Source organism: Eschrichtius robustus, chromosome 6, assembly GCF_028021215.1.
Source record: "Eschrichtius robustus isolate mEscRob2 chromosome 6, mEscRob2.pri, whole genome shotgun sequence".
Lineage (NCBI taxonomy): Eukaryota > Metazoa > Chordata > Mammalia > Artiodactyla > Eschrichtiidae > Eschrichtius > Eschrichtius robustus.
The window spans coordinates 31,927,234-32,503,949 of NC_090829.1; the positions used below are offsets into that span (position 1 = coordinate 31,927,234).

The 576,716-nt window shown below is 39.8% G+C and overlaps 7 protein-coding genes across 7 annotated transcripts; 1 reads left to right on the forward strand and 6 right to left on the reverse strand.

Moving 5' to 3' along the window:
• The first annotated feature begins 62,838 nt into the window (after positions 1-62,838).
• MED12L (mediator complex subunit 12L) lies at positions 62,839-380,440 on the forward strand. The gene is made up of 44 exons (XM_068545632.1): positions 62,839-62,937; positions 92,063-92,167; positions 98,127-98,318; positions 99,724-99,756; positions 102,876-103,035; positions 126,717-126,886; positions 129,335-129,445; positions 130,474-130,743; positions 133,799-133,948; positions 134,783-134,882; positions 135,202-135,338; positions 150,703-150,834; positions 153,437-153,563; positions 156,829-157,043; positions 159,317-159,493; positions 305,316-305,463; positions 309,791-309,909; positions 310,582-310,725; positions 311,581-311,744; positions 315,402-315,533; positions 319,692-319,919; positions 320,659-320,800; positions 322,476-322,596; positions 322,983-323,084; positions 323,811-323,924; positions 327,127-327,326; positions 330,662-330,850; positions 331,516-331,590; positions 331,707-331,897; positions 332,725-332,886; positions 334,816-334,927; positions 337,142-337,231; positions 338,272-338,381; positions 338,578-338,713; positions 339,497-339,658; positions 342,181-342,543; positions 344,273-344,429; positions 347,740-347,945; positions 361,579-361,668; positions 363,325-363,557; positions 364,986-365,142; positions 367,853-367,930; positions 377,622-377,703; positions 380,388-380,440. Exons 1-44 carry the CDS (start codon positions 62,839-62,841, stop codon positions 380,438-380,440), a joined length of 6,438 nt encoding a protein of 2,145 aa, XP_068401733.1.
• On the reverse strand, positions 163,844-164,803 carry GPR171 (G protein-coupled receptor 171). Its single transcript, XM_068545421.1, has one exon. It carries the CDS (start codon positions 164,801-164,803, stop codon positions 163,844-163,846), a length of 960 nt encoding a protein of 319 aa, XP_068401522.1.
• Positions 179,077-180,090, reverse strand: P2RY14 (purinergic receptor P2Y14). Its single transcript, XM_068547362.1, has one exon. The coding sequence runs from the start codon at positions 180,088-180,090 to the stop codon at positions 179,077-179,079; it is 1,014 nt and encodes a 337-aa protein (XP_068403463.1).
• Positions 250,562-256,425, reverse strand: GPR87 (G protein-coupled receptor 87). The gene is made up of 2 exons (XM_068547363.1): positions 256,392-256,425; positions 250,562-251,604 (listed from the first exon to the last, which is right to left on the reverse strand). The coding sequence occupies exons 1-2, from the start codon at positions 256,423-256,425 to the stop codon at positions 250,562-250,564; spliced, it is 1,077 nt and encodes a 358-aa protein (XP_068403464.1).
• On the reverse strand, positions 286,680-288,206 carry P2RY13 (purinergic receptor P2Y13). Its single transcript, XM_068547364.1, has 2 exons — positions 288,154-288,206; positions 286,680-287,696 (listed from the first exon to the last, which is right to left on the reverse strand). Exon 2 carries the CDS (start codon positions 287,679-287,681, stop codon positions 286,680-286,682), a length of 1,002 nt encoding a protein of 333 aa, XP_068403465.1. The 5' UTR covers positions 287,682-287,696; positions 288,154-288,206.
• On the reverse strand, positions 294,935-295,954 carry P2RY12 (purinergic receptor P2Y12). The gene has a single exon (XM_068547366.1). It carries the CDS (start codon positions 295,952-295,954, stop codon positions 294,935-294,937), a length of 1,020 nt encoding a protein of 339 aa, XP_068403467.1.
• A 3,937-nt stretch (positions 380,441-384,377) lies between the features above and the next one.
• Positions 384,378-433,706, reverse strand: IGSF10 (immunoglobulin superfamily member 10). The gene is made up of 8 exons (XM_068546102.1): positions 433,637-433,706; positions 432,925-433,175; positions 423,797-423,991; positions 422,286-422,415; positions 419,043-419,433; positions 398,123-402,409; positions 396,752-397,649; positions 384,378-386,460 (listed from the first exon to the last, which is right to left on the reverse strand). Exons 3-8 carry the CDS (start codon positions 423,988-423,990, stop codon positions 384,537-384,539), a joined length of 7,824 nt encoding a protein of 2,607 aa, XP_068402203.1. The 5' UTR covers position 423,991; positions 432,925-433,175; positions 433,637-433,706; the 3' UTR covers positions 384,378-384,536.
• Between the last annotated feature and the right edge of the window lie 143,010 nt (positions 433,707-576,716).

Consider the following 576,716-nt stretch of genomic DNA (forward strand, 5'->3'; position numbering starts at 1 on the left):
GTAGAGAAGCCAGCAGGCTGCCAGGCCCCTCCTGGGTCACCTGGAGGAAGCTTGCTTGCTCCCCAGCATTCTGCACTCTCCCAGCTTCAGGAGAGAGAGGACTCTGCCCACTGGGTCAATTTCCTCTAGGTCTCCTGGGAGCCAAGGAGACGTGGCACGCTTATGTGGGACTGAGGTCATTGTCCCTGAGGGCCACAGATCTCTGAGCCAAGGTCTTCACTGGATTCCTTGCTTTGTGAAAAGCTTCCAGGGATGGGGATTGTGGGCAGAAAGGATCCTCAGCTGGCTTCCCCAGTCCACCAAGTACGAAATGTTCTTTGTTGGAACGTTTACAGAGCCTAGAGCCTCATAAAGCTATTTGTCTCAGGAGGGGCAGACAGATTAGAGTTAGGAGCGGAGAAGAAAGGCGACATGTCCTCTTCCTTCAGCTTCTCATAATCCTCCTCTGCACTCAGCATTGTTCTTCATGGCAAAAATACTGAAAATAACCTCTCAGAAGGGAGATGGCTAAATATATTATAGTACATCCATACATAAAATGCTGTACAGTCACTAAAAGGAGTATGTAGAATGATGTTCAAGATACATAGCACAATGGGAAAAAGATGCTTCAGGATATAATGGATTCTGGGATCCCATTTTAGAAATATTTTATGTGTATGTATATACACTTAGGCTTTGTGGTTGTAAGCAGCAAAAGCTAGTTCTGGTGAGCTTGAGCAAAAGTAAAATGAAATTTTTTTTGAATGAATATTGAGATAGCTAATGAATAGATGGCAAATGTTGGACCATCAAGATTCAGGAATGGGATGGGAAAGAACCAGGGCAACATCGAGGCCTCAGGACACAGATCTCTTTAGAGCACTACCAGTGAACTGGCCCAGCTCCCAAGCCCCAGTCTCCCTGACACTCCACGGGATGAAGATCATGTAATTATCTTGGCTTATGGTATCTATTCTTAGATCAATCAGCCATGACCTAGAAGGGCAGAAAATATGTAGAATATTCCACAGACCCATCTCTGTGTATCTTGAGACATTCTCAAAGAAAGGAACATTCTTAGCAGCTACCACACAAGGAGTCCAAAATATTTTATAAACACACACATACACATACACACACACACACACACACACACACACAGATAGATCTGAATACCCATCGAACTGGTACTATGACAGTTTCTCAGGCTTTCTTTGTTTTTGATGATCTCAACAGCTTTGAGAAGTCAGGTATTTTGTAAGAAGCTCTGTACTTGGATTTGTCTGATGTCTTTCTCATGATTATCCTGGGTATGGGTTTTGGGGAGAAAAACCACAGAAGTAAAGTGCCATTTTCCTTAAGTCACATCAAGGAGACCTGTAATAAACATGACAGATCGATGTTGATGTTGACCTTGATCACCTGCCTGAGGTAGTGCTTGTCAGGTTCCTCCTGTCAGGTTACTATTCTCCTCCCACCCCTTTCCATACTGTACTTTTTGGAAAGAAGCCACTCTGCACAGCCAAGACTTTTTTTTTTTTTTTTTTTAATTGAAGCATAGTTATTTTACAATATTGTGTTAATTTCTGCTGTACAACAAAGTGATTCAGCTATAAATATATATACATTATTTTTTAATATTGTTTTCCGTTATATTTTATCATAGCGTATTGGATATAGTTCCCTGTGCTACACAGCAGGACCTTGTCGTTTAGCCATTCTATATATAAAATCTTACATCTGCTAACCCCAAACTCCCACTCCATCCCTCACCCAACTCCCTCCCCCTTGGCAACCACAAGTTTATTCTCTACGTCCATGAGTCTGTTTTGTAGATAGGTTCGTTTGTGTCATATTTTATTCATTCATTCATTCATTCATTCATTCATTCATTTATTTATTTATGGCTGTGTTGGGTCCTCATTTCTGTGCGAGGGCTTTCTCCAGTTGCGGCAAGCGGGGGCCACTCTTCATCGCGGTGCGCAGGCCTCTCACTGTCACGGCCTCTCTTGTTGCGGAGCACAAGCTCCAGACGCACAGGCTCAGCAATTGTGGCTCACGGGCCCAGTCACTCCGCGGCATGTGGGATCTTCCCAGACCAGGGCTCGAACCCGTGTCCCCTGCATTGGCAGGCAGATTCTTAACCACTGCGCCACCAGGGAAGCCCTGTGTCATATTTTAGATTCCACATACAAGTGATATCATATGATATTTTTCTTTCTCTTTCTGACTTACTTCACTTAGTACGGTAATCTCTAGTTGCATCCATGTTGCTGCAGATGGCATTGTTTCATTCTTTTTTATGGCTGAGCAGTATTCCATTGTATACGTACCACATCTCCTTTATCCATTCATCTGTCGATGGATATTTAGGTTGTTTTCATGTCTTGCTTATTGTGAATAGTGCTGCTATGAACATAGGGGTGCATGTATCTTTTTGAATTATAGTTTTATCCAGATATATGCCCAGGAGTGGGATTGCTGGATCATATAGTAATTCTATTTTTAGTTTTCTGAGGAACCTCCATACTGTTTTCCATAATGGCTGCACCAACTAGCATTCACGGCAACAGTGTAAGAGGGTTCTCTTTTCTCCACACCCTCTCCAGCATTTGTTATTTGTGGACGTTTTAATGTTGGCCATTCTGACTGGTATGAGGTGATATCTCATTGTAGTTTTGATTTGTATTTCTCTAATAATTAGTGATGTTGAGCATATTTTCATGTGCCTGTTGGCCATCTGTATGTCTTCTTTGAAGAAACATCTATTTAGCTGTTCTGCCCATGTTTCGATTGGGTTGTTTGTTTTTTTGTTATTGAATTGTGTGAGCTGTTTGTATATTTTGGAAATTAAGCCCTTGTCGGTCACATCATTTGCAAATATTTTCTCCCATTCTGTAGGTTATCTTTTTGTTTTGTTTATGATTTCCTTTGCTGTGCAAAGCTTGTAAGTTTGATTAGGCCCCATTTGTCTACTTTTGTTTTTATTTCTATTGCCTTGGGAGATTGACCTAAGAAAACACTGGTACGATTTATGTCAGAAAATGTTTTTGCCTATGCTCTCTCCTAGGAGTTTTACGGTGTCATGTCTTATGTTTAAGTCTTTAAGCCATTTGAGTTTATTTTTATGTATGGGGTGGAGGTGTGCTCTAACTTCATTGATTTACATGCAGCTGTTCAACTTTCCCAACGCCACTTGCTGAAGAGACTGTCTTTTTCCCATTGTATATTCTTGCCTCCTTTGTCGAAGATTAATTGACCTTAGGTGTGTGGGTTTATTTCTGTGTTCTCTATTCTGTTCCATTGATCCATATGTCTGTTTTTGTGCCAATACCATGCCGTTTTGATTACCATAGCTTTGTAGTATTGTCTAAAGTCTCGGAGAGTTATGCCTCCTGCTTTGTTCTTTTTCTTCAGGATTGCTTTGGCAATTCTGGGTCTTTTATGGTTCCATATAAATTTTAGGATTATGTGTTCTATTTCTGCACAGCCCACTCTTAAGGAGAGGGGGATTATGCTCCACCTCCTAGAGAGGAAGTGTTACATATGTTATTTGGAATTATTCTGCCTAAGAGCTTTGTCTACTTTCTCCCATTTATTTATTTATTAAATCATTTGTTTGTATCAGTATGGATTCATAGATATTTATTTTGTACTTTGGTTTATAATCCAATACTATTTTACTTATTTGCTCAAATTGTTCTAGTTTTGCCCACTGGGACCTCTTTCCAGTGGCTCCTGAGTTCCTTTGACATACTCCCAGCGATGGTTTTATTTTCCTTGTTTCTTTGTTTGGTCACCTCCTTACTCTCTGGTACTTCGGTAGGCTCCAGGCTCATCTTGCATATTTCCTGTCCCAGTCTTAGAATCACCCACTTCTCCCAATAGCCCTCGTTTCTTTTATTGGAGAATGCTGTTAGAAACAAAGATCTTGGTGATGAATGTTCGTTTCTAATGTGTAAAGAAAAGTCCCCCAGCTTAATTTGGTTTATCCCAGGCTGAGCCAACCTCCACTTAACCAGTGTTGACTGGCTGACTGTCAGGCATCTGGCTTCTTGCACGTGTACACTCTATAGGAGCTTTTTCTCTGCCTTTCTTCCTATCAAATTTAGATCCTTACAGCTTCCATTTGGAGAAAACTTATGTTAGAAGTTTAGAAGTTTACTGGAGTATAGTGAATGAATGTATAACTTTTGAGAAAACCTAAGTTATCAGGAAGAAAATTGGGCACTACAGAAATCTGTTTACATTTCCTGTCAAAGATATCATCAACTTGCTTCAAATTTTCTATTGAGAGCAGACACAAATCCATCCCACATTGCTCCTGTGATTGTGTAGGGGCAGTTGGACCTCATTCACATACAGATCCCTAGAATTATTCAGCTTACAACACCTAAAGGTGTTATATTGAAAGTTAACCTGTTAAAACAAAATCAAGCAGCAAAAGATTTAAAGAATAGCCCTTAAAACTATGATAGGTCTGATATTAGTTTGGAAATGCACAATCTACTGCAGTGGCCTGTGCCCATCACGGTATCTAGTCATCTAACACACCACAGGGTGCAGAGATCCTTATGGGACTTTTCCTGTGAAGCCACCACAAACTTGTCATTTCCTATGTCGATCCTCATAACCTGGACTTTTTGCTCTTATCAGTCAAACACTCTTTGCTCTCCCTCCACCCCATCAGGCCTGTCCTGTCACTGTCTTGTTTTTCTACCAGTCCTTCTCATGTTATTGATATTATCCAGTTGGTAGAGCCACCTTTTTTATGTTTTGATACACGGCCTCTTTCCCTTATTTGATATGCCCTCAGTTTCCACTTTCTCCATGGAGCTTAAGCAGATGAAATAGAATTAGGAAGTATGTTCCCGGCAAGAATCTCCCATATTTTTCCTTGATTCAAATTGTAAAAGGAAGAAGCAAAAATGAAAAGAGTATATCCTACCCTCAATATAAACTGGTTCCCTATTTTTTATCAGAATTTAAGCAAGTGGAATCATTTGCCTAAAGGAAAGTAAATAGGCTTTGAAGTCATTAGAACTGGATTTGAATCCTGGCCTGAACATTGACTGACTGTGTGATCCTAGGCAAATTATGGACCTTTCTGAAGCTAATTTTTCTTATCTATAAAATTGGAATAACAACATCCTATCTCACAGGGTGGCTGCAAAGTTGATTAAGTCATACACAGCTGACCCTGGAACAATGCAGGGGGTTTGGGGGGTTAGGGGCACTGAGCTTCCACGCAGTCAAAAATCCACATATAATTTACAGTTGCCCTGATACATGGTTTCTCCTTATCTGTGGTTCCTCCATATCCCAGCTTAGCTCATACTGTGCTTCCACATCTGAGGATTCAACCAACATGGATAGTGTAGTATTATAATATTTACTATTGAAAATAACCCCCATATAAGTGGATCCATGCAGATCAAACCCAAGGGTCAACTGTAATAAATAAACTAGCATTCCTTCCCCCTTCTCCTTTCTAAGAAATTCTGTGTAGGAGAACATTTTCCATGAGTCACCCGATCTTTAATACCACTGTGCAGCCAAGTACTCCTTTCTAGTCTGTTAAGCAGCAGTCACAGAATGACTTTAAAAAGCGTTCATTATATGGATGAGGAAACTGTGACCCACAGGGGTGCAGTGAGTTGGCCAAGGGGAAGCCATAGAAGACAGGATGCAATTCCAAAAGTCTTCCAATTCATTCATGGAATACTTACTGAATATCTATCATGTATCACGTGCTGTGCTAGGCACCAGGAGCATAAAACTGGAAAAGGTAATAGAGTTCAGAGTTTTCTACGAGAGATAAACACATTCAACAAACCATAAAATGATGTGATGGGTGGTAATATTTCTCCTGTTGAAGAAATTTAAGAGGCTAGGACTGCATCCATACCAGAATACGAATGTGAAAATCAATTGATTCCAATTAAAGAGGCTGCAGAATGCTTCAGGTTGAATCTTAATGGAAGGGAAGTGACTTTCTACAGTGTTTCTCCTCATCCTAAATCCTCATTCAGACATTCATTTACTCTTTCATCCAACAGACATTTATAGAAGACCCAATGTGTGTCGATATCATGCATGGAATCAGGGATATAAAAACAAACGCAGTAAGATTGCTTCCTTGAAACTCAGAAATTGAAAGAAATATAAGTTGGCAGCTTTCTAGGCTTATAATATGTGTATGTTTTAAAGAAATCTTAGGAGTAATCTAAGCTTAAATGTGATGTCTTAATGCAAGTACTTAAAGAAAGCTACTACAATTAGAGCCTTATTACTTCAAACATATACCTTCAATACAGAGGAATCTTCTCCTTTGAAAAGCAGAAGGGAAAGGTGATTCTTGCAACTTGATTAAGATTCACATTTATTCGTTGGCTCTCATGAATAAGCAGTCTGAATTGCCATGGTTGAGAATTGATTTCTAATGCATGTCAACATCGTTACAGTTTATTTTCAAATCTCAAATCTTTTCTCTGGCCCTGAAATAGAAATGATAAACTTAATGTACATATATATATTATATTATATATATTGTGTTGACCAAAAATTTCATTTTCCATAAGATGTTATGGAAAATCCCGAATGAACTTTTTGGCCAACCCAATATATGGTGGGGTTTTTTTTCACCAAATCATGCTAACTCAACTAATGTACCACTGTTAAAATGCAATTGCAAAGTTATCAAATTAATGTTACAACAAAATCAATATCTATTAATGGCTTTGTCTTTTATTTTTTCCTTGCCTCTTCTAAACCATTTTCTCTTAAAATAAGCCAGCCTCCCAAACGCTAGGGTGTTAGTGTCAGCACATAACAGAACTGATGGACCAATCAATTTTTTGCTTTTTAGCATTATCTGCAGGGCCTAGATAAACATTATTTATTCATTTTTATTTGGAACCAGCTTCATGGAACTTTACTGAAGGGATGTGAGATACTATTTTATCTCTATAAATATCTTCTGGTAGTGGGCATAGCATATATAAGAGAAGTGTTACTTTCAAAGATTTGTGATGACCTCAATCACAACACTTTGAAGAAAGGAAGTGGAGAGAGTAATAAATATTCTGTTGACGCTGTTCCTCCAAGTCTTGTAAGGTCTCTTTTCCCCAAAACATCTCCAGTCTAGTATTGATTCAAAAAGAAGGGCCCATGTTCTTTTTTAAAAATTCCTTTTTGCAATATCAAGAGGTCTGCAATGGATGATAGAACTGTCAAAACAATTTGTGATAGAAAAAACTCCTTTTTAGAGCACAACGTCTCCATATAGTGTTTCTGCAGCCTGATCTGAAATAACCCATTCAAGTCATGATGCCTCTGTACCATAAGAGAATATCACAGCACACCCTAAGCATGGATTTTAGACTGTACAATTTTGATATAGGAACCAGTGTTTGTTAGAAATAATGTCTTTTCCAGGGAAGCTTGATCACAGGAAAGCCTTTCTTAAGTAAACACTCCAGGGAATGGCAAAAATTGATTGCCTTGTAGAAAAGGTCTTTCCCTAAAGGTCAAAGCCACTTTCATATAAAGTGCAGGTAGTTATTTATATAGAGTAGTTCCAAAGTAGTGAGGTATGCCATAGTTTCTTTTTTCTTTTCTTTAGTTTGTAAAGACAAGGTCATATATAAAATCCACACCTCTTCTTGAGGTTTGTATATAGATGCTAAATAATAAAGCTGCTTGCAGATCAAACTCTGTCAGTGATACTAACACTGTGGAAATAGAAGCATGAGTTACTGGCATCTCTTAACATACTCTGCTTATCTCAATGCACTATCATACTATATAGTACTTCCTATTGTTAAAAAAAATGAGGTAACCACCAAATGGAGGAAATTAACTACTTGATGGTCACGAGCACGTAGCCCTGGACCTACTGGTGCCTAAGGGTTGATAATGTTAACCTCCCTGTTACTTCAGCATCAAACAATCAGAGGATTTTGCACGGGCTGATCACTTACCCTGAGACTCCCCTCCCTCACCTTGCCTTTAAAATTGCTTTGCTCAAACCCTTTGAGGAGTTCAGGATTTGGGGAGCACGAGCCTCCCATTCTCCTTGCTTGGCCCTGCAATAAACCTTTCTCTGCTCCAAAAAAACAAAAAAATGAGGTAACATTATTCATATTGTAAAATACAGATCTTGATAAACCGTCTCTCTTCTCTTCTTTCATCTCTAATGCTCTTCCTTCTACCTTCCTATTATTGTAATTTCTGGCTCACACACATTCCACTGAATATCTGGGGTAGATCAGAACATATCTCTGTGAAATAGAGGGAAAGGAAATACTTCATTGGGATGTAGGTATCTTAAAGTATTCCACTAATCATAACCATTAGTGTAACTCTTTTGTTCATATCAGGGTAACGGAGTAAGAGTTAAAGTAGAATGAATTTGGCATCCTTCTGACATTTGGAAAGATTCTGGCCTTATCCGACAGGGCCTCCTACTCTGATTACTTATAAAACCTGTCATTGAGGAGAAACTGCTGCCACAGATCATATGGTCTTTACAGCTTTGATTTTTTTGGCTCCAAAACCAACAAGATGTTTTTTCTCAAACCGAGCTACCTCATCGCGCATCATAGCAAGCCAGAGTGGTATACTCACTACTAAGCTTTCGAGATGGGAGCATGCAGGTTCCGTATCCAAATTGTACTCTCAGAGCCCTCCCATCTCTGAAACACTTAACAGAGAGCAATGGCTCGGCAGTTTCTATTCCTCTCAAAAAATCAGATGTTACATTGGAATTCATGTCAACCAATGTGCCTGCTCTGCGCCAGGGATTCACAGGGAGCCGTTTCCCTGCTCACGGTTAGAGCCTCCATCGCCTTGGAAAACCCCATTCCTGTCGCCTCAGCCCTGAGCCCTGACTCAGCCTGTCTTCTGTCTCTTCACACGCAAAGCCACATCTCTGCTAACTCCTTCCAGAGGGATGAGCGTCTTCTTACCCACCAGAGACTTGAATTCTGTGGGAAGAGTAACATGCCCAGGTTGTAACCAGGAGACTTGAGTGCTCCTGACCACAGGGAATAGCAGACGTCAATTCTCTTGGCCACTTTGGGGCCAGCTAAATCCCCCTTTCCACACACCCCTATAATCCTTGCTGACTACTCAGGTGTAATTCCTTCCGGTCACCTCTCTTCCATCCGTCCTGCTCTGGACTTCTCCCTCATACTTCCTTCCTGCCTCCTGCTGCAACTCTGTTCCACAGTTAACACCCCCCCCCCACCCCTTGTCTTCAGCTGCTTCCCTAAAGACTTCATCCTTTGGCCTTGAGATAGCCTCATTCTAAAGGCTGCTACTTACCCCCAAGCTGCAGCCCTTCTAGTGGAGGCTGTCCATCCTCCAAGTACCCACAGCCTCTACACCATTCACCTCCACTCTCAGGGAGTATGGGTCGACGCTATACCTTTGAGCCTCTTGGCCTTTACCCTCTGGCCCCACTTTACCACTTCAGCAACCACTCTATCACTATGCCTCACTAAAGAATGTTTCACCCAAACAGGGTTTTATCTCCACCTTTCAGCATCTATGCAACCTGGGCGGCTTCACATCCAAATGGACGGCTAACGCTCTGGTCTCTGTCACAAAGTCTTCTGGTTGATCACCCACCCTACTTCCCATTCTTCCTGGGCACTCATTTCCCTGTTCCCTGGTACGTGGGTGTGTCCATGTGCCTGAGTTTTACCCTGTGTGACTTGGGCATAAGTGATATATGCCACTTTCTGGCTTGGGGGGCAAAAACCTTTCACCCATTATGCCCGCGCCTCTTCTCCTTCTTGCTGACGAGAGTGCAGAAGCTCAGGGTGGCCTTGGGACCCACTTGTAGAAGATGTCAGAGGCACAGGGTGGAAGCAGCGTGGGGTCTTGAGTGAAAACTGTTGCCCAATGAGGAACATCCACATCAGCCTCTTATGTGAATGAAAAGGACACTTCTTGCTGTGTGAAGCCAATGAGCTTTTGGAGTTTGTGACAGCAGCTAGCTGTTGCCTTAAAATATCCCTCATCTCAGATAACCTTCCCTCCATTTTAGCCACCCACCCTCATGGTCACAAATGTCCCCCTTCACCTCAACCACTCTCTTACCAATATTTTCAACTCCTTTTTTTTTTAAACATCTTTATTGGAGTATAATTGCTTTACAATGGTGTGTTAGTTTCTGCTGTGTAACAAAGTGAATCAGCTATACGTACACATATATCCCCATATCTCCTCCCTCTTGCGTCTTCCTCCCACCCTCCCTATCCCACCCCTCTAGGTGGTCACAAAGCATCGAGCTGATCTCCCTGTGCTATGCGGCTGCTTCCCACTAGCTATCTATTTTACATTTGGTAGTGCGTATATTCTTCAACTCCTTTTACTTTTTTTTCCCCACTAAACACATTTGGGAAAGCCTCTAGCCTGTCTGAGTCCAGTTACCCACCTCTTCTGCCGTTCTCCCCAGGGGGCTGGTGCAGCTGAAGAAAGTCACCCCACATGCGGATTGTTTTGTGGGCAGTAACCCGAGCAGGCTTCAGCGCCACCAGAGTCCTGCTGTGCTTTGTTAGTCACCTCTCCTGTGCTCTGCTCTCCTCAAACCTCTGACTCTGTGCCCCATCCCATCCCGGCGGTGCACCACCGAGACCACACGGCGTCTTCCTCCTGTGCTTCCCGCTCACCAGCACCTCCATGGAAGAGCTGAACCACCTTCCATCAAGGGCCAGTCCCTTCACTGTTGCTGTCTTTCGCCTCCTCCAGCCTTCCAGACACCTCTTCCTCTGCAGTGTCCTTCCTCTGTAGCTGCAAATATTCCTTCTCTGTAGGTTCCTCCCTGATAGCATTGAATGTGCTCACCTTCCCTCACTCTTACTATCCAGCTCTTTATCGCTCTCTCCTTATCCTTTCAGATAAACGTCCTGAAAGAGTGCCCTTCCTTGCCACCTCCCCTTCCTCGCCTGCCACTCCTCTGCCGGCTGAGATCTGCCTTCACTGTGTCAGTGAAATTGTTCTGATTGAGATCGCCCATGACCTACTTGTTGAGTCCAGTGGACACATCTCAGGTCTTATCTTACTGACCCCTTGGCAGCATTCCACAGTGCTGGCCATTTCCCCCCTTTGAAACAATCTTTCCCTTGGGTGCAGTGACTTCTTACTCTTCTGGTTTTCCTTTTATGTCTCCATTTGGCATCTTCTTTCTTTAAATGTTCCTCGGAGGTTTTTTTGCCTTAAGCATTCTTATGTCTCTCTATGTGTACACTCCCTTGGCGATCTTATCCACTGCTATATCTTCAAGGAATCTTTTATCTGTTGGCTCCTAAGTGAAAATATCCATCCTAAACTCTTCTCCCGAGCTAGGGATTTGCCTTAGTCCGTGTGGGCTGTTATAACGAACATACCATAGACTGGGTGGCTTATAAACAACCCACATTTATTCTCACAGTTCTGGGGGCTTATAGTCTATGGTCAGGGCACCAGCAGACTCAGTCTGGCGAGAGCCCTCTTCCTGGCTCATAGACAGCCATCTTCTTGCGTAATCTCACACGGCAGAAGAGGCAAGGGAGCTCTCTCCAGTCTCTTTTATAAGAGCACTAATCCCATGCATGTGGGCTCTGCCTAATCCCCCCCAAAGCCCCCACTTCCCAATACCATTATAATGGGGGTTAAGATTTCAACAGATAAAATTTGGAGGGGGGACATTCAGTCTATAGCAGGTTCACATAGATAACTTCATGTGAAACATCTGTCTCCACTTTGATGTACCTGTGGCACTTTAATCTCAAATTTTCCAAAGTTAAACTCATGATCTACCCTTTCCATGCCCCACAGCCTTCTTCTTCTGCTGCTTCTATCCTAGCAAAAATGCCTCTCCGTCAACTCAGGAGCTGAGCCCAGAAATTCAAGAGTCAACCTTGACTCTCCTCTCTCCCTCAACCCCCATGTCAATCCATTAGTTGGCCCTGTAGATTCTCCTCTTAAATTCCTCTTGAGTCTGTTCACCTATTTCAGCTTCCACTGCCACTGCTCTACCCCGGTCACCATTATGTCCTGTCCCAGTGGCCCAGCACCTTGCTAACTAGCCTTAGGGCTCTCATTTTCCCCCTTAATAATCCATTATCCACATGGTAAAGTGATCGCCATCTCAAATGCAAACACAGTTATCTCCTGTCCACACGTAAAATGCTTTGCTGACTTCCTCCATCCCTGAGGACCATAGTCAGTTCCTAGACCCCACTCCAGACTTAGAGAAGCAAAATCTGTAGAAAAATTCATAAAAATTCTCCTGATAACACTTAACCTGGGGTGCTTGCTAAATTGACAGCTTCTTGGACCTGTTTGGAGATTCTGGTTCAGTGAGCTTGTGATGGTGCCCAGGAATGTGTTTTAACATGCCTGCCATGTACTGCTGATTGTCAAGAGCTTTTGGAAAACACTGCTAGGCTTATAAGCTCCATGAAGGCAGGGATCATTCCTATCCCTTCCGTATTTGTATCTATTACATTTAGGTCCGAGTGCAGTGCCTGCATGTGTTGATGGAAAGACGGGAGGAAGAGAGAGAATGATATGTGAAATGAACAAGGCTTTTGCAGTGCAGTTTACTGAGTTTGTGGTGTAGCTTCCTGAGAGCTAAAATTCAATGCAAAATGGATAGTTTATCTACCTGCATAGGTAGCCCAAATGCGTTGCTAGTAGAGAACCGAATCAAGGTAATCATGCTTAGAATGCAGTTGAAGTCAGCTATACCCAGTGTTTGTCAAACTGAGTAATATGTGGAGCCCTTTAAAAAATAAAAACTTTCTGATGGACCCCAGGGTTGATTTATATAGTTTTTATTATGTTTCTTGAATATGTGTAAAACTGTATATAAATGCCTTATACTTATAGAGCTTATATTATTATAAACCAAAACAAACAAATAAAAATACAAACAAAATTGCAAAACCAATAGAATTCAAGTGAATAGCATTAATTCGAAGTGGTGGCTGAAACGAAATTGCTTTTCACCGTGTGACTATCTTACTGCTACTGCAGAGAAACCTTGGTGTTTGGCCTGCCTTTTCTACCCCGTATATGATTCAATTCTTCCACGATGTCACTTATAAGGTGGCCACTCAGATGAAATAGCATATGCTCCCATTCCATGGTTTTTATTAGATTATCATCGAAATGAAAACACCCATGAAAAAGTTTTCATAGAGAAAGGTCCCATCCCAGAGAATGCACCCATGGATTCCACTTTCAGTAACACTTCTGTAACTGATGGACTGATTTGATAGCTTTCCCAAATGGTGGTTGTTCACACCCATGCTCCCCTACTGAGCAGGAAGATGCCAGACGACTTGGGTTAGCTTCTCTTCCCAGGATCTAAAACAGTACTTGTCGTCAGTTAATATTTCAGTTGAATGAGCTGATTCTAGAATAGGAGTATCCAAAGTGTGAGCATGTTGGAGGGTGGGCAACCTCTGTTCACAAGCCTGGTGGGCTGTGTACACCTGGCTCACTAGCTTCCTGACTCTCCCCAGGAAGAGCCTTGGGTTGACTTGGCTGTGATTACACCAAGTAGCCTTCTATGAGTGCCCTGGCTTTCCCCAGGGGCTTTGATTCAAAAGGGAGAGGATGTCCTGACCAGTTCGGCCTCCTGGTAGTTTTAATTCTCAGTCAAATTAACAAATTGGCTATCTGGTGTGTGTGTGGGGGTGTGTGTGTGTGTGTGTGTGTGTGTGTGTGTCCCTCGAGAATTTAGACAACGTGACTCTAACTACAAAGCCTTAACCACCTCTGGATGGAGATAACTATACTGCTTGCTATTGAAAGGATTAAACAAGATTGTGTTTGCAAAGTGTCCTTTATACCTAAAGTAATCTTAATGGGTGGGATGTGGAGCAACCGGACCCCTCACCCTATGCTAAAATGTCCTTTGTGGGAGAGATGGGGATGGGGGAACAAGATGGAATTTATATCAGTGTGTTACATAAATTTTAAGTCGTTGCTAATGCATTTTTAAAGCATTGGTTTAAAAAAAGTATACTTGATGTAGTTGTATTGTTTTGTTTTGTTTTTTGGGAGAGGACATAGAGAGCAGAGTACTTCAGTAGCCCCTGAGTCCTAACACCAAGCTTAAGTGCCTGCTGTCTCTGCCTACTTTCCACTGGTCCTGGGGAGCAACCTTTGGAGTTGGAAATAACTTTCCAAAAGGCCTAGAACAGATTGAAGGATACTTGGCAAAAATACTCATTGAATCATGATGTTTATGTGGCTTCTGACAACAGGAAACCTCAACCTCACATCAACAGTGATGTCATTTTTGTGTCCTCCCTCTCTTGAAACCATTAGGGAATATATGCAAAGATAGAGAGTAAAGAACATGACCTCTTTGCATAGTTAATAAGCATATATTTTTCCTGAGCATCCTTATTTTGTAGAATTATAGCACCTAAAGTATCTAACTCTCCATGGGTCACAGGAATGGTAGTGTCTCAAATCATTGCCAAAATAATTTCTAAGATATTTTCCAAGATTTTAAGAAACACTTCAAAAGGCATGCTGGCTCCATACTTCACTGTATTTTTTGCATAGAACCACATATCTGCTTAAAACATCACATTCTGGCCAAGCCATTTTGCACCCTTGTCGTTGTTTTTCCATTCAGCAAGGCAGCAGTCCAAGAGGACCAGCTTCATTCTATTAGGAGAGTTTGGAACCCATCCTTTGTGGTTCCCACCCTGCAGCTCTATTCAAAGTGTGTTTACAAGATTAGCTGTCAATTCATTCTTATTTTTGTTATTTGGCAGCCTGTGCTCTGAAATCAAATGAGCTGAGGGCAAATGACAAAAGTGCACACACACACAAACACACACACACAAACACAGAGAGGAGGAAGACTAATCTGACTTCTTCTCTTGGGTTCACTGTTGTTGAATACCCCAAAATGTTGTGTTAGCAGTCATATCCAAGTGCCATATTTTAAGCTGCACCTATTTTAGAGGCTGATGAGAACTGCTAGGAGATGGCTGGCTACCATTTACTCTAGGATGAAGACTCAGATAAAGACCATCTCTACAGGCAATTCAAAAGTGAACCTAGGCACATTTAGTATCCTGTATATAGGAAGTTGAATGGAGATAACAGAAGGTCAAGAGGCCTTTGAGAGTTCACCAACTTGGTCAGTTCTGGAAATTCATGATTATCTCTGAAGCATGAAGACAGTATTGGGTCACTCCAATAAGACCCACATTTGATTTGTGATCTCACTGACCCAGGGAATCAACATATGATCATAGGAAACAGATATGTGGTTGAATAATTAAGATACACCATAATAAGGACTCCAAGAGAGGTGAGTGCAGAGTGCTATGGAAGGAGAGTAGACAGAAGAGAGTGGTGTGAGTAGAGAGGCAGCAGGTGGAATGAGCATCCAATTAACATTTGTTCCATGAAATGTATCTTGCATAAGGTGACATCCTAGCTGGGCTTTACAGGATGAATAGGAGTTGACTAGGCAAAGGAGAGGAGAAAGTGCACTCAGGAGAGGAAGTGGTTCAAGAAAAGGCCACTTCAATGTGCAAGCTTGCACAATTCTGAGGGATAATGGAGACAAAATACCAGAATCATAGAGGTGAAAGGAGCTTAGATATTACCTAATCCCACCCTCTGATTTTACACGAGGACCAGAGAGGATGAAGAGATTGCTCAGCTTTGGAGGATCTGGGATTCCAAATCTTATGCTGAAAAGTGGTAAATAAGCAGAAAGAATCAGGCATTTATCCTGCTTTTACTATATAAACCACACCTCAGGCGTATCTATGAACCAGTTGCAATATATAGATCTTGGTTAGATCCTGATTTGAGCAAAGTATAAAGAAAAAATCAGGGCAGTTTGACTCTAATATTTGATGGTACTAAAAGGATATTAAACTTTTGGGAGTGATATGGATATTTGGTTACGTTTACAAGGAAGAGTCTCATCTCTTCAAAATATTTAAAGATGAAATGACATGATATCTGACATTTGCTTCAAATAATCCCGTGTGAGACAAGAAGGTGAAATTAGATGAAATAAGTTTGACCATAAGTTGATAACTGCTGAAGCTGAGTACATAGGAGTTTATCAAACTTTCTCTACTTTTGTGTATGTTTAAAATTGTCCACTACAAAATGTTAAACAAACAGACAAAAGCCTGCCTGACCAAGCAGTTGGTCTGAAAGTCAGGACTGGAGTCTCATCTTATTCCTAGGAACTAACAGCTACCAAGATTTATAACTAACGCACTTAGATTTCAAGCATTTTTATCTACTTAAAGAATAATGATGAAATAATAGCTAACACTGAGAATACACATGGACTTCAGAATGCTTCTGAGTTGCTTTGCATCTATCAACTAATTTAATCCTCACAACAACCCTGTAAAGTAGTTCATTATTATTATCCCCGTTCTACAGATGAGAAAAATGAGAGAGAAATAATTCACCGGGGGTCTCACATGTAGAAAGTGGCTAATCTACACACTTAACCAGTCTGCAGTGTATTTCTCAATGACGTGTACACGTGGAGGAGAAATCCACGGGTTTTAGTTACATGTTGTATCACTCATCTATTGCTGTGTAACAAACCACCGCAAAACTGGGTGGCTCAAAACAAAAACTATCTACAATAGCTCACAGTTCTTGGGTTGGCTGGGCATTTCTGTGTTTCACCTGGGCTGTTCATGAGGCTGCATTCAGCTGGAGAGTCAGCTGGGGCTGTGCTCAGCTGGGATGGCTAGTTCTCTTCTCCATGGCAGAGGTTGAAAAATCTCAGGGGGGAAAAGGAAGAGAAAATCCCAGGGAGCTAGGAGGTCGATGAGAGGAGAGACCCTGTGGACTGGATTTTATGCTTTTTAAAATATTAATTTTAAGTGTATCAATGTGTACATGCACATAGATTTTAGAAGATAATTATTTCTAACAAGTTTATAATAACCCTACAGCCCCTCAGTCCCTCCTTTCCCCAGCAGCCATCCAGCTCCCTGGAGGCAACTACTTTCAACTCTGTTAGCCTTGTCCTGTGGTTCCCCCCAGTTTTGAACATGTTCACCACCGCCCTCATAATCATACCTCTATTTTTCTTATTAAAGCCACATGTAGAGTTTTTATTTGTATTGTTAGCTCTTGAGCCAAGTATTGTACTAAGATTGTACTTCCTTTCTTTAATTACTTTTTTCCCTAAAATATAAAAATTATCTTATTTTTAAATTACTTTAGTTTTTTTTTTTTTTTTTACATAGTTGATGTCTTCCTACATTCTGTAACCACTTGATAAAATACCCTTTTAGTAACTGTTTTCTACACAGTCAAATCTGTCAGAAAATTTCTCATTCTTCCTCCCCTATTTTGTTTTGGTTTTTATTGAAGAACTTCTTCCAAAAGCCCTCTGTTCTACTCTAGGTTGGACTGATTGCCCTTTGGGTCTGCTGCCCAGCTGTAGTCCAGAAACCTCCCTTCACAGTGTTTTGGGAATTTCCTTTGCTTCTTTGTTGAATTTTCTGTCTCCTGGATCCCTCCTTCTTGCTTATTTCCTCATGGCACAGAGGTGTCTGTGGGGAGCTGGGGGTGGAGTGGAGATATACTCCAATAACACTCTGAGATAGGTGAACAAGAGATTTTTGGTTTGGAAACTGTAAATCCTAAAATGTTTTTATTCCATCCTTATATTTGATTGTCTGGGTGCAGACTTCTAGGTTGGAAATTGTTTTTGCCTCAGTAATTTAAAGCCATTGCTCTACTCTTTGAGAGCTTTCTGCTCTTACACTTGAGAGAAACAGTAATGCCCTGATTCCTGACCCTTTGAATGTGGGCTATTTTTACCAGAATCTTTTTTTAATTCTGGTTTTCTGAAATTTCCCAATAACATGCGTTAGTCTAGGTCTTTTTCCCATTTGTTGTACTGGGCACATGGGTGGGGCTCTTCTAGTCCTTAAGTCTAAAAAACTTGTACTCTTCTTTTGATAATATCCCCACCTTCCTTTTCTCTTTTTTCTTTTTCTGGAACTCCTATTATTCAGATATTCAATGTCTTATAATATTTTTTAATACATTTATTTATTTTTTATTTATTTTTATTTTTGGCTGCGTTGAGTCTTCGTTGCTGCCCGCGGGCTTTCTCTAGTTGCAGCGAGCAGGGGCAACTCTTCATTGCGGTGCACAGGCTTCTCATTGTGGTGGCTTCTCTTGTTGCGGAGCACAGGCTCTAGGCGCATGGGCTTTAGTAGTTGGGGCGCGCGGGCTCAGTAGCTGTGGCACCCAGGCTTAGTTGCTCCACGGCTTGTGGGATCTTCCCGGACCAGGGCTCGAACCCGTGTCCCCTGCATTGGCAGGCGGATTCCCAACCACTGCGCTACCAGGGAAGCCCTGTCTTATAATGATCTTTGAATGCTCTTACCTTCTCTTTCGTATTGCACCATTCTTTTAAAATATTTTCTGAGAGATTTCCTAGACTTCATCGTTCAAACCATATGTTAATTTTTTCATGTCTATTAATATGTCTTTAACTTATAAAAGGTTCTTATTTTCTGGTTACTTCTTTTTGTAGCATATTCTTCTTATTTTATGGAAGCAAGTGTTTCTTATATCTCTCTGAGAATATTAATTATATTTACTTTTGAGTTTTCTTCTCCTTTGAGTTTCCTTTAGGTTCTTTTTTGTTTGTTTGTTTGTTTTGCTTTGTTTGTTTTTGTCTTTGTCTGTACAAATGTCTGATGATCCACAGCTCTCTGTTTTATATTAAAGAGTCAAACAGTAGAAAGCTGACCAGAACCTCTTGTGCCTGAGTGGGGCGTGACCACTGGTGAGCTTCCTATAGATGGGTCAGGAGGTGAGCTGGAGTTTTTAGTGGAGAACCCTGAATATCAGTAACTGTAGTATTTTTCACCCTCAGTTATCTTGAATTCCTGAGATTTTCTGGGACTTCCATGAGACAAATTGGCTTGTTTCTCACCAGCACTAAGTTTGAACTTCCTCCTCTCTGTTAAGTCATTTATAATTCCTCCATCTACTTTCTCCATCTGTATATTGTGGTTGGAAAGATGTTTTCTAGTTTAATAAAAAGTGGAGTTGGTGTTTCAGTTTATTCTTCTTCTTGTAGTTTGGGAGTAATTTTAAAGAGGAAAGAGGGGAGAAACATCTTTATACCACCACCTAGAACTGAATTTTAGAGACGTTTTTGTGAGAGGTATAAGATAAGAAAGAGACTTTGGGGTATGGTAGGTAGAATTCCAAAGATGTCCTCCCAAGGTTCTTGTTCTCTGTTCATTCAATCAAACACTAATCTAAGGATTGCTGTGAAGGAATCTTGCAAATGGAATTAAGGCTACTAATAAGGAGATTATCCTGGATCTTCTAGATGGGCCCAATGTAATCCCCTGAGCCCTTGAAGTCAAAGGAGTCAGAGAGACGTGGCAGGAGAGAAGAAGGAAAGATGAAACAGAAGGAGAGATCAGAGAGATATGAAGCTTGAGAAGGACTCGGTGCTCAAGGTGCTCAACCGTTGGCTTTGAGATATAGCAGTCCAGGAGTCAAGGAATATGATCCGCCTCTAGAAGCTGAGAACAACCCCATGTCAACAGCCAGCAAGGAAACACGGACCTCCCTCTGATAGCTCTGGCACTGAATGCTGCGAACAACCTGAATGAACCTGGAAACAGATTCTGCCCCAGAGCTTCCTGATAAGATCCAGGCCAGCTGACACCTTGATTTCAGCCTGGTTCCCAACAGAATACCCAGTCAAGCCTGCTGGACTTCGGGCTTTCAGATAAGAAGTGGTGACTTTAAAAAGTCGCTAGTTTTATGGTCATTTGTTACGGCAACAACAGAAAACAAATACAGGGAGATTGCTGCAGTGCCCGTGAAAGAGGCAGAAGGAAAGATGGGAAGAGTGGACACTAGGAACTTTTGCTGTGCGTTGTGAACAGAGAACCACTTGGGTATTCCTGGGAAGACTTCACTTAATGTGAAATAAGCCATAAAAATACTCGGCTCTGGGCTTCCCTGGTTTTGCAGTGGTTAAGAATCCACCTGCCAATGCAGGGGACACGGGTTCAAGCCCTGGTCCGGGAAGATCCCACATTCCGTGGAGCAACTAAGCCCGTGCACCACAACTAGTGAGACTGTGCTCTAGAGACCGCGAGCCACAACTACTGAGCCCACGTGCCACAACTACTGAAGCCTGCGCACCTAGAGCCTGTGCTCCGCAACAAGAGAAGCCACCGCAATGAGAAGCACCACAAGGAAGAGTAACCCCTGCTTGCCACAACTAGAGAAAGCCCATGCGCAGCAACGAAGACCCAATGCAGCCAAAAATAAATAAATAAATTAAATAAATTAAAAAAAAATACTCGGCTCTGTGAATTTCATCTTTGAGTTAGGAGGATGGACATTATTACCAAAAAGAGATAGTCATATTGTTTCAACATGTGTTGGAGATTATTATGCTAACTGAATGACAACTCTCCCTATTTGTGCCCTGTGTAGTTCCCCTCCCACGTTGGCGGTGGGCTCGACCACGTGACTTAATTTGGCCAATGAGAAACCAGCAAATGTGGTACAAGCACAGACTTGATGAGCCCTCGTGCTTTGGGGTTTGCCTTGTTGAAATGCTGCTGACACCCTGTGAGGAAGCCTGCTGCTGGCTGGATGGGGGGAAGCGGAGGCCTGAAGGGCTACAGGTTGATTATCAACTCTTTAGAAATTAACTGTCCTTTTATTCTGTTCTCATGGAAACATTGATAAATTTAAGACTTAATATTTTAAAAAGCACAAAATCCAGTGCCCAGGACCTCTCCTTTCATTTGCCTCCCAACTCCCTGAGATTTTCAACTCTGCCCTTGTCGCCATTATCATCACAAAAGACCCGGGCTCCTCCTTAATAGACACAGCAGGATGAGAAGGAAGATGGAGGACTTATCACACGCATATTAATTTCTCTTCTTTTATTCTGTCTCATAAGTTAAAAAATGATTCTCACTGTGGTTGAGTGAGTGGTGGTGCTTCACTTCTCCATGTCTAATTTCACAAATATGTGCTTCAATTAGCTTCTGCCAATGAAATAACTAAGTCCTCAATTTTCTGTTTTAGAAAGACCGCTAATCTGGAAAACAAATAAAAATAAATTAATTTTTAATGGCTAATGTATATTTTCTCAAAATGAGACTTACAACATTAATAGAGTTTTAAATAGAAACCATAAGACCTCGAACTCGTGTTTTCTAACTGGGCTAATTCATGCAGCATATCTAAGGGTCAAAGGCAAACCTAGTCAGAGGCATTCAAAAAGGAGGATATGTTTCTTTTCACTTGTTGTCTTTTTGTTTTCAAGACTGAAAACAGTCTAGTCTTCCCTAAGCAGTTGACTCCAGGACTATGTCTTTTCCACCAGGCCCTATTAATAGAAAGAAACTAGACAAGGATTTCAGAAACCAAAGTACAATCAAACCTCATTTAATGGGAATGTTCAGGGGACGAGTCATTCTGGTTAATTAAATTTTCTGGTTAACTAAAAATTAACCTGACACCCTTTGTTCAAATCTTTTCATAGAAAAATCTTTCTAAAATGCATTAGCCCCTTTAATGCCTTAGGAAATGTAGGGTGGTAAATGTAATTGAATCTTTGGTTGATGATTGAAGTCCTTGCAGTGCCCCAGAAAGATCATTATGAACGTAAATACTCATTGTATTCTATGATTGATGGAGCCAGTCGAGGAGATTGTGTTGAATGGATAATCAGCTCAAGATATGACCTGAAAGGAAGTGTGTGTGTGTGTGTGTGTGTGTGTGTGTGGGTGTGTGTTACATATCACATGTATTCCATTTATGTCTGTGTACCTTTGTGCTTTCCTCTTGAAATCAGAAATAAAAATTAATCCCACTAATCAAGTGTCCCAGTTATTTGATTTAAGTCAAATTTTGTTTCTGTATGATCGTAATTTGACTTATCAGGACTAACTTTAAAAGGATACAGGTGCAGTGCCCCACATTATATAAAGTTATGACATGGCTGTAATTTTTCTCTACAAACTTTTTACCTTCACCTTCTTTGTTTTGCTGTATAAAAAGACAATATAACAATATTACAGACAGCATAGCAGTACAATTATTTTCAGTTCTACACATTACTTTCTGGTCTTCATCATTTGCATGTATATTTCCACAAAGTTGTGATCATAGTGTAATATACAAGTAAGTCCCCTACACACGAATTAGTTCAGTTTCAAGAGCACATTCATAAGTCCAATTTGTTCATAAGCTCAACACAGTTAACCTAGGTACCCAGCTAACACAATTGGCTATATAGTACTGTACTGTAATAGGTTTATAATACTTATAAGAACGAGTGACACCTACCATCTTTTCACCTCGCTCCACTCTTTCAATTATTTTCACTTTTGTTTCCATTGTTATCCCTTGGCGCTTCTTAGTAGTACCAGCTATATCACCGTTGCTATTTACACTTGCTTCCAGACATCCTGGGCCTGAAACAAAGATGCTGTACTACTGTATTCTATACAGTACTGTACAGTAAAGTACACAAAAGCACAACCACTTGTACAGGATGCACACACGTGACAATGTATGCCAGACACATGAACTAACTAATGTGATTGGACATGCGAATGCACGTTCACATCTTTGAAAGTTCGCAACTTGAAGGTTTGTATGTAGGGGACTTACTGTAATTTTATACCTTGCTTTATTTACTTAATACTATATAAGAAACATTTTCAATCTTGCCACACAATCTTTATATTCATTCATTCATTTATGCATTCATTCAACAAATATTTATTGACTGCCTAAGATGTTCCAGGCACTGTTCCAGGTGCTGGGTGTATAACAGAGAACAAAAAGGCAAAAATGTCTATCATGGAGCTTACATTATTATGAATTATCATTTCACATAGCTGCATGATTCCCTTTTGCTTTTGATGTATTTTCATACTCATTGGTGGCACCCTTTGGCCTCAGGGCCCTAGGCTCCATGTGTTGCCTCTACAATATTCTGTATGGAAACTAGCTCTTAGGATGCAGTAAACTCACTCACTCTAAGGTGAAAAAATAATAGCAGCTAACAGAGCACTTGAACCACACTTAACCTTGTACCACACATCATTCTAAGCACTGCATTACACATTCAGATGGCACAACCACCCCATGAGGTAGGTACTATTAACAGCCCCATTTTTCAGAAGAGAAAATTGAGGCACAGTTGAACAAAGATGTAAAACAATATATTTGAAGAACATTGATGGAATTGTTCTGGCTAGTAGTAATAATGGAACCTAACTTTGTTTTTGTTCCATCCAGTTTGTTTGTTTATTTTTTTTATTGAAGTATAGCTAATTTACAATACTGTGTTAGTTTCAGGTGTACAGCAAAGTGATTTGGTTATACATATATATTTGTGTATATATCTATATTCTTTTTTTTTCAGTCATTTTCCATTATAGTTTTTACAAGATACTGAATGTAGTTGCCTGTGCTATACAATAAATTCTTGTTAACTGTAATATTTTATACGTAGTAGTGTGCATCTGTTAATCGCATACTCTCAATTTATCCCTCCTCCCTTTCCCCTTTGGTAACCATAAGTTTGTATTCTATGGCTGTGAATCTATTTCTGTTCTGTAAATAACTTCATTTGTACTGTTTTTTAGATTCCACATATAGGCGATATCTTATGATATTTGTCTTTCTCTGTCTGACTTACTTCACTTAGTATGATCACTTCTAGGTCTATCCATGTTACTACAAATGACGTTATTTCATTCTTTTTTATGGCTGAGTAATATTCCATTGTATATACGTACCACATCTTCTTTTTCCATTCATCTGTTTATGGACATTTAGTGGAACCTAACTTTTATTGAGAGGTCATTATGTACCAATTATTGTTCTGGGCTTATTAACTCATTTAATCTTCAAAACAGTCCTATTTTAAAGTGAGGAAACTGAGGCACAATTTAGTTAGAAACCTGTAAAAGTCACACAGGTAGTAAATGGTAGAGATGAGGTATGAACCCTGGCAGTTCTGCAGAGTGTATATCCTCAATTACTTGCTTCTCACCAATTGATATTTTAAAGTCTTATTCTTCCAGAGAGTGTTTGTATTATAAGAGTAGAAAGGAAAAACTATTGCATCTCTAATGTGTGACTTCTGAAGCAGAAAATTGTGATCCTTCTCCATTGACAGGACCATTTGGACTCTGCTGTTTTCATCCCAAGGACAATTTGACCAGATCCCTACAAACACTAGACTTGGGAGAAATAACCAACTGACAGTGGCTAATGCTGTTCACAAACAACATTTATTAGAAAAGCACAAAACTGGCTGAGGAATGAGATCATCTTAGTGATACTGAAAACTAAAATTTGATGTGGAAAATTAGACTCAGAAATTATCAACACAAAATTCAAACTCCAGGAATGAGACCTTCTTAATAACATTTAGGTTTGTCTAATTTGACCAAGATAAAATTGGAATTAGTAAAAATGAGGGCAACAAAAGAAAACATAAGGTGGCAAAAATATCATCAGTAAAGTTTGATGTGGACAAAAACTTGAATGGTACATCAAACCTCTGTTTATGTAAACATATGTAAACATAAAGGAGAACTGATCCCAATGAAAATATCAATAATTTCAGTAAAGTAAAAATGGGAGTATAAAACAAAAATGGAAATGTTTTCACTGTAATGTATAGAAAATTGATCAAGGATTTAAATTAGCATAATGGCATTTGCCTTGGAAAATGGGTACTAGTCCTTTCAAGATGAAAATTCATTAATGTGAATGTCATTCTGATGACAATATCTTATTCAGATATTCTGAGACAAAACATTCTCAGTGTCAAATAGTGGAAGCCAATCATCCTGTATTAAAAATATCATGGCGGAGATATGGCTGAGCTTGTTGGTTATCTACTCAGAATCCATTCCCCTCTTTTTGTTCAGATATCCACTGCCAATAGCCTATGCTATACATCATTTTAAATCCATTTAGTTCTTATAAACATTCTGTAGAAATTACTTTGAACCTCAAACTCAACTTGGCATTTAGGCTTAGAAGCAATAAACAAACACTTATTGATCATCTACTATCTGCTTCTGCTTTGTTAGCAGCTGTGGGCATCCATCCAAGAAGACCCAATCCTTGACTTCAAGGAACTCAAAAGCAAATTGGAGAATAGAGACACACGATGGCATCATTGGGAATACAATAGAGTATATGATAGATAATAAATGAACAGCGATTGAGTTGTGAAAACGCCCTTTTTTATTGAAGTATAGTTGATTTACAAGGTTGTGTTAATTTCTGCTGTACACCAGAGTGACTCAGTTATACATATATATACATTCTTTTTAATATTCTTTTCCATTATGGTTTATCACAGGATATTGAATATAGTTCCCTGTGCTATACAGTAGGACCTTGTTGTTTATCCATCCTATATATACCAGTTTGCTTCTGCTAATCTCAAACTCCCACTTCATCCCTCCCCCACCTGCACTCCCCCTTGGCAACCACATGTCTGTTCTCTATAGTCTGTGAGTCTGTTTCTGTTTTGTAGATAGTTTCATCTGTGTCATATTTTTAGATTCCACATAGAAGTGATATCATATGGTATTTGTCTTTCTCTTTCTGACTTACTTCACTTAGTATGATAATCTCTAGGTCCACCCATGTTGCTGCAAATGACATTATTTCATTCTTTTTTATGGCTGAGCAATATTCCATTGCGTATATATACCACATCTTCTTTATCCATTCATCTGTCAGTGGACACTTAGGTTGTTCCCATGTCTTGGCTATTGTGAATAGTGCCGCTATGAATATAGGGGTGCATGTATCTTTTTGAATTAGAGTTTTGTCTGGATATATGCCCAGGAGTGGGATTGCTGGATCATATGGCAACTCTATTTTTAGTTTTTTGAGGAACCTCCATACTGGAAAATGGCTGCTCAGCACTAACTATGAGGCCGAGCATTAAGTAAGCACACGATAAATGCCTATTGAAAGGGTCAATGCTTAGAATTGTTTGGTTTTGACAGATGAATATGCTTTATATAATAGAGATGGAGGAAGACATTGAGGATAAGGAGGAAAACAAGGTCTGAATTAAATGCTTCCTTCTTTGTGCTCTCGTAGCACTTTCTGTCTTTTACAGCAGCTTTCCCATTGCATTATAAATACTGATATAGATAGCTGTCTCTTCTTTTAGACCCACTTTGAGCGTAGAGGCTGTGTCTTACTTTTCTTTGGAACCCCAGCACTTATCCCAGTACACTCATAATGGGTACTCAATATATACTTGATAAATTAATGAAAGACTGAATGAGTGAATAAACAAATAGGAAAGCCCAAAGGATACTCAAGGGTTAGTGAATTAACTAGTCTGGGGTGGAAGTGGGACTAATCAGGAGGTGGTTGTTTGTCAGTCTACACTGGACTTTCTCCAGCATGTAATGGAGAAACATGAGAGATTTTCAGCATGGTAATTATGAAGTGTTGAAGTGACCCTGAGAACAGTAGCAGCAACCCTTTATTGACTGGACTAAGTCCTTTGTGTGTGTTAACTTGTTTAATCCTCATCATTCTAAGGATTAGGTAATATTAACTCCATTTGTGTTAACTGAATCGCTAAGAGGCTAAGGAAATTATTTAGGATCACACAGTTAGCAAACAGCCTAGGCAAGACTTGCACCCTGGTGTGTTTTACTCCAATTCCCATGCCTCCCGCTATGCCATGGTGTCTCCCTTGGAGATTCATTGGTGGTGACAGGAAGCGTGGACAGGATAACACCGGACCATTGGCAGCTCATACCCTTGGGTCACTGAAATACGAAAAAGCAGACCTGTCATGTTGTGAATCAAGCAGAGATTTAGTGATGAAAAGAGATATATACTCCTTCTCATCGTGTGCTTTAAACAGTGTCTCTCCCAAGCCTGGAACCTCTCCTAGGATGAATTGCTCGGAATTCAGGGACAGAAAGTGAAGTGTCCTGTCTGTGCAGACTGTAAGATCAAGTCTGACTTCATTTCTGTCTTCAATTAATTATTGTCAATCAGATAACAGATTTTGCTCAGTGAACTCAAAAGGAAAATTTCTGTTCCCCATCCTCTTCTGACCTTATTTAATTATCTGAATATTTGCATTTAGTATTTGACAAATTTGACAAACATCTACTGTTGGGTGTTCATGATAGTAAACCCACAAATTCTTTCCATCTTTAGAAAAATGGTTCACCGTGAATTAATTTTGACTCATTTCAGTAGCAATGATAATATAACATTCATTTGCTCTTCGTAGTTATTACTTGCATCTTGACACAAATTGCTTTATAATTCAGTCTTTATTTTCTGGTTGCCTGAAATAATATCCTCAGTAGGTGAAGCCTTTCATCAAGAAATTGCTCCCAAATATTCTGTGTTCTGATGCCACCTTATTTTCTTCAGAGCAGAGTTTTAGTGAACTCATGGAAGATTTGAAATCCAAAGTCTGTCTACCGCTGAAGTACCAGGAACAATAAATGGCCCCTTTTTTGGTAGGTGATTAAATAACAAAGTGCAGCTGAGGCACCTCATAATCGCCAGGCCCAAATCACGCTATTGAATTCATTCTCCAACTGTGGGAGAAATCTTTCTAATACACGGGAGGAAAGGAGATGAAAGAAACCAGCCTTTCAAAGCTTCATGCCACAGGAGGACCGGGACTGTTATCTTCCTGGGGGATCATTGACATCCCATCAAGGCTGAATTACTGGCTTAGCTGAATAGGTCTGGGTGGATGAATCTAAAATCAAATGCCGGTTGAAGGGCACAATCTATGAAGAAAGGCAGTGCTTGCAATTGGACAATCATATGTGAGGGGATGGTAGTTTGGTTTATTCAGAATTGAGAGTGACTGAATCTTCTTGTCACTAGGCGATCAATACATATTCCAGGAAAAACTATCATGTTTCAGGTGCCTTCCGGCCTGAGGATTCAGCAGAACCCTCTTTCTCACATAATGTCACCTTCTTATTCCAGCTGTTGCTAATGAAAAACTGACTCTATGTATTTGCAACATCTGGGGTTGTGCTTCCTGTCTGTCTCTAATATATTGAGGGAAACTGCTTTCCCTTAAAGAATTAAAGAATAAAGTTATGGGTGGTCCTCAATGTTCAACTGTGTGGCTCTTACATTGTGACTCACGAGCATTTCATGTTGGACCAGTCACATTTATAGTTGTTGGGATGGAACCTGTTTGAATCTGGATGCAGGCTCTGTTCTCTGAGATCTTACTACTCAGTGTGGCCCTGGACGGAGCTAGCAACCTCAGCCTCTCCCAGGAGCTTGTTAGATGTGCAAAATCTCAGGCCCCACTCCAGCCCTGCTAAATCAGAATCTGCTTTCTAACAGGATTCCCAGGGGAGTCATGTGCACATTCGAGTTTGAGAAGTGTTGCACTGAGGTGGGGCGGGGAGGTGGAGGGAATGTTGCAGAAATTCTGAGGGAACGTCCCAACTCTTTGGTAGGAGGATTTAGTGGAGGAAGGAATGAATGGAACTAGCTTGGAAAGTGGGAGAAAACATTTCTCAGAAGCCGAAAAGGGACATTGAATAAGGAAAGGGCTGGATCCTCAGGTTAAATATTATAGAAGGATTAGGGAGGGTATGTCTGTAGAATCCAACTGGTTTTGGCATGAGAGAGCTTCTTGTGGCAAAAGAGAAGCCTGATTGTGAGAAATATGATCAGGAAATAGTGACGGAAGGGTTTGCCTTGCTTGAGAAGTTTGACAGCTTTGGTGTTGAAAAGAGGTGGGAGAAATGCTTTGGGGGTTAGGAGCCCCTGGTCAAGGCAAAGGGAAGGCAGAGGTAAGGGAGTGATGGGATATGCTTACTGAAGAGGAACCTTTCCAGTACTTAAGAGGGTGGTGGTAGAATTCTCAGTACAGGTAGGGGAGAGTCCTTAATTGGAGGAGGAGACATCTTCCTGGCACAGAGGAGAGGGGCTGTGGATGATGAGAAGGTAGATGGAGAAACTTATGCCAATGTAAGAGGAAGTCTTCTCAGTTCAGAAGGAGGGGAACCTCCTGCTGAGAACGGATAGCAGAACGCAGAGAAGGCTGAAAAATTCATGTTTTACTCTTTAAAAAAAACTCGTATAGTGATGAAGGTGATCTTTACATTTCTCTACTTGAGGTTACAAACTATCTTTAATAAACAGTATAACTGGGTACTTGATTAGATGTCTGGGTTTGGGATTTCAGCAGGTTGGGAGCTATTGCTGTATGGTTGGCATAGGCCATGTGTGAGACAGCATCTGGTGCTCTGTGCATCCAAAGCAGCCCAAGTTGTTCTACATGTCAAGTATACCCTTCTCACATCCCAACAATTAGGTTTCTGACCCCCGAGTCTATTGAATTTGTAATCTTGAAACTCCTAGTCACCCCCAATTGGACAGATCTAATGGCTTTTTCCCATTTACCTTCTCCCTGCCTTTCTGCAACATTTGAAGGTATTGACCAGTCCCTGTTCAATAAAACTGCCTATATATATACTTATTTATTGAAGTATAGTTGATTTATAAGGTTGAGTTCATTTCTGCTGTACAGCAAAGTGATTCAGATATACATATATATACATTCTTTTTTTTTAATTTTTTTAAATTTTTGGCTGAGTTGGGTCTTCGTTGCTGTGCGCGGGCTTTCTGTAGTTGCGGCGAGCAGGGGCTACTCTTCGTTGCGGTAGGTAGGCTTCTTATTGCAGTGGCTTCTCTTGTTGCGGAGCACGGGCTCTAGGAACGCGGGCTTCAGTAGTTGTGGCTCTCAGGCTCTAGAGTGCGGGCTCAGTAGTTGTGGCGCATGGGCTTAGTTGTTCCGCAGCATGTGGGATCTTCCTGGACCAGGGCTCGAACCTGTGTCCCCTGCACTGACAGGCGGATTCTTAACCACTGCACCACCAGGGAAGCCCTATACATTCTTTTTAATATTCTTTTCTATTAGGGTTTATCACAGGATATTGAATATAGTTCCCTGTACTATACAGTAGCACCTTGTTGTTTATCCATCCTATATATATATTAGTTTACATCTGCTAACCCCAACCTACCACAACACCCCTCCCCCAACCCCCTCCCCCTTGGCAACCACAAGTCTGTTCTCTATGTCTGTGAGTCTGTTTCTATTTCGTAGATAGGTTCATTTGTGTCATATGTTAGATTCCACATAAAAGTGATATCATATGGTATTTGTCTTTCTCTTTCTGACTTACTTCACTTAGTATGATAATCTCTAGGTCCATCCATGTTGCTGCAAATGAAAACTGCCTTATATATTTTTAAGTCAACAGTATTGAGGTATAACTTATATTCAATAAATTCACCCATTTTAAGTGTGTCGTTTCTTGGGTTTTTACAAATGTATATACTTATATAACCACCACCACAATTAAGATAGAGAACACTTTCATCATTCCAAAAGATCCCAAGACAACCACAGGATTTTCATATAAATATAATCATATACTAGGCATTCTTTTGTGTCGACTTCTTTTGCTTAACCTGATGTTCTTGAGATTCATCTACATTGCTGTATGTATCAAGTGTGTTCTCTTTCATTGCTAACTAGTTAGTTTTGCATTGAATTGAGGATCCACAATTTCTTTATCCATTCATCTGCTGACAGACATTTGAGTTGTTTTCAAGTTTTAGCTATCATGAATAAAACTGCTATGAACATTAATATACAAATATTTGGGTGGACGTATATTATTTGGGGGGAGTAAATATTTAGAAATACTCACTATCTGATAAGTACACATTTAAAGAACTGCCAAACTGTTTTTCCAAGCCAGTTGCATTCCTAAGAGCAAAGTAAAAGAATTCTAGTTGTTATGCATTGTCAGTCTTTAATTTTAGCCATTCTAATGGGTGTGTAGTCATATCTCTTTGTGATTCTCATTTGCATTTCTCTAATGATTCATCATATTGACAATCTTTTTCTGTGCTTATTTTCCATTCCTACATCTTCTTTTGTGAAGTATCTATTCAGATACTTAACCCACGTCTAATATTTTCTTCTTCTTAAGTTGTGAGAATTCTTTGTATATTCTGGATACCAGTCCTTTGTCAGATATATCTATTACAAATATTTGCTTCCAATGCGTGAGTTACCTTTTCACTTACTTAACGATGTCTTAACATAGTAGGAATGTTTAATATTGATGAGGTCCGATTTTTCAGTTTTTCCTTTTATGATTTGTACTTTGTGTGTCCTATCTAATAAATCTTTGCCTACTCCAAGACTGAGGAAGTTTTCTCCTATAAAACTGCCTTGTATTTAACCTTGCTACTCCTCCACGTGGTGATTTGTACCATCCTAACTTACTTCCTTGTAGTCTATTTCCTTTCTGACTCCTCTTCTTCCTGCCTCTTAATCGTGGACATTTCCAAATTTTTCTCCCTTTGATGATCAAACAGTGCATGTTCATTAAAGAAGATTTAGAAAACAAAGGAAGTACAGTAATCATCATAATAGTAGCACCAATTTCAAGTGCAGTACCTAACATATATGCCAGCTATAGGGTGGTAAGACATGATGGTTAAGAGAGCAAGCCTGGAAGCCAGGCTTCCTAAGCTTGAATTCTATTTCTACCACCTTCTGGTTGCATGGTCTTGGGTAGTGTTTCACTCAGGGAAAACGTACAAGATCCAATAGCAATTTGAGTAGGATTTTTGGTAGCAAAGGATACAGAGAAAAAGCATCAGGGAAAAAGATGTACATCTTCAAAGTCCAGAGAGATCAGGCAAAGGCTTCCAAAGTTCTTCCTCATCTGAGGCCACACAGGATGTGCTTTCTCTCTAGCAGAGACTCATAGGGACATGTCTGGAATGTCTCTGCCCAGGGAAGACTCTTTGAGTCTCTGGGTCCAAGGCTTTTATGCGGGGGCTGGTAGCATAGGTATTCCTGCTACACAATCTGCCATGGCAATCAAAAATCAGGACCTAACAATGAAACCAAGTACATATCATCAGTCTGATCTTATTGCAAAGCAACCCGACAAGCCAGTAGGGCATGGTCTACTGCTCCAGGTGTATATAACAAAATCATTAATCACTAATATGAAGAGCTCTCTGAGGGCCACATTCCCAGGGATTGACCAAGGGTCAATCATGGCTCCCTTGGAGACAGTAAGGAGTAAGCAAGCATACCTGCTGTTTCACTCTTTCCTCACCAGTAGCCTCTCTAAATCCTCTCTTTTCCTCACCTGTAAAATGGGAAAATAAATTCGTAGGGTTCATAGGGTCATTGTGAGAATTAAACGATATTATACATGTAAAGCTTTCAGCATTATTTTTGGTACATAGTTATTGCTCAGTAACTATTAGCTGTTATTAATATTAAGCATTATCCTTTTCTATCATATAAGGATAAGAGTACCTGTTTCATTGCGTGGTTGCGAAAATAAAATACAGGTCTAGTAGATACAGAGTTTGCCACAGGGCTTGGTCCTTAAATCCTCACTAATCTTGGTGCCTCTTATAACCCCATTATCCAGAAGAAACCATGATTAACATTTTGTCAAATATGCCTTCCACTCAATTTATTAATAATTTATTTACACTGCTTTTTCAATAAAACACTGAAAAAATTAAAACCTTTTTCAAAACCAACCTACAGAATTGTCTCCCAAATGGGTGGTGACAGCAGGATCTGTGGCAACTGCAGTATCTGAAACTCTGGGAGGCCACAGCAAATGCTGGAAGGTTTACAGCTGTTATAGCCACGTGAGTCAGTGTCATCACTCAGCCTCCCCCTCTTCCCTGGGGCTAGACAGTGTGCTTCTAAGATTAGGGTCTTTGAACATGGGCCCCCCTTAAATTTCACTCTTTCATCCCACAAGTAGTTCTTAGCTTCTGGGTAGCAAACATGATTTTAGGCACCATGGAACAAGACCCACGGAATCCCTGCCCTGTGTCTCCTGCTTTTCCCTTATTTTATATGAAAACACTTGTTTTAATAGTTTTTTTTTATGTGGACCATTTTTTTAAAAGTCTTTATTGAATTTGTTACACTATTGCTTCTGTTTTATGTTTTGGTTTTTTGGCCACGAGGCATGTGGGATCTCAGCTCCCTGACCAGGGATCGAACCCACACCCTTGCACTGGAAGACAAAGTCTTAACCACTGGACCGCCAGGGAAGTCCTTGAAAACACTTGTTTTAAATTAAGTGCCTTTTCATTACTAATGGTGTTTTAGGAATATACACCCATTGGATAAACTTGGAAATAAATAAATGGCTCTTGTCTTTTACTTCATAGTTTTTCTCTTACATAGTTGTAGTCATACTGTATCCAACATTTTGTCATTTTTCCCCCATCACTCCCAGTCTCAAATAAAAGTAGTTTTCCATGTCATTAAAATTTTTTCATAAATGTTTAGACAATTTTGCTGCAGCAGAGCAGGGATTCCTTGGGCTCATGTGGTATCCTCTTGACCAATGGCTTTCCAGCTTTTTGGACCACAATCCACTGAAGAAATATGTTATACACTGTGACCCAGTACTTACACACACACCCCTGAAACAGAAGTTTCATGAAACAGTACTTACCCTTACTACATGCTATGTACTCTGATACATTCTTTTCTATTTAATGTTTTTGTTTTTTTTTCTGCAAAAATGTTGGTCAAATATACCAGGGGAAATGGGTTACTACTCTTAATGTTCTTGGGTTCCCAAAGTTGGATAAATCAGAGCTGTTACTTCTCTTTCTCTTCTTTCCTCCCATACTCCATCTGTCTTGCTTGGTTCTTCCCTAGAAGTAGAGCTTGAGGTAAGGATTGGAATGGGACGCAGGTTATTTATTTGGGAGGTGATATCAGGAAACAGAAGCGAGAAGGATAGGTTGAATCAAGGTGTGTTATGGAGCTAGCTGCTGCCATGGGCAACTGGGGCTCAATCCACTGGAGAACCCCTGAGGAATGGAAAGAAGGCCCTCAGAATGGTTCCTCCAAAGGGTGGGAGGCTGGAACGTTTATCTTCGTTGGTTGAGGGTGCCCAACCTACTTCCCCACCTGACTGCAGAAAAATGGAGAGACAAAAGGTGGGTACCTGGATGGGGGCTCTCATCATGCATAGAAGCCTCCTCACAGCCTCCACTGAAACATGAGGGAACCAGGAGCATGTGATACAGAGCACAGAAAAGCAGCTGCTGCTTCCTCGACTGGAGAGGGGGAAACTTCAGGCTTCTCCACCCAGTACATCATCCTTCCTCCTACCTGGGCAGCCAATCTCACGGTCTTGCTGCCATGGCAGACAGGCAGAACCTGAAGAATGAACTCCCCAGGCTTGGCTCTTGACACATAAACATCATTTAGAAAAATCTTCTGTCTTTCTCAACGAAGCTAATTTCTTGCCATGGACTCAGATAAAAATCTAATTTCAATTGAGGCAGAAATGTCTTCTAGATCGAGGGTGACTCCGTGTTTCACTGATGCCCATCATTGCATCAGTGGGTGGGGGGATTTAGGGATATGGAAATAGCTCTAAAACAAGTTCCAAAATGTTCTTTCTCTTACTTTTAATTGTGATTTGTAAGTGCTCATAATATAAGATGGATAATTTATTTAATTATAAACTTTTCTGATGTTGGACATTTAGTTTGTTTCCATTCTTTCAGTAACAAAAATAATGTTATAGCAAACATCATTGTGCATAGTTCTTTGTCTGAGTCTCATATTATTTTATCAAGATAGATAAGGCAAGTGGAAATAGAGTTAAAGAGTATGAAAACTCTAAAAGCTTTTGATGCATCTTGACCCGCTGCTTTCCACAAAGAGTAGATGTAATCAGTGGATACATTCACCACTCATGTGTGTGTATTAAGCTATCTTAAAAACACTTTTAAAAAATTCTCAATGTTGAAAATTTAGGAAGCATAGGAAAGTAAATCATAACAATAACAAATAACCCACAATCCTGAGACATCCATTAATATTTTAATATATTTTATAGTTTTTTTACTCATATATAATATATATGTATAATTTAAGAATAAAATAGGACATACCACATATAGGGTTTTATATTCTGGCTTTCTCCTTTAATATTATATTTCACTTTTCGGAAAGATAATTTTAAGTGGTTGCAAAATGTTTCATCTGTATCAGTTAGGAATTGTGTTTGGGTGCCATGAACAGGGTTTGACTAGCATAAACATATAATGGTTTATTTTTTCTCATATAATGAGACATCTGGGAGGAACCAGTCACTGGCTTTATTACAGTGGTTCAAGGGTGTCAGAATTGCAGTCACTAGAATTTTCCTGGCTTTTTTCGCGTGCTTCCCAAATGGCTGGTGGAGCTTGAGCGATCATCTCAGTGATCAAGACAGCTGGGTCTCGGCAGCAATCCAGGAGCTTGGAAGTCTCACGCAAGGACTTCTACTTATATCTTATTGGCCCCCATGTCTTCAAGGAAGTCTGTGAAATGTAGTATTTTTAGCTAAGCACGTTGCTGGCCACAATAATAGAGGGTCTTGTTAATAACAAAGAGGAGAATGGAAACTGGGCAGCTATGCTATCTCTGCCATAGCATCATATAGTGTAATATTTTATTTAACCAATTTCCTATGGAGGATTATTTAGGTTTTTTTCTAGTTTTCACCATTATACCAATTGCCACAGTAAACATCTTTGCACAAACATCTTTATATCTCTTATTATTTCCTTATGATAAGTTCCCAGATGGAATTAGTAAATCAAGTCATGGAATGCAAAATTGCTTTCTAGAAAGGTTCTACCAATTACACTCCCAGCAGCAACATGTAAAACCACTGGGCGGTTTTTCTGAGAGTCATTCGTTGAATACTTGCTTTCTGTCCAACACCAGATGTTCCCTTGTGATTCTTTTTTTGAATAGTGGTATCATTCACAAATGTTATAAAATGCGATCAATCCTTAACTAGAATATGTCAAAATGGCAATGGCTGAGCACTATGCCTTTTATGTAATTCAATTTATACCAGAAGAAAATGTCCTTGGAAGATGAGCCTGCAAGGTGACAGACACATTTTAGACTTGTATATTCTCGTATTTTGATTTTTGAAGAAGTCTCTGAGATGATTTTGATACCAGTAATGACATGGGGCCACAGGAGACAGGATGACAAGGAAAAGACCCATCTAAGAACCTATCAAGAAATCTAACTCAATTTAGGATCTTTAAAGATTAATATTAGAAGCTATTATGGAAGATATGAATCAACACAACTATAGCTATTCTGCAAACCAATGCAATTTTAGCAAAGTTTTGAAGACCCATCTATTGAGTGCATTCTAATGGAACTAATGTTAGCAGAAAAAACACACGACTAAGCCACTGAGCTGGGTTCCTCCACAGTCCCAGGCAAGAGCCAAAATTTGCCATATTTAGAGGTGTATACAGTTAACATGTTCTCAAAAATTCATACTTTGAATAAACTTCTTGTAAATTAAGGTGAAAATTTAAATACACCCTGGGACTCAAATGAAAAGAATTCCTAGTAGCCTCTGTTCAGGTTAATGCAGTAAAATTAAAAAGTGATTGCAGCAAATCCTTTAGTAAAGAAGATCACTTTTTAAACAAGAATAATCACCTGATAATTCATGTTTTGAGAGTTTGGTTTTATGCTTCAGGTTTCTTTAAAGCAAGGCTGGGCTTTAAGTCCTGTCAAATTTTTCCTGGCCTTTAGCCTCCCTTGCTCAAGCAAAGATGAAAGCCTTTGGAAAAAGTGATATTCGCATGGGTGTTCTTAGAATGTACAGTCTGTGTTTTAAACAGTGCTGTGCACGGTCATCTAGGTCCCTGGAATGGGAGTAGATTTTTCAGGCCATGTCTTGATCCCAGGGAACAGAAGCTATTGCCCGTTCAGGAGGGCGGAGACTACACCACGAAGATGCTTCCCACCTCCCTGGGGTACAAGCAGTCCCAGTGTTTAAAACTAGACCTGGCTTGGGAATTCCCTGACAGTCCAGTGGTTAAGACTCCACACTTCCACTGCAGGGGGCGCGGGTTCCATCTCTGGTTGGGGAACTGAGATCCCACATGCTGCGCTGTGCGGCCAAAAACAAACAACAACAACGGCAACAAGAAAAAGCTAGACCTGGCACATAGTTGGTGGTCCCTAAACATCTGTTGAATTTTTTTGAGTATTATACCACCCAAATACAATTTATCTACAAGGTGGTAGGATACCATGTGACTTTTCTCCTTTTTTGCTTTTCTGTATTCTATGAATTTCCCTCAAGGCATAGCTGGGACGTTTGTAATCAGGTAAAATAAAACAAACGTGTTTTCTTACAGCTTTGTACAGAGCTGCATTCCAGATCATAGTTCCTAGGACATTTTTACTAACTTTTTTGAACTAGAGGAGGTAGATTATATTGTATCATAATGAATTGAGCATCTTTATTGATCATGTTTAAATATTTTATATCATAAATATTTTTATATTTTAAATTAGACATGAGTTTTGAATTCATCTTTTATTTAGCAGTATATATTAGGTGATAAACAGAAAGAAAATTAGTAAATGAATCAATCAATTGAAGTGTAATTCCCTGAATTGTCTTTAAAACCATCAATGGATGACAATAATGTGTGAATTCTACTGTTCTGCATTTTATACTACTATTTATTTATATAATTAACAATTCAGAATACCAGAGTTGTTGTTTCTGTATCTGTGATTTTACTATTTCTTAAACATTTACTTTTATTTCATCAATATACTGCATATGGTTTAAACATTTTTGATAACTTAGTCACAATACACTTAAATTCAACTAAAATTTAATGAGCATATATACGCTACAACGGCACTCTGTAAATTCCTCTGTCACTTTTGTTACTATAATTATAATCATTTTTGTTTATTATTATTAGCTACTGATTATTGTATGTTTACTGTTTACCAGACAGTATGTTAGTGGTTTTCATGTAATAACTAATGTAGTTCTATAATAACTCTATGAGGTGCTTATTATTATTTTCATCTTAAGAAACTTAGGCAGAGGGCTTCCCTGGTGGCGCAGTGGTTGAGAATCTGCTTGCTAATACAGGGGACACGGGTTCGAGCCCTGGTCTGGGAAGATCCCACATGCCGCAGAGCAGCTAGGCCCATGAGCCACAATTACTGAGCCTGCGCGTCTGGAGCCTGTGCTCCGCAACAAGAGAGGCCGCGATAGTGAGAGGCCCGCGCACCGCGATGAAGAGTGGCCCCCGCTCGACGCAACTAGAGAAAGCCCTCGCACAGAAACGAAGACCCAACACAGCCATAAATAAATAAATAAATAATTTTTAAAAAAAGAAAATATATTAAAAAAAAAGAAACTTAGGCAGAAAGATAGAGTGACCCACCCAATGTTACACAGCCCGTTGTTGAAATGGCAATGTCAGAATTTGAACTCAAGCCCACATAACTCCTAATCCATGTTTTAATCACTGTCTTCTACTGTCTCCCAAATTATTTCACAGTCCATTTTCCCACTAAGATGTAAGCTACTTAACAGCAAGAACTGTTTCTTACTCTGACTCTGGTGCCTGGGCCACAAGGAGGACTCAGTAAATATTGATATAAACTAAACTTAGATTTGAACTTTGGTCTCTAACATAAGAGTAAACAACAACAACAAAAAAGCCCTACAAAACTGTTTCTTCACAAGTAATTTGCAGTTGTAGCTAACCTGGTTTTTTTTCCTGCTCTAAGTTACTTAAGAACTTATTTTATAACCTTACAGAAAAATGGACAAAAGACATAAACACTTTACCCCCCCAAAAAAAAGATAAAAATGACTCAACATATAAAAAGATGTTCAACTTTACTGCTAATAAGATAAATTTAAATTAAAATAGCAATGAGGTAAGATCTCACAATTATCATATTGACAAAAAGTGAAAAGCTTGGCAACACACTTTGCTGTAGAGGTTTTAAGGTAATAATGGGGTACTCTCATATATTGTTGGTGGAAATGCAGAATGATAAACCCCTATGGAAATAAATTCATCAAAATCTAGCAAAATATGTGTTTACCCTTTGACTCATGAATGCAACTTTTAAGAATTTACTTTAGGAGCCTCTCACTTCAGTTTAACCCTTCAGTACCTGCTCTTTGGTAATGGGCTGGACTCCAAGCATTTCTCCTGATCAGAGCACGATGTTCAGCTTTGTCAGTAGGGGGCGCTGGAGGGACACTGCCAGAGGAAGAGGGCTCTGTGGTTCTGGGGTGCTGCCTTTTGTTTTCACTTGCTCCTGCTGTACAGTCCATCCATGGTGTGCACCACTGGAAATGGGGAGACGGGAGGAGTTGATGGAACCAGGTGGTGCCAGAGTGCCGGGTCCCTTAGCGACCTCCCAGCCCAGCCTAGGCCTTGTGGCCAGCTTGCTATGGAACTTCTGGTGAGGACACCAAGTGCTCCAGGAGAGGCTCTGACCACCTCTGTGTGCTTGTATGCCAGAGGCTCATTTCCTGCTGTGGAAAGCTGTGGCCCAGGGAACCCAGCGCATTCGCTGCCATCCAGTAGGCTGCAACCACCTCTTCTCCAGCTATGTTGAACAGCATTGGAAAAGTTCCCTTCCAATTTTGTACTTCCTTGGGTCCTTTCCCTCAGCCCTAGAGCATCCTTTAGAGCAAGGGTTGGCAAACTATGGTCTGCTGGCCAAATCCAGCTCACCACCTGTTTTGTAAACAAAATTTTATTGAAACACAGCCATGCCCATTTGTTTATGAACTGTCTATACAGTGTGGAATGATTGTGACAGAGATAGTATGAGATACAAAGCCTGAAATATTTACTATTTGTCCCATTATAGAAGAAGTTTGCCAATCCTATGTTAAAGTTCTCTTTACATCTTTATGTTATTCTCTTATCATAGCTTAATAATTTTTAATAGTAAACTTTTCCTATTTAAATCACCAAGTGGTTTCTGTCTTCAGACAGATACTGCCTCTAACAATACAAAAATACCTATGCACAAGGTTATTTATTGCAGCCGTACCTGTAATTGCACAAAAAATAATCTAAATTCCTTCACATGGAGATGGGTTTAATAAACTATGATATCTATACAAAAAGGGCTCTGTAACTATGAAAAGAATTAGGACGTCTCTATGAACTGGTATGGAGTGACTTTCAGGGTATGATATTAAGTGGGAAAAAAGAGGACAAAAGAATATACAAAGTACACCATATCAGTAAGAAAGCTTATTTCTTTAGAAAGAAACATGGGAAAGATAAGCCAGAAATTAATAGCATCGCTTACCTACAGATGGTGGGTTGGAATAGAATGAAAGGAATAAAAGAGGAATCAACACTTTTCTGCACGTACCTTTTGGTGTAGTTTTGATTTTAAAACATTGTTAATGTTTTACACATTCAAAAGTGAAATTAAATCAACAAGTATGAGAGGAAAAAGAAAATTGAATGCGAACAGAAATCAATGCACAGTATTTTTTTTTAAACATCTTTATTGAAGTATAATTGCTTCACAATGGTGTGTTAGTTTCTGCTTTATAACAAAGTGAATCAGCTACACATATACACACGTTCTCCTCCCTCCCGCATCTCCCTCCCTCCCACCATCCCCATCCCACCCCCCCAGGCGGTCACAAAGCACCGAGCTGATCTCCCTGTGCTATGCGGCTGCTTCCCACTAGCTATCTATTTCACATTTGGTAGTGTATATATGTCCATGACCCTCTCTCACCCTGTCACATCTCACCCCTCCCCCTCCCCATATCCTCAAGTCCATTCTTTAGTAGGTCTGTGTCTTTATTCCCATCTTGCCACTAGGTTCTTCATGACCTTTTTTTTTTTTTTCCTTAGATTCCATATATATGTGTTAGCATACTGTATTTGTTTTTCTCTTTCTGACTTACTTCACTCTGTATGACAGACTCTAACTCCATCCACCTCATTACAAATACCTCCATTTCATTTCTTTTTATGGCTGAGTAATATTCCATTGTATATATGTGCCACATCTTCTTTATCCATTCATCCGATGATGGACACTTAGGTTGCTTCCATGTCCTGGCTATTGTAAATAGAGCTGCAATGAACATTTTGGTACATGACTCTTTTTGAATTATGGTTTTCTCAGGGTATATGCCCAGTAGTGGGATTGCTGGGTCGTATGGTAGTTCTATTTTTAGTTTTTTAAGGAACCTCCATACTGTTCTCCATAGTGGCTGTATCAATTTACATTCCCACCAACAGTGCAAGAGTGTTCCCTTTTCTCCACACCCTCTCCAGCATTTATTGTTTGTAGATTTTTTGTTGATGGCCATTCTGACCGGTGTGAGATGATACCACATGGTAGTTTTGATTTGCATTTCTCTAATGATTAATGATGTTGAGCATTCTTTCATGTGTTTGTTGGCAATCTGTATATCTTCTTTGGAGAAATGTCTATTTAGGTCTTCTGCCCATTTTTGGATTGGGTTGTTTGTTTTTTGTTATTGAGCTGCATGAGCTGCTTGTAAATCTTGGAGATTAATCCTTTGTCAGTTGCTTCATTTGCAAATATTTTCTCCCATTCGGAGGGTTGTCTTTTGGTCTTGTTTATGGTTTCCTTTGCTGTGCAAAAGCTTTTAAGTTTCATTAGGTCCCATTTGTTTATTTGTGTTTTTATTTCCATTTCTCTAGGAGCTGGGTCAAAAAGGATCTTGCTGTGATTTATGTCATAGAGTGTTCTGCCTATGTTTTCCTCTAAGAGTTTGATAGTGTCTGGCTTTACACTTAGGTCTTTAATCCATTTTGAGTTTATTTTTGCAATGCACAGTATTTTGAACTAATAGCAAGACCACGTGAAAGAAAAAGAAAAGAATTAATTTGAGTAACATTTGATCCAATACTTTGACTAAATACCCTCAGTCCAAAGAAGTAGTAAAAAAAGAAATCTTAAACTCTGCTTAATAGGCTTTTTTTGGTAGATTATTATTATGGCAATTCTGAAACTATTTTGGTGTATTGTGCAACTAACCAATGAATAAATACATTGATGTGTTAGGAGCTAGGGTTCTCACTATGGGAGAGGACACCTATAAATGTAAACTTGGAGAAGACTAAAAAAATACCAAGGTATTTGTTGCATTGGAATTAGAGTAATCTAGATAGATAGATAGATAGATAGATAGATAGATAGATAGATAGATAGATAAATAGAAGCAATAATACCCAATAGCAATGAGCAACCTACTGCCCAACTCTTGGTTTTTAAATATCACTATACTAGAAGGAATAAGGGATCCTTGAAAAGATGACTGATTCCAGGGTTGGAGCAGTTAAAGTACAAGATGAGCCTGGGTCATCTTAGTGTGCCAGAAGATAAGAATGTACTCAGAAAGTTATGGGAATCTGTCTAAAGGACATGGGAGCTGGTTCGGAGGGGCTTCTGCTGGTCAAACTGGAACAATAAGAGCATCAGATAAACAATGACGTTAATAGATTATATTACCGTTAAGTAAGCAGATAATTCATTTATAAACTTAAAAATAAGAGCTAAAAGTGCAAAACTTCTAACAAAATATAGGAGGTATTAGAATAAACAAAGATTTCTCATATAGGACCAAAAGAACAAAAAAAATGACAATTATATGTGATCCTGGATTAGAAAAAATAATTCTATGAAGGACATAATTGGGACAATTGGCAGATCTGTATACAGACTGTGTATTAGGTAATAATATTGTATCCCTGTTTAATTCTCTAAATCTGATCATTTTACTGTGGAAAAGAACATCTTTGCTATTAGAATACACATACTAACAAATTTAACGGGTAAAGGGTCACGAAGTCTGCGATTTACTCTCAAATATTTCTGCTGAAACTACTGCTGCTGCTACTATTACCACCACCACCGTCACCACCAATAATAATACTGCTACTACTAATAATAATATACAACAAACATGGAAGAATGTTAATTGATCAATCTAGGTGAAGAAATGTCTGTGGTCCCTTTTCACCAGCCATTGGCCACATTGTGTGCTTGCCTAGTCATATGACTGGTCAGGGACCCTTGCATTACGCTTGCTATTTATTAGCTATGAACTTATCCATTTCTTTATTTTCATCTTCTCAGGTGCTGGGCTAAGGTGCCATTCAAATGTTACCCTGTTTCATCTTTACAAAAATCCCATGAAGCAGAAATTATTTTGTCCATTTAAACAGATGAGAAAATTGAAGTTCAAAGAGGTTAAGTGACTTGCCCAAGGTCATCGTTAGTAAATTACAATGTCGTAATTCAAACCCAAGACTCCAGGGCCAGCGTTCATTTCACCTCAGTTCAGGCCTTGGGGGCCCAATGTTGTGACCATAGGCAGATGCTACAGAATCAGGAAGCCAAACAGAGCAGCTCTGTGACGTTAGAAGGGAGAGCCTTAGAACACAGACTCTGGGAATTCAGTAGTTAGAAAACATAATAATGTGAGGACAAATGAATATCTACAGATTTTATGTTCATATTATTACTTCCCTAAATGACCTGCAATTTTATATTATTTTCTGTTCATCCGACTACAGGTTAGCCTCACACATGTACCATTATTATTTTCTGAGATCCATAAATATCCTTTAAAAAAATATTAATATATATCAGGTCTTGTGTATTTATGTTTTTTTAAACTTCCTACTATATAGAAACATAAAAAAGGAATGAAACAAAAAATAATTCCCCTGACATTAAAAAAAGAAATATATGTATATGGTTAAAATAGCTAAAATATTCAAGTTTTAAAAAAATTTCTTCCATTAAAAATATATGTTTTTAGAACATACAGTCTGCTACATTCTTTTTTAGCAGCTGTAGGGGATTCCATTGTAGGGTACGGGTACATGTGTGTACATGTGTGTAAATTTGTGTGTCTGGGTTTGTGTGGGGGGAGGCTTATATTTGTGTGTGCTTGTGTATGCACATGGCTGTGTGTGTGTGTGTGTGTGTGTGTTTATTCCTATAACCACTGCCTCCTACTGGTGACTGTTTGTCTCTTCCATGAGCTAAAAAACTCCTAGAAGTACAAGGATCATGTCTGATTGCCTTTCAATTCTCAGCATCTGAGCAAAGAGGCTAGAACTCATGTTTGTTGAGACATAAATTTTATTGGCACATACAGGTTCTTTCCATAAGAAGAGCAGTGGCAAACAGCATAGGCTCAGACTACCTGGGTTCACATCCTGCTTGCACAGCTTACTGTGAGGTCCGAGACAGTTCCTTGGGAAGTTCCTTGGCCTCCCTGGCCTCTATTTCCTCATTGGAAATGGGCATATCTATAGCACACTCCTGGTTAGGTTCCCTTGCAGCAGAATTGGAAAAATGTTTTCGGGGGCACGTGGTTTATTGAAGGAGTACTCTGAACAGACAGAAAGGGAACAGTGGGCTAAGGGAGGGCCAAGCCAAGGTGTGGTCTCAGTGGGGGTCTAGCTTCAGTCTGATCCACAGGGAGCTCATGAATTGGACCCCAAAGTTAGTTCCACCTTAAGGCAAGGGGCTAGGTTTTTGTGCCCTGTGTCCCTCAGTCATTGGCTGCCGAAAGTCACCCAGGGTTGGTTTGCGATGTAACCTCCTACGGCAGCTCCTGCTAGATGGGAAGGCAAGTCTCTGGAGAGAAGGGAGAGCTGCAAACCTTTAGCAGCCCTCCTCCACAGCAGCTGGGAGGTGGGCGTGCCCACCTGGTCAAAGGGATGGGGGTCCCAACAGCAACTACTACAGTCACCACCTCAGCAGGTCATGGTAAGGGTTAAACATGATGTTACACATAAAGCACTTGGAATGAGGACAGGTAACGTGTATTGAGTGCTTAAACCAAGTATTGTTGTAAGTGCTTTGACCTTAGAAAACTGCATCATATAAAAGAAACCCTCAAATGTCAGCTAGTTTTATTACCTCATTTAATAGCTGGCTTCCTAACACATATTAAGTATTTAATAAATGAGGGATAAAGCACATGTGCAGGGAAGGTAGTCTTCTCATCCCTTGGATTAGCCTGTGTGTTCCTCACTGATCTTGTTTCATTAAGTTTTCATACAGTGTTTTGGACCTTGCGTATCCCATGGTTATTGAGTTAACATGAGCTATTTTGGTCATTTTAAGGACTTCCATATTTCTATTTTTATTGATGTGCGAGGGGTACTTGAATACATGTGGATGAGGTTGTAGTGAGAGAGCCCAGGAATGCCTGGCCGGCTTGCCAATTATCCCCGTCCCCCAAGCTGTGATTCCTGAGGAAGCTGGGAAAACTGGGAGAGAAAAATCAACGAGCCCTTTTAGCAGCATCTGTGTGCACTGGTCAGGGTTGGATCAGAGAAGCAGAAGCGTGAAGAGTGCTACCTAGTAAGGGACTGGCTGAAGGGACTTGACCGGACCCAGCAGTGGGAGCCAGGGAGCAGGCTGTCGGCTCTGCTTCTCGTGATGGGACACAGACTCTGCAGGGCAGGCCGTCGGGAAGGGAAGGGAAGTTGGATGTGAAGCGGGGGGAGCGAGGATGAGCTGGAGCCTGGGTTGTTTCCCGATGCCCTCAGGTGTCCAGCTTTGATGACAGGAGACCTGTAGGAACAGCTGGTGCCTGTCACAGAGTCAAACAAGCCCTGACTCAGGAGTCAGAGAAGCTGAAGGGGCAGCTGGAGTTGCTCTGGGTGGGCAAGACGCCCACAGGGTGCCCGGGGCTCCTGCACCGATGTTTCGAGAATGCATAGATGCTTCACTTCCACCTTCTAAATCTTGCACAGAGCACCTCTTCAGGTCCACGTAGATGCGGAAGTACGCAGGGGAATCTGGGCATCACAGTTCCAGTTTAGCTAAGTTGACACAATACAAATCGCCACACTGTTGACAACATTTTTGCGCTCACATAGAAAGCTGGTGGCCTAAGTGGGCTTTCCTTCTGTCTCCCCATCATGTACCTCTGAATCTAAATCCTAGGAACCTTAGAGGAAGAAGAAGATAGAGACAGAGAAAAAAGAGGGAGTAGGAAAGGCCCCAAGTCCATGGACCACTCAGCTGCCGTAAGGGCCAGGCCTTGTCCAGCTCTGCTTAACACACTGAGAAAAGAAGTTAAGAAAGACAAACCAAAGTGAAGGGAAATCTGTGCATATGCCTTTATAACGTGGCCCAGGAATGCCCTGGAATGCTGACTAGATCACTGGTTCCTCCCCTGGAAGGGGAGCTAATAAGCTGTACTGGTGAGGAGAGAGAAGGATGGTGTGCTCTTCCCTGTCATGCTGGAACATAGCATTTCTAGAGGGTTTTTGTGCTTTACAGGAAATTAGTACTGTTTAAATGGATGGTTGTTTGATTCTAATGTCCAGTTGTTACACTGGTGAAGATGTAGCCCTATGACTGTGTCTGATTTGAAGGGTTGCCCTTGTGATACTTCTTAGCGTTTTTCCTGGCCCTGGAGCCCCCAAAGGCTCCTGGCCAGGAAGGAAGGTTTTAAGGCCTCCTGGAAGTTATCAATTACTGGTTAAGAAAAACAGAGAAGAAAGGAGGGAAAGAGATGTACTGGTCAGGATATGTTAGGCTGAGCTCTGGCGAGAACCTCCAAATTCAGTGGCCTAAAACTAGATTTCTATCTCATTCGATCTCCTTGTCCTTCACAAGACACTGGGGAGGGATCTGATCCTCAAGGCCTCTCAAGAATCCAGGCTGATGGGGCATCCACCATCTCGGGGTTGCCGGATGTGGTGATGGTTATAGCAACGGCCCCAATGTGATCAGCCCACCTGCCACCCACCACTACTTCCTCACGGTTGTGTCGTTTCCTCCCACGTTCAGTCATCACCCCAGAAGGAAAGAGTCCTGAAGGGTCTCACATCTACAATTACTTGTCACCTCTCACTACAATTCATTGGCCACAACTGGTCATATGATGCCACCTAACCACAGAGGACCATAAACTGATATCATACCAGGTGCTCAGAAAGCCAGAAATATTCAGAAGGAACCACTGACTCCCATAGAGATGTGGCAGGGAAGTAGAATTCTGTTCCATCAGGATCTTTGGGGAATGAATTACAATGACCAAAGATATCCTAGAGTCTTCCCTCATGTCTCATTCTGTACACGACAATAAATGTCTATCCCTAAGGTACTGGTTCTTCAAGATAACCTCCAATTCCAAAGTCTTCCCTTGTTCTTCATCACCCACAGGATAAAATCCCAACGCCTTGTGTTGTGGCCAGTCTAGCTGCCGCTCTAACTGAGCCTACAGGAGGATCGTAGGCCACGCTAGGGGGACAGGTGGCGGTCAGGCTAGGGGGACAGAGGCCTTGGCGCTAAGGACCATAAGAAGAGACATTGAGGGACCTGAGTGGATAAAAGTCAGACAGTGGAAAAAAGACAATGCGTGCCAGCTTGGTCCAATACCAACACCTCGGTACAGTACTAAGCTTGTCACGAGATGGGCTTAGGCCAGATTTCTAGGCCAGGGGGCTGACTGCAAAGATCAAAAGAGTTATTTTTACAAAACGTATCTGGAAGCTCAAGGCAGCCTTGTTTGGGATGTGGGTAACATAAAGGGTGGGGAAAGGGACTGTCTCCTCCCCGGTGGGAAACTCAGCCAGGCATCTTTGCACTGGTGTGTTATCGGGGTCATTGGTAGGGCAGGCTTGGGCCCAGATGAACAAACCTGGTGCAGTGTGGTTTTGGCAGATATGAGTGGGAGGTGGCACTGGGTGTTTCGATAGCAAATGAGGCACCCCTGCCTTGACGGTGCTGGTGGATGGCAGAGGTGATGTCTACACACACATGCCAAGGGGAAGATGGAGCAGGTGAAGAGGAAAACGGGCGTTCCACAGGCAGCCAGAGAACCGGGTTCCTAGGTACACAGAAGGCCCACTCTGAGAACATCTGGAAGTAATTTATTCATCTGTTTTAATAGTTACTGGACACCTACTATTTAGGTAGTAAACAAAATGAACAGAGTTCCTGACATGATGGAGTTTATATTCCAATGGGAGATACTGGCAAAAAAAAAAAAAAAAAAATTTGACAAATATATAAATAAGTTAACAAATATATAATTTCAAATAGTGTAAAAACATATATATACATACACTATTTACTATATGATTTTAGATAGTGTATTAGGTGAGAGACTTTATATTTCTTCAATTGTGAATCAGAGTAAAATTACATTACTGTAATCCTAATTTTTACTCCTAGGCTTTTGCAGCTGGGAGATCTTCAAGGTCATCTGTAGTATTGCCCAAACTCTCACAGACTCCACAGGCCTTGACTGTGAAGGATGACAAGTCCTCAGCTGATGGAGAGGGGGAAGTAGGCTGGGTCTGAGCAGGTCTAGGCCAGGGGACTAATGCTGTCATCACCAAGGAAGGGATACAGATTCTGCTACTGCAATGGCTAAAGGGACATTTGAAGTCTTGTACTAGTCCAGGCTGGCACTGGTGTCCAAAAGTCTTTGCAGGTGGATAACACCGGGAATCTTTGGTCACAGGTGCTCTCAGTGACAAGGGGGCGAAAGGTCTTGGTTCTACGAGGGTCCATCCTGGAAGAAGCAGGACCGTGCCAATGGCAGGCACCCACAGGAGCATCCAGTAGCCTGGAATGTAGGCAAGGGCTGGAAAGGTTGTCAGTGACCCATGATTCAATGAATATTTATTAAGTTCCTATTGTGTGACAGGCTCTGTGCTACGTGTTAGGAATACAGTGATAAACTCTCAAAGACCCTTTCCTAATGGAGCTTATATTCCAGTAGGTCTCAGCCTAGAGAGCTGTAGATTCTAGTCCTAGCTGAGAACGATGTTGTAAATTATGAACCAAGTCTGGTGGTAGAGACTGGCCAGATATCCTGGGTAGTAGCTGCAGCTGTATGGTCCCACAGAGAGATGCTGAGAACTCCATCCAGATAAAAGAATCGAGGCAGGAGGTGAGGATGGTGTCCTAACACCATCAGAATCAGTTTTCATTAACTCAGAGCAAGAATGGGGTACAGGGCTTCCCTGGTGGCGCAGTGGTTGAGAATCTGCCTGCCAATGCAGGGGACACGGGTTCGAGTCCTGGTCTGGGAAGATCCCACATGCCACGGAGCAACTGGGCCCGTGAGCCACAATTACTGAGCCTGCGCGTCTGGAGCCTGTGCTCCGCAACAAGAGAGGCCGCGATGGTGAGAGGCCCGCGCACCGCGATGAAGAGTGGTCCCCACTTGCCGCAACTAGAGAAAGCCCTTGCACAGAAACGAAGACTCAACACAGTCATAAATAAATAAGTAAATAAAAGAACGTGAATTTCTTTAAAAAAAAAAAAAAAAAAGCAAACCGGGCTATTCATTTCAAAAAAAAAAAAAAGAATGGGGTACAGTCTGCAGAGAACCTGGAAGGCAAGCTGTCCATGGCTGACCAGGGTTGGGGGTCCCAGTCCTCCCAGGGTCCCTGAATATTAGTGCAATTCAGCCATCACACCCTGCAGCCAGCAGCCAGTGAAAAGGAATCACACACACTCAGCCCCTTTTGCTTTGGGTTCTTCCCTTACTTTCACTACCAGCCCCCTCTCCCCTCAAATCCATCACAGGAATGTCCCTTAGTCTTGGTGACTGGATTATGCTTCTTCTGTTTGACCCCTGGGTCCCAGTTGCATTTAGCTTATACTCATTCTCAGACTCTTTAGGCTTTTGACTGTTTGGGGTAAAGTTCCTACCCTGATTATTCTTGACTCCAGGCTTTCATGTCTGCCCACCTGGCCTGCAGCCTGGTCAAACCCACATCAGAAACCTTGAAGAGAGGCCTGATCATTTTGCCATGAACCCATGGCTCCAGGGGCAAGCCTGCTGCTATAGCAACGTGGATGATCCACCAGGCACATGCTGTCACTCTGCTTTGGGACTCTGAGGGCTCGGCAAGGGGAACACCACCCTCCTGAGGGAGATAACCACCTTTGTGGGCCAATTACCAGAGGAGAGGGCAAAATGCCTCCCTCACCCAGCCCTGGCAGGCCCTGTGGACCACACTCCCTCCCCCTCCCCAGGGCTGCTTCTGTTCCTGCCCCTGGGGAGATCTGGAGGGAATCCAGAGAAATTGCCAGGTTTCATTATGCAGGTTTGAATCTGCATGTTGATTCTCTAGAGGGGCCAAAAGGATGACATTTCTCTTTTCTTCCCTACCTCAGGATGCGGAAAGATGATAGCCCCACTCACACACCTGGTGATCCCTCCAGGAAGGTAACACAGGTTTTTGCCCTCAAAGAGTCTAGGAGATCAAATCCATTATGCCTTTCATTTCTGTCTTCATTGGTCAAGGTCCAAAGTGCAACTTCCACCTCCATGCCTACATGGTCAATTGATCCACTTCCACCATCATTCTCACGAACCTTTGTACATCCTTCTGTCCCAGGCTTGCAGTCCTCCCCTCTTTCTCATTCTCTTCCACCTTGGCCTCTTGAATCCTTTCTCCGTAACTAGCAAATTGCCCTACCTGCACAATTTCTTTTATAACACTCCCTCACCTTCTGCCTCCTCTTTTGCTGACGCTGTCCTCATCCCTGAGAGCCCTTTCATGTGGTTACTGGTTTCTTCCATAATTTATTACAAATAATAGAAACTCTACTAACACTGGCTTAATGAAGTAGGGTTCATCTTTCTTCATAATATAAGAAATCTGGATGTAGGTGGATGCTGGTATTAGTTTGATGGCCAGTCGAAACCTGGACTTACAGCTCTGTGATTATCTTTGCCTTTTCTGCATATTTATAACCTCTTGGTCACAACATGGCTGCTGCAGCCCAGCCATCACGTTTGAATTCCAGGCATGAAGAGAGAAGGAGCTAAGGGATGGTGCCTGTATCAGGAAAGCAAAAACATTCTCAGATTCCCTAGTGAAATTAAGTTTAGGTCTCCTTGGCTAGAAGTGTGCCACATGGCCACTGTTTGATACAAGGGAATCTAGGAAGGGAATCTATATTTGCTGGCATATTGCACCCCAGAAAAAAACCAGGACTTTGTTAGCAAGGAAGAAAAGGGATAAAGATATCAGGCAGAGAACAAGCGGTGTCTTCCACAGTTTCTCTCTTACTCCCCAATATTGTATTTCCACTCTCTTGTTAAAACCCTGCTTTTTGCACTCACGCCATTTAGATTTTCTGCTTCACCCACTGTTGTTGCTGTCATCCACTGAGGGGGGGTGGGGCGTGTCCTCTCATTCATTCTCTACATTGGCAATGGGCAAAAAGCCCACCACTCCATGGGACAAGCCAGTTGCTTGTCCCCTACCCCCAAGCCTTGATCAGTCTGCATGACAACAGTGTCCAGGTGGGTGGCCTATCCAACACTGTGGTCTCTCAGGTGCTCACCTTCCTTTCACCTCCAGTGATTTCCTCTCCACTTTGGCCACCCACTCGCCTGGAAAGTCCCTGGATATTATCATTATCTGTAATGCTACTCCTCCAAAATTATCAATCTGAGCACTCTTCTACTTGACTATAACCTCCCCTGCTTCCCAGTGTTTATTCTACTGCTCTCGCACCAGCCCTTCTTTAGCATCACTGGCACTGTCTGTCCTCTGCTATCTCTCAATTCATCAACATTCCTCTTTCTTTACTTCCCTTATGATGGGAGTTCATGAACAATATTTCTAGACTCCCGTCTCTGCCCTACATCTCTACTCCCCAGACTTCCTTGTCCCTCCGCTGCCTGCATTTGTCTGCACTTCTGAACCCATCTGTCTGTTTCTCTGTGCCTGCATCCAAGCAGCTGAGCATCACCCGGTGAGGCAGATTGATTCTACTGTAAGTTCAAGGTCATTAACTTCTAACAAGTCCTCACACTACACAAAAAACTTACTACAGGTCTATCTCTTTCCTGTTTTCCACAGTGACTGTCTCAAAACTTTCTCCTTTCCTGAAGCCTCCAACCTTCCTTCTTTTCTTCCCTGAGCAGATGACCTCCTCGTACTATATTAGAGAGAAAGTAGGAGCTCTCACATAGAAACTTTCTTAATCCTGAGTATTTCTGTAGCTGTCCTGTGGGTCCTTCCCGCCTGTTCTAATAGCAGAGCTATTTCACCTCCCATCTGAGGAGAATCCCCTTCTGCCTTCTAGGAAGCTTACACTATCTACTATTTCTTTTTTCTTTCCTGTATTTTCCTTTTTCTCTGGCCTGAATCTTTCCTATTTTCTTTACACGTCTTCTCGTTTAAAAACAAAATAACAATCATAATCCACTTCCAGCTACTAATTGATCTCCCTTCTCACCTTCAGAGGTCAAATTCTGTAGAGAATTTTCTGTCTCCATTTCTGTATCTCCCAACCTCAATCCATACCATTCTGTCTTCCAGTCCTACCATAAGCTTTTGCTGGAATTGTGAACTACTTTCATACTAAGAACAGTGTTTCAGTATTTCTCTTACTTGACCATTCCCTACTTTGGGGGAACAATGTCTGCTACTGACTTCCATGATTCAACTTTCTCTTGGCTTTCTTCCCACCTCTGCAGCTGTCCCTTCTCTATTTTCTCTGCAAGCTCATCTATCTCTACTTGCCAGTACATTATGGAGATGTTCAAGACTTGTTTCAATAATCTCTCCTCCTTCATTTCATACTTTCTCTCTCAGTGTGCATGAATATCAAGTTTATATCTTTAGTCCAGACTTTTCTGTGCTCCTGACCTATAACATCTAATTTTCAACTTAACAGATTTTTTTCCTTTCTTTTTTTTGGCCACACCATGGGGCATGCGGGATCCTAGTTCACCAACCAGGATCGAACCTGTGCCCCCTGCAGTGGAAGCGCAGATTCTTAACCACTGGACTGCCAGGGAAATCCCACAACTTAACATATTTTTTTGTGTAAAATACTTATCTGTTTAAGTCATTTGTATTAAATATCTATTGCTGTGTAACAAATTATCCCCAAACCACAAACCACTTAAAACCACACACGTTTATTATCTCATAGTTTTTGTGGGTCAGGAATCCAGATGTGGGTAGTGAGATCCTCTGGTTCAGAGTCTCTCAGGTGGCTGAAATCAAGGTGTTGGCCGGGGATGCAGTCAGCTCATGGCTCAAATAGGGGAGGACCCACTTCTAAGCCCACTCCTGTGGCTGTTGGTGGGTCTCAGATCCACACTGGCTGTTGCTCACAGACATCAGTTCCTTACCCTGGGGCCTCTTCATAAGGCTGCTTATAGTATGACAGCTGGCTTTCCCCAGAGTGAGGATTCAGAGAGAGAGAGAGGAGAGGGAGAGGGAGGGGAAGATAGCAGTCACGGTCTCTTTGTAACTTAATCTCAGAAGTGATATCCCATCACTTCTGCCTTATTCTATTCTTTAGAAGCAAACCACCAGGTCTAGCCACACACGAGAAAGGGATTATATAAGGATGTGAATACCAAGAGTCAGGTATCATTGGGAGTCATTTCAGAGGCTGCCTACCATATGACCTCATATTCATCATCTTGTCCAAAATTAAACTCTTGCTGTACCTACCACCCTATTCCCAGCACCAGAAACAGAGCTCTCCTCCCAGTTTCTCTTTCTCAGTGACTGACATCTCCATCAATCCTGTTCAGCAACCCAGAAACCTAGGAATCATTCTGGACTATCTCTTCAATCTCACACTCCATATGTGATCATAACTAAATTCTTTCAGTTTATTTCTCAAATATCACTCAAATCTGCTCCCTTATCTCCACCACTACCACTGTCAGCCTGATAGAAGTAACCATCATTTCCTGCTTGAGCTTGCAATTATCTACTAACTGGTCCACCCCCTTCTACTCTGACCACTTCCCTTCCAATATAGGTTCTATATTGCAGACAAAGTGATCTCTTCACCATATAAATCCAATTGTGACACAATTCTGCTTAAAGCCATTAAATAGCTTCCCATTTCCTATCGGAGAAAGACAGAACTCCTCAATAACTTACACTGTTCTCTGTGGTCCTCTCCACCTCCCAGCCTCACTTCACACCAGACTCTCCTCTCTTTCCCCTGTCCAGGCATACTGGCTTTCTTTCAGTCCTACTAGCCACAGGGTCTTTGCATAAGCTGTTCCTACTTAAAACATTCTTCCCTCCTTTATGACCAGTTAACTCCTATTCAATTTTTAGATCTCAACCCAAGCATTTCTTCCATGGGAAATCCCCCTTCCAGAACCTCAGAACTCATGTCCCTCTCCTTGAAGATCTTGTCACGGTTGCAATTTTATACTAGTTTGTGTGGTTGTTTCCTTATCTGTCTCTTCTATATTCTGGAAGTGCAATCTACTCAGTCATATCATTGTTGTATCCCCAGCATTTAGCGTACATGGTGCATAATAGATACTCAATAAACATGTGTTAAGCAAATGGAGTTTCTTGATCATAACTCTTCCCAAATGGATGCAGCCAAAGATCTACTGGCTTGGCCTAGTGGGGATCATTGAGCCAGTATGTGATTTAATTCCACCTGCTTATTCAGGATTCACGAATGCTCTAGGCTCCAGATCCAGATCCAGATCCAGGAAGGGCTCCGTACAGATTTAGGGATGAACTGGCCCAGACCACTGGAAGACGAGAGTAGAGACTAGCAAGTAAGGATGAAAGGAGAGAAGGAGAATTGCTGAGGACCAAGTTTAAGTACACTGGGGAGGCAGAAGGAGCTGCCTGAGCCATTGACTTTATCTAATCATTTGTGGTTACTTCTAGATTAGTCAAGCCCTTGTTTTCTGGTTTGAAGTCTAAGCAGGAATTCTCCTTCTTTTCTTCCATCTTCTTGCTGACATTTTTGGCTGATTGACAGCAACTCTGTCAGAGGGTGAGCAGAAGAAATGAAGGAAGATGAAAATCAAATTGCTAAATTTTACTATTTTTTAACAGCTTTGGAAAAAGGCACAGTGGTGAGAATGTTGGGCAATGGTTTAGCAATATTAATTTAAAAATGCTATTATATAAAGGATTCATGTAATTGATGTGTGTACTACTATTCCCCAAATGAGACCAAAGAGTTGGCAGCATTTATTTTTTATTGCTTAGAATTTAAACTTTGGAATAGTAGGTACCAAACTGTCTTTAATACATCCAGTAGATGGAGGAAGAGTTTATTCTTATATCAAATTTGATCCTGTTAATTTAGTTCATCATTGCAATCTGTCAAGATATCTGGTGTAATATTACAGATTCTGCCACTGAATATATTTTCCATGTTGTCTTGCTCTGTGTGACTGCAGCAGGTATATAAGGAAGTACAAGAGGATGTCCCTAGAACTGGGAAAAGAAATAATTCTCTGAGAACTGAAATATTTCATCATTAATAAATATAGGTTTGTAAGATTCACTTTCATCAGATGTAAACCATCCTAACAGATGAGTAGTAATCTGAAACTAAGAGATGATGAAGACTGGAACTTTGACTAATTAACAATAAGAAAGCAGTAACTGAAGAATCACGTAACTGAAAATGAATCTCTCTTTCTGTATGTGTCTCTCTGTGTCTCTCTCTCAACAGGAAAGTCTGAATTTAGGCCTGGTTAGCAGACGTCCCCATATAATAGGGATCTCAGTCTCATGAGCTACAGGAGCCAGGCAGGTAAGCCACCTTCAGTTTGGGCTATGACAACAGGCCATGCTCAAATGGGCAGGTCTGCCTCAGCACCAACAGATTGGTGTCACTTGAGAACGTGGACCCAGTTCAGGCAGGTTTTTCTAGAGTCCAGAAGTCACTGTGCAAGCCCAACACAAAACAAACAGACCTGAAAAAAACCACAAAACTGTGTTTGTGGACCACCAGGAAGCTCTGCTATATAGTAAATAATACAGGCATTGGTCAGTAACAATCCACCAAAGGCACCACTGGGCCGAGGTGTGGCATGTTTCCCATTCGTGTCACAAGGGAGGTGAATTCTACTGTAGGGCACTCTGTGAACATTCTTCAGAGATTACCCAATTCTCCTTGCTTTAATTTTATGCTTACCAAAAAAAACCCTGCTTACGAATTCGGTTTTACAACAAACTTGAAAACTAGCCAGCGGGTGATCCGAGTAAGGCGCTACACCTATTTCAGTCCCTGGAAAGGGCTATTCCTGTGTGTCAATAAACCAGCATTCTGACTTTCTACTGCACTCTTTCTTGAGTCTGTTTAGCATTTGTCTGCCTTGTGGAGCTTTGAACAGCTCTGGGTGAGTGAACAAAATAAGATTCTCGTGCTGAAAAGCTGAGTATGTGACCTAGACAGTGCCCTGCATTTGTGCCCCACGGTCCCTCTCCAGAAATCAACCAGCCGTCCTTCTTTTTGTAAATGTGGCAGACACCATTTTGCTGGTGAATGAGGTTAAATCTTTAGACTTGTCATTGGCTCAGCTTTGTAATTCAAAACTCTCTTATCTCATCCTTTGATTTTCAGTCCCCAGAGTTTTCTTTCCATGTCCTTGCCTCCCTGACACTTCTGTCTGTTGAGCTACTAAGTGCTTTTTGGGTATCTACTGTCTTCCCAAGTTGCTTTTACTTTTCTTCTTTACTTCTTCACCTTTCTCCTGTTTTATTCTTTCCATGACTTTTTGTTCTTTTAATTTGGAAACTCCCCTGCTTCCTCAGTGACTTTACTAAGATCCCACATGTTACAGGTTCACTAGGACTGAAACATCCCTCTAGAGCTGGGCTGACCAATATGGTAGTCGCTAGCCATATGTGGCAGCCGAACACATGAAACATGGCTGATCTGAAATGAGATGTGCTGTAAGTATGAATTGCACACCAGATTTCTAAAACTTAGTAGGAAAAAAAAAAAAGAGTGTAAAATATCTCATTAAAACATTTAAAAAGATTGGCCACATGTTGAAATGCAATATTTTAGTTATATTGGGTTAAACAAAAGTATTACTAAAATTAATTTCATCTATTTCTTTTTACTTTTTTAATGTGGCTACTAGAAAATGTAAAAGTACATATTTAGCTAGCAATACAATTCTATTGTCAGTGCTGCTTTAGGAAGTCTTAATGTCTGCGTTATTTATATTTCTCTAAGGAGCCTAAAGACTATATTAAAAACTCCATTTGGTTGGAATGTCCCCAAATGAATCCTCCATTTTTCTTTTCTATATTCTTATTCCTTCTCAAGTCATTCTCACTTTTCCTTTTTTTTTTTTTTTTAAGAGGCTGAAAGAAAGGGGGGATTTTTTTCTTTTTTGATTCAGAAGCAGTCACAGGACAAATATACTTAAATGTAATGGGGATATAAGAAAAACTGAAAATAGGCAAGACTGCCTCTAGACAATCTGTTAACAAAACACAGTAATACATACACCTGGACAAGCATGAGTCCCATGGGGAAAACCAGCAACTTTAATTACTTCACCTACAGGCACTACACTGAGAATTGCTTCTTTCCACTTGAGTGGAAGCATGCGATATGCCAGAGTGAGCTGTCGGGAGTTTTGCTTCTCCTATACCAGACCTGTCTTCCGAGGTTCACTTTTATAGGTGTTATGTAAATGATAATTAATACATGTAGCACACTGACAATAATGAGCGTAGGTTGGAGAGTCACAGGGATCTAGGTTTCATCCTGGCTTTGCCACTTGCTAACTCAATGGCCTTGCGCCAGTTACTTCACCTCCGGAGCCTCGAGTGTTAATCTGTAAAATAGGGACAATAGGACCATTGCTTCTGAAGGGTCAACACCCTGCTTCTGCTCCTAGCCATTCTCTACTCTCATTTTCTGAAATCCGCTCGGCAAATATGATGGTGTCTCTATCTTTCACCCAAGAAATGTTATTCCTCACCTCAATCCTCATGAAAAGAGCTTTGAGGGGACCTCTGGCCTGGGCATTTAACATCTGTCTGCTGCAGTTTGCGAGAACCTGAGGAAGTGGTCTCTGACCCAGACTTGAGATCTTTCAAGGCAAGGAACTGTAGCTTGCAGAATGTGTCCATGGGGGCCAGGAGATAAGGCTGGTGAGAAGATGCCTGCCCTAGAGTATGTACAGGCAAAGGACATCCGTGTATTTCCTCAGACCAAATGTAGGGAGAGAAAGCCAGCCGTGAGCTATCTTAAAGGGACTTTGTCCAAGAGCACAAAAGAGGTCCCAACTATGAGGGACTTCTTGTAGAATTTTGAAAACCAAGGCTTGCAGAAGGAACAGAAGCAGCTAGGCACGTTCCTGTTGCTGAGGGATCTTTGAGGAGTCCTTGGATGTGATGCAAGAAAAAGGGTCACACCCCTTTTTATAACCCACAAAAGCAGCCCTAGAGATTTAGCTTCATACTTGGGGGATAAAGTCCTGTATGCTGTAAATGGTCTGTAATTCCTCCTTCTCTGGCCACATTTCAGTCCCTTTCCCTCACCAGCTGTCCTAAACTTCCTCAGGTACCTGAACTCATCTCTTCTTTTGAGGCTGGGGCCTCTCCGGGGAGCCTCTGGTGTTCTCTGATCAATTCATGTTCTATGCAAACTTTTCCCAGGCCCGGGGAGGGGAGAGTCATTAGACAGGTAAAGATAAGATGTCCCTTATAGGAACAGCAGCAAATGAGACACATTATTCGACAAGAATCTGTGCCTATCTGCTGTGTTAACCGGCACTGTGAAGGAAATGCAAGCATGGCAGAGACCCTGTGGCTTTATGTTAAGCCGTGTTAATTGGCCTTAGTGAGCTTAAAGACTAGCTCTGGAATGGAAGGAGAGTGAGAGGGTATGGTGGGGATGGGAAGAAGACTGTCTGTGTGGCAAGTGTGAAAGCATGCCAATAAATGATGAGGTATTAAAAGAAGAGAATGACCACTTCTGGGAATATATCCAAAGGAAATGAAAACACTGACTTGAAAAGATATCTGTACCCCCATGTTCATAGCAGCACTATTTACAGTATCCAAGACATGGAAACAGCCTAAGTGTTCATTAATGGACGAATGGATAAAGCTGTTGTGGAATATTATTCAGCCTTTAAAAAATGAGGAAATCCTACCATTTGTGACAATATGGATGGACCTTGAAGGCACTATGCTAAGTGAGAGAAATCAGACAGAAAAAGACAAATACTGTATGATCTCACTTATATGTGGAATCTAGAAACAAAATCAAAACAAAACCAAACTCATAGAAAAAGAGATCAGACTTGTGATTACCAGAAACAGAGGATAGGGGGATGGGGGAATGGAGGAAGGTGGCCAAAATATGCAAACCTCTAGTTATAAGATAAATAAGTACTAGGGATGTAATGTACCACGTGATGCTATAGTTAACGCTGCTCTATGATACATAGGAAAGTTGTTAAGAGAGTAAATCCTGAGAGTTCTCATCCCAAAAAGAATTTTTTTCCTCTTTTCTTTCCTTTTTATTGTATCTATATGAAAAGATGGATGTTAGCTGAACCTATTGCAGTAATCATTTCACAATATATGTAAGTTGAAGCATCATGCTGTATGCCTTAAACTTGCACAGTGATGGATGTCAATTATTTTTCAATAAACCTGCTGAAAAAAAAAATAAAATAAGTGCTTAGGGTACTGAAAGAACCAAAGGATGATTTTGTGCCTCAAGAGTTTGGGGTGGGCTTCATACAGGAGTCCAGACTCTAAGGACTGTCCTTAGGTGGCTATCAGAAAATGAAGGGTCTGGGAATTTCATATTGGAAATAGGAGTGAGAGCTAACTGGGGCGAGGGATTAAGGAGAAAAAGTTGGATTGGTAGATGGCAGTAGATTGTGAAGAGTGCAAATGTCAGGCTGAGGGGACCAAACATCCTTGGGAAGTCCATGTAGCGAAAAGATGATTTTGGAGGAAGTGTCTCAGCGAACTAAAGCTGTCACTCTTTTTTTTTTTTTTTAAATGTTGAGAGGGCCAAAGCATCCATGCCAGACCGTCTCAAAACAAGGGAAGGAACTAAGAAGGGAGACCAACAGGGAGAGAACTCTTCCTTTCCCTTTTACCCAAGCACTAGGGACACATTATGAATTTGTTTTGATTTTAAAATCTTTACGGTTAGATACGATATTGAGTGCTTCAAAAGTTTTTCCTTTGTGGAAGCCAGTTGGAGGCTGTCATCTAGATACTCCAAGGGAAGAATTTAGGTTACATCTCCCAACCAGACTAGTGTGTCAGCACAAGGATCCCCAAAGTATAGTACCACCAGTGATCTACCCAGCCACACACCTACTCACCCACTCACACACCCAATCACCCGTCCCACCAGCCAACAAACATTTTTTGAGCGCCCACCATATGCCAGGTTCCATGCTGTGTACCTAAGTTGCAACAGTGAACAACACTGTCCTCTCCGGTGTGTGTCATTGTGTTAGGGGCGGGGGAGATTAAACAAGAATGGCAAAACTTTTCTAATCGTCATAGATGGGAGATGAGTACTTGCGGGTTCATTATGCCATTTCTTCTGCCTTTTGGTATGTTTGACAATTTTCCTAACGAAGTTAGACAACTGTCCTGTTTCTCAAGCAAGGAAGTTAGATTTGACAGATACCTATATCCCAAGGGCAAGTTCAGCCTTGAAGTTACACCCAAGGTATTAGTGGAAGAGAAGTCCTTGGGGGAGGGTGCAGAAGGTGGTCAGGAAATGCCTCTTGGTGGAAGTAACTGTTCTCTAAAAGTACTTGCTCAGATTGAGTAAAGAATCCAAAAACTACGGGCCTGACTTGGCCTCAGCTGCTTTGGGAAGTGCTAATAGGTCAGAGTCAAGAGTTAAGAACTAGCCTCCTATCATATTGCGATGGCTTATCTACCCCCCTGCCCCCCTTGCTTAAAGTCAGCAGAGGTAAGTAGATAGATAATCAGATTTAGCCAGCATCTCCTGAGCACCTACTATGTGCCTGGCGCTATACAAAGGCTTTGGGTTAGATTCTGCTAGCACCATCTTATGGAGGATGGAATAGGAGTCAGAAAATTCCTCAGGGTATGGGGAACCTGACCCTATCAGGCAAGGGCAGTTCAGGAACCCACTCCTTCCAATTCCAAGTCGTGGAGAATAAATCAGAAACTTGGGATCAGGCAGAGTTTGCTTCGCGACTTTGAGCAAGTCACCGGGCCTTCCTAAGCTGACTCGATTTCTCTATCTATAAAAAGGGTACAGTAAAACCTTGTAAGTTTTGTTTTGTTTTGTTTTTTTAAAGGACCAGAGACCTTTACTGTCAAGATCCTGGCATGAAGCGAGGGCTCCATAGATGGCAGCCATCATTCTTGGCCAAGCGCGGGCGCATCCTCCCGCGGGGTCCCTCGGGACAGACCGGGCCCGCCTCCGCGGCTCCGGTCTCGCAGGGCTCGCGGCAGGTGGCCCAGCATCTGGGTGCCCACGCCCCAAAGCGAGCGGGGAGCGCGGGCGGATTGGAGCACCGAGGTCTCCCCTGGAGGATTCTCCCCCGCCCCCCCCCCACACCCGGCGCAGGTGAGGTTTCCGGCTCAGGCCACGGGGACAGCGACCTTAACAGAGGTCGAGGCGGACAGCGCAGCCCGCGGCCGGGAGAGGGGTCCTGGGGGCGCCCCCTCCCTCGCCCAGATACACCCCAGGGCCAGCCCTGGCGCCCGGGCCCGCGGGCTGTGCGCTCTGCAGCCGCGAAAACCCGGAGAGGCGGATCGGAGCGCGCTCGCAGCCAACTCCTCCGCGGTCCGGCCGCCGAGCTGGGCATGCTCAGTGCGGCCGCCGCGCCGCCGTCCGCCAACTCGGAAGCTCGCGCTCCCCGGCCGTGGGGGCGAGAACGCCGGCGGCGGCGAGCCGGCGTCGCCCGCCGCCCCCAGACAGTGGCAAACTTCGCGGCGTCCCCGGAGCTCGCCCGGCCGAGACTGATACCTTACAAATCAGATCAAATCCAGTCGCTCCCCCCCCCGGCCCCCCCCTCCGCCCCATCCCAACCCGAATCGTGGAGGCTGCGGCCGCCAAAGTGCCGCCGCGGCTGGCGGCCCCTGACCACTAGCCGGGGACCAACAGGTAAACTGTTGGGGGCGGGGGGAGGGGGGAAGGAGCGCGGCCGGGGGGGGCGGGGGGTTGGAGGAGCCCGAGATGACCGCGGGCTAGCTGCCCCCGTCGGCACTCGCTGCCAGCCCTCCTCACCACCCCCACTTCCCCAGCCCCTGGAGGGGCAGCAAAGGGTTAAGTCGGCCCCGAGCCACCGTGAGCACGGCCCCCTCCACCCGCTGCGACCGCTAGCAGCGCGCCTCGGCGCCTGCCCGGAGCCGCCGAGGGGACCGGAGCCGCGGATGCGCCACCGGAGCCCGGCGGGCGTCTAGGAGGCACCGGCCGCTTCCCCACCGTCCGCATCCCTGTCGCCCCCATCCCCTCCAGGCCTGTTCCCCTCCTTCCCAACCGGGTCCGCGCCCAGGTGGCGGGGTCTGCGGGGCGCGTGGCGGCGGGGGAAGGGTCCCTGCTGTAGAAGAGGGGGCGGGGGCGGGCCGCTCCGCAGTCTCTTCCTCGGGTAGGCGGGCCACCCTCGCCTAGGGCGAGCACTCGAGCCACCTGCCTGGGGCGCCAAGAAAAGTTTCCCCCCCCCCCCCCGTGCCCCTCCCCCACCACCACCCTGCGCCCGGCTGGGGTGGGTTTAGGTCCATTGGTGAAAAAAGTCACACGTTCCCATCAGCTGCTCCTCCCCCTGGGGACAGGGTGGTGGGGAACAGGAGGCAGGCGCCTCGGAGGACCCAGGCGGACCTCCAGCCCCTCCGTTGGCGGTGCGTCCCGGGGCTCCAGCGCAGCAGGGTGCCCGCCGAAGGCTGCCCCCATCAGTGCGTGTCTGCGTGCCGGGCAGCGGCAGCATCCAACCTGCTTTATTCCTGCCTGCAGCGCCACAGCGAGCGAGGAGGGGGAGAGGGAGTCTGTCTGCAAAGTGCTGCTCCCTGGTGCTCAGAGGCGGCTGCTCCAGCTCCAACTCTCATTCATTTCGCCGGTTAACATGAGAGATCATGGCCGCCTTCGGGCTTCTCAGCTATGAGCAGAGACCGCTGAAACGCCCCCGGCTCGGGCCGCCGGACGTCTACCCGCAGGACCCCAAGCAGAAGGAGGTAAGGGCGCCGGCGGCCTCCCCGGCAACCGGGGTCGCGCTCCGCAGCGCTGACCCGGGGCCAAGTTGGCCCAGCGGGCATTGCTGGCGCTGCGGGGGAAGGGTGGGCAGGGGGACTGGCGGCGGGGGCCGGGCTGGGGGGCTGGGGGACCCCCGGCGGTGGAGACCGAGCGGCTGTCAGTCACCGCGCGCCACGGGGGCGCTCGCTCTCCGGGTGCCGGGTCGCTTCCCCGTTACCGGGCCTTGCACGGCGCAGCCGGGCGCTTCACCCGGTTCTTCCCTGCGGAAACCCTCCTGCTCCCTCTCCCCGGCTTTTGCGTGCTTTATTTTTCTCCCCGCCGCTTCGGTAAAGCCTCGTAAACTTTTTGAAAAATGTTGGAATGCAGTGCATCCGACACAGGTCTTGGGTTCTGCGCCGGCTGAGCAGGGACGGGTGTGGGTGGGGTGGCGGAAGACCTTTTCTGTTCAAATTTTCCAGTTTGGAGTGGAAGTCGTTTTTGTCGAGGTGATGAATATTTAGCTCTTGCAACGTACTTCTGTCTCCCCTCTCCCCTTTAAAAATCAATATAAAAGGGAAACACTGATTTTCATCCCTAGAGGCGATTGGCTTAATTGCTGGAGGCTGTTTTGTATATGTAAAGGCAGTCAGGTTACCTTGGAAGGGAATAGGTCCTGGGATTGCTTGTTTCTTTGAATGAAATTAATTGGAGGAATCTTGACTCTTGCACTAGATACACTAGCTTCGATGGCTAGAGTAACCATGGCATTTTGAAGCCTTGTATATGTTTGTTAGTAGTTAACAAGTAATTATGTAACAACTCTCCAGTTATAATGATCACCCCTGACTACGCAATTTGCCCAGGGATTTGCTTTTTTTTTTTTTAAGATCACCTGCTACCCAGCTGTGCTTTCTGAGTTTGCCAGCTGCAGCCCACCCATCCTCTGTTGTCTTCAGCTAAACATGTAGTGAGCACAGTTCAAAACTTCTCTTTCTGGGAACCTAAAAACCTTCTATTAAAAGTTTACAGGCCTACTGACATCTCAGAAGGGGCTTTGTAAAGAAGGCCAGGAGGGTCCTTAAGACTTCCCTTTTGATGAATGTATCTATTTCAATAAAAAAGGAAGAATGCTTGTTCTGGTTAAACTGTTTTGTTAATAATGTTTCTGAAAGATAAGGAGTGACGACTCCTTTTAGAGGTTTAGCATATTGAACATGTTCGAACATCCGTGGAGTAATTCACATCGAAGCTTGGAAGGTTTTACAGGTGGTTCCCAGCAGAGGCTTAATATGAGGATAGGCGTTTGATGAGATTTTGCAGATTTCTTCCCTACCCATTTCTCTCCCTGCTACTGCCACCCAGAATAAAGTTAATTGTTACAGACGAAATAACAAACACTAACAACCAAGTATAAAGAAAGTTAATAACTTAAACATTTGTGGCAGAAAATTCTTAAAGTTTTGGTGGGGACAGGGACATTGGCTGATCTTTATCATCTTGTAATTAATGTCTTTTGTCACATCTTTCCAGAGGGCAGCATAATTGATAGCATCTCCCCAGTTAAGGGATGGGGGCCTGGGATGCCTTGTGGGGTTATTTATCATTTATTCCTCAGGTCGACACTCATTCAAGGGTTGGGGGCCTCTATGATTCTGGAAAAAAATACTTTTGGATTTTAGGGTCTTTATGACATTTTATGGAACTCTAAAACTAGAAGTGACCTTAGAGCCTGCTTTTTGTAACTTCCTTTGGACAAAGTGAAACTGAGGCCCAGGAAAGCTTACCTGACTTAAGGTGTGTGGTGAATCAGCAGAGGAGTTGGATGACCAAAACAGTATCTTATGTCAAGACCAGTACTGTGCTAAGGATGATTTATGCTAAATTGTGTTGTTCTGATGTTATTCCCTTGCCCCAGAGGCAACCAACATTTTATCCCTCTGGAGCAGAGTCAGAGTTATGTGTGGCTGTAGCTAGATTTGAATACAACATGGAACAGGCGCTTGGCTGTTCTTGGGCGGTGCTGTGGCGAGCAGTGTTTCACAAGCTTCAGTTATTTATGTGTCGCCTCAGGATTTCTCTCCTATCCCTCTATCACCTGTACTTTTATTCTAATGTTTTCTTTAACTTTTAGGAAACTTTTTCTGTTTCTTAGGCAGTAATACACAAGAAGTCATGGATTTGATGTGAGATATATATATCTATAAATTCATATCAAGTCATGGATATATCTCATTTAAAATTTTTATTTATTTGATGTTACATACACATATATATGATTATTCATATTGAAACAAGACCATAAGTATTAAAACTTTAAAAAGTTCATCTAAAACCACTGGTGTATTCCATCAGAGAGACCTGTCCCACACTGTGGGAAATGCTGATTTAATGGAGGAAGTGTGGGCTTCCAAGTTAGGCAGACCCGGATTTGGATTCTGGTTCAGCCTCTTTGCATTTGTGTGGCCTCGGGCAAGCTGCATCACTTCTCATTTGTAAATTAGTATCATTGTGCTGTTTAGAAAAACTTGAGAACCCTGGTTCTAAATGCATTACATTTTTGTGAGAAAAACCCTCCTCCTGGTAAAGCTATTCTTATTACTTGAGCTGCAGCTTTTACTGCTGTTAACCCGGGCTAATAGTGTTCTGGAAAATAGCTCCCGGGGGACAGGATGGGACCCTTGAATGAAGACCTCCTGTAGAGAAGTGGGGGTGGGGTGGGGGGGGTACTGGAAGCTTTAACCTGCTTGATCGACAGAGTCCGCTCATTTGAGAGCTTGCTGTGCCTCAGCGCTCCACAGGACTTTAGGTTGTCTTGTGTTATAATACTTTACCCTCTGTCCTCAAGCCTTGAAAATAGGGCACCAGAAAACTGTGAGTTCTCCTTGATGCCTCCTTCGCCCTTACGCCCCGTAATACACCTGTCAGCACATCTTGTCCCATCCGTTCCCCAAATATATTTCTAGTCCAACGCCGCTCCCCAGTTTCACCTCACCGCTCCCCAGTTTCGACTTCCTTTCTGCTTCAGTCTGACTTTTCTCTGCCCCGGGGCTCTTACATGTGCTACTCTGCCTGCCTGGAGCCCTGTCTGCCTTTGCACCCGCACCCGCACCGTTCCACCCTGCTCTCATCACCGAATCCTGTGGTTAGGAGGGTAGGTAGGCTGTGCAGCCAGTGTGCTTGCTTTTGAATCCTGGCTCTGCTGTTTACATACACTCCTTATTCTCCCTGTGCCTCAGTATCCCCTCTTGTAGAGTCGGGATGAGAATACTACCTGCTCCTTAGGGCTGTTGGAAGATTATACGGATGATAAACATAAAACACTTAGACCAGAGTATGGCATGGATTCAGCACGCAAACATTTGCTGTTTTAAACTACCGTCAGGCCTGCTTCTTCGTCATTCAGGTCTCAGCCCAGCGGCCTCCTCAGAGGCCTTTCTAGTATAAGTAGATAATTTGTAATTAGGTATTTATTTGCATGTTGCCCCCAACCCCCCACTAATGGGTCAGAAACGAGGGCAGGGATGAGAGCTGTTTAGGAGTCCCTGAAGGACCTGGCACCTAGTGCAGTTAGTTCCTAGGATGCTGAGGGCGTGGATACTTGTAGGAATTTATAAATGAGAGTGGGAATGAATGAATAAAGAGAAATCTGGCGACTGAGGGGTGTTAGGACAAGTCTAGGTTAAGGCAGAAATTATCCTTGCTGTCTACTTTGGAGGCTACAAGGCTGAAAGCAGAATTAAACTCTAGAAGTAGAAACGAAGAGAAGTTTTACTTCCAGGGTAGAAGAGGCCTAGATAGCTGAATAGTCAATGTTTTTAGGAAATCAAATTAGTTAGAAAAGTAGGTTGGGGCAATAGTGAGATTTCTAGGCATCAGGAGCCATAGAACCCCGCCAGTAGGGTCCAGAGGGGAGGATGGCTTGGTGTGCAGTGCGGAGGCTGCCCAAGGACAAGTAGAGCGTGATTTGGGAGGGTATGGGGGTGGGGATGGCTGCATGCAGATAATGTGTAACACCTATAGGGCTTGTTAAAAACAGATGGCCGAGTTTTTCAGATTCAGTAGGGCTGAGGTGGGACCCCATAATTTTCATTTCTAACAAGATCCTGGTGATTTAATGCTGCTGGTCCAGGGCCCCACTTTGAGATACTAACCTAGAGAGAAGGTGGCATCCAATTCTGCAGGGGCTGGAGAGCTCTTCCCAACCCAGGCAGGGCAGGGTTAGACATCTCTGTGTGGCTGAATTTGCAGTAGTTTGGTCTAGCAGCCGGCTCAGCCAGGGTACGGTGGGCTTTCCCCAGAAGTTGTCCTCTCTCTTAGATCTAAAGGAACGAGTCAGAAAGTCTCAGCCCCCCTCCAGTGGCTTTCCATCACACTTGGAATAGAACTCAAACTCCCTACTGAATTAGGCCTTCGAGGCCCCGCCCATCTGCCCCTTGGTCACTTCCACAACCACTGCCTGTAGCCAGACCACCTGGCTTTGCGGTCTGGCTCTATCACTGCCTGTTTTGACTCAGATATGACCTGTGGAATCGGGGGGGGGGGGGTGGGGGTTCCTACTTATTTGTTCCTACTTCACGGGGTTGCTGGGAAGATAAAATGAGGTTTGAATGGTGCCTGGCACGCCAACGGTGCTTAGTACAGGCCAGCTACTATTAGTATAACCCCTCCCTTGTTAAATGACCCCGGGGCTTCATTATACTTGTAACATCCACAAGACCCTGCCCTTGGAGATCTGGCCCCTTCCTGATTTGCTTAGCCGCCTCCTGGCTGTGTGGTGGGACCACTGGCCACCTCTCTCCTACCAGGCCCAGTTCCTTAGTGTTTAGGATCTTGTCCCTTGCGATCATGTCTCCTGTCATTTACTTATAGAGACTAGCTGGCAAGGAGGCCTTCTTTGTAACCCATCTTCTCTTATCCTTGTTAGTTCATTATTTTGTGTTCATATGTTTTGTGGTGCTTGTCACTGTCAGAAATTCCCTTATTAGGATCCTTATCCTCTCCCTGGTCTTCCTTCCACACTAGGAGGTAAGCTGCAGGAGAGCAGGGGCTTGTCTGTGGTGTCCACAGTTGTGAACTGCCTAGTGCCTGGGATGAGACTGGGTGCTCAGTAAATAGTTCTTGAAGAAATGAATAAAATGCAGACAGAACTCTTAACGAGCAGTTATGAGTATTTATAACTCTTAACTGTCCCAATGCTTGTTTTATTTTGGTAACGCCTGTTTTCTTGTTAGCATCTAAAACCCTTAAAACATTAAATGCTTGTTTTAGTGACAGCTGGGGAGGTTGGGGGGAGGGGCGGTGAAAATTTGTTTCTTAATAATCTCTGAGAGGGAGGATGTTGATGAAGTTGCCCGGGATGAGAGGGCAGGTTGACCAGTTGCCTGGGGCACCAAAAGACAGAGATGTTTAGGGAGAAAGCTTCCCCCTGAGATGAATTGGCTGGCCCCAGGGTCCCATCATAGACCTCCCTGAATAGCAGTGTTTGGGAGGGACCTCTGTGTTTTTAACTGATTCCTCCTGAGACTCTTAGGCCAGAACCAGTGTAAAAAGCACTGGGTCAGAGGCCCTGCTTCTTCCACTGCTCACAGGAGTGTTGCCACAAAAACTTTGTGGCGGAGGAACTCAAGTGGCTGTCATTTCTCAGGGGCTGCCAACACCTGCAGCAGCATTGTCAAAGATGCTCCTTAAAAATGCCGCCATAATGCGCCCGCCTCCACCCCAGACCTGCTGAGTCAGAATTTCTGGGAAGGAGGTTGAGGAATTTGCATTTTAAACACGTTTTCTAGGTGATTCCCAAACACATGAAGTTTTGAAAGCCACTGCTTTAGTTTGTGTCTTTGCCTATAGCGACCACTGTAAGCCAGACTCCCCCCTTATTCCTACCTGCTCCCCACTATTTGATGTGTTGGAGTCTTTAGACAAATACACTATTCAAAGTGTTAGTATAGTGCAAATGCATTTAGCTACTGTTCCCCATGAAGTTCTGTTCTAATACCCATGGTTCCCAGCATGGGCTTGTTTTTTGTCAGCTGTACATGGTTTATGGCAGACTAGAATTCCATGCCTTGGGCTTGAAATATCCACAGCTCCCTTCTGTGTGCAGTTGGCTAAACTTGGGGCTCAGGGGAGCAGTTCTTGCTTTGTCCCATGAGCATGTTCTTTGAACTTGTTGGGGGCTACAGAGCTTATATTTGACTTTGGGCCTGGGCTTTCAACTAGGCTCTTTGGGGACTCATGTAAAGCTGTTAATTTGGGGTGCAGCCACTATCCTTTAGCCTGTCGGATATTTCACTTAGGCTGGCACCCGTAGAGATAAAATGTGATTCCTTAGGAAGACAGAGGACCAGGAAGTGAGGTCTGGAAGGCAGACTGCCTTGGATGGGCACTAAGTGGGAGAAAATGAGGATGAACAGAGCCCTAGGATTTTAGCTGAACCAGTTAGCAATGCCTCTCAGGGGTGTATATCCATCCAGGTGAAAATAAAGCAGAGGTGGGAGAATGGAGTAAGTGGAAGTTGGCAATTCCAAAGAATTGTGATGTATTTCTTCTGAAACTCTCCTTTAGTGAGGTTCTGAGCCCCAGCTGTGAGGCTTCTTGACAGACTAGGAATTAGAGAAGGTAGAGGGACCCATAAGAAGAGTGAGCATGATTACAGGTTCCCTTCCCCAGTGTTCTCTGGGCAGCGATGAAAGGAGCTGGTGGACTAAGCCTGCAGAAGGGCTGACCTCCGAGTCTGAGTGGGGAAGGCCAGGCAGGGGAGAAATCCAAGGGACGTGTGGAGGGAGGCGCCTACCTCCTACACATTCCAGTCTGAGAAGGGAACGTGGAAACGCTTGGACTTTTCATTGTTTTTAGAGGATTTCTGAAGTTGGGTGATGGCAGCAAGGGAGTTCATGATACAGTCCTCTCTATTTCTCTGTTTTGAAAAATTTACATTAAAAAGAAGAGTGTCATTATGTTACCCAATAGCATGATTTCTACTTTAAAAATATATGTCTGCGTAATCTGGAAGGATTATCACCCACGTGTAGACAATTGCTCTCTCTTGAGGGTGGGTGTAGGGGTGACTTTTATTTTCTTTTTTGCACTAATCTGTATTCTCCACTGTAACAATAAATGTGCACTACCAGTGTCATTGGAGGAAGTAACTTAATAATTACTAGGTAACTTTGATTGGGTTTACAGGAGTGCATCTTTGTTGTTGGTTCCAAACCAAGCTAGAGCCCCTTTAGCTGAGGTTTAGGCAGAGGGATCTTGAGGTGTAGGTATAGGCACCTGTAACCTGTCAAAGCTGTGATGAGGTTGGGTTAGGGCTGTTATGTCAGCATTCCAGCCCTGCCGCTTAAGCTGTGTGATTTGGGGTGCTGTGTCATTTTCTTCACCTATGAGCTGGAGAGAATAATACCTAGTCATCTAGAGTGTTTTGAATGTGGAAGGAGCATTGTAAACTTAATTTTTACCAAATGTTGAGGTATCAATTCAGTGGTACCAGCTGATTATTAATATTTCAGGAATTTTGTGAGCTGGTTAATATCATGCTGGTGACTTGAAATTTGGCATCAAGGGAGTATTTACACCAAGGACATTGGCAAATGCTACGCATTAGGGGTTTTGTTTTGTTTTAGTTCTTTAGAAAGCTGGTTGTTAAGCATTTCCCCACACAGTGCTGGGTATGGTTGTATGTGCCAGATGCCTTGTTGGCTACTTTACCATCATTCTTATCCCTGTTTCCCCTACTTGCTTCCCACAAAAAAAAAAAAAAAAAAAATATTTTAAAGCCAGATCCCCACTTTCTTAGCCTCTCTTGCAGCTTGGGGTGAGCATATAACTGAATTCTGGCTAAAGAGATTTAATAGAAATCTGCTTTGTGACTTTTTGGAGAAGAATATTTTTCCTTGCTGAAAAAAGTACAGGCAAGGGAGAGAGTGGCTTCTCTTAGTGCCCTGATAGCTCCTTAACTTCCATGTCTTTGGAAAATTAATAAGAGGATATGATGGTTGGAGCTGGGGCACCTGTCTTGTTACCATGAGGTCGTGAGCCTATGGATGAAGAGAGGAGGTGATTCAGTGGCTTTATGAAATTGTTAAGCTACTGAACTGACCTTGACCACCTCTCCCTGGACTTCTTGTTAGGTAAACAAGAGATGTCCACATGGTTTAAACCATTGTTGGACCAGTTGTCAATTTCTTGTGTCTGAAAGCATTCTAAGGTTGTCATGGTACTTCCCATTTATATTTTGTCGCCCTCAAACCATCACAGCATGAGCCTTTTTTCCCAGAGAATATACATTCCCAGAACTCTCCTACTCTCTGGCTTCATGAGTACAGCAAGAGACAAAGATCACCTGCATCTTGTCTGTTCGGTGCTTAATTCTGCAGAGTGCCTATCAGAAGCTGAGGGGATGTGGAAACGGCTCCTTTATTTGTTTCCATTTCCGGCAGAAAGAGTTTTGGTGGGAAGGGAGGGAGATCCCTATTGCATTTTGTTTGGAGAGGGAGATTCTGTGGGTCTGTACCATTCTGGGGGGAAACCAGATGTGTTTAGAGCTAGAAGGGAGCTTAGAGGTAGGTCGCTCTCACTTTCCTCATTCAGTACAAGTGGACGTTGAGTCTCAGAGAGGTTAAAGTGACTCGTTAAGGCAGATCTTGGCCAAGCACTTGTGTGCCCTGATTTGTTCTTGCAGCTTTACTTGGCCTCCCCTCTGTACACAGCCTCCGCTTCTGGTAAACACCCTTGTGTTGCCCTGGCAATGAGAACTACTCTGCATTTTAGGGCACCCAGTGCCTCTGTGAGAGCTGGGGACTGTTCAGCTAGCCATTTATTTGATCTTCTCAGAGCTTGCCAGAACCTTGTGTGGTGCCTCCTGGGCAGAGGGAAGAATACTCTGGAAGCTCAGGCACTCTAGTCGTCCTGTTTTTTTGGTGGAAGGTTCTCAGCCCTGTCCGTGGCCTCTGGTGCACGTAGCTCCGGCACTGGCCTTTGTGGGCTGTGTTGGGGATTGAGCCTGTCTAGTTTTCATTTTCTTGGTTGAGATTCTCCTTTATTTATGGGTAGGTCTCTTGGAGATACAAACACACAAGCTGTACCAGTTGCCCACTTCCAGGGAGTGACACTTACATGGCATTCTGTATACAAAGGGATCCCCCTTAGTTATGAAATGCTCGGGCATGAGAAGAGGAGAAAAATTTTAGCCCCTGGGTTTTATTTTCCATGTTCCGAAGGAAGCATGACTATATGTACGCATGCCAAACGGATTCTGTCATTCAGTCACTATTATTGAGCACCTTGTAGGCATTTTGCCAGCTGTGGCTTCATGAGGACAGGGCCTAAGACTTGTATTTCCTCCCCTGTCTCTGGTTTTGAGCACAGTGCCTGGACCAAACCTCGGACTCAAAATGTCTTTTACAAATGAAAGTGTAAACAAACGCTGAGAGCATTGGATATGGTCCTGGGCCCCCGAAGATTTCAATACAGAGCAGCGGTTTTCATCTGGGGTGACCCCCTACGGACACTGGCAGTGTTTGAAGACATTTGGGGTTGTTCCAGTTACGGGTGCCTGTATGCGTGTGCGTGCATGTGTATGCGTGTGCGTGCATGTGTATGCGTGTGCGTGCATGTGTATGTGTGTGCGTGCATGCGCACGTGTTAACTGCTACTGGCATCTGGTAGGCAGAAGTCAGGGGACGTCGCTAACATTCTCCAGTACTTCAGACAGTCCTCACAGCAAAGGCTTATCTGCACTCAAACGTCAGTGGTTCCCAGGTTGAGAAACCCTGGTCTGGAGGGAGTGACAGACCTATAAATACGGGATACAGTGTTTCCCATGTTATTCGAGGGGAATGTACGAAGTGCTGTGGAGACAAGCGGGAGTGACCCGCTTTTTGACAGGACCTGGTAGAGGAGGAGACTTTGAGCCTTGGACTTGGAGGGTGCGTAGCAGTGGGGGGGGGGGCTGAGGGTGTGGTGTGAGGGGTCACAGGCCAGGAGGAACGTGGGCTGTGCTGTGAGCCTGAGGTGTGGCGTGGGGCGTGCAGGGGGCCCCCGGGTCAGAGTGGGAAGGAAAGGTCAAGTTACGGGGTCCTTTGTGCGCCGTGTGGAGGCCACGAGGTGGCCGTTCAAGGGTGTTAGGGGAGTGAGATTTAAGATGAATGAGGGTCTCAGTTTGAAGGGACGGTGCTTCTGAAGGTCACACTGAGGCAGAAAGACTGACGAGCTAGGTGGTCACGGATGTTCCAGGCCTGGTCAGGGGTGGGGGGGCAGTGGATTAGGTTTTCGTGGCTGCCATAACAAGGTACCACAAATCAGGTGGCCTAAAACGATGGAAATTCTCTCGCAGCTCTGGAGGTGAAGCCCTGGGGGCCGGCTGTCTGAAGGGAGTGTTGGTGGGCTTATACTCCTCTGGAGCTCTAGGGGAGAGTGTTTCCTTTCCGCACCCGGCCTCCGGTGGCTCCGGGCATCCCTTGGCCTCTTTGTGACCACATCTGTCTCACTTCCGCCTCCGTCTTCACATGGCCTTCGCTGTGTGTCTGTTCTTCTCTGGGTGTGCCTGATAAGGACACTTGTTATTGGATTTAGGGCCCACTTGGATAACACAGGATGATCTCATCTCAAGATCTTTAACTTAATTACATCTGGAAAGACACTTTTTCCTTTTTTTTTTTTTTTTTAATTCATTTTTTTTGGCGTATATTTGCTTTAAAGTGTTGTGTTAGGGCTTCCCTGATGGCGCAGTAGTTGAGAATCTGCCTGCGAATGCAGGGGACACGGGTTCGAGCCCTGGTCTGGGAAGATCCCACATGCCGCGGAGCAACTAGGCCCGTGAGCCACAACCACTGAGCCTGCGCGTCTGGAGCCTGTGCTCCGCAACAAGAGAGGCCGCAATAGTGAGAGGCCCGCGCACCGCGATGAAGAGTGGCTCCCACTTGCCGCAACTAGAGAAAGCCCTCGCACTGAAACGAAGACCCAACACAGCAATCAATCAATAAACAAATCTTTAAAAAAAAAAAAATAAATAAAGTGTTGTGTTAGTCTGTGCTGTACAGCAAAGTGAATCAGCTATACGTATACATAAATCCCCCCTTTTTTGGATTTCCTTCCCATTTAGGTCAACACAGAGCAGAGAGTAGAGTTCCCTGTGCCATACAGTAGGTTCTCATTAGTTATTTACTTTATATTAATACATAGTAGTGTATATATAAAGACGCTTTTTCCAAATAAGTAACACTCCCAGGTTCCAGGATTTGATTGGGATGTCTCTTGTGGATCCTTTTGGCCTCCTGGGCTTGGGAAGAAAGAGTAGGAGAGAATTTAGGAGAAAGGTTATTGGGGCGGCAGAAGTGGCAAAATGGATGTGTTTGGTGAGAGGGACGGACGAGTACAAGGCTATACCAACATTTTTAGCTTAGGCCAGTGGTTCCCAAACTTTCTGATCTTAGGACCCCTTTATAATAAACCTTATTTAGGATGCCATAGAGCTTTCATGTAAGTTATATCTCAGTATTTACCATATTAGAAATTAGACCTGAGAAATTTTAGAAATATGTATTAATTCATTTAAAAATAATAATAAACCAATTTCATGTTTCACATGTTTTTTACGAACAAGAACTATTTTTCCAAATCAAAAAAAAATTGTGGAAAGAGTGGCATTATTTTACATTTCTGCAAATCTAATCTCTTTAATGTCTGTCTGGATTCTCACATCTAGTTCTCCATTTAGTCTATTATAGTATGTTGTTTCGATTGAAGGATATGAAGAAAATTTGGTCTCACGAATACGTAGCTGGAAGGTTCTTGGGAACCTCAGAGGTCTTTGAAATGGAGAACGCTGGCTTACACAGTTGGGTAGGTAGATGATTGATAGTGGTCCTCAAACTAACATGCCATAGGGAACGAAAGAACTTGTTAACTTTTTTTTTTTTTTTCCAAGGGTGGGAAGGTAGGCGAGGGGAGTGGAGAGAATGAGTTCATTTTTTTTAATATTTTCAATTTGAGGTGCCTCTGGGGAATCCAGGTTGAACTGTAGAGCAGTAGTACAGATCTGGATTTGGGTGTGATTTGTGCATGGCTAGTTGAAGTCATGGCTGCGATTACCTGTTGAGCGTGTGCAGAGAGAGGGAGGAGCAGGCAGACTCTAGACACCGGCAGCAGGACCTCCGAGGAGGGGAGTTGTTAGGGAGACAGGTGTGGGGGTGATGAGTGGTCCAAAGGGAGAGCTAACATCTCCATTGGCCGCCTCTTAGTTTGGTAGTTTCCCTCTTCAGGGCCTTTGCACGTGTGCTTCCTGCTGCCTGGTTGCCTTCTCTTTGTCACTGCAATGTGATGATTTGCAGCTCAGCACTCAGCACAGTTTGTGTTTTTCTTCTCTGCTCTGTCCTCCAACCAACGTAGGTTTCATGAAGCAAGGACGATGTCCTTTTTACCCCCCACTGATAACCAGAGGCAGGGAGGGGGTCTGGGGTATGGTAGGGGTTAAAGAAATATTTGTTGACTGGATCTGGTAACGGGGCAGTCATTATTAGCAAATGGTTCTCAGAAGCCCTGTACAGGGCACGGTGATGCCAGGAAATATAAGACATGGTTCCTACCGTTGAGGAACTTTGCGGGGAGAGATGACAGTCCTGTGTGCAGAGCCCTGAAGTCATTCAGTGTGGTGGTGGAAACCATTGAGGGAGGGGTCATCTCTCTTGAGGATTAGAAAAGTCTTCAGAAATGTGGGTGTTTTTCAGATGACAAGGTCTTCTGGGCAGAGGGTATGAGCAAAGGCACCGAGATGGGAAATGGGACACGATCTTTGGAGGAATTGCAAGTAGTTCAATAAAGCAAGAGTGTATTGAATCCTCAACTTGAACATGTCTATAGATTTTGGGGACAGTTAGGGAGAGGAAGAGATTAAATCTGCTGGAGAGAGAGGGCTATCTGCTGGAGCAAGGCTGACCTGGTCCTGGGACCAGGGGACTGAGGTCCCACTGGGAGTGACACCTTATATGTGGTGTTACACATTGCTGCCTCTGAGAAAGGACGTATACAGGACTCCCTGTTTACCTTTAATTTTCTACAAGCATTTCCAGAGTTAGTTTGAATGTGCAAAGATTTTCCTCGGCAAGAATTAACTCAGCCTTCAACCCACATCCACCGTGCCACAGCTCAGCTACGCAAATGCCGCCTTGTTGTCAACTAAAATTTGGTGGAATTTGCTGCTTTCCTTTTCCAGCCATTTCATTCATGGATTAATCTAATGAGGTTGTTGAGATTAGGACCATTTTAAGGCATTGGCAGCAGGGAAGAACTAAGAAAAATGTATTTTGTCTGAAGCGTCATTTGAATTTTTTGCTAAGATGCTGGTTTACATAAAGGTATAGAGAGAGGCTCTATCAAAACTATGTCCAAGGCAGTGCTAAATAATTTATATTTCTCCTGAGTTCTGTGAGGAAGGTTAATATTGACATTGCTTAGGGTTTTGTTTTGTTTTTTTTTTTCTTTCTTTTTTTAAAACTCTACACAGTGCTGCTAGTAGACAGTATGGAAAGTATTTCTGGGGTCAGAGCTGTTTTCACTCTTTGGTCAATTTTAGACTAAATGTCAACTCCTTGGGGGAAAAAAAAATGATCGTGAACTGGAGACACTATTTACATTTCGACTACTCACATGAGATCTGCTTTTAAGTCATTATTAAATCATCGAAATGTTTGTGAAGTTATACTTCCATTTACTTAGTACTTGATATGTGCCTCCTACAGCACTCAGCGATGTGGGTGTGTAGGAAAGAAATAGAAGTCTGCTTCTGTCCCCTCTAGAACAGTGCTTCTCAAAATATCTATGGTGAAGGACAAGTTTCTTTAAAATTAATTTTCAATCTGTTGCAGACTGATATAAATGTATGATAAAAATGAATTACTAGAAAAATGAAATGCTGCTTGAATGTAGTGGCAATGTCAAGTTGCTATGAAAGTTCCCGAGCACTCACTCTCAATTTTTGCATATTATTCTTGTTCAGGACCAGTAGCAGTTTCAGACCACACTCTGAGTAGCACAGCTCTAGAAATTAACATCTGGCTCACTGACGCACATAAAACGGTTTTAAAAATGACTAATGCATTGGTTTTCGTTTATTTTAAAATTGAGGAATAATGTATACGTTCAGTATGGGGTATAAAGTGCCACGTTCCATCATGATAGACAGCGTTGATTGTGTTGGTGATTCTGAGTGCTTTACATGTTTGGTTTTATGCCAGCCTCACAAACACCTCTCAGGTGGGTACTCTTATCTCCTTTTTACAGATGAAGAAACTGAGGCACAGGAGAGCGGTCACAGGGGTCACTTCACTTGCCCAAGGTCCTTTAGCTGCATAGTGATGGAGTTGGAATTGGACTCCCGAGCCCGTGCTGTAACCATTCTGCTGTCTATATAGTGTGGCTAAAAATGCTGCGTGAGTTCAGGAAAGAGAGGCTTGGAATACTTGGAGGCCTCCCTGGAGGATGTAGGTGTGAGGGGCAGGATCCGAGTGAGTCGGGGCAGGTTGTACCCTTTCCTTCCTAAGAAAGAGCTGAAGGTAGGATGAGCGAGGCATGGAGGGGAAAAGGCAGTGTCTGCAGATGGGGCTTGGAGTCCTGGAGTCCTGGCGGGTTGCGGTTGTGGGGGGGGGTGGTGACGAGTTCACGAGGACCCGCTGTCAGATTTGTCTCACTAGCTCATGCCTAATAAATCCGGATGGGGAGAGAGTGGAGTCGGGGAGGCTGCGAGGGAGGCGGCTGTAGTAACCAAAGCGTGAAGTAAAAAGAGCCCGACAGATCTGGGCTTTAAATAGGACTGGAGAAGAAGAACTGGTGGTCGGTGACAAATCGGTCAAAGGAAATGAAGGAGAGGGGAGTTCGGAAAATGCTTCGATTTCTTGGACACTGTTCACCTGGGATGGTAGTAGGTCCTGTTGCTTGAGCATCTCAAAGTGACACCTTTTTGTGCTCAGTCTTTAGAGATATGGCAGGTATCTAGAATTACCTGATGGCTAGATTGGAATGAATATTCGGACTCCCCTCCCCTCCCACCCCTCCCCGCTCACCTCACTCACCCTGCGGAAGGTCTGATGACTCAAAGGGCTTTTGGTTTATCGTCCCATGCTTTAAACCTCGCCTTCAATACCTGTCATTCAGCCCTCCACGGGCGGCTTTGGTGGCGGTGAACCGCCAGAACTGCTTGGAAGGTTGGCTAAGCTCCATGGAAGAGGTGGGAATGAGCAAGCCTCCCGAAAATAAAAAGGGCGGAGGCTGAGAGGTGTTAACAGAGGTTGACTTTTAGGACTACATTTTCGGAGGTGGGCTCACGGACATTTGCTTTCTTGGTTCAAAATTGTAGGTTTCGCCTCTCTGTTTCCGGGTAAACAAATGAACAACATCACCACCACCACCAGCAAAGAAGAGACATTCCCAATCTCTGTTCCCCCTCCCAGGCAGGAAGAAGGGTGTTCTGCAGTTTTACTAGATTTTTCCGGCGCCCGTTCCATCCCTATCACCCAAGAGGTTTTCCTCTTTGTGAATTTGCAGTTCATTTGGTGGAAATCGCACAACACGCCTTCCTGCAGGCACGTGGGGTCAGGGATGCAGTTACGCCTAGGGTAGAAGTAAACAGAAGGAGCCAGGTAAGGGGCACAGTGCGTCAGTCCACCGGACAGTTAACTTCAGAGGACAGAAACCATGGCTTGAGTTTGTTTTCTCTGCCCTCAGATCACCTAGCCCGGTGGGAGGCAGATTCAGCACTAAGTGAAAAATATGATTTACAGGAAGAGCTTACATTAAGATGCGACTGCAATGCATGAGTTGTGTGGGACGGTGACTTACCTGAGCAATGGGGGATCCAAAGAGAAAATTGTCTCCTGAGGCTGCCTTAAATACAGTTCTGGGCAGAATCAACTCTGGACACCTTAAGTCCCCTTTCCTGCTTTATGCGTATGCAAATCTAAAAGTTCAAGTAGTTTTCTCTGGCAGTTTTCCTGCAATTTTCCTGAGAGCCACATCCAGGTGTTTGATATCAGAGGATGACATGCATTTGAAGATGATTTGAATATGAATTAATAGGCTACAATTATTTAGATAAGAGTGGAATAAATGCTAAGTATATTTGGAGGTAATTTGAATCAAAGTCTCTCCCACTTTCAGTGGAGGGGGAGGACCTGCCTGTCTCATGGTTAAGGATGAGGGGGGTTCTCATGGGGAGTTGGGCCCCCAGAGCCTCGTGTGTTCAGCATATCCTCCTCGGTGGACATTCCCATTTGCTTTTTGGAGAGTGGCTGAATCCCCGGACGTGTGGTGCGTGGTGTGGGCCTGGATGTGCTGCCTGGTGAAAAATCACAGTTATAATGACCGTGATGAGCATTTTTTTTTTTTTTTTTGGCCGCAGCGGGTGGCTTGTGGGATCTCAGTTCCCTGACCAGGGATTGAACCCAGGCCCTTGGCAGTGAAAGTGCAGAGTCCTAACCACTGGACCACAAGGGAACTCCCATGAGCCCATTTTTAAAGTGCTGAGTGCCTCACATACGATTTCCTCTTATTCTTTACAACGGAAGGTAGGTGGATCTCCATTTCACAGGAAAGGAGGGAGCCAGGATTCTAGTTGAGGTTGATTGGAATCATACTGATCTCCTCTAAGATCTCACCATCTTGGAGAGCACATTGGACCTCTTGGAGGCTTGATTCTCACGTGGCCGCTTAACCATTTCACTGCCCCCCCCCCCCCACTTCAGCCTCAGTTTCTCAGCCTGTAAATGGGCACCCATCCTGCCAGAGCCATTTGGCTTTTAGGAAGACAGGCGTGAATATGCTGCGTAAAGGCCAGAGAGTAGTATTACTAGAACCATGATTTTCTTTTCTTCTCTTTTGCCTGCTGCTCGGTACAGGTGTGCAAGATAGGACTTGCTGTTTTGTGTTGAGCTCATATCCTTTGGGGTTCGTCTGAGTCCCCACCGTTAGTGATTGATGGCCTGCAGGTGTGATTTGGGTGGGGGTGAATGTTAATAGCCGTGTAGACAAGGGTGGATGTGTAAAGACCTGAGTTTCAGATGTGGCCTCCATGCAAATGTGGCCCTGATGTTAGAGATGTTGGTGGGGGTAGGGGAAATGCTCGGTGGCCTTTTAGGGGAGTCCTGCCTCTCCTGAGTCAGTCTGGCTCTGTCTTCAGGAGGCTGGTGGCAGTGCCTCCTCTTACAAGCATTTTGGCTGCGTTGGGGAAACAGCCCACTACCCCGCCTTTTTTTTTTTTTTTTTTTTTTCCTAAACTTCTCAAACAGCTGTTAAGTGACCTGTCGATTAGAAGAGATCCAAACAGAAATCAGTCCCTGTTGTTGTGATGCAGGGCGCCGGGGTGTCCCCTTATACAGAGCCAAGTGATGCTGCTTTTCTCAGCCATAGTCGACTCTGCGTTGTAGGCCCTTGCTGCTGCCAAATGGCCTGGATCCTGATTTTAGAGGGTAGTCTTGCTATGAGGGATAGGGCAGAGCTTCCCCTCTTTCCTCTCCTACCTGGATTTTTTTACTTTCCTAGGGCTGCCTAAACAAAATACCATAAATTGGATGGCTTAAAACAATGGAAATTCTCCCACAGTGCCGGAGGAGGCAGGGCCACACCTCTAGAGGAGGATCATTCCTTTCCTCCTCCAGCTTCTGGGAGCCCCAGGCTTTCCTTGGTTTGTGGCAGCATGATTCCAACCTCTGCCTCCGTCTTCCTTCTGTGTCTTTTCCTTTATAAGGACACTAGCCATGTGCTGTTGGATTAGGACCCATCCGATTTCAGCATGACCTTAACTTGATTATTGCTGCACAGACCCTATTTCCAAATAAGGTCACAGGTATAGGGGTTAGGACTTTGACCTGTCTTTTCGGGGTACACAATTCAGTGCCTGCAGGGCTTGTCTCTAGACCCTCCTCCGCATGTCCCTGGTTGGTCTGGTACTGGACCTTACCTTCTGGGCACTCTAGACTTCTAAATGTCTGAAAGAAACATCTTGTTTTGCCAGTTACCTCAAAGTTACATTTAAAACTGAACTTGTGATCTGTTCCTCTTCCCTCCAAAAAAATCCCCTAACACCGCTATACGCTGTTTTAAGAGCTCTTGCTATCCCAGAAATCCGGGGACATCCTTGATAACCTCACTCTTTGTCATTCCGTCCAGCATGTTACCAAAACCCCTGTTGAGTAGCCCCGTAATAAATATCCCTCCATGCTTTCCCTTCTTTCCGCCTCTATCTTGGTCCTAGCTACCGTCTTCTCACGTCTCGCCTCTTAAGAGAGCCTCTAACCCGTCCCAATCCCCTTGCCCCCAGGCCTCCTGTTTGGTCTGACCAGCTCCAATCAGTTGTCCCCACTGTGGACCTATTCGGTTTGGATGGTGTCACCCCACTGCATAAAACACTTTACTCTTTTCTTTAAAACATTTATTTAATTATAGTTGATTTACAATGTTGTGTTAATTTCTGCTGTATGGCAAAGTGATTCACTTATACATATCTACCTATACATTCTTTTTCATATTCTTTTCCATTATGGTTAATCAAAGGATATTCAATACAGTTCTCTGTGCTAGACAGTAGCACCTTGTTTTTTATCCAATCTATATATAATAATTTGCATCTGCTGATCCTAACCTCCGAATCCATCCCTTCCCCTGCCTTCCTCCTGCTTAGCAACCACAGGTCTGTCCTCTGTGTCTGTGGGTCTGTTTTGTAGATAAGTTCATTTGTGTCATATGTTAGATTCCACATATAAGTCATGTCCTATGGTATTTGACTTTCTCTTTCTGACTTACTTCACTTAGTATGATAATCTCTAGGTCCATCCATGTTGCTGCAGATGGCATTATTTCAGTCTTTTTTATGGCTGAGTAATATTCCGTTGTATATATGTACTACATCTTTATCTGTTCATCTATCGATGGACATTTAAGTTGCTTCCGTCTTGGCTATTGTGAATAGTGCTGCTATGAACGTAGGGGTGCATGTATCTTTTTTAAAAATTAATTTATTTTTTAGTTTTTATTTTATATTGGAGCATAGTTGATTAACAATGTTGTGTTAGTTGCATGTATCTTTTTGAATTATAGTTTTGTCTTGATATATGCCCAGGAGTGGGATTGCTGGATCATATGGCAACTTCATTTTTAGTTTTTTAAGGAATCTCCATACTTTCTCCATAGTGGCTGCACCAGTTTACATTCCCACCAACAGTGTAGGAGGGTTCCCTTTTCTCCACACTCTCCACACCCTACGTTTGTCATTTGTAGACATTTTAATGATGGCCATTCTGACTGGTGTGAGGTGGTACCTCATTGTAGTTTTGATTTGCATTTCTCTAGTAATTAGTGATGACAAGCATCTCTTCATGTGCCTATTGGCCATCTGTATGTCTTCTTTGGAGAAATGTCTATTTAGGTCTTCTGCCCATTTTTTGATTGGGTTGTTTGTTTTTTTGTTATTGAGTTGTAGGAGCTGTTTGTATATTTTGGAAATTAAGCCCTTGTCTGTCTCATGGTTTGCAAATATTTTCTTCCGTTCTGTAGGCTGTCTTTTTGTTTTGTTTATGGTTTCCTTTGCTGTGCAAAAGCTTGTAAGTTTGATTAGGTCCCATTTGTTTATTTTTGTTCTTATTTCTATTGCTTTGGGAGACTGACCTAAGAAAACATTGGTATGATTTATGTTGGTGAATGTTTTGCCTATATCTCTTCTAGGAGTTTTGTGGTGTCATGTCTTATGTTTAAGTCTTTAAGCCATTTTGAGTTTATTTTTGTGTGTGGTGTGAGGGTGTGTTCTAACTTCATTGATTTTTACATGTGGCTGTTCAACTTTCCCAACACCATTTGCTGAAGAGACTCTCTTTTTCCCATTGTATATTCTTGCCTCCTTTGTTGAAGATTAATTGACTATAGGTGTGTGGGTAAAACCCTTTACTCTTCTTGTAAAGATAGAAGTCCTTTACTTGGTTCACAAGACCCTGTGTATTCTATCCCCACCCACTGCCCAGTCTCACCTCACACCTGCGTCCCTTTGATCCTGCCCTGACAGCATTCTTTCTTTCATTTTCCCAGGCCTACAGACCTTACACACGCTCTTCCTGTCTCTTGTTGGGCACCCAATGCCCATGATTGTTGTTATGAATTGACCCTTTTATCATTATGGTATGCCCCTCTTTGTCTTTGATAATGCTCTTTATCTTGAAGTTTACTTTGTCCAGTATTAATATAGCCACTCCAGCCCTCTTAAGTTCATCATTTATATGGTATATATCTCTTTCCATCCCTTTGCTGTCACCCTCTCTGTCTTAATATATTTAAAGTGCAGCATGTAGCTGGGTTTTGCTTCCTTATCCATTCTAGCAATCCCTGTCTTTTAATTGGAATCTTAACCCATTAACATATAATTAGCACTTAATGTAATTATTGGTATGGTTCGATTTATTTACCATTTTACTTCTGGATTATTAAACTCTGTTAAAAATAATTTAAACTTACCTATTGACATTTTAGTTTACCTCTTTACATTTTATTTTTATTAGCGATTGCGCTAGCAGTTACAATATACATCTCTAACTTTTTGTGGTCTTCGTAGAGTTAGTATTATATCACTTCACGCAAAATGTCAACCTTGCTATTTTGTAAGGGTCCTCCTCTTAACTTAGTTTACTCCTATTTCAGACTCAGAGTTTGGCTCAAAGGCCACTTCTTCAGGGAATCTTTTCTGAGTTCTCAGATTAGGTTAAGCCCCTATCATGTGTGCTCTGAGCAGGTAGTACTTCTCTTTGGGGCATTTACCACACTTGGAGTTTGCTCACTATGGAATCCCCAGTACTTAGCACAGTGATGTATACTTCATTATTTGTTGATCAGATGAGGGGAAGCCCTGAGCTGGGGTTTGAAGAAGGCAAGAGATTTCGTGCTGTACTCCAGGGGATGGGAATGACATCAGGCAAGGCGTAGAGGTTGAAAAGACAATGAATGTGGCAAGGGATATAATAGTCAAGTAGATTAAATGTAAGTTAAAAAACAAAGCTCTAACTTTTTTATGCCAGTAGCCACCATTTATGGAGCACTTAATATGGGGCCAGCCAGGCACTGTGCTAAACTCTGTACATTTTATCTTATGTAACCTCAGCCCTGTGAGTTATTCTTGTCTTACTTCAGTTGAAGCAACTGAGGTGCAGAGAGGTCACTTACGTTGTTCCCTATGATAGGTAAGGCTCTATATTCAAGCTCAGATCTCTGTGATTCTAATACTTAGAATGGAAGTGAGGCTGGGAAGTGGAGCTTGGTTGTTTGAGGGGTTTAATGCCCATCCTAGGTGACTGTGGTTTTTTAGAAAAAATTAATTAATTAATTAATTTTTATTTTTGGCTGCGTTGGGTCTTCGTTGCTGCACACGGACTTTCTCTCATTGCGGCGAGCGGGGGCTATTCTTCATTGCAGTGCGCGGGCTTGTCATTGCAGTGGTGGAGCACGGGCTCTAGGCGCGCGGGCTTCAGTAGTTGTGGCTCGCGGGCTCTAGAGCACAGGCTCGGTAGTTGTGGCGCACGGGCTTAGTTGCTCCGCGGCATGTGGGATCTTCCCGGACCAGGACTCGAACCCGTGTCCCCTGCGTTGGCAGGCGGATTCTCAACCACGGCGCCACCAGGGAAGCCCGGTGATTGTGTTTTGAGTCGAGGCTGGAGTTAGGTGCAGAGAAGGCCCACAGGTGTTACTGAGGATCTGTAGAGTGTTGTGCTAGATGCTTCTGTTCTCTTTAGGTCCTTTGGGGCGGGGGTAGGGTGGGGTGGTGGGAAGCCTCTGAAGCTTTTGAATAGGGGAGAGCAGAAAAGAAGACCTGTTTCAGGAAGGTTCATCAGGGGCCAGTGGGCAGGCTAGGTTGAGCCGAAGGTCTGGACAGAGGAGGGGAGGTGTGTGAGGAGCAGCAACCTGGGCCTGCTGTGACAGTGGCCGCAGTTTAGAGAGATGGCTGTATGTAGTATTTTAGAGGAAGGACTAGCTGTGAGACATGTTTTGAGAGAAGTATGGATAGAACTGGTTAATGATGAGGTCTGAGGCGAGAAAGATTTTTCCCTTATCTCTTGGGTCATTTGTGTCTGCTAACCCTAAGTGTTGCCTGAAGACTATTGATTCTGGGAATTCCCTGGCAGTCCAGTGGTTAGGGCTCTGAGCTGCCACTGCAGGGGCACAGGTTCGATCCCTGGTCAGGGAACTAAGGTCCCGCATGCTGCATGGCGAGGCCAAAAAAACAAAACAAAACAAAAAAACCACTATTGAATCTATCCATGATGGGTGTTATCATAGTCTCACTTCTCAAATGGGATCTGCAGACATCCTCAGGGGTCTCAGAGAATGCTTTTCTGGGAGAGAGGTGGACAAGCTAGGGAAAACAGTTATAAAGCTGTTTTTAAAAATTTTGTTTGGGGTAAGACCCTAGCTAACACAGCCTAACTAGTGCATAGAGAGACATTTTCTACTGCTGTGGCATTGTCATGCCTGGTGGGCATTTCTGTCCAATCTGTTGACAGTCTTTGAGTTAGTCTGTTAGATGCAAGTAGGTGACCGAGGGAATTGGGCATCTCTGCATGTGTTCTTTGCGGTAGATGAAGAAGTCTGGAGGAGGTTAAGTGTGTGTGCACCTTGTGTGTGTGTATTTATTATCTGCTTGGTGAGATGGTCATTGAAAATTGTGCTAAACTGACTTTTTTCCCCTTTTGAGTGAGAAAGAGCTTAAGCAATTTCCAAACTAGCATCAAAATGTTCTCACTTTCCTGATGAAACGTTTATTGAAATTAAAAGATTGCTTTGAAAGTGATCCAAAAAATAACATCATTCTCTGAAGTTCAAGTTAAATGCACGAGATTTATGGATGCATTTGGAGTTCATCCAGAATATCGAAGGTCTGACTTTTGTATCGGTATAAAATACAGAAATGCAGAGTGAATGCCGGCCTTCCATATGAACATGGGCCAGTTTCTAGCCTTTTGTTTCTGTTTGTCTCTGGGTACCTGTCTCCCTAAAATTGCTTTAAGGCTTATCATTTTAGTTGAAGCCAACGACGAAGTGGCCGAGATTTCTTTTCTCTGTGTTGAGGTTACTTTTGGACCAATTCCGTTTTAAACCTGTTGAAATCATATGCTGCCTGGCCTGGTGCACCGCTGCCCTAGGCCACCAGGCCGGACTGAATGCGTGTTCTCAGCTAGCGTTGTCTCTTGGCTGAGTAGGTATTAGGGCTCACACATGTGTGTACAGTGTTTTGCCCCCGCTGCTGTTAATGACAAACAAACACATTTAAAACTCTCTGAGTTCATGGTTGGCACTTTATTTTTCTTTATTCCCCACATTGTACAATGGGAAAATTTTCAACCTCCAACAAAGGAGTTCTTTTACTGGAAAGGGTTTGGTGCTAAGATCGTGATTAGTGGTTGGTTGTGTCCCCAAGTTTTGAGGGGTTTAGTTGCAAATAGGCGGAGTAGCAGCTGACGGTTCTATTTTTTATGAGAATTGTGGACTAGGTGTAGCAAAACAAGTTTCAGTTTCTGTAAGGACCATGGTAAGGACTTTGGGGGCTATCCTCCCTTATTTAGGAAAATCTTTGAAGAGGTTCAAGGTTAGTGCAAGAGGAAGCTATTTGTGTCCCCTGGCTTGGGGATTTTAGAGGCATGCTGTTTTAAAATCTGGACTCTCTCCCTTCCATATTTGCTTGATTAGATTTGGCAAAGGCCTTCAGAGCAAAGTGTCATAAAAGTTTTGTAGTTTGAGTTCGTATAACACGTTACATCTTGTTCTGAATCTCTTAGCGCTGCCTAATGCCGTTAAGTATCCATGTCCTATCTCATTTTCCCACATTGGGTTCATCACGCATCCTAGGGTCAGAGAGGATGTTTTTCCTTTCAAAGGGGTCTGTTTGTGCATTACTGGCATTTGAGAAACACTGTCTAAGCAACAATAGTAAACACTCTGGAATCTGAATCTTACTCTTAACTCAGCGTTTGGATTCTTGCTGTTGACTTTCACTCTTTAAAGAAACTTTAGGAGAAAAACCATCAGGGTGCATGTTTTGGTTGTGACGCTTTGGTTTCTACCTCCGTTTCACTTGGTTTCTCTAGGAAGCTGACCTAAAGTTCTGTGTGAGTAAAGTTTAACAGAAGTGCCTTCCAGCCTTCTGTTTTAGCTCTGTGTGCTTCCTGATTTAATTGAGCACTCTGCAGCCCCGGTGTTTTTATTCGTGGGTCTATGAGAAGTTAAAGGAGTGAAAGAGAAACGTTCTGACTTGTTTTCTTCCTTGATCCTTGTGTGTGTGTTGTGTGTGTGTGCGTGTGTGTGTGTGTGTGTAGCTTTGTGTGTGTGCCTTTGGAGTAGGGATAGGGGTGTGGCAGAGAATTCTGACCAGGCTTTTCTTCTTGGGACTTCCTGCTCCTGAGCTAAGGTGGAGCATCCAGTTTCTTGCTGGTGGTGAGTGCAGCCCTGATGCTGGGCATTGGGAGCCCTGGTTTTCTAGAAAGCCACCAACTCCAAATCTTTATGTCAGGGGTTCTCAAAGTGTGGTCCCTGGATATGCATCACTCAGCTGGGAAGTTGTTAGAAATTCAGATTCTTGGGCACCACCCCACCTATTGAATTGGAAACTCTGGGGGAGGGGCCCCAGTGGCAGCTGTGCTTTCAACAAACCCATCAAGGGATTCTGATGCATGCAAAAGTTTGAGAACCACTATTGAAGGCCAAGGTCTTTTTGATTTCTGAAGCAGATCTTTTGTATTTCTGAGTGCTTACCGAAGCTTCAGGTTATCACTTTCCTGAACCAGAAATATGACACAGACAACAGCAGTAATACTTATTGCTGGCCATTTTCATATAGCATCGTGGCTAGGAACATGGATTCTTTGGAGTTCTTTACCCCTGTGTGACCTTGGGTAAGTTAATTAACCTCTCTGCTTTTTATTTCCTCAACTGGGCTATGGACATAATAGTAGTAGAAACTCTTACTATCCCTGTTTCACAGTTGAGGAAACTGAGGCCCGGGAACAGTTCCAGAGCTTGCTTTGAGTCACTCTTCAGTGGAGTTGGAGGTTCAAATTCAGACAGTCTGATTGCAGAGCCTGGGCTCTCGTCCCCCTTGTGTGCATTTCCACTTAGTCTTCCTTACCCTGGGGTCAGCAAGGCCTCCACCTGTAACCACAGCTGCGAGCCGTGGGGGCCTGTAGTGGCTGGAGCTGGCTGTCCTGTCGTCATGGTGTTGCAGCAGGAGCAGGGCCTGTGTGAAACTCCCTGTTTCTGAAACCTGGATTCCCCTTTTCAGAGGCAGGGCTTTAAAAGGTAAAAGCAGTCCTCTCAGTAAACTTTGGTTTTCTGCAGGAGTGTGGTGACACTCTGGGAGCAGGTGTCGGCTATCACTACGATTGAGGTGCTACTGCCATTTAGTGGGCGGGGCCGGGTGTGCTAGATGTCCTCAGTGAAGAATTGTCCTGTGTCCCACTGGATTGTCATATGTGCCACCAAACCTTCAGAGTTGTTTTCTCTCTGTTCCAGGTGGGAATCTATTTACATATGATCTCAAAGTATTTTTTTGGCATGATTTTAATCCACAGTCAGTATACACTGAGTCTCTGAGGAATGTAACTATTGCGTTTTAATATATTGGGAGAAGATTTTATTTTGTTGGTTTGAAAATTTTACTAAGAGTTTTCACCGTTACAGAAGATTCACATCATGCTGTTCCTGATAATTTGAAATAACAATACAGCACACCTATATCAGTCTGCATTTTGCACTGACTGCATTTATGGTGATTCTAGGTATAGGAACAAACATTTACTAATTCTGGATGTCTCCTAGGGCCCCACTTCTCAAAGGTTAATGTGTCCATGAATTACCTGGAGAATTTGTTAAGCTGATTGAAATGAGATTCTGCATTTTTAACAAGCCAGCGCTGATGGCCCATGGACCACACTTTTTGGGTAGTAGAGGTCTTGTGGTGTATGCCTGAGGGTTTTCTTTTCAGGTACCTATGTTGTTATAACTTACTTTCATTTTGAAAAAAATTTTAGAGTGAGGGCATTACATTGATTTTTTAAAAAAATGTTGGTAAGTTATTGTCTGTGAATTTCATTTCAGACTTGGAAAAAGGGCATTTAAAAATATTTGCTTTTAGGATGGTGCCTTGGGCTTGATGGGGTGATAGCCACTGCTCTGGGAGGTTAAGTGGTTCTAGTCATAAATCCAAACAGAATTAGGGACCTCAACGTCATGGGGTAGTGATTCAGAATATACTTATTAAGTTAATTGTTCGAAACAGGTTATCATTCACTTATTTACTCTTTCAACAAATATTTATTGAATGCCTCTGTGTGCTCTGTGCCAGCCACTGCTCTGTGTTCTTGGCATGCTTCTGTGAACAACAAAAAGACCCCTGTTCTCACAGACCTTATCTTCTGGTGGGGGAGACAGACAGGATACATCGTAAGTAAATTACGTGGGGTTTTAGGTGATCGGTGCTATGGATTATTGGAAGATTAGGAGTGCTAGGGTGAAGGGAATGGGGTGAGCAGTTCCAGTTTCAAATAGGGTCATCCGATTTCTCATTGAGAACATGACTTAAGGTGGTCAGGGAGTTGGCCATGTGGAAACCAGGGAAGAGCAATCCAGGCAGAAGGGATAGACCATGCAAGGCCCTGAGGCTGGAGATGGTCCATCTGGACTCTTGAGGAGCTGCAGAGAGACCGGTGTGGCTGGAGGGTAGTGAGCAAGGGGAGTGTGGTCAGGGATGAGGTCGGACCGGTATAAGGGGCCAGATGACTCAGGGATTTGTAGGACCTCCTAGGGCCTCTGCTCGTATTCTGAGGTACGGAGTTATCGCAGGTTTTGAGGAGTGACGTGATCTCACTCAAGTTTTCCAAAGCTCCCTGTGGGTGCTGTGTTGAATGTGGCCTTCAGAGGGCAAAGGTAGAAGCAAGGGGACCAGTTAGGAGCTGCTGCAGTGTCCACGCATGAGATGATGGTGGCCTTGCCCTGGGGGAGGCATCGGTGGTAGTGAGAAGTGGTCAGATTCTGGATGCATTTTCATGAAACTCAGAATACAAGTTTGGAACGTTCTCAGCACTCGAGGCTCCCAGCAGTACCTGTGTGGATCCTAGTTTGAGGAAAATCTGCTGCGGCTGACAGACTTGTTACCATGGTTCCATGTTCTTTTCCTTCTGGGGATTCTGTATGTGTATTTGTGCATGTGTATGTGTGTGCGTGTGCGTGTGCGTGTGTGTGTGTGTGTGTGTGTGTGTGTGGCATGTCTGTCCAGGCCAGTGGTTAGCAGTCAGTCACAACAAGCAGCTCACTGAGCAAGGGTTAGTTTAGAATAGAAAGTGAAGCAGCAGTAAATGGAACTAACTGGTCCTGAAAGCCTCACACATTCCCTCTTGATTAAGGCAGGACGTATTTTTAGTAAAAACATAAGCTATTACTCAATTAGTGTTTCTTGTGTTACTCTGATGCTAAAGCAAAGATAAAAATTCCATTTTCTTGTCCCGTTCCCCTCGTGACACCATGTGTCCCCCTTCTTCCTTAGACTCTGAGACTACAGAAATTTCATTAGCATGCTTGCTTTATTTCAGTTGACTGACACTTTTTTGACTTAAAATATGCATTATGTAGTTTTGCCCTAGATTTCCAAATAATTTATTTGAAAATGCGGGACCAGCTTGAGATGTCTTCTGATATATACATGCAACTCATTTTCTGTGCGGATCACAATTCCAGCTACCTTCCATGCTGGGAGGAGACTTGATTACCATAGAGCTAAGCTTCCTGTAGTGGGGTTTTTTGAAAGCCCACCAGAACTGTGTCTAGCCAAGGTATTAGCTAGAGCACACACAATTAAGTAAAGTTACATAGCATGACTCCAGGAGACCCCAGTTCTCAGCCAAGGTGACCTTTCAGGTGCTGTATGTTGTTAACGATTTTGGCCTAAGGCTTTCTGCCTAATCATAGCAGTGATTTGATCAGTTGATTTCTTTTTTTTTTTTTTCATTTTACACTTACGGCAATTCCTTGTGAAGAATAAGTGTATATTCTTATTCTTGTGCTGTGGCTCCCATTACCCCAGGTGTCACTGAGACCATTTCTTGGCCTGAAGTGAGGGGAGCAGAGGTAGCTTCATTTACGCAAACCTTTCCCCTTTATTCTTTCAAGTCTGTATTTTGGGAACTCTGATTTAGTTCTACTATAACTCAATGGTCTGGGCAGGGGAAGGTCTTTTTTTTTTTTTTTTTTTTTAAACGCCTTGGGCTATTTTTGATGTGTTGTGACCTTGGTAAGGAAAGTTTTCCTATATCTGTCCAGTAGGAGATCTTTTTTAAGGAGGGTACGAATTGTGGCTGTGTATTTTTAGACCACATTTTCCTGTGGCATTTGTACTCTGGTGCACAGTGTCATGGAAATTTCTCTTCCTAGTCTAGGATTGAGAAGATGGTCTTTCAGTGCTGGCTTTGTCCAGTTCCTGTACTAGCTGAGCAAGCCTCACTCTTCTCGTCTGCAAACAGGCATGAAGACACACGCCTACCATCTGCCTCAGAATTGGTTAAAGGTGAAGTGAACTGAGATGTATGAACAGCTTGGCAAGCTCTAAACTTCCCCTCAGTGGCAGGGCTGTGATGGTGTGTGGTTATCACACGCCTTGCGCCCAGGAACCCTTCATTTCTGTGTTTAACTCGCTGTGGGGTCTTGGGTAAGTTGAGTGAGCCAGTTTTCTGGAACATAGCATAGAGACGTGCATAGGGGCTGGCAAGGTAGGGGCAGTCAAGCTGTGGGCTCTCTAGAAACACTTCTAGTCTGCACATTCTATGAGTTTATGTTTATGGGGGGAGGTTGCTTTTATTTTATTTTTTCTTTTTCCAATTTTATTAGTGAAGAATTTTCACCTACAGGCAATAGTTGTTAACATTTTGCCACATTTGCTTTCTCTCTCTCTACACATGTATATATTGATTTTTAAACCTCTGTTGCTTCTTTCCTTGGTGAGTGTTGAACAGTTCTCTTCTACAGAGTATAACAAAGCTCGTCATTCCTCAGGCTACAGGATGCTGGCTTCAGTTGGAGCTTTGACATCCTTCGGACTAATCAGTACCTTTCCTCCCACAGGATGAACTTACCGCTGTGAATGTAAAGCAAGGCTTCAACAATCAGCCCGCCTTTACTGGAGATGAGCATGGCTCGGCTAGAAATATTGTAATTAACCCGTCAAAGGTAATGCTCATCGCTTCCCAAAACTTCCGAAAGAGCATACGTATGTGAGACCCATGGTAGCTAACGTTGATACATTTGTGTTATTGAAACCACAACCCATATTCAAAGTTCCCCCAAATATCCTTTATGCTGTCCTGCCCCAGGGTCCAATCAGGGATCATGCACTGCTTTTGGCTGGCGTGTCTCCTAACCCTATTTTAATCTAGTGCAGTACCGCTCTCCAGAGTCCCTCATTTTGTTGTTGTTGTGAGGTTTTTTTTTTTTTTCCAGGTTAAATATTTTTGGTGCAAAGACTACATTGCATATCAGGAAACATGCAGTGTTAGTTTGCCTGATTATTGGTTATACTGTTTGATCACTTAAGGTGGTGTCTGCCATCTCTTTACATTGCAAAAGTAGTCATCTTTTCCTCGTAGTAATCTCCACAGGGTGATACTTTGAGACCGTATGAATATCCTATTCTCCAATTTTATGCTATGATTTTAGCATCAATTGTCGATTCCTGCTGAATGATTTATTTTGCTGATGGTTGCAAAATGCTGGTTTTGTAGTTATTATTCCTCGTGTGTTTATTAGTTGACATTCTTTTGTTAAGGGCACCCCATTTTTCAGTATCACTTTGAACCCCTGAACTCTTCTTAAAATCAGTTGTATGACCTTCAGTTTTCTTTTTGACTGTCTCACATTTGGCCAGTGGGGGCACTTTTAACCTGGTTCTTGGGCCTTTTGGACAACCCCCTTACCCCCCAACCCAGTCCTTTGGGCACTTCCTCACTTTAGCTACAATAACATAGTCCAGGGCCATCTTGTTCTTTTCCTACCCCATCCCAGATCTGGGTGCCCAGCTTGCTCATGGCTACTTGACTGTCACAACTTCTAGGCCCTTTCAGTGGACAGAGATGGCAAAAATATTTAGGTTTCTTTTCTTCTTTTTCTTCCCTCCCTCCCTCCCTCCCTTCCTTCCTTCCTTCCTTCCTTCCTTCCTTCCTTCCTTCCTTCCTTCCTTCCTTCCTTCCATCCATCCATCCATCTGTTCTAAGTCAGTACCACAGGGTCTTTCCCATGCTTTTCCCTTTTCCATCATTGTATCTCCTTTCTCTTAAGGTGAGAACCCTGGATCCCAGCAATATTAGCATGTTTATTCATTTACTCTATCTTACAATATACATAAAAAGTTCCAGAATAAACTATACCAGTGTCATTCCAACAACAAAATTGCTATGTAAAATTTACAATTGCTCTACCATGCTTTTTGTCTTTAGACTAACTTTCATTAAGAGTATGTAGTCAGAGGGACTTCCCTGGTGGTGCAGTGGTTAAGAATCTTCCTGCTAATGCAGGGGACACGGGTTCGATCCCTGGTCTGGGAAGATCCCACATGCCGCGGAGCGACTAAGCCCGAGCGCCACAGCTACTGAGCTTGCTCTCTAGAGCCCGTGAGCCACAACTACTGAAGCCCGTGTGCCTAAAACCCGTGCTCCACAACAAGAGAAGCCACTGCAGTGAGAAGCCCGTGCACTGCAATGAAGAGTAGCCCCTGCTCGCTGCAACTAGAGAAAGCCTGTGCATAGCAACAAAGACCTAATGCAGCCAAAAATTTGAAAATAAATAAATAAATAAATTTATTTTTTAAAAAAGTATGTAGGCAGAGTGTTATATTAAAAATTTCTTGAATTAAGTCTTTTTTCGTTGTGGTTATGTTAACAATTAGATATATAGATGGAATTATCTGTTTCTGTTTGTATTCTTTTAAGGTTTGTTTTTCATCCTTTTTGAGTTATTTCTGTTTTTGAATATTAAAATACTTTTACTCTTTAAATTAAAAAATCATGCCTATAGATTAAAATAAATCAAGCATACAGGTGAATTCCTATTCTTGTTTTCTCTTCACCAGAGATAACCATTGTTAAAAGTTTGTGTATCATTTCAAATCTCTTTTTATATGCACACATGCATACACAAACATATGTAATTTGCTAAACTAGCAACTGAAGTATTATTTAAGTGATGTGAAAAAGAATAGAATTATTTTCTACAGATTGTCCTATTGACCAAACACAGTGTTTTTAGTCTTTTTCCAGTCTTGCTTGATACTTTTTAAACATCACAACTACAATTATGTATGTGTTGTAATTTGTGTTCTACTTTTTTTTTTATTGTGGTAAAATTTACGTAACATAAAATTTACCATTAACGTATTTAAGTGTATAGTTCTTTGGCGTTAAGTACATTCACAGTGTTGTGCAAATATAACTACCATCTGTCTCTAAACTTTCATCTTCCTTAACTTATATACTTAAAGAAGAAGTAATATCATTTTGTGTGTACTTTTCCTTGAGGCTGAAGTATTCATATTCATAGTAATAAATGGATAGATAACATTTCATCATTTATGTGCTGTAATAACTGAAACTGCTGGTGTACAGCAATTAGCCTATTATCTGTTTCTTATGGTTATTTATAAAGAAGCTATAGTCATATTTGAACATACAGCTTTTGTTCTTTAGGATAAATTCCCAGCAGCATATTACTTGGTTAGAAGGTGCATTAGTCTACTGGGGCTGCCATAACAAAATACCACAAACTGAGGGGCTTAAACAACAGAAATTTGATTTTCTGAGAAAGTTTATTTTCTCACAGTTTTGGAGGCTGGAAGTCCAAGATCAAGGTGTCAGCAGGTCTGGTTTCTCCTGAGGCCTCTCTTCTCATCTTGTATACTGCTGCCCTCTCACTGTGTCCTCACATGGGCTTTTCTCTGTGTGCGGGTATCTCTGGTGTTCTCCTTCTTATAGTGACACTAGTCATATTGGATTAGGCCTCACCCTTATGACCTCATTTAACTATTTTTCTCTCCTTTTTTTTTTTTTTACAGTAGGTCCTTGTTGGTTATCTATTTTAAATATAGCAGTGTGTACATGTCAATCCCAAATTCCCAATCTATCCCTCCCCCCAGGTAACCATAAGTTCATTCTCTAAGTCTGTGAGTCTGTTTCTGTTTTGTAAATAAGTTCATTTGTATCTTTTTTTTTTCTTAGACTCCACATATAAACGATATCATATGATATTTGTCTTTCTCTGTATGACTTACTTCACTTAGTATGGTAATCTCCAGGTCCATCCATGTTGCTGCAAATGGCATTATTCCATTCTTTCTAATGGCTGAGTAATATTCCATTGTATCTATGTACCACATCTTCTTTATCCATTTATCGGTCCATGAACATTTAACCTTAATTACCTCCTTAAAGGCTCTATCTCCAAATACAGTCACATTGAGGCTTAGAGCTTCAATTTCTGAATTTTGGATATACACAATTCTGTCCATAACAGAAAGTATGAACGCCTTGTGTATAGGAACTGCCAAATTGTTCTCAGTGGTATGAAGTTTTATGTCAATTTAAATAATTGAATAAATGGAAATAGCACCCGTTACCCCTTCTGCTGCTCTCATCCTTCCTGTGAGATTTCCTCAAGGATTCAAACCTTCTGAGGGGAATTTGATCTAATGAATATGAAATACATGACCTATAGTGTAGCCCCTAAACTTTTTCATTCTCTTACCAAATGAATTATTTTCAAAATAGCTGTGGATGGATGGAAACAAGTTTTAAATTAAACCTTATCTCTCATACCTCGTCTGAGGGAGTGCAAATTGGTATAAACATTATGGAGGGTAATTTGACAATGCTGATTAAAATTACAGAATCATACAATCTGAATTCTGAAAATTTATCTGAAAGCTATAGCTGTACATGTATGAAATAACAAATAGGAAAGGCTATTCATTGTAATGTGATTTGTAATCGCAGAAGTTTGAAACAAATGTCCATTAACGGGGACTTGATTAAATAAAATGTGGTACATCCACGCAGTACATTATTATGTGTCTGTAAAAATGAATGAGGAAGCTCTCCATAGGCAAATATGGAAGGAAGGTGCTCAGACATTTGCTCAATGTACATAACGAGGTATAGATATGAGAGAAAAAGAATATATTCATGTTCATGTGTATTCACATGAAGAAATACTGGAAAGACACACAAGAAACTAATCAAGGTGGTTCTTTGGAGTTAGGCATTGGGACTTGGGAATGAGGCTCTTTAACTTTTTCTCGATTTTGGAATAATGTGAATATATTGCTGATAGAATAAAATTAAGTGTATGATCATGTTTTGATTTTTTTTTTTTGAGTCCTAATGTGCATTTTCTCTGCTCTTGCTTTTTTGGGAATTTTGACTGTGTTTACATTTATGCAGTTGTTCATAAGGTTTGCTAGGAAGTAAAACGTATATACAGTCACTATGTTCCATTGCTATTATTAAATACACAGAAGAGAGTATAATTGCAAAAGAAATTGCCCAGACTTCTTTTTTTTTAACACAATTTTTGGAAATCTCTTGATTTGCAAAATCAGTGATTGGCTTGATTTAATTGAATAGTCTTTTCAGATCACCGTGGCTATTCTTCTTTGACAGTACTTAGACTAGTTTAAAATTTTTTTATGTCTTTGTTTATTATGATTAAAATGCTCATACATGATTGCAAATAAGAGATCTTTAAAATATGAAACAATCTACATAGGTAGGTATTTCGTGCCACTGGTGCAAAGGCCAAATATTGATTGAGAAATTTAAAATTAAACAATTTGTTACTCTTGGCTGCTTGTTTTCAAATAGCGGTTTTTTTGGTGAATTTTTGCATTTAATTTATTCTCTGGACATTCTGCAAACTTTGCTTAAAAAAGAATACTATGAAGTTGTTTAAAAAAAATAAGGTTCAGACTTTTTTTCTAATTACTATAATTTTTGTTGCCATATTACCTCAACACAGCAAAACAGACTTTTTCACTGTACATCAATCACAAGGATCAAGGCATGCCAATTCACATTTAAAAAAATGTTTACCAGCTTTTCACCCTGGGAGATAAACTTGGCTAATTGCTTCCAACTGTGTTCCACCCTATAGACTAATTGTTTATTGAGTCATGAGCATTAACTAAGGTAGTGATTCTTATTTTGCTGCAGCAGGGTAGGTATTTTATTTTAATCATGGTTGCCACTGTCTGCTAACCTTATTGAAGGTATTTGTTAGAAATTTGTTGTCCACATCCTGTTATTAGAGAATTTCCAGGGGACAAAATGTGATGCTGTGATAGGATTCTTGGAAATTCCAAGAGGTTTTCTGTGGACTCATTTAGTTTTTAGATATTACTCAGTCCCCTTCCTTCTTGTCCCTTTGTCTTTCCTTTGTCCTCTTTTAATTTGGTTAATATGAAAATGCTAGTCATTCACAGGAAGCTCCCTTTGCTACTTTGTTCCATTCAGAGCAAGCCACACTAGCTTTCTCTTTCTAAACACTTGTACTCATGAAATTGGCAGCCCAATCAAAAATGTTGAATATTTAATTTAATTGAACCTTTTGTAATTTGCCATTTAAATAAATTAGATTTCTCTAGACTTCTTTTTTTTTTTTTAAAGCACTGAGTGTAAATACAGAGTTTCCTTTCCAAATTTATGTGCTATTAAAATGAAACAAGTAAAAGAATGATTACTGTGTGATTACCAGGTTCTGATCTTGTATGCAACACCTCTCAGGAAAAAGATTCTCTCCAAATGGGTGTGTACTGTGAAAAAGGAGAGGTACATCTAAAGATGAAAGCAGGACCCATTCTCTTGAAAATTATTCAGGATATAATTAATTTTATCTTATAGGGATTTTCAAAGACTCTTCTTGTTCCCTTGAACTACTTGTTAGTAGTGAAACAAAGGTGCTGTGGGAGTTTCTGCATTATGTTAGTGTAAGGAAATCACAACTCTTAGCTTCAAGGGCTTAAATTCCCATTTTATTTTCCAGTGGGCTCTTTGAAGATTTTCTGTTAAAACAATAAAAATAAAATACTAATATGTACATTACTAACATTCTTGCTTATTGTCTTTAAACTCTGTTTTCTCTTCCACAGATTGGAGCTTATTTTAGCAGCATATTAGCTGAGAAACTAAAGCTTAACACTTTCCAGGACACCGGAAAGAAGAAACCACAAGTTAATGCTAAAGATAATTACTGGCTGGTTACTGCTCGATCCCAGAGTGCGATTCATAGTTGGTTCTCTGACTTAGCAGGAAATAAACCACTTGCTATTTTGGCAAAAAAGGTATTAAGTATTTCTTGCATTGTTTTCATTGAGGCCTTATAGAAATGAAAATATTTGAGATAATGTTCAAGTATATATTTCTTTTCCCCAATTCTCTCCAAAACTCAAAGTCTCAATAGCAGGTATCCTGCACCAGGTGTGTGCTGCACATAGGCTGTTTCCCCTTCATTTTGATGGCATGTGGTGCCTAGGACATCTAGAGACCTAAACATTCTACACAGGAATCTGTTTATGTGGATATTAGGTAGACAGGGTTTTAAAATCAAAAACAGGCAGTGAGACTTCATTTATTTGTTACATTTTCAGTTTTTTAGGTCAGGATGTCCAAATGGGTTAAATAGAAATCCTTGCTTTAATGTTATTTCCTTGTCTTGAAAAGTACCCATCCAAATTCTTAAACTAACTCTTCTTCCGAACAAGTGAGATAAAAGATAGTGATTCCGTGTGTGCTTGAAAACTGTCTTTGAAAAAGTTGCAGTACAAAATGGGCAGGTTTATTCATAGCTCCCTGCTTTTTTGAGGAGAGGGAGGGAAGGGAGGGTTCTTTTAAAAATCTTTGCCTTTGATCATTTTCCTCACGTGGGAAATACTACACAGATTCAACAATCTTATAGTCCCAATAATATAAAATGTCTTTTGAAATTTAGATGAGAGCCAGAAACCTCCCTTTTAGTCTTGATCTCTGACTTCTTACACACCTTTCAAATAATCCCCAGGTCTTTCTCATCTCCCCTGAAACCCTTTAGTTTTAGGGGAGCCCATCTTCTATTCTTAAGTTTTCACGAATGGCTTGGTGCAGGCCCAGGTTAGAGGAGAGCTCCTTCGTGTATTTACGTTTCTGTTTTCTAAAGCACCTCTTTGAAAATAGTGCCTGTAGCTCCCATTGGCTTTATTTTGCCCTAGTGTCAGAGCCTTGCGTTGCCTTTCATAGATGTTAGTGCTTAAAGGCAACCGAAATCCTTGCAAAGCACAACCATCAGCATAACCCTCTCTTGCTACTCAGGTAGTGCCTCTGTCTCAACACAGGCTGGACCGCATAGCATTTCTTTTCCATTATTGACCGTTTCCCACGTGTTCCCACTGTGGCCTGTGAATTGTATCTGAAGGCTGCAGAAGTCAAAGGCCATCCTTCAATATCTGATGGCTTTCTACCAAAAGTTCATACCCTCCATGTTGGTTAGTACCTTCAACTCCTATGTAGCCAGCCTGACATCTTTCCTTTTAGGTTTACCTTTTTTGTAAGCTTTTAGAATGCAGTTTTTTTTTGCGGGGGGGATATTTCCTGAAAGGGAATACTTGTGAGGAATTGATGCCCTTGCTTTAGGGGTGTAATGGTCTCTCATCTTTTAAGAGGGAGATGAATTATGGTGCAGTGTATTAGCCGTTGTTCTTCTCTCTTTATTAGGAGCTGCCTCTGGCCAAGTCAGGTGTCCCTCAGGTAAGCCCTGACATTAATTCTTTGCAAAGTTAAAGATGTTTTCTTTGTCAAACCATTGAATATACTTTGAAGTATTCATTTCTTGGGCATTTCAAGAGTCATTCCTTCCCATCCCTTCCTCAGCATTTCATCTTCTTGAGATGGCGAAAACTCTTTAGAGTTGGGTAAAAGATTGCATTCTCTGCGTGTTCTTCTTATTAGAAAGTTTAAATTCCTCTTAATTTCTGGTATTTATCTGCGAGATGGCTTGATGTAGAAGACCTTCCTTTTCCTGCTGAGATCCTGAGTCATCTTCCAGCTTTGATCTAGAGTTCAGAATAGTTTCCTGTATGGGATGGATCAGGTTTCTGGACCTGGTTTTCTGTTACTATAAAGCTCCGTAGCACTCCCAAGTGTTTAGCCACAGAGAGGTCAACAGTGGCCTGTAAAAGGCCTTTTAATTCAATCACGGTCATAGTTAGATTTGGAAAAGGAGACTTCTTGCTCCTGGGGATATCCTTTTAGCTCTTGAACAGTTCACTAAGAATGATGCGTTCACTTCTGGTGACTTTGATTACTGTGGTCTCTGGAATTTCCATTTGCCTCTACCACTGCTTAGCAAACAGAGGACGCTGGCAGTAAGGAGAATATAGGGAGAGAAGCGTTACAAGGGCAGCCCTTTGGTGGATGGAAAACCATGCTAGGTGTCTTAGTTTTCTTCTGGTACTTAGATGCAGTTCCAGCTTGGTTTAGAACCCAAAGAGCTGCCCAGTGATTGCCTAGGTTCAGCTACAAGTTGAAGTCAGATGGTTTCTTGGCTGAAAATGGAATCCATCCCTGTAGGAAGTCATACTTCAGTCAATGTAAACATATTTTCCTTCCTGAGTTGGCCCAAACTGTAAATGCGACAAAACCATCAAAATGTGTCTTCTTCCTTAATTAAATAACTTTCTTCACATATGTTCTTCTGAATTCTAAAGCCCTTGATTTGAGCCAACCATTTTTCTTAAGGTCCTGCCAGCAGGGGCAGTGAGCTAGAGGTTTGCCTTACGCCGTTCATGTAAGACTCAGCTTTGTTTGCTGTTTCATGTAAACATTTCACACGCTCAAAATGCTCCCCCCATCCCCAGCCGTGCCTTCTTGTCAAATGCTGTTCGAAAAGAAATCCTTGAGGCTTCTATAAAGATGCTATTAGTAGTGTTTCTTTGGAGATGCTAGCTTTACTTTTTGCATTTGTCTGGTTTTTAGGCCTTGATCTTATATATAGTCTTCTGGTACGTCTGACTGAGAGGGAACCTGACCGTGACAGCTAAAATTTACCTCCCTGATACCATACTGTATGTTCTAGTGAAAAACAGCAGCTCCGGTCTTGAACTGACTATATAAGACTGTGCTTTTCTTGCCCCTGGCCTAAACGACAGTAAACCCAGAGCCTTGTGCTGCATGAAAGATGTGCCTTGTAAGCTAAATTTTCAGGAAATTTTCTAGGTAAAATGTATCACTGTGATCCACAGAGAGGAAGTTTTAGCCTGTGTCACTTTCACCTCCCTTTTATACAGTTATGTGGTATGCTGTGTAGTCGCCTTTGTCATGGGGGAGGTTATGTTCTAAAGTCAGCAACCAAGGTAGGAACTGTACATGATCAAAAGTCTATTACATTGCCCGTAAAATACAGTATATGGACACAATGCATCTCAGTGTTCAACCAGGCAGCTTTTCTTTATCACTGGAGCCGCTTGATGTTTCTTTGGGAAGAACCAGGTGAAATAGCTTGTTTTAAAGAGCTATGTAACAAAAAAACACTTAAATTCTGGGATCACACTTTGTTCCAAGACTGTGAATAGTCAGATTTGTCACATATGTATAATGCAAAAAAATCCACTGGCTAAACCGTTGGCTAACTAAGAGAAAAATGCCGTGCTACATGAATCAGTTAGCTGGTTTGAAGCTTTGATGTTCCACACGAGATCAAGCAAGACTTCGGGGCATAGAGACCAGGGCTAGTGATGTCCGTGGTTGTGGGTTTCCAGAATCCTCTTAGGAGAGAGTCAGGTCCATGGCTTGAGAACACATTGGGGGGTCACGGAGAAATCCTTGGAACTGGAACTGGCAACAAAATGAAAGTTGTTACAATTTTGATACATGTAATTCTCTTGCTTTATCCTTCTCGCCCCACTGTGAGGTGGACAGGGTCGGTATTATGTCGTTCATAAATGAAGAGCCTGGGAGTCATGGGTTTAACCACCACAGGCTGGGGCCACGGCTGCAGCACAGGGGTGCTCATTGCTGGGGGCGGGGGTGGGCGCTGCCTGCTTCTCCATCTCACTTTCCCCATCCTGCTGCATTGCAGCCAACATCTTCTCTGTCCACTGCGTTACCCAGTATTCGTAAATTGGATAGCTTATGTAGAGATTAATGGGCTATTCCTAGGATATTTATGAGGAATTCTAGAAGACTGGGTTAACTCTTTCGAGCCATTCAGCAGAACATTGGGATACTAAGTTGCTAAATAGTACCTTTGTGGCCTGGAAGAAATAATTAACTGCCTCAAGTGCCCACTTTCAACCAGTGAATTAATTACCCAGCTCTTTCTAGCTCAGTGTTTATTAGGCAGATTCACTGATCCATCATTTTAGCCTCTATTTAAAAATTTTGGTCTAAAGGCACTTTTAGCAGCTTTCTGGAAATTGTTATTCTTACGAAATGTTACAGTCGGAAAGCTGTATACAAAAATGTTCTTCGATAAAATGTAGAGCGGGGATAACTTTTACTTGATCTGTCCCTTCCATTTTTGAGATATAAACTCCTTGGAGGACTGTCATGAGATTATTTTTCCTATTTTGTTGATACAATATGAGTAGCTTTCAGCATCTGAGAGTTTGAAAATAATTTGTTTTTATAAATAAGAAAGCACAACTGATAAAACTGTGTTGCCAATGTGCTAAACATAGTTTTGATTCTTTTTTCTTAAAATTTGCTTAAAAATATTTTTTAAAATGGCATGTGCCATTTAAAAAAAGGATATAGTTTTTCATAGCCAGCAGGAACTTAGAGTCTCTTTCTCTTGCTTCCCCTTTCTTTAGGTTGGCCTAGCGATGAACATAATATGTGATTGTTATAAATATGTTATTTCTTTTTAGGTTCCCATCCTTAGTAAAAAAGAAGATGTTTTCGCATATTTAGCTAAGTATTCAGTGCCAATGGTTCGAGCAACGTGGCTGATCAAGATGACATGTGCCTATTATTCTGCTATTTCTGAAGCGAAAATTAAGAAACGTCAGGCTACTGATCCCAATTTGGGTAAGTGAGACGGTATGATACATTTTACATTACCCTGTAAATAATTGTTGCCTGCACCTTCCATACCCATCCCAGAGAGCTGAGTCCCGCGAAGGTCCGTTAGTGAAGGTAGAAGTCGCTCGAGGTGTGGATGGAGTGCTGGTTCTGTTCACCCAGGCACGGAGTCCTCGTTCCTGAGTCAGCAGGTCCTGTTGCCCTTACCTCCAAAATGTGTCCTGTGTCTGAACACGTCACCACCACGGTTCCTGAAATGCTGCTTCAAGCCACCCCCTCTCTTGGCTGGAGACGGTGGCAGCCTCCTAACTGGTCTCCCTGCCTTTATTTTTGCTCCTTAACGTCTGGTCTCTCCACAACCGCCACACTGATTGTTCAGCCTAAATCAGATCATATTGTGTCCTTGTTTATAACTTTACAGTAGTTTCTCATTACAATTAGAATAAAGATCCAGATTCTGTTTTTTTCTGGGGTGGTGGAGGTTTAAATTTTTTATTTTTATTTATTTATTTTTTTAACATCTTTATTGGAGTATAATTGCTTTACAATGGTGTGTTAGTTTCTGCTGTATAACAAAGTGAATCAGCTATACATATACATATATCCCCATATCTCCTCCCTCTTGCATCTCCCTCCCACCCTCCCTATCCCACCCCTCTAGGTGATCACAAAGCAGCGAGCTGATCTCCCTGTGCTATGCGGCTGCTTCCCACTAGCTATCTATTTTACATTTGGTAGTGTATATAAGTCCATGCCACTCTCTCACTTCGTCCCAGCTTACCCTTCCCCCTCCCCGTGTCCTCAGGTCCATTCTCTACGTCTGTGTCTTTATTCCTGTCCTGCCCCTGTGTTCTTCAGAACCACTTTTTTTTTTAGATTCCACATATATATGCGTTAACATACGGTATTTGTTTTTCTCTTTCTGACTTACATCACTCTGTATGACAGACTCTAGGTCCATCCACCTCACTACAAATAACTCAATTTCGTTAAAGATCCAGATTCTTGCCTGCAGCGCCATCCATGGTCTGCCCCCTCTTTCTGCGATGTTCCGGCCGCACACGCCTCCAACACGTGTACTCCTTCCTTTCCTGGGCCCCCCTCTGCCTTTCCTCTTCACCCTGTACTTGAGTTGATCTTCTCCAGACTATTTGCAGCCTCCTTCTCTTCACTGAGGCTTTGGCTCAAGTGTCATTTCCCCAGTAGGTTTTCCCTGCCCACCCAGCTCAATAGCATTCTCTCTTTCTCACCTTCCTCCCAGTTATGTTCTCATGTGTTGTTATTTTATTCACAGCACGTTTCTCTGTCTGAAATCATCTTTTAAGATTTTGTGTCTGTCATCCTCTCTCTCACTCTCTCTCACACGCACACGCACACGCACACACACAGACACACGCGCTGGTAGGTATTTGTTGAATGAACTGAAGGGAAACTACTTTCAGTCAGAGTTTCTTCTCTTTTGGTGACTAGACAGTGACTCCTTGAGGCGGTGCTAAAACATGCTTTATAAAAGGTTGGATGCTACATTAGAACTGTGCACAGAGAATTATATATAAAGAGTCCATTGAAAGATTAGGTTTACAAATAATTCTTTATGACATGGAAGCGTGCTTATGGTTTTATAAGGCAGACCCCCAGCTGCAAAGCTCTGAGGAGCAGGACGCAAAGTACAAATGTCCTCCAATGCCAGGAGGCACCCTAGAGGAGTGAGTCAGGGTGTGACGCGTTTGGGAATGGTAAAGGGGCCTCAACGAACCGGAGGGCGGGGACATTCTAAAAGCGTGAACACGGTAATTCAAAACAAAGAATGGCCTGATACCATGGCTGCCACCTTTGAGTTCAGCATTATCTCATGTGTGTCAAAATAACAAGCAAAAATGAACTGTACTTAAAAAACAAAACTGTGTAGTATAAATATGTAAATGTCAAGAAAAAAAAAGGGAGGGAAGTAATCCACAAAGTTAACAATGGTTGTCTCTGAGTCTGTTTTCACAGTAGTCTTGTGTTAACTACGTGTCTGATTTTTTCATCAGCTTATTATTTTATTGGGGGAAACAAAAGAAATGTCCCTTTTTTATTACTAAAGTAGTTATGTTCTCATTACAGTATTTTCAAATGGTGCTGAAGTAGATACAATACAGTGTATAAATTTCTTTTCTCCCTTGTCCATGTTTTCCTTCTTGAACTTTCCTTCATTCATATACAGACACATATGTGCAATTCTTCTTTATCTCTTTCTCTCTCTCTCTCTCTCTCTGTCTGTATCTATCCGTGTATCTATTGCATTTAATAATAATTCTCCCCATAACCTGGATATCTAGTTGCTTCTTAGCCGCCTCTACTTTGATGACGAATAGGTATCCGAAACCTAATGTGTATCAAATCAAAGTTGATTTCTCACCATCCTTAAACTTGTTCCTTCCTCAGACTTCTCCGTAGTAAATGTTATACATAGCCATCAGGCGAATGAGGGTAAAAGACATATTGTCATTCTGGGCTTTTCTCTGTCTCTCAAAACTCTGCATTTACTCCCTCAGCAATCCTGTTAACTTTACTTTCAAAATCTAATCAGAATCCAACAGGGTATTCCTGCTTCCGCTGTTGCCACCCTGGCCCAAAGCACCAGCAACCCCACCTTCGCCTGTGCTTTTTATTGCAGGGCCTCCAGCGGATCTTGTTTCTGTTCTTGCCCCTCTAATGACAACTTCCTAGTTTGTAGTCAGAGTGATCCTGCTAGGACATACATCATGGTTCACGCCTATGCTCAGCATCCTCTCACGGCCGCCTGTCTCTCTCAGACATGTGCCTCAGCCAGCACCAGCAGCCCGGATGCACATCGTGACCTCAGGCATTGACCCATGGCTGCCACTCTCCCTTTCACCCCCCAGTATCCCCCTGGCCTGCCCTCTCCCCCACTGCTGGCTTAGCTCAGAGGACACTTCCTAAGAAAAGCCTTCTCTTCACGTCCTGCTTCATTTTTCTTCATAGCTCTTAATGCCATCTCATTATATTTTAATTTATTGATCACCTATTTCTCCTGACTCTGAACCGTAGTAATTCTTCATGAGCTATTTTGTCAGATTTGTTCCGTGCTGGATCTCCTAGGACAGTACCTGGCATACAAAAGATGCTCAGTAGTTTTAACGATAAATAAATGAACAGGCTTGAAGCGTTTGTGCGTATGTGTGCCTGCTTTTTTTTTTTTTTCTTTTCATTTTCTAATTTGCTCCGATTTGTAATCCTTGAAACCTTCAGCATTGCTAGCTATAACGGAGAGACTACTCTCCATTCCTTAGATGCTCTTCGTATTTTTTGGTAACTTGTTCCTGTTTTCCTTGATATTCCATGTAATCTGATTTTAACTGTCATAAAAAAAGGTGATCATGCAGGAATGATTCTGCCAAATGAAATGTAAAACAATTTTAGGACACGTGAAAGTCTGATGGACCTCATCATTTGTGCAGAACATGCAGTTAAGAGTTTTTAGGCCTCCCAGATATGAATGCATCACCAGGACTGTATGATTTCCTCTACCAAATGGAGGGAAGCCTAGCTCCAGTGTCTAGCTCAGAACATCATGGACTTCTTGTTGGATTCGTTACTTTTGCTGTTAATTTCCTTACCAGTGTGATCAGTTGGTTTGGGGAGGGGATTATTTTCTAACCACCCCCCAAGCTCAAATTTCGATTATTTGCACACCCACAACAGAGAGTTGATTAGGTTCACCCACTAGCTGTGTTTTCTCTTGTTTCATAAGCCACATAACACACGATTCCATTTTTCGGCTCAGTTTATTTACAGAGTATTACATGGTCTTTATGATTATTCTTGTGTATTAAAAAGTGTGAATGTTAAATCCATAAAGGTCAATTGCCTACTGTCCTTTTCTCAGGGTAGGGTATAAAAGCTTTGACCTAAAAAATGCTTAAGGCTAAAAATATTTTTTAAATGCGTGAATTTTAGAAGTTCACCCCTAACCTTTTAGGTCTAGCATCTCGGAAAGAGCTTTGGGCTGTACTTGTCTTGGCTCTGGTGCTACGTGGCTGGGTGACTGAAAGCAAAGTCCTTAGTCTCTCCAGACATGGGTCTCCTCAACCTTGATCCAATCCATGGTCCACGTGGCCTTTAATTGCCATCGTCTTCAGCCTTTCTTTTTTTGACCTTGACATTTTTGAGGGGGACAGGCCAGTTATTTTGTAGAATGTCCCTCGGTTTGTATTTTTCCAGTTGCTCGTCATCAGATTCATGTTAAGCACTTCTGGTGGGAGTATCACGGAAGTGATGCTGTGAGTGTCTCGGTACCTCCCATCACATTGTCCCAGTACCGGGGGTGATAACTTTGAGCTTTTGGGTAAGGTGGTGTCTATCAGGTTTCTCCACTGCAGAGTTACTGTTTTATCCTTTGTGATTAATAGGTAATTTAACTAGGTAGATATCCAATTGCTCTTTCTATATTCTTACATGTGTTTTAAAAACGCAAATGTAGTGTACTATTTATACTACATGAAAAGAGCACACAGTTTCAAATATCTGATCTTGGTTTGCTATCATTCTGTTACACCTGGTATCTCTCACTTACTACTTTGTCTTCAGCACCTTCTTCAGCTTCTTTAAGCAAATTACACAGTGCCTTTGGAAGCATTTGGCTGTGTAGACATGGCCATAATGTAGCAAGTTTCACACTCCAAGCAAGCTATACAGCCAAGCAACTACACACATATTTATGTGTTGAATTGCATTAAATTGCATACACCTCGAAGATTAACTTGCAGTAATAGTTTCTATGTTCTAGAAACCATTCAGCACATTTGGGGCAAGAAGCATTCAGCACATTTGGGGCAAGATTGACTATCGAGTGTCACCCTCTTCTGGCGTTGGTTTTATGGCTTCCGTTGTCTTGATGATCGTCCTTAGGATCTGTGAAGTGTTTTCAGTAGAAATGGCCTTTATTCCTTTGTAATAGAAACATATGTTTTATTTTCAGTTCCCACATTCAGTGTTGGAACAGAGCTATAAAGCACTGCTGTTTGATTTTATTGAAGAGAGTTTTTCCTAATGTTAAGTGGGCTAACAGTAACAAGGGAGCAGGCCTGTTGTGTACATTCTTTAAATGTAGCAACGCAGAAATCCTCACTGTCATTATGCAGAGTTACAGATCTAAAATGTAGATTAAGTGAGTTGCTGCCCTGGGGGGGAGCTTGCAGCGGGCAAACCTAGTGCAGTGTGTACCCAAAAGTGAGAGGGGCGAGAGGGGCCTTGGGTTTCTGGGTGAGGTTGCATGTGTAGTTTCAAGGGGGGCAAAGAAATATTTGACTTGTACAAATCCTAACATCAGGGCAGAGATTTTAAAACAGAGGTGAATTAGGGAAGCTTGGAAGAAGAGACTTTAATTCTCCCTCTTTATGAGACCTGAAAAAATAAGAGGTTATAGGTGGACATGATGTTTAGAAAATGCCGTCTAATAGATGAGCGTTAGAGACTCGAGGGAAAGAATACCAGACGTGATACATTATTTGGTTTCCGATATTTTTTGGAATTGAATGAGGTTTTGTTTTTAAAACAAGAATATTTAACTGTCTTAAGTGTTTTGAGCTCACCAGAGAAAAGCATTTAAAATGCGCTAGCTAAGGGAATTCCCTGGCGGTCCAGTGGTTAGCACTCGGTGCTTTCGCTGCCGGGGCCCGGGTTCTCCCCGATCGGGGAACTAAGGTCCCGCAAGGCGTGCGTCGCGGCCCAAAAAAAAAAATTAAAAAAATAAAAACCAATCAATCAGTAAAATGAGCTAGCTAATACTTAAAAATAAAAAAGTAAAACTTACACAGAGTTATATAATTAAAATCTTTGAACAGATTTGGAAATGGGACTATGGTAAATAGCACAGAACCTTGTACGTTTATTTGTAGGAACTTCCCCTACAATAAGGAGGAGTCTTATCGTTAATGGGTTATATGAGTTCATCATACAGCTCTAGTATTTACTATTATACCATTATTGCTATCGCTGTAACAGTGGGTGTCTCTTAAGCAATTATGGCATCACCCTCACTGCGGTGGGCGGGATTTTGGCACTCCCGACGGCCCTAGATTGAATCAGCTCCTGACGGACGCGTGCTGTGAAAATGAGCTTTCCAGCCTTGGGGATACCTCCTCCTTTTGCCGTTGGGCCCTACGACGGTGTTTCCTGTGGGCTAGTGTGAGAACAACCCCCCCCAGGGCTACCAGGGTGGCTGTGATGTGCCGTGGTACCGCCTTCCCCCTTTCTTAGTGAGCACTGGCTCAGCTCTATGTCCATTCTGTCTATTGTCTGATTTATTTTTTTTTTTAATTTTTATTTATTTATTTATTTATTTATGGCTGTGTTGGGTCTTCGTTTCTGTGCGAGGGCTGTCTCTAGTTGCGGCAAGCGGGGGCCACTCTTCATCGCGGTGCGCGGGCCTCTCACTATCGCGGCCTCTCTTGTTGCGGAGCACAGGCTCCAGACGCGCAGGCTCAGTAGTTGTGGCTCACGGGCCCAGTTGCTCCGCGGCATGTGGGATCTTCCCAGACCAGGGCTTGAACCCGTGTCCCCTGCATTGGCAGGCAGATTCTCAACCACTGCGCCACCAGGGAAGCCCCTTGTCTGATTTATTATTCAGGAGCCCTGGGAGAAAGGTACTTTATCCCCAGTTCACACATGAAGACACTGATGTGCAGGTGGGGGACGGAGCCCCTCAGCTCGTGCGTCCAGACCGGGCCCTGGAGTCTGTGCTGGGCGCTGTGCTGGTCGGTGGGGACAGAGGGGGAGAATGCGGTCACTGCCCCCCGGTGTTCACACGTGAGGGGAGGGGGCACACAGCCAAACACTCCAGATATTAGAGGAGGAAGGAAGCGCAAACAGCGAAGCGCATAAAATGCGGAGGAAGTCCCAAGGGGCTCGGGAAGCCCAGGGAGGTCACAGAAGAAGTGCCATTTGAGGGCAGTTTTGGAAGAAGCAGCGTTGCCTCGGAGGACAGAGTCTGTCATGCAGGGAAGGGCATTTCTGGCAGAAGAATGGCATCTGCGGGGGAGTAGGGCCATCAGGAGGTTTGACGTGGGACCGCCAGGGTTTACTTTGACCTGGCGCATCAGGTACCCGTGGGGCAGTGCGGAAAGGCTGTGGGGAGGCGTGTTTGCTAGAGCGGGACGATGGGGCGCCCTGGAAGCGCTTCTCACTACTATTACTGTTGTCGTCACACCCCCCCTCAGCTTCTTGTCTGTCCCCTGGGCGTAACTGACAGTATCTTCTGAGGATGAAGTGAGTCAGTACCTCTACAGCGTTTGGAAGAGTGTCCACCACACAGTAAGTGGACGGTGAATATAGACCGTTAATAAACAGTATGCTACAACTGCACTAGGACCACAGTTATCATGAGCCAGTCTCCGCTAATTATCGCAGGCACTGTGCTGGGAACTTTACAGACGTTATTTGTAATCATGACAACATGCTTTCAATGTAGGTTTCATTATTTCATTCCGTGTATGCGGGGCCCAAGCCTCAGAAGTTAAGTCGCTTGCTGGCGCACACGGAGTGGACCTACTAGGAGACGTCTGTTCTTTCCTCCGCACTGTGATGGTTGCCGGGGGCATGTGCATGTTGTAGGTCTGGCCCCGGGAGGCAAGAAACATCGCTAGGGAGAAAGGTGCTGGCAGGGAACAGGCTGCAGGACTTGGGGGCCGTGGGCAGCATCCGAGGAGCCAGAACTCCTGTTCTCGCGGGTGCCATGGGGAGCAGGCAGAGCCTAGCAAAGCCCAGGGTGCCAGAGAAACGAGAGACAGATGAAATTGCTTGCAAGATGAGCAGCTCTAATTGTGGCTAGGAATTGTTGGGTGTTCAATATGGTGAAAGGTGACAAGTCATATCATGGGCATGAGGCCTTTTTTGGGGAAACAGATTAGAAGCAGCTTAAAATGCTTCGTGGTTAAACTGCCCAGGGAGCTGCTCTGTTCACCCCCAGTTGTTTCCTCTGTACCCCTGAGGTTTTGTTGGGTTGGGCATTGGGGGTGGGTGAGAGACTTTTCTTGGTTGACTGTACTCTCGGAACCACCATCCTTATCGCCCCCAAAATACATCGAAGAAACAGCTCCCCTTCTTGCTCAGTGGGTAATTAATTTGTGACATATTCATTGAGCCATTTGGACTGCAAAAATAAGCCCTGCTAAACACATAATTGACAGTCTGGTTTCTTATCTGAGCCAACCAGCTTACATTCAGTTCGGGTCCTTGAAGACGGTGCACACTTTTTTTGATTCCAGGGACAAGTTTTGAGTTTCAAGTCAAGATTGCCTCCACATTTTCACGTGTTCCTTGTATCCTATTTGTCATAAAGGAGATATCTGCTATGTTTACTATGAAAATAACCCTGAAGGCTGGACAGATGTGCTTGCATAAGCATAATTTAAATTCATGCTTTACCTAGGCATGAAAAATAGGTTTTGATTGGTGAGGTAACTCTGGCTATATCTGGTAAAAACCACTCTCCAATAGAAGGAACAGGACCTATGGGTACACCTTTGGCATGTGCAACCGTTCCATTCCTTTCACCTGAAAGTTTTAGCATCCATTGATGAACCAAGTCCAAAACCATTATTTCACTGGGAATGGCTAGATGTTGGCATTCTTCTGTAAAAATGGGCTTTCCCTCATCAGCTGTGATAAATCATAATTCTTTCTAAAAAAAAAAAAAAGGCAGAATAAATGCTAAATTCTTTTCCTTTGAGTATCAGTTTTCAGAGTAAGAATTGCTGTAATTGCACATTTAGTTCTTTAATAAATGAGTTTCTCCTTTTTTTTTTTCTTATTTAAAAAAATGTATCTTTGGTCATTGTTATGGGCTTACTGATAGTCCTTCATTCAGCATTTTGCAACCTGTTATACTTGTTGTTCATTTTAGTGTTCAAATTGTCCCAAAGGTGGCCAATGGAAGATGTTTCAAGCTCTTTTGTATCCTTTGACATGACACCATTTGACTTAGAGCACCTCCTTCTTTTTTGGCACAGAAAGTCTCCCAGGTTCATCTTGTACTTTTTCTGCCTCAGGTCTGCAATCAGCCATTTCTTTACGGAACCCTACTTCTTTCTAGTGGGGAATGGTATTTAGAAAGCAAGATCTGGATTCTGAAAGTGCTCATTGCTACTAGGATGTCATGGCATCTAAGCCCTATCTGGATGGATGGGATACATATATATCTGTGAATACATGTGTGTGTACACATGTTGTGCATTCCTATGGGAGTTTATATTCCTATTTCCAATTCATCTCTTACATTTCCATTTAACATTAAAGATTTTTATTAATTTCTTTGATTTTACCTTTATTTCATATCAGTTACATGGACAATGAGAAAGCAACAAGGCCGTGGTTACGTATTTGTCTTACCCTGCTATAAACATATACTAGATTCAGAATTAAAATCTGCTACATGTTAGGAAGAAAGGAAATATCTAAGTACGTAATGTCTTGGTGGGAGGTGAAGGAGAGCTGAATATCCCATCATCTTCCGTAGTAGGAAGCCAATAGATAATGCTTAAAATCAGGAAGTACAACTGCAAGTATGTTATTTAGAGATAAAGCGGTCAACAAAAGAAACACAGTGGATGAAAGAATTGAAAATAATTGCTTTTGGAGAATGGGAAACGGAGGAGTTTATGGACAGTGGGCTGCCGTTTTTCACAATAAGTCATATAGAGCTATTGGACTCTAAGACACGTGCAAGTGTAACTTTGATATAAATAAAAAGTTAGCTAAGCCTAATCTCAGTCCCAAATTATTACTCTCTATTTTTGTGTTGTTGATACCTTTTCTGGAAGATACCTTGCTGTAAAAAAATGTGTTTCATGCAAAAGATTTGAAGGAAGCTCAGGGAATGCATTACAGTTTTAGTTCTTCTTAGATAATATTACGAGAGCTTATTTTTCACTCAGCCAAGTGCTTGCTGCTTGGGACCTTAACAAAAATTGGAAGGCTTTTATATTTTTCCAGGTGTGTAGTTGTTCAGTTAATTGGATATGTAAAATTTACAGAGACTTAAAAATTGAGGTAAAAATCACATCACATTTATCATCTTAACCATTTTATATGTACAGTACAGTCTAACTGTCTGCACATTGTTGTGCAACGGGTCTCCAGAACTTTTTCATCTTGCAAAACTGAAGCTCTATACTCATTAAATAAACTCTCCTTTCCCCTCTCTCTCCTCCCTCCACCTCTGTCAACCGCCATTGTACTTTCCTGATTTATATACACTTTTAAATGTTCTCATCAAGTTTAATATGCTACAGTGTAACTCTGCATTCCACATTGTTGCCCTATGGAAACATATTTCAGCTTTTTCTAAAGTAAAAATGTTATAGTGGGTCCATGTTAGAATGCTAGTCTGTGGTAGTGGTGGTGGTGGTTGTTGGTTGTGTGTGTGTGTGCGTGTGTGTGCGTGTGTGTGTGTGTTTATGATCAGTTAAAGGTAATGTCTGCTCATGATTGCTTTTTGAATTTCTTAGAGAAATGCATTCAGAGAACTTATATTTCATTTGAATAAAGAGTGATTTAGTTTAAAAAAAAAAAAGTATATTAAGATTCTCTGCACTGGAGTAGACGCTGTGAAGTTTTTAACCAAATGGAGTCTGTGCTATCTGCCTTCACGGGGGCTGCCTTAAAGGCATTTTTATGGAAACAAGATGCATACATAAAACACAGAGCAACAGTCAGTACATGATTACCAGTAATCATATAGGAAACGATTGGGAGGCTGGAAAAATTAGGGGAGGTTTTCTGTAAGAGTTAAATATGAGCTGGGCCCTAAAGAAATCTAGCCTTTAAGTAAAAATTGGGAAATTTTTGCTTTGTTTTGTTTTCACGTCTTAAAAAGTATTTCTTGGTCTTAAATTAGCTAGTTATCTTCCTCTCTGGCAAACTGAGAGCAAATGAGTTACATTTATAGTTCTTTTATGTGTACTGTATTTGCTTTGGTCTTTACCACTGTCATTTCTTCTGGTCTTGTTGGTTTGGGTGAATTACCTGGTCTTGAATTTCCTGTTCAGAACCCATTGCCACTCAGCAGTTTCTCTGTTTTCTAGTCACTTTTAATGTTGACTCCTGATCGAACTAATGAATCTGTGATAAAATAGTGATCAGAGTCCCAATTTAATTAAAGTTTAGTTCTTTGCTGTCTATGGCTATCAATACGTACATGTACATCTATACCTGGAACATATTATACAGCAAAAATATCTGTTTGTTAGAAGTTTTTGTAGTTTGCAGCCTGGTTTTCTATATTGTCAGTTGGGGCAGTCCTCACGGAATCCCTCTGAGGTAGCTAGGTATCTCCGTTTTACAAATTAGGGTGAGAAGATCCCTGGAAAGTGGGAGAACTGAGAATTCCATCCTGGACTTCCATTTCTGGGTCCTGTTTGCTTTGCAGAGTTTCTAAGCGGCTCATATCAGAGGGGCGACTGTGAGGCTGGGATGGGGTGAGGTATGAGGGGTGTTTCAAAAAGCTCAGTGTTTCATGAGTTTTTATTTGTTGTGCATCTTGTAGATCTATTGCTTAAAGCATAAACAGGAGGATTTTGAGAAAAGACAGCTGCTTGTGTGACAAATATTTTTTAAAAGTAGGTAACACATATTCCATGGTAGAAAAACACAAAACACCCCAAAGGGCGCAGTGAGGTCTCACCTCACTGTGTCCTCCTGCGGCCCCTCATCACACACTTCAGAAGGAATTGTTGTAATGTTTCTTGTGTATCTTCTGAAATGTATTTTTATGTGTATCTTTAGTGCATGTTTTTATGTTCCTTTCAGAAAATAGGTGCTTGCTCCGTGCTGTGCACAGAGCGCCTTGCTCTTGTAAGGGGCTCTAAGCTACTAACTTTGTAATACTTATAAAAGCTGGATCTTTTCTTTTTGCAATTTGTACGGGAATGTTAATTCCATGATGAATAGAAAGCTTTTTTTTTTTTTTTTTAATTTAAAAAAGACATTCTCTAAGTTTCAGGGTCATTTTCAGACAAAGTGTGTATAATCTTCCAAATGAAATCCCTGCAATAAAGTGGCTCTTCTGCCCATTTCAACTCACCATGATTTTGTAGTCGAGGAGTATATAGACCATATTGACAGGATAGAAAACACATTAAGGGTCGATAAATGGTCAGTTGGAACGTCTTTGTGAGAGTAACACAACTAAGATGAATAGATGGAAATAAACATATCATATTGATATATGATATCGTACCATACAATATATCATACGGTCTTGGAATCTCCAGCAAAATAAAACCAGGTGAGTGCTGGAGGAGAGGATACAGGGGATGGGTCTGTGTGGTCTGTATGATGTGTAAGCGTTTTTATGTTTTAGAGCCTTTTGGTCTGGAGTTACTTTGCACGGTTATCTGGCGACGTGATGTCTGTAGTATTTGTATTCGCGTCCTAGTGGCAGACTCTTGTTCAGAATTACGCACTTTACAGCAACTACGTCTAGGACCTAAGAAGTAAACACAGTGCTGCTCTTACTGTAGAAGCTTTACTCAAAGCACAAGTGGTCATGGAATTAAATTCCAATGCAAAGTGCAAAAAGTTAAAAAAAAAAAAAAAGAAAAGGTAGTTTATTTTTGCTCCACAAACGACTGGGGCTTTCTACTGCCTCCTCTGTAGCAGAAGCTGGAGGAGGAGCAAGGGTAACCAAGCGTCCGATGTAGTGTAATTTCAGTAGCTTTGGCGCCTCCAGTAGGGCCGGCAGTGGGTCTTTCACCAGCACCGCGCCCGCGTTTGTCCTCCCCACGAATCCTCAGGCGGGCCCCCCTTTATTCCCGAGGCTGCAGGAACGCGCAGAGGTATGTTCTCCGGTTCACAGGGAGGCGAATTTGTGGTCTCCTCCTCGAGTCTCTTGTCTTGCCCTAGCTGTCCTCTCCTGCGGCGATGAAGTCCTCAGCCTGGTCTCAGATGTGGAAGGCGGTGGGGACTTGTCCTTCGGGGTTAAGTAAACGCACCAGTTTAATATTTGGAAAATTAATATCCCTGTTATTCCGTGAGAGGAATATCTCAGCTAGGCCAAGGCCGTCACTCACTCAGAAGCTGGGAAGGGTTTGAGGAACTCACCCTCTGATAACTATAACGTTCATTTCCAACGCACCCCCCACCCGCTCCCCAGAAGGGGTGGGGCTGTCACGGCAGGCGTTTCGCACGTGCCCGTCTGTCAGGAGGAAACTGCGAAGCGGTGCTGGTGCCAAGAACCTCGCGGCTTGGCTGATGGGTGGGATAAGACATTCTCGTTCCAGGGGCTAAAACTGGATTCTGCCTGGGCTTCAGATGCACTTATGGGGTTGACAGAGAACAAGGACAACTGGAAAAAAAATCCCTAAATGCAACAGTTAGCATTTGTTTGCATTAGCCTGGGAACAGGAATCGGAGACCTGACAGCGAGAGGGGAAAACCAAGAAAAGGGTCAAAGGCTGTCATCAGGTAGGAGGTGCTGCCCCCCATCTCCAAGACAGGCAGGCAGGCAGGCAAGCAGTTGGGAGTCTCCTTGCTGCTCTGGGACTCAAGTCTCCTTTGCTCCCTCCTCATCAGCCCCTCCTCCTCCTCCTCTCCCTGCCCAAGACCTTGCCGCCCGTTTCCTTGGTTGGCCACTTGGTCTCTTTTTCACCCTGAGATCCTTAAGCATTAAGTATCAGTCACGCAGTTGCACAGTTATTTATATATTGCCCGGTAAGGGCCCTTATCCTTCGGGGGGGCGTTGTCCCTCCCTCCTCAGAGCGGTTGGTTGGCTGGACCTGCACCTCCGTCTGCAGGCCCCCTTCTGTCTCACCACCCTTCTCCTGGGCTTCAGAGAGGGGCAGACTCCGTGAGTCTCCCTTAGCCACCTGCCCACTGCCACCCCAACAGACACCTGGACGGACTTACGTGCAGCAGCCAGGCCTCACCTGTCTTCCTGTCTTGGCCAGAGAGTTCCTACTTCCAGCCAAGGTTGCTTCCTGCCCATCTGTGGGCTCCTGGCCGCCCGGCCTGTAAATCATGCAAGTTCGCTTCCTCTCAGAAGCACACTGTGCTGTGACACAGCAAACTGTGTCACAGTTCTAAGCATCTTATATCTTACTTAATTCTCAAAATAACCATATAGGCTAAGTACACTTATCAGCCTGTTTGATAGACAAGTAACTGACGCATCCAAAGGCTGAGTGACTTGCCCAAGACTCCAAAGCTGCTCAGTGATTTCGAGCTGCCGACAGGAGCCAGGCCACCTGACTCTAGAACCTGGGCTCTTCACCACCAAGCGAGTAAACATAATGCTGAGGGCGCAGGAGAGGGCTGAGTGAGTTAGTGCACAAGCCATGTTCTTACTCTGCAGAATAAGCCTTCCTACACCTGGGGCTGTGTCTGCTGGGTACTTCTGCAGGAGAGGGCTGAGTTAGTTAGTGCACAAGCCATATTCTTACTCTGCAGAATAAGCCTTCCTACACCTGCGGCTGTGTCTGCTGGGTACTTCTGCTGTCATAGTCCCGTCGTTTAAGGCATTGCACCCACGTATGATAGAGTTCCCCACGTCCGTATCTTCACCCTGAGCCTTCTGAATATCAGACCTGTGTATCCACCTGCCCCTGGACACATCTTCCCATGAATATCTTTGACACCTCAAATCCAAGTGGTCAAAACTGCACTCAGAACTGGGACACCTGTAAGATCGGTGGATTGTGTCCACGTCAGTATCCCGGTTATGATATTGTCCTGTAGTTTTGTAAGATGTTAACGTTTGGGAAAAGTAGGTAAAATGTACACGGGGTCTCTCTATATTGTTTCTTACAACTTCATGTGAATCTATGATTATCTCAAAATAAAGTTTAATTAAAACAACACGTTCATGAAAACAAACACATTGAATTTAGCCCCCTTACCCTCCCCCCACCCCGCTCTCTGTTCCACATCCCGTTCTATGGCACCATGATCTGCTCAGCTACCCCACAGGGAGATCTGGAAGCTGCCCACCCCTCTCTGTTTCTCCCTCTCCACCGTCAGGTTGCTTACAATTCTACCTACCTCTTTTTTTGTACCCTCCTCAGTCACCTCTCCACTGGACTTTGCAGCCTCCTTTCAATTTGTCTCTCTCCCTGCCACCCCCCTGCAACTTCTGAGAGAGAATCTTAATTTACATATCTGATCTCCTCTTTCCTTTGCTTAAAATTCTTCAATGGCTTTGAGTCATTCGTGGCAAAAGATCAAACTCCATAGCTTGTCACTGCCTGGGCTGTTGGTTATAAGTGCAGATTTCTGGATCCCACTCCAGACTTACAGGGTGGAAATCTCGGAGTCAAAGCTAAATTGGTATGTTTAGCCAACTGGCGCCCTCTGGTGACCATTTTGTGCCATCGCGTTTGAGGACCTCTGGCCTGGGCCACCTACCTCGCCTCACGGGTGACCCTTTCTCCCTCTGCCTTGCCGCTGTCTGCATGGCCTGGGATGTTACACACTTGCTCTTTCTGCCTGTGGAACTCCTTTGTACCTTCCCTCCAGACTTGGCTAAAGCATCCCCTTGCTTCATCTCCTGTGTCCCATGGCATGTCAGAGCACTTACCTCATTGCTGTCAGTATCTGTGTCCCTGTGTGTCTCTCTACCTCAAGGATGAATCACCTCAGGTGGGGACTGCTTTCTTCTCACCTTTGTAGCTCCAGACCCCGGGAGAGCTTCTGGCCCTCCGTAGGCATTTAATGTTTGCTGCCAAATGCCCATGATTTTTATTTTTTCTTGAGTTGTCACCTTGATCCCCAAGTGACAGTACTTAGTGTCATTGCCAGTAAGTAAAACCAGAGAGAAATAGCCAGTTAAAAATAACCTGGTAAAATTACTCATCCAGACAAAAACAGATATTCAGTATTTGCCATTTAGCCCCAGTGTTGTACAGTTAATTCTAAGTGAGAGGAAAACTTAAAGCATAAAAAAAGATTCGGGAATTTATTGCACCATAGCATTTCCACGGAGTGACAACAGCCCAGCTACCCATTCCAGCCCCCCTGCTACCTGCCCGCACACACACACACAGACACACACAGACACACACACGCACGCACGCACGCGCGTTTCCTGCTTTTCAGCCAGAGGACCTGATCTCACTAACCGCCCATTCAGCAGAACCAACATTCCAGCCGGTGGGGTGACTCTCCTTTGGTCTCCCGTCGCCCTGAGGCAGCAGTTTTCCCTGGGGCTCTTCTTTATCCAGCACTCTGTTCCCCGCCCCGCCTTTCATTCCCCAAGTTTGACCAGTGGCCGAATACGGGATTTCCGGTTTCCTGTGAATCGTTTTATAGAATTCAACTGATTAACGTTTTTAAGCCTTTTATTATGGACATTTCAAACATGGACAAATATAGGAGAATGTAATAAAGTCCCTGTTACGCATCACCCAGGTTTAACCGTTCATCCTCTTGGCCACACCTGCTTCTACCCTTCTTCTCCCTAACCACACCTCCTCCCTGGGCCCCTCAAAGTCTCGTCCTTTCGTCGTGGATTACTTTTCATCCGTGCGGAGTAGAGTCTTTTCTTTTACTTCATGAAATGCTGACGAATTTTTATTGGTAGTAAGGTATTTCAAGAAAACATTAAAAAATTATATAATAGCTTTATTGAGATACAATCTATACTGTTTTACAGTTCATTTTAAGTATACAGTTTAGAGGTTTTTCATGTGTTTACAGAGTTGTGAAAGCATCATTACATTTTAGAATATTTTTATCACCCTGAAGGGAATCTCGTACCCATTGGCAGTCACTCCCCATTTCCGCTCAACCCCCCTCAGCCCTATAGATTGGCCTATTCTGGACATTTCATCTAACTGGAATCATAACATATGGGGTTCTTTGAAACAGGTTTCTGTCAGTTAGTGTAATGTTTTCAAGGTTCATCCATGTCGTAGTACGTATCAGTAGTTCATGACTTCTAATGGCTGAGTGCTATCCCATTATAGGCATATCAGACATTTTATTTACCCATTCATCAGTTGATGGACATTTGAATCGCTTCCACTTCTTGGCTGTTATGAACCATGCTGCTATAAGTGTGTACAAATCTTTGTGTGGGCATGTGTTTTCATTTCTCTTGGGTATGTAACTAGTTGTGGACTTGACGGGTTATATGTTAACTCTATGTTCAACCTTTTGAGAAACTGCCGAACTGTTTTCCACAGTGGCTACATCGTTTTACATTCCCACCAGCAACGTATGAGGACTCTAGTTTCCACACATCCTCACCAAAAAGTTGGTATTGTCCGTCTTCTTGTTTATAACTGTCCTAGTGGTACCTTGTTGTGGTTTTGATTTGCGTTTCCCTGATGGCTAATGACGTTGGGCATCTCTTCATGTGCTTATTGGCCATTTGTTTATATTCTTTGGAGAAATGTTTATTCGGATCCTTTGCCCATTAAAAAAAATGGATTGATTATTCATCTCTTTATTATTGAGTTGTAATCGTCCATTATATGTTCTAGATCCAAGTCCCCTGTCAGACAAATGATTTGCAAATATTTTCTCCCCGTTTTGTGAGTTTGCCTTTTCACTTTGTTGATGGCATCCTTTGATCAAGAAAGTGTTTTAACAACAGAAAACGAGAAAAATCTTTCAGTCATTTTATTGGGGGCTCACAGATGGAGGGTGCAGCATTTTATATATACTGAACTTTCTTTCTCCCCCTCCCCACACCCTCCCCACCCTCCCATCAGTCTGCACCAAAGGCAGGTTTGCACCAAAGTCGGGCTGGTTAAATCCTCTACATCCTGCAGTTTTGAGAAGCGGTCTGTTCATTCTCACTGTGGAGAGGCAAGAACCTTTTATTGTAGTGGTGTAGCTTCAGGGAGAATGTTTGAGGATATAGGTTTTTCCGTTGAGGAGCCTGGCATTGGAATTGACTTAAGTGCCGATTCAAGTGGATCACTTTAAAGATGTGCACCTTCGTCTCTGGACTTGGTTGGAGTTTTTACAAAGCAATCTTTGTTGCATCTATTTTATGTAGTGGATTCCCACTGGTTTTGATAAAAGGAAAGAATTTAGCAAGGAAAATAAGCCTTCACAAAATTAAAGAAGATATATATATATATATATATATATATTAGGGTGTGTGTGTATAAAGTTTATATTTATACTTATGTTTACTGGAAGTTTATTAAAAAGAATAGAAAGTTCTGTATTTGCATGGGCCTCTTGTAGCACACTGGTGAACAGGCGCTTCTAGTTGCATTGGTTGTAATAAAGGCAGAGAGCACCAGAGAGGGAATTTGGCATTTTCCCTACAGTGGTGTTTGAAACCTTCTAGGTCTGCAGTGATGAGTTTAAACTAGAAAGCGAAGATGTTTGTATGAAGATTTGATAGGCAGAATAATTGCAGAGGAACTTGATTTAGTCGCTTTATTTTGGGAGGACCTTATAGTGTATTGACTCAAGTCAATACTTAGATCTTGAGCATGTAAGGAATAGTTTTATGGGGATGAAAGAGACGGAGGAAATTCTAATACATCAGTTAGAGAAGAGAGAGAGATCCCCACTAGGTGGTGGGGTGGTGTCCAGAGACTAGAGAAGGCTACACGAGAGACGTGACATTTGAATTGGGCCCAGAAATATTCCCACCCCTGAACACAGGTGGTTATGGAAGGTCCTGTTGACAGAGCATCATAGCCATGAGAGTCAGAGAGAAAACACTTTGAGCTAGCACCTTGAGTGTGTATGAGTATGTAATGGTAGATGGTATTTGAAATGATTTTAATTCCCAGCTAAGGAGTTTGACCTCAATTCATCAAGGACTGCAGATCCATCTGAAGGTTTTGGAACCATGAAATTGATGTTGATTGATTCCATAAACACTTATCCAGAGCGCTATGTTAGGCATTGCAGCTCAGCTGAGGCAGAAGCAGGGTCTAACATCAGGGACAGTCAAGGTCTAACCTTTAGTTTCCTTTCTAAAAACTTTTCATACCAATAATAATGATGATAGCAACCGCTTACTAGTAAGTAACTGCTTACTGATCAACTTCTGTGGTGCAGGCACTGTGCTAAGTCACTTGTCCTTACAGTAACTGACCTGCATGTATTATTGATCCCTGTTGCAGAGATGAGGAGATTGAGGTTTAGCCGAGGCTAGATGCCTTGCTCACGACTCAGTGGCAGGGCTAGGATTTGGACCCAGGGCCATCCCGTCCCTAAGTTCGTTCTACTGGCGGCACTCAGTGCGTCCCTGTATTGCTACTCTGCTGTGTCACGCTGCCAGGACGCCCTCTCCGTGCGCGTTGCTGCATTTGGGGTGCTCTGTGTTTGCCCCCAGGGTGGATGTTCCTCCTCTGCTGAGCTCCCAGTTCTCTTATTAATACTGTTAGGTATTCCAGGCCCTGGGAGATCATCTTTTAATGTAACTTGACACGTCTCTCTTCTCACCTATCATGTATCTATCAATGTATGTACTTTCATGTGCTGGAGTGGGGCATCTCACACCTGTTTGTGTGCTTCTGGTTTACCTGCGTGACCTTGAGTTAGGCCTGCAGTGCCTGGATCTATCGTACGGTAGGGTGGACTGCATGGCCGCTGAAATCCCTTCTGTTTTGGGGGTTAGGCATCAACAGAGAGGAGTAGTGGCTACAGGATTCTTGGACGCTAGGGAGGGTGTTGTGAAAAGGACAGGTCATTCTTTCCAGGGCTGACCCCTGACCCACTGTCAGTAACATTCATGTTCGTAAACTTTCTAGTAATCTGGCTTCGTGGACCTTGAGTTCTACTTGACATCGGTGAACTAGAGATGTAGCCCGAGCCTCTGAGTTGCTCGATGTTAGAACTGGTCCGCTTTCAGATCAGCCTCTTTCATCGCTTTCTGCATCTTTCTACCTTTGAAGCTCCTCACCTCGCTCCCCCATCTTCCCTAAGATCTCTGACCATTCCTATTTTCTTTTTATCACTTAGGACTGGGTCCCCACTCCACACCAATTAAATCAGAATCTGGTGGGATGGGGCCAAAGACACTGGCGTTTGGTAAAAGCCCCTCTGGTGATGGCATTTGCATTCAGGGCTGAGAACCACTGTGTGTCTTGCCGCTGCTGCCCTCATTTCTCCCTTTTAATGATCAGTCCTAACTAAGCATGAGAGGTGTCCATGAATCTGATAATTTTAAGGAGTGCAGTACTAGTGGCTATTTGTTATTTTTTGTTTTTAATGAAAATTTTGTGTGCATCCTAATTTTTATATTAGTTCACACTGGACTGTCTTCAGTCCCAGGTCTCTGAATCGGACTGATTGATATGATAACTTAATGTCAGTTAAATACGGTTAAAGTTAAAATACACGACCAAGAGGTCTATATTTGAATTTCATTTGAATTTTAAAAGGACTTCAAATTGTGGAATGATATATTCAGATTCTTAAAAAGATATACATATATTTATGTAAACAGTCAAGCACACAAGAAGGAAAAAAGAAAACTGAAAAAATATAAAACTGTTTAATGATTATGAGATTTTTCTCTTGTCATATCTGCATTAGAAATTTTCTGTAGTGAATGCGTATTTCTTCTATATTTTAAAAAAACAATCTTGAAAAGAAAATATACCCTAGACAAAGTAGGGGTGTGTGTGAATGTGTGTGTTATTTTTAGCTCTTGAAGCTAAAATATTCTGAGGGGGCATTGAGAATAGTACCAAACTGAGAGTGAGTTAATAGCAAGGCTTGGCACACAAAAGCTAGGATTTGGATCCTTGTTATTTTTGTTTTTGCTTATTATAGCTAAGCTAAACTCCTCTCATCTGATGGTTGGTATTGTGCTTTGCGGAACAAGTGAGAGTCATGAGATGATTAGTCCATAACAGGGGCACCAGAAAATGATGACATTGACAATTTATTGTTTGGTTTTTAATGACGAGGGAGTAATTTTAACAATAATATCTGTTATTGGTGGTGCTTTCTGAAAAACGATTATACTAGGAACAGAATGCTGACCTAGTATCTGTTCATCTTTTTGCAGTGGCTTATTACTGGAGCAATGCTTAACATGTGCATTTGAATTTCAGTTTTAAATAAGACACAATTAGAATAAGTGGTTTAGACCAAAACTTAGCAGTCATTAATTATCTCTGGGTACCGTTGTCAAGTAATTTTAGTAGCACTTAAAAAATAAAATCAAAACGCTCAATTTCTAATAGATGTTTAGTTTCTACTCTTACTTTTGTCAGGATAGGTTCCTTTAAAAATAAGAAGGGTGGAGAACCTACTGCCGAAATAATGAGAAAACAGCACCGTGTGGTGATGTTTCAGTAGGATGATTTCTTCTGAAATGCTGTTTCACTAATCCTTGGGGAAATTTGGCTGTGAGCGTGCAATTACTACATTTTTATCCACAGAATGGGCTAAAGTTGGCATCGCATCCTTCATGGTAGTCAAAGGCAACACATTGATTTAATTTGTGACCGTGTGGCGGATACTTTTGAATAATTTTAGTGATTTTTTTTTTTTAATGCTACATTTTCTGTTTCCTCCCCAGTTTCCTACCTTTTGTCGCTCACTACTCTTTCTGATTGAGTTCTGAGGCATCTTGTGTTGGTTGGGGAGAGTAGAATAACTGAAGGTCCAGATGGTTGTCCAAGAGGCGGCCACTCTTGTGTCCCCGGCAGGGGTGGGGGAGTGCAGGGCGGAACGCTGTCTGGGGCCAGCCTGCGGGGAAGGTCAGTCCTCTTACAGATTGACAGAAACAGAACACACCTTAGTTAGGCATGTTTGAACCCTGACTTGGAGCCGGAAAAATGTACCTTAAGAGAGCTGCATTTGGGGGGATTTTGAATTCTTTTGGAGTAGAATTGTGATTTCTTTTTTAATTTTATTTTTTAAAAATTAATTTTATTAAAGTATAGTTGATTTACAATGTTGTGTTAATTTCTGCTATACAGCAAAGTGACTCAGTTATACATACATATATACATTCTCTTTCATATTCTTTTCCATTATGGTTTATCACAGGAGATTGAATATAGTTCCCTGTGCTATATACAGTGGGACCTAGTTGTTTATCTATTCTGTATATGTAATAGTTTGCATCCGCTAATCCTGAACTCCCAATACATCCCTCCTCCCCCCTCCTCCCCCTTGGCAACCACAAGTCTGTTCTCTATGTCTGGAATTGTGATTTCTTAAAGCGCTCACCTCCCCTGTTCTATTTCCTGCTTGTGCCTCTGATATATATATGTATATATATATTTTAACATCTTTATTGGAGTATAATTGCTTTACAATGGTGTGTTAGTTTCTGCTTTATAACAAAGTGAATCAGTTATACATATACATATATCCCCATATCTCCTCCCTCTTGCGTCTCCCTCCCACCCTCCCTATCCCACCCCTCTAGGTGGTCACAAAGCACCGAGCTGATCTCCCTGTGCTATGTGGCTGCTTCCCACTAGTTATCTATTTTACATTTGGCAGTGTATATATGTCCATGACACTCTCTCACTCTGTCACAGCTTACCCTTCCCCCTCCCCGTGTCCTCAAGTCCATTCTCTAGTAGGTCTGTGTCTTTATTCCTGTCTTACCCCTAGGTTCTTCATGACCTTTTTTTTTCTTAGATTCCATATATATGTGTTAGCATACGGTATTTCTTTTTCTCTTTCTGACTTACTTCACTCTGTATGACAGACTCTAGGTCCATCCACCTCACTACAAATAACTCAATTTCGTTTCTTTTTATGGTGAGTAATATTCCATTGAATATATGTGCCACATCTTCTTTATCCATTCATCTCTTGATGGACACTTAGGTTGCTTCCATGTCCTGGCTATTGTAAATAGAGCTGCAATGAACATTTTGGTACATGACTCTTTTTGAATTGTCCAGACACTATCAAAATCTTAGAGGAGAACATAGGCAGAACACTCTATGACATAAATCACAGCAAGATCCTTTTTGACCCACCTCCTAGAGAAATGGAAATAAAAACAAAAATAAACAAATGGGACCTAATGAAACTTAAAAGCTTTTGCACAGCAAAGGAAACCATAAATAAGACCAAAAGACAACCCTCAGAATGGGAGAAAATATTTGCAAATGAAGCAACTGACAAAGGATTAATCTCCAAAATATAGAAGCAGCTCATGCAGCTCAGTATCAAAAAAACAAACAACCCAATCCAAAAATGGGCAGAAGACCTAAAGAGACATTTCTCCAAAGAAGAGATACAGATTGCCAACAAACACATGAAAGAATGCTCAACATCATTAATCATTAGAGAAATGCAAATCAAAACTACAATGAGATACCATCTCACACCGGTCAGAATGGCCATCATCAAAAAATCTAGAAACAGTAAATGCTGGAGAGGGTGTGGAGAAAAGGGAACCCTCTTGCACTGTTGGTGGGAATGTAAATTGATATTTTTTTATATGAGTGTGGGCATCTCTTCTCCTAGGTCAGGGGTCACGGAGGGACAAGGGAAGAGCTGGCCGCAAGGCATCCTTGCCAGCCGATGGGGCAGGCACATTACACTAGTTTGCATTACTTAAGGGCTTTGGGGTGGGTGTGCCTTTCTGAACAGTGCTTGCATACGTTTTCCAAAGCCATTTTTGTACTGTAATAGATGTTTGTTTTATAAGTGTATCCTTAAGATAATCAGAAAGGAAGAAAAAGTTCTTACATTCATCGTTATCTGGAAATGGATTTTTTTTTTTTTAAATGCAGAGTGGACACAAATATCTACCAGGTATCTTCGAGAGCAGTTAGCCAAGATTTCCGACTTTTACCACCTGGCTTCCAGCGCGGGCGATGGCCCTGTCCCCGTGCCACCTGACGTGGAGCAGGCAATGAGGCAGTGGGAGTACAACGAAAAGCTGGCATTCCACATGTTCCAGGTAACCTTCCCACGAAACGCAAAGGCTGCTAGCATGCTTCTAAGGGGAGAGCAAATTCCTTACAGTTTAGTTTTGGGGGGGAGCGTTAAATTATATCACTATATGAACTAATACATTCAAAGAAAGCCATCTGACATATCTCACACTACATTATATTAAAGGTAACACCTTTGCCCTGAGATGACAGCTTCCTATTATACATATTGATGGCCAGCTTTCAATGATGCCAGCTCTTTTAATGCCATTAATTGGTTTGTAATTGTGCTATTAAATGTAATCCTCCCAAGCCATTTACTTTGCAAAAACTGGAGGCATTAATTCAAAAAAATTTGTGTGCTGATGCCTCCTGTCTTATAGTAGATCTCCTTTAGAGCTCAGTTATTCCAATGAAAGGTCATCTTAATTTTGTTCAGCTGCAGTTTAAAATGCAGTTGAGAGGAGGGGTAAGGGCATTGAGGAACGACTGAGCTCCCATCCTGACACGCTGATGTACATCATATTGACCAGAAGAGGGCGCTTGTGCTGTTATTTGCCTGGATTGATCTTTACTCCCGGCGTGGAGGAAGGACGAGTGCATTCAGCTGGAGTTGTGTTACCAGCATAGACGTTCACGACCTGCTATCTTGATCAAAGAGGAAGGGGGTAGAAAGGATGTGTGGTTTCTAAATTTCCCCCCTTAGAACTTTAATTACAGTTTCCAAGTGGTAAGCAAGTTTTTCTAAGAGCTCAAAGTAGGAAACTTCCCCAGTCCTTTGGGAAGTAGCATTGTTAGTTTTAAATCAGTAAAAACAACTCTTAACCAATTCTAGTTCCATTTAGCAGAAGACTACTTCGGTGCCTGTTCTGAGCTTTTATGACTTTTTTTGAGCCGAGGATTTAGTCTGCGTCTTTGAAAAAAGTGTCTCTCAGCATGCTTAGTATTTTTGGAAGGATTACTTTATGTATTAGGAGCACTGAGATCAGTATCTCTTTTTTGGAAGCAGTTAGGTAGGTCCTAAACGGATGAATCTAACTGGGACATTAATTTAAAAGTTCATCATATTTTAATTCACCTTATTCTGAAACATGAAACTGTCTCTAGTATGTACATGTGCAGGTGTGCATGTGCAGAGATAAGGGTACAGGTACATAACAAAAGCATCTTGAGGATGGACATTATGTAGTCGTTGGAAGTCATGCTTATGAAGATACTTTTTCTTTTGAACCTTGCATTCACCATCTCTTAATCCTTCATGCAAGGTTCCATTTTATTTATTTCTTTAACTTAAAGTTTACTTTATTGGTCTGAAAACTATAAATTGCCCTTTTTCTGTGGCTAACCTTTAAAATGTTTTTTGACTCTAAGCATTTAAAAAAATAGAAATTAGCAATAAGTGAACACTTTGCTATCATGTCAATGTGGTGTCACTGTAATGTTTTAAATATAGAAACTATAATTTAGCAGTATATTTTTATACAAATCATTGTTAACCATGGTAGTGGACCACTGGTGATATGTAGATATGTCAGAGTTGCTGGGAACAAAGTAGGACTTCATATTAACTACTAAGGTTGTTAACCAGAATGACCATAAAAGTTTAAGTGGCTTTCCCAGAGAACATAGCTTTTTGTTTCTATCTCGAAGATTCTTTTATGATGTGAATCATAATACAAGGTTATAATATGACATTAAATATGTGTGTGCATAGAATGCCATAAAGAATGTGTGTATTTATATGTACATACATATGAAGACAATAGATGAAAATGTTAACGTTGCTTATGTTAAGAGGAACTACACCAACCCTGTGAAGCATTTTGGAAATTTATGGGTATGTTGTTTCTTAGTGTAGTTACGTCAGAATATTTATACATTATTGTATTATAAATTCCTTTTATTTCTTTATGTTACAGATAATTAGGCCATTATATTGACTTTTAAGGTTATATTTCCTAGGTAGGTTATGGTAGCTGAAATTCATTTTAGGATAGAGAAGGAGGCTACTAAGGGGCCTTGGATCTGATAGGATTTTCAACCTCTTTTTCTGAGACGATAGTATGACGGGTGTTTTTGTTCTTTGTAATTACTACCATTGGCCAAGTTTCCTCCTATGAGTATGAGTTCATAGTACCCTGAAATCTAGCCAGGTATTCGACATGCCCTGGGAGTCTGAAAGCTTCTGAATTTTCTTTCTTGTAGGAATTAATTTTTATCAATTTAGAATGAAGCAGATATACAAAACCCAAAAAACAACAACAGCAAAAAACCCCTCCAATCAACCATACAGAATAGCACCAGTTCTTTGCTTTGTTTAAAATTTAAACTTTGATCAAGGAGACCATGTTTTACTACAACAACAAAAACAATAGTAAAATTACACTTAAGCATAAAGATAAGACTGCTCTTTTTTGAATTTTAGTTGGTTTTGTTTTAACATTATTGGTATAATTTTTCTTTGTTCATTTAAGGAAGGAATGCTAGAAAAACACGAATATTTGACGTGGATCTTGGATGTGTTAGAAAAGATCAGACCAATGGATGATGATCTTCTTAAACTCTTATTACCACTAATGCTGCAGGTACAGTACATGTAACCATGAGCCAATTGATTTTATGGGCAAGGAACGAGTCTGATTAAGAATGATGAGGTAAGTGGAAGTGGAAGAGGAAAAATTTTCTTTTTGAAATGGAAGGAGAAAAGGTCTTGATGCTCCAACACTTGAAGTGATAAGAGGCTTCTTGTAAGTTGTAGCAGTCATTTGCTTGGCCACGTGTCCCTTTCAAGTATTCTTACCTGCATTGATTTCCCCCCTTCCCTGAGCTGAGCAAACAGCTCTTTAAATACTGTCTCCTTGTTCACACAGATTTCTGTGAAAACAAAACAAATCGTCTCTTTGTAAGGATACAGAGGATCTTCTACATTCTTTTGATATTCTTTGAGCCACTGGGGGTGGGAACTGCCTATTTTCATGATTGGCCTAAGATCTGTTAAAATTTAGGCTATCTGGATGAAATTTATTTAAAAACAAAAACTTCTTGGAAAGGTAGTTCATGCATTTGACAATTCCAGCAATACGAAAGAGTATCTAGTTGAGAAGTCATTCTCTCTCTCACCCGGTACCCTCCCGGAGACCACACCGTACTAGTGCCCTGTGTCCTCCCGGAGACGTCCGTATCTGTGCTGTCCACTCTAGTAGCCGCTGGCCAAACGTGGCTCGTGAGCCCTTGAAATGTGACAGGTTCGCATTGTGATGTGCTCTTGATTTAAAGTGCGCACCAGGCTTCAGACTTGGTATGGAAAAAGGAGTGTATAATATCTCACTAATACTTTCTGTGTTGAAATGATAGCATTTTAGATTTAGGTATATTGGGCTGAATAAAATACATCATTCTGTGATTTTTTTTTTTTTTTTAATGGCTACTAGAAAATTTAAAATTACACATGTGGCTTGCATTATATTTCTGTTGGGCAGCACCAGTCTATATAGTACTTTGGAAGGGTTTTGTTTGTTTGTTTGTTTTTAATGAAGAAAAGCCTGTGTTACGATAGCTGTCTCACCGAGTAGCCTAAGACATGGCTGAAGTCTGGTGTCCTTGTGCTCCTCAGTATTCAGATGAGTTTGTCCAGTCGGCCTACCTTTCCCGCCGCCTTGCCTACTTCTGTGCCCGGCGTCTTGCGCTGCTGCTTAGCGATGGCCCCAACCTCCTCGCCGCCCACTCGCCCCACATGATGATAGGACCAAACAGCTCGGGCATCGGGGCCCCCAGTCCCGGCCCCCCCGGCCCCGGCATGAGCCCCGTGCAGCTGGCCTTCTCCGACTTTCTCTCCTGTGCACAGCACGGCCCCCTGGTTTATGGACTTAGTTGTATGTTGCAGGTAAGTCCTTGGCCCTTCCTGTTTTATGTTAACATTCAGTGCAGGAAACAACTTGAGTTGGGAGTCTTTAAGGTCCAGAAGGTTTACCATGCTCTGTTCAGCTGCCAGGCATCACTGCTTGAACATCTGGTAGCGTGTCGGCAGCTGGGCTGATGCCGCTGGGAGTGAGATACAGCCTTGCCTAGCTCTAGGAGCTCACAGGTCCGTGTTCAGGTCGCATTTCTCGGGCTTCTCATGTGTCCTGCCCTTTACTAAGGGGCTTTGGGACAGGGCTGGCTACGGAGTCACGGTCTCTACTCTGGTAGAGTTTACTGTTTGGTCCGGAAACAGACGGGCTCATACAAGGGCAGTTTCCACGTTCTGTGACAAGGGACTGGTTGGTGGAGGGATGTTCAGGGGGCTGAGTTGAGAAGTGGAACTTCTAGGCCAACCTAGAATTCAGGGAGGTTTTCTGAAGGAAATGATCCTGACCAGTGCTTATAATATGGGCTTAAAGTGTTCCTGGCAGAAGGACAGCGTGGGAAAAGGCCCGGAGGGTTGATCAGTCATCTTGTGTGCAGGTTGGTCTTAATAGAATACATAAAGTGTGAAACCTGTTGAGGGTCAGGGTGTAGAAGACCCCCTCTGTGCCTTACGATGAGGATGTCATTGGAGGGTTTTATGTGGGGAGTGACATGGTCAGTTGTGTGGTTGGTTAGATTGTTTTGGCCACAGTAGAGGGAAGATCTGTGGGAGTGGGGAGGTAGGGGAGAGAGAGACAAGGCAAAAAATTAAGTTTGGACGAGTCCAAGTAAGTTCAGTTTTGGACTGTTTTATCCCTTGTCATCTCCAAGTGGTTATGTTCAAGAGGTGGTTACATGTCTGATTCTGAAGATGCGGGCAGACAGGGCCAGGTGTGTGGATTTGGGTCACTCAGGGCCACTCGGCTGGTCAAGACCCTGAGAGGGGACGATTACCTAAAGGGTTGGTAGTGAGGGACGACCTGTGGACCCGAGCGGCACAAGTGGTTAAGAGATAGCAGAGGGGAAGCTCACAGAGGTGACCAGGAAAGTCTGGCCAGACTGGAGAGAGAAGAACGGGGGGAGAGTATTGCCATGAACAAAGATGACGAGAATAATATTGTCATAATTCAACTGTAATGATATTAATAGCGTTTATTATGTTCTAGGCACTGTTCTGAGTTGTAGCATAGATTGTGTCATTTAGTTCTCAGAACCGTCCTATGGGAAAGGAGCCAATATTATTCCCATAACAGGAATAATGAAATGGTGGCATAGGTCACACAGCAAGTAAGCGGCGAAGCTGGAAATCACACCCAGTCTGGACCCAGAGTCCACACTCTTAACCACCATGCCAAACTGCCTCTCTAGGTACTGCAGAAAGTTGCCGGTAGGAGTTAGTAGCGGGCAGTGGCCAGTGGGTTGGGGATGTCTGATAAGAAGATGGCTGAGACTGTCGTTGACAACCTGGTGGTCACTGATGATCAGTGAATGGTGGGTGAGGAGCCATATTAAGGTGGGTTGAGGAACGATGGAGAATGAGGAGAAAAAATGATCCCTCTTCTTTTGAGAATCGTGCCTATAAAGGGAAGAGGTAGAGATTCCTGCGAGGTGAGTGGAGATTTTTTAAAAAATTTTGTTTTTTGATGGACAGACTTGAACGTATTCCTAAGCTAAGGGTAAGCTGGTAGAGAGCGAGTCTAAGATTAGGAGCAGAGGGGTGGGTGTTTGATGGATCAGTGCCCTGGATATTGGCGGCTTCAGAATTAAGCACACAGGGAAGGGCTCCCTCGTGGACAGGAGACGAGAACCCCACACGCTCACGGATGGGACGGAGGAGATCGGGGTGTGGGCCAGCGGAGACCGATGCACTGGTGGGGTTCAGGGACTGACATTATTCATATCTGCCATCTGGGTTCCACGAAGATGTCTCCTGGGCCTCAGATTCTAGTTTTTTAATAATTAATTTTGCATTTTAGAAAAGAAATATTGCATTCATTCTCTAGGCTGATGCAGTTGGTGGTTGAGTGGCATGATAGCATCATGGTGAAGACATCTTCATTAGAATCATTGCAGTCCTGATTTTAGCCTCTTCTCTGCTGCTTAGTAACTTTAACCTTGAGGCTCTGTTTTCCCATGTGTGGATGGGGGATGGAGACAGTTCTTACACTGTCGTTTCCAGGACAGTGTTCAGCACAGAGTGAGTGCTTAATTAAATAGGAGCTATACTATTTAATCCACAGTTAGGAGGCAGCAGGACTAGTGTAGTGGTTCCAGGCCTGTGTGCTGAAATCACCTTGGCCCAGCTGCTCATCTCCTCTGTGGCTCGTATTCCTCTTTGGTACAGTTGGGGAATACCACTCCCTACCTCGTGAGGTTGTTGTGATGTGTAAGTAAGATGGTCATAGAAAGTGCAAGCAAGGTTGAGTAAAAACTGTCTACAGGGGTCCAAGGTTGGGGTAGGCAAGCTACAAGCTGTAGGCCAAGTCCAGCCTATAAACTAAGAATAGATTTTACATTTCAGTGCATTATTGAAACAAAAAGGAAGAGTATGTAGCAGGGACTATAGGTGTTTAAAATATTTACGAACTGGATTTTATAGAAAAAGTGTGCCACCCCCCCCATCCAGGTTTACTGCCTGCCCAGCATTTATGAGGCTGCTTATCGCACCGTTATCTGAGAGATTAAAAAAAAAAAAAAATCTTTTTAGCTTTTACAACCTTAGAAATTACATATTCTAATTCCATTTCATTTTTTTAATTGCATGAAATAAATTGAAGTGACAATTTTAAAATGACAATTATTGCATTTTTTATTAAGTTTCCTAGGTTTTAGATGATAACATTTCTTAATTTCTCAGTAGGTGTATTTCCTCCTATTCAAAAGAATAATTCTATCTTAGTTTTTTGTCTCATCACTTGAGAAGTTGAGAATGGGGTAAGACATTCAGATTTTAAACTCACTGGTTGGAAACTGTAATTTGCTTATGACCCTTAAGCTGTTGTGATACTTTTCTCCTTCCTCTAAACGTCTGGATTTTCCTGCTTTATTTCCAGACTGTTACTCTCTGTTGCCCAAGTGCCTTGGTGTGGAACTACTCCACAAATGACAATAAGAGCGCGAACCCGGGCTCGCCCCTGGATCTGCTGCAGGTGGCCCCCTCCAGCCTCCCCATGCCGGGCGGGAACACGGCTTTCAACCAGCAGGTAGACTTGCTGTTACAGTGGTTTGTTGGGTGTTTTCATTCTTGGGAGGCATCACAGCACAGTGGGCTAAGCCTGGATTACAGCAAACTCAGGTTCTTGGGGGCCGTTCCCAGCTCTGCCCCCCATCTCTCCAGGTGACCTTGGGGAAGTCAGTAGCCTCTCTGAACTGCAGAAGTTTGTCACGTTGCTCCTTTTCTTCTCACCCTCTTGCTGGGCTGTTCTTGTGGACAGTTCTGCCCCCCAGGCAGTAATGAACGGTGGTGGTTCTAATACATGACCACGACACCCAGAGTTAGTAGTCTGTATATTAGTATAGTCATACACTATAGAGTTAGGAGTCTGGATATTTAGTAACTATTATATGTTTTTATTAGTGCTGGGTTATTTGGTTCAAAGACTGAAGAAACTTGAACCACAAGACCATGACAAATATTTAGAACAAGAGCTCTGTTTTTTTTGTTTTTTTTTTTTAAAACCAAGCAGTTTTCTTAAATTAATGAAGTGTGGCTAGTTGCTTTCATACACAGAAGAATGGCCCAAAGATGATATTTTAGAACTTTTACCTTTCTGTCTGATGTCCTGAAAATATTTCACTTGTACAGATTTTTTTGGCAAGCATTTATTTTTGTGAGTATTTATTATTGAAAACTGGCATTGAATCAGCACTTGTAAGTTTTAAAAGGCACTTCTTGGGCAGCAGGCTGAATTTCCTACAGTGCAATCGAGATTATAGCTCACTGGAGGATGTTCTGCTCGTGTGGAAAAACCTGACATGATTTAGACAGCCATTGTGGCTTTCCAAGCACAAGTTAATTAGAAGTGATTCTCTTTCAGGTTCGGGCAAGGATTTATGAGGTAGAACAGCAGATAAAACAAAGAGGCCGTGCAGTGGAAGTTCGGTGGTCTTTTGACAAGTGCCAAGAGTCAACAGCAGGTACAGAACACAACAGAAGAAGGAGCGCTTTGGAACGCTGGACTTTGTGCCGTGTTTCTGATTCTTGTAAATCAGTCCTCATTCTGAATAAGGATGCTTTTGGACTTAGCCCCCTAGTGCATTTTGAGGACGTTCTTCAGTCTATGCCCTTTAGATCCTGGCTGTCTAGAATGTCAGGTTTGATTTTGTTGGCAATTCTTTTATGCTGAGAATGATAATGTCTTAAAATTCCCTTTGTCCCACATAATGATGACTTTGTACTATGCTATTCTGGCTTTGTTTGGCCCTTCTTAACTTCATGCTTAATTTCTGCACCTAGGGGTGACCATTAGTCGGGTTTTGCACACGTTGGAGGTGTTGGATCGACACTGTTTTGACCGAACTGATTCCAGCAATTCAATGGAGACACTTTATCATAAGATTTTCTGGGCAAACCAAAACAAAGATAACCAAGAGGTAGAGTTAATATTTCTTTTCTTCTTTTCACCTTTTATTTTCTTAGCATATTTTCTTCTTTTTTTATTCACTAAATTCTGGCAAAGCCTTTTCTGTGAAGTGTAATATCTTATGAAAGCGTCTACACCCTGAAATCATTCTATTGTTGGACTACAATAACCCACCATTATTAAAATGAACTGTCCGCTGGGCTGGTCTATCTAAGTATACTGGTTGAAAAGATTTTTCTTAGCGCTTTGATCATCACTCCCCATCATTTTAGTTTTAGCAGAATATCCTTCATCTAGTGATTGGGCTTTATATAATGGTTTGGTTTTAATTTAAGGGGAATGTGTTCTAATATTTAGCGTGTCAGAGAGCAGTGAATGAATCCTTGTGGTCCCGGTCTTTGAAAAATCTGTAGACAATGTATTTAGACAGGATTCTCCAGAGAAACAGAACCAATAGGGGGAAAAATTATATTTATATATATATATATATATATATATATATATATATATATATATATATATATATATACTATATGAAAACAAGGGAGAAGTTTATTTATTTTAAGGAATTGGCTCATGTGATTGTAGGGGTTGGCAAGTCTGAAATGTGCAGGGTAGACCAGTAGGCTGGAGACCCAGGGAACCTTTTCTTTCTTTTTTTTTTTTTTTTTTCTCTTAAGGCCTTCAAATGATTGGATGAGGCCCACCCACATTATGGAGGATAATCTGCTTTACTCAGAGTTTACTGATTTAAACGTTATTCACGTTTTATAAAAAAATACCTTCACAGTACCATCTAGACTGGAGTTTGACCAGAAAACTGGGAACCATAGCCTAGCCAAGTTGACACATAAAGTTAAGCATCACAGACAATTTTTATTTTATGCTTTCCTAGCAGTGTCTCATTATTGAACTGCTCTATTAGGACAGAATTTTCAATAATGTTTTCTCAACCTTATTTTGGGAGAAATAAAAATTTTCTCTTCCTTTTACAATGGAAAGCATGTATGGTATATCCAAGTTGTGGAGGCATCAGGAATGCAGAGGTAAGTTTTAACACATGGTACCCATCTTGAAGGAACACTTAATTTAACTTAATTGTTTGAAGTATAGTTGATTTACAATATTAGATTCAGGTGTACAGTATAGTGATTCAATATTTTTATACATTATACTCTATTTAAAGTTATTACAGAATAATGGCTATATTTCCCTGTGCTGTGTGAAGGAACACTGTATAGTTAACTGATTATAAATATCTTTGATTTTCATACTCGCCTTTGAGAACGCATAGGTGGAAAGAAGAGGTAAAACAACAACCAAAAACCTTTCCTTATCCTACCTTCATGTGAACCTGATGTGAATTTGTTCCAGGCTATTCTTCTTTTTAAAATAATTTGTAAGTCAGCACCTTGCATCTCAAAGATAAGGTTCAAGACCGTTGATGCCAAGTAGGAGGTCAGGATGTTGAGAGTGAGGTGCAGACCGAGTGTGTTTTCTAACTCCTTGTGAGTGAATCTCAGTAGAGATGCCTCAGTATCTCTGTAGAGCACACTGATGATAAGTCTACCTAATTCTCTGCTTACTGACGCAGGTTAGAGTGTTGCTGTGTCCTTCTGGGACAGAGACCTTTAAGTCTCTCTATTTGTAATAAAGACTTTTTCCTAGATAAAAGGCCTCAACAGTACTAAGGTTTTTTTTAATACATAGAGGTGAGCTATCTGGAGGGACAGCAGGGATACCTGAAATTCAAGGTGTCCTTTTGCATCGCTGAGCTCTCTGCCCTAGTGTTGAGTCAAGACAGCAGGGTTCCCTGGTGGGAGTTTTACCAAAATCCCTAATCCTGTTTACTTATTCTAGATTTGCGCTACGTGGCTTTCCATTCAGTATAGCGTGAGATGTGGTGGGCTGCTGTGTACGGGACATCGAGAGGGTGGGGCCCAGGTGACCGGGAAAGGGGCTGTCCTTTCTGAACAGGGCAGCCTACCTTGGCTTCTGCTTGGTTTTGTAGACCCACTGTTGCCTGATCATCCCGTGTTTCGGGAGAACCTGGATGTGGGGATCTGTATGTAAACTCTCCCAATCTTAAACCACTCTGCCGGTCGAGCCGTATGTCTGTGGGCCGTGTTTGCTCAGCTGCCTGTCACTTTCCAGCTCCTGCTACGTGTTTTATGCAACACTGACTCAGGTAGCTTCCTGTTCAGTGTCTTAGAACCACTTCTGCTGTGCGTGCTAGAGGCGGAGGAACCCGATACCCACGTGAGGGGCTTACTGTGGGCGCCGTGAGGACCTCCTGATTCCAAGCCCTGCCTGAGTCTGTCACGTGTGACCCACAGGCAGGGGTTGCGTTGCTGACCTCACCTCTGAGCAGCAGGGTCGGGAGGTGCCCCCTTCAACTTCCAGAGCCCCCAGACCACTTCCTTCCGCTTGGCTTCTCCCCTCGTTTGTGTCGGGCGTGGGGGGAGAAGCAGCTGCAGCTGCGTCTTGGGGTGCCCTGAGGACATGGACAGAAGGGAGAGTCAAAAGGAGGCCTTTTCCCTTCTCTGTGTGGTGCCCGAGGAAGCAGACTTTCTCCTGAGTAATGACAAGGCCAAACCAGCTGCACTGGCCGAAGCTGGTCGGAACAGCGGCAGATGTGCATTTCCTCTTCCCCTGCTGTTAAATCCAGACCTATGGATTTATTGTTTGTATTTATTTTATGCCTAGGCTATTCGCCAAGTGCTCCCTGGACAGGTGTGATGAGTTCACATGGGTGTTTTTGAATGGAGAGTCCAGAACAGGCCTCCTTTCAGCTCTGGTCCGGGCCAGCTCCACATCAGTGTGGCTGCAGGATTCTACCCACAAGGCAGAAGCTCCGTGTCTTTCCTGTCATGGGCTGTGCTTGTTCCGTGTCTCTTCCTGTGAGCCGAGGGCTCCACAGGCCCAGGGCACTTTTCCTCCTGCTCAGCGGCACGCCACCCGCCTCCAGCACCGCGCCGAGGCCCAGCAAGCCCTCGGGAGGTGTTTAATTGGTTTTTTGGGTGCTCATAAAAAGGCTGCTGGGACCATGAACAGGAAGCAGCAACCCCTGTGAAAGATTTGGCCGGGAAGGCTCGGGGTGAGGGCAGTGGTGAGATCTAGTCAGTATGTCGCTTTTACCGGTGGCTCAGGTTCAGACGCACAAGAGGTACGTGCAGGTGCCGGTGGGAGGGCGGCTGACAGGGGAGCTCTCCGCTGGCGAGTCAGCAGGTTAGTGCATGTATTTGGTGCCATCACGGACAATTCACTTAGCTTGACGAGTCTCAGTTTCTTCATTTGTAAAATGGGCCTTCTGTCTGCTGATGATGGGAAAGTGGCACGCAACCATATGGATGAAGCATTTCAATATTTATAGCTTGTAAACGGGTAGTCAGTAAACACTAGCTGCTGTCCTTCCTGACTGATGGATTTAGGGAGACCGTGAAAGAGAGATGGAAGGAATATGATCCCTTGGGACTTCCGTGGAGAAAGAGAGAGACAGAGACAGACAGAGAGAGAGAGACAGAGAGAGAGACAGAGACAGACAGACAGACACACACACACACACAACTCCACCCGTTGCACAGTCTGCTAATCCATAAGGCACAGCCTGGATCTATCAGGCTTTTTACGTTCTCGGATTTTCACAGAGGCTCTGCCCTCAGTGGGGAAGCAGTTGGACGGCATTGGCTCACCCTGGTGAGGTGGCCGAGTACCATGTTGTCAGAGAGATCATGCTCGTTTCAGTGCTTAGGGTTTTGTTGTTGTTTTTAATGTTGTTTAAGAAAAAGTCACTTTTTAAAACCGGGACTCAAGATAGGAGGGTCAGATGAGGCAAAAGTCAAGCGAACTAGGAAAACACAGACGTATGGCTTCCCGTTAAGGTGCCATGTGCTGAAGTGTTACAGCAGTTACTGTTAGTGCTGATCATGGCCCAGCCAGAGCTTACTGTGCCTCAGAAGTTACCCATTTTCCTGCTGGACACCCAAAGGAAGCCTTGCTCATCTTTTACAGTTACTGTTTTCTTCCTTCTTAAACCACATCTATTAGTACAAGGGCAGTTATATTAATATAGCTGCGGGAGAAAGTGGTGTGTCCAGACACACTAGACTTTGCTGTTATTGAGGAGGGCCAGTAATGAATCCGTTTAGATGGGGCTGGGCCTCTTGGTTTGGGTGTGTGTTTTTTTTCCTTCTTCAGCCTTTTCTTGAGTACTTCTTTGCCGCCAGGCCCTGTTGTAAGAAATTTTCCATGGCTGATGAGACACATGTTTAAAAAAATTTTTTTTTTATTCTTCTATTTTACAGATGAGGAAATCAAGGCTTAGAGAGGTTGAGTAAATAGCCTAAGCTCATACCCGACTCTTTGGTGGGCGAATAGGGATTGGAGTCCTAAATGGTTCCAGAACAACATTCTTGACCAGTACATTCTATTTCTTGTGCTGCTGCTTTAAAAAGTCATTTTATTTTAGGTACCTGTAGCTGAACAAACAAGTGTCAGATGTAATTTTGGAAAAAGGAGGGAAGAACCTTTATAATTGCCATGAACAGTTTCCACATTGATATGGGCATACTGATTTGCAGTAATAACCTCTAACTGATTTTTAAAAGCGTGGCAATTTTAACGTAGTATTTACCTTAGAAAGTCTTCAAGTTGAGAAATCTGGGCTTTGTAGGATATCACAACCTTGAGGCCAGTTCAGACCTGGATTTGGATCCTGGCTTTGTTGTAGAGTAGCTGGATGGGGCCCCAGACTGGTTACTTACCACCCTCAGTGTCATTCTCTCTGTACGATGACCTTACTAATAGAATCCGCTTCATATGGTGGCATATGGTAAACGCCTAGTAAATGCCAATTGTTCTGTTCTTGGCTGGGCAACTTTGGATGTCAAGTGATTTGAACCTAGCACCATGTTTTAGAAATTTATGTTTCCCTTATTCTCATCTGTATATTTCTTTCATTTGTCGCAAGAGGAAAGCAGTAAAGTTTATTGTACCATGCAGTGATGACTTTTGGAAATTAAGTCTAGTGTTTTAATTATTTTCAGTTTGAGAGACATGGCACTTTTCATGGACTTGGAGAGATTTACTTCGTGGTTCTAATTCATCTCATAAATGACTGCTGTTATCATGCAGTTATGTATTTCTCAAAACTATTTTCTTTATTCGTATTATTATTATTTAAATGTTTATGATTTAACTGAGGGATAGCAAATTAATTTTTTGGCAGAGGGGAAATTAATGACAGTTGATTTAAATACTCAGAAATTGTTTTAATTTTCTTATCTTCCTCCTGTCTTCTCAGAACTTGGAGTTGTACTATTTTTAACTGCTGCATTAAAGAGAAAAAAAAAGGGAAGTCTTTTTTGCTTTCATGGTGTATGTTTTGCTTCTCAGATGTCACAAGACCTAAAGACTAGCAACAGTGATTCTAAGGTTGTGAGACCAGGAAACTGCCCTTTCCCTCATCAAAAATCAGCTGTCTCAAATATCTTTTGGAAATGGACACATGGAAACATTCATATGTATAAAGATTTTTAAAAAATGAATGCATACTTATATTTAAATAATAAATCTTCTGAGTGTGTGGTTAATAATCTTATTAGGCTTATTGCCTTATATGGTGATTCTGACTGTTAGAAATACTGTTCCTGACTGTGTACAACAGGCTTACGCTCTATTAGCAGTTCAGACCAATTTTTACCTTATGCAGTTCTTGAAATTCATCCAGATCTCCATAATGTGCTTCAGGTTGCAAACCATGTGACTTGCTAATATCACTGCTCTATGTATTATCCCATATTATTTATTGGTGCTGTAATATGAATAATATTTTTGTCCAGATATGACCATTTTGTTTAATGTTGACTAAGAGTGATTAATTACATTTGTAAACATGTCCTTTTAGTCTCAGATTAAAAAGTTATTGAAGAGCTTTATTCAGTGTCTGATCTCAAGTCCTTTTTGTTTGCTGTTGCTTACAGTAGTGAGTCATTGATTTTTTTCCCCATCCTTTTTATGGTACTGTTTTACAATGTATATTAAGAAATTTCTTATTTTAAATTAGCAAACAACCTCACAAAGTACCTTCTAAATTTCTGAAGGAAACCTGCTTCTCAGGTGTAGTTGCCAATTATTTTTCCTTCTTTGTTTGTTAAAGAACAGACCTGTGGTTAGTTTCTAGAGATCATTAGGTTATTGAGTGATTGAATAAGAAATGAATTAGACTTAATCTATTTAAATAGTTTGTGCCCGCCCTCTCCTAGGAAAGAAAAATGTAACACATCCCCCTTATGATGAGAATCTTTCTTTGCATTTGGAATATCTTTATTATAGATATAGGTGGCACCATTAATGATGATGATTTGCAGTGGAGTTAATAGTGATTTTAGTATTTTGCCACTATGGGTGGGTCCCACATTCATGAGGCCAGGTGACAGTTGAAGGATCTTACTGATTTTTGAATTTTGGGTCCATCCATCCTCTCTCACTTGTTTTCATTATAGAAATTATTTCTTCTTGTGATTTCTTTTTGTTTTTTTTTTTTAACATCTTTATTGGAGTATAATTGGTTTACAATGGTGTGTTAGTTTCTGCTTTATAACAAAGTGAATCAGCTATACATATACATATATATATATGTGTGTGTATATATATATATATATATATATATATATATATGCTGCCGAAACGAGCGCTCTTCTTGTGATTTCTATACACGTAGTACATGAATACATTTTTTTTTTTAATTTTTTTGGGGGGGCTTTATTTATTTATTTATTTATTTTGCTGTGTTGGGTCTTCGTTTCCGTGCGAGGGCTTTCTCTAGTTGCGGCAAGTGGGGGCCACTCTTCATCGCGGTGCGCGGGCCTCTCACTATCGTGGCCTTTTTCTTGTTGCGGAGCACAGGCTCCAGACGCGCAGGCTCAGTAGTTGTGGCTCACGGGCCCAGTTGCTCCGCGGCATGTGGGATCTTCCCAGACCAGGGCTCGAACCCGTGTCCCCTGCATTGGCAGGCAGATTCTCAACCACTGCGCCACCAGGGAAGCCCCATGAATACATTTTTGATATCAAGAAGTCCCTTTCAGCCCACAACTTGGACTCCCTGTCTCACCCTTCTGCCCAGAAGGGGGTGCATTTTGGCATGCATCCCCGCTGTGGAGGCAGATAGCTTAGATTTGACTCTTAGGTCTGTGACCTAGTATCTTTGAGACATTTAACAAGTTATTTCACCTTTGGCCTCAGTTTGCTCAACAATCATAGGATTGTTGTGAAAGCATTAGAGCAGGGCAGACCGTATAACAAACACTCGTTATATACACAAGCAGTAACCACCGTACATTTTGGTCCATATCCTTTGTATACTTTCCTGGGCATTTATGTACTTGTATGTGAACACTTAACAACTACGTTGGGGGATATAAATGGGATTGCTTCCTACAGAATATTCTGCAGGGTTTTTTTGTTTTTGTTTTTGTTTTTTTCATGACTACTTAGTATTTTCATCACTTTTTAGTTGTCTGTTTTCTTCTAGTCATGATGTTTTTCAATTCTTTGGGTTGCTGGGAGGAGAATTTTAGGCACACTGTAGTAATCTTGCCATATCCGTTCTAGTATTTATGTTTCTTTCCATTGGCTCAGTCTTTCAGAATGATGCTAAATAATGGTTTTGTGGCCAGCATCCTTGACTCATTAAGTTAGGAATGGGAACGTTTCTAGTGTTTTATACTTAATCAACTGTTAGATTAAATCAGTTATTTTTCCTTTTTTTAAATGATAAGTTTATTTATTTAATTTATTTATTTATCTATCTTTGGCTGCGTTGAGTCTTCGTTGCTGCACGCGGGCTTTCTCTAGTTGCGGCGAGCGGGGGCTACTCTTTGTTGCGGTGCGCAGGCTTCTCATTGCGGTGGCTTCTCTTGTTGCGGAGCATGGGTTCTAGGTGTGTGGGCTTCAGTAGTTGTGACACGCGGGGTCAGTAGTTGTGGCTCACAGGCTCTAGAGCGCAGGTTCAGTAGTTGTGGCACACATGCTTAGTTGCTCCGCGGCATGTGGGATCTTCCCAGACCAGGGCTCAAACCCTTGTCCCCTGCTTTGGCAGGTGGATTCTTAACCACTGCGCCACCAGGGAAGTCCCCTATTTTTCCATATTAAGTAAGTGCATGTGTGTGTCAGGGGAGGGGAACAAATCGTAAATCCCATCCCCCCTCCCCCCTACCATCCACCTTGTTTTTACCTTTGGTTTCATGTAACACTGTATTATTGCTTTTACTCTTTGATTAATGATATCTATAGAATCTACTGTGTGCCAGGCACTGTGGTAGATACTGAAAAGAAAATCATGGAAAAGACAGATCCCTGCCTTGTACAAGCATCTGATCTAGCAAGTGTCAGAGGAGGAATGAAATCTTTGGTAATTCACTCCCGTGGTTTCATTTTCTGCATGTCAATTAGATTAGAGGTCTGGCTCATCCCTAGAGAGGTACAAGTCAGGGCCAGAGCAGCGGGGAGCAGTGGTTGGTTGGAGTGGGCTGGGAGGCAGGCTTCCTGGGGTGCATGTGAGCCCCTTGGGAGGTTTCCATGCAATCATGATGCTCCTTGTGCTGCCACTGATCTTGATTCACCCATCATGGGAACAACAGAAAAAATTAGGTGTCCCGGTCCTGCTACTTTTGACCTCTGTGCCCTGGGCCATCTTACTTAACTTCTGAACCTCAGTTTTCTCACCTGTAAAATGGGAATCGCAGCACCTCCTTAAAGTTTGTTGTTGAGATTAGAGATGATGTTTGTAAAACACCCAGTATCTGCTCAGTAAATATTTTCAGTTATTACTACTGCTATCACTCTGGTTGAAAATTTACAGTTGTTAATATTATTATTGCCATGATTACATTTTAATTTCTGTCAGGGCTAGACCCCACATTCTTTCTTTTTTTAAAATTTATTTATTTATGGTTGCGTTGGGTCTTTGTTGCTGCGTGCGGGCTTTCTCTAGTTGCGGCTAGCGGGGGCTACTCTTCGTTGCGGTGCGCGGGCTTCTCATTGTGGTGGCTTCTCTTGTTGCAGAGCACAGGTGCTAGGCGCGCAAGCTTCAGTAGTTGCAGCACGAGGGCTCAGTAGTTGTGGCTCACGGGCTCTAGAGCGCAGGCTCAGTAGTTGTGGCGCACGGGCTTAGTTGCTCCACGGCATGTGGGATCTTCCTGGACCAGGGCTCGAACCCGTGTCCCCTGTATTGGCAGGCAGATCCTTAACCACTGCACCACCAGGGAAGCCCGACCCCACATTCTTGACCCCCTAGTTTGGTGCTTTTTCTCTGATGTTAACTTTATGTGTCATGGCTCTCTGTCTCTCTCCTCTTCTTATGTATCCCATTTGCCTGTGTGTAGTTAGAGGCTAGGGGGGTGCATGCTGTGTATTTTCAACAACTTCTTACTATCTGTCAAAGTACCAGTATGAAAAGCTGTCTGTTGCTGCCCATGAAGACTCCAACTCTGGCTTGTAGTGTTTGGGAAGATGAAGTACTTTTCTTTAATAGTTGAGAGGTGTGTTTCCCTTTCCTAATGGATATTTAAAGCCAGTAGCCATGAAGCTATGTTGTGAAAGATGCATATTACATGGAAGTAAATATTATTGCACAAGGGAGCAGAATACTTTGATGCTCTGAGCACCCAGAGTAGAGGCGCAAGAGCAAAGAGAAGCTCGGGGCCATCATGTACCCTGGGGGAGGGTCAAGATCACCTTCCAGGTTCTTTGAACACAGTGTAGCTCTACTTATTTAGTTCATTTCCCAAGATTTATCTTGTGGCAAGAGTTCCATTAATTAGTTGAGTGATCTGGGGCAAGTTACTTAACATCTCTATGCCTTGGTTTCCTTATTTGTAAAAAGAGGTAATCATAATAACTAGCTCATAGGTAGTGAAGATTGAAAGAAATAATTCTGGAAACACATCATAGTGTCTGACTGTAAACTGAGTAAGCACTCAATAATAAATGTTCATTCTCTTTGTTACTAGCGCCTGAAAATTTGCCATCGTTATCTTTGTTAGTGATTTTGAGAGTGATTAAGCCCATACCAAGTTATTTTTTATTTTAAATTTTCATTAGAGGCGACTGAAAGGTTTACATTTAAGGTCAAGTATTGATACTTTCCATTTTTTGTTTTGTCTGCTCTGGCCAGTTAAAAGTGCTAAGACTTTAGTAATGACTAGAACAAGCAATATATATTGCAGAAAACCTGTTCTGAAAATCGATATTTGATCAGAATAGAAACAGACAATTTCATTTGGTCAGGGCTAGTCTCTTTATCATCCAAAATATTTTACAAGACTGAGCAGAGAGCAGTGCATGTAATGAGTACCTGATAGAGTGATTTTTTTTTTTTCTTGTGTTCAAAGAATTGCCTAAAGTCTTCACTGCCCATCAAAGGCGCAACTCCAGAATGTCGCATTGAAGCTAAGAGGATGGGGCACTACAATTAGTAACCCCCTCCTTGAACCACTTGGGGCAGGAGGAGGAGTAGTACCCCCAGAAGAAGTAAGGGTGCTGTTCCCGGAAGAAGGGAAGAATGGTGGGCGGACAGAGAGCAGACCTTGTCTGAGGTCTGAGAACTTCTCTTCTTGGGAGGACTTGAGCTTTGCTGGTAATCGTGCACCTCTGACTTCCCCTCTCCTGTGTTCCGTTACAAGCCTGTCTTATCTGCCTCTCCTATTTATGCGTCTTTAATTAGATATTGAAATATTGCTCTTTGCCTGCAGAAAAATAGAAATAAAAACAAAACCACCATCACAAAAATTTCCATGGTTCCACTCCTGAAGACAGATTCTCTGGCCTGTGAATCATCTGTGTGGATCTTTCTCTCCCTGTAAGGTCACCTGGTTTTCTCTGATTTGATCCTTTAGGTGACTCTTTAAAATTTCAGAGGGAAACTTTGTCAGTTTTGGGAGCTGGGACGGGGGCAGTATCTTGGTATCATGCTTCACTGATGCCTAGAGGACTCATATCATTTTACTTTAAGATAATTTCCTTGAGCTATAGTCTCAGAGATTGAATTCTTGAAGCAAATAATGGGAACATTTTAAAGACTCTTGTTATATGGTAGACATTTCATCCAAAAGGGAAATATCAACTTTTATTCCTCTAAAGTAATATATGAGACTGTTTATATCTAATGCCTAGAAGAAGGCCTGGTGGCAATACATATTTATTGATGAATTAATAAGTAAATGTATTAATGAGGCTACTACCTGGTTTGTGGTACTCTTCTTCTGTGAGTTACCATTAAGCTTTTTTCCCTAGATTTTTAATATTGTATTGTAGCCTTCCTATATTTGCCATTTAAACAGCAGTCCTCTGCCCCTATAATTCCTTGAACCTCAACACTACTTTTTGTGTGTTTGTTTAAAACTTCTTCGAATTAATTTCCTATTGCTGCTGTAACAAGTTATCAGAAATTTAGTGGCTTAAAACAGCACAGATTTATTCTCTTATGGTTCTGGAGGTTATGATCTTACTGGGCTCTAATCAAAGGGTCAGTTGGGCTGCGTTCCTTCTGCAGGCTCTAGGGGAGAATTTGTTTCCTTGCATTTCTAGCTTCTAGAGATCACCTGCATTCCTTAGCTTGTGTCCCCTTGCTCCATCTTCAAAGTCATCAGCGTGGCATCTTCAAATCTCTCCCTGCCTCTGACTCCTGTTTCTGTCGTCGCATGTCTTCCTCTGACTCTCCTGCCTTCCCTTTCCCTTACAAGCTCCCCTGTGATTACATTGGACCCACCCAAATAATGCAGGGTAATCGCCTCTTCTCAAGACCCTTGTCTCAATCACAACTACTGCACAGTCCCCTTTTGTCATTTACAGTAACATATTCACAGGTCCTGAGATGAAGATGTGCACATCTTTGGGGTGGGGGAGGGAGATTATTCTGCCTACCATATACCTATTTCTCCTTTTGTTCATCCCAGTTTTTGTTTGTTTGTTTTATTAATTCCATTTTTTTCTCCCGTCTCTCTCTCTCTTTTTTTTTTTTTTTTTCTGGCTGCTTGTGGGATCTTAGTTCCCCAACTAGAATTTGAACCCAAGCCCCAGAAGTGAAAGCACTGAGTCCTAACCACTGGACCTCCAGGGAATTCCCTGTGCATCTCAGTTTTGAAATTTAACTCATTCCTCAAAATTTTTCTTGAAAGCCACCTTCTAAAAGAAACATCTGCTAATTCCCTTCAGTCCTCTCTCTCTGCTCCTGTTAAATGTTGTTGGCTTTCTGCAATAATTTTCGTTTTCTTTTTTTATGCGTCCAAATTATTTATATACATGTATGTCTGTCCCACTTAATTGCCATCTCGTGGAAGGCAGGGGCCTATATTTAGTTCATATCTTGAGCTGCTAAATAACCTCAAAATGTTGCCTTGAAGTTATTTTGTTTTAAAATAATATTTATTAAATTCCACTCTACAGTTATTGGTTGCCTTAAAGAAAGGGAGTTCAATATTTTTAGACATCTGTTTACAGGATGAGAACGCGTTTCAACTTCCATATTTGAAGTCATGATGTCCTTTTGACAGTTATTCGAATTAATTTGTTAAGATAGCATCTGGCAGACAAATGGAAGCCATCCTCTAATAATTTTCTAAAAATTTTCTAGAGCAGAGCAGTGGCAAGGCTCTGGGTGGTGGGGTATGAGGCATCTTTGCGTGGGTGTCTGTCTGTATGCCTCTTGAACGTGTCTGATGGGGTGTACCCTGGAGCTGGTGTTTAGAGTGAAGTAAGCAGAGGTCTCTCCTCATTTTTGATGATTAGTGGAATCTAGAAAAGACCTCTTGGTAAAACCACTTAAAATATGAACCAAAATTTTGTAGTAAATAGGGGGGAAAGGGATGTTTGAATGGGAAGTTACCTCAGACAGCAATGCTAAATTTTAAAAATTTATGTTGTAACAATTTTTCAGGAGTAAAGAAGAATGAAATGCCTCATGACTCAAGTATATAAATATGTAATTATTTATATTGCAGAGATAGCTTGCCTTGAAGTTGGTATAATATCACCTGATTTTCCAGTATGATCTTCTGAGAAGTTAGTCATAAAACTTCTTTTGTAATAGCTTACTGCTTCTTTTAAAATCAGCACTGAGCCTGCCAGTTCTTCCCTCCCCACCACTCCAGTATCCTCAGGAAAGAGTGGCCTCATTTGGCAGGCTGTTTGATATTCAGAAAGGAGTGGGCTTTGCACTTTTGGAATCTGGCCAGGATTGGAAAATACTTATTGATTGAAAATAGATTTTGAAATGTATAACTGTTTATGGGCATAATTAAAATTTTATATTTTATAACTCAGTCTTTTAGCAGCGTTTCCCCCTGATGTTCTTAATTCACTTAATTCCTAATAATTACATATTGAGGCCACAACTGCAGTGGGTAGACTGCAGGCCCGTGTGTCTTCAAGTTCGTATCTCAGATGTCTGTAAGCCGGCACATCTCATTGCCTATGAGATGTGGAAGGTGCCGGGGCCTTGACTTAAGTCACTTTCCTCCCCACACCTTCAGAACAGCTTGTTGCTTTATGATTAGTTGCCTTTTTGTGCTTTTCCCTCTAGAGGGTGAACTTTTTGAGAACAAGGGCCAGATCTTTAAAATTTTTATTCCCTCAATGCCTGGCATATCCTGGGTGCTTAATAAGTGTTTCTGAAAGTGAATTCTCTCTTTCCCAAGACTTGTTTTCTAGCACATTTCTGCCCCAAACCAGTGGTCAATATCTGGATGTGTTAAAAAGAAGTCTTTTCCTTTATATAGTTTTCTCTATGCATTTCTAGGTCAAGCAGAGCTTATTACTTACGTTGGGTGACTCAATTATTCTTCTGTAGCACATTTTCATTTTGTTTGATGATGCAGAGGGAAAAGAACTTTGTAAATGTAGATGTAATGCACATTACTGACCGATGAATTTATTAAAAACTGATGGCAGTATTTTAAAAATAAATCCTTTTCTTCTCTTTAATATTCTAAATCTAAGCATGCGGTGCTTCACTGCACTGACTTTTATATTTTTTGCTTTTCCCAGGATTGGATTGAATCCAGGCAGGAATTCCTCCCAGTTTGCTTTCTTTTTTAAATGTTATGTTCAACCTTTATACATTGTAATTGAACTATTTCTCTTGTTTTAAATTAAGAGACTCAGAGCTCCTTTTGAGATACCTGCCCCAGATACCATTTCTTTAAGTCAGCATGTGTTTAACCGAACTTAGGGTAGGATGGGTAAAAATCTTGGAATAAACTGATTTTCATGATCTGAATTGTCTGCTGGTATCTAAAAGCTGATCAGGGATTCTTGGATGTCTTCTCAGAGTCCTCAAAGCTTCTGAAGTGTTGTGCTAAAGTACCTGTGTGTATGTGTATATTTTTGCTGAGAGTGTGCCCCTAGCTATCATAATCTTAATTGAGCTTACGGATTCTAAGAAGTTAAGAGCGTCTCACATAGCATATAAATGCCAGTACTGTGATTGTCTGGTTCTTTTGGCATAGTGTTTATACAACGGGGCAGATGTTAAAAACGAGCAGCTGGTGTTCAGTGTTTGGCATAGCGCCTCTACAGGGAAAGGTGCGATTGTGCGGAGGGACGATCGCCCTGCTTACTTACACCCCCTCTCCCCCCGCAGTTCATGTCACTTGGGTCCCTGTGGCCTTTCTCTGACTCTTCTGGTCCTCAGTCCGTGGTACCCATCTCTAGGCCACGGCAGCTACAGCTGATGGTTCTGGTGGCAGTGCTGAGCTCTACCCAGGCTACCGTCCTCTGTTAACTGGGTCTGCTCGTAACTCTTGTTCCTTTCTGTGCCTGGCTGTCACTCTTCATGCTTGTTGTTTCTAAGGCCGTGAGTTTTGATCAGCATCCCGGCCTCCCCTCCCGTTTGTTCCTTCCAATTCCTCCTTGGACTGGGAGACCCGCTAGCCTGGCTTGTTAGGATTATGTGTTGACTGAGGCGCGGTGAGTGAGGACCCAAGGGGCTCAGCAGTGGAGTGAAGTACCTGGGCTTTGTAACAGCTGTCCTTGACGTTCAAGTGGTCGGTTTCCTTTTCTGTTTCCTTTGAAATTGAGCTCTGGAGGCTTGATGGGGCTGGCTTATGATGATCCTGTGTAAGTGAAAGCATACACAAGGAAACTCTTAATTTTCTTGGAATTGTCACAGATTCAGCTGTTCTAAGTTAAGTGGTTTCCTTCCTGATGACTGACGTTTTACTCTTTATACCTCAGTTAAAATAGATTTGGGGACACTTTCTAAAACAAATGTAAAACAATATAAGAAGAAAGCTTCAAACCTCAGATATTCTGTGGCTTGTATGCTACGTGTCGTGCATCAGGTGACATGGCTGGTACCCATTTCTGTTGGTCGTTAGGCTGCCCCCAGCGATGAAGCCGTGGTGACACTGCTGTGCGAATGGGCCGTGAGCTGTAAGCGATCAGGCAAGCACAGGGCCATGGCTGTGGCAAAGCTCTTGGAGAAGAGGCAAGCGGAAATCGAGGCAGAGGTAGGTTGGGTTTTCCTTCTCCTTGTCGATGCCATTGTTTTAAAAATACTGCTTAGGGCAGGATTCTGTTTCTTACTCTAATTATGCTTTTTTTTTTTTTTTTCTCTCCCTTTTGAAGGGAAAAGGAAGAATATACAAATTCACGTAAGGACTCCATAGTAGGATCCCTCTAAGTCGATGAAGCCAATAATTTATATTCTGGACTACTTTAAAATAAAACTTCAATATCTGATTTACAGTGGAAATCTCCCTTTGAGAGGTTAAGGCACACACACACACATACATAGATGTCTGTACACTTGGTATTATATACATTTGTGTATATGTACGCACGTGTAGTGGATCTAGAAACACTTTCTTGAGGCAGTCCTGACTGTGAGGTTACAGATGCCAATTTGTATTCGTTTTTGAGATTGTGTTCTGGCCCCGGAGAGAGCAGTTAAAGCCTCCAGAGTAGATTAGAAGGGAACAAGCAAAGCTAACCTCGTCCGCATTAGCTTTGTTGAAGGAAAGCTTCCACGTGAGCCTTCCTTTCTGCCTGCGGGGCCTGGCGGGGGCAGCTCTGGAGAAGGCATGTGTGTGATCTGACCAGGCTGTCACCTCTCCCCTGGACAGCTGTGACCGCAGGGCCTCCTGCCTAGTGTCTCCCTCCCTCCCTCCCTCCCTCCCGTGTTCCCCACCGTCCTCCACCCAGCAGCCAGAGACACCTTTTCAACATGGGCACAGATCACATTGTCCCCTTCCTGAAACTCCCAGTGGTTCCTTCCCGTGACCCACAGAGCCTCACAGGAGCCCCGCACCTGCCCTTGCCACCTCCTCCCGGACCTTCCTCCGCGGGGTGACACAGCCCCAGCTGCTCTGGTCTTCCTTGTCCGCCCACACACCACACCTGTGTTTCTCTTGGGGCCTTTGCTCTTGCTGTTCCTCCCGGGTGGCACGCTCGGTCCCCCCCTCTTTACACGGCCGTTCCCGTTTCCGGAGGTGTCGCTTCCTGTCTAGCATTCCTGGCTCAACATGTACCACCTCCTCAGGAAGCTCCTCCGTCCCCACCTGATGTACAGTTAACGGCACCCACCCCTCGGCCCCTCTTTCTCAGGCGGCTCTGTTTCACTTTCCTCACTGGCTTCTCATTTAATGCCTGGTGCCCTCTTGTTGCCTCCTTATTTAATGCCTGTGAGAGTAAGCTTGACAACAGGGGCCTTGCTCATCCTGTTCAGCGTTGTGTTACTGATAATACACCTGCTTCCTGTGACAGTATTAAAAAATGAAATAGGAAGAATATTTTCATAGACATCTCCTTCTGTTGGGAAAGCACTGTTCACCAAATACAAAAGACCATGTCGTTGAAATTGGGGCTTAAGGATATTGACGCTAAGGTGTAAACCACATGGCCCCTTTTACAATGGCCAAATTAGGAAAAGCGTTTCATTGCTTTTTTCCTACGTCTTTATGAATACAATATATTCTACAGCGAATTGCAATGATTAAACTTCAGTAACTAAAGTTGAATTCCTCAAATTTCATTGCTCCTTCTGGATTGTTTTTATTGTGTCTTCCCCTCCCCGCTTGTGTATCCCAGAACACTGCCCACACCCCCACCACTCACACACACACACACGCATGCACACACACACACACACATTCACACACGCACACTCACACTTACACGCACACACACACACACTCACACACACACTCAGAAGAGGTTCACATATAAATGACAGTAATTTTAATAAGTGTAAATGTATTCATAGCTAAAAATGTATTCTCTCTGAAATGTTTAAAATAATTGATTTCTATTAATCAATTTTCAAAATTTGACCTTTATAAAGAGAGGATGGATTGAATAAATCATATCTAAATATAATAATATTAAAATAGATAATGAAAATGGGAAGAATCAGAGGGATATCAAAAAAGAATAGAAAATGAGGTTCTGATTGCTTCTAAACTGTTTCTTTACCAGTCTTCCAACAAGTCCTGACCTTAAGAATGTAGACGTTAAACAGCTTCTCTCAATGTGTTTCATGAACTGTGGAGATTCCAGGAGGTTCTGAGAGAGCTTCTTGGTGAAGTGTGATGAGTGAAAGAATCTTATTAGAAGAATACTGTTAGTTTTCTCATTTGATACCACACTTCCCCACCATACTCGTAAATTCACTGCTTGACAAAAACAAACACAGAAGAATCAAACGCAATAATGCATGCGCAAATATTTCTCGGAGGGAATACCATTAAACATGAACTATTTAAAAATGAAGACAACCTCAAATTATTTTTAGCAGTTTTGCATAGGGGTAATGAGCAGTTTATTGTACTATATTACACATTCAATGGATATTCATACTGTGCTGTGCAGAGTATATAATTCACATGAATAATATTTTTCACAGGGGTTCTTTGAAATCATTTGAATTGTTCGGGGGCAGTTTTCCTCAACTTTTAGAAATTATATTCACTTATGATGCATGGCCCTCAAATAAATACAGAAATCTCAATTAATTTTGCCTGTTTTATCCAAAAACATAAATGTTAATAAAAAACTAACACATTTCAAACTTGTCCTCTATAATTAACTTTGCTTGTTTATTTTTAATCTTAGAGATGTGGTGAATCAGAGGTCTTAGATGAGAAGGAGTCCATTTCTTCAGCCTCTCTTGCTGGATCTAGTTTGCCTGTTTTCCAGAATGTTCTGCTAAGGTTTTTAGATACACAGGCCCCCTCGTTGTGTAAGTAAAGCTCTTTGCTTTTAGATCTTAGATAAGGGGATTGACCTTTCTTGGAATTGATCAGAAAGGGGAGAAAACCCTCCCCCCTCCCTTATCTGTAATCTTATCAAACGTTCTTTGTACTGAATATAATGCATATTTCACCACACAAAATTTTGTAGCCTATTTTCAATGGAGACTTTTATGTGATTTTAGAATCAGGCAATCTTGAAAGACTTAAAAATTTCCAGAGTTTTATAGTTAAAACAGTAAGTCAGCTCATTCCCTTGTGTTTGGTGGACTAATTTCCCCTTTCTAGATCTTTCTTACCAAAAGAGAGGAGCTAAGGTCCTGTGATGTTTATTATATATATATTGTGATTATGAACTTTCTCTTTTTGCACTGTTTTCTAAATTCCTGATTTTCTAACTTCTGACATTAAAAGGGGGAAAAAATAAAACAAAAGTACCTTATAAGCAGGTCTCTGATACAAGGAACTAGTTTGTAAAGATGGTTGGCTGCTTGCCTGCACTCTCTTGGATGTTCACGTCCTATCATGTTCTTTTTGTGTCTTTATTCCATTGTTGGTGGGGAGAGGGGGATTTGGGGAATAAACAACCACCCAGTGGGTTCATACTGTAGTTGGAAACTTTAAAGAAATCATTTGTGTGAGCTAAGTGGGCTTGACCTTATTCTGAGGTTTTCATCTGACAAAGGACAGCAGGGAGGGTCTCAGGATAGATGGTGATGGAAAAACAGAAAAATGGCAAAAAGTGACAAATGATAGACAGGAGAGAAAAGAGTGGAAGGTAGAGAAGGGAGCCATCTGTGGAGAAGAAAGAGGTAAAGCAGCAAGAAACAGTACTGCTTCCTATTCCTCTGAGGAGGGCCTCGTTTAGGGTTGAGTGACACCTGGGGGTGAGGTTCTTTTAGTTACTTGGTGGCTCTTCTAGGCTAGAGGGAGAACAAGAGCCCCAGCCAAGCTGGTGGTCGGAATGTAGGGAGCAGTGATGAAGCCTGGAGAAGGCAGCAGAGAAACGAAAGGACAGGAGAGATTCTGGAGAGGAGAAAATACGTTGTCAGGGATGGAAGTCAGCAGCTCTGACTTACCTTGTGTCCTGGGGGAGACAGACATTTGCCCTTCGCTCCCCTCATCGTGTCCCCATTCCTGTTACCAAAGAAATTTGGGAAGAACTTCCTCCTCCTATGCCTTGCTTGCTCTGGATCCCACTTACTGCTCTGTCAGAGAAAGCTCTTCTGCTTCTCTGAATCAAGCTTGCTCATCATTGGCTTTGGAGATGGGCGAGAGCATACATTTAGGCTTACGGTTTAGGGCACTGAGTGTAGTATTCCCTGGATCCAGCTGTTGTCTTTATTGGTGTTTGTGAATGTGATGGTACCAGGGACTGAGCTTTGTAGGTTTAGTCTCAGTACTTTAGTCATTTTTTAACCTTCTCTCAAAGGTGCAGACACAGAGTTTTATAGCTGCGATATTAAAAGTCATAATGTGAGTGAAACAGACTGGCTATGAATTTTAAAAGATGGCACAGCTCCATCTTGGGACCCTTTTTATTCCATTGTCCCTTTTTCTTTTCAGTGGATCCCACTCACTAGTTTTTTCCAATACCATCTGAATTATGGTTCTATTGTGAAGTCTCCTTTGAAAAAGTGCAAACCACTCTCCCCCAAAACACGGATACACTCTAAGTAGAACAAACAGTCGTGAGTCATGAATCATGAGCAGTTATAATAGTAAAACCAGAGGAAAGCAATCTAGCCCTGCTTTTTTTTTTCTTACCTGAAATTTTGTGTGTTTGCATGATTACTTAAATCATCATTCATTTGCCAGGGACAACTACCTTTAATCTAGAAATGGTGCTTAGAACACTGGATACTATCGATAGTTTTCAGTTACAGTGGGACAATCAAAACTGGTGTGCCACAGCAAAGGAAACCATAAACAAGACGAACAGACAACCCTCAGAATGGGAGAAAATATTTGCAAGTGAAGCAACTGACAAAGGATTAATCCCCCAATTATACAAGCAGCTCATGCAGCTCAATATCAAAGAAACAAACAACCCAATCCAAAAATGGGCAGAAATAGACATTTCTAAATAGACATTTCTCCAAAGAAGACATACAGATGGCCAATAAATACATGAAAAGCTGCTCAACATCACTAATAATTAGAGAAACGCAAATCAAAACTACAATGAGGTATCACCTCACTCCGGTCAGAATGGCCATCATCAAAAAATCTACAAACAATAAATGCTGGAGAGGGTGTGGAGAAAAGGGAACCCTCTTGTACTGCTGGTGGGAATGTAAATTGATACAGCCACGATGGAGAACAGTACGGAGGTTCCTTAAAAAACTAAAAATAGAACTACCATATGACCCAGCAATCCCACTACTGGGCATATACCCTGAGAAAACCATAATTCAAAAAGAGTCATGTACCACAATGTTCACTGCAGCACTATTTACAATAGCCAGGACACGGAAGCAACCTAAGTGTCCATCAACAGATGAATGGATAAAGAAGATGCGGCACATGTATACAATGGAATATTACTCAGCCATAAAAAGAAACGAAATTGAGTTATTTGTAGTGAGGTGGATGGACCTAGAGTCTGTCATGCAGAGTGAAGTAAGTCAGAAAGAGAAAAGCAAATACCGTATGCTAACACATATATATGGAATCTTAAAAAACAAAATGGTTCTGAAGAACCTAGGGGCAGGACCGGAATAAAGACGTAGACATAGAGAATGGACTTGACACGGGGAGGGGGAAGTGTAAGCTGGGACGAAGTGAGAGAGTGGCATTGACATATATACTACCAAATGTCAACTAGATAGCTAGTGGGAAGCAGCCGCATAGCACAGGGAGATCAGCTCGATGCTTTGTGACCACCTAGAGGGGTGGGATAGGGAGGGTGGGAGGGAGGTTCAAGAGGGAGGGGATATAGGGATATACATATATATGTATAGCTGATGCTCTGTTATACAGCAGCAACTAACACAACAATGTGAAGCGATTATACTCCAATAAAGATGTTAAAACAAAATAAAAAAATAAAAATTTAAAACATAACAAAAAACCTGGTGTGCCAGTTCTGTGCAAAAAGCTAGAGCCTCATAATTTTCCAATAAATCCCTTATTTTGTTAAAAAAAATGCAAAGTAGTGAAAATATTAAGATTAGTCATTGTTTTGTTTTGTTTTGTTTTGTTTTCCTACCCAGTTGAGGAAACTGATTCTTGGTTGAATTTGTTTCTTTACAGCGGATCCAAACAGTGAATGTGAGAAGGTGGAATTTGTGAACCTGGTGCTGCTCTTCTGTGAGTTCATCCGGCACGACGTCTTCTCCCATGATGCCTACATGTGCACCCTCATCTCTCGAGGAGACCTGTCCATCACCGCCTCCACTCGGCCCCGGTCGCCAGCAGGAGAAAATGCAGACGAGAACTATCCAAAGGACCATGATGTGAAAATGGAGGTATGGCCCTGGGAGGGGTGCCCCACCCCCCAGAAACCAAACTCTGCTGGGGAACCGCTTTCAGAGGGATTATACGGTGGTGGAAAGGTGATCGTATCCAGTTGTACTCTCTTGTTTCAGAGCTCATTTATCTCTGCTTCTCACTCGCACACACAAAATTTGGACTGTAGTTTATATCTCCTAGAATTTTCTTTTGGATATGCTAAAACTAGTAATGAAAAGATTTGACAGGCTATCCCATTTTTCATTGGATTGGAATTATATTCTTCCAGTTTTACGTATTTCTGATCTCCAGTTTTCCTTTAATGTTGAGCCTCAAAACTGGACTTGTTTTGGCCCTAACATCCTGTCTGTTTTCATTCTAAGGAGCAGCTTTTCTCCAATGTATCATTCATTACTTATATCACTCTTTTATACGTACGTTTTAGTCATAACACATCGTATTTTCATTTCAATTAATTAAAAATTTAATCTCTCTCTCAAATGTTGCAGAATTGCTCTTTTTAACAAATTACTTTATACTGTGAGTATGACTTTATAATTTTCTGCCCATTTCTTGTATTTTGGACATTGTTCCAGATACTTATGGAAATTTTCAAGGCAAAAAACATGAAGTTGGTGATGGGAAATAGTAGAAAATGGTGAGAGATTGTGACAGTTTTTTAAACATAAAGCCTCATATTGGCTCTGCGAGAGTTTAAGCATATATTATGATGATATTTTAAAAATAGTGGCTATCCTTGTAATTTAAAAACCTGCCATTAAAATTGCACACCTGAATTTGTAGTTTGTACTCTTAAGATTTTTAAAAATTATTTCTTTAATGTAAATACTTTTGTTTCTAAATTTGTCCACAGTAGAAGTTAAAAAGAGTAAAAAATAAAGTGACTTTACCTGTTTATGCTTTTTCTATGTTTCTGTTTTTTTCTTTTCTACTTTTGGACATCAAGGTATCTTATTATCTTAAATATACTCTTAGATTTTTCTTACTAAGGCAAGTTGGTGAGCGTGTGACTAGGAGGAATACCCCCAAGAAGGAAATTATGGCCAGTTTGTTTTTAATCGGGAAGTTTGTGTACTTTTTCCCTTAAAATATCATGGAAGTTAAATCTTTTTCATCATGAGGACAAATAATGTGACTTTGTAAAGCAATGGGTGTCTTAACTTCCTTTTCTTTTTATTGAGAAAAAAAGACACTAGGGGGAAAAGGGACATAAGATGGTTTAAAATGTCACTGTCATGTTTTAGCTCCAGCTTCTTTATGAACTACAAAATTTACAATGTGACTTTCTTTCTCTGGCAATTATTAGGAACAGACTATTATGGCGCATATGGGGATTGACTCAGGAACTACTAATATTTTTGAGGAAGTAGACAAGAGTGACTTTAAAACTGACTTTGGTTCGGAATTTCCAGTAGGTTCAACCTTCAAATTCTTATTGGCCATTAACCGCTCCTCCCCACCTCTGCCCCAGCTGTCTCCGTCCTTCTGCCCCTTGCCCTGTGTATTGGAATGAACTATGTACTTGTGATGTGAATGTCATCCTCTCGCATTGCTCCCGAGACCTCAGTTAGTCATCTCATGCAGTTATCTCATTTCAGCTCATCCTCAGTTTTGGCTGCCTTGCCTCCTTTTGTCCATTCTAATACTCCCATCCTCCTGGTTGACTGTGACTCCTTTGTTCATGTAGAGATCGTTATCTCAGGAATACACGAATGTCATTTCATCAGGACAGCCCATGTTGATTGGCTGAATGTGTGTTCAGCTTCTCAATAACAGCTTTCCTGGCTCTGGACTTGTTATACATTCTTCTGCTTTATCTCGGTATAATTACAACGTGTTCTTCCTCAGGGATCTCAACGTGTAACTAACTCTTTATGAAAGCACATGTTGGTTGGGGTACAGACTAAAACCTTTATATCTGTTGTTCATGAGCTTTATTAGTGAATTATTTCTGTGTATATGTTTTTCTAGGAAATGTAGCCCTATGGGGAAAACACTTACCTATAAGTCTGATTTTATCTCTGGTCCTCCAGGAAATGTAGCTGTGCACACTTCTTACGTGTGTGGTTGTCATTGTCTCATCTTCAGAATGGGGGATGATGCTAAAGATCTGAATATGAAACTTGTGCAAATTAACACAGTGTATTATTTTGCCCGTTGGTTAAATAAGGAAAGGATATGGTGTGAGTGTCTTGTGGGCTTGAAGTTCTGTGTTTTGGTTTTGCTCTCTTTCATTTACAATCTCCAACATTTGTTTTACATGACTTAGATTTTTTCTCCCATGCCTGGAGAGTCCTGTGAGAATGCTAACCCTTCCCTGGGCAGAAGAATGTCAGTTAACGGTGAGAAGCTGTTGAAGAGAGAAAAACCAAGGGAGTTAATTTTTCCATCTAATTATGACCTCCTACGACATCTGCAGTATGCAACCCATTTTCCCATACCTCTGGTAAGTCACAGCTTGCCAGTTGGCAACCTGATTATTTCACTGCAGGGTCATTGGCCATTGATTATTCAACTGCTTGCCTGAGTACTACGTACGATAGCAGGTGAGTTTTTGCCTTCACTACTTCTTTTGTTATTGATTCTCATCATGTAGCTTATGTGCTCATGTAGTCCAAGTTAGTGGTGTGATACTACTACTGGCTGGCTAGATTTAACAGAATTTTCTATGTTAATGTCCTTTTATTAAGAGCTTCTGAGTCACTGCAAATGATGTCTGAATGCGTTTTCCTACTTCAATTTGAAACTCATTTACTGAGTAGCTTCTATGTGCACTGTATTGTGGTAGGTACTTTTGGTATTATACAGATGAGTAAGAATTTTTGGGCACAGGAAAGATGAATAAGATAGGAGGGAGACAAATGTCTATAAAATGACAAGCACCAAAATAAGTGCAGTAATTAAGTAAAAACCCAAGTGTCCACTGTAAGCTGAACCGTTTGACCTTCCTGCGACTCTTCGACTCTCAAAGAATAAATATTGGAAGAGGGGAGAGCATCTGGTTGAGAAATCGGTTATGGCTTCATAGAAGAGGTTGTGTATGAGATGGACTTGGATTTTGACCTGTTGACTTTAAGAACTGGATAGCATATGGAAAATAGTTGCCAGGAAATTTAGTGTTTGAGTCATAACAAGTGATATGCTTTATTCTGAAGGGAAACAAGATTAGTTTTTTGATATTTGTAGTGAAAATTGGGCCAAAATTTGTGAATTTTTTTTTTTTTTTTTAAATTCTTAGGTTCACTATCTTTTTCCCTGGAATTTTATTTTAAGTGTAATTTCAGTGAGTCATTTTTTTCTTTTTTCATTGAAGACTATTATTATTATTATTTTAACAAAAAATGTAATTGTGAGGTAAATATTATGTTATTTCCTGGATATCTTTGAGGAGTTTTGATCTCTAGGCTAAATATTTTCTTAAATTTGTTTATTTTTTGGTTATTTTTGAACACTCTCCGAAATGACTTTCAAAATCACTACACCCATATAATTTTTTCTTGTTATAATTGAGAACCCCTTGTTAATTTTTCTATGCCCGGGGCTATATCAAAAGTAGCCACAATTTTTTCTTGTTCATCACTGGCTGAATATATCAGTATTTTTCAACTGCTACCTGTAGGCATCACTCATTTTCCACATAATGGAATAACTTCACAGTTTATTTAGGGCAGCCGAAAGAGTAGCCTGATATTTTAGAGATGTATCCTGAAGAATTCATGGCTGAACTATCATGATGTCTGTGATTTGTTTTGAAATAGTCAGAGTCAAAAAGACTCCATACTGAAGTCTGGAGTTAATAGTAATGCACTGGCGTTAATTTCCTAGTTTTGACAAATGTATCGTGGTCTGTAAGGCATTAGCTTTAGGGCAAACTAGATGAAGAGTATGTGGGAACTCTCTGTACTATCTTTATACCTTTTCTGTAAATTTTAAATTATACCAAAATAAAAAGTTTATTTAAAAAAAATGGACAGGGGATATGAAGGAAATATGGCAAAAAGTTGAAAATGGTTCAAGTTGGTTGAGGGTTCTGTGCTCTTCTCTTGGGTGAGCAGCGCTTTGGACGTCTCCCTCCCCTGTGTGTGGGTGTGAGAGCAGGGGCTGCCCAAGCATGGACTTCTTTCCTCTGTTGTTCGCGTGACCTTTGGTGACACAGTGGTTCCCAGCACTTAGCATTCTCAAGACTGTCCCCTTCCTTAGAGGAAAGAGCATGAATGATGTGACTATAAGCCTCACGATGAGTTATGACATAATTCAACTGTAATGTGCAATCATAAAAGAACTGCTAGAAAATTGATGTTGTAGGGTACAATTTTTTAATAGCCTTCTCTCACCAGTTGTCCAGAAGCTCCTTTTTTGTGAGGGAAAATTAGAATAAGCCGTCAAAAATGGGGAAATAAAAGTATATATTAATAGAACAGTGACATTAGGAATGCTGTAGTGAGTCTGGTTCTCTTCCTTAATAAAAGGGAAAACTCGAATAGCCAATCATGCATGTGAGGACAATATAAGAATATGATTAAAAAGTTTTTTTTTTCCCCTCCTTTGTCTCTCAAATGTGGCTCTAGTGAGTGAAGGCCAAGGAGAGAAGACTAAAAGGGGACTTGACCAAAAGATTAAGGAAAGTAAACTAGTTTCATATATGGTCGTATATGAATGTCTTGATCTGTTCATCAGTAAAAACATGTTCTTAGATTGCCAACAAGCACAGGTTCTAGTGTGTAGGCGTTCTCCCAGCCTGTACCACAGGTGAGTCACTTAGACCCTGTCCGTGTTAGATACGTGATGCTGACTGGGGCTCCTGTCATTAGCACTAGCCAGCTGGAGTTTGTCCAGTACCTACCATGTTATAAGTGTAAGAGGCACTTTTTTGTGCATTTTCTCCTTTACTGTTCTCTTCAAACTCAGAGAATGTATTGTAAAATTGTGGATAGGAGTTGTCTTTAGGGTTCAAGCTTCAGAAAATAGTTATCAGTGCAGAGGTAAAAAATGAGTCTGGAATCAAACTTGTTTTGTTAGCGTCCAGGAACACCATTTCTTTCTTTCTTTTTTTTTTTTTCCCCCCCCCCATCCTTTGAGATCATTTATTTATTTTTATTGAGGTAATGTGGATTGATAACATTATATGTTTCACGTGTACAACGTTATGTGTCTACTTCTATATCCACTACAGCCGCGGTCCCCAACCTTTCTGGCACCGGGGACCGGTTTCATGGAAGACAGTTTTTGCACGGATGGGGTGGGCGTGGTTCAGGCGGTAACGCGAGCGATGGGGAGCGGTGGATGAAGCTTCGCTCGCCCCGCCCCTTGTCTCCTGCTGTGCGGCCCGGTTCCTGACAGGCTGCGGACCAGTAACAGTCTTCAGCCTGGGGGGGTGGGGACCCCTGCCTTACAGAGTGCTCACCCCCCAAAATTTAGTTTCCCTCTGTCGCCATACAGTTGATCCCCTTTACCCATTTCATCCTCCTCCCCAATCCTTCCCCTCTGGTAACCATCACTCCGTTCTCTGTGTCTACGTGTTTGTTTTTGTTTGAGGAATACCATTTCTTAATCCTTGCAGCTAATGCAAATGCATTACCAATTGTTTTAATGTGGGCTTTTATAACTGAAACCAAAAAAAGATACAAAGCCTTAGGCATTCTTGTCTAAACTTTTCAGCCTTCTTTTCCCTAAATAAGTATTTTATTTAATACCGTCTATTGAATCCTTTCTGCATTACTGGCATTTGAGAGAATTTGATCAATGGGTTGTGACCCTGAGAGTAGCGTCACCCATTCTTTAAACTGCCGGCCCTACATGGGGTCAGACTCATCTTCAGGATCTGGCTGGCACCCATCAGCCCAGCACATGCTGCATTTCTGACAAGGCCTTGCTATGTGGTGTCGGCCTGTCTATTTTAAGACCATGTGACTGGTGCTATTTTTCCATACCTTTGATGTGAGTTCCAAAACAGTAGTTTTAGCAGTTACTATAATTTAACAACCCCCCTTGAAAACGTTATGGGTCTATTTCATATTGCTACAAAATAATACTAAGAAATCACTGGATTTGTCATTACTAACAGTAGAAAATCTTTATTTATAGCCTACAGCTAGTATATAAGGATATGTAGTACATTAAAAACTATCCATGTATTTCCAAGCCTTTCTAAATTAAGCTTAAAAAAAAGCTTAAAAGAATTTTAAGCTATTGTGGTAGGAAACAATTAACTATTAAAAATTGGAGTAGTGAGCTAAAAGGTTACCATTTTCGAAGTGATGGATTAAAACAAAATCAGGCACAGCACAGGTGGTTTCATGTAAAAAATCAGCTGGCTTTTTTTTTTTTTTTTTTTTAAGCGACCTAAAGGACTTTAAATTGTGCTGCTGAAGGGCGTTCTGGAAACTTACATGGAGATTATTTTGCATATTTCTATCAGGAAGTCAGTTCCAGGCCTTTAAATGAATACCTCATGAATACTTCAGTCTGTGTCATCGAGCTCATTTAGATTTCAAGGATATTGCAGGGTTTATGTTGGTGCAACAAGACTTTTTAGTTTTTCGTACAAACGTTTGGGTTAAGGAGCATCAGCAACCGCAAGAGTACTGCTTGGCTTGCATTTAGAAACAGGGTTTCTCAGTGAACCAAGCCACACTGGCTAGCTGCCTGTGTTTTTACTTATGGAGGCTCTTTTTTCCCTCCTTCCCGCAGTTTTGTAGACTCAATTGTCCAGTAAGGCAGGAAAAGATAGCATGAGAAAATCCCATATTTTATGCATTGTTTTCACGACTTAGATAGCATGAGAAAATCCCATACTTTATGCATTGTTTTCACAACTTGATTTTTCTTTCTGAGCCTTGGTCTCCTTACGTGAAGCAAACGTCTCCGTGACCTTTAAGCGGAAAGCTTTTGAGAGATGATAGTACAGGATCGGATCAAAACACAGGTTGGACACAGCCAGCAGCAGTGTGGCCTCTTTGGCTTTGAAAAGTGAAATCCTGGTGGAGCAGTCAGATATGACCTCTGTCTGGCTGAGGGTGTATGGGATTCGGACAATGTGATAAGGAACAAAACATATGATGTAGCCTGTAGTCACCAAAAGTATAGTGATGAGAGCTCTTTTCACATTTGGATAATTTTCATTATCTTTGTTTCTGTAGAGTTGTCGAATTACAAGGCAGTTAGATATTAAGATGATGGCTGAGAAATTTAAGAATATTGCTACGCATATGAAATTTGTCAGCAAATGCCAGTTTCTTCCAAACTCCTTTTTGAATTCCACACAACCCACGTTGGGCTTTTCCTTGATGTCTTTGATGGGAATGATCATGTTTGGCACCATTATAAGAAGGACCATTAACCATACAACAGCCGATATCATTTTGGCAAATCCAGGTTCTTGTATTCGATAAATCTTGCAGCTGTATGTCAACTGAAGACAGCGATCAATGCTAACAAATGCTAGGAAGATAATTGATAAGTACATATTAATGTAGATGAGGCAGGCTGTTACTTGGCAGTGGAATATCCTCAGCTTCCAGGGTGCCACGCCCAAGTCGACAATGATTTTCACTGGTAATGCCAGAGTAAGCAGGAAATCGGCTGTAAGCAAATTAATTAAGTATATGCTTACACACCTGCGATTTGTGTTTTTCTGTATGAAAGCCCAGGTTGCAAAACAACTTCCAATAATTCCAACAAGGAAAACTAAATAAAAAAAATATGTGAATGGCTCCAGGTCTCTGTAAACTGGGCAGAAGGTAGAACTGTTGGTCATCCTTACTTTCCCTCAAGATGACACCGTCCAAAAAAAAAAAAAAAAAAAAAAAAAATCCAAAGAATCTGTTAAAACAGAAAACAAAAGGGAGAGAAGAGAGGTTAATAATTCAAATTGGATATTATTTTCTTCAAACACAATTGCATTCACAAAACCACGGTCACAGTCTCTCTGCTTCTTAGAATTTTATTGGTGAACTTACTAGATTGTGTGGACTGCTGGGAACATCTTAGATTATGAGGAAGCCTGGGTTTTCCATGGTCTGATTTTATGATTTTGGGAAATCCCACGTAGGTTGCTTCTAGAAAGGATATTTTTGACTTCACACTTTTGCATTCTGATAGCTCTTTTGTTACCAATTGCGTTGGAAGTTAGTTTGCAGAGGAGATAAGTGAACTGAAATTCTGAGAAATAGAGGAAACAAAAAAGGTTTGGTTGTGGCTGAACCTGAAGAGCTCTCACTGAGGCTTCCTGGCTTTCTGTTCTCACAGACTGACAGAGCTCTTCATGCTAGAGGAACCTAGGCTGAGAGGGGAGGTGAGGAAGGACAGAAAATTGTGCTAAAATCTAAAAAGTAGGCCTTTTATTGTGTAACCCACTAGAACATTTTCACAATGAGAATTTCATTTTGTTTTTCTTTTTTTTGGCAGAAAAAGTTGTAGGATTAGAATCTGGTCTTGCCTTGTTGCGCTAGATTTCGTGATGGTACAGACCTGTGCTATCCAGTTTGGTAGGCTGCAGCCACCTGTGACCATTAAGCCCTTGAAATGTGACCAGTCCAAATTGATGTGTGCTGTACGTGCAAAGTACACACTGGGTTTTAAAGATTTAGTGTAAAATATTATAAAGAATAGTGCAAGTAGTAAAATTGTACTATTTTATGCAAATAGTACAACAGTTAGTAAAATATGTCATTAATTTTTATATTGAGCACATCTTGAAATGATATTTTTGATATATTAGGTTAAAATATTATTAAAATTAATTTAGCCTGTTTCTTTTTGCTTTTTTAAGTGTAGCTGTGAGATAATTTTAAAGTACCTGTGTGGTTTGCTTTGTATTTCTCTTGAACAGTGCGTGTATAGATGTTTCCATGTCAGTGTTGGTGAGAAGTTTGACTAAGAACGTATTTTAAAGGCTTCTAGGGCAAGGATGTATGATCGTTGGTTACACAGTTCTCAAAGAGAAGCTCAGTTATATATATATAGATGTTTGAAAACATCTAACTTTAACACTTGAGGGTTTTTTTTTGTTTTTTTTTTCTTCTTCTTTCATTGTGGGTTTTGCAGAGCTCAGGCCTAGAAGTTTAAGACTTCCCCTTAGAACCATTGTGATCATCACTGATGGTGACAAAATCTTGTCACGTTCCCTTCAAATCTGGAACATTGGGTGATTTATAGCGCAAGTTAAACAAACTGGGTATCATTTATTCCCTTTGACCTGGTCTAGTCAAACACATGCTCTTTGGGCCACAGGTATTCTTCCTGGTGCTACTTCCTGATAAACACCATCCTCATGCATCTTAAACACCTTTCTTCCTTTAATAATCAGAAGATTGCTTTTGTGTTTTAGCAAGAAAAAATTGATATGTGGCTTGTAAAAATAGCAAATAGTAAGTATAGTGGCTATGAAGGCCAAACAAGCCCATTCTCTGAAACGTCCTTTTAAAGAACAAACAAGAACTTCAGAAGCCTTTCTGAATGTTAATTCTCCTAATTATTTAATGATCCATTGTGTACCTCTTGGGGTGAAACAGTATGCAAGTGGATGGATAAGGCAGATGTACATAAAACTTTCTAAGTTAAAGTGACATTTAAAGGGTATATGTCCTTCGCCTTTCCCTACCTGAGATAGGACTTGAGGGTCCATGAATAATGTCATTCTGTACTAAACTCAGTGAAAGTAATCAAGCACTTACTTTGTGTCTGGCACCATGCCAAGTACTTTACATGTACTTATTTAACCTTTCATTATTTCTATCATGTAGATGTTATTATCCCTGTCTTACAGATTAGAAAACTGAGGCACCACGAGGCTAACACTCAAGGTTATATAGCTGGTAAATTATAGAGCCAGGATTCCCACCCAGACAGTCTGATCTCAGAAGCCATGTTCAAAATCACTTTGAAACTTTGTCTCAATAATAATAACAGTAATAATGATGGTGATTATTATTATTATTTGGAGTAATAATTTTAAAATTCTATTCCCATATAGGTCATTACAGAGTACTGAGTAGAGAGCCCTGTGCTATACAGTAGGTTCTTATTAGTTATCTATTTTATATATAGTAGTGTGTATATGTCAATCCCAATCTCCAAATTTATCTCTCCCCTTCACCCTTGGTAACCATAAGTTTGTTTTCTACATCTGTGACTCTATTTCTGTTTTGTAAATAGGTTTCATTTGTACCTTGTTTTTTTTTTTTTTTAGATTCCACACAGAAGCAATATCATATGATATTTGTCTTTCTTATTATTATTATAGTAGCAAACCTTTACTAAGTGCTTACTATTGGGAGGAACTATAGTCTAAGCTATTTTCATGTAGAAGAGCAGAAATAAAGTATTCATTCTTTTTCCTAAATACTACTAAAAGATGTTTAGGCTCCATGTGTTTTGATGTTTCATTTTACAGTACATATATTTAAAAACCAAACCTAGCTTCTATCTTTTAAGCCTAACCCTCCTTTACTTTCAAAATTCCTGTGACCTAGTCCCTGCATATCATCCTCCCAACTCTCTACTTTAGGTTGGTGGGATCTCTACTGTTCTGGGAGCTCTTCCTTCCTTCCTTTGTACTTTTCGTTGTGATAGAATTTGGGGATCGTAGGAGTCTAAGGATGGAGGGAACGTTTATTAATAGCATCTGGTCCAATCCCCAGATTTGAGGAGACTGAGGTCTGGCACTTGGGTGTTGGTCAAGGTTTCCCGGCTCGTCAGAGCCGGCTAGGATCCGACCTTGTTGACCATTCCCTAGACTCTCTGCCTTTATGCTTCCCAGCTCCAATCCTGCCTATCCTAAATGCCTGAAGAAAGCTCTTCAGGTCTGAAGTCTACTCTAGGCTTTACTGAACTCCTTATGACTTGACTTTTAATAGTAACCATTTATTTAGTACCTGGGCATTCTAAACGTCCTTTTTGTTCTCTGGGTCAGAAGCTAGTGTTGGTGTAGATGGACCCTCATCTCCCACCTTTGCTCGTTGTTCCTTTACAAAGTGCTAGGATTTTGGCCTATGCTCTTGTATTGCAAATGCTACATTATAAGAGTAACATATTAGGTGTTTCTCTGAGGGCCCCTTTTGCTCATACAATTATAAAGTCTCATTTAATAGATGAATATGTGATAAAGAGAAGGATTAGAGAATAATTTGTTTTGATCAATTAATATACTATGTAACTGGAACTGACCATATATACCACTCTTGGGTAATTTATTTAGAAATAATTACAGTGTAACTGTTCATTCGGTAATGCTTGAGAGTCATGCAGTGCCTCGCCGTTGCTTTTCTTGAACCTCAGTCTAGATTTCAATGAAACACAAATCTATTTTAAAATTTTGGTCTTATCAAGTAGAGGTTAAATTGTACTATAATAACAGTCTGTGTTTTCTATCATGAATTTGAAAACTAAGTGCTTGATGAGTATTTTTTCAACCAGTTATTAGCTTGTGGAAATCTGAGGTACCCAGATGTATTCCAGCAAAATCAAGAAAAGATTTCAAGTGTCTCCTTTGTTTGAGAGTGCCCATTGCTTAGAAACTCATTAGATACTCATTAGATATTTTTTTACGGAAGTCACAATGGAATTTTCTTGAAATTACTTATCGTAATGTTTTGTAGAGACCTGTTGTGCCCTGTTGTGAAGACCTACAACAATGGCCTTTATCCATCCAGTTATAATATCGAGTTACTGAATAGTTAAGCTTACCTATAAGTAAGCAGTATATTCAGTCTTGTCTGAATTAAGCTGTCTTTCTGAAAGGGATGGATGAGGTCATCAGGTAGAAGAAAATTACAGCGTAGTTCACAGTGAGAATCTATTTGAAGTTTAACAATTGGTGCCTTCTTGCACAGCAACCTTATTGCATGCTGGCATTTTCAACTTACATGGTTTAAGCACTGAAAATCATAGATTTCCCTTCCGTGGAAAGACATTTGGATATATTAAGTATTTGAAAAGACATACCTGGGGGTATATTGTCTGAGCCTCAGCGCGCCTTGCTCCCAGTCTTCAGAGAAGCGTGAGCTGTTTGGCTAGCTACAGCAGTAGCAGCCTTATTGCAGGACTGCCGGCTGCACTAAAAATTTCCTTTCCTTTTTATGTGGTTTTAAAATGCTGCATATTGACGTAGATGAAACTGTGGTTTGCACATAGCTTAACTGTATGAAAGCCTCTTCAGGTCCTTTTCAATTTTGTGTAAGCTTTCTTAAACAATCCAGATTCGTCTCTTCTTTTAGAGGGAAGATTTTTATTCGTCTGTTGTAATACCTAGGTGTGTTTTTTTGTTTGTTTGTTTGTTTTGAAAACACCCAAGATGTGTATTTTGTCATAATGATTTTAAAGAATCAATTTTTTGTGCCTTGAATGGTGTTATGAGTTAAAGATATTAGGTGTTTAAGCAGAATTTCTTTAGTATACATACTGATACTCATCAGTCTTTCAAAGTTATAATTTAAAAACTTGTTGCAGTTTGGATCCTGCTGAGACATCTATTAACAAACAAAAAAGATGTGGTCAAGTGTATGTTGTTAAATCTGCAAAGAGAAGAGGAAAATCATTATGTAGAGAGATAATCACTGTTAATGTTTTTGGTACATACGTTTTAAAATTTTTCTATGTGTATGCCCACTTAAAAATGTTATTATGTTGTGCATACTGTTTTATAGTTTGTAATCTTTTTATTCAAAATGATATTGGATCTGTTTTTCTCAGTTATGTGAGTAAACCTGGGGTTCGCAGTTGTCAATTTGGCCCCAATGGCATAATGAATTGAGACAGGTATTTAGTAATTAATAGATTGTATGAAAAGGGACGCTCCAGTGTACATTTAAATTGTTTGGGTAAATGTTCATTCTTCCTGTGGGGGAGTGAGTGTGCGGGTCCAAAGGCGATTTGTAAGTGCAAAGCCATTGCCTGGTCACTTAAGGTCTGGGTTTTTCTATCGCTTCATTGTCTTGGAGGGTACTTTGGTTTCATCTCTTTTTCTCTTAATAATTCTCAGTTTTCCGAATAATAAAGAAAAAAGTCAGAAGAAACCTCTCTTGAATCTAAAATGCCTCCCTTCTGGTATTCACTTTGCTAAGGAAAAATCTCTCAAAAGACTAAATGAGGACTGTCAAGCCGGAGGGAATTTAAGGAGGATCTAGGGAACTTTTGAAAACAATAATGTGTCAAGATGCTTTTGATGACAGTGTCCATTTGTTTCTGATACTCCGGTGTTCTTTCGAATTCAGGTAGTTATTCCTATTACTGTATTTTGCAAAAGAATAACTTTACATATATTCACTCAAAAATTGGAGGAAAAAACCCAAATCTTTCTCAAACTTTGTATTTGATTTTGGTTAGGAACCAATGTTAACTTTCATCATAACAGTGCTAGGAAATGCTCTGTCTTTTAAGATTTGTGTGCATCATTATTGGATAGAACTCACTTCTATCCACTTCAGAAAAGACATGCTTGCAGACAGTCAAGTTAAGTGAGCAGTTATGACCAGAGTTTACACTCACTGGGGGATGGAGAGGGTGAGATGGGAAGAATTTGGTGAGATGCAGTTGGCTGCCAGCTGAGTGGTGACTGGTTTTAAAATGATACGAAGGAACACTGGAATCAAAGGTTTTTCATAAAGTTTCTTTTTTCTTTTTTAGATAGGCATATTTATATGTGTACTTCCCCCTTCACTTTGGGGTATAGATAGAATTAAGAAATACATTCAACTGTTCTTAAACATCTACTATAGACACAGTTTTTTTGTGTCTGGATTGCCAGATATAAAAGAGCTAAAGTCTCCTAGCTCTCGATGTTCCATTTCCTTTTTGGAATAGTGAGAAACCACTCTTTTAATAGCGAAACTGAACCATGTTCCTCCTTTTGAGAATGAGCTTGAGGCACCTTGGCATTTTGTGGAAGTTTATTCACAGTGGAAACATGCTTTTCTTGGCTACCGTCCCTGTTGTTGTTTTTGTCTTTAACAGGAGTTCCATTTGAATTTCCATAGGTCACTTCTTTCTGTTTCGTTAAGGACAGATGTTTTTCAGTGGGTATTTCCTTAGCGTTCTAGGAAATTGCACATCATCACTAACCCAGTATTTCAGAAACCCAAGTGGGAAGAAGTGAGGGGAAGTTGTGTTTCCCTTACCTTGGTCCTGGCAATACTTATTTAAGAAATGACATACTGTTTACTTTAATGGATATTTTGTGTATTTAAAAATTGAAGCTAAGTTGCCCCATGAATTGAGAAAGAGAATCTTTTTGTAGTCAGTACCTTATCCACACAAATCATGCTTTTGATCTTATTGAACACAAACACCAAACAACGGTATTTCAATAGAAGTATCATCTTTTTTCTTTTTAATTAATTAATTATTTATTTATTATTTATTTTTGGCTGTGTTGGGTCTTTGTTTCTGTGCGAGGGCTTTCTCTAGTTGCGGTGAGTGGGGGCCACTCTTCATCGCGGTGCGGGGGCCTCTGACTATTGCGGCCTCTCTTGTTGCGGAGCACAGGCTCCAGACGCGCAGGATCAGTAGTTGTCGTGGCTCACGGGCTTAGTTGCTCCGCGGCATGTGGGATCTTCCCAGACCAGGGCCCGAACCCGTGTCCCCTGCATTAGCAGGCAGATTCTCAACCACTGCGCCACCAGGGAAGCCCAGAAGTAGCATCTTTAATGCATAACATTCTTTTTTTTTTTTTTTGGCTGAGCCTAGCGGGCCCGTTGGATTCTTAATTCCCTGACCAGGGATCGAACCCATGCCGCCTGCAGGGGAAGTGTGGAGTCTTAACCACTGGACCGCCAGGGAAGTCCCAAATTTGTAACATTCCTAAAATTTGCTTTTAAAACGTACCATGGTAGCCTTCGGAACTAATGAGGAAGGAGAAAATGAATGTTGCGGTAGGTAGCCGCTGCCACAGCCAGGAACACAGGTCTGAGAATTTATTTTCTTTAAAGAAATCCATGAAATGTAGGTGATTCCTCTCTTTACAGATGGGGAAGCTAAGGCATGGGGGAAATTGAGGCCTTGCCCAAAGCTGCACTGTTAGACCCCAGTGTCCCAGCACTTAATTATGCTTCTTCAAACGAAAGTGTTGGTTGGAAACTGTGGTTATAAAGGAGGCCACCAGGTCAGTTCATCACCAACCCCCCCCGCCCCCCCCCCCCCGCCACGCACATATATTTAGTATTTACAGCTGTTTGAACTTGAACTTGAGTGCCACTGGGCAGTGGAACAGTCACCACTGTGCCCACTTTTCTTATGGAGTTTGCCACTTGGGATGTTCACAGCTCAAAATAGTTTGCATCCTGAAGTGTTTTTTTTTTTTTAAGTGTTTTATTTATTTATTTATTTTTATATTTATTTTTGGCTGTGTTGGGTCTTCGTTTCTGCGTGAGGGCTTTCTCCAGCTGCGGCAAGCGGGAGCCACTCTTCATCGCGGTGCGCGGGCCTCTCACCATCGCGGCCTCTCTTGTTGTGGAGCACAGGCTCCAGACGCGCAGGCTCAGTAATTGTGGCTCACGGGCCCAGCCGCTCCGCGGCATGTGGGATCTTCCCAGACCAGGGCTCGAACCCGTGTCCCCTGCATTGGCAGGCAGATTCTCAACCACTGCGCCACCAGGGAAGCCCCTGAAGTGTTTTTTTTATGATCTTTGGACAGGGGGCTGTTCTTTGGTTAATGAATGCTGATCAGAACATTTCTCCAGCAGCTTCTGTGGCTCCGAGTCAGCCTTCTCTCTGGAGCCATTGTGCTTTAGGTTCATGTTTTGAAAGTTTTTCAAGGCACATAATCCCCTTTCCCACCTGAGTTAGTCCAAAGACATTCTTTCCTGACTCTGAGATTGGTAGCTTCAAATCTGACAGTGACGGACATGATTAGACAAGAGTAGTTTTAAAGTGAGTTGTAGATGCAGAGCTTCCAAGAGGTTGAGGTTTCTGCATTCTTTGAATTCTACTTCAGTTTTCCCTTTTTAATGAAATATCGTGTAAAAATTTGGAAATATGTTGAAGGCGGATGTGTTTTGTACATTCTCGGAATGTGAATTCGGTTGTAGGGCTGGCCGAGTCTATCCTGTCATTCCGTTGGCCGGTCCTTTTGGTTTTCCGCCTTTTTATTGACTGTACAGTGTTATCAAGTCAACATACAATCCATCTCACCTTTCAGTTGTGAGGTGTGACTGTGCTATTTGATCCATGGTTATAAAATAATTAATAGTGGGGAAGTCCCTTAAAAAGAACTCATAAAGGATATCTTGTTTCTTTTTAGTCACTGAAGTTCATTTTTTTTATTTTCCCACTTGAGTGCTATGGTCTATTTCTTATGAAATTTGAGTAACATGTTTTCAAAGTGCAGGACACATTTTATGAACTCTGTTGTTACTTTCCAGGAGAAGGCTTTTGGAGCAATTCTCCCTTGCCCTTGCCATGTGAGTCTTTGTTTTTTGATCAAGTGGTTAAGAAAAATTCTAACAATAATTATTTCTTGACTGCAGGCTGCCTCCTTAACTCCCATCCTAGAGAAGGTGTTTGTTGCTTTTAGAAGGTCACAGCATAGAAAGGGTGATAAGGGGGACGCAGGACCTGCGATGATGCAGATAGCCTCTGGGCTGTTAGAGCCTGTGGGGATCCAGGAAGTGCAGTCCTCTGACCGAGGTGGGCAAAGAGCTGCTTCTGAGAAGTGAGGAAGTGGCGGCAGGTTTGGGGGAAGATGCACATGGTTGGGCTGTGGGGAGGGCGTTTGGGGACCCTCACGCAATCTGGGTGCGTGGAGTATGTGTGCAGGACCTGTGTGAGCAAGAGGCTGAGGCTAAATCTTGGTGCCATCTGGTCCATCTTGGATGCTTTAGTTAGTATGCGGTGGAGAGCTCAGGAAGGTTATGTGAAGAGAGGAGCGGTCAGTTCAGCAGTACCAGGTGAATCTGCGGGCTTCGGGGTGTGTTGGGTTGGGGGAGGAAGCGGAAGACAAGAAGTCAGTTTGGAGATGCTCGCAGTGTTTTTAGGTGAGAGACAAGGAGGATCTGAAATTGGCCGGGAAGAGATGGGTAGTTGGGAACGACTGCAGAGGTGAAATCGCTGAGGAATCGGGCTGGCAGGGAGCAGACTGTGGTCTCAGTCCTGACAAGGGCAGTCAGAGGAGAGGAATCTGGTTTGGCAGGTAGAAAGGCAAGTTTGGTTTATTAGCATAGTGTGTTTTTAGTGCTACCTCATTATCTGGTATAGCATAGATTGCTTTTTATTTTATCCCTTTCCATTTTGCTACCACAAAAGGAGAGCTGACAGCTTCCTTTTATGAGTTAAAACTAACACCATGGAAGGTGGCTGGAGAAATAGTACAAACCCAGCCCTGGTTACATCAGCTGCAGCCCTGCATCAGCCATTTAACGGAAGCCATACCCACAACTTTGGACATTCAGGTCTATTAGCCAATAAATCTCTTTTATTGTACAAGCCCAATTTTAGGTTTCTTTTCTTTTCTTTTTTTTCTTTTGTCACTTGCAAATGAGAAAATCTTGATACATTGGCATCACCTAAACGATTAATCTAGAGACTCTAGAAAGCACCCTTAAACTAAGCTTTGTTTCTATTTGATGATGTTAGTAAAGTATGTGCTATTATTTCTCTATTCTGTCCTTAACCCTATTGCTTTGACAATGGAGAAAAAGGAAAAAAAAAAAAAAAAGACTTTATTAGTACAGAAAAAAGACTTTATTAGTACAGAACGTGACATTAAAAGATAATATCATACAAATTATAAACATAACAGGTCATCTGCCCAAAATGACACAGGATTTCCTTTTGGGTAAACAGCGCTGTGAGGGTTTGTGTGTTGGGGTAGGAGAGACCTGATACTGTGTGGTCTTCAACAGTAAAAGCTGCTACTCCTTTTGGTCACCTATTCTCTGCAAGATTCCAGTGGCATGTGGATTACCACTTTATGACAGGACATCCCCCCAAAAGAACCACTTTAACAAAATGTAGCTTTACTTTCCCATATGCCACTTTTCAGAATGTTTAATTATTTTATAGCACTGCTTGTATGAAGTGATTAAATGTTGTGTTACTTTAGCTGTAGCAAATATATATTACAAACCTTATTTATAAACTAGCTACAGAAAAGAACTCATTGTTACACATAATAATAATAAAAAAATAGTACTGATGATCTCAGAGATGTTTCTGGATTAATGCACTCTCGCAATTGCCCTACTATTTTATTTTTTGTTGTAGCCCTGGACCTTATAGTTCCTTTTTTTAAAATTTACCTAACTTTTCAATATTTGAATAAACTCCTTATGCTCTGACTTCTAACTCTAGTACCTTACAGACATTCCTCTCACTGAAGTCTTAAGTGATTTTCAAAAGTTAAATCCAAAGATTTGTTTGTATTGATCTGACTTTTTTCTTCTTTTTTTTTTAATTGAATGGTAATTGACTTACAATATTATTAGTTTCAGGTGTATAACATAGTGATCCAATACTTTTATACAGTACAAGATGATCCTCTTGATAAGTCTGGTTAGCGTCTGTCACCGTACCAAGTTATTGCAATATTATTGATTATATTCTCTATGTTGTACATCACATCCCCACGTTTTTTTTACTTTATGAAAGGGAGTTTTACCTCTTACTTTCCCTCACCTGTTTCACTGACCCCCCTGTCTTCCTCCCCTCTGGCAACCACCAGTTTGTTCTCGGCATATATGTCTGTCTGTCTGTCTGTGTATATGTATATATGTATGTATGTGTATGTATGTGTGTGTGTGTGTGTGTGTGTGTGTGTGTGTGTGTATCTCTCACATCTTCCTTATCCATTCATCTACTGATGGACACTTAGGTTGCTTCCATGTCGTGACTATTGTAAATAATGCTACAGTAAACATAGGGATGCATATATCTTTTCGAATAAGTGTTTTTTTTGGTTTGTTTTTGTTCTTGTTTTTTTAAGGGAAAAATTCCCACAGGTAGAATTGCGGATAGTTCTATTTTTAATTTTTTGAGGAACCTCCATACTGTTTTCCATAGTGGCTGCACCAATTTACATCACCACCGATAGTGCGTAAAGGTTCTCTTTTCTCCACATCCTCTCTAGCCCTTTTATTTCTTTTCTTTTTGGTGATAACTGTTCTGACCAGTGTGAGGTGGTATCTTATTATGGTTTTGATTTGCATTTTCCTGGTGATTAGTGATATTGGGCATCTATTCATGTGCCCGTTGGCCATCTGTATGTCTTTGGAAAAATGTCTATTCAGGTCTTCTACCCATTTTTCAGTAGGGTTGTTTACTTTTTTGATGTTGAGTTCTGTGAGTTCTTTGTACATTTTGGATATTAACACCTTATCAGATGTATCATTTGCAAATCTCTTCTCCCATTCAGTAGGTGGCCTTTTTGCTTTGTTTTTGGTTTCCTTTGCTCTACAAAAGCTGCTTAGTTTGCTGTAGTTCCATTTGTTTATTTTTGCTTTTGCTTCCCTTGCCTAAGGAGACACATCCAAAAAAATATTGCTACAACCAGTGTCAAAGACTGTACTGCCTGTGTTTTCTTCTAGGAGTTTTATGCTTTCTGGTCTTACATTTAAGCGTTTTATCCATTTGAGTTTATTTTTATATATGGTGTGAGAAAGTAGTCCAGTTTCATTCTTTTGCATATAGCTGCCCAGTTTTCTCAACACCATTGATTAAAGAGGCTGTCTTTTCTCCATTGTATATTCTTACCTCCTTTGGTAGATTAGTTGATTGTGTAAGCATGGATTCATTTATGGACACTATTCTATTGCACTGATCTATGTGTCTGTTTTTGTGCCAGTACCATCCTGTTTTGATTACTGTAGTAATCAAATTACTGTACTTTGCAGTATAGTTTGAAATCAGGGCGTGTGATCCCTCCAGCTTTGCTCTTCTTTCTCAAGATTATTTTGGCTTTTTGGAGTCTTTTGTGTTTTCGTACAAACTTTAGAATTATTTGTTCTAGTTCTGTGAAAAATTCCATTGGTATTTTGATAGGGATTGCATTGAACCCTTGGTAGATTACCTTGGGTAGTATGGTCATTTTAACAATATTAATTCTTCCAATTTGTGAGCAGCATACATCTTTCCATTTGTGTGTGTTGTCTTCAGTGTCTTACAGTTTTCCAAGTACAAGTCTTTTACCTTAAAAGTTCTGATATGCAGTAGCTGTTATTCAACTCTTGCTTCACGATATCCTTATTTGCATTGCATATTGTTTCCTGAAAAATATTGCCTTTCATATTTCTGATTTGCTTTGGCACAGTGGTTACAAAGGCAAAACTTGGTGCTTCTCATCTTCTTTTATAATTTCAATTTTCTCCTGTGGCCCAGTAGGGGACATATAAAACACCAGTATTTACTAATTTGTCCGGACCAATGGAAACTGTGAATAAACACAGCCACTTTCTTTTGCAAATATATTTAGCCAAAAAAATTCTATAGCAAGCTTAGTTTTGCCAGGCACGTTTACCATAGGTTTGTGATTTTGTTGTTTTTGGGAGAGGATATTTGACCCAGAGTTGGGAGCAGAGAGCTTTCATGAGGGTGGAAGGTAGATACAGAGTGCGAAATTCCTCTCAGCTCTTCCTCAGTTTAAAATGTGTTTTCTCAGTTTTGCCTAAAATCTGATGAGGTCCTAAGAACATATGAAATACTTATTTTGAAAAGTCAGTGGCAAATAGAATTTCAAAAATACTCTATGCCACTCCTTCCTGGGTATTCCCATGCCTTCTTTCTTTGTATTCTATTAGCATTTGTAATTGAGTGTACTAAAGAAACCACCCATGTCTTGACTATGAGTAAATCTGGTAGTGTTTTTTGGTATCTTGACTTAAGAAAAAACTTGACACTATTAAAAATATTTTTTATTAGCACATATATGGTAAGGCTTGAAATACATACATACATACATACATATATATATATATATATATATATATATATGAAAACATGACTTACAAAAATGTTTGACAAGAGTATTTGAAAGATGGGCTAAATGTCTTCCAGCCAGTTAATAGCAGAGAAAGAACTGAGCTTTGATAACTCACAAGCCAGCAACCATATCCCGTATCTGCACATATGAAATTTGTTTTTCAGAAAATATGATGTGTAAATTTTCATTTTATGTGTAATTTCTCACTCATTACTGTAAATTTTAGATTTTCATTTTATCAAGTCCAGTTGCTTTCTAAGAAAACTGCTTTTCTCTGCTCCTAGGGAATAAAGTGTGTTGCCAGCTGGGGGTATTTGCGTGCATTTCTCTTTTCCCAGACATCCTAGATTTTTTTCCCATACCATTGAACAGGGGAAGTTTCTGGCAACTTATGCCACTGTCTAGATTCCCTCTGTAGAGTTTACTTAAACATATTCTAACACCAGAACACTAGGCTCATTAAGTGGCTTAGCTAATCTTCATATAAAACATATTTAAGATGTATCTTATATCATCCTCAAAATGCTATCAGGGAAAAATTACATTTTTTGCTGCGATGTACAGAGTTTATATCTGCTTTCCTTTGAAATGCCATGAAATAAATCAGTGGGGGATTTCTTAAGTAATTTTTTGGGTGTCTGCTTATCCTGCTTCTTCAAATCAGAGAAGACTTGACTTTTTCACTACAAACAGGCCTCTAATCCTTTATCAGACTGTGCCTGCTTTTAAGTTGGTCTTTAATGACCCTGTTGAAAAAAATTGCATAATATGCCAACTGAATTCTTGTGTTTAGAAGAAGGAAGATGCCCCTGTGAATTGTCTTGATTGCTTCCTGTTTTCCTTATTGCTATTTAAAGTGCTATATTAACTGACGAGACTATTGATTATAAATTTAAACCTTCTATTTTGATGGGATAAGATTAAATAATGTATTATTTTTTCTTTGATGGTACAAAAACAAGCATGGAAACTTACCTTTTAGTTTTATTATTGTACTAAATTGAATAGTAATGCCTAGAGATGATACTTATTATCGTGGACATGCTTCTTATTCATTTTTCTTTATTATGTAATTGAAGATTACAATATGCATGCACAGACTTTATTTGAAAGGAGGTGGGAATTCACAAAGTATCTGTGCTTTCTTGTGTTATATTTCCCCTTTTGGGTTTGGAAGTTTCTGAGTCACGCTGAGCTCTTAATGGGATATGCAATTTCTTACATAAGATTTCTCTGAATGGCTGGCATAGAAAGAAATAAATAATGGGGTCCAGGCATACGTTTACAGCTGACAATAGCAGAGAGAATTCTTTCACATAGAACAGGATTTCTTTTGACTGGCAGCTGTAATGGGTTTCTGTTTGGCTCCGAGTGTAGGGGATTCTGGCAACATGGTAAGGTACAAAACAGACAAAAAACACGAACATGATGCTGAATATATTGCGGCTAGATTTCCTCTTGACCGAGATGGAATTCTTTCTGGACTTCAGGTGGGACTTAAAGATTTTCCTCGTGATAGCAGTGTAGAAAATGACTAAGGAAAGAAACACAATCCAGAAGATGGCTACAAAGATGTAGTTGGAGGCTTTGTGCCACTTGAGGCCCAGTTCATTCTTAAGGTCCATGCATTTAACGCGTGTGGCCTTCCTGGCGCTCCGGTTGGTCAGGATCATGTTGGGAATGGCAAGCAGCAGCGTGAGGCTCCACACCAGCACCGACAGGACTTTGCTGTAGTTCACGGACTGGATGAACGAAGTCAAAAGAGGCTTCACAATTTTATAATATCTGTCAAAGCCGACGAGCCCAAAGAACATTATGCTGACATACATGTTGACATAGAAGAGCACGGCCGAGACCCTGCACACAAACACGTTCAGCTGCCAGGGGCCGAGGCCCGAGTCTCCCAGGATCTTGAAAGGAAAAGTCAGGCTCATCAGGAAGTCACTGACGACAATGTTTTTGAGATAGACGATGAAACTCTTGGAGCTGGGCACGTAGAAGAATATCCACCCGGACACGCCGTTGAGCAGGATCCCGGCCACGAAGACCACGAAGTACAGCACGGGGATGATTTGCTGGATTATGAGGGTGTTCCGGGGGCAGGACCCCTCTGCAGGTGGGGCAGTGGTGGCATTCATCGTTTGGTAACTTCTGAAGGTGAGACCTGGAAGGTGATGTGAAATAGTCACTCAAAGGGCAGTCACGACCTTCGAGTCATTTGCTGAGAAATAAATAAAGGAAAGGGCAAGAACTTGCCATGCCCAGCAAGTTCTTGAAACTAAGTTTTTGCTGTATATATTCCTTAGGTACCTGTCTCTTCCTCCCTTTCACCTTCCCTTCCTTCCTTTTGAAAAGGGAAGAATGGAGTAGACAGATGACAGGAAAGAAAAATTAGAGAAGCAGGACAGTCTGAGAACTGAGGTAATCATGGAGACCAGCGTTTCCCTAAAATGATAAAGGTTCCTGTACAACTCTAAAGTTCCAGGAATACTCATTTAAATATAGTCTCAAAGGTAATAAAGCTATAAAAACAGAGAATCTGTTTCATTTTATTCACAACTCTTTAATATATTAGGTTTAAGAGCTATTGACACAGACCCTACTTTTTAGAAAGCCTACCCTATGTATATTTTAGACATAGGACTATGTCTTACAAGCATACACGTCCAACTATAACTGGTATTTTTGGTATAGGATTATGGGTACCTTTCAAAATTGAGATATTCTGTGGTTTTTTTTCACATTTAAAAACTGATTTGCATTATTTTTATAAATTAGAAAACAAACAAAAATGATAGAAAGACGTTAAACATTCTGAGAAATGCTCCCCAAAGTACATTCTAGATCTGTACTGTCCAAATGGTAGCCACTAGCCATATGTGGCTGTAGAGGTCTTGAAATTGGGGCCAGTCCAGATTGAGATGTGATGGAAAATGCACAATGAATTTTGCAGACTTAGTACGCAGAAAATAATGTAAAATATCTCAATATTTTTATTATTGATTATATGTTGAAATATTTTAGGAATATCCCATTAAATAAAATATATTATTAATCTTAATTTCACTTAATTTTACTTTTTTTAAGAATGTGGCTACTGGAAAAATTTTAAATTACATATGCGGCTTGCATCATATTTTTATTGGACGACACTGTCCTAGGTATTACCCAGAACCTTCTTTTGTTAGAGAATCCTGTAAAGTCTTCACTGATGTTGGACATAATGATTTATGGCACAAGGAAGATTAGAACTCTTTTGAAAGATTATTTGATACATCTAAGAAAATGTCTACTGCCCATCTTATCTGTAATGTCAGCATCCTGCTTAACCCTTCATTGGTTGGTCCTTGCCCTCAGGATAAAGTCCTAACTCTTTAACCCTGAGCTACCAGAAGTCCCATCTTGGTCTGACCCCTACCAATTCTACCTCCAGTGATGAGTTCCTGCTGTTCTGAACCCTTCTTCCTCATGGGTTCCGTGATTTCTCTCACCTTGGACCTTTGCACAAACTTTCATTTGTGTGGAAGACTCTTTTGCTACCTTCTTGGTTGACTAACTTCTCTTTATCCTTGAGGCCTCAGCTTGGATGCCACTTTCTTTAGGAAACTTTGCCCTCCCAAGCCTTGGTTGGGGTGGATTGGGTGTGAGGTCCCTTGTATGTGTGCTCATAGTTCTGTGCCTTTCTTCTGTCATAGCACTTGTCTCTCTAGCTGTTTGTTTTTTGTTTCCTCTACTACTGTAAGCTCCTTCAGAGGAGAGAGACCATGTCATTTTTTTTCTTTTTTTTAACCATTGTATTCCTAGCATTACATTTAGGACATTAGATATTTAAAATATTTGTGAAATAATGAATATGCAATCTGGGAATATAAGACATGAGTCCCTGCTCTTAAGAAATTTACATCTAGTCAGGGATCATGGGAAAGAAAGATTGTGGAGAACAGTGGGTTCCTTGAGGACAGAGAATGTATCTTGTTCATCTTTGTATTTCTGGTGCCAAGCGTGGTGCTTTATACGCAGTGAGTGAAGGGCTGTGTCAGTAAAATTAAGGAAGTGTGAGAAAGTAGAATTTGGAAACGTGGAATATGAAATTCAGTCACATTGCAAATAAAAAAAAAAAATCACACATGCAAACTTTGTGTGCTGCTTCCCCCAAAAGAATATGTTGCTTCTGTGTACTCTTCCTGCAAGCATATGGCAAAACTAGTTACATTTCTAGCAATTGATTTTGCCTGTCCTTGGGCTTCCTTTGAAAGGAAATCTAATCCCCTGCCCACTTGGCTCTGATCATAATGGGTTTGTTTGTAGGTCCTCTGTGGCCTGTTTCATATTTTAGATGGTAAGTGAAGGGCCCATGTTTTCTATTTTTAACTGTCCACTGTGGCAAAGAATCTGTGTTTAGTAAATAATTGGTCTTGTCCCCTGATAGTAAGGTGCAGCTTAGTCTAAGAGCCAGTCTCACAGAGCTCAAGAGAATGCTCCCAGGGGTCCCGGTGCTGGGGACACAGCCCCTCAGTCAGTGCGGTGCGGGGATCATGATATGTATTCAGTAATTGTTGGATTCACTGGAGTTTAAAATATAAAATTTTTTAAAAAGCAGATGTTAGTACATTTTAAAGTAGAGAGAAATATTAGCTATATAATATACAACTAAATACTGAAATAGTGAAGAATTTCCAGAAATGATTTAATGAGTACCAAATTTCTCTCTTTATAGAAAAATTATAGAAGCCACTGTATATAGTAATAGTGAAGAATTTTCCAGAAATGATTTAGTGAGAGCCACCATTTCTTTCCTTTCCTTCTAGAAATCTGTATAAAGACATTTTCTCAGAATCTCGTGACTTTTGTCCTTTTGCACTGCAATATGTCTGAATGTAGCCTGATGCCATGGGTCCACAACTATGCTCTCTGGTTCCTCAGAGTGTCAAGAATCTGAGCATATATGCTTTGCCATGCACCTCATGCCTCCTCCCTTCCTCACTTTGAGGTTGGTGGAAGGGGCTAGCTGACCCAGGTAAACTTCTAGAGCCAGAGTGCCTTCTGAAATGAAATGAGTACTCAAGGCTTGCTTGGGTCCTTCCCTCCAAACGTCTTCTTGCTATTTTGGGCTGTTTTTAAGCAATGGCAGATCAGAGTCTCCGTTTGAGACGTGTTGACTGGGGGAAGAAGCAGGGCATCACTGCTGCTCGCGCTGCTGTCTGGATGGATACAGCAGAGGCCAGTTAAAGGGGCATTCTACGTAGGTAACGAGCTAATGGTAAATCCGAGACAATTTTAGTGGTAATGTTCACGCTCTTAAGTCTGTTTTTCTTGAGCAGTAGTGTTGATGGCAGGGCACTGTGACCTCCAGGTACATAATTTATCGTATTTGGTCCTGGTGTCTCAGAGTGTGGCAGCCTTTTCTACAGTGATGGATCAAGAGATGTGTGGAAAAGGGGCTATCTTAAGGTATCTGCAGCAAGTGAGGCCAGTTATATATCGAGACCAAACGGCAGGAATACATGTTAGATGAAAAATAGGACAAGCTGATAACAGAGACATGTATCGCTTTGACCTTGTAACACCTGTCCAGTCTCCTCTCCTTGTCTTTAGTATAGAGGTGATTTAATATCCCGATAGAGACCTACTAAAACTGCAAATCAGTTCACAGATGGAGGAAATGGTAACATACAGATGCTGATTTTATACGGTAACGTAAAAATAAATAAGAACCAAATAAATCAGAAAGAAAGAATGTCTTGATGTGGCCCAGCAACCCTCCATTCCCTGCCCCAGGCTCTCAGCTGATTCACTATTTCTAAGCAGCTTGTCCCAGTCCATCAAAGACAAGAGACAGGCAAAGGGGGAGAAAGAAAAAGGAAAAGCACCTCTGGATGATGATCAACCGAAATAAGGGACATTCTGTGGAGCCAGTTTGTGGAAGTGTAGCCAGCCCTGCCCATGGAAGTTACTTCTGAGATTACCTCTGAATTTCTATAGTGAAAGTGGTCATTATGTTAACCTTGAGGCTTCAGGGAACATAAGCACAGCTCCCTGAATTCTTGAGACTTCATTTAAGAAGGATTTCAAGGGGCTTCCCTGGTGGCGCAGTGGTTAAGAATCTGCCTGCCAATGCAAGGGACACGGGTTCGAGCCCTGGCCTGGGAATATCCCACGTGCTGCGGAGCAACTAAGCCCATGTGCCACAACTACTGAGCCTGAGCTCTACAGCCCGCAAGCCACAACTACTGAGCCCACGTGCCACAACTACTGAAGCCTGCGCGCCTAGAGCCCGTGCTCCGCAACAAGAGAAGCCACAACAATGAGAAGCCTGCCGCAACAAAGAGTAGCCCAGGCTCGCCGCAACTAGAGAAACCCCACGCACAGCACCAAAGACCCAACACAGCCAAAAATAATATAAATAAATAAATAAATAAATTTATAAAAAAAAAAAATTAAAAAAAAAAAAAGAAGGATTTCAAGATAAACCATAATGGGGGGGAAAATATACACACACACACACAAACACACACACACACACATAAAAGAAGAATGTGTGTGTGTATGTGTGTATATATATGTATATATATATACAGCTCAATCACTTTGCAGTATAGCAGTAATTAACACAACATTGTAAGTCAGCTATACTTCAATTAGAAAAAAATATTATAAGGCTTCAGCTTCTCTTAGGTGGAAATCTTCCTTGTTCCACAAATCCAGGTAAAGGAGAATGGAATGACTTGAAACGTTTTAGTCTATATAAACCGTCACTTTGGATCTTTGGTCACATAATGGTGGAATGGATCTATGAGACCAAAAGACAGCCATTAATGTGTAATAGGAGCCTATGAATTGCTTTCTCTCATCTTTTTTTGCACAGCTAGAATATCAATGGCAAAGTTTCATTTTAATCCAGATAGTGAGTGCTGTTGTTCCTAGTGAAATGTTAGGTCTCAGGGTCGGGCTGCATTAGTATTTTCAGGTTGTAGAGTATTGCATATAACCTCAGGGCTCTCTCTTTGGGCAGAACTTAGTTGATAACAGGGCCAGACAAGGCGATGCTCACTCCAGAAATACATTCATCTTAATAAAAACATGCCGAGTTCATTACTCATCCTCTGTGTAATTACACACAATGACCCATTTTTCTCTTAAAATGGACCACCTTCCACTGTTCTGTGTGCTGTAATTCTACTTTCTCTGAAGAAGAGAAGTTATTCCTTCATAATATTTTGATGAAATTAACAAAGCTCTTGATAATACTAAAGAATTTGTTCACTTACGTTTTAAAATTTTTGTCTAATATGAGGTTTCCTTTCAATGAAGTAATTTAGCCCAGTGAGTGCTTGTCATCTTGAAGTGGCCAAGGTGCTTCTTCGCTAATGATCCTGTATTGTAGGAGAAAAACGAAGATTTAATTAAGTTAAATAAACGCCAGAATGTTTTTATTGAAGAAGTATGTGTGGTAGCAGTGCACTTGCTTTTTAAATACAGCTTGTATAATTGTGAAATATTTCAACATGTGCTTTTGTTGTTGGTGTACTGAACTTCGTTTTGGTTGTCACTATTGACGATTACTGATGTGATGTAAACCCTGGTGGGAACCTTATAAACCCTTTACTTGAGAGGATTGCACATGAAGTGTTTTTAGTTATTGGTTTCTTTCTTTTTTTTTTCTCCCCCCCTTTATGGGTTTGGTTGCTCAAATCAGCTCATTTAAATTACTGAAGTTAACAATTGACCATTTTGCCAGGAAATCATAGGCAGGCTTTTTTTGTTTTCTGTCTTTTTTTTTTTTAAACCTTTGCACCATTGACATTCTGGGTTAGATAATTATTTGTCGTGAGGACTGTCCTCTGCATTGTAGGATGTTTAGCAGCATTCTTGGCTTCTATCTATTAGGGGCCAATAGTATCATCTCCCTAAGTTGTGAACAAAATGTCCTCTGGGAGGCCCGATTGTCCCTGGTTGATAACCACTGGTCTACTTACGCGTGGACTTTGCCAAGATAACATCTGAAAGCTATATTGTATGATAGGAAGAGGATAGGTTTGGCAGAATGGTGGTTGGATTTGGTTCTGCCTTGGTCTAGGTTGTCACCTTTCTGAATTCCTTAAGGCAACCCTTCTCAGACTTTAACGCGCATACATATTTCCCAGGGCTCCTGCTAAAATGAAGACTCAAGATTCCATAGGTCTGGAGTTGGGTGTAATGTTGATGCTGCTATCCCAACGAGTACTCCTTGAAGAGCAAGTTTTTTTTGTTTTGTTTTGTTTTGTTTTGTTTTAAAGACTCTGTACATAGGGGACTTTAATAAATATTTGGTGAGGAGGGTACAAAAACAACCTTATTTTTCTGTGCTGTAGTTGGGACTTGAGGTAGGAAAAAGTTACATTAAAAGGAGCCTGAAATCTAAGACTTTACTTAGAGTTTACTCATTATAAATTTCATCATAATAATCTCATCCTTCTAGTCTGGAAATATAAATAGATATTTTATGGAGAACCAGTGGTAAAAAAAAAACATATTTACCTAGAATAGCCCTAAAAGGTCATGAAGTTCTCTTTAGAAACAAAACAAAGAGATTTAGTTCTCTGTGGTGGAATATTATATTTGATCCAGGTCAGTACTGAGCATGTTCTGGTCAGGAATGATATCTTCTAACTTCAGGACAGTGCTTACTCCCGGTGAAGGAAGGAGGAGAAAGGGATGCCATAGGGTGGTTGGACTTTAGCTGTATTTGTGGTATTTCATCTCTTAAATTCTGAAACAATGATGCCTAAATATTACTGTCAATTAACACTGGGCGATTAGGTGTATTGGTGTTAACCAACATTAGTTTCTGTACTTTTGTGTACTTGAAATAGTTCATAATTAGAAAACAAAAATGTATATGGAGGGACTTCCCTGGTGGCACAGTGGTTAAAGAATCCACCTGCCAGTGCAGGGGACATGGGTTCGAGCCCTGGTCCGGGAAGATCCCACATGCTGCGGAGCAACTAAGCCCGTGTGCCACAACTGCTGAGCCTGCGCTCTAGAGCCCGCGAGCCATAACTACTGAAGCCCGCGTACCTAGAGCCCGTGCTCTGCAGCAAAGGAAGCCACCACAATGAGAAGCCTGCGCACCGCAGCGAAGAGTAGCCCCTGGCTCGCCACAACTAGAGAAAGCCCGTGCGCAGCAACGAAGACCTAAGGCAGCCAAAAATAAATAAATAAATTTATTTAAAAAAATTTATTTACCTAGAATAGCCCTAAAATGTCATGAAGTTCTCTTTAGAAACAAAACAAAGAGATTTAGTTCTTTGTGGTGGAATATTATATTTGATCCAGGTCAGTACTGAGCATGTTCTGGTCAGGAATGATATCTTCTAACTTCAGAACAGTGCTTACTCCCGGTGAAGGAAGGAGGAGAAAGGGATGCCATAGGGTGGTTGGACTTTAGCTGTATTTGTGGTATTTCATCTCTTAAATTCTGAAACAATGATGCCTAAATATTACTGTCAATTAACACTGGGCGATTAGGTGTATTGGTGTTAACCAACATTAGTTTCTTTACTTTTGTGTACTTGAAATAGTTCATAATTAGAAAACAAAAATGTATATGGAGGGACTTCCCTGGTGGCGCAGTGGTTAAAGAATCCACCTGCCAATGCAGGGGACGTGGGTTCGAGCCCTGGTCCGGGAAGATCCCACATGCTGCGGAGCAACTAAGCCCGTGCGCCACAACTACTGAGCCTGTGCTCTAGAGCCCACGAGCCACAACTACTGAGTCTGCATGCCACAACTAGTGAAGCCCACGTGCCTAGAGCCCATGCTTTGCAACAAGGGAAGCCACCGCAATGAGACGCCTGCGCACCGCAACGAAGAGTAGCCCTTGGCTCGCCTCAACTAGAGGAAGCCCACGCGCAGCAACGAAGACCCAACACAGCCAAAGATAAATAAATAAATTTATTTTTAAAAATTCAGTAAAAAGAATGTATTTGGAGAATGAATTGCTTTCAAATCACTCTTTAATCAGTACCCACCTATGATGAGCATTTTCCTTCCTGTTCTTTGTTCAGTTCTTATCTAACGACAGTCTGACAATTCCTTCTCTGTCCTTACAGTCCAAACATCAAAAGCTTTGATCCAAGGTGCCCCAAGATCTTTTCATATGAGATAAATATTTGTTTTCTAGATGATTCTTCTAACAGTAGAATGTAGTATAGATGTGTGTAATCATTGTGTTCATTTCTAAACTTACTAAAGCCATTTTCTTATTATTGCTGCTTTTATCTCCCTTGCAGTAATGTGTGACTTTTTTTTTTTTTTTTTCTCTTTGTGGTGCCAGTATGTGATATCCTAGATGGTTTCCAGAACAGTCGTAAGGGTTGAATAGAAGGAGAATTTATATATGGGCCACTTATTCAGTCTTGTAGTCATATTTTATAACATTTTATGTTATTAAATGCTTTATAACATACTTTATATTTTAAAAATATTTTATACTATTGAATAGTATTAATTAATTCTTAAGTCTGTCATCAGGCTTCTGGCCTTTCTTATTCTATGGTCGGTTGAATATTTTAGAATTTCTTGCATCCTCACTCTTGGTCCTGCCTCTCTTTCCCGACATTGTGACTCCTTAGGAGTGGGTCAACACAACCTAGAGTCCCCTGCTTCTAGGTCATAGACCTGTTCAAGGGGAAGTCACTTTAAGCATGCCAGTTTATTTCATAGAAGGGGGTCAAAGGGGAGGGAGGGAGTGTTGGGCAGAGAGAGCTATCGGGCACATGCACCAAGACACATGAGAGGACAGCACAGCAGGGGGGACATGGATTGCCCAAGCTCTTGAGTACCATGATAGAGCCTTGCCAATCTGTTACTGTTACCACCATTTTGCAGATGAGGAAACTGATGCTGAAAATGGTTAAGTAACTCATCAAAGGCGAATTGGGCAGCTAATATGTGGCCAGACGGTATTCAAATTTATGTCTATTCATCTCCAAGCCAGGTCTCCTCTACTCCTGAGGGAACTCGGGGCAAGCATGTTTTGTTTGTGTTTATGAGTATGTGCATGTATTGCAGGCCCTTCAGCATTTTTCTAGAGTATTGTTTTTAGGAATCACTTATGCAGTATTTTTTTTGAGGGAAGGTGGACATGTGCGTGTGAGTTTGTGAGTATGTCCTTTTTGATCTAGGTGTTAAAGGTCTGCAAGGTGTGGATGCCTTCAGTTTCTCCAGTTAGTCTCTGGGTACCACTGCATACAGAACCTCCATAACGGATAGTGAGTTAGTATGGACGGTAAGCTGATAATGATGCCCAAACCTAGTGTTTTACTTTTAATTCCAACCACTTCCCTTAAAATACTTTTAGCAGAACTCATAACAAAGTGCAAGACTGGCACCTCCTCGAACCTGGGTCAGTCTTCACATCTTGTGGTGATGCAAGCAGATCACGGAAGCTGGGGGAGGAGGGCGAGGTGTGGCACAGGTGCCAAACTTCTGGGGCCATGGAAATGGCTACCTATCCTAGCCTCTGTACCAGGAGCTGCATCTGGATTGTCAGGATAGATTTTGGGGGATTTTCCACCTACAGTCTTTGGTATAGCCCAGGGTTTCTCACCCTTGGCACTATTGACATTTTGTTGAGTTCCAGTTCTTTGTGGGTGAGTGGTCTGGTGCATCATAAGATGTTTAGCTGCATCCCTGGCCCTATCCACTAGGTGCCAGCAGCACCCATGACTTGAGACAATGAAAAATGTCTCCAGACATTTATTTTAAATGTTCCCAAGTTGAAAACTACTGAAATAGCCCCTTAATGGTAGTTGTATTTGGTATCATTTTGATATAGGAATAGAATTTTGTCAGCTCCCTCATTGGTGCTAAACCTTAACTGTAGGTTGAGTAACTCAGCAGCGATTAAGTAATTCATATGCTTAGGTCTCGGAATGTGAAGTGGGCTTTCTTTACAGCTCTGTTGGAATAATGGGCAGACAGTGCAGTATAATGGTTAAAAGCATGCATGTTGGATGTAGTGGACCTTAGTTAGAAATATGGCTCAATTTCTTAATAACTGTGATATTGGAATAGTTACAGAGTGCCTCCATGTTTCTGTCTTTACATCTCTAAAATGAGAGGGTAGTAGTTGCTACCTCATAAGGTTTCTATTCCTATAAGAATCAAATACCTGGTGCCTGGCAGTGTATGACTCAGAGGAAACGTTGGGGGTTCAGGGAGTGACTCAGCTGACAATAGACGAATCGGAGGTCTCTGGGACTCTCAGCCGGCCAGGACTTCCCCTGGGTCAGGCTCCCACGGTGTGCCCTACCTCCCCACATTTATTTGAGGTTGATGTTCTTGTGCACTGACACGCAGGGCTGCAGTGTGCTCCAAACCTCCTCTGGAGTCTGGCCCAGCAGTGCTTGCCTGGGGGAAAGCTGGGGGAAGGCTGTTCTTATGGTCCCCCGGTTCTTGTCACAGGAAGCGGCACTCAGCAGTAGGGAGTACGAGTGAAGTCCAGAGCATTTCATGCACTTACTTGGCAGTCCACACGGGCCTGCATTTTTGATGCGAGTGATGTAAAGCTGTGAAACTCCTGTCTTCAGAGTTTTGGGAACTGATTCCTTTCTCTATCTGGAATTAGATTGAGCTGTTAGGATTCCTGACTTATTTTTTTTCCAGCCTGTTCTTCTGCAGCATTGTTTTGGAATATGTGGTTCTATTCCCTGGGGTGAGGCAAAGAAATGAACCTCTGACCTCTTTTTGCTTTACTGAGACCGTGTTTGCGTTACTCAATCAGGCGTGCAGTACTCAGATCTTCAGATCTTGGGGCTTAGGGCCTTAACGCATATCCCTTTGCCAGGGGGCTGGGGAACAGATTTTCATTTGTGAGGACCCAGCAACTTTACTTAGCTAAATATCAACCAGGTATATGTTTGTTCAAGATTCAGGCTTGCATATTCCAAAGGAAAAGAATATAAATATCCAGGACTTTAGATGGGAGTGGAAATACTACAGAGAAATGATTCTCATACACTTTAAAGCCTAAAATTTATGTACTTCCTACCTGTTGGAGGAATCAGTAACCTTTGATGCAATAAAATATATTGTTACACTAACTTATGATTTGGGAACTTCTTTAAATGAGTTTGTATTTTATTAAACACAGCATATGACAATGAAGCAACTACATTCATTTCAAAATGAGTAGGACTTAAATGTGAAAGATGCATTTTTATGCAGCTTAAAGATGGTGCTCAGAGTGCGTATGGAAAGAAAGACCTTTGCTTTTTATGAGTCCGAGGCCCATCCCAATGGGATCCATTGTTGAATGTAAGTGTCCTCTTTAGATCAATCCATTGGTGATTGTTTCACTTTTCATATGGATTTCAATATGACTCAGTCATATATGTTTTGAGAATGCTATCTTACATCTTGCCGTGCTCTATGGGAGCTATTAGATGCCATTTCATTATTGCCTCAGAGGTAATGTCCGCATGTACAGAATCTGATAGTAAGAAGCGCGCCTTTCCATCTGTACTATGAATTGAATTTCATGCTCATGACCTGCTTGGACCAGGACCAGCTTTATTTTACTCCATGGCGGGTTTTTTTTTTTTTTTTTTTTTTCCCTTTTTGATTGCAGCCTACACTGACTTCCTTTCTAATCTTTCTTCGTACATTGTTGCTTTCCTCTTTTGTATTTTCAGGCTCTCTCTCAGTCTAGAGGCTACTTTCCTTCAAGGTATAAACCTCCACAAGTTCTCAATAAGATTTGTAGGTCTTGAAGTTGTGATACCTTAATAGCTATAAACTTGCTCAAGCCATTTCCAACTTTATTTTATTTTATTTTATTTTTTTTAATGTCTGAAACATTTATATTAACATATTTCCATACATATTTCCATACCATTTCCAACTTTAAATAACAAAAGTAAAAATCCTCTGTAGGTAGAAAAGTAGCAATCCCCAGTATCAATGAGATTATCTTGTTTCTCTACCCACTAACTAACTAACTAACTGAAGTATCACTACCCACTAACAGGGACCAAGGCTCCTTGGGGAAATGACTGATTTCAAATCAGGCACAGGGAAAGGTGAGTTGATACCTTGCAGGCAAAAAGCAAGGAAGTGCTCAGACCAATGAGGAAATGTTAAGGGGGGGGGGGGGAAAGGACATGGGAGCTGACTTGGTGGCACTTCTAAATTCAACAGTTTGGATATCAATAAGAAGGACAGTAATAGATGAAAATACTTTTAAAAACAAACCAAATTCAAGAGTTGATAGTGATATTAAAAATACAGATGAAAAAGGGAGGATGAAGAAGGGACAAGCTCTTCTTTGTAGAAGAATGTCAGCTAGAAAAGGTAGAAGGAGGGCTTCCCTGGTGGCGCAGTTGTTGAGAGTCTGCCTGCCAGTGCAGGGGACACGGGTTCGAGCCCTGGTCTGGGAGGATCCCACATGCCGCGGAGCAACTAGGCCCGTGAGCCCCAACTACTGAGCCTGCGCGTCTGGAGCATGTGCTCCGCAACAAGAGAGGTCACGATAGTGAGAGGCCCGCGCATCGCGATTGAAGAGTGGCCCCCGCTTGCCGCAACTAGAGAAAGCCCTCGCACAGAAACGAAGACCCAACACAGCCAAAATAAATAAATAAATAAATTAATTAATTAAAAAAGAAAAAGAAAAGGTAGAAGGAATGATAGAATTAGAAAGTCAACAGTTTTCAACCTCAGTGTAATAATTGATTCAGGCAACAGTCTTCAGTGTTTGTGAAAAGTCTCTTAGCGAAAGGTTGTAGGAGAGCAGGATGTTCCACTCTAAAAGCATCACTCAGATCATTTAGAATAACAAAGAAAAAAGGGTACCTTTTCGTCTGGCAGTCACTGAATGATTGAACTTACCAAAAACGGGATAATTCGATATTTTGCCTCTCAATATGACTCAGTTAGAGGTACACAACCTACCTTGTCGAAAAGCTAATCATGGATAAACAATTGGACAAATTCAGAACATGGGTCATTCTATGAAACAACAGCCCAGACTCTGTAAATAAATCAGTGTCATGAAAAGCAAACAAACATGATGGGGTGGGAGGGAGCAGTTCTAGATCAAAAGAGGCCAAAGAGAAATAACGTGCTGTTTGAGCTGTGATCGGTGACTGGGGGCAGTGGAGGGTAGCACTATAGAAATTATTTTAGGACACTTGTGTGAATCTGAATACAGACTGTATATTAGATGGTGTTATTGAATTGTCTTAATTTTTCTAGGTATGGTAACGGCGTGGTTAAGTAGGAGAATATTCTTAATCTTCAGAGATGCATATTGAAGTATTTAGGAGGGAAGGGTCATGGTTTTGTGCAACTTATATTCAAAATGGTTTAGTAAAAGAAATGTGTGTATATATATGTGTGTATACATGTACTTTTCTGCTGGTATATATAACTATATATATATACACGTGTATATATATGTATACGTATATGTATGTACTCTATGTGTGTGTATTCGTTTTGAGGGAAGGGTCCCTAGCTCAGTGCCTGGCACATAGCAATTGCATAACAGTCCCTTAGACTTCTCTGCTACCCTCCTTACCTTTTCTTCTCAGTCACCTCTGGGAGCTTCTCTGCCCGTCCTTAAATTGGTGTTTCTTATTCTATTCCTGGCCATCTTTTCTCATTCTCCCCATTCTTCTAAGCCAAAATAATCTTTGTTAAGAAGAACATTGCTTAAAACTGTCATCTATAAGACAGACTTTTCCTTTCATCTATCACTTATGCTTTTGGCTCCTATTATCAGGATAGTGTTCTTGGTGTTGGGAATCCTGCCCTTTTAGAGCCCAGAGTCTGGTGGTTCTGGCCTCTGAGCAGCCTCTTCTCCCCGCTCCGCCCTGAGCACCTCCATTTCCTGCAGCCCTGGGTCTCCCACAGCCCCGGACGTTGCAGAGCCTGGCTGCTTCACCTCCAGAGCTCCCACTGTGTCTTGTCATCTCTTTCAGTCTCATCACATTGTACAGCAATAACTGCCATTCGTTGGGAACTTTACCTGGTACCAGACACAGGCAATGGTAATTGCTTTTAAAAATACCTTTTCTTTTTAATGGAATATTTGACACTTTGAGAAGAATTTATGCAGAGAAACTAAAGCACAACAAAAAGAACACAGCGCTGACTTGAGAGCCGGAACCTCACCAGTACTCCAGCTTCTCCCTCCTCACTCCTCCCTGGGCTGTGCCTTCCTCCACTGAGAGGGAATCCTGACCTGAATTTTGTGTTTCTTATTTCCTGCCTTTAAACGTAAATGATTTTAAATCTATATGAACATAGATTCCATTATAAAAATTGTTCATGGTTCATGGTGTATGTAGTGTTCCAGGACTTTTTTTTATCCCCAGCTCAGCATTATGTTTCTAAAGGAATTGGAAAGTTTGGAAAAGGAATTGGAAATAGTTGGAAAAGATGAAGGTCCACTCACCCTATAGCTGAGCATTTTAATTCCTAAGTATATGCCCTAGAAGTCTCTCTTCCAGAAGCATACCAAGTATGTATGAGAATATCCATGTACAAGGATGCTCATAGAAATACTGTAATGGCAAAAATGTAGAAATAGCTCAACTGATTACTGACAGGAAAAAGGGTTAAAAAAATTTAGTGAACTTTTGTGCAGCACTGAAAATGAACGAACTACCGCTATGCACTTTAAAATCCTCCAGTAGACCTGATAAGACAGAAGTAATCTCATATTATAGTTAAGGAAACTGAAATCTAGACAGCTTGAGTAACTTGTCCAAGGTGTAAGAACTAGTGTATTGTAGAACTGAGATGTGGGTCCAGGTCAGTGTCATTCTAAAGCCTTAACTACGAGGGAATATTGTTTCCTGTTGACAAGTCTTACTTTTATTAGCTTGTCTGTTCTACTGCATGGAGAGAGAGCTTTGTATTTTCATCTAGCTCAGCAAATAGTTCATAGTAGAAGTTGTATGAATTTCTGATGAATGATCTAAAACATTGTTATTTTACATAGGACGAAAGCTGTGTAAGGGAGCTTAGTGGCTTGAACAAGTTCTGAGATGGTAACCAGAGCACCTACAATCGAAACCCAACTCTTTTCAAGCCCCGAGTGGCTGTAGCATCTTACCTGTATGTTCTTACCTTGGTTACATGCCTCCCCTCTAGTAGGTGGCTAGGAGAGGCCTGGCAGATATAATGTCAGCATAACTTGGATTATTACTACCCCACGTTCCTTATCCAGGGGCCACAGTTGCTCTCCAGGGCCAACAGAGGCCTCTCGTCAGCTGTGTGGCTTTTTTACCTATAATATGAATCTGCCCAGCCTGCAGCAGCAAAAGCGCCAGCAAGCTTTCTTCTATCTCTCGAATGTCCTTGACATGGTCAGCCTGTGGGAAAGTGCAGGTATGTTTGTGTGTATGGGGTAGGGGTGTAGAGAAGGCAAAGTAGCAGATATTTGTTGCCTTTGGCAAGTAAGCCAGTACGTGTCACAAAACATTATTGCGCTGCTTAGTTTTTTGGCCCAGTGAAACAAAAATTGAAAAGCAAAGCAAAACATAACTGCCTAGCTATCCCCTTGAGCTTTTCCTTGCCTGCCATCCAGCGCTGGACAAAGCTCTGAGCAGGTACATGCTTTTTCTCTGTCCCAGATAAATCGTGAAAGGCTTCTGTTCCTTTGTAAACTGGCGGGGGCTCTTGGCAAAGGTCTACAAGCATGGCCAACCAGGTTTTGTCAAGCAGTGCGTAGGAGTAGTAGGAATACCCAGGTGAATTTGCTTTCACGCTGTCACCACGGGGATGTTGACGCCCACTTCTAGAAAGGTGAACCTCACTGGGGCAGAGGTGCCCGGAGCCCTGGCCTCTGTCTGTGGCGTTGTCTGTCTCTAGCATCTTACCGTGGCTGCCTCATGTTGGTCTCTGTTCAAGCGTCACCTTCTCAGGGAGGCCTTCCCAGTTTACGGCACCTGACACAGCCAGGCGCCTAGCCAGCGCTCTACAGCCTCTCACCATGTTTTATTTTCTTCAGAGTGGTCTTCGTTATTTAAAGTAGTATTTATTTTTCAATTTATTTCCTCCATCATCCCTCTACCCCCCCCCCCCCCCCCAATCCTACTACGCCATGAAGGTAACCTTCATGAGAACAGAACTTATTTCTCTTGTTCACTGTTAAATTAGTGCCTGGCATATAGTAGATGTTCAATAGATAGTTATTGAATTTATGAATGAATCTATCTGTACAACTTTGGTCAAATTAAGGACTTGATTTACTTAACTGTCAAATGATGAGTCTCTTCAGGACCTCAGAGTTTTACAGTTTCTATGTGCGTAACAGGTTAAAATGTGTAGATAGCTTTTAAAATCGTTGGTGCATAAAATTGGATTCACCATAGTCTTATAAAACCATATGGCATATTCTTATCACGCAAGGTTCATGCAAGGTTGACTCTATTTTGTTATTCTTAATTACGTTAATAATTTCCCTCAAACTCAATAACCAAAACAAAAGCCAAGACTTTGACAATTATAAGCTGCATGTAACTGAATTCTCTTTCTTCCCACATGCCATCTCTCTGGCCACCATACACCCTGAGTCCCATTTTTTTCCTTCTCTCGCGGTTTTGTTTTAAATTGTTTTGTTACATCTGTATGTATTCCTAAAAGTGTGTTGTATGTATATGTGTGTATGAAATTGTGATTTTAAAAGAAACATATGTAATCATTTAATGATTTAGATCATTTAGATTTAGATACCACATGTTGTCCGTGCTGATGAGCATTGTTGCCGTAATTCATGTGTTTTGGTGACTGTAAACATTCCATCGTCTGAGCATGCCACGGTTCATTCATTCAATTTCCTATGTTTGGGATGTTTCCAGGTTTTTGCCCTTCTGAACCATGCCAAGGTATATATCCTTGATGAACATGTGAAAGAGTGTCTTGTGTGTATAAATAGAGGATTTAAATTGCTGGATCATAGGTATATGAATGTTAAACTATAGGAAATAATGCCAAACTATTTTCCAAAGTGGTTGCAAATCCTCTGTGGATACACATCTTCTTCAACGTTTCCTATTCTCGGATATAAAATTTTTTGCTTATGAAATGTTACTACATTGTGGTCCTGATTTACATTTCCATGATCACAGTGATATGGGCATCTCTTCATATGATAATTGGTTATTTCCATGAAATGTCTAGTCATATCTATTGCTCATTTTTCGTTTGGATTGTTTGTACTATTATTGATTTGTAGAAATCCTTCAAATATTGTTGATACCTGCTTTGTTGGGTATATGTATGGTGAATAGCGCATCTCCCGGATTGTAACTTGTCCGTTTTCCTTTAAAAGTATATTTTGATAAACAAAAGTTACTAATTTTAGTATATTCAAATTATCAATTTTTTTCCCCGCATTAGTGCTTTTTTGTATCAAAAGAAAATTTTCCTATGTTAAAGTCTAAGATAACGGTTCTTACAATATGGTCTGTGGAACCATGGAGTCCTTGACACTCTTTAAGGGGGCCATGAGGTCAGCCCATTTTCAAAAGAATACTAACATGTTGTTTGCCTTTTTCACTCACTGTGCTGGCATCTGTAGTAATGGTACAAAAGCCACAATGTGTAAAACAAACCTGCTGGTACTTGAGCACAAATGAAGGCCGTGTACCCAACTGTCTGTCCTGTAGTCATTGCCTACCTTACGTCCATGCAATCTTAGTAAACCAACAAAAAAACAACAACACAAAAAATAAAAAGCTAAGTTAACTTTACAGTGACTGTGTTGAAGTAATACATATTGTCCATTTGATTAAAGTGTGTGTCTTAAATATTTCACGTGACATTATAGGAATGGTTCACAAAGCACTTCTGCTGTATATGATGGTTGTCTAGAGGAACAACACTTGAGTAAGTTGCGAGTTGAATTAGCTGCTTTCTTTATGGAATGCCATTTTTACTGGAACGAATGATACATAAACTATAGTAGTTCATACTTGAGTATTTGGCAGACATTTTCTCAAAATTGAATGAACTGAGCCTTCAAGTCAAGGAAAACAAATAGCATTACTTTCCAGTACTTAGAATGAAATCAGTGCCACTATTAATACTAATTTTTGATACTATATAATGAAAAGTATCTATACGTCAAAATTCTGGATGCATGTACCTCTCCAAATGACCAAGGATTATATGGTATAAAATCTAGCAGGGGTAAAAGATTTCTTCCAAGACCAAGTTACGCTAAAGGATTTTAATGTAACAGAAATATTCATTGATAGGAATTTAGTTTCTACTTTGCAAACAGCCTTTAAGAAACTGCCACTTTTTGAGTTTTGGTGTGGTACCAAAGAAGAAAATCCAGAAGGCTACTAAAATACTTCTTCCTTGTCCTGTTATGTATCTGTGTGAGACTAGATTTTCTTCTGTTTACTTTAACTAAAAATACATTTTGAAACTGATCCAATGCAGAAGTGGATATGAGAATTTAACTGTCTTAGGCCAGATGTTAAAGAGATAAGCAAAAATGTAGGATAATGCCACTTTTCTAACTAAAACTTTTGGGGGGAAATATAATTATTTTTCACAGAAATGTGTTATTCATGTTAACATTTGATGCTATTTTTAAAGCGAATTAAAAATAAATATTTTATGAATTTCAGAATTTAAATTTCTAATATAGTAAAGATTGCTAGGTATAACAACATAAAAGTTCTTTGGGCTTCTCAGTAGTGTTCAAGTGATCATGAGACCAGAAGTTTGACAATTCTTGGCTAGAATGTATTTTGCTCTATTTTCTAATAAGGTTTTTTGGGGGTTAGTTTGCTTATTTTAATATGTCAGCTCTTAATCCATCCAATATGTGGCCTGTCTGTAAATACCAAAAAAAAAAAGAAGACACCAGACCTTTATGAAGAGTGATTAAATGAAAAATGTGCATAACTTCCATCTCTCACTGTAACTCCTACACATCAGATATCTTTCATTTCTTTCTTTTTTAAGGTTTTTGGTAAGGTTGTCTATTTGGTTATCCATCCATCCACCAAACATATGAATTAAGCAAATAATACCTCTCATGTCTTCCTGCCACCCCTTTCTGTATGGGACCACGACCTGTGGGGCTCATGGGCCCTGACCCAGATCTCCACACTCCCTAGCTGTCAGGCCTACTGTTCTGGCCTGGAGGGACCGGCCTCTTTGTTTACAGTGGTCACTGATGGTTAGTTGGCACTCAGTAGACGTGTTGACAGGTACTCACTACTTGGGTACTGACATGGTGCCCAGTTTTCTGTTGGAATGACAGGAGGTAAATTGGGAGAGGTATTCATTTCCCCTTATTTTATGAGTTCTTATTTGGCTCCATGAGTGTCAGAATCAACTCAAGAAATTTCCTGTGGGATTTGGGATTTTACTCTTGCCAGTACTACCTCTAACTTAATAAGTTACTAGCAAGGAAGAGGGAGGAATTCCATTTTTATTGAGTAACTCTTAAGGTGCCGGGTATTAGCATGTCTCAGTTAATATCTTAGTAGCTCTTTGGGGTGACAGATGGAACAGAGGTAGATCAAAGAGGCAAAGGAGCTAAAAAACAAAACAAAATGTAGCTCAAGCTCACAGTAGATTCAAATTCAGCTGTTTGTCTGCAAAGTGCCTGCTTTTTCGACCAGGTAAAATTACCTCTCTGAAAACTTGAGTCCCAATAATATTGACCGTTTCATACAATGTGATTATTGCCATTATTGTGTAAATACCTAGTTAAGGGGCAGAGCAGTCCTGCATACTTTTGCATCTCCAGCTTTTATTTGTGTATAAATCACAATTTTTATTGGACACATTTATCTCCTTAGATCAGAGACAGGATGGGGTAGGTGAAAGGGCATTGGATTTGAGGCCAGATGACTTTTTCCTTTAAATTCAATCCTTGGTCTTTATTAGCTGTGTCATCCTATTTGAATCACTGAACCTCTCTGGACCCCAGTTTCCTAATCAGTAAAACAGAGCCAGTGTAATTTGTAATTTGTAAACAGAGCCAGTGTAATTTGGCTGCTGGAAACACCCAGTTTTGATAACAGAATCTGTGCAAAGGCTTTAAAAGCAGAGGAGGACATTTGGGGATAATTAGACGTACTAGGTCTCGCTAGCATATAAAAATTATGTAAATTATTATTATTGCTGTTTCCCTCACCCTTCGACTTCTGGGGCTACCTTTTAAGACTGTTTTCTTTTTTATTAGGATGAGTCATAAAATTGCTGTTATTTGACTATTTTTTATCTGCAGAAAATGTCCATTTCATACGGTTCGGTTAATGCTGATACATTTAAAATAGTTTTTAGTAAAATTACACATGAACAGTTAAAATAAAATCTATATAGTTGTACCAGAGGGCATAGGGCAAAAAGTAAAGAAGGCTAGATCTTGGTTATGTTTTACAAACCAAACTTTTACTCTGGATTTTTCTTTCTCACGCTATCTGATGGCACGTGTGAATCCCTAGTAGCCAGTGAAATGTTTTGTGTTGAAGAAGCACGGAAGGCCATGAAGCCTTTCTTTCCCAGAATGGGTGGGTCTGATATCGAGAGCTGGCCCGAATGGAGGAAAGAGGAGTTAGTTGCAAATGCCAGTCTCTTCATTTTAATTATGTTAAGTGTGAGATCTACCTATATGTCTAAATGTCTATACTGTGTATAAATAGATAGATTTTCTCCTGGGAATGCTTTCTTTAAGCGGGGAGAACTGGCAGGGAAGTGGTAGGTATAAAAATGAATGAGAGAAGACTTAAGAGGTTGCCGTTTCTCCATTTAGAGAGTAATTTATTAAGAAGGACGTCACAACTTATAACAAATACTAAATTTAGTGATTTTTAAAATTTTCGTTGGCAGAGGGGGGGGGAGCTGTTTGTCGTTGGTCAATTATTCTCTAAACCTCCGCCTTCTTTCAGTTGCAATGTTCTTACAATTTCTCCAGTAAATGGGGCTCTTTAAAGAAAGATATTTTCTTTTTGGCTGGGAAATAAACTGGAACGGATTCTAAGCACAAATTAAGTTTTAAAATTATCTATTAGTTTAGCACAAATTAGGTTTTAAAATTATCTGTTAGTTTAGGTTCTATGGAATTTACTACTCAAATTTCTAGAAAAACGAGCAATAGAAGTTCCACAGGTTACGTACCTCGTCCCTGCCATCCACAAATTAAACTAAAAATGCTACCAATGATTGATATTTAAGTGTTATGTGAAATCTCAGAGGAAGAAATCAGAAGTTAAGAATCAAGGACATGAAAATCAAAACTTATAAGACATTAATAAAAGCTAGAACAGCACCTATGAGGCTTCTTTAATTCCTGTTTTCTCCTTTGAAAATCAATTGTGACTCACCGTGAAATCCACACCAGTAGCCCGGGCATTTACCGTTTCAGAGAAGATTTAAAATGCTTCCTCGCATGAAGTGTTTCACTTTGGTTTCAGTTTTTAGTGAGGTTGTGTCCTTTTGTGCTCTTAAACCAAACCTTCTGTTTTTCCCTTCCAGCATGTTAGTTCTTTATGGGACTCCCTCAGCTCTGAGGGATTACATCATAACCCAGCTGTATTTGTGCCCTTTACCATATCCAAAACTGATTTTAACTCACTAGCCACATACACACAACACTGTCTTATATTTGACAAGCAATAAGGTTACGAATTGTTTAAACTAGGAACTTCCGAAAGCCTATGCATGAACTCATGAAAGAAAATTGTGCTTCATGAAATTAAAAAGAACACTTACAGAGAAAAGTTAATTGGACTTAGTTTAGTGTTGAACCTGGAAAAGTCAAATCTCACCTGCAAATCTGTCACTCTGTTCATTCAAAAAAAGAATTTAGGACATTATGAGCACAACAAGCCGTTTTACAATGGAATCACAAATATTTATTCTTTAAATAAACCCAGCATTGGATGGGCTTTTCTTACTTACCAATTTATCCAGTCTCTTATGGTCTCTGAAGGCAAGATTGGATCAGCAACTGAGTGTAACATCTGATGTTGAGGGAAGTCTACTTTGCTTTCTGCCTGGACTGCTGGTGTTGACCAGTGGGAAATGCTGCATTAGCTCTCAAACCAAAACATTTAAAGTGCTCTATGAAATGTTGACATCTCGCCAAAGGCTTGAATGTCAAGTACCACAGATGTCCAGTCCTCTTTGGAGCCCAGCTGTACTCTGTGCTTCTGTGAGTTGAATCTGATTTGTGCTTAGGGTGACAAACGATCCAGGCTTGACCAAATAGTAGCTGGTATGAAACTGGGTACCGAGAGAGAGGAGAGGGCGACCCGGTAAGCGAGAGCTCCAGCCAGCAGGAGGCTGGATCTTTCCCATGCCTGGCCATGACCTCTGCCGGTGACGCTGTTGTAAGAGTAGCTTCTGTACTTACTGGGAAGTATTTTCAAGTTGTAATTCACATGGCTTCACCAACTCCTTGAAAATCGTTGGAAAACCAGAAAAAATAGTTGAGAGTAAACCAGACCAGAACATTTCTCACTTTCAGGGGAAGGAGTGGGGAGGCTGTGTAAGTAACATGTTCACCGGAGCGTCTTGACCAGCAAAGGGCAAGATCGTTATCAAATGAGATGAGAGATTGAAAGGACCCCAAAGCTCTCTCATTTGGACTTGGGTGATTTTCCTCTCTAGCCTCACCCTGTTCTGGGTGTGGGGGGAGGACAGACACGTGATGCCTGCTGGTGCCCGGCCTACTCCAGGTGTTATCCTCACATATTCCCAACCTGGATTTCGTGCTGTTGGGTCTCCTAATCTTTCTTCAGGTTTCCCTCTCCTCTTAAATTTGGTTTTGGAGCGCCCTGTTTGACCCTAATTTCTGGATTGTTTGCTTATTTAACAAATTGTTGCTGGGATCCTTTACTTTTCTTACATAGTCCTCTGGATTAATGCAGTCATAATGCATCTCTTGGAGGAAGAGCCCAAGTCTCCCATACTCTGTCTACTTTATTTATTTATTTATTTTTGGGGGCATTTTTGGATAATTTTGTTTTTCATTGGAGTATAATTGCTTTACAATGGTGTGTTAGTTTCTGCTTTATAACAAAGTGAATCAGTTTACATATACATATATCCCCATATCTCTTCCCTCGTGCAGCTGCCTCCCTCCCTATCCCACCCCTCTAGGTGGTCACAAAGCACCGAGCTGATCTCCCTGTGCGATGCAGCTGCTTCCCACTAGGTATCTATTTTACATTTGGTAGTGTATATAAGTCCATGCCACTCTCTCACTTTGTCCCAGCTTACCCTTCTCCCTCCCCGTGTCCTCAAGTCCATTCTCTACATCTGCGTCTTTATTCCTGTCCTGCCCCTAGGTTCAGAACCTTTTTTTTTTTTTTTTTTTAGATGCCATATATATGTGTTAGCATACGGTATTTGTTTTTCTCTTTCTGACTTACTTCACTCTGTATGACAGACTCTGGGTCCATCCACCTCACTACAAATGACTCAATTTCACTTCTTTTTATGGTGAGTAATATTCCATTGTATATGTGTACCACATCTTCTTTATCCATTCATCTGTGATGGACACTTAGGTTGCTTCCATGTCCTGGCTATTGTAAATAGAGCTGCTATGAACATTTTGGTACATGACTCTTTTTGAATTATGGTTTTCTCAGGGTGTATGCCCAGTAGTGGGATTGCTGGGTCGTATGGTAGTTCTATTTTTAGTTTTTTAAGGAACCTCCGTACTGTTCTCCATAGTGGCTGTATCAATTTACATTCCCACCAACAGTGCAAGAGGGTTCCCTTTTCTCCACACACTCTCCAGCATTTATTGTTTGTAGATTTTTTGATGATGGCCATTCTGACCGGTGTGAGATGATATCTCATGGTAGTTTTGATTTGCTTTTCTCTAATGATTAATGATGTTGAGCATTCTTTCATGTGTCTGTTGGCAATCTGTATATCTTCTTTGGAGAAATGTCTATTTAGGTCTTCTGCCCATTTTTGGATTGGGTTGTTTGTTCTTTTGATATTGAGCTGCATGAGCTGCTTGTAAACTTTGGAGATTAATCCTTTGTCAGTTGCTTCATTTGCAAATATTTTCTTCCATTCTGAGGGTTGTCTTTTGGTCTTGTTTATGGTTTCCTTTGCTGTGCAAAAGCTTTTAAGTTTCATTAGGTCCCATTTGTTTATTTGTGTTTTTATTTCCATTTCTCTAGGAGCTGGGTCAAAAAGGATCTTGCTGTGATGTATGTCATAGAGTGTTCTGCCTATGTTTTCCTCTAAGAGTTTGATAGTGTCTGGCCTTACATTTAGGTCCTTAATCCATTTTGAGTTTATTTTTGTGTATGGTGTTACGGAGTGTTCTCATTTCATTCTTTTACATGCAGCTGTCCAATTTTCCCAGCACCACTTATTGAAGAGGCTGTCTTTTCTCCACTGTTTATTCTTGCCTCCTTTATCAAAGATAAGGTGACCATATGTGCGTGGGTTTATTGTTGGGCTTTCTATCCTGTTCCATTGATCTATATTTCTGTTTTTTTACCAGTACCATACTGTCTTGATTACTGTAGCTTTGTAGTATAGTCTGAAGTCCGGGAGCCTGATTCCTCCAGCTCCGTTTTTCTTTCTCAAGATTGCTTTGGCTATTCGGGGTCTTTTGTGTTTCCATACACATTGTGAAATTTTTTGTTCTAGTTCTGTGAAAAATGCCAGTGGTAGTTTGATAGGGATTGCATTGAATCTGTAGAATGCTTTGGGTAGTAGAGTCATTTTCACAATGTTGATTCTTCCAATCCAAGAACATGGTATATCTCTCCATCTGTTGGTATCATCTTTAATTTCTTTCATCAGTGTCTTATAATTTTCTGCATACAGGTCTTTTGTCTCCTTAGGTAGGTTTATTCCTAGATATTTTATTCTTTTTGTTGCAATGGTAAATGGGAGTGTTTTCTTAATTTCACTTTCAGATTTTTCATCATTAGTGTATAGGAATGCAAGAGATTTCTGTGCATTAATTTTGTATACTGCTACTTTAACAGATTCATTGATTAGCTCTAGTAGTTTTCTGGTAGCATCTTTAGGATTCTCTATGTATAGTATCATGTCATCTGCAAACATGGACAGCTTTACTTCTTCTTTTCCGATTTGGATTCCTTTTATTTCTTTTTCTTCTCTGATTGCTGTGGCTAAAACTTCCAAAACTGTGTTGAATAATAGTGGTGAGAGTGGGCAACCTTGTCTTGTTCCTGATCTTAGTGGAAATGGTTTCAGTTTCTCACCATTGAGGACGATGTTGGCTGTGAGTTTGTCATATATGGCCTTTATTATGTTGAGGTAAGTTCGCTGTATGCCTACTTTCTGGAGGGTTTTTTATCATAAATGGGTGTTGAATTTTGTTGAAAGCTTTCTCTGGGTCGATTGAGGTGATCATATGATTTTTCTCCTTCAATTTGTTAATATGGTGTATCACATTGATTGATTTGCTTATATTGAAGAATCCTTGCATTCCTGGGATAAACCCCACTTGATCATAGTGTATGATCCTTTTAATGTGCTGTTGGATTCTGTTTGCTAGTATTTTGTTGAGGATTTTTGCATCTATGTTGATCAGTGATATTGGCCTGTAGTTTTCTTTCTTTGTGACATCTTTGTCTGGTTTTGGTATCAGGGTGATGGTGGCCTCATAGAATGAGTTTGGGAGTGTTCCTCCCTCTGCTATATTTTGGAAGAGTTTGAGAAGGATAGGTGTTAGCTCTTCTATAAATGTTTGATAGAATTTGCCTGTGAAGCCATCGGGTCCTGGGCTTTTTTTCGTTTGAAGAGTTTTAATCACAGTTTCAATTTCAGTGCTTGTGATTGGTCTGTTCATATTTTCTATTTCTTCCTGGTTCAGTCTCAGAAGGTTGTGCATTTCTAAGAATTTGTCCATTTCTTCCCGGTTGTCCATTTTATTGGCATATAGTTGCTTGTAGTAATCTCTCATGATCCTTTGTATTTCTGCAGTGTCAGTTGTTACTTCTCCTTTTTCATTTCTGATTGTATTGATTTGAGTCTTCTCCCTTTTTTTCTTGATGAGTCTGGCTAATGGTTTATCAGTTTTGTTTATCTTCTCAAAGAACCAGATTTTAGTTTTATTGATCTTTGCTATCGTTTCCTTCATTTCTTTTTCATTTATTTCTGATCTGATCTTTATGATTTCTTTTCTTCTGCTAACTTTGGGGTTTTTTTGTTCTTCTTTCTCTAATTGTTTTAGGTGTAAGGTTAGGTTGTTTATTTGAGATGTTTCTTGTTTCTTAAGGTAGGATTGTATTACTATAAACTTCCCTCTTAGAATTGCTTTTGCTGCATCCCATAGGTTTTGGGTCGTCGTGTTTTCATTGTCATTTGTTTCTAGGTATTTTTTGATTTCCTCTTTGATTTCTTCAGTGATCTCTTGGTTATTAAGTAGTGTATTGTTTAGCCTCCATGTGTTTGTATTATTTACAGATCTTTTCCTGTAATTGATATCTAGTCTCATAGCGTTGTGGTTGGAAAAGATACTTGATACGATTTCAGTTTTCTTAAATTTACCAAGGCTTGATTTGTGACCCAAGATATGATCTGTCCTGGAGAATGTTCCATGAGCACTTGAGAAGAAAGTGTATTCTGTTGTTTTTGGATGGAATGTCCCATAAATATCAATTAAGTCCATCTTGTTTAATGTACCATTTAAAGCTTGTGTTTCCTTATTTATTTGCATTTTGGATGATCTGTCCATTGGTGAAAGTGGGGTGTTAAAGTCCCCTACTATGATTGTGTTACCCTCAATTTCCCCTTTTATGGCTGTTAGTATTTGCCTTATGTATTGAGGTGCTCCTATGTTGGGTGCATAAATATTTACAATTGTTATATCTTCTTCTTGGATTGATCCCTTGATCATTATGTAGTGTCCTTCTTTGTCTCTTGTAGTAGTCTTTGTTTTAAAGTGTATTTTGTCTGATATGCGAATTGCTACTCCAGCTTTCTTTTGATTTCCATTAGCATGGAATATCTTTTTCCATCCCCTCACCTTCAGTCTGTATGTGTCCCTAGGTCTGAAGTGGGTCTCTTGTAGACAGCATGTATATGGGTCTTGTTTTTGTATCCATTCAGCCAGCCTGTGTCTTTTGGTTGGAGCATTTAATCCATTTACATTTAAGGTAATTATTGATATGTATGTTTCTATTACCATTTTCTTAATTATTTTGGGTTTGTTATTGTAGGTCTTTTCCTTCTCTTGTGTTTCCTGCCTAGAGAAGTTCCTTTAGCATTTGTTGTAAAGACAGTTTGGTGGTGCTGAATTCTCTTAGCTTTTGCTTGTCTCTAAAGGTTTTAATTTCTCCGTCAAATCTGAATGAGATCCTTGCTGGGTAGAGTAATCTTGGTTTTAGGTTTTTCCCCTTCATCACTTTAAATATGTCCTGCCACTCCCTTCTGGCTTGCAGAGTTTCTGCTGAAAAATCAGCTGTTAACCTTATGGGGATTCCCTTGTGTGTTATTTGTTGTTTTTCCCTTGCTGCTTTTAATATTTGTTCTTTGTATTTAATTTTTGATAGTTTGATTAATATGTGTCTTGGCGTGTTTCTCCTTGGATTTATCCTGTATGGGACTCTCTGTGCTTCCTCGACTTGATTAACTGTTTCCTTTCTCATATTAGGGAAGTTTTCAACTATAATCTCTTCAAATATTTTCTCAGTCTCTTTCTTTTCCTCTTCTTCTTTTTGGACCCCTATAATTCGAATGTTGGTGCATTTAATGTCCCAGAGGTCTCTGAGGCTGTCCTCAATTCTTTTCATTCTTTTTTCTTTATTCTGCTCTGTGGTAGTTATTTCCACTGTTTTATCTTCCAGGACACTTATCTGTTCTTCTGCCTCAGTTATTCTGCTATTGATCCCTTCTAGAGAATTTTTAATTTCATTTATTGTGTTGTTCATCACTGTTTGTTTGCTCTTTAGTTCTTCTAGGTCCTTGTTAAACGTTTCTTGTATTTTCTCCATTCTGTTTCCAAGATTTTGGATCATCTTTACTATCATTATTCTGAATTCTTTTTCAGGTAGACTGCCTATTTCCTCTTCATTTGTTAGGTCTGGTGGGTTTTTACCTTGCTCCTTCATCTGCTGTGTGTTTCTCTGTCTTCTCATTTTGCTTAACTTACTGTGTTTGGGGTCCCCTTTTCACAGGCTGCAGGTTCATAGTGCCCATTGTTTTTGGTGTCTGTCCCCAGTGGCTAAGGTTGGTTCAGTGGGTTGTGTAGGCTTCCTGGTGGAGGGGACTAGTGCCTGTGTTCTGGTGGATGAGGTTGGATCTTGTCTTTCTGGTGGGCCTGTCCACGTCTGGTGGTGTGTTTTGGGGTGTCTGTGGCCTTATTATTATTTTAGGCAGCCTCTGTACTGATGGGTGGGGTTGTGTTCCTGTCTTGCTAGTTGTTTGGCATAAGGTGTCCAGCACTGTAGCTTGCTGGTCGTTGAGTGGAGCTGGGTCTTGGCATTGAGATGGAGATCTCTGGGAGATATTTGCCATTTGATATTACGTGGAGCTGGGAGGTCTCTTGTGGACCAATGTCCTGAACTTGGGTCTCCCACCTCAGTGGCACAGCCCTGACGCCTGGCTGGATCACCAAGAGCCTGTCCTCCACATGGCTCAGAATAAAAGGGAGGGAAAAAAAGAAAGAAAGAAAGAAAGAAAGAAGAAAAAATAAAATAAAATAAAATAAAGTTATTAAAATAAAAAATAATTATTAAAAAAATTTTTTTTAAGTAATTAAAAAGAAAGAAAGAAAGAAGACAGCAACCAAACAAAACCAAATCCACCAATGATAACAAGCACTAAAAACTATACTTAAAAAAAAAAAACAAAAAAAAAAACGGACAGATAGAACCCTAGGACAAATGGTAAAAGCAAAGCTATACAGACAAAATCACACTGAAGCATACACATACACACTGACAAAAAGAGAAAAAGGGACAAAATAATGTATCTTTGCTCCCGAAGTCCACCGCCTCAATTTGCGATGATTCGTTGTCTATTCAGGTATTCCACAGATGCAGGGCACATCTAGTTGATTGTGGAGATTTAATCCGCTGCTCCTGAGGAGAGATTTCCCTTTCTCTTCTTCGCACAGCTCCCAGGTTTCAGCTTTGGATTTGGCCCCGTCTCTGCGTGTAGGTCGCCTGAGGGCGTCTGTTCTTCGCTCAGGCAGGAGGGATTAAAGGAGCAGCTGATTCGGGGGCTCTGGCTCACTCGGGCCGGGGGGAGGGAGGGGTATGGATGCGGGGCGAGCCTGCGGCGGCAGAGGCCGGCGTGACGTTGCACCAGCGTGAGGCGTGCCGTGCGTTCTCCCGGGAAAGTTGTCCCTGGATCACGGGAGCCTGGCCGTGGCGGGCTGCACAGGCTCCCGGGAGGGGAGGTGTGGAGAGTGACCTGTGCCTGCACACAGGCTTCTTGGTGGCGGCAGCAGCAGCCTTAGCGTCTCATGCCCGCCTCTGGGGTCCACGCTGATAGCCGCGGCTCGCGCCCGTCTCTGGGGCTCCTTTAAGCGGCGCTCTTAATCCCCTCTCCTCGCGCACCAGGAAACAAAGAGGCAAGAAAAAGTCTCTTGCCTTTTTGGCAGCTCCACACTTTTTCCCCGGATTCCCTTCCAGCCAGCTGTGGTGCGCTAACCCCTTCAGGCTGTGTTCATGCCGCCAACCCCAGTCCTCTCCCTGCGATCCGACCGAAGCCCGAGCCTCAGCTCCCAGCCCCCGCCTGCCCCGGCGGGTGAGCAGACAAGCCTCTCGGGCTGCTGAGTGCTGCTCGGCGCCGAGCCTCTGTGCAGGAATCTCTCCGCTTTGCCCTCCGCACCCCTGTGGCTGCGCTCTCCTCCATGGCTCCGAAGCTTCCCCCCTCCACCACCCGCCGTCTCCGCCCGTGAAGGGCCTTCCTAGTGTGTGGAAACCTTTCCTCCTTCACGGCTCCCTCCCACTGGTGCAGGTCCCGTCCCTATTCTTTTGTCTCTGTTTTTTCTTTTTTCTTTTGCCCTATCCAGGTATGTGGGGAGTTTCTTGCCTTTTGGGAGGTCTGAGGTCTTCTGCCAGCGTTCAGTAGGTGTTCTGTAGGAGTTGTTCCACACGTAGATGTATTTCTGATGTATTTGTGGGGAGGAAGGTGATCTCCACGTCTTACTCTTGCGCCATCTTGAAGCTCCTAACTCTGTCTACTTTAGACTCATCCAGTTGTGGACTGATGTCATCAACTTTACTCTTTTTACCAGTTTCTTTCCCTTTGTCCTAAGACAGCATGCTCATTATTAGTCATGCTTATTATCACTATCAAAATGAAACAAAACCCCTCAAAACTCTGATTGACCTTAAATCCCTTTTTTTTGGTGCTACCGTCCAGGGGTCACCCAAGCTATAAACCATTAAATTCTGCTTTACTGTCTCATAACCATCCAGGTACCAAAACCTGATGGTTTTTTTTTAAACACCTAAATATCTCTTGTCTATGATTGCCACCAAACTCAAGGTCATGTTTTGCCTGTATTCACTGCCTCCAGTCTATTACCCACCCACAATGTCTGCCCTCCAGTCACCCATGAGCGGAGCCCCTCTAAAATCCAAGCCTGTCCATGACCTTTTCGTGGGTCCTTATCACTTATAAGTTCATGCTGTTTAATCAAGTCAGACTTGACACCCCTCCTCCGCTGCCACTGCTTACCTTGAACTTTATGTCTTAGCAACACTGACCTCTTTGAACTTCCTGCAACTAATGATGGTCCTTGGGCCTTTCCCTCTGCCTGGAATAACTTTCTGGAATAATTCCCTTCTCCTTTCACCTGTTTCATCCTGAATTTTAATTGTGTTTCTGAAGTTTCAGCCATTCTTGTACAGTTTTCCCCGCTATCTGGAGGTAGAGCTTTCCTATGAAGCCTTTCGTAAGCCGGAATGTCATAAAGTGAAGAAGCCAGTAACTTAGGACCTATCTTGCTAATGGATGCACATCAGTTGAAGTAAAGCACAGATGCTCACAGACACAGTTCAAAGCTGTTGTGGCTTGGTGCTGAGCAGCTGAGAGTAGTTCTGGGGGAGGAGCTGGGGGTACGGCTCTCACTGCTTGGGGCTATGTGCTGCCTCTATAATGACTGCCTGCAAAACAAACGCTGAACACTTTTCGCTTTTCGCCTTTTTTCATAAAAGCATAAAGCCTCTTCGGATTTCTTTCGGTTATTGAAAACAGGTACTAAGTAGATCTTTCATAAAAGCGAAGTGGTGTAAAGCGAACTTTTGAAAAGCAAGGGTGATACTTGTGTCTTAATTTTTATTATATCCATGTACCATCTGCCCTGTTTATTATATCTGATTTTTGTTTACATGGAGTTGCCTTAAAAATTAAATGTTTAGCTTTATTCTAAGTAAAAAAGACTTTGAAATGATAGATTTTATGTATTTAGTCTTTTAATCAAAATAACTACATAACTGTCGAATAAACTTGTCTGAGTTCGATTCTCTTGAGTATTTCTCAAACCTGTGGGAACCCTGCTTTCAGACACTGTTCAGCATACCCTTCCCCTGGGAAGCTGTCCTTTCTTCCAAGTTTTACTTACAGTGCTTGGTATGTTTCATAAAGGAGACTTGTAAACAACGATAAAGGCCAGAGTAAACATTAATGTGCTCACTTTTATTTTTGAAGGCTTGTGATCCATGACATAAAAATAAACTGAGTTTTATAAATATTCAGTTTGACATGCAGGAGTGGGTTTGTTTGTCTGTAATCCAGTAACTGCTGGAACTGGCTCAAAGAAACCTTGAGTCAAATGCGTATATTTTTAATACCAAAACTGGTAATTGGGGCTGTGCAGATGAAACGTGGTTCAATTGTATGGGATTAAATAAAACAATGATTGCAATGTTGAAAGTAACAAGTGCTACATGAGAATGCCAAAGGGGGGAAAATTTCTTTTTTAAAGGAACTTGTACCTTTATAACGGTATTCTATTTTGTAAGCTGAAGGGCGAACTGAAGGTATCTGAAACTCAAATCTCTACGTCTTATGAGTTCTGTACTCTTGGAGAATTATAAGGAAAAATTATTGACAGAATCCACCAGCACAAAGCCAAGGACTCGGGGAAACCTGGGGGTATGACAGGATCCCTGAATAATGAGATAAATGTCAGTGTCTGGGATTTAAGAGTGTCCAACACGAAATAGGCCAGTTTAATCAAGGAGGATGTATTCCTATAAACTAGGTAATTTAAGAGGTACACTCCCTCTTACTGTATTTTAGTTGATCATGTCTGTAGTTTTGCACTGACCCATTAACCACTGAACTGTCTGTCTGTCCCAGGAGACTCTCACCCCTCCCCACACTCTCCCGAGTTGAAGTGAGGCAACAGCAGCAGGAGATGTGCATTCGGATGTGGCTTTGACCATGTCCCTTTTCCAAACACACCATCTCTTCTCTCACCGCCGGCCTTGTTCAGGTTGTTTGCTGGAATGGCCCCTTTCTTCCATCTCTACCTGTTGACCTCTTGTGCATTCCTTAAAACCCAGGCCAGATAAGGAGCTTTTCCCTATCTTCCCACTAAGAATGAATGAATTGTTAGCCCCTCTCTAAATTCCTGTGGTGCTTAATTTGAGCTCTGATTAGGAATAATCACTCCTCAGACCTTGTACTGTATCGCTGATGGTAATGGCCGTCTCTCCTGGTTTTGGGGAAAGGTGGGTCTTTTGCTGATGCTCCCTGAGTCTGTTATTCATGCAGTCATCTGGCCTGCCGGGCTGGAGGGCAGGTGATTTTTCTGTAGCCTCTGTCACCCCATATTGCCAGGTTTGCTTCCTGGGCTTAGCATGTTACCCCTTTGAAATCCATGGGCACCCTCTCTCCTAAGACTCCAGCTCAGTGAGAAAGGAAGATCTTTCAGAGACAAGAATGTGGTTGTATTTCACGAATGAGGAACTCCACTATATTCCCTTCTTTCTTTTCCTAGTCCAAGAAATCTAAACGTCCTTTTAATTTTGATTTCTTTTTGTTGGTAATTCAAATGAAACTAATTTAAAAATTTTTACCAAAGTCATGCATTTATGTACTTTAAAAAAATCAAATAATTTTATAAAACTTATAATGAAAAGAGTCCTGCCCTTTTCCTTTGCCCCAGTGGGTACCTTGTTCACTTTTTGGGTGTCAATCCCTGTATTTCTAACGTAACTGTGACCGGTTCTTGTCTTCCACTAGTGTCTGTTGACGCCTTTGTGTGGAAGATGAAGATTTAGTTTGCTTATTCTCCATACTTCTCTTCACCTAGATAATTATGTCTATAATTTTTTGCTAACTCAGTATCCTCTATTCAAATAATTAGAACCATGTCAATATTATTTGTAACCGAGGCTCTTCACTTGCACCGAAAGGGATCGCAATTCCCCAGCTGCCTGTAGTGACCAGGAGAAACTGTGCCCTTTGGGTCTAATGAGGGCAGGCTTCCCCCTGAGTCCAGGCTGCCCATTTTCCCACTTACAGTTAGTTAGGATATGTAAACAAGCTATATAAATGTTAGCTCTTGTTATCACGTCAATATTATAATTTGAGCCAAACCTCATTTAGTCCAGTTCTTAACTATATATGCGTATGAATAAGCTTAAAAGTACTTTTGCCAGCAGCTGCATTTAGAGAAAATACATAAAGTCCAGGCATATTTTTACGTAATACAACTTTTGCTGGATAGATACTTCTTAGCATTATACCTCAACAGGCAGGGGACATGTGTGTTGACAAATCCTTGTTACTAATAGTTTTCTGTTATATTTCACTGAAGAGGCCTTCCAGCTTAATCCACTTTAGACATCTTGCTTTGGGCAGCTTGCAGTTATTGCTGTCTTGGAAAAGTCCCATTCGCGATGCATACACCCTTCCAGGACTGTGTTTTTGATTCTTCCTAGTTGAAACTTACCTGCTACCAAGAGCCTAAATCAAATCTTGATCCTTTGCTTTGCTGCTCTCTTTTGTAGTTTTCCCAGATGCCTTATATTATATTATACCTGATAAGCAAGGCCCTTGATTTTATTCATTTAAAAATACAGACAATCACTTAAAAGATAAAAGCTCCTGAGTCATAAATAGGCAGGCTGGGGGTTGATTTCTGGAGTTGATGAGATTGTTGGGAGACCAGTTTCATGTAAGAATAAGCAATCTGAGAAGAGAGCTACCAGCTAAATAACGGCAGATGTGGGAGGAGCTCAATGACTTCCATTAGCTTGTAAAAATCCTACTTTGAGGATTCATGCGAATTGGTAACCCTCAGAGTGTGAGAGTGTGACTTAAATATCTGCCTAAACTTTTGTCACAGTTCAAAAGGGGAGGGTCTCTAGATAACGAGCATCCAGGAGAGAGAAAGTCCATGGCGGTTAAGTATTGCTGAGGAGAAGGGTGTGAGGCGTAAGCAGTGGCTGGGCATCTGTGCTGCCATGTGCCTTTTGCAGACATCTGTGACTAATCACAGCCCATTTTCCTGTAGCCTTTCAGTCCTTCTCTAGGGGACCTCGAGCAGTCTGTCAGAGCCTGCCCCTGACATGAAGCCTTTGGTCATCTTTGGCTAGAGTTTCATCCAGGACAAAATGAAGGGGGAAAAAAACAAAAAACAAACAAAAAAAACCCCAGCAGACTTGTCTACTCTAGCATGGAGACAGTCAGGATTAGATTAATCTGTGTTTCTTGAGAGTTAATCCCACATTACGTAGTTAGAGTTAACTTTGGGTACAGAAGCAAGCTCTGCCTCTTATCAGCCTGGGGATTGTGGGCTAGTTATGTAATCTCTCTACATCTCTGTTGCCCCATCTGTAAAAAGGGTCTAGTATCACCTACCTCATTAAAGTTGTCGGAAAGTTTAAATGAAGTAATGTATATTTTCTTACTGCCGTGCTCAGCCGAAGTAGGTGGTCAGTGGATGGTAGGGGCTCTTATTAATATGATTATAGGCTAATCATTGCTTCATAATTTTCCTGAAGTTGTGTTATCATTGAATATGTGGAAGATAGAGAGTGCTATGCTTTGCACTTTTAATAAATGTTGACTTTTATGGAAGGATCCAAATTTGAGCAGGTCTTTGGCTCAGTAACCATGGTTATGGGAAAGCTCTTTTATAACTTAACCCTCCTTAATCCTGGGAGAAGTATTTCCAAACTGTAAACATAATTTCAAGAGGAAATGAGCGGTATGCGGTAGCCTGGAAGCCTTTAAAGGTGGCGCATCTGATGGAGTACTTCAGTGCTTTCACTTCCCTGGACCCCTTGGTGAGGAAGCTGGGTAGCCATCCCCTTTCCTACCCCTCGTTCCATCCCTCCTTCCACTCAGTCTCCACAGGGAGTGTGAATGGAGCATGCTTCCTCTTTCTTCACTGTAGGCAACTCGAGAAGTTGTTAGGGTTCTGCTAAATTTTCCCTAACGTAGACAAACCGTGTGGTCCGAAAGTACCTCTCCATTGCCAGAAATCACATCAGCCTGCTGCCCTTCAGGGAAGACTAAAGCTTGTTATGCTAATGGCATTATTTAGCAATGTCTAGATGAATCTCTCTCATTAAAGGCCTGGAGATGAAGCTAAATAATAGTAAAGGCAGGAAATGTTTATTTTTCCCTAGGTAGGGAGAACAAAAGCTCATACAAGCAGAATATTTTGTATATATTTTGTTAGTTCAGCTGACTGGTTATTAATCTATTCTGGTGTTTTGTGGGAAATGACAGAGGCTTTTTTTTTTTTTTTTTTTTAATGGCCCATAGGAAGAAAATAATGTTTGAGTTTGCTAAATAATCTCTTGCCATTTGCCAAACCAAATATCACTTATCAACTCCACGTATGAAGTATATGCTATTTGCCCGAAGTTCGGATGCTTATTACCACTCTGTTGGAAGCACTTAGTTTCAAAAAAGCAGCACATGATACAGCTGCTTCTGAAATATAAGAGATGGTGTGGTTTTAAAAAGGAAACAATTATGAGAGATTGTCGAGGTTTTCGATCTGTTAAGTTTTCTCACAACCATTTGGAATGGTTTCTAAGTGATCTTGCCTGGAAGGCATCTTGATGCAGAGTCTTTTCTCTGTAGCTGTTATTTTACAGCTTCAGTTTAATCCTCTTTTTACTGAATGCCAGTTGGCGTGTTGTAGTTAGTCTAAATATTTATAGGATCTTACCACTGCATGTTTATCTTTTAGGCATTTGTAATATTTCTTAACGTGTGGTTGGGAGGATGTGAGAGCAGTATGTCTCTGGAGTAGATTGTTTTAGTTAGAAGGCTGGCTCAGGTTCACGCTAGCTGTGAATCCTTAAGAACATTACTTAACCTCTCTGTGGCGCAGCAGTCTCTTCCTGGGGATGATCCCTACGAAAGCAATGGTAATATTTAACTCAGAATATTGTGTGAGTGCTATAGAAGAGCAGAATTAATGCTGCCTGTCATAAGTATTATTTCCTAATGGAGAACTAAATAAAAGACTTGAAGGAGACTTGCATTGTAGGGGGTGTCTTATTATCTATCAAAGGTAATGATGGCTTGGAGAAAACATGATTTTGAAATGGAGCTTAAATATAGTATTTACAGAACTGTATTTTATTATGATTTTCCTCTGGCCTGTGTTCAGACTGTCTTCTAAGTGTCTCTGGATCATTTGGTGTAGGTGAGATTCACACACATTTTTATATTACAGGTTTCCTCCGCATATGACAGCATTTTAATGGTAATTCATATTTACTGCTTCCTTTCCCACCATTTTTTTCTAACTTGCTTTAGGCATTTTGTATGTAGACAACATTAAGAATCAGTATGTTTTGGCCTTAAGTTCAATTTTTCTGGCATGAAGCTCTATTTTTTTATAAAATAAGATAGTGAAGGTGCAGACTCAATATCCATACTTTTCCAATCTGTGGGTCCTTGTGGCACTGAGACATCTCTAGGCCAACTTTTGGGATTCATTTTCATTCAGAGGCACAAAATCGAGTTCGTATACTACTTACTTGTAATGGATTAGAAAGATCTGGAAGCTACCTGGAACTAGCTCAGAGGCATAATCAAATATTCCAGACCCTCACAATTATTATTTCTAATATAATTTCACTACTTCTTTAGTTCTGTTTGTTGGCTTGTTGCTGACATAAAAAATTTTAGTATGTTCCAGTATGAGCGCCACATACAAACCTGGTGAAGAAATTTTCTTAGTGTCTTCTTTGAAGGAGGAAAAAACGAAGGTTGATTGATGAAGTGTAGTCTGGGATTGGCCCTGGGTTAAGTTCCAAGGTACCCCTGGCAGCAGGAGAATGAGACTTTTCATTTTCTAAGCTACTTGTAGAGTCACGGTTGAATTGCCAGGGTTGTGACGCATCCCGAGGAACGTGGGAACTTTTTATTTGTACCTTGGTTCACTTTAAATTTAGCATCAAAAGCTAATGTGCTTGGGCCGTTTCAGAGTCCTGAGGGCAGGTCTCTGTCTCTGCCTGCTGCAGGGCGGGGAAGGTGTGACAGGAGCTCTGGAGTCAGGTGTTCATCTCTAGGCTTCGCCTTCGTCACCTGGGAAATGGTGCTGATAGTGGTGCCTCCCTGAGTAGGTTGCTGTGTGCATTAGGTGAAATAGTGCACATGGAATGCATGCAGTTTGTGGCAGCAAGTAGAGCTAGTAAATATTAGTGCTATTTCTATTCATTTCTCCAAGTTAAGATAATTTAATTGTATTCTGCTTCTCCCCCCACCCCGCTTAGTAGGCGTATCTTAGAAACAGACCCTAGCATTTTGTTTCCTGGAGCATTCGCCTGCGGGCTATAGATGCACCATCTCTTAGAAGCTGTGCAAATAGGATCTGAACACTTCGTGTCAGTGGTAAGGTTTGGGGGACTTTGGGGAAAGTTGTGGACAAAAAGTGGGCAGGAAGTGGGGATGGAGATGATATTGTGAGGATTTGCTTTTATATGCTCAAGGGCTCACTTAATTCCTCAATTTTAATGAGTGAATTGTATGAAAGATTATCTAAGATCCTTTCCTCAAAGTTTTCAGACTTTTTTGGCAGTTCTTGTGGTATCTCTCTAAAGTGTCTGTTCAGTCGCTGGTTCTAGTAACATGTTGTAAAACTGTGTGTGTGTGTGTGTGTATTCTTTGTTGTTTTGAGGGACAGAGACGTAGAACCCTTTTTTTTTTTTTTTTTTTTTTCCTGTTCAAATCTTAAATAGAACCCTAGTGGATAAAACAGATGAAAGTGTACCTTTGAATGCAGATGAGGATGCAGGGAAGAGCTGGCCTGCCTGCTCAGTCTCTATCTGGTTGCCCCCAAGGTATGTCTATGATTCCCTATGGCTAAGGAATACAGTTTGAAAACTGTGTCCTTCTAGAATACTTTTGTTCTCGAATAAGCTTGTCCCACAAGGTGCAACTGTGGGCTTCATAGATATTTTAGTAATTCAAAACCACTGAATTGACATTTAGAAGTTGAGACAGAGAATAAAGGTAACAAGGAGATTGATGCTGATTGGATATGGTCCCTTTGGGAAGTTACAATACCAGGACATGCAAAACTCCAGTGAGATAACCAATTAATTCAAACCTGGGTTTCCTTTCTGGCTTTACAGGCCTCCTTTACCAACCCTGGTTTGTTGGTATGAGGCCAGCAGGTCTGGGTGTTGTGCACTGGACCAGAGGTAGGCGTTTACCTCTTAACCCCAAGCTCCTCGGCCCTTCCTGGGACAACGTGAGGTACTTTCTGGGTCAGATGGCTTTGCAGGCTAGAGTGTTTAAGACGGAGACAACCTCCATAAAATCTAGACTGTCTAGTATCTTCACATTCAGTGCCGTATTTGAACGTGTCCCCCTTTTGTGGTAGTTGCAGTACCAATTATGCACTTCAGGCATTTCCGAGATGGGCCTGGAGCACAGAGAGGGCCATCGGGCCAGGCCCGTTATCCAGCCTGCAGGGACATATGTGGGCTAGGGAGCCCCACGGAGTCAACAGTAATGTCGCCACCAAAATATTTGCCTTTTCTTTGAATGACTGTGCCTTCCTATTTTATGGTTTTATTTGGCGTGTGCACGTGTCTGTTCTTTTTTAAATGAGTTAAATTGTTTTGCTGCAGATAACTTATTTCCCTAACTCTGATATATGCACTTATGTGTATATTAAATACATAATTATATATATTTATTGTCACTAATCCAATTTACCCCCCTTCCCCTGCAGAAAAGCATTTGGTAATGCTTTAGAATGGAATGACATGGTTCGCCTGAGGTGCTGATCTCTTTTTGTTTGCGTTTGATTGCGGTGCTGTAGGACTGTGACCACGTAGCTCGCTTTGCGAACGATGTTCTCTGTGATGTGCTATGACTGTCTGGCTTTCCTGCAGAAATAGGCAGTCCTTTTGAACTGTGAAGTATTTCTCATCTCGGCTTTAAGATTACGGAGAAACTTTTTGATCTGAGGTACCTTGCTCCACGAAATACTTTTGAAGAGATTTCAGTTACCAAAGGCTTAACCAAAGCAGGCTGGAATAGGGTGATCTTATAATTTATTATTCAAACTGGGGCACTTCTGAAAGCAGCAAGGGGCATTAATTATAATTAGACTGGGACTGCAGGAGTGAACTGGGTCTGTCCTGGGCATATGGGACATATGTTCACCCCACAGTAGGTACACTCTGGAGAGTCAGGATAGAAATGATAAATTCCCCAAATCATTTGAAAGCCCAGACTTATTGAAAACCTTAAAATGAGCCTCAAGACAGACAGGTGCTACCTTGTCTCTCTTTGTAGTGAATGCTGCTATAGCATAGGGTTGGCATCTACTATGACTTCATTTATTGAGCATCTACTATGTATAAATACCCTGTGCTAGTCTTTAGGAGGATTCTTTCATCATCCACTTAAAAGAACACAGTGCTTTTCCAAACAAAAGTTTCAGGAGTCCTGGCTTACAGTTTATCCCCAATGCATTCTTTTTCTGCTCTGTTTATTCTCTGTTCTAATTCTGATTCCTTCATGATGTCTCTCTGCCAATATTTTAATTCTAAGTTATCTGGAACAAAATCCCTTTTTTGTTATGTGATAAATATTTCAGATTTGTAAGCACTCTAAAGGGGGAGCTCAGGGCATTTTCTAGTTTTTGGTCAACTATAGCATTCAGCTCACTGCTGGGGATACAGTGGGTCCTCACTGTGTGGTTGGTTATGGCTGATTATTATTAATCATTTAATAGTGATTCTCAAACTTGAACACACTTTCACAAGTTTGAGAATCACTGTTAAATCGACAATTTGTAGCAGCTTTAGGTTGTGAAGACCTTTCAGAATTTGACGAAAGCCAGAAAGCTAGAAAAATGCACAAACATATTTTATACAATAATGGGGGAGTTGGGAACCACCGATTCAGTACTCTGATATAAACTAAGCACTTTAATTTTCAGAATAAATCCTATTAGAATTATTAGAGGAAGTCACACACCAGTGATCTGAGAATTTGATGATTATTTATCTTTAGTAGCCTTGGCCTGTGGTTTGTCCCCGACTTTTTTTTTTCATCAGGAGCTCATGCCCTGAGAGTTCTCCAGGCATTAACCTAGGCCCTGTGGTGAATGTCAGCATGGTACCTGCTGGGTGGTCCTGCCACATTCTCACTCAGCCACACACTTGATGTGGGTCCCCCACCCAGCCAGAGGGGCAGGAAGGGACTTTAGTGAATTCCCTTTGACTTTTCTTTAAACAACTTAATTTTTGTATTAATTCGCTTTAATTTTTAGTGAATTACATTTACTTTAAACAACTAAATTTTTAAAAATTCCGAAGGAATGCATGGGCAAATTAGAAATAGAGATAAGTGAAAGGAAGAAAAAAGATTATTGGAAAATTTGTCCTTGGGTAACCCACTTTTCTCTTGTAAACGGCAAAATAAGAAGCAAAAGAAGAGTCACTTGGTGACTGACACTGGAGGGGAGTTTATGCCTCCTAGTTATGCACTAGGGTAATAACAATAGCATTATTAATCATACCTAACATTTACTGAAGTTTTATAACATGCCAGATACTGTTGTGTTTAAATTCCCTATTTATATTAACTCATTAAAACCTGATAACTGGTGTACGACTAAGTGCTGTTTATGTACCCCAATTTAACACGGACAGTAAGGCTCAGAGTGGTTAAGCATCTTGCCTGAGGTCACACAGCCGGTAAGGATTTGAGTTGAGGCAGGGAGATGCCATAGTTCTCGGTCTCAAATGTGTATCCCCTTCTGGTCTTCTAGGATGATAAGAAACACTGCTGTGAATTACTGTTGGGTGGTGGTGGAGGTGGGGGTAGAGGAGAGGAGACTCCTGCATGAACGCTTTGGGGTTGAGGGATGAGGACTAGGACATTTCTCCGTGGGTCAGGTGGGTGCAGAGATGGAGCAAGGACTCAGGAGTGTGCACAGGTCCTATGCCTTTTGGACCCTTTAGTAATGAGGCTAATCATCAGCCTTACCTTGAAATATCTCTCATTCCTTTGTCATCAGCATGTGGAACAGCTGAAAGAATGTCTGCTGATTGGAACCTTCCCAACTCACCTTAGAATGGTGGGCACCTGTTCAGTTTTAAACTGGGTACCATGACGTTCTCTGTGCTGAACGTTCGCAAAGAGCTGGACTCAGAAGGAAACGTACAAATGTGTGGTGTTCACAGTTTACTAATATAGTGAGGGCTGACAGAATTATTATAGGTCACTGAGCCTTTAAATTATATTTGTTTGTAAAGTGGCCTTGTATTTTGATCTTGAGAGTAATGCCAATTTGGTCATATCGACTTTCCAAAATGTCACGAGCTTTGCATGTTTCATCATTAATTTAATTTTCCCTAAAATTATTTCCCAGAACACTAAGTGGACATTTTTTCCTGTAATGTTATTTTAAAGAAAGAATCCAAGAGCGAATTGATTTAATACACTCAGTGAATAAGGACTTGTCTCTGAGAGCTGAGTAATGGAGAGGCTAAGGACGGGGCTACAGGGTTGAAATTCCTGGATTCAAATCCTGCCTCCCTCACTTAGCAGCTATTTGAGTCTGGTGAAAATACTTAACGCATCTGTTAAATGGGAATAACTCTCTGTATACCATAGGATTGCCGTAAGAATTCAGTGGGATAGTATTCATTACTCACAAAGCACCAGTGCAATGTCTAAAGTGTGGAAAGCCCTCAATAAATGTTAGCAATTATTAAATCCTGGAAAAGCAGATAACTGTGGACAGAGGTTGGGATCTCTTACCGCTGCTTCTCACCCCCACCCACTTAGCAGTGTGTCTCCATGAATTTTCCATGTCAGTTCTTAAAGCTCCTCATTTCTCTTTGGAATAGTTGCACACCATCCCATTGAAGGAAAGAATCATTAATGGTTGTTTGGATTATTTTGTATTTTCCTCATCATTATAAATATCTCATACTCTTATTTCCCTGCTCCCTCCAACATTCCCCTCAAAACTTTGAGGGCTGTGTTTTGAGGTTGGTCTCGGTACCACTGCTGTAATTATTTCCATTATTTTGTAAACACCTGTTTGATGGGGGTATCAGGGAGCCTTTGTGCTCACTTAGCCTAAAACTAAATAATGATTGGCCATCGTGTCTTATCAGTTGAAGAACTGAGGGCAGTAGGAGTGAGCTTTTACCAGATAAGAAAGAGGAAACTGCCTGAGAGCCTTTACTGAAAACTTCTTATGGCCCATCTCTCAGAAAATCAAACCTAAACTCATCAGCTAGTATGTAATTGTGAAAACCCAGCGTGGAGAGTTTTCTCATTTATATTCGATGGGACGCCCTTTCCCTGAAATTGTTCCCCCTCAAATTGCAGTTTAATTTGTGTATATAAAAACTTCTCTCGGTCATAATCAGTGCTGGGAAGCTGGAGTCTCCTCTCCGGCCTTCCTGCTTCACTCTCTCCCTCCGCCCAACCCCCATAGTCTCTTCTGCAGTCAACTGCAAGAACACAAATCCCATCTGGGCACGCCTTTGCTCGAACCCACCCCGGGGAGATTTTTTTTTTTTTCAGCACGAAAGCCAGGGTCTTTATTTAATCTAGCTGAAACTACATCAATGTGGCTGTTTTCTTCTTTCAAAAGCATTGCATGAACTACATTTCATGAGCAAACTACTGTGTGCATATATTTCTTTAAATCAGCATTTTCTAGATATTCATCTTAAATCAAATACCCCCCAAAATCAGAACAAAGATACCATAACCTGGGTGGTTAGACAACAGAAATCTATTTCTCATACTTCTGGAGACTAGAAATCCAAGAACAAGATGCTGGCTGATTCAGTTCCTGGTGAGGACTCTCTTCCTGGCTTGCAGATGACTGCCTTCTTGCTGTGTCCTCACATGGCAGAGAGAGAGGGAGCAAACTGTCTGGCGTCTGTCTTATTTTTTTGTTTTTGTTTTTTTAATCAGTCATCAATTTTATACACATCAGTGTATACATGTCAATCCCAATCGCCCAATTCAGCACACTACCATCCCCCCACCCCCCCCACCGTGGTTTTTCCCCCCTCGGGAGATTTGGATCCAGATTTGGATCATGCCCTGCAAAGCCCTGTATGACCTGGCCGGCCTCTGCCCGGTTCCCTCACTGCCCTTCCTGTGCTCTTGGCCTCACGCCTCCTGTTGCCAGAAGGAGTTGCCTTCTTGCCAATGCTGCTGCTGCTGTTTTGTCCGTCCTCCCCCTTCAACGAGTCAGTCCCATCGTGGGGCCTTTGCATATGCTCTTCCATTCCCTCTGTCTTCCTCATTTCATTCAGGTCTCCTGTTCTGATCTCTCATCTTCACTGTGACTGCTCTTGGTCACCTCATCCACGGGGGACGCCCCATTATGTCCTGCCCCCATTCTGCTTAGTGGTTACTTCCCCAGGATTATAAGCTCCTGAGGTTAGGCACTTTGTCTCATTCACTGCTGTGTCTCCAGCACCTGCTGGCACAATGGAGGTACTCAGTTCTTAACTCTTGTTGGATTCATGAAGGAATCAAGGAAGTGGAGATAACTTATAGAATTTAACGTATGATGCTGTCTTTTGAGGCTTTAGTCTGAATATTGATGGCAAACTAAGAGAAGAGCTTCTAACATTTTAAAATGAAACAGTTCAGAAAAACTATCTCTTTCAGTTTATTTTTCAGAGCAGAGATGTGCAGTTTCTGAGAAATTTTCAAAAAGCAGAAGTACCATGGATTGATTTCTCATCTTTGATCATTATCTTCTGCTTTTTGATTTTACTCTTGTGTTTATGTCTTATATCATGAAAGCACTTTTGAGTCTTTATTCTCATCTTCTCAAACGCGCACTTGCAGAATGCTCCCCCTCCTGTCCCTCACCCCCGTCTCATTAGTGATGACAGTCTTACAGTATATTCAGGGGGCTTTCTCTCTAGGGACTCAGGAAGTATATGGCTGGCTCATCCAAGATCATCCCTCTCTGTACAGAGGGATCTGAGCAGTGGTTTCAAGAAGTTTCTTGGCCTCTGGGCTGGGGTCCAGGGCTTTCCAGGGGAGCTTCCAGGGAGGCTGATGGAGTTTTTGCCTCAGCCTCATCAGGAGCATTTCTGTTTCTGGCTGTCTGGTGTATTAGCGTTCCCTGTAAGATTTTGAGTAAGATTCGCCTCATGAATAAAACAATATCGGAACACTTCTGATTTAGAGGGGTCTCTTCCCTTTTCAGGGAATAATGAGAGGGCTTGGAACAGGGCCTTGTATCCCTGAGAATCGAAGGTGGCAGACAAAGGCAAGGGCAGCCTGTTCTGGATGAGTTTGACTAGTTCTGACCCAAGGAGGCGTTTGATTGATGTCTGTGCCTTGAACTTAATTACAGGAGCTCGTGAGCCACTGGCCTAGGTTTTACCGGGCGGTGCACACAGGTGCCCTTGGCTTTGCTGCCACCTTACTTTGTCTTTTTTCAGTTCCTCCTTTCTCCTGAGTGTTGCTGTTTGTGGTACAACATTGCTATGGAAACTTTATGCTAATGGCTGCTCCTGGCACTGTGCGTTTGGGGAAGGCTCGTCTGATTTCTGTTAAATAATTTGATTTCCCTTCCTATCCTCAATTTCCAAGGCATTTAAAATCCTCCATTAAAATGAGAACACGGACTCATCAGAGTCGAAATGTAAACAAACTTGTGAAGTATTTGAACCTTATCATTGAATGTATTTGGAAATCCCAAACCGAGGAAACTTTGGGCTCATATTCACAGTACCCACCCAGATGGAAAGCAGTTTGTTGTTGAGTGAATGAACTTAAAGTAAACGCAGGGTGCCTAGACTCTGGACATTAATGCAAACGGTATTTGCACAAAAGTGCTTGTTGTATAAGAGTATAATCCCTTTTTTGGTTGGGGAGGGGGTGCATTTTTGACTTCCACGTTAGTCTTAGCTGTATGAGATGGGGGAGGGGTGCTGCGTGTCATTTTCCTTGAATAGTCTTTTGTTATTCTAGCACTTCGAAGGTTTTAAGTAAATGAAGGAGTGAATGAGTAAGTGACAGGAGCAAATCCGTAGAAGGGAACTCCAGCTGTAGGAGAAAAGCTTTGGGACTTGGTGGCTTGGCACGGGGAAAAACAAAGTATGCACACAGGGGCATTCGGGTGTCTGGTAAGGAGAAAGTCAAGAGTCAGAACACAAAATTGCTGTAGGTGTGACACGTGTGAAGAAAAAGTGACCTCTCTTAGGCAGGCAGTGGTATTCTCATGTCCAGCGTGCCAGAGGGTTCTGTCATTTTTATAAACTCCCTCCTCCCTGGAAATCAATCTAGCCACTCATGGGGTGCTTTCAAAGTCATTTAGAAGGGATTTTAGGGAAAACTAGGATTTACTTCACAGCTGACATTGGTGAATTGTATCGATGCTGTAAAGTACAAGAGAACTTTTCTAATTAAATATTGTCTGGGCAGCTCATTCTAGAGTGTATTTCTTGCATGATAGAGTTTCTCACATTCTTTAAATGAAGAGTTTATTTTGACTATTATTGGAACCCTTAAACACTTCATGGAATATTTGGCTTAAGACAATATTTCTTACTGGGAGTTTTTTTGCTACTTTTATTCTTTTTGACCTTCGGCTATAGAAAGGATTGTACATTTAGGAAGGCATAAAAATAATGGAGTGCTATTAAGGAAATGGTGATAATTGAAATACTTGATGAGAAAAGGCATTTAAATGCGTAACTTAACCAAATTCAAGTAGCTAGACACAGAACCCTCTTTTCTCTTTAAAAAGAAACAGTACCATGGGGGCTTCCCTGGTGGTGCAGTGGTTAAGAATCCGCCTGCCAATGCAGGACACAGGTTCGAGCTCTGGTCGGGGACGATCCCACATGCTGCGGAGCAACTAAGCCCGTGAGCCACAACTACTGAGCCTGCGCTCTAGAGCCCGTGAGCCACAACAAGAGAAGCCACCGCAATGAGAAGCCCGCGCACCGCAACGAAGAGTAGTCCAGCCCTCAGCAACTAGAGAAAAACCCGCGTGCAGCAGTGAAGACCCAATGCAGCCAAAAATTAAATAAATGAATAAATAAATAAATTAAAAAATAATAATAAAAAGAAACAATACCAGATTTATATGGTACTTTCTCTTCTTTTCGACCTAAATTATAAGCAACTACTGTTGATTATTTCCAAGAGCTGTTAGCTTGTGAAGCTGGGTAATCATTAAAAACAGAGTACTTGCTAGCTACAAATGAGTGCCTAGGTTTTTGTTTAGACGTGAAGAGTTTTCCTATGGCAGTTCCTCAACTGTAGTGTGGAAACTTAAGCTAAGGCAGAGTAATAAGAAATGAGCCTTGCTAAGCAATGAGTGTGTTTCTGGCTCAAAACTATTAAGGAAGCAGCTGTCATAATATAGCTCTTTAGAATTATCAGCTGTATTACTTTATACCTATGAAATGCTCTGTGCTCCTAGTTAATTTATTAATTTCTCCAAGCCTCAATTAAATGGGAAAGAGTATTTTTACTATTCTCAGTCCTATGTTTTCTTAGTAAAATCTCAAGGAAATAGCTCGAAATGCTTTATTTTAAGATGCATGGGGTAATAGACTTTATCTGAATAGCAGGAATACTTCTCTTTATTTTTTGAGTTGACGTGTTTTCCAGATGAAATATTAGTAAAACATTTTTAAAAGTCATCTAAATCCTATAAAATAATGTGAATGTTTTAGGCTATAGAAAATATGTCCCTTGAGAGTAATGTTTTTAACATTTATTACTCACTTTAAAGTAAGTTTTCAATAGAACTGCTGTGAATCACTGACTGTTTTTATGGAGCCTAATTCATTAAAGAGAATTCAGTCTACACTAACGACATTGTTCTAATGTATATACAAAGAAGAAGAAAATACTGTGAGCAAAGTGTTCTCCTTTTTTTTTTTTTTTTTTTTTTGATGCTGGGTTAAACTGTTATTTGTGCAGAAATAGAAACTTTGGATTATCCCTGTCCTAGTCAAAAGCTTATCATAAGGCAGGGCTATTATTACAGTTCTAAACAGATGCTTCCGGTTTGCTCCTTTGGGCCACATTCATGACTTTATTCCTGAGCATCTATCCAAGATGTTCCTGAGGCTGAGCACGTGCCGCTCCAACAGGCTTTAAAAATACATTTCTCTTAACCTGTGGGGCATTTATAAATGAATCAGCAGTGTTTACAGAGCACTTGTTCTCTGCAGAGATCTATTACCAGATGAAGTGGAGGATTCGAAGAAGCAATTCAGGATGGATCATACACCTCAGTGTAAAGCTTGAAACCATAAAGCTAACAGAGGAAAATAGAATATGTTCCCAACGTTGGACAGGCAAGGATTTCTTAGGATATAAAAAGCACTAAACCATAAGATAAAAAATTAATAAATTGGACTTTATCAAAATTTAAAACTTTCAGTTTTCTTTAGCCACTATTAAGAAAATGAAAGGCAAGCCATAGATTGGGAGGAAGTATTCACAGTTTATATCTCTGTTAAAGGACTCAGGCTATCTAAAGAACTCTCATAACTCTGTAATAAAAAAGACAGAGGACTCAAAAAAAAGACCAAAAGACTTGAATGAACAAATCACAAACGAAGATGTTTGACCAAGGAACAAATGAAAAGATGCTTCGCATCATTGGTCAACAGGGAAATGCAAATTAAAATGATGAGATACTACTTCATACCCATTAGAATGGCAGAAAAATAAAACAAATGCCAAAAAGCTGATGATGTTAACTGTCGACAAGGAAATGGAACAATAAATAGTTTCATGCGTTTTTGATTCGCGTGTAAACTAGAAGATATACTTTGGAAAACAGTTTGGTAACCTTTTATCAGGTTAAACATATAACTACCTATGAGCTAGTAATTTAACTCCTAGGTGTTTACCTAAGAGAAGTGAAAACATACATCCACGAAAAGACTTTTACTGGAATGTTCATAGCAGCTTTATTCACAGTAGCCCAAAATTGGGAGTGACCCAAATGTTCGTTGACAGATTAAAATGAGTAAACAAATCGTGGTGTACTTATAGAATACCATTTAGGGATCAAAAGGAACCATACATGCCAATAACATGGATAAATCTCAAAACAGTATGTTGAGCCAAAGAAGTCAGACACAAAGGGGTATGTACTGTGTGAATCTGTTTAAATGCAGTTCTACTCCAGGTAAAACTAAGCTCTAGGGACAGAAATCAGGAATGTGGACGCCTGTGACTGGAAAGGAGCACAAGGGAACTTTCGTGATGGAAAATACTGTATTGTAGTAATTGGGGTGGTGATTACGTGGTGTCAAAACTCATTGAATTTACATTTAAAATGTTTTCCATTTTATTGCATGTAGTTTATACCCCAGCCCAAATTCAGTGGGGGAAAAAGTCAAAGCTGTAAAACTTGCTCTTGGAGCGGTAAGGATATTGAGCAGACATCATGCATGTTGTAAACTACATGTAAATGGTATATAGGATGTTAGAACGATGGCAGAGATGGCAGGAAGTATGTACCACATGAACGCTGAGAAAAAAGCAGGTCAGATGGGAAAGGCTCTCTGGGCAAGAGATGGCTTGTGTTGTGTTCTGAAGACAGAAATGGATAAATGTTAGCGATTAGGATTGGAGGGAAAATATTCCAAACAGGGTCAGGGTCCTCAGGCCAAGGGGTCAAGATAAGAATAAAAGAAGACATGTTTTGAGGTCAATAAGCATGTTAACTGAAGTTGTTTCCCTATTCAGTTTATCATTTCCCAGCCCTCTATAGCTGTATCACTTTCCTCTTTCAAGACTTGGCCTAATCCTGTTCCTTCTGTCCCCTAGATGCTCCAGCGCACGGTGTTCTTTCCTATTTCTCAGCTCCTGTTTTAACTCCACAGCATAGCACTTAAATTTTCCCAGGTTATACCCTACATGTTGAGTGTGTATTTTCTCAGAACATGTTTTCTGGGGGAAGGTGGTTTGTCCTTCCTTCACTGCTCCAAGTGAAGTGCTGAGTCCATAATCAAATGCTAGTTAAGGTTCTTTGGATGGAGGTTTGATAGATGTGCAGGAGAGACACCTGTTGGAATGTAGGTTTACTACATTAAGTGTATGCTGTAGGTTTTTACATATAAGAGTGTTAATAGCTGTAATTTTTTGACTGTCGACTGTGTACCAGGCATTATGATAACTATTACGATAGTTCTTCCTAGGTAGGTATTTTTATTCTGTTTCTACAGATGAGTAATCTCTGCGCAGGCAGAGGTTAAATGACACACTGGAGTTTGAATATATCTCTTTGGCTTCCACCATTCTTGTAGTCATCAAACCACTGTATTTGTGTTCCTGAGAAATAAGGTGATGACGGGTGATGACAACAGTAAACATTGCTTGTACTCTTATGTCATGCCAGTCACTCTTTGGGCACTTGATACATATTAATTCATTTAACTTCCATGACAAGTGAGGGAAATTATTCATAGGGTCATTAAGTAACTTCATCAGGGTCATATCAGAGTAAGCAGTATGGAGTCAAGATTTGAACTAGTCTGGTCCCAGAATACACGGTCTTTGCTCTTGATGATTGTGCTCTGCTACTTGGCTTTGTGAGCGTAAGGACTGGCTGTCTCCCTTAGCGAGAACAAGGCTTGCGCTTTTCCTGAGGTGGGGTAGGGATAGGAATGGATTTATCAGATAAAAACTAGTGAGGGGGCTTCCCTGGTGGTGCAGTGGTTGAGAATCTGCCTGCCAATGCAGGGGACACGGGTTCGAGCCCTGGTCTGGGAGGATCCCACATGCCGCGGAGCAACTGGGCCCGTGAGCCACAACTACTGAGCCTGCGCGTCTGGAGCCTGTGCTCCGCAACAAGAGAGGCCGCGACAGTGAGAGGCCCGCGCACCGCGATGAAGAGTGGCCCCCTCTTGCCGCAACTAGAGAAAGCCCTCGCACGGAAACGAAGACCCAACACAGCCAAAAATAAATAAATAAATTTTTAAAAAAAAACCAAAAACAAAAAAACTAATAGGAGGTGTTGTTTTAAAAAAAAAAAACAAAAAAAAAAAAACTAGTGAGGCAGGATGTTCTTTCCATGACATATTTAATTTGGTAAAATAAGATGCTCCTTATTGCCAACCATCCATGAGACGTTTGTGGAGAAATTTTACTGTGTCTTCTCCTTACTAGGCTAAGACAGGTTCCATTCTTCTGAGGGCTTAAGAGTCTAGATCTGGGTTTGGTTTTGTTGTAAACTCTTGTGGCTGCTCAAGTCTTTAAAAATTCTCATACTACTTGAACTAAACTATAAGAAACTGGACATGACTGGCAATATGCTACAATTATAATTTAGGAGGGAAAATTAGTTCCAGAACTGTCATCAGCAGAGCCATACTCGAGAAGAAGAATCTCGCCACAACACCAAAAGATTAGGCAATAAAGGTGCATTGTAAGTTACGGTAATGTATTTAAAGGAAATATTTATCCTTTTCTAAAAGTGATTCCTACTTCGTCTTGTTTTTTGGTTAACCGGCTGCCTGCCTCAGTGGCCCTGGCGACAAGGACTACAGTATTCACATTCTTCATAGGCTCAGTGATACAGAGGCCGCTAATCTTACATTTTAGGTTCTCTTTTCATCTCAGAGCATATCCTTTCCCTTCCTTTTTTCACTTCTATAAAGATGGTGCTTGCAGAGATATTTATAGTAGGGAAGGAAGCGGTGAGATCCTTGTGCAGAAACATAGTTGGCAGTTTCAGGGGCCGGGAAAGAGAGAATATGAAACACTACGGGCCACCTCCTAGGATATTTAATTGAGTTTAGTATTGTTTTCCATATTCCATTTTCATCACAGTGTGTGCAGGGCTATCAGCTCCTACCAGGGTTAGGTCTGAGATTTGGATCAAGTCAGTACATGTTGGTTGGCTTCTGATGAGATTAGGATCCCCTCCAAATCTCTCTAAAGAAAATAAAAATGTAACCTAATAAGTTAAAATATGCCCAGAGATTGTTGTCATACTGAAGAAGTACCACTTCCTAGAGGAGAAAGATTGCCGATGGAAAGGTTGTCTTTGTGCCTATTAGAATGTAAGCTCCCTGAGGCGAGGGACTCTTGGAAGCAGAGTATCTCCAGTATCTAGAATCGTGGCTACCACACAGTAAGGAATCAGTGTTTGTTGAATGAATGAATGACTGAAATAGCTCTAGAATGAGAAGGAGATTTTGTTTATCCTCGGTAGCAGGATGGTAACATTCTTTAAATGAAGCCTCCTGTGAGCTCATTTACCAACCTTTGACCTTAGGGCTGGAAGTGCCCATAAGCAGCAGGTGGGCCCTGCTTTCCAGCCAGGTATCTCCCCCACGATAAAAGAAAGGTTAACACACTTCAGGTCGGCTTGGTGTAAATTCTACCTATAGTCCAATCACGTGATAAAAGGAAGTGTGTGATCCTAGAAGACTGAGAATCCGATTCTTTTTCCCGGTGATCACACCAAAGTGTACAGTCTCCTTTGGGCCAAGTCTGAGAAGCCAAATAGCTGATCTTTCTCTTTTTTCGTTGAGATTTTAGCTTCAGCAGCAGATGTTACATAATTGAGCGGAAGCCACCGACCCCTCTCTGACTTTTATCTGAAAGATGAAGGGTCAGAACATGATATCTGAGGCCTTTGATGCTTTTCAGAAACAGCAGATGGAAGACTTCAGTGAAGAATAAGAAGCCAGCAATTTAATTTAGGCTGAGTGAAGACAAAGATTTCAAAGGAATGGAAAATGGATCAGATCCAAAAGGATATGACCAGTATTTCACTTGGCCTTTAAAAGAACAGGTGGCTTGAGAAACTTTGTGGCAAACTTGGTTTTTCTGTGAATTAATATTTCCAAGTTATTACCACAAAAATAAGACTAGTAGTAAATTTCCTACTAAGTTTGTACTTTTCTTGGGTGCTAGTTGGGAAAAGAAAACTCCCTGTAGAGGAACCAAAAGATTTAGTAAAAAGGATTTTAAAGACCTGATGGAGGAGACTTGATCCCACATGCTAGAAATTTAAACCAGATTTTATATAGTTTGATGGTGGGTACTTTTTTGGTAAAGATAGGATACCTCTTCTGAACTGGGTTTCTGTAGCCATGGTCCCTAGACTTTTAGGAGGCAATGCATCTTTCAGCATTCAGGGCAGCGATGGGTTTAGTACCAGGATGTAGTAGCAGACATGAACTTAATTTGAAATCCCAAGCAGTAAACAGAATCCAACCAACGAAACCCCTTTGCAGCATCTGATCTGAAGGGTAAGGATGACCATGTAATTTATTGTCCAAACCGGGACACTTCTGAGGTAGAAAGGGGGGAACCGTTTACAATTATGCCAGAAAGCGGGTGAAAACTAGAGTTGTCTCAGGACTTAGTGACACTTTACCTAATGGAATTAAAAATTGAACGTGCAACACAATTACCTGGAAGCCTATTAAAACACAGACTGCTGGGCTCCACTCCCAAAGTTTCATATTCAGTAGGTTTGGGATCAAAAATTTGCATGTCTGACAAGTTCACCGGTGATATTGATGCAGCTTGTCTGGGGACTGCACTTTGAGAACTACTGCTCTGCCTAGACAGGCTTGGCACTCTTATGCTGATGATGTAATTTTCAGTTGAAAGAAACTCTCCTTAGTGTTCAATCCTCCTCCGCTAGACAGCCTTCCGCAAATGAGGATACCCATGAAGGAGACGGCAAAAAAACTTGTGTTGGCTTCGACCTGTGTCTCTGTGGACTGGTCTATTCTTGGTATTCCAGAGACAGCTCACTGGTACCAACCTAACTTTCAAAGAAATGTTGAAACCAAATGGAAGAAACGTGACTTCTGGTTTCTTACCATAGAGACTTTGGCTTGGGGAAGCCTCAGCACCTAAGTTGACTCTAGAGACATTTTATAGAACGAACATTGTTATGGGCAACAATGTTCCTCTACCCTTTCCTTTTGCATCTGAAAAAGCAACGTGGGTCACCGGCAGCTCTACTGGAGCCATCTGAGAAAATTTGGCCAGGGTTCTTGCTCTTGGTGCATCTGCTCAAACTGGCACAGTCTGACCCGGAAACACAGCTTCACCATGTGCCACCAGTGTTGACCATCAGTACTCTGCAGGCTTTGTCACATCGGACTAAGTGAACTTCCTAGAATTGCGTCATGCAGGACTCCTACCTAGCTGCAGAAACAATGCTAGCTCTTTGCACGCTGGAAAAAAACCTCCAAACCTCCAATATTTCTCAATTCAGCAGTCGACTTCAGAAACATCATAGATCTAATGGGAAATATCTGTTTGTTTCTCTTTCTTTTTAAATCAAAAATAATGGCGGGATGACACAGTGCTTTTGCTTTTTAAGCATTTATTCATTATTTTGCCCTCTCGTTAACTGACTTAGACTGAATGAGAAACACATAGATAGATTTATTAGTCAGGCAGATGTGAATGTGGGATTCACCATACATAGATCAGTGGTTTTTAAAGGGTGGACCCCCAGATCAGCAGCATTAGTATCACCTGGGACTTTGTTAGAAATGCAGATTCTTAGGCCCCAACTTACTGAATCAGAAACTTTGGGGAGTAGGGCCCAGGGATAGGCATTTCAACAAGCCCCCCAGGTAATTCTGATGTGTAGCAAAGTTTGACAGGCGCTGTTGTAAATGGTTTTATGTTATATCTTATCTGTCTATTTTGGTCTACAGAGGTGCTGAAATGTCTAAATTATGCTTTCCAGTGGTCTGATATGTAATTTCATACACATCTGCTTCGATTAAATGAGTCTTTGTAATAATAGTGAAAGCAATGATGATGTTAGCCAACATTTACTGAACACTTTCTGCATTAATATGTTAAAGATTTTACAAATAATATCTAATTTAATCTTACAGTAGTCTTGTGCTAATATCATCACTGTTTTACAAATAGGGGAATGGGACTCAGGAGCTTGGTAGACAGGCCTCTTAGAGGGTGGTTTCTTAGTATTTTGCTGCCTGATGTACCCATTAGCTGTTTTAATGTGTCTCCCCTCCACCCCCACTCCCCCCAAATTCTCCTGATTTTGAGAGACTGTCTTTTTCTACTCCTGTCTCCTTCCCCCTTTTGTATCCTGTTTAAATATGTCAAGGATAATTATAATTTTATGTTTTTAGAGTCATTTTTCTCCCCAGGACATGTGTGTGGCACTAGATGGAACATTCTTCTCGCCAGGGAATTGGAAATACCGTCCTACAAATGCATGATTGAGGATGAAAGTTGTTGAAGAGGATTGGAGGACATGCCAATTGGCGATTGGTGGGGCAGCATGGCAGGGCGGGAGGGGTGTAGCAGTGGGAAGGCTGGGCTGACTGAAACCCTGTGGGGTGCAGGTACCTTCCTTGTGCCCAGGGGCTCAGGCTCACTGTGATATCAGGAGGGTGGTTACCTCCTGTCTGCCTGCTTCCTCAAGTGTGAAATGGGCACTTTCGCCTCTCAGCAAACAGTAGTTTTTTCCCCACGCCCTGCCCACTCTCCCTTCCTGGGTCTTCATGCTTTGAGTATCTTGGTGTCCCCTCATTTCTTCCTTACTAAGCTGTAACAGACACGACAATCTATAGTTTATGTGTATATTACCAGTGTGTAATGTGTATATATGTGCATACTTTTATGTGTGTATTTATAGATTTTATTGAAGTATAAAATTTATTTGTTATGTTCACAGATCATAAAAGGTTATTTTGATATTTTAGAGTGAGTACATTGTTTTATTTATTTATTTATTTTAAACTTATCTAGGTTTTTTTTTTTAGTGCCAAAGCTGTTTTCAAGTCTGTACGTTTTAGGAAGATAAATATGCAAGCTATAGAGTATTTTCTGTTTTACCAGTGTGACCTTTGGTTCACTTTCTCCATAGAATTAGTCGTCCTTGCTTGAAAAAAAGTATTTCTGGGCTGGATGGATTGCATGAGATGGGTTGACTATGCTGACGGTGTGGATCTGTGCTAATTCCCCTGTGTGTAATTTAAATTTATAATGTTTAAAGTATTTTAAATAATTTAGCTGGTTAGTCCTAGACCATAATAAGTTAACATGTGAACTTAAAGTTTTGCTATGCATAGGATAGATGTTTGTGATTCACTTTAAAGGTAAATACATACTTTACTAGGTATTAATAGGGTTAATTTATCCCAATAACAACAAAGATAAAAGCTTTTATCTATATAAATATATGTACAAATAGATACTAACTGTATATCTATGCCTACATGAACTTGCAAACCAAAACAAACTCACACTGACTTATAGGAATTATTGTCATAATTGAGTTTGCAGTTTTTAGAGGCAATTTTGATACATATCAACAAGCTTTTGAAATGTTTGTCCTGGGTGAATACCTTTTAAGCATTTTCTCTGATATCTCCTCATCACAAATGTATTTTGACAGCCACAGTCGGAAATCCTAAATAGTCATCAGTGATAAAATTTCAGATTTGGATCCCCAAACCAGCATGAGCAAATATATTACTATATCAACCAGTTATAGTTCTCAAACCCAAAGTAACTTACTGAGGATGGGGACAGTCCAGTGGTACTCAGCATTATTGCTGCCTAGCCCAGAATTCTCCTCTTCCATTCTCTTGCCCCCTTCACACACACTGATGTTCTTTCATGGAAAAGCTGTTTCCTTACCTGTTTGTAGCCCTTCATCTGTGAGTCAAACAGCATTCATTTCAGAATATGTCTCAGTGGACGCTCCAAACTAAGACTGTTCTACGCAGAGTTCTTGCTCATCTTCAGGAATAGATGAAAATCAGGAACTTGACAGAAACCATGAGGTAGTCGGTCGACTGTCACTCTGCTGAATTGGTCAGTTAGAACTCACTCAAGGTTGGGAAATGGAAACAAGGAGGAAGTGAGAGATGTTTGGATCCCCGTGGGTGTTGGGCTGGCCTCCGTGCTAGTTCCTTTCCTTCAGCGAGCCATAAAAAAGCGTGGTCGTTTTTTTTGTTGTTTGTTTTTTTTTTTCTTTCCTTCTTGAACTTTGTTCTCCTTTTTTTGTTTCCTCCCCGATGTCGCAACGTCATCTGGCACATGAACAGCCAGGCAACAACCTAAGCAGGTTTTCCTTTTAAACTTTGCCATTGCCAAATTCAACATGCGGTAAGAGGTGGAGAGCTGGTGGGGTCACTGAGGTAGCAAGACATGGCTAGCTACCACACCCTCCTAAGAGGGAGCTCTTGTGGAGGAGGAAAAAACTTCCCTCTACCCTTCTAGGTTCCTGGGGCCGGCCTCAGAATCACGTTGACATGAGACTGATTAAAAAGTTTAACAACATGTGTACATGGGAGAGACCCAGGAAAACTGAGTAACTCACCAAAATGGCAGAAGCCACCAACTCAGACACCATCTTCAACCAAAGACAAGAGAAGATGTTGAGGTTGGTGGTCTGGGAATTCAAAGGGGAGGAAGGCAATTCACAGGAAGATGAAAGAAGAGCCAGTGTTTGGTAAACAAACATTTGCTGTACCGTACAGAGACAGCGGGACCCCGAGAGGCATTTTAACAAACAAATTCTGCTAGGTCCCTCCCTGTCTACACACCTGATTCGTATTATACTGTAGGTATCTGTAGTGGTAGCTCCCTCCCTGGAACAGGTCCTCTGCCTAAATTCTTTTAGGCAGCTAGGGGGGCAGGTCAAAGGTTCCTGAGTCTGTGGGGCCTGGATTGTTTCCAGCTCAAAATGATTAGCAGGCCTAAGAGACACATTTTGGGGGGGCAGGTTTTGCTCCCCGTTCCTTGTCAGAGGCCACACAGTGTAACAAACAGGTGGTGAGCGGGGCTCCCCCAAAATGTGGAATTAGCGTTTGAGTAAAGAAGCATTCTGGCATCCATGACCCCATCTGTTAGATAAGAGGTACTGTTATTATTTTTTTCCACATTAATTTTTCCACATTTAAGCATTACTGACAAATCTTGGGTTGGCCAAAAAGCTCGTCTCGGTTTTTCTGTAAGATGTTATGAAAGAACCCAAACGAACTCTTTGGGCAACCCAACAGGTCACGAGTAGGACTTCAGATAAACTCATCATGCGTTAATCTTTTGCTAAGCGTGTGCTGCTAATGTTACTGTTGTGAAAGTGAGAGGCAGGAAATCTCTGTATTTTTGGTTTCTTTCAGGGTGTATAATATAATTTGTAATGTTCCAAGGAGTGCTCCAGTGTCTTTTCCCACTGAAAAATCGTGTGCAGTTAGAGATGGAAGTACTCAGAATTTGGCTGCAAATCCCTCATCAGAGTGTGTGACTCAGAACCAGATAAGAAAGAAATTCTGCCCTGGAAGGCTCTTTATTAGGCTGCTACATTGCAGGGGTGTTCTCTCAGGTGGTTCCATGGCCGAATTGTGGGCTCACAGCTTAACGTGTCAAGTTCAATTTGACTTAAAAACATAACGTACATTTGCAGTCACAATAGTCAGTAGTACTTATTTCTATGCTCATGATACGCCAGGTGCTGTTCTAGGTACTTTACACGCACCTACTGTGTAGTGGGCTGTGTTCCAGGCACTGGGGATGAAGTAGTGACCAAATCAGACCCAGGTCCCTTCCCTCATGAAGCATATTTGCTTATTTTGAGTCTTACATACAAACCCAATAGTCACTCCTGATCCTTAATAGACTCAGCAGAGGCTCCGAGGGACCCAGAGCTGGTTTAGGGAAGCTTCCCACTTGGCTGTGCCTGGGCGCACCCATTCCCCCTCCCTCCCCAGTGCCCATAGAGTCCTGGCTGCTGCTTTGACCCCTGGGGCTCAGAGCACCCGTTTCCCTACAGAGGCTTGCTAGCTTCAGCTTGCACGGAGATCTGGTGGGCAAATACATGTAAGGACAAAGAGTCATAAGGACGATCACCAGGGCACATTGTGGAGTCCTTCAGATGTAAACATTATGCTGATTAAACGGATGATTTGGCACTAGCAGTCTCTAAACTGCGGCGCTCAAGACTTCCCTGACTTATCGCAGGAGGTTCTGTTTATTCTGAGGGTCTCAGAAACACCCATTATTTGTCCTCGTGCTCCCTTGTGCTTCTTGCCTTCTCCATGGGGTGCTCCATGTTTGTATGCAGCATGACTCAGGTGGAAATTATCATTAAATTAAATTCACTGGATCTGCTTGTTTTCCTCTCGATACCAGGAGTTGCAAAGTCCAAGGACAAAGGGATAGCCCTACAGGTGGCCACCTGATGGCAAGGTAGTCCAGATAAGTGGAGTAGACCAAGTGTAAGACTCTTGGGGACTGAGGAATTGTGGAGACGTGGAGAGCTCTTGGCCCACCCAGGGGGTCAGCTGCTCAGCTAGACCTTGTCAGGGTCCAGTGTTGCCTCCTCTGTGGATGGGCCGGTGTTGTCAGAACCTCAAGTGGTGATTGCACTGTTTTAAACACTTTTTTGTGTTTATGTGTTTTAACTCGTTGGGTTCTCACAAGAGCTCCATGAGCTGGGTGGGTTCCACCTCTTTCTTAATAGATGAGGAAACTGAGGCAGAGAGATGTCCCACAGCTCCTAGAGTTGGGATTTGGACCCTGGCAGAGCCGCTCCTGGAGCTCGTGGTCTTAACTGCACTTCTATGTCTCTTCTGGTTTCACATGCCGTCTAAGTCAGACACTTTTCAAATTGTGTAGGCCTAATGTCTCGTGGGCCGAAACGGAACCTGACTGTGATTGTTTGGCTCGTGGGAAGCCGGTTCGTGGCCTCTGCTTTATAGCAGTTGTATCGGCAGGTAGCCGGGGGACTCAGATGAACACTTGTCTGCAAGGACTGGATCAAAGCACAGACACACAACCTTTCCCACACTTGATTGCAGAACGCTTTCTTTGTATTAGATCCTTTTACAGCCAATTTACATAGGAACCATTTGAGGGACAACTCTTTGCATTTTTACAGATGAGAGAGTAGAACTTCGGAGAATTTAACGAAGTTGCTCAAGCGAGGAGGTGGCTGGGCTGGACTTTGCAGCCAGAGTTTAGATTCAGAGTTTAGGATTCCTTCCCCAGTTCAGTGGCTCTTTTCTACAACCACATGAACAGTGAACGCTGGTTCATTAATTCATCAAGCATCTGAGAGCCGGCTACTCTAGGTAGGACAGGCCTTGTTGGGAACACAGGCAAAGTGTATTTTCTCATCAGGAAATGCTGGTTGTACGCATGTGTGACATTTTAATCTGAGGTAAAGAGAGTGATGGCAGCAAATAAGTGGTGAGGCTAATAATGATGATAGATACCAAGGCGAGTGGTAGAGTTAGTGGTTAAGGCTGTGCTTGCCTTGGAACTGGGGAAGGTGAAAACATAAGGATCCAGGAGGAACTTGGTGAGTTGTCTGTTCATCTTGTCTTCTCAAGATTGCATGTTTCAAGGCAGAGTGTCTGCCTTAGTAGAGTTTTTGGCTATAGGAGCTTACTGCCAGCAGGGCGAGGGCATGTCCTGTGGTTTCTCTTCAAATGTTTGGGAGACTTTTAAGAAAAACCTGGAGCTACCACCTCTTCACCCCTGGGCCCCTGGGTGGTCCTCCTTTTCCCTCTGCTCACCTGGGGACCCTGAAGCAGTTCTGACTCTTTCAAGGTCATTGTTTATATACTTGACTGGCCATTGACACCAGCTGGGGAGCTTTAATAATGCAGATTCCAAGACCCTGCTTGAAATGAACCAGTCAGAATCCTTGTTTCTGGCTCAGGATTCTATATTTCCAAAAGTGTCTGGGGAAGTCAGAAATGCGGCCAGGTGTGAGCCTCCCTGCCTTGCTGTTTTGGAGCCTCTGATCTTACAGCCCTTGGAGGAACTTTTATCCTCCGGGCAGATGTCCTGCCTCCTGTTTTGTCTAGCTCCCTCCAGCTGCCTGGCCCTTATCAGTTACTGCCATAGCTTTGGACACCCGTGCAGACCTGTGCCCTGAGAGCAGAAATTGTGATGATCAGAGGACCAGTTGGGTGGTATTAGTGAGAGGAGAGATTCATAGGGAGACCTTGAGACAGAGAATAGGGCTAGAACATCCACAGATTAGGTGAAACCCAAGGAGGAAGTAAGAATATCATCAGGGGCTTATGTAGCAAAAACAATAATGTCTGACTTCTCCTGGGGCCTTGAGTTTTATATTTCAGCCTGTCTTCTCTTATCATTTTTTTTCCCTGTTGGATGTCAATGAATGATATAAATCTGTCCTTACACTGTCTGTTGTTACTCCTTTTTAGCCGGGAAGTTTTAGGAGTGGAGTCTTCCTTTATTTATGCACCTTACCCTGTCACCCAGATTTTGAAAACTGGTCTCAGGTGTCCCAGAGTGTGGAGCTTGTGGAAACCTGGGCATATTTGTGAAAGACTCAGACGTATTTCAACGCAGGATGTAAAATTGGCCCTGCAACCATTTTGTATTTCCTTGAGATTTATGCTGGGCATTTTGTGGATATGCTTAAATGTTAAAGATTAGCTTGTACACATTTTTTCTCTATTAGAAATGGAAATAAGGCTCTTATTAATGTTTGCAAAAATGTTTTATCTTGACAAACTATTGATCCTATTTTGTGTATTTTAAAAAATAGGTATTTTGTTCTGATGATTAACGACGCAAATGACGTGGCTTTATTCAACACTCGACACCAGTTTCAATACAAAATAAATAAAATAATAACGATGATGGTAATAATAATAGTAGTAGTAGTAATAATAATAGGTAGAGGCCATATTTCCTGCTTCCAGGATTCCAAAAAGGAAAAAAGACAACATAATCGATGTTTTGTTTTCCTTTTGTCTCTGATGCTTTGATTTATGCCGAATAGTTCTATGTTCCCTCAATTTATTCCCATTTCCCTTTGTGGAACCCTAGGATTAAAATACCAGGGGGCTTCATCCTGATTAATCGCAAAACCCTCCACATAACGGGCTGTGACCGCCACCCCCAGCCCACCCCATATGCCCACACATGCACACATTTCCTTTCCCCAGCGTTGTTTCCAGGCGGGACTCTGCCTTGTCAGTTACAAGACTGGTTATATATAAACATCCCTTGTGTATTTGTACTACAAATAGAGTGAGTCTAATACAGGGAATCCTCCAAGGTCTGTTATTGTTTCCAGTCAATTTCCATCCAGCCTGGCAAGGACTGCCTTAAAAGCTGGTTTACTTACTTCTATAAATGTCTTATTTTGTTCCTTACTCCAAAATCTTTTCTTTTGGTACAAAAACAACTTTATTGTTATTGCCTTATCCCCAGTTTTTCCCACTTGCTTCACTGGACGGTTAGCCACACTAGAGCAATTTGCTTTTTTCCCACTTGCTGTCTTGGGGACTTACTCATGTTAGCCCTATATAATTATACCATTTTTTCCCCATAGCTTTGTAGTATCCCATAATTTATTTAGTCAGTCCCTATTGATGGACATTTAGATAGATACGAACGTTTTCAATGAATCTATTTTAACTGAAGGAGCTATTTACTGGGTTACATCATTTTTAAAAAGTTAAAGCTTTGCTGACAAGTGATTTAGAGTGGGGGTGTGTGTGTGTGTGTGTGTGTGTGTGTGTGTGTGTGTGTGTGTGTGTGTGTGTTGGAGAGGGGGTTATGTTTGCAGACAGGATTCCACTGGGCATTGAGAAATATACTGGGTTAAGGATACAGAGGATTTTAGTACAAGGCTCAATAGAAACATTATAGGAAAGTGCAGAGAAATTTAAAGGAAATGAATTTAGGGAATTCCCTGGAGGTCCATTGGTTAGGACTTGGTGCTTCCACTGATGAGGCCCAGAGTTCAATCCTCATGGCCAAAAAAAAAAAAAAGAAAAAAGGAAGTGAGTTTGGAAGTTGCCCTCTAAAAGGATCTGTGAAGGAGCAGGTGTCTGAAATGGTTCTTGCTAGATGGCTCTTCTATGCCTAGAATGGGGTGAAAGTCAATCTGGGACGAAAAGAATGGTGTAAGCTAAGGCATCAGGGAAGGAAAGTCAGCAGAGGTGGGTGGGGCATAATGTGAGGATCTTAATTGTCATGGTGAGGCGTTCATAATTCACTGTACCATGACGCTTTCGAGCTTTGTGATAAAATAATTGAAGGTGTGCTTTAAAAAGTGTGATCTGGTAGAAAAACATGGAATGCAGACATGCCTTTTTGTGTTTCTCTATGTGAAGCATCAAATCCTGCCAAAGTCAGGGCATTGATTTAGGGTAGTGGAAGAGGGTGGCAGAAATTATGTCTTTAAAACGTGATTAGTCACTATATTGTAAAACAGTGCTTTTTTGTTTGTTTTTTTTTTTAATCTCTTGAAATGAGCGACAGGCTCGGAAATTCGTTGGCAGTTGTGTGCTTACCTTTATCTGAGAGTTATACTTGGAGAAACAAATGTCTGGTACAATATCTCCACCTTCTGGAAGATTGGCACCAGTAACAGTTTATAAAAAGAATTGATATGTGCAATATTTACATATTTTGTAGACGGCTAACAAAAACCTCACTTTGAAATAGGCACTGATGTTGAGTCATGAGTTGAATACCTAGTCTCAATTAGTTGAATTGCTCAAACAGGTTTTCTGTGTTGCTAATATTAGATTGGGTTTAACCTTAAGAATCAGAAGGAATGAATTTCATTTGATGGTATTAGCAAAGCGTCAACATTGAGAACTCATAGTCACAAAAATAAAATCTCAGTGCATGTATTTCCTCTTCTATGTATGGATTTTTGGAAAGATGCCCATAAAGCCAAAGAGGGCATTTCCTTTTATCCCTCGGAGTCCCCAAAATGTATCCTTTCTCATTATTTCCATTCTGCTCCCTTCAAGACTCACTTCACCTGTCATTATCTCTGGGTGTTTCCCTGATAGCTTGGCATTGTTCATATACTTCCCACATGGCCTGTGTTTTTATATCAATCTCAGCTGGAGTGGGCAGTGGCTGCCTTGGTTGGCTCGTTTTGGTCTCCCCAGTGCCCGCTCCTATAGCAGGCTCTCAGAAATGTTTGTTGAGTGAATGTGTGTTACCAAAACACACAGGGGAGAGGCAGGGAATATCCCGCAACTGTATGCTCTGGTCCTGTAGGTAAAGATAAGAGAGACGATGGAATTAATCTGAAAACAAGGACTGTGCATATTTTTAAATACTGTTATCCCAGTGGCATCAGATCATCTACTCATTTGTATCTGCCCACTTTTGAGTTCCTTCCGTAGGTTTCTGGACCCCCGACCTGCATAATGATTCATCCTAGGATGGGTCCCTTAGAGGATTGCACGCTGCTTTGTAAGACGGTTTATTTGCTTAGCACTCCGACTGCTCAGCTTTTTAGTAAATCGTTAGAACAAGTTAGGAAAATGAGCCTTCAGAAGTCACTGAGAGAAGCTTCGGCTAGAATGAGAATCTTTGGCCGGAATGAGACTCAGAGAAAATGAATACTTCATTTTTATTATGTCGATGAAAATAATCAATAAACAATCTGTAATAGGAATAGAAAAATGTTTTATTTGAGCCAAACTGAGGACTAAAGCCCAGGAGACAGCCTCTCAGATAACTGAGGAACTGCTCTGGAGAAACGTGGTTTTCAGCACAGTTTTATGTCTTCTCAGAACAAAGAACATCAAACAAGTCAGGGATACATTCCTTCATGGCTTCCAAAAAGAGATCAGCACATACACAGTGAGTCAGTGTGGCCTTGGCACCTGGGAAGGGAGTCTTGTCATGGGAGGAGGACCAACATTGGCACCCCAGGAAGGGAAGAATTTAATCCTTATTTTTAACAAGGGCCTTCTTTACTTCTGGTCTGTGCACCCTTTTCTTTAATAATTAAAGCAGGTGTACAGTGTATGTTTGATAGGCCACAAACAGGCTGTTCTGTTAGCACGAAATTCAAGTCAATTCATGTATAAGGCAGAATGACTTCCCCATGCCTCGATATGTGAACATTTCTTTTATCAGTTAGATAAACTTTCCCAGAGTTGTTCTGATAAACAGATGTCGCCTGTGCAGGCTGCGTGATGTGTGTAAAGCAGGCGCTAGCATGTTTGGGGGAAGGTTTTGTGGTGGGGAGACTTCAGGGAACTTGCCTGAGGTTAACTGAATGCTGTGGGTGAGGTCATGCAGGTTTTTGTTGTTGTTTATTCCCCCTCAAGACTAAGCACACCTGAAATTTGTAGACTCCGTCTTCTTCTCTGTCCAGCAAACTGTTGTTAGCTAAAGCACACTTGTATGTGCTTCTGCCTTGTGTGAGTGTTGTGTGGTCATCTTCGGCAATTTAGTTTCCTTGGCGGCGTGACCGAGAAATTTTTCTGTAGTTTTAGGCCATTAATGCTGTAGAGAGCTACGTACCTGTTTAGTTAATATTTGGAGCACAGCAGTGATTCTTAGGCTGTTTTGCATGGACCAGTTGGTGTCATCAGAATGAAGAATCAGTGAGGCCAAGTTTGTGTGTTTAGTCCTCAAACGAGCTGTTCAGGCAGCAGCTGTGCGTGTTGCCCTTGTCTTATTCCCAGGGATCACGAGGTGGGTTGAATGAGGACGTGTGGTTCCACTTGTGTGACTTCATCATGACCGGAAGGCTCGTTCGGATCCCATGTTCTACTCCTCCTTCGGGAGCCTGGCAGGCTTCCTGTAGGGGGTGTTTATCTAACCCGAGTTGTAGTTCATTGGTGACGTCAGTGCCCTCAGTGGCCCAGCCTCCCGACCAGCCTGTTTGTTTAGTTGTGTCCATGGAGGCCTGTGGGTTGGAAGGACAAATGCAGCCTCCCTCTCTAAAATCCTGTTGAAATCATACCAATCATAAATTTTGTACTTAGTCGTTAATAGTGTGACAAAAGATTTGTGATGGTTTTGCTGTAGAGGAGAGAGAGAATTTAAATTAGAATTTAGCTTATGTATTCCTTCAGGAAGCCAGGGCAAATAAAAATACTCAATTTGGGTGAGCTGGGTTCTTTCCTGTTGCGTTGAACAAAGCCGCTAGCAGCGAGCACTAACCTAGAAACCGTGTTCCACCCACCCAGGAAACCTCCATTAGAGATCTTTGTTGAATAGCTGCTAATCCAGCATCCAGGGCTTCCCAGTTTGTGTTAGTAAACTGGATGGAAGAAGCTTCACCGTGGGGCCTCGCGTTGATGAAATGGCTGGATTCCCTGAGCCCTTTTTCCTTGTCCTAAGCTGCTTGTTTAACTGGGTAACGCAATCCTAATGTAGACGCGAATTTTCAGATGTGCTGTGCCTACAGGTTTGCCCACACTGTCTCAGTTTACACCCGTGCCAGCTCAGTAAGTGACACTTTCACTCTCAAAAGTTATCTAGGTTTTGATCATGAACTATATGCTCATCTGAATTATAAGGGAGTAAAATGATCACATATGTGTGATTGATAGGCTTAACTTAATGTTCTCTTAATAGTGAGTATAATCTTTCATACTTAGTAAAGAAATTATTGAGGCTTTGCTTAAGAGTGCTTCTCAACTTCAACCCCAGCCTTATCTTCAGTGGTGAAATAGTTTGTGTTCCTAGCATTCGGTAACATAAATAATTTGCAAGGCTTTTGGTCGTATCATTAATACCTTGAGGCATGCGTTTCATTTCAGTATTGAGCCGTGGTTAAAACCAGAACTTCTGGAGCCAGGTGCCCTGAGTCTGGATCCCAGCAACAGCTTTTCTGACCTGTGTGACCTTGAGAACGTTAGGGTAATACTGGTGCTTCCTCAGGGGTTTATCAAGGGCATGAAGGTAGTTGATGCAGGTCAGGTGCTGAGAACGATGCCTGCTGTGTAGGGAGTGCCCAATAAAAGTTAGCTATTTTTATTTCATTCGAAAATAACCATTTAGTGTTAAAAGTACTAGACAAGAAGAGTATGTGAGGGCCTGGCACAGAAGGGAGAACTTGAGGCCTCTAGCAGCAGTGCCGGCAGTTTAAAATCATGGTGCAGTTTGTTCGTTTTCTCCTCTCAGCTGGGCGTACGGTGGGGGGTGGGAACCAGGTTTGCTGTGCTCCCAGGTCCTTGCTGGTCCGTGAGACGACACAGCCTCCCCCGGCCCGAGGCAAGCCCGATGCAGGGCCAGGCCGGGTGGAGGCCTAGCTTGCCCACTGTATCTGAGGGCAGATCTGCAAGATTAGGTGCAGGGCTGCTAATAGGGGTGAGGGAAAGAGGGGTCATAGGATGACTGAGAATTTCCAGTTCAGGTGCCTGGGTGGATGGTGACGCTGTTAATCAAGTTCAAGGGTTAAGGAGCCTCCTTGGATGAGGTAGAGAAAGTGATGCAGTCCATATTTTTATGGTCCCACACTACCACGCAGAGTGAGGTCTGTGCGTGTAGATAGGTTCTATTATGCCTGGCTTTCATATCACTGTACTAAAAATAGGTTGAAATGTATCTCACAGAAAGAGTGCATTGGGTTTGATGGGGTTGAGAAGCCCAGATCTAGATGATTCCAAATTTATATCATGTAAGTGTTCTGCCCAGTATTCATGTCCTTATATATTTATTCATTTTTCCATTGTGTTTGATGGTGGCATTTCTCTAGCTGCATAAAACAGCACATAAAAATCTAAAGACACTGGTGATATGGTTCAGGCTTTTTGAAGAAACACAGAGATATTTATTTTTGATACTTGACAGATGGCTTCACTGTTACTGAAAGTATTTTGGTTTGGGCTAGTAGTAATAAGCATGGGATGTGATGTTTAAGGTCTGTTTCTAAGGACTATTTAAAAATTATCATAGGTTAAGGAGCTGAGTCATGTTTGTTATACTAAATCTATTAGCCCTAGTTATACATGCTGTGTGTTTATATGTGTGCCCAGGTAAACATGTCTAGAGTTGTTGGAAAGTCTTATTTATAACATTTAAACCTAAACTTAGACTTGGAAGCTTTGGGCAACCTGGTGACTATTCTAGATTCTTGTTCATAAGCTAGGCTGATTTAATCAGATGTGTGGCTCATTTCTGAGAACTGCTGCAACCAGTGGATATTCTCTGGCATTATTCAAAGAGAAATTGGCCACTTTATCAAGAACACTTGCCAATGAAGCTGTTTGAAAGAAAGGAATTTCCAGTTTAGTTCCATATCTTGCGTTTTCAAATGAGGAGAAGAAAAGATAGGTGGTCTAATAGCCACATTACACCATTTAAAAAATCATTTTAGATGATTTCTTGTTATTGTAGCTTATAAGAAAAACTTCAGAATATTCAAAATAAAAGTTGCCGTTTGAATCCCATGCATTTCTTGATACGTTAAAAATTTTAACACTGACAGTCTTATTCCTCCTTCTTCAACTCTAATAAATAAACTCTAATAAATCATTTTATATTTAATTAAAATTTTTTTGTACGTCAAGAAAGAGCAGTCAGTATTTGTTCCATTTTCCCTGTGAAATCCATGTATGTTGCAGCCTTTTTAGTTTTTTTAACATCTGTAAGATAATTTCTTATAGGTATTATTTCTTTTAAACATTTCCATCATACATTTGTCTAGGCAGCCCCAGGACTGTTTTTTGTGTACATTAGCGTTAAAGATGACTGAAGGAAGACTTGTGGGGGGGGGAAGGGTTAGGCCATGTAATTGTGTAGTCAGTCGCAAGCAGTAAATAGGACAGGAGTCGTTTTCTTCAGTTGTTTCATGAATTTTACCACTAGATGGTGCTAGAGGGCTGGGGACAGGAGCTAAGTCAGCATCTACCAGATGTTTATGTTGAAATTTGAAAATGTTTGATCTTAAGAAATACTTACTTTTATAATTCACTTAGATATAGCCAAAGATTATTGTAAATATAATGTTAGACTTTTTTTTTTTTTTTTACATGGTATGTGCCTAGTAAGTATTTATTGATTTGATAGCTGTCTTCTTGAGGTGTTCTGTCTGGGAGAAAAATCTCTATTTATGAGATTTAAGTGACCCCCAAGCTTTATTTTTGCCCTTGTTTTTTTGTTTAGTTTTTTCTTGTATATCACATTTCTCCAAAGTGATCATAAAATTTGTCTTTTAGGTTGTACTGTCTCTATGCACAATTTTGGCTTAGCTATTTACCTAAATTTATGGATTTTCCTAGTCACCATTCCCTTGAAGCTTTAGTTGAGAAACAAAATTCTGGTATACTGTTTGGAAATGTGAATAAAATGGTATGAATGGTATAATGAATATAACAGAGTTAGTAATCCACTGAAGATTTTCTATTAGGTCAGTATCTCTGCATGTAAGTTTTATGAGTAATAGATAAATTTCTTTTTGAAAGCATCTGAATATGTTTCTCATTTGCATAAAATAAAGAATAACTTTGTTATTTATTGCTGCCTTAAGAGGGTCCTGAAATATTGAATATAATCCAAAGGCTCCATGTAAGAAATTTTAGATTTCAAGTTTAAGATTGTTTCCAAATTATCAATTAATTGAAAACCAGTCAAATAGAATTCTTGTTTTCTTCAATATTAATGCAGTAGTTTGTATTAACTTATGACACCAGCACAATATTTTATGCTATTCCTGTTGATATTATGTTAGTCATATAAATGATTCATTCTTGGTTGGCCTGGATAAGTAATTTTTGTGACCACAATGTGAGCATTGGTGTAAAAAACAAGCAGTATGATTCTGATGTTTTTGTAATATGGCTTTAAAAAAATAGGGATAATACTTTCTATTTTTTTCCTAAGTTAATGTTTTAAGATGTCCCATTGATTTAATCATGTAATTTCAGAGAATAAAGCCACCCTTACATAAAATGTACCCACTAACTACAGCAATCCAGTTTTAGAAACATGAAAGTGGGATTGAAATATTTTAAGGACCTCTTAGACTGAGGCCTGAATTTTAGAGGATTAAATGAAGTCTGGGGTTTGGTAAATTTCAGATGGAGCCATTTGATGCTATTAAAGATGGTAGGTTCTTAGTTTTTAGGTTCTAAGGTGAATGTGCCTTTAACAGAATACACACACAGGGAAGTGGGTAATACCACTTTTGAGTGGGATATTTGACTTCTTTTTTGCTCACTTTAGCTTTTTAGAATTTCGCAGATTGTTTACAGGAGTCTAAATAAAATATCGTACTGTTTTGCATGTGTATGTCTGCTTTGTCTCCGTTAACCAGTAATGTTCCCTTTTCCCCAGCAAACATGCCTTCACTCCTGTTCTTTTAATGCTCCCCCTGGTTCCTTGCTGAGTGTTAGGAACAAATCAGGCATCTAGTCAGTGGTCAAGCAGCTGAAGGCTTTGAAAAAGAATGAAGGCTCAAAGGTTTATATCGAAGGAGAAACTATTCTAAGATTTTAAAAGCTACTCAATCTTTTTTGACTTGATTTATTGAGCTCCGTTCTTCAACTGAAGGTGTTACTTTTAAACGAATGATATCCCTATTAATGATAGGATATAGCTCAAAAGGAAGGCTATTTTAAAACTCTAGTTTTTCTAAAATAAGGACTATTAAGTGGCTTTTGAATAAACTATATATACTTGATTATTAACCAAGCCTTCACATTCTCTTCCCTACCCTTAGTACATGAGGATTAAATGCAGCATAGGGTATAATAATAGCAAACATAAGTTCAGAGTGTTTTATCCAAAATCTACTTGTCTTAATACTCTTTTTTTTTTTTGGTCACACTTTTTTTTTCTCTGAAATAACCTAAGTTTAAAATCAGTTAATTGACTTAAGTCTTTCAAATGCGTTGCTTAAAAAAACACAGTTGAACTTTCTTGCCTACCCCCCCGCACTGTGCAAGTTTTTCTCATGTGCGTAAGACATAAATAAACACAGACGGGATAATGGCTAAAGGTTGTGTATGGGCCATAGATACAATGACAGAAAGACCTAGCAATCCATATTTACTCAGTTACATCTGCAGTGAATGAGCTGTGTTGAAAACAGCATTTTCTTTCCCAAATCTTAGGGATCAAGGTTAGATAGAGTTCTCTCTGCTTCCTCTTCTCTCAGAAGTGGCTTCAGAGCACCAGCATTTCCTGGAAGCACTTCCTGCAGTGCGCTGGCATTGCTGTGGCCTTTTCTGCACCTGTAATCTGCTCCTTCAACCTTGAGCCATGATCCCTGCCACTCAGCGACACACCACCTCTTGTTAATTTCACTTTTTTTTGGTATGCCGTAATGTTTTTCTCAGTTCCAAATTATACCCCAATTTCATATCATTTCAGTTCTCTTTTCATCCATATTTCGATGGGCTCAAGCGAGGGTAATCAAAAGACAAATTTATTTACACTTTGTACATATTGACTTCAACAAACAAGAGAAGGCCTCGTGGCCTTTAACTCCTACACATCAGTATAATCATAGTATATGCGGACCTCTGATCTTCTGACACTTTGCAGTGATCGGATGCTTTCACTCCTTGTTCTGATATTTGATTTCTTGAACAGTCTTCTTGAAAATGAGCGACACATAAAAAAGTAAATTATTGGATCCAGGCACACGTTGCACGCAGACAAGAAAAGTGTCATTTCTTTGGCATAATATAGGATTTTGTGTGCCGATTCATCTAAAAGTCTGTCCAAGTGACTAAAAGTAAAAGGAATCCTGCACAAGTGATAGGGTAGAAAACAGGTGAAAAACACAGCCACGACCACTCTAATGCTCTGGTTATGTTTTCGCTTTCGGCTTGACTGGCTTATGAATTGCCTGCTGGATTTGTGGATGTACCTGGATATGGCTATGTAACATCCTATCAGCATCACTAGCACAACCACAAACAAGCAGCTATTGACATAAATGATGGCCTTATGCCATTTCACTCCCAAAGGACTCTTAAGTTTCATGCACTCATGAATATTTTCCCTAGTTGGTTGACCATTTGTTAGAATGATGTTTGGCAAGGACAGAACAGCCATGAGCACCCAGACACCAAGAGATAAAATCTTTGTAAAGGTTATGCTGTACATGCGAGAGTCGCCAAATGGCTTTACCACCTTCAGGTAGCGATCAATGCTTATCAGCCCAAGAAACACGATGGAAGTGTACATGTTGGCGTAAAATAAAACCGAAGTGTATCTGCAGAGGATAAACTTGAAGTACCAAGGTCCAAATCCTGCATCGTGGACTATTCGAAATGGAAATGTCAGCGTCATTATGAGGTCAGCAACCACTATGTTCTTGAGATAAAATATGAAGCTGGTTTTATTCCTGATGTGGAAGAAGATCCACACTGCTAGACCATTCAGCAAGATGCTTGCCACAAATATAACGAAGTAAAGCCCAGGCAAGACGACAGTGTCAAATTCGTTGTTGATGGTGGTGTTCCTTCCGGGTCCATCGCTTGTGTTACTTGGGGTGTGATTCCCTGGACCGTGCAGCTCATTATCTGTAGGAGAAGCGGGGAGACATCACTTCAGTGCTTTGCATGCATGCCCTACAGACTGCTGGGCTTCCTCACAGGCTGAACTGTTGCCGTTTCGGGCTAGTTAAAAAATGTCTTTAGTAATTTAAAGACTCAATTTATTGCACTGTGAATATTTTGAGTGCCTAAAGAATTGGTGTCCTCACACAACGAGGTCCTACTGTATGGTGCAGCGAACTACACTCAATTTCCTGTAATAAACCATAATGGAAAAGAATATGAAAAAGAATATGTGTGTGTGTGTGTATATATATATATATATGTGTATATATATATATATATATATATATATATCTGAATCACTTTGCTGTACACCAGAAACTAACATTGTAAATCAACTATACTTTAATAAACAGACAAAAAAACATTAAAAAAAAAAAAAAGAACTGGTGACCTCACCCCTAAATCCCCCACCACCAAGTCCCTTGAGTAAAATGTGAATTTCTGGTTCTCTATGCTAACTGTTTGAAAATGAAAATAAATATACCAGTGAAGATTATCTTGATTAGATTTTTAATTCAGTGTTTGATATCCTTACAAATAGAATCAACAAAATTTGGGAGCAGAAAATTAGAATTTTATATAACAGAATGGTAGCATGTGGTTATTCTTTTAGTGCAGTCTTTGGCAGGCTCTTTGAAATACCTTTTTCTCTCTCTTAGTTTTAAGCTATTTAATCATCAAGAATTGGGAAAGAGTAAAACTAGCAGATCATTTTGAATTTTTTTGCCCGTGACTTTTTTTTTTTATAATACTTAAGAAACTTTAGGGGGGCTTCCCTGGTGGCGCAGTGGTTGAGAATCTGCCTGCCAATGCAGGGGACACGGGTTCGAGCCCTGGTCTGGGAAGATCCCACATGCCACGGAGCAACTGGGCCCGTGAGCCACAATTACTGAGCCTGCGCGTCTGGAGCCTGTGCTCCGCAACAAGAGAGGCCGCGACAGTGAGAGGCCCGCGCACCGCGATGAAGAGTGGCCCCTGCTCGCCGCAACTAGAGAAAGCCCTCGCACAGAAACGAAGACCCAACACAGCCATAAATAAATAAATAAATAAATAAAAATTGTATAACTTTAAAAAAAAAAAAACTTTAGGGACCAGTGTTAGGAAGAGAAATAAAAAGGAACGATTGTCATTGATATTTAAATTCATTATCAAGGAGGACAGTTATTAAAAATAATTGCAGTCTGGTACCTATTTTAATTTACAAGTCTAGATTATACCTATTGTGCTGAGAATATGAAGATTTTAAACCTTTTGCTATTTTGGAATTTTGAGTTCATGTTGTTGAAGACCTGTACCATACCACTGTATCATATAATCAGTGAAATGGTTTATGAACATTGGATTTGCATGACAGCCATGAGAACGGGCCTCTCAGATCTCCTACTGCAGGGAGTGTAATTGATGGGCAACTCCAGCTCAGTGTTCTGAACCCAGCACTGTTTTCTTGCTGATGCCACGCTTCCCACGGACTGCTCCCAGCCAGTAACTGAGCACATGATACTAAGACAAGCCTGTTCCTGGGACAGTAGGGGTTTCTCTGACGAGTGACTTTGGCTGGAGGACTTTTCATCAGTCTGGTCAAAACTTTCTTCAAACTACACTGAAGTCTGAATCTTCCTACTCCGCCTCTTTGCTCCCCTCTCTCTTCCACAGAGGTCAGACCTGAATAGTTGTCAGCAGTCCCTCTGGGCACCGCCCCCCCCCCCCCCCCCCATAAATCTCTTGGCCATCCAGTTACGTTGTCTTTTTTTTTTTTTAAACTGGAACTAACAATTTACAAATGAACTGTTTGGGTGTAAGTTTACAAGGAAGGTCATTTCTGAATTTTCACGTCTCACTGATAATGTTTACTATAATTACAATTATGTTTTGGAATGATTTTGTTTTAGAGCTAACAGCATGAATTTAGCCCTCATTTCCCTACGTGACAGGCAGCAAAGTATATATTTTGTTTCCCTTCTTTGAAGAAGTGAACCAAGGAAGATAGTTTTGATGATTATAATCCAAAAACAGGTTCTTAAATTGCTGCCTGAAATTTAAGTGTAGGCTCTTCCCGAGTAACCTTGTCTTCTTTCTGATTCTTTCCCTTTTATTCTCTGCTACAAGTGTTTTTAAAAACTGGTTTCCCTGGCTTAAACGTCCTTACACAGGCTGGTAATTTATACCTGGACTAGCCTGTTGTGATGAGACCCACAGTATTATTAAGCTTTACAAGTTTAAAATGCCTGATTCAGCTGCCGTCTGTACTACTGTTGCCAGTTTCAAATATTGTCTTGGAACAGTATCGTTCAAGCCTATTTTGACTTAATGAAGTGTCTCAGGCTTGGCAGCTTTTGCTCCACCAGATCTACATCAGCATCCATGACCTTAGAAGCTTCTTAAGATGTGCAGCTTTACCTGGGTTAAGATACCTGCTTGACTTAATTTCCCCAGTTAAACTATTAGCAGTTACTTTCGTCTAACCCAGAATAGAACCCTAAGGCAAGTAGAGAGAGGACAAGTAACTTTTAATCAGGATAAGTGGTCTAGCTGAGGGACCCAGCCTGAAAAGGGGCAGCTACATCATCTCCTGGAACACTGGTTATACCTTGTAACAATTACTAACGAATGATTTTCAAAACCATTGTAAATGCAAGTAGAATGGTTCACCAACCCTAGCATAATAGGCATGGAGTATTTCCACCCTTAGTGTTGGCTCCCTGGATCTGCTGTGCTTATCCATTGTGGAACGGAAGGACCCGTACTTCTCAGGGTTGGGTAGGGATTTTGTGTCTGTTTGTGATATACTTTAAAGTTTTAATTGTAGGAACAAGCACTCTTACTAAATGACGATTTACTGATCAGTTATGTTTATTATCAAACACAGTCTTAAATCAGCATGTCAGAAATAGTCCTTAAAGATACTCTGAGTCATAAATAATATCAGGTACGAGTAACCTTGTCCCACAGTGATTATTGAACCGTTTCGTGGCTTTGAGACAGTCTACTGATCATGTCACCTCACAGTTTTACTTCTTTAGTTTATGTATGGGATTAACGTTTTAGAATATAGGACTTCTTAATTCAATGGAATAGGCTTGGGCTTGTTTATTACTTCATTTACAAATTCTACATTTATGAGGCAGATTAAACAAATTAGTGGTAAAAGCCTGTTACGGGTTATCCTATGCAATAATATGGTAATAGAGAGAAAAATGGTTCCTGAGAAGCAGGAATAGCCATCTGTGGGTTGCTCTGGAAGGTTCAGAACTTAATATAGAGAGTTCTGTGTGACATCGATTTTTTTTTTTTTTTTTTAGAGTTAAGTCTGTGGTATATTCTTTCCTGCCAGCCTTTCTTCTCTTCTGTATCATTGCCCCAGTTTTTCCAAAGCCTGTGGCTATGCCCAGAAGCGTTTCTCTGCAATGTTCCCACTCAAGAACAAAGACCGTTAAAAGTGAGTGGCTTTCTTTCCCCGGGCGGTTTTATCATGTTGTTCTTTGCTGTCAGTAAAGAGCTTGGCCAGGTTAGGAACATTTTTAATGACAAGTAGTTTGGTGATTCAATTAAGAAAAAGTAGAAGCTGTCTTTACAGTGTAAAGGCTGTTTTCTCACAGCTCACACACTCCTTGTCTCCCAGGATGTTATTCCCGGTTTGTTTAGTGCAGAGCTTGATTACAGAGTGATAATTGAGGGTAAAAATCCCTTTCTTATTCTCCCCTCTGCTCCCCCTCCTCCAACTCCTTTTAAATTAAACTAGCAGAGGCAATGACATAAGAACACTGGTTCCACAGTAAATCATCATTTTGTGCCAGTGTGTTTGTGAGAGTGGTTTTGTGGTATGTGTGTTGCGTCTGTGGCTGCCTGTGTTTGTGTGTAAGGGGGATTGTGTGTACGCCTGTGTGTGCTGGAGAAACGCATGGACTTTGTAGCCAGATGTTGCATTAGCCACATGTGGCTCCTGTATTGGACAGGGCAGATAGAGGGCACTGCAGACAGTCCTCTTTGACAATGCTGGTTCAGTCACTTCAGGACTTTGTAACATGGAATAAATAGCGGCCATTTTGCTGGATCTTCTCAGAGTTAAATGCTCTGCATACATTTCAAGCACAGTATCTAGTACTTAGTAGATGTTCACTCTCTTGACTTGTGTCTCATTAATAGCAGTCACATTCTGAATGATATGTATTGAAGAATCTTGGTCCTTTGGCTTTTGGTGAAGCTGCATTGTTGCTCGTTGGGGCATGTCACACTTTGGCACAAAGTGTGAAAATATCAACGATATATCACTGCTCTACCTGCCAGGTGGGAATGAAATACCAAAGTCACGCAAATTACAGGGTGTCACTCCCCTGGCACAGCTGCCCTTGCATGATCATTTTCTAGCTACCCAGTAGTGTAGGTAGATGTTGTCTTGACCTCTTGGGGAATCTCAGTGAACCTTGATCTAGACTGTTACATCTGAAAAGTAATATGTACTTTAGTTTGGGTATGAAAAACTTCCCCAATTATTAGTTTAATCTTTCTTGTTCTTTTAGAGATGGTCTCCAGATGAAACAAAGCTTAAAAACAAAGCGACGGCAAGTTAAATTTCTCTCAGTGATGCCACCCTGCATGTTTGCTGTTTTACATTTAATGAAGGGCAAGGATAAATGCTGGTTTATTTTGTTAGTTGGTTGGTGACCGCTAAAACCCCTAAATTGCCACATAGTATAAATAACAGTTATTGATCAAGTAAGATTTTCTTTGCATTTTTCCCTACAGCTTACCTGGTAATTTTGCAAGTGTCAAGTTGAGCCCCATTCTTTAGTTCTGAGGGACTGTAAACAAAAATACGTGTCAGGAAACACTTGGGGATGACTGAGGCAAGGGCTCAGCTAGGTTGGTTATTCCTGGTTTGATTTCTGGGGGGCCAGGGTCGGGGGTAGAGAAACAGTTAGGCAGGAATTTGAACACACCGTGTTTCGATCTTTACTTTTAAAAAAAGAAAAAAAAAAAGATATCCCCACGATTCAGAAAAGGCTCATTCTTTGGATAGGAACACCTGTGCCACATAAGAATTGTCTGTTTTTCTGTGCTCTTTCAGTGTGCCAGGAAGCATGGACCGTTTCTGTGTATGCTCTCTCCATCCGAATGCCACTGTGTGGCCCTGGGAAAGTTACTTAACATCTCTGTGACTCAGTGTCCTCATCTCTGAAATGAGAATAATAGCAATCATACAACAGGATTGTGATAAGGATAATGTGACATAGTCCGTAAGGCGCCTGTCAGAACCTAGGTCCAAGAATGTTCTCAGGACATATTAGCCTATGCCTTGCCATCCTGCTTCTGCCTCATTCTACACGCCCCAGCCCCTCACCTCAGCACATGTACTTACATACATGTATGATGAGACTTTTTAACAATTGGAGAATTGTATATAAATTAAGAGATCTAGCACTGATATATGTGAAGAGTGTTTTATAAGCTCAAATACATTCAGCATCCAATCCTTCCTGTAATCTCTAGGGTTCTAGTTTTGGCTTTACACTAACCAGCTGTGTGACCTTCATCGTCACCTGACCTTTTTGGAATTTCGGACTGAAGGCCCTAAAAAAATCCCTATCAGGACTCAGATTTATGCGGGCTTCTACGTGTTCCTCAAACATAGGTTCCCATTAAGAATTTGTTATCATTTGAATGTTTGTCTTGTAAGTCCCTGTATTTCTCTGTGATAACTGTATTCCATCCAACCTCAAAGTTTGGCTAGGAGTGAATAATTAGATTAGCTTTGAGTGACTGGTGTGTGATCTTGGCTAAGTACCCTAACTTTTCTGAGCTTCAGATTCCTCACAACCTTTTTATCAGGATTACCTGAGACCACATGAGCACGTGATGTTGCTTTGAATGCTGTAGGACGGTTCCCCCCAGTTCTCCTTGAGCAGCCTTCTCTGTGTCTAGTCCCTGTTTTCTGACTTCCCTCAGGTGTTGATCAAAGAGAGAAGAAATCCTGGGAACTGTTCTCATAAGTGTGCTGCTGAAGTCAGATGTGTTTCGGGAGCGGTTCACCATAGGGAAGTCGCACTGTTTCTCATGAAATGAGACCATGTGAGACCTTCGTGTCCCCTCACTGATATTGCTTCTATACCACACAGCTGCAGAGAGCCCCCAAGTGAGCTCGTCCCCTCCAAGTACAAGGCAATCTTCTGGTGGCATAAGCAGTTGCATCTGCTGAGTCAACAGGGAGAGAGCACTTTGGAGGCAAAAGTATATTTAAGAATTGGGCCGCAAGTGGAGAGGCACATGTTTCTTTCTCTGTTACTTTGTCCTTCTCTCCTGCTCCCTAGTAACACGTGAAGTTCAGGTGCTGGATTTGGTAGTAGATGGAAAAAGTGGTGTCCGGATTTTCAGTGATTTCCTCCCCTCCACCAATCATCTCTTTTGAGAGTTTAGAAGCCCTGCCCATGCCTCTCATCTTGAATCGCTAGGGTAGGTGGTATATAGTGGGTGGTCAAAAGGTATCCATTGGTTAGTGGATCATAGACAATGATTAGGGCTCTTAGACTCCCGCCTTTTTGAGTGCCAGTGTTGCAGTGTTTTTAAAGTAAGGCAAGGAGGTAAAACCCTCCTTTTTTTTTTTTCCACTTATTAAAGTTTACTGGGATTGAGGCAGTTTTCTAAACGTCATAATAATGACCCTTGGATTTCAGTAAACCTTCTTTTCTTGAATCCAACTTCTCATGGAAACATTTCAAGGAGTTTACATGAAAGACATCTCTAATTTTCTGTTCCTCTGTGGGCAAGTTATGTGGTTTTCCATCTTTTTGGCTTCACTTATACCTTACTTGATAACAAGAAATCCAATATGGCTTATCCACACTGGAGGAAAAGCAGTGTCTAGAAGTGGGTGAGCCACAGCAGCAGTAAGAGATAGCAGACAGCCATGAAGGAGGACACGGAAAAGAGGCTGGGAGAAAATATTTGCATATCATGTTTCTGATGAAGGATTAAATTCAGAACATACAGAGAACTTTTACAACTTCCTAATAAGGAGAAAACAGCCCAACTAAAAAGTGGTCTAAAGATTTGTATAGACATTTTACCAAAAGCACATGAAAAAATGCTCAGTATCATTAGTCATTAGGGGAATTCAAATAAAAACCGCAGTGAGATACTATTTCACATCAACCAGAATGGCTATAAATAAAAAAGACAATTAGAAATGTCACCGAGGATATGGAGAGATAGGAACCCTTGTACACCGCTGGTGGGAATTTAAAATCATGTGGCCACTTTGAAAACAGTTTGGTAGTTTCTTAAAAAGTTTAACCTAAATTTATCTTATGACCCAACAATTCCACTCATAGGTATCCACTCAAGAGAAATGGAAACATAGACCTATGCAAAGACTTATATGCAAGTAGCATATAAGTTTTTAGTAGCATTATTCATAATAGCAAAGAGAGTTGAATCAACCCAAATGTCAACTGATGAATGGATAAACCAAAGGTAGTAAAGTCACATAATGGAATACTACTCATCAATAAAAAGGAGTGAAATACACCTATAATATGGATGAATTCAAAAACGTTTTGCTAGGGAAAGAAGCCAGATACAAAATACCATTGAGATGAAATGTCTAGAAGAGGCAAATCTATAGTGGTGGAAAGTAGATTAGGGCTAGGGGTGGAGTGGAGACTAACTGTAAGGGTATGAGGGGTTTTATTCGGGTGATAAAAACTGGATTATGATGATGGTTGCACAGCTCTATAAATTAATTAAAAATCATTGAATTATACATTTAAAATGGATGAAAATTATGGTATGTAAATTATATTTGAATGAAGTTAAAACGGAACAAAGAGTATACAGAAAAGGAAAGGAATAGGTACAAGCTAGCAACTCACTGTGCAATAATGGATGAGTTTTCAAGGCCAGGGAAAAGTACCTAATAAGCACATTCCCTATCACCTCTTGAAGAAGATAGTGAAATGCAAAATACGTTTAGCAAGAGTTTCCACCCCTTGAAGTAGGTGAGGGGCACTGCTAAGTGATCTGGATGATTCATTTATGAGTTTCTTCTTTTAGAATTTAGTTCAAAATCCAGAGACCCTGGCTATGGGTGATTATTTGTACTTTGGGGGCATCCATACTCCCATTTTCTTAATTCCTATTGAAACTATATGAGAGAGTTGGGTTTTAATTAGTTCAGACATGATATTTGGATTTTTCAGGAGTCAAATTTGTTTTCCAGGTTTGGGAAATGAAATGTTTTATTCTCCTCAACTGGCTTACGAGAGTATCCTCTTGCCTCCTTCGTCTCTTCTACTACCTTCTCTAGATGAAATGCTTCCCCTAATTTAGGCCACGGCTCCTCATTTTTTCATTTTCTTTTTCTCATGAGTGTTCATGTCTCCTTGGATGGTCGGCCATCACCTCTCTTCTACAATCTTCCCTTCCCCAGACTTCAGTCCACTGTGTACGTTGGAGTGTGTCGTCTGTCTGTGTTCCTCAAACTCAGCATTTCTAAACTTTATTAAGTCTTTCCTTTCTTTGGCACAAATCATTTTCCTTTCATCCCTGTTTATGAATATTTGGTTCATCTCTTAGTCGAGAGAGTTTAAGACCTCAGTACTGGATTGGATCTTTCTCTCTTCCTTGCCCCCATCTAGTCAGTCACTTATCTAGTCTTTCTACTTCTTCTGTTACAATATCATTCCTTTGTTTCTGTCCTCACCTTGCTACTCCCAGTCACCTTCCAGATCCAGGCCCTCCTAGTGTCATGTGTGGCCCTGTAATGACCTCCTCTCTGGTCTTCCTGCTTCTTGCTTCTCTCCTCTTGAAGCTGTCCTGCTTCTTGTTGCTAGATTCTTCTTTCTAAATTACCCATGTCATCATGTTCTCTAACCCTGAGTATGATAAGACAGGGAACTTCTTGAATTACAATTACTAATGAAATATAAGGAGTTATTTTTTACTGTTGGAGATCATGGAGTGTGGAAGCCAAAAGATGCTGGGTTCTGATAATTAAAAGTTGGCACTCAACTTTGGGAAAAACCTTCTTGTCCCATAATTAATCCTCTGAATCAGATGACAATAATACCTACTCTATAGAATCATTATGAGGTTAAATTAGAATATATGATTGTAAATTATGTGCTTTGTGAACGTAGTGTTTTGCTTGTGTTATTTCCATTAATCCTTGCCTACATGAAATTCAAGATCATTTTCGTCTGATCAGGAATTCTCTCCGTTAACCTAACTGTTGCCTCTCAGGGGCATGCCTTGTGTTTAGCCCCTGATTTTTCTTCATACCCATTCCTGCTCCTGAATGACCTCCTTTCTCCCCCTCTTTCCCTACCTTGGGAATCTCTACCTCCCCTTCAGTGTCAGCCAGAATCTGACCTTTTCTGTGAGGTCATTTTCTCAAAGTCTACTCATGTTCCACGCTCTGGGATTATAAAGAGGGTAAAGGAGGGTAAGTTTCTGCCCTTAAGGAATTTAGAATCTACTTGAGGATCCAGACGTAAACAGACCACAAAATACAGAGTGAGAGGTTGGGATGCTATAGAAATCCAGAGGTAGAGGTGTCCCCTGATGACGGGAAGCAGGGATCAGGGAGGTTCCATGGCAGCTTCGATGCCTGGGTTGTGGCAGGTTTGCTGAAGGTCCGATGGGAAAGGAGCACGTGGAAATGCTGAGCACGGCCCAAGGTAACATGCAGTAGTCTGCTGGGGAGATGATGATGGCCTTGAGTGGTGGAGAGATGTGACAGATTTGAGGCATATTGAGCAGTGAGTGGCTGACTGATGTTGGTGCAAAGGGAAGAGGAGTGTTGTGTCCTCCCAGTATTTGGCAGTGGGTGTCGGTCTCTTTCACTGATGTTAGGGCCCATGAGAGGAGGAGCACATGAAAGAATGGGCAGAGTTCAGATTTCAATTTGTTGATTTCAGGATGCCCATGTAGCATCCATGTGGAGATGCCTACTAAGGAATTGAAGACAGAGGTCTGGAGCCTGGGGAAGTGCTCCTGGCTGGTGAGGTACATTTAAGATCAACAGAAGATCTGTGATAGAAAAAGCGATGAGAGTGGCTGAGGTTGCCCAGGATGAACCTGCCCAGTAGAGTGAGAATAGGAGAAGGCTGACTTCAAAGTTTTTAAGGAGCAGTTCTCGGGAAAGTGAAGTGCCTGAAGGAGCGCTCAGAGAATTGGAAGGATTATCGGAAAAGATTAACGTCCTGTGAACCAAGATGGGAGTTTACGAAATGAGAAGTTGTAACTAGTTTTATCCTGCAGGGAAGTCAAGAGACCTAGGACAGCCAAGCACCACTGGATGGGATTTAGTAACAGAGAGGTCATTGTTGGTCTTTGCCGGGGCTGCATATGTCGTGCTGCCTGAGTGCAGGGGCTGGGGAGTGGAGGAAGTAGGGGCAGAGCAGAGGACTGATGACAGAGGGTTGGGTAATACTTGTGAGGTGAGGAAGTAAGGGAATGATTTCAGACAACTCTTTCCAAAAAAAAAAAAAAGAATAAAACACTATGCTTGTCATGGGAAAAAGAGAGAGAGGGTGGGGGGTAGAGGTAGATACAGTACTGATGGAAGATTCTGCTAAGCTTCTCATTTCATGTCTTACATTTTTAAATATTTTCCTCACTTGGCTTAAAAAAACAAAACAAAAACCAAACAAACAAAAAAACCCTTGCTCCTACCCCTAGCCGAGTACGGTGGCAGTGTGGTGCTGACCCCAGCTCTGTTGCCTTTCAGCTTTCTCAGCCTCCATCTCCTCATGTGTACAGTGGGTGTGATGATATATCCATTTTGGGGTGAGGTTGAAGTGAGAACGTTTATGAAGCATCTGGCACAGCTGTGCAGGGTATGGGCTAAGTCTTACAAGCCCCTGTTGCATGTCGTAGGTACACAGTAGAATGCATTTAATGATTGATGGGTTAGACACGGGGTGAAACCCATTTCTCACCACCTGAGAACTGTTGCGTGGTTTGTGGGTTCAGCCGCCCCGTGAGTAGTCATTTGATCTTTTTGCTCCGAGAGCTTCGTTCCAGTTGCCTCTGAGCCTCATCTGCCTGCTCTTTCTTCAGCAGCAGCACCGAAGCTCCCGGGCCCCCCGTGCAGTTTACAGCAGAGCCGCTGTGCATACTCTGCGCATCCCAGCGCCTGCAGGGTGTTGCAATGAGCATTGCGTCAGCTGTAGTCATGGGCTTGGGTCCAGGACCTCACTGATGGGCAGGGGCCCTGTCATGCCACCTGCTGGTCCCCTAGCTGAGAGCTGACATAAACCTCTCAAGAATGTGATGTCTGTGGCAGTCCTGGGTTTCACAGCCATTCCTGAGGTTAGATAGCGTTGATGCTTAGAGGAGACCTTCTAGGTTTTTTCCAGCCAACCACTGATATGATCCTTTGACTATTAACTGTGTTGCGATGTTGTTAGTTGCAAGCTGGCTTTCTAAATGAGTGAAATGAAGTGGTAGAAAAGGATGAACGTGTCCGCAGTGTCTCCTTTATCTTAGGCCTTGAACTTGGTGCTTGATTTCTCCTGCAACCCTCATAGCAGCCCGTGCCCTAGGTGTGTTTTATTCCCATTTTCTTCCCCAGCTGGGAAGATCTGAGGTTTAGACATGTTAATTAACTTGCCCTGACTCACACAGCCAGTAATGGGTAGGATCAGTATTCCCATCAGATCTGGCTGAAACCGTATCTGCAGTTTTTCCCATTATCCTGCCCTGGAGTCCACATGCAGAGCAATTCTGGGGTTGATATCGGAGGGCCGGAAACGGGAAGGCGAGGATAGGGCAGCTGTGGGATTCGTTTTCCCTGTCAAGCTCGTGAAGGAACTGCTGATCTTCTAAACTGGAAATGTAGTTTGGCTTGGCCTGAACCATGTGGAAGACAGCAGGAAATTTCACTTAAGAATCCAGATTTGGATCCTATCTTGAAGAAGAAGATCTGCCCACAGTGAGCGTGAACAATCCAGCAGTGTTAGCGGCCTCTTCCCTTTGGAGGGTATGCTGTCTGGGTCACCAGCTCACGGCATTCTCTGCTGACGTCCCTGGGCCTCCTCACTCGGGAGCATTGCTCGCCAGATCCTGTAGATGCTTGATTTTGCAACTCTTGGTGCGTTTATCATTTAATCTTCTATGACGACATTTGACCTATATGGATTATCGAATGTTCTACGTTGACTATAAACATGCCTTTCTTCCTCTTCCTCTGCCCCCTCTCTACCAACTCCTGATTTTTCTTGCTTCAGTGACCAACACTTAGCATTCTTCAAAAAATGACTTTCCTGGTACCTCTTAGCAACCCAGAAAGAATAGTGGCAGGAGATCTTGTTGTTTAGTGCACACCCGAGAATTAATTAATTGTCACAGTTGAACTTTTCTCTGTGCCCAGCCCTCTGCCGAGGCCTTTAAGTGAAAACCCTAACTGGTCGTATTGTTAAACTGCTTTTATGGTTGGAAAAATGGAGATTCTGTGTCTCAAGGAAGGAAAGGTTTATTAACGGTGAAGCAGAGGCTTGGTTGAACCCAGGTGCGCTGGATGCACAAACCTCCGCTGTACCCTGGGAGGGCAGCGGGAAGACCGGGGAAGCATCAGCACCCGGGGCTCCCGACCTGCTGCGATGGGCACACAGCTTTGTTCTCACCGTTCCCGGGCTAGGTCTCCACACGGGCGGGCAGCTGCTGTGCCGGGCTGGGGGCCTCCCTACTCAGCAGGCAGAGCTGGCCGGTGTGCGCAGCAGGCCATGCGATCCTTAATTCTCCCCGGCTTCCCGGGGCCTCATTCATTATTGCCTTTCTGGTCAAGATTTGAAAGATAAATGCCAGTTAAATGCTTGCTCCCTAGAGCAAGCTCCGTAGAGCTTGCTGCTTATGATTTTTTGGACTGATGATTTGGTGATGGTGGTTCTCAAATGACAGAGTTGTAGTATAATTATCTCTCTTATTTGTCCTCCACTTTTCAACGTGTTCTTAAGAAACTCACATCTGGAACTGCAAGAATTTCAGATCTGAGGGGTTTTTTTTTTTGGCGGGAGGGTGAAGAGGGGTCACTTTCTTGTAGAAAAGCTATACTAAGCCAGTAGAGCATATGGGAATACTGCTGTAGTCCCTAAAGTTCAGTGGAGAGATGTAATGTTCACAAGAACCACCTAATGCAAAGCTTCTGGTGAAAGGTGCAGCCTCTCTTGCATTTTGGAATCACCTGTAACGTAAGAATCTTTCCCAATTTAAGCCTGAGAGAGAGAGAGAGTGTGAGAGAGAGAGTGAGTGAGACAGAGTGAGAGAGAGAGAGAGAGGTGTGTGTGTGTGTGTGTGTGTGTGTGTGTGTGTGTGTGTGTGTGTGTGTGTGTGTGTGTGTGTGTGTGTGTGTGTGTGTGTGTGTGTGTGTGTGTGTGTGTGTGTGTGTGTGTGTGTGTGTGTGTGTCTTCCAATGCTGCTAAGATATAGCTCTGCTGAAGGCCTTGGGAAAGAAACAAGTTACCTCACCGGGTATAATTGACTTCTTTCTGTGATAGAATTAGGTCACTGTATTCATAAGGCATTTCATTAATGCAGGCTTGGAGGCAGTGACCCAAAGGTGTTGGAATGCAAAGCACACAGCCTGCATTCTGGTTTTTCAGGTACTACCCTAAAGTTCTCTTTGCAAAGTTATGCTTGACATCTGTAGCTTACAATTAAGCATATTTTGGTTCACATTTAGATTTAACATTTTTTTTTTTCCAGGTGACCTCTGATTACTTACTTAGTTACTCACTCACTCACTCACTCACTGATTGATGTAGGGAGGGAGGAGGGGAGGGTGGGAGGGTGGTGTGAACTGGGTTGCAAACCCCTTGAAGGCAAGGTTTGTGTCTAATGGTTGGTTCCTTATAACCTTACCCCAGACCTGGTCATTGTGCAGGTGAGGAGCGTCAGCGAGCTTCAACGACTTGCCCAGCGTCACACAGACAGTGAGAAGCAAAGCCAGGAGATGAGCTCCAGTTTTTGTGGCCCCAGAACAGGCTGCCTCTCTGCCGTGCTACTTGGCTTGATCAGTGGCACCTCAGAAGTAGCCTGGATGGTGTCCTGGACCTCAGTGCAATCGGCAGGTGTTACGTTTTTGACTGAGCCTTTGACTCTGACCCTGGGCAAAGCATTTTAGCTCTCGGAGCTTGAGCTTGCCTGTCTGTGAAATGAGGAAAATAATAAATACCCGGCCTGGCTCCCAAAGGCACTGTGAGAATCTGGAGAGATAATATGTGCAAGTCCATTTTATATTGTAAGTGCTACAGCAATGTAATTCATGGCAAATATTTTTTCTGCTTAACAATAAAAATCTTATTACTCATATAGTCAAACTTTATCTTTTCCATAATTGAAATGTATATTTTTATGTTCTGTTTAGGGAAAGTCTAATGTATACACAGTGAAATTCTGGACTATTAATACAGAGTTAGCTGGTCAGAGAGGTTACGGGCTACAGTCCCAATAGCCAGAGTAGTGGTTTTGAATGAATATGTTCTAACCCAAATGCATTTCAAGTGACTTCTGGTCCCTTAAAAAAATTTCTCAGAATCTAAGACCCCAGGTAAAGTCTTTAGTTGTTTGATTACCATTTACCAACCTATTAAGAAAGGAGAGTACTTTTCACAGGCTTATGGAGATGTTGTTCCTTGTTTTTGAAGGGTCATTCCATGGCTTAAGCATTATAATTAAGGGTCGTAATTATTCTTCACGGTGATGATGGTGGTTGTCATGGTCACCATTCTAATAAGGTCATCACTATGGTTATCTGGGTTGTGGATGAGTGGGTAAGTGTCCTCAAGGCCGCTCTCAATAGAATTGGGTGTCAAGTTAGCTACCCTAATTTTTCGCATCACAGTTTAACGACACTGCAGTACTTTTATTTTAAATTAATGAATTAAGACAGGTACCTAAGAGACAAGTCTTCCTCCAGTTTCAACCCCTACCATCAATGGTAAAGATTCTTTAGTGAGGTCTTGAATGCTAGTGGATATTGTACAGTTTTTATCGGCATCAAACCCTCACTGTGTCTCATTTTTTTCCTCTCATAAAAACAAGAAATAGGAATTTTGGGGATTAACAGATGCACAGTGCTATATATAAAATAGATAAACAACAAGGACCTACTGTGTAGCACAGGGAACTATATTCAATATCTTATAATAGCCTATAACGGAAAAGAATCTGAAAAAAAATGTCTGTCTGTAACCGAATCACTTTGCTCTACACCTGAAACATTGTAAATCAACAATACTTCAATTTATAAATAAATAAATCCCCCCACCCCACCCCCACCCCAATGTAGTAAAAGGATCTGGCATCACAGATAATTTATTTTGTATAGTGTGTGTGTGTGTGTCTGTGTGTGTGTGAATACATACACACCCACATACATACATATATAACATTTTCTTTAAAGTAGTTCCTGCTGTCAGCTTCACTGGCATTAATTATCTTTTTTTCTTTATGAACGAAGTGAAACAGTACAACCCAGGAAGGGCGGAGAGAATAGGAATTGGCAGGTGATCTCATGTAAGGCATGGCCAAAGACCAGGAGAAAAGCTGATCAAACACTGGTCCTCTGATGTTTCTAAACAGCTCACTGTGAAGTGAGGGGACTAAAGCGACGGATTGCAAATTCAAATAGAGCCCCAAATCTAATGTCAGTGAGGAAAGTGAGCCAGGTAGAAGAAATAATCAGCAGCACCATCAGGCCAATAAAATACAGCTAACAGCTTCAGTGTTAGGACAAATGATCAGGAAGCCTGGGGGCTGCGGTGAACTGGGGAGTGTTGCCCCACTCCCGGGCTCTGGGTTGTTGCCATGCAGGTGTGTGGGTCACCTGCCATGAGAGTATAAAAAATGGATTTTTATATAAAACTGCATGAATTTTAAAAATTTAAACTAAAAAAAAATTCTGGCTTAATTTTATTAAAACAGACCAAATAAAGCTTGTTTGTGGGTTACAGTTTGTGACATCTGACTTCATGGTGGGGCTGCCCCAGGGCTCTCCATGGGGTTTCTACCAGTACCCTGAGGGACCTAGAGCCTTGTTACCCAGTGCCAGCTCCAAACCTGCCCCTCATTTTTAGTAATTTCCCCCTCACTTAATATGTTCCTTTCCACCTGAAATTGACGAGCTTGTAAGACAAGAGAGTTCATTATAGGGTTTTAGAGCTTAATGGCATTGTATTTACTTTGGGATGAATACTTTCTCAAAAGCTCTAAGGTTTCTTCTTCCTTGGTGCTGATGCATTAGGTTGAACTGAAATGGAAATGTTTTTATAGATGGCATTTTCATATGGTCCAACTTAATATGTCTAGCACTTGGGAAATTTTGGTAATTGGAATCAGGTGTACTGGGGAGAAGGGGGCAGACAGATTCTGCTAGATTATTTATGAAGAAACAGCAATGTGGTAAAAGAATGTTCTACCATCTGCCTCCGTAGGATGGCTTCGACTGAGCTTTGAGCTGCTATCTCCATGCGGTCGGTCGCCCCTTTTCATTGTTGTACTGGTGGCTGTAGGCACTGTGTGAAACAAAATATACACAGATATTTTGTTTCGTCTTTGCAACAGGAAATTAGAATGTTTCGGGCTAAAGGGAAAAGAGAATATTGATGTTGAAGAGACGAAACCGTAATATCTGTTGAACAGTGATCATAATTACATTGATCACTGATACATTGATACAGTAGTTACCTTTTTGACGGCATCCACTGTTCTTTTATGTATTCATATTGCTATGTATCATACGGGTTCTACATTACAAAGTTTTCATTTTCCAGGACTTTAACATGCTTGGTTGAAACAACCAAAAAGTAACGTAGCTGTTATTATTTGAGGCTTGCATGCTACTGTGTGCCGTGAGTAGCCGCAGGTACCCAGTCACGATACGAAGGACCGGCCTCTTTATAAATACAACCAGTAAACAATTAATTTTGCAGCTTTTCCAACTTGTCCTTTAGTCAGTTTATCTAATTTGCAATGAGCCTTGAGAAGCTCATTGATGATTTCTTTTCAGGTTCACGTCTAACCTTTGAGTTTGGCAGTTATGAGGAGGGACAGGTTTGGACAGGCAGGTCTTTCACCCCAAAAGGAGTGTGGCAGGCCCTAAAATGCCTGCAATCTTGAGGCAACTCATGTCCATGAATTATTTTCTTGGGTCTCTTCTGTCAGCTCTCAGCCCGAGAGCCACACAGCTGAGTGCTAACAGCCCAAGTGTTTTTCTGTTATGATTTTTCTTTCTTCAACTAGATCATAAGCTCCTTTAGTGCAGGGACCTTAGAATATTTTGTTTCTGCAGCCCCCTATTATACTGGCTTCCACTTTGGAAGCAGCCAGAATCTTGATATTTTTAGCAAAGGGTTCTCTTTAGACTCAGGGACTTGGAAAAGTGGAGTTTCAGAAGACAGTTTGAGAGCCAGTAATATCTCTAACCTGAGAGCATGTCCAGACTACAGGCAGACCCTCCTCTGGTAGCTGAAAAGTCTGTGTTTCTGTCTTGCTAGTCACAATAACAACAACAACAACAAAGTTAATAAGAGTATGGGTTCAGCAAATGCTGACTAATATTATTTTGTGCCTAGGACTGTTCTAAATTATTAAGATAAATTTTAATTGATCAAAAAGACATTGGAATCAAATTGCAGATCTGCCACTTACTTAGGCAGGTCATCTAACCCCACTCTGCTTCAGTTTCCTCTTCTGTAAAACACTCATATAGGATTGATTTGAGGAATGAATGAGGTATTACCACAGTATTATGTCATTCAAGCCTTATAGATCTTTTATTGGAGCTTGGCATCTTGGAAAAGCTCACTGTATAGATGCTTCCTGAGTGGTAGTAAGAATAGTACGCCCATTTTTCAAATGAAGAAACTGAGGCTTGCAGAGGCTCCTTCAGCAGACATGTGCTGCTGGAGCTCACCCAGGCTAGCACACCTGGTGAGGGCACAACCTGGATTTGAACACAGGTCGGTCCAAGTGCTGGGCTCTTAACTACTCTTTTGCTCCTACTTCTGCGCAGCCTGGGGGGGTTCCAAGTGCTGGGCTCTTAACTACTCTTTTGCTCCTACTTCTGCGCAGCCTGGGGGGGTTCATGTGTTGATTATAATCTGATGTCTCTCCTTTGGGCGGACTAGGTAATCAAGTAGCTCCAACTTGATTGTAGGGCATGATGTGCCCAAGACAGCCACTTATCTACTTCAGTCAAGTAGTACAGTAAATAAATCACAAATCGGTACAATTTTACCTGTTAAGTTACTGACCAAAAAAAAGAGTTCCCAAATAGCAAATACCGAGTTTGCTTAGAACACTAAAAAGTAGTGACTGAGAGCATGGTTAACTGCAGACAGACATGGTTCAAGGTCAGAGCTCTGCTGCTTACTTGCATACCACTTAAGCCTCAGTTTCCTCAGCTGTAATACGGAGGTAACAGCAGTATATGTCTTCAGGTTGTGTGAGGTTTTCTAAAAAAATAATCTATGTTAAAATGTGAAGTAGTCTTGGACATATATTAAGGTATCAGTGCATGTTAGTGATTGTTGTTTCAACAATAAGGTTTAGTAGGACAGTTTGTGTCGTACGAGTTCTATCTAATACATTAGAAAAAGTCATTTAAGGAGTTACCTTCTTCCAAAATGTTGGAAATTATTATTAGAAATTGCCTTATAAGAGAAATTATGGAATCACTGACACGTATGACTTAATGTGATGGCTTATACCAGGTGAAACTTTATCAGTGCTCTCCTTCAAATGCATTTTTAGTGTAAGGTTTTTCACATTTGGAAAGTAAGAATGTCAATGAAAGTTAAGATGTGCTAATTACGTACAAGATGAAGAATAAATGTTCTGTTCTGCCCATGTATGAGGAGGTTAGAAAGTTTGGAAATTGTTGTCGGGTTGGATAGGGGCTTGGCTTTAATCAGTGGCCTGAAGCAGAAGGTTTGCCTCTCGTTTCTTGTTCACCTTGATGTTTTCCATGTGGTTCATCTCATCTGGTTTTAAACCACAGGGTCTTGGTTGCCTCTGCTCTCTCCTGTCTACTTCAGATAGTCAACAGCTATAGGAACTGCAGTTGGCCCTTCCACTTGTGCTAATGCAGAACTTCCCACCCGAGGAAGGAGGAGCAGACTGTCTTCATCTCTGTCTTGCAGAGGAAGGATCTGGGGCCTCTGAAGAGGTTGAGATCTGAGTAACATCACGTAGCTGCTGGGACAGAAAAGGGGAGGACCAGTCTTCCTCCTCATCACTGACCCTACAGCGTCCCCTTCCAGCATCTGCATTTGGTTCAAGCCTTGGGTTCTTGTTAACCAACCCTAGTGCCTCAGCACGTCACCCGGATCGTGGGAATCTAGCCATACAAGGGGCCTCTGACAACCATCCGATCTAATCCCCTCATTTTACTGTGAGAGGCGTCTGTGAGCTCCTGAGGAAGTAAGAGACTCAAGTCGCACGTAACTTTTGACATTGTCAACGCCCAAACCCCGGCTGGCCTTTCTGCTCTAAACCAAAGTCCTGTCACAGCAGCCCCCTGGAGACTGTGGGATGCTCCCAGGTGATTTCGCCTAAATTTCACCTCCCTTCTATCCTGCCTTCACCACCATTCCTTTTATTGGGCTCTGAGGGCGTTTCATGGGTTTTCCTAGTTTTTCCTCAGCTTATAGGAGTACAGAGAACAAATGGCCGTTCGCGTCTCTTCTGTCTTAAGTTTCTGTGGCATTTTTTCAGAGGACAGGGCTAAGGGTGAAATGTTTTTTGTTCTTAAAGGAAGTGAAACCCTGAGATACCAAGGAAGGGAGGAAAGTAGACGGACTCTGAAGGGGGGCACAGATACCACTAACCTAAATAAAAACATCCATTCTAATTTCGTTTTCCATCTCCCACCCATATCCCAGAGTGTAATAAGCCCTCTGAACATTCTGTCTCTAGCCAGGAAATTTTTGCCTCGGTCTCTCCATGAAACAGTTAGGATTTTCTGACTAATCACTTTTTCTTTTCTAGGCTACTTCCTTAAATATGGTATTCAGCAATCTAACTGCTCCTGCAGCCCCTTCTTCTTAACCCACGTATACCTGGAACACTTTTTGAATAGGTGTTGGAAACAGTAGTCTTAGGATAGGATTTTGCTGAAGGACTAAGATAACACATCCCCTTGATCCCTAGCTTCAAGAAGCAAAAGACTGTTAACCTTGAACTGGCAGAAATAACAATACAGTATACATAAGATAATAGTATAAAATAAAAAGTGTCTGGCTCTGTTTGGCAATATAGAACCAAAGTTTTTGTTGTTCATTTTGCTAGTAAATCGGAGTCTCTAATCAGAATTATGAAAGAAAGTCCTTGTTAAAAATGGTAATATACCTAACTTGAAAGCAGATTCACTCTGAGAATACGATAGAAAATTCCGTAGCAGATAAATCTTAACCTAGTAGATCGAAAAGCCACCCTACCTTAGGCTCACCTATCTTTTAAAATCCTTATTATAACTTAGAAGAGTTCAGATCTCCTTGCTGGCTTCTTGATTCCCTCAATGAAGTAAAAGCTTCCCCACGCCTTTGAATGTGAACCAGACCTAAGCTGTTCCTAAGCCGTTCGTCACTAGTTAAGCAGTTTTCTCAGTGACTTTCCTGACATGTTTTAACATGATCTCTTAAGGAATCAGAAAGAGGATTGCCCTGTTCTTTGTGTTACAATGAAACGATTGAGATTCTTTTATCAAAATGAGGCAGTTAGGAGAGAAAATCACCTTTTTTTTCTTTTGATCTCTTTTTAAAAGAAAAGTGAATAAAAGGTTATGAAACAAATTTCAGTTTGGGGTCTTGGGAAACAATTATAAGGGACTTTTGGATTTTACTCAACCAATAGAGCAAATGTGATTTAAAAATCCACTTAGTAGAAGTGATTTCCAAACTATCGTTTCCACGTTTGAAGGCACAGTGCACGGTTTGCATTACCTGCCTGCCTGAGCTGGAAACCGTGAAGTGCCATGAAGTACGATGACTCTCGTTTCAGAAAGTGGTTCCTCCCAAAGAGAACTTGTGGATCTCATTCACTTAGCATTCTAACCCCCACTTTTTCTTCAGACCTCAGATTTAAGCAGAGGTATAATTATAGTCTTAATCAGTGCTGCGTCCTACCAACCATGGCTTTTAAGAAAATTTAAAAAAAAAACAACTTCATTTACCTTTCATTGCGGTAGCTGGCTCTCCATTCACCTGATTCGGGTGTCTTCAAGTCGAAACAGGCTTCTCAACTCTAATTAAGAATAAACCTTGAAACTAAGGTTGGCAGGGAAGTTGTTTTTTTGTTAAAGCGTAAAAAATAAGCATTTTTTTTTTCCCCCTGCCAGAGAAGGTAGGTGCTCCCCTACCCACCTTGAGATTGTCCTTTGGGGCACCCTTTCAAACTCTCCTGCTCGGGAACAACTGGAGCAACTTGCTCTCTTGCTAATAGAAATGACTCACACCTGAGAATAGGTGAGATTTGTAGACTGGGGAAGAACATTTCCTGAACCTGCAGGAATCAGATGGTGATTCACCAGAAGGGAACACAGAGGGCTGGAACCCAGAATGCCAGAGGGCTGTTTAAGGAGGAGGGAGGCATCAAGTCTCAACGTTGGGCCCTGCTAAATCAGACCCAGTGTTTAGGGTTTTTTGGGGGGTGGGAGGGGAACTCCCTATTGCTAATTAGAAAATATGCATTTACAAACCTTCCTGCTAATTAACTTTTGGATTAAAAGGAACCAGAATATCTTTTATAAAAGACAGATCTTTCATGGTACTATTCTATATATTAAAGACTTAAATTAACATGTGTTTATACTGGTGATTGATAACTTGGGAAACCTGTTGTCTTATTCAAGAATCTGCTGAATTCCATACACCTGCTTTCACCTACACAAAAATATTTTAAATAAAGTTATTTAGGGGGCAAGTTTACCTAATCTGTTGAATTCCACAAGACAACTTTTATTCTTTTTTTTTATATATATATTTTTAAATTTTATTTATTTATTTATTCATTTATTTATGGCTGTGTTGGGTCTTCGTTTCTGTGCGAGGGCTTTCTCTAGTTGCGTCGAGCGGGGGCCACTCTTCATCGCGGTGCGCGGGCCTCTCACTATCGCGGCCTCTCTTGTTGCGGAGCACAGGCTCCAGACGCGCAGGCTCAGTAGTTGTGGCTCACGGGCCTAGTGGCTCCGCGTCATGTGGGATCTTCCCAGACCAGGGCTCGAACCCGTGTCCCCTGCATTGGCAGGCAGATTCTCAACCACTGCGCCACCAGGGAAGCCCCAAGACAACTTTTATTCTTTTAAAAAATCTTCCCACAATGATAAATTTATATAATCGAATCACTTTTTCCGATTTGTAATTAATTGTAATTAATTTTAGAACTTCTAAAAAATTTCCCAGAGACTCCAAGATTTTCTTGAATGCGACCTTCAAACAAGTAAAAGAAATGAAGAAAATGTCACCAAATGAAATCAAAACTTGTTACTATCATGGATGAAGAGAAAGATAAATGAAAATAATTAAGGTGGAACATTTTTTTGAAGTTAGTAAATAAATAATAGGTATTACTTAGTGTTTACTTACGCCTTAAGGAAATAATGTATATGTACTAGTTGGGTTTTTTTCCTGTGTTTATACAGAAAAACAAATGTAGTTAAATACCAGTAGTTGAATATCAAAAGTTTGTTTCTTCTATTGCCTTTTCCTAAACAAACAAAAACAGACAACTAAAATTTAATGGTTTTCCATTCCATTCTATTTAGGGTGGATTAAGTATGTTGTGGATGAGTAGCTAGCCCTAGGGAAAGTCTCCGAACAAAAATTAGCCAACTTAATAGTGGCTCAGTCGTATAAGAAATTGTCATATTTACTAAACCATCCTTCATTTAGGTTGGACTGTGCTTTGTGCCATTTGGTACTTCCTTCTCCAGGGATTTCGCTTTGAACATTTAAAGCCAGTTCCCTGCATCTTGAGGGGGGGAAGTTATGCCATGCAGGCCTGAGTTTGAGAGACTTGTTTTCTGGGGGTTGCACTTCTTGCCATTTGTCACTCTGATCCATGAACAGTAAATGATATGCTGCTCAAAATGGGAACTTTAACTGCCAGAATAACCAACTGCCAGTCTTAAAAGCATCAATTCAAAGGAGCACAGCCCGTTTAGCTTCCTTAAAAGTATGTTGGGCAAAGACCTTCTCTGCAAGTTCTGAGGACTATCACCCCACAGTTCCAGTGGTGGGCATGAAGCTTGTGTGGACAAATATTTCACAAGCTCCTGTTGAGGGAATAAAGGCAGTTCTGTTATCTACCTTAAATTTTAATACATTTGTTACCTGGGTTGACTTCATCCTATCACTGTCAACTAACTTAATACGGTTTTTTTGTTTTTTTGGTTTTTTTTATGTTAAAGAAAATACCTTTCCTTTGTTACGTCGCTGCTGATAATATTTTTCATATACTATTCTGTTTTGAATTTGAAGGGAAATGTTCTGATAATTCAGGGTTATACACCTTGACTTTCTATGTGTTGGTTTTGTATTAAGATTTCCACAAGGAGGAGGGAAGGAGCTGGTGTCAGTGCAGTAGGTGGCCCTCTTTTTCTCCTCCTGAGGGTGGGCTGGGCATGGACTAGCCTTTTCCTGGCCTTAGTCACAGTGGGATTGTGTATTTAAAAGCCTCTTTGGCTGGCGATGCAAAGTCTAGTAGTGAGAAAGTTAACATGAGGCAGCCTTTATGCATCTGTCTTAAAGCATGTTATGCCGATCTCAAGTTGGGACTTGTTAAAGCTGGTCTTACCTGACATTCAAAAAGGGAAGTAGTACAGGTTTAGTCAGAGAAGAGTGTAATGCTTTGATGAAAAGAGCAGCTAAGAACCAGTCCATAACTTCATTATTGTTCAAATCACCAAAAGTTTAACCTGCATAATTTTTTTTCTGCCGATTTTTATAGCAAGTCTCACATTTCATAAAAGCCACAGGAGACTTTATAACAATAATTATCTTGCTGCTTCAATGGAAGATCCTATTAAATGCAAGGAAGCTATTTTAATAATATTGTTTAGCTATTACAAACCCCAAATTTATTTTGAATATAGGACGATGTCCTAGGATATATGTTTGTGTTTCTCTACCACCACAATGTTTAAAAAAAGTTTTTTTGTTTCATTTTTTATTACAGGTGATTTTTTTTCCTTCTATAATAATGTTACTTTTAAAGATATTAAACCTACAGACAAGGTGAAATTATAGTTCAAGCAGATTTCATCTAAATTTTCCCATTGACATTTTTCACGCCCTCCCCTTACCCTCCCCCCCAATACACATATTTGTGGGGAGACCTGTTTGAAATTGCAGTCATTGTGACGGATGTCCCACCCCTAACTACTTCAGCATGTATTTCCTAAGAACAAGGATATTCTCCTACCTGGAAATTCCCTGGTGGTCCGGTGGTTAGGACTCCGTGTTTTCGCTGCCGAGGGCGTGGGTTCAGTACCTGGTAGGGGAAGTAAGATCCTGCAAGCCACACAGCACAGCCCCCCAAAAAAACAACAAAAAAAGGGATTTTCTCCTACCTACTCACAATATTCAGTCTGAATTTTGCTCTTTCCCAGTAACATTCTTTATAATTTTTTGAGGCAGAACTAATCAGTGGTCACACATTGTATTTTTCTAGTTTACTCTTTTATTCTTTAGAATAATCTTTCTGCTTTTTTTTGTTTTTTTTTAAATCTCCTTGGCTTTTGAAAATTGGTTTGCTCTGTATTTGCTAGGTCCATCCTGTGGGTCACTTAGTGAGGAGATGCTTTCAAATGTTTCTGAGACAGTTTGAATATATTAACCTGAAGTCTACCTTGGGGTTTGGAACTTTGAAATCAAATGGGGATATCTATACTCTTGTTTTGGACAGAGACCTGGTTCATGGATCCAAACTCACTTTTTCTTTGGGATACTGGACAAACTCATTCAACTTTTCCCAGCTTCAGTTTTCTGTAAAACTAAGATTCTGGTTTAAGCACAGAATTTTAGATGAGAATTTCTATAATCTTTCAAAATATATTCTTAAAGAGACAGAAGCACTCAAGGAGAGAATGTTTCTAATGTTTCATCCCTTTAAAGGAGTGAAAATAGGTAATGGTGTTGATAAGTCTTCCTAAATCCCAGAATAAACTTTTTTAACCCTATTCCTACCTCCCCCCTTTTTAGTGTGAGGCATTGGCAAATGCATTGCGAAGGCTTACCTTGGTCTTCTAGTCATTTCTGCCTCGCATATGACCGCCTGCTCTCTCCTCCCTTTATTTGGCTTCGCTGCATTGGCCTGGACTTGGGCACAGTGTTGCTTCCTCCAACGCTGCTAGGCAGAGAATTGGTACTGCAGTCTAATTTTCTCTGTCACTATAATCTCTGATGTATCCATTTTTTTCTGAAAGGAAAATGCACACACGAAGGACCTCCTAGTCCTTCGCAGTACATGAACTCATTATTACAAGACAAAGATGAGCAGGGATCTAATTGAAACGTAGCTCAAGTGATCTGTCTGGGATGCCCATGTCTTTTGCATGTAGCCAGAACATACAACAAGGACTGTAGTAAAATCCTCTCCAGATCTTCCTGTTCCGTCTCTCTGTACACAAAAAGCGCTCTAACTGTGGCTCACCATCCAGTTGCTGAGAATTTGTGCTGAGTATAATGATTACAAACCCTTTAATGTTTCCTCGCTGAGATTGGTATCTTTAGGTCCCTATGTTTGAATTACTGTGTTTAATCTGTCATTTGAAATGATTTGTATCTATTAGATCTGCTTTAAATAAAGCAGTTACCTTTTTCTGGTATGAGAACTTCACGTGTAATGGTCAGTTAAAGGGGAGGAATGGTTTGGCGATTGACTGTGGAGATGTGCCTGCATCTGACCTCCGCCCTCATACTGATACTCTCTTCTGTACTCGGCCAGTTCCTCACTTTGGAAATCTTCTTGTGAGGGGCGGTGTCAGCCTTGATAAGAGCTCAGTAACTGGTGTCATATAGTTTCCAATGTGGATTTCAGCCTCTCCACTTAGGAGCTTTCTTACTTTGGGCAAGTCATTATTATATCTGAGCTTCAATTTCTTCTTCTGAAAAATGGCTACCTTGTAAGATTGTAAAGTTTAAATGAGATAATATAGTATAGGATAATTCCTACAGTGTTTGAAACTTGGTTGGTACTTAGTGAACAGTAGCTTTCTTTTTTTTTTTTTTTTTTTTTTTTTGGTCAGAGGGCAGAGGGAGCGCAAGTAAATGAATACGAATGGGGGTGTTTTTATGAATATAAAGTTGGAACGATTAAAAATTGAAAAAACATTCCGCAACTAGAAAGTCAAGGTTAAGTTCATAATATTTTGATTGCCCTTAGGTAACCCAGGTAACGTGGATGTCTGACACATCTGGCACGTGGGTGTTGGCACACCCATTTTCTGACTGAAGCTGGTGCTCTTGGTCGTATGGTTACACTCACCATGTGATTTGCGTCTCTGCTCTGTGGGCCATTTCACGTGGAGTATCTTCACACTGTACTGCCTAGGAAGCGTGGCAAGGAGCTACTACTCCACCTGTTGTTAGAAACCCTTGGCCAAGGCCGAGCTAATCTAACAGCTGTTCTTATTTCCTCCTTGGAACTCTTGCAAACTGACTGCTCCCTCATGGCAAGAGTAGCTTGTCGTCCCGCCCTTCCTACTGCAAACTGGGGCTCTATGCCACCTCCTCCTTAGAGTGACCTCTGACCTCACAGTTGTAGATGCATCACATTTGACCTTCCCGAAGTGTGGGATTCTGTTGCCTCTCATTTCCTCCTCGAATCTCGCTTGTTCCTCAGTTCCCAAAGAACGTCTTGGTGCTGCTTGTAGTTAATCGATCCCTCCCCCCAGTCCCAGGCATCGTTCCTCTTTTTCTCTCTCGTCTGTCCACGAGACGGGTGCAGCATGGCTTCTGAGGTGCTTAGCTCATTCCTTGTTCTCTCCCTTTCTTACAAAAGATGATTCCCTCGGCTTCTGATCTAGCCCTGTCTTCAGAGCCCTGGATCCATATTTTGCCCCCACTGGCTAGACTCCTTGACACAGCTCTCTCACTAGTACTTCATATTCAACACACCCGTCATGATCAAGCACATCACCCAAGCTAATGTTCCTCAAAGCAATGAATCTCGATTGGGAGGGGGTGTGATGGGGATTATGGACCCCATTGAGAATACATTTTGCATATCAATCAGATACGTTTTACATGTAAAAACCCATACTCTCCAGTGATCTTGGGCTCAAGACCTTTGTCTCTTTTTGAAAATGTCTCTAAGTTCCATGTCAGATTTCTTTCCCCTTGGCTCTTGCCTGCATAGATGGAAGACTTCCTTAACTGCTCTCCTGGCCTCAGTGGCTCCGTTAATTCAGAATTGCCTATTGCTGGCAAGTTGATTTTGCTAAAGCACGGCATAGAGAACAGTAGTCTTCACTTCAGCCACCTTCAGCGGCTCACAGAGAACTCCAAACACCCCAGCAACCCTGAAGTGCTGTGCAGTGAGGTCCCAGTTCCCTTCCCAGGCTCGTCTTCCCGCGCACGTGCTGCAGCCTCAGGCCCTCCGTGGCCCCTCTCGCTCGGCCATAGCACACTGCCCGCCCTCACCTGAGCCTTCCTCCAAACTGCTCAGAGCGCCGCGGGGTTCCCTTTCGAAGCCTCTGCTTTCCCCCCGGGGTCCGGTTCACACTTCCATCTCCTGTGAGCCCTTGCTCAGTTTCTCCATTTGGCATTAGCTGCCTTTTCCTCCGAGCTCCTTTGGTGAGCTAATTATGTCTCTCATTCCACGAACCACGTTTGGATTCAGTATGGTCCGTGTGCGGCTTCCAGGGAGGCCAAGGGCCCTGCACGAAGCACACGATGAAGGAATGATGGGCTAAGTGAGCGAGTCAACCCACTCTTCGGGCTGTTACTCCTCTTAAGAACCAGAGGGGCCCCCAAAGGGCTCAAAAGGTCCATGGTTGGACTGTTCATACCCCTGAGCTGTTGAAACTTTTTCTGTGTTGAGACCTCTCCCTCCCTCTTCAGGAGCCCCCTCCTTACCATTCTCACAGCTGGGGCTTGAGGTCGCCCCTTGAGGAATTAGGCTTGTCCCGACTGTCAGAGAGGCGGTGCAGCAGAGCCATTGAGGTGTGGTCTTGCGGCCACCTTCCTGGATGTCTGTCCCAGCTCTGCCTCTGCTTGCTGGTGGGGTCATGGGTACCAGGGTCAAGGTATCTGTTCACTTGGTGCCTCAGTTTTCTTTTCTTTTTTTTCTCCCCAACAGGGAGCCCTGTAGTATCTGTCTCCCGGGGTAATAGTGAGAAATAGAAAGGTGATAACCCTTGTAAGGTGCATACATAGCACGGTGCGTGGCACATAGTGAGCATTCAGTAAAGGAGTGTAAGGTCCTGGGAGGTGCTTGTCAGCTTCTAGGTCAAGGATAATTAGCTGGCAGCATGTGGACCACTATGGTCCACACGTGAAGGTGCTGTTCTGTGGGGTTCAGGGAGTGTGAGGGGTGACTATGGAAGCTTTGAAAGTAACAGGAAATATGGCGGAGCGGACTGGATTTATGATTTCTCTTGAAAATATTAGAAGATCTGCGATTGTCAGTACAGTGGTTAAGAATATGAGCTCAGAAGCCAGAGTCTGAATTAAGAGTCCTAGCCTTGCTACTTATAAGTCGTGTGACCCCGTGCAAGTTGCTTAACTTCTCTGTTTCTCAACTTCTTTATCTCTAAAACGGAAATAACAATAGCACTTGATAGGCTTCCTGGGATTATTAAATGGAACAGTATATTTAAAGCTCTTGGCATGCTTGCCTGGTACATAGTAAACAGTAAGTAATGTGCGCTGCTTTTGTTGTTGCTGATGCTGGTTTTACTACTGCTGTGGCTACCAGCTAGCAACCCTGGGCCCCAATTCCCTCTTGTGCCAACAGCTGGCACTGAGTAGTAGATGCTCCCCTAAGTGGGACATGAACTTTCCAGGTAGCTGTCGTTCATGCCACTGCCTGTCACCTTATATCTGTCCTGCTCTCTTTGTAACAATGTTGTTTGTCTCCTGTTGACAGATCTCACCCTTGGGCATTCCTGTCCAGGAGTGCAGTGCTGTGCTGTGAATCAGTCTTTATGGATGTATGAACCTCAAGGAACTTTTAGCACAGTGGTTCTTAACATGTGGCCCAAATCGATAGCATCCTTATCTCCTGGAAACTTATTCTCGGGCTTCACCCCAGACCTACTGAATCAGAAACTCTGGAGGTGGACCTTGCAATCTGTGTTTTAAGAATCCTTCCAGCTGGTTCTGGTACCTGCTAAAGTTTGAAAACTACTGATTTAACACATGTGTCCTATATTCATATTACCTACATTTGGTTTCCATGTAAAATTTAAAGTGTTGAGTTGTATTTCCAGGCACTTCAGTTGATTTGTAAGGGCTGCTGTCTTTCCAGTGTGTGCTCCCTTAGCTATTAAATACAGCTGGGTGTGGGTTCTTCTGCTGTGGTGCTTTTGTTCTGTTAAGATCTAATCTATGTGAGCTTTGATCTATTAACTTGCTGGAAGAGTACAGTTTACCTGGGGCGATGGTCAGGCATTTTTAGAAAGAAGGCTTTAGAAAGTTATGGAACGAGCTGCGTTTAAATGCATATGGAATATATGAAGTGATGAGATTAATAAGACTGAATAATTATTTTATATTCTGATGTCATGATCACTTTATCAGCCATCTAACTTCTTTGAGTTGGGAATTCACACTGCTTCTCTGCCTCTTCCTCCCCAGCCCCTGCCTTTTTTTTTTTCATTATTTTATTTTTTTAACTTTTTATATTTGAGTATAGTTGATTAACAATGTTGTGATAGTTTCAGGTGTACAGCAAAGTGATTCAGTTATACATATACACGTGTCTATCCTTTTTCAAATTCTTTTCCCATTTTGCTTGTTACATAATATTGAGCAGAGTTCCCTGTGCTATACAGTAGCTCCCTGTTGTTTATCCATTTTAAATATAGCAGTGTGTACATGTCAATCCCAAACTCCCAATCTGTCCCTCCCCCAACCCACCCATCCCCCCTGGTAACCATAAGTTAGTTCTCTAAGTGTGTGAGTCTGTTTCTGTTTTGTAAATAAGTTCATTTGTATCATTTCTTTTTAGATTCTGCATATAAGTGATGTCATACACTATTTCTCTTTCCCTGTCTGACTTCACTGAGTATGACAATCTTTAGGGTCCATCCATGTTGCTGCAAGTGGCATTGTTTCATTCTTTTTAATGGCTGAGTAATATTCCATTGTATATATGTATCACATCTTCTTTATCCAATCATCTGTTGATGGACGTTTAGGTTGCTTCCATGTCTTGGCTATTGTAAATAGTGCTGCAGTGAACATTGGGGTGCATGTATCCTTTCAGACCATGTTTTTGTCTGGATATATGCCCAGGAGTGGGATTGCAGGATCATATGGTAGCTCTACTTTTAGTTTTTTAAGGAACCCTCATACTGTTCTTCATGGTGGCTGTACCAATGTACATTCCCACCAACAGTGTAGGAGGGTTCCCTTCTCTTCACACCCTCTCCAGCATTTATTGTTTGTGGATTTTTTGTTGGTAGCTATTTTGACTGGTATGAGATGACATCTTATTGTAGTTTTGATTTGCATTTCTCTAATAGTGATGTTGAACACCTTGTCATGTGCCTCTTGGCTATCTGTGTGTCTTCTTTGGAGAAATGTCTATTTATCTGTTGCATTTCTCTACACTAACAGTGAACGATCAGAGAGAGAAATTCAAGAAACGATCCTATTTACCATCTCATCAAAAAGAATAAAATACCTAGGAATAAACCTACCTAAGGAGACAAAAGACCTGTACTCTGAAAATTATAAGACGCTGATGAAAGAAATCACAGACCACACAGACATATACCATGTTCTTGGATTGGAAGAATCAATATTGTCAAAATAACTGTACTACCCAAGGCAATCTGCAGATTCAGTGCAATCGCTATGAAATTACCAATGGCATTTTTCACAGAACTAGAATAAAAAAATCTTAAAATTTGTCTGGAGCCATGAAAGATCCCAAATAGCCAAAGTTATCTTGAGAAAGAAAAAAGGAGCTGGAGGAATCAGGCTCCTTGACTTCAGACTATGCTACAAAGCTACAGCCATCAAAACAGTAATGGTACTGGCACAGAACATAAAAATATACACCAATGGAACAGGATAGAAAGCCCAGAAATAAACCCATGCAGCTGTGGTCAATTAATCTATGACAAAGGAGGCAAGACTATACAATGGGGGAAAGACAGTCTCTTTCAATAAATGGTGCTGGGAAAACTGGACAGCTACATGTAACAGAATGAAACTAGAACATTCTCTAATACCATACACAAAAATAAACTCAAAGAGGATTAAAGACCTAAATGTGAGACTGGACACTATAAAACTCTCAGAGGAAAACCTAGGCAGAGCACTGTCTGACATAAATCGCAGCAATCTTTTTTGATCCGTCTCCCAGAGTAATGGAAGTAAAAACAAAAATAAACAAATGAGACCTAATTAAACTCAAAAGCTTTTGCACAGCAAAGGAAACCATAAACAAAATGAAAAGACAACCCACAGATTGGGAGAAAATATTTGCAAATGATGTGACTGACAAGGGATTAGTCTCCAAAATTTACAAACAGCTCATGCAGCTTAATACCATCACAGCAAACAACCCAATCAAAAAATGGGCAGAATTCCTTCCCCTTTTACAGTAATTTTTCTTGGTTTCTGAAGACTAATTCTGCATGGGACAATATCCTCTCCCACTTCCCCTGCATCAGGGGTATTTGGAAGGTCTTATCCAGTAAAAATGATGACAGTTTAGCTTTTGACAGAAGCCCTTAATTGTGCTCTGAGCTTACAGACTTTACCAAAGCTACTAATGTTTTTTTTCCCCTTTTTCCTCTCTTCTATGTCTCATTAATGGCTATGGTATAGTTCCCCATTCTGTAAGTATTCTAGATTTTAGTATTTGTGATTGCTAGTCTGGGAAGCTCTCCTCAAATAGTTGCTTTTCATTTTGTGAATGTGATTTTAAGCTGACTCTTCTCTAAGTTCTTGGTAGATTATTTCATTCTACACGTCAGGAACTCTGCTTTTGACTGTAATATTATTATAAAAGAATGAAATACTTGCATTTATGGTGGACACATTTCCTATTGAAATTTTATCTTGAAAGATCTTTCTAAAAAATTATATTCATTATCTATATCCATTCATTGCATATTGAAAATATTATTAGAGCTGAAATACATGGGTTATATTCCCAAGCATAGTTTGAAATGTGGCTTAGATGCAGTTACTTATAATACATTATTAGAGTCTGCTCATGATTGTATAATATACTCAGTAAAGGTAACATGGATTTAGTGACATCTCTAATAGTTATTATGACTTAATTCTTTTATTTTAGCAAATGAAAGTCAGATGTCAAAGTACTTCCTAAGAGTTTTGGTGATGGTAATATGCTACAGTTACAAATTTTACTTAACCAAAACCAACAATACATAGCTAAAGCATTTTGTCAATAGCTTTAAAACTGAAATGATGATAGACGTTAGCCCCCAAGCTATACGTGTACTGTTTAGTAATCCTGCTTCCTTCCCGGTCATTCACTAGTGAACCCAAGAATACCCGCACTTCCCAGGCCCCTGTGTACGTGCATAGGAGACCAACTAAAAAGAGCTTGAGCTTCCAAGAAGTTTATAGTATCATTTGATAAGAAAAACATCAGTGAAAATTGGCTTCCCTTTTGCTTCTCTAGTATGTAAAAATAAAGCCAGTTTGGTATTTTATCAAATATTTATTGATTGCACAATGAGACACAATCTCTGCTCTCAAAAGTACACATAGGGTATTAAAAGAGTGGATACATGTATGAGACAGTAATTACAAAGCAGTGTGATCATTATAATAACTGAGGTGTGACAACATACAGATGATGGAGTGATTGGGTTTGAGGTGGTGGTGGGAATTTAGCCAGATGAGATTTCATGGTTTAAGTGCTGGCAACTTAGGGTTCTACGGATGGATAAGAGTTTTCTTGGTGAGTCAGAGGGAAATTTACAAGTGCAATGACACAGGGGCAAAAAAGGAGCATGGCGTTTTCTGATAATTATAAAGCTTATACGAGAGTGTGAATTTCCAAGGATGGAAGAATGCTTAGGAAAAAAGGCCAGAAAAGTGGGCAAGTTCCAGGGCCTTCAGGGCCTTTGAGGCCATGGAAAGAGGCCTGGGGTTCACAGTCTGATGGTTGTATTGGAACTAGTGGCACATCTACAGAGCATGACTACTCCTTTGTACATTTTAGCTAGAAGGTGCAAATCAGCATCTACAATTCCAGATAACCATACTTTAGCAGCTCTTTTTTGAACCACAGAGGGATTCAGGAAAACATATGGAGGTAAATAAGTACAAGTAGGTCACCATCCTCTAAAAATTTCCCAGTATAGGTGTTACTGATCGTGGGTCAGCAGTTCTATCTATATGTGTACCAAGAATGGCATAATGATGACATATTCTTTTTAAAACATTTGTAATTTATCCTCTGTGGGAAGTATTGTGGGAGATCCTAAGAAAACATGACATATTTTCTGTCTTCAAGATATGTTGTCTTTCTTAAAAAATCCTAACCATCTTTGGGGGATGCAGTCAAGAATACAGCAAGCTAGGGACTTCCCTGGTGGCTGTGGATAAGAATCTGCCTGCCAATGCAGGGGACACGGGTTCGAGCCCTGGTCTGGGAAGATCCCACATGCTGCGGAGCAACTAAGCCCATGCGCCGCAACTACTGAGCCTGTGCTCTAGAGCCCGCGGGCTACAACTACTGAGCCCGCGTGCCACAACTACTGAAGCCCGCGAGCCACAACTACTGAAGCCCGCGTGCCACAACTACTGAAGCCCGCGTGCCTAGAGCCCGTGCTCCGCAACAAGAGACGCCACCGCAGTGAGAAGCCCCCATGCCACAACGAAGAGTAGCCTCCGCTCGCCGCAACTAGAGAAAGCCCGCTCGCAGCAACGAAGACCCAACGCAGCCAAAGATAAATAAATAAATCTATCAAAAAACAACTTCTAAAAAAAAAAAAGAATACAGCAAGCTAGTAAAAGGAACTCAGCATTGAGAGCCCTAACACATACCCAAACAGTGGGAGAGGTAATTATTTTCAACCAGAGACATGAGGAAGGAGCATGGAGGTGCTGGCCCAGGAAGGCTTTGCTGAGTAGGTGGAATATTCAACCACCGTTAGAGTATTTGCTGGGCAGAGGGGGGGTTCCAAAGAATAAGAATACAGTGTTCTTGCCCTTGAATTTGTACACACTCAGGATGTAAGCGAAGTATTACAGTACAATGTTTTATGTGGCTTAATAATGCTGCTTGTGCCTCCTATGGTGTAGCTGCATACTGGGAAAGAGGCTGTAACTGTAAGGAGAAGCGCCTTCACTCAGGTATCTGGGCTTTCTGACCTATTCCCCAGACGCTTTACATCTAGCATCCCTTTCAACCTCTAGCCTAAGTTTTCACCAAAGGACTCGCAAGGTGGGTTTTTTGGGTTTTTTTCTTTTTAAATCAGCAGGTGGGATACAAAAGCAGTAGTGTTGTTTGAATTGCATGTGCAGAAGAATGTGAGGAGGTGTTTTAGAGTGGAGGAATATGTTTTTTATAATTAGAAAATACGTATTTTTAGGAATATACATTTCCCCATGATAAATCTTTTCCAAAGTGTAAGTGAACGCTCTTGAGAAGGTGACTTCTAGTGGCTGTTTGCTTCCTGTTGCATTCTCTTACGGATACTTCATTCAGCTTATGAATAGATCTACGTGGAACTAAAATTTATATAATCCTTTCTGTACGCGAGGATAGTAAAATGTAAGAAAGCATTTGCTCGAAGCCATCTTTTCTTTCACTGCTTACATTTGATTTCCAAGTAAATTGTCTTTTGAAGTCTTGGCAGTCAATCATTAACCGTGATAAAGTTATCAGCTTAGGGTTATATTGTCTGACTGACTCGTATGATTTTCTTGGGTGGATGCTGCAGTCTTTCTCCCTTTCATACATGGTAGCCTCTCTGTGAATTTTTTACATAAGAATATATATATTAAGGGATCCATGCAAATGTTAGTTGCTGCCAAAAAAAGGGTTGTTTCTTTAGCTAGAAACAGTTGATTTTGCAATCGACAGTCAGTCTTACTGTTGGTTTGACTGTGAGTATATGGGACTCTGGCGAAATGAAATGGAGCAAAACACACAAAGAAGACAGCCACGACAACAAATACTTTACCTTCTAGCCTTTTGCTGTTTTTGCTGCCCTTACTCTTGGACTTCCTATAAGAATTGTATACCTTTTTTGCAATCACCATATAGAATAGAAGCATTAGGACAAAAACAGTCCAGAAAATGAACTGGGAAATGTAATTCACCACTTCATGCCATTTCAGCCCAAGAGGACCCTTTAAGGAGGCACACTTTTTCACAGATGACGGTGTTGCTTCCTTGTTGCTTAAGATCATATTTGGCAGGGAGAGGAAGAACAAAAAGAGCCAGATGAGGGTTGAGACCACTTTTGCAAAAGCAGGTTTTTGTACAAAAAATTTTCCAAAAGGTCTGATGATCTTGAGGAACCTGTCAAAGGCTATGAGCCCCAGCAGTGTGATGCCCACATACATGGTCTCATAAAAGACGACGGCAGAGAAACGACACACAAAGGCTCTGAGCTGCCAGGGTCCGAGGCGCGCGTCTGAGAGGATTTTAAACGGAAGCATGAGCGTCATTATCAAGTCGGCCACCAAAGTATTTTTGAGGTAAACAATGAAAGTGGAGGAGCTGGGGATGTGAATGAACACCCACAGGGCCAAAGTGTTCAGCAGGATGCCCATGAAGAAAACGACAGTGTAGATGGCTGGGAACACCAGGTGTGCTGCCTGCATGTCCCTGGGGCACCTCTCAGACCCGTTGAAGCCCTTCATCACTGTGTCGTTCATGGTTTCCAATGTCAGCTGTTACAAATAAACATACACACACAGTAAAACAAGAAGCATTTCATGATTTCAAAACACTACTTGTTAAAAGCAGACTTTAGGTTTGCAGCATATTAGCACCTTACATATATTCATCACATTTAATAGATCATTTGAGAAGTCACATGTTGTTTCTGGCCAGAATTTTTAAAGCACATAGTACATTTTTGGTACTTTTAACAGTACCGTTACTTTCACACCCTTATGAAATCCAAGTAACCGCTTCTACCCCATTCACAAGTTCGACTTTTGGCATGGCAGTAAAACAAAGCTGGCTAAGAGGTAAAGTTATTCATGTCAGATTGCTGTACATTATGTAATTTCCTAGGCTCATAATCTAAGGTTTGTAGAATGTTAACCTTAAAGCATTTTTTTTCCCCTTGAACATATTCCATCATTTATAAGCAAGCCACTCATAATAACAGTTGAAATTCACCTTTGTTTGGGAGGATACTCAGCTCAGTGTCTTCCGATCGAGGCAGTCATTAGTTCAGCCCATGAAGGGCATGTGAAGCAAATGTCGTTCTGCTTTTTTATACCCAGTTTCCTTCCTCATTTTCACGTGTGCAGTGTGATCCATTAGAACCTCTTCATATGCAAACCTTTGGGGGATTTTCTAATAAGGAAGTTCTTTCATTTTAAACTTATGTACTGTTAATCTGCTCTGGTTTGAGTAAGTCAGTTTAGTTGCAGTTGTTTTTATATTTTCTCATATAATAACTTTCCTGCAGTTTATCTTCTTTACATGTTCAATGGAATTTTTAGTGCCTTTTGTATATAATAATAGGGAGAAATGTAAAGAAAATAGCCCCAAATTGTAGGAGAATAAGAGTTGACTCTAAAATCAGACAGCGTCATCATCTGCATCCTTGTAGCCTGCTTTTTTCAGAAATGTGTGTTCATTAGGTATGACCTGGTTATTTCTGTAGACATGTATCTTAGTCTTTTGGTCTTTCAGTCTCTGAGAGATAAAAGGATGTATTGTCTAAGAGTTAAGGGCTATAAGACCCAAATTTTGGGGGGTTAGAATTCCAGATTCACCAATTACTGGGTAGTAGATAATAGACAAATGATTTAGTAGCTCTGTGCCTCATTTTCCGCATCTGTATAATGGGTTTAATAATAGTACATACCTCAGTGTTGAGAGGCTGAGATGAGTGCCTAGAATAGTGCTGACTATATATGAAGCATGAAAAAAATGTTAGCCACTCACTGCTCTGGTGAGCGAATTGCAGATTTAAATGGAGATATACTATTTCACTTATCAGAAAGCCATTTTTGGAAGTCTCTTCTGTATTTGTGATTGTATGCAAAGTGCTGAAAACTTCAGGAATTTCATCAGTCAACCTTGGGTCCAGTTCTATAAAATTTTTGGAAGTATGTAATTGCTGCTTTTGTATAGAGAAAGCTGTTGTCTGTGAAGAAATGTTTGCTCGCCAGATAGATAAAGGGAAAGAGGAAATCAGAAGATCCTATGAGGGAATGTGGAGTTCTCCATGGTGAGTTTCACTTCATATTTCTTGCTATGAGTTTTACCACAGAATTGGACCAGACTGTCGCGTTGGCTTGATCGAGCATTTTGGGTGACTTAGCTTGGAATTCTGAGAATAAAATTACATATCCCACCGGGCATTTTTATGAGGGAATAGGATGCCTGATAATTTTGGTTGGAACTACCCAGTGTGGTGGCACAGCCTGAAAAATTGGTGTTTGATTCAAATAAATTGATTCTTGGAAAGTACAGATTCTGGATTTTATTAATGTAACGCAACATAATTTAAACATATATCCTTTTATTTGCTTCAGTAGAGAATAAAAGCAAACTTAAAAAAATTGAAGTAGAGGGATTAGACCTATGTCAATTAAGTATAAATTTCCTGATGGATCCAAATCCATTATTTAGATGCAGGTTTGGAATAGTTTCAATTTAAACAAGGGAAATGCTGTACAAGATAGTTTCATAATATGAAAACTGGAAATCAATTTTTGGTTGAATTTCAAAATGCTGAAATGTGGGAAACCTAAGAGGAGGAACTGATTTACGGTGGCATTTCTAGAGTTACAGAAGTATCTTCTCTTAAATATAGTAGGTTTCAAAATGTTTGACTGTAGTAAGTATCCAAATCACTAACTCCTCCTTTATGTCCATGTGCTTCAAACGTATTAGCCAACAGTCTCTTAGTTCACAGTGGTGCTGGTGCCCCCTGAGGGAGGGTCCTTTACCCTTGATGCCATATCTTAGAGGCTGTGATGGGATAGGAGCACGGCCTCAGGGGCCAGAGGGCCTGGGTTCATTTCCTTATTCCACCTTTACTTGTGACTTGTGACTTGTGTCAAGTTATTTATGCTCTCTATGAAACCAGTGCCCCCCTCTTAACAATGAAAATAAGTAATAGTATTTGCTTTATAGGGTTGTTAAGGGGATAAAATGAGTGAACGTTTGCCAGGTGCTTTGAATAATGTCCGTCAAATGGTACACGTTAGTAAGTTTCTTGTTAAATGAAATTAAAAGAAAAATGGAATACTGTGTGCACCTGTGGGGATAGGGCACAAAAGACAGGAGTGAATCACAAAAGGTAACGGATGAAGGGTCCTAGAAATTATTCCGATTTGGCAAGCTCCTAAACTAAACACTTAAAATCCTATCAAGCTCAAAGGGAATTTAGTCAAAACCAATTAAATCACACTAGCTATACCTTCTAAGTGATTATCTGGTCTTATTTAATTCTTACAGCAGCCTCAGAGATCCGTCCCATTTTACAGATGAGAAAATGGAAGTGCAGACGTTAAGCAGTTTACCCCAAATCCTGCAACCATAGCCCACTGTAAACCCTCATGGTCTGGTTTCAGAGCCCCCGCTTGGAACCAGCCTCTCTCTCTCTCCTGTCTGCCAGAAGCCAGAGACAGGGTGAATGTGGAATTGTTTACTGAATTCTGGAGTTTTTGAGCTGGGTATTATTGATTGATGAGTGAGGAGATACAATCCACTATAAAGTTTCAGGGACTTGTGAAACTCTTAGTCTCAGAGTGAGGTGCCAGGTTGAAAACATAAATTGGTTCATAGCGGTAGGATCAGGAGAGAATCAAATATGTAAGGAATAGTCATAGAAATTAGAAGCCTGCCAAATGGGAATAAACTACTTTTTGCATTTGCTGTCTCCTTAGGGATTGTCTTTTGGATCAGAGTCAACAGTATAATGTTCATGTTGATATAACCACTACCATATAAATAATAATTGAAAAGGTGAGGAAGTATTTGCTTTCATTTGGAATGAAAGTCAAAGTGGGAACTCCTGTACTCATAGAAGAGCCTTTTACTTCCCATCAAAGGATACCATGGTACTTTCTCAGATTATATGAAAGTGTTTAAAATCCCACAATGAATTAACCCAAGGTGGTAATAATCTAAAATAAATTATGCAGTTTAACATTAACTGTAATGATCTGTGTATAAATAAATTTAATATTAGAAAATCTCTGCATATAACTGGAAACAGGCAATAAATTCACACTATTATCTGAAACACATATATTAATATCCAGTTTCATAATTTTATTATAAAAGGAAAACCAGTTTAAAGAATTCAAATATAGACATATATAGTAGAAAGTGAAAGCTAATTCCCTTTACATATACATACCAGTGTGTGTGTAATATATATATATATATATATATATATATATATATATATATATATATATATATATATATATATATATATATATATATATATATATTGACATATTAGATCTTTGTTTCATTCCATGTTAGTACATGAAGATTTGCTAACAAGGTTTTTTAAAAAAGGTTACACTATATAAAGGTACCATAGTTTAGTTAAGCTGTTACTGATGGACATTTAGTTTTTCTTTTTTCCCCGTTTTTTTCTCTATTGAAAACATGCTGTAGAGCAAATACCTCTCCATGTATTTTTGTATTTTGTTCCAACATATATTTATAGGAAGTTTCCTAGAAGTGGGATTACTGGATCAAAAGCTATACATTGCAATGTTGAATGATATTTTCAAAAAGCTTTCCAGAAAGACTGTACCCATTTATAGTCTCACCAAGTAGGATTATCCAGCACTATTACTAAAAATCTTTTAAATCAATTCTAAACTTACAGGTGAAAAAAGCCATGTCATGTAAATATAAGTTTATTTATTAGTGAGGGTATATACCTTTTCATATTTTCATTGCCTATTTGTATTTCTCCTGGAAATTGATTTTTTTCTTGCCCTTTTCCCATTTTCTAAAAAAAAGTCAGGCTGTTTCTCTTTACTTATCGGCTTGCAAGTATACTTGCATATGTTTAGTTCCCACCAGCATCATTGTAATCCCAGTTCCCACTTTGGGTGTTACCAGATCATCTAGGTCAGCCGCAGGAACCTGTAGGTGTTTTCAGTGCAAAACTGCTGAAACATCGAGATGCATGAAGAGAGGGTTCTTTCTCTACAGAGGGCTTTTCTCCCTGTTTTTAGAGTTCTAGTTCAGGGGTTGTCAATCTTCTAAATAGCCAGTTAGTAAACATTTAGGTTTTGTGACCCTGCAGTCTGTCACAACTACTCGACCCTGTTGTTGTAGCAGGAAACCAGCCATAGATAAAACCTGAGTGGGTGTGGCTTGTGTGCTAATAAAACCTTACGGACACCAAAACTTGAATTTCATACTTTAACGCAACGTAAAGTTTTATCCTTGCTCCTGATTTTCCTCCTGCAAACATTTGAAAATGTAAAAACCATTCTTAAGTCACAGGCTGTACAAAACAGGTGCTGGGCTAGATTTGGCTTGTAGGCTAGAGTTTGTCACACCTGCCTTAGACTGTTTATATAAGAAACCACTGAGAGAAACTTCCAATAACCAGCATCCTTAGGACTTGTTAACCACTAAGGCTATGGGCAAGACTACATTTTGTTTGTCTCATCTTCTGAACCTGAGTCTACAAAATTTGGCATCTCCCTCTCTCTCTCTCTCTCTCTCTCTCTCTTTCTGTCTCTCGAAGTTATTGAGAAATGTGACATGTATTGTGTATATTAAAATTATTAAAGCTAGAGATAGTGACATTTTCTGTGTATAATGAGTGCTCCATAAATACTGATCTCTCAGTCTGTCTTGAATGGGATCAGTTTGATGTTTGATATAGAAGTATCAACAAAGTGTGATTTAGAGTTTAATGTAAATTTCTCATGTTATATATAAAAACATCGATAATTCCAAACATTTTACAATTTTTTTTGCACAAAAGTATTGTAATACCATTAGCTTTTCTGTTTTTTTTTTTTTTTTTCTTTCTCTTGTGGAAATTGTCATCTCAGTGAATGAGTTTAATCCAAAATGAAAGATTATTCAGGAAATCTCTGCCCATCCAGTAGTCTCCCGACACCTCATGTGATCCTGGCACCGTGAGGTGGCCAGCTTTCATCCACTGTCTACCCCTGACTTGACTGGATTGAGGAGTAAATCTGCCCTTCACTTTTCCCATATACAAAGTAAGATGGTCAGATTAGTTGATCCTTAGTTTCTCTTCCAGCTCAAATATCCTGGTATTCTTACAGAATGTGCTTACTCATATGACATTAGAGTGAATTGCATTGGTTTACCTGGCAGAAATGGCTACTGCCTTTGCCCCAGCAGTAGGTCGAATATGCATCTTTTTTGATGCATGCCTCTATGTGCATCTCCACTGACATCCAGTGCTTGCTGGCAGAAGTGCCAGAGAAGGAAATGTGGCCGCTCAAGAATAGATACCATCTAGAGAGTTAAATGAGTTCAACTTCGTACTGAAATTTAACTCAGCAGAATAAAATAGATTATTATTGGTGTTCAGTGAACTTCCTTTTACTACAACTCACCATTTTTATTTCTTCTCACATTATATTTAGATATTGGTTTCTATGCCTTGTATTTGGGAATCACCTCTGAGGATCCTAAATAATTGAGATAAATCGTGTCCACTTCCAAGTGTGTTACGTTTTTTTTTTATAATAAAAAATAATATGGCTTGTGGGGAATCAGACTACATTATAAGTTTGACCTATTTTTTCATTTACATATGAACTAATTGATGTGAGATGTCACCTTCAGAAGAGGTTTTGCCCAATAGTGTGTAATAAAAGGGATTGTGTTGGCAGCTATCTTTTCTTAAAGGGGTTTGTTTGATGTAGGCGTATATGAAAGATGAGTCATAGTATCTAGTATCTTTGAAGAAAGAAATTCCCACAAAGTATGTTTTAGACTTTAATGTAAATTTTTTATTATCTATACAAACAGGTAATTCCAGACATTTTCATCACTTTCCTGCTAATAGTTATACTGTTCAACTGCATAATCATATTTAACTTGTTTTTCTCATAAGGGAAATGTTCATTAACCCAAATCGCAGGCAGTTTCTAGAAGCTAGTTAATAATGATAAGTATCGATGATGGTACTGTATTTACTAAAATTGTCAAAATAGTAGCAAACTGGTTTCTCTGGTGCTAAGGATATATTCATAAGTTTTTGGTATTAGAATGTCATAAAGCAACTATTTTAATAACTTTGCTATTTTTGCTCTTTTTCTTGAGAAGGTAGTTGTAAAACCTCTATCTTAATGAAAAAAAAATTTAGTCTCATCAATTACCATTTCAATTAGTTTAAATCCCTTAAGTTTTTGCTTATAATTAAAAGTTAGTAGTTACCGTTCTTTGCATGTCCCAGTTACTTATGAGTATCACAATAGGTCAGCATTTGGTTAAGGGACTGGGGTATATATACATATGTAAGTACGTATAAGTATATATACATATATCAGTATGTAAGTATAATATTTGGTCAGAAGATTTTATCAGATTTATCATTCTTAGTTGATTATAATAAGTTGATAATAGCATTGTGATCAGTAATATATTTTTAAAATTACCGTAAATGTTATTATATGGTTACCCATTTTGCCAAAACTCTACACGTCTGACTTCTGTGTAGTTTTGCACGTGGCGTGGTGACCGGGTGCAGTTTGTTTTGCTACACAGCTACCCGTTCGGTTACTTTTCTGCATTTTAAGATTGCGTTCAGTGCCAGGCAAATAAACGAAAATTGCTTTTGTCACCTTCTATTAACTTGTTTCAAGAGTTATCGTTACTAACTCAGCTACTTCTTAGTCAGTATTGATATTTTCACATAGTGCTTGCCTGTCTGGAGTTCCAGACACTAATAGACTGAAATATTACCTCAGTTTGTTTACACTGGGGTCTCTTCACTTGGGTCACCACCATCCTGCCCTTTTCTCCTGTTTTTATGGGATGGAGATGACGCAGAATTGGAGCATCTCAGCATACTCGTCAAGGAATTTTTGAAGGATTTGCAAAGGAAGAAGTAGATGAATGGATCCAGGCACGCGTTTAAGGAAGTTAACCAGAGAGTGCTCTCTTTGACGTAGAACAGAGTGTTCTCAGCAGAGCAGTCAAAGACATCCCGCGTTTGACTCAGGGTGTAGGGAATTCGGGCAAAGTGGAAAGGAACGAAGCAAATAAAAAATACAGCAATGATAATGAAAACTTTGATGTTTACCTTTTTCTTGGGGACTTTGCCGACGCCCCTTGTTCTCACGTATGACTTGTACAGTTCTTTTGTAATGAGCGTGTAGCATACAATGACAATTAGAAAATTAATCCAGAAAATGACTTGACAGATGTAATTGACTATTTCGTGCCAGACCAGACCAAACTCTGATTTCAGGAATGAGCATTTCTTCACATTCTTGTCACTTGGCCTCCTGTTGGTCAGAATCATGTTAGGCAAGGAGAGTAAGAACATGAAGGCCCAGATGATGACAGAGAGAATCTTAGCCCCCAAGAGATTGCTGGGGTTGGATGTTTTAAATGGCCTGGTGGTCTTCTGGTAGCGATCGATCGTTATCAGTCCTAGAAATGAGATACTGATATACATCGTGAAGTAAAATACAACGGAGGTCACTTGGCACACAAAGGCTCTCAGCGGTCCTGTTCCCAGTTTGGCATCGCTGAGGACTTTGAATGGAAAAGTCAGAATCATGAGAAGATCAGAAATGACTGTGTTCTTAAGGAAAATAATAAAGTTGGATTTACTGTGGATTTGAAAGAAAATCCTCATTGCCAGGCTGTTTGTGATGAGTCCAACGAAAAACAGCACGGTATAGAGGAGCGGGAAGAGGACCTGGGTGATTTTGTAATCTCTGGTGCACAGGCTGCCATTCCCAGCCGCAGAGGTGAGGTTGTCCATGGCTTGTGTTTCTTCTTTGCTACCTAGAGGGGGACAGAGGGGATGATTATTTTCAGTCCCAGATATTTGACTTCACTCTCATCTCTGTGGGTAACATTTTTGGACAAAAATTGAGGTGTCTGAGCCTCACTGGGACAGTAAGAACACAGAAAATTAAATCTCAAAATATTTCACGGTGACAAATATTTTATCTGTAGCAAAATAAAATAGCCTGAAGAACATCGTGTGATGGTATGGCTACTTTGTATTTCTTATTTTTTGACTGTTTGCCTCTTATAGGACATTTTTGATCTTAGGCAAAAGGGCACATACATAAAATCTGGAAGAGAAATATTCGGGCTGTGCTTTATTCTTCTGCAACTTCATTTCCACGCCTTCTAACTTTTTTGTTTCTATTCACAGTCACTTTTCCGACACCATCCTTGTTTCTGGGCTTCATTTCCTCTAGTACCTTCAAAGGGTTCTAAGGAGAAATGACTGATAATTGCTGAGTAGAATTTTAAAAGTAAAAAGTGAAAAGAAATTTGTGTAACATCACTTGTGGAAAAATTATTGTTAAATAAATAAAAAGCAGAAAACATTTTTTTTCTTTTATAATTGGAAGGTATTTCTGCTTCTGTATTGCTCAGTCATCCATTCGAAAATCAGCCTCATAGAGACTATTCTTTAGCTCCGAATATTTTAACCCATGTGTATCTCTTTTCCAACTTTGCTCAGTAAATTTTAAGGTTTTACATACGTTTTCTTGAATATCATTCAGTGCAAATTTTTAAGTGCTAAAAAAATAAGGAAATGGCTTCTGTATGTAGTCATCAGATGGCGTTCCTCAAAACAGCCTGGGCATACTTTCTAGATTTATAGAGTGTATATAATGGTAATTAAAATAAAATACCAAAATCATGTCCTTGTCTGGTTCCGTAGGTTGTTATACCACAACAGGCAGCTATAAAGGAAATTAACACTTGACTTGAATACATTATTTGGCACCTAAGTTTTGAATTTTAAAATGAAATTTGTGAAATTTTAATTCATCAAAAACAAATGGAATTGATTCTATATAAAATATTATTCCTAAGTATAAGACACGGTAATGTTAAAGTACAAATATCTAAATTTAAAAAAAAATGCTTCAATTTAAAAGATTTAAATATAACAAAGGCAGCACTAAGTTCCCCCAAATGTCAGTGGAATTCTTTTTTCCATCCTTTAATTACTGAAAGTAGAACGAGTTAAGATTCATGTCACAATATGGCTTCAATTTTCAATACCTCCTCACCTGTTTAACTTAAAAAAAAAAACAAAACAAAAAAACCCTAAATAAACACTAGTATTTGACACAAGATCACTGATTTAACCTTCCTTGCTACTGCTGTTTGCCTTTGTTTATGCCCTGATGGTTTTGGAAATTCTACTTTGGGAATGCTCATTTTGCATAGACTGTAACTTATTTAATAAGTATTCTTGGTATTGAGAATTTCGGCTCCCTCTATCTATATTAAATTTCATTTTACACTCAAGGTAAAATAAGTAAGACCATTTGAATTTTACTTCCATGTTCTGTATAAGTTTTTGTTTTTTTTTTTTAGTGAAGAAGTTAATGGTTATCTCTAACATCATTAATGCGGCTTGTATTTTAATTTATATTCCATATAAGTACCTGCATCGATATTGCTATTAAAGTTTTGCAACTTTAAGAAAACTTGAAAAAATTTACACACACATCATAGTGCAAATACACATACTTGTCAAATACTTCTAGAGATAAAGTTACCTGGTTACTCTGTTGATTCTGAAGGATTTGAATGTATCCAGTATGTGGTAGTTAATAAAACCTGCAGAGTGGCATCTGGTTATTTTCCTTTTAATGTCTTAGTTTAGCTGTTTACACTCTTTGTGATAGACAATCTTCTGAGCTTTCATCAGTAAGGTCTTGAGTGTTCTGGAGAGAAATAGAGGGAGAGAGGAAGAAATTCACAATCAGAAATTACCTTCAGACACCGTGGACTCAAAGCTATGCAGACACTGTGTTTCCGTCTGGCTGCTTTTAGGACTTCTGCTTTTATTTCCTTGGGAAATATGGGGCAGGGTGGGTGAGAAGTCATCTTTTAAAAAGCAATTTAAAATCTTGTGGCTTTTTACTGAAACCTGCCGTAGAGTTGATGCTTTTTGAGTTCTTTGGGTTATTTCCCATACAAATGGTAAATCCAAGTGGAGATCAAGCCTATCAATGTCTGCTTCCTGGAGAAGGTCACAAACTTGCTTTCTCAGATGTTTATTTACCTGGAAACATATGTGCTCAACATTGGGTGATATATTGCCTTTTAACAAGTAATCACATTTTAACTCGTAATGTGTGCTTGTTAGGGATGTTAGGTTTCTTGCTCTTTGTTTTTTTCCTGGTTAATAATGTCATTATTTTAAATCTGTGTTTGAGCAACTCTTTGTAGGTGACAGTTTCCTCCCATTATAAATTTTAAGATTCTAAAATTACATTAAGAAAGAGAAACAGTTGTATCCATTGCCAGGCTTATTATGTAGTGTCTTTCATGCTTTTCTTGAGTAGAATTTAAATATAAACAAATTATTATTACTTTTCTTTTGATTTTGCTTTTGTGTTCTGGGGGAAATATATCATTAAATGAAGGGACTGTGGTATCAATATTACCTTTTATGTAAATATTGTGGGCACTCACGCATGTGTACACACTCGTACAATATTTCAAACTGTAGTGTCCTTCTGTTACCAGCAGATCCACTTGGGTAGGTATCTTTGCTGTGAACATATGTTTGGGTTATTTCTTTCTTCTGAGTTTTGAGTGTGTCTGTCTCTGTGTAGGTTAGATAATCTTCAAGGACGGTTTTTAAAGTCCAGAACAGCAGCTCAGCGTCACCTGGGGAATCAGGAGAAATGCACTTTCTTGGGCACCAACCTAGCCCCAGTGGATCAGAAACTCAGGAATGCAGCCCTCACCTGTAGTTTCATGAGCCTTCCAAGTGATGCTCATGCACACTCAAGGTTGAAGACCACTGATTTAAACTACCTGAGAATTTTGTTGGCATTATGGGTTTGAAAGCAAGCTATGCATTTGGGTAATTGCAGTTGGAAATGTCAGTCACATGATGATCCCTATCTGTTAGTCATCTAGAGGTGTCCGTTTGATGCTATACTTTAAGAAAATTAACTTATTTGTTGGTTTAGAGAGACAGCATACTTTTTGAAAAACCTTTTATGCTACATACACTTCAGAATAGTAACAGCCAAATTTTGATTTCTTGTATTGTCGTGAATTGACTCACTGTATGATCTCAACTGTTCTGTGAAGTAGATAATCATCTTGTTTCTGTTCTCTGGATGATGGAAACTAAGGAGCAGAGCAGCGAAGTTAGAGATCCTATTCAACCCATCCTGTCTGATTCCAGAGCCTGCATCTGTGACCACTGTGTACAAAAATCTTCCCCATCTCACTGTCTCCACAACCCCTCCCTACATGCCCCGCCCCTACATTGAGGCCCAACAGTAAGAGGTCAATGCCATGAATGGAATGGCTACACTTTTAAGAAGATAGGAGTCATGCTTGCCTTCACACCAGATTGTCAACTTTAAAGGACGTTTGTGAAGTGTTTCTAAGACCTTTGGATGAAACAAGGCTTTTGAAAAAAAAAAAAAAATCATGACTATTTTCAACAAATCAATATGCCATACTAAAGTAACACTAATTCGTGCTACTTTATGGAGAATTTATATTTCCAAATTCCTAAAGGGCTATGACTAGGGATTTGAGGGGTAAATGAAAGGCTCCGGTTCTTGATCTAAATTAACTTTCTCTTTCCTCTGGTTTTAACTCCCAACCACACCTATCTGTAAACCTTCTCTAATAGTACTTACTCAGTGGAGGACGACTGGAAAAGTGAAATAATTCTATATACCCTAGAATCTTTACATGCAAGTGGTTTAATTGGTTTCTTTCTTTAATCGAGTCTGCTTATCTGAAAATATGTATTTGCTTCAAATAGGATTACTGTGAACAGAGAGGGCCATGCCCTGAAATGGTAGGACCCCTGTGGTCCTTGTGAAACCGGGTTGGGACAGGAGGATGGAGAGGTAATTAAGCCACTGGATGAGCTCTTAGGCTGTTTTAGTTCTAACATCTTACAGTTTTGAAATGCAGTCATTTTGACATTAGTGAAGGTTTTGATGGAGCACATGCATTTTAAGGCCGTTCTTATGTCATCTAGCTTGGCTTTACCTGTTAGAGTGTACAAATTCAGGTTAGATATAAGTTAAATTCCAAAAGTAAGGAGTCTTGGGCATTGCGGTATTTAGCAAGAAAAGAATACTATCTCTGGTGATCCAGTTACTTGTCATCCTTGTCTTGAGTGTTTTGCTTGAAAGTAGAGGACTAGTATATATCGTCAAACTGCTTGACAGCCATTATGCTCCTAGGATGCTCTGAGTTTGTTGGGTAAAGGCCTCATCTTGGCCACACTGTGGACTATAAGCTATTATTGAACAAAGCTTTCCTTCACAAATCTAAGTAAAGGAGTCTCCGATTTTCTTGAATTAGAAAGAGTTACTCCAGGTCAGGTGGAGTTATACTGAGAAGAAGCTGCTGATTTCCTTGTTCCTTTCACACAGCCTCTCCACAGTGTACACACCCATCTCCCCCCACCAGCCCAAGCCTTGTTACTGCTGTAACATTGATTTGAATTTATTTTATTCTAAACAGAATAAACGTGGTACATTGAAAGCTTCAGCTGAAAGAAATAATGATTGGAGGTGAAAGGAGAGTACACGGCTCTAATAATCTCACCACCATTATCACATCCTTGTGAACACACACACACGTTTTGGCAACATTTCTAATCACTTATTTTAAAGAAATGAAGATGACTAATATCGGGCTTCAGTTAACTCCAAGTTTTCCCTTTTCAGGACTTTTGGCTCAAGAGACATCTTTTAATTTCTATAGTACAACAATCCTTCCAGAGTTTTTGGATGTGCATCCTCCTGATTTTTTAAAAGGTCAATTAAGTGTGAGTGTGAGATATTATCTGAAGAAAGAAAGTGATTGATCTGGAGGATGAGATTTTCAGAACTCAGTTTACAGGGGAGGTGACCTGTTTAACCCAAGGACAGCAGGGGGCTAGCGTGAAAGGGGTTAGCTAGACTTCCACGGACTCTCCTATGGATTCTTTCTCCACCCCGCAAATGTGTCCTTCAGGGTATCAACAAGAGAATAATTCTTTGGTACTTATCTTTTACAGCTATGCAACTCGAGGGTGTTTTAATACCTAGTTTAAAGAGTAGAACTCATTGATACCTTTGGATATATTTGGTCCATTTTCTGAGATTGACCTTATTCTCACGTATAAGTTGCTATTTAAAGATTTGTGCACTTTCTACATGCGCAAAAAATTGATGTAAACCAATCCTGTAGGCTATTGAAAAAGAGTTGCTTTTAAAATGTGTTTGCCTTTCCTCTTTGAAGACTAGTAACGGCTCTCACGGTTTCCCTAACTATCGGAAACACAGTCTTCATGCCCCGTATAGAGGTTGACCAGTGGTTCCCCCCCACCCCTCACCTCGCCCAGCTAACTGCATGCAGGCTTCTCTTGCTTTTTAATTCCCTCCCCTTACTCTCACCTCATGACTTTGCTTTGCTTCTGGCCCAATTCCCTGAACATAACAGAGCCAATGAACTACTACAAGCGTCTTCAAGTTCCTCACTTCTTCACCTCCAGATTTCCCTGTATTTTCACCAATTTTCTTTTTTGCCTGTGGTTAAGTAGAAAGATGTCCTTGTCTTTTGAAGTTAATCCAGACAAGAGGTCACTGTTGCCCATCTCTTTCGTCAGTTATCTGCCCTCCAGTCCGGATTTCCTTTATGGAGACTCATTTGAAACATAGCTTTGAAACCAGTTTGTCATTGGTTATCCTAATACAATGATCACTTTTCTCTCAAGCTGTTGTTCTTTATACCCAACTACTAGAAGTGTGGTTTACTTCCCTCACCTTCACCATTTCACCATCTGCTCTTACTTCAACCTCCTGTTTCCTGCCTTCTGCCCCTACCACTCTAGAGAAACTTCTCTTTTGAGGTTCACACCTGTGGTTTTTTTTTGAAGAAGCAAGTCAGAGAAGCCAGCATCCACTGTGATTTCTTAACTGTATTCAACACTGTTGATGACCCCTGTTGTTAACTGTTCCTTCCCTCGCTTTTGTGACCTTGACTTGTCTGATTATTTATTAACTATGGAGAGTGTGTGTCCATCATTTGATGGCTTATTTATCCCCTTCACTATCGCAGCTGTTTTCCCTCCCCACCCCTGCCCAAAGAGAACATGGGGGTTTTGAATCCCTTCCAGTTACATAGCGCTCTTATCCCTAAGCTGTCACTTCTGCATTAGACCCGCCGTCAGACCACCTACTAGACATTTGTAATACATTTCCACCTACCCCTTGAATTCCTCTCACCTAACGGTGAATTCATGAGCTCCCTGCCCTTATAACCTACTCCTTCCCCCCACCCCCACCGCCCGGACCCCAACAAATTTTATCTAGTTGAGTCCGTCTTGAAATCCAGTGAGATGCACATTCACTCAGATGCCTGATCCTTTCCTAACTTCCTCAGATACCTCTTGATTTTGCTTCTTATTTTTTACTCCCACCACTAAGACCTAGTTTACACCCTACAGACTTTTTTGGTCTAAACTTCTCTCTGCCTCTCATTTTTCCTCTTCAGTTTTTTTAAGCACTTAGTTATCAGGTTAAGTTTCCTACTAAACTAGTTTTTTTTTTCTTCTTATCTTCATCCCTGGCCTATTCTTTTAGTCACATGTTTCTTCATTAATCCACTTATTTATTCATTATTTCATGCATCCGACAAATATTAAGCACCTAGTCAGTGCCATTAAGGAAAATATAAATGTGAATGGTCTAGTGAGGAAGACAGACATTAAACAGATACCTAGAAAATAGGTGAATTACACAGCGATAAATGCTCCAAAGTCTCTCCTCTCCACCCCTCCCTCTGCAGTGAGGGCTTTCTCTAAACTGAGTTGACAGAGGGAGGGACCTGACGCTGTCATCATGCATAGCATTTCCACAATTGCAGTTGAGGCTGTTGAGAGTATTTCAGGTGGCGGGAGGAGACCAGCAAAGGAAGGAAGTGCCCGGCACCTTTGGGAAATGTTGAGCAATTCAGCACAGCGCGGCTGTGGGGTGCCTGCAGGGGAGGCGTGGAGGTGCAGTAATATCAATGGACAGTAGGGGGTGCTGTGTCTGATATGCCACTAAGCATTTTACAGACAGATCGCCACTCTCACCAAAACCTTATAAGGTATGTAGTGTTAACCATTTTTCAGAGGAAGAATCTGAGGCTCAAAAAGGCTCATTATCTTGGACCATGGCGTTGGCCAGTGACACACCCTGGATGCAGTCACAGCTCTCTCTTACCCTGAGCTTGGGCTGTTATTGAGCCAATATGGAGCCATAGTACCCTGTGTTCATAGAACACACGGATCTTTCCAGGATACCTTCCCTCCCCATCCCTGTTTGGGGTTCGAGCTCTGCAGATGCTACCTCTATGATACTGAATCTGTACTCCTTAAATCAGGGAACATTCATCCTTGCATTTTCTCAGGGTTCTTAGTACCTTGTCTTGCTGGAGGTAGGTACTCTGTAAACAGCTGTTGCTAACATCTTTCCATCACCCCTCACACACAGGTTTACATTAGAACCATTTGACAGGTACCTTAACTGAAAACAATCACCAGGGCACATGACTGGCATCTGAGTTTTGTGCAGTTTCCTCACCGCCCCTCTGTCCCCCTTACAGGGCTTGCTTATATGTACACACCCCACCAGGGAGTATATCAGTAATGCTGTGTAACGACAACAAAAGTTGGAGATTGACAAAGTAGCTCAGGTCACTGAGATATAGCAATCACTACCTATGTCGACTTTATCCTGTGGTTAGGTCTGCCTTTTGAAACTTTGGAGGAGATTTTGAAACTCAAGGTATTAAATAACAGCATCTAGAAAAGACTTACGCGGTTTGAACAACCTGAAATATTAATTATTTGGGGACATGGTAGCAAGATAGATTGGCAGAGTCTGCAAATGTATATTTCTGATAGAATGTTACAAAAAAGGAACCAGTGCAAGAAGTGGTGCCTTGAATGCAGGCAGGTGAGAGAAAGACAGAATGACAAAAAGAGACTGAGAGAACAGTGACAGAAACTGAGAAGAAACAGGCTCTTACTTCAAGGCTAAAGAAGCAAAATGCTACTTTGTGCAGAGTACACACGTGGAGTACTCCAAATTGAACATTGGCGTTCTCCAGGTCACAAGGACTTTGCTCTTTTTTGCAGCCATTACTAATTTACGTGCACACAGTGCAGTTTGTTTTCCCTGGGACAAAACTTTCCTCATGTGAGCTCCTTGGGGATAGATACTGTTAGGGAGAGTAAGTACGTCGCATGGGCAAACATGTACAAATGGTAAGAAAAGGAGATGAACTGAAAGATAGAGCTAGGAATTTCACTAAGAAAATGGAAGAGTATAAGATCCAAGAGAGAAATTTAGATAGAAAAATTCAAAACCAGGCATAAGAGAGGACACATCCTGGACTATTTAACTCTGGCTAAAGAATGTGTTTAGCGGTGTGTATGTTTTTGTGATGCTGTGACTAAGTAATTTCCTCTCCCATGTGGGAAAAATAGTGCTTGAATTCACTGTGTCTGTGGGGCAGGTGTGGGGAGGTGGTCCAGAAGAGGAAGGTGGTGTCAGAACGTGTTTGCATTTCCAGCTGTTTTCCTCACACCTAATGAGACCCATGCTGTCTGTCGTTTTCCATTTGGAAAGAAATATACATGTGTCTTAACACAGTCATATTGGAAGTAAATGGAACTTTTTTTTTTTTTTAATAAAAGTACTTGAGGATCCTCTTTTTTTCTAAATATAAAATGTTTAACGATGTTTAATGTATGCAGAAAACTGAGCTTGCTAAGAGATAACATTTTCCATAAGGAAAAAGTTTAACTAGATAGTATGTAATAGGATGTGAAATTAATACCATGTTAAATTTTAAACAATCAAGAGTCAAAACTTACTCTGTAAGGTACGCCCACATCAACTGCTTCTATTAAGACTTCAGGTCAGTTGACACTTTTTTTTTACTTTAGCAAGTTCCAAACTGGAAAAACAAGGGTGTTGCCAGTGGAGGTTGAGGTGAATTGAAAGGTGGGCGGGATGCCACCACCGCACGAGCCAGCATGGAGATGCTGTGGTCAGCGCGTATCATGTCCGTGAACCCCACCCTTTAAACAGGGGTTTCAGAATGCATTTTCTGTTTTTCAGGATGAATCTTCAAGTCATGAGTATAACCAGCGCACAATCCTTCTTTACGGAGTGGGCAAAGAGCGTGAAGAAGCCAGGCATCAGTTGAAGAAAATTACCAAAGATATTTTGAAAATCCTAAATAAGAAGAGCACCACAGAGAGCGGGGGTAAGGAGCCCTAATGCATTTGCCCCCATTGTGCTGTCGTTTGTCTTCCCCTCAGCGCAGTCTTTATCAGAGTCATACATGGCACGGTCAGCAGAGTGTTTCCTCCCCCGAATGACTGTCACGTTGAAATATGAATAAGCACATTGAAGTTTTAAGGGCTTGGTTCCATTTATAGTAATGCTTGCATGAAAATAGCACCTTCTATAGACAGATATAGGTGATTTTATTTGCTCCTCTTTTTTTCATATTTCCCAAATTTTCCACAGTAGTCATCCATAAAGTATTGAAGAATGAGTTGGAAAACCCTTGGGCTGGAAGAGGTCCATTCCCCCAGTTCCATCCTTTTTCAAGCTTATAGTTGGCTCTGGGTACTCATATGTACATGATAATTAAAAATCATGACATTGTAGTGGCTGATCTTTTCTTACGTTATCCAGAAGAATAATTGCAGTAGGTAGTGGAGGCTACCCACGTCTCCAAATGATTTCAAGTAAAAAGAAAACTGGGTCTTTACTCCATAATGCCTTTACTTGGAATGCTCTGTCACCAAGCTTTTTACATAGTTCTTACAATGAAGTTATGCCTTTGTATTATGTCACCATATAATATAATTGGAACTTTGTAATTATCCACTTCCCGTTTGCCTAATTACTCTTTTCAAAGTTTTTTTATTTTATTAGACAGTCATACGATTTAAAGTATGCTATCATTATGTATACTCCACTACCACCGCTGGTATTTATCCCTCTGTTACTTAAATAATGTAATGGGGAAAAAAAGTGTGGATTTTCCCTGTGCAAACAGCACGCTTCCTACACATGGCATAAACCACCTCTAGGAACCCTGCTTTGTTGTTCAGTACAGAATAAATACTGTTTTACGAACCTCTGCACAGGGGATCCAGTCTTTAGGACTTTAACTAGATGAATTACTAGAGCTTGCCCACACTAGATCTTTCCCACAGGAAGGGACAGATATAACTATTGCAAATAGCTCTCTTTCCTCTCCATCGGTAAGAGTGCAGGTGCAGAAACAAGGTACGAGGGTTTTTAGTCTGAATGTGTGTTTTGGGTGTCTGGTGTCTTAGAACACAGTGGGAAGGCTACGTTCGTGTTATTCGCGTCGCATTCCCTAACTCACTTCTGTGGCCTCTTAAAGAGTTAGTGCTACATAGGCGCCATGAGGTTGTGGAAGGGAAATGAAACCCTGTTGTCATTATTGAGACTGGGGAGGGGGGAAGAACTGCTCTAAAAAAACTGTTGATCTGTTGTTTTGCTGTTTTCTCTGTTAGAGAAAAGAGGAAATGGGCTGAATCCCGAAGTCCTGCAACTAGCTAGCAAAGTATATTTGAAGCTACTTTTTGTATATTTGGGAATGGGACGGGCACTGTCTCCTTTAGAAGGTTCAGTAATATGGGCTTTTACCTAAATTACTTTTAGAGAGTCTTTTCAGGTCCTGTGGAATGTTTGGTTTTGGAACGCTGAGAGGGGTGGGACGGGGAAGGAAGCAACGTGGAATCCTTTTCTGCTGAGTCTACTTCCTTCCTTTATAAAGAGTTTTTTTTTAAATGCTAGACTATTGTCTGTCCTGTCTTCGTACCAGTCTCTTAAATAGGCAGTTCTTGCTTGTGAACTCACCAGGAGAAAATCATTGTTGTTCCACGCTAATTTTTGAGATATCCGGTACAGTACTAGATGCACCCCTGAGGAGAGGGTCATCTTCAGTGGGGATTTTTGTCTTACCCACGTTTTAGATAAAACTCCTCAACCAGAAATATGTTTGTTCACCTTCAGTGGGGATTTTTGTCTTTCCCACGTTTTAGATAAAACTCCTCAACCAGAAATATGTTTGTTAATTTGAGATGTAGTGGGCTGCCTTCTGATAAAGAGGCTGGTGAGGCAGGAAAACAGAAGTTGTCTTAGCATGTATTTGATTTCTGGCTACACATAAAAACATGATTTTGAGGAACTCATTAGGAGCGCTCCCAGATCAACCAGACCTTGCCTGGGGGCAGGGGGAGATTTATACTCTAAAGCTGAAATGACATTTCCAGTTGAACATGTTCAAATCTCATTTTACATTTACATTGACTAGTCATCTTTGGGTGTAAATTTTCAAAACATTAATGAAGTTTTACCATACCAATAAAAGTCAGAACTTCCAGGATTAGAGATTTAAAAAAAAAAAAAAAAAAGGAAAATCAAAATTAAGCAACAAGAGAGCAATAATATATATTATGAAAGCAAATTAACATAAAACAGATGAAAATCTATGAATTATGACTATATTATTATCTATGTAAATATGTAAATGTCATTAAAATATTCCTTTGAGAACCACCACTAATTTCTTAAATTTTTCTCTCAAAGTGAATGTAAATTGCCAAGAGTCAGTTGCATCTTTTTTATAAGAGGTCTTGAGAAGTTAGCTATGTGTAAAGTAAACAGAGCCTATTAATGTAGACAAACCAAAAAAAGAGGTATTTGTGAGTTCTCGTGCTGGGTCCACGTCCTCCAGTCTGTTACTTTTCTTGGTAACAGACTTGGTTTTGGTCCCAGGAAGGACTGAATAAATACGTTAACTTCACTTCCATAGCTCATGGTACCCAAGACCATTGGTGTAAGTTTTCAGCCTTGGATTAATGAAGTTAGTAAATGAAAAATTCAAAACTTGGGTATTTTATACATGCTCATGACATGCAAACAGCTGTATTGAAGGCAAAATGCCACTTGCACCTTCGAGAATAGATGTTGAAAAACAAGTAGGTTTCATGAACTTCTTTCTTATTATTTGCGTTACATTTGGTGATATTTGACAAAAGTGACACACAATCTTGTACCTTATGTTACTCAGCACCTTTTAATTCTAAGTTTGTTTGTTTTAGGAGACACAACCGCCTGAGTTTTTTGCTTGTCTTTTGCCTATCTATAAACCACAATTGCTTATTGTTGAAAGAGAAGTCTCCTTTCTTCTTGTTATTTTCTAAAACCATTACCTTTGCCATTAGCAAAGCCTTTTGAGTTTAGTGAAATCGTTCTTGTATCTTTAATAGAAAAATCAGTAAAGTGAACTCTGTTCCCCAAACTAAACTTTCCCAGATAAGATGATGTGAGTTAGAGGGCTTTTTTCTCAGTAGGCTTTGACTGCTTAGAATCATAGTGTTGGAAATGGTCTTTCATGGAGATCGTATAATCTAACATTTCCTTTTTGTTTTTAGATTTGTGTTTGTAAATACATATATTAAAAGTATTTTAAAATAGGACCTAATTATTTCTGGATCTTATCCTTAGAGCTGTTAAGAGCAAGAGTCCCTCTGGAATAAGCAATGTTTATAGTATTTCTTATTGATATTTTCTTCAAACTTCTTTATGCTAAATTGATAAAGGTAACACTTTTCCATTAAGGTGGAGAGATTTAATTACTTTCTACCCCTAAAAAAGTTAGGAATTGTGTAAATTTCCTTTTTTACATACTAAACTGCTTGGGAATCTCCTAAGAAGACGCCAGTGAAGTTTCCTATTATATCAATGTGAGCCTCGGTGATTTTTTTTCCCCCCATTCATTGTTGATATCGTATTTTAAAAGTCCGTGGGTAAGAAGCGTTTATAGAGGGACTTCTCATTAATAGCCAAAAGTTTAGGTATAGTACATAAATGAGAATTGTTTTTTTGTTTTTTGAGTTTTTTGGTAATTTTATGTATGTATGTATGTATGTACGTATGGCTGGGTTGGGTCTTCGTTGCTGTGCGTGGGCTACTCTTTGAGCTCAGTAGTTGTGGCTTGCGGACTCTAGCGCGCAGGCTCAGTAGCTGCGGTGCACGGGCTTAGTTGCTCCGCGGCATGTGGGCTCTTCCTGGACCAGGTATCGAACCTGCATCCCCTGCATTGGCAGGCGGATTCTTAACCACTGCGCCACTAGGGAAGTCCCGAGAATTGTTAATTTTTAGAAAAAAAATAAAATTACCTCAACAATACGAATCAATCTCAGAAGCATAATTTTGAGTGAAAGATGCCAGATGTAAAAAGTACGTATCATATGATTCCATTTGTATAAAGTTCCAAAGTGAGCAATACTAATCCAAGCCATTAGAGGTCAGGATCTTGGTTCTCTGAGGAGGGAGAAGTAACTGCAGGGAACCTGAGGGGGCTTCTGGAGTTTTGGTACATGATTTTGTGATTTGAGTTTCATTACATAAATTTATTTTGTAGAAATTCAGTGAGTTTGTACAATTTTCCATTCGTATGTTATACTTCAATAAAAAGTATCCATTAAAGTCAAGAGCTTCAATTAAATGGAAAATAATGTACCTACTGTGTGTTTATTTAGGTGGAGATGAGGGACAGAAAGCCAGGAAGAGCAAACAGGAGGCATTTCCAACACTGGAGACTGTGTTCACAAAACTTCAACTCCTTTCATATTTTGATCAACATCAAGTGACATCTCAGGTAGCCATTAAAGCTGTTTTATTACGCATTTGGGATATTTCCTTAAAAATCTCTTTCATGCAATATATGTTTTTGGCTTTACTTGTTTTATAAATACATTTTTTAAACATATTTGGAAGCGTCTTAAACTATCAAGCAGTTCAGTTTTAAGTGTCACGTTGCCTTCCTCAGAGGAATTAATTTTTATCATGGAAATATTTTTACCATATGATAATAATCAACACTATATAAAATAATCTATAATGCAGTACTTACTACATTTTAGTCCTACATTGCTATCGATAAGGGAGAAATCTGTTGATGACTGAAGAAAAATTACTCTGCCATTGAGAAGAAACCAAATCTATTTTGTTTTACAAATCCATTGATAGTCAAATAAATGTCATCTGGAAATTAATTAGCATTTATTGTTGTTCTACCTTTAGGAGGGTTGGGTGTAGATCTTAATGACAACTCGGCTTATTTCTTCAAATTATAGTTGTTTTAAGGATATTATTGCATTTGTACATGGTTTTGTTTTCTGTAGAAATATGTTTCAACTTCTAAGTAGAATCACGTATAAATTCACATTTCTTACCTAAAAAATTGAAGTAATTTAATAAATAAAAGTTATTTGGACTGTTGGTCTTATGATTACTTTCACATTTTTTTTTTTTTTTTTTTTTGGCACAGATCTCTAACAATGTGCTGGAACAAATCACAAGCTTTGCATCAGGAACATCGTACCATCTCCCATTGGCTCACCATATTCAGCTCATCTTTGATCTCATGGAGCCAGCACTGAATATCAATGGCCTCATTGACTTTGCAATACAGGTGTCAAAGGGATCCTGCTTCTCTCTTTTTTCAGAAGGCAGACCTACTAGGCATTGTACAGTTTAAAATGAGCCACCCGGTGCATTTTTGAAGAGTTGAAACATTCTGAGTCAACAGTATTCAACTAGCATTTTCATTGCATCTGTGTTCATAATTTTCAACTAAATAATTATAATTGGTGCTAAAATATAGTAATAGTCATTTTAAAACATGAGAGCTTTGAGGGTATTTCTTGTTTGTCTTTTGTTTTTTGCTTAGGGAAAGGTCAAAGTTTGTTTTCTATTTATAATAGAGTATATTTTAGGGAAGAGCAAAAAATATGAAGCATTATTAATTTGTTCCACTATTTTTCTTATACACATACTTGAGTTCATTTGTTATGTCTCTAGTGAGTAGACATAAAACTTGGTTTCTTTGACTTATTCTATTGAAGGTGTTAGCTTTGTTAATAGTAAGAAAATGATGATAAATAACTTCCATTTGTTGAAAAGGAGGGGAAAGTGGAAAAAAAGTCAGAGGTGGGGATGTTCTTCTCTGAAATTATCCAGTCCAGAACTTTGGACCACCATAAAGTTTTGATAACTGTTTCAGTATTGGGTACCTCTCGATTGCATGGACCATGATGCCCAGAGAGAAGGAAAACGCTATAATTTGATAAAGTATTAAAAATAAAAACCAGTGAATTCATTGGGGTGCTGAGACTGTGGTTGTATATGTGCATGTTCCTGGGGCAGGACAAGGAAGGAGATCAAGTAGTTTTAGGATGACTCAATATATCCGTGGTTTGTAAAAATAAACGTCTTTCCTATTTGTTTTGGCAGCTACATTTTTCTTCGATCTTTTCTCCCATTGTAGCTCCTGAATGAACTGAGTGTTGTGGAAGCCGAACTGCTCCTGAAATCCTCCAGCCTGGCAGGAAGTTACACGACGGGACTGTGTGTCTGCATTGTGGCTGTTCTCAGGCGATACCACAGTTGTCTGATCCTGAATCCCGATCAGACGGCCCAGGTGTTTGAAGGGTTGGTATACCCTAGAATGTGTAATTTGTGATGAGATATGATAGCGGTTTTAAGAGAAAAATTGTACTGTTTGTTTCATAAAAAGGTATAACACAGTTATGCCAGGAAACGTTTATCGGAAATGAGATAAAAGCATGAAAAGTCCGCCTGCCTGCCTGGCTACCTCACTCCCCCTAGGTGCTGTCATTTCTGCTACCCAGCATCCTGGCTTATTATGGATGGTGAATAAGTGAGTGCTTCTTCGCTCATGTAATTTCAGTTTCTATTTGGAGAATCCAACGCCAAATAAGCTTTGCACATACATCATCTTATAGATTTACCTTTTCAATTTTATTTTTTTTATAAATTAAAGGAAATTTTTGACAAGGGTTAATCTAGAATAAATGACTTTTTTGATTCTTAGTCTTTTTTCGGTTTGTGTGAATTGTAGGCTAAGGTTTTCTCTACTACTGTTAGGGAAGTTGGGCCAAGTAATTACATCACCCCCATTAAATGAGGCCGAGGTTACTGGGACCAGAGAAGTATAATGAGCTGTCAGAAAACCTATTCTGAGCTCCTTTTTGTCCACTGCAGACTCCTTTCTCCAGAGCTTTATATATGTAAAAGAAAGGCAACCCTCCTGGGCTCAAAAGAAACATGGGGTTCACAGTGCCTTTTTTTGGTAATCTAGCACATGTAATCAACATGTACTCTATTCTAGAGTGGCACCCATTTAACAGCAGCTTTTTAGGAGAAGAGGAAAAGCTGCCACATTAATTCTACACACAAAGATTTTTTTTTTAATTTGAATATTTTTTTATAATATTCTTTATGGTCTCAAAGATGTTTCTGTAATAAACATGTAAGTCAATAACCATAACCAAATTAAATCCAATTATTGTTACATTCAGTTTGTAAAAGAGGCTGTCTCTTAATTATATGTGCTTTTCTTTAACTGCATTTCCTAAGATGAAATATTTTTACTTTGTAATCTTGGGGGAGAAATACATTCTTTTTTTTTTTATTAAAAAAAATTTTTGTTAACATCTTTATTGGAGTATAATTGCTTTACAATGTTGAGTTAGTTTCTGGTGTATAACAAAGTGAATCAGCTATATGTATACATGTATCCCCATATCCCCTCCCTCTTGCATCTCCCTCTCACCCTCCCTATCCCATCCCTCTAGGTGATCACAAAGCACCGAGCTGATCTCCCTGTGCTATGCGGCTGCTTCCCACTAGCTACCTATTTTACATTTGGTAGTGTATATATGTCCATGCCACTCTCTCACTTCATCCCAGCTCACCCTTCCCCCTCCCCTTGTCCTCAAGTCCATTCTCTACGTCTGCGTCTTTATTCCTGTCCTGCCCCTAGATTCTTCAGAACCATTTTTTTCTTGACTTCAGCTTTTAGCCTTAAGTAGCATTTATGCCCTTAAACTTTTGCTAACATTGAGCTTGATTTAAGTTTATTATTTCTGTGCCTCTTCTCTATTTACACCCTTCCTCACCTAACAAATATTATCTTATCACTTGAAGGCACCTCATTTAATATTTTCCTAATCTTTCCTTCTATCTTGTCTCTCCTATTCTTGGTTCTTTCTTCAATTTTTTCTCTGAGATCAGAAGTTAGCAAACTTTTTTCTGTATAGAGCCAGATAGTAAATATTTTAGCTTTTGTGGACCATAAGCTTTCTCTTCATATGAAAGCATAGCCACAGATAATATACACTTAGATTATTACTAAGTGACATCTGAAACATCCCTGATATTTTTAAATATAAGGAAATGACCATCTTGGAATCCAGGAAATATAGAACTATTTTATAGCCCTCAACTGCCCTGTAGGGTTGAATAATTAGTACCATTTTATAAGTCAAGAAACAGAAACTCAGGCCTGTTAAATGGAGTGGTAGGTGAAGTGATGTACCCAACATCAGATAGCTAATAAATCTCCCAGATTGCTAAAAGTCTTTCTAACTAGGAGCTCATTCATGCTGTTTGATTTATACCATACTTTTTAAAACTGTGTATGGAACCATCTCTAGTTGGTCATGAAATGAATATTATAGGTTTTCACAAGTATTTTTTTGTTTTTGTTTGTTATTTTGGAATTTATTTCATTATCATTTATTTTCACATTTTAAATTTGTTCTAGTAAATGTTCATAAAATCATATTTGATATTCACTTTATTATATTTGTTCTTTATCATGTATAGTAAGGATAAGTATTTTCCCCAAAATTATTATTTTGGGTTTTTTTTCTTTTTCTTTTTCTTTTTTTTTGCACTTATATGAATAAACGTATTGGATCTCAATGTAAAATGTTCTTCTTACCTTGAGCAAGTGAAAACATTATTGAGGAAACAAACACTCAGTATTTACTGCGATACAGTAAATGCCCAGCAAACTTTCAATAAGTGTTTACTTTAATCACAAAATAATTCTTTGCTTTTCAGGGTATACCTGGAATTTTTTGGTTTATATAGGTAACAACTGATCGAATCGTCTACTTTTCTTCTTAACTGTGGGACAATTTTGCTATAATTGACAGCCTTTATCAGTTACCTGCATCTGCTGATGTCAGTTCACAGGGCTTGGGATGCTGCATGGCTATTTCTTTGCATAGTTTCCTCGGTCCCACCTCTGATATTTGTGACTCCAGTGTCCTTCTCAGCCTTGACATGCTAGGCTCCCTCCCGTCCCCTAAACAGTGGAGAGGGCTCCAGACTGGGGTTCTGGAGACCTAAGTTCTCTTTTTGGATCTGCTGTGAAGTAGGTCTTTGCCTTGTGGGCAAGCTACATCACCTTCCTGAGCCTCAGAGCCCTCTTTGTGAAATGAGGAAGGTGAATCAGCTGATTTCTAAAGCCCTTTCCAGCTTTAATAATCTGAGTCATCTGTGACACTGTTGTAGTAGTACCGAACCCTGTAACAGAATGCAAGGTGACAGTGGAATCAGACTCACAGATAGGTGGATGGACCACTAGTGTTTACTTCTGTGTGGTATGAACTTTTGTTTTGTATGAATTGTGGCCCAAGAGGCCATCTTTCTGATCTGGGGAATTGGAGTAGTAGTGGTACTTCTGAACCGCAAGTCTTATGGAGAATGTCACTAAAAAGAAGGGGTTTTAAATTCTTATTAAGATAAACTAAAATAAATTTGTTTCTAGTTTGGAAAAACAAGGAGAACGTGACCTCAAACCATGAATTCTTCGAGTTCATGCCAGAACCAGCTCATGGTCTTGAAAATAGATTTCCCAGACTTACTGATGTGAAGAAATTGCCCTTTTACATAGTGGACATGGGGCCCTTTGCAAATTTCTGGAATTTGTCAGTCTTCTTACTGATGAGAGATTCTCTCCTACAACTTTTGTGTCCTAGTCACAGCAACTTTATTGGTGGATTCCTCCCTACATATCTTCTGTATGGTGGAATTTCTTTCATTTCTTAATGTTAATGGCATTTCTGAAGTGTTAAAAAAATATTTAGTGTTTCAATATCATAATAGAAAACTGATATTTTATGCAGTTATTTACTTGGTATAATGATTAGTGTTAACAATCTGGTATCTTTTTTCTTACTTGAGTAATACATGGACACATTCTCACTCTAAAAGATCCAAGCGGTAACATATATTAGCAAAGTGTCTCATTTCTTCATATATTTTTCTCCTCAGATTGTGTGGTGTGGTAAAGCATGTGGTGAACCCCTCAGAATGTTCTTCCCCAGAAAGATGCATCTTAGCCTACCTCTACGATCTCTATGTGTCATGTAGCCACCTCAGAAGTAAATTTGGAGACCTCTTCAGGTGGGTAGAAGAAAGTCAAAAGAATAGGAATAGGATTGTGCCTATATTTGTTTGTGTACCAAATTGTCATCCTTTTGAATAATGAAAGTTAATCCTAATTATATCTGCCAGAATTCCTATTGAATTATCTTTCATTGTAGCTGTAACCTCCTATTCCAAATCACTATGCATGTTTAGCTCTGATTGCAGTTTTGATACAAGAGAAAACGTTCTGTATTTTGCAGTTGCTGTTACCTCCCTTGGAACATTGTCTCCCCACTGTTTGCGTACCTACTTTCTCCCTGCATTTGCTTCTCTGACTCCGTGAACTTCCTACTTCACAGAACATCTCTGATTCCCTGTCATTCTCTGCGTCTTAGCACTTGTACCCGCGACAGGTAGACAGGTGCTGGAGACTCTGTACTTCCATAATGGTGTTTGAGGAAATTTAGATGATTAACTGTAAGTTGGGGGAGGGAAGGGGACAGTAATAGCTGGCAGAATAAATTTGGAATCTGGAAGCAGGCAAGGAAAGAATAGTCAATTACAGTTTTCTTTGCTGTCTTGTATCTTGCATCCAGCTTGTTCGTAAATCCTATGAACTCTGCCTTCCAGGTACATCTAGAATCTGACCACTCTTCATTGCTTGGCAACTACCACCGTGCTCCTCTCTTGGTTGGACCATCGTAGTGTCCTTCTAACTTGTTTCTCTGCTTGCACCCTTGACTCTCTTCAGTGTATTCTCAACATGTCTTCAAAAGTTATCCTTTTGAAACTAGAATAACTTGAAGTTTTCCAGTGGCTTCTCATATCTACTCAGAATAGAATTCAAAGTCCTTACCTAGCCTTTAGGATCTGCTGGATGCAGTCCTGTCTTCCACCACTTTCTCTCTGTCCATTCTAATCACATGGACCTCCGTATTGGTCTCCGAACACTCGAAGCACACTCCCACCTTGGGGCTTTTGCACTTGCTGTCACCTCTCTCGCGACGCTCCCTCACACAGTTCGTTCAGGGCTCTATCTCCCTGACCACCCCACTGGAAATAGCCCCTCCCCCCGGTCTCCGTCATTCTCTGAACTTTAGCACTTTGCCCCTCCCCATTTCATACATTATGTATTTATTTATGGTCTGGCTCCTTTCTAGAATGTAAGCTTCATGAGAGCAGAAACTTTCTCTAGTTTCTTCATTGCTCTATCCCAGTACCTTGAAGAGTGTCTGGCTTATAGTAGGCACTGCAAAAAAAAAAAAAAAAAAAATCTGCTTAAAGAATGATATATACCAAATCACAAACCATGATATTTTTAATGGTATTGATAAGGAAAAATATGAAAGTATGTTCTTTATGAAATGAATTAGGTTTCAGAATAATCCCTTATGGAATGTCTGAGTGGGTCTTAGGAACCATCTTTGCACAGAAGCGTTGTAATAATAATACCCCTTATTCTTCTATTACTTTACAGAGCGCTTTCAGTTTCAGTTTACAGTTTTCAGAGAGCGTTCTCATACAAGACTCAGTTCTTGCGACAGCCGTGTGAATTTCCCAAGGAAGCCACAGTTGGGTATATTTGACCTGTAATGCTCCTGCAGCGTGGTGAAGCATGTTAAATGAGTTAATTCAAGTAATGCACACTGGCTGTGTGGAGATTTAGGAGACCAGCCGTGAACTGAGGGGCTACTTAACATCAGCACCATGGCGCTTCACAAGGGGTTACCCGTCTAAAGTTTCCTGGATTAAGCCATGGAAGAGAACTGCGTTTCTCTCAGGAAACCTTAAAGTCAGGCATTATTTGTAGCTTGGGATTACGAAAAATGGTCAAACAAAAGCTAGATATGCAGAGACTTCTGTTTGTATACTAATAAACCAGTTTTAATGATTAGATCAGAAACATCATCTATAAAGTTGTGTAAGAATCATATTTGGAGAAAACAGAGCACTAGTCACGTCTGCTTCTGACTGAGCTGCTGCTTTGTGCCAGGCACTATGGCGGGTTATTTCCATCAAGATCTTTAATCCTCCCACCAACCCCAGGAAGTAGAAATGATTTTTCCTATCAGCAAATGACTGTTCCTCATTATAAGTTAATAAATGATAAAGCCTGGATTTGAACATAAGTCATTTTGGCCTCAAGGTGTGTGTTGCTTTCATTACTCTATCAGGTTTTTCTTACACATGCAGTTTCAGAAGGAAAATGTCTGAGTTTCTGTTTGTTTGGTTTTGGTTTGGGGTTTTTTAAACTCCATATACGCCTGCAACAGAGAGTGCTAAGAATTTGAGAGTGACCTAGATAGCAGCTAACATTTCACTAAAACCTAGAGCTCATCTGGAAAGAGTGTAATAAGTGAAATATGAAGCCTAGAAGTGAAGGGACACGAGACTTCACCATGAACCACAGAGTTCAGAAAAACTGCCAGAGGAGGTAGGAGGGCATCAACTTGAGAGAAGTCTCTATACTAATCGAAAAGTGAGGCTGACTCTTATAAAAATTAAGAAAGAAAAGCAGAATTCTTTTGGTTTCTAAAGACAGACAGGGGTAGATTGTTAGAATTAAATGGAAAGTTGAATAAAAAGAGATACTGCTTTGCTATTTGCAGAACTCTGTTTCCTTAAAGACTCAGAGTATTGGGAGGTGGAGGAAACCGGCAGAGAGCAAAATTTGTTTTTGTTTCATTTTTAGTGGGAAAGTGAAACAAATTAAGAACTATTGCTAAGTGAGAATATATGCAGCCTGGCAGGGTTAAGACAGGGAAAAGGGAGATTTTTTTAAAAACTGGGGACTGTATAATTCTGTCATTTTGAATAGGTCATGACTTCAGATTGCAAACTTGTATCCTTCAGCAACCCCTGACAAGTTTTTATATAAGTTGTATGCGAAGAAAAAGAGTGTAGAAGATTGTACTTGCCGCCATTTAGTGGGTGGCTTTAGTCCTCTCTCTTGGCCCAGTGCTTCCCACGCATATTTGGTACTTAGTTTTACCTGGGACTGCTTTTTAAGCATACAGATTCAGTACACCTGTGGTGAGGCCCAGGAATCTTTTATTTTTAACAAATGCCCCAGCGGTGATTGTGAAGGAGGAAGTCTAAAGTCACATGTTGGTAAACACTGAACTGACCAATCTCAGTTTTCTTAAGGCAGTTGTCAATGTTAACAGCTTAGGGTGAAGAGTCTATATGTCTTTTCATTTTTGAGGAAATCATTCCTGGCTACTGTTTATGTAGGTGCATAAGACTAGGACATGTGTCGCCTTGATCACAAATAAGTTTGCTGCCACAACTTAATCTAAAAGGAAAAGGGTCTCTGCTGCTTAAAAGAACTCTTGAATAGAGAAGGTGAATTGTGGCTTATGGATTTGTTATCCACAGCAAGTGGGCAAGAATCGCGAAGTGTACATGGAATCTGAGCTTTGAAATCAGGTCATCCTTCAGTCTCATCTGCAGAGCAGGATTAGAGGGGATGCTTTCTAATTCCCTTTATAAATTTATAATATTCTGCATTTTCTTCAGATGTAACTCTGAATGTGGTAGACCTGGCTCTTAAAAAACTCTAGATACTGCTGAGAAGTACAGTGTGATAAATTTTTAGGAACAATGTAATAGTCTCTGTACTCTCATAGAATGTATGTATTCCCCATATCCCCCTACTGGAATTTAAGCTTCTTGAAGGCAGGAAGTGAGCCTCTCTTTCTCAGCTGTACCATGGTGCCCAGAGTAGCCGTGGCACATGAACCCCCCTGGATGCTCTGTACCGAGAGGAATCGCTTTACAGGATGAATGATTAGGACTAAAACACCGAGTTGTTCCTGATGTGTAATCCAATCCATTTTTATTATTCTTAAGTAATAGCACTTTCCAACCACTGTTCAGAGACAGTTGTTGGAAGCCATAGTAGATTATTTTGTAAAGCATGTAAAATATAGAAAAGACTTAGAAAATAATTAAGATTAGTACCCAGATGTCTTATTCTTGTTTTGTTCTTCCACCCATTCAGTAACTACTGAACTAGCACATTCCAAGCACTGTGTCCGGTGCCGATTATTAGGAAGTTGGAATCAAGAACCCATAATGCGAACCTTCTCTAGGAATACATTACAGCTGCCATTTAATCTGTCCTTAAATGAAATACCTTTCTAGTTATTTTAGTTTTGTTTTATCTTTTAACTCTTCTTCTTGTAACCTCAGTAGTGCCTGTTCAAAAGTAAAGCAAACCATATATAATAATGTGATTCCTGCAAATTCTAACTTGCGATGGGATCCAGACTTCATGATGGATTTTATTGAGAATCCCTCAACCCGTAGCATCAACTACTCAATGCTGGGCAAGATCCTTAGTGACAATGCGGCCAATCGCTACAGCTTCGTCTGCAACACACTCATGAATGTATGTATGGGCCATCAGGATGCTGGAAGGTGAGCTGGGATTCACGATTAACCCCACAGTTGTTGCATGGCTGCTCCTTTGAAATTAAGGGCTTTAATAATTGCCTAAGCAGACATTTGGCTTTTGTTTGTTTGTTTTTAAATCTTATTGTATTCCTGAATTTACCTCTGCTCTATTCCATGATTTTCTGAACCTGGCTTATTGATCTGGTGTGAGAGGCTCTAGATATAATCTGTTAAGTTATCTGATACGTTTTCAAAAACATATACAACAAAAATACAAATGAAAAAGACACAGATTTTGAAAACACTGGATTTAGACCGACCTTTTAATTTTTTTGATGCCCTTAAAAATGTGAATTTATAGGTCAGATTTGTTCACAGAACTAAAAATATGTTAATTGACATCTATACTGGTTATTGTTTGTTGCTCAACAGCCTTAAATATTGGCTTGCTCAAAAAGTTCGTTCGGTTTCAAGTAAAGATAAAAGATACATTTTTCATTTTCTCCCAGAACTTTATTGAGCAACGTATTCATTAACTGAATGAACTTTTTGGCCAAACCAATAAAAACCGTTTGAAGACATTTCCTTTCCCTTCTGCTCCAGGTTCTACTAGGTTATTTGACAAGTGGATTTTTATTGCGTCCTTGAATCTAAGAAATGAACGCCATGTTTGATGATATTGAAATTATGTGTTCATTAAGTTTATCATATGTGAGTATTTCTCTTTTGTTACTTTCTTCTATATTCTTTTTCTTCTTTCTAGGATTAATGACATAGCCAATTTCTCCTCCGAGCTGACGGCCTGCTGCACTGTTCTCAGTTCAGAATGGCTGGGAGTCCTGAAGGCTCTTTGTTGTTCTTCAAACCACGTCTGGGGGTTTAATGATGTACTTTGCACTGTAGATGTAAGTTTTCTTTTTCATTTAAAAACTCAACTGTGCAATTAAATATTTAGTTAGTAACTTTTTTTAGTTGACTCAACTACTAACTGAAATATTGTAAATTATTTTTTCTTTCTCTCCCTGAAAGCAATAAACCAGAGTGTGGCTGCCGAGGATAAAGAAAGGGAAAAAAATCAAAGTAAAATAGACAGCCTGATCTAGAGTGGAGATGCCAAGAGTTTCCTTGTTGTTAGCTGAGGTTTCTTCTGTATGGTCTCCTCAGAGTGGTTTGTCCATAGTGTCTTACTTACCAAGTGCCTTGGGTTCCTCATGGCATAGGACGTAACCTAACTGAAGCAGCTGACATTCTGAAGGCAACCAGTTTGTTTTCTTAGAATGAAAAACAAAAAAAAAAAACAAAAAAAACCATCTAAGAGTATAGGTTCTGTTGTGTGGGATCAGGACATCCAGGCTCAGATTCAGAGGGGTGTCCAGTCTTTCTTAGTGATTGTGTCTGGAAGCTTATGAAGAGATATCCTTTATGGATCACAGATATCCTCAGGTATCATACTGCATCCGTGGTGTGTGAATTTCTTAAAAATCCATCTGGATTATTTATCTCTGCCTATCACTTCCATCGCTTCTTGCAGTAATTTGTGTTGCATGTTAGTTTTATGTCATGTATAGAAGAGCTTTATACATTTTAAAACCTGGCTCCCCGTTGAAGGTTTATTTCCCAGTTCTGGTATCTGAAGACCAGGTGGACAATCCTACTCCATTCTGTGGGCACCTGAGATGGAAAACTCATATCTGCGACCTGCCCTTCCGGACAGAAAAAAAGACCCAAATTTTTATCTTTAACGTAGTTCCTTAATCTCTCGGTTGTTTTCTGTTTCACTTTACCTCTGCTCGTTCCCTCATTTGTAAAGTTGGAATTAATAATAGTATGAACCTCACAGTGGTGTGCCCTTAAATGAGGCGCTCTTTGTAAATCTCTAACCATAGTCACTGGCGTATAGGACAAGTTAATGTGGAGGCTGCTATTACGGCTGTCTTCCTTATTGTTGTCTGTCAGTGTCTTGTGAGGTCTGTAAAGGGTAGAGGTGTCCACTCTGAATGAATGAATTTTCCTCCCTCTCTCTCTCCTCTTTCATTCTCAGTCTCACTCCCCTTCACTCTTTCTTCTTTAAATTTAGGAGTCGGGTGAGAATTTTCAAAGTTGTTTTTAAAACTGACTTAATTATATTACAAAATCGCTATTGGTTATTCCCAAAAGGGACGCTAAAACATTAATAAGGCCTTGCTTTTCAATCAGGGGAACCTCCTTCTTTGCTGTTGCTTCCTAATGGTCTTACCCTGCAATGCTAGACGATACCGCATTCTGCTAAAAAGGCTTATTTATGCTGCATCTTTTAGGGATTTCTTGATTTTGCTGTTTTATTGTTTTGTTTTTCAGTTACATGTACTCAAGCTAAAGCTTAGTATCTTCTTAGAGCATTGGGGCTGTGGGTAGACCTCATTCTTTGTCTTATAAAGTAGAAGGAGGCCTAGAGGGTAATAATTATAAATCATTTCACCCTACCGGTTCATTTTGGGATTTGACATCTTATCCGTATTGCCTACATTCTCTTAGATATTAATCTTAGATGTTACTTAAAAGGGTGTTAGGTATTAAAACGTGTCAATGTTTTTCTTGAAGGTGAGTGACCTTTCATTCCATGATTCATTAGCTACTTTCATTGCTATTCTGATAGCACGACAGTGTTTCTCCCTGGAGGACGTCGTGCAACACGTCGCTCTTCCCTCTCTCCTAGCCGCAGGTAAGGCTGCACCCAAGAACGGCGTTGGTTATTTCATTGCTGTCTTGGTGCAGTGGTTTCTAACTATTAAAAGGCAGTGAAAAAGACAGAATTTAAGGGAACATGCATTGGCCAGTGACATGGCATCAAGGTAGAGATGGTAGAATTTATAATAGTCATTGCAGACAAAGTCGCATGGATCCCGATGGAAGAGGTTGGAAACGACACTTTCAGTACTTGTTTTTAAGGAAGGATTCAGGTTTCTCAGAAAAGCATAGACAGTGTCTTACTTTTTACCGTAAGCGGCATTTATTTAAATTATTCCAGAAAATTTAGCGTAATAGAAATGTGGAAGACGTGTTCTTGAATATGTTAGAAAACTTGCTTTTAAAACCCCTCTCTCCTAGCTTGTGGGGATGCAGACGCGGAGCCTGGGGCGAGAATGACATGCCGACTCCTACTTCATCTCTTCCGAGCTCCCCAGGCCTGCCTATTACCTCAAGCAACCGGTGAGCTGACAGCTGAAATGTCTCCGATGACGCTTTCATTTGGAGCCATATGCTTAAATTGACCAAGTAGGCCGTCCATTCTGTAATTTCCTTCCTGATTTTGGTGGGCTTGCTTTGAGGTGATGAAGGCATGGGGTATGGCCATTGAGAGGGCTGTCAGCACCTTTCATGTATGTAATATCAGGATGTATTGAGAAACTCACATCAAGAGTTAATAAACAATAAAAATACTTCTTCTCCTCAGCCAAGCCAAGCTGGTGGGCAGCATGATCCTCCAACACACTGTGTGTGTTGCTTATGAAACACGCCATAGCAGCTTAGGGCAATGGTGATACATTTATTCTTTTACTAAGGTGAAAGGAATAAGGTAAGAATTTTAGGGGTGTTACTGCATTCTGTTCCTAAAGATCATTTCTGCGTGTGTGTGTGTGTGTGTGTGTGTGTGTGTGTGTGTGACAGTCAGCAGAAGTGGATAAAATTCCTCCTAATTTTTTTGATACATCTCTCTAAAGAGCAACACCATTGTCTTAATATTTAAAAAGAAAAGGTTAAGTAAGGAGTACTGGCAGTGTTTCTTAGTGAATCCGTGAAGCATCAATTAAAGCTAGCTAATAGCAATTAAGCGCCCACAGTCTGACAATGAAAGGCCCTGCTGACTGTAAATGGTTACAAAAGATGGTTAATGATGGTGATGAGACTATTCAAGGTTTGTTGTTTTCCTCATAGGCAAACCTTTTCCCGGAATAAGATCGTCCTGTGATAGACACCTCTTAGCCGCTGCTCACAACAGCATTGAAGTGGGAGCGGTGTTTGCTGTCTTAAAAGCAATTATGATGCTTGGTAAGACTATCCTGGCACTCAGCTTGGTTAATCACCAGAAACTGAGGCAAACTAATTTGCATTCAGGTTTAACTCTAATTCATATTATTAGAAACATTTTTTTGTTTGTTTGTTCTCCTGGAAAAATTAGTTGGCGTTTTCCAAGTTCATGTTCAGTCGGACTCTGAGGAGTCTGTCCCTTATCTACAGTTTTGGGGGAATTTAAATATAATCCTTTTTTTGTGGCATTTTAACTGCACGATGTCTCATTCTGGTGTGATATAGATCCTTAGACCCACAGGGTTGTTTTGACTTCATTTGTTGGCAGAAGTCACACTTTGTGATGGACACAGTTGATTTGGTAATCTATCTAAAGGTTTAAATTTCATATTATTTTCTAGGGCTAGAACACCAGAAAATCTGGGTTTTAATCTTAGTTATTCTGCTTCCATTGTGACCCTAGACAAGTTTATGTCCATCTGCCTTAGTTTTTTCATGAATGAGGTGATAGTTGCAATGATATTGATACTGTTGATAAATCAATATTGGATATCACACATTTGTTTTCATTTAATTTGTAATGTCCAAGACATCCTTATATCTTTATTGATATATATTCTCCAGGAGTAGTAGTATTGTCTTTTCTGTTCATTTACAGTGCAATACCTTAAGACATTTTTATCCTATAAATCATTTAGGATTTGAAAGATTAGGAAGTCTTGAATTCACACTGCCTAATTTCAACTTTGGGCACCCTCTTATGTTCTTGACTAAACAAAAGTTGTCTCTAATGTTCCAAGGGAGCTTCCTTTGACTGGAACTAAAATTACTGAGTGGATAGGAATTGTTTTAGATGAATCTTAAACATGTTTTAGAATATACCCTGACCCTTTATACTCCTGCTTGAGAAGTGTTATTCGGTGATGATGAGGAAGCATAACAGGGTTTTCGTAAAACAAACTACTAAAAGTTCGCCTTAACACACACACACACACACACACACACACACACACGTTCCTTTTGCAATGCCCATGGGCTTTGTAGCAGAAAGGGAAAGGTAGAACCACACGGAGGGCCACACCCTCTCCTCTGAGCTTGTAATATTGTACAGCCAACATTAAATGCTCATTTCAGTCAGATTTCTCTACTCTGATTACGTTTGAAAGGAAAGCTGGCTGGTCAATTCTATTTAATAAATACATGTACGTACCATGAAGTCAGGGACTCACATTTTTGCTGTGGTATCTCTAATGCCCATGAGAGAAACTAAACAGTAGGTTTTCCATACACTAATGTTGGAAGTGTGAATGCATAAGTGATAGACATTTTAATGGCAGAAACCAAGACGCGTCCCATCTAGACATTATCCCCTTGATTTGTAGGACTGGTCTAATCCCAAGTACAATTTGCCAACCTCTTTAAATATCCAGATAACCATATTTTAATCTCAATGCATAATCACCTGTTTATTTTTCTTTGATTGCCTTTCCTTGACCTTTTTAATTGGCCCCAGTTCTTGGTAGATTTTACAGCTTCCTAAGCAATGGAGGGTTCTTCAGGTCTGAGAAGTCAGGATCAGGCTAGTTGAATGTCAGCAGACCCTTGGACCAGGCAGTCCCTGAACACTGTGTTTGTTCTATTGTCTCTACCATTACAGAAGGTTCTGGCACAGCCTTCCAGACCTTCTCTGTCATCCTAACATCTAAACTGAATGAGGATCTCCTAGACTAGGACTGGCAGAGGTGTTTGTTTCTTTGTTTTGTTTTTGCAGTTTTATCTACCTCACCATGTCGTTCTCAATGTTCTCTCAAGTCCTATCCACTAGGATCTATTCTGAGTTAGGGAGATAGGGTAGTTTTATAGAATTTGGTTTCTAATTTCTGTAGTAGTTTACCTCGAGGTGTGGAAATAGTTGTTTATAACACCTAAGGTTGGAAAAAGCATGCCAAATGTTGGTACATGTAGAATTTGGTCTTTGTTTCAGCTCCTGAAGAGCTCTGTTGAATTAAATAAACGTCTGTGAGTGGAGTGAACTTGGTGCTTTTTGTATGAGTATTTGAGTGAGAAATGTATAATACGTGATAAGATATTGATGAGTTGAAATGTATTATTTATTCCTCCCCTCCTCTTATGATTTTATAAGCAAATATTCACTAAGCAATTCTGATTTTCTGAAATTTTTTCAGCAGAGTCAAAACTTTTTCTTGGTTGACCTGTGGGTTTTAAAAGGCTTTTTGCACTGACCCGGCCTTGGTTTCACTTACAGTGAAGCAGTGAGGGCCTCATCTAAACTCATTTGTTGGTTCCAGGAATTTTTCCTGTTCAACGCTTATGATCCTGTGGGTAAACAGGCAAGAGTTTGGAGGCTCTGTTGTCATTTGGCAATCTTTATTACCAAATTATATTAATTTCTCACTTTTAAAATATGACAGTTACTTGTCTTTCATGGCTAGAGAAGATTTCTTATTTCCAGCTATTCAACCATTCTGCTCAGTTCCCCTCCCCGGCCCCAGAACTTTGTATAATGAGGAAAACACTTTCCTGAGCTTCGTTTTATTGAGTGTATTAGAGGTTGATCAGGTGAGGTTTTCTAATTTGGATGTTTACAGAGAGGAAAGTGAAAGACATGGGTTATTCAATGAATGCCCTGTTTTCCAGGGCTTCCTTAGTATGCATTGCCCTTTTCCATTCCCAGGGAAATAAATCTCTCTTGTCAAGAAGTTGCTAGTAAGGTGGGCTAAGGCAAAACTTTTCTCTTGACCTATGGATAGAAAATAAGTCATTGTAAGAGAAGAAATGGAAAAGGGACATCTAGAAGGGTGAGTAACCCATTTTTTCCTTGTCTATAAGTCAAATGAATTTGAATACGTTCATGCTTGAAATATCGGTGAAATCAATGTTCTGTGATTATTAAGTGGGATTCATAATGGCCTTTCCAAGTTTGGTGAAAGCATACTTAATTCTGTAAACGAAATAAAGAATGAGTCTTGAACCTGTTTTTTTTTTGTTGGTTTGGTTGGTTTTTTTCCCATGTCTGATGAAACTTCTCAGGGTTCTAGCATTTACTCTCTCAATCCCTTCTCTCTATTGCTGAACAACTGACTGTGCAGTGATGATCCCATTCATATATTTTAAATCCCTGAATGCTTGCCTCATTTATTTCCCAAATATTTGGCAATATTTTGAACGTCTATGATTTTGCTTTTGTGATTCTGTTATTTAGGAGATGCCAAAATTGGCAGTAACAATGTCAGCTCTTTAAAGAGTGACGACTTCACCATGAGGGGTTTACGACGTGATGGGAATGCTGATGATGTCTGGACTGCCTCACAAAATTCAAAATCCTGTGGGAAAAGCATTTCCATAGAAACTGCCAATTTAAGAGAATATGCGAGATATGTACTGAGGACTATCTGTCAACAGGTATTCTTCAGATTTAATTTGCCTTTAGCTTTGAGTATGTAACTGTTCTTTGGAGAGAAATGCCCAATATTGTAGGAAACTTGTACATATGTGGTCCTCTTTTTCCTGCTAACTTTATTTTGAAATAATTTCAAATTTGCTGAAAAGTTGTAATAATTATAAAGAACTCTAGTATGCCCTTTATACGGATTCGGTAATTTTTTACATTTTACCACATTTGCTTCATAATTCTATCTGTGTATGTGAATGTGGCCTCGAATACTTTTTAATTTTTTTCTTTTTACTGAACCATTTGCGAGTAGATGGCATACGTTATTCTTCTTTACTTTTTAATATTTCAGCATTTATTAACATAACCAAAATACAGTTATCAAAAGTAAGGAAATGTAACATTGGTGTGGTAATTTTTTCTCACCTATAGGCCACATTCCCGTTTTGTCAATTGTCCCAATATTGGCTTTGTCTGAAGTTTCCTGTAGATTAGCTTCAGATTACGCTTTCCTGGCCAGGATACTGTAGAAGTATGTTATGTTCTTCTCAGGTAATCACATCTGAAGGCACATGAGGTTCATTTGCACCACATTGGAGATGTTAATTTTGATCAAGTTGTCTCCATTGTATGGTTTTTTTTAAATAGTCAGCAGCTGAAAGCCTTTTTTTTTTTTTTTTTTTTTTAATTAATTTATTTATTCATGGCTGTGTTGGGTCTTCGCTTCTGTGCGAGGGCTTTCTCTAGTTGCGGCGAGCGGGGGCCACTCTTCATCGCGGTGCGCGGGCCTCTCACTGTCGCGGCCTCTCTTGTTGCGGAGCACAGGCTCCAGACGCGCAGGCTCAGTAGTTGTGGCTCACGGGACCAGCTGCTCCGCGGCATGTGGGATCTTCCCGGACCAGGGCTCGAACCCGTGTCCCTGCATTGGCAGGTGGATTCTCAACCACTGTGCCACCAGGGAAGCCTTCCATTGTATGGTTTTTTGATTTTTCTATTGTATAGTTATTGCTTTTTCCCTTGCAGTTAATAAACAATTTTGGGGAGACACTGTGAGACGGTGCAAGTTTTCTGTTCCTCATCAAACTCCCCCACCTCACGTACAGCATCCATTTTGATCCTTGTCCACACCAGTCTTTACTACCATGGTTGCAAAATGGCTCTTCCCAACTCTTCCACTCCCTCCACATTTATCAGTTTGCATCCTACTCTAGGAAGAGCCTACCCTTTTCCTCCCTCCCTCCCTTCCTTCCACTCATTCATTTTTTTTTTTCATATAGGTTATAATATACTGTCCGCAGTTATTTTCATGTTCAAATTATCCCACATTTGTCCAGTGTGAATCAATCTTTTCATGCTGGCTCTTGTGTTTTTTTGACACATCTCTCTCTCTCTCTCTTTTTTTTTTTTTTTAATAACAAGTATTTTCTTACTTTCTGGCCTATCTTTATACTTTCCCTGCCCCAGACTTGGAATTACTCATTCCTTCATGGAACCCTGGTTCCATTTAGTAGAGGATGGTATTTAGAAACCAAGATCCGAGCACTATGTGTGCTTATTGCTATGCGCAATGTGTGTTCATTGCTTCTAGGCCCTTTCAGCGGACAGATCTAGGGGGAAAAAAGCATCCATGTACATAAATGTGTGTGTGTATAATCATGAGTTTATACCGATACCTCCAATTCCGATCAAACTGCACAAATTTTTGTTTGCATTCCCTCATTCCATATTAATACTGCCTTCTTCCACAGTAAGAACCCTGGCTATCAATAACATCAACCATTTACTCATTGGTTGAATTCTACAAAACACCTGAAGTAGTTTCAGAATTACTACACCTATACCACTATGGAAAACGAGCCTACTAAAAGGAGTTGAGGATTTGTTTGTAGCTCTTTTTTCCCTAAGCGTTTACAGTATTATGTTAAAAAGTTATTTGACCTTTCTCTTTCAGTGTGGATATGTTATTCACTTGAAATAGAGTTGATTTCATTTGGTTTTGTTTGTGTTCGGTTTAGATTTCTTTTTCTACCCTAGCTCTGTCTTTAGAGTAACATACTTCCAAAGGTCAATGAGCAATAGTGTGTATTCAGAGAAATGTACATCTCCCTCCCTCATCTTTTCTACCCTGGGTTCCTCCCTGCCCTAGGTGATCAATTTCATTATTTCTGGTTTTTCTTTCCATTTTTTATTAAATTCTCCTTTCTTCTATAAAAAGGCCTACCATATATACTTTTTCACTTTGCTATAGATATACTCTTGACAGGGTCATGTTTTTCTTTACCTTGGTATACTGTAACCATGGTAAAAGTTAGCTATTAGTCATGTAGATGTTGAGAGTGTACTGAGCTGTGCATTGGTTTCTAACTGTGGGTACACATTGGAGTCACCTGGAGAGTTTAAAAAAATTTTGATGCTTAAAAAATTGCTGATGTCTGGGTAGCATTACCTGAGATTGATTTAATTGCTCTGATATGGGACCTGGGTTTGGAAGTTTAACAAACTCCCCAGGTGATTTTAATGGACAGCCAGCATTGAGCCACTGATGAAGTGGTTAAGAAGCAGGTTTCATCAGAAACATATCTGGGTTCAAATTTGGCTCTAGTACTTCCGATGATTTCTTACCCCATTTAGTACAAGAATTTGCCTTTGAAAAAATGATGAAGAAAAGCTGTTTAAAAGAAGTTTAATTGGGTGGAAACTCCCCAGAGGTCAATTAGCCATATGCATCAATAGCCTTAAATTTTTGCTATCCTCCTTGACCCAGCAATTGCACTTCTATGAAATTATCCTAAGAAAATAATTGTACAGAGAATAGATGTGCACAAATATTTATTTACAATGGTAACATTATTCATAATGATATCCAAAAAGGAAGACAATTTTCTAAATGTTATACTATGTCCTATCTATTCAGTGGAATATATTATAGTGCATTCCATAAAAATGAAGAATACATATTATAATATAGAATCACTACTGTTATATAGCAAGTTAAAAAAATGATTACAAAACATTACTTAGAGCAAGGCCTTATTCTCTGACTGAAAACACATACCGGTATTTTCTTTATTTAGCTTTTTCTTCCCCCACTTTATTTTTTGCATATTTCTTTTTTTACATTCCTTTTTAAAAATTTTCTGTAACCAAGATTCTACTTTGTATTTTTAAGAAGTCAAAATACTAGAAAATTTGCTTGTAAGCCTTTTCCCTCCCACTTTTTCCATCTAATATTTTTTAAATTGGAAGATTCCCGTCCGCTTTCTGTTGTGCACCATGAGTTTAGTACATATTACATATACATATTGAAAGTCTCTGCCTGTCAATATAACTGCCTCATTATTTTTAGGAATGGGTAGGAGAACATTGCTTAAAAGAACCTGAAAGATTATGCACAGACAAAGAACTTATTTTGGACCCTGTGCTCTCAAATATGCAAGCACAGAAATTATTGCAGCTGATCTGTTATCCTCATGGCATTAAAGAATGTACAGAGGGGGACAACCTACAAAGACAGCACATTAAACGCATTCTTCAGGTGAGCGATAATAGTGTAAAGACTGTGTTTTTGTCATTTGACACGTTCTTTGTGTTTATAGCAAGAGTCACTGCGCCTCTTTTTTTTTTTTTTTTTTTTTGTCATTGCTAAGTAATTCTTAACTTCAATTAATTCTTTTTTTGGGATTTGAAAAATTGGGATTTTTATTCCCCCAATTTTCTGTTTTGTGTAATTGCCACACTTTATTGCTGGATAGTACAGATACTGCAAATTGTGTATAACCATTATATAAATATTGACATGTTAAGTCAGTACTGTGTTTACATGAGAAATAAGCTTTGTAGAGGGACTGTCTTAAGTATATTATTAAAAAAATATCGAAATCATTTTTTTATGTGGTTGGTTAGATAGATTTTGGGAGAAGAAATGTTTGTCTTATTCATTTACAGTGCCTAGCTGAGTAAGGCACATTATTTTAATGTTCCTATTTATTTCTTTGTGTCTATAATGAGCATATGTAATAGTAATGTAATATGTAATGTGTAATTACATATGTAATATGTAATGGAAGCCTTTTGATTCATATAAATCCCTTTATTGTGTGTGATCATTCCTCTGTTTCTTGAGAAAGAGAATAGTGCAAGGAATTATTATATTTTAAAACATGTTCAATATTCTTAATGTGTTAACTCCATTTTCCCCAGAATCTTGAGCAGTGGACACTGAGGCAGTCCTGGCTGGAACTTCAGTTAATGATCAAGCAGTGCTTGAAGGACCCTGTGAGTATATATTGAAAGCGTGTATGTGTATAAAATTTTATGAAAAGCAAAACCACGTTGGTGTTTGAGGATAAAGTAAAACACATGCGTGCTGGTTTTCTCACGTCTAACTCCAGGGCTCTGGTTCGGTGGCTGAAATGAACAACCTACTGGACAATATTGCCAAGGCAACAATAGAGGTATTCCAGCAGTCGGCTGACCTTAACAATAACTCTTCTAATTCGGGTATGGGCCTCTTCAACCCAAACGGGATTGGAAGTACCGATACGAGTAGCACAAGACAGAATGGAATAAAGACATTTCTAAGGTATTTTTTTCTGTAGTTTTATGAGGCTATCATTAATTTTTCACATGTAACCGTGCATTTTATTCGCATAATGCAGTTATTTTTTTCATAAAGCTGCAGGATTGTGAAGAAAATAATTACTTGTAAGTGTTCGTTATCATTATTTAATATGTTAAAGGGCCACGCTGCTGGGGTGGGTGATATCTTAGTGTTCTAAATAGTAGGTTGAGCAAGCCCCGACTCCTTGGAACCACAGATGACATTCAGGACAGAAGAATTTCTCTAGTGTCCCCTGAGGCTGCTCTATTCCATGGTATTCCTAATATGTCTATTTCTAATAAACACTCTTTCTGCCATCTTTATTAATTGGCAGTTTTGCTCAAATGATAATCACAAAAGGCAGATGGACTTGTATTTCATCATTTAGGTGTAAAGTATAGCTAGTGAATTTTGAACCTTTAAAAATTGGTTATTTACATGCTTAAACATAATCAGAACATTTCGTATTTTAACCATGACAGAAAAGTGTATCGCTTGTTAGTCAAAAGGACTGTTACTGCTCAGAGAGCCAGAATCATAGAAAAACACTTTTCTAGATTTAAAAAAAAGTTCAGTTAATAGTATCCTCTCAGAACCCCACCTTTTATTGCTTTCCATAAGCACGACTGAAAAGTGTGTGCAAATGTCTGGTATTTGGCAAGAGGAAAGATAGTCTAGGAGTAAAAGGGGGAATGTTAGGATAATCTGTGTCTTGGTGCATAAAAGTTATGCTCTGGAGTTTCTGTTAGAACCATGAGAGCAGAGAAAAAGGATGCCTCCTTGGGTATAACATCTTCTTCTGATTTTAGTTCCTCTGAACGCAGGGGCGTGTGGCTGGTAGCCCCCCTAATTGCTAGGCTGCCGACTTCTGTGCAGGGAAGAGTGTTGAAAGCTGCTGGGGAGGAGCTGGAGAAGGGACAGCACTTGGGTTCTTCTTCAAAAAAGGAAAGAGACAGACAAAAACAGAAAAGGTACGTCTGGAAGATGTGTTTCTATGTGAGAATTTAAAGAACAGTCGAGAAAATCCAATATTCTACAGATGTACATGCTCATTGTACTCAGAGCCCATTGAAATTTCATCTTTATATGGAATTGAGACTATTCTGTTAGGCAAATCTCTGTTCCTCAAAGATCCCAGATTATAATATTTAGTGCACTAGCTCTCAATTCTGCCTGTGTACCCTAATCACTGCTACACTATTAAAAATACTGACTTCAGACCTGCTGAATCAAATCTGGATATCCACTTGGTCCCTGTATTCAATAGCTTTTTTGTTGTTGTTGTTTTTCTTGTTATTTAGGTACTTATGCTTAAATTTCATAGAATAATTTATGATTCTGTCACGCTGGACCCTGAAATAGTTACTAATCTTTTTAACATTTAGGACTCTTGTTCTAGACTAGATATTAACTTATAAGCCTCCAAGTTGAATGTTTTTTAAACTTTATGCCCTAGAAAAGGTTTCAAGTAACTTTATTGGAAAACTGACCATGTTACTGAGAAGGAACATAAGCACACTCTAATGTGAAACCGTGATGAATTTAGTGCCCCGGGAGTAAAAGGAAATTCCTAACATTGAAAAACAAAAACTCTGGACATACAGGTTTCTTGCCCCCCTAATCAGTAATATTTTTTAGTAGCTGCCATTTACTGAGCCCTTATGAAATGCCAACCTCTGTATAAAACTCATTATACACATACGTGAAAATCTTACAGCAATCATATGTGATAGGTGCTCTCATTATATCCTTTTTGAAAGATGAAGAAACAGAGGCACTGAAAGGTTAAGTAAATTTCTCAAAGACACACAGCTAAGGAGGTGTAAAGCTGGGGTTGAAACCCAGGTGGTCTGGCCTCTGAGTCTGTGCTCTCCTTTCTTAACTGAAGTATTGATACCTTTTGGTGTTGACCTAGCTTTGCGTGTATGCTGTTTGGTTGTTTTGTCATCTTTGCCAGTATTTATTAATCAACCAGATGACTCAATTTTAATTCTCAAAGTCGATTTGCTAATGAGTGATGGCATGTACACTGCCACACTTCCCACAGGGAGCAGAGATGGTGTGTCAGAGTTTGAAGATGGCTCTTCCCAAGTGAGCCTCTCTCAGCTCTGCTGGTGTAAGATGAAGCAGATTGAAATATTTTGACCTCGATCTCATTTTAAGAAATTTTCCTTTCCGGTGTGGCAAAGTTAAGTTTATCAGTATGCTTTGTCAGTTGTTCCTGGTCATGGAAGAAATAATACTAAGATGACAATTTAAAATGGATTTTTTTATCAGATGTCTTAAAACCACTTTACAAGTCAAGCCTGTGGGATGTGGCAGAGGTGTGCACTAGCTCACTAGCAAGCGTTCTGGTTTTGGAGTCCTCAGACCTCAGTGCTCACCTTACTTAGCTCTACCCATACCCAGCTATTTGGTCTTGAGAAATGTGCTGAAAAACAAAGCAAGCAGAACAGTTGTATAGGCCTATTTCCTGGACCCTAAAATACAAATAGTGTGTAAGAGAAGTTTAAAAATTTTTTTCATTTTATTCTGTGTATGAAGTGATATTCCTCCTGATGTGTATCTTTAAATTCAGTTTACTGATAGAAACTACACATCCTCTTCTCCCTGCCCCCCTCCCCGACACACGCGTATGCAGTATGAATTTATGCTAGTTGGCGAGTTCCTTCGCGGGCAAGAGAACATATTAAATTATTTAGAAGTATTACAGTGACTTTTAACCATATTAGTTAGAGATATGATTTAACTTTTCAAGCAGTCCTGGCTGTTTACTACTCCCCTCCCTTTTCTAACAGTAAAATAAATAAGAGCCAATAACCCGAGGGCAAGACATCAGTGTTGCACATGAAGTAATCCTTTCTTTCTAACTAGATCTGCTATTATTACTTCCTTTGTAGTATGTCTCTTTTGAGTCAACAACCATTCCTCTCACTGGTCCTTACCTGCCTTAAGGGACAAGATGAACAACGAGAAGGGCTCCTAACGTCTCTGCAGAATCAAGTTAACCAGGTAAAGTACAGTAGAATATTGAGCCAGGCAGGTGTTTTCCTAATGGCATTCATTTGTTTTCCTTTCAAATACTGAGCTTAAACTCAAGTACCACCCTTAAAATAAGGGCACAACATGTTTTGATTAGAAGCAGGCAAACACCATTCATGCCCCGTTCTCCTACCTGGCGTTTTAGTCACCATGAGATTAACAATAGAATAATATTAATTATGTGTTGGGTGAATGTCTATAGACTATAAAAGTAACATTTTGCAGATTGCACATAATTTTGTCATATCTGCTCCTCTCCTGACCCTGCCTCGTGGGAGAGGTCCTGGAGCAATCTGTGTCGCAGGGGACATGGGGACAGTATGACAAAGGGACCTCTCTCCAGTTCCTCTGCTGGGCTTCCACGTAGCAGGCAGGGTCTCAGCTTGAGCTATGTAGGTTCAGAAACTCAATTTTACTGCGAGAGCCAGACTGATGCTGGTCAAGTGCACGAGATATTCATTTATAAATCGGAAGGCATTTTGGTTCATTTACAAAGACTTCGGACTTTGCCTTTCCACCAATCACAGTTCTCCTGGTCAGTATTCAGAGCACCTATATTCTGTGTACCGCATGGAAACTGAGTGATCAAAGTGGAATTAGAAAATACAGAATGGAGCAGAGTGGGTAGATTTGGTTATAGGGGATGTTTTATCCTGTGGTAGCATCTAATGGAGACCTCTCGTGGGGCTGTGATTCTGTGACAGCGTGTCTTCTTGTACGGTACTGGATGAACATGAACAAGACACTTAACTCATCTGGTCCTCTTGTCATCCGCTACCTTTTGGATCTGTGAGACTTATTCTCTAGACAGCAGCCAGAGTGATCCTTTTTAAGTGTAAACCACATGTTTTTCCAGTGCCCAAAATGCTGCAGTGTTTCTTACTATACCTAGAATAAAACTTCCCAGTCTAGGCTTATATGGCCCTCCATGATTGGGCACTGGCTCCCACCTCTACCTTGTCTCTTGCCCATCATGGCCTTGCTCAGTCCATTCTGTACACAGAGACCATTTTACTGTTCCTTGAACTTGCCAAGCAAATTCTTATTGCAGAGCCGTTGCGTGTTTTCTCCCCTTCCCTGGAAGTTATTAGCATGGCCAGTCCCTCACTTCCTCAGGTCTCTGCTCAGATGTCACCTCCTTAGTCCTCCCCCCGCCCCCAATCACTCTCTAAAAGTAGGACCGCAGTCATTCTCTATCCCCTTGCCCTGGTTCATACCACTTGTTCCACTTATTTTTATTTGTCCTGCTATCAGAATGTCAGCTCCATGACAGCTTGTGTGTTTTGTTAACTGCCTTGTACCCTTCACCTGCCTTGGGGGAGGTTCATCCATATCTTTTGATGAGATTTGGGAAGTGCTCTCCTTTTACCATGAGGTGTACTTACAAGTCATCTCTTGGGCTCAGTTACTTCTGCATATGACTCATTTCAGCTCTTTTGAGATGATTCTCATTAGGTGCCGTATTTCAGAGCATGGCAGTATGGGTTTGTTTGGTTTTTTTTTTTTTTGCTTATATCATCTGATTCTGGGTGTTCCCCACTTGTGGTTTGCCTTCGCTTAGCAACCCTTCCCTTCCCAACATTTGTCTGAATCAGTGAGGAAGCAGTTACTTAATAAATTGATATGCCACTGATGTCCAAGATGTCATATTTTTCAAAATAGGTTACAATATCTTTATCAAGGAAGACAAGTTTATAAACTAGCAAGCCTTCAATGAAACATCAGAATAATACTTTTGCTAGGATTCACAGCATGTCCCTAGAAATATAGGACAAGACTGATATAAAATGTAATTCTATCTGTCTTTATCTTTATATACTTATCTTTATAAGACCAGTTTAATGATGCATTTTAAAAATAATCTTTATTTTTGTTAATGCTCAACTTGATGACCCTCTCAAGCATTTTCTAAGACTTAGTAACAGGATATGTAATTAGATAAGATTTTTCTTAACAGGGTATGTAATTAGATACCAAACAAAGAAATAGCCAGATTTCTGTCTGCCTGGAGGAAGGGGAGGAAAGCAAAATTTTATTTTCCCCTTAGTTTTTAATTTATTAAACTAAGAAGTTGTTTTTGACTGTCAGTAAAAAAAAACTCCATTTAACTTTAAATACGAGAAAAATCATATTTAACAGGGAAAACAAGTTTTGGGGGTTGTTTTCATTCATTTTCTGATTCAGATTTTAAGTAATTGGAGAGAAGAACGGTACCAAGATGACATAAAAGCAAGACAGATGATGCACGAGGCATTGCAGCTCCGCCTAAATTTGGTAAGAGACGCTTCTAGTGTTTTCCCTTCATTACACTTATCTAAATGTGAAAATAACTCCAGCTTTCCACTCCTGCTATGGTCACAGTTTCCATTACAAGGTGAGGCCCGCTGTTTGCTCTCTCTACTACTTCCTTGTCTCTCAAACCTTCTGTTTTCCTGGCCACTGTCCTTCCTGTCTGGTCTGGCTTCTGGACAGCAGTAGGTATTTTAGGCATTGGCTTGCCCTCTGCACCTCACCCCCAGTGAATCTTTCTCCCTTTTCCGTTTGTGCCAAGAGTAGGTCTTAGAGAACTACTAATTTGAGATGTGTTAGCTTTTACCATACTTGCTTTAAAACTGTATTAAAATGTCCTTTAAGGCAAAATTTTATCAAACTTTCCATCAAATTGGTCATAAAGACAAATCGCACAGGGAGGTTTTATAGAAATCTAAAATTCCTTGCCCACTGCACATTCCTTTGACTTTTCCTTTTCTCAGTGTACAGCCCAGATAAAAGCTACTCTGGAAGATGGCTTGCCTGATATTTGATATTAATTCCCACACGTGAACAAGCAGTCCTGGGGGCCAAGCCTCCCGCTCATCTTTACTTCTGTGTTACTGGGTATTTCCAAGTGTTATTATGACAACAGGCTTAGATTCAATAGTAATTGACAACACAAAGTTGTAGATAATTGAGTCATGCGGTTTTGATCTATTCAGCTTTAATTAGATGAAAATTATGTCATGAAGCTGGATATCGTGAAATTTAGGAACAAAAGAAAGCTAATTATACTAGTATGTAATTCATGTTGATGACATGTCTACACTAGAGTACACCTTTCTTTTTTTTTTTTTGGAATGACCAATTCCTGTTCTAATGGAACCAAAAAGAGTGGCAAATACATAGCTAGGTGAGAGAGAAGACAGGATAATCCATAAACTAGAGCACCTTTTAAAAAACATTTTAAACCAATCAAAATTTGGTTGCATAAAGTGGTGAGGGTGGTATTTTCTCTGTAACACCGTGCATATGTTTTCATTGTATTTTTTATGTGCCAGGTGGGAGGAATGTTTGACACAGTGCAGAGAAGCACCCAGTGGACGACAGATTGGGCCCTTCTTCTCCTTCAGATCATTACTTCTGGAACCGTCGACATGCACACTAATAAGTATGTTCTTATTCATTTCACACTGATTTTGCTGCATGCGTGTGTAGTGAAGGCTTTGATACACTGACTACAAATTCTTCCACATCGTATATTCTTAGGTACCACTGATAATTCTGTGCCTTAAATAAAAATGCTCAGTTAGTTAAGAGTGTCTTGGTTTTGCTTTAAGGTGCAAATGTTTTCTTTCTCCTCTTAGTGAATTATTCACAACAGTTCTTGACATGCTGGGCGTTTTAATCAATGGAACATTGGCCTCTGACCTATCAAACGCATCCCCAGGGGGATCTGAAGAGAACAAACGCGCATACATGAACTTAGTAAAGAAACTGAAAGTAAGTTTGTGACCTGCTTATACTGTGAGTTCTCATTGTTTATGGATTTGTTATTTAGTGCATGTTATCTTATTACTCCTTAAATTAGATATTATTTATTGCATTCAACTTAATGTAATGTGATTATTTTGCTGTTTGCTTTACCTCAGCTTCCCAGTACCCAAAAGTTATAAGTACATATAACTTGGAGATTTTTCTTAAAATAATTATATTCATAAAACATTTAATTTCTTAAGGAACTTTAGAGATCCCTTAGCAAATGTGTAACCAAAATGCCAACATTAGATTTAGGATAATTTGGCCTTCGACTGGCAACATGCAGTTGAAAAATAAACATTTGCATTGATATTTCTAAATTCGATTCATTTGACTAGCCACTAACACAGTCTTTGAAATAAACTGTAAACAAACAATGCAGGAAAAAAAATTAACATACCTGATGACCTTACTAATAAAATAACCCATGGTTACCTTGCGGTCTGACCCTGGATTGGGGAACGTGTTCCGTGCTGCAGCTCCTGCCTCTGGTTGCAAATACTACTCTGGATTTTTGTCATTTCAGCCCGCTGATGTTTGTTGTGTAACAAGGGTGTCTTTATATGTGTTCTATTTTCTACTTAAATAGAAGAAATGAAACATACCACTCTCAATGAAAGCTGCCCCATAGAACGTCTTCAAGGTTAAAGAACATTCCAGCTATAAAAAAGGAAATGGAACTTCCTTCTAGTTAACTTTTGCCTTTATCGTAATTTCTGTCTTACTTCTCTCTCTCTTTTTTTTTAGAAGGAGCTGGGAGACAAGCGGTCAGAAAGTATTGACAAAGTTCGACAGTTGCTACCTTTGCCAAAACAGACATGTGATGTCATCACTTGTGAACCTATGGGCTCCTTGATTGACACAAAAGGAAACAAAATTGCTGGATTCGACTCTATAGACAAAAAACAGGCAAGAGTAAATGTTTGTTTCTTATATATAAAAATGAATGAACTTACAGAGACAAAATGCATTTTCTTGTCTTCCTATAGGGCATGTAAAACATCTTAACTTTATTGTTTCTTGATTTTTTAAAACATATCCTTGTCATTTAAATGCAACGGTTATTGGCATTATCATACAGATAATGATCTTTGAAGATCTTCATTTAAAACTGTTCCTGAATTTAAGTGAATTTCTGAAGCCCACCAAGGGAAAAGTAAGTAAAACCTTAATGTAAAAACAACAACAACAAAAAAAAAACAAAGATCAGGTTTGATTTTTACTGCAGAATTGGAAACAGAATACGTTTAATAGATGAGAAAGTTTTTATTGGTAAAAGTCTTCATGTAGTAAGCTGTTTTGAGTAAACACATTTTTTTTAAAGTGATGGCACTTTATTTCCTTATCAACTGAACAATATTTAATGAACACTTGATTTATATAAGATATTAAACATGGTTCTCTAAAATATGAGAAGAGTGGTCAGTTACTCTTTTTTTATTTTTAATTTTTTAAAATTTTTTAAATTATTAGCACCTTTATTATTTATTTATTTTATTTATTTTTTGTCTGTGTTGGGTCTTCGTTTCTGTGCGAGGGCTTCCTCTAGTTGCGGCGAGCGGGGGCCACTCTTCATCGTGGTGCACGGGCCTCTCACCGTTGCGGCCTCTCTTGTTGCGGAGCACAGGCTCCAGACGCGCAGGCTCAGTAGTTGTGGCTCACGGGCCCAGTTGCTCCGCGGCATGTGGGATCTTCCCAGACCAGGGCTCGAACCCGTGTCCCCTGCATTGGCAGGCAGACTCTCAACCACTGCGCCACCAGGGAAACCCAAGAGTGGTCAGTTACTCTTTCAATGAACATTGAGCAGCCACGGATTTCTGAGATCACAGGGATGAAAGACAAAGTTCCTACCCTTAAGAGGAAGTAGATGATTACAGTGTGGTGAGATTTGTGTGTCATGGTACGGAGTGCTCGGGGAGGCTGAGAAGGAGCCATCACATTCAGATGTGGGGTAGGTAGTCAGAACAGGATCCTTAGGAAAATTGACACTTGAATCATTTTGGAGGATTAAGAGTTAGCCAGGAGTTAAGGCAGAGTGTGGTACAGGCACAGGGAAGTGTTTATGCAAAGGCATGAGAGACTGTAGCTTGTAGGCAAAATGCAGCGCTGCAGTGAATCAGAGCACCCTGAGTGCTGGTACCCGCACGGTTGTGGAGAGAGGCAAGGCTAGAGTCAGGGGCAAGTTGAGCTTGCAGTGCTGGTGGGCTCTCCAGTGGTGATACATTTGGATACATGGTCTTGGCACCCAGGAAAGAGGTCTAATGTCAAGACAGATATTAGGAAACAGTCAAAATACAGATGGTAAGTGAGCCTTGGTTTTGGATGAAGCCACCGTGGAAGAGTCTGTGTAGTTTAGGAATAGGAGCATTCATAAGTTATTCAAAGTAACTTGAGCAGTTATTTTTGGGGTCACTTGGAAGAAAAATTTTTTCAGATTGGTGTGTCCGGGAAAGGACCAAGGGTCAGTGCCAATTAATGTTAAAAATAAGAAATTTTTTTTTTCAGAAACAGAATAACATTTCTTCTTCTACACTCAGTAGAGATAAGCTTGAATTGAAGGTCTTTATTTGTACCTGTTGGTACAAGTTAATTCTGTAATAATATTACTTAACTATTCAGAGACTGCCCAAGTAAGTACCTGAAAGGTGCCTGTATTGAATCAAGTCCAACCCAATTAGAGGTTGACTATAACTTGACTCCTAAGTTTTGTTTTATCTTAAAAACAATAGATTGGGCTTCCCTGGTGGCGCAGTGGTTGAGAATCTGCCTGCCAACGCAGGGGACACGGGTTCGAGCCCTGGTCTGGGAAGATCCCACATGCCGCGGAGCAACTGGGCCCGTGAGCCACAATTACGGAACCTGCGCGTCTGGAGCCTGTGCTCCGCAACAGGAGAGGCCGCGACAGTGAGAGGCCCGCGCACCGCGATGAAGAGTGGCCCCCTGCTTGCCGCAACTAGAGAAAGCCCTCGCACAGAAACGAAGACCCAACATAGCAATCAATCAATCGATCAATAAGTCAATAAATCTTTAAAAAAAAAAAAACAATAGATTCCAAAGGTTTACAGTTCAGTATAGTAAGATCAACTTTGCAGTGTTTTTTAGAAATTTTTTTTTTGTTTTTTGCTAAAAAAAAAAACCTACATGGAAAAAAATGCCACTTACAGTAAAATATACTGTACTGTCTGGTGTCAGAGCCTGAACAGTGTGGTATAAAGGACCGTAGAACTGGAGTTAAAGGTCTGGATTGTAGCCGCTGCTCTGAGTGATCTAGCGTCAGCCCGGACTCATCACTTAGCCCGTCTGCCGTGTGCTAGAGTTCTCTAAGGCCCCCACGAGGCAGAATGTGCTCTGAATCCATGTCCTAAGCAAGCCTGGCCTCCGAATCAGGCAAAGATCTGAGCATGTGGTCATAGCGCATTATTTCGCCACAGGGTCTCCAGGTGTCCACGAAGCAAAAGGTGTCCCCATGGGATTTGTTTGAGGGTCAGAAGAACCCAGCTCCTCTGTCCTGGGCCTGGTTCGGGACTGTCCGAGTAGACCGGAAGGTGATCAAGTACGAGGAACAACATCACCTCCTGCTGTATCACACACACCCCATGCCCAAGCCCCGAAGTTACTACCTCGAGCCGCTGCCCCTGCCCCCTGAGGAGGAAGAGGAAGAGCCTACATCTCCCATCTCTCAGGAACCGGAGAGGAAATCAGCTGAGCTGTCAGATCAAGGAAAAACCACAACAGATGAAGAGAAGAAGACAAAGGGAAGGAAGCGCAAGACGAAATCCAGCTCGAGAGTTGATGTGAGTACGGGAAGTAGAGAGAGGTCTTGGGCGCGTTAGCATCTCATAGAAGATTGACTAGTCCCTGAATTATATCCCTAAGAAACATTCCTAAGCGCGGTATAAGCCTATTTGTAAGCTGTCCTGGCGGCTCAGATGTTATCAACAGAACCTCCTCTACTTTCCATAACTTTGTTTAATTTTAGGCTTCAATCGTGAATAATATTAATATTTCACTGTCTCACAGTTTCTCAAATTTGAAACTTGAATTTTTTGACCTATAAAATCTCAAATATAAAATATTTTTATTAGGAGGCGTCTAAAATATTTTTTGTATTTTGGGCAGTTGATATCTGTAGTAAATTAGCATAGAACACTCTTTGTTTTCCCTAGATAAAACCCCATCTAATATATCTAATAGGATGATTCTGAGATTTCGTAGTTTACCATTCCATCTTACTCTCCTTTATATTCTGCTTCTTTACCATATTTTCAGACTTTATAAGAAATAAACATAATTTAAAACACTTTTACTTCTTGTTTCCCTGTTAGCCTTCCCTACCTAGAGCAACCTTTTCTGAAAAAAAACAGAAATCTATGAGATGGTAATTTAGAAATAATTTTATAGAATTAACACGTAAAATAGCTTTCCATTTAAACTCACCTGAAAATATTTGAGAGGGAATTTGTGACATTTTTCTATAAAATTCGAGAGCGTTCTTATTGTCCAGTGGAAGAAATATTCACAATTAGTTGTTCAGTCATCATGACTAATTATTGTTCACCTGTGTCAAAACCAAAACATTCTTTCCTAGCTGATAGCTTGGTGATTAATATTATTCTAGAAATGACCACCATCGCTTTTGGATACCACTTGAATGTCAGTGCCCTCTTCTCGTGTAGCCTTCCTACCAATATCCCTCTGTTTTGAAAAAGGTCCAGACTGTTTTAATAAGGTTCAGACTGCCACTCCCCCGAGTCTGGGTCTCCTAGCCTGTCTATCCACGTGGATGGATTTCTGTTCTTTTCAGATGCTTTAAGAGACCTCAGACTCATCTCATTCCCCAAGTGCATCCTGGTCATGTCCCTTTCTCCCATACTTTTCCTGAAGCTGCCTCTTCTCAATCGGGTATATTGCAGGGAACTGAACTTTCATTTTTCCTTCATCCTTCAGGGCTAGAGAAGGAGGAATTGGGACATTCAGGTGTGATCCTTAGAGGCTTCGCAGTTGCTCTAAGGAAGAGAAAGCCCTGGGCAAGAAGTGTGGTGAGGGGCGGAAGGGGACAAGATGGAAGGGGAGTCTGCTTCTTTAGAGTGCTGTATTGAAAGTTGGAACTAAGACACTGTCTAGGCTGGAGACTGGTTCTGAAGTACTGTGGGCCTTTCTGGCTAATTCTCATCCAGGTACAAGGTATCAGGAAAGCCTTTGTAAGATGCAATGAGAGGGAGATTCAGCCACTAAAGACGCTTTCTCGGCTGTGGGTGATGGTCAATACTAGTGTTCTAAATGTGCTGTTAGTATTTTAAACACAGAGTGCAGAAAAGATCCTTTTCCATCTTCCCCTACTGTGGCCAAGTACGTTTTAAGTCAAGGAAGAGTTTTAATTTAAATGAGTGTTTTGCAGGGAATATGCTGACTGCTGGGATAGGAGCTCTCTCAAATAATGTGATAGGAGGAATTTGCGTTAATTATCTTTGTGGCGTGTGGAGTTAAGTCACTTTTTTTTTTTTCTTTAACCCTGTGTTGAAGGAGTATCCACAGAGCAACATGTACCGAGTGCCTCCCAACTACTCACCCGTCTCCTCCCAGATGATGCATCACCCGCAGTCCACCTTGTGGGGCTACAACCTCATGGGTCAGCCCCAGCAGCCCGGCCTTTTCCTTCAGAGCCAAGCTCTCACTCCAGGTACGTGAAGGCGGGGCGTAGTCAGGCGACTCCGAGGTGAGAAATAGCTTGGCGTTCTCTTTGCTTTTAAACTGAAACCTCCACACAACTTGCACATTTTCAGAAGTGAGCGCTCAGTGGACATGTCTGTAATTCCCTCCACTCAAGACGTTTTTTCCTTCTTCTAAAATTTCAGTTTCAGTGACTAGTTTATGTGCTGCTTTTGGAATTTTCATCCAATGTCAGAAGGAAATTGGCCGCTGATGCACATCTCAGCTATAAGATGTAAAGCTGATAAAGTTTTGTGTTGTGAAATTTGCGTGTGCTTTTATCAGATATAATTCTTATCAGCATTTTGAAAGATTAGACACTATTGTAGTGTCTTTTATTGTTTCCTCATGTTATAACTTTTAAATTGTGTATACCATGAAGGATCTCAGAAATCTGGTACAGCAAATAGATATCAGTAAGAAATCATACCATATTCACAGTAAATGTTAGTATTGCTTTGATTCAAGCCCAAGTAGATTTTATATCTAGAATGAAGATTTTCTGAATAAAAAAGTCTCTTAATTAGAAATGAATTTAATTTTATTTTTCTAAATGAAAGTTTGCCTGTTTCTGCGAAACAGTTTATTTTGAGATGTCAACCTGCATTTTGTTAGGATGTGACATTCTAACAAATAATAATTTTTCCTTATTGTGTTCTGTATTATATTGTGATTTTTATTGTAATTGGAGTATGACATTTTGATTCTTGGCTTACAGTAGGGGAGAATCCATAGTTTGTCCTCTAAATCAGTGGTTAAGAGAGCTGGCCTGGGACTTACAGTTCTGCTTCAACTCTGGCTCTGCCACCCTCTCACTGTATCATCTCCGCCATGTCTTAGCTTCTCTGTGCCTCAGTCTGATCATCTGTAAAGTGGATATGCTAACATATACCTTCATAGTGTGGGTGATTCAATTATCCATTCAACAAAATGTACTGAGCTTCATTCATCATGTGCCAGGCCCAGTTTTAGTTGTTAGGGTATTGCAGTAAGCAAAATGGATGAAAATGCTCATTCTTTCTTTGAAGGATGAAATAAGTTTCATATTACATACACAGATGAACACACATATAGAATTTAAAGTGAGTTTTTAAAAATATAGCATTTAGAAGATAGCCTGACACAACAGACAGGTTCAGTAAGTGATCTTAACATATCCCACCTCAGGGCTTTTGCACATGCTGGCCCCTGCCTGGAGTGCACTCCCTCGGATATCTGGCTGCTCACTGCCTGCTTCCTTTGGGTCGAGGCGTGCACTGACCACCCTGTTTTAAACTGTAAACCACACCCTTTCCCCGCCCCCTCTGTTCCCCACCTCTTCCTTCAGTTTCTTTCTAGCATTGGCACTTGTTTATAGACTCCATCTATATTTTACTTACTTCCTGGTTTATTATCTGCCTTCTCCAGAAGGTAAGCTCCATGAGGGCAGGTATTTTTTCTGATGGCTCCCTATAGTATGCCCAGAACTTAGAGAGGCGTCTGGCTTGTAGTGGGGTCTTTAAAAATAGGTTATTGAGTGAATAGAATGTAGACGACAAAAGAAAAAAACAAACTAGGCAGTGGTAAATGTGGAAAATAATAAACGCTCATCCTCTCTTTTGACTTTCTCTCTTTAATTCCAAAGTCCTTGTGGATTTAAGCATTTTTAAACTTTTTAGATATTGAAATCAAACACAAGGACTGTCTATAAATTGAAGACTAAGTATTTTAAAAGGCACATACCCTTTCCCCCCCTAGAATACTATCAAAGGTGTTTATAAGTTGAGGAACTTTAGGTATTAGGTAAGTCTTAGGTATCACGACATGTAAGAAAAAGAATTGAAGAGAACAGTTAATTATGAGGATTTTCCATGTGTGAATTAATAGATTTTCATAAAGTTTTAAATCCTATGGAGTTGAGGAAGAGTATGTATCTGCTTGCATTCGTACATTCTTAAAAATGCAAAACAGTGCCCTTCCCCCCCCCCCCCCCCCCACACACACACACACATCTTTAGCAATCTCTTTCTCATGTATACACTCCAGGATGGTAAAGTTATAAGGAAATGCATGTGAATAATAAAGAGCATTTGGTGAGAGATGGGGAGAAAATTAATTAGGTAAGACTATACAGAGGGCTTCAGCGTATTTATTATATCTTATTTCTTTAGCTGACGCAGGGGTATAAGATTATAGAAAAGTGAGGAAAATGAGAAGAAAGTAGATCATAGTCTAATCTTTAAAAAGAATGTCCCTTACTTATAAAATGAGTCAATAAAGTTGTATTAGTATATTTCCAATTCTTGCTTCAACAAAAGTTACCTTGTCATGTTACTCAAATTGACCTCCCCACTTTTTTCCAAATGTTCTTCAAATGCTGCTGAATGACTTCATAAATCATATTGCTATTGTGACGCTGAGTCTTAAAAAGAATGTGGGTTTTTCCAGTGATCAGTGTTGAAATGTTTGTTTCCATCATACAACTTGGTTTAAAGAAGAAATGTAACATTTGTAAGGTATTTATATAGAAGTTTTCTTATTCACATACATTAAAGAATATAAACTATCTGGTGAGTGAAGGATTGGCACCTACCTGAAGCCAGTAAATGTTGAAATTTTTTTTTTCCTCTTCAAGGCATTTGGCAGATTATATATGCAAATATGTTAAGGTTTTCATTTGCTTTTTTAAGCTATAATTAATGTTTCTTATTTATTTGACTTCTACCCTTCAAAAAAGATGTGTTTTGTCTTTAGAATCACGGTATTTGCAGTTTCCGAGCATTTCAGGTTTTTAAAGTATTGTCATGCTTTCTCCACCGAAAAACAGGCATTTTTATTTTGCTGTGGTAAAGAAGCTTAAAATACCATGAACTTCAAAAGGGTTTAAAATTACAAAAGGGTCTCCATGCCTGGCTTAGCACACTTGACAAAATACCCCACGAAGGCCATACATTTTGTGCAAGTAACGTGTCCCCGGGGCGCCTCGCGTAATTTAAAACCCACATGATTCTGAAATTGTGCCAGTGACTGTGCATCTCGGGCGTTTCACTTCACCAACCAGAGTGGGCCCTCTGTGAAGTCATTCAAATATTATCATTCACTGGACGTCACCCTCCCCATCGTTTGGAATTTGTGCAACTCTTAGGGATCTTTGATATTTGTAGAGGGTGGGGCAGTGCCCTACTTCCCATTAAGCTCCTCAAGTGAGGCTCAGGAGGTGAGACTTCTGTGTTTTAATAAAATAAGGAAGACCTGTTGCATTAACATGCGCAGAAAGCGCTTGCTTCTGGTTGCTTTTGTAGGTGGCTCCAGGTTGGACCCCGCGGGCTCCTTTGTCCCCACCAACACCAAGCAAGCTCTGTCCAACATGCTGCAGCGGCGCTCGGGGTCCGTGATGCAGCCGTCCTCCCTTCACGCCATCACGTCGCAGCAGCAGTTGATACAGATGAAGCTTCTGCAGCAGCAACAGCGGCTTCTCAGGCAAGCCCAGACGCGGCCTTTCCAACAGGTTTGTCCAGATCAGCAGTGTCCTCCGCCACGTTTCGTTAGTTCCTCTAGCTAGGGATGAGAGTGGGGATGTGACAGATTCTGGCTGCACGTGCATCCCTGTTTACCTGCGCGAGTGCCACGTGTATCTCTCTTGCACAGGTTGATACATACTTCTCCCCCCCTTGTAGTTTACTGTTATCACGGATCAAATAAGAACTTGAAATGTCTTAGGTTCTTTAAAAGTATGCCTTAAAACAAAAAGAAGAGGTAATGATTTTCTAGTCACTTAGAAGCTGCAGGACCTTTATCCTTGAAGTGACCTGCTCTGAGCACTCATTCCCTATTATAATTATCACCATATTCCGTACTCCTTTTAGCTCTACTTTCACGTATTATTATTTGATGTATTACTTTGAGGTTGTAGCTCTGAAGCCCTGATGTTTCCTAGGTTTTCTCCTACAGTGCCCTGTACTGCACAGACTCTGTTTTTAGTATATACTTCACAAGACCTACAGTAGGCAAAGAATACACTACAAGTGACAGTCAGTATATGGATATCTTTAACTCTTGATTTATATTATTTCTATTTTTATGCCCGATAACCGGATTTTCTATAAATTTTAAAATGATAGTGATTGTTTAACATTGGTGGAAGTCACACGAAACTTAGTATAGACTCATAAATAACCCACCAATCTGTACAAATATGTTAAAGTAAAAAGAGGGAGGTGAGAATGTGACTTTTTCTTCCAGTTTCTGTATACTTTTTGTGTTTTCCAGTTTTTCTTAGAACAGTCGCACTATGGTGATGCTGATGATAGCCGCTAACACGATGAGAGCGCTTACTTTTTGCCAAAACACTTCCGAGAACTTTAATGTATTGATTGTCTTAGATCTCACAGCAACCCTGTGAGTGAGGTACTTTATGACCTTCAAAGGAAGTAGCCAGTCTACAGTTGTATCCTGCTCTAAGAACAACCGCAGATTTCCAAATTAGCAAGGAATTCTAACGCTTTTAAAAATATTCTTTGTATTTTGAGTAACTTTCTAGCCGTATCTCCATTGTACAACTTATGGCACTTCTGCATGAAGTCCGCTTAGTGATTTTGGGGATGGGAGTGGTAGGGCTAGTTATGCAGTCTTAAAAATGGTTCTTTTCCTTTTCTTAATTTATTATTTTTTTTTACCTGTGTTATAAGAAGGACAGGAGAGAGGAATCTAGTTTGAACCACGTGAGAATGCAAACAACAGTCACTACATGCTTGTCTCCCCCTGACCTCTCAGAGATTTTTTGATCACTCAGACTCCCTGGGTGTCAGGAAACATGGGCCTAAGTTACTTCTTACACAGAAGTGATGAAGATTTGATTAAAATACTTAAGAAGCCTTGGTTTTTCTCTATAAATAAGCAGCATGTTTGGAGTCATTTAAAACCTCAGTGGGATTTTAGCTCTTCTTGGGGATGAATGAAAAATAAGCTACATCACTGTTTCAAATCCTTATCAAGAAAAAGTTTACTGGAAGTCGAATAATTATTCTGCTAGAATGAATTCAGTTCCCTTTTAAAGTAATTTAAGCCTAAGTAAAATTTACCTTCCAATAAGTAATGTTTATTTTTTCCTATCTACCTTTTTATCACAAGGTACAATTTGACTTATTAATAGACCACTTTCAAACTATTACTGCTGGATTCGGTTTTGAATTTCTCTAATTGGGCAGGAGCTCACTGTGTCATTTATAGGTGAAACACCTGTCCTCAGAAGTTCACTTCCTGACACAAGCCATGACAAGCTATTTCCCCTAAAGCAAAAAAAAAAAAAAATTTTTTTAAGGGGATTCAATAGAATAATCTTCATGTATTCAGAAATATCCTTGCATGTTTGGAGAAGGTAGACTTACGACCTAAAACGTCGCTGTAGGACCCCATTACTCACAACACTCAAAAATACCTGACTCTATTCTATCATACTATCTAGGGTGGTACTGCTTGTACCAATAGGAATTAACTGATAATGCATTCTTTTTTTTAACTGATTCTTTTGTAGCAACTCTGTCACATGTTGGATTTTTCTTTTCTTTCCTTTTTTTTTTTTTTTTTTTCCTTTTGAGAAGTCAGGAGTTCTTTCTTCAAGTAATAAAAGCTCAGCTTCGTAACAGTGATTGTACTGGCATACCTCGTTTTACTGTGCTTTTGCTTTGTGGCACTTCACAGATATTACACTTCTTACAAATTGAAGGGTTGTGGTAACCCTGCATTGAGCAAGTCTCGGCACTGTTTTTCCAACAGTATTTGCTCACTTTGTGTCTCTGTGTTACATTTTGGTAGTACTTGCAATATTTCAGACTTTTTTATTATTATATTATGGTGATCTGTGATCAGTGATCTTGGATGTTATTACTATGACTCACTGGAGGCTCAGGTGATGGTTAGCATTTTTTAGCAATGAAGTAATTTTTTAAATTAAAATGTACTTTTTAAAAGACATAATACTATTGCACACTTAGTAGACTACAGTATAATTTAAACATAGCCTTTATATGCACTGGGAAACCAGAAACTTCAAGTGACTCTCTTTATTGAGACATTCGCTTTATTGCGGTGGTCTAGAACCAAATTCGCAATATCTCCAACGTGTGCCTGTATAACAGTCACCTCTCCTTCTCCCCCATGTTCTTTCTTTAACTGTTGAAACTTGCTTTAAAGTTTCTGAAGGGCTTTCAGAAGCAGACATGTTTTTTTCCCCCTCAGCATTCTTGAAGGGTTGGATAACTGAGAAAAATAGGATTCTTTAAAGGAAGAGAAATGCATACGTGGTGCAGTCACAAGGTGGAGTGGTCCTCCATAGAGTAGATGAGATTTGTATGAAGCATCTGCTAGAGTGCCTGCACCAAGGAGGTTCTGAGGGAAATGTTAGCCCCTTTCCTCTCTCCCAGTAGATCATGGATGAATATACCTAGAATCTAGCTAAATATGGTATCGTGGCCCAAAACAATTCTCCTCGTGGTAATCTTTAAAAATCTAGAATAAAGGCAGAATTATATGGAATATAAGTGATATTGATACAGTGTTTTCATATATGATTCTGGATGCAATTCGTTGTTTTTCTAGTAAGCACTGACCCATATCCTTCATAGTAAGAAATGTTGATTCAGATTTTGGCAATAGCATTTTCTCGGGTTAAATGCATACACAGAATGTGATTCTCACTAGCTACATACAAACTTGTGGGGTTTTTTTTCTTTCAGTTTTTGGCTTCTTATAGAGAAGATGAAATAGGTATCATTTTCCTCCTTACTCTACAAATTTTCTGATTACAGAATCCATTTTCTTAAATGTAACAACCATGTTGGAGAATTTCACATTACTTGACCTTCAAAACTTATCTTGGAATTGTAGCAGCTGCTTTTAAAGACTGACCAGTTGCTCCAAGCCTTGGATGTGACTCTAGCTTCTCAGGCTGGTTGTGCAGTGACCCCCGGCTGGCCCCCTCTTCTTAGGTCAGGCATTGGGTCTTATAATACTTTGTATCATCTTTCCACCTACTGAGCAGAGGATAGAAATCTATGAGATGTTTATTGAATGAATTCATGTTTTGAGCAGCTATTTCCAGAACCCTGGAGATTCTTAGTAGCCTTGATCCTTAGCAACCTGATTTTTATCCACAAACTCATCTCGTACCTCTTTCTCTGAGTGCTTCCAGAAACTTCTCCCAACAGCAACCTCTGCTGTGGTTGTTTTGAAAACCTAGATGGGGCAGAGAGGGCACAAATTCCTGAATTCTGGATACGTCTCAGACCCTTGCAGAGTCCCCTTAGCCTCTTTACATGTAATGGACAGAGTTGATGTGTGTAGGAAGATCTAGCCTTAGATTGTGCGTGATGAAAACTAGAGAACCATTATAGAGTAATTCTAATTCTGCTGCAGAGACTGAATATCAGCTTCAGTTGGTCATGGAATTTTCTGTTATGAACCATCTTACATTTCCTTAGGAATGTATCAGTAGTGTCTAGAAAACAGGTGCTAAATAGCATGGATATTGTTAGGTATTGTTAACCAAATTATTTGATGTAGTGACTGTTATTATAATCAGGTGTATTTTCTTATAGCTTTAGTGCATATTAACATGCACAAAGATGTTAGGTGAGGAAACTTGTCGTCATTTTTCTCAGTTATAGTCTTCATCCGAGAAAGTAGAAATTCTCCCCCCCTCCATTCCTTACTCAGTGTCCCTTATTTAAATGGGACCCAGTATAGTGATTTTGTCACCTTTCTGTGCCTCAGAGGCTGATCTATAAAATGGAGCTAATGCAACATTTACTCCACAGGGTTCTTGTGAAATTAATGATTTACCGTCTGTAACAGCCCTTAGAACAGTGGCTGGCTTATAGTATGTGCTCAAAAAATGTTAGCTGCTATACTTACTGTTACTGTTTTATTAGCATTATTTTATGGTTGCATTATTTCAGAGGGAATCCCTGTCCCATAAAAATGATCTTTATTTTCTTAAATATGTTAAGGATAAAAAGAGAATAAAAGCACATCAAATGCTTTACTTGTATAATTACATCAATTGTCCCTAATATGATTGGTGTTCAGTGGCCACCAGTAGAAGAGACCAAGAAAAAGGAATGTTGAATGTTGTTTAGTTTCCCTAATAGCCATTTTGGTTTCTTAGAGCAGTACGTTTCTACCATCTAAATTCTGTGGTACAAACTTTAGGGGGACTGATTCCAATTTCACTGTTAAAAATATCACTGTAGTATTTTATTTTCCACATATCCCATGAGAACTATCATAAAATATAGAATGTTGGTTATAATAATGCCAAATGCTGCTTTAATTGTTTTCCAGTCACCTTTTTCTTATATCTAATATTTTTCTTCTGACACAAGGTACTTTCTTCCCCTCCCCACCCCCCCCCCCACCCCCCCCACCCCCCCCACCCCCCCCACCTTATCAGTATTCTAGAGAAGGGGCTTTTGAAGGGAACCTTAAGTTTTGACACAGGAAGAGAACTTAATATTGTGCCTTGATTTATGATATCACTTTATCCTGATTTCTCCCTTTCAATGCACAAAATCATCTTGTGTTCTTTGTAATAATCAGAGCTAGACAGTTTATTTTGAGAGACCAGGGAAAGATAAAAGATACGTTTAGCTTAATTTGATTGAGACACGTTTGGACGAAAGCAATTGACCGTTGGCTACAGATAATGAATCATAAGGATTTTCATTATATTAAAGAGGAAGATTTCTGACAGACAGAAATGATGTGCTCAGTTATAGCTGGTGGTTACTGGTAAGAACACTTGGTTATCTAACCATGGAGCAGGTGCCATCATTGTGTATCCAAATAAAGGAATTAAGTAACTTAATGAAAGAACACTGACTGAGTCAGAGCCTTCCAGAGTTGTCAGCACCTTGGCAAAAGTGTCTCTGTAACATCCTGAAAGCATGCCTCTTGGATTGATAAAGCTCATTTAAGTTGAGCAGCCATCCTTTTTGGTCTGGTAATTTATCTACCTTCTGGATATGGTATCACCTTGGAATATCTGTTTCTTTCCTTTTGCTCTTTCCCTCCTACTCACTCTTTAGCAGTGTTTTTCAAACGTACAAGAATAGACAATAATATAGCAAACACTAATGTACTTACCACCTAGCTTTATTAAATAATAATGTTCGGCCCCATTTGCTCTAGATCATTCTTTTATTAAATAAAACTTTACAGACATGGATGAGGCCCCTTGTCTCATAAAGATAAAGAGGTAATCACTATCATGAATTTCATGTTTTTCTTCCTTATGAATGTCTTTTATATTTTTTACTACATATTTTTGCATCCATGGACATAAACATTATATAGTATTACTTTCAGATTTGAAACTTTACATTATGATAGTCTCACACAGGTATTATTGTATTGTTTTGTAACTTTTTTATTTTGACTAATTTTTAATTATATCTACTTTGTTATACTTGGTTTTATTTATTTGCTTGTCCTGGTTGGATACTCTTCCGTTATGAGTATTAACATTTATCCATTCTGTTGATGACCATTTCAGTTATTTCCGATTGTTTGTTACTGTTAACCATGCTACAGTAGACATTTTTGTTCGTGTCTTCTGCACGTGCCGAGTTGTAGGGTACGTATGTGGAAGTGGAAATGAGGATTTAATTTCCAAAGTGGTGGTGATTCCCATCGGTTATAAATGAGCGTTTTCTTTCCTCCACATCCTCACTAACCCTTGATATTGTCAGACCTTAATTTCCTCATTCAGAGCAGGTGAAATCGTGTTGTGTTACATCATTTTAACTTGCATTTTCTTATTACCTGTGAGTTTAGGCATGTTTTATAACTTTACCAGCAATTTAAGTTTTTCCTTCTGTAATTTTCCTGGTTCTATAATTTGAGCATATTTTCAAAATAATTTGGTTCTTAGTTGGTAAAGGTGTACAAAGTAGACTTGTTGAAACAAATTTTGAGTTTTGACAAGAATCTTTAATGCATTTCCTCAGAGAGTACAATTTTCTTACATCTCAGTGACAAAATGAACTTAGGAGGACAAAAAACACTGAGCTAGTAAATATGTCCTAAGCCCTGTCATTTTGTTCCTTGGGTGGAAACCATGTCTGGGAAAGTAGATGCTCTGCTTATTACTTAATATCTGGTATTTCGCTATTTACTTGAATGATGAGGAAGGCGCCCTTGTCGTTTGCTGAAATTATGATTGTGCAACTATAGTGATCTCGTAGATAGTGTACACAGCTTGATGTTTATGAACGGGGAGAAGATAGAGGTAGAGGGCTGAGAGAGTGAACCACTAATACGAAGGTGGTAGTTGGATATAAAGACAAATGAATAGATGCAATGAATTATGTACCTACCCCTAAAATGGTGAGAACAGATATTATTTGCTTGGGAAATTCCTCCTATGATTTCTCGTTCTTAGTGTAGTAAAATACTTTTATTTTTTCAATTAGGGTTGTGAATTTTTTGCCTCATCTCTATTTCTAAAATTCAGTGAATAGAAAAATTTTAATGTCTCAGACTAAGTGTCACTTAGAATTCATTCACAGGGATGATTAAGCAAGGGGATCGTTGACCTGAGAAACGGGAATATTTTTCCCCAGCATATAGTTCCCTTTTTCTAAATCAGACTCCCTGTTAGCATGTAAGCACTAGGGGCACTGTAAATATTTGTTGTCTATTTTGGTTGATTGAATGTGTGGTTAAACTGATGCTCTGTTTTCATTTGCATTTACTGGGGATGGAGCTATCTAATGACATCCTCCAATAATATATGACTTGTTCACTTAATGTCTTGTGTGTTTCATGTGACCCAGATGTCCTGAGCGCTTCTCCCCCGGCTCTGGGCTGGGAAGGACTTGGGCGCTCTTTTGCTTACACCGAGGTGCCAGCATCCCTTAGTTTCGGGAAGTTATCTGGGTCTGATAGCTCCCCTACTTCTTGTATGTCCCTGTTTAACCTCCAGGATGTGCTATTCCATTATATGACTATTGCCATATTATTTATCTGTGTCCCAGCCTATGGTGATATTGTTTGGCATATAAATTAATATGAACTCTTAGGGCCTGGGTTTTTAAGTCTTGACTCCCTGAAACATTGTTTTAAAATGAACTAATTCTTGTGTATTTTGGCTACCCACATCATTAGGCTAAACAATCTTATCTGTATTGTCTGCCGTTTTCTTGCTGTCCCCTTTCTGTAGGACTTCTGTAACTCTGCTGTCTCCCTTCTGGAAGACTTTGACAACATAATGGTAACACCCCTGCTGTCTGTCATTCCTTTTACTTTCTTTTTTTTTTTTTTTTTTTTTTCTTTAAGTAAACTTGACATTATTCTTTGAACATCAGAATGAGAAGCAGGTTATTCCCCTCTAGCTGGTAATTATTATAGTCTTCATTTCACTGTTACTCACTTGGTTTATGTTTGAGACTGTAACACAGAGTCATGAATGCATTGACCACGTTCACTTTAACGGAATTTATTTCCGAAAGTTGTCCCCTTTGATTGCCTCATGATTTTCATCATATACGTGTATGGTATAGAAACCAGCGGACGTTCACGGCCTGGGCTTGGGAACATAGGCCAGTTCGTGTACCTTCATCTCAGTCCCAGTTTTGAACCCATCTATTCCTGAGCTCTCGCTTCTCTCTGCGATAACTCACCTCATTAGTAGAGGAACGCATGGCATGCTGACTCACAGGCCAATGCAAGATAATGAAAACTGTGGTTATGAAACATGCCCTTCTCATCACATCCCACTCACTGGTTCTTCCTAAATTCTCAACAGAACGCATCATCTCTATTTTCTTTCCGGTACGGAGAAGGTGTTTTTTTTTTGAGCATAGGTCTTGTGCATGCATGTCATAAGACTTCATCTCTACTGCTTTGCCTGGGCTAGCGAAGAATGCATGTTTTGCATTAAATTACTTATAGGTTTCTGTATCAGATAGCCAACCCACAACATAAACCCAAGAAGCATTAGAATAAAAAAGAGCACACATCTCAGATGTGAATGTAAGTCAACTCGTTTCACTGCCAATTTAATGGGTAACGTTTTCTATACATTGGTGAAAATATCCTTAATGGCATATACAAGCTTTGAAAATATTTCAGTTATGAAATACTGTCATATAGGCAATTTCTTTAATAGTTAGTTCTTTCAACAAAGGAGAGTTTGGAGACTTTTCTGAAAGCAATCAATTTTTCTATCAATTTTTCTTGACACTTGTACAGAGAGCAGGCGAGGTGTTTGTTTTTTTAAAAACTGGAATTAAACTATCAAATTTTAAAATATTTTTCAGATAGCTTATGTTTGCTGTAGGGCATTTATTGTTCAGGTGATAATGTAATCTGAACAGAATACAATTTGCATCTACCATTGATTTTACTTTTTAAAAAAACAGACAAAATATTTTGTTCATCAGGTATTTAAAGTCAAAAGGTTATATGATCTATATATTCATTCAAATAAATGGAAATGTGTATATATATCTTTGCTGTCCTTTTCACCACTCTTATTTTTCTTTAATATTCTCCAATATCAGGAATTTAATGAATGTGTATGTATACTCAACCAATCAATACGTTATATTCCTCCTTTATGGGCATGTTAACAGAATATATTGTAAAGGTTCATTATTGTATGAGGTGTGTTTATTTCAAAATGAATGAGTTTGTTCCAGCAGTTAATGTTACTGTTAATCGATTGCCAACCAAGTTATATTTGATGGAAAGCTTTATAAAACAATTAAGCATAACTGGTCAACAGGCCCTCTTTTAGTTACAGAATTTTCTGTGTATCTATTGTCTGCAATCAAAATACACCGGTATAATGTGATGACCAAAACTTGGAGTTCACGCCATTTGTTGTTTAACCTTGGGCACCATTACTCAGTACCTTCCAAACCAGTAGTCACAGGCAAAACCCTTTTTGCTAGTTGACTCATAAAACATTACCCACTGGTTTTCATTGGGTGACTTTTATTATTATTCCTAAATCAGCATTTTCAGAAACAGAGTCACAAAACCTGGCTGTGGTTTTTCAGGCACAACTTGTCTCTCTACTTGCAACCCCTTAAACATTATTGGAAAGTTACTAAATAAGGACTTGAAAAAAATCATTACTAGTGAATTGAGTGGATAGAAGATCCATGATCCTGAAATGCTGCTGATTGTAATGCTTACTGTCTGCTAATTGGAGTTATAACCAATTCTCCTTTAGAAAGAGACCCTCACATTTTCTCAGTTGACTGAGGGAGTGAACTAATGAAGAGAACAAGACCCAGAAGATGGAAAATTATCTTTGAGGATGATGTGTCAAAATTTTTTTTAACTTACTGGATGTATTCATTTCAAATTATGCAAGAGGTTTTGAGTCTACATCTCTTTGAGCTCAGATGCTTCTCTTGTCTAATTAAAACTCAAGCAGTAAGAGAGAGAATTGTTCTTATAAAGACCAGGAAGATGAGTCAGTATTGAACAGCACAGCTTTTTAAAAAGTTTCTAGAAAGTGGAAATTTCAGAAAATATAATAAAGTTCTCCTTCCTACCCAGAGGCAAGCCTAAAGCAAAGTGTATAAAAAACAAACGAGAGAGACCACATGTAGGAATTTACCCTGGGTAGCAGTGTAGAGATGGGTTCATGTGGCTATCAGAATTTCCTTAATGTCTAGCACTTCCTACTGTAGTTAACTGTGGCTCGCTCTCTTAGCACATGTAAGTTGGGTACCTGAGCCAGGGGAGCTGGAGCCAGAATACAATGTGTCTCCTGGCTAGACACAGATATTCCCTCAGAAACCAGCCTCCTTTACACCCACAAAAGTGTGAAGTTAATGTTGCCTCTGATTGTTGCAGTTAAGCAGAATAAGTCAAGAGGGGCAACTGAGCTACTCTCCAGGTATTAATGAAGGCAGAAAGGAGAAATTATTAGAATGAAAGATGCTAAAAATTAAATTAAAAAGTGAGTTTTCAAAACAAAAGATGGTACTTAAAAATATGGGGCAATTGGAAAGCACTTGGTTAACTAATTTATCCTGAAATATAAATCTCAGTTTACCTCTGGAACTCTTGTTTAACAGATAAACTAAATTAAATCTTAAGATTTCCTCAATGGATATTTATTGAGCCCTTACTATATGCCAGACACAGTGCTAGGAACTGATTTTTTTAAAAAAATCAAATAAAGCTTAGATAGTTCTCAGAAAATAACAGATAAGTAGATTATGTATGACGAAGGTGACCATAAGTCACAATTTGCCAGGCATGATCTCACTTTGCCCCTGTTCTCCTGGCCTGTCCCAGTTCGGATGATACATTATATAGTCCCTTCTTGAATGCAGCAAAACCATCCCTACTAACATTTTAAGACTCTTACTAAATTTCAATTTTTAGTTTTCTTACTTATTCCCGCGTTATGGTCCTCGTTTAGCATCTGCAAAACCTTTCAAGTTACTAAAGAACTTCTTGGTCATTCATTCTTTACTCAACAGATTGAACTATTTCTACAAATTGAAATAATTTGTTCCTGGCATTATTCTGGGAAAACCAGAGAGCAGGAGGAGGTCATTTCGGTTTGGGAGAAGAGATGGATATTTTTCCATTCAGGGCAAATATGACGATAAAAGCCCTTGGGGAGCACTGGCCAACGTGAGGTGTTTGTGATTTCCTCAGGGAGGGTGTTGAATGTTAGAACCCTTACCTACTGTACTTAAGTAGTGAGTTGGGGGGAAAAAATGGCGGTGGGAGGGAATATAATCTATTTACAAATAAACAGTTTACCTTTAGACTAAAAATGGTTCACCGAAGAGTACGTGAATTTTAGAGTGTAAAACTGATTTGAAATTTTTCACCCCTCTCTTCTTGCTTTTCTTTTCAAAGTTATAGTGTTTTTCCTTGAATGGTAATTTTGTGATTTTTAAAAATGTAGATGGTTTTTAATTCGTATTTCTTACATTTCCAAAATCTCAACTGTTCTTTATCAATAAAAGAGTGTTGCCCAGGCACTCAGATACCTACCTTATTAGTGTTCTAGATCCCCCCCACATATAAGTCATAGTTTGTTTCCTAAGGTTCTTCAATAAGCAAAGGAAGAGTAAAGAGTTAAAAAAGATCTGTTTTATGTATCCGCATGCCTCTGTCACACGCACATCACATCTTGTTTCCCTCCAAGGCAAAAAAGGGTGTGGGTGTTTTAGACTACTTAGGGATCTCAAGATTCTAACTCACATAAATAATTCCTTTTTCTTTTCCTCTGTAAAAATGATAACATACATATATGTGTCCCCACCAAGAGGCACAGCAGTATGTTTCAGGGACCTTGGACAATGCTGTCAGGGATCACCAAGTCGAGGAGCGGCATGTAAAGATCTGGTTGATTTCATGACTCCCTGGCTTAGTGTTTGGAGGATCAAGGGCCATTTGGATACTTTGGGGCAATACTTGTAGGCTCCAGATAGCCACACTGCCGTGGCATGAGCCCTCCTAGAGGGAGTTTGGGCTATTTTTCTTAGACTTAAGCAAATAGGGATATAATTGCACTTAGATTAATCAGCTAAAGGCTCAGAGTATCTTCATGGTACCCTATGCTGGAGTGTTAGATTCTTGTTGAGGCTGTTATACATAGATACCATAGTAGATGCTCCCAGAAATTTGTGTTTGGTCCATGCATGGGTGGATAGTCACCTTCGGAGAGGCCAAAGTTTCTTAAATGCCCTCAAGTGATTTTATGTGGGGATCAGAGAAAAGGCTTCACCGTCTGGTGTATGCGTTTCATTTCAAAATCTCATTAACAAGTCTTAATAAAGAGTCTCCTTTTGGTTTCTTATTGGGGTGAGTTTACGAGGCTCTATGTCCCTAAAGAATAAGCACCAAATGAAATTTTAAATATTTTCATCCCTGGTATCACATATGGAGGCATCTCATCATAATGGAAAAAACCCTAGGCTTTGGAGGCAGACTTAGCTGAGCGCTCATGGCTCTGCCAGGTCTAGCCGGGTGAGCTTGCTAAGCTACCTAGGCTCTTTGAGCCTGGCTTTTCCTACCTGAAGAAAATGGGGATGATGTTCCCTCCCTGCAGAGTTCCTGTGAGAAAATGGGAATAAGAACAAGAAGCCCAGTCCCTGGCACATAATAGATGCTTAATAATTGTTGGTGTTCTCCCTCTTAAGCTAAATGTTTATACCTTTCTCCCTGCCAGAAATATCTGTACTGCTTTCCCAGAACATTAAAATTGGTTTTTAATATAACTGTATTTTAGCACTTTAAAAAAACGAGGACATCTGTGATATAAAACAGTGGTGAAATATCCTAGAATAAACCCCATTTCTTTGTTATTAGTAAGTCCTGAAAAAAACAAGGGGTGGTCGGAAGCTTGGCCTCCTTCTGTGATTAATACCGCAAGCTTCCGTGAAATAGCTTCTGCCGCCAAAACGTAAAATACATACAGCTGCTCTTAGGAATATATTTATTTTTCCTCAGGCCAAACATGTATTAAATTAAGACTGGTGAACAGATGTTAATTGGTTTTCTTTTACATTGTAGTTGGTTAGAACTGTATTTGATATTAACTTATTATACATTTTAATTGATTATATTGATTATTAGAGTCATAAGAGAGCCCAAATTCATCCCTTGCATACATGGCTAAATAGGCAATTTTTAGGTCCCTCTGAAGAAACATCCTTAAAAAGTCACGAAGGTAGTATATGCCATTTGTGTGTACCACGTGTTCTCTTACTTTATGGGCACAGGATGAGGCAACTCTGTCGTTTCAGATTTCACACTTAGAGACTCATGCCTTTTACTCTAGAGGGACATTTGTACCCTGGAGTGTACAGGAACACTGGCTCAGAGCCTCTCTGATGAGCAGACCATTGATTATTTTGGCTTGTGTTTATGTATGTGTTATCATTGGGGACATCTGTAGTCTTCTTTGGAAGAAATAATAAGTGCAGCAATCTCTACTGTTAATAGGACATTGATGAGAAATAGTATTCAATGCAGGTTGGAATCTGCAAGTGTTGTTCTCACATAGGGTTCGGTGTCAGGGGTTTTGGGGGTAATCAACCAGGAGCTCGGATCATGCCCTTGCTGTTATGATCAAGAGCCGCCTTGGCTTTGTTTTCCAGGGCCAGCCGGGGGACCAGGCTGCTCTCTTTGCTGCTCAAGCACGGCCCTCCCCTCAGCTCCCCCAGTATCCAGGTCTGCAGCAAGCACAGGTACCCATGTTTGCTTTGTAGGTGCTGCTGGGATTTTTAATGCTCTTTATTTGAAGGGGGGAACTAGGTAAGTAGGGTATCAATTCCCTCATGGGGTATAGAACTTAGTCACTTCTGCTTATAGATTATAATTGACATTTCAATAAAAAAGTTTCACCAGTGATTATTAAACAAGTCTTGGGATTGATTAAAGGGCATAAAACATTTTAGGAAATTCTTGAATCAGAAATGTCAATTCATACCTTTCTATTAATGATGATGGTAGATATTGAAATGGTGAACAGTCCCAGCCAGGGTACTTACGTTATAATGTATAATGATGTAATTCATGATTGAATTTATGATATTCAAAGATAGCTTCGAAGAGGAATCATGGTAGAATAAGAAGATCATCGGCCTTGGCATCAGACCTTGACAAAATTCCTGACAACCTACAAGCTGTGTAACATTGTGCGAGTTACTCCGAGTCTTGGTTTCCTTCTCTGTAAAATAGAGATGAACATTCTGGGGATTTAAGACAACCTGTGGAACTAGCAAAGCACCAGATACACAGTAGTTATTCAGCAAATGATAGGTTTGCCTTAATATGATGCAAATCTTGCGCTATTTTTTCTAATAGCTTTGTTATTTCTGCTTCCATATCCTTGTACTCTATCCCTCTCATAATCAGGAGGCCAGGGATCTTGGCAAGACCTCTAGTTAGGCCAGCGGTTCATACTGTGTCCACAACTGAAAGGAAGGCCAAGGTTGGCCTTCACAGGCACCGAGCCCCACGGCCTGCATCCCTGCACGCTGCCTGCAGGAAGGCCATTTGTCCATCACTCTGTCTTCCAAGTCAGAGCCACTCAACTACCTTAAAATGTGGTACTTTGAGGACCTGAAGAGCAGTCCTCTTCTATTTTAATCAGCACTCTGTTCTGTAAATTGTAGACAGTGATGCAGCAGAACCTGAAGCTTTTCATTTACATTGGGTGTCAAGATTTGGAGAATCAGCCACTCACATATTAACGATTATTGGTAGAGTGCTGAAACAGGCTGCAGTCCAACCAGAACTAGAGATTATTGAATAGTCACCAATGACACCCTTATTCTCTGGTTAAGGTAATTGATGTTTTTTTTGTTGTCGTTCTTGTTAACTGGTTGGTTACTACAGACAAGTTCATTAGATCCAAGGAAGTGTAGTTACATACTAGGAAAGTGTACTCCATGATTTTAACTTACATTGAGCATGAATAACTCTTCTGGTTAATTTTGGAAACAACATTAATGATGCTTGGGATTTGTTGAACATTGATGTCATCTGTGCACTAAAGGTAGAGATGCTTGCCTGATTATTTCTGTGCAGAAACCTGCCCTTGCTTTCCTCAAAATAAGCAACTGAGCTTAAACCTGATCTCTTAACCAAGGGAGGATTCATTTTGCTTTTTAATTGAAATTTCTGGTGAATCATTATACAAACAGTTCATTCTGTAACTTTCCGGCTCTTCTCTCTGCCTCCAGAGTGATCTTCCTCATATTTTGAGTTAGAAAGAGTCTTTGAGAACGGCGAATTTCAGGGGGGCTCCTCCTGGCTTTGTTTTTGCCCTCGATATCTTAGCGATAGGAAAGCTGGGGGCAAATCAAAACGTTGACTTCCTTCCTTGTGCCTGCCTGCAGACCATGCCCCAGGGCTATACGATGTACGGAACGCAGATGCCTTTGCAGCAGACCCCTCAGCAGCAGCCTGGCAGCGTGGTCCTGTCTCCTACCTATAATTCCAGAGCCTATCCGGCTGCGCATTCCAACCCGGCGCTAATGGAAAGACTCAGACAGATGCAGCAGCCGCCGCCGAGTGGCTACGTTCAGCAGCAGGCGTCGCCGTACCTGCAGCCCCTGAGTGGCTCTCAGAGGTGATGCATGTGGAAATAATGATGGCAGTGGGGGACACTCAAATTCTCGTCTTTACCGTGCTTCTTCTAGGACGTGGTGCTTTATAATTGTTCCTACGAGCTTGCATATTTGCATATAATTTTCATCGTCGTCTCATCTTCAGCAGCATCCAGATTGTGGTTCAAAAGAAGCAATGCCCCATCTTGTTTATTCCGTTCAAGTCCCTTATTGTTTGACTCACATCTCCCATAGCATTTGTGTAATATTTTTCAGTGATACCACTATGTTAGCTCCAAGGTTCTTTTTTTCCTCCTCTTTTAAAAAGGTTTTTTTGGCAATAAATATCTAAGATTAAAAATTGTTGATTATCCTTAGCAGTGCCTTACTAGAATATGTTGATCGGAGCCACAAAGCCTGTGATTGCAATACTCGTTGTGCACGGTGCCCATAACACTTTTGTTACATATCTTAGTTTCTACCTTTTCCACCTCAAGAATGGCTGGCAAAACCGGATCATGAAAGACTCTTGCTCAGTTTTTGCGTTAATTGGATCTTGTAGACGTAGTATATAGTGTATAACTGCACTGTCCATTATAGCAGCTACCAGCCACGTGGGCTATTTAAATTTAGACTAATTAAAGTTAAGTTAAAGCTCCTCAGTTCTCTGTCGCGCTAGTCACATTTCAAGTATTCATTAACCACGTGTGGCCAGCAGGGCCAGCTTCGAAGGTGTGTGACCTGCGCAGTCACATAGGGCGCTGTGTTCAGGAGACCTGCGTGGTTGATTGTAATGCTCTGTTGTCACCCGCTCGAAATTCTTACTGATTTTTGATCAGAGAGCCCTGCATTCTTGCTTTGCACTGAGACCCAGAAATGATACAGCTGGTCCTGGTGGCCAGTGGCTATCTTATTGGACAGCACAGGTGGAGACATTTCGGTCACAGTAGAAAGTTCTGTTGGATGGCGTTGGTCTAGGAGAACTCAGTTTCATGCAGATTGCTGCACTACAGCGGACAGCAGCTGGACTCCCGTGTGTTACCGTCAAAGATTGCAGGTCAACTCTAAGTAATCACTGCTTGGAAAGTTGGCAAGGTTGTTGGTAACACATTTGGGAAAATAAATGAATTTGGAAAACATGCATCATGCTTCTTATTTGTCTAATAAGTGGCAGCATAGCATATCGCCTAAGAACTTGAACTTCAGAGCCCCGAAGTTCTGGGTTTAAATCCCACCTGTGTGCCATTTGCTGTCTGAATACCTGTGATACCATGTGTCCCTGGGAATCCAGGTTACCTTAACCACTGGTCTTTATTGCATTTGCATTGTACAAAGTGATTATTGAACATGATGGTTTTTCTTTGTGAGTGTGTGCAATGTGCCAGTGGCACTGAGTATAAACATTTGACAGTACGCTTGGGCCTGAAAACAAGTTCTTTATTCTTGACCAGACTGAACCATCAGTCGCTTCAGCAGAGCCCTCTGGTGGGTGGAGGACTCGATGCGGTGCTGACTTCCGTGCATCCAAACCTTCCCGCGGTGTCCCTGTCTCAGGACCCAGTGAGGCCCAGACAGCCACAGGTGCGACAGCAGCAGAGGCTTCTCCAGGTATGGAGCTGGGAGTGAGTGCAGTGTGTGTGGGGTCCTCAGCGGTCATAGGAAATAACAGACACTTCAGACCTTAATTGCCAAATTCCAGGGAATCTTGTGTATTTGACACTGGGACCTAACTGGTGTAATTTCGTTCCAGTTCGGCAGGGGTCTTCCTTTCTCTTGCATCTACCAGGTCGTGGACAGAAGAGTACATTTTGCAGCCCATCCTTGCCCTTTCACAAAGGTTCAGGAGGGTAGCTGGATGCCTTTGTCTTAAGAGTGTAAGCCTCAGCTTCCTCAGTCACTGTTTAACTAGAGGCCATGCAATTTGAGTTCAAAATTTCTTATATGTGTATTTTTTAGAAACAGTCGAGCCGTCCAGAGTTTTTGTTCAGATTTCTAGAGGGGTCTGTAATCCAAAAAATGTTCTGTTTAACACCTCTAGTCTGATTGGGCTGTGAAGTTGGAGTTATGTAGGTAGGATACTTCCAAGGGATATTTCATCCTGTCTCTGGTAGAATCCAGAGAGCTGTCCTTCACTTATTTGTCATAAATATTTGAGTCTCCTAGATAAAGGACTCCTCCCCTTAACACATTCTGGCTTCTCCCTCCCTTGTTTAGGGAATATAGGCTGTTATGTTTATCTGTTCCATTTGCCTTTATTATTAGCAAGCGTATCCTGTGTTGTTGGGTTAGAAATTGCCTGATGAGTCTGGACAGTGGACTCTAATCTTACCAACAATCCAACTTGAGATGCACTGTCCTTTTATGTATTTCTAAGAAAGGAAAAGAAAGCAGCACTAAGAATGGGAACTCTAGTAGAACTGGGGTACCCAAGGGCTATACTCTTTGTATGAGGTCAATGAGAAATAAACCTGTCATGCAGAAAGGGACAGCAAAGGAACTTGCAGTTCTCAACCTTGACACTGGTGGTGGGAAGAAAATATTTGAACCATTAGCTCAAGTGGGTTTGAGGTCTGAATTCAGTGTGACCCAAAAAATTCTGGTTGGCAGTGCCAACACTTCGACAGACCAAAGCCACCACAAATCTTCAGCCAAACTGGGCTTCACAGTTATAAGATGCCATGAATTGCATCCCAGTTTTTGCCTGTTAAAATGTGGAAAAAACTGTATCACAAAATTGAAAAACATATGGTAATTGGTTTGGTGGGGAGTATGGCCTATAGATGGCCAATCCCCCTCATTGCATATATATATAATCTCCAGCGTGGCCAAAAACCCTCTAATCCTTAATTTTGTCATAAATAAAATGGAACTAATTATAGTGCCCACCTCTTAAATGTGTAGTGAAAACTAAATACGAAAATGCAAGTGAAGCACCCATTTGGTAATATTACCATTATTATGACTATTAATACTCACAGTGATATTTTCTTAAAATAATTTTTTTCCCAAGTGCTAAGTATATGTTTCAGAATTTTTTAGGACTGATATTTATATTTCTCTGTTTTAAAATTTCTCATTTCCAGATCACTGAGGAAAGTTATTACATTATTTTTTTATCTACCACTTCCTATCTTACACTAGCATTTTTTTAAAGCTGCAAATTTTGAAAACCTTCCTTATTGGTTAACGTGTACTTTTTATCCCAATTAACGTGGTATGTCCTTCTGATGATTTTTTCGTTACCAACACATTCCTGGGAGATAAGGAAAAATGATTTGCTTCTGCATCCAAATTATACTTATTCCTTTTTTGGTGACTGACTACCTCCATAAAGGAACAGATTAATAATTACAAAGTTGGGGTGACTTTTCCTGAAAGGGTTCACAGAGAGCCCAGTGGATAATTGGCTTCCTATTGCAGTCTCTGTGTTTCTGGTCCAACTTGCATTGTTCGTGTTGGGAGTGGCCTGCCCAGACCTCAGCTAGGATTCCAAATCCATGACCCTTGTCCCTTAGTGAAAAATGCCTTCTGGCAATAACTATTGATTACCTTGCCCTAAAGAAGACAAAGAATTTGAGGGACAGTATGCAAACCAAGTTGGAAAAATGCAGAGGCCGAAAAGAAGTCTGGTGCTGTCATCCTCAAGATGAAGCGTTTGGGTGGAGGAGATTTTAAAGGTCATTGAGACAAACCACCCCTTAATATTTTCCTCTCCTCTGTGATGTTCCCCCTGGTGGACGTCTAGTCTGTGTTTCTTTTGCGACTTGGAAGTGTTTTCCAAGATCCATGTATTTGAGCCAGCGTTCACGGACACAATTTATGATTTTATGCTGGTAATTTAGGCCAGAACTTCTCACGTCTACATCTTCCTTTAAAAAAAAAAAAAAAAAAATCTAAATTCAAGAGTTCCTCTGGGTACCATAGGGAACGAAAAGATAACTAGCGAGCAGTCCTTGCCTCCCCTGATAGCGTAAGGTGGAATGAAATATGTGGAAGGGCAAATGGTATGAGAGGAATTAAGACAGTGAGTCCAAAGCATGTCCCTGGATAGTGTAGGGTGGTTCACACTGTGGACGCTGTGACTAACAAAGAAGAGAGCCTTGGGGTTGCAGTAGTCTGGAAGCACCCGGTGGACCAGATGTAGGTCTTGCCCTTGAAGGAGGAACGATGTTTGGGAAGACAAAGACGGAGGAGGCAGGTGTGTGTCATCCTTGTTGGAGCAGACTAATTAGCTCAGAGGCGTATGGGGGGAGGGAACTGGAATGACGGACGTTAACCTCCTACTTTCACATGTATAATTCTTTTTCTTTCTTTCCAGATGCAGCAGCCTCAGCAGTCCTCGCAGCCCCAGGGTCAGACCCTCGGTCTCCAAACCATGCAGCCCCAGCAGCCTCTGGTAAGGCCTGGTGTTCTGAAACCAAACATGTGGGTTTCTTCTTCCTTTTTCCCCTTTTTTTTTTTTTTTTTTTTTTTTGGTGGTGGTCTTTAAAAGCAGATTGCATTTTTCATGTCCCGTAAGATTGTTAAGAACTGAAAAAGCGTAAATATACCCTAGCAGTTTCTCCCCAGCACTTCATCAGAGTAGGGTTGTGTTACTGTTGTAGTCAGTATATTTGTTTTCGTAGAAGGTATAAATAAATATTTGGGGTTCAGTAGGTTATGTAATTTTTCCTCTTTAAATTTCTTCAGACTTTTCCGTTCCGTGGGCTAAATATTTATATTGAGAAACCAAGGTTTATTCTAAACAGTGTTAAAATGATAACTTAGTATGGATATGTTTAGAAGATCATCTTAACTTGGCTTTGAGTTTTCACTATAATCCCAAAGAAGCATGAGGGTACTTTCTAAAATACCACCTTTACTGATGTAAAAGAAACTCCGAGTTTAGCCGGTTAGCATTTGCTGCAAGAGTTTTCATGTAATTCGTTTCATATAATTTCATGAAATTTTCATGTAATCTTATAATTTGCTTCTGTAGCTTTGTAAATCAAATTTCGAAATGTTATATGCATAGCACCAATCAACGTGGTCCAAGCCTCAGTACTTTTTACTTTTGCTAGTGCCATATCCCTTCTTTATTACTTAACTGCTACTTGTCTTTAAATTGCCTCTTTTCCTATTTCCTTAAATAAATGTTTTCTAAAAAGAAGCATTTGATCCCTACTCTCAGTGGTAGTGGTCACATCACTTGTCACACATTGGAAATATCTGTAAAAATAAATACCGACTCTGCAGGGAGCTCAGCGACATGAGTTGAGTGAGTACCACCCCTAAGACGTCCTTATCATGAAATGTAATCGTTATTTTGCGTAGGGTAAAAAAATAAACATGTGATTCTATCACAAAGTTAAATTTACAGGACTAGGGTAGAAGTTGCCTTCAAACTTCTTCGTTACGATTGGAAGCAGAGCATCAGCTTATACAGAACTGAGAGGAGACCCTGACCCCACGCTCCACTAGAATTAAGCGTATCTCATACAGCAGCATTTAGTATCTTTCTCCTCTTCTAATAGTTTCATAAATATTTAATAATTTTTGGTGTATAGCGAGTATATATCGCACATTCAGTTTTGACTTCTAAGACAGTATTGACATGTTTTAATGCAGTAGGTTGTATTTCCCTCACTGGCTTAAGACACTTCCATCCCAGAGACTGAGCGGGTCAGTCAGGTCAGGCTCATGATTGTTTCCCAGTGTATTCATAGGAAAGTAGTTCCAGAGAAACAAAGACCTCCATTCACGGTAATCTTAATGGATAGGAAAATGCACACTAGGCTTTTTATGGCATTTTTATTTCTTTTAAGCCGAAATTTTTAAAAAGCTACCTCGAGAAGCATAGTGTCTTATTTTGATATTTAGAGCAATATATTATAATCTAGGCAGCAGTTATGTGTACAAAGGCAGGCATGTTGTACGTTGTATAAGTCTTAAGATGGGCTAATTTATCACTTAGAGTAATAGATTTCAGGTAATTTCAGAATTAGAAGTTATAGGGATGGTCAATGATCTTGGATTTTTGTATTATCATAATTCTTCTTTATTTTGCATACTTTTATTACAGCATACTTATTTATATATCCTTTTAGTCCACTTGTTTGTCATTTTGAACAGCTGTGAAGTCAGTCCATTGTCTTGCTCTGCTATTACTTGTTTAACCACCGCACCTACTGTTGAACATTTAGATTGTTTCCAATTGCAAAAATAGTGCTGCTGGGGATATTTTGATATGTATTCTATTGCTCTTTTTTTTTTTTCTGTCTTCTCACAATAAAAGAAAATAGAAGTATAAGAAAAAAGTTCTAATTGTATATCTTCAGAAGAGCAATACCACAAAGCCTCAGCAATATTAACAAAAATATTATTATTTCTTTTTTATCATTAGGTACTGTTCCTTTTCTCATTAGTTCTACTAAGATTTATTATAGATGTTATAAATATATTTATTATAAACATCTCCAGCAGATCCAGTTTTTGTTACTGGCCAGTGTTCTTCCTTCCCTGTTTGTTTCTCTGCTGGAGACTGGGGTGGTGAGCCGGCTGTTGAAGAGACGCCAGCTCTGATTCATTCACAGCTGCCCTTCACGCAGTCTCAAGGGAGAAGGGATGGTGCTAACACAGCCACCGCCTTCCTCATGACTTGCCCTCCTGCTATCTGGTGACATTCACAAGTTGGCAAGTGCTTACTCAGTATGTACAGCGGAGGCTGGCCCTCTGCCCAAGGTCATGGAGCACAGCGGTGACATGCCAGGCTCGCTTCCTGCCACCAGATGGCTTAGAATCAGCGGAAGCTGTCGCGTGGAAAGTAGTAGAAGCATTAGCGAGGTTGTACTTGTTTGCCAGGGCTGCCGTAACGAGGTCCCACAAAGTGTGTGGCTTAAACAATCAGAAATGTATGGTCTCACAGTTCTGGAGGCTAGAAGTCCAAGATCTGGGTGTCGGCAGAGCTGGTTTCTTCTGAGAGCCCTGAGGCACACCTCTCCCCTAGCTTCTGGTGGTTTACTGGCAATCTTTGGCACTCCTCAGCTCGTAGACACATCACCTGATCTTTCCCATCATCCTCTCCTGACATTCTCCCTGTACATGTGTTTGTGTCCAAATTTCCCTTTTTTTATGAGCACACCAGTCATCAGGTCTAATCCTAGTGACCTCGCTTTAAGTTGACTACCTCTGTAAAGACTGTCTCCAGATAAAATCACTTTCTGAGGTACTGACGGTTAGGACGCCAACATATCTTTTGCGGTGGGCGGGGTGGGGGGACGGACATAATTTAACGCATAACAGAGGTCAAGAGGAATATGAGAAGTTTGGGAAGCTTTGGAGGAGGGGGTTGAATGCAGGGGACCTCGAAAGCCATTTGCAGTTGATTCACTGCTTTTTGACTAGTCCCTTGTCAGTCTGTTTCCTTGTTGACAGCAGCAGCTGGGCCCTGTGGGACCGAGATCATCACCACCCCTATAGGCAGGTTGGTCACTGCTATGAAAAGTGTACCTAAGTGACAAAACTAACTTAGAACAGAAGCTAGTGCTTTTTCAGAAGGGGTCATCAAAAGCACAGAGAGAACTTTTCTGTGAAGAAAAAGAAAGTGTAAGAAAAGCCCGTGCTTCCAAATTAAATCTGGAGTTGTCATTTGCTTACTTAAGTCACTTATCTTCTGTGAAGGAAGAGCATCTGGAAAGAGAATGGGTGCCCTTGCTGGAGAATTATATTTGGCATCTCTAGCTTTGGTCTAAATTATGGTTCTTGCCTTGAAAAAATACTTTTAAAGCTCATGAGTTGTTGCGATTAAATTGACTCAGCTATGTTAGCAGGTCACGATTTTTTCTTTAAAGCTGCTTCCAGCTTTTAAGAAAATGACGTTTACACCATCTTGCTCTGTCATATCTTTTCATCGTAAACTTAGGGTGCCCTAGTTGGGTGACCTGGAAAACATGCTAACGGAAAGCTTTAGAAAGTTGGTTTTTTAAATTGACTGATCCTTCTGTCAGTATCATATTATATTGAACATATACTTTTAAAAATTTGCATAATAGCAGCAATAGTTACTTAAATAATTGCATTAACTTTTAGTCAAAGATAGGGTGGAATTGTCATTTAATCTTCCTCAAGGAATTCATATGTTCCAGTCAGAGAAATTGAGAAGTTTTTCAGGATGCCTCTGGAATTCAGAATTAGCCAGAAAATCTTATTCTCCTTTTCAAATGGAAGAAATTCGGTCCATAGAACTTTATTGAGCCAGGTTGCCTTCCTTTGCATGAATTTGGAAATTTTTTTTTTCTTTTTTGAAGAGAAAAGAGAAGTAGTATTTATGGAAGGAGGTTGGGGAAGACATTCTTGGGAGATTTGTGGTAACAGGCCAGATACTTTTGATTCCCCGCCCCCCCCCCCCCCACTAAATACTATGTGCAGATCAAAAAAGAAAAAAAAAGGCTCAGTTGAAGTTGCTAGTTAACTTGCAAATGAACGCATACTAAACACTCTGAAATCCACCAGCCGCTGGTCTCTCTGAGTGTGGCCTCCGGAGCACGTGTCCTTCTGTCCAGGCCCTCAGTGGAGGGGCCTGGGCAGTGCTACAGTCTATTGTGCTAAAGCCGATACGGATGAAGATTTGTGTTCTGTCCATCAGGGGAACGCGGGTCTGGCTGTGGATCCTGTCCATCGGCAGTGCGGGTTTAAACTAAATGTTGCCTTGGTACTTTGTTCCTTTGCTTACTGTTAGTGCGGTCACAGGTGTCAGGACACAGCGGCAGGAGGCAAGGACAGTGTTTACTCACTTTGGTGTCCCCGGAATCCAGAAAAGTACCTGGATTTGGATAACTCATTTGTTGGATGTCACGGCAATGAAGGAAAAAACCCCACCCGTTATCCATATGCAAAGGAAAACACAGTTCGGAGGGCGAGATGTCTACACAAGCTCTGAGGCAGCTAAAGGTCCATCACTAACTGAATCAGCCCTGCTGCTGCTGATGGTGATTAGTCAGTGTCTGCTTCTGCTGCTGAAAGGATGAGCCCCTGTAAGTCAGCTATTCTGAGACAAAAAAGATTCAGTGACATTTATTTAAATAGAAATGATTCGTTAGTGATGCAGTTTTACCTTAGTAATGATTGAGTAGAAAAGTTAAGTGTTTCTTGAATAAATGTGTTGTCACAACAGGGACTGGTCCAAATACATCAAATACATTTTTAAATTACTTTTTCAGTTCAGCAGAGAATGGTTTGCTGGAGAGTGACTGTGCCGCCTTGGCTGGTGTGTGACTGGCGTTGCTGAGCTCTGTGTTTTGCGCTTGCAGCTGAAGCCCAGGACAGCTCCTGCCTCCGAGAAGCTCAAAACCCAGAACCCTAGAGAGAGAGAGAGGCAATTGTCCTGTTATACCATATTTCATAATAAAGGCATCTACACAGTGCTGAGGGTGCAGTGATGCACTCTTCAAATGCCTGAGGGAGTCACTGAGTGCTTGAGCTGATCTTTGAAGGAGGAGTAAGAGTTGGAGGAGTGGGTAGGGTAGGGTTAAGGGGAAGGAAGGGTGTTCTAGGAGGAGGGATTAACATCTGCAAAGGTACAGGGGTGAGAGAAACTGGGACCATCTCCTGTATGGAGAGAGTCCAGAAAAGTCGTTCCCTCTTCATTTATCGCACTTAAGCAGGGAAGATTCAACATACACAGATTGTGGTTTTTCGTGCCTCTAGTAAAACCTCAGTTGACCTATTTATTGACCTGTTTTGATAAATTGAAAGTTTCAACTGCAACAACAGGGATGATGATTCCAGAATCTAGCCAAGCATCAGACCAGCTGGGGGAACCATTTAAAAATACACATTTCCAGCACATTGGCCCCAGAAATTCTAATTCAGGGGCAAATGTGCTGGAGCAACCTAGGAGGAACCTAGGAGGATGACTCTTTAAATTTCCCCCGGTGGTTTTATGATTCCTTAGCCACTCATTACATATTAACAGAAATAAAATTTTTATGAAAAGTAGGCCTATTTATCAAAATAAAAACTTAGAAGAATGACATTGTTTTACATTTTCGAAGCTTTCTTTGACGTCTGAGTTAATGGAAGACGTTCAGTTTGTTGTGATATCACACACTGTGTAGCAGCTGGAAAACTGCATTGTGTACGACCGAGAGAATGAAAGTGAAAAAAGTAAATAATGTCTTAATATTACTGTGAAAATGGTTTTGACCTTGCAGATACCCCAGTAGACTCTTGGGGTCCCCCAGGCATATTATGTCTTAAGGCCATCCAGCAGACCACCCATCACTCCCCTCGCCACTCCCCATCACACACACACACACACACAAGCTTCCCCGGGCACCTAGTAACCACCTTGACTCCTCAAAATAAGGAATCTGAGAAGATCACTACAGTGTTTTGTTCTATAAATTACTCTGTTTGAAGCAGACTTTAAATGAACATAAAGAAGGCAGCTAAGTATTTGTTGAATAAATAAATGTTAAATATTTATGCACTGTGTACGTTTAATCAGCTGATAAATTAAGATTAGATGTCTTTGCAGCCAACCATTTAGAAAATCTGATTATTTTCAAATAAATTAATATTTGGAAGCTAAAAGTTCTAACTAAGGATAGCACTGGATCATGGTTATTGAGCTCTGAATCCAGAAAGCTATGTGAATTCCAGGCCCAATACTTAAAACAGGGATCATGGGCAAGTGACAGAAGCCCTCAGAGCCTCAGTTTCTTCATCTGAAAGTGAGAATAACAGCCGTAAAGGTTCATGATCCCTTACACTTATTTCTGAAATTCAGACACCTCTAAAAATGGAAATTTTCTTTGAAATTTCACTGAACAGGCAAACCTGTCCTGAATTCCTTTGGTAGGAAAAGCTCACCTGAATGGACTTGAAGCTCTTTTCATTTATTTTACCTGATCGGAATATTTGTGTATTTTCCTGCAGAAATTAGTATGTTTGATTATGGAGTACTTTGTAGACCTTGATTAGTTCTGTGTCTTTATTATGAATGTTTCATAGTTAAGTCAGATAGGCACTGAATTCCAAAACACATCTGCCCCAAGGACTTCAGATGAGAGACTTAGGATAGGTCTTACCACATCAGGATTAAATGGGCTAATGTATACCTATAATGTCTAGAACATTGCCTAGTACCTAGCACCATATTAGGTTTTGTTAAATAAGTAGGGTGATATTTCCATACAGATTGCCAACAAACCCATGAAAGAATGCTCAACATCACTAATCATTAGCGAAATGCAAATCAAAACTACAAAGAGGTATCACCTCACACCAGTCAGAATGGCCATCATCAAAAAATCTACAAACAATAAATGCTGGAGAGGGTGTGGAGAAAAGGGAACCCTCTTGCACTGTTGGTGGGAATGTAAACTGATACAGCCACTATGGAGAACAATATGGAGGTTCCTTAAAAAACTAAAAATAGAACTACCATACGACCCAGCAATCCCACTCCTGGGCACATACCCTGAGAAAACCATAATTCAAAAAGAGACATGTACCACGATGTTCATTGCAGCTCTATTTACAATAGCCAGGACATGGAAGCAACCTAAGTGTCCATCGACAGATGAATGGATAAAGAAGATGTGGCACATATATACAGTGGAATATTACTCAGCCATGAAAAGAAACGAAATTGAGTTATTTGTAGTGAGGTGGATGGACACAGAGTCTGTCATACAGAGTGAAGTAAGTCAGAAATAGAAAAACAAATACCGTATGCTAACACATATATATGGAATCTAAAAAAAAAAAAAGAAAGAAAAAAATGGTTATGAAGAACCTAGGGGCAGGACAGGAATAAAAACACAGACGTAGAGAATGGACTTGAGGACATGGGGAGGGGGAAGGGTAAGCTGAGACGAAGTGAGAGAGTGGCATGGATTTATATATATACTACCAAATGTAAAATAGATAGCTAGTGGGAAGCAGCCTCATAGCACAGGGAGATCAGCTCGGTGCTTTGTGACCGCCTAGAGGGGTGGGAGGGAGACGCAAGAGGGAGGAGATATGGGGATATATGTATATGTATAGCTGATTAACTTTGTTATAAAGCAGAGACTAACACACCATTGTAAAGCAATTATACTCCAATAAAGATGTTAAAAAAAAAAAATAGGGTGATATTTCCAAGTAAGTGTGGAAACCCCTGAATAGAAGAGAAAGCACTTCTTATTTTACTAACATTTCCACATCAATGAAAGATGAGTTTCTGTTTTCTTTTTTTCCTCTTGAGTTGGGCAATAGGAAAAAAAAAAAAAAAGGAAAAGTGCTATTTTCCTGCTTTGTATCAGGGAAAATAGTAACTTTGGTGGAAGTGTACCTTCCTTGTTATTTGGAAATTGAAGGCACTTTAGAATTAGTCATTCTGCTCATTTTTATTGAGCACCTACTATGTGCCTGGCAAGCTGGATACTAGGGCTACATAAGGGAATAAGCCCAAGTCTAGCCTGCAGTCACCCATAGTCTAGTGGGAGAGAAATAGTTGAGCCAGTGGTCATGCGAAATACTCGGTTTTAGAAGAATTAACCCGGCAATGCCTTCTAATTTAGGATTGCCAAATAAAATACAGGACTCCCAATTAGTTTGAGTTGCAGGTGAACAATGATTAACTCTTTAGTAGAATTATGTCCCAAATATTGCATGGGACATACTTATACTAAATGCAGTATTTGTCCTATGCAATATTTGGAATGTACTTAGAACCAAAAAATTATTTATCGTTTATCTGAAATTCACATTTAAGGACATTCTGTATTTTCATTTGCTAAATCTGGCAACCCTACCTACGGTCCTGGGCTATTTTCAGCCATATTGGCAAGCTCTGAGTAGGAAATAGATATTGCACTCATATTGGGTAATTGAGTTTGTAAAAGAAGACTCTTTATAGAGGTATGGGCAGGGTTAAAGGACACTAAGGATGATGAAACAGCCGGGGCTGGAAGCAGTTACCACCCCCAGATCCCAGAGGGGCAAGAAAGAAAGAAACAGAGAGGGCCGCTGACAGGAGCCATGGCCATCCCAGGGTGAGATGCGTTCCACCAGCACAGACCCAGTAGGAACGAAATTGGCAAAACAAACAAACAAACAAACAAAAAACCCAAAACCTTGCTCTGCTCCCTCCCGACTTCACTCTGCTCCTGTCCTGCAATCTTGGGAGTGCCCCTGCCCTCACTAGAGGCTGGGAGGCCAGGGGGCCGGCGGCACTCCATACCCAGGTGGGTAGGGGATGGGCCTATGGAGGTAAGTTAATTCATTCCTGTGTGTATCTGATTAAGATATCCTTGCATCAGAACACATCCTTTGCTACGACAGTAACAAGCCAGGGGGAAAGAAGGTGGGGAGGGACAGAAAGGAAAAAAGAAAAGGAAGACTAGAGTGACAGTCTGAAATTTGAAGGTCAAGGAAAAAAGTGAATCAGCACTATGAATGATTTTAATCAAAGGTAATTTTATTTCCGCCAAATAGGTTCTTTTTCCCCTCTTTGGAATAACGATCTCGATTTCTTGTATCAACTTAATGGCTAGAACCAGGGCCCTCGGGCCCTCATATTATGCCGGCACGTGTACGACCCTGGAAGCCAGCACCTCCTTAACGTGTGGTCCTCGGTGCCTCCCTGGGCTCGTCCCCACCCGACCTTCATCCTCCGTCAGGCAGGAGGGCACAGTCCCAGATGAGTCCAGGCCCCTGCCCTCCTCACCACGCTCTTGCCTCCATTCGCCCAAGGCCAGGCCTGTGGTGCTTGACCCAATCCTCCCACCAGACAGCTTTCAGTTTGCTGATGCAAATGGTTTGTAACATGGTAATACCAACTAGCCAACTGGTGAAGGCTGAGGTAACAAGGGTATGTGAACCACTGGGCACGGCTGGGCTCCTTCCTCAGGGCTCTCCCAGCAAAGGCTAGGTCACCACCCGGAGACGGGTTTTGGAATGGATGGGGCACTTTCAGGTAATGCCCAGGTGTCCACCAGGCTTGGCTGAAGGTCCGTGTCCGCGCACTGGGCGTGGTCCTGCGCAGGGCTTCAAAGCGTGCTGCAGACCTGCTCTCGTCTGTGCTGAGCGCTGATTTCCCTCCTTTCTCTGGGTTGCAGTTTCCCAGGCAAGGCTTGCAGCAGACGCAGCAACAGCAGCAGACGGCCGCTCTGGTGCGGCAGCTCCAGAAGCAGCTTTCCAGTAAGTACCCTCCGTCCGGAACAGATGGCTCCCGGGACGTGAAAAACAAGCCAGTGAGCAAAACACGGGTGGCAGTTCCTCAAAAACGGCCAGCACACTGTCTTCCTTGGTGCCGTTTTCGTGTGCGTTTTAGTCCAGGCCCTTCTCATTTTGTTCGTGTTGGTTTGAATGCTTCTTTTCCGGAAAAAGCCCCAGGCTTTTCCTTGAGTTCAGCGAGGATGTTTTCCTGTTGCTTCTCTTTGAATCTGGGAATGTTTCTTTCCAGCTGGGGTCCCTGCGGAACGGCAGGTGCTTTTCTTATAAAGCTAGGTGTCCCAGAGAGCAACTCTGGGCTGATACCCTCCAGTGTACGATGGAGGAGGCTAGGTGCCCGCCCCGCCCCCAAGACTCAGATATGGAGAGGCCAGCACCAGACCTATCCCCTGGTCACTAGGGCCATGACCGCTCTTACCACGGCACCCCACTGCCCTTCCTGATAGCGACTAAGAGAAATCAAGACCCATAACGCGGCAGGCGGCATCGCAGGACAGCGTTTCTCCCCGGTTCATCTTGCTGCTGTGCTGGCGTGCTACCTTTCTAGGGCGCATGCCGACAACCATTCCATCAGACCTCATCCCGGTGCCAGCAGCCGGCTCCCGTGAATCCAGTCGCCCTGTGCTGGAGTCACGGCATGGGCAACTCTCTTAGGAATGGGAGCGGGGCCCCTGTGATACAAAGAACATTGGCCTGGAAGTCAGGAGACCTAAATTCTGCTGCCGGCTCTATCACCATTATCTGGATCATGCAGTTTTTCATCCATACAGCGAGCAGGGAGACTAGCAATTTCTCGATTCTGTGCTTCTGAGGTACAGAGCGACGAGCAGCGAGTTCTGAAGGCAGTGGTGTGGCTCTGGTGGGATATTGTAGGGAAAAGGGTCAGTTGATGACTGAGAGGGGCAGCTTGGCTCCAGTCTTAATTTCCTGGCTGGCTGCTGCCCGTGTGTTTTCCTGGGCAGAGGGGGCACCTCTCTTAGACCCTGTGTCTCTCCGAGGGCATAACCAAGGTCTGTTGTTGTTTTCCTTTAAAAATATTTCCCTCAGTTAAATCATGTCAATCTTTTCCAACAACTGTTCCATCGGTGTGGTCTAGTTAAACACACGTGTGGTTAAAATTTCACTGTGTTTCATCAGCTCCAGAGTTCACTTTTTTTTTTTTTTTTTTTTTAAATTTATTTATTTAGTTATTTTTGGCTGCACTGGGTCTTCACTGCTGCACGCGGGCTTTCTCTAGCTGCGGCGAGCGGGGGGCTACTCTTCGTTGCGGTGCACGGGCTCTAGGCGCGCAGGCTCAGTGGTTGTGATGCACGGGCTTAGTCGCTCCGCGGCATGTGGGATCTTCCCGGACCGGGGCTCGAACCCACGTCCCCTGCATTGGCAGGCGGATTCTTAACCACTGTGCCACCAGGGAAGCCCCCAGAGTTCACATTTTTGCACGGCTAAAGAGAGAATGCAATTTTAAGGTGGAGACAACATGTTATGTTTTAATTTTTTTTTCTAGTGATTGGAGGTATGTACCGACGATGTTTATGGAGTAACAGCTATCTGGGGAGCATACTCTTGGTTCCTATTTCCAAGGGCTCACAGAATGCAGTTTTTGTTTTTGTTTTTTTTTTTGGGGGGGGGGTGGTTTGCCGTCATTTCTGGAGCACTTTCTTGGACCCGTGACTTTACATGTATTAATTCACTTGATTCCTATACCACCTTGTGTGACGAGGTATTATTGCTATTCCCGTATTACAGACGAGGAAGCAACTAAAGAACGGGGACATTTTCTCGTTTGCCCAAGGTCACTCGGCTAGCAGCTGGGACGAAAAGTCAGACTGTCTCCTTCCAGAGCCCACCTCTTAACCACCACATGTATTCTGATGCCTGACATGAGCAGTGATGCCAGCCTCCTTTGTTGAATAAGGGCAACTAAGCTGAGCTGCCCACTGCACAGCTCCAGCCGGCTGCATTTATGCCATAATCCGTGTGAATGGGGCCTTTGGATTTGAATAGTCCCACCAGAGTTGTGCAAGCAGTAGCTATTTCTAAGCCTGTGTCATTTTTTTGAACCTACTCACTGTTCTTTATTTGTCCAGCTGTGCATATAGACACATGTGCACATAGACACACGTGCACAGGCACACACTCGCGTCACACACACAGCCTGTCTCTCCCATGCATACACTCTTGCACGGTTCTCTCTGATGTATCCATGGCCATTTGCAGAAAATTGCCCCTTTCAAGCTACTTCTCTCTCACCTATTATAACGTCAGTGTTAAAGTAGAATCTCTGATGTGCTTTTATAAAGTTTCCAGAACTTTTCATGTTCTATGATACTTACAGTCCTTTTTTATGTTAGTATTGAGATGTTTCTTAGCTCAGTGATACAGACTTTTGACGGGCCAATGACCCTCATCCCAAGGCCTCTTGCTGGCCGTTGTGGGACTCTGACGTAGAGGTGGCCCCTCTGCGGAATGAATTCAGCAGTGGTATTAAGACCTGGGCCGCACAGGTGTCTGGGCTAGTGTTATACTGCCTGACCAGTCAGTATGCTTTCAGTACCAGCCTCAGGAATAGAGGAACAGTGACAAGAGCGTGCCATCGATCTGTGGCATCATTTTGCATCTGCAATTTTATTGGAGTTTCTTTTTCTCATTAGGTAACCAGCCACAGCAAGGAGTGACTCCCTACGGGCATCCTTCACACTTCTGAGTCTGGAAGAGAACAAAGACATGAAGTTTTTCGTTTGCACTGAAAAATAGAAAATCACATTTAATGCATTAGTCATCTTTAGAAATTGTCCCTTTGTTGTTTCATTTCTTTGGCGTTTTCCTATATTTTACGCTATGTTTCATGCAAAGGTGTTTAAACAAAAAGTAAAGGAAAAGGTGTGGTTTGGTTTTGTTTCATTCAGTTTGAAAGTAGGTTTAAAAATGTGGATCATGTGGGCCTAACTCCAGGAAGAGTTTGGTAGCAGACCTTTTGAAATTGGTGCTTTTATTGAATCTCGTAGTTATAGAAAGAATGGATTATGGTGGATTTAAAATATTTATGTATTCATTAATGATGAAGTTTGGTTTTTTTGTTTTTTGGGTTTTTTGTTTGTTTGTTTTATGGGGTTTTTTTGCGAACTGTGCCGGACCAAACTACTGATTTGAAAGGCATGTCAGATCTTGACAGGAGAGCAACCCATTTATTCTGCATTCACCTTTGGTGGCGAGATGGACATTTATTTGCATCGCTCTAATTTGAAATGCTTGTAATTTCTTAAGCACTTTATGAACTTTGTTCTTACTTATGTAGGATTTTTCTTTGCTTCTGTTGTGGTCAAAAGGTGCTGAAACAGATTGTTGCTTAGTACTTAAACTTCTTAGACCAAGAACTTAACCCAAGGCTTCTGTGAGAGCCACCCTAAGGTACGTGGAAGCCTGTTAGAAGTAGCTGTACTACTAAATTTGTTTTCAGTGGCGAGATCATTGACCAGAGTCTTTGTGAAGGTACAACATGTAAATTCTAAAGGCCGGAATGAACCACAGTGGAATTGTTCCAATTATTTGCCAGATTTGGCAAAAATGACTCTGTCCAGTTTTGGTTCTCCTGAACCTTATGCCAACTTGAGAAAAAAATCTCGCAGCTGGCCTGAGATTCCACAGTGCTCAAACTTGACATGGTTTCCAGAGAATCTGGCCCCCAAGTCCAGGGGGGCTCTGGTTTTCATAAGAGATGTATTTGCTGTTTATTTTGTATGGTAAGTATTTGCTATTTTGAATTTAAATATTAATGTTGGTGTCTGTCTTGGTTGTGTATTGCATATACTGTATTTATAAATTGGTGCAAAAAGCACAAGTAAAGTAAATTATACATCAAATTTATTATAAAGAAATAGTAACTATTTTAACTTTGTTCAAGTATGTGGTAATTTGCTCCTATTAGAGTAAAAAATACAGTAAATTATTATCAGTTTGTGTAACTTAAGAGTATTCCATACAATATTATTTTTTTAGATTTAGATGCATAAAATTTTGAATGTGAAAATTGCAGGGCATTTTAAAACATGTGGGCGATATTTTCCCATGTTCTGTGTTAATTCATTTTCTTTTGCCACATGAATGTACCTGTAACGTAGTCGCGCATACTGTGAATAGATTTGTCTATAATGAGCAAACCATGTAGAACTACTTTTTTTAAATGTAGCTGGTACAACTTTAGTAGATCATTTCCTTTGCAAATCATTATATAAATAATTTATACCTTCCCAGGTGAGTTACTCATTGCAAAGTTTGACTCATGCAAATGACCTCAAATACATGTCCGCTTACTTTGCTGTGGCAGCATCCATGTGAACTGCTCTGTACACTGTGAAACGATTTCGCTCCAGCCCGCTCATTTCATGTTTACTCTGGGCTGGAAAAGACTTTGCCAAAACATTAAAGACCATTCTTTTCACTAAATTAACACGTTCTATCTGCTTTCAGAAGATGAATCTTGACATTTCAGCTGGTTTTGTATATCATCAGGGTTTTTTTTGTTTTTTGTTTTTTTCCCCTCTTGAGAGTCATACTTAGAGTTCATGAAGTTATTGTTTTCTTCAAAGTAATCTGTCATAGAATGACTGCCTTGGCAAAACAACTGAAATGTGAATGTCGTGCCTAGTGAGTACCGGTCATGTTCTGTCCTGATTGATTGTTGTTTTACTTCGTCTCAAGAATTACTGGTGTTTGTTTAAAATGCCACTTTTCAGTTTGAACCATATATATTTGTAGCTCAATATTGCAAACAGAAGTAAGACTGTTTCAAGAATGAGTGTTATAATTGCATAGCATTTGTATGCACTTTATATTTTGCAGAAGTTAGTTAGTGAAATTAATTTATTAATCATTTTGCACTTGAAAGCTGTGGGGCATAGCTTTTTGTTGTTGTCGTCTCCTTTTTTTTTTTTTTTTTTAGGTGGGAAGGCTAAGATATGGTAAGGCCCTATAATTCGACGATTCTACAGAGTTGAGGAAAAACCTAGAACTGGTTTTCCCCTGTGTCCTATACAGAGAGAAACTGGGATTTTCAATTCTACTCTTATCATATTTCCTCCCACTTAATCCTCTCTCCTGAGAGTTTTCTTTTTCTTTTTTTAGACTACGCATTGATTTGTCTTGAAATGATCACAAAGGAAAGCCCTGTCCTTCGGCAGAACCTGGCAATTTGCTTGGTGAGACAAAGAGGAAATTATCTTAGGATAAGATGGAGACCCCAGTTTCCCTTAAAGACTTTGAAATAGAATGGAGTTGGACATAAGAAGCCCTTAGATACACCTGTTTACACAGTAGGCTTCTTCCTAATAGGGTTACATTTGTCCTCTTTTTTTTAATTCCTCTTGGTCCAGAAGTAGAATGAGATCACTGTTAGAACGAGTATCCCTTGACCGCTTGTGGCCACAGGATACCAACGTCAAAGAACGTAGGAATCAGGTCACCTCTTTAGGTGGGGCAAGCTGAAAGTTGGTGTGATGAAAACACGATGAAGTGAGTCCCCCCCCCCCCCCATCATCTGTCTCAACTGATTGATTGACAGGGGCAAATGTAGTTCTCGGTTTTGTGTGCTGAGATGATGATATCTGAGCAAGACCTATGGCATTTTCTTCTTCTTCATTTATTAAGTAAGTCTCCTATAAGTCTTCTTAAATAATAGGCAAATAATTGAATAGATGCTGGAGCAATTACACTGGAAAATCCTAGCCTCTAGAGTTAGTTAGTTAGAAAAGCTGAATCATATTGTCCCTTAAATTAATTCAGGTTGAATTAAGCATGTAATATAAATAAATTCAGTGAATTACAAAAAGCAACATTTTGTATAGGGTTGATGATCAAATTTTAACTACAGTGAAACTCCACTATATGATGTATTTGGTCTAGATTTTTCCCGAACATTTCCCTGTCACAAAGGATTATCACCTTATAGAATAAATGCTCATAGAGCAATGATTGATTCCTCCTAAGAAAGTGTTCCTAATAAACAAATAGTTCCAAACCAGGGGTGCCTGAGCTAGATTTTGAAGTTATAAAGAAGTTGTTTCAGTGTATTTTAAAAACTTTTTAATGGCTTTATTTGGGATAGATGTAATCAACCCCCTTTTCACGTTTTACGATGTGCAGGTGTTAAGTTGCTTTTTTACAAGTGGAAATTCAGCCTGCATTTATTTTTAAATGCAGTTATTGAAACCTTTTTTTGTATTCCCCATCAATGAAAATTTTCAGTGTGCACAAAATGGTGAATCATAAAACAGTTCAGCGCTTATTTTCTGTGGGTTTTAGTAAAGTATTTATAAACTGACCACAGTATTTATTTATACATCAGGATGGCAAATTTACATCGACCGCAAATTTAATCTTTTCCGTTGTGTCTGTCCTCAGTGCCATGCTTGTAACATTGATTAATAGAAGGTGGACACTAGGCAAATGGTAATGAAAGAAAAAAAAAAAAAAAGTCCATTCTTTAATGAAGAATTCAGGTACATTAGCCACTTGTTATTTTATGGTCGATCGTTTTCTCTTAATGTTCATTGTTATTTGTTGGCAAAATAAAAGTGCCTTAAGTTAAAAGTTTGTTTTGAGATCCATTATAAAAAAAAAATCAGTATCAGTTCATAATGCATTTATTTACAAGTCCTTTTTTTTTTTTTGCATGTCTATTATAAATTTAATATTGTAAGTGTATTCAAATTCATTTACATGCCTATGGCTGCCTTTGATTAAACTTCTTCCAAAAAGTAAATTCTGTCCAGATGTTGACTTTGTTCAGGTAGTTTTATTTTCTGTCAGATTACCTGGATGTAAGTTGTTGCGTAATCACTTCCAAGTGGATTCTTTGCTGTGCATCTGTATATCCCAGAATCTGAGGTTTGAGGATTCTGAATGACTAGGGTACCTTGTGGGTGAAAACGTTGAATTCCACGTTGAATTCCATGTGTCCTCCCTTTGTGTGCCCCTGAGAACAGGGCGTGGTCAGGCATCTCCCATGTGATTTCTGGCTTGGGGACTCCCAGGGCCACACAGTGGAGCTGAACGGCCACGCCTGTCCTTGTGAGGACGCTCCTGGGTAGGCGATTTGTAATTCGGGGAGGGTAGGCCACAACCATTACTGGAATAGTAATCAGTGCGTGGCCAATACTGTTTTGAGCCTTACAAACGTAGCTTCCTCTGTCATAAGCTGTTGCCTCTTTGATGACTAAGGTGCCGTTTTCATGCAGTATGTATTTTCCACTGATCTGAGGCCTGTCTATTACATAACCACTTGGCACAGTCCATTTGATACGTGGCTTAGGGCTTCCATCAGAGACACAGCGCAACGACAGAGTGTCTCCACTGATACTGTAAACTGTTCCTCGTGCATAAGTGACAATCACTGGCTTTTGGCCAATTTCTAATACAATTAATTTCTCAATATAGCCAACTTTATTTCTTGCTGCGCACCGATATTTTCCTGCGTCGTCCCGAGTCATTTTAGAAATGATAAACGAGCCGTTACTTGCTATTAGATACTGAGAATTTTTTGGTCCACTGGGAAACAACTGTGTGCCATCTGGTAAAATCCAGCTTATTTCAGGTGGTGGGTTTCCATCAACAGAGCAATTCAGTGCTGTGGACTTTCCAAGCTGGGCAACGATTTTTTCATTAAGTGGATTTCTGAATGTCGGTCTTCTCAGCATTTCCAGTACTTCTAACTGTACCACCAGCACACTCTCTCCTCCTTCATTCCGAGCCACACAGGTAAAATTGGCTGCATCTGAAAGCCTCACGTTCCTGATTTCCAAGGTTCCATTTTTATGCACTGTGATTCTGCTTCCATAGTACGGAACTGTGAGGAAAATATTGTCTGGCATGATCCACATGATTTGAGGAGATGGCGTCCCTTTGGCTCTGCAGTCAAGGTGTTTTTTGGAATGCCTCACTGCCGTGGCTTTAATGATGGTTTTATCTGTATACAGACCATTGATTAATGGAGGTTTGGAGACAACGTCCAGTTTGTACATTTTGGTGTCATCCCCACTGGGATTTCGTGCCACACATACGTACTCTCCAGAATCGAGCAGTTTCACTCTGTTGACGGACAAAGACCCATTGGCATGAAATGTGTACCTGTCCTTAGAGAATGAAATCATGTCACTGGAAGGCAGCAACCAAAATATTTTTGGCTTGGGTTCCCCAGTGACCTCACAGTCAAGGACGGCTGTGTCTCCAGCCTTGACTCTCGTGTTGGTCCTGTAACCCTGCCGGATCCGTGGGGCGGCTGTTATGACTGTTAGGTGGACTTTCATTTCATCCTTCCCTAGAGTGTTCTGGGCATGGCACGTGTAATCTCCTTCCTCTGCCATCCCAACTCTGTTGAAGTATAAGGTTCCGTTGTCGAAGAGGGTGACCCTCCTGGCGCTGGGGCCACTGTCGTCGGCCTGCATGGCGTTATTTATCACCGTCCCATCAGGCAGACTCCAGGATATCTCGGGCACTGGTGAGCCGGAAGCCATGCAATCGACTTGGAAGTCTTTCCCGTGAAACACTTGCTTTTTAAAATGTTGCTTGTGGTCAATTTTGGCAGGTTTCCGTCTTAGGCTGACGTGCATCAGGGTCAGATCGTCCCCAATCTTGTTTCTCGCCACACACAAGTAGTCCCCACCGTCTTTTTCTGTTACTGATCCAACAAACAGGGATCCATTTGGGTAGACATGGATGCGGCTGCCCATTCTGAGGAAAGAAGAGACTGACTGATTGAGTATGCAGGTATTTTAGTAAGGGGTGGGAGATTTATTTACACAGGATTAGCTTTATGGACATTTTCTTAAACTGTTGGAATGGAATTAAAATCAGTACTGGCTTCTTTACTGTCTTTTAAGCTATTCTGAAAGATGAAATTAGCTGAACAGATATGATTTAGTGCAGACAAACAGTATGTCTTAGATGGACTTCAAATGAATCTCCTTTGCATTTCAATTAAAAAGAATTTTAATGGTGACGAGAATATTAGAAATACCAGTTTCCTAGACCCATGACTGTCTTGACCACTTTACACATCAAATGATCATTTTGTGGTATACGTCAGTAAAGAACAACTTTCATACAAATTTACTTGCTCGGAAAAGATACCAGGTTTTCCTTTTTAAAGAGATATTAGTAATCAGTTATTTGGTTAGAAAATGAGTTTTCTTTTTTTTTATAAAGAGAGAAAATGCCAAGGTAAGACACATTAGAAGCTTACTAAAGCATCTGTCTTTGCAGGCAGCTGTACCGTGACCTCTGGTCTCTGTATTATATTGAACTTCATGAAGACCATTTTTCTCTCTGAAGCCACTACACAGCCTGCTATTACCACATTGAACCATCAGGTGGCAGATCTTTCCCGGTAAAACTAAATCTAGTTTTTCAAAAAGACCAGTGGAAACTGAGTAACTGCTAAAAGCGCAATCAAAAACACCCATAGGTGGAAATCTCCGTACGTTTTTCGGCAACATGAGCTAAGCAGGTGGGTGAAACGAGAGAGAAAAGTGTGGATGACCTTTCATAGCATAACTGTTAAGCAAGTCAAACAGCCTAAGTCATTTTTTACCTTCAAGAAAACATACTGTAAGTAGGAAGAGTATTTGTTGTAGGACAACTTACAAGTGCTGATATTCTTTTTTTTTTTTTTTTTTTCCTCAAGCCTGGAAAGAACTTGTCTTGCATATAAACCAAAGGAAGGTCATCATAATGGATGCACTTAATAAAAGGAATGGAAACTACAAGGGTCTTTGCATTTATTTTTTAATCTTTAGGTAGTTCCCCACTATACAGCCAAAAAAAAAAAAAAAAAATGATACTTAGATGTAGTAACTTGCCCTTTTCACCATGCTACACTGCCACCTGCTATCATCATTCTTTCCTAATGCTTTCTAAGAGCTCTGTTTCTCAAACTCGGGTGCACATTAAAATCATTTGTATAAAATAGTGCTGTTGCCTGGGTCCCACCTTCAGAATTTCTGACTTAATTGGTGTGGAGTGTGACCTTGGCCTCAGGACTCAGTTTTCCAAATGACTCTCATGTGCAGCAAAGTCTGAGAACCACTGCTCTAAATCTTGGTATTTAATGCAGTTCCCTCATCACCTGCATCAGAATTACACGGGGTCTAATTTCAGATGCATATTTCCTGGTTTCACTGTTCAGAGATTCTGATGCAATAGATCTAGCCAGGGATCTGGGAAACCCACTGTTTGACAAACTTCCCAGGTGACTCTATGAACATTAATGTTTGCCAAACAGTCTCAAACTTGAGTGTGCACTATAATCACCTGGACAGCTTTTAAGAACACAGATTGGGTGTCAAAACACAGAATCGGATTCAAGTTCTCAGGCGATGTTAATGCTCTTGGTAGGGGGACAACCCTTTGAAAACCAATGACTCAAAATGACCTTTCCTCACGCCAAAATCTGATGCATCTGGAAGTTGTAATATATAAAAAGAGAACTGTAACTGTTTCCTTTCATAAACTGATAATATTTTTAAGGGAAAATTTACTTTTGAAAGTGGAAGTTTTCCCTGAGTAAAAGAAAGGGAATTCTTTATGAAAATTAATGCACAGCCAAGCATCTGCTGTCTTTTAGAGCAGTGTTTCTTGGACCTTATTGTGCATGTGATTCACCTGGGGATCTTTTTAAAATGCAGATTCTGATTCTGCCCATCTGGGATGGGGCCTGAGTTTCTGTTCTTGTAACAAGCCCCCAGGTCATGAGAAGCAAGGTTCCAAAGAAGAGGAAACACAATTCTGTCCTGAAACATAAGTCACATTTAAAGTCATGGAGGTAGACCAGTAGTGCTCTAAAAGTCTGAGATGGTTAAAAAAAAATTCAGAAAAGGCAACTGTTCAGCTGACAACTAGGCTTTAAAAAAGTAAAAAGTTTTGCTTATTTTGTTGATGGTGGAATAGACTTGGATGAGCATAGCTATGATGAAAATTTTCGTTTTTAGAATCTAAAATAAATTCAGACTCACAGAGCCAAGAAGTGGCAACAGGAAGGACTTTTTTTTTTTTTTTTTTTTTAACAGCAGAAGTGCCCTTTTAATTTCTCGACATCTAAAGCATCTAAGTAAAGAGTATTCTTGCCTTTCTGAGTGGGTTAGTTGCAGAATAATCACTGAAGTGTTCAGTTAGCAAACAAGTTGTAGTTCATTATAAAAGCAAAGAATGACAGTACCTCTAGTGGACCTGTGATAGCATCTGTGATCTTACACACTCTTGCCTCTTCCAAAATATGAACAATCTTTCTGTGTTCCATAAGTGCTTTCCCAAAACAAAATATAAACAGCCTACCTGATATCTTTGCTATTAAACTCTGAAAGATTTGTTGGACTACCTAGGTCGAGATTTATTGGTCAAGATTTATTCTGAGATGCTAATGTGTTTTAGACATTCCTTTGGATTAACTTTTTAAGACATTCCCTTACATTTTTTCACACCTCTTCCATTCTTAAAAATTGACCTAATGCCCAGTAAACATTTTAGACATTTTTTTTTACAACCTAAAATTTGAAATTTATCTGTTATTCCCATCACAAGTGTAATGCCTTCTACACTTCTTGCATTGGTTTCTGCATGGGTAGTGAAACTCTATTCAGAATTACACAGAATAATGAGCAGTCTCTGGGTAAATGAGAATCACCCTCAAGTGCTGCAGGGTGATTGATTAAATAGACATGCCGATATTATAATATTATATACAAAAACTGGTAAGCTATTGAAAATATTTGATGCTACAAATGGGTATACGTATAGTAGATAACAAGCATAAACAATAGTAGATAACAAGCATAAACATGGGACTTGTGAAGTTTACATTTCATAACTCAGCATTTTTTAATTTAAAATCTAAATTCAATTTAAGATTTAGGTAATTTTCATGACTTATTTGAAAAGCTTGAAAATTAACATTTACTTTGGAGTTAAAGATCACAAGTTAAATTCCTTAACTATATCCGTTACCAACTTATAGTTTGACACTAGAAAAAAATCTATTCTTTTAAGCATAAACTCATGTATAATTTCTCTTGCATGGATATTTTCTACTAATAAATAAACATGGAGGCGGAGTCAAGATGGCAGCGTGGGAAGATGCAGAGTTAGCGTTTCCCCACAACTATGGCACCTACCGGCCACTGGTAGGGGACTCTGACGCCCAAGGAGACGGGAGGAACCCCAAAGTGAACCGGCAGGATGTAGGGGGACTGAACAGGGAGGTGAAGTGGAGGCCAGACAGGATCAGCGACCCTGAGGCCGGGGAGATCAGGAGAGGCAGGTGGGAGGGGCCATCCCAGACCAGAGGAGCGGAGGGGGTTTGCCCCACCCACTCGGGCACAGGGAGCATGCTGAGCTCCCAGGCCGACCCCCTGCCCTCCAAACCCCGCTCCAGTCCACGTGGGTCCTTAGGCGCATAGGAGGGAGGCTGGGGAGTTCAGGAGAGGCAGGTGGGAAGGGACCTCTGGGAGGAGCGGGAGAGGAGCAGAGGGCGTTTGAGCCCAGAAAGCCTGCTGGGCTCCCAGGTGAGGTCCCCTGCCCTCTGAGAGCAGGTGTGGGGGGCACGCCTGGGCCCCTTCTGTTCCTTGAGCCTAAGCCCCACCCCCCCACAGCCCCCAGGGCCTTTTCCAGCCCTGTCAGTGGTCCTGAGCATTGGCCCCGCCCACCACCCAAACCTCACCCTTGCTTAGACCCTGCCCTCCACAGCCAAGGCCTTTTCCAGCCTTTTTTTTCCCCCCCCCCTCCTCTTTTTTACTATTGTGGTACTGTTGTACCTTCTGGTTGTTGATTCATCTATATTTTTATTTTTATATTCCTAACATATCTGTTAGTTTCCTAATCTAATTTTTTACTTTGTTACTGTGGTTTGTTTTTTTTTTTTTTGCTGCCCCAGGCAGCTTACAGGATCTTGGTTCATGAGCCCACAGGTGGGCCAAAGCTCCTGCAGTGGGAGCGCTGAGTCCGAACCACTGGACTAACAGAGAACCTCAGACCCCAGGGAATATTCATCCGAGTGAGGTCCCACAGAGTTTCTCATCTCAGCACCAAGACCCAGCTCTACACAGTAGCCTACAAAGCCCAGTGTTGGAAGCCTCAGGCCAAACAACCAGTAAGAGATGAACACAATCCCACTCATAAAAAAGAAAAATGAGATGGCCAAAAAATATGTCACAGATGAAGGAGCAAAGCAAAAACCTACAAGACCAAATAAATGAAGAGGAAATAGGCAATCTACCTGAAAAAGAATTCACAGTAATGATAGTAAAGATGATCCAGAATTTCAGAAATAGAAATGGAGGCACAGATTGAGAAAATACAAGAAATGTTTAACAAAGATCTAGAAGAACTAAAGAATAAACAGAGATGAACAATGTAATAACTGAAATGAAAAATACACTAGAAGGAATCGATAACAGAATAACTGAGGCAGAAGAACGAATAAGTGAGCTGGAAAACAAAATAGTGGAAATAATTGCTGAGGAGCAGAATAAAGAAAGAATGAAAACAATTGAAGACAATCTCAGAGACTTCTGGGACAACACAAAATGCACCAACATTCGAATTATAGGGGTCCCAGAAGAAGAAGAGGAAAAGAAAGAGCCTGAGAAAACACTTGAAGAGATTATAGTTGAAAACTTCCCTAACATGGGAAAGGAAATAGTCACCCAAGTCCAGGAAGCACAGAGTATCCCATACAGGATAAACCCTAGGAAAAAACACACCAAGACACATATTAATCAAACTAACAAAAATTAAAAGAAAAAATATTAAAAACAGCAAGGGAAAAACCAACCATAACATACAAAGGAATCCCCATAAGGTTATCAGCTGGTTTTTCAGCAGAAACTCTGCAGGCCAGTAGGGAGTAGCAGGATGTACTTAAAGTGATGAAGGAGAAAAACCTACAATCAAGATTACTCTACCCAGCAAAGATCTCATTCAGATTCGATGGAGAAGTCAAAAGTTTTTCAGACAAGCAAAAGCTAAGAGAATTCAGCACCATGAAACCAGCTTTACAACAAATGCTAAAGAAACTTCTTTAAGCGGGAAACACAAGACAAGAAAAAGACCCACAAAAACAAACCCAAAACAATTAAGAAAATGGTAATAGGAACATACATATCAATAATAACCTTGAATGTAAATGGATTAAATGCCCCAACCAAAAGACTGAGACTGGCTGAATGGATACAAAAACAAGAACCATCTATATGCTGTCTACAAGAGACCCACATCGGACCACTTCAGGGACACATACAGACTGCAAGTGAAGGGATGGAATAAGATATTCCATGCAAATGGAAATCAAAAGAAAGCTGGAGTAGCAATACTTGTATCAGATAAAATAGACTTTAAAATAAAGACTGTTATTACAAGAGATAAGGAGGGACACTACATAATGATCAAAGGATCAATCCAAGAAGAAGATATAACAATTATAAATGTTTATGCACCCAACATAGGAGCACCTCAATACATAAGGCAAATGCTAACAGCCATAAAAGGGGAAATCGACAGTAACACAATAATAGTAGGGGGCTTTGACACCCCATTTACACCAGTGGACAGATCATCCAAACAGAAAATAAATAAGGAAACACAAGCTTTAAATGACACAAGAGACCAGATAGGTCTAATCGATATTTATAGAACATTCCACCCAAAAGTGGCAGAATACACTTTCTTCTCAAGTGCACATGGAACATTCTCCAGGGTAGATCACATCTTGGGTCACAAATCAAGCCTCAGTAAATTTAAGAAAATTGAAATTGTATCAAGCATCTTTTCTGAACACAATGCTATAAGACTGGAAATCAATTACAGGAAAAAAACATAAAAAACACAAACACATGGAGGTTAAACAATACGTTACTAAGTAACCAAGAGATCACTGAAGAAATCAAAGAGCAAATCAAAAAATACCTAGAGACAAATGACAATGAAAACACGATGATCCAAAACCTATGGGATGCAGCAAAAGCAGTTCTAAGAGGGAAGTTTATAGCTATACAGGCCTACCTCAAGAAACAAGAAAAATCTCAAATAAATCTAACCTTACGCCTAAAGGAACTAGAGGAAGAAGAACAAACACAACTGAAAGTTAGCAGAAGGAAAGAAATCATAAAGAGCAGAGCAGAAATAAATGAAATAGAAACAAAGAAAACAATAGCAAAGATCAATAAAACTAAAGCTGGTTCTTTGAGAAGATAAACGAAATTGATAAACCCTTAGCCAGACTCATCAAGAAAAAAAGGAAGAGGACACAAATCAATAAAATTGGAAATGAAAAAGGAGAAATCACAACTAACAAACACTGCAGAAATACAAAGAATTATAAGAGACTACTACAAACAACGATATGCCAATCAAATGGACAACCACGAAGAAATGGACAAATTCTTGGAAAGGTACAATTTTCCAAGACCGAACCAGGAAGAATTAGAAAATATAAACAGACCTATCACAAGTAATGAAATTGAAACTGTGATTAAAAATCTTCCAGCAAACAAAAGTCCAGGACCAGATGGCTTCACAGGCCAATTCTGTCAAACACTTAGAGAAGAGCTAACACCGATCCTTCTCAAACTCTTCCAAAATATTGCAGAGGGAGAAACACTCCCAAATTCATTCTACAAAGCCACCGTCACCCTGACACCAAAACCAGAAAAAGATATCACAACAAAAGAAAACTACAGGCCAATATCACTGATGAACATAGGTGCAAAAATCCTGAACAAAATGCTAGCAAACAGAATCCAACAGCACAATAAAAGGATCATACACCACGATCAAGTGGGGTTTATCCCAGGGATGCAAGGATTCTTCAATATACGCAGATCAATCAATGTGATACACCACATTAACCAATTAAGGGATAAAAACCATATGATCATCTCAACAGATGCAGAAGAAGCTTTTGAAAAAATTCAACACCCATTTATGATAAAAACCCTCCAGAAAGTGGGCATAGAGGGAACCTACCTCAACATAATAAAGGCCATATATGACAAACCCACAGCAAGCATCATACTCAATGGTGAAAAACTGAAAGCATCTCCACTAGGATCAGGAACAAGACAAGGATGTCCACTCTCGCCATTCTTATTCAACATAGTTTTGGAAGTCCTGGCCACAGCAATCAGAGAAGAAAAAGAAATAAAAGGAATACAAATTGGAAAAGAAGAAGTAAATCTGTCACTGTTTTCTGATGACATGATACTATGCATAGAAAATCCTAAAGGTGCCACCAGAAAACTACCAGAGCTAATCAATGAATTTGGTAAAAGTAACAGGGTACAAACTTAATGCGCAGAAATCTCTGGCATTCCTATACACCAGCAACGAAAAATCAGAAAGAGAAATTAAGCAAACACTCCCATTTACCATTGCAACAAAAAGAATAAAATACCTAGGAATAAACCTGCCTAAGGAGGCAAAAGACTTGTACTCAGAAAACTATAAAACACTGATGAAAGAAATCAAAGATGATATAAACAGATGGAGAAATATACCACGTTCTTGGATTGGAAGAATCGATATTGTGAAAATGAGTATACTATCCAAAGCAATCTACAGATTCAATGCAATCCCTATCAAACTACCACTGGCATTCTTCACAGAATTAGAACAAAAAAAATTTACAATTTGTATGGAAATACAAAAGACCCCAAATAGCCAAAGCAATCTTGAGAAAGAAAAATGGAGTGGGAGGAATCAGGCTCCCTGACTTCAAACTATACCAAAAAGCTATAGTAATCAAAGACAGTATGGTGCTAGCACAAAAACAGAAATATAGGTCAATGGAACAGGATAGAAAGTCCAGAGATAAACCCACGCATCTATGGACCCCTCATCTATGACAAAGGAGGCAAGAATATACAATGGAGAAACGGCAGCCTCTTCAATACATGGTGCTGGGAAAAGTGGACAGCTACATGTAAAAGCATGAAATTAGAATACTACCTAACACCATACACAAAAATAAACCCCAAATGGATTAAAGACTTAAAAGTAAGACCAAGACACTATAAAACTCTCAGAGGAAAACAGGAAAAACACTCTTTGGCATGAACCACAGCAAGATCTTTTTTGACCCACCTGCTAGAGTAACAGAAATAACAAAAATAAACAAATGGGACTTAATTAAACTTAAAAGCTTTTGCACAGCAAAGGAAACCATAAACAAGACAAAAAGACAACCCTGAGAATGGGAGGAAATATTTGCAAATGAAACAATAAACAAAGGCTTAATCTCCAAAATACACAAACAGCTCATGGAGCTCAATATCAAAAAAACAATCCAGTTAAAAAATGGGTGGAAGACCTAAATAGACATTTCACCAAGGAAGACATATAGATGGCCAAGAGGCACATGAAAAGATGCTCAACATCACTAATTATTAGAGAAATGCAAATCAAAACTACAAGGAGGTATCACCTCACACCAGTCAGAATGGCCATCATCAAAAAAATCTACAAACAAGAAATGCTGGAAAGGGTGTGGTGAAAAGGGAGCCCTCCTGTACTGTTGGTGGGAATATAAATTGATAAAACCACTATGGAAAACAGTATGGAGGTTCCTTAAAAAACTAAAAATAGAACTACCATATGACCCAGCAATCCCACTACTGGGCATACACCCTGAGAAAACCATAATTCAAAAAGAGACATGTACCACAATGTTCACTGCAGCACTATTTACAATAGCCAGGACATGGAACCAACCTCAATGTCCATCAACAGATGAATGGATAAAGAAGATGTGGCAAATATATACAATGGAATATTACTCAGCCATGAAAAGAAACAAAACTGAGTTATTTGGAGTGAGGTGGATGGACCTAGAGTCTGTCTATGGAATCTTCAAAAAAAAAAAAAATGGTACTGATGAACCTAGTTGCAGGGCAGGAATAAAGAGATAGACATAGAAAATGGACTTGAGGACATGGGGTGGGAGGGCGAAGCTGGGGCGAAGTGAGAGCAACATTAACGTATATACACTACCGAACGTAAAATAGATAGCTGGTGGGAAGCAGCAGCATGGCACAGGGAGATTGGCTTGGTGCTTTGTGATGCCTAGAGGGGTGGGATAGGGAGGACGGGAGGGAGGCTCAAGAGGGAGAGGATATGTGTATGCATGTGGCTCATTCGCTTTGTTGTGCAACAGAAACTAACACAGTATTGTGAAGCAGTTATACTCCAATAAGGATCTATTAAAAATGAATAAATTAACACACAAACATATAAAATGGAAAATGTTCATTCCCATCTTTTCTGTCATATTATGAAACATCATTGTATGAAGTCATGTAAATGGCAAAAATTAATACTCATAAACTTATTTTTCAAAGATTTAATCTGTACAGAAGACAGTTAAAAATCACTATTAATATGCCTGTAACAGGAGATATTAGAGAAAGTATGTATGTGTATATATGTGTCTGACACCGTCAGAATGATTGGAGGTCCTGAATACATGTCACTTTGTGAAGGCCTTAATGTTGTGACTTTCATAAAGTGCTTTGCAGTTTTAGGGTAGAATAAATTCAGTATAGATTGCACTAAAATTGAAAATGCTTTACTAGGAGACTCTGAAGAGTGAAATAATGAAGTGCATCTCTCCAGAACTTGATTGCTTTACAACATTCCCTCTTATTTTTGGATAGGAAAATTATAAATACATTTACACAGGTACCATTTTAAAACTGTCAGAAGTATGGAAGCAAATGAGATTTTTTGTCCTTCTTTTTAACTATATAAACTCAGTAAGAAGCTGGCCCTTAGAGTATGGCATGTAAGAAACTTGGTTTTTATGTAATTTGTATTATTTTGTATTAGTCTCAAAACGATTAGGTTTTCTTTAGAGCGAGTTACTTTCCTGTGCAGAGTCTGTGTGCTAACACTGCTGCTACTCTCGCTCTACCCCTTTTACCAGTTCAGAAGTTGTACAGCTAAATAAAGAAGATAATCTCAACAGAAAGGTATGGTTTACCTGTGCCACTGGTTGACGACAGCCTTGGATGGTAGCCTCCAGGTTATTTTCGGTTTCGGCTCCCCAATGGCTGAGCAGTTCAGTAGTAATTTGTCCCCCAGATTCACCTCCGTCCATTTCTGGGATGCAAATTCTATCCTGGGGATGGTCTCTCGTTCTTCCACTGTAAGAATTACCACCCTTCTCTCTGAGCCAGTGGAGCTGGTAGCAATGCATTCATAAGTGCCCCGGTCTGAAGAGGCTATGTTTCTTATAAACAGAGTTCCATTTGAAAATAAGAACTTGGAATTGATCAACTGTAATGGTTTCACTTCGGTGCCGTCAGAGAGGACCCAGTGAACACCGGGCTGAGGAGTTCCTTTTGCAGTACAGGGCAGTTTCAAACTTTCACCCCAAGTCCCTGCAATAACTTGCCTCTTTTGTTCTAGAATAACAGGTGGGGCCGCAATAACTTGTATTTTAACCAGCAGTGCATCCTGGCCCACTGGGTTGCTGGCCACGCATTTGTAGAAGCCCCTGTCATAAATGCTGAGATTGTGGATGACCAGCGTTCCGTCAGATGTCACCAGGGCCTGCCTATTCCCCTCGGATGATTCAGAGACCACTGTCTGGTTTGCAAGAATCCAGGAAATTGTAGGGCTGGGCCTGCCTTCAGCTCTGCACTTCAGTTCCACTGTGCTTCCGGAATGGGCTGTGATCTCCTTAGTATGTCTCTCCAGCATCCTGGGGGGATAGGAAACCACGGACAAGGTGACGTGAAGGCGGTCTGTGCCGAATGCATTGGATGCTGAGCACAGGTACTGTCCGCGGTCCTGAATGTCCACCCTCTGTATGGACAGGGTACCATTGGGGAGCACCTGGAACCTGCTGTTCTGTTTCCTTTTAGAAGAATCAAGTCCTGATAAGAAGAAAGAAATTTATAGCCATAGGTCATCAAAGTTTAGATAGTAAACATAAGTTGCTCACATGGAAGTCTCAAGAGGAAAGCTATCTTTTTGTTAGGCTAGTGGGAAAAAAATATATTTAAAATTAAGACACCTAGTCTTCAGAATACTAAAGTTATTTCTGGATTTTTTTTTTTTAAACCCTAATTTTAATGTAAAAGCCAGATGCTTCAACACAATGACCATTCACAATTTCTTTGGATCTGCTTTCAAAGCATTTCAAAAAAATGGTCTTAACATATGTTTTAAAACCTTCTAATGAGCAAAAAGCCATGCATATATCAAATAAGGATATTAATTGCTTGAGTCTTGGAGAAATCTGATGTTGATGTTGATTATTTGGATCCATAACCCCGAAACATTGACACAATGTTTTCCTTGTTTTGTAACTAAAGAAGATGAAGCGTAAAGAAACAGTTTCAAATACCTGATGAGACTCTGGTCCAGTGGATAGTGGGCATGGGATTCCCAACAGCTTCACAAGGAAGAAAGGCATCTGAGTTAGCTGGAACAGTAAAACTTGCCGCTCTTCCTCCAACTATTCTGGGCCTTTCAAATATATTCCTAGATAAAGAATCAAAGGGAAGGAATTTGGAAGTTGTTATTTTTTGAATTGGTGTCTTATCGAAGCTACTTTTCTTTGCATTCTTCTGCATATCCCAATTTGAAGCATGAGTAGTGTCCTCTGGCAGATCTGGAGTGGGCAGTATGCTCACTACTGGCTTTTTGACCTTTTCAGCCATTTCTGGGTGTGACTTGTGCCAAAAGTGGTTTTCTGACCGGGGAGAGGGAGTCAACTTAGAATTCTGTGATTTAGCTGTTATTAGTGCTGGCATAGGAGTAGAACGTAACAGATTGGAGTAGATAAAGTGGGTGATTCCAGCTGTGAACTTGGCATTTGGGTGAGTTTGGGGAGATGTTACTGCTAATTGCTCTGGACGAGCATTGTGCTTTGAGGATTCATGTGACTTGACCATTGTACGTGTCATCATCCTGAAAATGGGAGTTGCCATATTGTCAGCAACTGCACTTTGCTTACTCAAGGGAGGGGAGGTGGGAATTGGCATTGGAGTGGCACTGGCGCTCAGGAAGGGTGGCACGGTTGAGTGTCTAAGGGCTGTGTTCCTAGTGGTGGTACTCTGGTGTAGTTTGCTGGACAAAGTGGTTTCAGAAGCAGCTGTGCTCTTCAAAGTCTGACTCCTTTTCCGGGGTGGTTCTTCAAGTACATCTGTCAGATTAAAGGTTCTTGGATGAAGACCAATCGTGCTTGAAATTTCTTTTATGTTTTCTAGAAGAGAATGAGTGAAAGCAGACACACTGGGTTTGGTTGAAGTTTCAGCTGCTGTTAGAACAGGAAGTGTCACAGTGGTGGGTGTAATGAAGCCAGAAATCTGGCTGGGAGAGTTATTTGGGTCATTCCTATTCTTTTGAGGCTCCTTTATTCTCTGTACTTTTCGTGCCCTGGGTCTGGCTATTTGGGCTTTGTTGATAATGATAGATGCAGGAGCAGTTGTCAGCATGGCTGTTTGCAGTGATATGAAATCTGTACTTGATTCTTTGCTTGAGCTACTAGGAGGTGTAGGGTAAACAGGTGGGAAGGGCAGCTCCTTCATTGTTGGGAGACTTATACGACTGTGTGTTTTAGTGGTACTGTGGTGAGTTGTAGCTGATGTTGCGGATGGAATTTGCATCACACTTGCTGAGAGTGTTGTGAAATGGAAGGGGGAAACCTTATCTGTGGGTAAAGCAGGAGATATTTTAGGAAGCACCAAGTCTGTGCTTTTTTGTGAACCAAATTTTTGCTGATTCTTTAGCTTTTCTTTTTGGATATGGTTATTTACAAAGATATGATGCCAGGGGAATTTCCTTCTTGAAAATCTTGTAATGGCTATAGTAGTAGGCATAGGTGGCTTGATGGTGGGACCTGGAAGCGGCGATACAATCACTGAATCTCTTTTAGCTTCACTGGCTTTAGACACACTTGGGTAACTAATATTTATTGCATGAGTCATAACTGCACAAGTTGGAGTCACTTGCGTACTTTCAGCACTGAGATATTTTATTGTCGGTGTTGTTTTCTCAACATCTACATTTGGTTTTTTCTCAAATAGTAATGATGGATTGTGGACTAGAGTTGTAGATTCTTCTGCTATGACTCTGGCAATTTTAGCTTCAGGGAGGGTGACGGGGGAAGACCTTGGAAAAGGCAATGCTGCTGCAGTGAGTCTTCCTCTGGGAGAACAGGATGGGCATACCACATTGTGCTCTGTGGCTGAAAATGCCGTGGTTCTTTCTACAGAAGAACCTCTGAGTGTTGGCCTCACAAAGCTGTATCCATGCTGTCGGAAAATTGGAGCTCGCCCCCTGCCCCAAATTTTCCTCCGTCTTCCAGAGTGTCTGGACAGTGGAGTGTTAATTGTACTATTTCTAGGAATGTGTAACTGAGAATGAGCAGCAGTGTGTGGGTCCGAACGGAGCTTAGAGGTGTTAGGTTTTTGAGTAACATGAGAATGGGAATGATGGCTCCAGGGTTCGCTGACTCCTATTACAGACGTCTGATGACTATTCGTGGCATTTACTGATCCTAAAAATACATCAGCTTTGCTGTTAGCGCTACCCAGAATTTTGATATGGACATCTTTGATTGTAGTAGCCCCCACTGTTAATGGGGGTGCACTTTGCAAATGCTCTCTTTTTCTCTCCGTGTCGTCAGCATCCTGAAATTGACTTGCTTCAGGTAGTAGGGGAAAGATAGTAGATAAATTTCGGTTGGTTGTGCCTTGCATTTTGCTTGATGTGGTTGCATTCATATTCTTTGACATGGCTTTAGTTTTAATAGTAGTAGATGGTTTGAAATCTCTTGGTTTTTCAGGCAGTAGTATCTGTGGACTCACAATTGGGGAGACTTGGGTGCCAGCACTTATACTTGTCACAGGGCTATCAGATGATTTTCTGGAATCAGCAGTCACTGTCCTTGCCAGAACACTGGGAACTTTAGTCGCCAGGACCATAAATTCCTCTTTTGGAAGGAGCATGCCTGATGAGTCTACTTCCACACCAGGTGTTTCCAGGAGTTGAGTGACCAGTGGAGGTGGCTTTGTTGTGGTATTTTCTCGCTTCTCTGGCATAATATTCTTTTTAGCTTTCTCCAGTAGTGCTGCCCAGTGTTGTGGGTCAATTCTCTGGGCAGAGGGAGGGAACTGCCTCCTGTGCTCTCTGAAACGTCGGTTGTTTGCATCTCCACTCCGCTGGGCTATTAACACCCCATGCTTAGGATTCTTACTTGTGATTGAGACTTGTTTTCCAGCCTCAGCCCTCACTGGAGCAGATGTGGGGAGTTGTGCAGCTGGTGGGTCCTTAAGCTGAGCAATGGAATTGGGCTCATCAAACCCAGATCCATCTGTTTCTACATTATGCTCCACTGGCTGTTGCCCTTTTATTTTGACTGAAACTTTATTAATTAAAAAATCGATCCCTGATGGGTTGGCTGCTACACAACGATAATGACCCTGGTCTTTTTGAGTCGCCTGTAATATTCTTAACGTGCCATTGTTAAGAATTTGCTTATCTCTTGAGGACTGATGGAGCACAGTGTTTCCTGGAAGAACCCAGCTGACAGAGGCATCTGGGATACCCGTAGAATGGCATGGAAGGTCAAGTGTTTCACCAATGGAAACTATATGACGAGCTCCATTTTCCTGATAAGCTTCTATGTAGGGCTCTACCACAGTAATCCTATAGGTGAGAATATCTGCATCATCGTAATTGGTGCTTATGCAGTGGTATATGCCTGTGTCAAAACTATCAGCCATCTGGAGTTCCAGTTTTCCACTTTTGTCTATCAGGACTCGTCCATCCTCACTAACGTAAGGGGCTCTCACTTTACTTCCATCAGCTAGAAGCCACTCCAGTTGTGGGGGAGGGTCTCCTTGGCTGGGGCAGTCTAGGTCAATGGTCCCACCGACCAAAACAGTGCGTTCCTGCTTAGTATTGTTATCCCTGGAAATCATGGTCCAATTGTGTTTCTCTGGCTTCATCTCTGCCCTTGGTAAAGTGACTTGGGCATCGCTGGAGTACTGGATCTGCAATGTACTGAGTGTGGTGGCAGTTCTGTTTAGCTGCAAGGAAATTTGGTCTTGCATTAACCAAGAGGGATCTGCTCTGAGATCAGCCTCGATGTTGGTAAAGATGTCTTCAGGCTTCAGTACCACCTGTTTATATTTGTAGCAGAGTTGTGGTGTTTCAGTGAGCAAGTGGCTCCTTTCTAGGATCAGAGGAGAGTCACTGTACAAAGCCAGCACTTTCCACACTGGCTGAATGTGACTGTAATCTATGTTACACACCAGAAATGTTGAAAACGATGCATTTAGCATGATGTAGTCATTCTCTGCAGTGAACACAGTGGATGATGTTGTTGAGGGCTTTTGGATACTGCAGATCATGTTAGCTTCATTTCCAGACTGGTCTGTCATATTCAAAGTCAGGGAGCCGAAGGGTGCCATGAAATCTTGGGGAGAGATGGACACAGAAACACTATCTTCCAGAATAGTCAGGCTCTTCAATTTCAGGGAGGGGTCAATGGTTGGCTTGGCACACAGGAAAGCTGCAGCTGGGACCATAACTAAGGGCCTGCCTTTAGAGGTCCTGGGGTTCATGCAACGTGGACATTGCTGAGGACTGGAGGGACTTCTGTCTTTTTTGCATTTTATTATATCTAGAAAAAATGACAATTGAATTATTGCCAGTTGTGGCTTCTTTATGAATTAACATTTAAACATTTTGAATAAGTAGCTTTTGCTAGAATTTAAAACAACAATTTAGAAATTTTAGTGTTTCGTCCTTTTTTTTTTTTTTTTTTTTTTTTGTCTTTGGATTGATTTCTGAAAACAAATTGTCTATATACCCTGCCACAATATCATATCCATAGGCACAAGGACTTTGTCTGTCTTGTTCACTGTTATATTTCCCATGCCTATAAAGTACCTGATATATATATATATTTGGTACTCAGTAAATATTAGTTGAATAAATCGTTTCCTTATCTAGAGAAACAAAATGCTATGCTTATGTTTGTCGCTTTTTATTAACTCATTTATTATTTAGTTCTGTTTCCCCATTTTAATGTTTTAAGACTCAGAGACCTTCACTGTCCTCTAAATGGCAACCTGTTTGATAAATTACCATTTATAAGTCCTTGGGTATCATTAAGAACCCAAGTTTCTGTCCATTACCAAAAAGAACAATGAGTGAATTACAAGGTATCTTGGTGTGGTCTAGCTTGGCTGCAGTAGGAATGGAGACAATAAGATGGTTGCAGGAGATAATGAAGTCAGTAGAACCAATCAATAAGAGGTGAGGATGTGGTTGAACAGAGAGGGTGATTAAGAAGAAGAGTGAAGGAAGACACAGTATGACTTTGGTAACTGAGGTAGACTCAATAGAGGAGGATCAAGTTTAATGGGGAGAGAGGAACATTGTGCCCAAGCAACGGAGCAGCCCATTAAAGGACTGACATTTTGGTGAAGTCAGAAGCCTGAAAAATCTTATAGCTCTTGGACCACCCTAAGCCTTTGCGAATCATAGAAACCTCCTCTTTCAGGTATTCAGATATCACGTACCTGGTCATTTAAAAATACAGCTCTGGTGAGCCTATTTAAAATGGCTGGTCACTGCAATACTTGATAAGAGGTATGGAGTTTTACCTCCTACAAAATACGGCCAGGGACTTCCATGCTGTTCCATATCATGCATTAGACACAGCATTTAAAAGAAGCATTGTACTTCTTAGAAGATATCATTTGACAGAGTGGCCAGACAGGGTCAAATCACCTTCCCTTGTGTGCATGATTCCTCTCAAAGGCTTGAGAAAATCTCTTTGACCAATGACTCCAAACCCTTCAGTGTGTACTTCAATGTTACAGGCAATGCCACATATATCTGGCTACTCAGCATTCTTCAGCAAATTTTAAAGTCCCAACTTACATAGAGGAGGTAGCTGGCAAGCCTACAAACCTCTTTGAGCACTCATAAGAGGCTCTTCTCAACCACCCACTTAACCAACAGCTGTGACCTTTTACCTACTTCCCAGCACCCTGGGATCAAACCCTGCTATAGCAAAAAACATGGCAGACTTCTGGCTTAATTAAACCTCATCACAGAATTATGATCCTATCTTGGTTTGATTATTGCTCGGCCCTGGACATCAGGTATTTTACCTCAGTTGCAAATCTGATCATGTCATTTACATTCTCTCCACCACACTCAGTTCCATTCACACAGAAACGCTTTCCATTTCTCAACTCTGCCATGCCCTATCAAGCTCAAGCATATGTTGTCCCTCCTACTTCCAGTACACTTGCTGTCTGATAGGCCCTCTTCTGTCACTGCCTAACTACTTACCTCCTTCATTACCCAGCCAGAAGAGTGCTACTTCTGGGTGGGCTCTCTTCTTTTTGTTCTCCTGGTACCTTCCACTTCTCCTATCCTAGCCCTCATTGCCCACTAGTAGAGAGACTTGTCTAGTTGTCTGTCTTCCCACAAGACTGTAAGCCCATTACTTGTTGATCTGTGTGTCCCAACCCTGGCAAAGGGATGGTCAGGAAAGATTACAGGAAGGAAGGAAGGGCAGCCTAATTCTAAGACCACATTTCTTCCACATTTTAGCTTATAAATTGTGTCGTGCAACTGAAGGTGTTTACAGTAGTGGCTGACCAGCTGGCAGTCTTGATATGGCTACCACTGCTTGCACACACACAAATACTGTTATAGCTGTTGATATTTACATATATTGTTTTCTCTTCAATTGAGTTACATGCACTGTTGGTATTACGTATATTGTTTGCCACTTAAAATGTTTCTATTAAGATAACACTATGCTTGGCATTACCATAAGAAGTTATTATGCATATAGAAAGGCCTGGAAACAGAAGCAGGACATAAATTTAATATTTGTGAAATAAGTGTTTCTCAGAGAAATGGCCACAAACCCATATTTCATAGAAAAGCAGCACCTAGAGCTTTGTGGAACCTAAGAATGGAGGATACCCAAAAATAGATGAAGCTGTGTTACATTTAACTACTGAGATATGTGCAAAAGGACTGCCAAGTGAGGCAACTGAAGGTATGAGAAACTGTCAATCTCTTAGAATAGGTGGAAAAAATGTCAAAGCAGAAGTTGATGTGACTGACTCATGAGTCTCACAGAATGATCATTAAGGAATCTCAAGGAACACTTGATTGTTTAGACACGACCAAAAAATGTTAGCACTAATGGGTTTGGCTCATTATATATAATGAATGAATATATGTAACACAATAATAGTGGGGGAATTTAACACCCCACTTTCATCAATGGACAGATCATTCAGACAGAAAATCAATAAGGAAACACAGGCCTTAAATGACACATTAGAACAGATGGCCTTAACTGATGTTTATAGAGCATTCCATGCAAAAAAGGGAGAATACACATTCCTCTCAAATGCACATGGAACATTCTCCAGGACTGATCACATGCTGGGCCACAAAGCAAGCCTCGGTACATTTAAGAAAATTGAACAGTATCAAGTATCTTTTCCGCCCAAAACACTATGAGATTAGAAATCAACGACAAGAAAAAACTGTAAAAAACACAAACAGCAGGAGGCTAAACAACATGCTACTAAACAACCAGTGGATCACTGAAGAAATCAAAGACAAAATCAAAAATACCTAGAGTCAAATGTAAACAAAAGTACAACGATCCAAAACCTATAGGATGCAGCAAAAGCAGTTCTAAGAGGGACGTTTATAGCAATACAATCCTAGGAAACAAGAAAAATCCCAAATAAAAAACCTAACCTTACAGCTAAAGCAAATGGAGAAAGAAGAACGAACAAAACCCAAAGTTAGTAGAAGGAAAGAAATCATAAAGATCAGAGCAGAGAGGGCAGACAGCAGAAGCAAGAAGAACTACAATCCTGCAGCCTGTGGAACAAAAACCGCATTCACAGAAAGACACACAGGATGAAAAGGCAGAGGGCTATGTACCAGATGAAGGGACAAAATAAAAACCCAGAAAAACAACTAAATGAAGTGGAGATAGGCAACCTTCCAGAAAAAGATTTCAAAATAATGATAGTGAAGATGATCCATGACCTCGGAAAAAGAATGGAGGCAAAGACTGAGGAGATGCAAGAAGTGTTTAACAAAGACCTAGAAGAATTAAAGAACAAACAAACAGAGATGAACAATACAATAACTGAAATGAAAAATACACTAGAAGGAAACAATAGCAGAATAACTGAGGCAGAAGAACGGATAAGTGACCTGGAAGACAGAATGGTGAAAATCACTGCTGCGAAACAGAATAAAGAAAAAAGAATGAAAAGAAATGAAGACAGCCTAAGAGACCTCTGGGACAACATTAAACGCAACAACATTCGCATTATAGGGGTCCTAGAAGGAGAAGAGAGAGAGAAAGGACCCGAGAAAATATTTGAAGAGATTATAGTCGAAAATTTCCCTAACATGGGAAAACAAATAGCCACCCAAGTCCAGGAAGCGCAGAGTGTCCCATACAGGATAAACCCAAGGAGAAACACGCCAAGAAACATAGTAATCAAATTGGCAAAAATTAAAGACAAAGAAAAATTATTGAAAGCAGCAAGGGAAAAACGACAAATAATATACAAGGGAACTCCCATAAGGCTAACAGCTGATTTCTCAGCAGAAACTCAACAAGCCAGAACGGAGTGGCATGATATACTTAAAGTGATGAAAGGGAAGAACCTACAACCAAGATTACTCTACCCAGCAAGGATTTCATTCAGATTCGATGGAGAAGTCAAAAGCTTTTCAGACAAGCAAAAGCTAAAAGAATTCAGCACCACCAAACCAGCTCTACAACAAATGCTAAAGGCACTTCTCTAAGTGGGAAACACAAGACAAGAAAAAGACCTACAAAAACAAACCCAAAACAATTAAGAAAATGGTCATAGGAACATACACATATCGATAATTACCTTAAATGTGAATGGATTAAATGCTCCAACCAAAAGACACAGGCTTGCTGAATGGATACAAAAACAAGACCCATATATATGCTGTCTACAAGAGACCCACTTCAGACCTAGGGACACATACAGACTGAAAGTGAGGGGATGGAAAAAGATATTCCATGCAAATGGAAATCAAAAGAAAGCTGAAGTAGCAATACTCATGTTAGATAAGATAGACTTTAAAATAAAGAATGTTACAAGAGACAAGGAAGGACACTACATAATGATCAAGGGGTCAATCCAAGAAGAAGATATAACAATTATAAATATATATGCACCCAACATAGGAGCACCTCAATACATAAGGCAACTGCTAACAGCTCTAAAAGAGGAAATCGACAGTAACACAATCATAGTGGGGGACTTTAACACCTCACTTACACCAATGGACAGATCATCCAAAATGAAAATAAATAAGGAAACACAGCTTTAAATGACACAATAGACCAGATAGATTTAATTGATATTTATAGGACATTCCATCCAAAAACAGCAGATTACACTTTCCTCTCAAGTGCGCACGGAACATTCTCCAGGATAGATCACATCTTGGGTCTCAAATCTAGCCTCAGAAAATTGAAATCATATCAAGCATCTTTTCTGACCACAACACTATGAGATTAGAAATCAATTTCAGGGAAAAAAAACATAAAAAACACAAACACATGGACACTAACAATACATTACTAAGTAACCAAGAGATCACTGAAGAAATCAAAGAGCAAATCAAAAAATACCTAGAGACAAACGACAATGAAAACACGATGATCCAAAACCTATGGGATGCAGCAAAAGCAGTTCTAAGAGCGAAGTTTATAGCTATACAAGCCTACCTCAAGAAACAAGAAAAATCTCAAGTAAACAATCTAAACTTACACCTAAAGGAACTAAAGAAGAACAAACACAACCCAAGTTAGCAGAAGGAAAGAAATCATAAAGATCAGAGCAGAAATAAATGAAATAGAAACAAAGAAATCAATAGCAACGATTAATAAAACTAAAAGCTGGTTCTTTGAGAAGATAAACAAAATGGATAAACCATTAGCCAGACTCATCAAGAAAAAGAGGGAGAGGACTCAAATCAATAAAATTAGAAATGAAAAAGGAGAAGTTACAACAGACACCGCAGAAATACAAAGCATCCTAAGCGACTACTGCAAGCAGCTCTATGCCAATAAAATGGACAACCTGGAAGAAATGGACAAATTCTTAGAAAGGTATAACCTTCCAAGACTGAACCAGGAAGAAATAGAAAATATGAACAGACCAATCACAAGTAATGAAATTGGAACTGGGATTAAAAATCTTCCAACAAAGAAAAGTCCAGGACCAGATGGCTTCACAGGGGAATTCTATTAAACATTTAGAGAAGAGCTAACAGCCATCCTTCTCAAACTCTTCCAAAAAATTGCAGAGGAAGGAACACTCCCAAACTCATTCTATGAGGCCACCATCACCCTGATACCAAAACCAGACAAAGATACTACAAAAAAAGAAAATTACAGACCAATATCACTGATGAATATAGATGCAAAAATCCTCAACAAAATACTAGCAAACAGAGTCCAGCAACACATTAAAAGGATCATATACCACGATCAAGTGGGATTTATCCCAGGGATGCAAGGATTCTTCAATATACGCAATCAATGTGATACACCATATTAACAAATTGAAGAATAAAAACCATATGATCATCTCACTAGATGCAGAAAAAGCTTTTGACAAAATTCAACACCCATTTATGATAAAAACTCTCCAGAAAGTGGGCATACAGGGTCCTACCTCAACATAATAAAGGCCGTATACGACAAACCCACAGCAAACATCATTCTCAATGGTGAAAAACTGAAAGCATTTCCTCTAAGATCAGGAACAAGACAAGGATGTCCACTCTCACCACTATTATTCAACATAGCTTTGGAAGTCCTAGCCACAGCAGTCAGAGAAGAAAAAGATATAAAAGGAATACAAATTGGAAAAGAAGAAGTAAAACTGTCACCATTTGCAGATGACATGATACTGTACATAGAGAATCCTAAAGATGCCACCAGAAAACTACTGGAGCTAATCAATGAATTTGGTAAAGTTGCAGGATACAAAATTAATGCACAGAAATCTCTTGCGTTCCTATATACTAATGATGAAACATCTGAAAGAGAAATTAAGGAAACACTCCCATTTACCATTGCAACAAAAAGAATAAAATACCTAGGAATAAACCTACCTAGGGAGACAAACGACCTGTATGCAGAAAACTATAAGACACTGATGAAAGAAATGAAAGATGATACCAACAGATGGAGAGATATACCATGTTCTTGGATTGGAAGAATCAATATTGTGAAAATCACTGTACTACCCAAAGCAATCTACAGATTCAATGCAATCCCTATCAAATTACCAATGGCATTTTTTACAGAACTAGAACAAAAAATCTTAAAATTTGTATGGAGACAAAAGACACCAAATAGCCAAAGCAGTCTTGAGGGAAAAAAAAGCAGAGCTGGAGGAATCAGACTCCCTGGCTTCAGACTATCCTACAAAGCTACAGTAATCAAGACAATATGGTACTGGCACAAAAACAGAAATATAGATCAATGGAACAAGACAGAAAGCCCAGAGATAAATCCACACACCTATGGTCAACTAATCTATGACAAAGGAGACAAGGATATACAATGGAGAAAAGACAGTCTCTTCAATAAGTGGTGCTCAGAAAACTGGACAGCTACATGTAAAAGAATGAAATTAGAACACTCCCTAACACCATACACAAAAATAAACTCAAAATGGATTAAAGACCTAAATGTAAGACCGGACACTATAAAACTCTTAGAGGAAAACATAGGAAGAACACTCTTTGACATAAATCACAGCAAGATCTTATTTGATCCACCTCCTAGAGTAATGGAAATAAAAACAAAAATAAACAAATGGGACCTAATGAAACTTCAAAGCTTTTGCACAGCAAAGGAAACCATAAACAAGACAAAAAAACAACCCTCAGAATGGGAGAAAATATTTGCAAATGAGTCAACGGACAAAGGATTAATCTCCAAATATATAAACAGCTCATGCAGCTCAATATTTTTTAAAAAAAAGTAGCCCAATCAAAAAATGGGCAGAAGACCTAAATAGACATTTCTCCAAAGAAGACATACAGATGGCCACGAAGCACATGAAAAGATGCTCAACATCGCTAATTATTAGAGAAATGCAAATCAAACCTACAATGAGGTATCTCACCTGACACCAGTTAGAATGGACATCATCAGAAAATCTACAAACAGCAAATGCTGGAGAGGGTGTGGAGAAAAGGGAACCCTCTTGCACTGTTGGTGGGAATGTAAATTGATACAGCCACTATGGAGAACAGTATGGAGGTTCCTTTAAAGAACTAAAAATAGAATTACCATATGACCCAGCAATCCCACTACTGGGCATATACCCAGAGAAAACCATAATTCAAAAAGACACATGCACCCCAATGTTCATTGCAGCACTATTTACAGTAGCCAGGTCATGGAAGCAACCTAAATGCCCATCGAAAGACAAATGGATAAAGAAGATGTGGTACATACATACAATGGAATATTACTCAGCCATAAAAAGGAAAGAAATTGGGTCATTTGTAGAGACATGGATGGATCTAGAGACTGTCATACAGAGTGAAGTAAGTCAGAAAGAGAAAAACAAATATCGTACATTAACACATATATGTGGAACCTAGAAAAATGGTACAGATGAACCAGTTTGCAGGGCAGAAATTGAGACACAGGTGTAGAGGACAAACGTATGGACACCAAGGGGGGAAAGCGGCGGGGGGTGGGGGGGGGTGATGCGATGAATTGGGAGATTGGGATTGACATGTATACACTGATGTGTATAAAATGGATGACTAGTAAGAACCTGCTGTATAAAAAAATAAATAAAATTCAAAAACTAACACAACTATTAAAAAAAAAAAAAGATCAGAGCAGAAATAAATGAAATAGAGATGAAGAAAGCAATAAAGATCAATGGAACAAAGTCAGTTCTTTGAAAAGATAGACAAAATTGATAAACCTTTAGCCAGACTCATCAAGAAAAAAAGGGAGGACTCAAATCAATAAAATTAGAAATGAAAAGCAAGAAGTTACAATGGACACCACAGAAATACAAAGGCTCCAAAGAGACTACTATCAATACAAGCAACTATATGCCAATAAAATGGACAACCTAGAAGAAATGGACAAATTCTTAGAAGGATACAATCTCCCAAGACCGACCAGGAAGAAATAGAAAATATGAACAGACAAATCACAAGTACTAAAATTGAAACTATAATTTAAAAACTCCCAACAAACAAAAGTCCATGACCAGATGGCTTCACAGGCAAATTCTATCAAACATTTAGAGAAGAGTTAACACCTATCCTTTTCAAACTCTTCCAAAAAATTGCACAGGAACGGAAACTCCCACACTCATTCTTTGAGGCCCCCATCACCCTGAATCATACAAGGATACCACAAAATCATACAAGGATACCACAAAAAAAAAAAAAGAAAGAAAATTACAGACCAATATCACTGATGAACATAGATGGAAAAATCCTCAACAAAATACTAGCAAACCGAATCCTACAATACATTAATAGGATCATACACCACGATCAAGTGGGATATATCCCAGGGATGCAAGGATTTTTTCAATATCTCCAAATCAATCAGTGTGATACATCACATTAACAAATTGAAGGATAAAAACCATATGATCATCTCAATAGATTCAGAAAAAGCTTTTGACAAAATTCAACACCCATTTATGGTGAAAACTCTTCAGGAAGTGGGCATAGAGGGAACATACCTCAACATAATAAAGGCCATATATGACAAACCTACAGCCAACATCATACTCAATGGTGAAAACCTGAAAGCATTTTCTCTAAGATCAGGAACAAGACAAGGATGTACACTCTCACCACTTTTATTCAACATAGTTTTGGAAGTCCTAGCCACGGCCATCAGAGAAGAAAAATAAATAAAAGGAATCCAAATTGGAAAAGTTAAAACTGTCACTGTTTGCTGATGACTTGATACTATACATAGAAAATCCTAAAGGTGCTACCAGAAAACACTAGAGTTCATCAATGAATTCAGGAAAGTTGCAGGATACAAAATTAGTACTCAGAAATCTGTTGCATTTCTATACACTAACAATGAAAAATCAGAAAGAAAAATTAAAGAAACAATCCGATTTACCATCGCATCAAGAAGAATAAAATACCTAGGGATAAACCTACCTAAGGAGGCAAAAGAACTGTACTCCAAAAGCTATAAGATGCTGATGAAAGAAATGGAAGATGGCACAAACAGATGGAAAAATATACCATGTTCTTGGATTGGAAGAATCAATACAGTAGGTGCCCGACATACGAGCGAGTTCCATTCCAAGAGCGTGTTCATAAATCCAGTTCGTAAGTCCAACAAAGTTAGCCTAGGTACCCAACTGACACAATCGGCTATATAGTACTGCACTGTAATAGGATTATAATACTTTTCACACAAATAATACATAAAAAACAAACACAAACAATAAAACATTTTAAATCTTACAGTACAGTACCTTGAAAAGCACAATAGTATAGTACAACAGCTGGCATACAGTGGCTGGCATTGAGTGAATAGGCAAGAAGAGTTACTGACTGGAGGAGGAAGAGGAAGTGGGAGACGGTAGAGCTGAAGGATCGTCAGCAATAGGATAGAGGGCAAGCTGCAATTTCACTCATGGTTGACATTGATGGCACAGGTTCTGGTTCCTTGCTGGATTCAATTCTATCTACCCTATTGAAAAACACGATCCAGTGATGTCTGGGTAGTAGCTCTTTTTTTCTCATGATAGATGATAATGGTAGCACTGGATTGCATCCTGAACGGCTGCTGCAACCTTCGTGTACCATTCTACATTCAGATCCTGTGCCTCAAAAACTAACAGTGCCTCCTCAAATAAATAAAATCCCCTTGCCATCTCCTGCACTGTGCATCTCTTTGGTTCTTCAGTTACTTCTTCTTCCTCTTGTCTCTCTTCATCCTTTCTCTGGTCCTCCAATTCCATCAGGCCTTCAATGCATGTTCAAAATCTTTGAAAGTTCATAACTTGAAGGTTCGTATGTAGGGGACTTACTGTATTGTCAAAATGACTATACTATCCAAGCCAATCTATGGATTCAATGCAATCCCTATTAAATTACAATCCCTATTAAATTACCAATGGCATTTTTCACAGAACTAGAACAAAAAAAGTTTAAAGTTTGTTTGGAGACACAAAAGACTCCAAATAGTCAAAGCAATCTTGAGGAAGAAAAACAGCTGGAGAAATCAGGATCCCTGACTTCAGACTATACTACAAAGCCACAGTCATCTAAACAGTATGGTACTGGCACAGAACATAAAAATATACATCAATGGAAACAGGATAGAAAGCCCAGAAATAAACCCATGCACCTGTGGTCAATTAATCTATGACAAAGGAGGCAAGACTATACGATGGAGAAAAGACAGTCTCTTCAATAAATGGTTCTGGAAAAACTGGACAGCTACATGTAAAAGAATGAAATTAGAACACTCTCTAACACCATACACAAAACTAAAGTGGATTAAAGACCTAAACATAAGACCGGGTACTATAAAACTCAATAGAGGAAAACATAGGCAGAACACTCTTTGACATAAATCGCAGCAATATCTTTTTGGATCCATCTCCTAGAGTAATGAAAATAAAAACAAAAATAAACAAATGGGACCTAATTAAACTCAAAAGCTTTTGCACAGCAAAGGAAACCATAAACAAAAAGACAACCCACAGAATGAGAGAAAATATTTGCAAATGATGATACTGATAAGGGGTTAATCTCCAAAATTTACAAACAGCTCATGCAGCTCAATATCAAAAAAAACAAACCCAATAAAACAAAAAATGGGCAGAAGACCTAAATAGACATTTCCCCAAAGAAGACATATAGATGGCCAAGAGGCACATGAAAAGATGCTCAATATCGCTAATTATTAGAGAAATGCAAATCAAAACTACCATGAGATATCACCTCACACCAGTCAGAATGGCCATCATCAAAAAGTCCACAAACAATAAATGCCAGAGAGGGTGTGGAGAAAACGGAACACTCCTACATTGTTGGTTAGAATATAAATTGGTACAGTCACTATGGAAAACAGTAAGGAGGTTCCTTAAAAAACTAAAAATAGAGCTACCATATGATCCAGCAATCCCACTCCCGGGCATATATCCAGAGAAAACTATTCTTAGAAAGGATACATGCACCCCAATGTTCATTACAATAGGCAAAACATGGAAGCAACCTAAATATCCATTGACAGATGAATGGATAAAGAATATGTGGTACATATATACAATGGAATAATACTCAGCCATTGAAAAGAATTAAATAATGCCATTTGCAGCAAGATGGATGTACATGGAGAGTATAATACTAAGTGAAGTAAGACAGAGAAAGACAAATATCATGTTATCATTTATATGCAGAATCTAAAAAATGATACAAATGAACTTATTTACAAAACAGAAACAGACTCACAGACACAGAAAACAAACTTATGGTTACCAAAGCTGAAAGGTGGGGTGGAGGGATAAATTGGGAGTTTGGGATTGACATATACATACTACTGTATATAAACTACATAACAAACAAGAACCTACTGTGTAGCACAGGGAACTATGCTGAATATTCTGTAATAATCTAAATGGGAAAAGAATTTGAAAAAGAATAGGTATATGTATACATAAACTGAATCACTTTGCTGTACACTTGAAACTAACACAACATTGTAAAACAACTATAGTCCAATTAAAAAAAAAAAGACCAGGGCTTCCCTGGTGGCGCAGTGGTTGAGAGTCTGCCTGCCAATGCAGGGGACACGGGTTCGAGCCCTGGTCTGGGAGGATCCCACATGCCGCGGAGCGACTAGGCCCGTGAGCCACAATTGCTGAGCCTGCGCGTCTGGAGCCTGTGCTCCGCAACAAGAGAGGCCGCGATAGTGAGAGGCCCGTGCACCGCGATGAAGAGTGGCCCCCACTTGCCGCAACTAGAGAAAGCCCTCGCACAGAAACGAAGACCCAACACAGCCATAAATAAAATAAACAAATAAAAAGAATAAAAAAATAAACAGGAGCTGTTGTTTAAAACCAAACAAACAAACAAAAAAACCATAGGTGGCTGGTGGACTCATTTGTATTCACCATCCAAATGGCTATTTAATTGATAAAATCTTAACAAAAACTGAGTACTATGTTCTAGGCACTTTCTAGGGGATAGAGATAGATAAATTAGACATAGGAAAGGCAACACCCCTTCCTAGTAGGGATGAGTGCTGAGCAGTTTGTGGCTGGGAGCCCATCAGGCAGAAAAGTGCTCCAGACAGGGAAGGAACAGGTATTAGGTGGTAAAACAGTGTGTAGTGTGTCTGGGATGAGAGCTGGAAAGGAAGGAGATGAGGCTGAGACCCAGCAAGGAGCATGCTGGGAAGACCTGGGATGATGGGCCAACGAGCTTGGACTTTGTTCTCTAGGCCAGGGTCAGCAAACTTTTTATGTAAAGGGCCAGACAGTGAAGATTTTACGTTTTGTGGACCAGAGGTCTCTGACAAAATGGCTCGACTATGCCACCATAGCACCAAAGCAGCCAAAGATGATATGTAAAGAACCGGGCATGACTGTGTTCCAATAAAACTCTACTTACGAAAGCTTGTACAGGGCTGGAATTGGTCTGTGGGCTCTAGTTTGGCAATTCCCGGGCTCTATTAGGTCATTTTTAAAATTCTTTAGTACATAAAATAACTGGATATCTAACAGTCAGTGGCATACTCCACCTGATGAAATGTTAGCTGCTAACCATATATATTAGCCTGATTTTATTACCAGAGCATGTAACTAGCAAAATGGCAAGTAGGTTTAACACTCTGTAGGAACTGAGCACAGACTCACTTCTCCCTATGGGCAAAATCTTATTTCTTCTTTCACTTCTACCTTTCTCAGATGAGTTTCCCCATTTGCTCACCATCCTCTCCCTGTAGTCCAGCTAGCAACCACATGAAAATCCAGCAGTTCTTTCTCATTCTTCATTCTCCTGTATTTCTCCATAGCATTAGAAAGTATTGGGAAACCCCCGCTCTGTCCCTACTGCCTGTTAGGTATCTGTGAAGCTACTTTCAGGTGTGGTCACCTCATAATTCAATTTCTCATTCCTCAGACATGAAACACCATGAGCACTTCCTAGTTGGGTCCCCCCTTCACCCCCTTCCCCAGGTCCATCCTCTCCACTGCTCACAGATTGGCCATCCCTAAAAAGCATTTCATTGGGAAACCCTGCATTCAAATCTTCCACTGTAAAATCTCCCTTTTGTTGATAGGATAAAATAAAAAAATTTAGTCTGGCATTCAGCACTCCCCACAGTTGGGTTCAAAACAGTCTATAAATAATAAATGCTAGAGAGGGTGAAGAGAAAAGGGAACCCTCCTACACTGTTGTAATTGGTGCAGCCAGTATGGAAAACATACTGGAGATTCCTTAAAAAAACTTAAAACAGAGTTACCATATGATCCAGCAATCCCACTCCTGGGCATATATCTGGAGAAAACTCTAATTCAAAAAGGTACGTGCACCCCAATGTTCACAGCAGCACTTTTTACAATAGCCAAGACATGTCAGTTGACAGATGAATGGATAAAGAAGATGTGGTATATATATATATATATACACACACACACACACATACATACACACAATGGAATATTATTCAGCCATAAAAAAGAATGAAATAATGCCATTTGCAACAACATAGATGGACCTACAGATTATACTAAGCGAAGTAACTCAGAGAAAGACAAATACCATATGGTATCACTTATATGTGGATAATCTAAAATATGACACAAATGAACTTATTTACAAAACAGAAGCAGACCCACAGACTTAGAAAACAAACTTATGGTTACCAAAGGGGAAAGGGGGTATATAAATAAGGTATTTGGGATTAACAGGTACAATACTACATATAAAATAAACAACAATGTCCTACCGTATAGCACAAGGAACAATATTCAATATCTTGTAATAAACTCTAATAGAAAAGAATATGAAAAAGGATATATATATATATATATATATATATATATATATATATATATATATATATATATATAACAGAATCACTTTGCTGTACACCAGAAACTAACACAACAATTCAAATCAACTCTACTTCAACTCTACTTCAATTTAAAAAAACCAAAATACCTTGCCAGTCTATACTGACTCCATGCCAGGCAAATTGGGCTATTCACTGCCCTCTTCATGAGACTTATCCTATCTGTTTTTATGTACAAAGCAGTTTCTCCATCCCAAATACGTTATAGAAAAAGGTCTGGACTTTTCAGTTTCTACTTTTCTACTTTCTAGCTGTGTGAGCTGGGTGGAAATGAAAATCAGGATAATACTTCACGTTTGTTGAGTGCTTACTTTGTGTCATACATTGTGCTAAGCACTTTATATGTATTATTTTAATTATTTTTTCCAATTATTATTATCCCTATGTTACAGGTGAGAAAACTGATGCATAAAAGAGTCTAAATGACTAGCTCAAGATACTCAGCTTTTCTAAGCCTCAGTTTCTTCATCTGTAAATTGAGGATTATTGTGAGGATTAAATAGAAAGCATCGAGCACAATGTCAAACACAAACTGAGTATATGTTACCTTTCTGCTCGCTCCCTATTATTTCTTCCTGTCCTTTTGGTATACCTTTTGTGCCCCAGCACAATTTTCTTCCATTTTAGTCAAGGCAGAAGTAACTTACTGACTCCGGCTCCTAGAGAACTAAATCTTTAATATAAACATTTTGATGTTTTTCATCCATAGCCTTATTATCTTTTTATGTGTTCGTCATATTTACCTACAAGACTGCAAACTCTTGAAAAGCAAAGGTAGTGTCTATTGGCCTAAAGTAGTTCACTCTTTGACTAATGTATCTATACATATATATACACACTATATATATACACACACACAATATATATATTTCACCACAGCAACTTCAAACTTTTCCCACTTTTCTCAAGCTTCCGACCTTGACCCTTTCCTAGCACCCTCCTCAGTCACCTCTCCTACAACGTCATGAAGAAGGAAAAGCCATCAGATAAGAACTTTCTTACTCTCCTCCACTAGACCCAGGAACTCGCCTCTGTGCCAATCTAGTCCTTTTCTCTCCTACCTCCTAAGGAAAATCCCTCCCCTGTGGCTGGGTCTCTTGCCCTCCAGTCATCTCAGGGGACTTGCTCCACTGATGATCTGCTCCTTCTGCAATGTTGCTACCTTCTCCTGCTCAATAATCTCGTCTCACCTTAAACATGCTCAGGTCTCTCTGATGCTCAGGGTCCTGAGTGGTGGCACATTCCCATCTGGCGGCCACCATTCCTCCTTCACCTCAAGCCAAACCTCTCCAGAGTCAACTGTGGCCCTGCCTCCCCCTCCCCCCTGCACAGCAATCCAGCTCTCATCAATCTTTCCAAAGTAACCAACCACCCCTTTGATGCCAAAATCAATGGACTCCTTTCAGTCATTACCTAAGGACTTGATTAACTGAAATGATTAATCAGATTTTAACAATAGTGCAATTAGTTGTTTGTCCATTTTCCCCAACAAGAATGTAAGCTCCATGAAGGCAGGGACCTTGATCAGTTCTGTTCACTTTTGGATCCCTATGTTCTCTCTGGCCTCTTGTACATAATAAGTTTACAATAACTACTCAGGGACTGAATGGATCTTGCCCTCTTCTTGGTAAATTCTACTCTCTCCATCAAAGCATGTTTTACACTCTGATTGTCTGCTTATCTGTATCCCACCAGAAGTGTAGTTAGAGCAGAGACAGTGCTCTTGGTAGTTGCATCACTGGGCACAGGGCCTTGAATAGAACTCCAAAAAATATGTATTGATCGAGTGACTGAAGGGACGATAAGAGGGAAGGGCTTTTACGCCTTGTGGTAAGTAGGGAAGAGTAACACACAATACATTCTTATTTCCCAATCTTGTTAAAAGCCAGGAGTGATGATTGGATAGTTGACCTGAATTAATGAAAGGTTATTCATTAATGAATTAAGAGACTTCATTCTCATTGAATTATTATTGAGCTTTCATTTTCTTTCCAGCTAAGTTACCTTGGCACTCCCTACTTACTGATGAAACACCTCCAGGCAGATTTCTTCTATTGAATTAGGACAAAGAAAGAAACAGTCTAGGTACCTGGCTTCTCCCGTATCCAGTCAGACAACCATTTCAAATGGCAATCACAGGTCCAGGGATTCCCATGAAGATAAAGGCTTTCCAGATCAGGCATATAGGTGACCATCTCTTGAGGGATGGAGCTCAGAAAGTTATCAGACAAGTATAGGTACTTAATGAAAGATGTTTTAAATATCCGGAGGTAGCACAAGGAGACAAATGTATCTGGATGAAGCTTAGTGAGCTGGTTCCCTTCCAACTGCACCAGTCGGAGAGAGGTGAGTCCATAAAAAACCTCTGGGTTTATAAACTCGATATTGTTGTGGTCCATATGCAACCGTGTCAAGCTCCTGAGACCATAGAAAGTGTCCTTCTGAAGTTTTCGAACTTTGTTATAGCTCATTTTTAAGACCTAAGAGTAAAAAGAACATGTTTATTTTGCCAAAGGAATTATCGCCAAAAGGAAAATCATATCCATAATAAAACATACGTTGAGATTAACCCAAATGCAGTGTGTGTACCTTGTTTGGATCCTAATTCAAACAAACCAGTTGCAAATCAAGTATGAGAACATCAGGGAAATTAGAATATTCATGAACAGTTTATGATATTGAGGAATTACTGCTATAATTTTAAGGTATAATAATGATACTATGGCTCATTTTAAAAGATTCCATAACTTTGACATATAAATTGAAGTACTTACAGATGAAACATTATGACAGCTCAGATTTGTTTCAAAACAATGCAGTGAAGTAGAAAAGTAGTGGGTGGAGACACAGGTGAAACAAGACCTGTTATGTGTTGATAACTACTGAAGCCGGGTGATGCTGCATTGGGGATCATTATATTATTCTATTTTTGTATATGGTATACTTTTTAAAAAAACGTATCATGGAAATTTTCAACCATATACAAAAGTATCTTGACATTTCAAGTAAACTTAAGATTTCTTGAACCTGAATTTTTCATAAGAAATATGATTTTTATCTTTCACATTTAAAATGGCTTTGGACTTTCCTGGTGGCACAGTGGTTAAGAATCCGCCTGCCAATGCAGGGTACATGGGTTCGATTCTTGGTCCTGGAAGATCCCACATGCTGCGGAGCAACTAAGCCTGTGCACCACAGCTACTGAGCCTGTGCTCTAGAGCCCGTGAGCCACCACTACTGAAGCCCGTGCACCTAGAGCCCATGCTCTGCAACAAGAGAAGCCACCGCAATGAGAAGCCTGTGCACCGCAATGAAGAGTAGTCCCCACTAGCCGCAACTAGGGAAAGCCTGCGCGCAGCAACAAAGACCCAACGCAGCCAAAAATAAATAAATTAATTAATTAAATGGCTTTACTGAGATATAATTCACATGCCATAAAAATCCACCTTTTCATTTATTTTTTTTAAGATTTTTTTTTTTTGATGTGGACCATTTTTAAAGTCTTTATTGAATTTGTTACAATATTGCTTCTGTTTTTTGTCTTGGTTTTTTGGCCACGAGGCATGTGGGCTCTTAGCTCCCCGACCAGGGATCAAACCCGCACCACCCCCTGTATTGCAAGGTGAAGTCTTAACCACTGGACCGCCAGGGAAGTCACCCAAATCCACCTTTTTAAACCGTATAATTCAGTGGCTTTTCGTATATTCACAAGGTTGTGCAACCATCTCCGCTATCTAATTTTAGAACATTTTCATCACCCCAAAATAAAAACTGATACCCATTAGCAGTCATTCCCCGCCTCCTCCTAGCCCTAGAAAACCACTAATTTACTTTGTTTCTGTGGATTTGCCTATTGTCAACATTTTAAATAATGGACGATACAACATGTGGTCTTTTGGGTCTGGCTTTTTCCAATTAGCATAATATTTCCAAGACCCAACACTGTTGTAGCATGTATCAGTCCTTCATGCCTTCTTATTACTGAGTTGTATTCCACTGTATACATGTAATATATTTTGTTTATCCATTTATGAGTCAGTGGACATTTGGGTGTTTTTTACTTTTTAGCTATTATGAGTAATATGATTTTTAATTGATTTTGAATTGAAATTAAAATAGTTTTTCAATATTTCAATAGTGTGTGGGTATTCTCCAATTCCTTCTCCAGTTACCAACTGAACACGCTCCTTCTCCCAAAAAGAAAAGAAAAAGAAATGCTAGCAAAAACAATGATTTATCATCATATTTTCCTAATTTGACCTAATCTGTCATCTCTGTTGAGAATGCTTTTCTGGAATGCCAAGTTCCCTAATAAGCAAAGAAAAATCGAAATTGACAACATGGACCAGCTTTGCCCCAAATATTATCAAACTCAACGTTCATCAATATCTATGGAAAACCTGGTCAAGAAAACAAATATGTGTGAATTCCATGAAGGAAATGTATTCCATCTAATCCTCTGAAGATATATATTCCAAATAAAGCCTGATTAAGCCAAACCAACAGAATCACATATCTAGACTTAAATCTATGGTTTTACAGAGGCTTAGTGTGATGTGAAAAGGCTCACACTGCACACTGGCATTTTATCTTTTCTAAGGATAGAACTGACTATTTTATTGCACTGTATCACTTCTATGAGGAGCTTTGGGAAACATTTTTTTTTTCTAATTTAAAATCAGACGTGGTTGTACTTTTCCTGAACAGTAGTTTTATTTTTTAATTTACTGAAAAATTGAGTTAGCCTCTCAAAAGCCTCAAGTCCTACTTACAGCAGACATACTGATCTTTATGCCTGCAGTTCCCTGCATTCCCTTTGTTCTTGTCCCTAAGATTTCTTCTACCTTTTGCTTTCTTTCCTGCTGGAGTGGTAATTCTTACAATATTCGATGCATTCTTGGAAGTCCCCGTAACTTTAAAAAATTTTTTGAGTAAGACAGTGCATAAGTAAAGTGAAACTTAAAAGTATATTGCGCTATATAGAAAGCTAACTTCTATGTAAAGACAGCAATTATTTTTAGAAACTACATTCAATTCCCAGATGAACATGACTAGAAGTGGCCTTTTAGGATTAAATTTTAAAGGTTTAGTAATCCTTGGGCATTGATAATTTTTTTCTTTCTATGAGCCTGAGGTATGAGAAAATCAGAATTTTCTTATTATTCTAATTTCCACATACAGTTGCATTGAAAAAGAAATCAGTTATTTGACATTTTCCCTTGATGTCTACATCTAATTTACAGAGTGTTGATTTGGGGGTTCTCTAGGAACAGGTAGCTTCTGGAGGCACATCTCACCTCATTAACCTGCCCCTTCCCCACATCAGTCTCACCTGCAAGGCCTGCAGATCTGAGAAGGTCTTAGGAGGGATTGTGTGAATGCCATTGCTGTGTAGCATTAGTAACTCCAACTTGTTTAGGCCAGAAAAATCCGTTTCTGTCAATCTAACCAAACTGTTGTATCTGAAATAAAAGCATCATTCTAGGCATAAGCCGAGTCTGTCAACTAAAGTTCAAATGTCAAAGCAAAACCCAACAAACACACACATGGAACTGAATTTCACTCCCCGCCCCCTTTTTATTCCTTGTGCTCTAAGGAGAGAATCCAATGCTTGAAATATTGTTGGAATTCATCAGATGCCACAGAAGGTCAGCCCCTCCAACCCAGCCCTTGCAGTCTCAGTTACAATCATCCTACTCAGATTCCTGGAAAATGCCATATCCCTTCTCATTTTCAAACCTTTGTACATATGCTGTTCCTGCAGGTTGGAATGCCTTTGACTCTAGCCCTCTCTATTTGTGAACACTGTTAAGACCCAGCCCATTCTCTAATAACATGGCCGCCTTGTTCCCCCAGGTGTAATTCATCATTATGAAGTAATGGTTAAGAAACCTGGGCTCTGAAGCCAAACGTTTTGGGTACAATTATGAACTCAGGTACCTGGGAGTAGGGCTGACCCTGGGTTAAATCAGTAACCTTTCTGTGCCTCAGTTTCCTTCTCTATAAAATGCAAATAATAGAACCTACTTCAAACGGGTTATGAGGATTAAATGAATGCATACATGAAGAGTGCTTAGCTCAGTGCCAGGACACAATGTTAGCTATTATTATTAGTGATTGTTCCCAAGGCACTTCGTACGCTCTATTATAGTTCTTATTAAATTGTACTAATTATACAACTGTCTTCTCCCTTTAACTATGGTTTCTAGAAATGAATAATATATCTTGTTCATCACTGTATCCCTGGTACCATCATTGTGTTTGGCCCATAGTAGGCGACCACTAATGTCAAATAAATGATGCTGAGTCTACTTGTATGTGCATTCACACACACAGTTTTTCATGAACATTTAAAATACAGTTGCCTTTTAGCAGATTTAATTTACGCATTTTAAAAGCCTTTTAAATAAGTCAGTTTCTATGGAAAAAAAAATCCAAGGGCCTTAGAAAACGATCTAGTTGAGTTTTCATATATATCTTTTATGTATAAGAGGACGCTTCCAGTTGTCCTGTTACCTCTTATCATAACACTAATTCTTAACCAGAGCTATATTATTATCCAGCAAAAATGTAGCCAGAATGAAGCTCTTCTATAATCATGGGCCTCTCAGCCTACCATGAGTGACTATGGGTTCTAGAAGAACTTTCTCCTAGTAAAAGTTTACCAGAAAAAATTTTTTTATTGCCCCAGCAAGCTTAAGATCCTCATGTACTCATTTCAGAAGAGAAATATTGTTAAAAGAATTGTGCTTAATCTCCCAAAGTCACAAGTGTTTTGAGGACAGGTCACCAGTGTAATCAATCCCTCCTTGAGAAGGAAGCAAGACAAGGGCCCCTGCGCACCCTAGATTGATACGTTCCACGTTGTGCGGGAGGCTGTGTGGGATGGAGGTCAGGTACCGAAACGTGCAGTGCACCTCTGTAGGCACGTAACAGGCACAGCGGCGAGGACAGGCCCTGCCCCCGGGGAAGACCACCAGGCAGACTGCAGCGAAGGAGACCAGTAAGCTGGTGCTTCCCCTGATTTTCACCTTCATCCTGAAAAAACATCATACCTTGGAGTTATAAATATGGTTTGAGCAAAGTTCCCATAGACCACACACAGTAACTGGTAATCTGGGAGACCTTCTTGAAAGGTCGCAAGGGTCCAATTTCACTCACAACTTTTATGGTAAAGCTTACTCTTTACAAAGCCATAGTGTATGCTGGACTCATATGGATCCTTGTGATCAAGCAGGATATTTATTGCTGTGAAATTCCTTTACAGCTTTTCACTTCTTAATGAAAAGCAGCAATCCCTATTACTTAGAGATTCATTAAAAAAAGAAAGTGGAAACCATAATGGAGATATTGTGACAACTGAAATACATAAGGCTTCGTTTCCTGTTTATGCTTTAGTTTTTTAGGCTTTAAAAAACTGATTATAAAACTAATACATGTGCAACAGAAAATTTAGAAGCTGTAAATAAGTAGAAAAAAGAAAATAAAATTACTCATACTTCCCACCACCCAGATATAATCAATAACATTTTGCTGTACTCCTTCCAGCCTTTTACATATTGGGTTGTATGTTACTGCATATATATGATCAAATGAAATTTCATAACACATTTTTATCATTGAACATACAATGTTTGTTTTTTCATTTTATTAAACCTTCTTCAAAAACATTTTTAAGAGCCGTAATAATCCACTGAAAGGATGAATAAATCTCTTTCTAACATGTCCTCAAGTCCTTGCCAAAAAAGACACATTGTACATGTCACTGCCAAATGATGACCATAAGTAATAGTAACTGACCGGCTGAGCGGGCTTGAGCCTTGCACCTGCGGCACAGTGGGCCACGCTGACCCCTCTCAGGCATTATGCTGTCTGCTTTTGCTCTGCTTAGAACATCCCTCTGCCTCTTTTCTTGGTCCCTTCTCCTCCTCCTCCTCACGTCTGCCATGGGGGTGGGGGAGCATAACCAGGGAAGAAATATGCTCAGCTTGTTGGAAAAATGGTATCTGTTACCCACATGTGGGTCAAGCCCAAGGATCCAATCCTAGTTTTTGCCTGAAATTCAGAATATACAAAGATTGTAATAACATCTTTATTATGCTTCTCTAAGAAAAGTGACCTTCATAGAACGGTTTCTTTTAGATTCTACCAGCAACCATCCTTTAGCTATAAACTACATTTAAAATAACATGGGGGGAGGAGAGAAGATGGCGGAAGAGTAAGACACGGAGATCACCTTCCTTCCCACAGATACAGTAGAAATACATCTACACGTGGAACTGCTCCTACAGAACACCCACTGAATGCTGGCAGAAAACGTCAGACCTCCCAAAAGGCAAGAAACTCCCCCCGTACTTGGGTAGGGCAAAAGAAAAAAGAAATAACAGAGACAAAAGAATAGGGATGGCACCTGCACCAGTGGGAGGGAGCTGTGAAGGAGGAAAGATTTCCACGCACTAGGAAGCCCCTTCGCGGGCAGAGACTGGGGGTGGCGGAGGGGGGAAGCTTCGGAGCCACGGAGGAGAGCGCAGCCACGGGGTGCGGAGGGCAAAGCGGAGAGATTCCCGCACAGAGGATGGGTGCTGACCAGCACTCACCAGCCCGAGAGTCTTGTCTGCTCAGCCGCTGGGGCGGGCGGGGCTGGGAGCTGAGGCTCGGGCTTCGGTCGGATCGCAGGGAGAGGACTGGGGTTGGCGGCGTGAACACAGCCTGAAGGGGTTAGTGCACCACAGCTAGCCGGGAGGGAGTCCGGGAAAAAGTCTGCAGCTGCCGAAGAGGCAAGAGACTTTTTCTTCCCTGTTTCCTGGTGCGCGAGGAGAGGGGATTCAGAGCGCCACCTAAACGAACTTCAGAGACGGGCGCGAGCCGCGGCTATCAGCACAGACCCCACAGCAACAGGGGCGCAGAGGAAAAAACGGAGAGATTCCCGCACAGAGGCTCGGCGCCGAGCAGCACTCAGCAGCCCGAGAGGCTTGTCTGCTCACCTGCCGGGGCGGGCGGGGCTGGGAGCTGGGGCTCAGCTTTGGTCGGATCGCAGGGAGAGGACTGGGGTTGGCGGCGTGAACACAGGCTGAAGGGGTTAGCACACCACAGCTAGCCGGGAGGAGTCCGAGAAAAGGTCTGGAGCTGCCGAAGAGGCAAGAGACTTTTTCTTGCCTCTTTGTTTCGCGGCGCGCAAGGAGAGGGGATTCAGAGCACCGCCTAAACGAACTCCAGAGACTGGCACGAGCCGCGGCTATCAGCGCGGACCCCAGAGACGGGCGTGAGACACTGGGGCTGCTGCTGCCACCTCCAAAAAGCCTGTGTGCGAGCACAGGTCACTCTCCACACCGCCCCTCCCGGGAGCCTGTGCAGCCCGCCACTGCCAGGGTCCCGTGATCCAGGGACAACTTCCCCGGGAGAACGCACTGCGCACCTCAGGCTGGTGCAACGTCACGCCGGCCTCTGATGCCGCAGGCTCGCCCCGCCTCCTCTGTACCCCTCCCTCCCCGCGGCCTGAGTGAACCAGAGCCCCTGAAGCAGCGGCTCCTTTAACCCCGTCCTGTCTGGGCGGGGAACAGACGCCCTCAGGTGACCTACACGCAGAGGCGGGTCCAAATCCAAAGCTGATCCCCAGGAGCTGTGCGAACAGAGAAGAGAAGGGGAAATCTCTCCCAGCAGCCTCAGAAGCAGCAGATTAAAACTCCACAAACAACTTGATGTGCCTGCATCTGTTGAATACCTGAATAGACAACGAATCATCCCAAATTCAGGAGGTGGACTTTGGGAGCAGGATATATTAATTTTTCCCCTTTTCCTTTTTTTTTGTGAGTGTACATGTATATGCTTCTGGGTGAGATTTTGTCTGTATAGCTTTGCTTTATAATAGCTTTATTTTACTTCACTATATTATAGCCTCTTTCTTTCTTTCTTTCTATTTTTTCTCCCTTTTACTCTGAGCCGTGTGGACGAAAGGCTCTTGGTGCTCCAGCCAGGCATCAGGGCCGTACCTCCGAGGTGGGAGAGCCAACTTCAGGACACTGGTCCACAAGAGACCTCCCAGCTCCACGTAATACCAAACGGCAAAAATCTCTCAGAGATCTCCATCTCAACATCAAGACCCAGCATCATTCAATGACCAGCAAGCTACAGTGCTGAACACCCTATGCCAAACAACTAGCAAGACAGGAACACAGCCCCATCCATTAGCAGAGAGGCTGCCTAAAATCATAATAAGGCCACAGACACCCCAAAATACACCACCAGACGTGGACGTGCCCACCAGAAAGACAAGATCCAGCCTCATCCACCAGAACTCAGGCACTAGTTCCCTCCACCAGGAAGCCTACACAACCCACTGAACCAACCTTAGCCACTGGGGACAGATACCTAAAACAACGGGAACTACGAACCTGCAACTTGTGAAAAGGAGACCCCAAACACAGTAAGATAAGCAAAATGAGACGACAGAAAAACACACAGCAGATGAAGGAGCAGGGTCAAAACACACCAGACTTAACAAATGAAGAGGAAATAGGTAGTCTACCTGAAAAAGAATTCAGAATAATGATAGTAAGGATGATCCAAAATCTTGGAAACAGAATGGAGAAAATACAAGAAACGTTTAACAAGGACCTAGAAGAACTAAAGAGCAAACAAACAGTGATGAACAACACAATAAATGAAATTAAAAATTCTCTAGAAGGGATCAATAGCAGAATAACTGAGGCAGAAGAACAGATAAGTGTCCTGGAAGATAAAACAGTGGAAATAACTACCACAGAGCAGAATAAAGAAAAAAGAACGAAAAGAATTGAGGACAGCCTCAGAGACCTCTGGGACATTAAATGCACCAACATTCAAATTATAGGGGTCCAAAAAGAAGAAGAGGAAAAGAAAGAGACTGAGAAAATATTTGAAGAGATTATAGTTGAAAACTTCCCTAATATGAGAAAGGAAACAGTTAATCAACTCGAGGAAGCACAGAGAGTCCCATACAGGATAAATCCAAGGAGAAACACGCCAAGACACATATTAATCAAACTATCAAAAATTAAATACAAAGAACAAATATTAAAAGCAGCAAGGGAAAAACAACAAATAACACACAAGGGAATCCCCATAAGGTTAACAGCTGATTTTTCAGCAGAAACTCTGCAAGCCAGAAGGGAGTGGCAGGACATATTTAAAGTGATGAAGGGGAAAAACCTAAAACCAAGATTACTCTACCCAGCAAGGATCTCATTCAGATTTGACGGAGAAATTAAAACCTTTACAGACAAGCAAAAGCTGAGAGAGTTCAGCACCACCAAACCAGCTTTACAACAAATGCTAAAGGAACTTCTCTAGGCAAGAAACACAAGAGAAGGAAAACACCTACAATAACAAACCCAAAACATTTAAGAAAATGGGAATAGGAACATACATATCGATAATTACCTTGAATGTAAATGGATTAAATGCTCCCACCAAAAGACACAGGCTGGCTGAATGGATACAAAAACAAGACCCATATATATGCTGTCTACAAGAGACCCACTTCAGACCTAGAGACACACACAGACTGAAAGTGAGGGGATGGAAAAAGATATTCCATGCAAATGGAAATCAAAAGAAAGCTGGAGTAGCAATTCTCATATCAGACAAAATAGACTTTAAAATAAAGACTATTACAAGAGACAAAGAAGGACACTATATAATGATCAAGGGATCGATCCAAGAGGAAGGTATAACAATTGTAAATATTTATGCACCCAACATAGGAGCACCTCAATACATAAGGCAAATACTAACAGCCATAAAAGGGGAAATCGACGGCAACACAATCATAGTAGGGGACTTTAACACCCCACTTTCACCAATGGACAGATCATCCAAATTGAAAATAAATATGGAAACACAAGCTTTAAATGATACATTAAACAAGATGGACTTAATTGATATTTATAGGACATTCCACCCAAAAACAACAGAATACACATTTTTCTCAAGTGCTCATGGAACATTCTCCAGGATAGATCATATCTTGGGTCACAAATCAAGCCTTGGTAAATTTAAGAAAATTGAAATCGTATCAAGTATCTTTTCCGACCACAACGCTATGAGACTAGATATCAATTACAGGAAAAGATCTGTAAAAAATACAAACACATGGAGGCTACACAATACACTACTTAATAACGAAGTGATCACTGAAGAAATCAAAGGGGAAATCCAAAAATACCTAGAAACAAATGACAATGGAGATACGACGACCCAAAACCTATGGGACGCAGCAAAAGCAGTGCTAAGAGGGAAGTTTATAGCAATACAAGCCTACCTCAAGAAACAGGAAACATCTCGAATAAACAACCTAACCTTGCACCTAAAGCAATTAGAGAAAGAAGAACAAAAAAACCCCAAAGCTAGCAGAAGGAAAGAAATCATAAAGATCAGGTCAGAAATAAATGAAAAAGAAATGAAGGAAACAATAGCAAAAATCAATGAAACTAAAAGCTGGTTCTTTGAGAAGATAAACAAAATTGATAAACCATTAGCCAGACTCATCAAGAGAAAAAGGGAGAAGACTCAAATCAATAGAATTAGAAATGAAAAAGGAGAAGTAACCACTGACACTGCAGAAATACAAAAGATCATGAGAGATTACTACAAGCAACTCTATGCCAATAAAATGGACAACCTGGAAGAAATGGACAGATTCTTAGAAATGCACAAACTGCCGAGACTGAACCAGGAAGAAATAGAAAATATGAACAGACCAATCACAAGCACTGAAATTGAAACTGTGATTAAAAACCTTCCAACAAACAAAAGCCCAGGACCAGATGGCTTCACAGGTGAATTCTATCAAACATTTAGAGAAGAGCTAACACCTATCCTTCTCAAACTCTTCCAAAATATTGCAGAGGGAGGAACACTCCCAAACTCATTCTACGAGGCCACCATCACCCTGATACCAAAACCAGACTAAGATGTCACAAAGAAAGAAAACTGCAGGCCAATATCACTGATGAACATAGATGCAAAAATCCTCAACAAAATACTAGCAAACAGAATCCAACAGCACATTAAAAGGATCATACACCATGATCAAGTGGGGTTTATCCCAGGAATGCAAGGATTCTTCAATATACGCAAATCAATCAATGTGATACACCATATTAACAAATTGAAGGAGAAAAACCATATGATCATCTCAATAGATGCAGAGAAAGCTTTTGACAAAATTCAACACCCATTTATGATAAAAGCCCTGCAGAAAGTAGGCATAGAGGGAACTTTCCTCAACATAATAAAGGCCATATATGACAAACCCACAGCCAACATTGTCCTCAATGGTGAAAAACTGAAACCATTTCCACTAAGATCAGGAACAAGACAAGGTTGCCCACTCTCACCACTATTATTCAACATAGTTTTGGAAGTGTTAGCCACAGCAATCAGAGAAGACAAAGAAATAAAAGGAATCCAAATCGGAAAAGAAGAAGTAAAGCTGTCACTATTTGCAGATGACATGATACTATACATAGAGAATCCTAAAGATGCTACCAGAAAACTCCTAGAGCTAATCAATGAATTTGGTAAAGTAGCAGGATACAAAATTAATGCACAGAAATCTCTTGCATTTCTATACACTAATGACGAAAAATCTGAAAGTGAAATTAAGAAAACACTCCCGTTTACCATTGCAACAAAAAGAATAAAATATCTAGGAATAAACCTACCTAAGGAGACAAAAGACCTGTATGCCGAAAATTATAAGACACTGATGAAAGAAATTAAAGATGATACAAATAGATGGAGAGATATACCATGTTCCTGGATTGGAAGAATCAACATTGTGAAAATGACTCTACTACCCAAAGCAATCTACAGATTCAATGCAATCCCTATCAAACTACCACTGGCATTTTTCACAGAACTAGAACAAAAAATTTCACAATTTGTATGGAAACACAAAAGACCCCGAATAGCCAAAGCAATCTTGAGAACGAAAAATGGAGCTGGGGGAATCAGGCTCCCTGACTTCAGACTATATTACAAAGCTTCAGTAATCAAGACAGTTTGGTACTGGCACAAAAACAGAAATATAGATCAATGGAACAGGATAGAAAGCCCAGAGATAAACCCACACACATATGGTCACCTTATCTTTGATAAAGGAGGCAAGCATATACAGTGGAGAAAAGACAGCCTCTTCAATAAGTGGTGCTGGGAAAATTGGACAGGTACATGTAAAAGTATGAAATTAGAACACTCCCTGACACCATGCACAAAAATAAACTCAAAATGGATTAAAGACCTAAGTGTAAGGGCAGACACTATCAAACTCTTAGAGGAAAACACAGGCAGAACACTCTATGACATACATCACAGCAAGATTCTTTTTGACCCAGCTCCCAGAGAAATGGAAATAAGAACACAAACAAATGGGACCTAATGAAACTTAAAAGCTTTTGCACAGCAAAGGAAACCATAAACAAGACCAAAAGACAACCATCAGAATGGGAGAAAATATTTGCAAATGAAGCAACTGACAAAGGATTAATCTCCAAGATTTACAAGCAGCTCATGCAGCTCAATAACAAAAAAACGAACAACCCAATCCAAAAATGGGCAGAAGACCTAAATAGACATTTCTCCAAAGAAGATATACAGATGGCCTACAGACACATGAAAGAATGCTCAACATCATTAATCATTAGAGAAATGCAAATCAAAACTACAATGAGATATCATCTCACACCGGTCAGAATGGCCATCATCAAAAAATCTAGAAACAATAAATGCTGGAGAGGGTGTGGAGGAAAGGGAACACTCTTGCACTGTTGGTGGGAATGTAAATTGATACAGCCACTATGGAGAACAGTATGGAGGTTCCTGAAAAAACTACAAATAGAACTACCATACGACCCAGCAATCCCACTACTGGGCATATACCCTGAGAAAACCATAGGTCAAAAAGAGTCATGTACCACAATGTTCACTGCAGCTCTATTTACAATAGCCAGGACATGGAAGCAACCTAAATGTCCATCGACAGATGAATGGATAAAGAAGATGTGGCACATATATACAATGGAATATTACTCAGCCATAAAAAGAAATGAAATGGAGGTATTTGTAGTGAGGTGGATGGAGTTAGAGTCTGTCATACAGAGTGAAGTAAGTCAGAAAGAGAAAAACAAATACAGTATGCTAACACATATATACGGAATCTAAGGGGAAAAAAAAAAAAGCCATGAAGAACCTAGTGGCAAGATGGGAATAAAGACACAGACCTACTAGAGAATGGACTTGAGGATATGGGGAGGGGGTGGGGTGAGATGTGACAGGGTAAGAGAGTGTCATGGACATATATACACTACCAAATGTAAAATAGATAACTAGTGGGAAGCAGCCGCATAGCACAGGGAGATCAGCTCGGTGCTTTGTGACCACCTAGAGGGGTGGGATGGGGAGGGTGGGAGGGAGGGAGATGCAAGAGGGAAGAGAAATGGGAACATATTGTATATGTATAACTGATTCACTTTGTTATAAAGCAGAAGCTAACACACCATTGTAAGGCAATTATACTTCAATAAAGATGTTAAAATAAAATAAAATAAAATAACATGAATGCTGAATTGCTTGTATCTCCATATAGATAGAAAGATAATGGAATTATTAGAATATAGCCCAAATTAAAATTTACTATAGGGTTAATCACATGACAAATTTTGTCATTGTAACCGTCTGGTTACAAACATTTTAAATAAATGTCTCCAGTATGACTGGAGACAGCATTTCCACCTTCTTATCATTAGGTAAGCAAATAAAGGAACAATAGGATGAAGGTAGTTCTCTCATCCAGCTAGAAAAATAGAAGTTATGGGTACGCCCACTTGAGAGTTACTGAAAAGAGAATCAAAAGTCTAAAAGAACACGTGGATAGTGGATTCCCACAAACTTAAACCTGAAAATGTGTATGATGAAATACAAATTGACAATACCTGAGCTCTTCTGTCCTGGTCCTAAATCCTCTCCTGACATAGGCAGAGACTGAAAATCTTCCCAAGAAATGGAAGATCGTATCCAAACCTAAGTAAGGAAAAGTTCTCTGCTCCAAAGTGAAGCCAGTGGCTTGGTCTTTCTGGCTTGCAGCTCAGGGGTATTACTCTGGAGAGAGACCTGGAGGCACCCCACAGCCGCAGCTAGATAACCGGAGCTCACATGAATCAGCAGCGTGCCTTTATAACTGTTGCTACAGAAACAAAAAACAAAGTGGAGGTTTTAAAATGTCCTTTCTCCTCCCTCAACGGTGTGCTTAAATTCCCCTTAAAGTTGTCATTTAAAGATATGTATTAATATCACTCCCTTTTGCCCCCAAGTCCCAGGAGCTTCTCCTCCCTTATCCTTTTTGGGCAAATCTGTCATAAGTGCCCACAATAAGGGCCTCCACCTACTGGTGAATCTTTGCTCAGAGTTTGTCTTTTGCTTGGCATCGGTCCCCGAAGAAGCGACTTTCTCCTTTTTGCTGTAATCCTCCTCCCTCTGGCGCGTGCTCCACCCCACCCGACCCTCACCCCTCCCACTCTGCTGGCCCTGCCCTGGCTCGGGCCCCAGGACTAGCTGCATTCCCACGCCAAGCCCCCTCTCCGCTGCCCCTGGCCCGGGCATGGGTCCTGTCCCCCTTCCCCGGGAAGGACGACCAGAGCCGCTCACCTCTCTGCCCAGGTGACCAATGGGCTCCCGCCGCCGGCGTGTCCTGGGTTCAGCTGCCCGGGGCGCAGGGACCGCCCAGAGCTGAGGGAGGGAAGGCGAGGCGGGGCGACGTTGATTTATGTGTCTGGGGACTGCGCCGAGGCTCCATCGCACGCGGATTATAAACGACCACCAGACTCCTCTTTATTTTTCAGAACGCGCGGATGTCTGCTCGCCTTCTGTCTTCTTTCCTCCTCTTTCTCTAATTCCCTGGATTTCTCAGGCGCGTTCTGGCTGGTGGGCAGGTCAGTTTCAGCCGCGGCGGGACCTTTACGCCCACGTTTACCTCCTCCACCTGTTGACAGGTGGTGGGTAAAGCTTTTGGTTTAAGGACTTGCTTGAATCATCACGAGCTGTTCTCAATTCTGAGGTTCATCAAAGTTCTGTCTGAAGGCTGAGAGGTAGCCATGATAACCTATGATACCTGCAGTTTGAATTTTCTGTTTGACCCAACTGGAGAAATCTCTCCTGTGAGCGGGATTACCAGAGCACTGGGTTTAAATACTTTTTTTTTCTTTTTTTTTCTTTTTTTTCTGTTTGAGTTGCGTTCCCCTCTCTCATCTCCACCCCCGCCATCCATGAAGATAGCCTCCAGAATCGCCCCTAGCAACTGAGACCTCATTTAATAGTGCCTGTATTGGAGACAGGGCTCCCAATATCTTGACTCATAAACGCTTAGTATAACTAAAATGACCCTTTTCACTTTAGTTACACTGCATTTAAACTTTTGATGAAAATTTGAAATGAACGTTTTTGAGCAGTGATTCTCAGGGTGTGGTTCTGGGATCAGCAACGTCAGCGTTATCCTGGACCTTGTTAAAAAAAAACACAAATTCTCAGGCTCCATCCCAGACCCACAGAATCAGAAACTGCAGGGATGAGGCCTGGCGTCTGTGTGTAAACAAGCCTTCCAGATGATTCCCATGCAGCAAAATTTGAGGACTGCTGGTTTAAGGAAATAACTTCTTATAAGGACAATGGGGTTTACCCTGTGGCAATACTATTATAAGCATTTTACAAATATTGACTCATTTAAACCTCACCCAAAACACCAGAAAACCTAAAAGGAAAATGTTTGTGTCATTTTCATTTTACAGGTTAGGCACAGAAAGGTGAGTGACTCACCACAGGTCATTGCCAGCTTGTAAGTAGAGAAGCCAAAGTTGATTCAAACCCAGGCAGCCTGGCTCTCCAGCCTGAATGTTTAGCCACAAAGCTGCAGCTGCCTCACTTAGCCAAACATCGGGAATGTCCCATATCCAGTAGCTAAACATTCAAGTGATTTAGTTAGTAATAAGTGAGTCAGTGACCGTGGTCGAATTCTAGAATCAGGGACTCAGGAGTAACTCTAGATGTATGTGTGATGTGAACATGGTCTTTAGTTCTGCACAGCTGACATGGTTCTTTAAGTTAAAAATTCACATGTGATCTCTAGACTTAGAAGCTTGCTTGGAAAATACGGCATATTTGTGGATTCTTTGCATCCACAGTTTTTCTTCCAAAGCTCCTTGGTGACCAAACTCATTGCTTCATACTCTTTTGTCAATTTCTAACCAAGGTCTGGACTCCCAGACCCTTGCTAGGATGAATCACAGAAAGATGACCGTAGCATGTTATGCTCCTTTTTTTTTCCCAGGATGGTTACATGGGGTCATTTTTTTTGCTGTCAGTTTCAAAAAGAACTCCTGTTAGGAATGTTTGCTTGTTTTAAGGGTTTTAATGAGAGATATTTCTAGAACTGCTTTGTGTCAGAGTTCTCCCTGTATTTTCTACTTTTTATTTAATCTGCCAGAATTATTAGAAACTTGAAAGGCATGTTGGGACTAATTCTAGTTCAACTTGCCCTATTTAATAATAATAATAGTAATAATAATCATTGCTATTGTAGTCAGAGCATATATGTGCCAGAAGCTTTATATGTGTTGCTTAATTCTTAGACATATTCTTATGAGGTAGGCATTAAAATTATACCCGTTTTCAGGTGATACTCTGAAATAATTAAGAGCCAGAATACAATACTGAATTAATTTTAAACCTCTAAGGCCCCTGTTCTTAAGCCCTACCTTTCCCAGCCTCCTCCACTTCTGTTTACATTTACACTGTTGTAAAATTTGGAGGCTCCACAGCATATCAAGGATTAAAGTTTGACCAGTCTCCTTTCTAACCATACTTAATAATGCAATTTGTTTCTATAGATTCTTATGGTGTACAAATCACTTTCATGTTTGAATATGGCTTCATTTAATGTTTCCAAGAAATAAGTAAAACTCAATGATAATAACTCTATTTTATAGAAGAAGAAGCTGAGGTTGACTATGTATATGAGTTGCCAAACTCACATCTGGAGTTAACCTGAACTCCTAACCCTGTGCTTCCTGGATTATAAACTGTGTTTCACCTACGCCTTCAGGATGGTTTGCCATTTTAATTACCTCTCACTATAGTTTATCTAATATTTTTCTTTAAATCACTCCTCCCTTCTTTTTTCTAAGTCTTTCCCTAAACAATAATATCAGTAAATTCACAGGTTTGATATTTTTTTCTAGTAAACATGACAATAAATATACATCTTTTTTACCCTTTACATCACCCCTGGGAATTTACATCTCCCCCATCTCTGTCATTGACATGGCTCGTTACCCTTTTTGGTATTTACATACCTCTTACTCCTCATCCTTAACATATCAACTGTGCCACTTTTCATTTCACCCCTAAGTCAGAGCAATTAACACCGACAAATCCAGTCTAAGATTTTACATCATATATCACCTGACAATCATAACAACTCAGGTTTTGTTGTTGTTGTTGCTGTTTTTTGGCCACTCCCTGTGGCTCTCGGGATCTCAGTTCCCCGACCAGGGATTGAACCCCAGGCCATGGCAGTGAAAGTCTGGAATCCTAACCATTAGGCCACCAGCGAACTCCTGAGCTCATGTATTTTGAAACTCACTCATATGCATATCAATGATAAACAAATGCTAGAATTGTTACATATCTATTAATCAGGACCGATCATTACTAGCTCCCAGCCCCACAATTTTCTTATTAATTGATCAACTAACCAAACAATCAAGTCACCTGCTTAGTGAATACAACAGCAGTGAAGTAGACCTAAAATCCTGGCCACCTTTTTTTTGTTTCTGAAGTTACAGCCTACTGGTGCAAGTGATAAGTGCCATGAAGAGAAATAGTGCAGAAAAAGGATATCAAAATCAGTCAGTATCAGCCCTGATCCAATACAACTGCATCTCAGCCAATGGAAGTCAAGCTGCAGACCCTAAGGCACTTATTTTTCAATGAACAATTAATATTCCACACTCTTAACCCTTTAGTCATTCAGAATGCTATGTATAGGTACAATTTTGAAAGATTTAAAGACATTTTGAAGCCGATGCATAGTTCTCTTATGAGTTCATAGGCTCCAGATTATAGGAAATAGACAAACTACTTAGGAGGCAATTGTAATAGTACAGCCTCAAAATGACAAACTAAGTTAGTGGTTTTGAGAGTAAAGAACGATGTTAGGTAGACGAGGCATGTAGGAACCAGAATTGTTAAGAATGTATTTGGGGAATAAGGGGGGAATAAAGGAGAAATAAAAGAGAAATGATGGATGAGTCTTAACATTTTTCATCAATGACTTCCAAGGATCCTGGGAAAAATAGGGCTGAAGCAGATAAAAGTGAGAACCCCACATAGATGCAGACCTGAGAAAAGATCAAGGCAGAAGAAGCGCTATAATAACCAAGTATCCACAGCTGTCAAGACTTTAAGAGATTTCTAGAGGGTACCCTTGCTGACTGTAACATTGTACACTGGTCCCTGTAAACGCTACATGTTGCTTTTCTAACAGGTCCTGTATCAAAGGCCATCATTGGTGGATATTTACAGAATTCATCATGATTTCTTAAGCATGGGCAGGAGATACATCTAAGGATTCTCAGATCTATGAGATGGAATCTCAGAGGTTGTCCAAAGGTGAATGTCCTATGTGTGAAAAGGGGATGGTACAATGTGGTAGTAGTACAATGTTGGTAGAATTTCATGAGCATTTTCTAAGAGCAAACAGAGTGTGAGCTAGTACATAGGGAAAACTCAAGGGCACTATAGTCAACCACACTAATAACCCTAGAAGTTGATTTTCGAGGAGGAACCACTTCGAGGTGGTTTCTGAGGTCAGCCACTGGGAAGAGTGAGGAATCCAAAACTATAATTATGGGTAGATCATACACAATGTCTAGTTAAGCCGTCGGCCACTGTATGAAGCTTTCCATATCACTGAGGTATTCTGAGGTACTGAGTTTTGGAGTAGGGATACTTTTGTTGTCTTGACACACATGGTAGGAATTTTGGAAGGGGTGAGTTCTAGAGAATCACATCCTTGTCAGATGATGCCTTGAAAAATTATTTTTTTTAAGCCAACAACTACACTACTTACGTTCTTGGTTTTTTTCTTTAAATAGAACTTTATTGGAGTATAATTGCTTCACAATACTGTGTTAGTTTCTGTTGTACACCAAAGTGAATCAGCCATATGCATACATATGTCCCCATATCCCCTCACTCTTGAGTCTCCCTCGCACCCTCCCTATCCCACCCCTCTAGGTCATCACAAAGCACCGAGCTGATCTCCCTGTGCTATGCTGCTGCTTTCCACTAGTCATTTTACATTCGGTAGTGTATATATGTCGATGCTACTCTCACTTCACCCCAGCTTCCCCCTCCCACCCTGTGTCCTCAAGTCCATTCTCTATGTCTACATCTTTATTGCTGCCCTGCAACTAGGTTCATCAGTACCATTTTTTTTTTTAGATTCCATATATATGTGTTAGCATATGGTATTTGTTTTTCTCTGACTTACTTCACTCTGTATGACAGACTGTAGGTCCATCCACCTCACTCCAAATAACTCAGTTTCGTTTCTTTTTATGGCTGAGTAATATTCCATTGTATATGTGTGCCACGTCTTCTCTATCCATTCATCTGTCAATGGACATTTAGGTTGGTTCCATGTCCTGGTTATTTTGTAAATTACACTACTTACATTCTTATCTCTCCCTTCTACAGTTCTCTTAGCTCAGTTTGAGTCTTTGACTTAATTCTATGTTTTATTAGAAACTTGCCCTTTCTTCACAGATAACAAATGCAATATTTTCCAGATCCAGTCTCTCTGATGATAGGGAAAAGTAATAAAGCCATATGCGTGTATACACACACACACACACACACACATATACACGGCTGCATTTTCAAGTACTTTACAGCATTAAACATAGATAGGATAAGTGGAGTTTCTCAGCGGTGCAGTGTCTTAGAATTTTAGGATTTGTTTTACATACATCATAATCACAAAAAAATAGAAGTTTTCCTTTTTATTCTTCATTGTTAGTTTAAGTCACTGAACATAGTTGTAAAATATATTAGACATTCTCTTGGAATAAGCTACAGACATGTTAGGACATTATGAAAGAACAAAGATTTATGTGGAAAGATTCAATAAAGATTCCAAAGACCACAATCATCACAGAGAAATTACTCTGTTTTTTCACTTCTCCCAATAGAGGTTTTAATTAACACACTCTGAGAACAGCCATGGAACAATGCAGAGGAAAGTCTATGGTTTTAGAGCAGGGTCAGAAAACTTTTTCTGCAAAGGGCAAGTAGTGAATATGTTAGGTTTTATGGGTTATAGGATTTCTATCACAAGTACTCAATCCTGTCATTGTAGTGAAAGCAACCATAGACAATATATAAATGAATGAGCATGGCTGTGTTCCAATAAAATTTTATTTATAACCACTGAAATTTAAATTTCATATAATTTTAATATATAATAATATATCAAAATATTATTATTATTTTGATTTTGTTTCGATCATTTACAAATATAAAAAAAAAATTCCTAACTTACACACCATACAGAAAAAGGCAGTGGACTGGATCTGACCATAGTTTGCCTACTTCTGCTTTAGAGCTAAGCATTCCCACTGGGTCCTTTGTGGTGGAGACGTGATCTGAACACCGGCATTCAGTGTCACATGTGATCTAACATATCAAATACAAAAGGGAAGAGTTTGAGGGTTTTCTTTCACTTCAAAGTCTAGGATTGAATGGCCAAACATGCTTTAAGAGATTTATCTTCAGCAGTCAAAAGTCACTTTCTGGAAGGATCATAACGGTTTTGTAATTTGGAGTTTCTTCATGCAATATTCTGTGATAATCTTGCCAGAATACAGCAGTGACGTATGCCAGCATTGTCAAGATTCTGACATAGTGCTTAAATGAGGCCTAACTAAACAAATAATTTAAAACTCTGCAGTTCACAAGTAAATGCCCCTTTTCTTCTTGGAATTCCATATTTAGGAAAGGAAGAATTTACTTCTGACCATTATAAGAAGACTTAATCAAATTCCAATGCTCCATAAGAATAAACCATTTTGCATTTGAAAAGAAGGACAAATCCTAAAAAATACAAGGACAGCCAAGGCCCATCCTTAGGGACTTAAAAAGAGTGTGATATGGGAGGAAAAGTTTAAGTGATAGAATGAAGTCATGGAGTCAGCTTTGGATGAGATAAAATAAAGCCCTTTCATATTAAATTAAATTGATATACACTCAGGAAACATTAGCCTAAACCAAAAATATCAAGGGAAAGACTAATCAAATACTCAAAAAGAGGTATTTAATTTGCTATAATCTCCTAACACCTGAGCTCTCAGGCAAATACTCTACAATTTAATAGGTCTTATTTTTGTGCTAAATCTGATTTAAGTTAGTAAAGTCATGTCTGCAAATATAGAGCAGCAAGACTTCTCCACATCACATAGTCCAGATCAAAGAAGTCCTAGTGGCAGCGGTTCTAAGAGTTGAAAGAGCTGAAGTTGAAAGAGTTCACATAGATGAACTTTTCTTTTCCTATATAAAAATTAAAGACAATGCTGGAAGCAAAGTAGGATGTTGGTCATTCATCAGCTGGGATAGATTCACCGCAAGTCTTGATGAGGAAAATAGCTAGAAACTGCGTGACTCCTGCATATATTTAAACCAGTTGTTCTTTCTGGTTAATGTGAAAACAAAGTTTAAATGTCTTAATTAATTTTATTTTCTACTCTTTTATAGTTTTAGCCCTGTCCCTCAAAGGAATATAACTGAGTAGTCTACTTACTACTCACTATTTAAAGCTAAATTCTCCACTTAATAGATATAATATAGTATAAGAAAATCCTGGCTAATTTTATGGACATGTACACAGAACAGTTCACCAGTTAGCACAGTGTTTAAACATGTCCTGTGCTAAAGTAAAAGCACAGAACAGACCTTTCCTTGTTAGGACCAAGAGTTTTTACTGGGATCGGAGAACTCTAAATATATAACTTGTAAATATGTCACTTTCTAACAATGTCAGGGGGACTTCCCTGGTGGCACAGTGGTTAAGAATCTGCCTGCCAATGCAGGGGACACTGGTTCGAGCCCTGGTCCGGGAAGATCCCACATGCCGCAGAGCAACTAGGCCCGTGCACCACAACTACTGAGCCTGCACTCTAGAGCCCGTGAGCCACAACTACTGAGTCCGTGTGCCACAACTACTGAAGCCTGTGTGCCTAGAGCCCGTGCTCTACAACAAGAGAAGCCACCACAATGAGAAGCCCGTGCACTGCAACAAAGAGTAGCTCCCGCTTGACACAACGAGAGAAAAACCCACGCGCAGCAAAGAAGACCCAATGCAGCCAAAAATAAAATAAAGAAAATAAATAAATTAAAAAAAATTTTTTTTAATTTAACAATGTCAGGTAATACAGAAAACACATCTATGGAGTGACTTCAGAGTTTGAAAAGAGGTCCATTTACCTATAAATTATTATATGGGGGCTTCCCTGGTAGCGCAGTGGTTGAGAGTCTGCCTGCCAATGCAGGGGACACGGGTTCGAGCCCTGGTCTGGGAAGATCCCACGTGCCGCAGAGCAACTAGGCCCGTGAGCCACAACTACTGAGCCTGCGCGTCTGGAGCCTGTGCTCCGCAACAAGAGAGGCCGCGACAGTGAGAGGCCCGCGCACCGCGATGAAGAGTGGTCCCCGCTCGCCGCAACTAGAGAAAGCCCTCGCACAGAAACGAAGACCCAACACAGCCAAAAAATTAATTAATTAATTAATTAATTAATTTTAAAAAATTATTATATGGAATGTAATTTGAATCCTCCTCTTCAATGCCATCATTACCTGCATCAGCGATGCACCATGCACTCTACAGAAAGAGTTACATCATGAAGAAGCACAGTCTTTGCTTTGAGGAGTTAATAATGTAATGAAGAGAACAAGATAAATGGTCAATCATCACCTTTATCACAGTTACCTATAGAGGAGTACACACATAAATGGCCATGTGTGAAGGTGGCCATATGTTTATTGTTGCTTTGGTTTTTAAAAATAATACCTGTTCAGGGAAAGAGCCAAGATGGTAGAGTAGGAAGACCCTGAGCTCACCTCCTTCCATAGGCACAGCAAAATTACAACTATTTACAGAGCAATTACTGATGAGAAAGACCTAAACACTAGCAGAAAAGATCTTCTACAATTAAAGATGTAAAGAGGAAACAATAACAAGATGGGTAGGAAGACTGCAGAGATGCAGTATAGTCAAAACTCATACCTCCAGGTGGGTGGACCCACAAATGGGAGGATAATTATAATTGCAGAGGTTCTCCTCAAGGAATGAGGGGTCCAAACCCCACACTGGTCTCCCCACTTTGGGGTTTCCTGCACTGGGAAGATGAGCACCAGAACATCTGGCTTTGAAGGCCAGCAGGGCTTATTTTTGGGAGAGCCAGAGGGCTGTAGGAAACAGAAACTCCACTCTTAAAGGGCACACACAAAATCTCACTCACTCTGAAACCCAGGGAAGAAGCAACAGTTTGAAAGAAGCCTGGGTTAGACCCATTTGCTGATCTTGGAGAGTCTCCCAGAGAGGCAGGAGGCAACTGGAGCTCACTTTGGTGGATATAGATACTGACAGCAGCCATTGTGAGGAGCTCATTCTACCATGAAGGCAATGGTGCTTGCAAGTGCCATTTTGAAGTTTTCCCTCGAGCTTATTAGCACCGGGACCTGACCCCACCCGGTGTCAGAACAAGTACTTGGATGCCTAAGGTCAGCAGCTAGCTGGGCAGGGACACAGCCCCACCCACCAGCAGGCCAGCTGCACTATGACTCCCTGAGCCCCTAGATGCCACCAGGATGTGACCCATCTACAGAGGGCCCAGGACCCAGCCTTGCCCAACAACGCACCAGCACTGGCCCCAGGACCACCTGGGCCCTGCCCCCACCCAACAGTGGGCAAACATCAGCTCTGGAACACCTTGGGCCTCAGCCATTGCCTGAGGATCTGATCCCACCCACCAGCAGGCTGACACCGGCTTCAGGATACCCTAGGCCTTGCAGCCAGCCATGTCAGGAACAAGCCTGCTCACCAGCAGGCCAAACCAGCTACAGGACCCCCAGGGTCCTGTAGCCAGAGACCACAAGATACAGCTCCATTCACTAGTGACCTGGCACTAGCCCAGGGAACCCCTGGGACTTGACCCCGCTCACTAGTTGGCCAAAGCCAACTCTGGAGCACCAGGGGCCTGCATCCAAATACCACAGAATTCAGCTCTACGCAATAGTGGGCCAGCACTAGCCTCAGGATCCCCAGGGTCCTGCAGCCGGAAACCCTGGGACATAGCTCCATCCACTCCTGGGCTGACACTAGTACTGGGACAAGCCTCATCCACCAGAGGGCAGGCACAATCTCCGAGACCCCTAGGTCCCAGCAGCTACAGACACTGGGACCTGGCTCCACCCAACACTGAGCCACCCAGAGGGTCCCCAGGCCCACCCACCAGTGGGTAAACACCAGCTCCAGACCCCTGGGCCCACAAACCAAAGACCCCAGGACCAAACTCCACCCACCGGAGGACCAGTACTATACCCAGGACCTAACCCCACCCATTATCAGGCTGACACCGGCTTTGAGACACCTTAGGATTATCAGCCAGCCACCGCAGGATCCAGACCCGCTCACCAGCCAGTCTACACCAGCTTTGGGACACCCCCTGACCCTGCAGCCAGCCATGTCAGGAACCTACCTTGCCCATCAGCAGGTGGACAGTAGATGCAGGACCCCTGGATCCACAAACACAAACCCTAGGACCTGGCTCTGCCAACCAGTGAGCCAGCACCAACCCTGGGCCCTCAGGGGCTCTGAACCAGCTGCTCTGTGACAGAGCTCCAGCCACCAGTGGCCAGTAGCTTCCACACAAGGCAGGGTCTGGCAACCAACCAGACGGGGGGCAGCCATGCCAACTGGACTTCCCACAGTAGTCAGCCACCTGTAACAGAAAGACCCATGCAGCCCACCAAGGGGGCACCCCTAGAACATATAGTTCTGGTGACTAGAGGGGAGTATGCTGCTGTGACATATAAGATGTCTCCTACAAAAGGAGAGTTCTCCAAAACTAGAAAATGTAACCAACCTACCAACTACATAGAAATAAAAACAGTGAATTAGGCAAAATGAATCAATAGAAGAATATGTTTCTAACGAAGAATATGTATCTAACTTTATCTATCTGTAACGATAGATATGTTTCTATCTATCTTCTAAGATAAAACCTTAGAAGAAGAACTAAGTGAAGTAGAGATAAGAAATCTACCCAACAAAGAGTTCAAGGTAATAATCATAAAGATGCTCAAAGGCCTCAGGAGAAGAATGAGTGAACACAGTGAGAATTGTACAGAGTTAGAAAACATAAAGAACAAGCAGAGCTGAAGAATATAAAAACTGAAATTAAAAACACACTAGAAGGAATCAACAGTAGTTTAGATGGTAAAGAGGAATGGGTAAGCAAACTAAAGAACAGAATTTCAATGGAGATCACTGAAACTGAAGAACAGAAAAAAGAAAAAAAAAAATACTGTAAGTCCCCTACATATGAACCTTCAAGTTGCAAACTTTCAAAGAGGCAAACGTGCATTTGCATGTTCAGTCATGTAAGTTATTTCACGTGTCTGGCATACATTGTCACCTGCGTGCATCCTCTACAAGTCGCTGTGCTTTTGTGTACTATACTGTACAGTACTGTATAGAGTACAGTAGTATAGTATCTTTATTTCAAGGCCAGGATGTCCGGAAGCAAGCGTAAAAGCAGCGGTGATGTCGCTGGTACTACTGCACTTTTCAAGGTACTGTACTGTAAGATTAAAAATGTTTCCTTTGGGCTTCCCTGGTGGTGCAGTGGTTGAGAATCTGCCTGCCAGTGCAGGGGACATGGGTTCGGGCCCTGGTCTGGGAAGATCCCACATGCCGTGGAGCAACTAGGCCTGTGAGCCACAATTACTGAGCCTGCGCGTCCGGAGCCTGTGCTCCGCAACAAGAGAGGCTGCGATAGTGAGAGGCCCACACACCGCGATGAAGAGTGGCCCCCACTTGCTGCAACTAGAGAAAGCCCTCGCACAGAAACGAAGACCCAACACAGCCATAAATAAATAAATAAATAAATAATTAAAAAAAAAGTTTCCTTTTTTTTTTTGTTTTTAAAATGTATTATTTGTGTGAAAACTATTATAAACCTATTACAGTACAGTACTATATAGATGACTGTGTTAATTGGGTGCCTAGGCTAACTTTGTTGAATGTGCTCTCAGAATGGAACTCATCCGTATGTAGGGGACTTACTGTAAAAAGAAAAGAGACCTCTGAAACAACATCAAACATACTATCATTTGTATTATAGAAGAGAGAGATAAAGGGGCAGAGAAATTATTTGAAGACATAATACCAGAAAACTTCCCTAATCTGAGAAAGGAAACTGACATTCTGGTCCAAGCAGCACAGAGAGTCACAAACAGGATCAAGCCAAAGAGGACCATGCCAAACACATTGTAATTAAAATGGCAAAAATTATAGATAAAGAGAGAACATTAAAAGCAGCGAGGGAAAAGCAACAAGTTACATACAAAGGAATGCCCATAAGGCAATCAGCTGACTTGTCAGCAGAAACTCTGCAGGTCAGAAGGGAATGGCATGATATATTTACAGTGATGGAAGAGGAAAACCTACAACTAAGAATAATCTACCTGGCAAGGCTTTCCTTCAGATTTGAAGGAGAGATCAAAAGTTCTACAGGCAACCAAAAGCTAAAAGAGTTCAGCATCATGAATCCAGCTTTACAAGAAATGTTAAAGGGACTTTTCTAAGTAGAAAAGAAAAAGAAAAGGCCACAACTAGAAATATAAAACTTATAAAAGGAAAAATCTCATTGGTAAAGGCATATATACAGTAAAGGAAGTAAATCAACCACCTATAAAGCTAGTAGGAAGGTTAAAAGAAAAAAGTAGTAAAATCATCTGTATCCACAATAAGTAGTTAAGGGATAAGCAAAACAAAAAGATACAAAATATGAGGTTAAAAACAGTGAACGCTGGTTGGGGGGAGCAAAAATGCAGAGTTGTTAAAATATGTTTGAACTTAAGGGATAAGCAACTTGAAATAATCATGTATACATATAGATTGCTATATATAAACCTCATGGTAACCACAAGCCAAAAATCTATAATATATACACATACAAAAAAGAGAAAGAATCTAAACAGAATGTAAAGATGGTTATCAAATCACAAGAGAAGGGAGCAAAAGAAGAAGAAAAGAACAAAAAAGAACTGCAAAAACAACTCCAAAACAATTAACCAAATGGCAGTAAGTGCATACGTATCAATAATTACTTTAAATATAAATGAACTAAATGCTCCAATCAAAAGACATAGAGTGGCTGAATGGACACAAAAACAAGACTCATATTTATGCTGCCTACAAGAGACTCACTTCAGATCTAAAGACATACACAGACTGAATGTGAGAGAATGGAAAAAGTTATTCCATGCAAATACAAATGAAAAGAATGCTTGGGTACACAATATTTATATCAGACAAAATCAAATTTAAAAGAAGACTGTAACAAGAGACAAAGAAGGACATTACATAATGTTCAAGGGAGCAACCAAGAAGAAGATATAACAATTGTAAACATATGCACCCAACACAGGAGCACCTAAATACATAAAGTAATTATTAACAGACACAAGGAGAGAAATTCACAATAACACAATAATAGTAGGGGACATCAACACTCCACTTACATCAATGGACAGATAATCCAGACAGAAAATCAATAAGGAAACACTGGCCTTAAATGACACATCAGATTGAATGTACTTAATATATAGAGAGCATTCCATCCAAAAGCAGCAGAATACATATTCTTTTCAAGTTCACATGGAAAGTTCTCCAGGATAGATCTCATGCTAGGTCACAAGTCTCAGTAAATTTAAGAAGATTGAAATCATATCAAGCTTTTTTTTTCTGACCACAAGGCTATGAGACTAGAAGTCAACTACAAGAAAAAAACTGCAAAACACACAAACATGTGGAGGCTAAACAATATGCTATTAAACAACAATGGATCACTGAAGAAATCAAAAAACGTCTGGAGACAAATGAAAACAAAAACACAACAATTCAAAATCTATGGGATGCACAAAAGCAGTTCTAAGAGGGAAGTTTATAGCAATAGAAGCCTACCTCAGGAAACAAGAAAAATCTCAAATAAACAACCTAACCCTATACCTAAAGGAACTAGAAAAAGAATAACAAACAAAACTGAAAGTTACTAGAAAGAAAGAAATAATAAAGAACAGAGAAGAAATAAATAAAATAGAGACAATTTTATTACACAAAAAGCAAAGGAAAATGAAAGAATGAAACTAAGAGCTGGTCCTTTGAAAAGATAAACAAGATTGATAAAACTTTAGCCAGACTCATCAAGACAAAAAGAGGGCCCAAAACAATAAAATCAGAAATGGAAAAGAAGTTACAACCAACACCACAGAAAAACAGAGGATCATAAGATATTACTATGAACAATCACACATCAATAAAAATGACAACCTAGAAGAAATGGAAAAATTCCTATAAATGTACAATATCCCAAGACCAATCCAGGAAGAGATATAAAATATGAACATCTCAATTACCAGTAATGAAACTGAATCAGTAATATTTTTTAAATCCCCCAAAACAAAAGTCTAGGACCAGATGGCTTCACAGGTGCATTTTACCAAACTTTTAGAGAAGAGTTAACACGTATCCTTCTCAAACTATTCCAAAAAATTGCAGAGAATAGAAAGCTTCTGAACTCATTCTACGAGGACAGCATCACCTTATACCAAAACCAGACAAAGATATCTCACACACACACACACACACACACACACACACAATTACAGGGCAATGTCACTCATGAACATATAAGTAAAAATCCTCAACAAAATATTAGCACACCAAATTCAACAATACATTAAAAGGATCATATACCATGATCAAGTGGACTTTATCCCAGGAATGCAAGGCTGTTTCAGTATCTGCAGTTCAACTGATGTGATATACCACATTTACAAAATTAAGAATAAAAACCATATGATCATCTCAATAGATGCAGAAAAAACTTTTGACAAAATTAAACAGCCATTTATGTCAAAAACTTTCAACAAAGTGGGTATAGAGGGAATATACCTCAATATAATTAAGGCCATATATGACAAGCCTATAGCTATCACCATACTCATCATACTGAAAGCTTTTCCTCTAAGATCAGGAACAAGACAAGGATGTCCAGTTTTGGCACTTTTACTCAACATAGTATTGGAAGTCCTAGCTACAGCAATCAGACAAGAAAAAGATAAATAAAAGGAATCCAAATTGGAAGGAAGAAGTAAAACTGTCACTGTTTGCAGATGACATGGTACCATACATAGAAAATCCTAAAGATGCCACCAAAAAACTATTAGAATTCATTAATGAATTCAGTAAAGTTGTGGAATACAAAGTTAATATACAGAAATCTGTTGCATTTCTATACACTAACGATGCTGTATCAGAAAGAGAAATTAAGGAAACAACCTAATTTACAATCACATCAAAACAAATAAAACACCTAGGAGTAAATTTAAGGAGGTAAAAGACCTGTATTCAGAAAGCTATAAGACACTGATGAATGAAATTGAAGACGACACAAACAGATGGAAGGATATACTGTGCTCATAAATTGGAATAAGTAATATTGTTAAAATGACTATTATACTCAAGGCAATCTACAGATTCAATGCAATCCCATCAAAATACCAATGGTATTTTTCACAGACCTAGGACAAATAATTCTAAAATTTGTATGGAAACACAAAAGACCCCAAATAGCCAAAGCAATCTTAAGAAAGAAGAACAAAGCTGGAGGCATCATGCTCCCTGATTTCAAACTATGTTGCAAATCTTCAGTAATCAAAACAGTACGGTACTAGCACAAAAACAGACACATACATCAATGGAACAGAATATAGAGCCCAGAAATAAACCTACACTTATATGGGCAATTAATCTATGACAAAGGAGGCAAGATATACAATGGAGAAAAGACAGCCTCTTCAATAAATGGTGTTGGGAAAACTGGATAGTTACATGCAAAAGAATAAAACTGGACTACCTTCTCACACCATGCACAAAAATAAATTCAAGGGCTTCCCTGGTGGCGCAGTGGTTGAGAATCTGCCTGCCAATGCAGGGGACATGGGTTCGAGCCCTGGTCTGGGAAGATCCCACATGCCGCAGAGCAACGAGGCCCGTGAGCCACAATTACTGAGCCTGCGTGTCTGGAGCTTGTGCTCCACAACAAGAGAGGCCATGACAGTGAGAAGCCCGCACACCGCGATGAAGAGTGGCCCCCACTCACCACAACTAGAGAAAGCCCTCGCACAGAAACGAAGACCCAACACAGCCAAAAATAAATAAATAAATAAATATTTAAAAAATAAATTCAAAATGGATTAAATACTTAAATGTAAAACCTCAAATCATAAGACTTCTAGAAGAAAACATAAGCAGTATGTTCTTTGACATTGGTCTTAGTAATATTTTGTGGATATGTCTCCTCAAGCAAGGGAAAAAATGCAAAAATAAAGAGACCACATCAAACTAGAAAGCTTTTGCACAGTGAAGGAAACTATCAACAAAATGAAAAGGCCACCTACTGAATGGGAGAAGATATTTGCATGCGATATATCCAGTAAAGGGTTAATATCCAAAATATACAAATAACTCATATACCTCAACATCAGAGAACCAAACAACCCAATTTAAACATGGGCAGAGGATCTGAATAGACATTTTTATAAGAAAAACATACAGATGGCTAACAGGCACATGAAATGATGCTCAACATCACTACAGGGAAATGCAAATGAAAACCACAATGAGATATCACCCTATACCTGTCAAAATGTCTATTATCAGAAAGACACGAAACTAATAAATATTGGCAAGGATATGGAGAAAAGGGAACTCTCATGCACTGTTGGTGGAGATGTAAATTGGTACAACCACTGTGGAAAACAGTATGGAGATTCTTCAAAAAATTAAAAATAGAACTTCCATATGATCCATTAATTCTAGTCGTGAGTATTTATCTGAAGAAAATGAAAACACAAATTAGAAAAGATATAGGCACCCCTATGTTCATTGTGGCATTATTTACAATAGCCAAGATATGGAAGCAACCTAAGTACCCAACAACAGATGAATTGATAAAGAAGATATGGTATATATACAGAATGGAATAGTACTCAGCCATAAAAAAGAATGAAATCTTGCCATTTGCAACAACATGGATGGACCTAGATATTATTATGATAAGTGAAATAAGTCAGACAGAGAAAGACAAATACTGTATGATTTCACTTACATGTGGAATCCAAAAAAAAAAAATAAATGAACAAACATAACAAAAGAGAAAGTCACAGGTACAGAGAACAAACAGGTGGTTGCCAAAGGGGTGGGGGATGAGACAGATTAAGAGGTACAAACTTCCAGTAGCAAAGTAAATAGGTCATGGCTATGAAATGTACAGTCTGAGGATTATAGTCAATAATTAGGTAACATCTTTTTGTATGGTGATAGATCATACTAGACTTATTGTGGTGGTCATTTCAAAATGTATAGAAATATCAAATCACTATGTTGTATAGCAGGAACTAATATTCTGTTGTAGGTCAATTATACTTCAAAACCAACCAATGAACCAAACAAACAAAAGAACTCATAGAAAAAGAGACCAGATTTGTATTTTTTTCTATCTCTTTAATGTTGTATCTATATGAGATGATGGATATTCACTAAATTTATTGTGGTAATCATTTCATGATATATGTAAGCAAAACCATTATGACATACACCTTAAATTTATATAGTGCTGTATGTCAATTATATCTCAATAAAACTGGAAGAAAAAAATTCTCCTGTTTCTATTTCACTAAGTATCTTTCATTATTTTACCTTAAAATTTTAATTAAAATAGGACACACAAACTGAAAAGTACACTGGGGTAACCTGCTAATGCTTCCTAAAGATATATCCACATCCAAATACCTAGAACCTCTGAAAGTCATCTTATTTGGAAAAAGTGTCTTTGCATATATGATTAAATTATGGATTCTGAGATGAGACTATACTGGATCATACAGGTGGGCCTTAAATGCCATCACAAGCATCTTTATAAGAGAGAGGCAGAGAAAGGTTAGAACATACAGAGGAGAAGGTGATGTGAAGATGAAGGCAGAGATTGGACTGACGTAGCCTTAAGTCAAGGAGTGCTGGCAGCCACCAGCACCTGGAAGAGACAAAGAATGGATTCTGCTCTAGTCTCTGGAGGAAGTGAAGACCTGCCAGCACCTTGATTTCAGATTTTTAACCTGTAGAACTGTAAGAATAAATTTCTGTAGCAGCCCTCAGCAACGAATACATGTACAGACCAATGTGTGCTACTCAATGGATTGTCAAAAAAACTAATATTTATAACTACCATCTAATTCAAGAAAGATGGCTAACATCCTATAAGTGTCCTCTTATTCTTCTTACAACTTTTTCTATCCCCCCTAAATGTAACCACTACCTTGATTTCTATAACCATAGTTTATTTATGCCTGTTTTTAACTTTAAATAATTCACACTTATCTGTTGTACGTTTTTTTCCTCCTTAGTATTATATTGTAAGGCTTATCCATGTTGCTGTGATTAACTACAGTTTGTTCATTTTCATTACAGAATATTATTCTATTGCATGTCTAGACCATAATTTATTTATCCATTATACTATTGAGGGGGCATTTGGGTTGTTTCCAACTTTAGGTCATCATAAACAATGCTGCTATGAACAGCACTGTTCATATGTACACATCTTTCTTGCTTTCTTCCTTCTTTTCTTCCTATTTATTCTCAGGTGTAATTACTGGGTTATAGGGTTTGCATATGGTTCAACTTTAGTAGATAATGCCAAACAATGCTGTTGTACTGATTTACGTTCCCTCCAGCAGTGTGTGAGGGTTCCTGATGCCTCATATCCTCTTCAGCATTTGGTATTCTTAGTCTTTTACTTTCAGGCTTATTTTTCCTATTTTAAACTTTAGCTGTTCTGCTGGGAGTGTAAATGCATCTCATGTACATTTAAAAAGATATATACAAACTTTTATATTAAGAAATGAAATACAAAATAGCAAAAATTTGTAAGTGTACAACTCAATGAAGTGAAAGTGTCTATGATACTGCCATCCAAATCAAGAACATTACCAGCATCCCAGAAGTCTTCCTCATATTGGCTGCTATTACACTTTCTCTGTTCCTCAAAGGTAACCAATAACAATTTCTACTCTATGAATTACTTTTATTGCTTTTGAACTTTATATTAATGAGATAACAGAATGTATAAATTTTTGTGTTCATTGACAGGGCCTAAAAGAAGTGACACGCCAGCAAAAGTGCTCAGATCTTGGGTTCTAAATACCACTTTCCAATAAAAAGAACCAAAGCTCCTTGGAGAAATGGCTGATTTCAGGGCTTGAACAGGAAAATTAATCTGAACGATCTTGTGCCAGAAAGTAAGAAAGTACTTTTAAAAAATGGAGGCATGTCAAAAGGACTTAGGAGTCAAAGTGACACAACACTTAATGGTCAGAGTTGGAACAATTTGAGCAACAAAATAAATAATTACAGCATTATATTATAACCCAAAGAATAAAATAGATGTCCATGAATTCATGCTAATATCAATAAATGTTGGAGAGGGGACAAATCTTTCTTAGAGAAGAAATTCAATTAATAAATGCAGAAAGAATGAAAGAAATAGAAAATCCCCATTAGAATACCATGGTAATAACTGCCACAGACAAATTCCATTGATGAATGCTAAAATTAGTGGATGAAATTTTTAAAGAGGAACAGGATATTTGCATAGCCTCCAGTAACTTTCCTGAAAATATTTTTTAATTACTCTAGTGGTTTTATCATATTTCCATAAATTCCTTGATTTTCCTCTTTCCATGAGGTGAAATTAATCCCTCTCCCCTTGAGTGTGGGCTGGATTTAAGGACTCACTTCTAATGAATAGAGAATGGAAAGAGAAAATTAATAACTTTACAGTGGAGAAACCTGCAGACACTACCATAATCAAATGATCAAGGTTAACATCACCAGTGATGCCACGTTGATAGCATGTACTCCCTGATATGATACAATGAAAGGTGCTTGCCTTCTGTGATGTTCTTCTCAAAGATCCATTACTTCAGTCTAATAATGAGAAAACACCAGACAAATCCAAACTGAGGGACATTCTACAAAATATCTGATGAGTACTCTTCAAAAGTGCTTAGGTCATGAGAGACACGGAAAGACTGAGAAACGACCACAGATTACAGAATATTAAGGAGGCATGATCACTAAATGCAACCTGGTATCCTGAATGGGAACTTGGAACAGAAAAATGCCATTAACAGAAAATCTGGGAAAATCTGAATAATGTCTGTAGTTTAATTTATAGTATTATTGATCAATTCTTAGTGTTGATGGGTGTCCCATAGTTATATAGGGAAAGCTGAGTAAAGGATATGAGAACTCTCTGTAACATCTTTGCAACTCTCTGTAAATCTAAAATGATATAAGAAATAAAAAGTTAAAAACAAGAATCTGAACTGTGTAGAAAAAAATCTAGAAACAAAAATCCTTCAACTGTTGGGTGGATAAACCGTGGAACATCCGTACAGTGGAAGACTCCTCGGTAATACAAAGGAATGAACTATTGATACACACAACAACATGGGTGAATCTCAAATGTATTATGCTCAGTAAAAGAAGCCAAACTCAAAGTCATGTATGATTTAATTTTTATGACATTCTGGAAAAGGCAAAAATGTAGTGATGAAGAACAGAGTAGTGGTTGCTTGTGGTAAGGGCTGGTAGGGAGGAGTTGACTGCAATGGGGCAGCATAAAGGACTTTTGGGGGTAGTAGAACTGTTCTGCAGCTAGATTGTGGTGGTGGTTACACAACTCTATTTGTCAAAACATAAAACTGTATAACATAAAAAGTCAATTTTTCTACATAAAAGTTGAAATGAAATTTTAAAACAAAAAAATTAAAAGTTGCTGAATATCTTGACACTAATAATTTTATATATTGCAAATACAGATAGAAATCTACTATACATATAAAGTTATATATAGAAAATATATACTTCATCAAAATGGAGGCAAATTAAAATAGAAAGCCTAAATAATGTAACAATTTAAAAAATACAATTGACTATAACAATTTTCTCACAAAGAAAACATCAGACCATGATGGTTTTACCAGGAATAGACATTCCAACTCTAAATAAACTATTACACAGTATAGAAAAAGAGAGAAAAAATTCTATTTTATAAAATTAATGTAACTTTGACATCAAACTCAACAAGAATAGTATAAGAAAATTATCTCTCATGAAAAATGATGCAAAATTAAATAAATACCAGGATCAAGTAATGTATAAAATTAAAAGTTGATACATCAAGATTGAATTGGATTTATCCTACAAATTCAATTTGAATTTAACATTAGAAAATTAAGTCAATAATCACACTAAAATATTAATGTATTAAAGGAGAAAAGCAATCCAATCATCTCAGTACAGAAGCAAAAAAATGTTTGAAAACATTCAACAATCAGTCATGACTTAAAAAAACCAACAAATTAGCAAACTAGGAATAAAAGGAAACCTCTTTACCTCGATAAAGAATTCTATAAAAACCTATAGCAAACATCTTACTTGGTGGTGTTGAAGTAAATCCCATTACTTAATGACTTCTGAAGTGTTGAAACCATCCCTTTAAAATCAGGAACAAAACAATGACATTCATTATCCTCACTTTTGTTCAATATCTAGCTAGTGCAGCAAAGCATATTTATATATATTTGTATATATGTGTATATATGTGTGTCGGGGGGTAGGCTTTGCAAGGGAGAAAACAAAACCTTCATTAATCTCAGGTAATAAAATTGTCTACTTCAAAAATTCAAAGGGATTCCAAATAAATTATTAGTATTAATAAACTATCTAGCAAGTTTGCTAGACACAAAATTAACATATGAAAATAAATTGTTTTGCTCTACATAATTAAACATTAAAAATGTAATTTTTGACAGCAACAGTCAGCTCTACCCACCACCAGAGCCTCCCATCAAGCCTCTTAAATAGCCTCAACCACCAGAGGACAGACAGCAGAAGCAAGAAAAACTACAATCCTGCAGCCTGTGGAACAAAAACCACATTCACAGAAAGATAGACAAGATGAAAAGGCAGAGGGCTATATACCAGATGAAGGAACACGATAAAACCCGAGAAAAACAACTAAATGAAGTGGAGATAGGCAACCGTCCAGAAAAAGAATTCAGAATAATGATAGTGAAGATGATCCAGGACCTCAGAATAAGAATGGAGGCAAAGATCAAGAAGATGCAAGAAATGTTTAACAAAGACCTAGAAGAATTAAAGAACAAACAAACAGAGATGAACAATACAATAACTGAAATGAAAAATACACTAGAAGGAATCAATAGCAGAATAACTGAGGCAGAAGAATGGATAAGTGACCTGGAAGACAGAATGGTGAAAATCACTACTGCGAAAAAGAATAAAGAAAAAAGAATGAAAAGAAATGAAGACGGCCTAAGAGACCTCTGGGACAACAGTAAACGCAACAACATTCGCATTATAGGGGTCCCAGAAGGAGAAGAGAGAGAGAGAGGACCAGAGAAAATATTTGAAGAAATTACAGTCGAAAACTTCCCTAACATGGGAAAGGAAATAGCCACCCAAGTCCAGGAAGCACAGAGAGTCCCATACAGGATAAACCCAAGGAGAAACAGGCTGAGACATATAGTAATCAAATTGGCAAAAATTAAAGACAAAGAAAAATTATTGAAAGCAGCAAGGGGAAAATGACAAATAACATACAAGGGAACTCCCATAAGGTTAACAGCTGATTTCTCAGCAGAAACTCTACAAGCCAGAAGGGACTGGCATGATATACTTAAAGTGATGAAAGGGAAGAACCTACAACCAAGATTACTCTACCCGGCAAGGATCTCATTTAGATTTGCTGGAGAAATCAAAAGCTTTACAGACAAGCAAAGCTAAGAGAATTCAGCACCACCAAACCAGCTCTACAACAAATGCTAAAGGAACTTCTTTAAGTGGGAACACAAGAGAAGAAAAGGACCTACAAAAACAAACCCAAAACAATTAAGAAAATGGTCATAGGAACATACATATCGATAATTACCTTAAACGTGAATGGATTAAATGCTCCAACCAAAAGACACAGGCTTGCTGAATGGATACAAAAACAAGACCCATATATATGCTGTCTACAGGAGACCCACTTCACACCTAGGGACACATACAGACTGAAAGTGAGGGGATGGAAAAAGATATTCCATGCAAATGGAAATCAAAAGAAAGCTGGAGTAGCTATACTCATATCAGATAAAATAGACTTTAAAATAAAGAATGTTACAAGAGACAAGGAAGGACACTACATAACGATCCAGGGATCAATCCAAGAAGAAGATATAACAATTATAAATATATATGCACCTGAAATAGAATCACCTCAATACATAAGGCAACTGCTAACAGCTATAAAAGAGGAAATCGACAGTAACACAATCATAGTGGGGGACTTTAACATCTCACTTACACCAATGGACAGATCATCCAAAACGAAAATAAATAAGGAAAGAGAAGCTTTAAATGACACAATAGACCAGATAGATTTAATTGATATTTATAGGACATTCCATCCAAAAACAGCAGATTACACTTTCTTCTCAAGTGCGCATGGAACATTCTCCAGGATAGATCACATCTTGGGTCACAAATCAAGCCTCAGTAAATTTAAGAAAATTGAAATCATATCAAGCATCTTTTCTGCCCACAACACTATGAGATTAGAAATGAATTACAGGGAAAAAAACGTGAAAAGCACAAACACATGGAGGCTAAACAATACGTTACTAAATAACCAAGAGATCACTGAAGAAATCAAAGAGGAAATCAAAAAATACTTAGAGACAAATGACAATGAAAACACGACGATCCAAAACCTATGGGATGCAGCAAAAGCAGTTCTAAGAGGGAAGTTTATAGCTATACAATCCCACCTCAAGAAACAAGAAAAATCTCAAGTAAACAATCTAACCTTACACCTAAAGGAACTAGAGAAAGAAGAACAAACAAAACCCAAAGTTAGCAGAAGGAAAGAAGTCATAAAGATCAGAGCAGAAATAAATGAAATAGAAACAAAGAAAACAATAGCAAAGATCAATAAAACTAAAAGCTGGTTCTTTGAGAAGATAAACAAAATTGATAAACCATTAGCCAGACTCATCAAGAAAAAGAGGGAGAGGACTCAAATCAATAAAATTAGAAACGAAAAAGGAGAAGTTACAACAGACACTGCAGAAATACAAAGCATCCTAAGAGACTACTACAAGCAACTCTATGCCAATAAAATGGACAACCTGGAAGAAATGGACAAATTCTCAGAAAGGTATAACCTTCCAAGACTGAACCAGGAAGAAATAGAAAATATGAACAGACCACTCACAAGTAATGAAATTGAAACTGTGACTAAAAATCTTCCAACAAACAAAAGTCCAGGACCAGATGGCTTCACAGGTGAATTCTAGCAAACATTTAGAGAAGAGCTAACATCCATCCTTCTCAAACTCTTCCAAAAAATTGCAGAGGAAGGAACACTCCCAAACTCATTCTATGAGGCCACCATCACGCTGATACCAAAACCAGACAAAGATACTACAAAAAAAGAAAATTACAGACCAATATCACTGATAAATATAGATGCAAAAATCCTCAACAAAATACTAGCAGACAGAATCCAACAACACATTAAAAGGATCATACACCACGATCAAGTGGGATTTATCCCAGGGATGCAAGGATTCTTCAATATACACAAAGCAATCAATGTGATACACCATATTAACAAATTGAAGAATGAAAACCATATGACCATCTCAATAGATGCAGAAAAAGCTTTTGACAAAATTCAACATCCATTTATGATAAAAACTCCCCCTCTGTATTGTTTAACGATGGCTTTTGTTTATGGAAAATTAGGAATGACTTTATGAGCAAATAACACATATAATTCAGGAATGCAATTCTTTTTACTTTGGTTCAGTACTTAATAATCAACTTTTGATTATAACTACATTTGATTGTACTCACAAGATAATTATCCTTTAATATTAGAAATACTGGAAAGTTTACGTTTTGCTCACAGATTCTGCCCAAAGCACAGCTTACATTAATGACAACTTTCTTGCCTCTTAATGGTAATGAATTATATTACACCTCTGTAAAACACATGTGCCAGTATTTGCTGGCAAAACAAGATAATTAGCAGGGTTTGTCTAACAACTGTATTTTCTTTAATGCAGTGCCATTAAATCACAACCACATTTCAGCGTAAAATATTCCACATGTTTCTCAGCGGCTTTCTGGGAAGGGCTTAGTACTTTTGTAATTCAATATTGGGGTATTTGAGAAGCATAGAAACAATTATTTGAGAGCACACTCAGTGTACACATGGTGAGGAAGAACATTCTCCTGGTCTGGCTACTCTCTATCACCTGAAGGAAAAACACCAATGCATATGCTGAAGTTTACTTGGAAAACAGAAATGACATTCATACTTTCCATCACAATTTAAGACATACATAACTTCTTTTTCTTTCTTTCAAGTGAAACTTATTCTCCGAGCATAACAGATTTAGTACAGGTTACTCTAAAACTGCTGTCTCTGCAATTTAGAAGTTATGACTGAAATGGAAAAATTTCTGTGCTCGAAGTACCAAATCCTAAATATATTCTTGTATAACACAGGTCATTTGCACAAATACAATTATGTAAAAACTAAACAGGGACCTTAGGAATGAAACCTGTTATGACTAAGAATATGATCTACCATGAATATTAAGGAATATGAATATTCATGACTTAATCAATAAAAACAAGCCAAGCTTGGAAATTGTGACATTTGAGCAGTAACACCAATTCTACATTATCCATGAAAAATCAGAGGTAAAAATGAAGAAATTATTGAGGCTGACAACCCACAAATCTAATTTTCATTGTTTTCCCCATCAAACCTTCCTAAGAGCTAATGACAAGCAGGCCAAATGACTAATTTGATATTCACCATTTTTATTCCCCCTGACTACTCATAGCTGGAAATATTCCTGAGGAGTGAAATGGCCAAAAGGCATCTAGCCAGAAAAGAAGGGGGATACAAGCCAAGGGTTGTGGATTGCTCACAGATTGGTTACTTAACCACCAAATAATATAATTTTCTGGAAATTGATGAACTGTATCTAGACATTTTTTTATTGTGTGTGTACATGTATGTACGCGTATATTTATATATTCCCACTTCTTACCACATCTACACTAGGCTGAGTAGGACCAAAGTTTCATCTTGTACTTCTGATCTTAAAGCTTCTTTGTGTTGAGATTTGATGGATTATTACTATATTTGCTTACATCTACAATACCACTGGCCAGTATTGGCCTATGATTAAGTTTTAGTATGATGCATGTGTCAAAATCTATATGATGCCATAATAGTAAAGAACTTATGTAATACTTTGAATATATGGCCCTTATAGAAGCCATCCTTGACCCTGAAAGACAGGACAAATTCCTTGTTGGCTTGTATGCATGCTTCCAGCAGGTAGATATTATTGGAAGGCCACATAGCTCATCAGCAGTTCTGAAGTCAAGTACTATGAGCCACACAATATTTAGGACATGAAGCTGTAAGAGTAAGCATCAAAATTAAAAATTCAGACACATTTTAGGTTTTGATGGGAAATGAGCTAAAAAGCAGGTAGCCGCTTCATAAATGGAATAAGCAGGTCATGGCAGGGGAAAATGAGGTGGAATTTTTCCCCACAATGGACCAAATGCTTTGTGTATTTTCAGAAAGTCTACTTAGACCTGAACATCCTGATTATATCAATTCCAACAGCTCAGTTTCCCTCAGTAGAGGCTAATATTGATTCAGGAATGGGCTACTAAAATGGACATCGTGGCTCACATTGTATTTGCTTTTAGTAAGATTTTATTTGGAAAGATGTTTCACTCAAATGTTTACTTTTAAAATTCCTTAATATGAAAAAGGGAGCCACAGGATGCATTTACATTTAAAGTGGTAGCAAGTGATACATTTTACTTTTGTACAGGTTTTTCTGCACATCTGCAGATAATTAGTTAAACATTTGTTCAAATGAGAGAAAGCATACAATTCCTTTGGCTATGTATTTCACTTGAATTATTAATCTTGTTGAGAGAGTCTGGCAGCAAGGGCATTATACCCAAAACAATTCTTTCATTTTATTTGACTTAAAAAAGCTTGCCAGTGCTCGCAGTAGATCTTTTACTAAAAGGTAATGCTGACAGAGAAGTGAGTGAAAGCATACATTTAGAATACCTAATTAAATGATGTCAGTTTGCCACTGGCAGGGAACTGTATTGTTTTCTGCCATAAAAAAACACGTGGTAAGGGGCTTCCCTGGTGGCGCAGTGGTTGGGAATCCGCCTGCCAATGCAGGGGACACGGGTTCGAGCCCTGGTCTGGGAAGATCCCACATGCCGCGGAGCAACTGGGCCCGTGAGCCACAACTACTGAGCCTGCGCGTCTGGAGCCTGTGCTCCGCAACAAGAGAGGCCGCGATAGTGAGAGGCCCGCGCACCGCGATGAAGAGTGGACCCCGCTCGCCGCAATTGGAGAAAGCCCTCGCACAGAAACGAAGACCCAACACAGCCAAAAATAAATAATAAATAAACAAATAAAATTTAAAACAAAACAAAACATGTGGCAATACACAGTAAATATTTCCAAGGATCCAGAGAACTGATTTCACCTCTTCTCACCCAATTCTCAGTAATAACAATTAAGGATTACAATACAGTTTTTGCTATTGAACTCGGCCGAGTTCTTTGAGGTCAGAGAATGTGCTTTCAATATCTGTGGCACTCTGTATAAGCTCTCTACAAACCAGGGTGTTGTGTTCATAGTAAATGCCTAATTAATGTTTTTATTTTAATAAATAATTTTTGGTCCCTTGAGAGCCATAGAGATGGGGTGCTATACCTGGGCTCCCAAGTCTCATCTGGCGATGCTCTTACCTCTGCACATTGCACCCAAGTGGTTCAGCTCACACAGTTCGAGTACCTCATTCACTCCAAGTCTATGGCTTCTGATGGGATGGAAATGCACTTTGTCACGTGTCTGAGCTGTGAAAACCAACAAATAAAACATGAAACCTGCAGGCAAAGGAATGTACTTCTAAAGGCTTGATAAATGTGCTCACTGCCATGTTATATATAACAGCAAGTTATAATCAATTCCTAATTTAGTGGTGAGGAACTTGGTGTCCTTAGATTTGGATTGGACTGAAGTTTAACCTTTTTATTTTGAATGGATGAAATGTGTAGTGTAAATAAAATGTGAACTAGATTATCTTTTTGAAAATGGTCATTTAAAAATATTAACATTATTATTTAATATTAGTGCTGTTATTAATTACTAATAAATTCTGTTTACCCATTGTAGCAGACCCAATCAGGTATCTGTTTAGGCACACTACCTTGATGGTTTGACTTATTCTTCTAGAAGGTAATATACCTGTATTAAAATAAGACATGTAATCCCAACTCCTAGTTTATCCCTCAATCTGTAAAGCTTTATCTCACCACCAAAGTTTAATAAATCCACTAGATTATCTGCCCTTTAGGGAAAAAACCTGAATCTGTGTGTGTGTGTATGCATGTGTATCCCCTAAGTACTAAACACCTACCTGATACACGACAGATAGTTATTAATATTTGGGGAATGAACTAGCGTATTTTGCTCTTATTATTTTGACTTGCAAAGAAATTTTTTTGCTGCCAAATTTTACATGGGGATGATATCTTCATTTTGTTAGGGGGCAGTCTATCCCAGAAATAAGAAAGCTCAGATATATCTGATTACTTGTTTAGATAAATATAGCATTCAACACTAGAGTGGGGAATAATAACTACCAGGTATTGCATATATCAATGTGTCTAGTTCTTTATCTCCATTTTCTTAAATAATTCTCCCAATGTTCACAATATCTACAAATGGGTATTATCATACCATTTAACAGATGAAGAAATCAAGACTCAAAAAATCAAAAGCAATGATAATAAATGACTCAAAATCTCTGTGGTTTCAACAAAGAATTCTCTCTCACCAACATTACTTGTCCATCACATGTTTGCAGGTATACTCCCTATCTTCTGTACCCTGGTACTCAGCCTTAAGGAGCAGCCCCTATCATGGTTGTTGCCAGACTCACGACAGTGATTAAAAACATCACAGCAGATCTTGAGTTGCCTCTTAAATGTTCTGTCTGTCACTTTTGTTCATATATCACTGGTCAAGACAAGTCATGTGGCCAAGCGGATTTCAAGGAAGCACAGATATATAATCTTCCCAAGGAGAGGGGCACCTCAAAAGGGGGAATGGATATTTTGAACAAGAATACAATCTACCACCATAGTAGCAAGAGCTGATCTGATCACAAGCCTGCTAACAGCAAAATAAAAAGAACCCTGTCCAGAAATGCAAGGGCTGATTACAGCCATGGAGATGACCTATGAGGCAGTTTGAGGCATTTTTGTCTTCTTTTCTTTTCTTCTTAACTTTGCCTCAAGCTTCCTGTCTTCTGCACTTCTGTTATGTAGACTAAGATTTGAATTCCGGCTCATTTATGAGCTGAAACAAGTTATTAGCTTCACTGATCCTTTTTTTTTTTCCATCTGTAAAATAGGGATCATCATAATAGCTACTTTCCAGGATTAGAGATATTGAAAATAATGCACTTTGTGTAATGCTTGGTATGCAGAAGGCATTTTAAAGAATGGTACACAATAATGGTACAAGGAACTACTGTCAACCAATCATCAGGAAATGGAATATTCCTCAAATTTGAAATCTAAGAATGTCATGACAATACGTCTGCAGACCCCTTTAAGAAATGTTGAGTTAGTGATTTGACCAAAATGTGTAGGATGCAGGTAGATAGATGGAATTTTAGAAGAATAAACACAAAATGATAATCAATAGATCTGTGTCTCAGCAGCGGTCAACCAAGCGCTCATAGGAACACTGAGTGTTTGTGTAGGTAAAAAAGTCTGAAAAGTACAGATTCACAAACTTCTGTTTCCTTGAACTTTTCACATATATTTTTAAATATAATTTTAACATTATTTGGGGGGAAAAAATAGCCAAAGAGCCCTTTTGCTCTTGCCAGTAAAGTTACACAGAAAATGATAACAACAGCTCAGCATTTATTCCTCAACGTATTTCTCTTTAGTTCTTCTCTACTTTAAATCAGAGTCCCAGATTAGATCTGTATAGAGTGATGAATCCAAACACTGCTAAGATAATGGGAAATTATTTAACAGGTCCTCCTCTGCACCCCATGTATCCAGCCACATGACTGCATGTGTGGCTGTTTGCCTTGTCTAAGTGTTCATATGACACTTATGACACTCCACAGCCATGTCTCATGGAGCCAAAAGTTCAGGAATTTTTTTATCTGTAAAGTATCAAACAACAAGTTTTATCAGTTTTTTTTTTTTCATTGTGTGAGTATGTAGAATTGATGACTTGGCCAGAAGGTTTTTTGTTTTCAACAAAAATGAACTCAGGAGAAAATTTAACGTTCTGTAAGTAAACCCTTCTTTATCTAAAAATATGAATTATCTAGGAGTTTAGAGAAAGGCATGGATTCAAGTATAAGGGAAGGTGGGTAGGGAGAAGAATCTATGGATAACATGTATTTCAGTCACTGTTTGCCTGATATTTTGGCATGGTATTCACAGGACCTCAACTCTACTAAAAAACAAATAAACAAAAGCAGTCTCTATAGATTTTGCTACACCTATGTCTTTTTTTTTTTGCCATGCTGTGCGGCATGCGGGATGTGGGATCTTAATTCCCCAACCAGGTATCGAACAGTGGAAGCGCGGAGTCGTAACCACTGGACCACCAGGGAAGTCTCCCTACCTCCTGTTTTCAGCTAAACCTTAGTAGAGAAAAATCCAGAGCACAGGGTATTTATTTCAACCTAATTTTATGTAATGCCCCAATTCTCCATTTTAATAGCAATATTATAAAGTTATTATATATTATCATTACCTTTCGAATTGCTTTAAAATATTTTGAGACTTGAGAAGACTTCGGTTTCCAGTATTGGCAGGCTTGGTTATTTGGACCAACCCTCTTACTGAAAAGAGCTACCAAGCTCAAATAAATTATTAAAAACAATCCTTAAAAAACATGAAGAGCTGACAATACAGGAAGGAAGTACCAACCAAAAACTGAAAGGAAAACAGGACCTTAGAGAGATAAGGAAACCGGGGAGCTGCTTTCCTCCTGAAGGCTTTTGTGACTTTAGCAAATTTGAACTTTCATTTTGAAAGCCTCTTTAGTGAGAGTAATAGAAATTAAATGCCCATGTCTGATTGAAATGGGAATCTAACTGCAGACTGTCTCCAAAATAAGCTGGGACTCCAGCATCACTCAGAGTAAATCAGAGTAGAAGAGCCCTCACATGCCCTTGCAGCCTGAGATCATATTACAAAGGAATGAATTTCAAGCCCTGAACATGAAATAAGGGGTCCCAACTGATAGTTTCAAAGCAAAGTCAAATCCTCTCTGGAGAAATAAACTTTCTCTTAAGCCCCAAAATAATCCTTAAATAAATGTTCAAAGACAATGAACAATATACAGTCAAAGACTATCAGGCTCAGTAGGAAGTAACTAACATACCAAGAGTGAAAACAAGCAGAATAGCTTGTGTAAACAGCTGCCCTAGCTATTTAAAGGGATCATAAACGGAAGATAGATAAAATTTATTCTTTGTGATTCAAGTAGATATATGACTTCTGGAAGGAAGTCAGGGAGAGGCCACTTTTGATCCAATAAAATGAACACATTAATTGGAACTCTTAAAAAGCAGACTGGACACACTTCCAGGCAGCGAATCTACTTGCACTGAAAATATCAATATATAAGAAGATACTGGAAATTCAAGTTACCATTGTAAAAGAGTCACTGAGTGACTGGTTGAACTAGATAACCTCTCAGCTTCCTTCCAAGTTGCAACATTATTTCAAGAATCAGATTAAGACCAGGAATTAGGCACAGTGGATGTGAATACACAGCTAATAAGGCAATTGCTTTGCTGTAGTACAAGTTTTATTACCTAAATATACTATTCAAATATGTGGGGTTTTTTCGTCTGCTGTGGTATCTATAAGCTAGAATTCATTGTCTACCGTGTAGTTTAACTATGGAATACTTTTTTGGAAATATTTTACTAAACTGAATTCACAATGAAATTCTTGTTTACAGAATTGAAACATATAGATGTTATGAGGTTTAAACTGTTTCCTTTCCAGATATTAGTATCTATTATTTCTCTTTATTTATAGTCTTGACATTATTTTACAACATAAAAATATATCTTCAGATTAATATTTTAAAAGTCTAAAATATAATGCTACATGTTTAATTGGGAAGTAGTAATAAAATAATATCCTTTTCCCAAGACAAAAAACAAAAAAATCCAAAAAAACCAAGCAGAATCAACAGCAGCAGACCCACAGGATCTTCAGATATTAAAAAAACCAGTCACAGACAATAAACAATCTACAATTATTATTGATTATTATCTTTAAAGCAATAAAGTGCAAACTTAAAGATATTTGCAGGAACAACAAGCAATACAAAGTGACATAGATCTGAAATTGATCCAAATAGGATTTCTGGAAATGACTATATAATTAAGAATTCAATGACTAGATTGGAAACAAAGAATTAGTATACTGGGAGATTGGAAGAAATTATAAAGAATGCACCATAAAGATGGAAAGAAACAGAAAAGAGAATCTTTGACATGGAGTTGGGAATGAGAAGGTCTAACATAATTAATCAGCATTCCAGAAGTTCCAGAGAGAGAATAAAGCAAATGTAATATTTGAAGAGATAGTTTCTGAACATCAGCAGGATGGAGGGCTAGAAGGTGTCAACACTTATCTCACCCACAAAAAAACAAGAATGAATAAACAACTAAAAACTGAAGAAAACAGCTCAGGGAGAATTTTAGACTATAAAGAAGTAGCAACAAAAACCCTGCAGAGCTCAAAAATTAAGGATGGCCACATAAAAAAGTACAGGAAGTGTTTTGCCTGCATTACTCCATCCCCCAGTCTGGAGCTGCTGGACACTAGGAGGAATCTCTTCAGAGGAATTTCACCACGTGGAGAGAAGGAGAGCGGGAGAACCCCAGCAAGCTTCACCATTGTGGATGCTTGCAGCTTTTGCTACAGAGGTCTCCCACAGTCCTCATGGATGCTGATCCTAGATAACAGAACAGCCAGGAGTGCCCCCCTCTGCTTCTACTCCCAGAGGCTGGAGCTGTTGCTGAGGTGAGACTTGCCCTCAGGGGCCCCAGTTGCTGCTGTGCTCTGCTCTCATGGTTAAGGTGCCATAGCACCTTACCATATACAGGGGTGGAGCTGCCACTGCTCTGTGCCCACCCCTGACCCCAGGTTAGGGTTTTGTCCCACCATTACCAACCTCCACTGCCCTGAGCCATGCCCCCAGGGTCCGAAGTCTCTCTTTGGCTGTCATTATCTGATGGTGTTGCCTCCCCCTGAGTCCCACTCACTGAGTTCCAGGTTGCAGCTCTGAATAGCCATTTCTGGAGGCACTGATGCTGCCCTGAGGCCCATCCCCCTATCCTAGGTCAAGACTCTGAACCATCATTTCTGAGACTGATCTGCTGCTGCCTTACATGCAACCTCCTGGGTTCTTCTAGGTCATGGCTCTGACCCAGCAATGCTATGACCAGACTGCTGCTGCTGCCCTGATCCCTGCCCCTAGATGAAGGTCATATCCCTGACCCATCAGTGCTGAGACTGTGCTGCCACTGCCCTGAACCCCACTCCCCAGATCCCAGCTCACATCTCTGACCAGTCATTGCCAGGTCTGTGCTTCCACTGCTCTGAGCCCAGTTCCCCAGGTCCCAACACATGGCATTAATAGACCACCAGCAGAGTCATGCTGCTGCTGTGACTGCATCCTGTGACTGCCCCCAGGGGCCAGAGTTGAGACTCTGACCCACCATCCCTAAGCTGTGCTATTATTACACCCTATCTGCTGGGCCTGAGTCACTGCTGCACCTTTTCATCTCAGGACCTGTGCCACTGCTGCATTCCTGCCTCTCTCCACCCCTACCTGTCAGCTGGAGTCACAGCGGTGAGCCCCTGAGACCCAGGTATTATTAGTTCCATGGGATATCTGTGCATCCCCACACCCTAGACACCAGTGCTGCAGTTACAGCAACTGCACCTATGCCCCAGGACCCAGATGCTGTGGTAGTTCCACATGCACCTGATCCTAGGACCCCATCTCTAATACCACTATGAGTGCACTGAATGTCAGCATGCCAGACTATGCACCAAGAAGGACCCCCCTCAGCTAGACCTTCCTCCCATAGGCAAACAACAAAAAGAATAGGAAGACGCAGCAGACTTCACTTCTGAAGATCCCAATAACCTTGGCCAAAGAAGACTTCCACAGTCTGGCCATGTCAACCTCAGCCACTGCAGTGCATGGAGATTGGGCCATTTTGCCTTCCTAGGAACCAGACATGCTGCATCCCACCTGTTTGGCACCTTTACAGCCACCTCTAGGTGAAAATCTTTCCCTACTAAAGCCAGTCTGAAATAAGTAGGATGATTGTGCCCTCAAATGCATACACATCAACACAAACCCATCAGAAACATGAAAAAGGAAGGAAACATGATATACCAAAGGAAGACAATAATATTCCAGTAACCAACCCCAAAGAAATGGAGATAGGCAAGTTATCTGAAAAAGAATTCAAAATAATTATCTTAAGGAAGCTCAGTGAGATTGATGAGAACACAGACAAACACTAAACTTAGGAAACATGAACAAAACAAGAAACTTAACAAAAAAATAGAAATCATAAAAAAGAACCAAACAAATTTTGGAGATGAAGACTCCAAAATAATAAAATGAAAATGAAAAATGCAATAGATAGCTTCAACAGTTGGCTCAATCAGGTAGAAGAAAGAATCCGTGAGCTTGAAGACAGATCTCTTGATATGCACCAAGGAAAATAAAGAAATTATAATTTAAAAAAGAGCAAAAATGCCTAAGTGAACAGTGGGACATGATCAAAAGAAACCATATTCACCTTAAGGGAGTCCCAGAAGGAGGAGAAGAGAGAAAGGGATAGAAACCTCATTTTAAAAAAAAAATGACTGAAAACTTCCCAAATTTGGGAAGAGATATGGCCATCCAGGTGTAGGAATTTGAAAGATTCCAAAACAGATTCAACCCAAAGAGATCTTCACTGAGACACATTATAATCAACCTCTCAAAAATCAAAGACAGAGAGAATCTTGAAAGCAGCAAGAGAAAAAAAGAATCATTACATACAAAGGAATCCTGATAAAGCAATCAGCAGATTTCTCAGCAGAAAACCTGTGGGCCGGGAGAGAGTGGGATGATATATTCAAAGTGCTCAAAGGAAAAAAAAAAAGCCTGTGAAGCCATCTGGTCCTGGGCTTTTGTTTGTTGGAAGATTTTTAACCACAGTCTCAATTTCAGTGCTTGTGATTGGTCTGTTTATATTTTCTATTTCTTCCTGGCTCAGTCTTGGAAGGTTGTGCTTTTCTAAGAATTTGTCCATTTCTTCCAGGTTGGCCATTTTATTGGCATATAGTTGCTTGTAGTAATCTCTCATAATCCTTTGTATTTCTGCAGTGTCAGTTGTTACTTCTCCTTTTTCATTTCTAATTCTATTGATTTGAGTCTTCTCTCTTTTTTTCTTGATGAGTCTGGCTAATGGTTGATCAATTTTGTTTATCTTCTCAAAGAACCACCTTTTAGTTTTACTGATCTTTCCTACTGTTTCTTTCATTTCTTTTTTACTTATTTCTGATCTGATCTTTATGATTTCTTTCCTTCTGCTAACTTTGGGGATTTTTTGTTCTTCTTTCTCTAATTGATTTAGGTATAAGATTAGGTTGTTTATTTGAGATTTTTCTTGTTTCTTGAGGTAGGACTGTATTGTTATAAACTTCCTTCTTAGAACTGCTTTTGCTGCATCCCATAGGTTTTGGGTCATCGTGTTTTCATTATCATTTGTTTCTGGTATTTTTTGATTTCCTCTTTGATTTCTTCAGTGATCTATTCACAGGTGAATTCTATCAAACATTTAGAGAAGAGAAGAGAGCTAACACCTATCCTTCTCAAATTCTTCCAAAATATAGGACAGGGAGGAACACGCCCAAACTCATTCTACAAGGCCACCATCACCCTGATACCAAAACCAGACAAAGATGTCACAAAGAAAGAAAACTACAGGCCAATATCACTGATGAACATAGATGCAAAAATCCTCCACAAAATACTAGCAAACAGAATCCAACAACACATTAAAAGGATCATACAACACGATCAAGTGGGGTTTATCCCAGGAACGCAAGGATTCTTCAATATACGCAAATCAATCAATGTGATACATCATATTAACAAACTGAAGAATAAACACCATATGATCATCTCAGTAGATGCAGAAAAAGCTTTCGACAAAATTCAACACCCATTTATGATAAAAACCCTCCAAAAGTAAGCATAGAGGGAACTTACCTCCACATAATAGAGGCCATATATGACAAACCCAGAGCCAACATCATTCTCAATGGTGAAAAACTGAAACCATTTCCTCTAAGATCAGGAACAAGACAAGGTTGTCCACCCTCACCACTATTATTCAACATTGTTTTCGAAGTTTTAGACACAGCAATCACAGAAGAAAACGAAATAAAAGGAATACAAATCAGAAAAGAAGAAGTAAAGCTGTCACTCTTTGCAGATGACATGGTACTATACACAGAGAATCCTAAAGATGCTACCAGAAAACTACTAGAGCTAATCAATGAATTTGGCAAAGTAGCAGGATACAAAATTAATGCACAGAAATCTCTTGCATTCCTATACACTAATGATGAAAAATCTGAAAGAGAAATTAAGGAAAAACTCCCATTTACCATTGCAACAATAAGAATAAAATACCTAGGAATAAACCTACCTAAAGGGGAAAAAGACCTGTAGGCAAAAAACAATAAGACACTGGTGTAAGAAATTAAAGATGATACAAACAGATGGAGAGATATACCGTGTTCCTGGAATGGAAGAATCAACATTGTGAAAATGACTATACCACCCAAGGAATCTACAGATTCAATGCAATCCCAATCAAACTACCACTGGCATTTTTCACAGAACTAGAACAAAAAATTTCACAATTTGTATGGAAACACAAAGGACCCCGAATAGCCAAAGCAATCTTGAGAAAGAAAAACGGAGCTGGAGGAATCAGGTTCCCTGACTTCAGACTATAATACAAATCTACAGTAATCAAGACAGTATGGTACTGGCACAAAAATAGAAATATAGATCAATGGAACAGGACAGAAAGCCCACAGATAAACCTACACACATACGGTCACCTTATTTTTGATAAAGGAGGCAAGAATATACAATGGAGAAAAGGCAACCTCTTCAGTAAGTGGTGCTGGGAAAACTGGACACCTACATGTAAAAGAATGAAATTAGAACACTCCTTAACACCATATACAAAAATAAACTCAAAATGGATTAAAGACCTAAATGTAAGGCCAGACACTATAAAACTGTTAGAGGAAAACATAGGCAGAACACTCTATGACATAACTTGCAGCAAGATCCTTTTTGACCCACCTCCTAGAGAAATGGAAATAAAAACAAAAATAAACAAATGGGAACTAATGAAACTCAAAAGCTTTTGAACAGCAAAGGAAACCATAAACAGGATGAAAAAACAACCCTCAGAATGGGAGAAAATATTTCCAAATGAGGCAACTGACAAAGGATTAATCTCTGAAATTTACAAGCAGTTCATGCAGCTCAATATCAAAATAACAAACAACCCAATCCAAAAATGGGCAGAGACCTAAATAGACATCTCTCCAAAGAAGATATACAGATTGCCAACAAACACATGAAAGAATGCTCAACATCATTAATCATTAAAGAAATGCTAATCAAAACTACAATGAGGTGTCACCTCACACCAGCCAGAATGGCCATCATCAAAAAAAACTACAAACAATAAATGCTGGAGAGGGTGTGGAGAAAAGGGAACCCTCTTGCACTGTTGGTGGGAACGTAAACGGATATAGCCACGATGGAGAACAGTATGGAGGTTCCTTAAAAAACTAGACATAGAACTACCATACGACCCAGCAATCCCACTACTGGGCATATACCGTGAGAAAACCATAATTCAAAAAGAGACATGTACCACAGTGTTCATGGAAGCACTGTTTACAATAGCCAGGACATGGAAACAACCTAAATGTCCACTGACAGATGAATGGATAAAGAAGATGTGGTACATATATACAATGGAATATTACTCAGCCATAAAAAGAAATGAAATTGAGTTATTTGTAGTGAGGTGGATAGACCTAGAGTCTGTCATACAGAGTGAAGTAAGTCAGAAAGGGAAACACAAATAGCATATGCTAACACATATATATGGAATCTAAAAAAAAAAAAAACAGGTTCTGAAGAACCTAGGGGCAGGACAGGAATAAAGACACAGACATAGAGAATGGACTTGAGGACATGGGGAGGGGGAAGGGTAAGCTGGGATGAAGTGAGAGAGTGGCATGGACATACATACACTACCAAATGTAAAATAGATAGCTAGTGGGAAGCAGCCACATAGCACAGTGAGATCAGCTCAGTGCTTTGTGGGAGGGAGACTCAAGAGGGAGGAGATATGGGGATATATGTATATGTATAGCTGATTCACTTTGTTATAAAGAACAAATTAACACACCATCGTAAAGCAATTATACTCCAATAAAGATGTTTTAAAAAAAATGCCAACCAAGAATAGTTAACCCAGCAAAGTTGTCATTCAGAAATAAAGAAGTAAGACTTTCCCAGACAAACAAAAACTGAGGGAAATTATCATTACTAGGCCTGCCCTCCAAGAAATGCTAAAGGTAATTCTTCAAGCTAAAACAAAAGGACACTAATTAGTAATATAGAAACATATGAAAATATAAATTTCACTGGTAAAAGTGAATATATAATCAAATCCAGACACTCTGGTACAGGGAATTCCCTGGATGTCCAGTGGTTAGGACTCCGTGCTTTCATTGCCAAGGGCATGCGTTCAATCCCTGGTCGGGGAACTGAGATCCCACAAACTTAGTTGTGGTGCGGCCAAAAAAAGAAAAACACAAAAATACAAAAAACTCTGGTCCTGCTTCGTGGTATGTAAATTTCTTTGAAATCTAGCATATAGAGACAAAAATGTTGAAAATAACTCTAACTATAAAATTATATTAATAGACACACAAAATTTTAAAAGATGTAAATTACGAAGACAACATTAATTGGGAGGGCAAGTAAATGGTAGAACTTTCTTATGCAATTGAAGTTAAGTTGTTATCAGCTTAAAATAGAGAGTTCTAACGATAAGATGTGTTATGAAAGTTGCATGGTAATGACAGAGCAAAAACCTGTAACAGATATTGTACGTAAAAGAAAAAAATAATCAAAGCAAACCACTACAAAATAATCATCAACTCATAAAAAAAAGACAATAAGGAAGAAAGGAATTAAGGAACCACAAAACAATCAGAAAACAATGAACAAAATGTCAGTAGTAAGTCTTCACCTATCAATAATTACTTTAAATGTAAATGGTTTAAATTTGCCAATTAAAAGACACAGAGCAGCTGAATGAATAAAAAAAATAAGATCTATCTATATGCTGCTTACAAGAGACTCACTGAGACATTAAAGACACTCATAGGCAGAAAGTGAAGGAATGGAAAAATTATTTCAAGCAAATGGAAACCAAAAGAGAACAGGGATAGCTATACTTACATCAGACAAAATAGACTTTAAGTAAAAAATTGTAACAAGAGACAAAGAAGGTCATTGTATAATGATAAAGGGGTCAATTCATCAAGAGGGTATAACAATTATAAATATATACACACCCAATTTTGGAGCACCTAAATACATTAAATAATTATTAACAAATCTGAAGGGAGAAATAGACAGAAATGCAATAGTAGTAGGGAACTTTCAACAGTATATAGATAATCCAGACAGAAAATCAATAAGGAAATAATGGATTTGAATGACACTTAAGACTAAATGAACCTAACAGACATATATAGAGCATTCCATCCAAGAGCAGCAGAATATGCATTCTTTTCAAGGACACATAGAACATTCTCTAGGATAGATCACATAATATGTCACTAAACATATATTAGCAAATTTAAGAAGATTGAAATAATACCAAGTATCTTTCCCAACCAGAACAGTCTGAAACTAGAAATCAGTAAGAGGAAGAAAGCTGGAAAATTCACAAACGTGGTGATTGAACAACATGCTCCTGAACACCAGTGGGTCAAAGAAGAAGTCAAAAAGGAAATCAAGAAACATCTTGAAACAAAAGAAAATGGAAGCACAACATATCAAAACCCATGGAATGCAGCAAAATCAGTTCTAAGAGGCAAGTTTATAGTGATAAATATATCAATATATCGATATAAATATGTCTTCTTACAGTAAGAAACAAGAAAGATCTCAAAGACCCTCACTTTACACCTCAAAGAACTAGAAAAAGAACGAAGCCCAAAGCTAGCAAGCAGAAAGAAAGAAATAACAAGGATCAGAGCAGAAATAAATGAAAAAGAGACCAGAAAAACAAATAGGAGAGATCAACAAAGCTAAGAGCTGGTTCTTTGAAAAGATAAACAAAATTGACAAACCTTTAGTCAGATTAACTAAGAAAAGGAGAGGACCCAAATAAATAAACTCAAAAATGAAAGAGGAGACATTACAACTGATACCACAGAAGTACAAATGATCATGAGAAACTACTATGAAAAATTATATGCCAACGAACAGTAAAACCTAGAAAAAATGGATAAATTCCTAGACACATATGACATACCAAGACCTTATCATGAATAAATAGAAAATCTAAACAGACCAGTAACAAGGAGATTGAGTCAGTACTCAAAATCCTCTCAACACAGAAAAGCCCAGGACTAGATGGTTTTACTGGTGAATTCTACCAAATATTTAAAGAATTGATGTCACTTCTTCTCAAACTTTCCTAAAAAACTGAAAAGGAGGGAACACTTCCAAACTTATTTTTCAAGGCCAGCATTACCCTGCCACCAAAATTACTACAAGAAATGAAAATTACAGACCAATATCCCTGATGAACACAGATGCAAAAATCCTTTACAAAATATTAGCAGATTGAATTCAATACCACATTAAAAGGATCACTCACCATAATCAAATGGATTCTCACCTCTGAAGGGGAAAAGAAATGACAAGTTCCCCAGATATGCCACCGTACTGTGAATGACGAAGAGCCACTGACCACAAGGCCTTGGGCCTCGTGGGCCTGCTGGCTGCTATTTGCATTCTTTTAATAAAAACCTCCTAGTGAAAGTAATATATTGACATTGCAAGCTGAAAGATTAATGTAATTATTTTGTTGTAACACATATTGAGGATTTAACTTTAACTCATATTGAAATAATACCTGAATGTTTAAAAAATTCTAACAGTACTAAAGGATATAAGATGACAACTCAGTCGTTTTTTACCCTGACCTTCAGTCCACAAGATTCCCTTCCCACATTTTATTTTTTCTTTTACTTTTAAAACTTTGTATCCTTCCAGTGATATCCATGTAAATATATACAATTGACCCTTGAACAACATGGGGGTTAACCTGTGTATAACTTACAGTCAGCCTTCCATATCCACAGTTCCCCCACATCCTTGAATTCAACCAGCCATGGGCCATGTAGACTATAGTATTTACTACTGAAAAATATACATGTTTAAGTGGACCCTCACAGTTCAAGCCCACATTGTTCAAGGGACAACTGTACTTCATAGAACTCCTGGCTCCATAAAAAATGGTAGGTTACAATAACACATTGTGACATACCTTTTTCAGATATTCAGAATTTTATTTTATTGATTTACTTTGTAGCTACCAGCTAAATCTGACCAAACTTATGTTTTAGTACAGTGACTTTTTAAAAATGAATGTTTTATAAAACATTGCAGACGCCATAATTGTTAACACAATTTGCCAAAGTGTATTTAAGTGGTCTAGTTTGTTAAGCATATCTTGGATAGGAAAGTAAATACCAGTATTGTGTAAGTACTTCTACTACAGCTTAGGGAAATGAAAGAGAAATTACTTCTCAGACATATAAAACAGGCAAATAAAATGGATCAAAAATTTCCTTCCCCTGATGAAAAGCTGCATTCATAGAAATATTCTGGTAAATAAAAACTATACGTTTTGCATTCAAGAGATTCCACATGCTGGTTTGAGATATGTAGAAATGGCAAGTTTCAGGTTCAACGTAGTAGATTTTGATATTTTCTTCCTTCCCCCCTCCCTTCTTTTCCTCCTGTCTTTCCTTCCTTCTTTCTTTCCCTTTTAGTATCAAATGAAATGGTCCTTTCAGCTGTAGTATTTTCACTCTGAAATAAATGATCTTTGTAATGCATCTTTTAAATCCTTTCCATTCTCCTTTAAGACGAAACCATTGCAGTTCTAGGTGCGCATCACATGCGCTTATTACAAACAGCTTTTCCTGACATGTTTTCAAGTAGTTCAGAGAGGTGCAATTAAGGCTGCACTAAAGAACAAGGCTCCTATACATCCATATTGTATGTTTTAGTTCCAATTTAGTAGCTGCTCTGGCTACAGATAGCCACAAGGAAAACAAGATTGTTTTTTTAAAACAATATAGTAGCAACTGAATTTCCTAATTGTATCAGTTTTCTATTGCTGTATAAGAAATTACCACAAACTTAGCTGCTTAAGAACAATAAAACAAATCTATTATTTCACAATCCAAGGGTTAGGAGGAGTCTGGCACATTTTAGCCAGATCCTCTACTAAGGGCCTCACAAGGGCTGAAATCAAGGTGTCAGCCAGCTGCATTCTCACCTAGAAGCTTGACTAGGGAGAGCTCTGCTTCCAAAATCATTCAGGTTGCTGCAGAACTTAGTTCTTTGGAGTTGTAAGACAGAAGTCTCAGTTTTCCTGCTGGCTATTGGCTGGGGACCACTTGTAGCTCCTAGATGATATTCTCATGTCCCTGCCACATGGCTCCCTCCATACATTGAGATGCCACATGGCCCTCTCACACTTTCACCCTTTCAACGCCCTCCTTCAGGAAGAACCCAATCCTTTTAAAAAAGCTCATCTGATTAGGTCAAGCCCACCAAAGATAATCGCCCTTTTGAAGAACTCAGAGTTAACTGATTTGGGACTTGATTACATCTGCAAAATCCCTTCACCTTTTTTATATAAAGTAACCTAATTACAGGAGTTTTAGTCACATTCACCGTCTCACTGACTCTCAAGAGGAGGAGATAATACAGAACATATACAGCTGGGGGAAGAAATCTTGGGATCACAGCATTCTCCCTGCAATGTCAATTTAACCCTTTGTTGCTCCAAGACCTCTTGTCACTTGAGCACCTTAGAGTCAAGGAATAAAATGTCTAGCATATGACCACAATACTTCTGACTAACATTTGGCAAAACCCAAAGCACAAAGTTTAAGCTACATGTTGAAGGGATTGGACAACAGAGTGAAGGCATTTAGAAGATGAAACGTCTGCAAATCTTGTTCTTTTTCTTCTCAAGACATGCTCAGTCTTTCAGATTGTCTGGCCCCAAACCCTTGACCACCCCCCAAACCCCACCCCTCGCTCCAGGATCCACACCTTTCTTGTTTGGCTCACTTTGCCTTTCTTGTTTCTTTCTTTTTTTTTTTTTTTTCAAATTGTGTAACTCTGCCAGTGAATTGGTAATTTTCATGAAATTGTCAATTTAGACTGAAATACACTTATTTCAAACTAATTCTTCAAACAATCTTGGTAAAATGTAGAACTTTTTCATATTGCGTTATTTTTTATCTTTTAGTGTCTTTTAAAATGTGAAGTCTTCAAGATGGGTTCATAGCATCTATTCCATAGACTTTATAATTACCACAAAGATTTTACTGTCAATTGAAGTTCAGCCTCTTCCTGTAATTTTCTGACCTATGGTTTATCTGTTAAGTTTTTTTCTACGTAAAGAACTTACGTAGGGTCTTCTTGGTCCTCTACTACTAAAAAAATTGTCATTTCTTGCCTTGATGTTCTTTCTCAATTGATCTCATTTTCCTTTTCAGAAATATCTGCTTTCAGATTTACTTCAGTCTTCTTCATTTCCTTCATTCTCATCATCCTGACTCCTCTCTAATGAGGTTGTACTTCCTTACCTTCACCCAATCCCCACTGGATGACCTTCCTCCCACCTTCTGATCAGATGCTTTGTGGAGGATGTGTGTGCTTTCCTGCTGCCACCATCTCAATCCAAGTATGACATGTGTGAAGGGGCGAGCAAGAGAGTGACAAGTGAGCATTATTAAGTCACTGAATTTGCTTTTTTTGACCTGACCTAGACCCAATACAGATCTGGTCTTTCTAAGTTTTAGTAGAATTTGTAGAAGAGATTTAAAAACAAAAATAGCTAGCATCACTGTATCCCATTGGCTGCAAAAACCACTACTGATTCCAGAATAGTCACTTTCCTCTTTGGAAACTTGCATCTGTCAGAATTCTTTTGAACGTAAATGACAGAAAATTCCTTCCAACCTGACTCAGGCAAACAGGAAGATTTTCATCTCACTCTGCTGAACAGGCCCAGAGGACACCACTGGGAGCTGGATTCACTCCTCTTTTGGCTCACTTATGCACCGTACTGCTTCCATTCTCAGAATTCTCTCAAAGATGGCTGTGAGGGCATCCATTCCCAGGGAAAAAACAAAATCCCAGAGTTTCTTCTGGGACAATACATTTTTGAAAAGTGGGTAATGGCTTCTCTATATAGCAGCAAAATGAAAGATTTAACTGTCCCTGTAAATACCTTTGGGTTTAAGGTAACTTTTGAGTTACTTTATATGGTACATACCCAATAGAAGTGTTAACTGAGTGATAAAGGAGCACGTGAATATTTACGTCCCAGTGTTAATTGCTCCAGAAAAAAAAAAAAAAGATTTCCAGTGTAAAGGAAAGGAAGATGAATGAGAAGAAAGAAGAAGAGAGGAAAGGGTATTATTTTGGTGACCTAGATTTGGATTTTATCTCAAGCAGTTAATAGATGTATAACCTGAGCAACTTACTTGATATTTTTAAGGCTCAGTTTCTCTCCACCATGGAGATAATACTTGTAGAGTGCTTTTCTCCCAGTATCATGCTGATGAAATGCAATGCTGTAGGTTAAGCTCTTTACACAGCTTGCATGTAGAAAGCTCTTAATAAATATCAGTTATCATTATTAGTTTAATTATCATTAAACCTGAAACATAATAATAGACTCTCAGATGCTGGTTTCCTCCATTTTTACTCTGTTCATTCTTTCCTTTAGCTGTAGTATTTAGTTTTATTCTATTAGTTTATTCTATTCAAGGACTGACCCAGGTTTTGTGGGGCCTAAATCTCATACAGTTTTGAAGGCCTTTTAAGAGAAAGCATATAACATTGTGAATAAAAATTAGACACACGTTTAAATTTGAAAATTTAAATTTAAAAAATGATAATAAACTACAAATACATAAATAATGGTAAATCTTGTTATAAATATCACAAATGCAGAAAATTGATAATATTTTAATTTTAATAAATTACCTCAGGATACACTTCTAAACTACTTATTTTTCTTCTTTGGTTGTACATTCTTTGGTTGCTGTGTCCTATCACAGCAGTTTTTTTTGTTTTTTGTTTTTTGTTTTTAATACAGCAGTTTTATAATGTTTTCAAGGGGGAGAATAAAAAAATCATCCAGTCTTTTCTTAGGATGGTCAGTCAAATTCATTTTTAAAGTATTGATGGTTTAGCAAAGTTTCTTTCAGCTTTACAGCTCGTGACTCATAATGCCACACATGTAACTCCAGCTCCAATTTCGCTGAGATGGCACTACTTTTAGGGGCGGATCCTCAGATGATTGAAGCGCTTTGATCTCCATCTGGATGATCCTTGGTAGCTTCGATTTCTAGGTTGGCCAAGTCCTAGCTACTGCTGTTTCCTGTCGCACCGCTGCCACTCGTCCTGGTGTGGGCGGGGGTGGGGGGGGCGGAGGTGGTGAAGACCCAGGAAGTCCTATCAGTGAGAGACCCTTGAGTGGGGAGCAGGGCAGAGTTTCATTCATGTCCTTTTCCTTGGCGTCAGAGAGTCTGGATACTCTTTGAGGTTTTCCTGGGACAGGGTTGTCACTGGGCCCTGGAGGAGGTAGAGGTAGGGTAACCTGTAAACCTCATCTATGGATCTAAGACCACCAAGAGGGCAGAGAGGATGATGCCCCAATCTGGGGTGCTGATTCTTCCCTGTGTAGGATTTAACTAGCAATTAAAAATATAGGATGCAGGCAATGTATGGGAAAAACTAAAAAATTATTCACCGTTTATCTGAAATTCAAATTTAACTGGGCATCCTGTATTTATTTGGCAACACTAACACTGTGGGCCTACATGGCAGCTTTGGAAAGAGTCCATGCAAATAAGATGCCCTGAAGGTTAAGTTTCCTCAGCCTCATTTTAAATCTGCCGTCTGATTCTAGTGTAAAGCTTAACATTTTTTCCTGTTAAATGGGATGTTGCATCTAAAGGACCTGATTTGAATAGAAGCTCAAAAAGATGTTCTTTGTTTCTTTTTACTTTCTCCTTTAATTTTTTTTCAATTTGGCTCATTATTCCAACATGTTGATCATTTAGGGTCTTAATTCTATAGCACATTATTGTACTAGTTTTGTCTGATCCTTAAATTATGGTCAGTCAGCCCCTTTAACATTACAACACAGGCAAATTATCTTTGTTGTTGAAGATTGTAAGAACTGTCAATTCTGGGTCCTACTGCTTTTGTAAAACAGAAGGTCTAATAAGGGCTAGATTCCCAAACTAGAGAATTTAAATTTATTCTTTGATTATGGGAATCCTTTCACAATGTATACATATATTAAACCATCACATTGTACACTTTAAATATGTTACACTTTTATTTGTCAATTATACCCAATAAAGCTAAAAAATAAAACTCAACACTTGAAAGCAAAAATCTACACACCTCACTTATGTGGGATATAGTCAAGAATTATGTTCAGTTCTAGTTGTGGTTATCAACTTTTGGCACCTCAGGCCATAAAAGAAACAAATGTGGAATGTACTAGACCACCTGGAGAGAAAAAATAATTCTTATGTAAGAAGAGCTTACATAGCTTTCCGTGTAAAATGTCATTGCTTATAAAAATGAGAATTTTTTTAAAAAACTGTAGTCTTGAAAAAATACAAAATTTAAGAGAACAAAAAACTTAGAGAAATTTATTTTCTATTCTAGCATTTATTATTTCCAATGACAATATTTGATTGGGTCTATTTGTTCTATTTGTGTGGATTTAATATGGGAAGCCCCTAAGGGAAGATTTTTTTTGGGGGGTAAGCCATCTCAAAGGTGGTCTTTCTGCCCCCATAGGGTTGATTACATGAATAGTTTCTTTGGCTCATGCACTGTGACCTTGGCCAATCAGCTATGGCTAGAGAAGGAGGTTTGGATTTACTCAGTACACAGCATAATCTATAGCAATTTAGGAGTAAAGAATGACTTGGGTCACTCTCTCAATGGTAGACAGGTGCCTTAAGATTTATAACTTTCACCTGAAATCTGATAAGAACAACAGGCTATTGATTTTCATCAAAACCATAGAAAAATATTGATGAGGATGAGGCCAGGAAGAGAGAACTAAAGCCCATCATTAGATTAGTCTGCACCCTTTGGATGGGGATATCGTCATTCAATCACTCACAGCTAACTGTTCTAATATCTAGACCATCTCCCCCTCCCCATTGTGTACATGAGGCTATCATGAAAAAGTTTGCTAGTAACTTGTTAAAATCTAGTTTATAACATCTTCTTCCACCTACCAAATTTAGTAATACTGTCAAAAATCAAGCAATGATGTTGGTCTGCAGTGACTTGTTCTTGATGAAGCCATTCTAATTCTGGTCTTCACTGCTTCCTTTTCTAAGTGTTCATGTATTTTTAAAAAAAATTATCTCTTCTAGGATTTTTGTCAAGCCCTATAATCTGTAATTCAATAAAAATACCTTCTTCCTCTTCTGAAAACTGTAGCAACACTTTCCATTCTTCAGTCTCCTGGCATGTCTCCTGTTTTCCATGGTTTCCCAATGATTACCCGCAGTGGTTCAGTAATTACAGCCACACGTTCTCTATGTTCCCTGAGATGCAGTTTAGCCAGGCCAAGAGATTTGAAATAATCAGAGCAAATAGGAACTCTCTTATGATTTCTCCTGCTTCCCAGGTTTCAAATCACTCTAATATTTACTCTCCACTTTTCCTGATTCCATGAGTTGGCAGAGATAGATGCTTATGGGATCCTTAATAGTTGCCATTGGTCACATTTAGTTCCAAGTCTTTGGAAGGACCTGCACCTAATCTTCAGAGGCAGAGTCAAAGGCACATTCTGAGGCACAACTAATAAACACTTAATATTTCATACTCCTAGAAGTTGCTTACAACTGTGATGCTTCACTTCTGTGACCACCAGAAGCACGAAGACCATGGAAGTCTATTATTGCATGTTCTATTGTTTCCTGAGTATATTTATTTAATAATTATGAAGTAAAGCCTAAAAAGCCTGGTGCCAGCAAGTTCTAGTTCAAGATGGCAATGTAGGAGTATCCTAAACTGACTTCCTCTCACAGACACACCAAATCTACAGCTACATATAGAAAAATCTCCTCTGAAGGAAACCTGAAAACTAGGTGAGCAATTCCTACACATCAGGTAAATGAGAAAATCCCACACTGAAATAGGGAGGAGAGGCTGAGACAATCTCACTGTAATTCCCACCCCTGGCATGGCAACCTACAAGTGGAAGGGAACTCACAACCCTGGGTGTCTCCCTGAGGAGCTAAAGATTTGAACTCCATATCAGGCATCCCAACTTTTAAGACCTGATCCTAAGAGATTGGCCCCCATAATATCTAGCTTTGAAAGCCAAGAGGGCTTGTGTCCACAAGACCCACAAGGCTCTAGTGAATTGAGAAACAATTCTTTAAGGGCTTGCATAGAATTATTTGGCTACTCCCAAGGACCAGATCCGAGGCAGCTGACGGAAAAACACTCAGTCTTCCTGTGAAAGAGTCCTATTTGCTTATCTTCATAACTACAGCCTGAAAACAGACTTCTGACTAAAAATATATCTAAGGGCCTACTATAATCCTCTCCAAAGACCTCGGAGAGTGGGTACTATCTTCACCTTCTCCCTTGGCCTCACTCCCAGTCACCAGTATCTCTTGGAAAGGAATTTGTACACACATCTTGTGCCCCCTTTTTTGCAGCTTCTACCCAGGGAACACCCCTTGATCACCTGCCTCTGGTGGCCAGCAGGGCCTATGTTTGCAGGTCCCATAGCACTGTAACAAATGGAGAAACAGTTTTTTTTCTTTAGATTTTTTTAAAGTTTATTTTTTAGATTTACAGAAAAATTGCAATTTCCATAAACCCCACACACAATTTCTGCTATTATTATTATTAACATAATAATAATATTATTATTATTAACATCTAACATTAGTATGGTACTTTTTTTTAATTCTTGAATTTTATTTTATTTTTTTATACTGCAGGTTCTTATTAGTTATCTATTTTATACATATTAGTGTATATATATCAATCCCAATCTCCCAATTCATCTCATCCCCCCCAACCTTCCCCCCTTGGTGTCCATACATTTGTTCTCTACATCTGTGTCTCTATCTCTGCCTTGCAAACCAGTTCATCTGTACCATTTTTCTAGATTCCATATATATGCGTTAATATGCGTTAATATACGATATTTGTTTTTCTCTTTCTGACATACTTCACTCTGTATGACAGTCTCTAGGTCTATCCACATCTCTACAAATGACCCAATTTCATTCCTTTTTATGGCTGAGTAATATTCCATTGTATATATGTGCCACATCTTCTTTATCCATTCATCTGTCGATGGACACTTAGGTTGCTTCCATGTCCTGGCTATTGTAAATAGAGCTGCAATGAACATTTTGGTACATGATGCTTTTTGAATTATGGTTTTCTCAGGGTACATGCCCAGTAGTGGGATTGCTGGGTCATATGGTAGTCCTATTTTTAGTTTTTTAAGGAACCTCCATACTGTTCTCCAGAGTGGCTGTATCAATTTACATTTCCACCAACAGTGCAAGAGGGTTCCCTTTTCTCCACACCCTCTCCAGCATTTGTTGTTTTTAGATTTTCTGGTGATGCCCATTCTAAGCAGTGTGAGGCGATACCTCACTGTAGTTTTGATTTGCATTTCTCTAATAATTAGTGATGTTAAGCAGCTTTTCATGTGCCTCTTGGCCATCTGTATGTACAGAACTAGGACAGAAAAATCTTAAAATTTGTATGGAGACACAAAAGACCCAGAATAGCCAAAGCAATCTTGAGGGAAAAAAGTGGAGCTGGAGGAATCAGACTCCCTGACTTCAGACTATACTACAAAGCTACAGTAATCAAGACAATATGGTATTGGCACAAAAACAGAAATAAGTCAATGGAACAAGATAGAAAGCCCAGAGATAAACCCACGCACCTAAGGTCAATTAATCTATGACAAAGGAGGCAAGGATATACAATGGAGAAAAGACAGTCTCTTCAATAAGTGCTGCTGGGAAAACTGGACAGCTATGTGTAAAAGAATGAAATTAGAACACTCCCTAACACCATACACAAAAATAAACTCAAAATGGATTAATGACCTAAATGTAAGACCGGACACTATAAAACTCTTAGAGGAAAACATAGGAAGAACACTCTTTGACATAAGTCACAGCAAGATCTTTTTTGACCCACCTCCTAGAGTAGTGGAAATAAAAACAAAAATAAACAAATGGGACCTAATGAAACTTAAAAGCTTTTGCACAGCAGAGGAAACTATAAACAAGATGAAAAGACAACCCTCAGAATGTGAGAAGATATCGGCAAATGAATCAATGGACAAAGGATTAATCTCCAAAATATATAAACAGCTCATGCAGCTCAATATTTAAAAAAACAAACAACCCAATCAAAAAATGGGCAGAAGACCTAAATAGACATTTCTCCAAAGAGAAACAGTTTTTAACCAGAGCACAGCACAGAGATAGCAGACTAAAATACACCCCCAAGTCTTTCTGTGAAAGCCTATCATCTTCCTAGCTGTGGCCTGATGGTTTATAATTAAATACAGATTTAAGGGCTTAGTACCATCCTCTCCAGAGACTGGGAAGACAGATGGGTGCCATCTTTGTGCTCTCCCTTTGCCCCAACCCAGGTTGCTGGTATCTCTGAGAAAGGAGCTTGTGTACACATCTGGTGACCTGGCTTTTGTGGCTGTCACCCAGAAGACACATCCCTTGACAACCTAGATTTGGTGGCAAGTAGAGCTTTGTGTTCACAGTTTCAACAGGATGGTAGAAAACAATAAAACAGTCCTTAACTGGCTGTTACCCCAGAGCTCAATGCAGAGGGGGAAGACAGACATGCCCATCTCACAGCCTTCCTCTTAAAGAACTGTATTTGCATACTTTAAAACCTGCTGCCTGAGGGTCTGGTTTCTAGCCAGTCTGAATCTAGGTGCCAACTGAAATCCTCCCGTTTGGGACACTGGCAGGTCTTTGCACACCCTCAACTATGGGGAGCCACCAGGAATAAAGTTGGCTACTTGGGTAATCAGAGCTTAGAGAGACAATCAAGAGCTAGGACAGGGTTGATCACCTATATGAGGCCATTCCTTCAAGACTGGAAGACGTGGTTGTTTTATCTAATGCAGAGAAGTCAGCACAGAGAGAGAAGGAAAATGAAGAAAGAGGAATATATTCCAAACAAAAGAACAAGATAAAACTACAGAAAAAGACCTTAATGGAGATAAGTGATTAACATGACAAAGAATTTAAAATGATGGTCATTAAGATGCTTACTGAGCTCAGGAGAAGAATGGATGAACAAAGTGAGAATTTCAACAAAAAAATAGAAAATATAAGAAAGTACCAGATAGAATTCAGAGCTGAAGAATACAATATCTGCACCAAAAAATACACTACAGGGGTTCAACAGTAGACTAGACGAAGCAGAAGAAAGGATCCACATACTCAAAAATAGGGCAGTAGGACTCAACCAATCAGAGCAGCAGAAAGAAAAATGAAAAAAAGTGAAGATAACTTAAGGCACTTATGGGGCAACCTCAAGCAGATCAACATTTTCATATTATAGGGATCCCAGAAGGAGAAGAAAGAGAGGAAGGGGCAGAAAACTCACTTGAAGACATAATGGCTAAAAATATCCCTAACCTGGGAAAGGAAACAGACATCCAGGAAGTCTAGAGAGTCACAAGTAAGATGAACCCAAAGACCCACACCAATACACACTATTTTTAAATTGTAAATAGCTAAGACAAGGAGAGAATCTTGAAGCAGCAAGAGAAAAACAACTTGTTACATACAAAGGGAACCCCAAAGGACTACCAGCAGATTTTTCAGCAGAAATGTTGCAGGGTGGAAGAGAGTGGCACAATATTCAAAGTGCTGGAAGAAAAAACTGCCAACTAAAAATATTCTACCCAGCAAAGTTGTCCTTCAAAATTGGAGAGATAAAGTTTTCCAGATAAGCAAAAGCTAAAGGACTTCATCAACACTTGACTGGCCTTACAGGAAATATTAAAGGGATGTCTTTAAATTGAAAAGGAAGAATGCTAATTAGTAACCAGAAAACATGTGAAAGTATAACTCTCACTGGTAAAGGTAAGTATATAGTAAAATTCAGAACAATCTACTGTAAGACTGGTGAGTTAATCACTTATAGTGCTAGTATGAAGGTTAAAAGACAAAAATAGTAAAAATAACGAACACTAGAAAAATTTGTTAATGGATACAAAAGATAAAAAATGTAAATTATGACCTCTAAAACAAAATGTGGGGGGGATGGAGTAAAAATGTAGAGCTTTAGAATGCATTCAAACTTAAGTTGTTATAAACTTAAAAGAGACTGTTTTATATAAGCTACATGGTAACCACAAAGCAAAAACCTATAGTAGATACACAAAAGAGAAAGAGAAAGAAATCTAAGCATACCACTACAGAAAATCATCCATTTACAAAAGGGAGAGAGCAAGAGGAGAAGACAGGAACAAATGAATAACAAAACAGCCAGAAAACAATTAACAAAATGACAATAAGGACATACCTATCAATAATTATCTTAAATGTAAATGGCAAGCAAATGACACACAGTGGATGAATGGCTAAAAAAAAAAAAAGACCCATCTATATGCTGCCTACCAGAGACTCACTTCAGATGTTAAGGATGCACAAAGACTGAAAATAAAGGGATAGAAAAATATACTTTATGCTGAGGTAGTTATACTTGTATCAGAAAAAAATAGATTTTAAGACAAAGACTGTAATAAGACACAAAGAAAGCCATTATCTAATAATAAATGGGTCAATCCAAAAAGAGGCTATAGGATTTGTAAAAATTTATACACCCAACACTGGAGCACTTAAATATATAAAGCAAATATAAACAGACCTAAAGGGAGAAATAGACAACAATACAACAATATTAGGGGACTTAATATTCCACCTTTCTTCGATGAATAGATCATGAAGACCAAAAAAAAAAAAAAAAACAATAAGGAAACATTGGCCTTAATGAGATGTTACACCAGATACACTTAACGGACACATACAGAAAATTCCATCTAAAAGCAACAGAATACACATCTTCTCAAGAGCACATGGTACATTCTCTGGGATAGATCATGTTAGGCCACAAAAGAAGTCTTAATAGATTTAAAATCATAATCTTTTTTTACCACAACATTTTGAAACTAAAAATCAATTATAAGAAGAAAACTGGAAAATTCACAAATATGTGGAGATTATACAACATGCTGTTGAACAACCAATGGGTCAAAGAAAAAAAAAAAAGAAATAAAAACATATCTTGAGATGAATGAAAATACAACATACCAAAATTATGGGTTTCAGCAAAAGCAGTTCTAAGAGGAAAGTTTCTAGTGATAAATGCCTACATCAAGAAACAAACACCTTGGATAAGCAACCTAACTTTACACCTCAAGGAATTAGAAAAGGAAAAAAAACTAAGCCTAAAGTTAGTAGAAAAGTAAACAAAGATGGAGTGAAAATAAACGAAATAGAGACTAAAAAGACAACAGAAAATATCAATAAAATTTCGAACTGGCCATTTAAAAAGATAAACAAAATAGACAAACCTTTAGCTAGACTTACTGAGAAAGAGAGAGAGAGAGAGAGAGAGGACTCATATATAAAACCAAAGTGAAAGAGGAGACTACAACTGATACTACAGATACAAAGGATGATAAAAGACTACTATGAACAATTATATGCTGACAAATTGGACAACTTAGAAGAAAAAAATTTAAAAAGCCTAGAAACATACAACCTACCAAGACTGAATCATGAAATATAGAAAACTTAAAACAAACCAATTACTAGTAAGGATATTGAATCAGTAGTCAAAAAAATCTCTCAACAGAAGTCCAGGACATGATGGCTTCACTGGTGAATTCTACCAAACATTTAAAGAAAAATTAATGCTAATTCTTCTCAAATTCTTCCAAAAAAACAGAAGACAATGGACCAATCTAAACTCATTTTATGAGGTCAACATCACCCAAAAACCAAACCCAGTTAAGGACTATACAAGAAAATTATAGGTCAATATCCCTGATGAACACAGATGTAAACATTCTCAACAAAATATTAGCAAACCAAATTCAACAATATATTAAAAGGACCATACACCATGATCAACTGGGATTTATTCCAGGGATGCAGTAATGATACAACATCCACAAAAATCAATGTGATATGCCACATTAACAAAACAAAGGATAAAAATCATATGGTCATCTCAGCAGATGCAGAAAAATATGTTGACAAAATTCAACATCCATTTACAATAAAGACTTTCAAAAAAGTGGGTAAACAGGGAATGTCCCTCAACATAATAAAAGCCATATATGACAAGTCCACAGCTAATAACTCAACAGTGGTAAGCTGAAAGCTTTTCTTCTAAGATCAGGAATAAGACAAGGATGCTGATTCTCACTACTCTTATTCAACATAGTATTGGATAACTTAGCTACATAAATCAGACAAGAAAAAGAAATAAAAGTCACCCAAATCAGAAAGGAAGAAGTAAAACTGTCACTCTTTGCAGATGACATATTATATTATAGAAAACCCTAAAAACCCCACCAAAAAACTATTGGAATAAATGAACTCAGTAAAGTTGCAGGATTCAAGAATCAGTTGCATTGCTATACACTAAGAATGAACTATTAAAAAGAGAAATTGAGAAAACAATCTCATTTATAATTGTATTAAAAAGGATAAAATGCCTAGGTATAGAATTAACCAAAAAGGTGAAAGACCTATACACTGAAAACTATAAGATATTAATGAAAGAAGTTACAGATGACACAAATAAGTGGAAAGATATTCCATGATAACGGATTGGAAGAATACTGTTCAAATGTCCATACTAGCCAAACTGATCTACAGATTTAACGCAATCCCTATCAAAATTCCAATGGCATTTTTCACAGAAATAGAACAATCCTAAAATTTGCTTTGAACCGCAAAAGACCCCCCAATAGCCAAAGCAATCTTGAGAAAGAACAAAGCTGGAGGCCTCATGCTCCCTGACTTCTGATTCTATTACAAACTACAATAATCAAAATAGAATGGTACTGGCATAAAAACAGACACACCAATCAATGAAAGAGAACAGAGAGCCCATAAATAAACCCACATTTATATGGGCAATTAATCTATGGCAAAGGAGGCAAGAATATAAAATGGGCAGAAGACAGCCTCTTCAATAAATGGTGCTGGGAAAACTGGATAGCTACATGTAAAAGAATGAAACTGGACCACCATCTTACATCATACACAAAAATTAACTCAAAGTGGATTAAAGACTTGAATGTAAACCATGAAACCATAAAATTCCTAGAAGAAAACAAAGCAGGGACTTTCCTGGTGGCACAGCGGATAAGACTCTGCACTCCCAATGCAGGGGGCCCAAGTTCGATCCCTGGCCAGGGAACTAGATCCCACATGCATGCCGCAACTGAGAGTTCGCTATGCCACAACTAAGGAGCCAGAGAGCCGCAACTAAGGAGCCTACATGCTGCAACTAAGACCCGGCACAACCAAATAAATAAGTAAATATTTAACAACAAAAAAAGGAAGAAAACAAAGCGTTGAGCCCCTTGACATTGGTCTTGATGATGATTTTTTGGATTTGACACCAAAAGCAAAGACAACAAAAATAAAAATAAGTGGGGCTGCATCAAACTAAGACGCTCCTGCACAGCAAAGGAAACTATCAACAAAATTAAAAGGCAAAAAATAAAATGGGAGAAAATATTTGGAAATCATGTATCAGATAAGGGCTTAATATGCAAAATATATAAAGAACCATACAACTCAATGGCAAAAAACCCCAAGCAATCTGATTAAAAAACTGGCAGAGGATCTGAATAGACATTTTTCCAAAGAAGACATACAGATGGCCAACAGGTACATAAAAAGATGCTCAACATCACTAATCAGAGAAATGCAAATCAAAACCACAATGAGATATCACCTCATACATTAGAAAGGCTATTATCAAAAAGACACAAAATGTTAAGCATTGGTGAGGGTGTGGAGAGAAGGGAAACCTTATCCACCGTTAATGGGAATGTAAATTGGTGCAGCCACTATGGAGAACAGTACGGAGGTTCCTCAAAAAATTAAAATTAGAACTACCATACAATCCAGCAATTGCACTTCTGGGTATTTATCCAAGGAAAATAAAAACACTAACTGGAAAAGTTATCTACACCCTCATGTTCACTGCAGCATTATTTACCATAGCCAAGATACAGAAACAACTTAAGTGTCCACTGATGGATAAATGGAGAAAGAAGATGTGGTATATGTATACACACACACACACACAATGGAATATCACTCAGCCATCAACAGAATGAAATCTTGCCATTTGCAACAACATCAATGGATATTAAGGGCATTATGCTAAGTGAAATAAGTCAGACAAAGACAAATATTGTATGATCTCACTTATGTGTGGAATCTTAAAAACAAACAAACAAACAACAACAAAGCTCATAGATACAAAGAAGGGACTGGTGGTGGCCAAAAGTGGTGGGTGACACTACTGGGCATATACCCAGAGAAAACCACAATTCAAAAAGACACATGCACCCTAATGTTCATTGCAGCACTCTTTACAATAGCCAGGTCATGGAAGCAACCTAAATGCCCATCAGCAGACGAATGGATAAAGAAGATGTGGTACATATATACAATGGAATATTACTCAGCCATAAAAAGGAACGAAATTGGGTCACTTTTAGAGACGTGGATAGACCTAGAGACTGTCATACAGAGTGAAGTAAGTCAGAAAGAGAAAAACAAATATCGTATATTAACACATATATGTGGAACCTAGAAGAATGGTACAGATGAACCAGTTTGCAGGGCAGAAAATGAGACACAGATGTAGAGAACAAACGTATGGACACCAAGGGGGGAAAGCGGGGTGGTGGTGATGGTGTGATGAATTGGGAGATTGCGATTGACACGTATACACTGATGTGTATAAAATTGATGACTAATAAGAACCTGCTGTTTAAAAATATAAAATAAAATTCAAAAATTCAAAAAAAAGGGGGGTGGGTGAGGGGTGGGTAAAATGGGTGAAGGGGGGTCAAAAAGTACACACTTCCAGTTATAAAATAAGTCCTGGAGATGTAATTTACAGCATGGTTACTATAGTTATGATACTGTATTATATATTTGAGAGTTGCTATGCTAAGAGAATAGATTTTAAAAGTTCTCATCACAAAAAAGAAAAAAATTTGTAACCATATGTAGTGATGGTCATTAACTAGACTTATTGTGGTGGTCATTTCACAATATACAAATACCAAATGTTGTACACCTGAACCTAATATAATGATACCGGTCAATTACATCTCAAGTTTTTTAAAACAAAGGGCTGGTGGGGACTTCCCTGGTGGTCCAGTGGTTAAGACTCCACACTTCTGCTGCCGGGGGTGCGGGTTAGATCCCTGGTCGGGGAACTAAGATCCCACATGAGGCCAAAAAAAAAAAAAAAACAGGCCTGGTGCTCTTTTCTTAATGAAAAGAACCTGAACTGTTTTTGTTTGCTTGTTTCTTTGTTTTATTTTGTTTTTATTCTCCCTCACTTAAATAATGATGTTATAATGGTTTATAATGATATCTCATTTCACAATCAAGTGACAGTAAAAGAAACGTTAAGATTACAGCCTAATTGGAATGAGAAATCTAAATCTCTGTATGATACATTGGAATATAAAAGTGAAAAAAGAGTATCTAGTTCCTATATTAAACAAGCACAATCAGCAAGCCTTTGATGATGTTTTTTTCCGTTAACATTGCTGATATCAGAACCTGAAATGAGTTCCCACAAAGAAAAAGTGATAAAAAGTGTCCAGGATACAAGCACTGCTTTGATGCCCCAAGTCTAACACAATGTCAGACACTTAGTAGCCACATAAAAATGTTTGCTTAATTGAGTTTACATGCCACATGAAAAAAATGCAAGTTAAATCTTGGACTCTGAAAACCATTATAATTATTTCACAGACAGCAAGCGTTCAGGCAAAGAGAAAGGGGATTAGGAGTGAACATACATTATGGGAACTGTAACGGTAACAAATGGAAATATGTTGCATAACCAAATATTTTAGCTTTTATTGGCGTTTGAAGCAGCACAATAAAGAGAAAACTTTTTTTTTTTTCTGCCAGTGTTCTTTAAAAACATGGGATAGAAACAAAAATTTCAGGCAGATAGGAGATAAAAATCTCAGCTTCATGGCTATTGGAAACGGGCTTAGCTGTTGGTAAGAGCTTACCTGCTGGTACAGATCCGTAGAATTAGGGACTTAATTCTTACCTTTTCCCAGCTGAGTTCATATGGGACTACAGAAGTCACAAGTCACAAGCAGTCCTCAAAACTGAAGGCTTCCCCACGGAGGCTTGCTTGTAACCTCGAAGGAGACTCAGAATGTGAACCTCCTCATACCTGTTCCCGACAGGAATGGGAGGAGAGGACTGAGCTAAGCCTGCCTGGTTCCTTATTTCAAGCTCATCAGCTAGGTAAACGCGCTCCACCTGGAAGTTGGCATGCAAAGGGCGGAGCATGAGACTGCTGCCTGGAGAAATTCTTCCTCGTGAAAACCAGAGAGTCAGAAAATTGTTTTGGCCCAAGAGTATTTTAACACTTTTTGGCTTACAATGTGTTTACATATTCAACTCCTTCCCAAACTCTAGAAGGTAAGCAGGGCACATATGATCTCTATTTTTGTAATCACGACGTTGAGATGCGGTAATGATGTCTCACAGTCACCTGAAAGTCATTACACCAGAATGAGTCTGTCATCTAACACCCACCCTTCCCCAACACCTAACTGGTAGTTCCTCAGGGGTCAGATAATGAGGAGTAATCCCTGACGATTCCCAGGTTGTAATCCTTTCACCTAAGATGATTTCAACAGCCTCTATCTACCTATCATCTATTTATCTATGGGAGAAGAGGAGCCGTGAGGGAATTTGGAATGAGGAGCCTTTGGCAGAACCTGTGTTAGCTCCAGCCCTAGTGACACAAAAAAGTCTCTCGTCCCTTTAGCTGAGGGTCAATAGTGTAATTTTTTGGGGTGGAAGTGAGGAAGACTTTTTAAAAATAAATGCACACATCATAAGCATAGCACTCAATGAATTTTTACAAGAAATCTCATCTGCAACAATGAAGCAGCATAGTTTAAAATTTTTTAACAGAATTGTAGTGTTTATATCTTATAAGTGAACAGCTCAATAAATTTTCACAAATTGAACCTGTGTGTAACCAACACCAGATCAAAAGACAGAACGTTACCATCTCTTCTGATCTCTTGTTCTCTTTTGATTACCCCCACCCAAGGGTAACTTTATCTGAACTTCTAAGAGAATATATTAATTTTTAAACTCTTTAGGAATGGGCTCATATAGGATGTATTCTTGTGCCTGGCTTCTTTTGCTTAACATTATTTTTGTGATATGTATCCATATTATTGTGTGTATTTGTAGATCATCCATTCTCATTAGTGTATTGTACTACATTGTGTGGATCTACCTGTTTAGTTATCCTTTCTACTTTTGATAGCATCTGGGTAGTTTACAATTTGGAGCTATTATGAATAGTACTGATGTGAACATTCTTATTCAATATCTTTTGGTGGACAAATGTACTTACTTATCCTGGGTCTACGTCTAGAGTGGTATTGCTAGCTCAGAGGCATGCAGTTGTTTGGCATTTGTAGGTGCTAGCCATTTTCCACAGCGTTTACTAATTTATACTCCCACTGCAATATATAAGACTTCCAGTTGCTTCCCATTCTCACAGGTTGTTGCAATAGGCCTCCAAAATGTCCACATCTTAATCCCTGGAACATGTAAATATGTTATCTTTCCTGGCAAAAAGAACTTTGGAGATCCATACTGGAAATCCACTATTAATTCAGTTTCTTTCTGAGGATCTTCTCAGTTCTCTACTATTAAAATCTTGAATAACCCTCACATTGTAAGCATGAAGATTATCAGAAAAAATTATTTGAACCACTGCAGAGGGGAGACATCTGAGGGACTTTGGTTCCAGACACTGGGAATCATGCTGAAGTTTTTATAATGTGTATGCAAGAAATGATTCGGTTTAAGGTTGAAAAAACCAAAACCTCAGAACACCTGGGGTACATTTTAAAGTTATTTATATCTGACATGATAAGCAGTAATTAACATTCATAAACTATCAGTTTCTCTTACATTAGTCATATTTTGGATTTTCTATAACTATTCAAAATGTTTTATGAACCTCATGTCAGAAAGTCAGACATGTCTGTTAAAGCAGAACAATTTTTAGACAGCGTATCTTCACATTGAATGGGAGGCTAACAAAATAGTGAAATCTGCAATGATACAAAACTGAATTGAGTCATATATAATCATACTTTAGAACTTCATGTCAATGAGATTAGCTCACCAAAGTTCTTCGTTTAATTTACTAGGTCATAAATTCAGTTTTCTTGTAACAATATAGAAGGGACTTAAACACATTATGTGAATACTTTTAGGTATTTCCTCATAGTTGTGCATTCATAAAAGTCGACACTCTTCTTTAAGGAGGACGATGTTTCTGATTTTATATTTTGTATTTTTACCAGTTGGCTTTTCTCTCTGTGCATATGTTTCAGTTCTTTTTCTTCAAAGTGTTTATATTTCCTCATTACTTCATCTTCCTAATACCTCCTCATGCCCTCTTCCAAAATCCATGGCTGTTTCCCCTCTCCCCCACCTCTCAAGCATGCATAGAAAGTAGAATACATGTATGTGTGTGTGTGTGTGTGTGTGTGTGTGTGTGTGTGCGTGCGTGCATGTATGTATGGATGGGTGGGTGGATGGATGCAGGTCTGGTGCCCATGTGGAACCAACCAGCTGTGGAGGGGAGAGGAATTGGGGGCCAATGAGAGTGAAGCACTACTACTTATGACTGTCCCTTAAGCAGGGCAGCTTCCTTAGAGAGAGCAGTGTTTGTGAAGCTACTGTGACTGATATCCTTAACACATTCTTTGCCTTCATCTCAATCTCTTCTCCTGTGCTGTTCTTTAAATTACTGTTGCCTTCACCAACTCCTTTCACTCTTTAAATTTTTCCTGGGTGACCTCATGGCTTTAACAGCACTTGCTCTATCTTTAGCTCAAATGACTTAAATGAACTCCAGATTCTGGATATCGCATAGGCACTAAACTCAGCATATTCCAAAAGAAACCCATATTTTACATCTCCATGCTGTAAACTGTTCCTTTTCCTGTATATCTTATGTCAGAACTATGAAATGCATATAAATATTTGTTTTATTTATATATAATATTTAACATGATATAAAACACACATGCTATAATTAACTTACTGTGTTTTATCACCATGGCCAAAATCTCCCTTACTTTAACATAAATCCAATTAGTTCATAAAGATATTATAAAATAAGAAACACAAAAATGTATATACAGACAAGCAAGTCTTCCTCTCATTTCTGACCTCCAGACTACAGTTCTCTTCCTCATTAGTAACCATCGTTCCCAATATCAGCTGCATCTTTGCAAAGATATCCTTTGTATAAATTTATATGCATGCGTATTTTTCTTAAAATGTACATCCTGCATTATATTCTTCTAAAAGTTTGGGAATCATTTGTGCATACTGTTTTTTCCTTGCTTTTTTTTTTTTCACTAACAATATGACTTGAATATTTAAAAGTAAAATAAACACAGAAATATTTACAGTTAGAATTTACATAAGAGAAACTGCTTATAGTTTTCTCATTTGGGTTCTTAAAACTAATTGTAATTTAATCCTGTTAAAATGTATCCTTTCAAGGAGGAAGTACTTTAAGCTACTGGTGATTTGAAATTTGTTTTATATACTTTTTATTGTTAAACTAATATATTTTTATTAAAGATATTTATGCATGTTTTCACTTATTATCTAGAAGCTATACATTTTTACATCTTTAGCTACTTTTTAAAATACGTACCACTCTATTTCTAAACCACAAGCTCATCTTTAAAAATACGTTCTATTTCACCAATTCTAGACATCATCCACTGATATTGTTTTTGTTAAAAAAATGGTTTAACTCTCTTACACAGTCCCTCTTCTATTAATTCCCCTACTCCAATCTTCTAATATAATTATATAAGAATTTTGATTAAAGAGGTCAAGGTGGTGAAACAGGAAGATGTGGAACTCATCTTCCCGCATGAACACATCTTCCCCCATGAACACGTGGAACAATGCTCAAGGAAACCTAACTGGAGACTGGCAGAAAGATTCCTGTACAACCAAGGCTGTAAGAAAGATCCACATGGAATCAGGTAGGAAGGGAAAAGTGATTAGGTCAGGACTTGTGCCCCTGGGAGGGAACTTACAAGAGGAAGGAGATTACGCAGGTAGAGAGTCTCCTTGGGGAGTGAGCAGTTTGAGCCACATATTGGGCACCCCAGCCCTGGGGTCTGACACTGGGAAGATGAGTACACTTGTCTGATTGGAGGGCTGGTGGGACTAACAGGAGTGCTGTGAAAAGCTTGGACACCACTTGTGAGGAGTGCACACATGCTTGCTTACTCCCAAAACAGGGCAGAGAGGGCAGATTGAAACTACGTCTAATATTTCCCATGACCACTCAGCTTGCATCCCTGTCTGAACCTAGCGACTGCTCTGGCTGCACTTGCCTCATGTCGCAGTGCCACACTGGGGTGAGAGCTGCTGCAACCAAGGGGAGAGCTTGGCTGTGAGGCACAAGGGTGGCTCAGACCTGGAGAGGCATCTGAGCTGAGTGGGGCCAGCCCCTACTGGTGCTTACAAGGCAGCATATCAGAAGTGGTTCTAGTTGCTGACTGTAGCTGGGGCTGACACAGCCTGTGCCCAGACCCACGCCAAGTGCCCACACCAGCCCCTCTTATTCCAGCACTGTTCACCTCTGGGGAGAGGGTGCCAGTGCTGAGAGAGGGGAGAGCACACACGTAAAAGGAATGGAGCCATCTCAAACCTGACCCTCAGGGTTTCTGCTCCAGAAACTTGGAAACTGCCCCCACACCAGACAGGGCAATGACAGCCACTGAGCAGAGGAGAAGCCCCAGCTCACATCTGGCACTGGCCCTAGTCTCTTCATCTCAAGCCCCACTTCCCACCAAGCTGATAGTTGCCAGCACACCCTGGGGAAAGACATGACTTGTGTTCATGTCAGATCCAGCTCTCCTGCCAAAGCCACAGGGCACACACAGACTGTACAGGAATACTCGCACACAAGGAAACCCCTTCAAGGCTGCATAGAAAACTGGTTCACCTAATTTCATAGAGACAGAGAAAGAAAAGCAGAATGAGAAGACAGAGGAATTTCTTTCAACTGAAAGAGCAAGAGAAAACACCTGAAAAAATAACTAACAAAACAGAAATAAACAATTTACCAGAAAAAGAGTTCACAACACTAGTAATAACAATGTTAACATAATTAAGGGAAAAGAATAGATGAACAGAGTGAGAATTTTAACAAGGAACCAGAAAATATAAAAAAGAACCAGTCAGAACTGAAGAATACAATAACTGAAATGAAAAACACACTAGAAGAAATGAACAGCAGACTAGATGATAAAGAAGAACATATAAGTGATTTGGAAGATAGAATAACGGAAATCACCCAATCAGAACAGCAAAAAGAAAAACAAATTAAAAAATGAAGACAGTTAAGGGACCTCTGAGACAACATCAAACATACCAACATTTGCATTGTAGGGGTCCCAGAAGAAGAAGAAGAAGAGAGAGAAGGGGGTTGAAAATGTATTTGATAAAATTATGGCTGAAAACTTTCCAAACCTGAAGAAGGAAACAGATACTCAGGTATAGGAAGCACAGAAGGTCCTAAACAAGATGAACCCAAACAGACCCACACCAAGATATTTCACAATTAAAATGGCAAAAATTAAAGGTAGAGAGTTCTAAAGGTAGCGAGAGAAAAACAAAGAGTCATATACAAGGGAACCCCCACGAGGTTATCAGCTGATTTTTCTGCAGAAACTTTGCAGGCCAGAAGAGAGTGGCATGATATACTCAAAGTGCTGAAACATGAGATACTCTTACCAGCAAGATTATTATTTATAATTGAAGGAGATATAAAGAACTTCTCATATAAGCAAAAATCAAAGGACTTCATCAATATTAAACTGACCCTAAAAGAAATGTTGAAGGGTCTTCTCTAAGTGGGAGAGAAAAGGCTATAACAAGAAGTAAGTATCTATAGGAAAGGAAAAATCCCACTAGCAAAGGCAAATTTAGAGTAAAGGCTGAGGATTAACCATGTAAATAAGCTAGTACAAAGATTAAAAGACAAAAAAATGCAAAATCAAGTATAACTACAATGATCAGTAAAGGGATAAACATGAAGATGTAAAATATAACATCAAAAACACAAAATGAGGGGGAAGGAGGTAAAAAATGTAGATCTTTTAGAATGTGTTTGAACTCAAATGACTACTAATTTATAAGAAGTAGATATAGTTATAAGTCAACATATAGGAATCCCATGGTAACCACAAATCAAAAACCTGCAATAGATACACAAATTCTAGAGAGAAAGGAACACAAGCATACCACTAAAGAAAATCATCAAACCACAAGAGAAGAAAATAAAACAAGAAGAAAACGGAGAAGAACTACAAAAACAACCAGAAAATGAGTAACAAAATGGCAATAAGTACATACCTATCAATAATCACTTTATATGTCAACGGACTAAATGCTCTAATCAAAAGACACAGTGTTGCTGATTGGATAAAAAAACAAGACCCCTGTAATGCTACATACAAGAGACTTGCTTCAGAGCCAAAGACACAGACTGAAAGTGAGGGAATGGTAAAAGATATTTCATGCAAATAAAAGTAACAAGGAAGTGGGGTAGCAATGCTCATATCAGACAAAATAGACTTTAACAAAGTATATAACAAGAGACACAAAGGGTACTATATAATGATAAAGGGATCAATACAGGAAGAGGATGTAATACTCATTAACATATATGCACCTAATATAGGAGCATCTAAATATATAAAGCAAATATTAAGGGACATAAAGAGAGAAATTGACAATAATACAATAATAGTAGGGGACTTTAACACCCCACTTACATCAATGGACAGATCATCCAGACAGAAAATCAATAAGGAAACAGTGGTCTTAAATGACACATTAGACTAGTTAGTTTAATATATATCTTCAGAATATTCCATCCCAAAACAACAGAATACACCTTCTTTTCAAGTGCACATGGAACATTCTCCAGGATAGATAACATGCTGGGTCATGAAACAAGTCTCAACAAATGTAAGGGGATAGAAATTACATTAAGCATTTTTTGTGACTGCAACAATAAGAAACTAGAAATCAATTACAGGAAGAAAAATGGGAAAAGCACAAACAAGTGGAGACTAAACAACATGCTACTAAAAAAACCAATGGGTCAATGAAGAAATCAAAGAGAAAATCATAAAATATCTCAAGACAAATAAAAATGGAAACACAACTTTCCAAAATTTAGGGGATATGACAAAAGCAGTTCTAAGAGGGATGTATATAGCGATACAGGCCTACATTTAGAAACAAGAAAAATCTCAAGTAAACAACCTAACTTACCACCTAAAAGAATTAGAAAAAGAAGAAAAAATAAAACCCGAAGTCAGGAGAAGGAAGGAAATAATAAAGATCAGAAAAGAAATAAATAAAATGGAGACCAAAAAATAGAAAAGATTACTGAAACCCAGAGCTCGTTTTTTGAAAAGATGAACAAAGTCAATAAATCTTTAGCTAGGCTCATCCAGAAAAAAGAGAGAGGATCCAAATAAACAAAGTAAGAAATGAAAGAGGAGATATAACAGCAAATATCACAGAGATACAAAAAAACCATAAGAGAATATGATGAACAGTTATATGCAAACAAATTGGACAACCTAGAGGAGATAAAAAAAAAGTCTAGAAACACACAACCTTGCAAGACTGAATCAGGAAAAAATAGACAATCTGAACAGAACAATCACTAGTAGTGAAATTCAATTTGTAATTGAAAAAACAAAACAAAAAAACTCCTAGCAAACAAAAGCCCAGCACTGGATGGCTTCACAAGGGAATTCTATCAAACATATAAAGAAGAGCTAATACCTATCCTCAAAATATTCCAAAAAACTGAAGAGGATGGAAGATTCTCAAATTCATTCTATGAGGCCACCATTACCCTGATGCCAAAACCAGACAATGACACTAAAAAAAAAGAAAATTACAGGCCAAAATCTCTGATGAATATAGATGCAAAAATCCTTTAAAAAATTAGGAAACAAAATTCAACACTATATAAAAAGAACAATACAACATGATCAAGTGAGATTTGTTCCAGGAATGCAAGGATGGTTCAATATTCACAAGTCAATCAATGTGATATGCCACATTAGAAAAGGAAGGATAAAAACCACAGAATCATCTCAATAGACACAGAAAAAGCTTTTGACAAACTTCAACATCCATTCATGATAAAAACTCTTATTAACATTGGTATAGAAGGAACATAATAAAGGCCACTTATGACAAACCCACAGCTAACATTATACTCAACAGTGAAAAACCAGAAGTCTTTTCTCTAAAATCAGGAACAAGACAAGAATGCCCACTCTTGCCACTTCTATTAACATAGTATTGGAAGTCCTTGCCACAGTAATCAGACAAGGAAAAGAAATAAAAGACATTCCAATTGGAAGGGAAGATGTAAAACTGTCACTATTTGCAGATGACATGATGTAGATACAGAAAACCCTAAAGTCTCCACCAAAAAACTATTAAAACTAACAAATCAATTCAGGAAAGTTGCAGGATGCAAGATTAATATATGGAAATCTGTTGCTTTTCTATACACTAATAATGAACTATCAGATAGAGAAGGCAAGAAAAAAAATTTCATTTAAAATTGCATCAAAAAGAATAAAATACCTTGGAATAAACTTAATCAAGGAGGTGAAAGACCTCTGAAAACTATAAAACATTGATGAAGGAAACTGAATATGATAAAAAGGAATGGAAAGATATCCCATGTTCTTGGATTAGAAGAATTAATATTGTTAAAGTACCCAAAGCAACATATAGATTTAATGCAATCCCTATCAAAATACTCATGACATTTTTCACAGAACTAGAACAGATAATCCTAAAATTTATTTAAAAAATTTTTTTTCTATTTGTTTAATTAATTTATTTATTTAGGCTGTGTTGGGTCTTCGTTGCTGCATGTGGGCTTTCTCTAGTTGTGGCAAGTGGGGGCTACTCTTCGTTGCGGTGTGCAGGCTTCTCATTGCGGTGGCTTCTCTTGTTGTGGAGCATGGGCTCTAGGTGAACGGGCTTCACTAGTTGTAGCACATGGGCTCAGTCGTTGTGGCTTGCGGGCTCTAGAGCGCAAGCTCAGTAGTTGTGGCGCATGGGCTTAGGTGCTCCGCGGCATGTGGGATCTTCCCGGAACAGGGCATGAACCCATGTCCCCTGCATTGGCAGGTGGATTCTTAACCACTGCACCACCAGGGAAGCCCAATCCTAAAATTTATATGGAACCACAAAAGATCCTGAATTGCCAAAGCCATCTTGAGAAAAAAGAAAAAAACAAAGCTAGAGGTATCCCACTTCCTGACTTCAGACTATATTACATAGCTACAGTAATCAAAACAGCATGGTACTGGCATGAAAACAGACACAAAAAGATAGATCAGTAGGACAAAATAGATAGCCCAGAAATAAATCCACACACGTATTGTCAAATAATTAATCTACAATAAGTGAGGCAAGAATATACAGTGAAGAAAAGACAGTCTCTTCAGTAAGTGGTGCTGGGAAAACTGGACAGCTGTATGTAAAGAATGAAATTAGAACACTTTCCCACATCACATACAAAAATAAATTAAAAATGGATTAAAGATCTAAAATTAAGACCCGAAATCATACAACTCCTAGAAGAAAACACAGGCAGAACATTCTTCAATATAAATGGTAGCAATATTTTTTTTGTGTGTGGATCTGTCTCCTAATGCAAAGGAAACAAAAGCAAAAATAAACAGATGACACCTAATTAAAATTACAAGCTTTCACACAGCAAAAGAAAGCATCAACAAAATGAAAAGACAACCTACTGAATGGGATAAAATATTTGCAAATCATATGCCTGATAAGGAATTAATGTCCAAAATGTATTAATAGCTCATACAACTCAGTATCAAAAAAATAAACAACCCAATTAAAAATGGGCAAAAGACCTGAAGAGACATTTTTCCAAAGAAACAAACAAACACATGAAAAAAGGCTCAACATGACTAATCATCTAATACAAGTCAAAACCACAATGAGATATCACCTCATACCTGTTAAAATGGCTATAACCAAAAATTCTACAAATAAAAAATGTTGGCGAGGATGTAGACAAAAGGGAACTGTAGTACACTGTTAACAGCAATGTAAATTGGTACAAACACTATGGACAACAGCATGGAGGCGCCTCAAAGAACTAAAAACAGAACTACCGTACGATCCACCAATTCCACTGGTAAGTATATATCTGAAGAAAATGAAAACACAAATTTGAAGAGATACATGCCCCCCCAATGTTCACAGCCATATTATTTACAATTGCCAAGATGAGTAAGCAACCTAAGTGTCCATCAACAGACAAATGGATAAAGAAGATGTAGTGTATACATACAATGGGATATTACTCAGCCATAAAAAAGAATGAAATTTTGCCTTTTGCAACAACGTGATGGACTTGGAGGGTACTACAATAAGTGAAATAAGTTAGAGAAAGACAAATATTGTATGATATCGCTTATATGTGGAATCTAAAACCAAAAAATACTAGTGAATATAAAGAAAAATAAATAGACTCACGGATACAGAGAATGAACTAGTGGTTACCAGTCGGGAGAGGGAAGGGAGAAGGGGCACGATAGGGATATGGGATTAAGAGTTACAAATCACTATGTATAAAATAAATAGCAATGAGGATATACTTTATAGCACAGGGGAATATAGCCCTTATTTTGTAATAACTTTAAATGGGGTATAATCTATGAAAATATTGAATCACTATGTTGTACACCTGAAACTAATATGATATTGTAAATCAACCATACTTCAATTTAAAAAATAAAGAAAAAACAATTTTGGTTAAATTGAGACTAAGTTTTACATTATTATTACATTGTAAGAATTCTCTTCTGTGCCAAGTGATGGTCTATGATTATCATTTGGTTTTTCCTGGAATATATAATAAATGTCTGTTTCCTCATTTACTTATGTTCTATGTGTCTACTGATATTTTTCTCCAAATGCTAAAACATGTCTGTCAAATTCTATTAACATTTGCTGCCTACTCAAACGCATCAGGGCAATACTTACCTTGGAGCACATCCTGCAGAGGCCTCTGATCTGCCCTAGTTGCTCTTAGCAGCTCTCCAGGCTGCTACAGCACAGTGGTCTTACTCTGATTTCCTTTATCGCTTTCCTTCACAGGGTTTCTCGTCTTCTGTATCTTACATCTTCCTTCTTTTGGTACTGCAACCTCTAAAACTTTTTAAGAAAGAGCGCATGGGACGTAAACATGTTGCATGTTTGCAAGTATATAGTCAACTCCCATGTCTAAATGACAGTTTGGTGGGGTAAAAATTTTAAATCAAAGACTATTTTTCACGGAGAATTTAAAAGGCATTGCTCTGTATTTCCCCTTCCCCTACATTTTAGTTTTGCTGCTGAAAGTCTAATGCTATTTGATTTTCCATTCCTCTCTTCAATGAGCTGTTTTCTCTTCCCAAAATCTTTGCGGGTCTTCTCTTTTTTTTATATCCCAGGGTTCTAAAATTTTATCATGATGTGCCATGTTGTGTATCATCCATTGTAGTGTGTATGAGATAAACCTTTCCCATCTGGAGATTTTTGTCCTTTGATTCTGGAAACTGTCTTATATTAGTTCTGTAATTTTCTCTCCTTTGTTTTCTTTGCTTTTTCATCCTTGAATGATTATTTGAGATGTCGGGCCTTCTATACTGATCCTCTAACTTTCTTAACTTAAAAAAATTTTTTCTGTCTTTTTGTTCTAGCTTTCTGAGAAATTTCCACAATTTTATCTTCCAAATCTCCTGTTGAATTTTTATTTTAGTTATTCTACGTTTAATTGTTTTAAAGTTCTTATTTGGTTCCTTTTAAATAAACTTTTATTATTGCTTCGTGATTGAAATACATTCTCTAATTTTTTGAGATAAATGATATATTTTTGGAAGTTTTCTTGTGCTCCTTGCATATGCTCTGTTTCCTCTGGCCTCCATTTCTGTTATTTTTGGCCTGTTCTTATATCAGAGACTTTTCTCAAGTACATGGCAATGCTTGGCTGCCCACTCATATTTAGGAGACTCTAAGAAGCAAATGGAATAATGGAGTGTAAGCACAGTCAGCTAGTAGACTTTACTGTAGGTTAATAAGGCAGCAAGGTGGTCTTATTACAGGAAACATGATGTGTATTCTCTTGAGCTGTTCAGTTTCACAGTGAAAACTCCTATAATCCTCTGCCTTGGGGTTTTGAGAGAGTGAGGCAAGGCCCACAACTCGAGGAGTATAGGCTCTCCCTTACCACGCTTACGTGTGGCTTTAGCTCAGTTTCTGCTGTGCCTTCAGGTCCTGAGGCCTTATAGGCTTCCAGAGGGCATTTTGGCTCAATCCACCCTTGTAATCCCCTTAGTAAGTGCCCACATGTTAGCTTTCTCCACTTTGCTTGGCCAGGTGCCAGTTTCCAACTATATGTTAGTCATTTTTCTTTTCCAATGATTTATTGGCATTCCTCGTCTGCTGCCATCACCTCGCCTTTCTCACTTTTGCCTTTTATATTTGTACCTTTTAAAATATTTTACTGTCAACTTAATAAGGTTTCCAGAGGGAAAGGAAAACAAACTTATGTGGAGAATATATAATGTTTAATTGAGATAGCCATGAACAGGGAGGAAGCAAAGGGTGCTAGGTGCTGAAGGATAACTGGGTAGGGATCTCTAGCACAGGGGTTAGCCAATTACCGCCTGCTGGCCAAACCTGCCTGGCCCATGGCCTGCTTTTGTATGGCCCATGAGCTAAGCCTGGTTTTTACATTTTTCAAGGGTTTTAAAGTAAAATAAACATGGAGGAATATGTGATAGAAGCCATATGTGGCCAACAAAGTCTAAGTAATTATCTGTCTCTTTACAGAAAAACCTTGCAGACCCACCTCTAGTGCAGTGGCTTTCAACCTGGGAGCTTCAGAAACATACCTAGGACTATTTCCCACTCTAGACCATTAGCGAAAATCCCTAGGGGTGAGCCTCAGGAATGGGGTGGTTCTAATGTTTAGCCAGACTAGTAGGAAAAGTCTCCCTACTGAAAAATAGTATCACCCAACCCACCAAAACACCACCACAGCCACTAGCAACAAGACAGCTTAAGACCCTGGAAAGCTTCAGAGACATATTTAACTATTTGATAAGTTTCTATGCCCCTTCTTTTCTGTTTATTTTCTATTTATTTTTGGCAATATTATAGGTGCACATAAATTGTCTCTGCAAGTTTTATTCTAAAATAAATAGTAATTTATTATTTATTCCCCTCTTTCCCATTCTGCAGGAACAATCTCTTCAAAAATTTTTTGGCCAATTCTTCGCTCCACATTTCTAAATAATATGTTTAAATTGCTTCTTCAGGATTTTTCATTTTTACACATTTTTATTAACTTCCACCATGGAGAAAGAGGATGTTGCTCTCTTTCACACCCTCGCCCTACCACACACATGCAAGCTTTCTATCCCATACCCCATCCTTTTTAATTTAATGTTTTGTTAGAACAATATATGTTTTGTTAAATGTTAATTAGTACGTAAATACTATTCACAACTGAGCAATGTTGTATCCAGTGATCGTTCCTGCATGCTTTTATATTCTTTCTGAAATTAGAAAGATTTAATAATAGTAATTATCTTGCTATTATATCTTTCCTTAGTTTTTCATATACATGTAGTTATTTTAATACCAAATTGTTGCCAATTGTGTAGACCTCCTGTAAGTAAGGACATCATGTGTTCTACCAAGCTCATCTTTGTGAAACAAGGTGCAGAGCTGTCATCCTGGACTCTCTCTTCAACTTCCTCTGGGACTTCCTTTGCCTCTGTGTCATGTGAAGTCCTCTGGTTTCTAGAGCCCACATCTTCCTCTTTCTTGGTATAAGACTTCATTTTGGAATATATCCTTCAGTAACTTCTTGAGGAAAAGTGCATGGGAGATCTCAAATGCTTGAGATGTTGTGTGTCTGAAAATGTCATTATTTCATCTGCACGTTATTGATAGTTTCCTTACAAATAAAATTCCAGGTTAAAATTTATTTTCCTTTATATTTTGATGGCATCATTCCACTGTCATCCAGCTTTCACCCTTGCTGTGAGAATACTCATTCTAATTTCTTATGTTGTGGTGTGGTAACTTGTATTTTCCAAAAATGGCTGCAAAATATTTTTTTATCTCACAAGCTCTTCTACAATATGAACTTTTCACCCTCTGAATGAGTTGTGTGTACTTTTCCCTTGAACTGGGGTGGCTAGTGATTTGCTTATAATTATACAATGTGATAGAAGTGATGTTGTGGGAACTTTGAGGCTAGGTCAGAAAAAGCAATGTATTCCCACCTTGTTTGTGGGGACAGTCATTTGTGGAACACTGAGTTGCACAGTAAGAGTTTGAATACCCTAGGGGGGAAAGGCAAGATAGGGGAAGGGGAGTAAGAGGTACAAATTACTATGTATAAAATAAATAAGCTACAAAGATAAGTTGTATAACACAGGGAATATAGCCAATATTTTATAATAACCATAAATGGAATACAACCTTTAAAAATTGTGAATCACTATGTTATACACCTGAAACTTATATAATATTATATGACTACCTCAATAAAATTTTTTTAAATTAAAAATAAGTTGTAAAAAAAAAGAGTTTGAGTGCTCTAGACACCATTTTCTAAGGAAACCCAGGGCAAAGAGAGAGGCCACAAGGACCGCTTCTGTCAACAGCTCCAGCTAAGGTTCCAGCTGACAGCATCAAATGCTAAATATGTGAGTGAATGAGACTTCAGATGATTCCATCCATCTATTGGATTAGCTCTAGCTGTGAGTCTTCCCAGATGAAGCTGCAGATGTTGTGGAGAAGAAAGAGTGGTTCCTATTGTACCCTGTCCAATTTTCTGACCTACAAAATCAAAGCGCATAATAAAATTGTTTACGTCACCAAGTTTTGGGAGAATTTGTTGCATGATACTAGTAAGTGGAAGAATATGTGACTTTAAAATGTTTTTCTGCAAGTTTTTAGGGTTTTATATTTGTTTTCAGCATTCTGAAAGTTTATGATGGTCATTTTACTCATTATATTGGGCACTATGTATGTACTTACAATCTGAAAAAAAGTTCTTATCATTCAATTCTTGGAAATTTTCTTGAATTGCATCAGCAGTAATATTTTCCCTCTATTGTTTCTTTTTCTGGAGCTCCTGTTATTTAGATGTCAGACCTCCCGGGCTAATTGTCAATTTTTCCCATTTCTTATTTATTTTATCTTATTTTCCAGCTCTTAATCTTTCTATTCTAATTCCTGGGATACTTCCTAAACTTTGTCTTCCCTATACATATCATAGTTTTAATATCCAAGACATTTTTTTCAGGCATCCTATTCTTTTTTCTTTTTTAAAATGTATGTAATTTCTCTTCTTATCTATACTAGGATATTAGTAACCAACTTTTGTTTGCTTATTTTTGTTTTTTTTCCCCTCTTTAACTCAGCTAATCTCTGTTGCCTTTGATCTGTTTGTTTTGGTCTGTTCCTTTGATATTTGTTCTGATCTTTGGTTGTTTTCTCATATTTAAGAATGGGACACTAAAATCGGGGAGAAGTGGTTGATTGCGGGCTTACCGCTTGATATTCTGGGTGGGTCACTTCACTGGGGAAATTTCTGTGTCATTATTTTAATCTTATTTTTGGGAGGGGGAAGGACTGGTCAGATTCTAAGAGAGTGACTGACCAACTTCCTATCTGAGTGGAAAGGCCTAGCTATCAGCATCTAGGAATCAAGTGGGGAAGAGGGTTGAGTGACATTTTACTTGACACTCTTATCTTCATCTGTGTGCACTGTGTCTTCTGAGAATAAGCCTCTAGCCTCCAGGGGGAGAGGACAGTTGTTTAGTTATGTGGAATGGGAGAGGTAACCTGGCATCTAACTTAGAATTCAACCATCCTCCAGTTTTTAACCCTACCTTTTTCATCTAGAAGAACCTGATGTCTTCAATAACTGTGGTTTTAAGGTTTTGCAGTATGAATTTTATTTCCTAATTTTTCCTACCTGGCTTAAGATTTAGCTTTTATGATTTAGTTTTGCTACGGTTAAGTCAGTTATCACTTATCCATCTCTCTTATAGCTTCTGAAATTTTGTTACTGGCATTTTTTTTTCCTTTTCCCTTTGTCCTTGGATGATATGCTTTTGAGACAGCTCTTTGATATGATTTTAATGGTATCCAGGGAGGCAGAGAAAATAAATGTATGTATTCAATCTCCTATCCAAACATCTATCTAAATCTGCACATCAACAGATTCTCTGCAGCAAAATTTAGGATTTGTTAGCTAATCTAGATATGTCTTATTAAATTTCTTAAAAGATTATTACAAATTTTTATGCTGTAGTTTCTTAATTCAATAATAAGAAGCATTTTCAAATTAGTAACAGCTTCTGAGGAAGAAGAATATTTGCAATAAATATACATGTGTGTTGTAAGAGAGACTCTGATTTAAGAAAAACCGAAGTGTAAAATACCGGAAATCTTTGAATTGAGAAACTATCATAATTAACTGTAAAAATAAAATTAAGAAAAAATTTTAGCAACAAAGGGAAGAGAGAAAAAGACTTGTAGTATTTCATTAAGTGTTTGTCTTATATTTTGACACTACTAATAGTAAGAAAAAAATGAATAATCATGGACTTATACAAACTTTGTTTTACCTCAAGTCAAATGAAATTATGTTCCATTTGATTTCTTCATTAACATCTCAGGAGTAGTGAGTTTGACATTTTTAATCCTGAATTTTATGTGGTCAAACATTTAGATTTCATTTCTATTTGCTATTAAGGAGTTGAAAATGATGACATGTTATGAAAATTTCTAGAGTATCTTTGATAATCCTTAACTGAGAATTTTGAAGTATTACTGTACATGTGCCAATATAAAAGAGCAAATTCCAAGAACTTTGTTGTACAAGAAAAAGGGCATATGAGGTTTCTACATGTATCCTCGGGTTACAGTGAGGGAAAGTGTCCAACTTGGCAAAGTTAATTCTTAGAGCATTTGATTTCACAATGACTATTTAAAATGTTCCTTTTCTCGGGGGATGATTGTTGAAGAAGGGGATGGGCCATATGGCTGCCAACTAAATCTTTTTCTAGATATATTAAGAAACCCAACTTTTAAAAAATCAGAGGGTTTTTAAATTTTGTTTTGTGTGTTTTTTTGTTTTTGTTTGTATTTTTACATTTCTACTGTCTGACCACGCCCTGAGTCATTAACTCAGCTAATCTGATATCTCTGACTTCATATGGCCAGCACCAAATACAACTGTAGCCATGGACCCTATAGTTGATCCTATCATTTTTTCCTTTCTGGGGATAGTGCATTTCCTGATTTGTTCCTGTTCTTGTTTCTGACCTCTTGCCTGGTCTGCTGCCTGTTGTTTCATACTCATCCCTTAAATCTCAGGGCTGATGTTGCCCCTTTTGTGCTTATACTTGGCTCTGCTCCTTGGAATGGACTTGCCTATAGCCCTGCATGATTCAGTCTGGTCCCTGAAACACAGACCCAGGATTGCCCACTTTGCTTGTGTGTTACCAGGTTTAACTTGGCCCTGTCATCCCAACTCACACCACACTGGCAACCAGAGATAAAGAATGGTTTGTTGGATTGCAGGGTGTTTGTTGTGTAACGGATAACGTCTCTTTTATTCCCTTAAACACAAAAGTTAACTACCTTTTATACATAATTATAAGCCTGTGATGAACTGAATGATATCTTATTTTTTTAATACTTAAAACATTTATTTATTTTTATTGAAATATAGTTGACTTATGATATTATGTTAGTTTCAGGTGTACTACTCAGTGATTTGACATTTGCATACATTACAAAGTGATCACCATGATAAATCTATTAACCATCTGTCCCCATACAAAGTTCTTACGATATTATTGATAATATTCCTTATGCTGTCTATTACATCTCCGTGGCTTATTTATTTTATAACTGGAGGTTTCTACCTCTTAATCCCTTTCATCTATTTTGCCCAACCTCCCATTCCCCTCCTTTCTGATAACCACCTGTTTGTTCTCTGTATCTATGAGTCTGTTTTCATTTTGTTTTGTTTTGTTTGTTTTGTTTTTTAGATTCCACATGTAAGTGAGATTGTATGGTATTTGTCTTTCTCTGTCTGATTTTTTTCACTTAGTGTAATACTCTCTTGGTCTATACATGTTATTGTAAATGGCAAGATTTCATTTTTTTATGACTGAGTAATATTACACTGTATATTTGAACCACATCTTTTTTATCCATTCATCTATTGATGAACACTTCCATCTCTTGGCTATTGTAAATAATTCTGCTGTGAACATTAAAGTGGATGATCTTTTCAAATTAGTGTTTTTGTTTTTTCAGGTTAATACCCAGAAGTGAAATTGCTGGATAATATGACAGTCCTATTTTTAATTTTTTGAAGGACCTTCATACTGTTTTCCACAGTGGCTGCACCAATTTACATTCCCACCAGCAGTGCATGAGGGCTCCTTTTCCTCCACTTCCTTGCCAACTCTTGTTATTTGTTGTCATTTTGATAAGACCCATTCTGACTGGTGTGAGATGTTATCTTATTGTGGTTTCGACTTGCATTTCCTTGATGATTAATCATGTTGAGCATTTTCCATGTGTCTGTTGGCCATCTGTATGTCTTCTTTGGAAAAATTTTTATTCAGGTCTTCTGCCCATTTTCTAATTGGTTTGCTTTTCATTGCCATTGAGTTGCATGAGTTCTTGGTATATTTTGAATACTAACCCCTTATGAGATATATCATTTGAAAATATCTTCTCCCGTTCAGTAGGCTACCTATTCATTTTGTTGATAGTTTCTTTTGCTGTGAGAAAACTTTTTAGATGTATATAGTCCCATTTGTTTATTTTTGCTTTTGTTTCTCTTGCCTGAGGGGACATATCCAAAAATATATTGCTAAGACCAATGTTAAAGAGCCTACTGACTATGTTTTCTTCTAGGAGTTTTATAGTTTCAGGTCTTACATTTATGTCTTTAATCTATTTTGAGTTTATTTTTGTATATGGGGTGAGAAAGCAGTCCAGTTTCATTCTTTTGCATGTAACTGTCCAGTTTTCCCAACACCATTTATTGAAGAGGCTGTCTTTTCCCCGTTGTATATTCTTGCCACATCTGTGGTAAATTAACTGATCGGGTAAGTATAGATTCACTTCTGGGCTCTCTATTCTGTTCCATTGATCTGTGTGTCTGTTTTTGTGCCAGTACCGTCCTGTTTTGATTACTGGAATTTTGTAGTATAGTTTGAAATCAGGGAGGATGATACTTCCAGCTTTGTTTTTATTTCTAAAGATTGCTTTGGCTATTCAGGGACTTTTGTGTTACATACAAATTTTAGAATTATTTGTTCCAGTTCTATGAAAGATGCCATAGGTATTTTGATAGGGATCGCACACTCCTTGGGGATAATGGTCATTTCAACAATATTAATTCTTCCAATCCTTGAGCATGGTATATCTTTCCATTTGTTTGTGTCATCTTCAATTTATTTCATCAATGTCTTATCATTTTCAGAGTACAACTCTTTTACCTCCTGGGTTAGATTTATTCCTAGGTATTTTATTCTTTTTGATGCAATTGTAAATGGAATGGTTATCTTAATTTCTCTTTCTGATAGTTTATTATTAGTGCATAGAAACATAACAGATTTCTGCATATTAACTTTGTATCCTGCAACTTTACTGAATTCATTTATTAGTTCTAATAGGTTTTTGGTGGCATCTTTGGGATTTTCTATATAGAGTATCATGTCATATGCAAAGTGACAGTTTTACCTCTTCTTCCTTTCCAATGTGCATTTCTTTTACTTCTTTTTCTTATCTGATTGCTGTGGCTAGGACTTCCAATGCTATGTTGAACAAAAGGGCAAGAATGGGCATCCTTATCTTGTTCCTGATCTTAAAAGATATGTTTTCGGTATTTCACTGTTGAGTGTGATGTTGGCTATCAGTTTGTCATATATGGCCTTTACTATGTTGAGATAAATTCTCTTTATACCCACTTTGTTGAGAGCTCTTATCATACACAGATGTTGATTTCTGTGAAAAGCTTTTTCTGCATCTATTGAGATAATCATAGGTTTTTTGTTTTTCAGTTTGTTAATGTGATATATAACGTTGGTTGATTTATGGATATTGAATCATCCTTGCATCCCTGGGATAAATCCCACTTGATCATGTATATGATCCTTTTAATGTATTATTGAATATAATTTGCTGATATTTTGTTGAGTATTTTTGCATCTGTGTTCATCAGTGATATTGGCCTGTAATATTATTTTATTTTTTGTGGTGTCTTCGTCTCGTTTTGTAATCAGGGTGATGCTGGTCTTGTAGAATGAGTTTGGAAGCATTTCATCCTCTTCAATTGTTTGGACTAGTTTGACAAGAATTGGTGTTAACTCTTTGTTAAATGTTTGGTAGAATACTTTTGAAGCCATCTGGTCATGGACTTCTGTTTACTGGGAATTTTTAAAATACAGATTCAATTTCATTATTGGTAATTGGTCTGTCCATATTTTCTATTTCTTCCTGATTCATTTTTGAGGGATGGTATGTTTCTAGGAATTTATCCATTTATTCTAGGTTGTTTAATTTTTTGTCATATAATTATAGTAATATCTTATGATCCTTTGTATTTCTGTGGTGTTGGTTGTAACTTCTCTTTCATTTCTCATTTTTTGGAGCCTGCTCACTTTTATTCTTTTTTTAAATTTTTATTTTACATTGGAACATAGGTGATTAACAATGTTGTGTTAGTTTCAGGTGTACAGCAAATTGATTCTGTTATACATATACATGTATCTATCCTTTTTCAAATTCTTGTCCCATTTAGGTTATTACAGAATATTGAGCAGCATTCCCTGTGCTGTACAGTAGGTCCTTGTTGGTTATCTACTTTAAATATAGCAGTGTATACATGTCAACCCCAAACTTCCAATGTATCCCTTCCTCCCACCCCCCTGGTAACCATAAGTCCATTCTCTAAGTCTGTCAGTCAGTTTCTGTTTTGTAACTAAGTTCATAGTATCATTTAAAAAAAATTCTGCATATAAGCAATATCATATGATATTTGTCTTTCTCTGTCTGACTTACTTCACTTAGTATGATAATTCTTGATGAGTCTGGCTAAAGGTTTATTAATTTTGTTTATATCTTCAAAACCCAGATCTTAGTTTCATTGATATTTTCTATTGTTTTTTAGTTTCTATGTAATTTATCTCCACTCTGATCTTTATTATTTTCTTCCTTCTACTACGTTTGGGTGTTGTTCTTTTTCTGGTTCCTTAAGTGTAAGGTTAGATTGTTTATTTGAGGTTTTGTTTGTTTGTTTGTTTCCTGAGGTAGCCTTGTATAGCTGTAAACTTCCTTCTTAGAACTGCTTTTGCCATATCCCATACATGTTGGATTGTTGTGTTTTTGTTTTCATTTGTCTCCAGGTATTTTTCATTTCCTCTTTGATTTCTTCAATGACCCATTTGTTGTTTAGTAGCATATTGTTTAGCCTCCACATGTTTTTGCTCTTTTGCAGTTTTTTTCTTGTAGTTGTTTCTAATCTCTTGCTTTTGTGGTTGGAAGTGATGCTTGATATGATTTCAAACTTCTTAAATTTGTTGATACTTTTTTTGTGGCCTAGTATCTGATCCATCCTGGAGAATATCTCATTTGCACTTGAAAAGAATATGGGTTCTGCTGGTTTTGGATGGAATGTTCTGTATATATTTATTAATTCAATCTTGTCTAATGTGTCATTTAAGGCCAGGGTTTCCTTGTTGATTTACTGTCTGGATGATCTGTCCATTGACATAATTGGGGTATTAAAGTCCCCTACTATTATTGTATTACTATCAATTTCTCCCTGTATGTTTGTTCATGTTTGCTTTATGTATTTAGGTGTTCCTACAGTGGGTGCCTATATTTTTACAATTGTTATATTTTCTTGTTAAATGGATCTATTTATCATTATTTAATGTCTTTCTTTGTCTCTTGTACAGTCTTTGTTTTGAAGTCAACTTTGTCTAAGTATGCTCCTTTGGCTTTCTTTTTATTTCCACTTACATGAAATTTCTATCCCTTTACTTTCAGTCTGTGTGTGTCTTTAGATCTGAAGTGAGTCTCTTGTAGGCAGCATATACATGAGTCTTACTGTCTTTTAATACATTCAGCTACTCTTTGTCTTTTAACTGGAGCATTTAGTTCATTTACACTTAAAGTAATTATTGATAGATATGTATTTATTTCCATTTTGTTCATTGTTTTCTGGTTATTTTTGTTGGTCTTTTTGTTTCTTTCTTCTTCTTTTGCTTTCTTCCCTTATGATTTGATTGCTATCTTTAGTGTTATGTTTAGATTCCTTTCTTATTTTCTGTATCTATTTTTGCTTTGTGGTCACCATGAGGTTCATATATAACAACCTTTATATATCAATATTTGTGATGATTTTAACTTGATAATCTCTTATGTTCAAACACATTCTAACCACCTTACATTTTAATCCCCTCACCACACTTAATGTTTTTAACATCATATTTTACATCTTTGTATTTTGTGTATCTCTTTACTTATTGTGGATACAGATGATTTTCCTACTTTTGTCTTTTAACCTTCCTACTGGCTTAAAAGTGGTTGATCCACTATCATTACTGTATGTTTGCATTTACTAATGAGATTTTTCCTTTTGTTAATTTTGTATTTCTAGTTTGGCCTTTTCTTTTCCATTTAAAAAAGCCCCTTTAATATTTCTTGTAATGCCAGTTCAGTGCTGAACTCTTTTAGCTTTTGCTTTTCTGTGAAACTCTTTATCTCTACTTCCAATGTGAATGATAGCTTAGTTGAATAGGATATTCTTGGTTTTAGGTTTTTTTTTTTCCTTTCCTCACTTTGTGTATATTATGCCCCTCCCTTCTAGACTGCAAAGTCAGCTGATAGCCTTATGAGAATCCCCTTGTACGTAACTAGTTCTTTTTTCCTTGCTGCTTTTAAGATTCTCCCTTTATCTTTAATTTTCACCACTTTAATTACAATGTGTCTTAGTGTAGACCTCTTTGGTTTGATCTTGTTTTGGACTCTCTGTGTTTTCTGGGCCTGAATGTCTGTTTCCTTCCCCAGGTTAGGGAAGTTTTCAGCTATTATTTCTTCAAATAATTTCTCTGTCCCTTTTCCTGTCTGTTCTCCTTCTGGGACCCCCTAATATGGAAATGATGTTGTCCCAGTGGTCTCTTAAACTATCCTCATTAAAAAAATTTTGGGGGGTTCAGTTTGGGTAATTTCCACTACTTTGTCTTCCTGACTGCTGATTCATTCCTCTGTATCATCTAACCTACTGTTGATTCTGTCTGTATTTTTTGGTTTGGTTTGGTTCTTCTTATATTTTCTAACTCTAGAAATTCTCATTGAGTTCATCCATTCTACTTCCCAGTTTGGTGAGTATCTTTATGACCATTACTTTGAACTCTGTATTAGGTAGATTGCTTATCTCCACTTCATTTAGTTCTTTTCTTGAGATTTTTGTCTTGTCCATTTTTTTGGGAATGTATTCCTCTGTCTCCTCATTTTGCCTAATTCTCTGTCTTTATTTCTATGTATTAGGAAGGTCAGTTACATCTCCAATCTTGGAGAAGTGGTCTTTTATAGTACGCATCCTATGGGGCCCAGCAGCACACTTCCCTATGGCCACCAGAGCTATATGCTTTAGAGGTATCCCCTATGTGGGTTACATTTTCCCTTCTGTTGTGGTGGGGGTGACTACTGTGGGCATAGGTGAGGCTGCACCCTAACCCACTTGGATGTGAAGTCCTGCCTCTGGTGGCTGTGGGCCCCACTGGTGAGTGGGGTTAGGTCCCCATGTGGCTGGCTGTGTGGCCTGGGGATGTGTGGCTGTTGCAGGCTTGCTGGTGGGTGGGGCAAACCTCCCATGCTAGAGGGAGGATTACAAAATGGTGCTTCTCAGGTGACAGTGTTGTTGAGGTACTGAGCTTCCCAAACTGCGGCCAGCATCTCCATATCCAGGGGGAGTCCCAAATGCCTCCTTCTCTCCAAGATGAGCAAGCAGGTCTGACCCAGTTTTCTGTCAAACTACTGTCTCTGTGCTGGGACTTGGAGCATGTGAGATTTTGTGCATGCCTTTTAAAAATGGAGTCTGTTTCTTATTGCCCTTCAGCTCTCCCAAACATAAGGCCTTGCTCATTTTCAAAGCCAGATACCCTGGGACTCATCTTCCTGGTGTAGAACTCTAAGGCTGGGGAGCCTGATGTGGGGCTCAGACCCCTTGCTCCTCGGGGAGGACATCTACAGTTGTGATATTCCTCCTGTTTGTTGATTGCTGACCCAGAGGTATGGGTCCTGACCATACCATGTCTCTATCCTTCCTACCCATTTTGTTGTGGCTTCTTCTTTATATCTTTACCTGTGGAAAACCTTTTCTGCTAGTCTTTAGGTCGTTCTCAAAGATAGCTGCTCTGTAAATAGTGGCAATTTTGGTGTGCTTGTAGGGGGAGGTGAGCTCAGGGTCTTCCTACTCTGCCATCTTGACCACACCCTTCAGAGGTGTCTTACTATACTGTGTTTTCTTTGGGAATGAATTATTTTAACTTGAGGAAACATTAATCATATATCAAGCAAAATAACTAATTTTCAACCTGAAAATTATTAGAACAGGGCCACCTATACACATACACACACACACACACAGATACAGAATTTAAATGAAGCTGGACAGTAGAAAGAAAATTATTACAGAGTTTGCCTGCTCTTTTGCCATCTTGTTAGTTTGTCTAAAATTTGCCTTTTTAGATGAAATCTGAAGGTGTATTTGTTGATGAGATATCCATTTTTCATGGAAAAAGTGTTTGTATAATTAATCTAAGAAATTTTATATTTACTATTTAAATATTTATTGAGCTTCCTTCTTGTAATTTAAGGATATTTAAGTTATAAAACTAGAGTCTATATTCAAACATATCATTATATGACAAAAACTGGGAATTTTAGTCTTAACTGTGATTCAAACAAGTTGTGATGTCTTTGGACAAGGCGATAATTCCATCTGGCATAATGTCTAAGAGGAAATGGAAACTGTGTATTTTCTAAGCAGTCCCTTAGTTTATGATTCATCCATATCTATGAATCCCACTGATGACTTCTTAAGCTTTATCTCCAGCTCCTACCCCAGCCCTAACTTTTGAGAAATAAGTATACCTTCATAGCAATAATCTTATAAAATATGTGCAAAGCTATGAATCTCATGTAAATGAAAATATAATGAAAGTACCATCATAATATAAATATACCTTCACATCACACAAAGTACAAAATTATGTATAAATCTATAGTTTTTATATAACTGAAATTAGCAACATATTAAAGATGACCTAGCCAAAGCAATCTTGAAAAAGAAAAATGGAGCTGGAGGAAATCTGGCTCGCTGACTTCAGACTATACTATAAAGCTATAGTAATCAAAACAGTATGGTACTGGCACAAAAACAGACATATAGATCAATGGAACAGGATAGAAAGCCCAGAAATAATCCCCTGCACCTATGGTCAATTAATCTATTACAAAGTGGGCCAGAATATACAATGGAGAAAAGAGAGTCTCTTCAGTAAGTGGTGCTGGGAAAACTGGAAAGCTACATGTAAAATAATGAAATTAGAACATTCTCTAACACCATACACAAAAATAAACTCAAAATGGATTACCAACCTAAATGTAAGAGCAGATACTATAAACCTCTTAGAGGAAAACATAGGCAGAACACTCTGACATAAATTGCAGCAGTATACTGTTGGATCCATCTCCTAGAGTAATGGAAATAAAAATAAAAATAAATAAATGGGACCTAATTAAACTTAAAAGCCTTTGCACAGCAAAGGAAACCATGAACAAAATGAAAAGAAAACCTACAGAATGGGAGAAAATATTTGCAAATGATACAACTGACAAGGGATTAATCTCCAAAGTATATTGTATAAATAGCTCATGCAGCTCAATACCAAAAAAACAACCCAATTAAAAAATGAGCAGAAGATCTAAATAGACGTTTCTGCAAAGAAGACATACAGATGGCCAAAATGCACATGAAAAGATGCTCAACATTGCTAATTATTAGAGAAATGCAAATCAAAACTACAATGAGGTATCACCTCACACTGGTCAGAATGGCCATTATCAAAAAGTCTACAAATAATAAATGCTGGAGAGGGTGTGGAGAAAAAGGAACCCTTCTACACTGTTGGTGGGAATGTAAATTGGTAGTCTCTATGGAGAACAGTATAGTGATTCCTTAAGAAACTAAAAATAGAGATACCATATGATCCTGTAATCCCACTCCTGGGCATATATCTGGTAAAACTACAATTCGAAAAGATACATGCACCCCAATGTTCACTGCAGCACTATTTACATTAGCCAAGACATGGAAGCAACTAAAATGTCCATCAACAGATGCATGGATAAAGAAGATGTGGTATACTTATACAATGGAATATTACTCAGCCATCAAAAGGAACGAAATAATGCCATTTGCAGCAACAAGGATGGACCTAGAGATTATCATACTGAGTGAAGTAAGCCAGACAGAGAAAAACAAATATTATATGACATCACTTATATATGGAATCTAAAAAAAAAAAGTGATGCAGATGAACTTGTATACAGAACAGAGATAGACCCACAGACATAGAGGACAAACTTATGGTTACCAGAGGGGAGAGGGAGGACAGATTAGGAATTTGGGATTGACATACCTACTGTATAGCACAGGGAACTATAGTAAATGTTTTGTAATAGCCTATAAGGGAAAAGAATCTGAAAAGATATATATATATATATAAAATATATGACAATCACTTTGCTGTACACCTGAAACTAACACAACATTATAAATCAACTATACTTCAATTAAAAAAAACAAAAAATTAAATTAAATTAGAAAAAGATGACCATAACTATTATGGTTACATGTCTGAGTGTTCTGTTGAAGATTCAGAAATTTTACTAATGATAAAATAAAGACAAATATAAAAATTAAATGCTATTTAGTCCATGAAATTTACTTGTCTTTATTTCAGCAAGTTCACTGAATGTTTTTGTAATCAAAACTCATATAATTTAAATTCTAACAAAATTAATGCTAAAGAAGACAACCTTTCTTGAGTTTTTATTATAAAACTGTTATTAATTTTAAATTAGGTAAACCTTATGCTGCTGAGGCAGTAGCTGTTAAAATTGTCAAAAAATTCTTAAAGCATTACTTAAATTAAAAAAGTGAACTGAGGCAGTGCCCAGTCCTGTATATAAGAAGCTTGGAAGTTGCCACTCCATTCTAATGACAAGTTAAAACCTAAGCAACCTGAAAAATCAACAACTCTTAGATATGAGAAAGAAGTGAGGTCATAGGGCAAACCACTGCCTTCCAAATTGGAGGGACTGACAGGCAAATATAGAGAATTACAATTTCCTGGAGCAGAAGCTCATGAGCTGAAATGTCTTTGGAAATGGTGTTGGAGTAAAAAAACAAAACAAAAACCTGAACTGTAAATGACAAATTGTTTGAGGTTCATTGTGGAAAAAACTGAGAGATAAAAATTCCAAGGGAACTCAGTCATCAGAAGCCACTCACACTTTTGTGAGTTTTCCTCCATGAGCTCAAGTGGGTTCTCATAGTAAATACTGGAAAAAAAATCGCCCTTTGCTTCTGAAAGGGGGAGGGAAAAAGAAACCATTTTAAAATACACTGGGAGCATTCTGTGTTTCTTAACAAGGTCTGTCCCGAAGAGAAGCTAATTAACCAGAGCCTAATCTGCTGGGGTTTTACCAGAGCCTAATTGACCTAGGGGAAGGGAAATATGCAACTCCAGCTGGCTCTAGCCTTCCATGCACAGGAAAGGAAATACCAAACTCCAGCCTACTATAGCCATCCTGTCCCACCTAAGAGCTCAGGAGAAACTGATAAACAAATGTGAAGTTCACAGTCCAGAGGTACAGGTTCCTTAAAAGACTGAGACATAATTACAGGTCTACAGAATGCTTTCCTTCACCTTATCACCACATTACTAAAGGCCTACTTACAGCAGTTTCTTTTATCCAGCACATTATGTCTAGCTACCAAGATTAAAATTACAAGACATACTAAAAGGTGAAAAACACAACTTAAAGACAAAGAGTAAGCATTAGAATCATAGTCAAATATGGCAGGGATGTTGAAATTATCAGACCAGAGATTTAAAACAACTATGATTACTATGCTAAGAGTGCTAATGGATAAAGTAGATAGTGTTCAAGGACAGATGAGGGCAATGTAAACAGAGAGAAGAAAATTCTAAGAAAAAAACAAAGGCTAGAGATTAAAAAAATACTGTAACAGAAATAAAGAATGCCTTTGATGGGCTTATTAGTAGACAGGACATGGCTGAGAAAAGAATTTCTGAGTTTGAAGATATCTCAATAGAAACCTCCAAAACTGAAAAGCAAACAGAGCAAAGACCGAAAAAAAAAAGAAAAAGAAAAACCCAAACAGAATATCCAAGGCCTACAGGACAACTTCAAAAACGTGTAACGTAAGTGTAATGGGAATACTAGAAGGAGAAGAAAGAGAAAGGTACAGAAGAAATATTTGAAAAAATAATAGCAGAATTTCCCTAAATTAATGTCAGACGCTAAACCACTGATGCAGGAAGTTCAAAGAACATCCAGCAGGATAAATTCCACAGAAAAACAACAGCTAGGTATGTAATTTTCAAAATACAAGAAATCAAATAAAGAAAAAAGTCCTGAAAGAAACTAGAGGAAAAAAACCTCACCTTCTCTATAGTGGAGCAAAGATAAGAATTACATCAGACTTCTCTTCAGAAGCCATGCAAACAAGAATGAAATATTTAAAGTGTTGAGAAAAAAAGTACACGAACCTAGAATTCTGTCCCTTGTGAAATTATCCTTCAAAAGTGAAGGGGAAATAAAGACTTGTAAGATAAACAATAGTTATGGGAACTCTTTTGGATGAAATGTTAAAGAAGTTCTTTACCGAGAAGGTAAATGGCATGGTACTTCATAACTCTGTTAGTCAGTTATTTAATATGGGCTGCTTGTACAGGAGTTACTGAGCTTGGACGATCCCATATCCAAGGGCTAGCCTCATAATGGGACTCAGCTGAGGTCTGTTGACTGATTACACTCGTTCCTTGGGAAAGCATAGTCCATTCCTGGAGCAGGTTGGTCTCAAGGATGAAACCAAGGTTAATCATTCTCCTCCTCCACCAACCATTCTAGATTTGCCTCAACTCTGGTGAGCACCTGGGCTGGTCCAAGTGGTTTACCTACCCCTGGGGTGTCTGAGCTCAGTCGCAATGTCTTTCTCATAGCTGTGTGGTTTGATCTGTCCCCTTATTATCCAAATTAGGCAAGAGGAGGTGTGCCACTAGATCTCATGGAGATCAGCCACAAAATTTCCTGTCTCTACTATGCAAAAGCATGTTTATCTTTTCAGATGGAACTGTTCCTGCCAGTTTGGTGACTTCTCTCTTTTCTTGTTGCTCTCTTGTCATGTCAAGTGACCCAATGGAGCTGAACTTGAAGTTTATTTTTGCTGTGTCCTCTTGTGTGCACACTCACCTGTAGGAATCACAGGCTCCAAACCCACAAAGCCCAGAGTTGTAGGGAACAAACACACACATTATCCAAGTGGATCACTGGGTGTGATGGAAAGAGAGACACTCCTATTTGTAGCCTGTAGTACTAGAATCCATAATTTTTAAATTCATGACATAGAATCATGTGCTCGTCATGCTTTAGGGTATATGTGCAGTTTCAATATGGTTCCTCATCCCTGCATGGTATCTTGGGGCGAGTACCTCTGATGCACTTGCAACTCACCTGAAATTTATACCCTCACATTTATCATTGAGTGTGGTCTTTTCTGGGAGAGACATGCCTTGTTTGAGGCCTCTCTCTGCAGCTGAGGCTAACCCTTAAGTTGCTGAGAGCTTGAAGCTGTCCACTAAGTCCTCCCAACAGTAGGGGTAAAAAGTGCTTCTTTGAAGGAGGATCTGGGTAGCATATATCTATGTCTACCACATGGGGTGTGTGAGACGCAGTCATTAGAATATATTACCTGAGACGGGAAATCTGTGGGTCCAACTTGTCCTTATTAAGACTTGACCGGGGCCCCTGTTTTCTTTGTTTTGCACACTGTCCCTTGGAACATAATCCTGTTCCCTCCTGGGATGCTGTAAGTGAGAACTGACTCACAACTCACGAGCATCCTCCTCTGCAGGCACAAAGATTTTACAATTTCCACTCTGCTAAGTCAATTAGCAATAAGGGCACTGTTTATCTCTTTCAATTGTTTGGAATATTTTGATATCTCCATCCCACAATTATTCTCCTCTCCAATATTCTTTGTTATCTTGTTCTTTTACAATTCTAACATCCTCTTGGAGCTCTTTTCAAAGATTATTTTGGGGGGGCGGGGAAAGGAATAATGATAAATCATGGGTGAAGTAAGTTTGATTTAGAGAGAGATGAAACTTGTTTCTATAACGCACCTTCTCTGTGGATTCTTGCCCTGTATCAATCCAACCAACTCTTTCCCCATCTGCATGTCTACACTTCACAACACTGCAGGAGGCACTGCAAGGTCATGTGGCACTTCTGTCAGAGGACACTGCACTATGGGTCAGAGGGTCCACTGTTTTTCTGCTTTTGTGACTCTGATGCTTTCCTACAAAGGTAGGATCAGCTTTGGTAAATCGGATTAAGATGGGAGGAAGGAAGCTCCATTTTCTAGTGTATAGTCTTATATTTACATGAAATTTGCATTAACTATTTTTTTTTTTTTTAAAGTCAGTTTTGGTTTTGTGTCTTTTTTTTTTTTTTTTTATGGCTGTGTTGGGTCTTCGTTTCTGTGCAAGGGCTTTCTCTAGTTGCGGCAAGTGGGGGCCACTCTTCATCGCGGTGCGCGGGCCTCTCACTATCGTGGCCTCTCTTGTTGTGGAGCACAGGCTCCAGACGCGCAGGCTCAGCAATTGTGGCTCACGGGCCTAGTTGCTCCGTGGCATGTGGGATCTTCCCAGACCAGGGCTCGAACCCGTGTCCCCTGCATTGGCAGGCAGATTCTCAACCACTGCGCCACCAGGGAAGCCTGCATTAACTATTTTATTTTGGAAATTATCCTTGGCCATTTTACTTTATTTTATTTCAGGGTTTTCTAAAAAGTCAATGACAGAGAGATGTGATATTTTTGTTTTGTTTTCATTATGTTTCTTCTGTTTTACCTAATATATTTTGCTGCTCTGTTTATCTCTCTCTATAAAACCATGCCTGTATCATGTTGCATGAACTGTAAAGTTTTCTCTTGATAATTAAAAAATTGAACTAAGAATTTTCCACATCATGTTAAAACACTATTATGTTGTCAATTATGACAAATCACTATCACAGGTACTTTAAAACTACAGTAGTCTCTCCTTATCCACAGGGGATATGTTCCAAGACCCCCAGTGAATGCCTGAAACTGCTGATAGTACCGAACCCTGTATATACTATGTTTTTCCTTATACATACATACCTGTGATGAAGTTTAATTTATAAATTAGGCACAGTAAGAGATTAACAACAATAACTAATAATAAAATAAAACAATTATGACAATATACTGTACTAAAAGTTATATGAATGTGGTCTCTCTCTGTCTCTCAAAATATCTAGCATTTTCATGGACTAGTCATGGTTTACACTTAATACCCTAGGATCCCGTATGGTTTGCCATTTGTCCTGGCTAAAATATCCCAGTTTGGACAATAAATTCTATGGTCATCTTACACAAATGGAACTTGGAAATGCTTTTAGAGAGAGGGGAAGAGCAAGGATTTGGGGAGAAAACACATATTTGTTTAATGTGTAAACGAATGAGACCAATAAAACGGTGGGATGAGGGGAGAGGGAGGATGAAGAGAGGGTCTTAAGTTCTTGGGAGTGACTCAGGTTCCTTAACATGTAAGATAAAGAAGCATTAGCTAGCTGACTTTAAGTGTTTCATTAATCTCCTTCTGGACAGACTCAGATCTCTCTGGAAAGAATTCATCTAAAGCCTAGATTTATCCTGTTTCTGAAGGAATTATAATCCAAGAAGGTTGAATGGATTGCTTAGTTTCCCTGTGTGAAAATAGTGACAATTCCCTAGTTTGAGATCTTTACTTGCTAAACTGATCTCTTTATTACTAAGTTTAAACATTTCCCCCAAGTTTAAAATTAATTCCTCTTCAGTATATTATTTGCATTTTAGAGACCTATTTACCAGCTGGCGTATAGCTTTTCTTTCTCCACCTTTTTCCCTTCCTTCCTTCCTCCTCCCTCCCTCTCTCTCTCTCTCTTTCTTCCTTTTCGCTCTCTTTCTTTCTTCCTTTTCTTTTTTCTTTCTTTCTTTCTTTCTTTCTTTCTTTCTTTCTTTCTTTCTTTCTTTCTTTCTTTCTTTCTTTCCTTTCTTTCTTTTTCTTGCTTGCTTGCTTTCTTGCTTTCTTGCTTTCCTTCATTCCTCCCTTCCTTCCTAAATTAGAGATTTCCATGAGCTATATTCCATGATTTCCTTTCACTCAATTTTAATAGATTAAAAGAAGGTACCAAAGACAGAGAGAGAGAGTAAGAGAGAGAGAGAGAGAGGCTTCAGTGATTTTATAATCTTGCTTCAGGATGGCTTCTATAGGAATTACCCAGGCTTGACAGGAAAAAAAATAGAATGAAAGGCCACAAATGTAGGTAATGCCCACTCAAGAGGCTGCCAACCACATACTCTTTCCATACTACTGGGGTTTAATAATTGCTGTCACTTTACCTTGGAAATAGGCCACATGAATAAATATTTTTCCTGCCACTTGATGCAGAAGATGGCCTGGGCAGGTCATGAAATCCTAGAGCTTGCCAGTGAAAATGTTTGGCATGCTCTGGCAGAACCCAGAAGATGTGTCGTCTCTTGTGGACTGTCCTTCTGACCCATGACTCATGTCATGTCATTCTTGAGACAGAATGAGTCTAATGTTAGGAGGCGTTTTGGAGAATTCCAGTGGACAGGTTCTATTTTTCATGTACAGTCTTTATATATGGTCACATGTTTCTTACCTCCTGAATTTTAGGAATGTAACGCTGAAGTCAGTGTTGGCCCAGCTTCATTTAAATGATATGAGGTAAGAGAAAGGCCTTAAGGCTTCAGTTACAGGAACCCAACCCAATGGAAAAAAATAGTTTCCATTGCACTGAGGGGAATAATTCAAGTCATTTAAACAATTCAACTTCTAGGTTCTTCAGGCTAATCCCAGTCACAAGACAGAAGGAGCCTTCTAGGCAGACTAGAAGAATGATGCAAAGAAGGAAAAACAAAATAAAACTACTAATCAAAGTATTTGCCAATATCTGTGAAACTGTAAACATGTATCTGAAGGCAGAATGTTTTTAGTCAATGATGACTGACAATCCCACATCAATGTTCCTTCAGACTGTGGCATCACATGCACATTGAGAATCCACCAAATAAAAGATTTGATCACTGAGAGCTTAGAATAAAAATGTTATAAGAATCTGGAGTACAAGACTATTGGAAAACCATGAACAAACACTATAAATGGATTGGTGTGTTAGAAAACAACTACTGGGAGAATAATTGACATATGAATCTTTTAAAAACCTGGAAATTCTAGAAGATAATTATTTTGGTTGTATAGATAACCTTGGACATTTAGAAAAATTCCTCAATTTATTGCAGAAACATGGTAAAATGCTTTATAGGATCAAGGTAATTATAAGCGTGAAATAAAGTAATCCGATATATAAAACGGTGGTTGAAAAGATTTTGAGGGGTGGGTTAGAGAAGTGTGTGTGTGGTAGAGGTGGAGTGGGGGTGATCTCAGCCTATTCTAAACTAGGATTCAGACTACTTTGAATAGGTTTGATGACCTGCTGTCACCAAGAAGGCATTTGGCTGGAGGAAAAGATTTCATGTGTGATTAGTAGATAGAGCAGTTCCAACAAGGTGGTGGTGGGGTGAAGACAGCTTAGTATCTGTCTGTATTGGATACCCTGGTTGGTCTTTGGGTCATCTGAGTTATGGAAAGCAGAGCTCCAGGTAAAGGTTGTCAGGTCAGTGTTTATGAGGAGATGGTGTGATGCTCAGATGACCAAGTTTAACCCAGAGCTGAGTAAGAGTTTTGCAGTAAATACTGTGTGAATGAGGCATGCTCAGGATATCTGAGAGCTTCTTGGATTCCTGAAGGGTCTGTTTATTTTGTGGCAGTGAGACCAGTTCTTCTCAGGCGGTATGATCAATGATAACAGGCTAGAGAAGGGCACATCTGAATATATGCGAGGCATTCTCTGAGAATTCAAGGAAATCTTTCTGAGTTGGGGGCAGGTGTCTTACTGGGGGTGGACATGTTACATGAAATACATGTCTTATGCAAGAAGGGCTAGAGCCAATGAAATGTAAGTCATTATGTAAATTTGATCCCACTTATAAACACAAGCTGGTAACTGGACTATTCAAGTTAAAGATCTATAACAAATAATGCAATGCCCCGCCTTCTGCTCCCTCTCACAGTCTCTTAAGCAAAGGGAATAAGCTATGCTGTGTATTTCTTTGTATTGACACCATCTCTTGGAATTTTAGCCTCTGTGGTATGTTGTTTGTTTAAGCTACAAGATGTTATGAACAAAGTAATCAGAGAAAAAAAAGACCCACATGGGCTGTTAACCACATTGGCTTTTTGGCCCAACACACTTTAAATTTAGATAGGCTCTGAATCTTAGTTTATTTGTTGGCAAATGTTTAGAATTAACAAAACTATTTGTTGTAGTCGTTCCAAGGAAGAAAATGATGAAATCCTTGTTTTCCATATAAAATGAGCCAACATCTTTCAGGCCGAGATATCCTGAGGATATACATTCTTTTATAAAGTCTGGTTAACATTTCTGGAAGAATCTGTCTGTTATTTGTTTCCTGTCAAACAAGTTAGTACAATTTTGCTGACAACAGCCCACCAGTGACAGACTGGAATCAGAACAATAAGCAGCTTCCCAAAGAGAGTTTTGGAAACATCTTATGACCCTTAAAGACTTGTGATAAATTTTATCTTACAAAAAGAAAATGAAAGATTGTTGGGTTTTATTGCTAAAGTAAAGCAAGAAAGATCTAATTGTCTGAGGCACATAGATTAAATAGTTTTCTAAACGAGAACTTAGTCTATTCTCTCAGACAAAAGCATGATGTTTCTTCTTTTTACTTCTTTTATGAAGAGTCTAAGAATCCCTAGAAAACCAAGTATTTTGTTCCCTCCACGAAGCTCATCAGTACAAAGCACTGATTTTAGTTACAGAAGATTGCTTTTTAAATAAATACAGATATCTATTATTAGGGGAATAGTTTTATTACTTGTTTATATCTATGTAATGGAATACTATGTGGCCTTTAAAGAGAATGAAGAAGATTCATGTGTACTGATGTGGAATTTATTCCAAGACACTCTTTGTTTAAACAAGGAGCACATTAATGCCTATATCTTGCTACCATTCGCAGTTGAGAAAAGGGGAGGTGTCATAATGTGTGCATATCTCTAGTGGCCTCTGGAAAGGAATCCAGGGTATGGGGAAGGCAGAGTAGGAGGAATAATGTTTTTATTATTTATTATGCAATCCATTGTACTGTTTAAATATTTAAGCACATGACGATATTTCTCATTAAAATTAAACAAATAAATCATTGAAAATGTAACCCACATGTGCAGCTTTGACCTTCCTCTGCTCCGAACACATGCCTTTAAGCCCTGTCCTGTCCTCATACTCGGACTATTCAAGGGACCTTGAGGATCATCTGGTCAAACTGCCCCGCTTCATGGCTGAGGTGCAGAACAGAGTGGAAGATACTTGCCCAGGGTTAAACTATTTGTTAATACCAAAGTCCAGACTAGAGCCCTAGGCTTCTTAATTCTAGGGGATTGCTCCTCTCATCCTGTGTTCCTTTAGGAGGGAGAATAAACAGCTTTAGCCTTAAGGACGACCTTCCCCTCCGTTCCTTCTCCCTGGTGCTTCTCGCGAAGGTTCAAGCCTCTGCCTCTTGTGTCCCAGGACATACTGCTTAGCTTTTAGGTGTCAATTAACTAGAATAACAAAACCATAAAACTCAGGCCTTCTTAACTGGAGGTCTGCCTGTAGGTTTCAGAAGATCCTGTGTCTAAGTAAGAGCTAAGAACTCTGGGGAGAGAGCTCAGTTTTCTCTATGAGCTTCATTGACAAGTAAGATGAAGTACACTTTTAAACCTGAAAGAGACCTCAGCAGTCATCAAGTCTAATCCTACTCAGACACATACATGTCCTCAACAGCAACCTGCTTTTCTGCTAGAATACATCCACGTGCTGTGGAGTCATTGCCAACAGCAGTAAAATTCACTTGGGTAGTTAGCTCTATTTTATTTATTTATTTGGCCATGCTGCAAGGCTTGCGGGACCTTAGTTCCCTGACTTAGAACCTGTGCCCCCTGCAGTGGAAGCACAGAGTCCTACCCACTGGACCCCCAGGGAATCCCAGTTCGCTCTGTTTTAAAGTGTTGGAGTGAATTTCGTTCTTGCTCTTGCGACAGCCCATTTCTATTATGTGTTGTCCTTTCTTTGACACCCAGACTGATAGAATAGCCACCGTCAGGAACATGCTGTCATAAAAGGGACAAAAGAGAGCTCAGAGGACATCACAGCAAGCAATTAATGTTCAGCCAGAAAGTGGCATGCATTGTCTGTACTTTCAGGCCAGAGTGGTTACATGCCCTCAGCCAACCAATGGGAGCCAGAAAGAGCTGTTATAACATGTGCCTGGAAGGCAGAATGCTGGAAATATTCAATGAGCAGTATTCATTGCTACCATCTTTCTCCCTGAATAAATAGCCAGAAGTCCTGTCAGAGTTTTAGCAATTTCTTAAATGCCAAGAAAAGTTAATTCACTTAAAAAAAAAATGAACGCACTTAGAAAATGGAGATGATTGAAAAACTCTCATGGCAGTAGGACATACGATTGTGGTTGGCAGTTTCAGGGTGCCTATTCCCCCCTCTCCACTTCTCTGGGCACTGTGCTCCGCACTCACCCCTTGCTGAAGAGATGAGTCTCTCTGGTCATGTTTGTACATGTCATCACGTTTCCCCATGACAGACTGAACTAGGGATTGACACCTATCCCAGTGGATGCCAGTCTGCTGGCTAGGCTGTAACCAAACATATTTTCTGAGTCACAGAGTCTATAATCAAATGGGTGTGGGGCCTATGAATTAAATGGTTCTATAGACTTGGGCCTAGGGCAGGCATTTTCAGCCATGATCATAATCCTAAATTAATCAATCAGAGATTGGGCAGAGTAGTCAATGATCAGGGAAGATGAATGGGATACAGGATTATATGTGGTTCTGGAGAAACAGAGAGAGAGAGAAAGAGCTAGAGTGCAAGAGAAACTTCTTGCATCTTCAGTGGTTCCTAGATCCTAGCTCTTATTCCCATGAATAAGCTCTTATTCTGTGCCTCATTTCTGTGAGGTAGCTTTATAGCCTCTTAATAAATCCTTGTTTGAGTCATTTGATTATCTATATGAATGGAGAATCCTAGTTACTCTGTCTCTACCTAGATTGTCACCCCTGGTCTATGCCAGATCTATGTAGAAATTTTGGAACTCATGCTGGGGTGTACAGTTGGGGAGTAATAGAAAAGAATCTCAATGTAAACCTTTATTAACTTAATTTTCTTATTTTCTGTATTCCTGATGCTCTGGCATCTGGGACCTCACTGACTTTGAAGAGATTACTGCTCCCAGGTTACCTAGTTCCTAGAGCTAGCAAACACCTTGCCTGGGAGTATACCTTTTGTATGCAAACAACCAATCCAGAGGCCTCCCCCCACCCCACCCCAACCCCTCCTTTGTTAGACTCTTACACTCCAGGGCAATGTTCCCCTGACCTAATCACCCCGGGGTAAGGCACCAGACAACTTGGGACAGCCGCTACACCCCAGAGCCTGCTGGAATTATTCAAAGCAGGCAATCTTAAATCTGCTTATCCTGGCTTCCCCTGCTTTGTCCATTCCTTCCCACAAAAACCACAACAAAGATTCTTGCACCTGCTTTCCTCTCACGTGCTTGGATCCCAGATTGACCCTGGTGCTTCCCCATGTGGCCCCCCTGAATTGTGTGCCACATCTCCTGTTTCTAGGGATCTGTGAGTATAAAATTTCATCCTTCACAACAGTCATTTCTGTGTCTGCTTGTCTTACCATACATGATTAAAATAAATCCCAGGCACATATTAAAATAAAACCTCTCTCTGTTTTCTTCTGGGCCTCCACCTTATGTTACCCATTGATTTATCTGTCTGAAGAGTTAGGACGCTCTGTTCTGGTAGGCAGTCCTCTTAGATATTCAAATTGTAAGTTGTTTAGGTACACAGAAAAAACAGAGTAAAGGAAGTACTTTTCCCCCCTTAAATTTATATTATTGTTACAATGAATCATCCTTCTGTCTAAGCATATTTTTATGTAGAAAATCAGTTCTAATTGTCACAGGCATGCTCTCTCTTGGACAGAACTTAGAAACACACGGATACATTTTTCCTCTTTTATTCCAAACACTGTGAAAGCTACCATTCTTTTATTATGACAGCAAAACAATGACCTCAGTTCTGTCAGAATTAAATTACTGATATTAAAATCCTCTTGTTAGGGTTTTAAGTGGAGTCTGGGACACTCCTAGACAGTGTTTGGCTAGGGGACACGAAAATGCTTGAATAATGATTTTGATATATCTCTCTAGGGGAGACTCAAGGCACAATTTTCCTCTCTCTATAAACTCATGGCTTTGCTTCTGTTTGTAATAACCTGACGTTCAATCACTATAGAGTTTATTGAGAATATTTACCTCCCTTTAGTCCCAGAACCTCAAGACAGGGGAGAGTTTAGGACAGTAGTATTTTCTTTATTTTCCCACTTAGTGCTGGTGTAAAATAGAAAAGTGTATCCCAGCAGTCTTGGGTTCCCACACACTGAATTAGCTCTTTCTGGCTCAGGAAGAATGGGCTATTCAAGCTTGATATGCCAGGTAAGGAAACCCCATGATTGCCCTCAGGTGTATTTGTCAGGGTTTAGTCATAAAGACAAAACTACTTTAAATATTTCAAGTAGAAAAGAATTCAATAGTGGGACTTACGAGCTTACAGGGGAGTGCAGGAAGCTAATACTGAAGCTACAGCCACCTCATAGTCCCCACACTGAAGGGTGAGAGACGCGTGTGCAGTCTGAGGTAGCTTCAGCAAGCCACCGCTACTAGTCTACCACAGCATTTCTGCAGCAAGAATACACCTATTGAGTGTCACCGTTGCCTCTCACTTGTTAGCTGTAGGAAACTCTGATGGGAAGGCACCATGCAAAATGTAGCTCCCAAGCTTCCAGCCCTATGACACCAGAGGAGAGTATAAAAGGCGCAGAAGTGATGCTGAGTGCTAAAACAATCTGTCCCACCATTTTATCAGGACACACTTCCTGTAACCAAACATAATAAACAATTTCAAATGCAATCACAAAGGCCTGCCCTGTTTCAAGGGTAGGGAATGTAGACTCCATCTCTGAATTTTAGGAATATGAAAGAACTTGTGAATATGCTTTCAAATGATCATGATACTATATCTATCTTTAAAAATTTAAAATAGGCTTTGTTGTAGACTTAGGTACAGGCAATTTTCACAAAAGGTTCCATGTCCATCTGAGCAAACAGCATGTTCTCTTTTACTGTGGCACAGTTTAATATGGATTTTTCTATATGTTCTACTTTATTGTGTGATTTAGAACTGTGATAACTTTTCTAATTTTTCCCACTTGATTTTACCAGATTTAAGAGGGGTATGTTAGTTTATTTGTTTGTGTCTCTTCCTTTATTCATCTCCTCCTGTTTCTGCTCTATAAAGTAGCTGCCAGGCTATTTTATGTATAGATATTAATAACATTTTTCATTATGCATTTTGGTCCTTAGCATTATAAAGCATACTTTTCTTGGTCTCATTTTATATTTTGGGGGCTAAATTATGCCTTGTTTGAAATCAAGATTGCGATTCCTTTTATTTATTTATTTACATTTTTGTTTGCCATCATCTGATCTGTATCATCATGTTTCTGAATCTCCTTTTTTTGGATGTTTCCATAAACACAGATTAGAGTTGTATTTTGTTTTGGTAGACAATCTGAAATTTTTCATAGGTATGATATCCTATTTACATTTAATTAAACTACCAGTATCTTTGCCCCAGTTCAATCATGTTATTTTATGCTATATTCTGTGCATATGTTTCTGTATATAGAAGTATATGTATGGACACACATACTTGCAGTAGGTATAATTGTTGGGGTGTTTGGGTTTTTTTTGGCATTTCTTTTGGTATTTAGGAAGATTTTTAAAAGACTTAAAAAAATTTTTTTTTACAGCAGTTATAGGTTCATAAAAAAATTGAGAAGATAGAGATTTCTCATATACTCCTTGCTGCTATACATGCACAGGCTCCCCCACTATCACTATACATCCCCCACCAGAATGGTACATTTGTTACTATTGATAGACCTACACTGGCACATCATTATTACCCAAAGTCCATAGATTACTTTATGGTTCACCCTTGGTGTTGTACATTCTATGGGTCTGGACAAATGTATAATGATGTGTATCCACTATCACAGTATCATGCAGAATATTTTCACTGCTCTAAAAATCTTCTGTGCTCTACCTATTCATCCTTCTCCTCCTCCCTCCTCCAACCACTGATCCTTTTACTGAATCCATAGTTCTGCCTTTTCAAGAATGTCATATAGTTGGACTCATATAGTATGTTGCTTTTTCAGATTGACTTCTTTCACTTGGTAAAATGCATTTAAGTTTCCTCTATGTCTCTTCATGGCTTGATAGCTCTTTTTTTTTTTTTTAATAGTCCATTGTCTGGATGTACAACAGTTTATTTATCCATTCACCTATTGAAAGATTTCTTGGTTCCTTCCAAGTTTTGGCAGTTTTGAATAAAGCTGTTATAAACATCTGTGTGCAGGATTTTGTGTGGAAATACAGTAAGTTTTTAACTCCTTTGGGTAAATACCATGGAGTGAGATTACTGTTTGGTATGGTAAGAATATGTTTAGTTTTGTAAGAAACCACCAAATTGTCTTTCAAAGTAGTTGTAGCATTTTATGTTCCCATCAGCAATGAATAAGAGTTCCTGTTGCTCCACTTCCTGGCCAGCATTGGTGTTGTCCAAAACCATGGTTGTCCAAAGCCACTCTAATACAGAAATATAGACAAATGGAACAGGATAGAAAGCCCGGAGACCAACCCACACACCTATGGTCACCTAGTCTATGACAAAGGAGGCCAGAATATACAATGGAGCAAAGATAGCCTCTTCAGTAAGTGATGCTGGGAAAACTGGACAGCTACATGTAAGAGAATGAAATTAGAACACTCCCTAACACCATACACAAAAAAAAACTCAAAATGGGTTAAAGGCCTAAATGTAAGGCCAGACACTATAAAACTCTTAGAGGAAAACATAGGCAGAACACTCTTTGACATAAATCTCAGCAAGATATTTTTTGACCCACCTCCTAGAGTAATGAGAATAAAAACAAAAATAAACAAGTGGGACCTAATGAAACTTAAAAGCTTTTGCACAGCAAAGGAAAACATAAACAAGATGAAAAGACAACCCTCAGAACGGGAGAAAATATTTGCAAACAAAGCAATTGACAAACGATTAATCTCCAAAATATACAGACAGCTCATGCAGCCCAATATCAAAAAAACAAAAAACCCAATCAAAGAATGGGCAGAAGACCTAAATAGGCATTTCTCCAAAGAAGACATACAGATGGCCAAGAGGCACATGAAAAGCTGCTCAACATCACTATTATTGGAGAAATGCAAATCAAAACTACGATGAGGTATCACCTCACACTGGTCAGAATGGCCATCATCAAAAAATCTACAAACAATAAATGTTGGAGAGGGTGTGGAGAAAAGGGAACCCTCTTGCACTGTTGGTGGGAATGTAAATTGATACAGCCATTGTGGAGGACAATATGGAGATTCCTTAAAAACATAAAAATAGAACTACCATATGACCCAGCAATCCCACTACTGTACATATACCCAGAGAAAACCATAATTCAAAAAGACACATGCACCCCACTGTTCATTGCAGCACTATTTACAATAGTCAGGACATGGAAGCAACCTAAATGTCCATCAACAGAGGAATGGATAAAGAAGATGTGGCACACATATACAATGTATTATTACTCAGCCATAAAAAGGAATGAAGTTAGGTCATTTGTAGAGACGTGGATGGACTTGGAGACTATCATACAGAGTGAAGTAAGTCAGAAAGAGAAAAACAAATATCGTATATTAATGCATATATGTGGAATCTGAAAAAATTGGTATAGACGATTTTATTTACAAAACAGAAATAGAGAGACAGACGTATAGAACAAATGTATGGATACCAAGGGGGAAGGGGTGGGTGGATGAATTGGGAAACTGGGATTGACATATATATATATACTATTGATACTATGTATAAAATAGATAACTAATGAGAACTTACTGTATAGCACAGGGAACTCTACTCAGTGCTCTGTGGTGACCTAAATGAGAAGGATATCCAAAAAAGGGGATATATGTATACATATAACTGATTCCCTTTGCGGTACAGTATAGACTAACACAATATTGTAAAGCAACTATACTCCAATAAAAATTTTTAAAAGAATTTTAATGGGCAAAAGTAACATGTTATTAGAAATTAGGATAGTGATTACCTTTTGGTAGGAAAAAAAGGTAGTAATGGGGGAGAAGGAAGGCTTCTGGGGGTGTTGGTAGTATTTTATTTCTTGATCTGGGTGCTAGTTACATGGATATGTTTACTTTGTGATCACTCACCTAGTTATATATTTGTATTTTTCCTATATAAATATATATGTATATAAAAAATACTGTACTTTGGTTTAAAAGTTTATTTTTAAAAAGTGAGGGGAAAAAAGAAATGCTACACAATAGCACAATACCTGACAATGCCAAGAAAATTTGACCTGTCAGTTACCCAGAGTATTTTCCAACAGTTACACAGAACATGTATTGCCAATTCAATGAATGCTGGTCTATGTTGTGGAAAAACAAACAAACAAACAACAAAAAAAGCCACTCTAATAGGTGTGTAGTGATATCTCATTGTTATTTTAATTTGCATTTCCCTTATTACATATGGCGTGGAACATCTTTTCATATGCTTATTTGTCATCTGTGTATCTCCTTTGGTGATGTGTCTCTTAAGCTCTTTGGGCCATTATTTAATCAGGTTGTTTGTTTTCTTATTGCTGAGCTTTAAGAGTTTTGTATATTTTGTATAATGGTTCTTTATCAGCTATGTCTTTTGCCAGCTATTTTCTCCCAATCTGTGATTGTCTTCTCATTCTCTGACATTGTCTTTAAAGAACAGAAGTTTGAAATTTTAATAAGTCCATCTTATCCATTGTTTCTTTCATAGATTGTGCTTGGAGTTATATTTAAAAAGTCAACACCATACCAAGGTTATCTATATTTTCTTCTATGTTATCTTCTAGGAGTTTTATAATTTTGCATTTTACATTTTGGTCTGTGATTCATTTTGAGTTAATTTTTGTGAAGGGTGTAATATCTGTGTCTAGATTCTTTTTTTTTTTTTTTTTTGCATGTGGATGTCTAGTTGTTCAGCACCATTTGCTCCTTCATCAAAAATTAGTTGACTATATTTGTGTGGGTCTATTTCTAGGCTTATATTGATCTATTTGTCTATTCTTTCATTAATATCACACTGTTTTTGATTTTTGCAACTTTATAGTAAGTCTTGTAGTTGGGTAATGTTAGTCCTTCAACCTTGTTCTTCTTCAATATTGTGTAGGCTATCCTGGATCTTTTGCCTCTTCTATAAACTTTAGAATCTGTTTATTGATACCTACAAACTTGCTGGGAGTTTGATTGGGATTGCATTGAATCTACAGATCAAATTGGAAGAAAAACATCTTGACAATATTGAGTCTTCCTATCCATAAACATGAAATATCTTTCCGTTTATTTAGTTCTTTGATTTTGTTAATCAGTTTTGTAGTTTTCCTCATATAGATTTTGTACATATTTTGTTGGACCTATACCTAAGTATTTAATATTTTGGGTGCTAATGTAAATGATACCATACTTTCAATGTTAAATTCCACTCATTCATTGCTAGTATATAGGGAAGCAATTGACTTATGTGTATTAACCTTGTATCCTGCAACCTTGCTATAATTGCTTATTAGTTCCAAGATTTTTTTTTTTTTTGGACAATTCTTTTGGATTTTCTACATAGATGAGCATGTCATCTGTGAACAAAGAGTTTTATTTCTTCCTTCCAAATCTGTATACATATATTTTCCTTTTCTTATCTCATTGCTTTGGATAGAACTTTCAGCAACATGTTGAAAAGTAGTGGTGAGAGGGCACATCCTTGTTTTGTACCTGATCTTATGGGAAAGCTTTCAATTTCTCACCTTTAAGTGTGATATTAGCTGTAGTTTTTTTTGTAGCTATGTTTTATCAAGTTGAGGAAATTCCTCTATATTCTAGTTTACTGAGAGTTTTTATCATGAATGGGTGCTCGATTTTGTCAAATGTTTTTCTGTATTTATTGATATGATCATGCTATTTTTATTTTTTAGTCTGTTATTGTGATGGATTACATTATTTGATTTTTGAATGATGAACCAACTTTGCATACCTGGAAGAAGTCTTACTTGATTGTGGTATATAATTTTTTTATACATTGTTGAATTCATTTGCCTAAAATTTGTTGATTTTTTTTTTTTATAAATTTTTTTTTTAAAGTGAGTTTATTTATTTATTTTTTAATTAATTTATTTATTTTATTTATGACTGTGTTGGGTCTTCGTTTCTCTGTGAGGGCTTTCTCTAGTTGTGGCAAGCGGGGGCCACTCTTCATCGCGGTGCGCAGGCCTCTCACTATCGCGACCTCTCTTCTTGCGGAGCACAGGCTCCAGACGCGCAGGCTCAGCAATTGTGGCTCACGGGCCCAGTTGCTCCGCGGCATGTGGGATCTTCCCAGACCAGGGCTCGAACCCGTGTCCCCTGCATTGGCAGGCAGATTCTCAACCACTGCGCCACCAGGGAAGCCCTTGTTGATGATTTTTGCAACTATGTTCATGAGAGCTATTAGTCTGTAGTTTTCTTTCCTTGTAATTTTTTGTCCGTTTTGTCATTTGGATAATGCTAGCTTGTAGCATGAGTTAGGAAGTATTCCTTCTGCTTCTATCCTCTAAAAGAGATTTTAGAGAACTGGTATAATTTGTTCCTTAAATATTTGATAGAATTCACCAGTGAACCCATCTGGTACTGATGCTTTCTCTACTGGAAGATTATTAACAATAGGTATTTTAATTTCTTTGAAATATATAGGCCTATTTTGATTGCTTATTTCTTTTTGTATGAGTTTTAGCAGATTAGGTCTTTCAAGGATTTGGTTTAATTCATCTAGATTATCAAATTTGTGGTCATAGAGTTGTTGGTACTATTCTTTTATTATCTTTTTAATGTTCATGGGGTCCAAAGTGATGGCCCTCTTTCATTTCTGATGCTAGTAATTTGTGTTCTCTCTTTTTTCCTTAGTTAGCCTACCTAGAGATGTATTGATGTTATTTATCTTAAAGAACCGGATTTTTGTTTTGTTGATTTTTCTACTGATTTCCTACTTCCAACTTAATTGATTTCTGCTCTAATTCTTATTATTTATTTTGTTCTGCATACTTTGGATTTAATTTACTCTTCTCTTTCTAGTTTTCTCGGGTGGAAACTTAGATTATTGATTTTACATCTTTCTTCTTTTCTAATAAGTACATTCAATGCTATAAATTTCCCTGTATGTAATGATTTTGCTGCATCCCACAAATTTCAAAAGTTGTGTTTTCATTTTAATTTAGTTCAAAATATTTTAAAATTTCTCTTGAGAATGGAGAAGCTATATAACAAGGCCAAGAACTAGGATTTGGAACTGTAATACACATCCTGTAGCATTTTAAGAATTCTGTGCTTTGGTTACAGTTACCATGCTTACAATGCCATACAAACCTTCTCCAGCAGCTAATCGTTTCCATTTTTACATGACTTTCAGATTGTGTCAGTTTCTAAACTTGTCCTCAAATTTTAAAGATACTCCTTAAGTCCTTTCTGTAGCATCTATACTACATATTGATTACCAACTTTCTGATGATTGGAATTAAAAACTACATATCATACTAAACTAAAAGTTCATTGAGGGGCTTCTGCTATAATGTTAAAAACTGGAAAAATCATCACTTCCAATATAACAATAAGAAAAACCTAAAAAATTCATAAAATTGCCAGCACTTTGACAAAGTTATACCTTTCCTTCAACCAACCAGAGAATTGAGTTTCATAAGGTAACCAACAACCTGAAAACTAAGAAAATATAGGTGGCTCTATTAAAACATGGGAAAGTGAGTTTACCTGGGATAGAGCATAGGAGGAAAATGGGACTACCAAACAAGTGGGTAAGAAGAAATGACCTAAATTTTTAATGAATTACTAAAGGCTAACTGTGGGCTAGTGTAAGAGTATAGAACAGGGGTTGGAAAACTTATTCCTGATAGTTCAAATAGTAAATATTTTAAGCTTTGTAGGCCATAAGGTAACTCTTGCAACTACTGAACTCTGTGTTTATAGTGCAAAAGCAACCATAGACATTATGCAAATGATTGGGTGTGGCTGCAATCCACTGAAACCTTATTTACAAAAACAGATGAGTAGCCCACAAACCATAGTTTTCTGTGCCCTAATGTAGAATACCTGAAAATGACAGACACAAAGGCAGTTTGTATCCACTTCCAGACTCTTTTCCATGGACCTCTCTGGGTTCTCATGAGATAGACTGAGAGCAGGGCAGTAGACCAGAAAGAGGCCCCTGGCAATGCAGGACTGAGGTAGGGGAACAGCAGTGGGGGATCCCTGGATCCTTTTTTCTATGGCACAAAAACTTTAAGCCTCTGGGGAACTGGCAGCAAATACTGTCTTTCTCAGACATAATTGAAGACCCATTGGAAGAGAAGGGAAGGGAACAGAAAAAAAACCCTTCAACTCGTGAGAGAAGGAAAGGAATTTCCCATGGCCCAGATCATTAGAGGTCAACTACAACTGGCCAAGGGGTAGAATCACTGAAAAATCTCTTTCTGTGAGACACGAGAGAGAGGTCTTGCCAAAGACTGAAGATAAAGAAAGAAATAGAGAATATTCCCACCCTCCACCACCAGGCTTGCTAGCACTGAATAACAAGTAACAGCAGTCTATCACTGGGGGCGGGGCAAGAAGATAAAGAGAGACCTCCTTTGAGGTTACATTCACAGAAGAAGATTAAACTTGAGACTGAAAATGGAACATTGAAAAATATTCTTTGGAAACTCAACCCCCACCTTAAGTACAAGGTAATTCTAGAGGAATCTGAAGTCAGTAGTGTGCAGAAGGTAAAAACATTGAGCTAGCAAAACCCAAACCCTACTCAACTTTTGACTAGATTGACGCAACTTCCCATATTAAATGTATAGTAGAAAAAGAGGTGTGCCCAATCCAGGCATATATCTATATCTATCTATATCTATATCTATACCAATCTATATATATGTCTATATCTATATCTATACCTATACCTATATCTATCTCAATCTTTACTGTCCTACACGTGATATCCAGCTTTCAACCAAAAATGATGAGATTCACAAAAATTCTAGAGAAAACAACTTTCTACCAAGAGACAATGCAATCTGCAAAACCCAGATGTTGGAGCTAATAGGCATGGTATTAAAAAGAGAAAACTATGAGTTATGTGTTAAAGGTTCTAGTGTAAAAGAAGGATAACATACAAGAACACATGGAAAATTTTAGCAGAGAAATGGAAACCATAAGAAAGTATGAAATGGAAATGCCAGAAATAAAGATATAGTAATAAGATAAAGATCACTCAAAATAAATGATTCAAACGAAACACAAAGAAAGAGGGGGAAAAGGCCAGTACATCCAAGAGCTGTGGGACAATGTCAAATAGTCTAATATATGAGCAACCGGAATTCCAAAATGAAAAAAGAGAATGGGGAGAAGATATATTTGAAAATATAATGGCAGAGCATTCCCCTCAAATAATGAAAGATTTTAAACCATAGATTTGGAAAGCTCATAGAAGCTTTGTTTTCCTTCTCTTCAAGGGTTAAAGGTAAAATGTCTTCATCCTGCTCTTCATCCCCTTCTTCTGCACTGGGGTTCTGAGCATTGCTGTTGTTTATTGCCTTATGTTTTGGTTCCTGTTCAGAAGTTTCATCAGTTTTTTTTTTTCTGTTTCAGTGTCCTGATTTCATCCTCACTCAATGCTTTTATTCCTTTTCTGTGTCTACTGTGTGGATTATTCAAATGGCTGGTAAGATCAAATACTGTTGGTATTGCATTATCTAGAAGAACTGTCCTGTAAGGACTAGTTCTACAGATCAAAGAAGTCTCAAAATGTTTGGCACACAATCGGTAATGTTTATTTAGTTGATCAGGTATTTTATCTTCTAAGTCTGCTCTCCTGCAATTCTCCACTTCTGGCATCTGGCTGGATCACGCGGGAACCTGAAAAAGGCCAGGTCCGATTGCGTGCTCTTCCGCGTGCAGCTGGGGATCCGCGCAGAGGTTCAGCATCGTCGTCTGCCCGCCGGCCGGCACAGCCCTCTCGTCCCAGCCTCCTCAGGGCAGCCCGCCAGCCAGCCTGTTGGGCCGGGGAGGGGAGCTGGGCCCACTGGCTCGTCAGGGCCAGCGCGCCGGGGGCAGGGGCGGGCCGAAATCATTTTAATATTTGATTATTGAGTGAGCCTGTCAAGGTTTGCTGTGACTCAAGACTATTATTTATCATATCACTACCCACCAATCATCCAACAAAAAAACTCCAGAGGTTTTAACATTAAAAACAGATTATCTCTAAAATTCAGTTTACATTCTATCTAAAATTTTCGTCTAAAAGGGAACTTATTGTGTGAATATTTATGGATGATTTTCATTGTGGTTCAATTTCCAAGGAGGATTTACTGCTTTTCCCACTCTGATATCCTTTGTGCTTTAGAGAAGAAAGAGCTGAATTGCCCAGTTTGATACATTGCAGCTTCCCCCATTTGTTTATACCAGACATTCTTCCAACAGCACTCTCTAAATTTATGATATCATTTGTCTACTGTCTTCCCATGGCATCTAAATTGCAGTTCTGCTTTTTGTAAAATCAGATTTTGTGTGGGTTGCGTGTGTGCGTGAGAGAGAGAGAGACAGGGAGGGAGAAAGAGAGAGAGTGAAAGAGGGTGGGAAATTGGAGGAGAGAGAGAAAAGACAAGAGAGAGGAGAGGAAAAGTCTTTTATTATAGCAGAAAAAACTATTTTATTATATAATTTTTCTTGTTTTGGGTAGAAACTGATTTGTAAAAAAAAGTTCATATTTTTATATGCATGTTCATCCATCTTTTTTCTGTGTGTATAAATGGACTATTATGCTTTGAGGTTAAACCAAACATTTAACTCAGTTTTCATATGTTTCTGTGTTAGGCTGTGGGCAAAAGAAGTCTGCCGCAAAAATTTTGTGGTGCTTAGTAAATATAAATTTGATACAGCCAGAAGTGATGTAATGTGGTAGATCAGAAACCCCATTCATCTTAAGACCCCAACTGCTTCAACAGAAGTCAGCACTTCTCACACTTTCTACTCATCCCACAAGCCTCCACAGACTTCTTGTAACCTACAGTGATCTCCATCAAAATAGAAAAATAGAGAGAAAGAAGATGTTTTAAAAACTATTTCTTTTAGAGAAATGGAGTGCTCACTGTCACAACTAAACAGTGTCTGGAGGACTGTTGTTCATTGTGCTTTTTGGTATATAACCTTTAAAAATTGTGAATTATTGTACACCTATAATTTATATAATATTATACATCACATATACACATATGTATATATGTACACACACACACTATAGAGGGAGCTGCATAAAATTAAAAAGATATAATGAGATTACTGAAACTGCTGGGCTTCTCATTAGGCGAATGACTTAGCTCACCTCATTCACACTCCAAAGATTTCTGTTGCCTCCACCAGGTAATGGATCTAAACTTTACATCTTTCCTTCTCACTGCTAGAAAAAATCCTTTCCAGCACATTTTGAAGACCAGACTCCTAGTGTGAGAAGTAATAATGAAAACTTAAAAGGTTATCTAAAGTCATTTGTGACCAGGTTTATAGTTTCTCTATTCTCTATATTTCAGTTGTTATTAAATGGTGACTGTATTTGTACAATATAGCCATTATTTATTTTAATAAACATCAAATGTTCTTTCTAAAATATGTTTCTAAAAGGTAAGTAGAACAAATAATAATTTAGTAGATTGTCTCACAAAATTTAATCTGCCTTCCGTAACAAACAGATATTTTCATGGGTCTCAGGAAAGACCCAAGGACACCTAATAGGTATTATACATTTTTGTTTCTAAATAAATCTTTTATTAAAAATATCAGAGAGAGAGAGAGAGAGAAAGAGAGAGAGAGCAGAATCACAAATATAAGTGTAAACCCATGTAATCTATACTCAGATCAAGAAATAGAGCACTAATCAAGTGTCCCAGAAGTCCCACTTTTCTCCTTCTTAGTGATTATTGCCACCAAGTTAACTATTATCCTTATTTCTATTACCACCAATTTATTTTTACAAATTTTTGACCTTTCTATAAATGGAATCATACAGTATATACCTTTCTGTGCCTGGCTTCTTTAGTCCATCACCTTGTTTATGAGATTGATTCATACTCTTTTGTGTAGAAATAGTTTGTTAGTTTTCATTGCAGCATAGTATTCCATTGTATGAATATATCACCATTTATTCATCCATTCAACTATTGATGCTATCAATCAATCAATAATCTATTCTTACCCTCCTGGATAGGATTTGAAGTGCAATGTCAAATACAAATGCTGATAGTGGGCAATCTTTTCTCATCCATTCCCAAAGTTAGGGGTAAGTTTTCAATATTTCACACTTAAGTATCATTTTTGTGATAGTTTTTTTTTAAATAAATATTCTTTGTCAGTTTAAGGTAATTCCCTTCTTTTATTGGTTTGCATTTTTCAGTAAATATTTTTTTGTTACAGAAAATCCTTTTATTCCCAGTTTGCCTAGAGAGTTATTTTTTTCCTGCTGTGGTCTTACATTTTATCAAAATTTTTTTACATCTATTGAGACCCATGGTAATGTTCCCTGTTTCATTCTTGATATATGTTATTTGTGACTTCTCTGCTTTTCATTGTTTAGTCTTACTAGGAGACCAATATCAATTCATTGGTCTTTCCAAGTAATCAACTTTTTGACTTACTGATTTTTCTCTTGCATGTATGTTTCTTATTTATCTTTGTCCTTTTATTGTTTATTATTTTTATTACTACTTATTTTTACTCTTATCTTTATTTTTTCTTCTTTACACTTTCTTGAGTTTAATTTGGTATCTTTTCTTATTTCTTGAGATGAATACCTGAACAATTGATATTCAGGCTTTTTGCTTTCCTAAGATATGAATTTAAGTTATAGATTTCCCTCTAAGCACAGTGATAGCTAAATTACATGTCTCAAAATATTATATTTCAGTTATTATTCAGTTCAAGTATTTTACTATACATTATAATCTCATCTTCAACTCATTAGTTATGTAGAAGCATGTTGCTTAATTTCTAGATGTTTGAGGATTTTCTTTTATCTTTTAGTTATTGATCTCTACCTTTATTCCACTATGATCAAATAATACATTTAAATTGTTGGAGTCCTTTTAAATTTGTTGAGCTTGGCTTTTTGGCCACAAATATGGTCTATTTTTGTAAATGTTCCATATATACTAGCCAAAACTGTGTATGGTGTCATTTTTTGGTGCATTTTAACAAAACAATGTTTCTACTTTGTTAATGGTGCTGTTCAGATTATCTATAGCCTTACTAATTTTCTGGATGTTTGTTTTATCAATTATCTAAAAGATGTGTTAAATGCTGCCTCTCTGATTGTGGATTTGTATATTCCTCATTTTACACCTGTCAGTTTTGCTTTACGTATTGTGAAGCTGTATTAGTAGGTCTATAAAAAAGAATTTTTATATCTTTCTAGTGGATGGACCCTTTTATTATTATTAAAGATTTATTTCATTTCTAGGAATGTTTCTTGCCTTAGAGTAGATCTTATGTGACGTTAGTATAGCAAAATCAGTTTTCTCTTGGTATGTGTTTGTATATCTTTCTGAGTCCTTTTATACATAAGATGTGTTTCTTTCTCATAAGAAGCATATAGTTAGGTTTTCTTAAAAATATTTTTATCATTTGACAATCTTTATCTTTTAACTAGAATATTCAGACCAATTATATTTTAATTTAGTTGCTGATACATTTGGGTTTCTATCCACTATATTATTAATAGTTGTTTTATTTGTCTCACTTGTTTTATGTTCCTTTCGTCCAACCTTTGCCAAGGTGCCAGGCCTTTTTGCCCTGTGTCAGTCAGTCATTGCCTTTGACTTCCTCTTGGGGTCAGGAGCAAAACCTCCAGGGGAAGCTCGTTCCCCTTTGGTTAAGGACAATTCTTCAGATAAGGGAAGCTGTGAGCCATTAGCAGCAAACACTCAGAACAGCTGGAGTGCAGGTACACTGGCCAGCTAGAGGGGATCTGGGCAGGGCACCATCAGTATTGGTTACTCTACTAATTTTACTTAATATTCCACTTTTTTCCATTTTCACACCTGAGGGCTATATATTCTTCTACTTTTAGTACTTTTAGTGATTCCTGTAAAGATTGCAAGATAGTTCCTTGACTTATTCAGGTCTAATATTGTTTTGTCCAACATAGTAGCCACTACATGTGGCTACTGAGCACTTATAGTGTGGTTAGTTTGAGTTGAGATTTGCTGTAAGTATATAATACTGAATATTGAAGATTTAGTACAAAAAAAAGAGTAAAATATCTCATTAATATTTTAAAAATTGATTATATGTTGAAATTTTCATAATTTTGCTTAGATAAAATACATTAAAATTGATGTTACCAATTTCATTTTACTTATTCTAATGTGACTACTAGAAAATTTTAAATTATGTAAGTGGCTTGCATTATATTTCAATGGGACTACTCTGATATAAATTGGTGCTTTTCCTACTTCCCAAGCAATACTACAACGTTAAAATCCTTTTTACTCATTCTCACATTTGCTATTGTTGCATACATTTTTAATTTTATATATATTCTAACCCTTATACATATCATTGCTATTTTTTTTTAAAGATATGGAGGAACTTTATTTTTTAATTAATTAATTAATTATTTTTTTAGGCTGTGTCACACAGCTTGTGGAATCTTAGTTCCCCAACCAGGGATCGAATCCTGGCCCTTGGCAGTGAAAGCATGGAGTCCTAACCACTGGACTGCAAGGGAATTCCCTCATTGCTATTTTTTATATGGTCAATATTTATTTATATTTGCCCTCATTTTTATTTATCTTTCCATTGGTCTCCATTCCTTCTGCATTTCCTTATTCCTTCTAGGATGATTTTTCTTCTGCCTGAAGAATTCTCTTTAGTATTTACTTTATTTGGGTTTTGTTGTTGACAAACTCAGTTTTTGTTTGTTTGGAAATAGTTTTTCTCTCTCTCTCTTAAATCAGATATCGAAAAACTCATATCTTTTATTTGTTTTTACCTCCATGCATTTGGGAGAAGAAGAAAGTGTCAATTAACCTCCTGTGGCCTAACAAGCTCATGAACTTTTATACATTTTAGAATACGGTGATGTCAATTTAATACCATTACCTGGACAACAAGTTATGAAATAAGCCAATCAGAATTACAAACACTTTAGAGGTTAAAGGTTATTTTTTATAATATATAACCATTGCTGAAGTTCATCTATTGTAAAAAGTTTCTTTATTAGAATTAAATTTAACATGGACATTATGATGCAAAATAATAACTGCTTTGCTATAGCTGCAGTGAGAGAGGATACATCTTTTTTTAAAAACCTTTCTGGTATTTCTTCACAAACATTAGAAAGGTCTAAAGGTCTGCAGTTTCAAGGCTAAGTGCTATCATTTTACTAATTAGCACTAAGATATCAAAGCTTACCTGAGGAAACAAAAACTGACAATAAGAAAAGGGAAAACAACTATCATAACCAGGAGAAGATGGAGCATGTAATTAGATCAGAAATATGACTTAATCAGGGCCAGTGAAACATGAGGATAAGCCTGCTGTCAGTAATCTGGGAAAAGTTTCTCTTCAGAGTATTCTTATCTCCTCTTGAAATTGTCATGTTTGCATATAGCATTTGTAACTACCCTGGATATCTTGCTAAGCTGACACTGATGATTTCCTTGTGGAAAGATACAAAATACCTAGGTCACTGATGATGATTTCCTTGTGGAAAGATGCGAAATACCTGGGTCCTTGATAACACTGTTGAAGTGTTTAATCAACCAAGCATGAAGGCTGTCCTACTTATTAGGTAAACAAAAGGTGAAAAAAAAGATGCCCTTGTTCTTTAAAGCTGACTTAAGGGGCTTCTGTTACCAGCCCAAATATCCAATGAAATGACATTATAAGGGAAAAAGAAAAAACAAATAAACAAAAAGGAGTAAACCCAGTGAAACTATTGGCAAAGGAAATGAGACAACACTTGAATAAATCAGGCCCTACTCTTCCCTCAGCAAGGGTTCAGTGTGCACCGAGGTAATTTACAGTTAGTGCTGAAAGCCATACTGTTTTTGTGATTGCGCTGGATTAACATCATCTTGCCTTGTGAACTAATATGTAAGTTTGGATTCTCGTTGAGAATGTGTAATTTCTGGTTTGATTTGAACTAAGGTGATGCTTTAATTTGCTTAAAAAGAATAGCTAACTTCTACTACCTGCAGCGCTTGAATGGTACTTTGTTTTCTGGGCATTGAATCAGATTTTGTTTTTTTCCAGTTTTTATTGCTTGTATAGGATTACAGATTTGTTTTCAAATTGATACTTTATGAATTCGTTTTCTTGTTAACGTTTGCCAAATCTCCTCCAGTAGCATATTGGCCCAAACAAATTTCAACCTTTAAAGACATAAGGTCAAAACTCCCAGAAAACACTAAATGAATTATAGTGTGGTATGAAATAAATAGTTAATGTAAACTAATTTTTCAGATTCTAAAAGTTGAGGATTTGGGGCTCCAGATCATAACGTATCAGCTACTGTCAGTGTTTCAGGTAGATGCATGTGTCAGAGACAGATAAATAAAGGGAACTCCTTTGAGCATATAAAACTATGCTCTAGGATTTTATAATTCACTTCTATGTGTCTCCATCATGATGGTGTTTTCTGTTCTGGTCTTGAATCTCCAGAAAAATGTCACTGGAGAATATTCAGAACGGGGTGCAAGGGTGCCGCTTCCTATGTCCTGTAGCCCCTGTGGCTAGTTCTCCCCATTGTCTCAGTTCCAGATATTTCCTGGCATAGCTGATACTTTCTCCTCATTTTTTTCCCCCTATAGCAACAACCCTCTGTCCCTTGGGGGTTTATGATCTATTGAGAGAATCTTAGGAAAATCATGAGATGCATATACAAAAATCTTGCTGTATAAATTCAGAGACACCCAGTTATAGGTCCCTATTACAAGACTATAGCCCAATTTCTGATATGATGTACAAATTTATGTCAATTAGAACTTACTGTAAATTAAATAAATCATCTATGCATTTAGTAAATATTTAGTGAGGACCTACATATACTGCTCTTGGTGCTAGAACTATCATGATGAGGAAGATAAACTCCTTGCCCTCATAGGGCTTATATCCTAGTGAGAAGAGAGACAGATAAACATAAGCAGATAAACCAAAAGAATGTATAATATAAAATTAGGTATGTGTAATGAAGAAATAACAAAGTATGGTAAGAGGGTAAAGAGTGACAGCATGCTATGAAGAAAACTACATCAAAATAAAACAAACGCAAAATTTTGCATATCTTTAATGATTTTTAAACTATTTTTTCTAAACCTTTGTTATAGTTTCTTTATATCAATAATATTGGGAATATAAGATGTAGGAATCATAAAATCTTTCATTAAAGCTCTTTCTATGGTTACTTCAATAAATTGATTTAAGAAAAAGAAATGATGGGTAAAATTAATATGTTTTTGGAAAATCAGAAGTAACCAAAAAAGAATTTTTGCTAGATTTTATTCAGTAAAGTTTCACGGAAAATTCAGTGAGCTCTTGCTGAAAATCTTCTTAGCTTACTGTACTTTTGGCTTCTGTAAAGTTAGAGATCATCTAAAAGCTGGAAGACGCTCAGTTTCCACAAATGAAACCAAATGGAAATGGTAGTAGAAGCATATTATCCTCCCACAGACCTTCTGAGAAAGGCAATGAAGTTAGGTTTTATTTAATGCAGATGTACTGTCACTAATTTTCTGTCTGAAGATGTACTTGACAGTGGTCTTCCATCCACATATACACAGACGTATAACATTAATATATTTAACCCAGCTGACCACAGAACACTTGTGTTGCCTTTAGAAGTGGCAGAAATACTGAGGAAATTCATAGTCAATCCTTCCATAGTAAAAAAAAATCTCCATTGCTCTTTTGGCCGCAGAGGAAGGATTTGCGAGCACACTTGTCTGCAATTTCAGGCAGTGGAATGTGCTCTCTTATTATTGCACAGTCTGAAATGTGACAAAATATTTCACCTTTTCATGCCATGCCAGTTGGAAAAAAGGTTTTTTAATGGGAAAACCACCACCTAAGTCATTGCCAGAAGTGATGCAAATGAACTCTAAAGGACTCTGCAGGGTGACTGGAACTTCTGGTTACTAAAGTAAATGGAGATAGACCTGACTCTAGTTTTACTTTATCAATTAATCTAAGGGAAGGATTTTCTTTTTTATTCATGGCAAGGAGTATATGCTTTTAGAACCCATGGTGCATTTTTTAGGATGTCCTCAATGGTGGTCAACTTTTTCCCTTGGAAAGAAGACACTTTTTTTTTTTTTTTTAAAGAGACAATAAGAAATCATTGGCAGCTGATTTTGAGAAAGAAGATGGATGACCAGGTTGGGCCACTTTTTTTCTTTTATAAAAACCAGAAGAGATTGTAAAATAAAGAGGCTAATTCTCTAGTGTAGCTGGGGCTGCTGTTACCAGGAAAGAGCTCCTGCAGTATTTCAAACAATGTGAGCATTATTGGAATATTCCCTGAGGGAAATCTTTGAACGATGACATTTAGTGGAGTGCAAACATTTCAATATACATCATAATCACCCCTCAGGTAAAAAGGATAACGTGGAATAAAGTAAATTTAGTATGGCACCATGGGGAAAAATGTGAGAATAGAGGCAATATTCCTGACCAGAGCGTTAAGAAAAGCATGCCTTAGATTTTGCCCTTGAAGAATGTGTAAGATTTAGATGTACAGAAAAGGACGTGTATTCCATCCCATGGATGGAAAAAGAAGCAGAGGAATGCAAGGGACATGTGTGAGATAGGGAGTAGGTCAATTTGACTGAAGTAATGTTTTCATGTAGAAAAGAAGCAGGCAATAAGTGTCATTAGGTATATTGTGTTAAATTTGGACTTGGATGCCAGGCTCTCAAGGAGTTCTGATTGATATTATGGTCAGTGGAGAGTCACTAAAGATTTTTGAGTAGAATCACAGTGTAGAGAAAGTAGGATATTAAGAAGATCCATCTGGTAGTGGAATGGATTGGAGAGAGGAGGAGACTGGAGAGGAGGAGGCCAGGTGTGGGCTTTAATGGCAGAAGAGATGTGATGTAATAAAAATCTCCCTTGTGATGGCTATCATGTGCTGTTAAGTGGGAAAACATGATGAAAATACACATTTCTCACCCGCAAAATGTCAAAACATTCAACTAAAGCATATATATTAGAATAATGCATCAGGAAATATAAATTTTCCTATAATTTATAGTGGGAATACCTTAATTCTGCTGTCAGGCAATCACAGCAGAGATTTTAAAAGTCTTGGTATGCTCCAAATACTCTTTGTAAAAAAAAAAAAAACATTAAAAATTTCACATTGCACTTCATTATTTTTTATCAAATACTAAAGATGGTTTCTTAACTAGTACTTATTTACAGTTGCAAGGCATCATGCTCAAAGTTGTGAAGGAGAAAAGGTGAAACATTAAGTAGAAATTGCCTTTAGGGAACTGACTGTCTAGAAGGGGAGGTGACCGACACCAGCTAAGGAGAATGCATGGGCTAAGGTGCTGAGTTCCAGCTAGAAAGAAAATGCTAAACAGGCGGGAGAGATCGTATGCAGCTATTTAGCGAAGATTTGTTGGGGAAATGGCCCTTGAGCTTGGCCTGGGAAAATGTGTGAGACTGGCCATGAAAGTCTGGAGACAGGAAGAATATTGCTTTGCATTATTCTTTTTATTTACTGTTTGTTGAAAGATACAAAAATTCTGGGAATATTTTGGCAGGGGAAAAAAAACCCTTTTTTGGCTGTACAAATATGTCATTCTGTTTCATTACATTGGGAATATTGCTTTAAGATAAAAATTTTAGTATAGTTTATACTGCTAAGAAAAGGAATTAAAGGTCTTTAAAAATATAAAAGATAAATGAAATAATATGTCTCCTAAAGTGGTAACAAAGCATAGAGGTTAAAATCATGAACTCTGGAGGCAAATGGCCGGGGTTCAAATCCTAGCTCTAACCCTTACCAGCTGTGTGACTGTGAGTAAATGATTGAACTTCTTATGTCTGTCTTAGTTTCCCTATCTATAAAAAGGGGGCTAGAGTAATGTTTACCTTGTAAAATATTTTGAGATTAAATTACACACACACATACACATATACATGTATAAATAAGGGGCTGGGATTTGATTATATAAGGGGCTGGAATTTTATTTTACCCTACTTAAAAGCTAATAAATTACACTGTTATTTTTTCATGGATGTTGGCAAAACATATCAAACTCCTGGGTCAGAGACAAAGGACTTCACTATTGATGGTCAGCAAGCAGCATGAGTATCAGGTTTGCATGTAGAGGATCCAGGTCGACGTTATGCACACAGTGGGTTTATGTTGTAGCCAGGGAACACTAAGCTTGGGAAATCCACCTGTTTTATAGCAGCTAGTAAGTGGGCCTGCTCTTGGTCCTAATGGGAGACATTATCTCATTCCTCAATGTTACTTGCTGCAAATACAACCCTGAGAAATGGCTTGGGTAATGGGCTATTAAGGCCTTGCGTTATTGGCATACCTAGCAAGGCATATAGGGGCATGAGATATTCATGAAGGACCATCTCCCTCAACTGTGTAAACACTTAAGAACAGTGCTGTGCACATATTAAAGACTCGATAAAGAACAAGGACCTACTGTAAAGCACAGGGATCTATATCTATATATATCTATGTCTGTATATATATCTATATCTATATATATCTATATCTATATATATATATATATCTGAATCATTTTTCTGTACACCTGAAACTAGCACAACATTGTAAGTCAACTATACTTCAATAAAAAAAAAATTAAAAAGGACTCAGTGAGTATACAGTATTATCTTTACTGCAGAATAGTCTATGTGGTCTAAAATGTAGTTCTTCTTTGAAAGCACAACTATTGTGAAATAAACTTTAACTTAAGGTTTGAGTATTGCAATATTTACTATATATTCAGGTAAAAAGAATTACAGAGACTCTACTCAGTGATCTGTGGTGACCTAAATGAGAAGGAAATCTAAAAAACAGTGGATATATGTATACGTATAACTGATTCACTTTGCTGTACAGCAGAAACTAACACAACATTGTAAAGCAACTATACTCCAATAAAAGAATTACAGAGAAATGTGTTTATATTAACAGATATTTCTCAGAGGTATACTTGGAGAAATTTGAAATTTTGTTTTGGATCAGTAGCCCTTAACTGCTTTGGGTCCATTAGTCATTTTGACAGAAGTTTAAACACTATGTCAATATTTTATTAATTAAACCAAAGTATAACAATTAGAATGTAAAAATGATCCTAATTAATGTTATGATAGCTTTCTGTGAGGGAGCCAGAGGCTGTTACCACCTTTTATGCACCACAAATTATGTCTGGGGCTTTTTCTTTTGATTATTATGTTGCTTAGGGCTTTAGATTTTTGGACCATTTCACAAATGTTTGTACATATGTAGATATGGAAAATCATCAGGGAAAATTAAAAACAAATTTTTTTGACTCAATAGGACAAAGACATATTTCCAACAAATATTTGGAAAGAAAAAGAAAGTCAGGGATCACTTAGGAAAGATGAAAGACAGGAAAAAAATAGCAAGTATATATAATATTGGTAAAGGAGTACTTTTGAAATGTTGAGTGTTTCAGCTATTAAATGCCAGAAAGAGATGATATAAGGGAGATATTAAAAGAAAAGACAACTCAAAGTTAAAAACTGTAAGTAAAAAAGAATATTAAAATGCTTCTTAGGGGGACCTTGGTTTTTTTAAAAGAAAATTTGAAGTGGAAAAGAAAGGGAAACTCTATTTGTACAAACTGTGATGAAAAAAATTGATAATATTAACAACAAGTAGAAACTCTGGATAGATTTCATCTCAGAAAAAAAAAAAGAGATTGAGGAATAGGTTGAAGGAATTAATTTGGCAGACCAGAGGAGACTGTAAGTACTGCAGGCTACCTTCAACGGGGTCAACTACAGTTTGCCTCTAGTCTGCTCTCTGGTTTCAGTGCTTTCCTGCTGTTAAATTTAAGTGGCTTCTATGTGGTCTGTACCACACTACATTTTCAACTGACTCATCATTAACACTATTTGGAAGCCTTGTACTGGAACTCAGAATCCTGAGAAACATGCCCAGATTGAGTTTGTCTTGCTGGCTGAGCTATAGGAGACAGTCCATGAGTGTAATGTCACAGAGGTTGTTTTTTTTAAGAACTCTGAGTTGGGTTTCTAAGGTTCCATTATGTAACTAAGTAAAAAACTCTATTTACTGTTTTCTTGTACACTTGGGAGGTATTATAAGCACCAAACTAGAGAACTGAACATGCAAATCATGGGGTTACATCCATGGTTCAGTGGGGTTTTACTCAGTACTTGTACTTTCTTCCAGTTTTCTTTTTAGTGCCATTCTGTTTGAATTAGCTGAGCCATGAGTGACAATGAGCTTGGTATAGTCAGTTTTTAAAAACAGTATCATGAATCAATAGACAAAACAAACGTTTTTATGAGAGTGGGTATGCCATTGAATGCCCATTTACTAGGTGCCCGGTAGCCCCTGTGTGAGATACTTCTTATTATGTTTGTTTACTTATTTTTGGATGCATTGGACAAGATGAGGCTATGTATTTTTAAAAATTTTATTTGCACGGACTTCCCTGGTGGCGCAGTGGTTGAGAATCCACCTGCCAATGCAGGGAACACGGGTTCAAGCCCTGGTCTGGGAAGATCCCACATGCCGCGGAGCAACTAAGCCCGTGCACCACAACTACTGAGGCTGCGCTCTAGAGCCCGCAAGCCACAACTACTGAAGCCCACGTGCCACAACTACTGAGCCCGTGTGCCTAGAGCCTGTGCTCCACAACAAGAGAAGCCACCGCGGTGAGAAGCCCGCGCACTGCCACAAAGAGTAGCCCCCGCTCTCCGCAACTAGAGGAAGCCCGCGCGCATCAATGAAGACCCAACGCAGCCAAAAATAAATAAATAAATAAATAAATAAATAAATTTATTAAAAAAATAGTTTTATTTGCACTCTCAATAATCTGAAGGGTAAACAAAACGCAAAATGATGAACAAAAAAGGTTTCCCATATAAGGAGGCCCAGACTAAATTAATTCAAAACAAAGAAATTATGGGGTCTGTGTGTGTATGACTGTGTGTGTGTGGAGGGGCGCACGGTTTCTGTGCATGCCCTTATGCCTAACCACAATTGCCTAGGCATTTCTCATGCATTTGTATCCTCTCTCACATTAGCATCTTAGAAGGCATACATTCACAACTTTTAGGGTACCTTGTGTTGTATTCGTCCCTCAGGCCACAGCTGTCTAGATCAGAATTGGACGATAGACCCAATTTATGCCAATCAGTTTTTCTCTCCCTTTCAAGAATTGAACTGGGTCACTAAGAAGCTGATAGTGAGATAACGTTAAGCATGTAAACTAAATGGACATATTAGAGTGAGGGCTGGTGTAGATTCCATGACATGCAAGCCAGAGCAGTTGGAGAATTTGAAACCATGAAGATTAGGACTAAGAACATCCAAGGCACAAGGTCCAGCTTTGGCAAAGGCCATGGAACTCCTAAACAGTCATTATCAGAAAATATGATCACTCTGAAAATTTTATTGCATGCTATTTTATTGTAGGCTGGCACACAGAAACCCACAACTGATGGGAAATACTTTGGCATCCCATAGTCCCCCAAACTATACACAATAGTGACTGTATCTATATGGAGGCACAAACTAAAATATTTTGGTGAAGAGTTCTTCCTGGAACCCATGAAGAGAACAATAGCAATAACAGAAAATTTTACCTGTGGAAATGAGTAGTGATTCTTTTCTTGAGTGTGGATGAATTCTTTAGCACTTTAAAAAGATTTATTCACAAAAGAATGAAACTAGACCACTGTCTTACACCATACACACAAAATTAACTCCTAATGGATTGAAGTGTTGAATATAAGACCTAAAGCTATAAAACTCCTAGAAGAAACCATAGGTGGTAAGCCACTTGACATCAGTCTCAGTGATGAAGTTTTGGATCTGACTCCAAAAGCAATGGTAACAAAAGCAAAAATAAACAAGTGGGACTATATCAAACTAAAAAGCTTCTGTACAGCAAAGAGAACTATCAACAAAATGAAAAGACAATCTACTGAATGGGAGAAAATATTTGCAAATCATATATCTCTTAAGGTGTTAATATCCCAAATATATAAAGAACTCATACAACTCAACAACAACAAACACCTGATGGAAAAATGGGCAGAGGATCTAAAGAGACATTTTTCCAAAGAAGACATACAGATGGCCAACAGGCACATGTAAATATGTTCAACATCGCTAATTAATAGGGAAATGCATATTAAAACCACAATGAGCTATTATCTCATACCTGTTAGAAGGGCTGTTATCAAAAGACAAGAAATAACAAGCGTTGGCAAGGATGTGGAGAAAAGGGGACACTTGCACACTGTTGGTGGGAATGTAAATTGGTGCAGCCACCATGGAAAACAGTATAGAGATTCCTCAAAAAATTAAAAATAGAATTACCATACGACCCAGCAATTCCACTTCTGGATATTTATCTGAAGAAAACTAAAACACTAATTTAAAAATATATATGCGGGCTTCCCTGGTGGCGCAGTGGTTGAGAATCTGCCTACCAATGCAGGGGACACGGGTTCGAGCCCTGGTCTGGGAAGATCCCACATACCGCGGAGCAACTGGGCCCGTGAGTCACAACTACTGAGCCTGCACGTCTGGAGCCTTTTCGCAACAACAGAGGCTGCGATAGTGAGAGGCCCGTGCACCGCGATGAAGAGTGGCCCCCGCTCGCCACAACTAGAGAAAGCCCTCGCACAGAAACGAAGACCCAACACAGCAAAAATAAATAAATAAATAAATTAAAATATATATATATATATGCACTCCTATGTTCATTTGCAGTATTATCTACAGTAACCAAGATAAGGAAAGAACCTAAGTGTCCATCAATGGATGAATGGGTAAATAAGATGTCATATATATATATATATATATATATATATATACACACATATAAGATGTCACATATATCTACATATTATATATATATATATATATATATGAATGCTAATCAGCCATAAAAAACAATGAAATCATGCCATTTGCAACAACATGGATGGAACTTGGGGGAATTACACTAAGTGGAATAAGTCAGACAGAGAAAGACAAATACTGCATCATTTCACTTATATGTGGAATCTAAAAAACAAATCAAAACAAAATCAAAATCATAGGTACAGAGAACAGAATGGTAGTTGCCAGAGAGGAGGGGTGTTTGGGGGTGGGCAAAACAGGTGAAGGGGGTCAAGTGGTACAAACTTCCAGTTATAAAATAAATAAGTCATGGGGATGTAATGTACAGCATGGTGACTATAGTCAGTAATATCATAGAGCATACCAAGAAAGTTGCCAAAAAAGTAAATCCTAAAAGTTAAATTTGTATGGTGACAGATGGGAACTAGACTTTTTGTGGTGATCATTTTGCTGTATATCCAAATACTGAATCATTATGTTGTACACCTGAAACCAATATAATGTTATATGCCAATTATACCTCAATAAAATTTTTCTAAAAAGGTTTATTCTTGACCTCTTCTTCCCACCCCCATCCTCCATATCTGCTCTGGGTTTGGAGTAAATTACATAGCAGTGCTGGAGTACTTAAGCTTAAACTCCTCCTGCAAGTATTATATATTTTTATGAGCGAATTCTCATCTGGAGAGCTGGCCTTTGGGACTATGTCTGTGAACATGTTTTAGCCTTTAAGTACAATAGTGCTTGCAAAAGCCTAGGCATCTCAGTCAAAAGGGAAAGCTCTCAGATGTTTGAACATGACTGATGACACTAGTGCTGAAGGGTTCGCCTAATTATTTAACCCCAAAAATACAAGTTTGGGACGTTATTAACATCATACCTGCTAAGTGGGTAGATGATGGACTCAGCTGTATTCACCATCATAATTGCTTTGTAATTGATAAAAGCTCAGTTTAACAAAAATTATTGAGTAACTATTGTGTTCTAGGCATATTCTAGAGGCTAGAGATAGATAAATCAGACATAGGAAAGGCAACAGAAATCTGCTACTAATAAATAAAATAAATGTTATCCATTCAAGAATGGAAGTGCAGGCAATCTACGGAGGTGGTGAAATTGTTATTCTGATGGGGGTGGGGTGGGGGGAGGAGCAGCCAGGTTTCCCAGAGGGGTGAGTGGTGAGCACTTTGTGGCTGGGAGCCCATCAAGCAGAAAAGGAAGGGAAGTACTCCAGACAGGGAAGCAGCAGGTATGAGGTGGTACAACAGCATGCGGTGTGCCAGAAAGTAGTTCAGGGTTGTTAGAGCAAAAAGTGCCTGTGTGTCTGGGATGGGAGGGGGGCTGGGGGCTGAGGGCTGGAAAGGAAGGAGATGAGGCTGAGACCCAGCAAGGAGCGTGCTGGGAGGACCTGGCGTGATGGGCCAAGGGGCTCAGGCTTTGTTCTCTAGTCAGAGTGGTGGGAAATTACTGCAAGATTTAAGCGGAAGAGTGGGTGGTCACACTAGAGGTTAGCAGTATCTCTGAGGCAGATTGGATCCACTTGTCAAAATACTAGAGACAAGAAGGTAGATTGGTTGGTGAGGACACTGGCCTTAAAATTAGGGGTGGAAAACTACAGCGCTTGGGCCCAAACTGACTCACCACCTCTTTTTATTGGGCCCAGGAGATAAGGAAGGTTTTTACAAATAAGCATTTTCAATCGACTTGATGATAAGGAACACTAACCTTGAACCCCAATTAAGCAAAATTTATCTCCCTGAATTCTATTTTTCTCATTAGTAGATCTACATTACAATTTTTTCTCAATCATTATTATATTTTTAATTTATTCAGTAAAAAATTGGAGAAATTTGTTTTCTCTTTTGTTATATAAGCACATAGATAATATCCTCAATTTTCCTCTTGGCCCACAAAGCACAGAATGTTTACTTTCTGGTTCTTTACAGAACGAGTTGACCAGCTCCTGGTCTAAATGAGAAATAATGAGGATAGTACGAAAGGACAGGAGGAAATGGACCTCATAATGAGGCCCATTCGGGTGTGAGTCCCTGTAAGAGGATGTTAATTTTCTGACGATGCACTGATTTGGAAAACACAGGGGTGTAACAAATATGTTTTTGCCATGTAGACAAAGCAATAAGTTGTCCAAATTGATCATTTTCAATCAGCTGTAGTATCATGAAGACTTAAGATCATTAATGTGCATTTTAAAAAGGGCTTTATATCATCTTTATCAAGTAAAAGCAGGTAAACAGAACTCCTCTATACATACTGGCATTTTTTTTTTTACATACCATCATGTAGATAAGTGCATAATTTCTTATTTTTTTAAAAAATGCTATTAAAAAAAAAAATACAAGATAGTGCTGATGCTTTAAAAAAAAATCCCAACAGGAGAAAAAGATACACAGTAAAAAGTGAATTTCCATTTCACTTTAGTCTCCTAGTTCCTCAGTTTGGCAGTCCTCTCCAGAGGCAATTTATTTTGCCAGTTTCTTATACTTCATACCCATACATATGTAACGTGTATATGCATATAGCGCCATTTTCTTTTATTCACACAGTAACGCACTCTACATACTGTACTGTATCTTCATTTTGCCGGTTAATATAACCTGGAGTTGATTTCATATCAATCTTTATAGCTCTCCCTTATTAAGAGCTCCATAGTATTCTGACACATGGATGCTATAACAAATAACTGTGGACAAACATCTCTATGCATGTACTACAGGGTTTCTATAAGAAACATTTCTAGAAGTAGAATTTCAGAGCAGGGGATATTTATAATTTAAACTGACAAATATTGTCAAATTGACTTTCAAAAGTTGAACTAATTTATACCATCTCAACTATATATCATAGTGTATGTTTTCTTATCTCTTTGTCAAAATAGGGTGATAGCCAACTCTTAAATCTTTTCCAGACTGATAGATGAGAAAACAAGTCATTCCCTTATAATCTTTAAGTACATTTCTCATATGATCATGAAGTTGAACGTGTTTTCATGTGTTTAAAGGTCATTTCCTTTTCTTTGAATTGTCTGTTCATGTTCTTGGCTTATTCTTCTATTGGGATCATGTTCTGTTTTAAAAATAATACAATTCTTGAAAGTACTTTGTCAGGGAAAGAAATCCTATTCAAGCCAAATTTTACAGATGGAAAAAAAAGACCCTTATTATTCAAAGATTTCAATTCCTTTATCAGAAAACAAGAATTGCCCAACTTAGCTTACTTTTACACCACATCCTGTGACAGAGCCACACAAATCCATGTGATCTATAATCAATATTTTTTGTGACCATATCCCCCTATTGAATAATCTCATTTATTGGCCCAAAGTCTAAATGAACAAGTTCAGGGATGCAGATCCAGGGTGAAGAAAAAATAAAGTAAAATCCTTTTCATGTAACAGAGCCAATCCCAAGAGGACTGGAATAGTAATCAGAAGAGAAGAAAAAACTAGCAATTTTAATTCATGCAGAATAGCTGAAAATTATGCAAAAAATACATTTGAAAGAAGAATGGAATTTGGAATTAAAATACACACTTTTATTTGAGTAAATTTTAAAGTCAACTATCATATTGCCTAGGAAAAAGATGCTTACCAAAATAAAAAGCTGTTGCTTTGGCTCAAAAAAACCTGTTTTAAATGAGACAGAGGCTTCATGATCAGACTGCTTTGCTTGGGACTTGCTTGTATTCTCTGCCCATGTATAAAATTTCATGAGGTTTAACACATAGGCTAAAATCCAAAGTAAAGTTCCTCAGAGGTGCGAGTTTGAGCTCAGCACCCTCGTGCTTCTTTCTGTCAATAAGTTGTTGAAAATTAGAGAGATCTATACATGTACCCCCATAGACACAGAACCAGTAACGGACACCCAGGAACACGAGGGAGTTGACCTAAAAGAGCTCTAGAGTCTGTGCTTACAATGAGGAGGACCCTTAAGGAAAGCTCAGTCCAAGCTCTGCCATGTGTCCCCTCAGGGCAGTTAGCCAGTCTTCAGAAACTTTCTTCCTACAGAAAAAGGCAGCTAAGTACACTCACAGGTATCTTTCTTGAGGGATCGTGGATGTCAAACACATGTTATCACTCAAGGAGCATTGCTATAAATCAAGTTAAAGCCTTGGCAAGAATTTCCTATTTTTATCAGTGGTGTTTAACTAGCAACCCTTAAGAATGAAAACAAAACTAGAGGCAGCCTAGGGGCATATTTATTGCGACTTTCTTTCTCTGAGACTTTCTCTGCTAAGACAGGCTTTGTTGTGGACACCTTCTGATGTTTTCAGTTAAGAATAGGACTGGTTATTCTGATGTTTTCCCCATTATAGAACATTTGATATCATTAACTACATGTGGAGAATTTATTGGATAATCCCTTTGTGCATTTTAAAATAAAAAACATATCTGTTCAGACTCCTTTAATGGTTTATAATTGATGCTCATGTAAAATTTGGCTTTAACCCACTATTTGATTTCCTGTGCTTAATCATTATACGCTGAGTCTAAGAAGCTAAACTTTCCCTTGGCAAATTGCTATTCCAACTGGCCCAATGCTACATGTGTGGCCTTTGGAACATTTCTGGATCAGCTGTAGACAGCAATGAAATTCTATCAAATTTAAATTCTGTTTAAATTTCCAAATAAGAGATTGATTTTAGTTGACTTATCACATTTACACAACAGTTCATTTTATGATCTCCGGTCTCCTTTTTCCACTCTCACCACCTACTTCATCCTTCATCATTCTCTGATCTGCTTCTCTTGAGCAAGTTAGTCCCCTGCCACACTCCTGCATATCTCTTATCCTCCTCACACAACATTTTCCCCCATCTTTGCTCTTTTAAGTGACCAGGAACTTCTGAATATTCTTGGGACAGCATCCTGAGATAACTGAAGGGAGTGGCATCATAATTACCCTTTTAAGAAGACATTATGTTAAAGTTGTTTATACTGTTTGAATTTTTGCTTTTGATATTTTCTGGAGTACTTTTTTTATTGAATGAAAAATTCTTTAAATTCTATACTGCTTTACAATTTTCAGAATTTTACGCACATGGTTTCATTTAATCCCATAGTATGGATTTTCTGGAGTAATTTAAACTATTCTTAAATGTTCAATTAAAGTGGTTAAAAGAGAAAATCTTGTATCAAAGCAAAAATCACCTGTCTTGCTATTCCCATTCCATTTTCCTCCCTGCAATTATTTCGTATCTGTTAAAATCTGATTTGTCACTCCTCTGCTTTAAACCTTCCTTTCTGTGGTTCCCATTGCTTTTAGGGAAAAGCTCAAATGCCTTAACAGGGCTTCCAAGGTTCCCTATGATCTGGCGTTTCTCTTTACCACTTCCTCATTCTCCTCACCAGCCCCGTAGAGAAGTGAAGGAGTCATGGTTAAGAGCATGGACTCTGGAGTTAGAACACTTGGCTGTGGTACCTGGTTCTTCTCATTCCATCTCTGTGACCTTGAGCAAGTTACTTAACCTCTTTGTGCTTCAATTTTCTCATTTGCACTTTGAGATAATAACTGAACCTACTTCATGAGGTTGTTGTGAGGATAAAATGAGGTAACACGTGAAAGGAACTTAAAACAAGGTCTGACATACAGTAAGTACTAAGTAAATATTTGCTATTGTAATTTTTATTTCAATTATTTTAAGATGCTATACCCTCTGCTTCCAGATCTCTGTACCGCTTTTCTTTCTTCCTAGAACTTTCTCTCTTTAATTCTTATCATTATTTGTATAATTTTCACTCCTTTTTATTAGTCTGAGTTCACAAGAGAAACAGAACCAGTATATATGTATTGATTGGCTCACCTGATTATGGAGGCTGGCAAGTCCCAAGATCTGCAGGGTGAGTCAGCAAACTGGAGGCCCAGAAGAGCTCATGTTTAGTTCCAGTCTGAGTTCAGAGGCCTAAGAACCAGGAGAGCTATTCACTCTGTATTTCTGGGTTTTATTCTTCAGCATTGGGAATGGGTACAGTCTATGGCTATGAAAATTGTGGTACAATTATTTTAAAATTTTTGATCAAAAAGATATCATGAATTGCTCCAAATTTGATCTTCAGAAACCTTATTTTCTATTTTAAAGATGAAAGAAACTAAGGGCTAGACAGGCTAGGTGACTTGTTCAAGGCCATAACACTTCTAGTGAAGATATCACCAGGACATAGCTAGGTTCCCATGACATAGCCCATGCTCATTTCTCCACCTCACCTCTGTATGGAAAGATGACCAGCTTATACCAGGTCAGATTAGTGGCCATGGCCTCAATAGCTTTCTGTTCTAGTGTTTCCAAAATTCAAAATGGTCAGAATCAACTAGAGGGCTGTTTAAAACACAGATTTCTGGTCCTCCCTTCCTCACACACAGAGTTTCTGATTCTGTAGGTCTAGGCTGGACCTGAGAATTTCTGTCTGTAAGTTCCCAGGTGATGCCAATGCTGCTGGTTGGAGGCCATTTTCACTTTGCTACTTGAACCAGTTTTCCTGGCTAATCTTTCTCGGTGAGGCGGGTGAAAGAAGACAGGTTGGGCTTGCTACTCTACTGTGTTTTTACTAAGTTCTGCCACCTGTCTAAGCATACATGTGGAACTATTTTCTCTATGATTGTATCCTTGATGCAGTTCAGCTTTCAGCTATTTATTTAATTTTTAAAAATCTTTTGAAAGTAAAAAAAAAAAAAAATCAATGTTTCTGGAATAGAGCTTTCAATATGGGACTGGGCAGGAACTACTGCTATTAATCTCATGATATAATATGAGTCCAAGAAAAACAAACAGTCAAGATTTTGTTATGCAAATTTTGGAAGTTGCATTGTCCTACTAAGTACGGGTAAGCCTGTTGTTTATGATTGTGTAAGTAGATCCCACATGTCCCATTTCTGAGAATTTCTCCCCAGAACTCTGACCAACTGTAAGGTAACCCTGTACCTATGTTTGTTTCTACAACCTGACTTTGCTCCCTGCTCATTCCTGGAAGGGGAATGGGTGGATCCCTGACCAAAAGGGCTGATCAGATCCTGCTCCTGAGACTTTGGAACAGAGGTATTTGTTATAGATTCATTTAGTTCTAGAAACTGAAGGGCATTTATATGCAGGAGCAGGGGGGTCAATTACTTACCTTCATGTGCAAAGTGAAGCAGAGAAAGTAGCCTGGAGACACATACGCACACCCACATAGAGAGGCAGAGAATAACTGAGTTCTTGCTGCTTTTCCAGTTGCAGGTTCCAGTTCCTAAGGAGGCCTGACCAGAGGTTTGTAAGATGCTCCTGATCCTTTCTGAGACTCTGTGATTTTTGAGTGGGTTTTTGTTTTTGCCCTCCAGAATAGCCTAAGAGAGTTTGCTACAGACACACTCTTCCTACAGAACCACCTCTCCTCGGGGACAGTGTTGTAATTGGCGAGGAATGGAGAATCAGCAGTGCCGCCTCTGTGAGGAACTAGTTACAGGATCTCAGAGACATTACTTTCCTACCTCAGATCTGTCACCTGTAAGTAGAAGAGTTCATTTAGATTTTTTTTTTTTTTTAAATGTTAAAGTAAGCTCTGTTGTTTTTTTTTTTAATTTATTGATTGATTGATGATTGATTGATTGACTGATTGATTGCTATGTTGGGTCTTTGTTTCTGTGCTAGGGCTTTCTCTAGTTGCGGCAAGTGGGGGCCACTCTTCATCGCGGTGCGCGGGCCTCTCACTATCGCAGCCCCTCTTGCTGCGGAGCACAGGCTCCAGACACGCAGGCTCAGAAGTTGTGGCTCACGGGCCCAGTTGCTCCGCGGCATGTGGGATCTTCCCAGACCAGGGCTCGAACCCGTGTCCCCTGCATTAGCAGGCAGATTCTCAACCACTGCACCACCAGGGAAGCCCCTAGATTATTTTTAAAGAGCCCTTCCAGCTCTAATATTTATGCTAACGGAAAACAAGGAAAATGGAGGTTGCCCATTCTTGATCTGGAATTTTAAATGGGAGCCTCATAACCTTGGGGCTGAGTCTGGGTGGGGACAGCAGCGTTCACCTGAAGGACCTTAAAGTGAGAACCAAACTCAGAGGAAGAGTCAAGACGGCTTAAACAATTACCGCTAAAAATAGGGAGAAAGTCTGGTCATTCCAAACTTCTTTATTAAGCCTTTGTGCAAGGTTTTCAACATGAGGGTTAGGGTTAGAATCACCTGGGAACCAAAAATTCAAAATCAAAACCAAAAAACAACTAATGTTCTGGTCACACTCTTGGCCAATTAAATCATGAATTCTACAGCGTGAAGAGGGAGGCAGGCAGGCATTCCTGGGTGTTAAAGCTCTCCAGGTGATTACAATCATGGCCAAGTTTGGGAACTACTGTGCGTTTGTATTTGCATTTGTTTAAAAAGGATGTGATTAACTTTAAAAGGTCACAGCTGAATATAAGCAAAATAAGCAGTGAGGGCATGCAGGTAAAAGCAGAGCTCCTGTCAACTGAAAAAAGAAAACTTAAAATGTCGAGAGCCATAAAAGTTCCCTGTTCCAAAGACTTTTATAATATGGTCTATATGTTTAAAGATTTCTTAAGAATATCAAGGTAATATAGATAGCAAAATATCTGACTTTGAAAATCTTGGAGTTATCAAGATAATGTTAAATTTCCTTCACATATTTTTAAAGAAGGTAAGTAAATGTAATATATATTTTTAAGAAGGCTTCTAACAAAATAGTTTGAATAAAAGGAGAAAGCTTCAGGATCTAAGGTAAGACCTCTCTGTGCTAAAAATCAATAACGAGATAGCCTTAATCTCAGTGTGTTAACAACGTAGGCCTTGTTTGCATGGAACTGAGTTTGTATGGAACTGAGACAATTTAGGGGATGTTAGGGGCTCACAAAAAAGGATTCAATCTTAGCGTTTGAATTTTCAGGTTTCATTGGAAAAGACAGTGGCCCAAGAGAGCTTTTTGTAGTCCATGGTTTACACTCTGCTTCATTCTCATCGCTCAGTTTCTCTCTGGTTTCTTCATCTATTTTCACCACTTACTCTCTCATTCTATATCCTCTCTAGTTGGTGGATTCTCCATACTGTCTTCCATATGCTTAAAGCTTCTGTCTATTGACCTGAAGGATCTTCAGTCCTTTCTTCATTTACCTACTTTATGTTGGGCATTGGGCATACAGCAGTGAATAGGTAGGAAATTTCCCTGCCCTCATAGAATCAGCATTTTAGTGGAAGAAAAAGACAATGAACAGGAAAACAAGTAAACAAGGTAATTACTGAGTAGGATACATATTATACTAAGAGGCACACTAACTGGTGGATATGAGGAGATAGTAATTTTCTTTAGATTGCTGATTCACAAGTTGGCTGCAGTTAAAATCACCTGTAGAGGTTTGGTTTATTTTGTTTTAATTCTGATGCCATGGTCCTATTCAGATTAATTAGTAGGAGTGGGATGCGGTCAGCTGAAGTTTTTATAAGCTTCCAGGTGATTCTGATACATGGTGAGGATTGAGAATTACTGTTTTAGAGGAAGATCTCTTGAAGAAGATATATGAACTGAGACCTGAAGGAAAAAGAAGAGGAAGCCAGCTTGCTGGAGGGGGGCGGGGAGATTGCCCCAGAGAGAGGAAGGGGCAGTTGCAAAGGCCCTGAGGTGCTAGAGACTTTGGTGTGCCCAAGGAAGACAGTGGAGGGCAGCATAGCTGCAGCACAGTAGATTAGAGAGAATGGAGATTTAAAAAGGCAGGTAGAGAGCAGTTCATGCCAGAGTTGGAATTTTATGTGTTTTATATGTTTGAAGTTTAAATGAAATGAGAAGTCAATGGAGAATTGTAACCAGGTAAGTGACATGATCTTAAGTATTTTTTAAAAGAACACACTCTCTGCTGCATGGAAGATGGATTTTAAGGGGGCAGTGGTCACAGTGGAGAGACCAGATAAGGAGACTATGGCCTCAGCCCGATAGAGAAGATGGTGTCTTGGATAGCGTGGTGGCAGTGGGGTAAAAGGAATGCATGGACATGGAGAATATTTTTGAAGACAAACTGGTAGGACTTGCTATGTAGCTATTACCTAACTCCCCAAGAAAGAAAATCTGAGTAGTGAGTCAGTAACTTAGTTGATAGACCCACTCCATTCCCATTGCAGAACACCATGCCATCTTACAGGCTACTAGTTTTCCTTGTGTCAATCAATGGATGATTGTCTTAGTATCTGGAGCTCAAATGAATCATGGCCCATGATGCAGCTCATGTGGGACAAAGCAAGTTAATTCATACAGAAGGAAGAGCTTTATCTGGAGAGGGGTTACAGGTATAATAGTTACTCAGACTTTCTTAGATTCCCCTTTAATGATCATTTTTAAAATAAGATTTATCTTTAGTGAATGACATAATGATCAAATATATAAATTATGAAAACTGCAAACTTCTCACACAAAGGTGTGTGTAAATGTGTTTTAATTAAACTTGGGTAAGACATGCATATTTTCAAGGCCAAGTTTTTTTTTTTAATTGTGTTTCCATTCTGCTGGCCTCAGGCCGTCCAGCTAAACTGATTTTGTCTTTAAAAAATGCACATAGTAGTTTGGTTATAAAGAAGGAAGAAAATGTTGTGATTTTTGTTAGACTGTCATAAATCAAGTTTGAGAGAAACAACTAAGAATATGAATTTTCTAATGTAGCTTGTCATATGCAAAAATTCACATAGTTCAAAGAAATCTTGTAAATGAGAATATCTCTCTAAAAATGTTATAAACAGTCTTCAAATTTCTAGTGAAAGTACACGTGGAAAAAGTACTTTAATGTTTTCAATGAAAATTCACCAAATGTTTAAGTTCCCCAAACTTTAAGTATTAAGTCTTTGGGCATTTATTATTTATACATTTTGAATGTAAAGGTCTGTTACTTTTGCCTGTGACCAGATGGGCAAAACATACATTTTGAGCCTGCCCAGATCCAATATCTTGATTCATTGACGTATAAAGTAAGAATTTCTTGGTTTTGTTTCTATAAAAAGGGAAAGAGAAAACATGAGAGCCAGAACAAAAACAGTATTTTTTAATGTTGCCTTTTCCCCATGGATTTCTCAGTTCTCTGCAATGGATACCTTCCATGAGTCCTTAAAAAGGATTTTTGTTAGCCAGAGAAACTTTCCATGAGCTTTCTTGCTTGCCAAAATTATTAAGACCTCCTGACAGGATGTATGCTAGCCCAGTAATAACAAACTCTACCTCTAAAATTTTAGCTGCATGTAGAAAACAGCTTAAATTATATGTACATTTTGCCACTTGTATTTTAACCTGAATTCTGCATTCCTTCTTTTTTTAAGAATTAAGATTTATTACTTGAATAACTATACTAGGTACTAGACTGGAGAAGGAATATTAAGTAGTTAACAAAAAACTATGTAGGAATTCCCTTCTAGGCTGAGCCACTGACTAACCTTCAGCTTTAAGATAATTCTGCTAGTGAATAGGAACATTGGTTGGATGTGAAAAGTTATGGAAGCTCAGATGTTTTGAATAAATGTTGATACAGTAGGGAAATCAACAGCATTGATCATAGGACTGTTTCCTTCCTTATCCTCCACTCCTTTAGACTTCTTTCCCTATCTCCAAATGAATGTCTTGTGGTTCTTTTGTTCCAAGCTCCATCTTCCATTTTCTTATCATTTGCTCCTGTACCTAGTATGTAATTCTTATCAAGTTCTCAAAGCATTTTCTTTCTCTTTCACAAACTTGCTGAAATCTCAGCACCCCAAGAGAAGCCCTGGAAATGAATTGATAAACATTTTCTTTCTCATTTAATTCCCCTGGTGTGACCCACACACAGTGTAAGATGATTTCACAGCACAATCCTAGGCTGTTCTATTCACAAAAAATGTGGAATCTAGAAAAATGGTACAGATGGACCTATCTGTAGGGCAGGAATAAAGACGCAGACGTAGAGAACCGACATGTGGACATGGAGGGGTATGAATTGGGAGATTGGGACTGACATATATACACTACCATGTGTAAAATTGATAGCTAGTGGGAACCTGCTGTATAGCACAGGGAGCTCAGCTCGGTGCTCTGTGATGACCTAGAGGGGTGGGATGGGGGGTGGGGGGGTTGGGATGGAGGTCCAAGAGGGAGGAGATATAGGTATACATATAGCTGATTGACTTCGTTATACAGCAGAAACTAACACAACATTGTGAAGCAACTACATCCCAATTAAAAAAAAAAGATGTCTGATTGTGTGATACCCACATACCACAGAAACAGTGATTTCAGCATCTTGGGAAATGCTTTTTCAGGTGGTGGTTAACCTTCAAGTTTTTCTCTTCCAAAATGACCCAGAGGGAAAGAGCAACAAAAGAGTATAAAAAGTAGAAAAGAAAGATCCCCCACCCCCAAAATAAGGCATTCCCAAATAACTGTTATCTGCACCCAACACTTTGCTGAGAATTCAACTGAAGGAGATACAGATGCAAGCAAAAAAACAACAGTTAGAGATATGGGTGTATAAACTCTAAGGGAAAGACCTAAAATTCTCTGCAATGAGTGTTAAAGACCTGATATAAAGAAACAGAAATTCTGGAATAGGTGCTTGTGGATCAAGACCAGTGCAGAATATAACAGGATTAGGAAGTCACACCCAACCAACAAAAGGGAAGGAAAATTTGAATTGAACCAGGGAAGATAAGTTTCCTTCTATATTAGTTTCCTATTGCTGGTATGAAAAATTATCACAAATCTAGTGGCTTAATACAATACAATACAAATTTATCTTACAGTTCTGGAGGTCAGAAGTTGGAAATGGGTCTTACTTGGCTAAAATCAGGTGTTGGAAGGAATTCAGGGCTTCATTCCTTCGGAAGACTCTAGAGGAAAATCTGTTTCTTAACTTTTCCAGCTTTTAGAGGTTTTTAGTGACTCTACTCCTTCATTTTATTCCATAGTTTCAGCATAGTGACTGCAGCATCTGGTGAGAGGTGGCTATGTCAGTGCCTGTCATGGAATTATTGGAGAACAAGAAGAGTGAATAGAGGTGGTTGTAGAGACTGTCAAAGGAGTTTAAGTACATGCAAATCATCCTCTGGGTTCTCACAGAAATGCATGCAAGTTACTCAGCAGAACATGGATATTATTGTGGAAAATGCAGGAAAGAGCCAGTGTAATTTGAGTTGATACTATTGCAATCTTTGGGTCTTGGTGAAACTTGGGGTTACATGTATATATATAGTCCATTCCTGAGTTTTGAGTTCAGACATTCTCAGCTAATCTTTTTTTATTCTCTAAATTCTATTATCCAATTATATATTGCTAAAGATAATTACTTGTACCAGCTAAATCTCAATTGAATTTGCTAGTACATTTTGGTATTTAAGTTGAGCAGTCTCAGCAGACAGCACCCCTTACAGAAAGGGTCTAGCAATTACTCGTGTTTGAGTGAATTACACATGACATGAATGGCTCAAAAGTGTTACAACATAAGAGCCACAATTGTTCCAGTTTGCCAACATAAAGAAAATATATTCCATACTTGATTTACTGTTTCTTCTGTAATTTCAAATTATATGTGTATGCATTCAATTTAGGATGTTGTTTCTTTCCATAAAACTGTTTAATTTGCCTTTAAAAGCAGATTTACTGTGGTATAATTATTATATAAAGAACTGCGTATATTTAATGTGTACAATTTGAGTTTGAACATATGCAAACACCTGTGATACCATCATGACAATCAAAGTAACAGGCATATCCAATACCTCCCAAAGTTTCCTTGTGTCCCCTGCTCTTTGTGTGTGTGTGTGTGTGTGTGTGTGTGTGTAAAGATGGTCAGCATCATTAATTATCAGGGAAATGCAAATTAAAAATATGAGATATCACCTCACACTGGTTAGGATGGCTATTATCAAAAAACCCCCAAAAGATAACAAGTGTTGGCAAGGCTGTGGAGAAATTGAAACTCTTATACACTGTTGATGGGAATGTAAAATAATGCAGCAATTATGGAAAAAATATGGAGGTTCCTTAAAAAATTAAGAATAGAACTACCATATGATTCAGCAATCCTACTTCTGGGTATGTATCCAAAAGAAGTGAAATCAATCCTGAAGATATATCTACACTCCCACGTTCACTGCAGTATTATTCAATAATAGCCGAGATACGGAAACAATCCAAATGTCATCACAGATGAATAGATACAGAAAATGTATACATGTACAATAGAATATTATTCAGCCTTATAAAAGAAGGAAATCCTGCCATTTGCTACAACATAGATGAACTTGGAGAACATTATGCTAAGTGAAATAAGTGTCATAGCAGAACAAATATGGCATGGTTTCTCTTATGGGGTATCTAAATTAGGCACACTCATAAAAGCAGAGAATATTTTTCATTGAAGTGCTCATGGATGCAAGGTTAAATTTTGTATACATGATCCTTAATGTGGGGGGAAAATAAGTTTATCATCCATCATCAATAATAATGTTAGATAATCCATTGTTAGAAATATATCCCTTTGTGTTGAGACATTTTCTCAAAAATGTCTTTTATAATGCATATACGCCTAAGAAAAATGGCTCATTTTGTTTTCAATAATGCAAGGTCATGTCCTTTAAGAATTAGTTTCTCAAATAGTAAGTACTTTGCAATGAAATTACTGTGGATATGTGAATTTTATATAAGTATGAATGCACTGATTTAGAGCACTGAAGGAGAAATTCTGTTGGGATATAGAAGGGCAAAATACTTCTTAAAAAGTAGTTGATATTTGAACTGGAAAAAGATTATCTAGATGGAAAGGAGTATCAAAAATGCCAAGATGAATAGACTCCAAAGACAATCTTTATTTAATTTATAATTTTTGTCATGACCATCCCTGTGGGAAAGAGCTTACCATAGTATTTCTGAGTATATCCTTAATATGTTTCTTAAAACATGCTTTAAGAGCCAATGATATAGTGTTAAAATTTTGGCATATGAAAAAGCTAATGGTGTTATGGAAGTGGCATGCATTTGGTTTGGTGTTCATTGGCCAATGATTAAGGGAATATCCACAGAAACTCTTATAAAATTGTTTAGGTAATTCTCTTCAGTATGGCTTCTGGCTATTTGCATTCTTTAGCACAGTGTATTATAATATTCCAGTGCTGAATAAAATATCTTCTAGACCTCGGACTTGGCTCTTAGAGAGCTAAACATTTTTCTTGATGTCATTAAGTTGATAGATAATTTTGGAGGCCACTATAAAGTCTATTTACAAGTGGAGGGAGTTGGGATTGTGGAGCACATACAAACAAAATCCATCTGGTGTTTATGTGAGTTTGTGCTTATAAAGGCAGTTTCCACCGTACAAATGGATTGTATTTTAAAAATTCATTTTGAAGTTCATTGTTTGGAACCTAGAACACATTTTTCCTTAGAACCAGCTGTTCTGTATAGCGGCTAGGTTCCTACACCAGCTATCAAAAGCCTCTTTAACTCACAGGATTCCTGAAATGTCCATGGATACTAATACCATTAAGGAAACAGCTATCATGAACAATGCTGCTCTCTGGAAAAATGAGCTTGAGTGCCAACTGGGGATTCTGGAGCATTCTCTTCCCCTTACCTTCTGCAAGTCATGCAATGAGAGAAACTCTGTAAAGAAAACAAATTAATTAGGTAGAAGAGTGCTAAATGCCAGAGCAAAGCAAAGAGAAATCAGTTAAATAAAAGAAGAAGAAATAGAGCAGTTGTAAGAGATGGAAAATAGAGAGGCTTCTAGAAGAGATACCAGAGAAAAAAATAATAGAACATCAGAGAAGTAATACATTAAGAGAGAATTTCTGAGAATTCTTTATATGGAAGAACAAAATGCCAAGAGTTGCTAAAAAACTTTGAAGAAAAATAAGGTAAAATTATAAAACAATAGTAAATTATAAATGACAAAAGTTATTAAAAAAATGGTAATCAATATAACATGGTATTGAAACAGGCTAGGTAAAGGGACCAGTCGTACAGAATAAAAAAACTAAGAGACAGATCCACCTATATATAAAAATTTGACATAATAATGAAATTGGTATTGCATATCAGTAGGGAAATGATGCAATAAATTGTACTGAGTAGCTATGCATATTGAAAAACATAGTTATAGCCCTTCCTAAAACCATATACAAACAATAACTCCAGGTATTATATACTGCTAGTAAGCGTATAAATTAACATGAGCTCACACGTGTAGAGCGATCTGGATATGTATTAATTTTCTATTGGTGCTGTAATAAATTAAGTAGCTTAAAACAACACAAATCTATTATCTCACAGTTCTGGAGGTCAGAAGTCTGAATTGGGTCTCTCTGGATTAAAATTAAGGTGTCAGCATGGTTGTGTTCCTTTCTGGAAATTCTAGGAGAGAGTCTGCTTCCTTTTTTTTTCTCTAGCTTCTAGAGGCAGTCTACATTCCCTCCATCTTCCAAGTCAGAAACATTGAGCTGAGTCCTTTTCATACTACCATCTCTCTGGTTCTTCCTCTCACTCTTTTCCTCCTTCTTGCACTTATAAGGACCCTTGTGATGACATTGGGCCCACCTGGATAATCCAGGATAATCTCACCTCATGGTCAGTTGGTTAGCAACCTTTATTTCCCTTTGCCATGTAAACAAACAGATTCACAAATTTTGGGGGTTAGGACATGGGCTTCTTTGAGGAACTATTATTCTGCCTACAATAGGAACTATCTATTCAAATTGAATGTTTTTTATGTCTGATGACTTTGCAATTTCATTTCTAGGTATAGTCCCTTCAGAAAATATAGCACATTTTCAAGGGAATTTATATAAGATAGTTGCAGCTTTCAAGGGAATTTATATAAGATAGTTGCAGCATTTTTGGTAGTATAACCTAAATGTCTATAATCAAGAGCAAGGGAAAATTGTGGTCTACTGGTACAACAGAATATTATACAATAGTCAAAAATAAGGAACTAGAGGCCACAGGTGTCAACACGGACATTTCTCAATAACAAAATGTTGTAGGAAGCCATTTATTCTATGAAACCATTTATATAAAGTTTTAAAACCTGAAGACAACCATATTTTATTTATGGACACACTGCATGAGGTGTAGGTAATTCTCACCTAGGCTGCAATGTTTTTAGACTCACCCTTTAGCCTTCACTTTTGTGCTTATGCCCACCTTTCTATGGCAGGCGTTGGTAAAGTATGGTGCTGTGGGCAGCCCACCTTTTTCGTGAATAAAGTTTTATTGAAATACAGGCTGCCTACCTTTTTGTAAATAAAGTTTTATTGGACTAGAGCCATGCTCATTTTTTTTTAAACATCTTTATTAGAGTATAATTGCCTTACAATGTTGTGTTAGTTTCTGCTGTATAACAAAGTGAATCAGCTATATGTATACATATATCCCCATATCCCCTCCTTCTTGTGTCTCCCTCCCACCCTCCCTATCCCACCCCTCTAGGTGGTCACAAAGCACGGAGCTGATCTCCCTGTGCTATGCCATGCTCATTTTTAGAAAAACGTTTTATCTGTGGCTGATTTAGTACTACAGTGGCAGAGTTAAGTAGTTGTGACAGAGACTGGATAGCCCTCAAGTCTAAACTATTTACTACTGGCCCTTTAAGAAAAAGCTTGTTAGTATGAGGTTAACACCACTTGTCAGTCCTGGGTATTGAGCTGGTTCCTGGAGACACAAAGGTGCTTAGAGGGTCCTGCCCTCAAGGAGCTTAGACCAATAGAGAAAAAGATATAAAATAAGTTCAGTAAAATGGTTTACACCCTAGGAAGGAAGTTCTGTAAAACACAATGAAGTGGGAGATTTTTCCTCAGGTACTGAAAGGACAAATAAATGAGGATTAAAATATAAAGTGCCTGGCTCATAATAAGACTTCAGTGTTGTGGGTTTACTATTGATATTCATATGTTTGTGACTGTCATCATCCTATGACACTGCATGAATAAGAGTAAAGAAAGGGAAGGAAGAAAAAAAGGCAGAAAAAGAACATTTAGAAGAGAACATTGAAAGTGTGTTAAATAATGAAAGATAAGGAATGTCTATTTTTACTTTTTTACAAGTTAATATTTCAAAATAGAGTCAATAAAACTGTTATTTATCTTTTTTATATCAATGAAATGTAAATCAGTCATTTTTACCAGAAACATAGCCGTTTGATTTCCCTAGTGCTAACTATAAATAAAGTGAAGAGATTTCTCAAATTATCTTGCTTGGGTTTTCATACTAATATTTACTGGAACATACATGCCTGTGAATTATAAATATGGTTTATTTAAAGCATACCAAATAATTTTTTTGGAACAAAGTCTTTCTTATGAGAGAACACATTTATTTTCTTTAATGGATTCTTAAGGTAATAAAAAAATGTAGATAAGTTGTCATTGTGATCATTACCCATTTTTATTTGTGGGGTTTCTAAGGCCTGTTCAGTTCCCTGGAGAGCATGTTTCACTCTGCTACTCAGTCAATCATGTTTCCCCAAATGGCCATTGAAGTTATTTTGGCTCATGTCATCTTTTGAGAGAGAAACCATTTTTATCTGTCTCCAGAATAATAATAGTTTACATGTAATATATTTTTCTCTTCTTCACTTCTCTTTGATCATTCAGTGGCTCCACGTATTTGTTCTCTTGGGATTTCTGCTAAGGAGGAGCTGGGCACTTGTCTTGAACAAATGATTTTCACTCAATTACAAAATTATTATTACTTGTTTTTCCTTCCTGGATAGTTTTTCAAATTTTCAGCTATTATTGAACATCTCATAGCTGTGAGATTTTTAGAATTAACTTGATGGTAAAACTTCGTTAAAAAGGCATTTTGCTCTTTTCTCTGGTAGAACATTACCAGGCTAGCAATTTCCTTCTAGGGCTAAAATTTCTTGCTTAGTTCTATTATGTATAGCATCAAAATGGTATTTCATTAACAAATAGGAAGAGAACTTTTATCTTCCTCTAATAAAATGTTCATTTAAATTCAATTTAATTGTACTCCTGTAGTTTTTATTAGGCTTCATTTTTTCTTCACCTGGCAATGACCTTCTTAAGGAGAGGCAAGAAGGAATCCAACTAGCAACATTGCAGGAAAGTGCTGTTACATTTGGGAGGGTAGAGGGATGGGAAACATAGCTGACGCTGCTAGTTGAATGGGAATGGAAGTACACTAATGACAGAGTTCAGAGGGCATGCCCCGAAAACCTTCCTACTCACCTATGAATAAAACACCCAACTTCCCCAAGGCCACATCTATAACATCCAGGAGATGCAGTTTTGAAAAAGTATAATTCTTGAGAGATTACACATTTCATTCTGACCTTGACCTCAGAAACCTTACTTGTTTAACTTTCCTCTTAAGAATTTTGTTTTGTATTAAAGTAATGAAATATATTCAGAATTCTAAAATCTAAAATAGTGAAATATGTTTAGGTTTCAAAATGGTTGCCTTACAATTTGTGCATTTTACAACCATCTATCCTTTTTTTTTTTTCTTGTTCCCTGACCTTCTCTTTGCCTAACTTTGCCTGTGCAGCCAGAATGAGGGCAAGCGCTGAGCTGACCTGAGCTGAGCAGACCAAACAATACCCCCTTAGAGGTTGTGTGACCTCAGGCAGGCTCCTCAGTCTCCAAGCTTCAATCTCCTCCTCTATAAAATAGGTGAAATGCTAAACAAATGCCTAACTGCACATTTTTTTAAAAGGAAGCCTCCTCCCAAATGTCTTGTTTTTTTGTTTTTTTATTTATTTATTTATTTGGCTGTGTTGGGTCTTCGTTTCCGTGCGAGGGCCTTCTCCAGTTGCGGCGAGCAGGGGCCACTCTTCATCGCAGTGCGCTGGCCTCTCACCGTCGCGGCCTCTCCCGTTGCAGCGCACAGGCTCCAGATGGGCAGGCTCAGTAGTTGTGGCCCACGGGCTCAGTTGCTCCGCGGCATGTGGGATGCTCCCAGACCAGGGCTCGAACCCGTGTCCCCTGCATCGGCAGGCAGATTCTCAACCACTGCGCCACCAGGGAAGCCCTTGTTTTTTTAATTTTTTAAATTTTTATACAGAAGGTTCTTATTAGTTATCCATTTTATACATATTAATGTATACATGTCAATCCCAATCTCCCAATTCATCCCCCCCCAACC

What these genes read in the sequence shown, in the direction of transcription:
- P2RY13 (XM_068547364.1), bottom strand. Translation starts at nt 287,681, where the DNA reads ATGAACGACACAGTGATGAAGGGCTTCAACGGGTCTGAGAGGTGCCCC.
- P2RY12 (XM_068547366.1), bottom strand. Translation starts at nt 295,954, where the DNA reads ATGGACAACCTCACCTCTGCGGCTGGGAATGGCAGCCTGTGCACCAGA.
- GPR87 (XM_068547363.1), bottom strand. Translation starts at nt 256,425, where the DNA reads ATGGGGCTCAACTTGACACTTGCAAAATTACCAG. An exon ending in GACACTTGCAAAATTACCAG is followed by an intron (nt 251,605 to 256,391) that starts GTAAGCTGTAGG and finishes CTTCTCCTACAG; the next exon opens with ATAATGAGCTGCACGGTCCA.
- MED12L (XM_068545632.1), top strand. Translation starts at nt 62,839, where the DNA reads ATGGCCGCCTTCGGGCTTCTCAGCTATGAGCAGAGACCGCTGAAACGC. An exon ending in TCCCTCTCTCCTAGCCGCAG is followed by an intron (nt 322,597 to 322,982) that starts GTAAGGCTGCAC and finishes CCTCTCTCCTAG; the next exon opens with CTTGTGGGGATGCAGACGCG. An exon ending in CCTATTACCTCAAGCAACCG is followed by an intron (nt 323,085 to 323,810) that starts GTGAGCTGACAG and finishes TTTTCCTCATAG; the next exon opens with GCAAACCTTTTCCCGGAATA.
- GPR171 (XM_068545421.1), bottom strand. Translation starts at nt 164,803, where the DNA reads ATGACCAACAGTTCTACCTTCTGCCCAGTTTACAGAGACCTGGAGCCA.
- P2RY14 (XM_068547362.1), bottom strand. Translation starts at nt 180,090, where the DNA reads ATGAATGCCACCACTGCCCCACCTGCAGAGGGGTCCTGCCCCCGGAAC.
- IGSF10 (XM_068546102.1), bottom strand. Translation starts at nt 423,990, where the DNA reads ATGAAGGTGAAAATCAGGGGAAGCACCAGCTTACTGGTCTCCTTCGCT. An exon ending in GTGGAACGTATCAATCTAGG is followed by an intron (nt 422,416 to 423,796) that starts GTGCGCAGGGGC and finishes CTTTTATTTCAG; the next exon opens with ATACAACAGTTTGGTTAGAT. An exon ending in CTGGACCAGAGTCTCATCAG is followed by an intron (nt 397,650 to 398,122) that starts GTATTTGAAACT and finishes TCTTCTTATCAG; the next exon opens with GACTTGATTCTTCTAAAAGG.